The sequence below is a fragment of the Homo sapiens genome, chromosome 2, assembly GCF_000001405.40.
Source record: "Homo sapiens chromosome 2, GRCh38.p14 Primary Assembly".
NCBI lineage: Eukaryota > Metazoa > Chordata > Mammalia > Primates > Hominidae > Homo > Homo sapiens.
The window spans coordinates 98403056-98975475 of NC_000002.12; the positions used below are offsets into that span (position 1 = coordinate 98403056).

Sequence of the window (572420 nt, forward strand, 5' to 3'; positions counted from 1 at the left end):
TACAAGAGGAGAACCTCAGAAGACCAGAAAGACCGGGAAAATATTGACATAAGGCCAAGTACTCTGCTCACTGAAAAAGCTCAGAACAATAACTCAGCAGCAATGAGTGCCCATAGCACCCAGGTTGTAGTCTCTAAATACAATTTTACATTTAAAGGAACCAAGATGAACCCAAAACATTTTGTTTTGCCAGAAAGCAAGGGAATTATCAAAGACACTGAGATTATGTCAGTAGAAAATAGAATCCAATTTGAATGCACTTCCACTGGCCAAAGATGGGAGAATTTGAGCACCACAAAGAAAAATAACTGCAATTGCATGTACTAAGTCAAATATATTTTTAATGTTCATCATTACAGCTTATTCCAAAAATTGTCAAAGGGAAAGAATCAAGCAGTTATGCTGACTTTCATATACAAAAACTAGATTTCAGAGTAACCTAAACAATTGAGGAAGGAAAGTTATTTTTCTTTCCTTCTGTGGAGTCAGGATCTCACTATGTTGCCCAGGCTGGTCTTGAACTTCTGGGATCAAGCAATACTCCCACCTCTGCCTCCCAAAGTGCTGAGATTATAGGCATGAGGCACCATTCCCAGCTGGAAACTTCTGTCTTTATAGAATAATTCCAACTAAAAAATATCTCATAGAATATTGGATCTAGGCAATCATATAAAATGGATGTCAAAACAACTAGTTGCAAAGTTGATGAGGAGGGGGCAGAGCTAGATAGCCAAATAGAAGCCTCCAGTGATTGTTGCCCCACCACACACACACACAAGAATGCAAAATTGAACAACTACCCACACACAAAATCACCTTCATAAGAACCAAAAATCAAGTAAGCAATCACAGTACTGGTTTTAACATCATATTAAGGAAAGAGACACTGAAGAGGGTAGGAAAGACAGTCTTGAGTTGCCCACACCACTCCTCCCCTATCCCTCAGCAGCAGCTGCATGGCAAGAAGAGAGAATCTGTGTGCTTGTGGTGGGGAGAGTGCAGTGATTGTGGGACTTTGCATTGGAGCTCAGTGCTGCCCTGTCATAGCAGAAAGCAACTCAGGGCAGAACCCAGCTGACACCCATGAAGGGGTTTAGACCAGCCCCAGCCAGGCAAATTGTCCATCCCAGCAGTCAGAACTTGAGTTCCAGCAAGCCCTGCCACTGTGGGCTAAAGTGCTCTGGGGTGCTAAGTAAACTTGGAAGGCAGTCTAGGCTGCATGGACTGCAATTCCTGGGCAAGTCCTGGTGCTGTGCTGGACTCGGAGCCAGTGGACTTGGAGTGCATGCAACCTAGTAAGGTATCAGCGGAGGCAGCCAAGAGAGTGCTCACATCATTCCTCCTGTAACCCCATGCAGTGCAGCTTGCAGCTCCAGGAGAGACCCTCTCTCTCTTCTTGAGGAGAGGAGACATGAGAGTAAAGAGGATTTTGTCTTGCAATGTGAATACCAGCTCAGCCATAGTAGAATAGGGCACTAGGCAGAGTCATGAGGCCCCCATTCCAAGCCCTAGTTCCCAGATGACATTCTAAATAACCCCTGGGCCAAAAGGGAACCTGCTGTCTTGAAGAGAAAGATTCAGTCCTGGCAGAATTAATCACCTGCTGACTAAGAGCCCCTGGGCCCTGAATAATAAGTAGTGGTAGCCTGGCAGTGCTCACCAAGGGCCTTGGGCAAGACTCAGAGCTGTGCTGGCTTCAAGTGTGACCCAGCACATTCCCAGCTATGATGGCTATGGAGAGAGACTCCTTCTGTTTGAGGAAAGGAGAGGGAAGAGTAAAGGGGACTTTGTCTTGCCCCTTGGGCACTAGCTCGGCCACAGGTGGGTGGAGCACCAAGTGAGCTCCTGAGTACCCAGTCGTAGCCCTTGGCTCCTGGACAGTATTTCTGGACCTCCCCTGGGCCAGAGGGAAGCCTACTGCCCTGAAGGGAGAGACTCAGGACAGACAGCATTCCCCACAGGCTGACTGAAGAGCCCTTGGGCCTTGAGTGAACATCATAGGCAGTAGGCAGGCAGTAATTGCCATGGGCCTAAGGCAGTGGTGGCCATGAGGACAGACTCCTCTACTTGAGGAAATGGGAGGGAAGAGAGGGAGGGAAGAAGGGGAAGGACTTTATCTTGTGGCTTGAGTGCCAGTTCAGCCACAGTAGAATAAAGCATCAGGTAGACTCCTAAGGTTTCTGACTCCAGGCCCTGGCTATCAGATGGCATCTCGGACCCACCTGGGGCTAGGAAGAACTCATAGCCTTGAAGGGAAAGACACAAACCTGCCTGTATTTGTCATCTGCTGATTGTATAGCCCTTGGGCCTTGAGTGAATATAGGTGGTAGCCGGGCAGTGGTCACTGGAGGCCTTGGGCATGACCAAGTACTGTGCTGGCTTCAGGTCTAACCCAGCACAGTCTCAGTGATGGTGGCCACAGGGGTGCTTGTGTCACCTTTTCCCCAGCCCCAGGCAGCTCAGCACAGAGACAAAAAGAGAAAGAGAGAGACTCTGTTTGTTTAAAGGAAAGTAAGCAAAGAGAACAAGTCTCTGCCTGGGAATCCAGGGAATTCTCCCAGATCTTACCTGAGACCACCAAGGTGATACATCTAAGAGTCTGCAAGAACCACAGCATTCCCGGGATTGGGGTGCCCCCTAAAGCAGATATGGCTGCAGTGACCAGAAAAACACTTAGATCACAACACCCACGTTCCTTCAAATACCTGCAAAGCTTTCCCAGGAAGGACAGTTACAAACAAGCCCAGACTATGAAGACTACAATAAATACCTAACTTTTCAATACCCAGACATCAGCGAACATCCACAAGCATCCAGCCCATCCAGGAAAACATGACCTCACCAAACAAACTACATAAGGCACGAGTGACCAACTCCAGAGACACAGAAATATGTGAACTTTCAGACAGAGGATTCAAAATGGCTGTTTTGAGGCAGCTCAACAAAATTAAAGGCAACACAGAGAAGGAATTCCAAATCCTATCAGATACATTTAGCAGAGAATGAAATAATTTAAAAGAATCAAGCAGAAATACTGGAGATGAAAAATGCAAATGGCATACTGAAGAATGCTTCAGAGTCTCTTAGCAGAAAAAAGAATTAGTGAGCTTGAAGATAGGCTACTTGAAAATACACAGAAGAGACAAAAGAAAAAAGAATAAAAAACAATGGAGGATACCAACAAGATCTAGAAAGTAGCTTCAAAAGGGCAAATCTAAGAGTTACTGGTTTTAAGGAAGAGGTAGAGAGATCAGGGTAGAAAGTTTATTCAAAGGGATAATAACAGAGAACTTACAAAACTTAAAGAAAGAGACAATATTCAAGTACAAGAAGGTTATAGAACATGAAGCAGATTTAACCCAAATAACATTTCAAGACATTTAATATCAAACTCCCAAAGGTCAAGAATAAAGTAAGGATCCTAAAATCAGCAAGAGAAAAGAAACAAATAGCATACAGTGGAGCTCTAATACATCTGGCAGCAGACTTCTCAGCAGAAACATTATAGGCCAGGAGAAAATGGCCTGACATATTTGAAGTGCTAAAGGAAGAAAAAAAACAACTTTTATTCTAGGATAGTATATCCAGCAAAAATATCCTTCAAACATGAAGGAGAAATAAAGACTTTCCCAGACAAACAAAAGTGGAGGGATTTCATCAACCCCATATCTGTTCTACAAGAAAGGCTAAAGGGAGTTCTTCAGCCAGCCACGGTGGCTCACACCTGTAATCGCAGCACTTTGGGAGGCCAAGGTGGATGGATCACCTAAGGTCAGGAGTTCAAGACCAGCCTAGCCAACATGGTGAAGCCCTATCTCTACTAAAAATACAAAAAATTAGCCGGGCATGGTGACACATGCCTGTAATCCCTGCACTTTGCGAGGCCGAGGTGGGTGGATCACCTGAGGTCAGGAGTTTGAGACCAGCCTGGCCAACATAGTGAAACCCCATCTCTACTAAAGATACAAAAAATAAGTTGGGTGTGGTGGTGCACACCTTTAATACCAGCTACTCAGGAGGCTGAGGCAGGAGAATACCTTGAACCCAGGAGGCAGAGGTTGCAGTGAGCCAAGATCGTGCCACCACTCTCCAGCCTGGGTGACAGAGCGAGACCCTGCCTTAAAAAAAAAAAAAAAAAAGGGTTGGTGGGGAGTTCTTCAATCTGAAAGAAAAGGACATTAATGAGCAAGAAGAAGGACCGTGAAGGTCCAAAACTCACTGGTAACAGTAAGTATACAGAAAAACACAGAATATTGTAACACTGTAATTTTAATGTGTAAACTACCCATATCTTGAATAGAAAGATTAAAAGATGAACCTATCAAAAATAATAACTACAACAACTTTTCAAGACATAGCATAAAAAGATGTAAATAAAAACAACAAAGAGTTTAAAAGCGAGAGGATGAAGTTAAAGTGCAGACTTTTCATTCGTTTTCCCTTTGCTCATTTGTTTGTTTATGCGATCGGTGTTAAGTTGTCACCAGTTTCAAATAATGGATTATATATATAATGCAAGCCTCATGGTAACCTCAAGTCAAAAAACATACAACAAATGCACACAAAATTAAAGGCAAGAAATTAAAACATGCCATCAGAGAAAATTACCTTCACTAAAAGGAAAACAGGAAGGGAGAAATGAAGAGAAGACCACAAAAACAACCAGTAAAACAAGTAACAAAATGGCAAGAGTAAGTCTTACTTATCAATAATAACATTGAATGTGAATGAACTAAACTCTCCAATAAAAAGACATAGAGTGAGTCAGGTGCTGTGGCTCACGCCTGTAATCCCAGCACATTGGGAGGCCGAGGTGGGCAGATCACCTAAGGTCAGAAGTTCGAGACCAGCCTGCCCAACATGGTGAAACCCTGTCTCTACTAAAAATTCAAAAATTAGCCAGGTGTGGTGGCGGGTGCCTGTAGTCCCAGCTACTCGGGAGGCTGAGGCAGGAGAATCACTCGAACCTGGGAGGTGGAGGTTGCAGTGAGCCAAGATTGCACCACTGCACTCCAGCCTGGCTGACAGAGCAACATTCCCTCTCAAAAAAAAAAAAAAAGGAGAAATGGTTACAAATTAAGACTTGAGTAAAAACAAACAAACATAACAGAAACCCACACTGTTTAACTCAAGTCACAGGAACAGCCACGATTGTTTGTTGGATTGTTTTAAGGAGAAAAGCAGATCAAAGCTAAAGTTGGTTTGAATCTGGAACAAATGGATGACTCCAGAGAAGTAAGTTCCCTCTTGTAGCTTATCCTGATAATGGCCACAGGGTGTCAACTGCAGAGTGAAGGTGGGAGGGGATCAGGGTGTTTTCAGATACTGTTTTCTCTCCCACCTTGGCAGTCACGGCTGCTTATGTTGAGGGGCGGGAGGATGCCACTTGCTATTTATTCTTGTTCTTTATCCGAAAGCTGAACTTTTCTCTGCGATAGTGTAACTCTTCACCTTAAATGACTAAAGCCAGTCTTGTGAAAAACAGACAGCATTAGTCAGCTGGCTGAATTTTATAAAAAATAAACTTCAAGCTTACGTATTGTGAAGAAGCATTTTGATCCATAGAGTTTCTAAAGTAATTTTAAGAAAATCCCCAAAACCAACAAGGTCACTACTCAGAGTGAGGTCGCTTTACTAGCAGCATCAAGTTCACCTGGGATCTTGTTAGAAAAATGCAGAATCTTGGGCCCACCCTAGACTTACTGAGTCAGAATGTGCATTTTGACAAGACCCCAGGGGATTCGTGTTGTCCATTAGCATTTGAGAAGCACTGGTATGAAGTACTTGAAACTATCTGCAAGTATGTTATCTGAATCTTTCCAACTTACACCTAACTCAATTGCTTGCTGAATTAAATATGTATATTTATATATATCAAATACATATATATATTTGAATAGTTAAAATACAACAGGATAGCAATGTTATTGTGAGCCACCACAGTGTAGAGATGGCATCTGAGGATGTTCCTAGCAGTTATTGTGCTGGCTCACCCAACACTGTGGCTCAAACGTGGAGGCTCAGTGCTTGTACCATGACATGAACTTGACCTAACATGCCTGTGTGTGTGTGGGTACGTGGAGGATGATTGCACTAACATTACCTTACTCTGTAGCTTTAAGTATAACTTCTTTTTTTTAGACGGAGTTTCGCTCTTGTTGCCCAGGCTGGAGTGCAATAGCGCGATCTCGGCTCACGGCAACCTCCGTCTCCCAGGTTCAAGCGACTCTCCTGCCTCAGCCTCCTGAGTAGCTGGGATTACAGACATGCGCCACCACACCCAGCTAATTTTGTATTTTTAATAGAGATTGGGTTTTTCCATGTTGGTCAGGCTGGTCTCGAACTCCCAACCTCAGGTGATCCACCCACCTCGGCCTCCCAAAGTGCTGGGATTAGTCGTGAGCCACTGCGCCCAGCCTGAGCACAACTTCTTATCTGCAACACACAGTCAGAAGTTACTCTGTAAAAAATTTTTCCAGCCATTAGACATGTAAAATTGTAAGCAGTTATCATCAACACCTAGTCAGATGGAATGCATGTCAGAAATCAGAAATATGCTTGATAATGCAACAAGTACAGTTTTAAGTACATCATAATATTTTCCTTTTTTGATGAGAATCACATGAAATTAGTCAGAATTCCAGTGTTTTGAAGTTCACAAATGTGCGGTGGGGCTACAAATAGTGACTACAGCTAGGCTAGTTCATAGAGGGAAAAAAATTGATAGACGGGTCTCCAAATTTAACAGCAATTCTGAAAATGTATTTAATACATACATTTACCAATGATGAGTTGTGGAGCCAAAATAAACCTTTCTGAAGCAGCAGTAATTAAAACAACACAATTTCGGATGAACAATTCTACAGGAAAGACACAATTTCTTCTATATTCTCTTTATCAAAAATTATATGGATTGTTGCTATATGAAGAAGCGATCAGAGTTGACAGCCAAAAAATGTAGCAAACATTGTATTAACCACTTGACTAATAAAATAGTAATAAAATACTAATAAAGTATTGTTCTGGATTTTGGGATGTTAGTGGCATTTTAAATTTATAATACAGTGTGATTTTTCTTGGTCTAAATAAATGCTTTTGTTTATGGTTTTGAATTTGTAATTCAGTATTCTTTTTTGAAATACTCTTCCCCTAGTGTGTAAAATTTATGCTCCCCAAATTCTGGGTCCTGCTATAATCAGTAGTGTGTTCTTTCATGGTTTCTAGCAGTGAGTTTGTTGTAATAAAATTAGAAGATGAGCTTTCGTTGGTGCATTTAAATACTTAAGCTACATGTCTAGAAATTAAAACTAAGTGATAGGTAGGCATCTATATTAAGATCGCCACTTTGATGTGGTGGTTTCAAATGCTAGTGCTGTAGAGTCAAAGGCTATATTAATGTTACTATTCAATGAGTCTATTAATCTTGAATTTAGTGGCGAGAGACTGAATCAATTAATAAACAGTAAAACCCTGCCCTGGTTCACTAACAATAATGCTAAATCAGAACAAAGAAGCTGGAGAATTTCCTTAATCAGCGATAGACAAGGAGAACCTTACAAGATTGGTCCTGAGCTCCAGAGAAGCCAAATATCTGGGTGGGATGTAAATACTTGGGCTTATTAATGAGGTTATTCTGATCTAGGATTTTTTTTTAAATTTCTATTTAGATTCCAGCATACTGTGGCACTTCTTTCTCATAACCTCATCTCCTGAAATATGGTTTTTTTTTTTGTTTGTTTGTTTGTTTGTTTTCTGAGACAAGGTCTCGCTCTGTCACCCAGGCTGGAGAGTGGAGAGCAGTGGCATGATCATGGCTCACTGCGGCCTCGACCTCCTGGACTCAAAGGATCCTCTCACCCCCACCTCAGTCTCCCAAATAGCTAGGACCACAGGCACATGCCACCATGCCCCACTATTTTTTTTTTTATTTTTTGTAGAGACGGGGTTTCACCATGTTGCCCAGGCTAGTCTCGAACTCCTGGGCTCAAGCGATCTGCCTGCTGCAGCCTCTCAAAATGCTGGGATTACAGGCGTGAACCACTGCTCCCAGCCAAATATGTTCATCTTTATAGAAAAGTAGGCTTTGGGCTGGCACAGTGGCTCATACCTGTAATCCCAGCACTTCGCGAGGCCAAGATCACCAGAGGTTGGGACTTTGAGACCAGCCTGACCAACATGGAGAAAACCCGTCTCTACTAAAAATACAAAATTAGCAGGGTGTGGTGGCGCACACCTGTAATCCCAGCTACTCGGGAAGCTGAGGCAGGAGAATCGCTTGAACCTGGGAGGCGGATGTTGCAGTGAGCCGAGATAGTGCCATTGCACTCCAGCCTGGGCAACAAGAGCAAAACTCTGTCTCAAAAAAAAAAAAAAAAAAAAAAAAAAGGAAAGAAGACTTTGGAGAGGTCCCAGGCCCTCACATTCTATCCTTGGATCATGTGAGGGTGAACACCTGCAATAATAAGGGTATTCAGAGAGAGGCCTGGCAAAGGTGGAGTTTGCCACAACCTGTACCCACCACCTTAGATGCTGTTCTTCTGAAAGAGTGAGCAGAAAGGAGCCTTCCAAAAAGCCTGTTCAGGGGTTCTCAAAGCCATGTTCCATGGAATACGTGTGTGAGTCACACAAGTACTTTGCTTTGGAATTTAGGAAGAGCAGTCTTTTGCCAATTTTCAGAAAAAAGTAATGGCTTCAATTTTTTTCATTTTTCTTCCATAAAAGTTTCTGTAACTTTTGCTCCATGGTATTACTAGTCATTTACTGGCCAACAAAATGCGTTAAATGCATTAATAGCAAATCATATTAATTAAGATAATGCTAGCCACTGTGATGAATAACCTCCCAGCATTTGGTGGCTTGATGCAATGCAAGGTTCTCACTCAGCAACAGTGCAGTATGAGTGCTCCCAGATGGCAGGGCTCCAGGCACTATTTTTCAGCTTTGCCCTTCCCTCAGAGTGCAGAGCTCTGCAGGCAGCCTGCAGGCAGGGCAGGGGAGACGGAAAAGGTACATCTGCTTCATATTCACCTTGTAGAAGAGACACGTGTCACTTCTATTGGTGAAAGCTTGTCACATCTAGAAGCAAGTGGGGGTGAGTGGAGAAGAGGGAGGGGAAATTGTGATCCTTGACTAGGTGGCCACTTCCCAGTGACAACTCTGCTCTCTGGAAAGGGAACAGTCACAACATAGATATCTAGTTGTCCATGCAAACTAAAATCAGCTAAGAAAACCCTCAGAATTCACATAATTCCACAGCTTCCTTTCATGTGTTCATATTTGCTCTCAAATTTGATGCTATTTCATATACACATAATAGAGTCAGTCATATTTTCTGCCAGCTAAATATGCCAGGAAAACTGAGTCACCCCTTATATAAGTGCTGGGTAAGGAGGTGATCAAAAGTTGTCAAAACTGGGCCAGGCACAGTGGTTCACACCTATAATCCCAGCACTTTGGGAGGCTGAGGCGGGTGGATCACCTGAGGTCAGGAGTTCAAGACCAGCCTGGACAACATGGTGAAACCCCATCTCTACTAAAAACACAAAATTAGCCGAGTGTGTTGGCCGGTGCCTGTAATCCCAGTTACTCAGAAGGCTGAGGCAGGAGAATTGCTGGAACCAGAGGGGTAGATGTTGCTGAAATCACACCACTGCACTCCAGCCAGGGCGACAGAGTGAGACTCTGTCTCAAAAAAAAAAAAAAAAAAAGGAGTCAAATTACCATAGGAAATCTCTTGAATTGCCCTCTGCATACAGTCTGGTTAGGTCCTCCATAACCAGTATTCCCTTCAGTGGAGCAGATTGATCACTCTTTGGCTGGGACCCAGAGGAAGGAGTCAGCTTGTTTTTAATGACCATATTCAGGAATGCCACATATGGTTGCTCTAGTTGTGCACTGCCCAAAAGGGACCTTCTTAAGAGGTGTCCCGCAGTCTCGCCATCATGGATTTTTTTGATATTTACTATGGCAGATTTCCAGCAGATGGCAGTAGAGGGTCTATGCTAATGCGCCGTATACTATGACAATTCTTGAGGGCAGAAGGTCAAATTCTTATCTAGACAGGGCTGCTTTGCATTAATCCTTTTCCCATAACAACAGAGACATGGGTTCTTAATCAGAACTAATGTTTTGACTCCCACCAGACTTGCAGCATACTGGCAGCAATATTTATTGAATTCATTTCTGAGTTCTTTAGCATATATTTAACTTAGCCAGTAACAGTTGCCAGTGGAGAACATAGCTTCTCAAAATTAAAGTTACTTTAAAACTTCTTAAGATTTACAATGTTGCAGGAAAAACTGGCAAGTGCAATGATCATTTCTATTAAAAAAAAAGAGAGAGAGATCACGGAACACATATGCATTAAAACTGTTGAAGAATTTCATTTCCACAAAAGCAAAATGTGCATCTATTTCATGACAGATTAATAAATCTTAGTGATTTTGAGTCACTGTTACCAAGAACTTGAAACTTCTATTTTATGTTGGATGTTTTACATAATTTTAAACAATGGCTTTATGTTTGTTATCACTGTTCATATTGAAAAATTAATACTATATCAACTTAAATAATACTGTGTGCCTGGGTCCTGGGGTGGTGGCTGTCAGTGTGGTGAGCTGCTCACTATCTGAGATGCTCTCAGGATCCCCGCTCATTTCAGCAGCAGAACACCAGGCAGAATCTTCACAACTGTTCAGATTATTTCTCCCCTCCCATGCAGTCCCAGACTCAGAGAGTTGGATTTGGAGGATTTAAACAAGCAAGTGGTACTGTTGCGGGAAGTCAGGGACCCTGAACGGAGGGACCTGCTGAAGCCGTGACAGAAGAATATAAATTGTGAAGATTTCATGGACATTTGTTAGTTCTCCAAATTAATACTTTTATAATTTCCTATGCCTGTCTTTACTTTAATCTCTTAATCCCGTTGTCTTCATAAGCTGAGGATGTATGTCACCTCAGGACCCTGTGATGATTGCATTAACTGCACAAATTGTTTGTAAAGCATGTGTGTTTGAACAATATGAAATCTGGGCACCTTGAAAAAAGAACAGGATAACAGCAATGTTCAGGGAACAAGGGCGATAAACATTAGGTCTGACTGCCTGGGAGCCAGGTAGGACAGAGCCATATTTCTCTTATTACTGCAAACGGGTAAGAGAAATATCGTTGAATTCTTTCCCCAGTAAGGAATATTAATAATTAACAGCCCTGGGAAAAGAATGCATTCCCGGGGGGGGCCTCTAAAATGGCCGCTCTGGAGGGTGTCTGCCTTATGCAGTTGCAGATAAGGGATGAAACACACCCTGGCCTCCTGCAGCACCCCCAGGCTTGCTAGGATTAGGAAATTCCAGCCTGGCGAATTCCAGTCAGACCGGTTCTCTGCTCTTGAACCTGTTAAGATGTTTATCAACGACAATGCGTGCACAGCAGGACATGGAACTTCATTAGTAATTCTAGTTTCACCGTGACCTTGTGATCTCACCCTGACCTTCTGCCTTGTGATCTTTTGTTGCCCTTGAAGCATATGATCTCTGTGACCCACACTCTATTTGTACACTCCCTCCCCTTTGAAAATTGCTAATAAAAACTTGCTGGTTTTACGGCTCAGGGGGCATCATGGGACCTGCTAACATGTGACGTCTCCCCCGGACACCCAGTTTAACATTTGTCTCTTTTGTACTCTTTCCCTTTATTTCTCAGACTGACTGACAGGGAAAATAGAAAAGAACCTACATTGAAATATCGGGGGCTGGTTCCCCTGATATGGTACCATGTTTCCAGACGTTTTGTCAGCCAAAGGCACTGCGTTCAAGGCTCTAGAGGGGGGTTAACGTTGCTGCCAACAGGCTGCCTTCAGGGCTATTGCATCTCCCTGTGCCTGGAGAAATTTGTTGCTCACAGCTCTGGAGGCTGGGAGGTCCAAGATCAAGGTGCCAGCAGATTCGGTGTCTGGTGAGGGCCTCTTCCTGGTTCAGAGATGGCATCTTCTCTTTGTGTCCTCACATGGTAGAAGCAGTGAATGAACTCTCTAGGCCTTCTTCTACAAGAATATGAATCCCATTCATGGGGACTTTACCCTTCTGACTTAATCACCTTCCAAAGGACCCGCTTCCTAGTATCATCACCTTAGGGGTTAGGATTTCAACATACAAATTTGGGGGGAACATCCATGTTCAGTTCATTGACACAGGCATTTCATGATGAATGGATTTCACAAGACTACAACAAAGCAAGACTTTTAAGAAAAAATCCATGCCCATGGCATGGGTCTTTAAAAGTTGCCTGTCCCTAAGACAAGGCAGTTACACCAGAAACCAGGCTTTGTGTCTAGTAACTGCTACACAGTGGCAGCTGTAGTTGACAAGAATCTGATGACAGCATCCTTAAATGTGTGGCAACCCTGAAGCTCACTGGCTCCCAGACAATGATGGCTTTAGATTCTGAGGATGAGCTCTTTTTAAAAAGGAAGCATGGGCTGAACATGGTGGCTTATGCCTGTAATCCCAGAACTTTGGGAGGCCAAGGTGGGGGATCACCCGAGGTCAGGAGTTCGAAACCAGCCTGGCCAACATGGTGAAACCCCGTCTCTACTAAAAATACAAAAATTAGCCAGGCATGGTGGTGTGTGCCTGTAATCCCAGCTACTTGGGAGGCTGAGGCAGGAGAGTCGCTTGAACTCAGGAGGCAGAAGTTGTGGTGAGCCAAGATTGTGCCACTGCACTCCAGCCTGGGCAACGAAAGTGAGACTCCATCTCAAAATAAAAAAAAAAAAATAGCATGTATTTCAGGCCGGACATGGTGACTCACACCTGTAACCCCAGCACTTTGGGAGGCTGAGGCAGGCAGATCACTTGAGGTCAGGAGTTCAAAACCAGCCTGGCCAACATGGTGAAACCCCATCGCTACTAAAAGTACAAAAATTAGCTGGGTGTAGTGTCACACACCTGTAACCCCAGCTACTCAGGAAGCTGAGGTACGAGAATTGCTTGAACTGGGGAGGCGGAGGTTGCAGTGGGTGGATATCGCACCACTGCACTCCAGCCTGGTTAAGAGAATGAGACCCTGTCTTCAAAAAATAATAATAGTAATAATAAGCCGGGTACAGTAGCATGTGCCTGTTGTCCCAGCTATTCAGGAGGCTGGGGCAAGAGAATCGCTTGAGCCCAGGAGGTAGAGGTTGCAGTGAGCCCAGATCACCCATTTTACTCTAGCCTGGGGGATAAAAGTGAAACCCTGTCTCAAAAAAAAAAAAAAAATTCAAAGCTCTTTTGACAGTTCCTTTGAAATAATCCTAGTTCTGTTTCACCAAGGCAATGACTGTAAGATGAGAATTTCAAGATTTTCTTAAATGTTGGAAATTTTTTTAACTTCAGATATACTTTCAAGTGTTAAAATGAAATTTTAATTCATATGTTAACAGAAATCTTATACTCCCAGTAAAATTGCCTAAGACTAGACAGTTATGAATGACACATTACAAGTCATTTGGATGGTATTTTGCCATGGGTTCTGGTATAGCCACTGAGCCATGTGGACCAGCTCTTCATGGTTGATGGCAGCAGTTGTAAATCTTAGACCCAGACAACAAAGTTTGCTTTGACAGAATGATTTAATTTTTCCATCCATTTTGGGTGGTTATGCAAATTTTTATTCATACATTTGATTTGCCAATGTTGGATTTAAGCACAGTCCATATCTTTCCTAACTGAATCAGAGGAGAGAAATCTTGTGCGTGTGACTGTTGTATACAAAGACAGGCTAATAATCAGGGAAGAGAATTCCAAGAACATTTTTGCCAGTGCCTGGAGTGGTTTTCCAGCATAAGGGAAGGGTTGGGCTGAGCTGTGCACATCTTCCCACCCATTATCTCCCCCTGGGTAGGGGAACATGAGTCAAAGACAGATATAACTAGTTAGAGTGGGATGCAACAGCTCTTCTCCATGCAAACCTCAGCTTTCAGGGGGCTGTCAGTGAGGCATGGTTTGGTCTTTTTAGCACATTATTTTCAGTAATAAGTCAAAATGCCAAAGCAAGAATGCCACTGACATCATTTGTAGGATTTAAGATCCAATGGCTAATAATAAAGGAACTTCGGTGTGTTTTTCCTTCTTGGTGAGTGGGCTGGCTTTTGGTGATAGGGTAATGGTTACATCACCTTCTCTTCTTCCTCACCTCTAGGTGAGGCAGTGAGGGACTCACCCTCCTCTCACCACACCATGGCCTCCTTACCTACCAGCCACCGTTGAAGTTAGGCTGATGAGGTGAGCAGAAGTGGTGTCGGTGTCTGAGTGTGACTGTCCCATGATTTTCTCCTCATTTGCAGTGGCTGTGCAAGCCTTGAATTAAAGAACCTGGATCAGAAGGAGAGGGGTGCATGATGAGAAATTAGTTAATGGGTACTATGCACATTATTCAGGTGATAGATAACCTAAAAGCCCTGACCTGACCACCATGCAATCTATGCATGTAACAAAACTGCACATGTGCCCCATAAATTTGTACAAAAACAAAAAACAAGAGCCTGGATCTCTGAGCCATTACTGCCACCCACGAGACTGTGATATAATTAAGAAATAAACCTTCACTGTGTAAAGCCAATGACATTTGATATTTGCTGGTAACTTTTTATAATATTTGCCTGTGTTAGTCTGTTTTCACACTGCTGATAAAGATATACCCGAGACTGCACAATTTACAAAAGAAAGAGGTTTATTGGACTTACAGTTCCACATGGCTGGGGAGGCCTCACAATCACAGTGGCAGGTGAAAGGCACGTCTCATATGGCAGCAGACAAAAGAAGAGAGCTTGTGCTGGAAAACTCCCATTTTTAAAACCATCAGATCTCGTGAGGCTCATTCACTATCATGAGAACAGCGCAGGAAAGAACTGCCCTCATAATTCAATCACCTCCCACTGGGTTCCTCCCACAACGTGTGGGAATTATGGGAGTTACAATTCAAGATGACATTTGGGTGGGGACACAGCCAAACCATTTTACTGTCCTTGCTTTTTTCTCTCTGCAGATATCCTAAAACTTTTTTTCTAAGCCAAGGAGCACTAGAAAGCTTTTGGAGGTGATGAATATGTTTATTACCTTGATTGTGGTGATGGTATCACAGGTGCATGCATATGTCCAAATTCATCAAATTGTGCACATTAAATATTTGCAGTTTTTTATATATCAATTTCACCTTAATAAAGTTGTAAAAAAGATCTGAATATGGAAGGAAACATTTTCCTTCCTGTGCCAGTGAGTAGGGGTTATATTTTTATATATTGTCATTTCCAAATCTGCCTCCTGAGCTGCAATGCTCCTGAGGGTGCTGTCCTCATCCTCAGGCTCTGATGGTGTACTCTGCCCATCACCACACATAACACCTTGGGTCCAGAGACCTAGCAGTTATTACTACCTGTGGGATGGCCAGGGATGTCCTCGGGTAGGGGAGAGATGTGGGGAGGATGAATGGGGGGGGATAAAATTATACCCACATTCAGATGGGGAATTGAGGCTTAGCAAGACGAAGTCATGTATGTGTCCAGAGCATACAGCTTTGAAGCCAGGTAAGGATTCCATGCTAAATTATGCTAAAAGGAGTAGGGTCAGCTTGACAAGTTCAAGCTGAATGTGTCCAACTGCTTTCCTTGCAAATTTACTGTGATTCTGTAGAAAACATTGTTTTTTCAAATTATGGGCTGCAATTCATTACTGAGTGATTAAATCAATCCAATGATAAGTTTTAGGAGAATACAATAGAAAACAACAGATCGCATTGGCACCATTCTTTAAAGTATTGCCCCTGAAAGTTGTTTGTTATTCACATACACACGTGTTTGATTGAGGTGTGCACCACATCTCTGGCGACAGATAGCAGTCAACAGAGTCTGAAATCACTGTGAGGAGAATTAGGCTTTAAATATTTGTGAAGTTAAGAGAATTTTTAAAATGTTACCTTTGTGGGTAACTTGTGATGTCCAATGAGCCAGCCCTTAAAAATTTCCCTCTGTTCCTTTGTCCTAAGAGCATGAGGTGAAAGAGGCTGCTTTATTTACTCTATCTTGGAAGGCATTAATGCCAGCCTGCTCTGGCAACCAGATCTGCTCCAGCCCTCCAACACACAGGCCTGAGGATTCCTCTAGTATACCTGAATCTTTCCTAAGGAATTGGCAATATTAGAAACAGGAGTCATCCTTACCAAACATCCCATCCCAAAGACCTCCCATATCCTGATCCTCAATGTACCAAGAAATGCTTCCATCTTTCCAACGGCCAACCACACCTTCCCTCTTCCCTCCACACCCAAGGAATCCTGTATCCACTATCTCATTTCATCCCTCCCTAATCTCAGCCTGCTTCACACGGGACAGTCCATTTTAGCTGGAGAAGAGAATATAATATGACGCCTTTTTAAGGGTAGTAAGTAAAGCAGAGTGATTGAGAAAGAAAAGAAAATTCACAGTGTGCAAGGAACTGGACATTTGCATGATATCTACAGCACTGTTTCTTAGACCTTAATGTGCATGCAGATCATTTGGGGATCATGTTAAATGCAGATTCTGACTCAGTAGGCCTGGGCCTGACATTCCATATTTCTAGGTTCCCTGGTGATGCTGATGCTGCTGGTTCACAGAGCACACTTTAAGTAGCAAGCGTCTGTTTGCACAGGGGCTGGCACAGAGTGGGCACTCAAACATATTTACTTAATTGAATTAAATTGTAGAGGAATTTGGGCTTTATGCCAGGACTCATCAGCAAGAAGAAGTGTGCTAAGGTAAAGCAATCAGCTAAACCACCAGCTCATAATCCCAGAATCACAAAAATTCACCCAGGGAGTCATTTAAAAATTCCAGTGCTTAGGACCCCGTCTTCAGAGATGCTGATTTAATTAGCCTGGGGTGAAGACTGGACAACCAACATGTTAAAAATATTTCTAAGTGATCCCAATATGCAGCCAGGTTAGGGAAACACTGAATTCAGTGAAACTGTGTCGTTGCCTTCTATGTGTCAGGCATCGAACTCTGAGCAAGGCACTGAAAGTACAGAGCTGACTGAGACCAGGTTTCTGCCCTCAGCAAACTAATAGGGGAAATAGGTCCACACGTGACTCCAAAGCAAAAAAGCGCTACAGTATACTTATGAAAACTGTTTTGGGAATACAGATGAGGAAGGAACTGATTCAGCCTGAAGGAAGTGGGAGGAAAAAAGGCCAGTGACCAAGAGTGAAGACATTTGGATTTTAAAGGATGGCTGGGGGTTGCCAGGCAGATATGTTCTGTTCTTCCAAATCTCTGTTCTTCCCCATTATTGGCCAGGTAAATAATGCTTGACCAGGACTCAGGCTCCCAAATTCTGTACTAGCTGCCTCCTGCTGCCACAGGTTTATGACAAAGATCTGTCCACAGGGAATAAGGTCAATCCAATGAATATCCTTTTTTACCAGCTGGGGATATTTGTAAGGCCATGTACACGCTGTTAGTGTGCTGTCTGAGTCAGAGTGCAGTCAGGAAAACAGCCCACATCAGATATTCGATACAGTGAAATTAATGGGGAACTAATTATTTGATAGAGTTGCTGAAAATCCAAACAAAGAATCATAAAGCAACACAGATATTAGCAAATGCAGCATGCCCAAAAGCTCAAGGGATGCAAGGAGGTGATGGGATTAATAAAACCCAGGGGTCAGAGATGTCTGACAGGAGCTGGAATCACAACAGAGACTGCAGAGAGGGAGCTGGACTGACCAAGGAGATGGAGCCATTTCCAATAACACGAGAATGACACCCAAGGGGGAGGCCAGAGGGAGACAGCTGCCTTTCCCTTCCTTCTGCTCCACAGTCTCCCATTAATGCATCCCATTGGCTAAATCCAGCCAGAAGACAGTTGACAAAGAAGCCTAGGTGATATAGTTTTCAGGAGTTGGCCTCTGAAGGGTAGGGAGTGAATCTGGGTGTTTGTAAGCTTAACTCATGTATTCTAGATATCTGGCTGAAGGCTTACACCAAAAGTGGACTGAGTAATTTCCTTGTCCCTCTCCCCTACACCTAAAACTTTATCTTGGCCCAGAGTAGAACTTATCATCTGGTGTACTGGAGACACTTGGGTCAGAATCCCCAAGCAGGGCACCTCAAGCTACAAGTGGATTTTTTCATTTACCCTAGGATGCTAGACAAATATATATGATCTGTGTGCCACGGAGTAAACACATTTCAGAAGCAATACTATAAGAACAGGCAAAGAAAGAGGGATTAGAGGAAACTCACATCTAGGAAGCTTCTCCTTGAGCAGAGTGAGCGTCAACCGCCCAAAGTGAGGAGTTCCAAGATGAGGCAGTTCCAGACTCAACCAATAGTACTAGCAAAAAGAAAAGCAATCAAAGAAGACAGCCACTATCGAAGGAGAGAAATGTGATTAAAATCCATTTTCTTCACATAATCCTGATGAAGGATGACTTAAAATAAAACCAAAAGTTTCCAAGCATCAGGTTTTGATATAAATAACAGGGCTCTGTAGAATGTTCTGTATCATAAACAATTGTTTCTTTCAGTTCCTATTGTCAGGCCTCTGAGCCCAAGCTAAGCCATTATATCCCCTGTGACCTGCACGTACACATCCAGATCTCCGGTTCCTGCCTTAACTGATGACATTCCACCACAAAAGAAGTGAAAATGGCCTGTTCCTGCCTTACCTGATGACATTGTCTTGTGAAATTCCTTCTCCTGGCTCATCCTGGCTCAAAAGCTCCCCCACTGAGTACCTTGTGACCCCCACTCTGCCTGCCAGAGAACAACCCCCCTTTGACTGTAATTTTCCTTTACCTACCCAAATCCTATAAAACGGCCCCACCCCTATCTCCCTTCGCTGTCTCTCTTTTGGGACTCAGCCCGCCTGCACCCAGGTGAAATAAACAGCCATGTTGCTCACACAAAGCCTGTATGGTGGTCTCTTCACACGGACGCGCATGAAACCTATACCCACAGAAACAAAGTGTGACACACACATGGGGAAAAAAACAGGCAATGGAAACTGCCTAGGAGAGGGCCCAGATTGAATTGAACAGACAAAGACTTTAAGTCTATCATTACAAATGTGTTCAAAGAACTAAAGCAAACCAGGCTTAAAGAAGTAAAAAAAGGATTATGACAATGTTTCATCAAGCGGACAATATCAATAAAGAGACTTTATTTTAAAAAAATTAAAATTCTGGCATTAAAAAGTACAGTAATTGACATGAAAAAAATCACTAAAAGGGCTCAACTATAGATGTGAATTGGCAGAAGAAAAGAACAGCATAATTGAAGATAGGTCAATAGAGAGTATGAAATCCAAAACAGAGAATAAAGAATGAAGAAAAAGAAACACAATCTTTAAGAAATGTGGAACACCATTAAACATATCAACATACACTTAATTGGAGTAACAGAAGGAGAGGAGAGAAAGGAGCAGAAAAATTCTACCCATCCAAGATCAACCAACTCTAAGTAGAATAAATGCAAAGAGATCCCCATGTACAAATGCATCACAGTAAAAATGCTGAAAATGAAAGACAAAAGGAAAATTTTGAAAGTGGCAAGAGAAAATGACTTGTCACATACAAAGAAACCCTAATAAGAATGACATCTGATTTCTTATAATAAATTATGGAGGACAGGAGGCTATGGGATAGCATATTCAAAGTGCCCCCCCACCAAACAGCCAAGACTCATATCCAGAAAAACTATCTTTCAAAAATAAAGGTGAAATAGCCAGATGCAGTGGCTCACATCTGTAATCCCAGCACTTTGGGAGGCTGAGGTAGGTGGATCATCTGAGGTCAGGAGTTCTAGACCAGCCTGGCCAACACAGTGAAACCCCATCTCTACAAAAAATACAAAAAATTAGCCGGACATGGTGGTGCATGTCTATAATCTCAGCTACTCAGGAAGCTGAGGCAGGAGAATCGCTTGGGCCCAGGAGACAGAGATTGCAGTGAGCCAAGATTGCACCACTGCATTCCAGCCTGGGTGACAGAGTGAGACTCCATCTCAAAAAAAAAAATTAAAAATTAAAAACAAAGGTGAAATAAAAACATTCCCAGATAAATAAAAAGTCAGATAATTCATTGCTGGCAGAACTTTTTCCTACAAGAAATACTAAAGCAGTTTTTTCATGCTAGAAGCATAAAAACACCAGACAGCATTTAATAATAGAAATAAATTGGAAAATTCACCAATACATAAAAATTTAAAAACATGCTCTGAAAAAACCAATATGTCACTGAAAAAAACCACAAAGGAAATTATTAATAGAAAATATTACACATGAATAAAAATGAATACACACCATAGAAAAACATGAGACTCAGTTAATGCAGCAGTTAGAGAGAAACTTATATATGCCTACTTTAAGAGAAGAAAATAAATATTTCAAATCAACAACCTAACACTCCACCTTAAGACAGTGAAAAAAAAGAGCAAAAACCCAAAACAAGCAGAAGGAAGGAAATAAGGACTATAGCAGAAATTAATGAAATACATAATAGAAAGATAATAACAATTATCAATGAAACAAAAAGTTGCTTCTTTGAAATGATCAATAAAATTGACAAATGTTTGGCTAGACTGATTAAGAAAAGAGGACTAAGACTCATATTACTAAAATCAGGAATAAAATAGGGTATATTACTACCCACCTTAGAGAAATAAAAAGGAATATAAGGAAATACTATGAATAGATGTATACCAACAAATTAGATGACCTAAATGAAATGGACATGTTTCTAGAATGATACCGGCTACCAAAACTGACTCAAGAATAAGCAGAAAACCTGAATACATCTATAATAAGTAAAAACATTGAAACAGTAATTTAAACACTATCTACAAAGAAAAACCCAGGCATAGATGACTTTACTGGTGAATTATACCAACATTTAAAGATGAATTAATACCATTTCCCAACAAATTCTTCCAAAAATGGAAGAGGAGGGAACACATCTCAATACATTCTATGAGGCTTGTGTTATCCTAATACTGAAACTGAACAAGTACGTACAAGAAAATAAATCTGCATACTAATATCTCTTGTGCATATAAATGTAAAATTCTTCAACATAATACTAGCAAATTAAATCTAGCAATATATATGTTTTGGGTTTTCTGGAATTTTGGGGTTTGTTTTTTCAGACATGGTCTCACTCTGTTGTGCAGGCTGGGGTGCAGTGGCACAATCATAGCTCACTGTAGCTTCAAACTCTTGGGTCCAATTGATGCTTCCATCTCAGCCTCCTGAGTAGCTGGGGCTACAGGTGTGTGCCACCACACTCAGCTAATTTTTTTTGTAAAAATTTGTGTAGAGACGGAGGTCTTGCTTTGTTGCCCAGGCTGATCTCACACTCCTGGCCTTAAGTGATCCTCCTACCACAGCCTCCTAAAGTGCTGGGATTGCAGGCATTAGTCACTATGCCCAGCCCACATCCAGTAATATATAGAAAGGATTATAACCATAACCAAGTGGGATTTATCCTAAGAACATAATGTTGATTTTATATCAGAAAATAAATTAATATGATACATCTTATCAATAGAATTAAGGAAATAAACCGCATTATTATCTCAAAATAATTTTACAAAATTAAACTCTTGATGATAAAAACACTCAAAAACTAGGAATAGAAGGGAACTTCCTTAACCTCATAAAAGGCATCTATGAAAAACCTACAGCTAACATTACACTTAATGGTGAAAAGTTGAAGGCTTTTGTGCTAAGATTGGACATAAGAAAAGGATGACCACTCCCACCACTTTATTCAACATTGTATTGGAGGTTCTAGCAAGCACAATTAGGAAAAACTAAATAAATAAAAGGTATCTAGATTTCAAAGAAAGAAAGAAGTCTCTAGCTGCAGATGCCATGATCTCATATACAGACAACTCTAAATATCCAGTAAAAAGCTTTGAGAACTACCAAATGGGTTTAGCAATGTTGTAGGATACAAGACCAATATACAAAAATCTACTGTGTGTTCATACAGTAGGAATGAACAAACAAAAAAGAAAATTAAGAAAACAGTTTTGGCCCAGTGCAGTGGCTTGTACCTGTAATCCCAGCACTTTAGGAGGCTGAGGCAAGTGGATCACCTGAGGTCAGGAGTTTGAGATTAGCCTGGCCAACATGATGAAACCCCATCTCTACTAAAAATACAAAAATTAGCTAGGCATGGCGGTGCACACCTGTAATCACAGCTACTTGGGAGGCTTAGGCAGGAGAATTGCTTGAACTTGGGAGGCAGAGGTTGCAATGAGCGGAGATGTGCCACTGCACTCTAGCCTGGGTGATGGAGTGAGACTCTGTCTCAGAAAAAAACAAAAACAAAAACAAATACAAAAACAAAAAACAAAGAAAACAATTTCATTTGCAATGCCTCAAAATGAGTAAAATGGGGCAGGACGCAGTGGCTCATGCCTATAACCCCAACACTTTGGGAGGCCAAGGCTGGCAGATCACTAGAGGTCATGAGTTCAAGACCAGCCTGGCCAACATCGTGAAACCTCATCTCTACTGAAAAAAACAAAAACAAAAACAAAACAAAAATTAGCCGGGTGTGGTGGTGGGTGCCTGCAATCCCAGCTACTCAGGAGGCTGATGCAGGAGAATTGCTTGAACCCGGGAGGCAGAGGTTGCAGTGAACAGAGATCACACCACTGCACCCCAGCCTGAGCAACAGAGGGAGACTCCGTTTCAAAAAATAATAATAATGATACAATGGGAATAAAGTTAACAAAAAAATGCAAAAGCTATACTCTGAAAATTATAAAACATTGTTGAAAGAAATTTTAAAAGACATAAGTAAATGGAAAGACATCTATGTTTATGGATTAGAAGACCTAGTATTTTTAAGATGACAATATTCCCTGGACTTATTTAGACTCAACACATTTCCTAACAAAATTCTACCTGGCTTCTTTGCAGAAATTATTAAGCTGATGCTAAATTTCATTTGGAAATTCTAGGGACCCAGAAGAACCAAAGCAATCTTGAAAAATAACAAAGTGAGAGGATTCACACTTCCTGATTTCAAATTTTACTACAAAGCTAGTAATCAAGATAGTGTGATACTAGAATAAGAAAAAATGTACAGATCATTGGAATACAATTGGGAATTTAGAAATAAGTCCTCATATTTACAGTCAGTTGATTTTTGGCAAGAGTGTCACTGGAATTCAATGGAAGAAAGAATAGTCTGTTAAACAAACAATGCTGGAACAGCTGGCTATCTAGAAGACAAGTATGAAGTTGTACTCTTACCTCACACCATATTCAAAAATTAGCTCAAAATAGATCATATATCTCATGTAACTATAAAATTCTTAGAAGAAAACATTGGCATATATCTTTTTGACCTTCGAATAGGCAGTGGCTTTTTAGATATGACACAAAAAGCACAACCAACAAAATAAAAAATAGACAATTTAGACACTATTAAATTAAAAACTTTTGTTTTTCAAAAGATGCATCAAAAAATTACAAAGCACCCCAGAGAATGGGAGAAAAATTTGTAAATCATATATCTGAGAAGGGATTTGTATCCAGAATATCTAAAGAACACATAACTCAATAATACAAATAATACAATTTAAAAACAGGCAAAAAATCTGAATAGCTATTTCTCAAAAAAAGAGATATACAAATACCCCAAATTCATATAAGATGCTCAATTATTATTTTCTGCGTTGAATTGTCTTGGCATCCCCATCAAAAATCAACTGACTATAAAAGTGAGGGCTTATTTCCGGACCCTCAATTCTATTCCACTGATCGTCATTTCTATTCTTACATCAGTGACATACTGTCTTGACTACTGTAGATTTGAAACTGGGAAGCGTAAGTCCTCTAACTTTATTCTTTTTCAAGATTGTTTTGGTTATTCTGGGTCTCTTGCATTTCCATATAAATTTTAGATCAGCTTGCCAATTTCTACAAAGAAACCAGCTGGGATTTTAATACGGATTGCTTTGAATTTTAGATCAAGTTGGGGGAAATATTGCCATCTTAAAATATATAGTCTTCTGGCTGGGCACAGTGGCTCACACCTGTAATCGAGCACTTTGGGAGGTTGAGGTGGGCAGATCACTTGAGGTCAGGAGTTTGAGGTCAGCCTGGCCAACATGGTGAAACCCTGTCTGTACCAAAAATACAAAAATTAAGTGTGGTGGTGCATGCCTGTAGTTCCAGCTACTCGGGAGGCTGAAGCAGGAGAATTGCTTGAACCTGGAAAGTGGAGGTTGCAGTGAGCCAGGATCATGCTGCTGCATTCCAGCCTGGGCGACAGAGCAAGAGACCATCTCAAATAAATAAACAAAATAAAATAAAATAAAATATATAGTCTTCCGATTCTTTGACACAAATGTGTTTCTATTCACTTGGGTTTTCTTTAATTTCTTTCAACAGTGTACAAGTTTTTGGATTTTCAGTGTACAAATTTTGGATTTATTTCTTTTCTTAATATATTCCTAAGTATTTTATTGTTTTTGATGCTATTCTAAACGGAGTTTTCTTAATTTCATGTTCAGATTGTTGCCTGCTAATTTATAGAAATATTTCTATAAACTAGAAATGACGATCTTGAATCCTGCATCCTTACTGAACTGGTTTGTTAGTTCCAGTGTTTTCTTTTTGGTGAATTCCTTAAGATTTTCTATATACAAGATTATGGATATAGAAATGCACCTGTGTACAAGTAGCTTGTATACATGAATCTATACACAAGATTGTGTCATCTATTAATAAATATATTTTAATATCTTCCTTTTAAGTTTAGATGCCTGTATTTTATTTTCTTTGCCTACTTGCCCTAGCTAGAACTGCCAGCACAATGCTGCATGGAGTGGCAAAAGTAGGTATCCTTATGTTGTTACTGGTCTTAGTGGTAAAACAATCAGACTTTCTTCAGTTAAGTATAATATTAGCTGTAGGATTTGTCAGTGTTTTTTTGTAAAATATTCTTTGTTAGTTTCTTAGTCTGTTCTTGGTTTCTTGAATATTGGATGTTGAATTTTGTCAAATGATTTTTCGGCATCTAGTGATATAATTGTTTTTATCTTTTATTTTATTAATAAGGCATATTACATTAATTGATTGTCATTAATTGATTAATTTTCCAATGTTAAACTAACCTGTATTCCAGGGATAGTTCCACTTGGTCATGGTGTATAATCATTTTCATGTGTTACTAGATTCAATTTGCTAGTAGTTTTGGAGGATTTTCAGGTCTACATTAATAAGAAATGTTACTCTGTGGTTTTCTTTTTATTGTGATATCTATCGTTTTGGTATCGGGCTTATACAGGCCTCATAAGTAAGTTTGGAAATGTTCTCTCCTCTTTTAATTTCTGTAAGAGTTTGTAAGGATTCTTATATATTTGTTAAAATTCACTAGTGAAGATGTCTGTAGCTGAGTTTTTGTTTATGGGACGTTCTGAAGCTACTAATTCAATTATTTTTGTCTTGTTATAAGTCTACTCATATTTTCTGTTTCTTCATGAGCTGGTTTTGTTAATTTATTTTTGTTTCCAGGAATTTCTCCATTTCCTCCAAGTTATGTAGTTTGTTGGCATACAGTTATTTAGAGTTTTCTTTATAACCGTTGTTATTCTATGTAAGGTCAGTAGTGAAGTCTCCTCTCTCAGTCCTAATTTTAGTAATTTGAATCTTCTCTCTCCTTTTTTGTTGGTCAGACTAGCTAAAGATTCATCAAAATTGTTGATATTTTCAAAGAATCAACAACTGCTTTTGTTGATTTTCTCTATTTTTCTATTCTGTATTTCATTCATTTCCATTCAAATGTTTATTATATCATTCTTATATTTGCTTTGGATTTAATTTGTTTTGTTTTGTCTTCCTTCCTTCCTTCCTTTTTTCCCTTCCTTCCTTCTTTCCTTCCTCCCTCCCTCCTTCCCTCTCTCTTTCTTTCTTTCTTTTTTTTTTTTTTGTCAGAGTCTTGCTCTGTTGCCCAGGCCTGAGTGCAGTGGTGCAATCACAGCTCACTGCAGCCTCGACCTCCCAGGCTCAAGCAATTCTCCCACCTCAGCCTAACTAGAAGCTGGGACTACAGGGTTGCACTACTACACCCAGCTAACTTTTCTGTATTGTTCTGTGGAGAAGGGGTTTCACCATGCTGCCCAAGCTGGTCTGGAACTCCTGGGCTTCAGCGATCCAACCACCTCTGCCTCCCAAAGTGCTGGGATTATACCATGTTTGGCCTATTTTCCTATTTCTTAGGGGGTACAGTTAGGTTATTGATTTTAGATCTTTGTTTATTTATTTATTTTTAAAGGTAGGGTCTTGCTTTGTCACCCGGGCTGGAGTGCAGTGGCACCATCATAGCTTACTGCAGCCTGAAACTCCTAGGCTCAAGCCATACTTCCGCCTCAGCCTGTGGAGTATCTGGTATTACAGGCAGGAGGCACCACATCCGGCTTTTCCTTTTTTATTATAATACAGTTTTTCCCAACTATAAATTGTTCTCTAAACACTGCTTTATCTGCTTCCAGAGGTTTTGCTATTGATAGATGCAGGGGGAGGATAAGAGGGAGGGTCCCCAGAGAACTTCCCGCTGGCCTGTGCACTGGGAGAACCGGGTGGAGCCGGGGGAATTTTGGGCCGTTTGCAGCCAGGAGAAGCCTGGACTCTTCAGTTTCTGTGTGGTGGCCTGGGATTCAATCTGTGAGGTGGTGGGCCTGTTAGCAGGACTCCATCTCACTTTGCTGAGTTTTTTTTTTTTTTCTTTTTTTCCCCTTTTTGCCCAATAAAATCCTGCTCTACTCACCCTTCCATGTGTCCGCGTGCCTAAATTTTTCTGGTCGTGTGACAAGAATCCAGTTTTAGTTGAACTAAGGAGCAAAGTTCTGCAACATTTTGGCGCCCAGACGTGGGGCTTGAGGAGGGGTAAGATGTGAACCAAAAATTCTTTTTCCCTTTCACTTCTAAGCCTTTTTGTCCTCAGACTTCTTCTGAGGTAGAGGAAGCTGTGCAGGAGCCCACCCCAATGGCTGCAGGCTCGAGGGATGAATGGGCAAACGGGGACTCCCCTGCCTTGCTCCCGGCCAGGGCTAGGAACCCGTTTGTATAAGAATAAGAGGTTCTTCCCCCAGGCATCTTTCCAACTCTGCACTTTAAACTTTTTTTTTCCTTTTCTCTACACTGTCAGCAGTACACTTTTAAGTGAGAGGGGTTTTTTTTTTGTTTTTTTCTTCCTTTTCGAAGATGTTTTACTAGGCCAGGAATGAGAAGGATCACTGTTTATAGTCTCTGCAAAGTTTTGATTATGAAAAAGGATTTGTGAGGTTGGTCTTAAGGTGTAGCCAATCTGGTGTGCTTTGCACGCCTATGTGAATTGTCTGTAGCAAACTTTGCTGAAGGCTTCCATCTTGCTTTATGCCCTTGGAAGCTGGCCTGTAACCACGTGGCAATGCTTTGTTTAGCCTCTGCCATTTTACAGTGTAGCCGGGGTTCAATCCTGGCTTAGAGACTCAGTACTTTAAGGTTGATACCTGTGTGACTTTTGCCATTTGCTGACTCTCTTCTTCTCCATGAACAACGTCTAGGCTTTTTCTTAAATCTTCCTTTCTCTGGGTCATCTTTAAAGGTTCTAAATTTTGTGAGAACTGCTTACCCCGTTTGAAAATACCTCATATACTCACGGTTAAATCATAGTCTTAATTGAGGCTTGTTGGTTTCACCTGCAAGGTTACTTTCAGTAAGATTTGAAAGCCAGAAATATTGGCCACTTGGCAGGGCTAAAGTCAGGTAATAAGGGAGTTAAAGGGATTTTCTTAAAGAGTGCTCAGCTTAATTAAAAGTGGATATCCTAGTTATAGGTATATTTAAAAGGCCTTTATGTTTTTCTTTTCTTGGATCTTGTTTTGCTGGAAACGGGTTTTTTCTCAGTTGACTAAATTCTTTTTCTCCATTTTCTCTTGCTACTCTCATTATATATGCATCGTGTGTGTAATGTCTATAAAAAGACCTCTAATTAATTGGCCTAAAGGAAGATCAGTGCTTTGCCGAGACCAGCTCGGTCGGGGAGACCCTAACCCAGCAGCGCTAGAAGAATTAAAGACACACACAAAGAAATATAGAGGTGTGAAGTGGGAAATCAGGGGTCTCACAGCCTTCAGAGCTGAGAGCCCCGAACAAAGATTTACCCACATATTTATTAACAGCAAACCAGTCATTAGCATTGTTTCTATAGATATTAAATTAACTAAAAGTATCCCTTATGGGAAACGAAGGGATGGGCCAAATTAAAGGAATAGGTTGGGCTAGCTAACTGCAGCAGGAGCATGTCCTTAAGGCACAGATCACTCGTGCTATTGTTTGTCACTTAAGAATGCCTTTAAGCTGTTTTCCACCCTGGGCGGGCCAGGTGTTCCTTGCACTCATTCCCATAAACTCACGATCTTCCAGCATGGGCTTTATGGCCATCATGAACATGTCACAGTGCTGCAGAGATTTTGTTTATGGACAGTTTTGGGGCCAGTTTATGGCCAGATTTTGGGGGGCTTGTTCCCAACAGTGCTTGGATCAAATATTTTTTAAAGGGAAAATAAAAGCTGTGGTACCTTTTAGTTCACATGACTTTAATCTTTGAGAAATAAAAACAGCCTTAAAAATTATTGGTGAAATGCAGATGTCCTCAAAATGTAAATAGGTGAACTAAATTATGCAGGTCAGATACTAAGTTTGCTAAATGTTTTAAGGTTATAAACTGCCTTTTTGGTTTTTGAGAACTGTTTGACTTGCCTGCTTCACAATTGGTAAGGCCTGGGAACATATGGAATTAACCATGCCCTTAATTATGCTGGAAGCAGTCAAACCTTGGCTGCACCCAGCACATAATTAAATTACTAGGTTTTGCATTAAAGTTAAAAATCGCTAAGAATGACCATTATAACATGAAATTGAAAGTACTGGAAATAGATTTACATGTGAGGTGCATAAGAACAGTAAGATGTGTTTTTAGTAAAAGATTGTACAAAAGCATGGAAATGTAAATCCTTGCCTAGGGTTAAAGGATGATTTTTGAATTAGATAAGATAAAGCTGAAGGTTTAAACAAATAATGGAAGGATTGTAAAAATTAATCTTGCAAAAATTCCATGTGTGAATATATTGACTAAATTCAAAAGGGTATTATATGATTTTTCTGTAAATTGAGCATTGAAATAAAAGCACAGCAAGGTACTCTTAAGGCACTAATATTCTCTTTAGCAAAATTTGTTAGGGTTATAAAAGGTTTTTGTTTTTTAAACTTCTGAGTCATCATTTTGGCAAAATAAGTAACATGGTAATCTGGAATTCTATTTCATAACATCAAGTGTTTTAAACTTCTAACATATTTTAACAGACTTCCTAAAATCAAACTTCAGTTTCAAAATTGTCTTTCCTGATGCCTGACATTTGGATGCTACAGAGGGCCCCTGGAGTATCCAAAAGAGAGGTAAACAGGATTATTTGACATATTTAGTTACATGGGATTGCCAAAATGGTGTTCAATCTTCTTTAGGTTATATTTTGGTGAATAATACTAATATATATTCCAAAGTTGTATGGGATTTCTAAAATTCTAATATCTAAAGTATATGCTAAATCATAATTAAGGTGGTTATGTTATTTTAAACCACAGACATTACCAAACATTTTTGCCAATTGTGTTTCTGACTGTAACTACCCTGGACATTTTGTTATTCACAATTGTTGTCTTGTTTTGATCCTTTTCAAAGTATGGACTATATTAAGCTATAGGACTCTGACAGGTGCTTTCAAATACAGGTTTCTCATAACCTTGGAGACTGTGACATTGGAATAAAGGAAAAACATATAGGATTCATTTAGAGCTGAAATGTTCACCAATATCAAGCAAAGCAAGAGCTACTGGATGGACTGAACTAATAGAAAATTGAAGAAATCTTTTTGACTGTGCTTGGAACATGCTAATCCTTATTTTGTTTTTCAGAGCCAAGGAAGCTTATTTTGAGCTATTTATGGTCTTTAATAATTGAGAAAGCTATACTCCTGTGAACAAAATTTGGAGCATGTTTGTTTCTCTCTGCCTGGTTCCTCTAGAATTTGGAAACTATCTGTGAGTATTCTTGGCTTATGGCAATATAGTTGTTTGCATGAGTGCAGTAAGAATCCATTTTCTTTTGCAACAGGTTGCAATTGAAGAAACTGGTTGTTTTACCAAGGCTTAGACTAGAAAGGTATGCTTCCCTTTAAGGAGTTGTATTAGTCTGTTTTAATGCTGCTGATAAGGACATACCTGAGACTAGGCAATTTACAAAAGAAAGAGATTTAATTGGACTTAACAGTTCCATATGGCTGGGGAAGCCTCAAAATCACAGTGGAAGGCAAGGAGGAGCAAGTCCTTTCTTACATGGATGGCAGCAGTCAAAGAGAGAATGAGGAAGATGTAAAAGTGGAAACCCCTGATAAAACCATCAAATCTCGTGAGACTCATTCATTACCACAGAATAGTATGGGGGAACCACCCCCATGATTCAGTGATCTCCCAGCAAGTCCCTCCCACAACACATGGGAATTATGGGAGTACAATTCAAGATGAGAATTGGGGGACACAGAGCCAAATCATATCAGAAGTCAAGCTTGACTTGCAGAGCCAATAAAAGCCCCTTGGGAAAACTGGCCTCGTACTTTTGTCTACACAGTCCCCCTAGAGGGTTCCTAACCTGTGATGAGTAAAAAATGTCACTCTCCAACAGGCTCAGGAACCACATGCTCTTGGGACCTCAAGAGAAGAGGAGTTTACCCAACTCACAAGTATTTGAGGATACAAACCCATGGCTGGGCTCAGCTTTAAAAGGTCTTATCTGAGATTTCTTGTGGAACAGAGTTCCATCAAAGCCAATCTAAAAGGCCTATGTATAAATAATCATTTTTGTTGCACTTTATGCAAATAATCAGGCAAAGTATAAGACTAAATTCTATTGTGCAAACAACACAGTCTTATCATGATTTGTTTTTAATAGAAATGATGACTAGGGAGAGAGAAATTATAATTTATTTCAAAACTTATCATCATTAGATTCTAGACTTGTTAGTTGGTTTTAAGTTTTTGTCTACATTTTAGACTAACCCTGCTTGTTCCTGTGAACCAACCAGCAATCTCTGGCTGCAGCTCAGAAAGAACAATAGGGATGTTATATAAAAATCTGGATCAATATTCTAGTTCTGAGCAATTATCCTGCAAATCCTGCCAGGTGATGGCAATAAATAGGATGCCCATCACCTGGAGGTTTCCTTTTTGGGAAAGTAAGACCAAGGGAGCTAACCAAAGCCAAGTCCCATGCACTCAAATCTTAGCAAGCATAACTATAGCCACCAGTTATCTGGGTGTGTCACAAGACATCCTTTTCTTTCCCTTGTTGGAGGAGGACTCAATTCCACAGCTTAACCTTAGCATTGAGCTTATGATAAGGAGTCCATACAATCGCCCCAAGACACATTTTTGTCCCAAACTCACTTCCAAGCTTCGGGTCAAAGCCGTAGGAAAGAAAACAGGATCCCAGGATTCCAGAGGCAGTTCATAATGGAAGTTAAAAGGCACAGTGCAGGTGAGCATGACTAATTCCTGCCCATTAAGCCAAGCTTCTTGTTTCATGGATAAAGGTCATGCTAGAATCCATGGCATAAATGAAGTCTAGGGAATTCAAGGGCTACTGACAGCAGGGGAGATAGGGATATTCCCACCCCCAACCCCCAACTCCCACTAACATGGATGAAAGCCATTTTGACACCCATGCATGGCACTCTGTGGCAGTTGCTGGGACTCAGGGATACAAGGATGGAGGAAAGAAAAAGGAACACCTAACTTTTCCTCCCTCACATACACAAGGGATTTGCTAGGAAGAGAAAGGAACCAGGGTCACCTGCTACCCTCTTTCTGGATGAGTAGCCATTCCTCTGCAGTGCTTCCTGAACCCCTGAGACTTCTCTGAAAAAATGCCTCCTTTTTCCTCCTTTGTCCTGTTCACTGATAGTTAATTGTATCTCTGTACTATGGGACGCTCCCTTCAGATGCATCCTCCAAACTGGGAAGAGTTAATTTCCCAAACCTTAGACTGGTTGGCTTAGGATTGGGCTCAGGGGAAGGGAACCCAGAAGTCTAATATGGGGCAAAAGAGTATAAGTTTTTTTAGCAGTCAGACTTTTGGTGTCTCCTCCCTGCGCAAACTGGTAAAAGGCCTCAGGATTTTTGAGCTGCCCTTACCCCCGCTGTTGCAGGAAGTCAAGGACCCCGAATGGAGGGACCGGCTGAAGCCATGGCAGAAGAACATAAATTGTGAAGATTTCATGGACATTTATCACTTTCCCAATCAATACTCTTGTGATTTCCTATGCCTGTCTTTACTTTAATCTCTGAATCCCGTCATCTTCATAAGCTGATGATGAATGTCGCCTCAAGACCCTGTGATGATTGCGTTAACTGCACAAATTATTTGTAGAGCATGTGTGTTTAAAAAATATGAAATCTGGGCACCTTGAAAAAAGAACAGGATAACAGTGATGTTCAGGGAACAAGGGAGATAATCTTAAAGTCTGGCTGCCTGTGGGCTGGGCAGGACAGAGCCATATTTCTCTTATTACTGAAAATGGGTAAGAGAAATATCGCTGAATTCTTTCCCCAGTAAGGAATATTAATAATTAACAGCCCTGGGAAAAGAATGCATTCCCAGGGCGGGGCCTCTACAATGGCTGCCCTAGGAGTGTCTGCCTTATGCAGATGCAGATAGGGATGAAACACACCCTAGTCTCCTGCAGCATGCCCAGGCTTGCTAGGATTAGGAAATTCCAGCCTGGCAAATTCCAGTCAGACCGGTTTTCTGCTCTTGAACCCTGAAAATGCATGCACAGTGGGACATGGAAGTTCATTAGTGATTCTAGTTTCACCCTGACCTTCTGCCTTGTGATCTTTTGTCACCCTTGAAGCATGTGATCTCTGTGACCCACACCCTATTCGTACACACCCTCCCTTTTGAAAATTGCTAATAAAAACTTGCTGGTTTTACGGCTCAGGGGGCATCACGGAACCTGCCAACATGTGATGTCTCCCCCGGACACCCAGCTTTAAAATTTCTCTCTTTTGTACTCTTTCCCTTTATTTCTCAGACCGGCCGACACTTATGGAAAATAGAAAAGGACCCTCGTTGAATTATCGGAGGCAGATTCCCCCAATACCCACCCTTATTTCATTTTGATACACATTTTCTTTCTTTTCTTCTTCTTTTTAATTTTTTTTCTGAGACAGAAGCTTGTTCTGTTGCCCAGGCTGGAGTGCAGCGGTGTGATCTCGGCTCACTGCAACCTCTGCCTCCTGGGTTCAAGAGATTCTCCTGCCTCAGCCTCCTGAGTAGCTGGGATTATAAGCACCCACCACCATACCTGGCTAATTTTTGTATTTTTAGTAGAGACAGGGTTTCACCATGTTGGCCAGGCTGGTCTTGAACTCCTGGCCTCAAGTGATCCGCCCACTTTGGCCTCCCAAAGTGCTGAGATTACAGGCATGAGCCACCGCACCTGGCTGATATATGTTTTCTAATAACCCAGTTTGTCTTTTCTTGCCTTCAGGCCGTGAAACTCCAAACGGTCATGCAACTGGAGCCTTGGACCACAGCCCCTTCTGCCAGGGACCCTTAGATAGGCCTCTGAGGGAGCTCTGACTGCCGTTTTCCTCAAACAGTGCCTCCTGTCAGCATGAAGCAGTTAAGATCGGCCTTTGTCCTGATCCTTATTCTTATTCTAACAGCAGTTAGATGTACTTCTTTAGAGGGGGAAATGATAGATGCAGGAGGCAGATAAGGGGGAAGGTCCCCAGAGAACCTCCCATGGGCCTGCACACTGGGAGAACAGGGTGGAGCCAGGGAAAGTTTGTGCCGTTTGCAGTGGGGAGGAGCCTGGCCTCTCCTTTCCTGTGTAGTGGCCTGGGATTCAATCTGTGAGTCCTGTTAGCAGGACTGCGTCTTGCTTTGCTGAGTTTTTTTTTTTTTTCCTTTTTTGCCCAATAATATCCTGCTCTACTCACCCTTCAGTGTGTCGTCTGTGTGCCTAAATTTTCCTGGTCTTGTGACAAGAACCAGAGTTTAGGGGAACTAAGGAGCAATGCTCTGCAACAGTATGTTGAGTTTTCACATTAATTTTTCTCAAAATATTTTCTAATTTCCCTTCTGAGTTCTTCTTTGACCCTTTGGTTACCGAGAACTGTGTTGTTTAATTTCCATTTACTTGTAAATTTCCCAAATTTCCTTCTGTTGTTGATTTCTGTTTTAATTCCATTGTGCTCAGAGAACATAATTTGTATGACTTCAATTCTTTTTTATTTATTTAGGCTTTTAAAAGTCCTACCATATAATCTATCCTAGAGGATATTTCATGTACAGTTGAACATGAGGTATGTTCTGTTATTGTTGGGTGGAATATTCTACAACTTTGTTAAATCTAGTTGGCTTATGGTATTGTTAATGTTTTATATATCCTTTTAGATTTACTTCATTATTTTATCCATTACTTAAAGTGGAGTACTGCAATAATCAATTACTACTATTACAATGTTCACTTCTCACTTCAATTCTGTTTTTGCTACATGTATTCTCGGGTTCTATTGTGGATGTATATATGTCTATAATTACTATCTCTTCCTCATAGTTTAAACTTGTTACAATTATAAAATGTCTCTGTTTGTCAGTAGTATTTTTGTTTTGTTTTAAGTTTGTTTTGTATTATATTAGTATAACTTCTTCAGTATTCTGTTGGTTATTGTTTCTGTGGTATACCTTTGTTCATCATTTTACCTTAAACCTATTTATACCTTAAAATTTACATTCATCTCTGTACACAATGTGCAGTTGGATCATATTTTTTAAAAGTCCATTCAGACAATCTCTGCTTTTTGATTGGAGTATTTAATACATTTTTACTGATCCATTGATTGATTGAGACAGAGTCTTGCTCTGTCACTCAGGCTGGAGTACTGTGGTGCAATGATAGTTCACTGTAGCCTAAAATTCCTGGGCTCAAGTGATCCTCCCATCTCAGCCTCCTAAATAGTTGAAACTACAAGTGTGAGCCACCGTGCCTGGCTAATATTTTAAAAAATTTTTCTAGAAATGGGGTCTCACTATGTTGCTTAGGCTGGACTTGAATGCATGACCTCAAACAGTTCTCCCACCTCAGCCTCCCAAAGTGCTGGGATTGCAGGCATGAACCACACACTCAGCCACATTTACATTTAATATAACTTGAGATAAAGTAGTACTGATGTCTGTCATTTGCTGTGTATTTTCTATATATCTTATATCCTGTGTGTTCCTCTATTACTCATTACTGTCTTCTTTTGTGGTAAATAGGCATTTTCTAGTATGCTATTTTAATTTCCTGGTTTTATTTAAATATGTATACATAAAGTCATTTTCTTAGTATTTGTTCTGGAGGTTACAGTTAGCTTCTCAATTTAAAACAATTGAGTTTTTAGAACTTAATTTCAATGACATACACAAACTGTGCTCCAGTTAAGCTCTCTTTACTCCCCCACTTCTTTGTGCTATTATTGTCATACAAATTCTATCTTTTTACATTATGAGCCCATCAACACAGACTTATGCTTACTTTTTATGCAGTTGTCTTTTAAATCAGTGAGAAGAAAGGCATTACACACTGACTTTAAATTTGCCTTAGTTGTTTTTCTTTGTATGAATTTGAGTTACTCTCTAATGACATTTTATTTCAGCCTAAAGGACTCCTTTAGTGCTTCTTAGTGGGTGGATCTGCTAGTAATGAATTCACTCAGTTTCTGTTTGTCTGAGGTAGTCTTAATTTCTCTTTCATTTTCAAGGACAGTTTTGCTGAATATAGAATTCTAGGTCTGCTCTTCCTTCCGTTCCTTTTATTACTTTGAATGTGTCATCTTACTGCCTTCTGGTCTCTATGGTTTCTGGTGAGAAAACAGTTGTTAATTTTATTGAGGATTCTTTGTACATGAGGAGTTGCTTGTTTCTTGCTGCTTTCAAGAGTCTCTCCATCTTTGGTTTTAGATAGTTTGATTATGATGTATCTCAGTATGCTTCTCTTTGAGTTCATTTTAGTTGACAGTTTGATTATGATGTATCTCAGTATGCTTCTCTTTGAGTTCATTTTAGTTGGAGTTTGTTGAAATTTTTGGATTATAGATTAATTTTTAAATCAAATTTGGAAAGGTTTTAGTGAATATTTTTTTCTGCACTTTTATCTCCCTCCTCTCCTTCTGGTACTCCCAATTGGTACTAGATATATCTTAGCATACTTGATGGCGTCTACTGATCTCTTAGGCTCTGTTCATCTTTCTTCATTGATTTTTCCTATATGTTCCTCAGACTAGGCAGTATCCATGGACTTATCCTCAATTTTGCTAATTCTTCTGCCACTCAATCCTGCTATTGTCCCCCTATAATGGATTTTTCATTTCAGTTATTATACCTTTCAATTACAGAGTTTCTTTATATATAGTTATATAATTCCTATATCTTTAACTACACTCTCTTTTTGGTGAGATATTGTTCTCATACTTTCCTTTAATTTTTGACACATGGTTTCCATCAGTTCTTTGAACACATTTATAATAGCTAATTTTAGGTCTTCGTCTAGTAAGTCTACAATTTATGCATTTTTAATGACAGTCTGTTGACTGCCTTCCAGCCTGTGTCCTTTTCTGCCTGTTTATGTGTCTTACAACTTTTTGCTAAAATATAGACACTAAAAATAATGTAATGTGGCAACTCTGAAAACCATGTTTCCCTTTCCCCCAGGGTTTGCTGTTGTTACTGTTTTTATTTCTTTGATGCCTTTCTTGGACTAATTTTGTAAAGTCTGTATTCTTTGTCATCTGTAGTCACTGATACGTCACTGTAGCCATTTGTAGTCCTTACTCAGTTAGCTTAATTGTTCACTAATGATGAGAGAAATGCTCTATCATTCCTCAAATGCTAGAATCAAAGATTTTTTTTTCCTTTGTTTATGGTGGGACTATGTGTGCATATTAATGCATGCCTTCAATTTTCAGGCAGACAATTCACAGCTTTGCCTCAGCCTTCACATCCTGCTTGCTCAAAGCCTCACAGTTAGCCAGAAGTAAAACCTGGGCATTCTCAGATTTCCAGAAATATGTTAATCTTTTTTTTTTTTCTGTTAGATGAGATCTTGCTATGTTGCCCATAGCATAGTTGAGATCTTGCTATGTTGTCCAGTGGCTATTCACAGGTGCAATCATAACACACTACAGCCTCAAACTCCTGGGCTCGAGTGATCCTTCCACCTCAGCCTCCTGAGTAGCTGGGACCATAGGCATGTGCCACCAGGCAGCTTATGTTAAATCTTTTTAATGCCCCCTCCCCATGGACATCTCATTCTTCATTTTTCTTTTTCAAGTTTTTCAGTCAGCCTATTGTTAGCTGTAACTGGTGTCACTACCTGAGGCTGCTGTAATATTAAACAATTGTTACTGATTGTTTTCAACAATGCCCTGTGGAGAGGACCATTTGCACAGGGCAAGCTCTGAGTTATGCCAATTAAAGACAAACCCTGGGAATGTAGCTTTTCCAGGAAGCTGCCAGACAAGTAAATAGTGCCAAGACTCTGGGGATGGGGCTCTTTCAGGTGCTCCACATCCTTTTTGTCCCTCCAGTGGCTGCTAGACTGCTCTTATGGTTGCAGGGCTGTTGGTTTTCAAGGTTACACATACTCTTTCTTCTTCTTCTTCTTTTTTTTTTTTTTTGAGACAGGGTCTCACTTTGTTGCCCAGGCTCACTGCAACCCCTGCCTCCTGGGTTCAAGTGATTCTTGTGCCTTAACCTCCTGAGTAGCTGGGATTACAAGCATGCACCACTATGCCAGGCTAATTTTTATATTTCAAGTAGAGACAGGGTTTCATCATGTTGGCCAGGCTGGTCTCAAACTCCTGACCTCAAGTGATCCTCCCGCCTCAGCCTCCCCAAATGCTGAGATTACAGGTGGAGCCACCGTGCTCAGCCTCAAGGTTACACATATTCTATGTAGTCGTCCCTCAGTATCCATGGGAGATTGGTTCCAGGACCTCTGGTGGATATGAAAATCCATGGATGCTCATGTCCCTTATATAAAATGGGGTAGTTTTTTTCATATAACCTATGCACATCCTCCTGTATACTTTCAATCATCTCTAGATTACTTATAATACTTAATACAATGTAAATGTTATGTAAATCATTGTTATACTCTATTGTTTAAGGAATAATGACAAGAAAAAAAAGTCCATACAAGTTCAGTACAGATGCGATTTTTTTTTCCAGACATTTTTGATCTGTGATTTGGTTGAATCCATGGATGTGGAAACCATAGATTTGGATAGCTGACTGTATCCCTACAAAAATATCCTGTTAAATGGCCTGAAGATAAATTCTCATGTAGGATGGTTCTAGTCCTAAAGATAACACTGTTCACCTCTTAATTATTGTATGTAGATAATCTGAATCAGCTTGCAGCAGGTCGAGCCACAGACAAAACTCCTTGACACTGAGTTAAAGAAGGAAGGGGTTTATTCAGTCGGCAGCACCGGCAAGACTCCTGTCTCAAGAGCCAAGCTCCCTGAGTGAGCAATTCCTGTCCCTTTTAAGGGCTCACAACTCTAAGGGGGTCCGTGTGAGAGGGTCATGATCAATCGAGCAAGTAGGGGTACATGACTGGGGGCTGCATGCACGGGTAATCAGAATGGAACAGGACAGGACAGGGATTTTTACAATGCTTTTCCATACAATATCTGGAATCTATAGATAACATAACTGGTTAGGTCAGGGGTCAATCTTTAACTAGCAGGCCTAGGGCGCGGCGCTGGGCTGTCTGCCTGTGGATTTCATTTCTGCCTTTCAGTTTTTACTTCTTCTTTCTTTGGAGGCAGAAATTGGGCATAAGACAATATGAGGGGTGGTCCCCTCCCTTAAGCTTACTTATTGTATATAGATCATTTAAGTCAGTATGTTCATCAGAATCCCTTGGAGGGCTTGTTAAAATACAGGTCACTTGGCCCCACTTCTAGAGTTTCTGATTCAGCAGATCTGGGATGGGGTCTGGGAATTTGCATTTCTAGCAAGTTCTGGGAGGATGTTGATGTGACTGGTTAGGGACCCCATGTTGAGAACTTCTGAAGGACTGAGATACTTTACCACCAGCATACTTAGCTATCACATCGTGATGCTTAGGGAAGATATAGCATGATATTGTAAACCAAAAGGTGTCTGAGACAGATCTGTCAATTTAGAGGTTTATTTTGCCAAGGTTGAGGATGCAACTGGGAAAATGAGGCACAAACTACAGTAGGATCAGTAGGATCTGTGGCCTATGCTTTTTCCCAAGAGGGTTTTGGGGACTTCAATACTTAAAGAGGAAAAAGTGGGCAGGAGGGGAAAGAAGAACAGTGAATTATGCATTTTTACATAAGGTAAGTAAACAGAGAGTAGAGGAAGAGGTCAAATATGCATTTGTCTTGGGGTGGGTGGAAGGATGATTCCTCCGCTTGTCTTTGTCCCATTCCTGTGACGATAAGCTGTTAATTTACATTGTCAGGGTGAGGGAGGCCACCTGGGGAGATATGTGGCCTTCTATCTTGCAGCTATCTCTTTAGGAACAAAAGGAAGGCAGTTTTTTTTGCATGATTCAGTTCCCAAGCTTAGCTTTTCCCTTTGGAGTAGTGAGTTTGGGGGTCCCGAGATTTTATTTTCCTTTTACAGTATTAACTAACACATGGCTCCCTTTTCTCTTGATAATTTTCATTCTACGGTGGAATTAGGGCCTCATTCTTTGCCACACTGAAAATGTGATTGATCTTTGAAGATTATCCAGAATTACATAACAGTCAAGTGACAGATGTTATTGGAAGCTGATCCTCATTCAGTGTTACTGTACTAAATGAATGAATACTGAAATTAGACTGATATCTATTTTTAAATCTTTATAAATTTAATTTTTTTTTCTTTTTTAAAAGTTAGTGTTTAACAACTTTCTTAGCTTGATTATGACTGCCAGGCGTGGTGGCTCACGCCTGTAATTCCAGCACCTTGGGAGGCCGAGGCGGGTGGATCACCTGAGGTCAGGAGTTCAAGACCAGCCTGACCAACATGGAGAAACCCTGTCTCTACTAAAAATACAAATTTAGCCAGGGTGGTGGCACATGCCTGTAATCCCAGCTACTTGGGAGGCTGAGGCAGGAGAATTGCTTGAACCTGGGAGGCAGAGGTTGCGGTGAGCCGAGATCGCGCCATTGCATTCCAGCCTAGGCAAAAAGAGCGAAACTCCATCCCAAAAATAAATAAATAAACAGCATGGCCATAAAATTTATTGTTTGAACAGGAATACATTTGAGAGTGAAAGAGGGCCCTATTAATAATTTTGCTGCAAAAAGATGTAAACTGGGGCTGTTCCAAGCAAACTAATTGGTCACAGTAATTAAAAAAAATGCAAAAATATTTTTGCATTTCTACAAATTTGATTTTCTTGGCTTTAACTTTGTACTGTGGAGTCAAGGTTCTGTCAATATTTCTTTCCATTTAGCTGGAGAAATAATAAGAGGGAACTGTTTTATTACTAAGTTACTTTTCAGAAGAGAAATAAAATAAAAAGTAAAGAAATAAAAATTTAAAACTAGGACATTTTCTTTTTCTTTTTTCTTTTCTTTTCTTTTCTTTTTTTTTTTTTTTTTTTTAGAGATACAGGGTGTTGCTCTGTCTCCCAGGCTGACACTGCAGCCTCAAATTCCTCTGCTCAATCGATGCTCCTGCCTCAGGCTCCCCAAAAAACTCGTTTTATATTTGTTTATTTTTATTCCAGACTATTGTCTGTATTTTGGTGACATGAGGAGGATCAGACATAATTCTAAATGAGTTCAGAGAATTCTTAATTTCCATTCCTAACTGGTTAATCTCTTTTGTTTTTGAAGCAAATTATATGTTTAAATGCTCTGCCTGAGAAGTATTCTGGTTTATTGAATTAAAATCATTTTAAGAATTTTTTTTTCGGATAAAATGTGAAGACTCAAAGATAAGGATACATTCAGTCCAGTATTTGCCCTTGCTCAAGGAGAAATGCTGTTTTAAAGTCAAAGTGAAAATTTTCTTCCAAAACTTCTGATTATTGTTTTTGTCTATGGAAAAATAGAAACTTGGGGCAAAGTGTAAGGACTGATGCTGTTGCAAGTCTGTTAGTGCACACTTATGCACACAGGCCAGAACAGGTCCGGAAGGACATACACTTAGAGGTTAGCAATTTTCTTTTTTTTGCAAGTCTGTATTTTCAAAGAATTAAGATTTTAATTTTTTGCTTGTCTGGTTGGAATGTTCAGTTTCCTAAACATCTCCTGGGGAGTGAGTACGTCTGCACTTCAGGAAGTGCTCTTGTCCGGAGGGCAAAAGGTTGGGGGCGCATCCCCGGGTCGCGGCTCCTCCAGGAAACTTTCCCTTGGGGATCCGTCAGGGCCTCAGATGCCTCAGTGGATGACAGGGTGAAGATGCCATCGCTCAGTCAAGTCCAGAAGTTCAAGAACTCCTTGCAGGTGAAGCAGTCACAGGATAGGGTGGGATCTTGTGGGAACCTAGCAGTAGGAATTGGCGCGAGCAGCTCGGTCACCGGCCCTACTGTCTCAGAGGGCGGACCCAGCTCGGGCTGGTAGTGGGGCGGGGGTCGCAGGGCGCGGGCCGGGCCCTCAGCGCGCATGCGCGACAAGGGGGCGGGGCCAGGGCGGGGCTGCGCCCGGCGTCTAGAGCGGCGGCGGCTGGCTAGGGCTGCGGCGCGCGTGGAGGGTTCGCTGCTGGTTTGCCGCCGGGTCGGGCTCCGTGGGCCGGGGCAGGAGGACCAGCACCTGAGGCCGGGCCCGCAGCCCGCGACTTCACAGCCAGGCGGCGGCGCTGCTGCTGCTGCGGGGCTCTGGCGCGCAGCCCGGCGGGACAGCGGGGCGGCTGGCGCCGGGGGCCGGGGAGCGCCAGGTAGGTGGGCCGGGCCGGGCAGGAGGCGACGCGGCCGCCGCGGGGGCCGGGGCCGGGGACGGACAGCGGGCGCGGGGGCGCGTCCAGGTCCCCGCTGGGGCGGATGTGGACGGCGCCCGCGGTTTTCATGGAAATTGCACTGCCTAACGGTGCCAGTGGTCCACCTGCGGTGGCGTCTTTTGAGAACAATCCGAGCCCGGCCGACCCCCAGCCCCGTGAAGACGCGGCCGCCCCAGCAGGGAGCCGGGTGCCGAGCGGGCGCGTGGCCGCGGGACGCAGACGCGGTGCCTGCCCGATGCGGCTCCAGGGCTGGGTCTACGGGCTCCTGAAGCTGGAGGCCTTGCCGTGTTTGGGGTGGAAACATAACCGGGTGAAAGTAAACATGCATCTCCGTGTGGGAAATCTGGTCTCCATCCTCGAAACTCTTCCATTTTCTGCCTGCCTTTAGACCCCGACAACATTTCTAGCATCTTTGCTTTCTATATTTTATTTCTCTCTGGCTTTGCTAGTCAATTAATTGAGGCCTGAGAAATGTGCAGGGATCTGTGGCTGTCTCTTGAAAAGCCAGCCAGGAATGGGTAGGCCCCAGAAGACAGACGTTCAAAATGTCAGAGGTAAATTTGTGTCTTTGTGGGCGAAGGAAGGGAATGTTGATGGTCTCGCTTCCCTTCCCCTGTCGCCTGCCCTCTGACATTACATAATGATGGGTTCTTCCTGCCCCGAGTTCATCCGTAATGACAGACCATGAAAATGTTCCTCTGGGTAAGAAAGACCTATATGTGGTAGAGCCCATCTTCTCTTTTGCTTTGCCACTGAATGTGTCTTGTGTTGGGAACCTGCCTAAGAGTGGAATTTGATTTGTCGCCTGCCCCTCAGGGCATTTAAACCAAGGGAATGGGGGTGGGGTGGCGATTTGGGTGTTGCAGAGAAATTCTGACTGGTCCATCTGTTCACAGTGGGTTGTGTGGACCATGGGGAAGCCAGTGGGGTTGAGGACAGAGTGGGTTGACTTCGGTGTGAATCATGGTTCTGCCGCTTGCTGACTCTGGTTCTTATCTCTAAAAGGTGAGAGCAGAGCCTTTTTTGCTGAGTTTGTTTTGGAATCTAGCTGCTGTTGGCGTTGGCCAGTGCACGTAGAATTGCTTGCTATAGGTTGTCCTAGAATTGAGCCTAATTTTTCTTTGGTTGAAAAACACACTTTCTTTAACGGAAATTTTGTTTTTGGATCTAGGCTAGGGCATTTGTTTTGGGGGTTCTTTGCTGAAGTGTCGACTGCTAATGTACTGTTTTCTTTGAAGAAAGATGAATGATGGGGCCCATGTAAGAAGGGCAGTGTGGTTGGTCTGTTGCAGGAGTGGTGCCAGGAGGCCGTGATGCTGTCTGTCCCAGGGGTGGCGTTGCATGTGAACGGGCCTCTCGGTGCCTCATTCCCTGTGATGTCTAGTAAACACGCCTGTGAAGCCAGAGCTGCTTGGTAGAGTTTGGCTTGAAGAAAAGGCTTAAAGAAATGGATGTGGACAAATTCAAAGAGAAAGAAACATTGTGTTTCTACTGAGCTCCTTATAGAATTAGTCTGCTTACCTGGCCACCTTACTCATCATGTAGCTACTTTTTTCATTTAGATTATTCTGTCTCAGGGTGTTTAATCTGCTTGGGTAAGTCTTGTTTCCCAACTAGATTCAGAACCAAGGGCAGATATTATAGTGCCTCCCTGTTTTCAAAACTGGATATTTTGTAGTATTGCTGTTAAACTGAATATTAGCGTTTTTTAAAAAAAAATCACTTTAAGGAAGGATGAAATAAAATAATACACGAGAGCTATTTGTAAACTGTAGAGCACTAGAAAAATGGGATGTGTATGACAGAGAACTATCAGCCCTGCAAGTCCCTTTAACCAGCTGCCTGCCTAAGAGGGAGCGTTCTCAGCCAACATCTCTTCAAATGCACACGGGAATGGACCTGAAGGCGGTGTGGGACCGACTGCCCCACTGATCCCCAGCCCAGGGCTTAACATCTCAAGAGTTCAGTGAGGCAGAGTGGAGGGGGAGGCTTTCCACCAAGACTGTTTCATCCTGTTTTCGTTTTTAAATGAAAAGCTCCTTTTCAGTTTAGTATTCCAGAAAAGTTGCCACAACATCATCAACTACTCATGGTGTCAGGAGGCTTTGACTTTCACTGAGAAAAAAATAGCACAAATCTGCAGCGAAAAAGGCTTGATTATGTTGGTGCTTCTGTAGAACTTGATTAATGAGCTGGTCTTGAGAGAGCCTTCGAAACGGCTTTTTTTTTCAGTGTCCTAAAACAGAAGTTCTGTGAGGAAAACATATTTTGAGGAGACCAATATTAACGCCCATGCAGGCTTGCTTCATTTTGTCTCTGTGTTTTTAAGGAAAATACCATCATGAAGCTAATCCCAGGGAATTTACCTATATTTCTATTCATATGCACATGTTATTCTCTAATTTTTTTTTTTTAGTATTTTGATATAGTTTCAGACTTACAGAAAAGTTGCAAGAATAAGCCAAAGGTTTCTCAGATTCTCCAAATGTGGACATTCTGTTACACTGCTTTATCATTCTCTTGTATTCCTGTGTGTTACTACTTTTTCCTGAACTGCTTAATAGTAAGTTGCAGGCTTGAGGCCCTTTTACCTCTAAATACTTCACTGTGTATTTCCCAAAAAACAAGGATATTCATAACAGCAGTAATCCCCGCACTTTGGGAGGCCGAGGCGGGCGGATCACAAGATCAGGAGATCGAGACCATCCTGGCTAACACGGTGAAACCCTATCTCTACTAAAAATACAAAAAATTAGCCGGGCTTAGTGGTGGGCGCCTGTAGTCCCAGCTGCTTGGGAGGCTGAGGCAGGAGAATGGCGTGAACCTGGGAGGCGGATCTTGCAGTGAGCAGAGATCGCACCACTGCACTCCAGCCTGGAGGACAGAGTGAGACTCTGTCTCAAAAAAAAAAAAAAAAAAAAAAATCATGGCCGGGCGCAGTGGCTCATGCCTATAATCCCAGCAATTTGGGAGGCTGAGGTGGGAGGATCACTTGAGTCCAGGAGTTTGAGACCAGCCTGGCCAACATGATGAAATACTGTCTCTACTAAAAATACAAAAATTAGCTGGGTATAGTGGCGTGTGCTCGTAGTCCGAGCTACTTGGGAGGCTAAGGCATGAGAATCTCTTGAACTCAGGAGGTGGAGGTTGCAGTGAGCCGAGATCACACCACTGCACTCTAGCCTAGGCAGCAGAGTGAGACTGTCTCAAAAAAAAAAAAAAAAAAAAATCATGAAATTAATGTTGATATAACACTATTTAGTGTACAGGTCGTATTTAGATTTTGTCAATTGCTTCGATAATGTCCTTTATAGCAAAAGAAAATCCTAGATCATCTGTTTTGCATTAAGTTTTTCTGTCTCTGTAGTGTCCTTTAATCTGAAAGTTACCACGTCTTTCTTTTGTATTTCACGACATAGACATATTTGAAGACTACTGACTTTTTAAGATAATGCCCTCAATTGGGTTTCCTGTGGTTTCATGATTAGATTCAGGTTATGCACTTCTGGCGGGAGTAGCACAAGGTTGAAGCAGTTGTAGTCTTCTTTTCTCTCTCTCTCTCTCTTTTTTTTTTTTTTTTTTTAAAGAGACAAGGTCTCCCTTCGTTGGAGTGCAGTGGTGCCATGGCAGCTCACTACAGCTTGGACCTACTCCACTCAGTGATCCTTCTGCTTTAGCCTCCTGAGTAGCTGGACTATAGGTGTGTGCCATTGCACCTGGCCAATTTTTAAATATTTTATAGGGGCTGGATCTCACACTGTGTTGCCCAGGCTGGTCTCAGACTCCTACTCTCGCCATCCTCCTGCGTTGGCCGACCACAGTGCTGAGTTTACAGGCGTGAGCCACTGTGCCCGAATAATGCTGCAGCCTTCTTAATGTATCCCATCAGGAGGCATATGCTGTGATTATCCCATTCTCTGGCCCTGCTAACTTTGATCACTTGAATTAAGGTGGTGTCTATCTCATGGAAAAGTTACCATTTTTCCCTTTGTAGTTAATCTGTGTCTTAAAGGAAGAGAATTTGAGACTATGTAAATATAGTTACTGCTCATACAATTAACTGACTAGTTTCAGAATTCATTGATGTTTCTTACCTGAGTCAATTATTATGATAGTAGGCAGATGATGATTTTCATGGTTCCTTCTATATTTATTAGTTGGAACTGTACTGAAAGGAAGAAACCTTCCTTTCTCTATTATTTACTTTTTGATTTACATCACTGGACTCATGAATTCTTGCTTTATTCAATAGATTATAGTCCATTACTCCCATTATGCATTTTGTTGCTCAAATTATCCTAGATTTGGCCAGTGGGAGTCCCTTCAGTCTGGCTTTTGTGTCCTTTTGACAAGTGCTCATCATTCTTTGAGGACTTTTCTTCCAGGCACAAAATCTTCAAGGACTCAGCTTATACTTTCCTTGTCCCAGCCCTGGAATCAGCCATTTCTCCAAAGAGTCCTGGTTTCCTTTAGTGGAGAGTGGTATAAAAACCGAGATGTAGGCACTATGTATTCTCGTTGCTACTGAGGTGTCACCCATTCTAGACCTTCTCAGGGGATAGATGCTCTCATTGTAAACATAAATGTAGTCACATTACACAAAATTTTCTGTGGCTTGCTTTTTAAATTTGTACTCCTTCCATTAGGCTTTGAAACTGTCTGTTTCCCTTTAACTTGGCCAACATTTAAGAGAATAAATCTTGTTAATTTTGCCAATCTAATGGGCAAGGAAGACATTATTGTTTTAATTGCATTTCCCAAATTACCAAAAATATTGGATACCTTTTCTTGTTAATGTATATTTTAACTTCTAATGAATTACCTGTTTATATCCTTTGTTCATTTTTTCTTGTTGGGCTGTTTTTCCTTATCTTACTAGATTGTGGAAGTTACGGTAACTTTGAATTTTATTCTTGGCAGCTTTAGAATGTTTTTTTAAGTGTGATGCTTTTTTAATTTTTTTTTAAAGTCCTAAATGACAAGGAACCCAAGCTTTTCTGAGTACCCCCTGCATGCCAGGCCTCCCTGGACATCCTGTGGGAGGTTCTGTCCAAAGGTGAGCTGTGGTGTTGAGGAGTGGTTAGAGCATCCCCCGAGGGTAGTTAAAAGAGGCTCAACTGGGACTAAAACCCAGTTATATCACCTAACTTCCTTCACAGGATTGAAAAATGAAAGCTTTTCAATGAGGGATAAAAATTGATTACCTGGATTTGCCAGTATCAACAATTTCTGTTTTCAGTATTTTGGTTTATAAATCAGGAATTTCTTTTACACAGTCCTTTTTGCTGAGCATACACATCTTTCGAAACCATTTATTTTATCCCTAGAACTATTGTGGACTCTGGTGCTGCACTTTCTGTGAGCATCCAGCTAGCTGTGTGACTTTGGGCAAGTGGCTTAATCTTTCTGTGCCTCAGTTATTTCATCCACAAAACTGGGCTGCTGGTAGTAGCAGCCCCAGAGGCTTGTTGGGGGATTAAATGAATTAACATTTAATCCTGGTGCCTAGTAAGTGTGCAGAACGGAAGCATTACAATGGATTCGTATACAGAGTGTGGGTGGTTGGCAGAGCTTGGAATTAGATCAGCCTTTCCTCTGTGGATTTAATCTCTTAGTTGTCTCTTTCTGTTTTTTTTGAGATGGAGTCTCACTCTGTCGCCTAGGCTAGAGTGCAGTGGCTCTAGCCTGCAACCTCGGCTCACTGCAACCTCCGCCCCCTGGGTTCAAGCAGTACTCCTGCCTCACCCTCCCTAGTAGCTGAGATTACAGGCATATACCACCATGCCTGGCTAATTTTGTATTTTTAGTAGAGACGGGGTTTCACCATGTTGGCCAGGCTGTTCTTGAACTCCTCACCTCAGGTGATCCACCCACCTCTGCCCCCCAAAGTGCTGGGATTACAGGCATGAGCCACTGCACCCGGCCTTAGCTGTCCCTTTCACCATAGCCTGTCTGGGATTGGAAAGCCAGGGTCCTGGGTGCAGTGTGCATGTCTCTTTCTGGTCTTTGCACATACCTTTGTCATGCCCTATCAGGCTGTCAGGCCCAGGCCTGCCAGCCAGCCAGCCCAGCTGGCCTCTGGTGTTTGCCCACAGCCCTAACCTGGAGCATGGGTGAGACTGCTGGCCTTTTAATATGAAACTTGTTCAGTGAGGCTCACCTGGCGAGGGACTTAGGCACAGTAAGCAGATGTATATGGTGGGGGCAGTGGGGGGATCATGCTCTGGTGAGGTCTATTTTCTGGAATAGGGTCAGGAAGACAGGGATGTCCTCTGATGTCCAGGAAGAAGGGTGGGGACCTCTGAAAGAGGAAAGTGTTTACCCGCTGCCAGCTCCGGTCCTGGGATCCTCCTAGAGCGCTTTCCCTGAGACACCTGGTAGTTTTCCTGACCTCCGGTTGCTGCAGCGCCCCTCTTTTTGCACCTCACTAGGTGGTATTCTGATGTCTCCTGAAAACCCCCTGCCCCTTTCCTGCCCCTCCCATAGCCCTCACGCAGGTGGTGTCAGCTGCTGTTATGGAAGCTGTCTATTATTAATTCACCCTAGCATATTGAACGCCCTTCTTTCCCTCTCTCATGTTGCTTGCATCTCTAAAGGGTGTATTCTCAAACCAATTAATTTGAATTTTCAAGAAGGATGACCTAAGTGTATAAACTCTGGAAATGTGAAGGAAGTATTTAGGCAGATGGTTGTTTCTGGGAAACAGGGCTCTACTAGGAAACAAGGATGCCCAGTTCAAGCTTCTCCCTGGATTATGGGGTGTGTCAGTTGGGATGCTTTTGGTTGCCAACAGTGACATTTATTATCTCAGAGAACTGGAGTCTCCATCAGCATGTCAGCAGTTTCATCAAGGACCTCGATTCTGCTCCTCTGTCCAGCCATCACTGCCGGTTTCATCCTAGGGGGTTAGTCTCCTCATGATTCTGAGATGGTCGTTGGGGGCAGTGGGACTGCGTGCTTCCTTGTTCCTGTCCAGCAGGAGCAGGGAAGGAGACAAAGCAGCTGATTCCCCAGCCACAGTGTCTACCAGTCCTTCCCTCTGGCCTGTGGAGCAAAGGGTCACGTGGCCTTCCCTGGACCAGCAACATGAGGCTGTGAGAGTGCTGTGTGCTGGTTGGCTTAGGCTGGTGGTCCTCCAGGTGTGGTCCTCAGACCAGTAGCATCAGCATTACCTGAGAACTTGTTAGAACTGGAGATTAGTGGATCCTACCCCACCCACTGAATCAGAAACTCTGGGATGGGGCCCAGAAAGCTGTGCTTTAAGAAGACTTCCAGGTGATTCTGATGCAAGGTCACATTGGAGAACAGCTCTTTTAGTTTAATCAAGACTCCCCTACTCCCCAGCTGGAGACAGGGCTGACTTTTCCTGAGGACCGGGGAGGAGGTTAGGTCCTAGAATAGCAAGAAGGAAGAGAGGATGGTGGGTGGCCAGCCCACAGTGTGAACTAGCCAGTGTTTACGGCCCTGGGGGCCGCTTTGCTCTCCGGAGTCCTTCCCCTGCCCCCCATTCGCCAGCTTGTCCACCCATATAAGTTTCTCAGCCCCCTTGCCTCAAGCTTCTCCAGCTCCTCCAAGCATGGCCTGTACTCTCCCTGTACAGCTCGGTGCTAAAGGAAGCAACCTCAGTAACACTCCAGCTCCAGGTCCCTCTCTGGCCTAGCAGGGATGGAGTCTACCTGGCTGGTGCTGAAGAGTCCCAAAGAGCTGTTATGACTCACCTTCTGAAGCCATTCCTGAAGTGTGTTCATTTGTGTAGGGGTTGCCTACGCTGCTACTCCTTGCTCAGCTAGGAAAAAAGAGCAGTGCAGTTAGTAGGTGCTTGAGAAATATTTAGGGAATTGGCCTGGAGACAGCCCAAGTGACTACTTTCAGTGGTGATTTTTACCTGTGTTATGTCCCCTTTTTTGCAAGTACAACTCCAACTTGATGTTTGGGTGAAATAAATAGCCACCTCCACGGTGTAATTTGTGAGATCACAATGACCCACTTTTCCGAATTTTTCCTGAAACTAAAGAGTTGAGATATTTCTGGGTTTTCAGCTTTAAAGATTCATCTTAATACATAAAAATAACGTTTAGGAGTAGTCTTGCACTGAGCTCTAACCACATTAGCACTAATTATTGCGGAAGGAAGGGCACCTGAGGAGGAAACATGCTAGAGAAGGGTCCACACAGCATGTTTCAAAATGCAGTGGTTCATGAAATCAATTTGAGGTTGTAACTGGCATTAAAAAGCTTTTTGAAATAGCAAATATCCAAGTACGTTTCCTATGGGAAGGATAAGCATTTTTTGGTAAAACATCTAGTTATTCACATGTAGTGTATTTGGGGTGTTGTTATGGTGTGACTGTTTCTTAGAGTGGATTTTGGTAAAGATGTGTCAAACCCTAGGGCTGAGTGCAGGGGGTCCTAACCTGTAGGAAGGTGGGGCCTACGCTGGATGTGTATACACTTGGGGTCTTTTCCTGGGCGTGCGACCTGTGACTTTTGTCAGAACCTGGTGGTCTGTGACTCGCCATAGATCAAGAACCAATGACCTAAAACCAGAGGAGACTTTCAGTGGTGAGGGCCAGTGGGAGTGGAGCTGGGGGCGTGAGGAGCAGGCACAAAGTCCTGAGCCTGGTCCTGCTCTGGCGTATTGTTCGTGGTAGTAAGCCATCTGAGCCAAATCCTCCTGATGAGGAGTCCTCTGCACAGCCACACTGACAGACAGGAGAGACAGTGGCAGGCAGTGTGTTGATCACCTGAGGTCGGGGGTTCAAGACCATCCTGGCCAACGTAGTGAAAACCCGTCTCTACTAAAAATACAAAAATTAGCTGGGTGTGGTGGTGCACACCTGTAATCCCAGCTACTTGGGAGGCTGAGGCAGGAGAATCGCTTGAACCCAGGAGGTGGAGGTTGCAGTGAGCCGAGATCACATCACTGCACTCCAGCCTGGGTGACAGGGCAAAACTCCCTCTCAAAAAAAAATTTAACTCTGGATGCCAGATGGGTCCTTTACCTAACAGGTGGATCAGCATATTTCTACATAAGAGAGAGAGAGAGAGTCTCCTTGTTTGGGGCTGGCCCCAGTGAAAGCATTGCTGCTTTTGACTCCCCGCTGGAATCCTCTGTGCCTTAACACTGTCAGGACAGTTCCCAAGGCTGGCTTAGAGTCAGCTATGATCCCCATTATTTAATGCAGGCGCTAGTCTGGTTTGTATCACAAAGCTTATGTAGTAGTGGCTTTGGCATGTCTGTGTTTGTTTTTTGGGGGTAGGGGCAAGTTGGATTGTAGTGCTGGATGTGAACCCAAGTCAGCTTTCTCATCTGTAAAATGGGGAAGGTGCTAGGCTCACAGGAGGGTGGTGGGGATTGATAATATACATAGGAGAGGGCTGTGAACTGCAGTGCACTGGACCGGTGCAAACATGAATGTTTCGACCCCTGCTCCACTTGACAGTCTTGGTAACTGTTTTCCCCACAGTACTCTTATTTTTCACATGTGCTCAAAGGGCTGGAGTACACCCTATTGTTGACTCCTGCTCAGGGTACCTTCCAGGGGAAATATCACAGAAGAGGGAGGTGCTGAGAGGCAGGGACATCCAGCGAAGTTGAGAGGAGAAGGATGTGGGCGGGGGGTGGGAGGAGGAAGTGGAGGGCTTGCACTCTGTAAACTCTTAGTCAGCTGGTCACTGACCCAACTGAGCCTTTTACTGACACTGTTTTTTTAAAGAATGGAAGGACTAAGGATTGTATGAGCTGAAATGTTGAGTATTTTCACATTTCTTATTCATTCTTCGTGCTCTGTGTATACAAATGTTAAATGATCACATTACATAATTGGGTGATACTCAAATGGCAATACAGTGGTATGTTTGACAGAACCCAATGTTTTAAAATAGGGCTAGGTGCCAAGAAATGTCAGGATAGGCTGAGTAAGGTGACTCAGGCCAGTGATCCCAGCACTTTGGGAGGCCAAGGCAGGAGGATCTCTTGAGCCCAGGAGTTCAGACCGGCCTGAGCAACAAAGCAAGACCTTGTCTCTACTAAAAATTAAAAAATTAGCCAGGTATAGTAGTGCACACCTATATTCCCAGCTTCTTGGGAGGCTGAGGCGGGAGGATCACTTGAATCCAGGAGGTCGAGGCTGCAGTGAGCTATGATCGCACCAGTGCACTCCAACCTGGGTGACAGAGTGAGACCCTGTCTCTACAAAAAAAGAAAAAAAAAAGATACCCCAGAATCTTCCAAATATTGTCATTCCTATGGTTTGGAAGAGGGGAGTGAGTAAATGGATTGGCCTTAGGGACGACACCTTGCTGGTAGACTGTGCCCACCTCAGGTAGAAGGGAAGCGCTAGCAGTCTCATTTGTGGTTTGTCCCCAACTTGCCAGTGACTTGGTGAAGTCATGCCTGAATCTCACCCTCCTCCTTTCTTGTTCATCTAGTGAAGGTGATTTCCTTTGTTCCTCCCCCGTCGAATCCTCCCTGACAGTGGAATGGAGTGGTGATAGTGCCCAGGGGCTACATGGGTGAAGTGTGGTATGTTCTTGATTTAGTTGGCATTGGACTAAGACACACACACACATACAAGTGTCTATTTAGGGAAGTTGTTCTTTGGTCTGTTGCCTTGGAAATACTGCCTTTTTATTCTTTCACTTTCTCTCCCCTCTGCAGTGATTCAGCAGTAGCTTTCTAGAGAAGAAGAAACATAGTGTCAGAGACCCTGGAGTACCAAGGATATGTCAGTGGAGAGGGAAGCTGCCTGTGTGTCACACAGACCACATTCTTCCTGGTCCAGCTAGAGCGTCCCGTGCCTTTCCTTGGCTTTTCCAGCCTCTCTCCATCACTCCTTCTGAGGCCCTTTGCAGACAGTCCCCCAGTACAACTACAGCATTTTTGTAAGTCCAGCCCTTGTCATTTTCCCATTGACTGATGGAGACCACTTGACTCCAGCATACTTTATGCACACTTATCTTCTGGTTCAGGTCTGGACTGTCTTTCTCTTTCTGGCAGCTTTCTTTCCTGTTAGCCATTCCTGACTTGTTTCAAAAAGGATACATGGACTTGAAATTACCAGTTAAAGCAGAAAATGATTAAAAAGAAAAAAAGGGCTTCAAATGTCAAATGGATACAACTATATAAGTTGTAGAAGGTGCTCTGAACACGTTACAGGGAGGTTGCCATTGCTAAAAGCTTTTACATTTTTTATTTATTTATTTTTAGAGACAGAGTCTTGCTGTGTTGCCCAGGCTGGAGTGCAGTGGTGTGATCATAGCTCACTGTAGCCTTGACCTCCTGGGCTCAAGCATCCTCCTGCCTCAGCCTCCCAAGTAGCAATGACTGCATGCGTGTGCCACCACACTTGGCTAATTTTTAATTTTAATTTTTTCTAGAGACTGGGTCTTGTTGTGTTGCTCAGGCTGGTCTTGAACTCCGGGCATCAAGCAATCCTCCTGCCTCAGCCTCCCAAATTGCTGGGATTACAGGGCATGAGCCACTGTACCCAGCTACTTTTACGTTTTTCATTCTCACCCCTTTCTTCTGGAAACACTGCAGAGACCATGAGAACAGGAGCTTGTCTTACTTGATAGTGCAAACAGTCTTACAAATAGTGTTCAACCATCGATTGCCCAAAACACGTGTTTTGTGACTATTATTGTAGGTGCCTTTGAACTGTATGGTGTGTTAAATAACTCCATTGGAGGGAGGAAGATCTTTGTGTTTTGAGTTGATTATTTAATTATTCTTTAATTAGTCTAATGTCTTTACCAAGCTAGATATTAATATCTTTTGTCAAAGAGAGAAGAAAGCCAGTGGATGGGTTGTGAAGTGGTGAGGGGCCACTTCACAAATGGTGAGTGGGTGGGTTTTTATTTCCAGCAGTGTCACTGGAAACAACTTTGTACCAACTTGCATGGTAAGGAGCATTCAGGTTTTAAAGTTAATCTCATTCAGTTTCTCCTGTGGGACAACATTGGCCTTTCTCATTGGGGATTTGACTGTTGGGCCTTGTCCCTGGGTATGTCCCAGCCCAGACACTCAGGGCACTGGCCACCCTGCCTCAGCCCCTCTGGAGCAAAGAGAGTTTTAAGCAGTAGTGGATGTAACTCATTTAAAATAGGATTAGATCTAGCTGGGTTAGCTTAGTGGCATGCACCTGGTGAGGCTGTATTCTCTAGCTACTTGGGAGACCGAGGCAGGAGGATTGCATGAGCCCAGGAGTTTGATACCAGCCTGGTCGGTATAGTGAGACCAGCCTGTCTCAAACAAACAAACAAAAACAGGATTACATGAGCTATGACTAAATTCCAGGGCAGTAACTGCTGTGTCATTCTTTGGGAACTGGTCATCCCAGGATTTGATCAGTGTTTCATATCATAGGTTGGCTGTTTTGTAAACTATTAGGATTGTACCAGTGTTTGTCATGGGAACTAGCAGCCTGTGACGTAGACTGTGAACCTAACTTAATTGACTACTGTAATGAATACAAACAGTTGCTATTTTTACCTCAGAACGTAGATTTGTCTGCAAATTAAACATTTGAGACAATAAACAGGAGTTTGGTTTATTAAAGCTGTTTGAGCTTGCTACTTAGGCAGGCCTAGAAATAGGATTGGCTAGCTTTTTCTGATTATGTAGATGTTGACTATATTAGGGAGAAACTCTTATTTTTGTTTTATTTTATTTTAGAGACGGGGTCTCGCTCTGTTGCCCAGGCTATAGTGTAGTAGACAGCCATAGCTCGCTGCAGCCTCAAACTCTAGGGCTCAAGCAGTTCTCCCACCTCAGCCTCCCAATTAGCAAGGACTACAGGCATATGCCACTGTGCCCAGCTAATTAAACAAAAATTTTTTTTTTTTTTTTTTTTTGTTTAAATGAGGTCTTGTTATGTTGCCCAGGCTGGTCTGGAACTCCTGGCCTCAAATGATCCTCCTGCCTTAACCTCCGAAAGTGCTTGGATTGCAAGCATGAGCCATCACACCCTGCCTAACTTAACGTTTAAACAAGGCTTGAGCCTGGGCAAAATAGTGAAACTTCATCTTTACTAAAAATTAAAAAATTAGCTGGGCATGGTGGTGCACACACATCTGTAGTCCCAGCTGCTCAGGAGGCTGAGGCAGGAGGATAGCTTCAGCCCAGGAGTTCAAAGTTGCAGTGAGCTATGATTGTACCGCTGCACTCCAGTCTTGGTGACAGGGGCTTGCCTCTGCCTCAGAAAAAAAAAATCATCAAATAGCCCTTTCTCACCTTCTCTACCCTGGGAGTGGCTACGGATAGGCAGCAACTGAACACAACACGTTTCCTGGTACCCAAGATGAATCATTGCTGCCTGTGATGCCTGAGCCTAGTGATTATCTTCCAGATTGTTTTGCTAGCCAGTTCTTTCTCCATAAAAACATTCAGATTTTTTTTCCTCTTTGAGAGTGGAGTATTTTACTTGAGGGAGCTGACCACCGAACTTCATAGAAATGCCTTCCTGCCCCTTCATGGCTGTGCTGTTCTGTGTGTTTTTTGGGGCTTGCTTTCCCATTCTGCTGGTATCCTGGGTGAGACTCTGGCCCAATGAATGGGATGCTGCACATTTTTTTTCCAGGAGAAACAAAAGGTGTTGGGACCCCTAAGTATGCAGCATGTATGCAGAGAGTGAGGCATGGCCAGGGGGGATGTGGCTCTGATTTCCACATTGCATCTCCAGACCTTAAGCGGGTAGGCAGCATCGGCGGATCATGGCAGGGAGAGAAGTACAGCGGAGGCGAAGTTCTCAAAGCATGGCTGACTGTGGAAGGTGGCTCTCAGCACACTCTTTGTGGCCCGCTAACACCCGTCAGGATGGTAGCCACCACACGCCCAAAGGCACCCGAAGTGCTTGATTTTGACTGACTTTTACCACATTTGCCACCAGTGTGATTGGAGCATTCATGGAGCACAGAATATGACACCAAGTCAGGATTGCATAGTGCTCAGGCAGAGCTTTGTCCTTCGGAAATGCCGCTCACTCATGAGACAAGATGGATAGTTCAGGTCTGGACTGGCCCAGGAGTGGGAGTGACACTGAGTAGACCTCGGCCAGGGGCTTGCCCCTAAACCAGTGGTCCCTGCACCTGGGAAAATCAGCACTCTGATTGCCTCACCTGGTTTCCCGCCCACTCCTCCCTACCCTGGTTGAGTGGCCTAAGGGAGGGTAGAGTTCAGGGAGCTATTAGGAGGAAGGGGGTCGCTGCTGAGTAGCCAAAAGGAAAAACAACATGAAAGTAAGAAAGTCTACCAGGACACCCTGGAGGGCTGGCGTGCAGAGTGCTGAGGGGGACACCTGTGTCCGTGTTTGGGAGGCCCTCTTACCCTCTCCTCCTTGGTGTGCAACTGGTTAATAGTAATTCCTTGAGGGTCTGGAGAAGTTGCTCAAGTGTTAGATTCTACTTTACTGCATGCTACAGGGGCATTGTGTCCCACAATGGCATTCACAGTGTGAAGATTGCCAGAGTTCTCTATGGACACACCCTGCGAACATCATGGATCTGGGCTGTCATAAGACTTAAGCATCCTTCAGGGCAGGGACAATAGCTTGGTTTTCTTTGTAGGTCCAGAGTGCCCCACTGTGCCTGGCACAAAATAGGCATATAATCAATGTTTGTTGAGTGAACGAATGAATAAAGCTAGTCTGTCCTTGTCAAAGTAGCAAGAAAAGCCTCAGCCTCTCTTGGGAAGACAGCCTGCTTCCCTGAGGTCAAGTTGAGGTTCAGTCTAACTGAGGAGAAGGAGGGGAGACCAGAATCCACTGCACAGCTGCTGCCCCAGTAAGTTCTCAGGGAGAAACCAGAACTGTCAGTTTGCTGAGTCAAAGGCAGAAGCCTGTTCTCAGCAGTGACCTTTTTTATCCTTGGCACACAAGCCCTTTTGTCCAGGTGGCTGGAACCTAGGTCTGCTTCCACTTCTGGGTGAGAAGGTGCCACACCTTTGGGTTTGGTCATCGTGTGTGTGTGTGTGTGTGTGTGTGTGTGTGTATGTTTAAAATTAAAAGTAAAAATTTTCCCCATATACATGTACACATATATGCAAGTGTGGTATTATAGGTGCAAGGGTGCAGAGAAGCCTAGTAGGGTAGGGGCACCCAGGAAAGGTGGCCTCTTCCTCTTGTGGGTTTTGGGGAGCATCACAGGGCCTCAGGGAAGGGTGAGTTATGTGTCATGGAAGGGCAGTGGCTCAACCTGGGGGTCTTCAGAGATAAATGAGGAGGGACTGGGGCAATGCATCAGGAAGGAGGCTCAGGAGAGGCAGGGCCAGATCACCCGGGGGGCTCGAGCCCCTTCAGGCCTTTTGTAAAGTTTGGGAATTCATTCATCCCACACTGGAGGGTGTCAGACTTTTTTAAGACTCTTTCATTCTTTTTGTTTGTGTCATTACTTTAAGTGACAGAAGCAGTTCCATAGTCATTTTCATGGTTTGGGGAGACCCTTTCTTGGATCATAGTAATTCTTACAATAATGCCTGTGCTCTAACCACCAGTTTTAGGGGATTGTGGGCCGCGACTTGGCCTCCTTGTCTCCGCTCTGTGTTGGCTTTACAGTTGTGGATGCTGCGGCTCACCCAGCGCTGTGTGGCAGTGGGTCCTGCTGCAGGATGTCCACAATGCAGACCACAGGGCAGGGTGTCCCTGGCACCCATGGGGTCAGGGGTGAAGCTGTTATCTGTGAAATGACAGAAATGAAACCCAGCATTGGAGAAGAATCGTCTGCGCCCCCTCTAATCCACCTGTGAAACACTGTGCTGAAACACCATGAGGAAGAGGAAGCATTGGGGTGTAAAGAAACCCAGAAATGCTGGTTTCTAGAAATGGTATTAATTGTCTCAGGGGCTCTCCCTACAGTGTGAAATAGCTGGCTGGGCAGCTGCAGCCGGTTCCATCTTCTCCATAGCCACGCCCTTCCCGTGACCTCATGGGGTATCTGCACAGTGGGTGCAGTGCAAAAAGACACAGTCAAGCCTGTGAGCCAGTAGCTGGCGAGGGGGTGGTTTGGTAGTGAGAGATGATTACAGGGACGGGGGTTGGCTCATGGTTCTGCCACACCACCCTCCATCTCTAACTGGGACTCTGACTTGGAATATAGACTTCACTATGCCACATGATGTAGTGACATGGCAGAGGAGGCAAACAGAGTGGAAGGAGACAAGTCAGAGAAGAAGGAAGTGAAGGGCGGAGAGCAAGGGATGCTCATTGCCAAGGCCGTGGCAGTCACTGCCAGCAACAGGTGTGGGCCTAGCTTTGATTCTGTCACCTGCAGGGGTGCCTGCCCCAGAGCAGGGCTCCTTGAAATCTTCCATCCCCTTATTGGCTGTGCACTAATGTCTCTTGGAGAGACTTCTCAAAAACCTCCCTGTACTTAACTTGGTTTGACAAATTTGATAACATTTTATGTTTTAATAGGCAAACATTTTCATGGCTTAAAAATTGTAAAATATAGCAGGATATGTGGTAAAGCCTGTTTCCTACCCTATCCTCTAGCCATCCATGTCCCCTCCCTTAAGACACCAATGCCATGTGCTTGTTGGGTTTTTTTCTGAAGTTATGCTGTGTATATGCCAGCAGGCCTGCATGTGCAGACATGAGACAGTTTTCCACATCCCTGGTGCCATGCTGCGTGCTCGCTGTGTGCCTCTTCTGACGGTTTCACTGGCCCACAAGGAGTTTTGTGTTCCATTGTCCAGCTGCATGCTGGCCTGCTGCCAGGCTGTGCTGCAGATTCTTCAACCAGTGCTCTCTGGATGCCTGTTAGCTTCTTTCCAGCCTGTGCTTCACACTAATACGTTAGTTTTGTGAAGGAAGCTGCACCCCCCTTGCTCTGAGGTCTGGGCCTAGGCTCTGGCTGGATTGAGCATCATTCTAGCTGGAAAAAGAGGGTGGGGTTAGACGACGTGTTTAAGCTTCTGCCCGTTTATTTCAATTATGACCTGGCCTGTAGGGTTTTCTTTGGGAAATGGGCAGTTAATGGTTAGATACTATTTGTAAGGCACATGTCTCTAAAATATTACCTTCTAGTGGCCAGGCGTGGTGGCTCACGCCTATGATCCCAGCACTTTGGAAGGCCAAGGTGGGCGGATCATGAGGTCAGGACATCGAGACCATCCTGGCTAACACAGTGAAACCCCATCTCTACTAAAAATACAAAAAATTAGCTGGGCGTGGTGGCAGGCGCCTGTAGTCCTAGCTACTCAGGAGTCTGAGATAGGAGAATCGCTTGAACCCGGGAGGCAGAGGTTGCAGTGAGCCGAGATCGTGCCACTGCACTTTAGCCTGGGCAACAGATGGAGACTCTGTCTCAAAAATAAATAAATAAATAGATAAAAATAAAATAAAATATTACCTTCTAGTTACACACAGACCTTTTATTTTTTTAATTATTATTGTTTTTTTTTTGAGACAGGGTGTCACTCTGTCAACCAGACTGGAGTGTAGTGGCAGGATCATGGCTCACTGCAGCCTCTGCCTTCCAGGCTCAAGTGATCTTCCCACTTTAGCCTCCTGAGTAGCTGGGACTACAGGTGTATGCCACCATGCCTGGCTAATTTTTAATTTTTTTTTGTGGGTTTGGCTATGTTGCCTAGGCTGGTATTGAACTCCTGGGCTCAAGCAATCCACCTGCCTCAGCTTTTCAAAGTGCTGGGATTACTGGTGTGATCCACCATGTCCAGCCAACACACAGACATTTTATTTTTTATTTATTTTTAATTTTTAATTTTTTAAAATTTTTATTCAAGACAGAATCGTGCTCTGTTGCAATCTTGGCTCACTGCAACCTCCACCTCCCGGGTTCAAGCCATTCTCCTGCCTCAGCCTCCCAAGTGGCTGGGATTACAGGTGTGTGCCATCACATCCGGCTAATTTTTGTATTTTTAGTAGAAACGGGGTTTCACCATGTCGGCCAGGCTGGTCTTGAACTCCTGACCTCAGATGATCTGCCCGCCTCGGCCTCCGAAAGTGCTGGGATTACAGACGTGAGCCACCGCGCCCAGCCCACAGACATTTTAAACTAACCTGTAGCATCCTGAGTGAGGCTTGTCAAAGCTGCTTTTGACCCCAGTTTCAGGTACATTGGCTCTGTTGGGCTTTCCTCTGCCTGGCCTATCAAGCGGCCAACTCAAGCTGCAGGTGCAAGGGCAGATGGTTCTGCAGGGACCTTAATGACAGCCAGGCCCAGGAACACACAGTGCTTGTGTGGAAGTCTACATTTCAGCTGTGATGGTGTCTCGCTGAGGCTGGTTCTGGCCATGCCCTCCCAGCATTTCAGCTGTTCCAACCAAGGTGCTCTACATCTCAGAGGGAAGGCAACGGCCTGGGCAGCACGTTGCACGTACATTTTGGAGTCATGTTGGTTGGTGGTCTTCAGTTTCTGAATCTGTGATATGGCATGGTCATTCATCACAGGCGAGGTGATGCAAAGTTACCAACTGGGAGCACACCTGCCCCTTCTCATTCACTCACGCAGCAGGTAGTTTTCAGGCACAAAGGAATTGACTTGTGGAGCTGGCCCTGGGGTCTGTCTGTAGGAGAGCAGGAAGTAGTAGCCACCTGCGGAGGGCTCACAGGCATGTGCCTGCGAGACTGCTTACAAGCCCCTGTGCGGGATTTAGGGCAGACCAGAGCCATGAGCGTCCATGGTCAAGTGAAGGTCTGGTAGGTGTGAGCTGTTAGCCCTAGGGTCTGCTGCATGCGGTGCCAGGGGCTGAGGAATGCTGAGGCAGCTTTTCCTCCAGTCTCTGCTCGCTCCGTGCACAGCCCTTGTCTCCTGCCTGATAGTGGTCAGTAGTCAGTTGGCTTAGGGTACACGGTCTCCACCCAGTGAACCTGGCGCTGGCAGAAGCTTGTAGAAGAATGGGTGCAAAAAAGATATCTCAGAGGGCCTGCAGATGGCTGTTTTTAGGAAGTGAATAGGCTTCTTCTTTTTCTTCATTTTTTCTTTAAGATACTCTTGAGGTTTTGAGGCTCCACCCTGAGCTCTTTGTGGCTGAGGGCTGCTGTGGCTTGATGAAGGGGACAGTCTTCAAATCTTGCACAGGCTGGGGAAGGTTGGGACAGCACAGCCCTGAGTCTCGAACAAAATGGGGCAGAGGGGAGGGCAGGAGAGCCGTCAGATTCATGGGGCCACATCCTCGCAGCAACCCAGGGGAAGCTGAGGCCCCAGGGTCTGCATGATGGAGGCCGAGCACGACGGAGGAAGTGGAATTATTGCACATGGTGGGTTTCGACACTTGGGACTCGCTCCTCAAAGAGGAAAATCGAGAGTGGGGGTGCACAGAGCAAGGGCTGAAGAAACAAAAAGCAGGGGGTTTAGGGGAGAGATAAACCTCTTTGCATGAGTCAAGCTGAAAAGCAGTTTGGAAGGTCAAGTGCTAGCCAGTGTCTTTTTTTGCCTGCCCAGCCTCTTCTTCTGCCATGTCTGCCCTGACAGGGGCAGAGTTCTCAGTTCCCATGTCAGAACTCGGCACCAGCTTCTCTGTTGACAGTTGCAAGGCCTGTGGCTGAGAGAAGTACTTGTGCTGTGTTTCTGCAAGGTAAGATGGCCCTGATCACAGCTCATGATGCCTGAGATCAGGAGGGTCTGCTCCATGAGATATCAGCAGAGGCCATCCTGTGAAATATTTTAACTAATTGAACTGAATGTTGAAGACAAGGCCTGTGGCAGTGTTGTATTTATATGTGACAAGCCGAGAGTCCTTGGACAACCTTGGAAACTCCTTTTTAGGACAGAATCAACTGAGACGATACACACGAAGGAGCTTTTGTGAGCAGAGTACAGAGCTCGTTATTGCAGTACAAGGTTGTAGGTTTTCACACAGCTTTTGAGGATGGGTTGGTGGCCCAGGGAGGATGTCAGGAACTGTCCTTCACTAATGGGGATTCTCGAGTTCCTACCACGTGCCAGATAGCGTGCTGATTGCTTTGTATCCACTTCCCTTTTAATCCCTTGTATTAGCTTCCTGTGGTTGCTGTAACAAACTCGGTGGCTTAAAGCGAAAGGAACTTATTCTCTCACTGTTCTGGCCTCCAGAATCACTGGGCTGAATCAAGCTGTGGGCAAGGCCATGTTCCCTCCAGTAGCTTAGGGCGGAATCCATTCTGTGGCTGCTGGCTTGCCTCGGCTGCCGGCCCCTTCCTCATCTTCACACCAGCAGGGTAACATCTTCTCTCCGTGACTCCGCTTCTCTCTGCTTCTGTCACACGGCCCTCTCTTCTCTCCGAAATCTCCTGCCTTCATATAAGGACATTTGTGATGGCATTTGGGGCCTACCAGTGTAATCTAGGATAATCTCATCTCAAGATTCGAAACTTAATTGAGTCTGCAAATCCTTTGCTGTATAAGGTAACATTAATAGGTTCCAAGGATTTGAACGTGAACCTCTTTTGCAGGGGGCATTATTTGACCTGCCATACCTCACAGCAGCCTGATGAGGACCATACTGTCCCACATACAGTGGGCTTAATGAGGAAGCTGAGGCTTGGGGAGGCCTAGGGGTGGCCATGGTCCTTTCCTCTCCCAGACTCTGGGGTAGCTGACTCTGGGGTCATTTTGTCATGTTGCTGGGCACTCACTTGGTGAACAGATAATCCCCTGTCATTTTACTATGTTGTTACATGGGTTTGAAAAAAGAGTTTTTCAACTCTCTGGCTGAGCCCCTGTTCCTGTGAGGGCCTGTGGTTTTTCCTCCCGGCTCCACCCTGGTTTCGGCGCAGTACTTGAGCAGACGGTGGCTTGGGTCTCACTCTAGCGCCCTCCCCCTTCCTCTCTGGCTGTGTGCCCAGGCTGGCCCTGCCCACCTTGCTCAGTCTCTGCTCCATCTGCCACAAGTCTCACTCCAGCCCTCCCCCCAGTAGCTTAGGAAGGGACCTTCTTGTTACGTTTTTTGTTTTGTTTTGTTTTTTGTTTTTTTGTTTTTTTGAGATGGAGTCTCACTCTGTTGCCCAGGCTGGAATGCAGTGGCGTGATCTCTGCTCACTGCAACCTCTGTCTCCTGGATTCAAGCGATTCTCCTGCCTCAGCCTCTTGAGTAGCTGGGACTACAGGCGTACGCCACCATGCACAGCTAATTTTTGTATTTTTAATAGAGATGGGGTTTCACCATGTTGGCCAGGTTGGTCTTGAACTCTTGACCTCAAGCAATCTGCCCGCCTTGGCCTTCCAAAGTGCTGGGATTACAGGCGTGAGCCACCGTGCCCGGCCTTGTTATGTTTTTTAAGCTAACCCTGTAGAGCACTCACTGTGCACCAGCACCTGTTGGCTCAAGGGGGTGACAGACATTCCCTATCACAGATTACAATGAGTCACCGGCATTTTTGGAATTTCACTAAGCGTCGTTGCTGTGCTGTGCCTCAGCATGCAGCACTTCATTTAATCCTCTGGACACCTTGAATGATAAGTGTCTGTCATCCCATTTTACCCGTGAGAGAATTGCGGCTCAGAGAAGTTGTCACCCAGCTGGTTGGTGGCAGAGGTTTCAGAGGTCTTTCTGTGCATAAAACCCTCACTTATGGTTATGCCAGGTAGGCCTTGGAGGGGATAGACCCATCGCCAAACTCACAGGAGAGAGAGGAGGGCACTCACAGGTGATGATGTCTATCTGTCTTCTTTCTGGTGGGGACCCAGAGTTTTATTTCCATCTCGTTTTCTTTATGAATGCTTGTCTCACACTTATGTATTTTTTGGGCAGTCCCTGAATAACTACACCAGGCTTCTGAATGCCGAGTTTCTTAGAGTAGCCGGGAAAGGGCCTTTTTCTTTTCCTCTTGGATGTTCTCTTAGTCTGTTTTGTGCTGCTATAAAAGAATACCTGAGGCTGGGTAGTTTTTAAAGAAAAGAGGTTTACTTGGCTCACAATTCTGATGGCTGGAAGGTTCAAGACTGGACATCTGCATCTGGTGAGGCCTCAGGCTGCTTCTACTCGTGGTGGAAGGTGAAGGGGAGCTGTCGTGTGCTGAGCTCACATGGCGAGAGAGGAAGGAAGGGAGCGGGTGGTGGTGGTGGTGTCCCAGGCTCTTTTCACAGCCAGCTCTTGTGGGAACCAACGGAGTGAGAACTCACGCACCCTCAAAGCGGGGGGTGGTTGGGGGAGGGCATTAATGTATACATGAGGGATCTGCCCCCATGACCCAAATACTTCCCATTAGGCCCCACTTCTGACATTCGGGATTAAATTTCAGTGTGGAGTTTGGAGGGGACAAACATTGTCCTCTTGTGCCTGTGCCACACTTGCCCCTCCGTCCCCCTCATCTGCTGATGATTCATCACACTGTTAACTTGGTCTCTACATCTGTTTAAACGCTTTCTCCTTTCCCCTATTATGTTGCTGTTAAGACTGTGAAGCTGTCAGCAATGTTAGCGACACCGTCCACATGTGGGGACAACAGGTCCAGTGAACCTAGCATCATCAGTGTCCTTTGCCCTTGGAACTGAGTGGAAATTATCTTCTCAGCCTCCATGGATTTAACTTCTGTGTTCTTGATGTGAAGCTTCTTTTCCTTAAGTTAGAGTTTTTGCATATACATCCCACACATACACTTGCATTTGATTTTCTTGTCTGTATATGCACACACAACACACACTTGATTTTCTTGCACCATAATAACGTTTTTCTGATTTTAAATTAGAAAAGGACAAATGAGTTGAATAGTTATCTATTAGTTATAGATAATTATCTATTATCTAATTATTATCTAGTTCTCTATTTAATAGTTATCTATTAGTTATTAACTGTCTAATAGTTATTTATTTCTTGGGAACTTAAGTACCAACTTAGTGGTAATTTTACATGAAATGAAATGTTCTCTGGGTTCCAGATAACTTATAAATGGGCTTTTAGAGTACAGCCTGTTGGTTGAACAGGCCGTAAGTTCAGCCTCATCTTTGTCGAGTTCCACAACTAAGTTTTACAATTATTTATGAATGATAGTGCTTAGCATACTTTCCAACTCAGTGAGACCATGAACTAATTGAATTTGTAATAACCCTGAGTAAATCTTAGTGGACTAATAGTAAAACTTTGAGGTTTTACAGTAAGAAAGTGAGATCCTTAGATATACCAATTTTAATGTCTCAGTAAAGAAAACAATTTTATTGATTGATTGATTGATTGAGACAGGGTCTTGCTCTGTTGTCTAGTCTGGAGTACAGCCATGTAATCATAGCTCATTGCAGCCTTGAACTCCTGGACTTAAGTGATCCTCCCACCTCAGGGTTCTGAGTAGTTGGGAGTACAGAAATGCCTTACCATGCCTAAATTTTATTTTTTATTTTTTTGTAGGGATGGGGGTCTTGCTTTGTTACCCAGGGTGGTCTTGAACCCCTGGCCTCAAATGATCCTCTCACCTTGACCTCCCAAAGCGCTAGGATTTCAGGTATGAGCCACCATGTATGGCTGAAAACAGAAAATTTATAAGGTGCCACTAGGGGAGGGTAATAAAGGAAGGAAGGGGAATGAAATCCAAACCAAAATAAATGCTGTTTAGTGTGTGGCTGGTGGGTCGCATTTCTCATTCTAAGAACTGTGGCATTTCTTTTTGATGGTTCTGTTGATCCTGAAACCAGTGAGACTGCAGTTTGTGAAGGATGATGATAGAAGTCGATAACTCCTCATGGTTCATTGCTGGACCATGAGTTTAGCTGTAACTAGATGCAAAGCTCATGGCTGAGATTGAGAGCCAGAGAGACCCAAAGTCTCTACATCACGCCCACACTGGTACTTCCAGCCTAGGAGGCGTGGTGAATGCCTCCCACAGTGGTTGCTGAGATGGCTTTGAGCAGAGCAGAGATGAGTCAACCATGGCAGGATAAAGTGAACAGCTGGGAAAAGGGGTTTTGGGGGCTGGGGGTAAGGGGAACTGGAATAGTGTTGCAATTTTCCCCATCCTGGCTGTACCTTACCATCACCTAGGGGCTTTTGAAAAACATGGCAGCCTGCCCTCCACCCATGCTGTGCTAATTAGTGTAATCCTGGGTGGGGCCAGCATGACATTTGCCACCTTTCCCATGAGGTGATTTGGAGGTACAGCTGGGGTGGAGAGCAGTGGGCCTTAGAGGTTTAGAACCCAGCCTCCTGGCTGGGCACGGTGGCTCACGCCTGTAATCCCGGCACTTTGGGAGGCCGAGGTGGGTAGATCACGAGGTCAGGAGTTCAAGACCAGCCTGGCCAAGATGGTGAAACCCCATCTCTACTAAAAATACAAAAATTAGTCGGGTGTGGTGGCTGGCATGCGCCTGTAATCCCAGCTTCTCGGGAGGCTGAGGCAAGGAATGGCTTGAACCTGGGAGGCGGAGGTTGCAGTGAGCCGAGATCGCGCCATTGCACTCCAGCCTGGGCAACAGAGCAAGACTCCGTCTCAAAAAAAAAAAAAAGAACTTGGGCCGGGTGCGGTGGCTCATGCCTGTAATGTCAGCACTTTGAGAGGCCAAGGCAGGCAGATCACCTGAGGTCAGGAGTTCGAGGCTAGCCTGACCAACATGGAGAAACCCTGTCTCTACTAAAAATACAAAAAATTAGCCGGGCGTTGGGGCGCATCCCTGTAATCCCAGCTACTTGGGAGGCTGAGGCAGGAGAATCCCTTGAACCTGGGAGGTGGAGGTTGTGGTGAGCTGAGATCACGCCATTGCACTCCAGCCTGGGCAGCAAGAAAGAAATTCCGTCTCAAACAACAACAACAACAACAAAAAGAACTTGGCCTCCTGATGAAATAGGCCCACCTGTTTCAAATCCCCACATATTGGTGTTGAGCCAGTCTCTTAGATGCCGAGCCTCAGTCCCCTCCTTCTCTCAGGCTGTGAAGGTGAACTGTGATGTGCAGAGCTGCAGCATGTTCTGCTGTGCACCAAGGAGGGTTCCACAGTCATAGAGGCATAGTCATGACTGATGTGAAAGGGCCAACGCACGTGACCTCCTGCCCCTGTCCGTCCACATCTCACTTGGTAAAACCACAGCCCTGGTTCTGGCCACTTCTCAGCACAGTGGCCTGTGGCTGGAGAAGAACACATGACATGTTGATGAGTCTGTAAATTCATGACCACAGAGCTCCAGTGAGCCATTGGGAGTGCTTGGCACTCAGAGTGTTTCCCTGTGGTCCTAGACTGGGGAGCGGCCCCTGGATTTTAAAGAGCTCTGGACCCAGTGGTGCAGGTGGGGAGACCTGGCCCCTGGAGGCTGACCCAGTGCACGTGCAGCCCCACCTGGGGTTCCCCTGATTGGACTCCTGCCTCAGGAGGGGCATGAGACTCACTTGGCGCTGCTTCTGAGCTCTAAGTCCTTGCTCCTTAGTGGTCTGTCCCTTCCCTCCGCAGGGAGGCATGGCCCGCTGGGCTTCGGCCCCTGCAAGGAGGCCTGGTGGGGCCTTTCGCCTTCTCAGCCAGGCACTGAAGGAGCAGGAAGGGGAAGCATGATACCAGGACCACAGGAAGAAGTGGTGCTGAGTTGGGTGGTCACTTCCTTGGTGTGACCTCTGGTTAGACGTGGTTCAGGGCCATGTTGCAGGAGGAGCTGGAAGACATTTCTTTTTTTCTTTTTTTTTTTGTTTTTTGAGACGGAGTCTTGCTCTGTTGCCCAGGCTGGAGTGCAGTGGCGCGACCTCGGCTCACTGCAAGCTCCGCCTCCCGGGTTTAAGCTGTTCTCCTGCCTCAGCCTCCCGAGCAGCTGGGACTACAGGCACGCACCACCACGCCCGGCTAATTTTTGTATTTTTAGTAGAGACGGGGTTTCACCATGTTAGCCAGGCTGATCTCGAACTCCTGACCTGGTGATCCACCCACCTTGGCCTCCCAAAGTACTGGGATTACATGCGTGAGCCACCGCACCCAGCCACTGGAAGACATTTCTAAAGAAACCATCACCATCCTTCTCTGAATAGGTTTCAGTGTGGTTTTATGTTTGTTGCAACCTTGTTGACCTGTAGTTTCAGAAACCAGAATGGTTTGGCCCAAGCTTTTGATTTGAGATCACACTAAAATAGTTTTAGCTGAGGGTGTTGGAGGTGCCTCCTGTGTATATGAGTGTGCGTGTATGTGGTGTGCCTGTGCGTGCATGCATGTGTGTGTCTGTGGCTTCACTGTAGATGGCCGTTGTGAATGATGTCCTGACCTGAGTCCTGTGAGAAACACTGTTGAGTTACTTCACAGTCATTCCACACAGGAGAAAAGGATGAATGACCCTGTTGGGTTAAAAAATTGAGCTTTGAAAAGCTTTTTTCCCTTTGTACTTGGCAATCTCGCAAAGCTATCAGGAGAGAATGTGGAATTAAAATATATAGCAGGTGGGAGTATGGTTTTTTAACTTACACTTAAGGTTTCTGTGGTATCTCATCATATGTGGAATATTTCTGTTAGACCATCTGAGAATTTTAAGCTCTGGTGGATGGAAGTAAGGTTGCTTTTGAACAGAAGTCTGCCATGCTGCTGCTTCTCACAGGCTGCAGCCTCAGGTTGAGCGCTCAGGAACCAAGGTCAACGCTCAGTGTGTGTTTGCCAAGTAGACTGTGTAGATTTGAAGTGCTTAGACTGGCTGTCTGTAAGCTTTTAAAATTCTTCATTTAATAATCTATAAATGTCGAAGCCTCCCAAGACGTTGCTGGCCCTGTTAGTAAGTTTGCCGCAGCCCCCTAGCCGCCAGGAGTGCCCGAGAACCCCTGTTGGGGCTGAAGTCACAGACAGCACCGTGGAGTTCGGGACTGTAGCTCTGAAATTCTGCCACAGGCCAAGCAAACTGCCAGGGGTGTGTGGTCTGGGGTGAGGACTGATTGAAGAAGTAACAATCTTGGATGACTTTGAAAAGCTCTGGGAGTTGCCATTGACTGTGATGTTGATGCTGGGAGTGTGCTGGAGGGCCACCTGTCCTTGTCCCTCTTTTTGTGCCCCACAAGGAGGGTGTAGGAATCAAGAGTTTCAGCTGGGCATTGGTCTGCTCCAACAAGGCCTCTTTTTGATCTCCCATGTGACTCCATTTTCTCGTTCTCTCCTGTGGCTGGGCCTGTTTCTGCCTGCCGTGGAGCAGAAGTATGGTCCACATGGGTGGAGACCTACAGGGGCCAAGGAGGGCTGGGCCTTGAAAGTGATGAGCTTGAGTCCCTGTTGGGGTCCGGGGTTGGGGGAAGGGCACAAGGTACACAGCTGGGCTTGACCCAGCCCTGCTCCTGGGAGTTCCCTCAGAGAGTGCCCAGAGCAGAAGAGTCTGTGCTGTGAGCACACCCACGGCAGCGTGCACAGACTCGAGTCCCCCAGCAGATTCTCTTGGCTGCCCTGGATGGAGATAGGGTGAAACTCTGCTGGGGAGAGCACAGTCCAGTGGAGAAGCCAATCTGATGTGGACAGATGAGCTCTGTGGCAAGTGTCCAAGGAACCAGGCTGGTGGTGCAGATGTCTGTCCCCTTCTGCTGAAGTGCTCTCTCTGTCATGCAGCTGTTCTTCATGTGTCCTCTGTCCTCTGGAAGATGACTTCCTGAGGGAGAGGCCACAGCACATATGTCTGTGTCCCCTCCCCTAGCCCCAGCCCAGGGCTCACTGAGGGTCTGTGGTGGGTCTTCAAATCTGTGCATCCTCAGTAGGAAGCATCTGCAGAAAGGAGGAGTGAGGTTTGAGAACCTGATATTCTCCTCTTACAGAAGAGGGCATTGGGGCCCAGAAAGGGCAGTGACTTGCCCAGAGTCTTGCAGCTTAGCTGGGGCATGGCTGGCTGTGGAGTCCAGCCTCCAGGCCTCCCTCTCCATGAGGTGCTCTTTCCTGCTGCCCTGAGCTGCACTTCTGCTTGCCACAGTGTGGGAGTGCCCTAGGCAGGAGAAAGGAGTGTATTGTAGGTGCAGTGTAGAGTGAGGAGGGCAGTGCGGGTGCAGTGTAGAGTGAGGAGGGCAGTGTGGGTGCAGTGAAGAGTGTGGAGGGCAGTGTGGGTGCAGTGAAGAGTGAGGAGGGCAGTGTGGGTGCAGTGGAGAGTGAGGAGGGCAGTGCGGGTGCAGTGTAGAGTGAGGAGGGCAGTGTGGGTGCAGTGAAGAGTGTGGAGGGCAGTGTGGGTGCAGTGGAGAGTGAGGAGGGCAGTGTGGGTGGAGTGGAGAGAGTGGAGGGTAGTGTGGGTGCAGTGGAGAGTGTGGAGGGCAGTGTGGGTGCAGTGTAGAGTGTGGCGGGTAGTGTGGGTGGAGTGGAGAGTGTGGCGGGTAGTGCGGGTGGAGTGGAGAGTGAGGAGGGCAGTGTGGGTGGAGTGGAGAGTGAGGAGGGCAGTGTGAGGACAGTGGAGAGTGAGAAGGGCAGTGTGAGGACAGTGGAGAGTGTTGAGGGCAGTGTGAGGACAGTGGAGAGTGAGGAGGACAGTGTGGGGACAGTGGAGAGTGTTGAGGGCAGTGTGGGTGCAGTTGAGAGTGTGGAGGGCAGTGTAGGTGCAGTGTAGAGGGGCTGACACCGTGTGGTGGGCCACCTGCTTCCCCTCCTTACTCTGGGCACTGGCCATGATGGGTTACAATGTGGTCAGGGCCTCTCAGGAGGTGCCACTCAGTGAGTGACCTCACCCGGGCCAGATGGTGACCATAAGCCGGTTGCTACCTCTGGAGTCTTGGTGGGTGGGCGGATGGCACCCAGGGTCACACAGCATTAAAAAGTGGATCCAGGCCTTTAGTATCTTGATTTTCCACTTCACCAGGTGATTGCATGAAAACATGTTGGAAAGGTAATACATGTGATTGGGGAAGATAAGTTTATTTACTGTGGGACATTTTCATAACTTCTGTTTGAGGGCATTACATATCTCACATAATTACATGCTATGAAGGTATTACCTTTGGTCTCATTCAAAAATTACAAAGTGATATATCGAGAAGAATCACCTCTCCCACTTTGCCTTCCAGTTCCTCTCCCCAGAGGCAAGCAGTTTGCCCAGCATTTTTGTGAGCCCTTCGGGGGCAGTCTGCCATATACAGACATGGACGTTTTCATACCCTCTTTCTTCTGGAGTGTGCATTCGTTTGAGCAGCTTGTTTGGAAAGCTGTATATGCAGGTTGTGAAGTCACTTTTGGTTTTGATTTCAGCCTCCCATTCTTTCCCTTTCTGCATTTGTGGTATCTAATATCACTTTGACAGCCTCAAGAGCGGCCTGTGTGTGTGGGTTTTGGTGTCCATGGTGCAGTGGGCGAGGGCCACCCGCAGCCTTCCCAGTGCTTGGTGAGGCCCAAGAGTGGATTTTGTTTTTTGAAGCAGGATTCTTACACAAAAGGACATCTCTGAAGTAGTTGGGGTTGGGAGCTTGCTTTTTGCTCTATTGTGTTGTCTTCTCTATAATGTGGAATATCTTAAAGATCCAGTTCCACCTGTGCTACGAAGAGCCCTGGGTGGGATGAGCCCACGCTGGCACCACATGGCCGCTCACCCCACAGGCATTATGGGGAGAGCCAGAGCAGGTGAATGGCCTGCCCGGGCCCTCCTGCTTGGTGAGTGACAGACAAGACCCAAACCAGGCTTCTGGCCCTAGCCCTGGGCCTTTGTTGTACCTTGATGCCCTGGGAGGCAGCAGACCCATCTCACCTGGGTGCCATCACCCTGACATTTGGCAGCCTCTCTTTGCAGATTGCCATCAGCATCAGCCTAAGTGAGGTGCAGGAATTTCATAGTTACAGGTTGGTGTTTTTTAAAAAAATTCTATTTCATGGATAAAAACATCTTCAAATAAGTTTTCTTATGCACCAAACCCATCTGGGGCCCTGGGGGATACAAAAGTTATTTTTAATTAATCACTTAATAAAAGCTTATTTGGGGCTCCTGCAGTGGCTCAGCTTTGTTAAAGATGAAGAGTTAAAGATGACTTAGGCCCTTCTCCTAAGGAGCTACAGGAGACAAGGGTGTACACTGTATCAGAAGTTTTTTTTCTTTGTGGCAACAGAAAGGGCCATGTCACAATAAGCAGAGGGTATTTATTTCTGTCTGGAAGTGGGTGAAACTTTACAGGGAAATTGCTGTTTAAATTGGTCATGTAGCATGAGTACAAATTGTCAAGCAGACAAGAACAGGAGGGGCACTCTTAAGTGGAGCGGACAGCTGAGCAAAGGCATAGAGAGGGCACTTGTGAGATGCTGTCGGGAGCAGCTTGTGAGTGTGGTACTTAGGAAGCTTGGGAGACAGAGGAGGGCCAGGAGATCCATCCTGGGTGCAACTTCATGCTGCATTCTGTGTGTGCCGAGAGCCACAGAGGGGATTTAAGCCAGGGAGTTATTAGCCCATTAGATTTACAAATTAAGAGAGACCTCTAAAACCCCATGGGCGGTGTTTCAAGTTCTGAGGTCATCTTTCTTTCTCAGCTATTTAAATTTGTCTCTTGACCAACCAGGATGACAGATGAGGTAGGAGAGGGAGCATAAGCCTTGGAGGAAAGCAAAACTATGGGTAACACAGAAGTAGTCAGAATATAGTGCAAAATACATTTAATCTGGCTGAAATTACTTGTAAAATTTAGCAGGACATTGAACATTTACAGATACTTTGTTTTTTTGCTTTAGGCGTCAGTATTACATTGCATGACCAACAATGGTTGTAGTCTCCTGCTGTTTGCTGGGGCATGCTGGGCTGTGTGGGCAGGGCTGGGGTTCAGCCACCCTCTCCCTTCTACCTGCTTTTCTCACCTGGGGTGGGGGCTTTGGGAGGAGGGGAGCAGTACTACCCATAGTGGGCAGGGATGGGCCTCTGGGGCGGGGGGAGCCTGTGTGTCCACCTTGCCTGCCACTAATTTTAAATAACAGTGTGGAATGCTGTTATAATGGTTTTTATTTTAAATTTTTTTCCACAAATGCACTATCTTCTCATTTTTTTATCAAGGCTAATCTACAAATGTTTAATCCACCCACAGGTAATCCAGATTTGATGCAGAATTTTACTGAAATCAACTCCAAATAGCTTTGTGGTAACAAGTCTTTGCAATGTGATTTTGCCTATGTTTTTCTCCTTAATGAGTCAGACTTGCCACATGAAATTTTTACCATCCCAAAACTTTTTGAAGAATTTAATTAGAATGGGTACATAGGATAATGAAGATTCACATTGTAGAAACTTTTAAAATTTGAGTTTCGATTGTTCCTGGAATTTTAATTTCTCTTATTTGGTGCTAGGTGATTCCCAGTTTTAGGGCCAGGTGTTGCCAGGACACACAAGCCAGTGATAGTTTGACTAAGCTTTAGGGTTGTATATTAAAGTAATGCCTGGCTGGATGCCCAGTCAAACTAAGACATGCTAAGCTCCACATTTGAGCAGTAATGGCCCTGTTTGCTGTCCCTCGGGAGGGTTCACACCCAGGAGCTCAGAGCAGGGACTTTCTCCTCCAGGGTGGGCCCCTCGCTCTGGGGAAGAGCTCTCCTTCACCAAGCCCCCTTTAGGTATCTGGTCTCCAGCCACAGTCAGGGAGGCTCTCAGCTGGGGTGCTGGGACCCAGCCCTGGGGTGTGTGTGGGGAGGAGCCCTGCTTGGGGGAGGGGTGGCGCTCCTGGAGACCTCTCCTGGCTCAGAGGGGAGTGATGGGCATTCTGAAGCGTGTCCAGCAGGGCCCACCTCCCTCTGCGCTCATGGTTTCCACAGTGGTTTGCCTCATTCACCATCACCTGAGAATGGCCAAGATAGCCTTGCCTCCCTTCCTGTCTTCCAGAAATTCTCATGGGGCCCTCCAGCCCGTTCTCTTCCTGGCCTGTGACGATAGCGGGTTAAGTTTGTACTTTTAACAGTAATTAACCTTCTTCAAGGCCTTGTTTGCCGTTATAAGTGTTCCCTGTTCTCTGGGTACTCACAGCCCCTTCCTTGCTGTCCTTGATCCAGCGGCATGGCCTGAGTGCCTCCATCCCCCTGTTTCTGGATGGCTAGAAGAGCCTCTGGGGTATCTGATTGTCAGATGGGCTTAGCAGGAGTGGTAGTAGTAATAGTGGCAAATACTTAAGTAGCATTTTTGTGCACTGGGCACATTTAGAGGGATTAAGTCATCTGATTCTTGCAGTAACCCCATGAAGTAGATGATTCTGTAACACCCATTTCAGGAGCAGGAGACTGAGGAGCAGAAGGTGAAATGAGTTCTCCCTGGGGACGTGTAGCGTGGCGGGTGAGCGGCAGTTGGGGTTGGAGCCCGGATGGTCTGGCTCTGGGGCCATGCACAGCATGCTGTGTGCAGCTCCCCCGCCGTCCCGTCTCCCTGAGCTGCCTGCTTCAGGCACGCTTCTTGGCTCTTTGTCCTGAATGGTGTGGTGGTACAGCTTGGTCTTCCTGCCTGGTAGGGAAACCATAGCCATGGGAGTCCTAGTACTGAGCAAGTGACTGTTCCTGACCCGTTTCCAGATTCTAGGGGCAGCTTTACAGCCTTTCTCTGAGATACTTGGACACCATGTTACCAGACCACAGCCTAACAACAGAGGATGAACCAGAGCCTCAATGTCGGCGAGTCTTGGGCCATTTTGGCTGTTGATTGCCTCTCTCCTGCCCTGTATCTCCAGGAACTGTCAACGTTGGTCTTGTAGAAACTGCTCTCTCTTTGTGAGTGAACAAGACCATGGCTGTCTCAGTCCCTCCGTTAGTGACTATCCTTGTTCAACCCAGAGTCCAGGAGTCTGATGAACAGAGGCTTTCTCCCTCTACCTCACCCTGCCTTTTACCTCTCCCTGCCCTGTGTGGGTCTTGCCCAGGAGACAGCGGTTGGATGAGGGAGGAGAGGCTAAGGGCCCCTCTAATGTGGACAGCCTGGGCCCTGCTGTGGGAAGAGAGCCACATGGCATGGATTGGAAATGGAGAGGGCAGAATTTGAGTCAGGAGGACCACCAGCAGCCGTGCTAGCTCTTGAGGCCTAGGTCTTCTGGCCTTTAAAATGGGACTGGAGTGGGAGGTGGATTCAGTGCGAGTGCAGTCCCTGCGGCCTACAACCTACTGTTATTGTGCGGTGCTGGTCTCCAAACTCCAGGTCTATTTTGTAGCCTATTGAGGAACTGCCTCTGATCTCCCTAAAATAGGATGTGCTATTTTGGACACTGCCGTAGGTGGGAGGGATGTGTGTTTAAAGCTAAAATAGAGCGCACTTTAATTTGCGGGTGTTTCCTTTTTCTTTCTCAGCCACACTGTGTTTAAGTCACAGTGTCCTCCCTCCCACCCAGGAGCACAGCCTCAGGCAGGCCCTGCTCTTGGTGGAGGCCTCGTCATGACTGATGAGGGAGGTGGCCACCAGAGAGGAGGATTCCTGTCGCTTGGGACCAGGACTGCTCCAAGTCCAGGGAGCTTTTACAAGGCTCTGTTCCTGGATGGCTTCTCTGCCGATCTGAGGTCCAGGGTGTGAGAAGCTGAGCCAGCCTTGCAGTCCAGCTGAGTGCCTCTCCACCAGACCTGCGCTGCTGTTAGAGTCAAGGCGAGGCAGGGCTGTGGGGGTAGGGGTGGCAGAGCACACCCCTGATCCCTAGTTAGTGGAGTTAACTCTGGGCACTCCCTCCCCCGACTTTCTTTGCAACAAATCATGGTGATCTCTTTTGACCTTTTTGATGGTTACCAATGTGGCTGTGAAGAGGGTCCCTGCCCCAGCTGGGGAGAATAGGGTGAATGGGAGTAGGAAGGTTGAGGGGGTGAGGGTAGAAGGGTGTGATGGATTTCCGAGAAGGTTGCAGGTATGTGTCTGTCCTATTCTGTCCTGACTTACTCTGCATTCAGTTCTAGCTGAGCATGAATGCAGCCCGCACCCATGACTTTCTGTGGTGGTGCTATTTTTCTGTTTTTTGAAAAGAAAGAGGTCCGGTTTTTTTGTAGATTGTTAGGACTTAACTGGAAATAATTGTGTAAGTCTTCAGGCATCTTTCGAAGATGGCAGGCTAGAGATAGCTACTCCAACTTGAATGCCTAGCAGTCACCTAGAAGACTTGTTCAATGCAGATACTGGGCCCTACCCACAGGGAGTCAGCCTTCATAGGTCGGGCACTTCCTCCCGGCTCCTGGGTGGTACTGCTACTGCCAGTTCACAGACCACACTTCCAGTTGCCCTAGAGTGCTTGTTCCTGTTCCACTCCCCACTCAAGATATTATTCGCTGATTTTTATCACCTTCCCCAAACTAGGCTACTTATTTTGGTGCTAATTGGTGGCACTTCTAATTTTAGAAGTGTGGGGAGGTGCTCCTGTCCCCATTTGGCTGCAGTGGTGCTGATGGGGGGTATCTGCTGTGCCTTGGGTGGGAACTTCTCCTGTGTGTGCTTCGTGAGATATCCCGAGGCTACCCTACTTTGATGAGTTGAGCAAGGTGTCTTAGAAGCCAGGCGCTGACTGCTCTATCATAATTAGAAGACAGTTAGCAATAAATACATAGTCAGTGGCATCTCTGCATGGGGATGGCTGGTTTGAAGCAGCTTGCTCCAGCCATGGGAAACAGAGTTTTGACCCTACTATTTATGAACTGACAGTGTGGGCTGCATCAGGATCTTTCCAGGTATGCCAGGAGGCACAGAACCCACGTATAACCTGCAGCCCACAGTTTCTGTGACACAGAAAGTGTGGTCAGGTGCTGGGAAATCATTGTCTCATAGATAAAACATCTGACACGCACCAGCTTTTCTGAAACAACTAATGGTTGCAAATGGAATTCGGGGTACACAGGATAGCAACAGATTTCTTCCTGTCCTTGAAGAAAACTGTCTCCTTTGTCCCTGTTTGACCAACTTCGATTGAGCTGGAGCCCTTTGTGCCTGGCCCTGGGCTGTCCCTTCTGTCAGGGTCTCTGTCTGGTACAGGGGTCAGCTCTCCCTTGGGCTGTGCACTTACCTAAAACTGCCTCCCAGACACCTAGTTTGTGACTTCCTAGAAAGCCTGAGACAGGAAGCTATTTTCTTAAGGCTTTAGAAACTGCCCCCAAACAGCACAGAATGGCAGGGTCCTGCCCCCAGGGAGTGCTGCTTGAGGTCTGTTTCCTGCAGTCAGGGCTTCCAGCCAGCTTGCTGTCCTTGCCAGCACCTCCTCTGCTGCCCGCTAGACACGGAGCCTCTGGCTGACACCCTCCCTGCCAGCCCCAGAGGCCTGCCTTCTCAGCCTCTGCTGAAACTAAAGCTTTTTTTCTGTTTCTGTAGGGCATTGGGTGGAGCCTTGCCAGGGGCTCCTGGTTCTGACTGTCTTGGGTGGGTGGGGAACTCAGCCCTGAGAGGTTGGCTCACTGAGCATTTACCATATGCTGGGCATTGGGCCAGATGTCTGTCTAGGATCAGTTTATTAATCCCCAGCTACCTGATGAGGTAATTATTATTCATTTCCATTTTGCAGAGGAGGGAAGGGATGCTCAGAGAGAGGTGGAGTGACTTACCAGATTTTTATCTGGTGCCCTATCATATGCTCTTACGACACAGAGCAGCTTTTTGCTGTAGAAAGGACTGTCGTCATTTTACCTGTGTTAGGAACATCATCACTGACTGTGGTTCCCCTGCACTGACATTCTGGGCATTAAGGGCTGAGTCTGGGCTCTTTCTCCTATGGGTGTCTGTCCTCTCACTTGGCCCCAGGCCTTGGTGACCCTCTGTGCACTGAAGGAGTAAATGACTGAGGTGGCCAGCTAGCTCCCGTGCATTTGCACACATGGTCCCTCACTCCTGGCCCCCATCCCTTGCCAGGCAGAATGTGCCCGTCTCCAGTCCCTTGCATTGCTGGCAGCCTCAGACCGGAGAGCACTGAATCTTCCACTAGCCTGTCTTCTTGCCAGCTGCAGCCCCAGGGCGCGTGTGTCCGTCTCCGCAGCCAAACTCCCCCTGTGCTGGCCTGTGGAGGGTGAGTGGGGGGCAGGGTGCCGCACACTCTGGACCCTTCCAGCCCCAGGAAGGAGTTGTGGTGCTGCACGTGCTCCATTCTCACATGCTTCTCAGGCTGCAGGCTGTGCATTACCAGTGTGCAGTTTAGGAAACTGAGGCCCAAAGAGAGCAAAGCAGCACCTGGGGACTGACCTTGAGTTACACAGGTGTGCTTCAAGTTCTTCTGCTAGTTACCTTTCAATGCCAACACTGGGGAGGGGGTGTCCTAACAAAACATAATTTAATCAGAGCACTGTGAACTTTTCCTGCATCTGACACGTCCCTCTCAAGGTGGAGGGTGTCACCACCTGCTGCCCATTGTAATCCCTCACCCCACAGAGAGGCCAGGAAGTGAACAGGAGACTTGGAGGAATGTGGACCTGGTGTGATCCTGTGTGGAGCAAGGATGTCTTCCTCTGAAAATTCCCTGGGGGGAAAGAAATGGCATACATTTCCTATACCAGTGGGGGCTTGGTCCCTTGGCACGCATAAATCGACCACTCTTGGCAGCCAGAACCCTCGCTCCTCCAGTTTTATTCTGGTTGCCTGTGGCTCTTGGATAATCCTGTGGTCTCTTTGGGGTGCTGGTTTCTTTAGGGAGCTGCATTTGGCTTAAGGCTGGCATATGTTTTAGCTATCTGAAGTGGTTTTAGATATAAAGATTCAGTGACAGAATTCTCTATATAAAATGATTATATCACATTGAGCCTCAGTAACAGATTAATGGGGAAGGAAGGATTTATTATGTTTCCAAGTGATCCAATGTGAGCAAGCAGGCTTTGTACCAGGGGAGAATTCTAAGTGCTTGTCCTCCCTGTGGAATTGTGTTTTGCAGAATCCCAGGAAGACAGGGAGGCTGTGACAGCCTGTAAATGTGATGCTCAGCTGGCCTTGAGTGTCAGCTAGCTTGCTGGTCTTCAGGGTGCTCCCTGTCCACGCACCACCTCTGGCTGGGCTTTCCGTTCTCTAGTGAAAGGTTTTCTCAGCAGCACCTTTGCCTCTCCTTCTCCCTTCATTACGAGTTTGCCATGTTGGAGTTGGATTGTTTGATGTCTTGTCCTGGCTTAACAACTCAACACTGTGTACTTTAAAAGCTCCAAGTTTAGGCTCACACCTGTAATCCCAGTTTTTTGGGAAGCTGCAGTGGGAGGATCACTTGAGGCAAGGAGTTTGAGACCAGTTTAGTTGACAGAGTAAGATCCTGTCTTTAAAATAAATATAATTTTTTAAACTTGAAATTTAAGCAGAAGCCACGTTAAAGTGGCACAGCAGGTGATGTGAGGGACCCTGTTGGGCCACCTTGCTGTAAAATGTTTTCTGTATCCTGCTTTTTTCCTCTTTGCCTTTACACCTGTGGTTCCCACATTATTGGGCTGAGACTCTGGAGATCTGGGTAAAATCCCATCCTAGAGGGACAGCAGGTTAAATCACTTTTCCTATCTTGGCCAGCTGTGGTTTAGCTTATTGGCACCAGTCAGAGCAGGGCCTCAAGGGATGTTAGGATTGGTTGCACCTGGTTCAGAATATGGGGCCCTGCAAGGAGGGCAGTCTGAAGAAGAGTGGGATTAAAAACGAAAGCAGCCAACAGAAAGGTGGGCACCTAGAGGCAGGTGCAACTGGCTGTCCTGGAAAGCAGAGAGGGGCAGCTGTGGGCCTCTGTGCAATGGCCCCTCCACTTGTCACACCTGCCAGAATGGAGGTGTCTCCCCAGTGGGCCTGTCACAGGGAGGCCAGCGACCAGCCAGTCAGTGCTGACAGTAGGCAAGTGTGGTTGACATCCAGGGATGAGCCTCTGAGCAACCCTGGGATGTGATGCAAAAAGATATATGTGTCCTCTTGCATTTAAGAGAAATGCAAAGCTTTTGATCTAAGCTTACACTTGAAAAAATTATACTTACATTGCTTTTTTGAAAATAAGTGAAAGCATAATAGAGGTTGAACATCCCTGATCTGAAAATCCAAAATTTGAAGTACTTCCAAACCTGACACTTTTTTAGCACTGACATGACCTTCAGAGGAAATGCTTATTGGAGCATTTTGGATTTCAGATTTTTGGATTAGGTGTGCTGAATCTGTACGTATATAATGCAAATATTTCAAAATCTTAAAAAAATTCCAAACCCTAACCACTTCTGGTGTCAAGTATTTCAGATAAGGGATACTCAACCTGTGCTAATAATGATTTTGGCATGTACTCTATAATAATAAAATGTTTATTAGGCAGTCCTTTATGTGAAAAATGATAGGAATAACAATACAGTGAATCGCAACTCAGCTTTAGACATTTTCATGACCAATACACTTGAAACTACATATGCCTTCCCACCTTCTCTCTAGGTTACCATTACCCCAAATTTGCTTTTCATTTTTTCCATTCATCGAATTCTTTGTGTTTTGTGACCCAGTCAGTCCTACTAGTTTTCGTGCTAGGAGACAGGAAGCAAGCATTGCTTAGTTTCACTCTTGTGATGCTTGTGGTCAGAAACAGGTATTTCTTGAAACTGGGCTTGTGGCTGCAGGGCTGCCCCAGGCGGGGCAGAGATGGTCAAGTGCAAGGTGGGGCTGCTGTGGGGCCAAGTCCTGATGGATCATGTTCCCCCCCGGTCTTGTCTTTCTAATGTCTTGCTGCATGTGGGATCTGTCGCCACTGCCAGTGGGAAGGGCAGGCTAGTCTGTGTCCATCTTTGTTGCAGAGTTGGCTTCCTTCAGGCAGGTTCATCCTACACTGAATGTCCCTGTGGTCCATGCCTCAAAACACCTCATCATTAGTATTACTTCTGAGCCCTGCCTAAACATAGCAGCGTGGACCAGCTCTCAGTCCTTTCTCTTCCTGTCCCTACCCCACCTTCCTGTTGGCTACTCTGCTCCCATGGATGGTTGAGAGGGAGACCCTCTTCTGTGTGGCTAGCCAAGGTTGCACATTGGCTGCACCCAACAGATGGACTGCATCTGTAGTCAGTCTAGTGAAGTCCGGTCTTCCTCTCCACCCTCTTGCCTGAGCCTCCACCTTTGCATAAAGAAGCTCCTGCACCCCCATCCCTCCTTGCAGATGCCCCTGCCCACACCCCATCTCTTCACATAACTGAAAGATGGCTGGTTCTCCCAGAAGAGCCAGAGGCCTCTAAATGGAGTGAGGTCCTTTCTCTGCATGTCCTGTCTCTCTCCAGAGGTGGGCTTGGAATCTCTTTCGCTTTGACCGGTGACTACCATCCCCTCCACTCCTGTCCCTCCCCTGCATCACTCCATGTTACCCCTGGCCCCAGAGGTCTCTGAGGTCCCATCACCTTCTGATGACTCTGTCTGCAGGGATGAGTCTGTTGTTACTGAGCCGCTAGCCTTCAGCTTCCTCTCCCATGGTCATTCCCGAGGCTGCCCACTCCCCCTAGTTGCCCACAAGCCTTATGAACTCCCATCTCCGTTCCTCCTGTGTGGCCTGTTCTGGTTCCCTCTCCTCCCTGTCAGGCTCACTGTATCTTTGTTTCCCATGATCCTGCAGTCAGGGAAGACCAAGCCCCAGTTACTTTCCTGATGAGCTCAAAGTCCAGAATGCAGTCACGTGACTGGGGTGGGAAGCCATGCACAGGGCCCTGAGAGGGTGTGAGGGATTCGAGGCAGCCTGTGGAAGGAGAGCCCTTCCAGCTGAGATGAATTCAGCCCCAGAGAGGCACTAAACAACCTAAGGATGGTACAGTTCCCCAGTTATTAAAATTTTGCATACTTACTATAAAGGGTTTAGTAAAACATAGTCTAGAGGAAGAAAACCAGAAAAGCATGATGTGTCCATCTCCCAGTGCTTAACATTTTTATACGTGTTCTTTTCCTCTCTCCCACTCCGCGTGAGTGCTTCTATGTCTTTATATTGGTAGATCTTACTTAGAATCTGACTTTTTCGCTTGTCAAGTTGTCATAAAACTGATTTCCATTTCAAATGTCTATATGGTATTCACATATGACGGAGCCATTATTTACCATTTCCCTGACAGGCTTGTAGGCTGCTATTTAATCTTTCAATTTATGGTATAAAATCCTTTATAGTACAGGTAATGCTGCAGTGAGCATCCTTGTCTGAGATCCCACCGAGAGTAGTGGCTTCAGTCTTCCAATCAGTGGCTTTTCTCTCACTTGGCTGGCCTCTTGAAGCGAACAGAGTGTGTGTGTGTCCTGGTAGCTGAGTAAACTCCAGCTCCGCACATCTGCTTGGCGGGGCGGTTGGGATCTAAATGAGTGTGACCTCAGCTTTTGTGGTAGTGGAGACCATCCTGATCATGCAGGGTCCTTGCTGCTTGCAGGCCCGTGGCTGCTGAAGAGCTGAAGAAATGTTACTTCTTTGTAAGAAACATTTTAGACTGAAATAAAAACCTGTTATAATCATGCGGTCTGGTTGCAGCGTGAAATATGTTCACAGTCTAAGATTCAGGTGAAAAGGCAGGATGCCAAATCTTGTGTACTTGCTGATCTTATCTGTGTAGAATATCCAAGTCAGAACTGATTTTAGTTAAGGTATCTGTGGGGGGTGGGGTTTCCCTCTCTATATTTTCCAAGCCTGCAGTAAGAGAACTATGGCAATCATCTTTCTTTTTAACATATCCAGCTTACTGCCCTAGGTTGGCCACAGTCAGATTTCTTGAAAGCCCCTAGGGCTGGGCGCAGGTGTCTGGTTGTCCCTCCGAGACTCAGGGCTCACTCTCGCTTCGGGAACACTAATGCAACTCTTCTGGTGGTGAGAACCCAGCTGAGAGTTCCTTTATTTTGTTGATTTCAGGGTGTAGGTATTTAAATATTTGAAAGTATTTTGATTTTTAAATGAGATGTGTGGGAACTTTTTTGATTCATCACCCTTGGAATGGTTACAGAGTTTTGTTTTTATAATACAAAACTTTCTTGAGGTGAATCTGTGACTGAGAAAATAGACATCTATTTGAAATATCGTGTCTAAAGTACTAAAATATTGCTGGTTGCTAACCACTTAAATTGAGTATTTTTCTTCATAAACATTAAGTTTTATTGAAAGAGTTGCTGTGATTTCCAGACACTCTTCTTTACTGCTTGTTCAAATAAGGGGAGGGGGCCTCCAGATGAAAAGGTTAAACTAGAGTCAGGCCTGCTTGAAAGTTTTGAGTCAGGACCTTCAGTGGGAGATTTGCCAGAGTCCCACACAGTAGGGCACAGGCTACTGCTTCCTTGGGTCTCTGGGAGGAGGTTTCTCCTCTCTATAATGGAAAGTTGGATTTCTAGCTTTTTTTCTGGATACTTCATGGGGTACTGTAATTGTGTTGACTAATTGATGCTCTTTCCTGGAGTCTCACTCATTAATTGGGCCCATTTCTATGGAAGGCACAAATATTGTAATGTAAGAATCAGATATATGCTGGTGATGCTGTGTGAAGCAGCAGAGCTGCTGTGAACTCTCTGGGGTCCCAAAAGTCTAGGAAGTTTGGAAAATCCTCTTCCTTGTCTAGGCCTGTGCTTCCCTGTCCTCTCTGTTTGCTTTGCTTCCTCTGTCTTTCTCCTTTCCTTGCTCTTGGTTATCTTCTGAAAGATGAGGCTTCACTTTTCCACACCTTCCTGACCCTCCCTGTCCCCAAAGCAGCGATGCATCTGAAATGGCCTAAAAAGGCGTGGAAACCCAGGGGTTCCTGTTCTGGCAGAAGTTCCTCAGTTGCCCACAGGGCCTGAGGTCTGGGGTGAGGAACACCTGGTCCAGATCAAAGAGCTTTTAGGGTGTGGGGCTGGATTTTTGCATACAGGTTACATCAGGAGTCCAGGAGTAAAATTAATTCTTAGAAGGCCAGATTACATAAAAGGCAAGGCAGAGAGGGTTCTGCAAACACTAACCGCCTCTTGGGTGTCTGATGGTACTCCTCTCATGGCCTCAGCCTGGAGGGAGCTGATGTGGGAGGAATCTGTGGGCCCTGACCTGGAATGCTGCACAGTGGCCTCTGCCAGTGACAGGGGCGGGCAAGGCTGAGTCTAGAAGCAAATGCCAGCCCACAAATGTGCAGTGATTGGCGCCTACAGAGGCCAGGGATAGCTAAGTACTGTGGAGATATAAAATGTGGCTTACCATCCTTGCTCTTAAAAGAAAAAAGGGGAAAAAAAGCAAAGACTAGTTGATTCAGAGCTAAGGTTGCTTGTTAAATAAACTTTTAAATTTTAGAATAGTTTTAGATATACAGAAAAGTTGCAAAGAGTGCCTGAAGTTCTCCCATATGATACCTCCTGCCAGGCTGTTGTTAACATGTTAATCACCATGGTACATTGTAGTGTGTTAATTGTAACCAAAATTGATACATTATTCACCAAATTCCATGTTTTATTCACATTTCCCTAGTTTTTAACCTAATTGTCTTTTTCTGTTCTGGGATTCTATCCAGGATACCATGTTATGTGTATTTGTCATATCTCCCTAGGCTCCTTGTGGTTGTGAGTTTCTCAGAATTTCCTTGTTTTTGATGACCTTGACAGTGTTTAGAGACAGAATCAATTTTTATTTTATCTTATTTATTTATTTTTTTTGAGACAAGGTCTTGCTATGTTGCCTACACTGGTCTCAAACTCTTGGACTCAAGCAATTAGCCTGCCTCAGCCTCCCAAAGTGCTGGGATTTCAGGCGTGAGCCACCATGCCTGGCCTGTCTTATTTATTTAGTCATTTATATCAATATGGACTCAATGGTTTTTTTGTTGTTGTTGTTATTTGGGTTATAATTGTCAAAGTTGAGTCAAATATAGAGACAATTCTCTGTTTTATTTGGGAAGCAAGAATTGCAGTTCTGGGCATATACACAGACTGGATGGTCTTCCATATGTCTGAAGAACAAAGAAGGTTGGAGGTTTTATAAAAAGCAGAAATGTTACCCATTGTTTTGAGAGACAGTTCATTGGTACTAGTAATGTTTCGAGGAGCTGGCAAGCTCTGATTGGTGAGTGTAAAACTATTCTTAGACTCACAGCAGCTTGTTTCAGTAGCTATTAGATAAAACTGGTTTCAGGTCACAATAGGCAGTTTCAGCAGCTGGACTTGCGGAGAATTACCTTCCTGTGGCAGTGTTACGTGCCCAGGGTGCTCTGTCCCTGCTTGGCTTCTTGATTCTGTTTTAGTTGGATATGACAGGAATAACCCAATCCATATGATCAACTTTTATGTAATCCAGTACTAGGGTATTCATTGTGTTGCTCAGATTGTTCCAGCTTTGGCCACTGGGGGCTCTTTCAGTTAGCTCGTGTTCCTCTGACATACCTCCATTATTGTGGGTTGTTTGATTTTTGAGTACTTCCTTATTGGCACTGCAAGATACTCCAGGCTCATCTTGTGTATCTCCTATCCCAGCCCTAGAATCACCCATTTCTCCACAGAACCCTCATCCCTTTTATTGGAGTGTAGTCTTAGAAATCAAGATATGGGTGCCAAGTGGCTAAAGTTATTGTAATCTCAATTTATGTGTACTCAGCTGAGCAAAAGCAAAGCATCCAAATGGCAGCGGCAGCAAGAACTACCTGAGGATTTCTCTCCATTTGCCAGTTCTGTGTTTCCTTCTTGGGCTTTACCCACACAGTTTTCTAGTTGCAGACCTGTTGTGCACCTCATTCGGAGTTCTGTACCCGAAATTGTCTCTGTCACGGTGATGTCTTTATGCACAGGCACTCACTCTGAAGTCACTCACCCTCTCACCAGCTCATGGTGGAGATGCAGTAAAAAGATCTTGAATAAATGAGTTCTGCTAGTTCCTCTCTGAGTCCTGTAGTGGCTCTAGGTCAAAAGCAGTAAAACCTAACCAGAGGAAAAAACCAGAGGGGAAAATATTTTGGACACACGAGAAGCTATGTAGACAGGAAGCAAGTGGGAGCTCCTTGGAGAGGGGAGTTGCTTGAGACTGAAGTTCAGGGAAAGGACCAGGAGACTGGGTTGGTACTGGTTCCTGCGGGCTGGAGGGGGTGGAGTAGGGAGTGTTGTGAAAGTTTCAAGCACAGAGGACTGAATGGAAGCCTCACAATGCAACCTAAGGACTTTGGATTCTTGCTTTTGAGTACATGCACTGTGTGTGTGTGTGTGTGTGTGTGTGTGTGTGTGTGTGTGTGTGTGTGTAAATGGTGTAGTTTGTTGGCTGTCAGCCTTACTAGGAGGCTGGTTTGGAGCCTGTTGCCTTAGCTCTGTGGGGTGATGATGGGAATAGTGAAAAAGAGGGTGACAAAAGCAGAGAGTCTCAAAGAGGGGACAGAACTCAGTGACTGACCAGTTTGGTTGATGGTTGGAAAGAGGTGTCAGATACATCTGAGCTCCCAAGAATGGTGGTACCTGGAAGGGAGAGAAATCAGGAGGAGCCAGTTCTGAAGGGAATGTGGTCTCGGGTCTCAGTGGATACCAGGAGTTCAGGGGCGGGTGACTGGGTAACTTGGAAATACAGGACTGGGCCTTAGGAGTGTCATTAGGGCCAGGCCAAGAGGGGTTTTGGCATCATCTCCTGGATGGCCTTAGTGGATAAAACTGACAAGGCTGCAGAGTGGAGGGATATGCCAACACCCAGCCCTGGCTTGAACCTGTCCCTGTCCCTTGATGTTGGGAAGCAGAGATTCCCTGTCATGTCAGATGACTCAGAGGGGCCCTAGGATGCTGAGGCACCAAGTGAGGGCTGTCATTTACACACCGTCTGTCGATAACATTGGTACCAAGCAGTATAGGGTCTTTTATCCTGGAGATTCTGAACCTCTGTGATGGACCCCTGAGGTCCCCTCTACTATGACAGTCCCATTCTGAGGGGAATTTGGCCTTAATGCTTCCTCTTTGGCATAGCAAACTCTGCTTCCTCTTCTTCTGGAGAGGGTGCACAGAAATGTTTTCTCTAGTCTGTAACTATGGAGAGGTAATTTGTTTCTGGGAGGGAGACGAAGTAGGGCACCTTTAACTATTTGATCTGAGTTTTTGTCCTTGAATCATGTGGAATTACACATAGGGTTTATATACCCCCCCACCCCCCACCCCATGCAGCTGCAAGATTCTATCTGCCTTTTCTTCTCCTTCCATATGGGATTGACATCCCTGTAGGATCCAAGTGCTTGTGGAGTGAGGAGGACACTTTAGAAGGGCCTAGGGTGATGGAGCTAATGCAGAACTCCTTGTAACCTCTTAAGGTGTAGTGGCTGGCACTGAGGTTGGGGCTGTGACCATGGTGAGAGGTGCTCCGGGTCTGGGTGTGCCTCTCAGTCTTGTAGATGGCTTGGGCATGAGGGAGGGAGGGACTGACAGGAAGCAGGAAGACTCCATGTGTTTGGCATGGCCGCTTACTTGGAGAATGGCAGTGCCATTGCTGAGATGGAGAAGACCGGGGGCAGAGCAGGCTGGACACAGCAACAGCGAGCATCCCAGAAAATTGGGCATCACTTGAAGGGCTGGGTGTCTCATCCGGTTTCCTTTTTCTGAGCATGCTGCATATCACATGGGAATCTCTACAAGCAGAGGAGGAGAAGGTGGTTTCAGAAACAGCCCTTGGCCCTGGAGAAAGGCATCTTGTGTGAAGACGAAGGTGCCCTGTGGGAGGAGCTGTGTCCATCCCTCAGCGGTCTCCTCCATTGGGCCTCACAGAGGTACCTCAAGTCCCTGCACCTGTGGTATCATGGTTATATATGGAGATGGAACCCGGGGTTTCAGGTGAGGGAGTTTGACACTTCACTGGTTCATATGTGACATACTCCAGAGGTATTTGCGACCTGGTTTAGTCCTGACCCCTTTATTGTTCTCGTGGAGATACTTTCCTTCCTCTCTTCTTCTGTTTGAAACTAGGACTCCACATCTTGCCCTAGAATTGCCACCCACCTGTGTGACGCCTGGGCCTCCGAGTAGATGAGGCCAGAATCTCCAACAGTCACCTGCAGCTGGTGGGGATGGAGATCCTCTGCCTGCCTCCGGCCAAACAACAGCTTGAGTTTAATCAGTCCTTTGGCTGTCATAACAAGTCATGAGGGGCTTTTGTTTGTTTTCCAAAATTATTATTTTACAACATCTGGACTCTTTCTGCTTTGAAAACAAAACGAAAACCCTTTCCAAAGAAAATAAACATTTTAATGATAGCATTTTAATTTAAAAAATTACAGTAGAAAAAAATAAAATGAGGTTACTTTTTTAAATGTTGACAGAGAAAAAAATTCAAAACCCAAACTGGGTCAGACAGACAATAGTAGGAACAACAAGTTCTGCCTATGTCGGCTTGCAGCAGAGACCCAGTTAATCAAAAACAAATTGTATTTCCAAAAAGGGGGCGGAGGAGGAGCTTTGTGCACTTCCTTAGGATTTTCACATCGTGGGTAGTAACATAGTCAGATGGCAGATTTTTCTGTTTGGATTAAAGTTTCTATTTTCAGCAACCACTTCCCTGAAAGCATGCTGCTCCCTGACCCGAGGGTCTCATGAGCAGCCATCCTGGACGCAGCGCCACGTAGGGCCTGGGGAGCAGAAAGTCAGCTGAGTGCCCTGAGTCCCCATTTACACCCCCAGGCCCTCACCATTGGCTCTTCTTTTTAAAGCATTTACTCATGCTCTCGTCTGGATGATGTGGTTTCCAGGCCTCCAACCAGGAAGAAGCCGCACGTTTCCCTTGACAGGAAAATTGAAAGCTGATTACCTGGTGGCAAGTGAGGAAGGTGAGCCCATCACAGTGAATAGTTTGAAAACTGAAAAGGTGCAGCAAGCCAGGTGCGTTTAATAAGATCTGCAGTCCTGTGCATCCCAAGAGAAGGCACTTTGTACACAGTCACCTACCTGAGTCATGTTCATTTTCGTCCCCATATCAGAGATGAGCAGACAATGGAGCGCAGGGAAATGACCCTTAGGGGCACACAGTCATGGGCAGGGTTGGATCTGTACAGCATTTTAACTGTGTTGTGATTCTCTAGTTCAGAATTGTCTTTAAAATCAGGGAAGAATATACAGATGCTCCTCGACTTAACGATGGGGCTGCATCCCCACAAACTCATAAGTTCAAAATATCATATGTCACAAGTGCATTTTTTTTTTTGAGACAGAATCTTGCTCTGTCACCTGGGCTAGAGTACAGTGGCGCGATCTCAGCTCACTGCAGCCTCTGCCCCCTGGGCTCAAGTGATTCTCATGCCTCAGCCTCTTGAATAGCTGGGATTATAGGCATGAACCACCATGCCCAGCTAATTTTTGTATTTTCAGTAGTGATGGGGTTTCACCATATTGGCCAGGCTGATCTCGAACACTGACCTCACATGATCCGCGCGCCTCAGCCTCCCAAACTGCTGGGATTACCGGTGTGAGCCACCGACAACTGCATTTTTTACTTCTGATGTTTTGGTCTTATGATAGGTTTTTTGGGATGTAACACCATTGTAAGTTGAGAAGCATACTGAGTGAATTTCACACCATCCTAAAGTCGAAAAATCATTGAACTCTTGTAAGTTGGGGACTGTCTGTAGTACATGATAGAAAAATTTTCTCCTAGCATGGTTTGCTTTTTATGAAGTTTCTACCCAAGTTGTATCTCACTGGCCAGGAGCTGCTGCTAGAGATTTTCCTACTATAACATCTCTCTTGTCTGAAGGGGTTGGCTCTATTGATGTGCTACCCCTGGGAGGGCCAATGCATTAGGCCTTTACTCATTCCTGTCTTACTCATAGAATCGATCCTGCTTTCAGCTGGCTAGGAGGAGATCTCAAAGGGGTGAGAGAGCGGGGCTCTAGAGACCTGGGAGCCCTTTAGGGATGACTGGATTGGTGTGATCATGAAGGCAAGCACACTCAGGTCCCAGGGGGAGGTGAAAGCAGGAGCTGGCTCTAGAAAGGGTGCCCATGGGGCCTGTACAGGAAGCATAACTCTTGGACTGTCTTGTATCAGTTCGATATCTGAGGGACTCACTGGGAAAACAGAGCCTAGCCAGGACTCCTGTCCAGAGTGATAGCAGCTATGGTTTGCCAAGTACTGACTTTGGATCTTGCAGGCTATTGAGAATTCCCATTTAATAGATAAGGAGCCTGGGGCTGGAGGGGTCCTGGAGTCCAGTTCAGTTCTGCAGCACCTCCTACATGACAGAGCCAGCATTGGAGCCAGTGTCTCTGTTTTCTCCCCTGATATTATGGGCAATGGTTTTATCCTGGAGCTTCAGCCTGAAAGACCCTCCACCAGCTGCCCATCAGGTGGACGTGGTTGGCTGGTGGCGTCACATTTCCTCCTTAATTTGGATTCTGAGAACAGTCTTCTGTCCTTGAAGATTGGACAACACTTGGGGACTTCCAAGAACATGTTGGTGACTCCCTTTGCCCCTATGCTGGGTTCCCTGAGCCCTGTGTTTTTTGGAAAGGGTGAGCCCTTTTTTTGGATGTTGGTTGTGAGTGGGAACTGAGCCCCCTACGTGTCCAGGGAGCTACTTCGAGGGAGATGTGGCTTGTCTGCCTACCCCGACTTCCTGGTGACTGATGATCACACACCTCTCATGATACTAAGTTTTCCTCTTATTTTCAGCTTATTTACTAATCAGGATATATGTCTGGGTGACTGTTATTTTTCTATTTCTATTTTTTTTTTTTTTTTTTGAGACAGGGTTTCCCTCTGTCATCCATGCTGCAGCCTCAACCTCCCAGGCTCGAGATCCACTCACTTCAGCCTCCCAAGTAGCTGGGACTACAGGTGTGCACCTCCACGCCTGGCTAATTTTTGTATTTTTTTGTAGAGACAGGGTTTCGCTATGTTGCCCAGGCTGGTCTTAAACTTATGAGCTCAAGCAGTCTGCCTGCCTTGGCTTCCCAAAGTGCTGGGATTACAGCCTCAGCCCCAAAATAATGTCTTTTTAAAAGCACGGTTTAATTCTATCTGGGGAGGCAGAACTCTACATGGAGTGTAGAGTTCATATTCACCAGGTTAATGCCAGCTTCCCTAACATGGGATATTAAGCAGGAAGGAACTTTGAGTATAACATTTTGTTGATTAAGAATAAAGAAATTAAGATTAAATTTTATTGGGATTCACTTCTGGAATGGTGGTGTTAGGGGCTGTGTGGACTTGTTGCTCAGTGAAACAATAACTGATAAAAATTATTTTAAGAAAACAACCAAACTTGGAAATTTGCCGTATATCCTAAGGGCATACAGCACATGAAGAAACATTTATTCAAGAAAATCTGCTAGATCTCAGTAAGAATAGCAGATGTCTGTGGCACTTGAGCCAGAACCTGCTCCTTCCTTCTCTTTTCCCATCCGCTGCCCAGCTCAGCATGAGAGAAGCTATGAAGAGTGACCAAGAAGACTGGGTTCCCTTTCCCCTAAGTTCCCATCAAGGGCTATGGTATCTCCCCAGGAGGGCAGGCTGTCAGCATCCCCCTACCTCCAGCAAGGCTGCATGTTGCAGAGGCTAAATTCCAGGAGAATGTGGCTAGCCCCTACTCATAGGGCAGAGGTTCTACCTGAGGCTGAGAATAATGGGTCCCCAGTTGCCCTTTGTCAGTCCAGCTAGTTTGTAGGGCAGAGGTTCCATCCTTGGAGAATCAAGCCAAGAAGAGCAAAGGCTACTGCTCCCATCCAGCACCCTGTTCATAAAGTGGAAGTGTCACTCCGAGAGAAGTGGGACACAGTCTGTGCGCCCAGCTCTAGAACAGTGACTCCAACATTTTCCCAAGTAGGAGAGGTAGGCTATAATAACAGAAAGCTCTGAAGCTCTCTGAAAGATACTGACTTTGTTTATAAAAGTGTAGGGAAAGTTCAAGCCTAAGGGTGTTCTAAAAAAAAAAAAATGGAGAGTTTGGTGGTAATTAATAAGAGGCCGATAAGCAATAGGCAAAAGCTTGGGCCAGAGACCAGGAAAGAGACAGTAAAGAGTGTCTGGGATCAGAACAAACCTCAAACTCTGACATCAAAAACTATCCCTGTGAAAGGTCTCCATTTAATTAGATAAAATGTAGAACAATGTATGCCCTAGGCAGTTGTCAAAAACAATAGAGCAATCAGGCAGCAATTAGTGGGGTCTAACAGCTGGGTATGAAAACACCAGAGGCAGACAGCTTAACAAAGAGATTAGGGAAGATACAGACAGCCCTGATAAAATGATTGTCATCCCAGAGAGAATGTGTGTTCACTCAAGGCTGTGCCCCCATGAGGAGCAAAATCAGAGGTTGGGTGGGGAGGGGAATATACTTCACCACAGGAGTCCAGCCAAGTCATTGAAAAAATAAGCAAACAAAAACAAGCCCTGGGATAGAGGGGCTTGTAGTATCCAGAGTTGCTACAGTGTCTTAGCTAAGATGTCATTTTCAACACAAAATTATAAGATATGCAAAGAAATAATGACAGAAAAATGGGTATGACAGAAAAAAAGCAGGCAACAGAATCTTCCTGGGAGAGGACACAGATGTTGGGCTTAACAAAGACTTTAAAACTGCTATTATATTTGTTCCACTGGTCTACGTGTCTATTTTTATACCAGTACCTTACTGGTGCCCAGAAATAAATTTATACATTTGTAGCCAACTTATTTTTGACAAAGGTGCCAAGAACAGGCAATGGGGAAAGGACAGTGTTGTCAGTGAAGAGTCAAACTCTGTAAAATATTTGAAGAGATTTATTCTGAGCCAAATATGAGTGACCAGCCCCAGGAGATCCTGAGAACATGTGCCCAAGGTGGTCAGGCTACAACTTAGTTTTATATGTTTTAAGGAGACATAAGATATCAATCAGTACATGTAAGATGTATATTAGTTTGGTCCGGGACAACTTGAAATGATGGGACTTCAGCTTATAGGTGGATTCAGAGATTTTCTGATTGACGGTTGAAAGTGTTAAGTTATTACCTGAAGACCTGGAATCATAGAAGGGATTGTTTGGGTTAAGATAAGGGGTTGTGGAGACCAGGGTTTTATCATGCAGATGCAGCTTCCAGGTAGTAGGCTTTAGAGCTCTTATACGACCTAAAATCGTGCCAGACTCTTAGTTAATTCTCTCCCGGGTCAGGAAAAAGACCTGGAAAGGGAAGGGGATTCTCTACAGAATGTAGATTTTTCCCCACAAGAGACAGCTTTGCAGGGCTACTTCATAGTATGTCAAATAAATATATTTTGGAGTAAAATATTTTGATTTCTTTCAGGGCCTGCTATCTGTCATGTGATGCTATACTGGAGTCAGGCTGGAATCTGGTGTCTTATTACTGCAGAGAGTCAGTTTTAAGATCTCTGTTTTATCAGTCTTAAGGCCTCTGTTTTAATGTTAATGCTGGTCAATTGTGCCTAAATTTCAAAGGGAGGAGGGTATAAATGAGACATGTCCAACCTCCTCTTCCCATCATAGCCTTAACTAGATATTCGGGTTTACTTTGAAATGCTCCTCTCCAAGAGGAGGGGTCCAGTTCAGTTGCTTGAGGGGCTTAGAATTACATTTTTGGCTTATAGTCTCCAATAAATGCTGTTGAGAAAATGGGATATCCACGTACAGAAGAATGAAATTAGACCCTTATTTCTTACCATATACAAAAATTAACTCAAAATCAATTAAATACTTAAATATGAGAACTGACACTATGAAACTGCTGAAGAAAACATAGGTGAGGCGCTTCAGGACATTGGTACGGGCAAGGCTTTTTGAATAAGATCTCAAAAGCACAGGCAACAAAAGCAAAAATAGAAAAATGGCATTACATTAAGCTAAAAAGCTTCTGCACAGCAAAGGAAACAACAAAGTGAAAAGACAAACTGCAGGATTGAAGAAAATATTTGCAAACTATACATTAGACAAGGGGTTAACATCAGAAACATACAAGGAACTCAAACAACTCAATTGCAGGAAACAATCCAATTTAAAAATGGGCAAAAGACCTGAATAGACATTTCCCAAAAGAAGACATGCAAATGGCCAACAGGTATAGGAAGAAATGCTCAACATCACTAATCATCAGGGAAATGCAAATTAAGGAAACAGCTGTAAAGTGAGGAAGAAGCTTGGGGCCTGGAGTTTATAATCTGGGGTTGGAGTGTCCTGGTTCTACTGCTATCTGCTTTATGACCTTGAGCTGGTTGCTTTTCCCTCTCTGACACTGGGTTTCACATGTGGCTCTGAGCACTCAGTGAAATTATCACTGGGAAGTGCTTGATGGAAGCTCTTTTCCACCCTACTCTTAGCAGGTCAGATATGGGGAGGAAAGAGAGGGAGTTAGGTTTCTCTGCTTCACTGTTGATATGGACTTGGTGCCCTGTGTCCCAGCCGCTCTAGCCGTGGCTGAAAGGGGCCAAGGTAGAGCTCAGGCTGTGGCTTCAGAGGGTGCAAGCCTCAACCTTGGCAGCTTCCACATGGTTTTGAGCCTGCCAGTGTACAGAAGTCAAGAATTGGGGTTTGGGAACCACTGCCTAGATTTCAGAGGCTGTATGGAAACTCCTGGGTGTCCAGGTAGAAGTTTGCTGCACAGGTGGGGCCCTCATGAAGAATTTCTGCTAGGGCAGTGCAGAAGGGAAATGTGGGGTGGGAGCCCCCACACAGAGTTCCTATGGGGCACCGCCTAGTGGAGCTGTGAGAAGAGGACCACTGTCCTCCAGAGCCCAGAATAGTAGCTCTACTGATGGCTTTCACTGTACACACCTGGAAAAGCCACAGACACTCAACGCTAGCCCATGAAAGGAGCCAGGAGGGGGACTATACCCTGCTGGCCATTTGCACATCTTCTTTTGGGAAATGTCTATTCAGATCTTTTGCCCATTTTTAAATTGGATTATTTGTTTTCTGCAGTTGAGTTGTTTGAGTTCCTTGTATGTTTCTGACGTTAACCCCTTGTCTAATATGTAGTTTGCAAATATTTTCTTCTGATTTTGTCTTTTCACTCTGTTGATTGTCTGCTTTGCTGTGCAGAAGCTTGGGCGCAACTGCCCAAGGCTGTGGAAGCCCACCTCTTGCATCAGCATGACCTGGATATGAGACATGGAGTCAAAGGAGATCATTTTGGAGCCTTAAGGTTTGACTGCCCTGTTGGATTTCAGACTTGCCTGGGACCGGTAGCCCCTTTATTTTGGCCAATTTCTCCCATTTGGAATGGCTGTGTTTACCCAATACCTGCACCCCCATTGTATCTAGAAAGTAACTAACTTGCTTTTGATTTTACAGGCTCATAGGCAGAAGGGACGTGCCTTGTCTCAGATAAGACTTTGGACTGTGGACTTTTGAGTTAATGCTGAAATGAGTTAAGACTTTGGGGGACTGTTGGGAAGGCATGATTGGTTTTGAAAATGTGAGGACATGAGATTTGATAGGGGCCAGGGGTGGAATGATATGGTTTGGCTCTGTGTTCCTACCCAGATCTCATGTTGAATTGTACTCCCATAATTCCCATGTGTTGTTGGGGGGACCCTGTGGGAGATAACTGAATCATGGGGGGTGGATTCTCCCATACTGTTCTCATGATAGTAAGTCTCATGAGATCTGATGGTTTGATGAAGGGAAACTCATTTCACTTGGCTCTCATTCTCTCTTGCTTTCTGCGATGTAAGATGTGCCTTTTGCCTTCTGCTATGATTGTGAGGCCTCCCCAACCACATGGAACTGAGTCCATTAAATCTCTTTTTGATTGTAAATTACCCAGTCCTGGGTATGTCTTTATCAGCAGCATGAAAACGAACTATTACAACTGTGCATCCTCTGCAAGCAGAAGCAGGCTCTTCTGGCTCTTGGCCTCTCACTGGCAACACTCACCAATTCAGGTGCTGGATTTGGGTGGTGATAAGATGGAAGATGCAGATACAATCCATAAAGCACTGTGTTAAGGACTGAATTGTGTCTCTCCTTCAGATTCATATGTTGAAGTACTAACCCCCAATGTGACCGTATTTGGAGATGGCGTCTGTAAAGAGATAATTAAGGTTAAATTAGGACATAAAAGTAGAACCCTAATCTCATAGAACTGGTGTCCTTATAAGAAGAGACCTCATGAAAGAGATGACAGAGAAAAGGCCATGTGAGGACACAGCTAGAAGGTGACTGTAAGCCAAAGAGAGTGGCCTCACCAGGAACTGAATCAGCTGGCATCTTGACCTTGGACTTCCCAGCCTCCAGGACTGTAAGAAAATAAATATCTATTGTTTAAGCCCCCTAGTCTGTGGGATTTTGTTATGGCAACCTGAGCAGACTAATCCACATGTCTAATGTGGAATCTCAATGCTCTTTTTGCCAATTCTGCCCCACTGAGGAACTAGGAAAGCAGTCCCACTCAAAATTATAAAAGCACAAGCATGAATGATGATTACAAATAAAAAAGACTGTTTTGGAGATTGTCTTCTTTCTACCCTTCTTCATATATGTTTGCTGACCAGCCTGGTGACAGAAGCCATCTGTCAGCCTGCTGTGGAGTCGGGTTGTGAGCACGGTGATACAGGGGAACAGAATCGCATGTCAGCAGTTATCCCAGAAATGCCAGGTTTGCTTCAGATTTTGATTTCCTCCCTGTTTCCTCCCCTCAAACAGTGGTGGTGGATCATCAAACAGTATTTTTAGAACTGCTTTGCAGCTTCCCTGTAGAAACCTTTCCTCACTACATGGTTTAATCCTCTCATCTAGCCTTGTTTAAGATCTGCAGAATGCTATATTTGTTTAACTTTATTTGAGATTTCAAGGCTTTTCTGAATGTTGCTCCAAGTAATCTGATGAATGCAGAACTCCAAAATTTATGCCTTAAAAGGCTTAACTACTGATATGTTTGGAGGCTTACTTATTTTCTCCCTTTATTCTAAACCACACAGGGCAGGGCAGCTAAAAAATCCCCTTGGAATTAGTGTCAGAAAGTCCCTTTTTAAAAATTAATAAACTTAAATTTTTTTAGAGCAGTTTTAGTTCACAGACAAATTGAGTGGAAAGTACAGAGAGTTCCTATATGTCTCTTATCTTCACACATAAAGTCTTTTAATTGGGCTATCGTAACTTTCAAGGACAAAAGGACAGTATTCTCCTTTATGGAGAAGTAGTAAGTTTCTTGGCTAGATTGACGGCCTTCAGTGATGGTAGGGGAGGGTGCAAGTGTCAGGCTAACTGACCAGCCTGCAGCTGGAGTGAACCTGAGCCCAGGGTCCAGCAGGGTGTACTTGTGTCCGTGGGTCTGGCGGAGCCATATAAGATGTCAGTGGCAGACTCATATCTAATTCCGGGGGAAACCTTCCCAGTGGTCACAACCTCAGGCCGTGTCATTCTCCAGAGAGAATGTGTCATTTAATCCTAACTCCTACCTTTTTAAGGTAGTTTTGCCCGTGTATCTCATTTGACCCTTAGTAAGGCCTAGTGTCATTTAACTTAGTAACTTGTGGTATACAGAGTCCTCACGCATGCTTTCTTACTTGAGATTGCAGCGAACTTCTAAGGTGGGAATATTATCCCCACTTTATGACATGGGGTGTGAGCTGAGAGCCAGAGGTTCCAACAGCCAGCAGCTGGTTGGTGTCTGTTTGATGATCCGCCACCACTGTTTGAGGGGGGAAAATAGGGAGGAAATCAAAATCCAGCTGTGGATGGAGATGGCGTGCTGTCCTCCATGCATCCTGCTCCAGGTCCATTGTCTCCCAAAGGGCATGTCTGCTGTTCCAGAGAAAAGTCATTCAGTGATACTTGTGAAAACATATGAATAAAGGAAGACTTTATCCAGGACCATCACAATAGGTATGGGGACCACAGCAACGGGCTTGCAGTGGTGGGGGGAGATTGGGCTCAACTCCCAATACAGCACGGGCAAGTGGGAATTTGTAGTCTAGGAACAGGGTAGGGGGTCAGTGGATGGGAACTTACTAAGAGGAAACATTGAGAGTAAAGTGGATTCTGGCTAAACCCACCTAACAGGATTCTTGCTAAACTGGCCAGGACAATCAGACATCACCTAGGGAATGGTGGTAGAGGAACCTAATCAGATATTGAGGAGGGGAGGTTTTTGCTAAACTGGCTCAGCAGGGTTCTTTGCTAAAACTGGATTTTACAAAGAAGTGCACAGATGGGCCTAGAAGGTTCAGGAACCTGACTCTAGTTTGGCCAAGCAGAAAATCTTTGTTACTGCCACTGGTGGAATGGCTGCAAGCCTTATATTTGAAGAGTTAAATTTGTTTTATATATACTTAAATACTTAGCTAGTTTAAAATATTCCATATAGTAAATTTAAGTTAAAAAATGTGTTTAGGCCAGGTGCGGTGGGTCAGGCCTATAATCCCAGCACTGGGATATTTTTGGGAGGCCGGGGCAGGCGGATCACTTGAGGTCAGGAGTTTGAGACCAGCCTGGCCAACATGGTGAAACCTTGTCTCTACTAAAAATACAAAAATTAGCTGGGTGTGGTGGCATGTGCCTGTAGTCCCAGCTGCTCGGGAGGCTGAGGCAGGAGAATCGCTGAGGCAGGAGAATTGCTTGAACCCGGGAGGTGGAGGTTGCAGTGAGTCGGGATTGTGCCACTGCACTCCAGCCTGGGCAACAGAACAAGACTTTGTCTCAAAAAAAAAATGTATTTAAAGAAAAACCTGTGGACCACAGTACAAGGTCATGGTAGAAGCAATGATTTCCTGAGTGTCAGTAGTTCAGGAAATACTGTAGTAGTATCCATGCTAGCTTCGGGAGGTGACAGTGGAAGTCAAAGTCCTGCCCCTTTCCAGCCTTGCTGGTTGTACACAGAATGTTGAGGTCAAGAACCCCCCCAGCCCCCCATTCTCTGAACCTTGATGCCCTCACTGAGGCAGGGAGTAATGATTTCCCTATGGTGGGGCAGGCCTTGTTTTTAGGAGCAAATGACAAAACAGAATAAACACCATTGTTACCATTTGGGGCACTCCACCAGCACAGAATCATAGACTGGGGGAGGGAGGTGAGGGCTGGGGAAAGGGACCACATCTGGCAGGGGGCACTGAAGTGCCTAGTTTGTGATTTCCCTGGAATTTGATAAATTAAAACCTGGACCAGGTCAAGAGCCCAGGGGCTCCAACTCTACATCAGTTGCGTTTCCATCACATTTATCTGCGTCTCACTAGTGGTTGAAGAACATGTCTGGCCCCTGCACTGCTGAGCTGAGCAGTGCTGTGAAGCGTTCAGCAGCATTAGTGTTAGTCTTGGCCTGTGCAGGTTTCTCTGACTGATCCTGTGGGTATCTATGACCTCAGTTATCTTCGTACATCAGTGCCCACCTGCTCCCAGGTACACTGTTCTGGAATGATGTGAATTTGTTCACACCTTCCTAGTGGGTGTGCATCTGGCCATCCAAGAGTCTGGTCCTCACGGAACCCTGGTTATGGGGCCAGATGATAGTCCTGAGGGCATTAGGTGATACCTGTGTTCTCCTGGGCTGGCTGAGTTCTCCAGATGAGAGAGAGCATTCCTTCTGCCAGAGGCCTGCCCACAGTGGCTCCACTGTCAGTGTCCTGGTTTGCATGTACAGAGGCAGGGCTTGAAGTTGGGTGGTAAGTGGGGGCTTGAGGTGGCTACATGTTGGTTTACAGTTTTTAGTTTTTCTATAGGTTTCTTCCAGTGGGAGATGGGAATACTTCTAAAAAATGAATTCCAAAGTCACATTTTCCCTGATCTCTTTATTTCCCAGCTACCAAGAGTGTTTTAAAAAATGTAAAAGCACACATAGAGATTTTAATTAGCTTTCACTGTCACTGCTCTTGGTGGTGGTAATTTTACATATGATATGTGACAGGGAGACACTTTGTGAGGGCCTTTGTTCTCAATGTATTCTCTCCCTCTCATAACTCAGATGTAAAATTTGGAGAAAGAGATAATGGTGAAAGTACCTCAACATTGTCTTATTTTCACATTGATATTCCTACTCGTTAGCATTTTCCATGGAAACAGCACCACAACCAGATTAGGAATCTTTCTGGAACAAAGGGAAAATAGTTCTTGTGACTTTTGTGAGCAGTCTCACTACTGCATTGTTTATGGGTGAGGTCACCAAGGAGACCTAGCTCAAAGGCAAAAGATGGCCCTGCTCTAAGGGTTTTATTAATAGACCTGAAATTGCTTGCCCTCTTGAATTACCCAAGTGGTTTTAGTTTCTTTTGTTGTTTTTGAGTTATTGGATTTTATTTTATATTTGCAGAATCAGTGCTTCCTTCAGAGATAGGGAGTTTGGACGGACTAGGTTTAGTTGTGCTGATGACAAATGGACCTTTAGAACCCCTGGAGACCTCCTGGGACAAACGAGTTGCCCTTTATGTGTTGGTCGTGAATGTTGCCTGTTCATGTGGTGGTGGGTGCCATCTTGACCCAGCTTTGCCAGGTCTGAGCAGGGGTCTGTCTTTGCTGGTGAGAAGGGATGCTCATTGCAATTCTTGTGGGCAGGTTCCTCCCTGGTTTGCCCCAAGTGAGAAAGAGATTTGTCTTCAAAAGCCCAGTAGGAGAGTCCAAGAGAGTACCAGGACTTTTGAGATTGGTTTGAACAATTGAGATCCTAGGGAGTTCTTCACTGCCTGCAAGCTAAAACCCAGCTCTGTGGTCTGGTGTTAAAGGATCTCCAGAATTGACCTCGTCCTGGCTCTCCAGCCCCATTCTCTGTCCTTGATACACAAGACTTTCCTGTTTCCTGAGTGAGTGCTTGTTGCTGGATGCACCTGTGCCTGTTCCTTTTGAAGTCAGATCAACTCGCACCTCATCTGGATCATCTTTTGCCAGATTTCAAGCTTCTTCCTTGCCTCTGTAGCAGCATGGGGCATGCATCTCATTTTGTCTTGGAGTTGTGTTATCTGAATGTTTTACTCCATCATTAAACTGTTGGATTCTTGCAGGCAGAGATCACTTCTGATTCACTTGTGTGTTCACTGTAAGTGCCTAGCTCAGTACTTGTTGAACAGATGAATGGACAGTTCCAGATTACAGACTCCTTTGGACACTCTCATCAGAAGGCATTTCAGGTCATCAAACCAGGCTTGCGTGACAGGATGACAGAGACTCCTTCTCCTGCAGGCAGGGCTCCTGTCTTCTGCCCTGGTCCCTTCCCTATTAGCCTGATCTTTGCTGCTGGTTGAGAAGAGGTGCCACATGAGAAGAAGGCAGATGTTGCTGTTGAGCATGAAGGTGCTGCGTGTCAGTTGGCACTTGTCCCTACATGGTTGAACTTACTCAACCACAGCTCTGGTGGGTAGCTACAGAGCACTGCCCAAGGAAGGGCATGGGCCTCAGAGGCACAGCTTATTGCACTCTTTTAAAAACTGCATTTCTTTTTGAGGTTTCATTATTCCAGCCACTGTCAGCTTTGCAATAAAGAGCTGTGGTCAGTTCACTGTGGAAGAGGCCCATGGAGGACTGCCAGTGGGGGTCCTCCCTCACCAAACACGGAACGCTGAACAACCAGCAACACAGCCGAGTAGCTGAAGCCATAGAACCCTCTCTCCAGGAAGGTCCTATATAAACATCAGGACTGCTTGCTGCCCTTTTGATTTGTTTTAATGAGAATAGGGAAGACTGAAGTCCTTTTGTGTCTCTGCTAAGTGTTCACCCCAACACTGAATGTTTCAAACAGGATTCCATTTTCACAGCTAAAATAAACAGGTTATACACCACTTTGCCAGAGATCTACATGTAGTAAAGTTGCTGAATGTGTGACCACTTTGTGTTTCCATGGGACCTAGAGGACCAAGATGTCTCTCCCTGATTTCAGTTTGTTGTTGAGGAAGCTAGAAACAGCATTGTAACGTTGGTGCTGCCACTTGGAGGCCTTGGGCAGGTCATCCCCAGTCTCCTGGCTTACTGCCTGGTTTCTAAAATAGCATTGTCTTCCCGGCATTTCATTGATCTGTGATGGTTGCTTCACATTTATAGCCCTTTATGGAATTTTGTTGCTACTCAGAAAATTTTTTATTTTCTCGTGAAGCCAATTTTGACACTTGCGAATTAGAAGGCAGGCTTTCCTAGTGCTTAGAAAAATAAACAGAGCCTGCCTGACTCCACTTGTCTGAAGCACGTTATTATTAACTTTCAACTTATTATCAGTTCTGCTCTTAACGTGGCGCTGTAGAAGGAAATGATGTGTGTGGTGTTAATCTTCAGTGCCTCTTCAGGCCCACGTGCCATCCTGCTGAAGGTGCAGGACTGGCAATGGCAAGGGGGATCTACAGCTTTGGCTGGCCTTGACATTCTGCATCATGTGATTGAGCAAGCCTGAGACCATCTTACCAGATTCACTCTAGGCTCTCTGTCTTTTCTTTGTTTTCCCAAAGCTCTGTTAGCATGGACTTTTGAAAGTTGCCTGAATATTAAAGTACTATACTAATAACTTGCTTTCTAGTAAACAAAACCAAAAGTTGGCTTAATGGTTGCTCACTGACCTGGCATAAACTAGAACACAAAGCTTCCCATTTAGAAAAGGTTCAGGCAGCCTCCTGCTGGGATCTGCCCAACCCCTCTAGGAGGTGGCATGGATGCCCACCTCTTCTTCCAAGGGTGCACTTTGCCTTTAGGTTTGGGGAAAAGTACTGGGCGAGCCTTTGGGACTGTTGTGTCTCATGAGTGGGCTGACCTTGGTGGAGGCTTGCGTTTCCCATGTGGGGCCTGACTTTTTATGTGTCCAGCCAGAGTGATGAGCTCGTTCACTTTCCCTGCAGTGCTTCCTTGTTGAACCTGAAAGAGAGGACGTGGGAGCTTTTGTAGGAGAGAGAGGACACATGCTTTATTCTTGAACTGTGAGGTGTATGTCACCAGAGAGAATTGGAGACAGCGGTGACTGTTTCTCAAAACAGCTTGCACACTCTTCCCTTACCAAATTAGGATTGAGTAAAACCTGTTGGTAATAGTAAATAGAAGGAAGTTACAAATAAAACACAGTAGTCATAAAAGCAGAGCAGAGGAGCCCTGCTCACAGAGCCAGCCGTCACCACAGACGCCTGGGCTTGAGTTGTGTCTTGCTGATTCAGCAGGAGGGTGCATTTCCCCTTCCACTTTCCTGTTGAAATATATTATTTCTGTACAATATTTATAGAATCCCTGTCTCCACCATTAGAAATACAGAATATTCTTGCTTTTTCACTTTGCTATTAGTTGATATTGTTGGCTAGGTTTTGTCTGTTTATCCTGTTCACAAATTTTTGTTTTTTAAACTTTATTTTTTAACTATTTTTGACAGAAACAATAACAATATTTCTTCGAGGGGTTTAATTTCAGCTTAATTTAAGAAAAGAAAATCAAACATGAATGATACAAAAAAGAATCTGCTCTCATCCTAAAGTTCTGCCTTTTGCTTCTCTAGGAAGCCCTGTTTCCTGACTAGAATTTAGTGTTGCTTGATGGGAAAAGCTGGAGATGGAGTCAGAGACTGAGTAACCACAGGAGATGCTTATGAAGACATGGGTGGGGACAGGGCGGGACATAATGAGGAACTCTACAACTGAAAAAGATGATGCCTTTTATTAGCATTTGGTAGTAGTCGAATTAATGTGCTCTGCACTCTCTTCTGCATATCGGAAAGAGCACTGGACTAGTAAGGCCTGCCTTTAGGTCCTACTTCTGCTGCTGCTGCTGACCTTGAGGGAGCCCCTCTACCATTGTGAGCCTGGCTCCCAGGCATCAAACTAGAATAGCTGTCTCTCCCAGCCCAGCGGTGTGGTGTGAGGACCAGGCGAGTCAAAACATGTGGGCAGCATTTGCAAGCTGTGTTGTTGTTGCTCACACTTATATTTCTTCCCCCTTGAGATTTTTTACCTACAGAGACCTCTAGACAAGGTGTTTCCTCCCATGGAGACCAGATGAGGCAGGTGAGCGGGCAGAAGGCACCTTGGCCTGAGAAGTTCTTGGTCTCCTCCTCTCTTGACCCTCTTCTGTGGATTGGAAACATTGTGAGAAACTACGTCCCTTGCTTGCATTGGCAGCAGACACTGTTGAAGTCCTGGGAGAACACGATGCTGTGAACAGACCGAGGGGAGGAATGGTGGCTGCTCCTCACAAGAGGAAGGGGTCCTGGGCACATTTGGACTTTGCCTCCTGGAGTGGCCCACAATGCGGGCACTCCCCTGTGGCAGGGAGGGGGAGTCAAGGAAAGGAACTCAGCATTTTCAGGGCTGCATTTTCACACAGCAAGCCCTAAAGCTGCGTTTGTTTCCTGAAACAATCTTGATTTCATTCAGAGGAGGAAAACGACATTTTGGAGAGTCTGCGGTCTGGGGTGCTTTGATCCTCGTTCACAGTCCAGGGAGGTGTAGCCACATCCCCCTCCTCTGCCCTGCTTGGCAACTCACTTTTTTGTGGAATGGTGGCCGCTGGCCACTGCTGTTTTGACCAAATAGCTGGGTGGACCCTGAAGGGGCCATTCTGGCCATTTCTGGCCTCAGGCTGGGTGACGGTAGAGGATGTAGTGTCAAGGTTATGCGTGACTGATCCTTTCTGTAAAACAGCCCATCCCATCCCTCACATTAAAGGAATATAAACCCGAGTTCATTTGTGTTGGGGTTTGCTTGTGTTAATTTATAGATCACTTTTTTTCTAATTGTTTAAATGTTCTAAACAAAAGAGTTTATGACTAATTATGTGTTTATGTTGTGTGTCTGATACAATGTAAAGCCATCTAGTTAACATGAGAGTTATTTGACCATTCTGTTTAAAGTTTAAGAAACACGTGCTGTAGGGAAATCTCCATTTGGTTACTGAAAGTTGTGATGGATTGAAGGGGTGGTGGTGCTCCACTGCTTTGTGGGAGCTTTCTCCCACCCAAGCTCATGGGTAGTGTTGAAGCCCCCATGCTACAACGTGACCCCCACCCCCAGCCTGGGGGGCCTGGCTCAAGCTGGAGAGAACTGGGAGAGCACCCATGCAGGCGGCCTCTGGTGGCTGGAGCTGGAGAGTTTCAAGTTGGGGGCTGTCTCAGCTCCCACCATGTGGACTGGCTCATTTGCAGAGTGGGAGGATGATGGACATGGGTAAGCAGAGGGGAAGGGCCACATTTGCTGCCAGCCTTGGAGTCAATGGGCCAGCTCAGCCATGTTCCTGCTGAGGTGTTTAGCTCAGCCCAGACTCCTGAGACAAATACGCCTTTCTGCCTAAGCTCACCCCCCTGCACAGCGTCCTGGCTGCTCTATATAGTGTCTTAGCCAGGCTAGCAGGAGTTCCCATGACTGTCCTTACCATGATGGCATCGTCACTGCATCCCCTGGGTTGAGGGGGTGGGTGGTGAGGGCATGGGGTGAATGCAAAACACTGTACGGCAAGGCAAAGGACATTGCTGTGGCTGGGATGTGGGCCGCCCACTTTGCATTCTGTCCTGAGAAGCCATGAGCAGCTGCAGCCACACCTCTCCTGAAAGGGAAGAAGGAGAGAAGCAGAGCTCGGGTTAGAGGCTGTTCTAGTGGCTGGGGCAAGTCAGGGTCCAGCTTCCAGGTGGCCAGCTCTGGGCAAGGGAAGCAGGAGCAGGCACCAGGCCAGGCCTGACAGCTTTGTGTTTGGGTGGAAGAAGAAAAGGGAAGAGAAATCACCATCTTTGGCAATGAATAAGGCACACCCAGCCTGCTTTGGGGTTTAGAGCCTCCTGCACTCCCGCCTCCACCATAGAGGAGCCAGACTGGGTTCATGCTCCACAGTCTTCCAGCTGCGTCTCCTGGAATGAACCTTTGAGTAACAACTCTGAGTGAGTGATGATACCCCCCTTATTGTGGACCCACACTCAGAGATAAGCCCAACTCACAGGTCACGGGGAAGCCCGTGTCCTTATCTCTTCAGTTCCCGGCCCTCTTGGAGCAGCATGTCTCCTTTGATGAGGGGGTTGAAATACTGGATGCTTTCCTCGGTCCTTTCATACACTTATTCAGAAATTTATGTGACACGCTGGAAGGACTTCCTGGACAACAGACGGGCAAACTTTCAGTTAATTGTGTGAGGGCTTCAAGTGGTTTCAAGTGACAATGGAGTAAGAAATGAGACTTGTCAAAGTCCTTGCCTGTTGTAGGAGAGAGAACCGCGCTGCTCCTGGTGCACGCTGACTGCAGTCCTAACCACGCAGCTCTGACAGCAGACCGCCATGTACAGTGTTCCTGTTGTCTTTGTCTGTGGTATTGTGAAATTGATGTGGTAATCAAATGACGAATGAGGCCTGGTGCGCGGGAGTGAGAGGGGTCATGTATGGGAACACTGGGTTGATTCACCTCAAGAAAAAGCCCCAGAATCCCTGGCTGCAGAACCCAGGGGTGCCGCTGCCTGGAAAGGACAGAGTAGCAAGCCAGCCCCTCACCCAAGGGAAGGCTTCAGAAGAGGCTTGGCCCCCACCATTGTGGGCCTCAGGTTGTCTACCATTCATCTTTGTTACACTTTGTGATGTAGCTCTGGACCAAGCCTCTTATCATCTTTGTATCCCTAAGGCCTGCTCCATAATAGACCCTCAACTGTTTGTTAAAGCAGGAGTCCACAGTCCCCGGGCTGCAGACCAGTACTGGCCTGTGGCCTGTTAGGAACTGGGCTGCACAGCAGGAGGCGAGTGGCAGGCATTACTGCCTGAGCTCCACTTCTTGTCAATCAGCGGTGGCATTAGATTCTCGTAGGAGCACAAACCCTGTTGTGAACTGCGTATGTGAGGGATCTGGGTTGCGTGCTCCTTATGAGAATCTAACTAATGCCTGATGATCTGAGGTGGAACAGTTTCGTCGCGAAACCACTCCCCTTGACCAGCCCCCCAAAATTGTCTTCCACAAAACCAGTCCCTGGTGTCAATAAGGTTGGGGACTGCTGTGTTAAAGAGATTGCCAGTTTACAGAGAAGAAACAGCATGAGGTGCAGAAGCAAGAAATTGGAGGTGCTGAAGAAAGAGTGGCTGAAGTGTGTGGTGTGGAAGGCAGTCGGCAGATCCCCGCCCACCCCAGGCTGCTCCTGGCACCTCCCAGACATTGCGCTTGTGATTATTGACACATCTCACTCATCTCCCAGATTGTGAGCACCTGTTTTGCTCAGCACAAACATTTTAAAGCACTTTTTTCAGGGCAACTTATTTTCAAACTGCTTCTTACAGAAAATCCCCTGAACGTTCATGGTATATGGGTGAACCACAAGGAGCTGAGCTGCAGTTGTAAACTGGGCTGTCCCAAAGAACTCCAGGAGAAGCTGGGAACCAAGAAGGACATAAAAGAAGTGAGGGAATTGCCTGCCTTGTTATCTGAGGAAGGGCAGTCCCAGAGAGGGTGGCTGATGCAAAGGCCACACCAGATAAAAGTCTAAACAGCAAAGAGGCCAGGGCAGGAGCAGGATGAAGACACTGCTAGGAGGTTCACAGGCCCCGTCATTGCAGTTGGACACAGACTGTGAGGACTGTGGGAGGGACGCTGGTCAAATTCCCAGGGTATGGGAGTTGGGGTACTAAGGGAGTTGAAGTCGTACTTGTGGGGAAGATAGAGCTAATAGAGTTGTCAATGGATTGGATGTGGGATGTGAGAGGAGGAGGAGGCCAGGATGTTATTTCTTGCCTGGAGCAAGTGGAAGGACAGAACTCCATCTACTGAGATGGGAAACCTTGAGGGGCTGGTGAGGTGAAAGAGGAAGGCTGGAACGGTCTGGGCTTGTTCTGCTCCTGGAGCATCCTCCTCTGCCCTCTTGTTTACAGGGATATCCATGTCCCTATCCAAGGTATCTCAGTCAGTTCAGGCTGCTATAACAAAATAACTGAGACTGGTAAACAGCAGAAATGTACTTCTTAGACCTGTGGATGTTGGGAAGGCGCTGGCATTTAGGGTCTGCTGAGGGCCTTCTTGCCATGTCCTCACATGACAAAAGGTGAAGGGCAAAAAGGGCCTACCTAGTTCCCTCCAGCCCTTTCATACAGCACTAATCCCACCTATGAGGCCAGAGCCCTCAGGGTCTAATCACCTCCCAAAGGCCCCGCTTCTTAATACTATCACATTGATGGCTACATTTCAACATAAGGAATTCTGGGGGACACATTCAGACTGTAGCACAGTGACTGACTCCCTCCATTGGAGTCTGGGATGTGCATTTGTATTCTGGTTCAGGCCCTGTATTATAGTAGTAAGCATATTTATTAAACTAATGAGGCATGTCAGTTAAGTAAATGAAGTTAACTCATTGCCATTGCTGCCTGTCCATCATCACTGGCAGACAGTAGGGCTTGGGAAATGGAAAGCCAGAGATAAATGAACATCTCCCAGTGAGCACAAGCTCGGGGGCCCTAAGTCAGGTCATTTGTGTCTGCAGGTGAGAAGGGATACGCATTGCCAGCATGTTACTTCTCTTCCTGTGCTTGATTCAATTTTTTTTTTTTTGAGATGGAGTCTCGCTTTGTTGCCCAGGCTGGAGTGCAGTAGTGCGATCTGGGCTCACTGCAACCTCCACCTCCCGGGTTAAAGCGATTCTTCTGCCTCAGCCTCCCAAGTAGCTGGGACTACAGGCACGTGCCACCACGCCCAGCTAATTTTTTGTATTTTTAGTAGAAAGGGGTTTCACCACGTTGGCCAAGATGGTCTCGATCTCCTGACCTTGTGATCTGCCTGCCTTGGCCTCCCAAAGTGCTGGGATTACTGGGCCCCTGTGCTTGATTTTTCTAAAGCACATTACTTTCCTGTATTTAAGCCCTAGCAGCGTTGGATGGATGTTTTGCAGCATGCTTGGGTGTTAAGTGTCCTTTGAGTCAGAGCTTTACTCACAGTGACCCTCTCCTGCCCTGTGCAGGTATAGAGAGCTGGGAGGTGGGAGGTGGGAGAGGGCTGGGCCCCAGCTCTGAGGGGAGGAGGAAGCAGACCTCTTCAGTACAAGAGGACCATGATGCTGCCCCCTCAGAACATGGATGTCTATCCTGGAGGGACAGAGCACCCACCTCACTTCCCTGGGAGTCCAGGGTCCACTCACACTCCTCTGATTGGGAGACTCTGAATTCCTTCCAACAGTAGTCGTAACTTCATTTGACAGGCGAGGAAACTGATGCACAGAGATGGGACCCTGTGGAAGGTCACATGCTTCACAGCGGTTCACCAGGTCTGATGCCATTGCCTGGGCTCCCCTCCCCCATGCCACCAAGCCATATTGCTTCAAGGAACAGGCCTGTGCTCTCATGTTCCTTTTCAATAGCAACCTTTGGGCCTAATTTTTGGTGATTATAAACTGTAGCGCAAGCAAAGTACCGTGGACCTTGGTGAAAAGTTCCGGTTGGAGGAACTGGAGAAGGTAGGAAAGTTGGGTAAAACTCACATAGACTTAGCTGTAGAGAAAGGGCTTCCAGGCTCACAGATGGCTCCAGTACAAGCGCTGTGGGGGCCAGCCTCAGGGGAGGTTAGGAAAAGCCAAGGTGAGAACCTCACATGCCAAGGTGACAACCTCACAGGGCTGACAGCCCATGTACTGAGCTCTATGCGGATGTTTTCTGTGTTTCTTCACATATGTGCTTGCTCCTCAGTGTGTCCTGGTGAGACCAGTGTTATTTCCGTTATACAGAAACTGAGGCTGAGAGAAGCTCAGCAGCTCTTTCACCTATGGGGGAGGAGGGATCTGAAGTGGGATTAGCTGAGCAAGTGGGTGGATTCCTGAGGCCCCACTCTGGGCCTCACAGGTTGATCCAAGGGTTTAGTCTGCGGAAGGGCAGGTGTTGACACCTGTCTTAATCCATTTTCTGCTACTCCAACAACATACCACAGCCTGGGTAGTTTGTAAAGAAAAGCAACTTATTTCTTACAGTCTGGAGGCTGGGAAGTCCTGGAGCATGGTGCCCGCATCTGGTGAGGGTCTTCCCATGGTGGAAGAGTGGAAGGTGGAAGCCAGCATGAGAGACAGAGAGGAAATCGGGCTAAACTCCCGATTTATCGGGAATCCACTCCCCTCACTCCTACAGAAACAGCATTAATCCATTCATGAGGACAGAGTCCTCGTGTCCTAATCACCTCTTAAGTGCCCCGCCTCCCACTACTGTTAGAATGACAATTAAGTTTTCAACACAGGAACTTTGGAGAACACGTTCAAACTGTATCAAGAGCCTTTTGTGGACCAGGGTGCTGGGGGCCTGGTGGGCTTGGAGCCAGAGCCCCGAGAGGCATGAGGAAGGCCTTCCTGAGACCCCTCCCAGGTCCCCTCCACCTTGTCCGTGTTCCTGCAGCATGTGGCCTTTCCATCCTAGTTAATACCTGGGCCTTTGAGGCAGCATTTTTTGTTTTTGTATTTTATGCTAGAGAAGCATATTTGACTTTGTTTAAAAGGTTAAGATCTTTCCTAAGCAGATGGCTTTTGTTTGAAAGAAAAAAAAATGGAAGGCCTGCTTGCTTCCACTATTCCCTTGCACCGTAGGATGGGGAAGGACACCCAGGGTTGGAGTAGTCTCCAAAGTGGGCAAATTAGAATCAAGGACCCCAACTGCTGTATCGTAGGCCCAACTCCTCCTGCATCGCCTCCCAGAATCAGTCCTTCTGCTTTTATGACCCATGCCAACCCCACAACCCCTTCCCACTTGACATCAGATGGCAGTTTTCTCCAGTGTTCAACATCCTCTTCTTCCTGGGCGGCCCCCTCAAGTTGGCCATATTTAAGGAAGAATGAGTTTTGGTGTGTTCTCATCTCATGGTCACACGCTCTTCTTCTCATACCTGTTTTATCATTTGCTTTGCATTAAAAGTTGATTCATAGCACTTAACTTTCTCATTGGTTATGTAGAGACATTCATTCACTCACTCACTCACTCACTCACTTACTCACTCATTCCAAATATAAACCAGAGGAAGTTTCTGCTGCCATTGGCTATTGCTCTGGAATACTTGGAAGCAGGCCTTCCTGGTCTTTGCTGTATGCAGCACGTACCTTGGCTGGTGACAGACCTGAGCGGATGCTTGGGAGCAGAATGTGAGCTGTTGTGGCAAGCCTGCACACAGGCCAGTGCTGCCTTGTCTTTGGAGTGGAGCCTCCAGTTTGCTGGTCACCTTGGGCTTGGCCATTCTGGAGTTACTGCTCCTGTTCTCTCTGTTGGCCTTGCCTTGTCCCTGCTGCCCCTCCCTGTCACCGCAGCCATTCTGGCTCTGGCCCATTCAGTTTATGGCATCAGTGGCTGCATTTTACTTACCCTGTGCCCATCCCCATGTTTGTGCCATGTCATAGAAAGTCCTCCTAGGTGCCCGTTGTTCTCTTATTTGCTGGGCTTCAAGAATTGGTGGCCCTGAAGCCCCCAAGGGTCCCAGGACCCCTGTTAGGTGTAGACAAGGTCTGAGTAGATCCCTGGGTAGATTCAGTTTCCATCTGGCCCTAGGGGACCCATGGAAACGGAGGCTGGTCTGGAACACTGTGGTAGAGAGTGGGTCACATTTTCTTTCTAGGTTGGATTAACAGCTCTAGTAGAGCCACTTCAGTGAACCCGTCGTCTTTACGTTAAAGTCATCTCACACCATGGAGTCTCCAGAGTGGTGAGGTCCAAGCCTAGCCTAGGGAATATTGGGAGTAGGGGAGGCTCAGGGGATGTGTTCAGGGTGTTCTGAGCCCCACCTGGAGTTAGAGAGGGGGTGTGGTATTGTGAAATATATACTTGGTCTACCTCCCTCTTTTCCTGAGGTATTCTTAGAATCTCTGGAGCGGTAAGAGTATCTTTGTATGCTAATGAGAGAATCTCTGGAGCGGTAAGAGTATATCTTTGTATGCTAATGAGATGACTGGTGGCTGGGGGCTCTTAAATTTAGGATTTGGCTGGTTGCCAGGGTAACCAATCCCATGATTAGAGGGCTGGAATTTACAGTCTTCCACCCTCCCACCTCTGGGGAGGGGAGAGAGGCTGAAGGTTGAGCTGGTAAATCAATGGCCAGTGATTTAGTTAATTATGTCTATAATGAAGCTTTCATTAAAGACCCAAAAGGAGGCCAGGTGTTATGGCTCACACCTGTAATCCCACCACTTTGGGAGGTCAAGGTGGGAGGATTGCTTGAAGTCAGGAGTTTGAGACCAGCCTGGGCAACATAGTGAGACCTCATCTCTAATTTTAAAAAATTAGTAATTATCCAGATGTGGTGGCACACACGTGTGGTCCCAGCTACTCAGGAGGCTGAGATGGGTGGATGGCTTGAGCCCAGGAGTTTGAGGCTACAATAAGCCTGATGTCATTGCACTCCAGCCTAGGAGACAGAACAAGACCCTGTCTCTAAAAGCTGGAAAAAAAAAAAAGTACAAAACCCCAAAACTCCAAAGGACTGAGTTCTGGGAGCTTTTGGATAGCTGAGCATGCAGAGGTTCCCGGAGAGTGGCACATAGGGCGGGCAGGGCAGCTCCACGCCCTTCCCACATGCCTTGCTCTGTGCACCTCTTCCAGCTGGAGGTTCATCCGCATCCTTTGCAGTATCCTTCCTGTCTGTCTGCAGGAAGGTGATATTTGTCTTTCTGAGGTTATTATTAATAGTAACTTTCAGTGCCAGTGAATGGTGTGACACCTCACTGATCTATGATTTTAGCTGTCTTGGATTTGGGGTTTCTGAGAGTAAGTCCTTTCCTCTTTCTGCCCCTCTAAAGTAGCCTCTTTCTTAGAGGCTGCTGACTCATGCTCAGCTTCATGCCAGCCTTTCATTTTACTTTCTCTCTTGTGCTGCCTGTGTTTGGAGAGCAGAGGCACAGTGAAGCTTCTCAGCCCATTTGCTGCCACAGTGACAGCAATAGGCTGTGGTGGGGTAGGACGGGGGTGGGGTAGGACGGGATCCGGTGGGTGGGGCAGGGAGAGGGGCCCCCATTGCACTTGGGCTTTTTCTTTGGGTTGATAACGATAGTTCATATTTCATCTCCATGTGACCTTGAAAAAAATCACTCTGAGCATCCGTGACCTCATCCGTGCAACTCCTTTTAAAAATTATTCTTAGAAGAACCCCAGTGAATAAGCAAAAGTGGAGCTCTGATGTGTTAATCCTCACCCCTCAACTCCAGCTCCGGGGAGCCTGAGAGGTTCCTGAGGTGGAGGGACCTGCAGTACTCCCGCTAGGCCTCTGGCAAACGTTTCCCAGGACTGCTGCTGAAGGCCTTGCCACCTCACTAGTCCTGTGTGAATCCTAACACCCCTCCCGTCCTGCCAGTGCCCTCTCCACCACCCCTTTCCCTGCCCCCCATGGCTGGAAGGGACATCATGGGAAGTGGGATAGAACCTCAGGGTTTACTGTCCACTTGATGGCCTGCCGCCTCTTGTCGGAGGGGTCACATGAGTGCGCAGAGTGAGGAATGGGAGCTGCTCACTTCATGGGTTATTGCTTCTTTTTTCTTGACCCCAAGAAAAAATTCCAGCCCCCTAGACAGCTCCCACACATTCTGTCTCCTCTTCTGCTTAAGTGCAGTTTTTCCTCCTAATGAACTCTGGTCTTCAAATGGAGCTGGGAGGAAAAACAAGGACCTTGGGAATATACGAATCCTTGGTGAATTACCTTATATTAATGAGACCAAGAAGAGAAATCGAGTTCAGCTGTGCAAATTAGCTTTGCGTTCTGGGCCTTGATGACTTAAATTGCAGATTCTAATTAAATGTCCCCAAATAACTATGAAGTGCTTCTAAGGTCTTTTTGACCTAAAAGTTTCCGTGACCTGTGAACTCTCTCAAGTGTAAAATTAGTCTGTAGATGTACCCCTTTAAGCATTTCTATCTCCAGAAACCTCATGATGCCTAGGATATAAACCACCCTCCTAAGGGCAGAGCAGGCTGGTGGAGTGGGCAGGGACCCTGCAGGGAGAGGTGGAAAGGGGTAGGCATGGGTGAGTTTCGGAGCTTCCCCAGGGCTGGCAGGATGTTGGGGTACAGATGTGTCCCTCTGTTAGGTGGCCTGTCTCCACTGTCATAAGTGAAGGGGGTGACCGACACCTTCACTAACAGGCTGAGCAGGGCAGCAAGGCAGGCAATGGAATGCTTTAGACACACTGGGAAAAGGTTCAAAAGGGAAGAGCCTCTTCTTCAAGCTGAAGTCATGCCTGGGGTGCTGCCCTGCCTCTGGCCAGCATGGGGTGCAAATCTTCAGTGACACAAGAGTATGGCTGTTAGAGAAGGAGGAAGACAGTTCCCCATGATCACACCCCCAGCATGGCTGTCATCTTGATGCAGCCGCCTGCTGGCTGTCCCCTCTGTACAGTACCTCTTTAAATGGCTGCAAACAGAGCAAAGGTGGGCTATTTCTTTAAAAACACATGATGCAGAACTCACGTAAGTTTTTTTTTTAATGCTATGTTGTCTTGTATACACTTTGTATTGGGGTATAAAAATCACCTGTGTACAGCTCAGTGAATTTCACACAGTAAAGTCTGTGTGTAACCCGCACCCAGATCATTTCCAGAGCCCCGGAAGCCCTCTCACCCTCCCCAGTCAGTACCCACCCCTTCAGGATACCACTCTCCATACTCTGGATGCCACAGATTCGTTTGGCCTGTGCTTGAACTTCGTATGAATGGATTTGCCTAGAATGGTCTTAACTTTTCCCCTTGACGTTGTTTCTGAGACTCATCCCATTGTTTCATCTGTTCTACTGTTGACGAACATTTAGGTTGTCTCAGGTATCTTGCTACTGTGAATGTTGCTGTTCTAAACCTTCTCTACAGGCTTTTGGTGAGCATAAGTGTGCGTTTCTGTTAGCAGCTCCCCCTCTGAGTTGTATGCCAGGTCACAGGGTAGGTGCATGTTCAACTTAAGTAGAGACGGCCAGTTTTCCAGCGCGGGTGACTATTTACGCTCTACCAGTAGTATCACTTCCAGTTACTCCACGTCCTCATCAACACTTGGTACTGTTGGTCTTTTGTCATTTTTGCTATTCCAGTGCTTGTGCAGAGGTATCTCATGGGTTCAGTTTGCATTTCCCTGATGACTAATGGGGTTGAAGAACTTCTCCTGTGTCTGTTGGCTTTATTATGATCATTTTGATAGCCAGATAATAGTGTGTCTTATGGATGTTCCAGAACATTCTTTTCTTACCTATAGCTGGGCATTTGGATTGCTTTATTATTATAAGTAATGCTGCAATAAGCATTTTTACCCAGTAGTCTTTTCCATGTTCTATACTATTGGCAAGAGTTTTGTTATCATTTACAAATTTTGATAATTAATGCCAGATGGCTTTCTGAATGTTTGAACTACTCTAAGATGGAGTAACAATATAGGAGAGTCCTAGACAGCTTCCCCCAGGTCCTCCAGCAATGTGTATTCTCATTGAAGAACAAACAAAACTCTTTTGGAGGACGAATTTAGGTGAAGGAAAGCATATTTAGCATTGCGTTACTTAATGAGTTTGGTCACTTTTTCAAAATGTTTACCATGTGTGTTCCTCATTTATAAATTCCTACCTTTTGCCACTTGCATTTTGGTGAGTTTTTTGTTAATGTGTACAACCATTACTGTAAAAAGCAGATATTAGTACTGTAAGCACTTTCCTGTTTTACCAGTCACATTGCACATTGCTTCACTTGTGTGCCTTTTGACGTTAACCAGCAAATCTTCCCCTTGGTGATTTTTATTGTGGCTCCCCCACCAGGCCACTGCCGTGTCTGCAGAGATGCCCAGACTGAAGGTCCCTGGGCACCCCTAGTGGGAGGGATAGGAGCATAGCCTGTGAGAGAAACTGAGTCAGCCCTGGGCTAAGCACTCTGCTCTTGCGGTCATCTGATTCCCCGACCCTGGTGCTTTGAGAGGGATGGCTCATGAGCTGAGCCCTGCCCTGTGGCCTGCCAAACAGCCCCTGTGGTGCTGGGACTGAGTGGGGCCTGGGGGCCCAGCAGCAGCAGCATTGTGGGAACTCAGTGGAGTTTGCAGAGCCCTCTCCTGTTCACGCACATTTGGTTTTCATTGCAGCCCCATGAGATGGGTGCAGCCCATCCATCCTGAAGGGCAGGGCCTTAAGAGGGCCCTGCAGCTTCTCCCAGGGCCTACAGTTTGTGAGTGGGGAAACTGGTCTCACATTCTCATCCCCCTAAACCACACCCAGCTGCTCACCTGGCTCTTTAGGACAGGCCCAGACTCCCCCAGCAGATCAGCCCTGCAGGGGAGAGGAATATGTGCTTTCTCTTTCTCATTTATTTTGGGTTTGAGCAAAACTTGTATTTTTGAGCCAGAAGGTTGGATTGGGGTGTGGAGCTCAAACAAACATGGAGTAGCTCTTGGCCTCCACGTTTCTAGGCATTGCAGTCTCTCAGAAACTTCATGTTTGACCAGCTTGTTAAGTTTTCGCTTTCTTATTTTTAGATGATGGATTTGGACATGCTTCTATGAAGAAATGCCACATGGTCCGAGAGCAAACATGTCCAGTAAGTTGTTTGGTGAATTAACCCAAGGACAGGAGCCCAGGTCCTTCAGGCACAGGGTGTGGACACCCTTTGAGAAGATCAGGGCTGTCTCTGGAAATATGAAGACCTCTGAGAGAGTGTTTTAAACTAGGCTTATTGCTCAGTCTAATTATCTTAACTTGTAAAGGTTGGTTCTTTCTAGAGACAGCAGGAGTTGTAGCATATAGGGTTGGAAAAACCTGAAACACCTTCTCGCTGCTTAATCTAGTTCTGAGAGCAGAGTGTGAGCTCTGGAGCTCTGAGCCATGTGAAGCGTGTGACTCAGCCTGTGGCAGTGTTTTACCCAGAGCCCTCCCTTTCCATAGCACAGCACCCTCCACTTCGCTTAGGCCCAGATTACATGCTTTGCGGGAAGGAAAGCCTGAGACCCAGACACACGTGAAGTTTATGCAGCTCTGGGAAGAAAGCCAGCAGGTTAGAGTTGTGAGCTTTGTCTCACTAGTGTTTTGCCACCTGTATGTAGCCCGTGGACAGCAGACTCTTCTGCAGCTCTTACCCTTCTCACAGAGGTTGTGGTGAATTGATTTAAATATTTAAAGGTTCTAAGAGACTTGCCAACAGAAGAGCATAATAAAGAGAACAAGAAAATCTCGAAAGCCATATTTTATAATTATATGAAAACCATCATTCACTGTGGCATATCTCTGCTGAAGAGGACAGGACATCCTCAAGGGATCCCATGGACACCCTGTGTTGGGGAGTGGGGAGGAAGAAGTGACCAGAAGGGGCAGGGAGCAGTGGACAGTCCACCCCGGTTCCTCACATGCTGGGGAACCCTGTCACTGTACCTCGCCCCCGGTAGGTCACGTTCTTTCTAAATGAGAGCATGATTTCTCTCCATCACCGTCCCCATGGTTTCTTACAAGTGCTCCTTTTCTCAGGGCTACTGCCACTTTAGTGGACTAGGGCTCGGTGCCAGCACTTCCCGGGTAATCAGGCGTGGTCTGACCGAGGATCAAGAAGCACATCATCACCAATGACATCATGACAGCAAGAGAGCACAGCCCTCGCCATGGTGCCAGGGCCCGTGCAATGCAGCGGGCTTCCACCATCGACGTGGCGGCCGACATGCTGGGCCTCTCTCTGGCAGGTGAGCCTCACAGGGCCTGCACCGGGCTCCAGGTATGAGCTCACAGCACCTGGGCTCCACACTGCAGCAGTGCTGGCAGGTACCCAATGATTCCCCATGACTACCCTAGACTACAGGGTACCCTGGTTTGGCATCCTTCTGGTTGAACCAGGAAATAGGGAAGGGGGATGTCAGCCCTCTTCCTGTGAACCGCTTCTGCTGGAGCCTGACTACATTAGTTTTCCAGTTTGGTGGCAGGGGCACCACCAGGGTAGTGTGGGAATGTCCAAGTGTTTTGCTGGCCCATGCCCAGGCCATGGTAAAAGCCCTCCCTGTTGTGGATGTGTAGATCTGAGGAGGAGCAGGGGTTTGGTTGTGGGGTCAGGGACTTCTTAGCAATCTCAAAAACAAAATATTTTTAAAATAAAGAAATTGTCTTGCATGGCAGTTTTTGTTGTTGTTGGGGGGAAGTAGAGGGTCATTTGTGCATTTAATCTGAAAACAGAGAAAAGTTTATTAAGGATGATTTTTCTGTCATTTCTTTTCTATTCAGGAAATATACAAGACCCAGATGAGCCCATTTTAGAATTTAGCTTAGGTAGGTATCTTTCATTATTTTTTTGTTTTAAAAAATATTTTACTTAAAAATGAAAACAAAAACACTACCACCAGTGCATGGGCTTGTCTCAGAGAGCTTGCTGCTGCTGCCACCACTGCTGCAGCGTTTCTGAGAAGACGGAGCCCTCACAGTTGTGAACTTCTGTGGATGGGAAGGCACCTTGGAGCCTCCGTGCCCACAGGCTCCTGTCTCCTCAGCATGGGGCCCGCCCCCTTGGGGGTATGCTCTCCACAGGTGGCTGGGGACAGGGAGGTGAGCCCACCTAGAGCTGCCAACAGAGACCCTCCCCACCCCCACCCCAATGGGGGAAAGGGAAGGAGGGGTTGGGGAAACCGGGCATAGAGTTCAGCTTTGTTGCCCCTGGCTGCAAGGCCTTGTGTTGGCTGAGTTTCGCTCTCTAGCCCTCAGTTCCCTATTGTATAAAAGGCAACATTGGCACCTGCATGCTCTCTTTCTCAGGATCAGATAAGAATATACTAAAAAGTGGATCAGAATGTGCTGAGTCTGGGGTCAGCGATACGTGGCATCACTGTGCTTACCCAGGAGGCCTGAGACGCCTCTCCATCAGAGCCCAATGCTACCCAGCGCTCCTCTCCCCTTTTCCCATTCCTTGGTCAACATTAGTTGGTGGCCTGGCACCAATGTCCAAGAGGTGGTGTGACATAAAAGAGGCACCTCCTGGGGAGTCAGATGACCTGGATTCCAGCCCTGACCATGCCAGGCTAACCACATGGCCTTGAGCCTGCCACTCGACCTTGCTGGAACAGTTTCCTCCTGTGCTACGTGAGGATGCTACTGCTTGTTTGAGAGACAAAGAAGATCAAGGTGGTTAAGCACCCCCCAGCCCCAAAAGACTTGGACAAATTGCAAAACCCATAAAAGTGTAAGTACACTACTGGCCGGGTACAGTAGCTCACACCTGTAATCCTAGCACTTTGAGAGGCTAAGCCAGGAGGATTGCTTGAGGCCAGGAGTTTGAGATCAGCCTGGGCAACATAGCAAGACCCTGTTTCTAAAAAAGAAAAAAAAAAAACTTACCTGGCTGTAGTGGCACACGCATGTATTGCCAGCTACTAAGGAGGCTGAGGTGGAAGGAGCCCTTGAGCCTAGGAGTTTGAGACTGCAGTGAGTTATGATTGGGCCACAGAGGGATACCCTGTCTCTAAAAAATAATAATAAAAAAGAAACAAAAAATAGAATTTGGAAGAAACAGAGACATTGCAGAAAGTTTTAAAGAAATAATAATTTATATTGGCCAGGCATGGTGGCTCAATCCTGTAATCCCAGCAGTTTGGGAGGCCAAGGTGGGCGGATCACATGAGGTCAGGAGTTCAAGACCAGCCTGGCCAACATGGTGAAACCCTGTGTCTACAAAAATACAAAAATTAGCCAGGCATGATGGTGCGTGCCTGTAATCCCAGCTACTCGGGAGGCTGAAGCAGGGGAATCGCTTGAAGCCAGGAGGCGGAGGTTGCAGTGAGCCGAGATTGCACCATTACACTCTAGCCTGGGCAACAGAGCGAGACTCTGTCTCAAAAAAAAAAAAAAAAAGAAAGAAAGAAATTATAATTTGTATACTCAAGAAAAGATAGTATATCTATAAAACAAAACCAGGACACTATAAAGATAAAAAGAACAATTGAAGAACAAGAACAATCTTAGAAGTTTAAAATATGATAGACAAAATTTAAAAAATTCTATGAAGTTTGGAAGTTAGTCAAGGAATTCTTCCAGAAAGTAAGATTTTAAAAACAAAGTAGAAAGTGGGTAAGAAATAGAAATGGAAATTTTGAGAGTAAATCCAGAAGGTCCGATATTTAGAAGAAAAAACAGAAGAGAATGTTAAGGGAGGAAATGCAAAGAAAGAGGAAATCTCCGAGAACTGAAGAATGTGTCTGTAGGTTAAAAATGTCTACCAAGGCCCAGCACAATGCTGAAAGAGACCCATAACAAGGTGTATTGTGGTGAAATTTCGGATCACAGGGAATAAAATGAAGATCCTGAAAACTTCCAGAAAGAAAAAAAAAAACAGGTCATACCCAAGGATCAGGAATAAAACTGGCATGGAATGTCTCAGTGACATTGGAAACTTGAAGACAGTGAGACAACACCTTTAATTATATTTTCAACCCAGAATTCTCTGCCCAACCAGACTATCAGTCAAATGTGAGTGTAGGAAGAAACTTGTTTCAGCTGCACAGAGTTGTACAGCAAAAATTTACTTCCCCTGCATTCTTTCTCCGGAAGCTAGTGGAGGATGTGTTCTCATCCTAAAGAGGGACCACACTGAGCAGAGAAGTCATGGGATCCAGGAAACAGGGTCATCACAAGAGAGAAGTGGAAGGAATCCCACATGGTTCTTAATGAGTAATATGTGCTTAACTTTCATCATGACAATGTGGATTTAACACAAATTGAGCTAAAATGATTGCATATGGAGAGAGAATGACAGTTGGTATAATTGAGTTAAAAATCCTCATCCGCCTATAAATCAGGACATTTCTGAATCTGGTGAACGAAAAACAGTAATATAGTCATGTTAATTGGGCACATGGAGGAAGAAACTGCTTTAAAAAGTAAGGATTAATTTTATATAAAGTGAATTTTACCCCAGTTTTTTTTGTTTTGTTTTTGTTTTTGTTTTTTTGTTTTTTTTTTTTGAGACGGAGTCTCTCTCTGTCTCCCGGGGTGGAGTGCAGTGGCACAATCTCGGCTCACTGCAAGCTCCGCCTCCTGGGTTCATGTCATTCTCCTGCCTCAGCCTCCCGAGTAGTTGGGACTACAGGCACCCACCACCACACCCAGCTAATTTTTTGTATTTTTAGTAGAGACGGGGTTTCACTGTGTTAGCCAGGATGGTCTCGATCTCCTGACCTCGTGATCTGCCCGCCTCGGCCTCCCAAAGTGCTGGGATTACAGGCGTGAGCCACCGCGCCTGGCCACCCCAGTTTTTTAAAAAGCGAGGAGTGGGAGCTGGATTATTGAATGGACAAATGTGTTGACTTTTAAAATAAAACTTTAAATTTTTAAAAAAGTATGTTCATTGTAAAACCTTCAATACAGAAAATGTTGCAGAGAGGTAGTCAGTTATCACTTTGGTATATATCCTTCCAAATATATATGTTTGACCCTCACAGAGTACTATATGGAGATTTTGAATGATTTTTGGTTGTGGAAGTATGGAATTATTTCCAAACATGTCATCCTAGTGCTCTTGACATTCTTTTTTCATGTGGCAAAATACCTTTTTTAATATATATGGGATCTGCTTGATCATTTTAAATGCCTTCATAGAGTCTCTAATAGAGCTGTGCCATACTTATTTTAGCCAGCCTCCTACTGCTGGACATTCAGGTTCTTCCCAATCTGCCATTATAAACACTATCACAGTGAACGTATTCATACATAGATCTTTCATACATGTTGCTGATTATTTCCTTAGGATACACTCTTGAATATAGCATTGTTGAATCAAATATATGCAGTTTACCTCAACAGCATTTATTTAGTGTTTATTCAGCTGGGATTACAGACGATCAGGTTGGAGAGACAAGGCTTATATATCAGAGGTGTGTGGTTTCTATGGAAATATGCCAAATGAATGACGTAAGTGAGCCTGCAGGCTGCTCAGAGAAAACTTAATGGAAGCTATGGAACTTGAGCCAGGAATCAAACCCTGGTTGAAATTTAGATAGGCTGGGTTGGGGGAGGAGGCCAGGAGAGATTGTCCCTTGTACGAAGGCATGTTCTGAAGGTGGCCATGGGACCATCAACCCTTAAAGTAATCTCAGTCTTCCCAGCCTTTGGCCACCTGCTGTACCTTACGTCTGTCTGCCATCATTACTGCCTGAAAGACCTGAATATTCCTACCTTGCATAGGTGTCAAGAAAACTCACACCTGATAAAAGGGCAGGTAGAGAGAGGCCACAGGTCATTTTAGGGTACTTTGTAACTTAAAGAAGAGACAAGTAGATCAATCAAATTAGGGAATTCCTGTCCAGGCAGACATAATAGAAGAAACAAAAGAGAACTTAAAATAGTAATAAAACCTTGAAGCCTCTAGAAGAAAAATAGGAGAACTTTCAAACTCAGGGTAGGCAAAGATTTGGACAGAGCACAAAAAGCACTGTTTGTTTTAGTTTGCTACTGCTGCCATAACAAATTACCAGAAATTTAGCATGTTAAAGCAATATAAATGTATTATCTTACAGTTCCCTTAGATTAGAAATCCAGTGTGCTCACTGGGTCTTTGCTTAGAGTCTCACAACACCAAAATCAGTGTTAGCAGGGCTGGATTTATTTAGAAGGCCTCTGGGGCCTATTTCCTATCTATTTCCTTGCTCATTCGCGTTGTTGGCAGAATTCAGTTGCTAGTGGTTTTAAATTTTAGGACTCCATTTTTTTGCTAGCTATCAGTTAAGGCCTGTTCCCAGCTCATAGAGGCCACTCACATTCCTCTTGTGGACTTACAGTCCTCTTCCTCCATCTTCAAAGCTGGCAGTGGCAGGTCTAGTGCCTTCCATGCTTGGAATCTCTCCTGCCTCTTCTTCCATTGTTATATCTTTATGATTCACCCTAAGGCCTTCCTCTTCTATTTTTAAGGGCTCCTGTGATAGATTGAGCCCATCTGCATAATCCATCTGAAGATCACTTAATCACATCTGTAAAGTCCCTTTTGCCATGTAATGTAATCTATTCATAGTTTCTGAGGATTAGGACATAGGTACTTTTTGTCAGAGAGGGGCTTCTCTGCCTACCACTTCCTAAAATTTAAAAAAGATACATTGAATTTCATCAAAATAAGAAATTGCTGTCCATAAGAGACATCACTGAGAAAATGAATAGATGAACCACAAACTGGAAAAAAATATTCACAACACGTATACTTCACAAAGGACAAATAAATAGTAAACAACCAAATTTTTAAAATGAGCAAAAGACTTGAGCAGACACTAGACAAAATAAGTTATACAAATGAACAATAAGCACATGTTAAAATGATGCTTAACAGCATAAGTCATCATGTAACCGCAAATTAAAACACATCTATTAGAATGGGTAAAATTAACAACAACAACAACAACAAAACAAAACACTCTACCCAACTGGAACTTTTGTATATTGCTGGTGGGAGTGGAAAATGATACAAACACATTGGAAAACTGTTGGCTTCTCATAAAGTTAAATATATTTTAGTTGTATGTAATTATGCAGAAGAAATGAAAAAGTGTTCACAAAAAGACATGAACAACAACATTTATGTCACCTTTATTTAATAGTTCAAAACGGAAAACAACCCAAATGTCTATTAACAGTAGAATAAATAAATTGTACAATGGAATATGACTCATTTTTTAAAAAAGAATGAATTATCAATACATGTAACAACACAGATGAGTCTCGAAAACATTCCATTTGTATGAAATTCAAGAACAGACAAAAGAATAGTGATGGAAATCAGAAAATGCTTGCAAAACTAGGAGATTTGTACAAGAGGGAACTTTCTAGTCTGATGAAAAAGTTGTGCTATCTTGTTTTGATGGTGCTTACATGGGTGTTTATGATTGTTAAAGCTCATTGAACAGAAAAACCTAAGCTTTTTGTATTTTATTGTATCCAATAAATAATGAAGGTTCATGAAGATACATGAGAAGATATTACAGAGAACCAAAATTAATTTTTGGAAATAAAAATCAGTTTATTAATTTTAAACCACTAGTTGTCATTTAAAAATAAGAATGATGAGGGCATATATGGCAGAGTGAAGACTTCCAAAAATCTTCTTTTCTATAAAGGCAATGAGTATACTGGCAAAAATGGTCAAAATCAATTGGTTCAGAACTCTGAAAATTAACAGAGGCTTACAGCACTCTGGGTAGCATTTATTTAAGAAAAATGGTGTATTAGTCTGTTCTTGCAGTTCTATAAAGAAATACCTGAGGCTGAGTAATTTATAAAGAAAAGAAGTTTAATTGGCTCATGGTTCTGCAGGCTATACAAGCATGGCACCAGCATCTTCTCAGCTTCTGGTGAGCCCTCAGGGAGGTTTTATTTATGGCAGAAGGAAAAGCGGGAGCGAGCATCTTACATGATGAGAGAAGGATTAAACGAGAGAGGGAGGAGGTGCCACACACTTAAACAAACAGGTCTTGCGTAAACTCAGAGCTAGAACTCACTCATCACCAAGGGGATGGCACTAAGTCATTCATGAGGGATTTGTCCCCCATTATCCAAATACCTTCCACCAGGCCCTACCTCCAATACTGGGGATTACCTTTCAGCATGAGATTTGGAGGGGACAAAACATCCAAATCATATCAAATGGGTTCTTAGAGAGCTTTATGATGTTTTAACTTGCCCTGTTGCTATCGTCCTCTCTCTAGCTCCAAGTAGACTTTAAAGGCAACATCTTTGATGTTATAGTGAAAATCAATAGCCTAAAAGTCCCTGAAGGGGACAGAATGGGGTTGGAGATCCTACAAAAAAGCCCCTTTCTTAGAGAGTTATCATTATTTGGCCTGTCTGGCAGTTCCCTGGAAAACCCTACATCCTGTACCTGCCTTTATTTGGCTTAACTCAGAATCAGTGACAACAGCTTTTTCCCTGAGAATGTTTGTCAAAAACAATCACTGTCCATTTTTTAACATTGCAGCTGCCAGAGGTAGTAGTAACAGTTGGAGCAAACAAAAAGCTAACCAAAAAAACCTTAAAAGGGAAAGCTGGGGAATGAGATATTCACAGGGAGATTTGAAAAGCTCTTTCATATTCCTGGGAACTTCAAAGGCCAGTGAAGGGCTGTGCACATGTCCAGAGCTGTGTGCATACTCAGGAGACGTGAAAAGGCCCTAAACAATTACCTGAGATTGACCCTGAGGTTCTATGCAAGTGGCAAATGAAGGCTAAGACAGAGTTATAAACTGCCTTCCTGAACATTGAAAATGCACCCCAGTATACACACAGGGACTCTTAGCTACAGCAAAGGTCTGTGATTCTGGTATTTAAGGAAATATCTGTCCAACCATTATCTGACTACTAACCTAATGAAGCAGTCACTTCAGTGGCCACACATGACAAAGAGTATTACTTTACAGAATTAGATCAGAAAAGGCACTGAAGAAACAGCCACACAAAAGAGCAGCAACAACAAAGCTTGGGGAAGGGAGAGAATCTAATTCCAGAGATCTCACATTATATTATTTAAAATGTGTAGTTTTCAACAAGAAGTTATGAGATGTTGCAAAAAAGAAAGTATGGCTCATACACAGATGGAAAAAACCCATACAGTCAGTAGAAACCATCCCTAGGAGGCACAAATGTTTAACTTAGTAGACAAAGATTTTTAAATCAGCTATTTTAAGTATGTTCAAATAACTGAAGGAGAGTATGTCTAAAGAACTGAGGAAAGTATGAGAACAGTGTCTCACCAAATAGAGACTTGAAGAGATAGAAACTATAAAGATATCTAAATACAAATTCTGGAGTTCAAAATTATAATAACTGAAATGAAAAATTCATTAAGAGAGGCTCAACTGTAGGTTTGAGAAGGCAGAAGAAAGAATCAGCAAACTTGAAGACAGGTCAATTGAGATTATCCAGTCTGAGGAACAGAAAGGAAAAAAGAATGAAGAAAAATGAACAGAGCCTCAGAGACCTGTGGGACACAATCAAGTGCACCAATATACATATAATAGGAGTTCCAGAAGAAGAGTAAATTGAGAAGGGGGGAGATAAAAATGTTTGAATAAATCATGACCAAAAACATCCCATGTTTGATGGAAAACATGAATCTACATATCCAGGAAGCCCAATGAACTCCACATAGGATAAACTCAAAGAGATCCACACTTGATACATCATACTCAAATCATTGAAAGCCAAAGACAGAATCTTTAAAATAGCAAGAAAGGAGTGACTTATCATGTATAAGGGATCATCAATAAGAGTAACAGCTAATTTCTCATCAGAAACCATGGAGGTCAGGAAGGTGGTAGGGTGATGTATTCAAACTGCTGAAAGAAAAAGACAACCAAGAATTTTCTATTCGGCCAGGCGCAGTGGCTCACGCTTGTAATCCCAGCACTTTGGGAGGCCGAGGCAGGCAGATCACAAGGTCAGGAGATCGAGACCATCCTGGCTAACACAGTGAAACCCATCTCTACTAAAAATACAAAAAAAATTAGCTGGGCGTGGTGGCAGGCGCCTGTAGTCCCAGCTACTCGGGAGGCTGAGGCAGGAGAATTGGCGTGAACCCGGGAGGCGGAGCTTGCTGTGAGCCGAGATCGCACCACTGCACTCCAGCCTGGGCAACAGAGCGAGACTGTCTCAAAAAAAAAAAAAAAAAAATTTCTATTCATCAAAAATATCTTTCAAAAATGAATAAGCAGTATGTGGTGTGTTTATACAATTGAATGTTATCAATAAAAAGGAACGAAGTACAGATATTTGCTAGAGTATGGATAAACCTTTATAATGTGCTAATTGAAGAAGCCAGATACAAAAAGCCACCTATTGTATGATTCCACTTATATGAAATATATGGACTAGACAAATCTATATAGATAGAAAGTAGATCAGTGGTTTCTTGGGGGACCAGTGAATGGGGGTAATGGGTTTGGTTTGTTGTTTTTGGATTGATGAGAATGTTCAGGAATTTGTGGTGATGGTTGCACAACTCTGAATGTCTTTAAAAAACCACAGAATTGGGCTGGGCGCAATAGCTCATGCCTGTAATCCCAGCACTTTGGAGGCCGAGGCAGGTGGATCACGAGGTCAGGAGATCCAGACCATCCTGGCTAAACGGTGAAACCCCGTCTCTACTAAAAAAATACAAAAAATTAGCTGGGCGTGGTGGTGGGCGCCTGTAGTCCCAGCTACTCGGGAGGCTGAGGCAGGAGAATGGCGTGAACCCGGGAGGCAGAGCTTGCAGTGAGCTGAGATCGCGCCACTGCACTCCAGCCTGGGCAACAGAGTGAGACTCCATCTCAAAATAAAAAACAAAAAAAGACAAAAAATACAGAATTGTGTACTTTAAGAGGGTGAACTTTATGATATGTGAATCATATCTTAAAAGAAACGTAGTAAAAATTAAAGCAATGCTGCTGAAAACTCTTATTAAATCTGTGAAGGTAAATGAAGGAACCATCTCACAGTTCAAGTACAAAATAACAAGAAAGAGAGATTGTTAATGAAGAGATATGACAGATTTGGTAGTTCTAGTATTTGATTGATAGGAGACCTAGAAGCAGAGAGAGAGCTGGAAAGAGGAGTAGCAGCAAGCCAGAAGCAACAGAAGAATTCTTTCCAGAGGGAAGAATGGACTTAAGACTCAAGAATATTCCAGCTGCCAGGCATCTCCTTATGAGACTAACAAATTCTAAGGAGAAAGAAAATCTTTTTCTAGATAAATAACAAACATCAAATCTACCATAAGGACAACTAGAAAAAGTGAAAAAAAAAAAAAAATCTGAACTACCTGGTCCATGCTACCAGAGAACTGATAGGACAATAAAGAATCTGAGAGCAGAGGCTCACTTATTCCCTTGAGGGCTTACAGTGGTTCCCAAGAGAAAGGCCAAGAGAAAGGATTAGATGGATTAGACACTAAGTGTCTAAAGACACTTAGTGCTTTAGACAGTGTCTCAGTGAGAAGTGGCAGGGATTGCTTTCTAGGGTCCGTTAGGGGAAGGATACTTGTTGAAACCCCTCTCACTTTGATCTAGAATCCAAAAGGCTAAATCTAAACCTCTAGAGTAAAGGAACCAGAAGCAGGTGTTCATAGGGACTACAGGTTCATTAAGTTTCTGAAAGTAAATGAAAATATTTTAGAGTGCTAGTGCTCCTTGGAACCTTGCAGAAGTAGTTACAAATCTTGTCTGGAGAAAGCACCATCCTAGACCTCAAATAATTTCTACAAGCAATTCTTAAAATATAGTGTTCAGCATAAAATCATGAATTCTCAGAAACATGAGGAGATAAGAAATATGAACAGAAACAATAAACATAGAAATAGATCCAAAGGGGCTGTATATATTAGAGTTAAGAGACAGACACTAAAATAACTGTTATTGACTATATGTCTTAGTTAATAGGGGCTGCTATAGCAGAATATTGTAGACTGGGTGACTTAAAAAATAGAAATTTATTGCTCACAGTTCTGGAACCTGAGAAGTGCAAGATAAAGATGCTAGGATATCTGTTGTCTGATGGGGGCCAGCTTCCTGGTTTGCAGATGGACGTCGTCTTGTTGTGTTCTCACATGGCAGAGAGCAGAGCAGAGGAAGCAAGCTCTTGTGTCTCTTCTTTTAAAGGCACTAATCCCATTCATGAAGACTCTACCCTCATGACTTAATCACCTCTGAAAGGCCCCACCCCTAATACCATCACATTGGGATATAAGATTTCAACACATAAATTTTGGGGTTTGTGTCAGAGGACAGACCTACTTAAAGAAACTTTAGGGGGACACAAACATTCAGTCATAACACTAGGTAAAGAAGAATAAGGACATTATTGAACATTTTCAGAGAACTAGAAACCATGAAAAGAACCAAATAGATATTCTAGAATTAAAAGAAAAATTTCAAGAAGCAAATTTACAAAATGAAGCCAGAGCAATAAAAATAATGGAAAAAAAAATCAGAGGAGAGTAAAAACAGCATAGTGAGAGGTCTAATGTTACATTTATTTTGTATCTTTAAGAAGGAACACAGAAAAGGGTCAGAAGCAATATTTATAGTTGAGCATTTCTCCCAAAGTAATACAACAATTCGCAGAACAAATAAAAACAAATGTACCTAGGCACATCATAATAAAACTACTGAAAGCCATACTCAGTGGGAAAATTATAAAAGCTACCAGAAAACACAACACTTAAAGTAGCAACAACTAGACCGACCGCTGACTTCATAACAGAAAAAACAGAGGCCTAGGCACAATATATTTAAAGGGCTTAGAGAAAATGACTACTTAGAGAACATTTCCTTCAAGAAGTAAGGTGGAATAAAGACATTTTCAAACCTTAAAAGCTGAAAGAATGTCAGCACCACACTTACAGTATAAACAGTGCTAAGAGATGTTCCTAAGTAGAAGGCTGATGATTCCAGATGGACGTTCACCAATAGAGAAAGCATTGAAAATTCAAAGACATAAGATTTGGGGTAAACATCTGGGTTATAGCTGCATGAATAGCAACTATAGAAAAACACACACACAAATGTGTATGCTAACAAAGGAGAGACCTGATATGGCAATCTTAATGTCAGAAAAAGTGTAATTAGAACCCAAAAGAGCAGATCGAGCTGTGAACAGTGGTTAGTTAGATCACCACAGGTCCTTTCAAAGGATGGAGATAGCCAGTAACTTACTCTGAATGAACATGACAAAGATATCTTCCCAGGTAAACTCTCCTCAAAACATGCCAAGGTATTGCTCTCCCCCACCCTTCCAAATTCATATCTCCTCCTTCCCTCTTTGTATTTTTCAGTCTTTTAATCTCTCCTTTTTTCTCCCTGTTCTTTCTTTCATTTTTGTTAGTGTCTTCCTTCATCCCATCACTCCTCCTCTCTCTGAATTTCCTGTGCATTTGTCTCACCTGTTGTGGACACAATAACATATTTTTAAATTGGAGTTAATACTTTTTTCTATTTTATTTTAAAATTGCGATAAAATGTACATAAAATTTATTATTTTAACCATTTTTAAGTATACAGTTTGGTGGCATTAAGTATAGTCGTGTGTCATTTAATGGTGGGGCTACGTTCTGTCAAATGTGTCATTAGGTGATTTCATCCTTGTGTGAACATGATAGAGTGTACTAACAGGATCCCAGATGGCACAGCTTCCTAGGCACCTAGGCTACATGTATAGCCTGTTATTCCTAGGCTACCAACCTGGACAGCTACTGTACTAAATATTATAGGCAATTGTAACACAATGGTAAGTATTTGTGTGTCTAAACATAGAAAAGGTAATGTGTTTGTTCTGGGACGTTAGGATGGCTATGACATCCCTAGGCAATAGGAATTTTTCAGCTCCATTATAATCTGTGAGACCATTGTCATATATGTGGTTTATCATTGACTGTAAATGAACAATGGCTCACTTAAGAAAAAAAAAAGAGCTTTGTTTACTTTGCCATAGAATTCTAATTTTCTTCCAGCATCCATCCATCCACCTGCCAAGACACGTGGAGCACCATATGCTCAGAGTCAGCCACAGCAGTCACAGGATGCAAGCATGGGTAGCTCTGTCTTAGATTTCGTAGACTCTGTGGCTCCTTCACTCAATTGGTTAGAGTTGGAATAGTTACCGAGGTCGGACTTGAAGGGTTGGACCTATATGAGATTTCTGGCTTTGTGTTCCACTCCATGGACATGGGAAGCCCCCGTCAGCGCAGCCTTTCACTGAAGTTATGACATTGCTGTCTTGGAGGGTGGCGGGGAGGGGGCGTGAAAAGAGATTGTTTCAAATTTAAAAAATCACTTCCCTGTGACAACTGACGATGTGATCGTCTCATCTCTTTGAATGTCATTTACTCTTTGTGCTTTCTTTGAATGTGTTTGGAACAGAAAACTAATCAGAGTCTGGTTTTAAAGGATTCATTTCTTTCCCGTGTTGATTCTGTAGCTTGCAGTGAGCTGCATACTCCATCGCTAGATCGAAAGCCAAATAGTTTTGTTGCGGTGAGTGTCACCACCCCTCCTCAGGCATTCTGGACGAAGCATGCACAGACGGAGATCATTGAGGTGGGTGCTGGTGGTCTCTCTCTGAGGGGCTGTGGGACATGCTCTAGTGGTGTCTCTTGTCCTGATGTTCAGTTACTTGTGCATCTGTAGCTGAAGCTGTATTTACGTGAGTTGTTGCTATTTTCCCATGGGTTTTCAGTACATTGATATTTTTCATCACATTTACTCATCTGGGTGGCATTTATATTGCCATATCCTTTACAGTTATTGATTAACTGTTGGCAGCTTGTTTTTGAACAATGATCCTGTAAGCTTCATTGCCTTGTAAGAGGTAAGACCTAATTCCTTCTTGTCACCTCCAATTGGCTGCTACTTTGCAAGAGTGGTGCTCATTAATCAAAGCTTAGAAGAGTATTAACTATTTACCACCCTCTTGTCCAGACATACCCCTATTTTTGTTGGTTTTTGTTTTTACAGCCTTTTGAGTTTTGTGTCACATGTTAACTTTTCCCACTAAGTTACATGATAAACATTTGTGGATAAACATTTATGGATGATCCTTTTAGATCATCAAGCACATTACATAACACTAAGTGTAGGAGTTGGTGGCATGAGATTCTGCAGAGTTTTATTTGTAAAGTGAAGAATTATCAAACTTAAACTGCATTTCTTCTTCTTCACCAGTTGTGCATTTTGGAAGCTAGCCCACCCTTTCAGTCTCTTAGAAACTTATTTCCAAGTTCACGTCAACAATTCTGCTTTCTAAGCAGTTGTCGAGTGCTACCTACACATCTAGCATAGTGCCAGGCACTGTGGATGATACAGAGCCCACCAGGGCACAGTCCCTGCCCTGAGGAATTGACCAGCTGGTGGGTGGGGAGGCAGAAATGAATATGGCTACCCGTGTGCACAGCAGAGTATGGGAAGTATTGGAGTAGGAAGGTAAGGAGAGCACCAGGAGGCTGGGATCCTATCTGGCTGTGAGAGTCAGAGCAGGCTTCCTAGGGTGGGGCTTCATGAAATTCTACTTCAGTATGTCTGGGGTAGGGCCCAAGACTGCATTTCTTACAAGCTCCCAAGTGATGCCCAGGTAGCCAGTCGGGGGACTCCACATGAAGAGCACGCCAAAGTTCTGTTGTGGCTATGCAAATGTGTGACCACAGGGAAGGATCATGCAGGTTTGGGGTCTAACTGTATCCTGGTCAGTGTGTGAAAGGCACAAGTAGGAGAGCAAGGAAAGAAAGCCTTGAAGGCCGTGGAGTTTATCAGCAGATGGTAGTGAGCCAGTGTAGGCTTCTGTGCAGGGGAGTCACCTGACCAGATGTCCTAACTTGTATAGGACAGGCATTTGGGGGAGTGAGAGTTGGAGGGAGTGGAAAGAAAGGAGCGTATGACAGAGACTTTGAAGGTGGACCTTGCAAGGGGAGTTCATGATCACTGGATGGTTGAGAACAACAGAGAAGAAGGCACCAAAGTGAATGCCCGGGCTTTTAGCCTGCTTGGAAAGGGAGTCAGAGGTGGCCTTAGCCAAGGGCAGGTGGAGGGAGAGATGAGTTGGTTGAGGCCCCAGCAGCCCACCCAGGTGGAGCTGTCCAGTCAGCTTGACCACCTGGATCTGGATCTCCAGAGAGAAAAAGGAGCCAGAGGCCCAGGGAATGGTGGCTGTGATAATTACCTGGTGCCTGAGAGAGTATGGTATTACGGGGCTTTGGAGGACATGGCCAGGCTGCCAGGAAATAGTCACCTATGATCAAAAAACTAGTAGCTGATCCTAAAAAAAGGATAGCTTTTGAAAAGTCAGGCTTTAATTATTCCAAACACAGGCTTCTAGAAATACATAATAAACCACTTAAGCCATTCATTTTCTCTCTTTCATCTGCTTATTTGTACCTCTTAAAGGAATAACTCAAAGTAGTAGGTTTACATACACATTACACTTTAAGTTATAAAACTAAGAATGCATGTGGACATCCAACTTGTTTCAGTTTTTAAAAATTCCTCCTGTTGAGTGTGAAACCCATGAAATGAGTCCTCAGGCACAGCTTGTGTAATGGGCTGATTTATTGTATGTGGATCTGTAATGGTCTATGTCAGACTTCTTTTTTCTCTTTTAAAAAGCAGAGTTTTTTTGTTTGTTTGTTTTATGTATTTATTTAAGCCGCCTTTAGCATTTGTGTTGATTCAAGGCAGTGAGAATGTTAGTTTCTCATTCTGAAAATGTTGGTGTATTTCAAAAGCAATTACATTTTAAAAATCCAACCCTGTGTTCTGATTATTTCCTTTTCTGTTCTAGGGAACCAACAATCCTATATTTCTAAGCAGTATTGCCTTCTTTCAAGACTCTCTTATCAATCAGATGACACAAGTCAAACTCTCCGTGTATGATGTCAAAGATAGATCTCAGGGAACAGTTAAGTAATGTGTTGTAGTTCGTGGGATTTTCTTCCCTTTGAAAAAATTATATAATCGTTTGAATGAGAGATGAACACAGATTGACTTCACTACTGGCTCACAAGTTAACTCATGTCTAAATGCATTTGTCTTTGCGAATTGTTAAGCTTTCCCATTGGGCTTCTGACATAAGGGTAAGAGGTGTTGTGGGAAGCAGTCAGCTGGACTCTCTGGGGCCATGGTAATTGCATCAGAAGCAAAGCAAGCGCACCAATGCTGCCTCTCTTCCTTCTCTTCCTCAGATGTATTTACTGGGCTCTGGAACGTTCATTGTCAAAGATCTGCTCCAGGACAGGCATCATAGGTTGCATTTAACACTAAGGTTGGTATTCAGTTTTATTCCCTTGAAAGGATCTGGAATCATGAGGTCCAGGGACAGATGGGGAAAGGACCCACTTCTTATACTGAGAGAGCACCCTTCCCTTCCCAGAAGCCAGTCAGCGTGGGGACACTGTGTTGTCTATTGAGGCGAAACAAATTACTTAGCCTATCAGAGAATGGAAACTTTTAGCATCCATAGGAGATATGAGCACAGCTGTACCAAGCCCTAAAGGAAGGCCTAGATACATATCTAGTAATACTAAGTGTGTTTCTCCATTATTTAGCCCCTCCCCAGTGGAATATAATCTCCCATAGAGCAGGGAGTTTTGTCTGCTTTGCTTCACTGCTATTTCCCAGACACCTAGAATGTGTCTGGTGCTCAATAAATATTTATGGAAGGAATGAGTGAATGAAAGGGAAACGCCCACTGTCTCCCAGGATGGAAAGATGAAAGACATCAGGATGTCAGTCCTTCCAAATCATTTTAGGGGCACTTCCCACCAAAACCCTGACATGGTGGTCTTTTTTCAGAAAAAGGTAAAAATTGGAGAACTGTGATCTGGGAAAGTAATCTAGAGTAGCAAGGAAAATTTGACAAACAATTAAGTCCCTGCAGTATTGAGACATTCTGAAGCTACTATAAGTAAAGACAGTATTGCAGGCATTGGCTGTCTAATCAGTGGACAGGATCAGAGCCCTGCAGCAGCCCTTAGTTTGTTTAGAGAACTTGATTCAGGAAAAAGGAACCATCTTTGGTAAAATGAGAGGGATCATGTAAGGGAAAGGGCTTTGAGAAAAATATTTAGTTACGTCATGTGTCAGAGTTAACTCTAGTTGGGTTAGAGTTAAATGTACAAAATAGACATCATTCTTTTTAAAGGAGCTAAAGGCGGCTGATGATTGAACAGATAGAGCAGGAAAGGACTTCACAGGCACGAGGACAGGGCAAGGAAATCACAAAGGAAATGGTCAGTAGATGGGACCAGACAAAAATTTAGAACCTGATTAAGTGAGACCTTGTAAATAGAAAGCCTGAAGTTCCAGGGTGTCCCCAGGTTCCCTGGATGAATCAGATGAGCCCAGGCCACCATCAGCCACCCTTCGGGATGTCAGGGTAAAGCTGACTGAGGCTGGGGTAGCATCAGCTGTGTCATATCAGGATTCAAGGGCTTCAGGAAGCCCTGGCTGGATTCCATTACTTGGAGTCCAGGCTTAGGCCTTGGGCTAATATAAGCCTCAAGGTGGGGTGGGAAGGAACAGAAAAGGGCCCAGGGCCAGAACAAGGTGTTCTGTAGTCCTCACTCTGACACGTGTCCCCCTCACCCTCTGGGCAGGGGTGAGCACAGGCACTGGCAGCAGCTCAGGAACAGCATTGGCTCCTCCTCAGGGAGGCCCCCTCTGACTTCACCAGCACGTCCACACTTCCCTGTGGTGCGTGTCCGTTCAGACACAGCCCTCCACTGTGCCCCATGGTTTCCTTGTCTGTCTCGCCTGAGAGGAGCCCTGTGTGCACAGTGAATGCTGACTGACTGGTCAGTCAGCTCGGCCCTGCTGCCCCCAGGACCCTGATGACCCAGTACGGCTAGGGCTTTGTATTTCAGCAGAAAAGAAGCACAGTTGCAGCACCACTCATTAAAGCATGTTGTGCATCACAGGTCTGCAGAGAGTGACCGTGTAGGTAACATCACCGTGATTGGCTGGCAGATGGAGGAGAAGTCAGACCAACGGCCCCCTGTGACCCGGTCTGTGGACACTGTCAATGGGAGGGTGAGTTACACCACTTTCCTCCTCTCCCTTAGAAAGAGCAAGGGAATTAATCAGTAAAAATGCAGCCCTCGTGGACTTAGCCTCTGTGCTCAGCAAAGGGCAGGGCCTGCTGCTTGATGCTGCTCCCCACGGACACTCCGGTCCTCCTTAGGCACACCTTGAAGCAGGAAAAAGGGCTCCTGCCTGTAAAGCCCTGCTGCCCTGGAGCCGGCTTCTGTTCTGGGTGCCACACTGGCCAATTCTAGAGGGCAGGAGTGAGTGGGAAAGAGCCCTACTGGAAGAACTGCAGTCAGGGGGCAACTTGGGTGTGGAGGGTGAGCAAAGAGGCATTTAGGACCCAGGTCATCTGTCCTGTTTTAATACCTTCCTCTCCCAGACACATGCATGCCCTGCAGTCTCCTGGTGCACACCTTCACCTTTTCACATCCTCCCCTCTTCCCTGGTCCTCCTCCCCCTCTCTAGCTACACCCTCCTGCACCCACTGTCATGCATAGTCTCTCACACAGACACTCAAAGAAAAATTCTAATTTCAGAGCCCTAGCGCTGGTAAGTAGTCATTGTTGTACAATACAGAGATGTCTCATTTCACCCAAAATAAGCCCAGAATGTTAGTTCTGGAAATATCCCTTGGCATCATCTATTCTCTTCCTTTTCGTTTTTACATCAGAACACTGACACACAAGGTGAAGTGACTGAGAAACCATGCATGCCTAGAGAATTGTGTGCGCATGAAGTGATTCAACACACTGGGAGGTGAATGACTTTGTGGCTTGGGCAGCATATTTATTGTAGAGTTCATGGTGGATATTCATCTTAAGACTTCTGTTATGATGTATTTAGGCCACTGTTTCTGCTGAATGTTCTGGAGTCATCTGAATCTCACAGTTTTCTTGTGCATTTCCTTATACATTATCAGATGGTTCTTCCTGTCGATGAGAGCTTGACGGAGGCGTTAGGAATCCGATCCAAATACGCTTCATTGCGAAAGGACACTTTGCTGAAATCGGGTAAACAGCTTCCTCCTTTGGTATTCTTGCCTCTCTAGTGAGTATCCACTTGGGCCCGCAGTCCCCTTTGCTCCCCACCTGCTGCGATTGTCCCAGCCATGCACCCTAATTGTCACCTCTCTGCTGCTTATCATTGTGTTCTTTTTGCAGCATATAAAGAGTTATCACAAAAAACAATTATAATTTTCCTTGAAAGAGGATTAAAAAATAAAAAAGAATTAGTAATACTCCAAGGAAGTAATACTTCATCTCACTCTTTTCTGTTTCACATTGGGGTTGGTGACTGACGACAGCCTCCCTGCCCCCAGCTGCTTGCACTTTAGAGTTAGTTACATGTTCTGGGACAGGAAGATTGCATGTTGCTGGGAAGAAATGTTCAGACCTAGCCACTTGGTGGGTTTTCGGTGTAAGCGTTTTAATTCCCATGAGATGAACAGTGAGAGGACTTGAGGTGTCACCATCCCTGAGGGCCGGGGGAGGAGAACCCATGAGGCAGGTCTGCAGCCAGTTCATTTGCAGCCTGTCTCCCTTGTCATCCCACCTCAGTGTTCGGTGGTGCCATCTGCCGCATGTACCGGTTTCCAACCACTGATGGTAACCATTTGCGGATCCTGGAGCAGATGGCAGAGAGCGTGCTCTCCCTGCACGTGCCCCGGCAGTTCGTGAAGCTCCTACTAGAGGAAGATGCAGCCAGGTGAGGCCACATGGAAGGACTGACTGTCCATCATACCCATGTCATGTGCCCCTTCCTTTCTGAGATATAGCGGGCAGAGCACTGGCATCAGATAGACTGGACTGCAAACACAGCCTCTCCCCCTGCAGCTCTGTGGCCTTGGCTTGCCTAAGCCTCAGTTTGCTCATTGGGATCATGGATTCCTGTGCAAGGATTTCATAAGACAGTGTATTTGAACCCAGATGTGTGCCCCACACTCAGAACCTCCTCTTTTCTCTTCTTTACTCTTTTTTTTTGAGACAGAGTCTTGCTCTGTCGCTCAGGCTGGAGTGCAGTGGTGCGATCTCAGCTCAATGCAGCCTCTTCTCCCAGGTTCAAGTAATTCTCCTGCCTCAGCCTCTGAAGTAGCTGAGATTACAGGTGTGCGCCACCAGGCCTGGCTAATTTTTGTATTTTTAGTAGATATGGTGTTTCACCATGTTGGTCAGGCTGGTCTCGAACTACTGACCTCAGATGATCCACCCACCTCGGCCTCCCAAAGTGCTGGGATTACAGGTGTGAGCCACCATGCCCGGCCTTCCTTCTCTTCTTTTCTTTCCCCTCTCACTGGTCCTTCAGAAAGTTAGAAATAACTGGTAATTGTTTGATCCTAGCTGCCCAGCAGTAGTTTTCTAGGTTAGGGTCATAGATAAGGGCTCCAGAAGACTGAGTATAACCTGTCAGCTCACTGTGGTCCCATAAGGGTCTTAACCCTTCTGCATCTCTCAACCCAGGGCATATTTTGTCAGTTCTAAGGTGAGGAGAAGCCCAACAGGTGGCCCAGGCCGTGCATATTATGTCCCCTGTCTCTCTCTGTTTTAATTTTGTGCTGCTGTAACAGAATGCCAGAGAATGAGTAACTTCTAATGATCAGAAAAGTATTTGACTCAAGGTTCTGGAAACTGGGAAGTCCAAAAGCATGGTACTGGCATCTGGGGAGGGCCTTCATGCTGCACCATCCTGTGGTGGAAGGCGTCACACAGCAAGAGCGCTCTTGAGAGAAGGCCAAACTTGCTTTTATAACAAACCCACTGTTGTAATAACCAACCCATTCCCATGATAATGACATCAATCCATTCATGAGGGCAGAGCCCTCATGACCTCGTCATCTCTTAAAGGTCCCACTTCTCAAAACTGTGGCATTCAGGATGAAGTTTCTAACATATGAACTTTGGGGGATAGTCTCAGATTGTTATTTCTCCTCCTTGTCCTCAAATGGTGTTAATTATAAACACAATATAACAGAAGCGTGAAAGAAAGCAAGGCAGCCAGAATCCTGCTGTTTTCAAAGAGCTATTTTGTTTAATTTTTTTACTTGGAAAAAACATCAAACTTAAAAATAAAGGGCAAGAGGCCAGGCGCAGTGGCTCACGCCTGTAATCCCAGCACTTTGGGAGGCTGAGGCAGGTGGATCACGAGGTCAGGAGATTGAGACCATCCTGACTAACACGGTGAAACCTCGTTTCTACTAAAAATACAAAAAATTAGCCGGGCGCGGTGGTGGGCGCCTGTAGTCCCAGCTACTCGGGAGGCAGAGGCAGGAGAATGGCGTGAACCCAGGAGGCGGAGCTTGCAGTGAGCCGAGATCACGCCACTGCACTCCAGCCTTGGTGACAGAGCGAGACTCCGTCTCAAAAAAAAAAAAAAAATGCAAGAAGAATGCAATGAGCACCTAGATATCTTTCACCTAAAATCACCAATTGTTAATATTTTGCCAATTGCTTTCTCTATATATGCACATATTTTAATATTTTAATTATAAAAATTTTCATTCAGCTTTGCCCATATTTGTGTATATTTACACAGTGGCAATCTACTTTTCCATGTATCTTCAGTTTTTATGTTTTAATTTCCCATTACATGGTGTATTATAACTTTAAAGAGTTTATTCATTTTTTGTTAGCTTGAGACAGGGTATTGCTCTGTCACCCAGGCTGGAGTGCAGTGGCACCATCATAGCTCACTACAGCCTGAAACTCCTGGGCTCAAGCCATCATCCTCTTACCTCAGCTTCCTGAACAGATAGAACTACAAGCACACACCACTATGCCCAGCTAATTTTTTCATTTGTTGTAGAGACAGGGTCTTGCTGTGTTGCCTAGGCTGGTCCCTAGCTCCTGGCCTCAAGTGATCCTCCCACCTTGGCCTCTCAAAAAGCTGGGATTCCAGGCATGACCCACCATTCCTGGCCAAGAGTTCATTCATTTAACAAGTGCTTTAGTTCAAGGGTTTTGTTGTTGTTTTTAGCAACAACCACATGTCAGGCACTGTTCTCAGTGTGGGAGGCTTCTTGGTGAGCTCAACGTGGATGTTGGTTGGAAACAGAACTGGGAACCTCACGCAGGAACTCCAGATGTTTCAGCGTGTGCTGGAAATGAAAAGGGAACTGTGAGAAGAAAGAGGGTGATCGGGGCAGGCCTCTGTGAGATGATGACATTAAACTAACACCTGAAGCATAGGAAGCCACCACATGAACACGGGCAGACACATTCCAGAGAAACTAGCAGCGGCCTGGCAGACAGCTGCTGTGCTCAGAGCGGCCTGAGGCCATGGGGCCGGCTGGCCACGTAGCCCTACCTGCTCTGGGTGTCCTTTTATATTAATTTTGCTATTTTAATAATAATAAAATGGCACAGCTTTTAAAAACAATTTAGACAAGTCAGATTTCCTAAGAACTTATGTAAAATTTAGCTTTTTTTCTTTCTCAAAGGAAAACATGAGTGCAGTATAAAAAAAAAATTGCAGAAAGGTTTTTAACTAAAAACAACTCGGGGCTCTACTTTCTGATCTACTTCCCGGAAGCAACCAATTTTTGAGAGTTTTAGTGTTTACTGATGTATTTCCACATATATGTGTAAAGTGTTCTCTTCATTAATCAATTTCAGGGATTAGCTACCGATTTTCTATGCTGAGGGTTTGGCCTTTTATACCTTCCCAGTCCCCATTTTCCTAATTTGGTTATGCTTTTTGTTTTTAAATCCATCTTGTGATTTTGCTGTTATGATTGTGTAGCTGTTCTTCATTGCTGAGCTAAGGAATTTATATTTCAGTTCTTATACAGGTTTTTTTTTTTGGAGATAACAATTCCTCTTTTTCTTCTCTTCTCTTCCTCCTCTTCCCCCTTCCCCCTTCTGTTACCCTGTGCCTCTGTCAAGCACACACATAAAGACAAGGTCAGGCCTGATTTCATCCACAGTGACACAGCGGGCCACTTTTAGGTTCAGACAGCTCCTCTCTTTTTTTTTTTTGAGATGGAGTCTCTATTGCCTAGGCTGGAGTGCAGTGGTGCGATCCTGGCTCACTGCAAGCCCCGCCTCCCAGGTTCACGCCATTCTCCTGCCTCAGCCTTCCAAGTAGCTGGGACTACAGGCGCCCACCACCACGCCCGGCTAATTTTTTGTATTTTTTAGTAGAGACGGGGTTTCACCATGTTAGCCAGGATGGTCTCAATCTAGCTCCTCTCTTACATAGACACGGAAGGAAGAAGAATCAGAGGTGCCAGCTCCCATGGTCTTTGTCCCGTACCCAAAAAGGATGGCAATGAGACAGAAGGGCTTGTGACTGCAGCAGGATCTGTGGTATTCCGCTGCTGAGGAGCCAACTCTAGGCTGCAGCTGAGCGGTTTTAGATTCTGCGGCTCCCCTATCCGGGAGGGCAGAAGGCCCATACCTCAGGAGAACCTGGGAGGCAATGAGAAGCGCTGTCCTGATAGCCTCCTAGGGGAGATGACGAGGCAAGCAGGAGGTGGCTCATTGCGATTACTCACAGCCTGCAGTCCTCTCTGTTCCGGGAGGATCACACGTTGTTTTGCCCAGACTCAGGTGGGCTGTGGTTTGAGCCTGTGCTTGAGGGCACCTGCAGGTCGTCAGGGTAAAGCTTCTCCCTAGCAGCCTGTCTTCTTCTCCCCACCTCCACTTAGTTTCCCTTGAACATTAGACTAAATTCCCGTGAAAAGCTACTCTGGACACACTGCCACGTGGTCAGTGGTCTGCTTTTCATGTAGCTGTCTGTCCTCTCCTCCAACCCAGTTGCCCTTTAGACAGGCAGTGTAACCATTGTCCTGGCCTGCCCTGGGCATCCATGATACTTCCCCTGCAAATGCTGTTGTCCTGGGTAGACCTCCTGGGCCTCTCTGGGGAAACCAGTTAGCCCACAGCCTGATGCATCTGTGTCTTGCTTTCAGAGTGTGTGAGCTGGAGGAGCTGGGAGAGCTGTCCCCTTGCTGGGAGAGCCTCCGGCGCCAAATTGTCACCCAGTACCAGACCATCATCCTCACATACCAGGAGAACCTGACCGACCTCCATCAGTACAGAGGTGGGTGCACCCCCATGCTGTCACCACACACGCGTGCGCACACACACACACACACACTCTCACTCTCACTCAGTCACTCCCTCTGCTTTCCCAGCCAGGGATCTGGAACACAGGGTCACTTACACATTCCCACTGACAGACACTTTAATGGATTTTTAAAAATAACTTCTTATGTAGGTGTGAATTCTTTCAAATATGGGTTTTTCTGATCTTAATTAAAAAGACAAATCTGTGAATTGCAGTGAAGAGTCCTCCTATGGTGTCATCTACCAAAACAGCCACTGTGGAATGAAATTTAGGGGAGGCGAAATCCCGGGCTATTACTGCTTCATGTTGTTTCTTCATCTTGGACTAATGTCAGTATAGGATGTACTAACAGAAAGGATGTAGGCCACTCGCCTTGAAACAAAGCAGTTTTTCTTGATTTCCCAGTTTAAAGAGTCAGTGGTAACTTCTATTAAACATATGAATTGTTAAGGGGTAACTCTGTATTTTAAGGCTCAGAAAACAAAATGGAGTGTGAATGAACACCTCACTGTTTCTCCTTGAAAGATGCCATTTGATTTTCAAAACACTCTCAGGGCAGATTTGGAAATCTGTTCTTGTTCCTTTTTTATTCCAAGTGGAATGAATTTTTTGGTTTTTCATTACTCTATATATTGCTTTAGCATTTTGAATTATTCTCTATTTTTGGATTCTTCCCTTTGATTCTTTTACATAATGGAATTTCAGGGTTTAAGGAAAACCATAAGCCCTTGATGTGGTTTTGACACAGAACATGTGAACCCATCCATAAACTTGAATGAGAAGAAGCCAAATGCAGGACTAACAAGGAGGTGTTGCTTAGGCTTGATGTGAGTCTGAAGAGAGGGTCTGAGTATGTCACTAGGAGAAACGGCAACATTTGCCCAGGAAGGAACCAAGGGACTCACCCATGCCTGATGCCTCTTACCTGGGAAAGTGTGGAACCCACACAACCTTGAGTTTTCTAGAGCAGAGCTTCTCAAATGTCACTGTGCACCCGGATCCCTTGAGAATTGTGTTGAAGTGGCAGTCTGGGATTGTGCCTTTCTCACAGGCTCTCGGATGCTCATGGTGCGGTCTGTGGACTGCACCCTACGTATCAGGCCATAGAGAGCAGTCTCCTATGGCAAATTGGAGAACACAGTAGCTGGTCTGTGATTCATATGCTGGCAGTATCAGTGATATTTTTCACTAGATGAAACGTTTATTTCTTCTACTCTCTGGTTGTCAGTTTAATTTGTAATCCCTTTATTTTGTAGGCATGTGATTCTCCATTTAATTAGTTATGGATTCTGATTATAGAAACAAGATTGTGCATATTTGTTATAAAATAGCGTCCAGGCTCCTTAACCAACCAGGCGTAAACAGGGAAACATTGTATTTTGTGTGTCAGAAGGCCGGAATCAATGCTATATTGCATTTGTTATCTTGATGGGCCTGCAGGGATGAGAAGGCCTCTTCATCACTTTCGAGAGTTGAGATGTATTGCTCTAGCCAAACCAGATTCTTAGCTCTTTGATGATGGCGGTCTCTGGAGTCAGAACAGGCAGTCTCTGGCGTGGACCCCTTTGCTTATTATAGTAGTGCTGACATTGTGCTGCACAGAATCACATTTTTTGTATCAGATCTCTCAGTAGAGAGCTGAGTCACGGAAGGCGCAGCATCGTTACCATAGCTTTTTGAAGCCGGTTCTCCCTGGCACCATTCACCACCTGAGCACCCAGAACCAGCTCTCCTGACCAGCAGGCTGCCCTTGGCATCTCACCCACCTGCCACCTGGAAATGAAATGTGCTCATGGCAACTCAGAATCTTCTAGGCCACTGCCGACATACCTGCTTATATGCCACAGCATCCTCTGAATTCCATTTTCTACTTGCAACTCGTGAATGCAGCATGTATGCTGATGGCCTTTATCTTCTCCTATTCCATTTCTTAGGGCCCTCGTTTAAAGCAAGCAGTTTGAAAGCAGATAAAAAGTTAGAATTTGTTCCCACAAACTTGCACATACAAAGGATGAGAGTTCAAGACGATGGAGGATCAGGTACCTATTTTTCTGCTCCCTCTTGTTGAATCACATTTCGCTGCTTTTCTCTGTGGGTACTTGGTCCCTGAGTACCCCACATCTGCCCATTTCCCTGTGTGCTCTGGGCGGCTCGGAGGAGAGATTTGTCACAAGGACCTTCAAAAGGTTTCTGATAACAGCCCACACCCCTTCCTTTTGTCTCTCCTCACTCTAGCTTCCCTTTGTATTTCTGCAGTAGAAAGTTGCCTGTCGGCCCTTCTTCCCAAGGAGGGATGCAAACGGGAGTTACAGGGTGGCTTCCTGCAGCCCTTGTGGCTCCACTTGAAATGTTTTAAACCCCTTGTTGCTGAGGTGATGGCACTGGGCTCCAGCAGACCCTTGGGCAGCCAGGGCTGTGGGATCAGGGGAACCAAAGGCTGTACAGCAGTGGGCTGGAGGGTCAGGACCCCAGACTTGTGTGCATATCCCTATAGCTGGCTTGTCCACAGGCCTGAGCCCAGAGTAATGGAGGAGAGCTTTCTGTCATTCAGATCAGAACTACGACATCGTCACCATTGGGGCGCCAGCAGCACACTGCCAAGGTTTTAAGTCAGGAGGTCTCCGCAAAAAGCTGCACAAATTTGAAGAGACCAAGAAACAGTAAGTAGCCAGAGAGGGTTTGTGGTCCTTGTACAGCTTTCTGATGCTTCTTTTCTCAGTTTAAAATAAAATCAAAATATGACCGCAAAAACACCCAGCCATCTGATCTGCTTTTGCGTGGCAGGAGGATCTGCCTTATGGAGCCTGTGCTGCTCTGTTTATGTGTGACTGAGCTGGGTGGGTGATGAGGGCACTGGATCAATGGTCCTGTCCTGCAAAATGAGGAGCAGATTGTGATCCACCTCAGAAGTGGTGCTCCAGGCAACCGCCCTATGTAGACTCTGCTGGCTTGGCATCCTTTAGAGTCCCTGGCCAGTCAGTTGAGCACCATAGGCATCGAGCCTGGAGCATGTTGTTTCCTAGAGGACAGCAGTGGTAAACATTCCCAGTTTTTGAAACATTCAGGGGGCTGTACAGAGCTACTGTCCTGAGCAGGAAATTTCCAGGTAGGGAGGGTGGTGAAGGGCATTTCAGACAAAGACATGGCAGAAGCATTGCACATGGTGAAATGTGGCCAGGTGCACAGTGCTGGGGGCGGAGAGCTAAGAGGACTGGCCTTGCTGCCAGCCTGCTCTGTGACCAGAGTTACAGCCCCCAGCAGATCTAGGCCTGGTTCCAGGAGCTCAGGGCCTTGCCTGGGAGTAGACAAGTCAGCAAGCACCATTTGGCATGAACAGGGCCTGAAACAAGCATGCTGAGGATGCTGGGGTGCATGGAGCAGGGCATCCACCCAGCCCCCAGGGGTGGGAGGGAGAGAGCCAGAAATAAACCCAAGCTGTTGTGTTAGATGTGCAGGAGGCATTGATGATCTTCCAGAACATCACCTGTGAAGATTTCAGTGGCTCAGGAAGTGGGGGTGATGAGTGTAGATGACCAGTAAGATCCTTGGACTGTGACCACAAAGTAGAGGAAGTAGCATGAGGTGTTTGGTTTAGGGAGAATAATTATGACTTAGCATGTGTTTGGGCTGATAGGAAAGACAGAAGTGGATGAGGTAAGGTGAATGAGAGGAAAACAGTGTTAGAGCCGGGTTCTCACAGGATGGAAAGAGGCAAGAGCAGGTGTTCATCAGAAGGGCCAGGAGAAGAGGTGGGGCTGCAGAGAGATGTTTGAGGTGGGAAGGAACAAGCAGAAGCATCCGTCGACAGCCTCTGCAGCATGTGGGCTGGGGAGGGTCAGACTCAGCAAGCAAGCATGGAACAGCGTGAGGGAAGGTGAGCAAAGGCCCAGGGAGCGTCACAAGAATCCCATGGATGGTCAGGTGAAGAGCTCTGGCATGTGCCATGGAGCTGGTGGTTGGCACCTGACTGTGCTGCCATGGCTGGGAGTCAGGACGTGATCTGAGAAAACTGAAAGAGGTGAAAGGTCAGATCAGTGGCTGAGGGGGTCAGGGAGGCAGCTAGGGGCGTCACTGATCATGGGCAAGGCTGAGCAGGGAACGGAAGAGCGTACCCTGTGAGAAGTCACCATTCAGATACGTGCACAGGCTGCCTGGGTGGGCCCAGAGCCCGGTGAGTCCCGGAGGGAGGAGAAACAGGGAAGGGGAATTCAGGCCCCCAGACAACCTACTTGACTTTGATTCATTCCCAGGGGTGCTTCCCTAAGACAAACCAGGTAACCAGACCTGTCTTAGGATTTGCTGACTCCAGGTCCCTTTGGGAAATAGGAAGAAGACGCAGCTTCCTGTGCCACCGCAGCTCTGCACAGCCAGCCAGAAAGCGTGTCTGTCGCTCCATTGCATGTTGCCCTGTGGAGAGTGTGAGCGTGCAGCTTGAGATGGGGTGGGGCCCTGAAGGAGAACCCATAGTAACTCTGGCCAGTCAAGAAGGGGGCCTTCTGGGGGTCTTTGTCCCAGGAGGCTTGGGGTGTTGATTCCTGATAACTCTGCATGTTAACTTTAGAATTTATTTCTCAAAATACCTCTTAGTATTTTTCAAATATATAAGTTTCTATTTAATTTCTCACTAATGCCATCAAGCCACTTATAGATATGGTATTCATGATTTGAACTTTCCTTTAAATGCGGAGGTAACTTGGCCTGAGGTGGGATGTCTCCCTGGGGCTTGAGCACAGGGAGTGACGCTGCTCTAAGGAATAAGCACATTGGGCTCATGATTGTAGTCATCCCTGTAGTTGGGACCTCAACAAATAATTTTAAGTATTTTGACAAAAAATAAGTTGGCTTTTTAATTTTTTGTTTTTGCATTTGGTATTTGCTAACAAACTGCTAATATTTCATTTTGGTTCTTTTCTTTAGCAGTTTTGAGGAGTGTTGGTGAGTTTTCTGTCTGTGGAGAGAGTGTCTGTTTGGGTCTCGTCCTCATGCAGAGAAAGCTTGTGCCATCCCCACACCTCCTCCTGTGGGCTTCCCCTGCGGTGCTGCCATGGTTCCTAGTTATACACCTCATAAACAGTCCTCCCTTCCAACTGCAATGTTCTTTAATAATGAATAGCCAATCTTCAGTCTGCTGTTTTACCTTTAAAACCTGGCAGCTGGGTGTTGTCGTACTCACTCTGAGAAAGGACCTAGTTCTGTTTCTCCCAGGAAGAGGAAGGGCCCGACCCAGGAAGCCCCTGGGTGCTGGGTTCTCATGTCAGCCCCTGGGTGCAGCTGGGAACTCCTGTCTTCTTATACAGGAGTCTTGTGGCTTTTCAGTTTTCACTTCACTATTACCTCTTATACAAATGAAGCCAGCCTACATCTTCATGATGCTTATTAATTTATGCTGATTTTAATAACACTGTTACCAAGGTCAGTTTTACCCCTGGGGGTGGGTACAAACCAAGATTTAATACAACTGAGTGACTTTTTCCACCAGATAATTAGATGACAGTTAGAAACCACGGTGTCTGCTGCCTGGGCTTCTCTACTGCTTCCCCAGGCTCATAACAGAGGCTCTGCAGTGGTGCTTCATTCAGAGGCACCTGCAGCCCCTCAAGAAATGCTGCTGCCTCAGAGCCTGTGACCCATGGGGCTCAGGGGCTATGGCTGGGCCCTGCTGGAGGTGTCAGGCTCTGCTGGTGGCATCTGACAGGAGGAAGCACTGAGGACATTCCCCGATGTCCAGGCTGAGGCCTCTCAACTTCCCCCTGGGGGTCCTTTTCCCTGGGGGTACTTTAGGTACAAGGGAGGGAGGAGGGCATCTAGGGACGGTTGCTGCTGCTCCTGCCTCCTTAATGGAGCAGACCCATGCTACTTCTGTGGAAGTGGCCTCTCAGCCTCCCCTCCCTGCCTTTTCTCTACTGGGGACTCTTTCAAGGCCTGATCTTTCCCATAACGGGACAAGTAAAGTACTTAGGGGTTGAGTCTAGCGGGGCAGAGGAAGAGGAATGGGAGGGGAGAGGCCTTTGGCTTTACCAAGGAGCTGCCCCCAAGGCCTGCTCCTTGGTAAATCCCAACCCAGGTGTTTTGGGTTGAACCTTGTTCCTGGGGAACTTTCTGCGTTCCTGGGTTCCCTCTGAGGACCCTCCATAGCCCAATCTGGGCCTGGTCACCCCTTGCCGTCTCCCCCCTGCTCCCCATATACAAGACTGTCCCTGAAGCAGGGAGGGGATGGAGCGGGGAGGGTTACAGGCAGAAGGAGTGTCCCTGCCTGGAGACTGTGAGGGGCTAAATCCCAGGCAGAGAGGACCCAGCCTCCCAATCCTCCTACCCTTGCAGAACCCAGCTCCATGGGGGCTCAGCCTCTGCAGAGGTGATCCTGCTCTTCTAATGTCCAGAGTGACTGTTGCTCAGCAGTTACCAGCAGTTCCTGGCCAGGGCCACAAGACTCCACCCTTACGCTCTCATGGCATCTTCAGTTTAGCCCATGACCCCAGCTCTGGGTAGGTCCGGGTCTGGGGTGGGGGCCTAATGCAAAGTCCAAGGGCTATACCTAGGATACTGCCTCCTGGGGCTGCCCCTAGGCTTCATGTCTACACCTCCATCCTGCCGCCCTCATGTGGCTGCCTGGTTTTTAAAACTAGGTAGTTGAGCACACATGCTTGTATTTTCCTCATCATCCTAAACAGCACCTCTTTGAAATTTGCCTTTTCTTGCCCCTGCCATGTATATCCCATGCATAAGTCCCAGGTATCATCATTAAAACATGACTTGTGAGAATACAGGGCAAGTATAGGGTAGTGCTTTTCTCTTGGCCTGGGCAGAGGGTATGTATTTGTTGAAGGGTACACAGCCACCTCCTTACACAGAAGTAGATCTACATACAGCACATTTTATATATGTACTCTAAATATTGGGGGCCTGGGAAGAATCCTTTTTTTTTTTCCACTGTTTTTGGAGTCAGGGTCTTGCTCTGTCACCCAGGCTGGAGTGCACTGGCACCGTCATAACTCACTACAGCCTCAAACTCCTGGGCTCAGTTGACCCTCCTGCCTCAGCCTCCTAAGTAGCCAGAACCACAAGCACAAGCCACCATGCCTAGCTAATTTTTAAATTTTTTTAAAAGGTGGGGTCTCACGATGTTGCCCAGGCTGATCTTGAACTCCCAGGCTCAAGCAATCCACCCACCTTGGCCTACCAAAGTGCTAGGATTATAGGCCACCATGCTTGGCTGAATTGATTTTTTAAAATCCTATTTTGAGATTGTCTTTTTAAGATGAAATGGTCTTAGAAGGCAGCTATTCATTTGGAAGAGTGATTGCAGATTGGAAAGTAGTGTGCACATCATGCTGTGGAATGACTCCTGTTGTGCCCCACGAGCTTGAGTGCGGTCTGCTGCATGGGCTTCTGGCACATCCATTGTTTTTTACTGTGGCGTGTGGGCTTGTGGTGGTGGTGTTTCTTTCCGGGGTGCTTTGGTTTTCGGTTTTTGCATGTTTGCCACATAATCCAGCAAGGGAAGGGGTAGTGGTGGTTTCTTGATGAACCACTTTGGGACTTCCCTGGGAAGGGGCCAATGGGGAAGATTCTCAGCCCTGACCAAGGTGACTGTCATCTCCAGGGGAAGTGATGGAGGATGTGGTGAGAGGTGCCCTCGCTCCTCCTCTCTCTCTCTTCCCCAGAATTCAAAGGGTAGCCCTTTAGGGACCAGTCAGGACCCCTCATCCCATGAGCGAAGGGACACCCATTCTACCCAGAGCTCACAATTTCAAATTTTAGGAGGAGACCTCTGCATTGGTGGCTTGTACTTCTTCCTGCTTTCTTCAGCTTCCTCAGATGGTCTGAAAAATAAATTTATAATATTGGATTGATTGGGATCAGGCTAAGAGACATGCAATTTATCATCACCGTTTAGTTGGACCCAACACACTGGCCAGGCCCCCACAGCGGGAGGATGTGAAGTTGGTCTTTCAGAGCCTCCTGATTGTGCTGGGAGGGGCTGGGCTGTAGGCTTGGCATCAGATCCCTAGACACACACGCTGCTTGGTGGCGAAGAGGTGGGAAGGAGGGAGAGCCAGGGTTACAAAGCCACTGAGGAGTCCGGCTTTGCCTGTGGCTTGGCATGTTCTCCACTTTTTCTTCATTTGATGAAACGTTATTTTTCAAAGTAGGGAAGTCCTGGAGCGAAGGAAAGGGAAAGGAAACCCCATTTTCTAGGGACTTGCTGGGGTCAGACATGAGAGGAAGGACGACTGTGGGTATGTTCACAGGGAGCTTGAATGCCTGATTGGCCAAAAGAAAAAATAGGTTTTGGTTGTTTGGGGACAAAGTCTAACACCCACTGCAGTCTCTGCTACACTGTGATAACCTGACCCCTTCTTCTGTAAATGGCCTCTATGTCTCCACTTAAGTACTGCTTATAAGTTAATAGATGAGGTTGTGAGGTGGAAGATTACGATCATTTGGGTGATTATGGGATATGATTGTTCAATACCTGTTCATACATTTACATACACAAGTAAAAATACAGATACATGCAAATACAGATAAAAGACTGAGTCATAGTTTAATATTTCAAGCTCCTGCCATATAGACAGGAAGAATCTCCTAAGATATACTTTGCTCATCAACAACTAGAGTAGCTTGAGAGAACATCCCTGAGTCACAGAACACTTCATCTTAGGGTCAATTGTGGCTGGGGTTGGAATGATGCTGTCATCCTTTTCAGATTCTGGAGAATCCCTTAGAATCCATTCTTATCCTTTCCAGTACATCATCTGGCTGCCAGTCCATAATCTACATACCCCAGGATGTTGTCAGAGCCAAGGAGATCATCGCCCAGATCAACACCCTGAAAACCCAAGTGAGTTACTACGCAGAGCGGCTGTCAAGGGCAGCCAAGGACAGGTCTGCCACTGGCCTTGAGAGGACACTCGCCATCTTGGCAGACAAGGTAGGAGGGGTGCCCTGCTACATATGGGCTGGGGAGTTTCCTTGGGTTTCTGGAAGCCACCAGGCAGCCCAGGTGTACCTAAGATGGTCCACAAAGAGCGTGACATTGGGATGACTTTGAAGGTCTACCTTAGGTCCATTTCGCACAAAGGCCCAGGGAGGTTTTGTGATTTGTCCGCAGAGCTGGACAGACCAAGGGCAGAGCCCAGGGCTCATGACTCTTAGGTGCAGCTTCAGGCACATGTGCCCTTCAGCAAGTCCATGGGGCTCATTTTGTTGAGGGTGATACAGTTCCACTTCTTTCTCAGTAACAGCCTAACTAGCACTTTTTTTTTTTGGCCACATTTCTATTTTAGTTGAATTTGAAAACAGAAACTGAGCTATTATACAGACATAAGAAGAATATAATTTTATTGGCTTACATATAGTCAGTAAACCAGCTTCTACTTAGCCATAACTTGATCCTGGTTTTAAAATATGTAAGTATTAATCCCTACTGAGGAAGTGGCTATTATCAGACCCTTTTGATGGATGATACTTTTCCCCATTACTTGGTCTCTCTCTCAGCGCACACAAACACGCTCTCATACACACACACACGCTCTCATACACACACACACACCCCAGATTCTGACTATACCTCCACACTCACACTCACTGTGCTGTTGAGCTGCTGTTCCTGATCAGAATGTGTTATATCCTTCACAGGTGTTCACACAGCATAGAGTGTGAGGTGGGGATTAGATCCCCTGGAAAAGAAAGATGTAGTTGTCAGCAGTAACATTATGAACCACAGAACCCGTGTTGCATGCAGAATTCTCCAAAACCAGACATGTTGTGCCAGGAGGCCAGCTACCCAGAACCCAGAACTTGAGGTATTAGATGCTGAGGAACAAAAGATAAGACTTACACAATTGAACCAAAGTAAGGCCTGACCCCTGGACACTTGTTCCCTGGAAGGTGGAAGTCTGTCAAGGCTGGGGCAGTGGGCTCTCTCTGCAGGCCCCTCCCCTAGCAATCACAGGTCAGAGGTAGGCAGGGATCAGAGAATGTCAGAGATTTCTCAACCTCTTCTCTTCCTTGGTGGGAAATTCTTGTTAAGATTCAGCCCAAGTGGGCCACATGGCAGTCTTTGTACTCAGACATCTTGAGGGATGTAGCCCTTCAGTTGCTTTGCACTGTGGAGAAAGGCAGAGGGGTGCAGTGCTGGGCTTTAAGCCCATTCTCCATTTCTGAGATAAGGCAGGGGCCTCCCCAGCCCCTGGCCTGGGCTCAGCAGCCTTGGTTTGTGTGCACCTGCAGACACGGCAGCTGGTCACGGTCTGCGACTGCAAGCTCCTGGCCAACTCCATCCATGGGCTGAACGCTGCACGGCCTGACTACATTGCCTCCAAGGCCTCTCCCACTTCGACTGAGGAGGAGCAGGTGATGCTTAGAAATGACCAGGACACCCTCATGGCCCGGTGGACAGGGAGAAACAGCCGATCTTCCCTGCAGGTGGACTGGCACGAGGAGGAGTGGGTGAGTCTGCTGCTGTGGCTGTCATCCCACTGCTGAACTTGGGCTGAAAACCACAAAACCTGTTGCCAGTCTCTGCCCCTCTGAAGTGCCTCAAGGTTCAACTGCTGTGAACAAGCTCCAGGTTTCCTTCCTGGATGGCTCCTTGGCTCCTGATGCAGGGAGGGAGGAGACTGTTTTCAAACCCTTGTGTCCAGATAGGGGTAGGGCTGTGCTGGGGGCTGGGCCAGCCTCAGACCTGGATGAAGAGGAAGACAAGTGGGTTTTCCTCCCGTGTTGGAGGTCTCTCCTTCCCCTGCCTCCTGTGCCTTCTATGGCCTTGGGATGCTTGAGACCAGTCAGTGCTCTGTTTGCTGTTAGATTTTCCAGGGCTATGTGTATTTGGGGACGTGGGAGCTCTGGTGCTGGGGCAAGTAGATATGGATTTTGGAGCTGCCGCCCTGACATTACATCACATTATTGTTCCTCAGAGAATTGGCCCTGGGAGCAGGATCTGTGTTTCTTGAGGGAGTGACACATTGTACAACTTGTTTTTACCATTTATTGAGACTACTGCTTAGAGGCATTGTTCTACAAGCACTGAACTATTAATCAGCAGCAAAGTCCCATCCTATACACTGTGCGTGTTTCTGCAAATCACTCCCAGACCTTCCTCTCCTCCTCCCCACCTCCCCTATCGAAATTTCTGTTCCCTTCTATCAAAAGGAGGCCTCCATTTTGTCTGTGTGTGATGATTGTAGGAAGTCTGCAGTGGCAAGAGGAGGAGATGAGACAGTGCCCTGTGGCCTTTCAGGCAGCACTGGAGGGCCACCTGGCCTCCAGAAGAGTTACTAGCAAACATCTCCCAAACTCTAAAAACAATGGCCGCAGGACATCGATTCATCGTTGAAAAGCAAATGCAACTTTAGTGGGGAATTAGGAATCATCTTTATATTTCTAAACTTTGAGGTATTTTAACAAGTGTGGAAGCCTAGGGCAGGGGATCAGTGGAGGGCGATTTGGTTTGTGTTATGTTTGTGTTTCTGTTCGGGAGAGCTGACCCACATGGGCCCCTTTGATTTGGAAGGAGAAAGTGTGGCTGAACGTGGACAAGAGCCTAGAGTGCATCATTCAGCGTGTGGACAAGCTGCTGCAGAAGGAGCGGCTGCATGGCGAGGGCTGTGAGGATGTCTTCCCCTGTGCAGGCAGCTGCACCAGCAAGAAAGGTAACCCGGACAGCCACGCCTACTGGATCAGACCAGAAGACCCCTTCTGTGATGTCCCCTCCTCACCATGCCCCTCCACCATGCCCTCCACTGCATGCCATCCTCATCTGACCACACGTGCGTATGCATCCATGCTTCCCATATGCTGCCTCCATTTCACCTTGTGCTGCTTCCATTTGTCTGTGTCTCTGACTCCATGCCCTCCTCCCCCATGCAGACTGCAGGGAGGGCTGCCAGGTGGAGCGGGGGCGTCCCAGTGCATGGAGCAGCAGGCAGTGAGAGCGGAGTCTCCGGTTGCCTTTCCATGTAACTGGAGCCCATGTGTGATTCTGCATCTCTGCCAGTCAGAATCTCAGGGTCCTCTTGAGATACACCACCATGGCTATAAGGGTTGGGCTCCTGGGCTTTTCAGGTTTGTAAAGCAATCTGAGAACCTGAAGGAGGCCAGGATGCAGATGCCTTTCTGATGTGATTGTCTATGGCATTAGGAATTGGTAGAATGAAAGGGGAAAGGGGAATTGTTCAGGGACACAGCTGGATGAGAGATATTGGCAGGTCCAGTGGACATGTCTAAAAGCTGGTTGGCATTGGCTGGGCACTCTCTTATGCAGCAGAGGCATGTTGCCTTGGGACTTGGTAACACAGAGAATGGGACCCTGTTCCTGGGCTTCTGGTGGTCTGAGTCAGGTGGTTTGGCAGGACCCTTCAGGGTAGGACACTGGCATGAAGCAGCATGCTTCAGAACAGTCTCCTGTCTGCAGAGACACAGCATACCAGGACACTGTCCTGCAGATGGCCTTAAAGCTGGGAAACAGTCCCTGCAACTGAGATGTCTCCGCCTTTTCCTGTAAGAGCCATAGAGTTACAAGCTAGGCAGCTGAGACTTGCCCACAGACCTAGCTTCTGCCTCCTTTTTGTTCTCCTGTGGGAGTTTTAAGTCATAGTAGGTAAGGCCCAGATGTGCTGGGATTAAGCTTCATGTGATGAGGGCTTTTAAATTCTGAATTGGAGAACTTCCATTCAAGGTATAAGCGTGCCTCTTGGTCAGAGCCTCTTGGCAAATCCCCCTTCAGGTTGTAAGATGCCCTTTGCCTCTTTACTCTGCCTGCAGTCTGTTTCCAGGGCACTGTCTCACTTGAGCCTCTGTCTCGACAGTTATCACGTCACCCATCTCTCCATCTATGGGGGATTATGGTTTCACTTCCCCACACCTGTGATTGGCTCATGGAACTATTTTGTCTCTATTCATGTTCTCTTTTTTATGTGAATCGTGTTCCTTTTTAAAATTTTCTGAAAATTCATTGTTTATTTCTTTTTACTTTATTATCTTGTTTGTGATTTTAAATTTTTCTACAGATAATGAAAAGGGTAATTTATTGGCTGTTTTAAATGTGGGAGCTAGTTTATTTCATCAGATGGGATTATATCCCTAACTTAAGTGTCATTTTTTTTCTAGGCACATCCTGTATTGTTTAAATATAGATACATTTTTATTCAGTTTTAAAGTTAGTTAAGTGAGCATTTATATATGCTATTTAGGGTTTGACTTGCGTGTGCCATAAAAATCAGCTGTTGTAATAATGGGAATGTGAAGCTTACATTTGAGAGAGTCTAACTCTGCTGATCAGTACTCAAATGTATGAAACCATATGCCACCAAATTATCTGTGGATGGTCCTTAATTTAAACATCTTTAGCACAGCCAGGAAGCTGTTCAGTCCTCAGTGTAAGTAGGAGGATCAGAAAGAACCAGTCTGTGAGCTATTTATTTTGGTGAGTCTTGTCCACAGTGCCACAGCATGGCTCTGTCATGACTTTTTATACCATTCCAAGTTACTGGAGCCATTGTTTTGGCTTAATGAGCAGGTATGTTCACACCAACATATTTATTATGTGAGAATAACTCTGTACTGCTCTGAAAGGCATCATCACTTTTCATTCCAGTTCTCTACCCTGTCCTAGGTCCTTGGTTTTTATTTTTCACCAGGGAGCTGCCCTGCCTCAGAGCTGCCCTGCCCTGATCAGAGAGCACTGTCTGGCAGGTGAGGGTCACCCAGGGCCAAGGCCTTGTGGGGGACCCACTGACAAGTCCCTGCCAGCCAAAACCACAGAGGCTCCTCAAACTTCCCTTCTTCTCATCTCTCCAAAAGTCTCCCATCCCCCTCCACCCCCGCCTGCCAAGGTGCACCACTATCGCCCCACCAGGATTTGGTGGCTTCCACCGCCTTCCTCCTGTACACTCTGTTGCTCTCCTCATACCCAAAGAGATGGTTAGACCAAGTTTTTCTTAGTCTGGGGTCTATGGGTACACCCAGGTTCTTGTACCCCTGAGATTATGTGCTGGAATTTGCATGTGTGTACAGAGGAAGTCCAGAGTGGTCACCTATTCTCAACTCCATGACCTAAGACAAGTTACAAGCCATTATTCCAGGAGTACCAGAGAAGACCCCCTTTTTCTCCCCTTTGATTGAAAGATGAATTTAGCAAATTGGGTTTAATCCCTGATGCCTTCACAGGAATGGTCCCAACCTAGCTGTTTGGGATCACCACAGAAGCTCATAAAACAGGCTCCTAGACCTTCCTCCTCATTCATAAGCTCAGAATCCTAGAAGAGGGGTTATGGGGAGGCAAAAATCTGTATTTTTTCAAGGCCTCACATAACCTGATTAGCAGATCAATATGTAAGAGCCACAGTTCTATATCACTGTGGGTTTCTATCTTTGTTAGCAACATGGTCTCAGGGCATCTGGGTTAACGAAGAGGTCGAACTCTTGAACTTGCAGATGCCTTTGTATTCTCTTTCCCCTTTGCCAGTTTGAAAAGTCACTTCCAAAGACGATTAGAGAGGAAGGATCCTTTGCCCCTTCTTTACAACCTAGGTTGTAAAATCCCCATAAAGCTGGTTCTGGCTGTTCTTGGGGATCCGAGACCACCTCATTTCCACATCCTGAAGACATTGTTTGAACTGAAAAGCTCAGACATAAATTAACATAAATGTTTTCTTCCATGATTCCTTTTCAAACTTGTTTTCTCTTAGATGGTGCACCCAGTTAATGAGAAATTTTGGTTTTTAAGGGAAATACGAAATTGAAGTAAGTACATCCCAGTGTGACTTAGTATAGGTGAAATGGAATCAAAAGTGGTATTCTTTGAGGACCTGAAGGGACATTCTAATTGGAGACTACCCCTAAATCACAAAACTTAACATTTGTTTTAAATTTGGGAGATTGGCATAGAGTTTTTTTTGGTATACTGGTTTCATTCCTGGATCTTAACACTTTGGATCTCAGCAGTCGATCCTGAGCCCAGGCTTCCCCGGTGAATCAGAGCAGTGGGACTGACCGTGGAACACGCCGTGTACTGGTCAGTCTCTCTCCTTACAAGTTTGCTTCCAGATGCCGCAAGCCAACGCGGGGCTCTGCCACTACAATGTGATTTATGTGGGTGCTTTTTTCTGTGGCATTTATCACATTGTAATAAGCTAGATCGCACATCCCGAAGAGCATTTTATGTTGAACTATTGGCAACATGAATGTTTAAGCTGGGGAATCTGTCATTGTTTACCACTGAGAGGGCTTGGCTGCCTTGGAGCAGCCAGAGTACTTTCGTGAGCCTTCTTGGGGAAGAGGCAGCCAGGCACCCAGACCTCTTTTCTGTTTGTTAGCCGCCTTACTGCAAGCTGCTGACGCAGCTGCTGCTCTGAGATTGAGTTGCTTGGTTTGAACTGTGTGCTGCTCCTTAATCATCCATGTCGCCCTCCATTTCTGTGCAGATTGCAGTCCCCCTCCTGAAGAGTCCAGCCCAGGTACGTGGTTTCCGTTCAAGGCTCCTGCTGATGCCCTTTTAATTGATACTCAGGTAGTGTTTTGTAGCTAAATTACAAAAGATTGCCTTATGATCCCAGAGTTGGGAAAGTATTCCAGGACCTCCTTCGTTGTGAGGCATAAAACACTTTTCGCAGGTTTGATGAGGGACCAGTTGGGCTGAGGAAATTGTGGCCTGAGGCAGACTACCACATGTATTTGTTTTACTCTTACATTCTAAAGTCTTTACAGATGAGCGTGTTGGGCTTCCTGAAGTGGTTGACCTGAGGTAGGGAGGTACACATCTGGACTTCCTGGGTGCAGTTTTAGAATTCTTACCAGACATTGCTATGGGCCTCAGTTGCAGTTAGTACCAGAAATGTAATCTCTTTGCTTCCTTTGCATGTAGAAACCAATGTTTATGGTTCTAGTTCAGGGGTTGGCAAGCTACAGCTCTGAGCTAAATCTTGTCCACAGTCTGCTCTTATAAATAATGTTTTGTTAGAAACCAACCTTGCCCACTTGTTCATGTATTGTCTGCAGCTGCTTTTGTGCAGCAGTGCCAGAGTTCGTTGCAGCAGAGAACCCGTGGCCTTCAAAGCCTAAAATATTTACTGTCTAGCTCTTTACAGAAAATGTGTGCTGACCCCTGATCTAGTTCATATTGAGTTTCCTGGGTATGGCTTGTGGTTTTGAGCATGAGTCCCCCAAATAATATGATTTGATGTTCTTTTTCTTACATTCCAAAAATCAGCTGCATGGTCAGTCTATTGCTTGCATATTTCTGACTGGTTATAAATGTAAGACAGCAGGATACTTTGTTGATGTCTAGAATGTAGCGAGTCCATGACTGTGGGATTTACCAGGCTAACAAGCTATTCCTGTGCATTGCTAGTGAAGCCTGTCCACCCATACAGCCCCATGAGTCAGCATAGTGTGGCAGCTCCTGGCAGCAACCCCAGGACGCTCTTAGAAGTTAGCTCATTGGCGGGCTAATCTGATTGGACACCTCATACTCTCCCAGTTTGCTTTCAGCCCCTTCACAGTTTCTCTTTCCCCAAAAGTCAGTGTCGCTTTGAGCAGGCTTTGGGCCCCACCCCCTTGGACCCTCAAGGTTACTGAGGCCTTGGTAGATGTACAAACAGTTGATCTTGGTCTCCTCCTCCGTTGCCTCCCCGGGCCCATGCCTCAGCTGACCTCCACGGCAGGCCAGTGCCTTCGGACTGAGCTGGCTGTCGCCTGAGCCTCAGTGGTGCCCAAGCCTGGGGCCATACCCAGCAGTTAGGGCCAAGAGAGGGCTGGTGGCATGTGCATCTGCCCCCACAGAAGCTCAGGGGGTCTTCTCAGTTCTGGGCTCCTGAGGGTTGCAGAACTAATGGGAAGTCTCATGGGTCCCCGGGCAGCACACAGACAATGCCTGGCCTGTAGAGCCCTCCTTGTTGTGTGTCAGCTGGGACATTTCCAGAAGCACTGATGGCTTTTTCACAGTTGATGCTGATGGACTAAAATGGTCCTTGCAAGGAGTTCTTTTGGCTTTTCCTGGAGAACTGCATTTAATCTGGGCTAAAATATACACACTTACAAAGGCACACACACTCTCCCTTTCTCCCTCCCCTACTGATGAGGGGAAAATGCAGAAGCAAAGTACGGATTTGAAAGTGCTCTTCAAAGTTATCTAAATTAGTATGGCCCATGAATTCACTACCGGTCTGCGAACATTACGGGTTAGGAACTAGATAAGGAGTTTTCTACAAAAACGTGGGTCAGCGACGTCACTCAGGACATTGTTTCACTGAGCTGATTTTTTCTCATAACAAGGCTTTGTCAGTGAAGGAGGCAGAGTATAAACCCTTCACCGATTCCAGTGACCCAGGTGCCTTTACTTCACTAGATCCTGCGTGGAAATCATGTTACTGCCCAAGAAACTCACTTTGGTTGAACTTTTAAAAAATTGTTCCAGGCATGTCTGAGTCCTTCTCTGGGCAGATAACGACACTCACCTTCTACCAAGTTCCATATCTCCTCTTTTCCAGGACAAACATCTTAGTGCTTTTTAGCCATTCTTCCTATACTACAATTTTTTTTCATTTTTTTCCTAATGTAGCGAAGCAATCGTTCTCATAGGAATTTAGTTTAAAGAGATATAGGCAAAGTGAAAAAGTTGTATGGAGAGAGCTTGTTTAGTCAAGTAAGACCAGTTGTATATTTTGATCATTTTCAGATTAAAATAATCATGATTTTCATGATATGCATGACAGCTAGAAGAGCAAAGTAAAATTGGCAACATTTGCTTTAAGAGCATGTACTTCTTAGAGAAGGATAGTCTTAAAGACTGCCTGCCTTTCCCCAAACCGTTTGGCGAGAAAAACTTGTTTGCCTTTGGCATTTTTAATAGGCACTTCATATAATTGGCATACATTCAACAGAATTCTTCAAAGAAACAAAAACATGGTCTCTGAGAACTTTAGTGGAGGAAAGAGACTCGGACATTATCTAGTGCCTCTCTCTCATTTTATAAAAAAGGACCCACATGGCTGAGGGGTCGAGGGCCTTGCCTGTGGTCACCTCTGCTCAGCAGTGGCCGGGGCCGGGCCTCCACATTTTCCACCTCTCAGTTCAGTGTCCTTCGTCACCATGATTCATTTGCTAAGACCTGTCTGCTGTGGACTTGCTAAATTTAAGCCTGCTTTTTCCATTACAGATACAAATCCTGTCCACAAACAGTTAGCGTGCCTGCATGTACAATTAGGCCACCTCCAACTTTTGAGCTGCTACATATACTTAAACATTTGCATTAACCAAACACTGAGTGTAGGGAATTCTTTTATATGTTTCAGTATTTCTTTAGGTTGGTTTCTCAGTGAAGTGCTAACCATCCAGCTTGAGAGAACAGGGCCAAGCCGCCCTTCTCTCGGTCTCTGAGATTCTGTTTATCTAAGACAGAGTTTATCCTCTGGCAGCCGCACAGCTCCCACAGCCCATGGCCTTCCCTGAGTGCCGTGCCGGGACATGGCCTGGCGCATTCTGTGGCTCGAACCCTCACCCTAAGGGGCATGTACTGCCTGGGCTTCACTCCATGACTTCTCACCATGTTTGGTGTGGTGGATTCACCAAGTGGTGATGGTCACATGCCTATTTCTGGTCTTAATCACCTGTTACAAATATAACCTTAATGAGAGCCTGTCTTCTCTTTTAAATGTCTTCTAAATAGGAAGGAAAAAAAGAGTCAAAACCCAAAATATCTTTCACCCTGTTTTTCTCCCTTGAGGTTCTATTTTTAAAAAGTTGTTTTGGTATAGGGTCAAAGTTTCCCTATATTCCTAAAAGAAAACTAAGCTAGAAATAGTACTGGGGAAGGAAGGTGGGGGTGGGGAAGGAAGTGAGTGCAAGGTGGGGCCGTTCTGAGGGCTGAAAACTTGGGAGCTGTGGGGAATAGTCCTCCTCCAGGTGTGCAGGGGTAAGAATTGAACACAGTTGCACACAAGGCTTGGCAAGGGCAGAGGAGTCTCTGACTTGACTTTATACCCAGGTCAAGAGAAGGGAGATCACAGAGAACCTTTCTGGGTGTCCTTCCTCTCCGGGTGGAGGTGCTACAGGGCTGTGGAAGGAGATGGGCCTCTGGGGACAGAGCATTTTCTGGCCTCGTCATGACTTGCAGAAGCTTCTTTGTTGTTTTCCTCCGAAGGCATTGTCTTGAGTATTTCTGTTTAGGGTCCCCAACAGGTTCAGGAGACCAGGCATGTCTTGGAGGTACCGGAGTAGAACTGGTGTTTGAGGTTGCTGGAAAGAGCTGGGGCTAGAGGGCTAGAGGGCTAGAGACTGGGTTGGTTCCAGACAGAGCTGGAAGATGAGGTGGAGATGGGGGAGTGGGAGGACTGCAGTGGTTAGGGGCCAGGTGACTTGTTAAATTGCCAGAACCTAATTCTTAAAATCTCTCTCTCATTGTGATGACCCCTTCGCTTGTGCCCCAGGTGAATGGAGTGAGGCCCTTTACCCGCTGCTGACCACTCTCACCGACTGCGTGGCCATGATGAGTGACAAGGCCAAGAAGGCCATGGTATTCCTGCTCATGCAGGACAGCGCGCCCACCATAGCCACCTACCTGAGCCTGCAGTACCGCCGTGACGTGGTCTTCTGCCAGACGGTAGGCCCCGGGAGCACCCCGAGGGAGACCACGGGCACCTCTCAGCTCAGAAAAGACAGGCTTAGGAAGCCCTTCCCTCTCACTTCACTTGTAAAAGACCCCAGATGGCCATATTTCCTCCTGGTGGTGCTTTAAAGGTTATTTAATAGAGAGGTCTACATTTCAACACAGTCAGGAGAACTACCTTGGCAGCCCATGCTTGCTTCTCCCAAGGAACTGGCACCTGCAGAGTCTGCCGATTCTGCACCCAGGAGATAGTGAGGGCATGCATGGGTGGCACAGGCTTCTTTGCTGCGTTTTTTTTTTTTTTTTTTTTTACTGCACAGAGGTTGAGTGAGGGCAACACAGGTATTTGCTGTCAGTGCAAACATTGCTCGTATAACAGTAGGTGCCTTAGCTCTGCAGCTTGTTGCAGGACTCTCTTATTGTTGAGAGAAGTGAAGCCTTGAAATGAATGTAACAAGTTTAATAGTTGCCAGTAATCAAATTAGTAAAGTGAACAGTGATTTGGGGTTGGGCTGGTTCTCTACAGGTTCCCTCACCCATCCTGGAGAGTCCTGTTTCATCCCATAGAAAATCTCCCACTGGGGAAACTTTGAGTGACCATGTTGTCTCTCACTTCTGTTTTTTGCTGGGGCTAACTCAGTTTCCAGCCAGGGGTGGCATGGCTCTATGAGTAGATAGACCCTTTCACTGTGAGTAATTAATAATGGGCTTCCAGAAGTTCCAGCCTAGGAATAAAGCCAGGTATAGGTCAGGTCAGAAGCTGGGCCAAAAACCAAACCCACTTGGTGAGCGACAGGAATAGCAAGCCCACTGTTGGGCGTCTTCCCATGGCCAGGGCATGCCCCACCTGGGCTTCTCAAGGGATGGGAGGTGCCACTGAAGCCCCTTTGAGCAGTGGCAGCAGAGGAAGGGGGCGGTGGGGGGCTGGGCATGATCTGACTGCCATTTGGTGAGCAGGCACCTGACCCTGAACCTCTTCACCCCACGCTCCCACAGCTGACCGCCCTCATCTGCGGCTTCATCATTAAGCTGAGGAACTGCCTGCATGACGACGGCTTCCTGCGCCAGCTCTACACCATCGGGCTGCTGGCCCAGTTCGAGAGCCTGCTGAGCACCTACGGTGAGGCGCCCGGGCCAGGATCGGGAGCCCCACTTGCGTGTGTGGTTTCCATCCTTTCTTGCTAGGCACTTTTCTCACTATACCAGTAATGCGTGCTTATTGAAATAAATCCAAAATATATAACAGCAGACCAGATGGCAGACCTGGCAGTTACACACGCACACGCCTTGGTTTGTTGTTGTTGCTGGTTGAGGATGGATGCTAATTACTTAACCAGTAACTTCCTGTTGGACTTTGGGTTGTTCCTGAAACACCAGTGCAGCAGTGACATCTGTGCATGAGGCACTTGTGGGCCTGTTTCTGCAGCTACTGAATGACTGGAAGGAGAGTTGCTGGGTCAGAGGGTAGGAATATTTTTAAATTTAATAGATATTTCCAAATTGCCCTCTAAAAAGGCTCTCTTCTTCCTACCCTTGTTTATTATTTATTTATTCTGAGAAGGTGATAGAAAGCATTTGTTAATCATTGGAAATTGAGGACATCGAATAGATATCAAGCCCTGTGTAATGGGAGGGTCTGGCCACAGCAAAGCTGCTTTAGCATCTCTCATTTCGTGTTTCAAGAGCTGGCTTTGCTTTCTGAGTTTATGTATTTGTTTCCCTCCCTACTATCTGGTGCTTGCCCAAGAAATAGTGGGAAGGGATGGCGCGTGTTTCCACCAGATGCATGTTTTGATGTGGCTGTGGGATTTCAGAGGCATTGTTGACTCACAGAGGAGTGAGTTGCAGGGGAAGAGGCTCAGAGACTCCCCCTCCACCAGAGCCACACCTGCACCCCTCCTGTCACAGCCAGGCCTGGGCTTGGCTGCCTTCTGCTGAGACTGGGGAGAGTAGCAGGGCCCTCTGCCTGACAGCCCTGCCCCTCTCTCATGTCCAGGGGAGGAGCTGGCAATGCTGGAGGACATGAGCCTTGGGATCATGGACTTGAGGAACGTGACCTTCAAAGTCACTCAGGCCACTTCCAGCGCCTCCGCAGACATGCTGCCCGTCATCACAGGAAATCGGTAGAGTGTTGGTTTAAAATTCTCTGAGCCAGAGAGCGGTTTTCATTTTTGTTTATCTCAGGGAAGGTACTCTTCTGAATTTTTTATCCTATTTCATTTTGTTAAATGCTCTGATTACAGCCCCCTAGGTTAGTGCCACTCCCTTAAAGGTCTGTGGTTGGCAGTTTGGCCATCACTAAGCCAGAGGGCCAGCCTGGGCACTGCAGCCTGCTCGGTGGCCCTCTGGCCTCACACTGCTCTCCCTCTCTCCACCTTTCTCCAGCGACGGGTTTAACGTGCGGGTCCCTCTGCCGGGCCCGCTGTTTGACGCCTTGCCCCGGGAGATCCAGAGTGGCATGCTGCTGCGAGTGCAGCCCGTCCTCTTCAACGTGGGCATCAATGAGCAGCAGACACTGGCCGAGAGGTGCGTGCCGGCTCCTCGGGGCTGCGGGGGTGTGGTGGCCCTGGAGATGATGCAGAAAACGTACTTACCCCTCTTCAGGCTCTAAGTGCTGGACAGACTTTGTCATCCTTCCTTCCTTTGGCCAACATTTTCATCATGGCCGTGCACCTCACTGTCTTTGGTGCTAGGGACACAGAGTGACCCAGAGGTGGTCTCTGTCCTCAGGGACTCAGCTGGTGGGAGAGAGAGAGACATGGATGCAATGATGAAGACAGATACAGGGCATTGTGGGATCCGGAGTAGGGCACCCAGCAAGGTCTAGGGGGTCTGTAAAGGCTTCTTGGAGTTGCAGGGGATGGGGCTTTGAATTGTGAATAGGAGTTGGATGATGAGGTGGAGGGGAGACATGTCAGATTAAGAAGACTGAAGAAAGGCCTGGCGAGGAGAAACAGCATGGAGTTCAGGGGCACCAGGTTCCAGGCAGGGATTGGCAGGTAAGGGTAGACAGGCTCTGTGTGCCAGGCTGAGACTCATGCCTGAACCTAAAGGCAACTGCCCTCCAGGGTCACTTGCCACACTGCAGAGGGGAGTTGTGTGTGCCTGTGTGTGCACGTGTGCCTGTGTGCGCACATGTGTGTGAGGAGATAGGGTAGATTGGGTATATGTACCCTTTACTGGCCTTCCACTAGTACATGAGAATGATTCCTGTGTTGTCATTTATCTTCATGTGATATGTGTAGAATAGTCTAAACAGAGATCTTCAAGTACTTGCTGTGAAGGAAATTTGGTTTCCAGAACAATATGCCGTGTTCCTGCTGGGCCTTCTGATGTCCAACCCCAGTGGTTGATGTCCATTGACGCCTAGGTGTAGGGTCACACCAACTTAGGAAATATGGTATCATTGCTGGGAGACACTGAAGAACTCTCAGTGGGGCAGGACACAATCAGATTTACATTTAAAGTAGGTCGTTTCGCTGGCACGTGCCGGGAGGAGATGAAGGGGACAAGTGTGAGGAGGAGGCTGCTGGGAGGAGTCCAGGCCAGAGGTGGGAACCTGGATCAGGGCCAGGGGAGTGTTGGTGTTCTGCAGAGGGGTAGGCTGGGGAACTGTTAAAGTGGTCAGTGGAAGGGTTTGGTCTTCAGTGGGGTTGGGGCTGGGGCTGAGTGGGAGGAGAGTACACCAGACAGACCCACCCACTGAGCTCATAAACTGGCAGGAGAGTCGTGTCCAGAGGCAGGTGGTGAGCTGGGTTTGGACTGAGGGCACCAGCCCAGGAAGCAAAGCCCCAAAGGTGTGAGCAGAGCTGGAGGCGCCTATGTCAGGGAGAGGCGCAGCCTCACTGGAGCCCCAGCAGGGAGGTGGCCCAGGGGAGGGAAAATGATGGTGCCTGCATCCAGTAGCTGCGGATCCCACAGACTTGCAGGAGCAGTTTCTAGAGAGGGCTGAGCCAGAGCCAGGTGCATTGAATAGAGGGGAGGGTGGAGGATGCAACACTGAGGACAGAGAGGACTTGCAAAGGGCAGGTTCTTGACTTTGTTTCTTTATTGGCCCTGAGGTCACTGGTGAGCTGGGCTTGTTTATAAGCTGAGGGAAGAGCCCTCAGAGGGGAGGCCACAGGCCCAGAGTCAGGGATGGCCCCCAAGGGAGCAGGCGTCTAGAGAAAAGGCCATTGTGGACACCAGGGGTGGATGGGCTGGGACCCGTAGGAGGGAATCCTGCCCTCTGAGGGATGCTCTCGGGCCACAGAGAAGCTGATGCTCGGAAGGCCCCTCAGCAGGGATGTGTGAGACTGCACTGGGGCCCAGGACCTGGACTTCAGAGCCTGCATTTCCTAATGATCACCTTGTGCCTTCCTTGCAGGTGGCATTTTATGGCTTTGTTTCTTAGGCATTTGGCACATGCTCCTTGTAGCACACTGAGTGTGATCAGGGTGAACCTGCACGATGACGAAAGGGCAAGGGCTTCATGTCAGTCCCGGAGGGGCTGGCAGTCAGGTGTGTTCATTCTGCACACAGAGAGTGACTTCAGATTGGAGTACAGGGCTGCATCCTCACCTCTCAGCCATACCTCACTGCCGTCCCCCCTCCTAAGTGCCTCAGATGGGAGGAGACCAGGGACTCTGAGCCAAATGGCTGTGAGGGGGGATCCTGTGCTGCACAGGATCTGTACCACATCATGTTCTGGTCATCTCTCAGGCACGCCTGTAACAGTGATACATGATTCCTGCCAATGGAATGCATTTAAACTGATCAGCAACACTGTAGAAATGCCTTTATGCTCGGAAGAGGGAGAGTGGCTTAGAATTTAGATATGCATAGTAAATGTTTGAGAGAATCAGCATAGTTAGCTTCCATGCAGTTGTGTTCATGTTAGAAGAAAGTGACATTAGCCAACTAATGGCATCCCCTATAACCTCCCAAGGTTTGGCGATACGTCTTTACAAGAAGTCATCAACGTGGAGAGTTTGGTGCGGTTAAATTCCTACTTTGAGCAGTTTAAGGAAGTTTTGCCTGAGGATTGTAAGTATTTCTTCAGTCATGGTAGGTTTCACTTACTCGTCTTTTTATCAGTTTAGATGTCTGAGCTCTGGCTTGCCCTGCCTCTGTGAGTGCATGCCTGTGCATGTGTGTGCACTGTTCCCTTTCTCCCTAAACACACACACGCAGAGAGAGAGAGAGAAGCTTCCCTTGGCTGTGGCCCTCATTCATCTCTTTGCTGTCGATTCTCTACTAGCCTATGTGACATGGCTCCTTCCCATGCTGTCGTAGTCACTGACACAAGATGTGTTTGGTGGCATGCATTGTGCACCTCCTGGTAGGACTTGGGGGAATCACAGAGGCAGGACCCACCCTCGGCCAGGTGAGCGGCCCACTCACTTCCCTTTGTGGTGCTTAGAGAGGAAGATGCGGGGCCAACATTGCTGGGTGTTTGGGAGCAAGGTGGCCCCATCTCGGCATCTCCTGGAGGCAGTGGAGATGGTGACAGTAATCTCTCTGCGTGTCCTGCAGTGAAGATGCTGCAGCTAGGGCTCTGCAGCCACAGAACTAAGGGAGGAACCGAGAGCTGCACAGCACTGTCTACGAGAATTCCCTCTTGAGTTCAACCCAGTGAATATTCCCTGAGGACCTGCTGTGTGTAAAGTGCTAGAGGATCCGATGGCGAATGAGGGGTGGACCCTACCTTGGAGGGAAAGCTGGTCCCAGAGTGCCGGCCTCTCTGTGCAGGCGCTGCCACAGCCACTAGGGGGCGCCACGCGTCAGAAGGTATCATCCCCTCTGTGTTACACTAGTGTCCTCTGATGGGGGTTTCCAAAGAGGGAACCCACATCGGCTGGGCTTTGCATTGGGCAGGCTTCATCTGCATCCTGTTGGACGGTACGGTAGACCTTAGAGTTTAGAGATAGTCAAACAGTACTGCTGGTGAACCTTCACAGGTCACGGATGTGCCAGACACTGGGCTGGGCTCTACATACGTTTCCACGCTGAATCCACAACAGCCCTATGGGTCGGTGATAGGATCCATGTCCAGATGAAGAAAGGGGTGCCTGGCTCTGAAGCCCATGTGCTTGGATTGTGGCTGAAGCCGTCCTGCTAGGAGAGAGTGATGCAGAACACTCCGGGGCTGGGCCAAGAAGTCGTGGCTTCAGCAGGGAAGCAGTGGGAAAAAAGACGCCTCTTCACAGGTTCATCTAGCAAGAGTGTGCGGTTGGATTGGAAGAGGGGAGGCAAGCCGCTGATGGCCAGAGTGAGGCTGTGACACTTCAGATGAGATGTTGTTTCACTCTGACTCCAGCCTGGTAGTGACAGTGAGCGTGGAGAGAGGGATGAGGCGTTAGGGGGGTTTGGGCTGAGGATGCACTCCTCAGCGGCCACGTGCAGCTGGCGCTGGGGAGGTGAGGGCTGTGTCTGCTGGGAGAGCTGACAGACCTGGCTCTGGGCAAGGACGCTGGAGTTGCCGGCAACAGCTGGGGCCGTCCCGCTGATGAGAGAGGCGCAGGGCTACAGGGGACCGACAGCGAGTGCAGCACTGGCCCCAGCTGAGCTGATGACATGGGCAAATGACTTGTGGGGAGTGCAGATGTGGAGCCACAGAGCAGAGCCCTTTGGTGGTTGAGGCCACTGAGTGACAAGACGAGAAGGGGCTGGAACAGCATCTGGAGGGGCCCCTGCTCTGGGGGACAGCGAGGAAGAAGGGACTCAACAGAAGGCGAGAGAGAGCATCACAGGCTAGCAGGAAGAAGGCAGGAGCCAGGAGGGTGTGGGGCGCTGCCGGACACTGGATGTGTGGACAAGGAGCTGCTGGTGATCTCTCCCATACAGTCTCACTGTGGTGAGGGCTGGGCCAGGGATCAAGGGGTGATGAAATGGTGCTGCCCTGGAATGGACCACTTTGTCCCAAAGACTGTCAGCAACTTGAGGGATGGGGCTGTGGGCAGGTGGGACACACCCTGGAGCTGCAGGGGCCATGGGAGTGCTCAAAGGTCCGAGGGAAGGAGAACACACAGGGCTGGAAGATGCAAGAGGACACCAGAGTCACAGACCAGGCCCTGGAGTGGGCAGGCGGAGGGTGCCCTTGCAGGGAGGGAAGGAGGGAGGAGAGAAGGTAGGGACATGAATGGAGGAAATATGCTCAGGTTGGGCAGCCTCAGTCTCCCCAGTAAAACAGGTGTTCTTGTCCTGCTCAACATGAGAGAGGTGAGCACAGAACCGGGGCCTTGAGGGGAGTGGAGGTGACTGGCAGAGATGCAGTTGGAGCCAGAGAGCCTGGAAAAATACAGATGCCTGGGCCCCACCCCAGAGTGTGGTGGGCAGGACCTGGGCATTAGGGTTTCAGAAACTCCCCAGGTGGTCCCTGTGTGCCACAGCCAGGGTGGTAAACATAGCATGAAGTCAAGGTCCTGCGAGGACTTGGCAGCTGAAGGCCATCAGTGCCATGGACGTCAGAACTGTTAAGAAGGTGTCCTCATGCTCTTTAGCAGGGACCGGAGTTCAAACAGCAGATTTGTCACATGCTCGCCACAAGCTGGGCCCCCTACTATCCACTTTATGTGGATTCTCTAATCTGATCCCCACAGCAGCCCTGGGAAATGGGCACCGGTTTCACACCCACTTGGCAGGTGAGGAAACTGAGGCATGGAGGGCAAGTCTCCCCAGGAGCTGGGCCAAGCCCAGGCAGCATCTTCTGACTGCTGTAGGGGAGAGGATGGGCCCACCGGCAGGGCCAGCCAAGGAGCCACGAAGGTGAGCAGGGAGGGAGTAGGGGGCGCGTGCTGAGGCCTGGAGGAGTGGGAGTGGTGAGCGGCTGCAGTAAGTAGGAAGGGGGAATTTGTGCCTAGCACCTTAGAGGGCAGGCAGTCTCCAGGGCTCGGGGAGCTGTTACAATGGGCAGTGAAGGCCCAGGATGGGCGAGGCCTCCGGAAGCAGAGCAGCCAGGCTGGACCACGCAGGCAGGAACTAGTCGACTGGACCATGACCCAGGAAGCTGGGGCAGATGTGAGCCAGGTACCCCTCCCCTCAGCAGGATGGCTGGTCTCTGAGGCTGAGGAGATGGAGCCCACCAGCTGAATACCCCCAAACTTTGTGTGGTTCCTCAGTGGACAGGTATTCATTAAAGCAGGGGCTGCAGGGGCAACCAGCGAGAAGCCAAAGTGCATCTTGGGAGGTGAGATGGTGCTGTCTATGCCAGAGGGCAAATATCCTGACCTGGCTAAGCTCCCCTCCTCTGGGCTCCCACAGCTTCCGTCTCAGCTGATGCCACCTTTCCATCTTTCTGTCTCTGCCCTGTCCCCTGACCGGCGTGGTGTGGAGCACTCAGCAGCAACGTGAAGTAATTAGCACAGGACCTGTGTACGCCAGGGCGAGGCTGTGTGGTGGAAACCAGGTGTGCAGTTAGATCCCAAGTGCTGCCATGTACTTGGTTTGGCTTCGGGGATTCCGGCGCTGTGGCTGTTTTCCTTAGCCATGACCTTGAGGCTCTTCTCTTTGTCTCTGATAATCCCAGTGTTTGAAAATCCCAGAGTACCTTTCCAGGAGTGGTTGATTTTTCCTCAGTTTTGTCTGGGGTTTCTTGGTAAGGTGACCTGATGGATCTTCAGGCCCAAGGGGTCCTGGAAGGGCCTAGAGACTGCCAGAGTGGAGGAGGAGCTGTTAGGATGTGGGAGCAGGGGCTTCTCTGGGTCCCGCAGAGATGTGTTCTCCTGGCATGGGCCAAGGGCCCCCTGGAGGAGGCTGCACTTTCCTGATCCCTCCCAAGGTTTCCAGGCCTGCTCAATGGCTCAGACCCACTGCCCCAGTTTCTTCTACCCTCGGGAAGTTTTGACGACCAGCTGGATCCCTCTCACTCCCTCCTAACTCCCTCATCTGGGAGGGGTGCGGGAGGCATGGGTATTTACAAGGAGTCCTGTAGGTGATTCGGTGGCCATTCCCAGCCCCTCAGAAGAACTGAAGGGAGATGAAGGAAATGTCCTTTGAAGGTGGCAGTAAAAGAAATTAAGTGCTCACCACACCAGCAGCCATGTCCTATCCCCAAACACCTCCATCCCTTCTTCAACCGGGAACTCATTGTTTTACCACTGTGTGCCCCAGCAGCTCACTTGGGTGGGCTCCCTCTGCCGGGGGAGTTCCTGGGTGCGTCACCCACTCCCACGAACTCCTTTTCTCTTCCAGGCCTGCCTCGGTCTCGCAGTCAGACGTGCCTGCCAGAGCTGCTGCGGTTTCTGGGTCAGAACGTGCATGCCCGGAAGAATAAGAACGTCGACATTCTCTGGCAAGCTGCTGAGGTACTGGTTACAGAGAGGAAAAGGAGGCTATTGCGGTGCCCACAGCTGAACGTCATGACAGAAACATTACAAAGTAGAATCTCAGCAGGAGAGCAGAGCTCTCCATACTGGGAGAGGAGGGAGTCACTGAGTACGTTCTGAAGCTCTGAAAGAGACTGAACAGTTCACAGAGTCCATTCCTTTGGGGCTGCCTGAATTCTGATAAGCTTAACACAGTCCATCTCTTGGGGCATTTACTAGCCAGGCTGATGACAGTTGTCACCCTCAGAAGCCTGGCGATCGATACCAGCTGAAAACCACTGTCTACTGCATCATTTAATAGGGTCAGAAGGAGGCCATGTGACCTTTCAGGTCTCTTTAAACCATCTTTATCGTCCATTGTGCCTCTGATCTCCTCATTTTCCCAAGCACTTACCCTGCTCATATTTTCTCCAAAGTTTACTTGTGGAATTCCAAGCCACTGCTCTGAGCCTGGGTAACAGACCAATTTCATAGCTGGTCATTCATTCACCCTTGATGAGGGGCGAGGTTAATTCTTCTCCACAGCAGCATAACCTGCCCAGCGCTGGGACTCGGGCACACATGGCCCCAGTGGCATTCCCGCTCCCTGCCTGGGCCTGAGGAGAGGGATGGTGAGCCCAGGAGGGAGGTGGCACTGCACTGCCCACCACACCTCAGCCACCACGCCTCGTCACAGAGCTCGAGCAGCAGAGGGTCCAGCCCTCCACAGCTTCCCTGAGCAGCTCACTCTGAAGTGTGCCTCTCCGTCTTGTCAGGAAGGTGCTTCTCTCAGCCCCGAGTCTCTTCTACAGCAGCAGACCGTCTCAGCTGCTCATGGTGCATGGCCGCCACTTCGGGTTGGTTATTAGTCCTGTGTTCAAGCCGGGCTTCATGAAGCCGCACTTTTTGAATGTGCTCCACTTCTGGGTTTGTTAACAGTTGTGGCTGCTGATACCATTTTGTTGAATTCAGCTTTAAAGAGTGAACATTCCCCTCCATCTTTTGAGTTCCTCAGCTGGTCAGACTTTATCTTTGTGGGAAGCGTGGGGTGGATCAATCTGCAGGTCTCCCCTCTCTGGGCCTGGCTGCCCTCTAAATCTTTTCATTATAACAGAACACATTTTGAAGCACAAAGTGACAGGAAGTTCGGCAGGTTTCTCAGGCCTCATTTTTGAGGTATCCTCTTGGTTTTGGGGCCTCATCTGGCATTGCTTGCTCAGGCCAGGCCCAGCAAGCGGGGTGTAGGGCAGGGCACACACTGGCTACGGGGGTCTCTGCAGCAGGACAGAGGGGGCTCCCTACTTTTATTTTTCCTGGGGGGTTGCTAAACCCCCCTGGCCAGGCTGTGACAGCCTCTTACCTAAGTACCTTAAGAGATTTTGTGTGAAAAGCAAGCCTTTCCCACAGGACACGAAGAATACAGAGGGTGGCCGGGCTCGGTGGCTCACGCCTGTAATCCCAGCACTTTGGGAGGCCGAGGTAGGTGAGTCAGCTGAGGTCAGGAGTTCGAGACCAGCCTGGCCAACATGGTGAAACCCCATCTCTACTAAAAATACAAAAATTAGCCAGGCGTGGTGACGCATGCCTGTAATCCCAGCTACTCGGGCGGCTGAGGTAGGAGAATTGCTTGAACCTGGGAGGCGGAGGTTGCAGTAAGCCGAAATCACACTACTGCACTCCAGCCTGGGTGATAGAGTGAGACTCCATCTCAAAAAAAAAAAAAAAAGAATGCAGAGGGTGACACAGCTAGGTGTCTGAACAGTGGTGGGGGATGTGCGTTCACTGATGCGTTCTCCTTGGAATACACACACAGGCAGTTTACAGACGAGTAGTGCAGAGACCTTGTGCATATCTTGTTTGGGAACTGTGGTTCTACCTGTCTATTGCCATATAATAGAAAAATCATTAAGTATAGGGACAACTGACCATCCCCTGTCACCAGAACAGAAAAGCAGTCCATCAAGTCCTGTATTTCTTGTTCCCAGTAGAGATCTCAGGGTAACAAGCATGAGTGTAGAGGTGCAAGGCTCTCAGAGACCCTTGGCTGCATGGGTTCTCACGTTGTCCACCGAATCCCAGGCATCCCCTGGGGATAAGGGGTTGTGGGGCAGCAGTGCCAGCCACTCAGGTACTGAGTCCTTCCATCCCCAGTTTGAGCAGAGCTGCTCTCCTTTTCAGGCTCTTATTTCTTTTTGTTTGTGTGTATGAATAAAGGGTCCCTGGCTGAATAGCTGGAATATCTTTAGTCAGGTCTAAGCCTATATCTCATGGATGGGGAGACCCAGCAGTGCACCACAAGTGGCTGGTGTCCCTCTGGGATGGAAGCCTGGCACTGCAGTGCCCTCTTGGGCAAGGATGCATCACTGGCCATCCCTGCCTGCCTTCCAGAACCTCACGTTAGCTCTGGATGCAGCATCTATGAATTTAAAGCTTTTTGAAACCTATAGTTCCAGCTTCCGTCATGTGTTTGGGTCATGAACTCTACAGCCCACAGAATTTAGTGCACATACCAAGTTCACTCTTGCTTTGTCAGTTACAACTTTACAAATTTGATTAATTTACTCTCCATTAGCTTAGGGTCTGCTTATCTGCTTAGGGCCTGTTATTTTTTTTTCTTTCTTTTTGTTGGTCTGTTCTCAGAAGAAGCCTATTCTCCTTCTGATTGTCTTGCCTGAACATTGGGTCTTTTGTTTTGCCTTTCCCTAGACGAGGTTCTTAGCACTGTACCATGTTCGTGTCTAGTGATGATCCTGGTAGTGACTGGCATGCTCTTTGGCTTTGCTGGCCTGACAAGCAGGTGTTGTGCCATCTTCAGGAGTTGATGAGACACTGATATTTTTCTGGCATACAACAGATACCCGGAGCCCACCATCATATCACTTGGATGATGTTTCATTAAATACCAGCCTTGGTGTCATAGTGCAGTATCTGATACGGTGCATAGTCCTTTATCTGAAGCCCCTGTGGCCAGATGCTTTGGAATGCACAGGTTTTCAGATTTTAGAAAGTACTGTGGTACACAGTTGGTGTTTACTTATGTAAGTAATATGGTGCCCATCGCATATGTGTACCATGGTATACATACAGGATTTAACATCCCCGGGGGAGCCTGAGACAGCACTCTGCAACCAAGCTCATATTATTGCCACACTGAAAAGTATGAATATTTACATAAAATGGGATAAGTAAAGATTGCAAGTAGTCTTATATCAGCTCAGGTCTGGTTGTGCTGCCAAATGAGATTGCCACAGATTTACATGAAAAAATTACCTTGTTTCAGAGCTTGATGGATTTGGTGACTGTGTGCCTAGGATTGTATCTAGAGGTGCAGGGAAAATGCCCTGAAATCTCCCCATGGGGAGAGGAGGTGCACTCAGGTGGCCTTTTCCCAGTCCAGAGGCTGCCCTGCCCCCTACTCTGTGAGCCATTCAGTTGTGAGGAGGGAAGTGTGCTGGCAGTAACTCTGCTACCGGGAAAGTATGGCGGGAGGAGGCCTGTGGGGCTGGTGGTCAGGAGGTGGCCAAAGGGCAGTGCAACTTCTGAGCTGCTCCCGTCTGTTCAGGTGAAAGAGGAGAGTAGAGATAGTAGGTCTGTTCCCTACCTTCCAGGGAGACCTAGAGACCTGGCCCAGGACTGTGGGCATCCTGAGAGTGGCTCTGGCTTCCCCAGTGGGTCATATTTGCCGCCCTCTTTCCCTGAGGGATCAGCAGTGAAGGGCTGAACGTGATAAGAGGGCCCAGGCATGGCTTGGAAGGGGACAGCGGACTGCAAAAGAGTGTCCTGTGGGAGAAGGCAGGCCACACAGGGGATGGCAGGGATGATGGCAGGCCTACAGGCGGCAGGCCCCCAAAAGGGCTGGTGTCTGTAAGTGACTTGGTTTCTATTGCCAGCTCTGGCAGGGCATGGAGTTGGGGAACAAAATTGGAGCGTCTGGCCAGGCCTGGGTGTTGAGTTTCTGTTCCTGCCCTTGCTGGGCTGGTTGGGAGCCTTTCCTGTGTGTGAAGGGTGCTGCCTTTCTGTGGAGCCTCGCCTCTAAGCACGGCCCATGTTTCTGTTGGCAGATCTGCCGCCGCCTTAATGGGGTCCGGTTCACCAGCTGCAAGAGCGCTAAGGACCGTACAGCCATGTCGGTGACACTGGAGCAGTGCCTGATCCTGCAACACGAGCATGGCATGGCCCCGCAGGTCTTCACCCAGGCCCTGGAGTGCATGCGCAGGTGAGTGCCGCAGCCAGGCCGCGCGCCCCGCCTGCCCCGGCCCGTGTAAACTGCAGATGAGCTGGTACCCTGCTCCTGCCTGCAGGGCCTACCCTGCATGAGCCCCTTGACTCCAGCCTTCACACTTGAGTTTGACAAACCCGTCAAACTATTGGCACTATCAAATTCAGACAGGGTTCTCTTGTAAGGTAAGGTGGGGGGTAACAGCTAGCAGGACTTTCTGAGCAGGACTGCCCAGAAAACTGGTAGACTGGTGGGCAAGCCACGGGTCAGGCAGCTAAACGGGAAGCTGGGAAGCAGCCATGACATGCAGTGCCCTGTTGGCCACCTGCTGGCCGTGGGTGTGACTTAGGGCCAGTGCTTTCTCAGCAGGCATCTGCTGTTGTCGTCGTGTATATATTGATATCTGTACATTTCCAAACTTGAGTGAAGCAACGCGTCTGCAGGTTGCATCGGTCTGCTCTGCTGCTTCTCTAGCAGTCGACACCATTTGCTCTTATGAGCAAAGTGTCAAATGAGTGTTTTATCATGAGAGCTGTCAGTGTGCTCTGGCGACCTCACCCTAATGATGTTCTGATTCTGAGGCAGCAGGCGTGTTTGCAGAATGAAACCCGGAACTAAAAGTGTCTACTGTTGATCGATGCCTTGTTTCAAGCACTGCTGGGCAGCCCCCTACCTCACATACCAAAAGAAAGGATAAGAAACCTGGTTTCCCGTCTCCTTCGATGTAGTCACCAATGCTGTTAAAGTCTCGTTTCCAACAGTCACTTCTACTAAATGTTCTGTATCATTTGTCCTCTCACCAAATTATTTAAAGTGTTCAATTCTCTTATCCTTTCTGTATGTTTCTGCCGTTTGACCTTCTCACAATACTGCACAAAAGCGACGCGTGAGCTCCTGCCTCTTGATAAGTGCATTTTGTAAAAATGGAATCGTTTTGTCCCGTTTTGTCTTTCCAAGTTCATCTCAACCTCTCTGTTAAAGCTCGCCATCCCTCTGCCCAGGCTCAGGGAAGCAATGGAGACTCAAAGACCGGTGCTCTGGGGCGCCTTTTTAAAATTTTAATTCCCTGGTCTGCTCCCCAGGAGCCTTGGTGCCATTCAGGCCTGATGTCCAGTGTGACCCTGGTGCTGAGGGACGGCAGCCACGCCTGTGCCCATTAGCTGCACGGTGGTGGGAGGGGACATTCTGGTGAGCTGCAGACCTCAGCCAGTGAAGAAAGGAGAACAAAGTGGACAGGGATCCCTGTGGTAGTGGCAGCAAGGAGCAGGATCAGGGCCAGTCAGGAGCTGGCACCCCAAGTTAGGCACACAGTCCATGCGGAAACCTCTACTCAGTTCTCGGGCTCTCGAACAAGTTCAACGGAAACAATTCATTCTGACCACCTCTGAACACAAAGACCTCAGGAGACCAGTGACAAAGTGGCCCCCTGGAGAGCCACAGTGCGATGGCAGGCCTGTCACTGAGCCCAGACCCGCAAGGGCCCCATCCGCCTGCCCCTAGCACACTTGGGTTGTGTGCTCAGGACAGCCGTTACAGTTACAGCTGTTAGGATGTATAGTGCACAAAGCACTTTTTATAACTTTTACTCACATAAGGAATTGAAAATCCTTGTAGGAAAATTAGGAAATACAGATAAGCCCCTACACTAGTTCCTCAGAACCCTCCCACAAAGAATCCCCCAGTTTCCTAATGTGAACAGGTAGCGCTGCGGACATTTGGATACATACTGTCTAGATAAGAGACATGCGTACATGCCTATGGGCGTGAGTATGTACACATGGGCCAACCAGTCCCTGAATTACACAGAACAAAAACACCCACATGCACAAACAAGTGTAATTATATTTGCAAATAACAGTCTTGTGAGCATTTTTTAGGTTAATAAATGTAGACCTTATCACTTTTTTTTTCTTTTTTTTTTTTTGAGATGGAATCTTGCTCTGTCACCCAGGCTGGAGTGCAATGGTGCAGTCTTGGCTCACTGCATCCTCCACCTCCAGAGTTTAAGCAATTCTGCCCTTGCCTCCTGAGTAGCTGGGATTACAGATGCCCACCACCACACCTGGCTAATTTTTTGTATTTTTAGTAGAAACGGGGTTTGGCCATGTTGGCCGGGATGTTCTCAAACTCCTGACCTCAGGTGATCCGCCCACCTTGGCCTCCCATAGTGCTGGGATTACAGACGTGAGCCACCATGCCCAGCCGCATTTTACACACTATAATTTATCCAATTTGCTGTCATTGAATATTTAAGCTGTATATGGTTTTCCAGCATTTTAATCAAAGGTGCAGTGAATATCCTTATACATTCCCCTAGCCACATTGCCTTAGGTTAAAAAGTATACACCTTTGTAAGGCTTTTGAATAATTTTAGTACAGATCACCAAATGGTCCCCACAGTAGCCACTCTCCTGCCCAGTGTCCCAGAGTGCACGAGGCACTGCCCATGCCGGGCGCTGTCTTTCCTGTCACTCTTGTGAGGCTTCTGAAGCTGTAAGGGCTGTTGTTTCTCTGCATTAGCAGTAAGGGCCCTGGGGCCTGGCAAAGGGAAGGCCCTTCCTCCTGTGGGAACAGGCAGCATTCCCTCCACCCTGCCCTCTTCCTTTCTAAACCCCACCCCTGCCTCCAATCATGGATGCCTTTTTTACTTGCTTATTTCTTTGTTTTCTGAAATCTCTACAGTGAACATGTATCACTTTAATAGTTTTTAAAGAAGTTATAAAAACAAAACAAAGCTCAATCCTACTTTACCTGTGCCTGCCCCAGAATTCTCGCACCAGCTCTGGGGACATGGCTCACTGCCACCTTGAGCCAACCCTTGCAGGTCTGAGGCTCTTGTCACAGGCATTTGTTTTAAGGTGACTTCTGTTTTCGATACGATCCCATGAGGGGAAGACATGTACCTGTTCAGGCGGCTGCAAGCCGAGGTGGCTGGGTCACAAGCTAGCAGCTCTGGCTGCTGGGGTGCCGAGTACCTGCAGTTTAGCTGAGGGCCCCAGAAGGCAGCATAAACTTCCACCCTGCCCGTGGGTGCAGGAGGACATTTTGGTTCCTGGCTTTCTGGCTTGCATCTTATCAGACGGAAGAGTAGAGCATGCAGGTGGGGGTGGAGGGGGTGGGGGCCAAGCTGGCACCCAGGCTTTTCTCCTGGAGGCCCAGGGTGAACCATGGCCAGTGCTGTGCTGTAAATGTTCAGCCACCAGCTCTCTCCCCAAAAGCCCTGATCTGTAATGTTTGCCATTTCTGTGGCATAAACGCTTCTACCAGGGCCCATTTCAAGCTCCCATGTGGCACCATTGAACATGGAGTTGGGAAGAGATTCACACATTTGGCCACTGGGGTGTTCCTGTCCCCAGTCCTGGGGCTGAACCCCTCGAAGTAGGCCTTCCTGAGTAGCCACAGGGCCCTGCCAGCCTCTCCTGGCAGGGAATGTGGCAGTGGGTCGGTGCTCCGCAGCTTGGGAATTGTGCCCTCTCAGAATGGCACATTCCAGCAGGGCCATGGGGGCTTCGGGGCTCCTCTGGGAGAGCTGGGGAGGGCTCTGTGTGAAGAGGAACCCTGGGCCTCCTGCCTCCCCATCTCCAAGTGGAGCCTTCACAGGCTGCCTGCTGTGTCCTCAGGCCTCTGATTCTGTGTCACTGCTGCCACTTGGCAGACATAAATGTGCTTCCAGAGTCATGTGGTTCTAGGTACCATCTCACCTCAGTGCAGTTCTTCTGTAGCACCAAAAGGGGGAAGAAGCCCCAAATTTCTAGTGTGGTATTGTTTGGATTCCACCCTTGGGGATGCTTTCAGAACCCTAACTTGCAAAGATGGAAACAGCAGTCGCTCATGCCTGCCACTGCTGAGCCTGGAACCCGAGGCGGGGCTGGTGGGGGCTCTGCGCTTGGTTGGTTGGTACCTGAGGTAAATGGTTTTTGTTTGCGTGGTTGATCAAGAGGCAGCTTTGGCCAAATCCTTTGTACCACCCCCTGCTCAGGCATCTGTGAGAAGGTCAAATCCCCAATGGTTCTTCATGTTCCGCTTGCTTCTCAGAAATCCCTGTCTGTGCAGCATGTGGGGGCATGGCCGGGCAGCATGGAGTTGTGCTTGGCCAGCCGAGAGAGTGAACATGGAAAACCATTCGTTCAACCTACATGTGTTTATTTTCAGTAGATTGCAGTATTTTTTCTTATTTTCACTTCTCTTTCTCTCCTTTTTTCCTGTAACTGTGCTGGTTTTGTTTTGGTCTTCCTCTCATACCCGTTTCTGCATTTCATCTTTTCTTTCTATTGTGACTTCATTTCATTTTTTTTTAACCTTATCTTTTGTTTCTCTTGTTTATCCCATCCTTTTTGATAAAATCCATCGCATGTGTCTTCTTTTTTTCTTTATTTTCTTTCCTTTCCTTTTTCCTTTTTCTTTCTCCCAAACTTTTTCCTTTTCACAGCATTGGAACACGGGAGGTAGTCACCCAGAAGAACTTGAGCGGCCTGGTGCCCATCCGAGACTTAAGGCTAGACCCCAGCCTCCTCTGTTCCATCCCTTTATTAGCTCTGAGCCCCAATTTACTGATTGTGTGGCTCTTTCTGAGCATAGCATACCTGGTGACCAAATTGCGTTGCAAATGAATATCATTATGAAAAATTAATAAGTCACAAGAAAAACAAAAGTGCCAGAACATGTCCAGCCACCGTGTACCTAACTGGACAGAAGGAATGTGTCAAACCGTGGTCTGCCAAGAAATATTTCATGCCTTACATTTTGACGTTTTGTTCTTCTGAACTGTAAATATCTGCCAAATTATTTCACCAAGAAGACTTGTTTGTTTAGCTCCTGTAGCATCTTCAGTGCTTGTAACATGTTCTTACGGTGCCCTGTCACTGCATCGTTTAGCTGGCCTGGAATTCCTTGTACCACGTCTCTACCTTCTGATGTACAACTATTTATCACCTGTACCTCTCATGTGCCCTGTTTCCAAGAGAAACGAGTTCTGTTTAAAGAGAATTTGTATATTTGATACTATTCTTTAAGTGTACTGCTAACCCTTCCTTTCCTTTTGATGACAAACGAAAAGAAAAAAACATGCTTTATAACTGGCTTATCTAGAAAAACCTATCTAATAGGACATGTACTTTCTGCTTTCATTTCAAAGCGTAGTCCCTGAATTACAGTAGCAAACAGTTTGCAGAATCCTACCATTTCCTTGCTTATGTTTATTATTTCCAATTAAGGATGACACAAAGCTGTGAATACAGTAGTACACTGTAGCAAGAGCCAGACACAGTCAGACACAGAAAGATCACCTACTGCATACGCCAGACACAGAAAGATCACCTACTGCATACGCCAGACACAGAAAGATCACCTACTGCATATGCCAGCCACAGAAAGATCACCTACTGCATACGCCAGACACAGAAAGATCACCTACTCCATACGCCAGACACAGAAAGATCACCTACTGCATACGCCAAAGAAAGATCACCTACTGCATACGCCAGACACAGAAAGATCACCTGCTGCATACGCCAGACACAGAAAGATCACCTGCTGCATACGCCAGACACAGAAAGATCACCTACTGCATACACCAGACAGAAAGATAACCTACTGCATACGCCAGACACAGATCATCTACTGCATACACCAGACAGAAAGATAACCTACCGCATAAGTCAGACAGAAAGATCACCTAGTGCATAAGTCAGACACAGAAAGATCACCTACTGCATAAGTCAAACAGAAAGATCGCCTACTGCATACACCAGACACAGAAAGATCACCTACTGCATAAGTCAAACAGAAAGATAACCTCCTGCATACGCCAGACACAGAAAGATCACCTGCTGCACACACCAGACACAGATCACCTACTGCATACGCCAGACACAGAAAGATCACCTACTGCATATGCCAGACACAGAAAGATCACCTACTGCATACGCCAGACACAGAAAGATCACCTACTGCATGTGACTTTAGATTTACTCTTCACTATGTAAGGATCATTCAGCTGGTTCAAGGAATTAATGCATATAGTCACCAAAGGCTGTTAAAGTTATATACTTTTATTTATTTTAAAACAGTATTTTTCATTTAAAAAATGGTATCTTTAATTGCAGATTAAAGTTCCAACATCTTTTCTCTCTTACTAATCAAATATGATTGATAATGAAAAAAAATCAAAGAAAAAATGCCAAAAAAAAAAGTGATCCCTGACTTGTGGGCAGTTGCGGTGGATGGAGCTGAGAGAGCAGCAGGGCGCTCTGGTTTCTGCTGGTGCCCCCTCAGTCCTCACGTGGCATTCCCTGCAGCGCGATGAAGTGTAACCTTAACACCCATGTAGGGCAGAGGGTAATTGTCCACCTGTAAAAGTAACCAAATAGATCAGGAAAAACTCCCCACACCCTGTGCAGGACGGTCAGCAGCTTCTCTGTTTTCCAGTTCATATTATGTTGTGCCTCCACTTTCTATCTCCAGCTGGTTCCCCATACACTGTAGTTTATGAAGACGATTTTTTTTAACCAGGCCAGAAAAATGGGAATGAATTTAGAGAAGCTTGCTTTTCCAGAAACTTGACACCCATGCATGCCCAGAAACCCAGTCGACCACAAAAGGCAGCGAGCGACCTCTCTTCATTATCTCTCCAGGACTCCCAGACCTTACCCCGGGCTTTTTCTCATTCAGTATCAGCTCAGAGTCTGGGTCCTAGGAATCACAGAAGCAGTTAGCAATGAATGGCAAATGCTAGACTCAACACTTTACATCCTAAAATGTAAGACCATCATGAGCACTGCAGGCTCCCTGGGGCAGGCATCACCTGTGTGTCACCCCTGTAAGTGAATCCACGCTTCTCCAAGTGCAGTGTGTTCACTTGTCTCTTCTAAAATAAATGAGGTGGCTGTTGTGGCATAGCTCCTGGTGGCCTTCAGTAGGGAGTCTGAAGTCACCAAACGCCAGCTCATGGGTGGTGTAAGCTGTGGCAGCATGACAATAGTCCCTGGGCAGTGTCCTGTCCAGCCTGTGATTATTTGAAAGGCATGTTTGCCATGTTTGCCACTTTCCCTCTTTCACATTGAGGCGTGCACTTCAACTAAGACCATCTTGTTTGCTTTATTTGAAAGCAAGAGAGCAGAGTCCACAGCCTCATTCAGTTCCCATTACACAGCTTCCTGGTCCTGCTCCTGGTAACGTGGTTCCAATGCCTGTAGTGGTGACTTACGTGCACTCCCACTTCCACAGCAGGGCTAGTGGCTAGGCAGAGCCCATGCACAGAGGAAGGCCCTCTGACTGCAGACAGCACCCCTCCCTCTCCCAGGGCTCAAGGATGCTTCTGTGGCACCCTCCAGGGACGCCTCCCAGGACCCTGCCCCATAGCACAGAGAAGCTGCGGCCAGGCCGAGGAGCCCCTCCCAGGGGGCCTCAAGGACACCACGGCCTGATCCTTGATTGTCACCACACCTTTCTGCCCATGTGGGCTTGGCCCGTGGGCTGAGAGAAATGAGACCAAAGGGAGCGAGATAAGGTTCTTTGTTTCTCTCCTCCAGGGTCTGGGTGAAAATCAGTATGCCGCCTGTGCACTTGGAGAGCTAGCAAAAGGACACCATGAGATTAGCCTAGGTGGTGGGTTGGTTTTGGCTTTTTAAACTTAAAGTATTTGAGAAAAGAAACTCAGTTGCTCTCCCTTTATGCTGAATTTTAATGTCACTAAGGCCTTTTACTCATGAAATCAGGCCAAATACGTATGCAAAATCTTACTTGCTTTAGTGAGAAATAGGCAGGATGAAACAAAGATGGGAGATGATTCAAGAAAGGGGTCATTGACATTTAGTGATGGTTTTTAGTTGCTTATACTGTAGTAGTGCTGAGGCATTGTTGATGTCAGCCAGCTCTAGGTGTTCAGATTAAATCAGCTTTCTGAAGTTAGGGAAACCACAATCAGGAGTGGTTCTCTTTGGATGGTCTTATAAAATTGTTGTATAAGTTTTTTCAACTAGTGTGACAGTCACTATTTACGCCTATGGCTTGATTCCAGCAGAGATTTTAACACAATGACCTGTTTTCCCTCCACAAAGTGACAGGAGTAGCAGCCACCCCATGCTCAGCCATAGAATCACTAAGATACTGATGCCTGCAGATGAGTTCTCAAGTGGAAGACCCCACTGGAACCGGAAAACTAGAGGATTCCCTAAAATTATCTGTCACTTGGGGTTTCCATTTTAATTTTCATTTCAAAAATGGATGCCCTTGAAAAGAAATAATTTATTGATATAATAAAAGTAATCATGGAGCTTTGAAATAATTAAGTCCCTCTTGCTAAAATCTAAGACCACCTCAACATGTACCATTGGTTCCTAAAAAGTATGCAGCCGACGTGATCAGTGGAGGTGTCCTGCCTTAGGGCAGCAGCTTGGCCTCTGCAGCAGGAAACCCCAGTTAGCACAGGCTGTCCTCGCCACCTCTGCATGCCTCGCCCCGGGCCCTCTTGCCAGCTCGTCCGCACAGGCAGGTGGTGGGATAACAGTGTCGGCATGTGGATCAGCCACATCAGCCGGATATTGCAAATTCAAACATCTGGGGGAAAGTAAATACAATTTGATTTGAAAACTACGTTGAAATGAAAGTATAATCTTTATTAGAATTTCACATCTGATGTGTTCAGCCAGCTAAACTAGGCATTAACTCCTTTAACATGTAAATAAAAGATAATGTCAAAGTTCACAAATTATTCTGCCTCGCTCCTCACGGCAGTTTAGCATTTATTAGTGACAGGTGGTTTTTAAGCAGTTTGTACATTTCTATATAAATGGAGAAGCCATATCTGAAGTAGTTCATTAATGTAAGAGTTTCCAAAGATTAAAGGAGATTAACTGTGTATAGGAACCTATAGCTTCTGCTTTAAGTGGAAGTACGTTTTTGATTACTGAATGAATGTTAGGCAAACACGATTGTTACTTACTCCAGGGGGCCTCCTGTGGCCTAGGTGTTCAGCTCAGATGACACACATCTAGCTGAGGCCTTGAGGCTCCGTGACAAGAAAGCATATCCAAGTTACCAAATTAGTTACAACAACCAGGTGGATACTTTTCTAAACTATCGGAGCTTAGCTTTTGAATAAAAAATACTGTCTTACCAAAAGTATTTTACATGTTCTTGATAATGAGACTGTCATTTTCACTTTAAAAGGCTTGAGCAATTGCCACTGATGTTTTTTTTTTTTAAATGCGTGACATAATGGTCTTCATACAATTTGAATTTTTTAAAAAATCACTGTTTCTTGGTAACTGCAAATTTTACATCTCATAAGGGGAATTTTGTACTAAATTTGATAACTAGTTGATTTCACTGCTAGTCTTAGAACAGCATAAAACCATCAAGTTATACTGTGCTGTGGGAAGTCATTTATGTTTAAAATCACTTTTGCTGGTTAGTTTTATGTCTACACCTGAACATTTCCCAGAGAACTCCCCGGACGCGCTCACTGAGTAGGTGAGGCCCCCTGGCTGCTCATCCTCCCATGCAGTGTTTGCTTTTGCCCCCTGGATTGCCATGGCAACCCTCCATCAGATGCAGCTGAGGATGACGCTGGTAGTGAGTTCTCTAGGGAAGGGCACCTGTGGGCTCTCACTGGCTCAGTGGCACCTGTGCAAGAGGGAACACATGGGGGCAGCCCACCTGTGGAAGGGTGGCTGGCTGCTACCAGAACTTGGTGAGATCCCTCCCTCATAACATTCCAGCCCTGATTGCCAGGCTGCTCTGCAGACAGTGCATGAACCCATTGGATTACCTGGCACCCAGAACAACTGTCCTCCAGGAGACAGCAGACCAGAACGCCTTCCTAGCCAGCTGGCTTTGCTACATGTTGAATTCTGCAAGGAAAGTCAGCATTTTGAATTTGATGTGATTACAGCTCTTGCTAATACAGAAAAGTCCGGCTCTTTAAAGCTCTGAAGTGCAACTTTAGTAAGAGTAGTAATATTTCTTTTTCCACTTCATTTGCTATGTGAGGGAATCTTTGAACCACAAGTTATGATAGAACCCCAAAAGACATGAGCTACATGAAACCATTCACTTGGAAAAAGTTTGCTTCCACTTAGATACAGTGCTGCTTTTAGGAACGCACAACTCACAGCCCCACGCAGCATGTGTCCATCTCTGTGCTTCTTAATTGCCTTGTTCAGAAACCTGCCATCTTACATATGTATTTGTTGTAAATGAGTCCGGCACCCATTTAAATTAATCTTTTTTTTAATGTTATGAAAATGATCAGTTCATTTCATCTTAGTTTAAGTCTTTTCTTTTTTCCTTTTTTACTGCCGTCATTTCTTGTGCTTGTTTTTTCCCCAGTGAGGGTTGTCGAAGAGAAAATACAATGAAGAATGTTGGAAGTCGCAAATATGCATTTAATTCCCTGCAGCTGAAGGCTTTCCCCAAGCATTACAGGCCTCCCGAAGGGACTTACGGAAAAGTTGAAACGTGAACACACGGTTTCCTCTAATTAGCTGTTACATAATAAATGTGGGTACCCTCTAGTGTCATATATGAATTCTTCAAGAAGACCTGAAGGATTGGTTTTTATTTTTTGTGGTTTTTTTAAAAAAAACATTTCACTAAAGAGTCTCTGGAGCATGTTTTTTGTTTTTTGGGTTTTTTTCCCCATTGGAATCAATAGGAGGTAATGTTTGGCTCAATAGTGTGGATAGTAACAACTGCCTATTTAAATTAAATAGCCTTTGGCTGTAACTACACAGATCTCATCAATAGTTACCTACATGAATCAAGCTAGGTTTGTCTGAAATGCTAGAAGACTTTTTCAAATGCCTGCTTGCTCACTTACTTTTCTACAGAGTAACTCAAAAGTAACCATTGAATTACAATCCACTTTGTAAAAATCTGAATGTAAAACAGTAAATAATAAATTAAATAATTGGATCCTAGGCATACCAATAAATGTTATTTGGGGAAAGAAGCTAGCACTATCTCATGCAGTGAGAATAACGGGTTCTAGTGAATTATCCTATCTACACTACCACCTGAAGAAGTTGAAAGAAAGATTGATAAATCAACGGGAGATAAGACTTTATTAGAAGGTAACACCTGCAAGGTACCCCACATAGTTGGGGCCACTCTTTTTTCTGTCCCTTATGAGTTACAGAACAGGGAGTCTGCTGGAGACACAAAGCCAGCAGTAAGGTCCCTTTAGCCTGTCTCCTGTTCTCTGAAGCTCCCTGCCGAGGCTCCCTCACGCCCAGAGGACACATCTCCCCTTCTTCTCTAGATGTTAATGTAGGGCCTCAGATGTGGCATGTCAACACTCCCATGGGGAATTTATGACCATAGAGATAGTAGAAACCTAAATATTTTCAGAAAAAAAATTTTTTTTGCAGGATTTCCAATTTATCTTTGAAAAGACAGTACAATCATGTTTGAATGTCTGATGAAAGTGTCTTATTTTTAGGTTTGCAATAATTGTTACTTTCTTATTCTCATTCTTATGTAAGATGACTATTGAGAAACAGTTGAAATTTATTCTCCTCAAATGAGATTTTGAAAGGGATTTATGGGCCATAAAACTTAGGAATTTCATAGAAAATTTTGTCTGGTCATCTTTTATAAGATGATGATGAGTCTTATCTGCACATAGCAGAGTTTGTTTCTTAGGAGTTTATATGTTTTATTGATTCTGTTTACGATGTTTACATGTTCTTGAAAAGGTTGTAAAAGAAATACATATGGCACATATTAATGATGCTGATCCTAATGATTTGTGAACCTCTTAGAAATTCTTTTGTCTAAAAGCCTAGAGATTCTTCTGGTTCCTTTAGAAACATGTAACAAACTTGGGCCAGGGGTGCTGAGGCATGGGGAGGACTGCTTATTGGCAGGAACACAGAGGGGGTGGGCATCAGGTAGGGTGGAACTGGATGACCTTCCAGACCCCCTCCTACTCAGAAGTCAGCATGCAAGCAGCGCCTGCTGTCTCCCGATGCCTGCAGGGAGGAAAATGTCTGTGAAGGACACTTTAATGAAGGACGAAGCTCTCTGCTGCTCCCTCAAAGCTGAGTTCACTGTGGCAGGCAGGAAGCAGAGAAGCTCCTGCCCGCCAAACCCACTGCACAGGTGGCTGCTGCTGGTATCAGATTCTCCTTTTTAAGTGTCAATTTCTGTTCACAGACAGTTTGTTTTCAATATGGCTGATTTACCCTTTCACCTCTCCACCATCTCATTTAATTTGTAAATTTTTAGTTCTGTCTTTTCTCATTTTAACTTTTAAAAAATCTCCTTGCTTTTTAAAAATAAATATTACCCACATAGTTTTCAGATCTTTTTTGTCTGGAGAGCATTAAATATCTGCACTCATCAAAGGGAATATAGCAAATGTTGATCATCTGTCAGCAGTTTTGCATGTGACACCTTTATATGAATTATTTTCCCAATTTTTGCTCTATGTAATGGGTCACCATAAAACTGTAAGACTTGGCAAATGCTATAGAAAAGGTTCAGGTTTCAGTATTCTCTCTGAAGGCATCATTCCTGGGCTTCCGGCAGCATCACACGCTTCCAGTGCCTGCAGGGTGAGGGTGTGTGGCACAGAGGCAAGCAGCTCCTCTCTTCTGTAGGAGCTTTGGGTTTTCAGAGGTGCAGGGAAGGCAGTTTTACAGGTTACCGTAAAACAGAGGTTCCGTCCAGTGTTCCTTATGATGCCTCCCCATTTAAAAAGAAAAGAGATCTATGGAAAACTGGGAATGTAATGTGGATTCTGTCAGAGCTCCTACAGAGCACAGTTGCCTTTAGTTTCCTTTAAAGATGTAAAAATATTGTATAATACAGTTTTGTCCCTACACAATTGTATTTGCCAAGCTTAGTGCATTATGATACCTTTATTTATTTGTTTTGGGCAGTATTACTATATATATATAAACATACAGTTACTGTTTTATATATTCTTAGGTCATTCAAAGCCATGTATGCTGTAAATGTGCTAGTCTTTAGAATGACACATAATAAATAACTGACAAGATATTAAATGTGGTCTTGCCTGATTCATCCTATTAGGAGGACTAGTTCTATGTGACCAGCCTGTGACTGGACCATTGTTCTTGGGCATTGCATTGAGTGCTCGGGTGCTGAATACATGTTTGTAAACATGGGACCATGGGAGACTTCCATTTTATAAGCTTGTTTCTGCCTAATTTGAAGCAGAGGGGCAACAGCGTTGAGGTTAAGAGCACGGACTTTGGGAGCACACAGACCAGGTCCCAATCCTGGTTCTGCCCCTGACTGGCTGGTGACTCTGAGCAAGTTGCTTGACCTCTCCAAGCCTCCGTTTCCTCATGTGCAAAGTGTGGACAACAACAGTACCTTCCTCATAAGGAACGTGCGACGCGCCTCAGAAGTACGTGTTCATAAATGGTAGCCATTGTTGTTACCTTCCCGTCTGTGAACATGGATCACATCATCTCTGTGGGTAACCCAGTCCTCGTTGTATGACTTGTCAAAATGCAGTTCCACTTGTATTAATATTGACCCTGTTCATCGTCACCAGGACTGCATCTTGCACCACTGTGCCGTCTTCTAGGCACACACGACCCGTTATCTCCCTTGGAAAAATTCCTCTCACTGGAAATGTACAATTAAAGGATGATTGAAATGTTTAACTCTTGGAGTTTTTAGTATTACCAAACTCCTAGAAATTTAAGCTACCACCAAAAATAACATGTGCCTTTTCCCTTTATTCTCATTGATGGTAGCAGTGCACCTCGTTTCAGTGTCCTGATTCCTTGATTACTGTGAACACTGAACATCTTTTATACCTTTATGATATTTCTATGTTTGTGACTTCATTGGAATGTTGATCTATTTCATATAGATTGTTTTTAATATACAATGTATTAGCCCCTGTCATATGTTGCACACTTTTTAACCTATTTGTCAGCTGTCTTTTGGTCTGTGGTAGGAGTTATACAGTATTTTAAATGGTTTATGTAGTCACATATACCTGTCTTTCATTTTGATGCTTGTTCTGAAATGGAGTCCTGGCTTCACCATGGAAGGTGGGACATATGGGACAGCCATGTCCTTGTGGGCATGGTGGTGTGGCTGCGTGCCCACGACGAGGGGCTGGACTAAAGTGCTCACTGGCACCTTGCTTGGTGCATGGGCCATGCTCAGTTTAATATTATTAACAGTTTCTACCTTCACTCTCATGTCTCAGGATTATTTTTTCAGCATTTACCTGTTCTTATTTCTAGGATGTTTATGGTTTCAGTCCTACATTTAGATCAATCCATCTGGAATCATCTTGGTGTAAGTCCTGTGTTGTGCTTACAGTATGTAAAGTCAGAGGGAATCCCTCAAGGTCAGGCCTAATTTTGCTTCTCTTTAAAGTTAAGCCAAGAAGAAGACATGTCAGGACGCCCAGACATCAGCTACCGTGAGCTTCTTCCTGCCCTCCCTCCGCATGCCATTCTGGTGCTGCGCTTCAGTTTCCTGTTGAGTCTCTGCTTAGTAGATGACTTGGCACAATCTGGCTGCCCAGATCTAGGGGAGTTGTCCCAGGGAGGCTTTGCGCTGGAGGAAGGTAAGAGGAGCTGGAGGTTGGAGCTTCCCGATTTGTGATTTTTCCAAGAACAGAAATGATTAGCCATGTGGGGAGGTTACTTCATTGTACATTGTTCTACTGCATAACCTCCCTCTATTCTTTACCAGCATCACACAGCAGGTTGGCACCATTTTTGAATAGAGGTTTCTCACAGTATCCTCAGCAGCATTGAGTGTTCCTAATGTTGTAGTAATGAGCAGTAGATGTCTCTCAGTGGGCAGTGTGACCTCTTTGGTCACTCTAAAGGGCTGCCAGCATTTCTCTTAAGCTGGGGGGAGAAGAGCTGTTCTGTGTATAGGGGTATTGGGAACACATGGACAGAAGGAACTGGCCTCACATGCCATCGTGTTCCTGGGATGGCTCTTCCAAGACCAGCAGTTCCTCCTGGCAGGCAGGCCCTCACAGAACTCTGCATTTGGAGATGGACAAACTCTCTTCTTCTTATCACTTTCTCCCCAAAATGTCCTCTTCTACCAGCCCCTCTTAAGAGCCGATTTTCTGTAAGTTATAGTGAGGGCACTGCTCTGCTGTGCACAGAAGGAACCCCAGCCCAGAAGCACACGCTCCCTGTGGAACCTGCAGGGGTGGCAGTGATGACAGAACCAAGGGGGTCAAGGAAGATTGGAGAGGAGTGGGCAGCAGGAAACAGCTCAGGCTGCCTGACCTGGCCCCCGGCTGCCCATGAGGGCCTCCAGAGAGGGGCAGAGCTGGCTTATCGGGATCCATGATGGTTTTTACACTTTTAAAAGTGCCCTCTTCTCAGAGACCCTGGTTATTTCCAAAAGTAGGAAGTAATCAAATTTACAGTGGATAAAATCCAGTATTTGAAATCAGGAAGACAGAAAAAAAAGCAAAATAGCATCCTTTTCTGAGAGGTATATGCTGACCAAAAAGATCTTTCATTCCTGTGAACACCAAGCAGCGCGGCCTCTGGCAGAGAGAGCGCTGGGTTGTACAGATGGAAACTTGTGTTTAGCAGGCTGTCTGCTCCCAATAGTGGCCCTGGCTGCAACTGACCTCCTGATGCCCTGCTGACGCTAACTGTGGGTACCAACCAGCACCGTGGACATCGGCCCCAGGATCAGTCTACGATTTGTCTGGTGGCCAAATGATGACTTTTGAGTGGGAAAAGCTGGTGGGGGCTACACCGTGCTCTGCAGTGTAGTGGGATCCTGTGAGCTGGCCTGCACAGGCACTCCCTCCCCTGCCAGGGGCCCCAGGGAGGCTTCTCCAGCCTGAGGCTGCACCCTCCATACGATTCCACCCCCCATCCTGTGCCAACAGTAGGCAAACGGAGAGTAGCTTGGTCTTGTTTTTATTAGCTGTTGCCCTCCAGGCTACGACAGGGTTCCCAGGGTGTAGCCTGAAAACACCCATACTCTAGATTCCCTCCACTGGAACCCTGTCTTTGCCATGATTTCTTCCTGCATCAGGCCCCTGTGGGCCTTGCAGGCCAGTCCAGGCAGGTCTTTCACACTGTTGTCCCACATAACAGAAAAAGCTGAGCAGACAGGGTAGGAAACACACTTGCATCTCCATGGCTCCAAAGAGGATGCCTGTGTTAGATGGATGTAGACAGACACAGCACTTCACTGCTTCCTCCTCCTCGCCACCCAGCCCTCCCTCGGTGTCTGTGGCCTGACTCTCTCCTGGTGGTCCTACGTCTCTGACCATCCCTCCTCACTCTCAAATTTTATGTTGCCCACCACCTGCCACTAATGGCGTGGTGTTCTCCTGGGTTCCCTTTCTCACTTAAGATGATCTTCCTGAAAAATCTTACACATTCCTGTTGAACAAATGGTCACTTATATGGTAGTGACTCCTAAATTTCTAGGTCCATCCCAGACTCTCCCCCAAGGTCCAGATTACCTATACATCTAAGCACCATGCCTGTCTTGCAGGCATCTCAAATACAGCATGCTCATGCCTCTCCTCCTCCAAGCTGGCTGAGTCTCCCTCTAATAGACGACCTTGGGATCATTTTCTCCTCCACATCCCATCAATCAGCCACTGAACCTGTATCTCTTGAGAACCATCCCATAATTTCCATCCATGCACCCCAAGGCCTGGTCTGTATCAGTCCCCTCGGATCTGGACCTCTCCTGAGCATCCTCACCCCTCCTGCAAGGCTAGTCTCAGGTCTGCCTTCCTCTATGGTGATTTCTCCCCACAAATGAAGTTGGCCCTTTCAAAAAAACTTCCTCTCCTTCATTGTTGACTATGAAGATTCTTTCATGCATGTCCTGTCCACTGTCAGTCCCCTCTGTATTCACAAGAGCAAGTGTAATGCCCGCTGTGAAGGAGCTAAAGTTTGTTGAATAAACACATGAACAAATGGTGGTTTTGTGGTGTTCAACTGAAATATTTCCTATTTCAGCACTGGACCACGCTGTTTTTCTCACTACATAATCGGTTACGCTAAATGCATCACGAGCCAAATTCAAAAGGTCAAAGGAGAAGGCAAATGGCAGAGTGTGGTAAAGGGGCGAGTGAGAGGGTCTCTGAAAAAAGTCAGGCTAAAATTACAGGGGGTTCAGGCAATGTTATCTTGATCTGGATGGCCAGTTACATGACAGATTACTTTGTTCTTAACATACGAACATCCTATTCACTTTTTGGTATACTGGTTGTTTAACAGTAAAAATTAAATGTTTAAAACCCACCATTACTGAGAATGATGATTTCCAATTTCATCCATGTCCCTACAAAGGACATGAACTCATCATTTTTTATGGCTGCATAGTATTCCATGGTGTATATGCACCACATTTTCTTAATCCAGTCTATCATTGTTGGACATTTGGGTTGGTTCCAAGTCTTTGCTATTGTGAATAATGCCACAATAAACATACATGTGCATGTGTCTTTATAGCAGCATGATTTATAGTCCTTTGGGTATATACCCAGTAATGGGATGGCTGGGTCAAATGGTATTTCCAGTTCTAGATCCCTGAGGAATCGCCACACTGACTTCCACAATGGTTGAACTAGTTTACAGTCCCACCAACAGTGTAAAAGTGTTCCTATTTCTCCACATCCTCTCCACACCTGTTGTTTCCTGACTTTTTAATGATTGCCGTTCTAACTAACTGGTGTGAGATGGTATCTCATCGTGGTTTTGATTTGCATTCCTCTGATGGCCAGTGATGATGAGCATTTTTTCATGTGTTTTTTGGCTGCATAAATGTCTTCTTTTGAGAAGTGTCTGTTCATGTCCTTCGCCCACTTTTTGATGGGGTTGTTTTTTTCTTGTAAATTTGTTTGAGTTCATTGTAGATTCTGGATATTAGCCCTTTGTCAGATGAGTAGGTTGTGAAAATTTTCTCCCATTTTGTAGGTTGCCTGTTCACTCTGATGGTAGTTTCTTTTGCTGTGCAGAAGCTCTTTAGTTTAATTAGATCCCATTTGTCAATTTTGTCTTTTGTTGCCATTGCTTTTGGTGTTTTAGACATGAAGTCCTTGCCCATGCCTGTGTCCTGAATGGTAATGCCTAGGTTTTCTTCTAGGGTTTTTATGGTTTTAGGTCTAATGTTTAAGTCTTTAATCCATCTTGAATTGATTTTTGTGTAAGGTGTAAGGAAGGGATCCAGTTTCAGCTTTCTACATATGGCTAGCCAGTTTTCCCAGCACCATTTATTAAATAGGGAATCCTTTCCCCATTGCTTGTTTTTCTCAGGTTCATTCTCAGTAAACTATCGCAAGAACAAAAAACCAAACACCGCATATTCTCACTCATAGGTGGGAATTGAACAATGAGATCACATGGACACAGGAAGGGGAATATCACACTCTGGGGACTGTTGTGGGGTGGGGGGAGGGGGGAGGGATAGCATCGGGAGATATACCTAATGCTAGATGACGAGTTAGTGGGTGCAGCGCACCAGCATGGCACATGTATACACATGTAACTAACCTGCACAATGTGCACATGTACCCTAAAACTTAAAGTATAAAAAAAAAATAGTCACCAACTACATTCAAACCATGAGAGGGTAGCTGCAGATTTAAATTCTCTGAAGTAAAGTTGAATCATTATCTCTGTATTAAATAGGTTGACTTCTGAGTGATGAACCTTACTTCTTCCAAGGAGCTTTCCCACGTCCCTGCTACTACATAACAAGGTTTATTTAATATGTCTTTTCTTAATTTTCCCATAGCACATTTTAATATTTTTATCAGGGATATGTAATAATACCATTCCATAATTAAAATAGAATATGAGACATAAAAGGTAAAACAATAATGATGGTGTAAGTATTATAGAAAACATAATACATGTACTATCTTTGAAAAATTTTAGAGCTGTAGTTTGCACGATAGAAAATATATATCAACATTTCATCACATCAGAAATATATGCAATGTTAGATCTATTACATTGTGACATTTTAGGAAAAAAAGAACTGGGATTTTACTTTTGTATTCCTAAGATTGTGGCCAGATTTTGAATGACTAATATTTATAGAATTGAATTAAATGTATTTCTAAAAGTTTAAAAAAAAAACAACCCACCATTGTTGAACAATCTCCAAAGGAAATTAAGGAAACAGTTCTATGTACAGTAGCATCATAAAGAAAATACTCAGGAATAAACAACCAAAGAGGCAAAAGTCTTGTATATTGAAAACTACAAAATTTTGCTGCAAAGAAATTAAGAATGCCAAAAAATGGAAAGACATCTTGCGCACATGGATTGAAAGACCTAATATTGTTAAGATGACAGTACTATCAAAAGTGAGCTACAGATTCAATGTACCCCCCCCCCATCAAATTCCCAACTGATTTTTTTGTGTGTGGAAATAGAAAAATCCATCCTAAGATTTACATCGAATCTCAAGGAACCCCAGGTAGCCAAAACAATCTTGAAAAAGAACAAAGCTGGAGGTCGCATACTTCCTGATTTCAAAGCTTATTATTACAGAGCTACAGTAATCAAAATAATGTGGCACTGGCATAAATATGTACAGACAGAAGTGCAGAATAGAATAGCATGCCCAGAAATAAACCCTGGCATATATGGTCAAATGATTTTCCACAGGATGCCAAGACCATTCAATGGGGAAAGAACATCTTTTCAACAAATGGTGTTGGGAAAACCAGCTATCCTTAGGCAAAAAAGCTGGACACTCACACCATATACAAAAGTTAACTCAAAATAGATCAAAGACATAATTTAAAAGCTAAAACTCTAACTCCTAGAAGAAAACACAGGAGAAACTTCATTGGAGTCAGCGGTGACTTGGGTATGACACCAAAAGCACAGGCAACAAAAGTAAAAACAAACTAGACTACACCAAAATGCAAAACCCCTGTGCATTTAAAAAAAAAAAAAAAGGCAGCCTACAGAATGGGAGAAAATATTTGCAAATCATGCATCTGATAAGAGGTTAACATCTAGAATATACAAGGAACTTCAACAATAAAAGAGCAAACAACCTATTTTTTTAATACCCATCTACCACCTTAACCATTTTAAGGGATTTAACCCATTTGAATGATTTAACTCATTCAAAATGACTTGAGACATCTCTCCAAAGAGATATACAAATGGCCAACAAGTACATGAAATTATGTTCACCACTAATCATTAGGAAGATGCAAATTAAAACCACACTGAGATACTTCACACCTATTAGGATGGCCACTATTTAAAAAAAAATAAAAAATAACAAGTATAGGCAAGAATGTGGAAAAGTTGAAATCCTTGTGTGCTGTTACTGTAGACTAGTATGGCTGCTGTGGAAAACAGTACGGCTGATCCTGAAAAAATTAGAATAACTGTGTGCTCCAGCAATTCCACTTATGGGTATATACCCACAAGAACTGAAAGCAGGGTCACAGAGGTATCTGTATACCCATATTCACAGCAGCATTATTCACAGTTACCCAAAGGCACAAGCAACCCAAGTGTCCACTGACAGATAGGTAAACAAAATGTGCTATATACATACAACTGAATATTATTTGGCCTTAAAAAAGGAAGGAAATTTTGATACATACTACAACATGGATGAACCTTGAGAACATATGCTAAGTGAAATATGCCAGTCAAAGACAAATGTGGTATGATTCCACACGAGGCACTTACTGTAGACATAAAGTAGAATGGTGACTGTCAAGGTGGAGAGTTGGAGGGGTGGTGGGGGTGAAGGGGAGTTCTGGAGATTGGTTGCATAATTGTGAGTGCACTCAACACTGTTGAACTGTACACTTAAAAATGGTTAAGATAGTAAATTTTATATGTATCTTACATTTAAAATTTTAAAAATATATTGCAAATAAAAGCCTGAAAAATTATTTTTAAAATGAATCAGACTCACATGTAAGAGGTAAAAATGTAAAACTCTTAAATGAAGATAAAACAATAAATTTCCATTAAGCTTAGATTAGGCAATGGTTTCTTAGATACACCAAAAGAAAAAAATAAATTGTAATTCACCAAAATTAGAAATTATACTTCAAAGGATACCATCAAGAAAGTGAAGAGACAAACCACAAATTGGGAGAATCTGTGAATCACTTATCTTTAGGTGACTTGTATCTACAACATACAAAAAACTGTTACAACAATAAAAAGAACCGAACTGAAAACTGGACTAAGGACTTGAATAGACATTTCTCTAAAGACATACAAATGGCCAATAAGCACATGAAAACATGCTCAGACATCATTAGTCGTTAGAGAAATGAAAGTCAAAATCTCAAGTAGATACCACTTCATACCCAGTAGAATGGCTGTAATCAAACATGAATTATAACTGCTGGTGATGTGGAGAAACTGGAACCCTCAAAGATTGTTGGTGGAAATGTAAAATGGTACAGCTACTGTGGAAAATTTTGGCAGTTCATCAAAATGTTAAAGTTGGGCCAGGAACAGTGGCCCACGCCTGTAATCCCAGCACTTTGGGAGGCCGAGGTGGGAGGATCACCTGAGCCCAAGAGTTTGAGGCCAGCCTGGGCAACATGGGGAGACCCTGTCTCCACAAAAATACAAAAAAAATTAGCTGGGCATGGTGTCACGTGACTGTGGTCCCAGCTACTCAGGAGGCTGAGTTAGGAGGAGCCTGGGTGAGGCTGCAGTGAGCTGTAATCATGCCACTGCACTCTGGGCAACAGCAGAGACCCTGTCTCAAAAAAAAAAAAAAAAAAAAAAGGTTGGAATTATATGACCCTGTAATTCCACTCTTACAGAAGCATATGTCCATGCAAAATTTGTTCACTATTGTTCATAGCATTAGTCATAATAGCCCAAATGTGTAAACAAACCAGTCTGCCAACTGATGAATGGATAAAAAAATGTGGTGCATCTATACTATGGAATATTATTCACAAAAGGTAATGAAGTACAGATAGATTCTACATGTGGATGAGCCTTGAAAACATTATGGTAAAAGTGAAAGAAGCCAGTCACAAAAGGCTACATGTTATATAAAAAGTGTCTTAGTGGTTTTTAGAGGCTGAGGGAGAAGGGAAGTGACTGCTAATGGGTACAGGTTGCTCTTTGTAGTGATGCAAATGTTCTGGAATTAGTGGTGATGGTTGCACAACTCTGTAGATATAATAAAAAACACTGAATTGGTAAGTTTCAGTGTGAATTTTACGGTATGTGTATTTCTCCAAATAAAGCTCAATAAAGCTATTACTCAACAAAGATGACAGGGCTTTATAATATACATTTTAGAGTTGTTTACTTTTATTAATAAAAAGTTAGATCACTTATATATATATACATTGAAAAAAACTATTATTGTCCCTTTCCTGGTGAAAAGGAGTATACACAACAGACCTTTGTGATATTCTGCAACAATGACCCATATTGCTGTGGAATTCTCACTTTTTAGTAGAACCTTTAAAAACTCAAGTGAGCTGTACAACGCCCCGATTGCTTTAACTCCAGTGAACCACGGAGGTATAAAGACGCTAGAGTTCTTTGTAATTCTTCAGTGCCAAAAATAATAAAGTTGGAAACTTGGATTCCTGTTTGACTCTACTGTATTAAGTGATCAGAATAAAATTACTGTAAGGCTAATCTTCAACCACTTCATGGTTTTCATTCTTGCTTTCTATAGTGAACATCTGTTGTTTCCACTTGCTCTAAACCCCTTTCCTTTTGGGATTCAGCCCACTACTCATCCATGTGATTCTGACAGGAGTTAGCAATGACAGTGCAGATAGATAGCCCAGGCCTGGCCAAGATCACAGGCCCCCATCCCCTCTTCCACAGGGACTGGTCCAATGCAAGGGCAGGTGATCCTGGGAAGACCAGAGTCCTTTTATAGATTTGATTTGTGGACCCTGAAAAAGGAAGTTCTCTCTCTCCCTTTTGAATCATGGATAATAAGGATGTGGACTTGGAGCTGACACTGGCCCATTATGTAGAGCGGGCCAGACTGAAAATGTAACCAGGAAACAAAAACAGTCCGAAGATGATGGTAAAGAGCCTGGGCAACACAATCTGGGGCCTAGCATCAGCTATGCCTGTGGACGCTATTAAAGTGCTGAGGTTATTACTTCAGTGAATCAGAGCACAAATGAAGTATTTCTTCTCTAAGGAATCAAACACAATTCATTTTAGAACTAGACAGGAAAAGACTGAACTAAAGAAAAAGTTTTATCCTAAACTTTCCCAACAGACACCTTCTGGATAGGCTGCATGTTATCGACTGTGTCAGTCAAATCAGTGGCCTGTACTAATTGGGTAATTCAATTGAAGAGTCAAGTTTGCAAATAACAGTCTTTCCATTTTCTGTGCTTTAGAACAATTCTCAAAACACATTTATTATGCTCCCAACCCATACCTGTTCAATTAGGTTTTTCTTCTAAAAATAACTTGGATCAAGAGAATCATTTACTTTATACATATTCGAAAACAACTCATCCACTTTCTTCAGTGTTCCACGGAGGGGAAATCTGGTCCAACCAAACAGATGTAGTAAAAAGTATGTTTCCTGTTTTGGCTTCTTTGTGTTAATGACCAGGGAAAATATTTGTTGTTTTCCATGTTGGCTTCAACATAATGCATCAATATCCTTTTCTTCCTCTGAATCTTGCCCTGTTATCCAACTGAAAATAAATATACAATTAAATCAAATTTGGTACAATGTAATTAATTAAACACCCCTTACTTTGGTAAGGGTATCACCGCATGAGAGAAATAAACCAGTTATTAGCAAAATCAAAAAGGTGATGACATCAGAACTACCAAGAAAAACCACAGTAACAAAGATGGCATTGGCAGGGCACAGTGGCTCATGCCTGTAATCCCAGCACTTTGGGATGATGAGGTGGGCGGATCACAAGGTCAAGAGTTTGAGAGCAGCCTGGCCAACGTGGTGAAACCCCATCTCTACTAAAAAACACAAAAATTAGCTGGGTGTGGTGGCATGCATCTGTAATCCCAGCTACTCAGGAGGCTGAGGCGGGAGAATTGCTCGAACCTGGGAGGTGGAGGTTGCAGTGAGCCAAGATCGCACCACTGCACTCCAGCCTGGGCAATAAATAAATAAATAAATAAATAAATAAATAAGAAAGATGGCATTAAAAATAGAAGTTCCGCTTAAGGGCAATCAAGAATCCAAATTACATTTAACTGTTTATTTGGACTATACTCAATATACATTCTTCTTCTAAAAAACTTAACTTTCTAGGTTTAGGTTAATATTCAAATATATTTGAAATCTTTAAATTGCAACTGATGAGCCCTGAAAAATGTTAAGTAACACATTACTTTGGGATTAAAAATCCTTCAGGTGAATTACCACCTCACAAACTGGCAGCACGTTCTTTGACTGAAGCCTCACAGTGCAGTCATTTCTTAAGGGTAGTAGGTAGAGCAGAGGGTTCTCAAGTCAGTTTGTAAGGCAAACTTGCATAGTCAATGTCACTCCCCAAAAATTCTATATTGGGGGTCCCTAACCTCCAGGCCATAGACCTGTACCAGTCCATGGCCTGGCAGGAAGCAGGCCACACAGGTGGTCAGCAGCAGGAGAGGGAGTGTTAGGGCCTGAGCTCCACCTCCTGTCAGATCAGGGGCATTACATTCAGATCAGCAGCATTAGAGTCTCAGGAGCATGAACCCTACTGTGAACTGCACATTCAAGGGATCTAGGTGGTACGTTCCTTATGAGAATCTAATGCCTGATGACCTGAAGTGGAACAGTTTCATCCCAAAACCATCCCCTGCCCCCTTCCCCGTCCGTGGAAAGATTGTCTTCTTCCATGGAATTGGTCCCTGGTGCCAAAAATGTTGCAGACCACTATTCTATAGGAAGGAATTATTTTAGAGACAGACCCTGCCAGTTAGTCCAACAAAGTGTGGACAGACAGCCATTTATTCACTGAGCACTAGGTAAAGTAGCTAAAGCCATACTTTTAAAAAAAAATTTTAAAACACAGGAATCAGGATGGTGAACTGCTCATACTATGAGAGAACAGCAGATTCAAACTTCCCATCTCACCTTCAATAAGATGCACACTCACTTTAATAGCATACAAAATTACCCACACAATTTAAATGTTTATATTTCTGGGTTTTTTGCCAAGCATGTATAACAAGTTGCATTAACAGCGATATGACTCTACTCATTTTGGAGGACTAACAGTAAAACATGGTCTTGGAGAAAGATTATAAAAAGGTCCCTAAGCTGGTCGGGTGTTAATGGCTCATGCCTGTAATCCCAGCACTCTGGGAGGGAGAGGTGGGTGGATCAGGAGTTTGAGACCAGCCTGGCCAACATGGCGAAACCCCATCTCTACTAAAAATATAAAACTTAGCTGGGCATGGTGGCAGCTGCCTGTAGTCCCAGCTACTCGGGAGGCTGAAGCACGAGAATCACTTGAACCCAGGACGCAGAGGTTGCAGCGAGCCAAGATCACACTACTGCACTCCAGCCCGGGCAACAGAGCGAGACTCCATCTCAAAAAAAAAAAAAAAAAGGGTCCCTAAGGTGCTCTTCTCAGTGTCAAAGTATATGTGAAACTCTGCCTTGTACTGATATTTAGAAATGGTAAGATCATTTTACTTTTTATGTAAGATTGTTAAAAATTTCTGCTGAAAGTAGATAAATTGTAAAAATAAAAAAAAATCTGACTTCGTTCTTTGGAGATCGAAGACTGAGCTTTAGGTAGAGAATTTCAGAGGGTTTACTGCACACGCTTTGAAATTCTTGACAAAGTTAAAGGTTTGCATTTTACATGGGTAACAAATCTATGTGAGAGAAGGCAAGAAAATCCTCCTCTATTCACACTGAATGACAGGAAAAGATGTCACTTAAGAAAGTAAACAGAGCAGGGCCAAATTTAATCTAACTTTACACCCTCCCTGGATCTGATTAGCTGGCAAACATGCTCCAAGTTCTTTGTTTACAACCACTTGCAGGTCGTAAGTATCAGTACCCTCCATTTCTTTTGTTAACAAAAAGGAAGGGATTTGCAGTGTAGTTCCTAAGCAAACAAAAGCATGCTCAAGGCCAGGTGTGGTGGCTCACTCCTGTAATCCCAGCACTTTGGGAAGCCGAGGCAGGCAGATCACCTGAGGTCAGGAGTTCAAGACCAGCCTGGCCAACATGGTGAAATCCCATCTCTACTAAAAAAATACAAAAATTAGCTGGGCACAGTGGCAGGCGCCTGTAATCCCAGCTACTCAGGAGGCTGAGGCAGGAGAATCTCTTGAACCCAGGAGGCAGAGGTTGCAGTGATCTGAGATTGCGCCACTGCACTCCAGCCTGGTGACAAAGTGAGACTCCGTCTCAAACAAAAAACAAAAAACAAAAAAAAAACATCCTCAAGTCCAAGTGCTTTCTTCCTTTAATGGGATGCTCATATTTTTGGTTTTATACATTTCTCCAAGAAAAGGGTCTCAGTTTCCATTCCAAAGATCTCCATACATCTTCCAAATCAAAGAATGTTAGAATGAACCCCAGAGATTTGTAATCTCTTTTTAGGCCCTATTTCTACAATCCATCCCTCCAAAATTCAAACACAGATACTGACATTTTCTCTTAGTCACATAAGGCACAAATGTATACACCTTGGAGCTCCACATTATATGTTTGTATACAATTGCCAACTGATCTGAACTCGAGTGGCCAACATCAACTTTTACCCGTATATACCTGCCGAGACTTCATTCTCACACTTTCAGAAATGCATGAAGTTCAGCAGCTGTAGTTAGCACGGTGACAGAAGAACATAACAATGAGCTGTGGGTTTTTATGAACGCTACCTAACGTTAACTCACTGGAGGAAGAAATATTATCTATGTAATTTTTTCCAAACCATATCACTGCAACTTACCTATAACTATTAAGTCATTCATATATTTAACCTCCCTATAGCTAATTTTTAGCATAGGCTTTTAAAAATCTTTAACCACTTACCACTGATCTTTTACACTCAAAAAATGCGTACTTCAAAGAGTTGCAGTATCCTTCCTTCAAACACTGCCGAGGTGATTTTCCTTCCTATGACAGACACATAAAACAATATAAACACCTTGGAAATTTTCTCACAAAGTACAAAATAATTGTCCTTCTGAAAATAGTCCTTTTTAAAAGTGTTAAAGGAGGAAAATAGAAAGTTATGTAGGAAATAGTTCTTAATTCATTTGGGCTATTGGTGCCTAAAGAATGAAAAAAAAATTGTAAAGTAACTTGGGAACTTTAAGGACACTGTTGAATTCTTGAAAACACTGGTTTCTATTGGATACTTTTCCTTAAACTGTTTATATAAAAATCTAGAAAGGGTTATCTTCATTTCCTTATGGGTGAAATGTGTGAACTGGGTACCCTAAAATCAGAATATTTTTAGTGTTGGCACGAAACACTTCACAAAGATATTAACAAGGCAGGCTGGAATACTACTTAAATAGAAACATGTGGCCCATTCATGCACCAGAAAAAATATAACCCAAAGCTCATCTGCTCTGCATAATCAGGGATTTTCCCTCAAGCAGATTTTGACTCTACAGCCGCATCACTGCAGCCACTCCCCAGAACCTTTATGTTGCAAGTGCCAGGCACGCTCTGCCAGTTTTTCCTATGAAAAGCTACAGGGTACTATGTCTGTGGTATTCCTGTTCCCCAGGAGTCTTGGCCACCTTCCAGTCTGTATGTCTGCCTGGGTCCTAGATATCAAATGTCATCTACCTCAGTGACTCTCAAAAGTGGATAAGAGTAGCAGGTTTCCTTCCTCTCCAAACTCTGCAATTCTGCTGGTGGGATGTGTTGCCCACATGAACGACGTGGAGGCAGACAAAAGAAGACTAACCATATAAAAGGTTATAACTATAGTTTATAAGCTGATGCCTCTTCAAACTGTATCTAAGATGCTACCTTTTTCAAAAGCTTTCAACCTATATTGTCAACTGCCTGGGGTAAAGATCCATCTAGATACACTAAAGCTAAGAGACAGTCATTCGTTATCCACTCCACCCCAAATAACAGACTGCTAGCTGTCTGCTCTTCCTTTTTATCCAGCATATGGCTGGGTGAGATCTCCTAGACGCCCTTGCATCTAGCTGTGGTCCTGTGACTAAGTTCTAGCCACTGGAATGTGTGGGAAACAGGTGTAGAACTTCTGGGTTGGTCCTTAAAGAGGCTTGCCCCTTTCCTCACTTCACTCCATAAGGTTGCCGGGCCTGATGATGTGGAAGCAAACCAGTCTTGGACCATGAATATGAGAGTAACACCCTACTTGCTATATTTTCCTATTTTCACAGCACAGAGTCACAAGATCAACAGTGTCTGCGTTCATGGAAGACTGAGGGAAATGACTAGGCCCTGATTATAGGCACAAGGACAAAAGAGAAAGTTCTCTATCTCGTTTAAGCCACTATTATTCTGGGTCTCTGTAACATGCACTTGAATCTATATTCTAACTAATACACTCCCAAGCTTTTTTGCCTTCTGAGGTCAAGATCAGTCAGTGCTCTCAAACATGGCTGTGCCCAAAACCAACCTAGGAAAGAAACTTTTAACTTATTGGGGGTAGGGTGAGGGCAGCAGTGGAATCTGTACTTTTAAAAAGCCACACCACTTCTAGGTGATTCTGATGAAGAGTCAGTGGATCTGGAAGCTGTTAGTGGAGACGAAGATACCCTATGATGAGTGAAGTTCCTCTGGCAGAGTTTCATTGTCCTGATCATCCAGGAGTCATTAAATCCTAAGAAGTCTCTTCAAGAGATGCCTTTTGAATCTGCTTTTTCCCTGCTTTCCTCCAGCCCCACTGGAATTTACATCCTTACCATTACCCTGAGTTTCTCTGAGGCCCTCTAACTCCTTGACAGTCTCCCAAAGCAGCACCTAGAACTAAATACATGTTTATGTTGAATTCCTCCCTAGAGCGAGGTGCTGCAGGTTTCAGGTGGGTTAAAGACTGGCAAGAAGAGACTACAGCACCAACCTGCCATAGGATCAGATTAACCTTTTTATTCAAGAACTTAAGAAATCAAAAATTTCCATCATAATTAAGGTTGCCACACAGAGCAAGCACAGACCTCAGCAGAGCTTTCCTTGGTCTTTCAGAGTCCCCAGTGAGGAGCAGTGGGCAGTAGCTGCCAACAGATTGTAGGAGATTGTTCTGGACCTGCAAACCTCCTCACTATTGCCCTTTTACAATCCAGCTGAAGTCAGCATTCAGAATGAATTTAACACAAACTGTATACGAACTTCCATCTAAAGAACTGCTTATAAGCATCACGTTTTCTGGCTGACCAAACTGAGCACTGGTAAGGCCACATATTCAATGGCGGGAAAAGCAAAGTCTGTACCAGCTGTCCCAACCATAATCTCTGCCTACAGCATTCTAGCCAAACAGCTCCGCTTTCTATACTGGAGAGACCATGTTCCATTCATCAGTATTTGTTCCCTGAACTGGAGCCTGGCGCTCCGTACATGTTTGCTGTATCAACCGCTGCAGAAAGCCAGCTTGGAATTCTCTGTGCTGCTGCTATTGTCCTCCACTTGGAGTTTCTTTCCTCAGTCCTACTCAGTGTACTTTCTTCCCTTGACTACTCATCAACATGGCCTTCCGATGCTGAACGTCTGGATAAAATCCAGTCTCCTCACTCTGACACACATACAGGCCTTCACACCTGGCTGCAACCTTCCCCTCAGGCCTTCTGTCGCATTCCCCTATGGCAGGACACTAGCTCCTCTGCGCCCTCCCACATCTCCCTGCCTCTGCACTTGCTGTTCTTTCAGATTTTCCCCACAACCACAACAGTTCCCACTCCTTTACTTGATAAACTACTACTCAACTTTTAAGACTCAGCTCAAATGTCATCTCAGAAGATTCCAAATTCTGAAGCAAAATCAGACGCTCTCCCTTGGGCTAACGCATTTTTCTCCTCAAGATCTAGTCATTAAACACATGTTTAATAAATGCTTACAGTCTTATGGCAGGAATTTAGACCCTTAGATGTCTATTTCTCCCATGACACCAAGCTTACATGGGTAGTGACTGTTACTGATTCATCTTCGTTATCACCAGTGTCAGGTACCATGCCTGCCACTTAAGAGGCATTTACCAGGAGCTGGCTGAACGGCAGCACCAGTGAGTAAGGGGCAGAAGGGACACAGCCCTGGACAGGGGAGCCTGAAAACAACGGTACTTCAGTTTCCTCATTTATATAAGGAAGTTGGGCGAGATAATCTCTTAAATTTATAATAACTCAAGTTTTACTAGACATTGGGAGGCGAGAATGGCTGACTGCTAAAATCAGTGAACCAAACAAATTGTGACTCGGTAGAAACACTGGTACAGTCTTACAGTGGATGTCCATTTGGGGGTAATCTTTTCTCTGAAATAACAGCAACTTTCTGAAACTACATCCCCCAATGCAAAGACAATTGCACACAATTGAATGCCCTCTCGTCGGGCCTCTGCAATTGGAAAAGGCACTTGTGCTTTACTTGAGCTCTAATCCAGAACTCAGGTCCACTGTGAACCTCACTACATGTTTCAGTGCATTCCAAGAGGGTGCTGAGGAGACCTGTGTCTGTAGCCGGGGAGTGAAGGAAGAGTGTAGGGGAAGCAAGATACGAAATCGTGAAAATATGGAGTTGCCTTATTTTTACAACTTAACATCCAAGAATGCAGAGAACTGTAACTCAGAAACAAATTCACATCAACACAAGTCAAACTGAGCACACATTGTCACAACTGAACAGGCAGGAGACACTACTGGCCAGGGCAGTGTACCAGGTTTACGCAACTCTCTGGAATCATTAATTCTACAGATTATCATTTCTAGGCAGGCAAGAAACCTGGCTTATTCTCCTTTATGTCTCCAAAGCCTAGTAGAGTGCTAGCATTCAATAAAGGCTTCGTGAACTGAAATGGGTTAACCTTTACAAAAACCCGACAGGGTGCGTTTATCGTTATCTCCGATTTAACCCCACAGGGAACTGGGGCTCCGACAGCTCAGTGGATCTGCGCACGTTCAGTGAGCCCGAGCTGTGACCTACGCCCGGGATGGTTAACTCCAACCGCCGCCGCGGGCGACCCGCTGCCCTCCGCCGAGCCAGGCCTGCCTGGGACAGGGGTCGTCACCACCGGGAGCGCCCGGCCGCGCTACCTGGACCACACAGTCCGACTGCAGCAGACACGCGCCCAGGTCCTCCTTCAGGCCCGCGCACGCGCCGCCCTGCGGCTTGTCCTCATAATACTTAGGCATGACGGCGCTTCCCCTCCGATGCGGACGCGACTTTCTCCCACCGCAACACTTGCAACCGGGTCGGGAGCGAGCGAGGCCCCAGTCTCAGGGGACCGGAAGCCAGCGGCAACAACTTCCGGCGGGCCGCGGCGGTAGGGCCGAGGACTACGGGGGCCGAGAGGTGGCGCGTCCGCGGCGGAAGTCGGTTCCCGTGACGCGGCGCGCCCCAAGGGCCGGCTCCGTTGAGGGAAGGGAAGCCCGCCCGGTGGCGGCTGGGGTCGGCTGCTGGGAGGAGGTGGTGGGCTGGTTCGGACGTGGGTCGAGGCTGTAGCAGGACTCCAGGTGAGGCCTGAGGACCACTCTGCCCTCCCGCGGCCCGGGCTCGCGCCGGGGGCCATTTAATCCCGACAGCTTGCGGCCTGACGTCGCTGCGGCCTGGCAGTGACCATGTCGGCGTCCGGCCCCTCGGCCGGCGATAGAGTTGCGGCTAAAATGAAAGGACGCCCAGTTACATTTGCATCGTAGATAAAGAAAGAGCATTTAGTATAAGCATGTCCGAAATGTTGCGTGGGATGTAGGCATACTAAAACCTTATTCGTGGCCTGTCTGAAATCCAAATGGAGCTGGGTATTCTGTGTTTTTATTTGCTAAATCTGGCAGCCGTACCCGCGGCCCCGGGCAGGGAGGGAGCAGCTGGGCTCGGCCAGACCCTGCCGGCGTCTGGGGGGCCTGCGAAGTGGAGGGGAGACGGGCAGCCGGGCAGTGGCCGGCGTTCCCCGGAGCTCGGACCGGTTGGATTGGACTCCGACGCTACCGCTCCCTCTGCTGAACTATTCCGGATGTAAAACACTAGGGATCGGAGTTTTTCTTGGTTTTTTAATCTCATTCTAGTGACCGAGAAGCTTGCTGGCAGTGCGCTGATGGATCTGTGTGAATAGGCCATTTATTTGACCTCTTCAGTAACACTGTTCTAACCGGCTGAAACTGCTTTCTTAGGCATTTTCTTAAAAGCTTGGTGGTTAAGAGCACGGAATTTCGAGTCAGATTTCCAATCTTGGCTCTATCACTATCCTCGGAGTCATGGGGCAGTCACATCATCCCTGTCTCTGTAATGGTAGCTGCCCCTGGATAAGTGTTATTAGGTGATTCAGAAGGGTGGGCTGTTGCCCTTGCCTGAGGTTGCAGTCTGCGGTTCCCAAGCCCCAAGACCCGCCTCAGAACTAACTGCATTTGCTTTTGACTCCTGGCCTTTCTCTAGGGTTGGGAAGAACATGGAAAGTGACCTCCCTGCCAAATAACTCAGAAGAGGAGTGTCGGTAGCCAAATGTTTCTTCAGAATACGTGTAAAAGAAATGTTTTTCTTCCATCTAGGAAGATGTTACCGAGTACTTCAGTGAATTCCTTAGTGCAGGGGAACGGAGTCTTGAATTCCAGGGATGCGGCAAGACACACAGCCGGAGCGAAACGCTACAAATATCTGAGAAGGCTTTTCCGCTTTCGGCAAATGGACTTTGAATTTGCTGCCTGGCAGATGCTCTACCTGTTCACATCCCCACAGAGAGTTTACAGAAATTTTCATTATCGAAAACAGACGAAGGACCAGTGGGCCAGAGATGACCCTGCTTTCTTGGTCCTGTTAAGTATCTGGCTCTGTGGTAAGTGTGTTTATCTGAGATAGAATTGAACGCTGAGTGTTTCTGATTAGATTTTTTGTTATAAATGTGTTGTGGGTCAGAATCTGGAAATATTGGAAACTATTTCTCCTTTTTACTGAAGCCTCAAAAAATCTCACAGGAAAGAAAGTTGTAGTCTTGGTTCTACAGGTCCCAAGCAGATGCCAGAGTAAACTGTTACCCTAGGACATTGAAAAGCAGGGGACAAGATTCACTCCATATCTTTTTAAGTACTTGAATCGGTACCCAAATGTCAGCTGACTGTGAATAGGAATATGAAACTGGAAATTGCATTTCACAGGCAAATCCACAGTGAGAATTGTAAAGGTATTGATGGGAACCTGAGAAACTGAAGTTCTCCAATTCCATAATGCAAGGGTCTCATTTACCTGTAGGGTGTTGAAGTGGGTAAGATATTGAAGTTTATAGGGTGTTTTGCACCTTAACTGGACTTAAACTATGTTAGTGCCTTCTCTACACTGGCGTTCTAAATACTGAGGCCACCGTGGTGAATCAGCCTGGCAAGGGCCCACCTCAGGAAACTTCAACTCTCTCAGTGGCCACGCTGTGTCCCAAGGTAGTGTTCACACATCTTGGGAGTTTTGTTTAAAGACCTGTCTCTCCCACTAGCCTGGGCATCTGGAGGGCAAGGGATGTGTCCTGTATTTCCAGAACCTAGCAGAGTCCCTAAATGAATCTTGTGAATCTTTCTTTCAGTGTCCACTATAGGATTTGGCTTTGTGCTGGACATGGGATTCTTTGAGACAATAAAGCTTCTCCTTTGGGTTGTACTCATAGATTGTGTAGGCGTTGGTCTTCTGATAGCAACTTTAATGTGGTAAGTACCATAACTTTGGTTTTTCAGATACTGCTGTAGCATCTCCATTTGTTTGCTTCAGAGGTACAATAGCAGCAGATGGAAATTGAAACCCAGGTAGAGTTACTAAATGATCAATTTTGACTGCCAAGATTATTACAATTTTCCCTCCTGTGTTGCCACCTATATCAGAAAATACTATAAAGGCTGGTTTATAATATTGTCAAATGTAGCAAATAATTGAAATAATTATGTTTTGAACCCAAAATATCTGAGATCGGTCTCAATTTAGAAAGTTTAGTTTGCCAAAGTTAAGGACATGCCTGTGACACAGCCTTAGGAGGTCCTGATGACATGTGCCCAAGGTGGTCGGGGCACAGCTTGCTCTTATACATTTTAGGGAGACTTGAGACATCAGTCAATATGTGTAAAATGTACATTGTTTTAATCCAGAAAGTGGGGAAAGGCAGGTTACAGTTAGATAAGAGACAAATGGTTGCATTCTTTTGAGTCTTTGATCTGCCTTTCACTGAATACACAATTTACTTGTGAGAGGCAGGTACAGGAATAGTCATTTATGCCTTAATCTGGCTCAGTGAGTCTGCATTTTTACATAAACAATGGGGCAGAGGAAGCAATCAGATAAACACTTGTCTCAGGTGAGTAGAAGGAGGACTTTCTGTCCCACACCTGTAAAGATAAGCTATCTTAGGAATAAAATAGGAGGCAAGTTTGCCTGACACAGTTACCAGCTTGACTTTTCCCTTTGGCTTAGTGATTTTGGGGTCCCGAGATTTATTTTCTGCATACTAACAAAATGCCTGGTTTTGCAAAAATATTACAGATTTAGCCAGTTCTGCTTAAGTTGTCTGGATGATAGCATGGTTTTCTGCATTTGTCAATAGAGACCACTTCTTGATATTCATTGTGTTTAAATCCATTTAGATCTAAAGGGTTATTTTGTGGAGTCTTACTTTGAATCTTTGCATTAAATGAAGTATACTTGAAAAAGAAGGATTTTTTTTTTAAACTTCTCATGCCTTCCTACTGAGAATAAAATTCTCTCTCTTTCTCTCATACACACACACCCTCCGCCCCCCCCGCCCCCCCACCGCCACACACACACACGGGCTTTATCAGAAGGGTTCTCAGTCTGACTTTGGTTGATTTAGCAACAGCAGTGTACTGAGGATAAATCTGGTGTTTGGTAAAGTCCTCCTGTGTGGTTGGCATGCTGGATGAAGGGCAGGGGATGTGGCTAGCGATCTCAGTAGAGGACCAGTGGTTGGGTAGACATGGTGGTCATTGTGGAGAACATTTTAGTTGCAGAGAGACCTGGGTTCAAATGCCAACTTAGTTATCTGTGAAACTCTTAGTCCCAGTCTCTTCTTTTACAAAATCTAGTTAATTACCTATTCTGTCCAATTTTTGAGATAATTATGTTATGAAAATTACCTGACACAGTTAAGTGTTCAATATTTGGTAGTTACTAATATTTTAAGCAAAACTCTGCAACTATAACTTCTGATACCAGCCTTTTTTTTTTTTTCTTTGAGACGAAGTCCCACTCTGTCACCCAGGCTGGAGTGCAATGGTGTGATCTCAGCTCACTGCAACCTCCGCCTCCCGGGTTCAAGCGAATCTCCTGCCTCAGCCTTCTGAGTAGCTGGGATTACAGGCACACACCACCACACTTGGCTAATTTTCATACTTTTAGTAGAGACAGGGTTTTGCCATTTGGCCAGGCTGGTCTCAAACTCCTGACCTCAGGTGATCCTCCCGCCTCAGCCTCCCAAAGTGCTGGGATTACAGGCGTGAGCCACCGCGCCCAGCCAATACCACCCTTTTACAGGCATAGTTCAGATATGCTAGTTCCATTCCAGATACTGCAGTAAAGCAAATATCACAATAAACTGAGTCACACAGATGTGTTGGTTCCCAGTGCATATTAAAATCATATTTACACTGTACTGTAGTCTTTTAAGTGTACAATAGCACTATGGCTCTAAAAAACAATGTACAGACTAATTTAAAATGCTTTATTGCTTAAAAATGCTGACACAGAGACATGAAGTGGGCATATGCTGCTGGAAAAATGGCACAGGCAGACTTGCTGGACACAGTTGCCACAAACCTTCAATACGTAAAAATTTAAAAACTACAGTTTCTGTGAAGCGCAGTACAGTGCAGTGTGGTAAAATGACATATGCCTGTATTTTCCTTTGTAACTTCTGACTAGTACAGCAGAGCTTTTGTATGTGCTAGTTAGCCAATAAATGCTGTCCACTGTTAATATAAAATTCTAAAATCTGGCCTAGAATTAATACTAATGTAAGTCACGTATTCATTACCAAGAAATTCATGAAAAACAAATGGTGTGTTTTAAAATTTCAATAAATAAGACTTTCAAAGGAATAGTTTCATTCATAACAAGCATTCTGCCCTGAATGCAGTAATTCTGGAGGCCACTGTCTTAGTCTGTTCTCAATGCTGCTATAAAGAAATATCTGAGACTGGGTAATTTATAAAGGAAAAAGGTTTAATTGACTCACAGTTCTGCATTGCTAGGTAGGCCTCAGGAAACTTATAATCATGGCAGAAGGCAAAGGAGAAGCAGGCACCTTCCTCACAGGGTGGCGGGATGGAGTGAGTACAAGTGGGGGAAATGCCAAATGCTTATAAAACCATCAGATCTTGTGAGACTCACTGACTATCACGAGAACAGCATGGGGGAAATTACGTCCATCTGGCCCCACCCTTGACACGTGGGGATTCTGGGGATTGCTGTTCAAGATGAGATTTTGGGGACACAGCCAAACAATATCAGGCACAGAAGGGGACCAAATCAGCCTGGAGTTTAGCACATTTCATGTGAGTCTGTATCATAGTTTGAATTAAATAGAAAGGGATTCAGTGTATTTTTGAGAACCTATGTTGTGTGAGGAACTAGAAAGAGAAATGACTACATGTAATGATGACCATCACAGAGGAGCTACAGAAGCCAGCATAAGGTGGTGGTTTGTGGAGATGGGGAATAGTTGACTCCTGGTGCTGGGAATTGCAAGTGCAATGGCATAGAGGTGTGAACAGCACACTAGGTCTGGGAGCATAGGGTGACACCGAGTCACTGGGGAAGAGATGTGACTAGAGAAATTGGCCTTCATGCCATTCAGGAAAAAAATTGGACTTTATCTCATAGACTGCATGTGTGGGTTGGGGGCAAAAGGAGGTGGGGAGCTTTGAGGCTTTAAAGTAAGGAAATAATGTCAAACTCACACTATCTTTTCCATGGCAGTGGAGGAGGCAAAAGTTGGAGTAGTGAGTGGGCAAGGCTGGATACACTTGCAGAGGTCTGCGTAGGAGTAGAGGAGGCCCAGATAGTATGGTGGTGATAGGAATAGAGAGGAGAGATGGATTCGAGAGCTTCCTGAGATAACAAGGTATGAGGGGGGATCAGGAAGAGGGAGTGGGTGGGAGGCTCCTTTGGGATGACCTGTAAGATTTTGGCTTAGATGACTGAGGAAGCAGCAGATGCAGATGAAGCAGCCCTTGCTGGCCTGTTGAGTTCAGGGAGCTTCCTGAAGAGTGAAAAGAAGGTCAGTAGACACTGAGGTTGATGACTCTAGACCTAGAGGCAAGAGTCTGGGCCATGATGAGCCTCTGACTGGCGTTAATATGGAGCTGGGAGGTGAAAACCACAGTGCCTTGGAGTGCTCTCGGAAGGCACATCTGTCTTTCAGAGGAAAGACTCTCACTGAGGCCAGAAGCTTGAAAAGCGCCCATTTGGGATAAGCGGGAGAATAGGGGCAGCAGAGAACGTCTACAGAAAGGGCGCTCTTGGGGAGCGAGCTACATACTGATTCCATAAAATTTGAATGGCACACATTCTTGGCTAAAAAGGAAACTGTCTTGGTAAGCTCTAGTTTGTTCAGTATTGTTTTGGCATTTTCAGATAACGAAATGCAGGGACTGTTAACATTAGTATTGTACCTCTGTTTATTTTCCATTTTTATCCCCAGTGACGGAATAGCGTATTCTTAATTGTACCCTTGAGATGAAATGAAATAATACATTAAAAAATACATTGAATTTCCAATATATGTTTATAATACAAGTTTTGTTCTTTGAAGATCTTACTTTTCTGTTACTTGGATATTTTACTTTTTATTCATCATTGAACTGAAAAACTAGTAGGCCATGTTGTAGAACAGTGACATACACTTGAATAATTGTTCTTATGGCTGGATGCGTCACTCTTCCTAACTGCTTCTTACTATTTCATCCTCCTTTTAATAGGGGGTTGACCCAGGTCTTGGGCCTTGGGCCTGTTCATTATCCACATTCATTTTTTTGGTGACATCATTCAGGCCCGTGGCTTTAAATATTAATATCATCTACACACTGATGAGTTTATATTTCCAGTTTGGACTTGTCTTCTAAACTCTAGACATTGTATACAACTTCTTACTCCATACTAGTTGGCATCTTCAACATAACAGGTCCAAATTCAAACTTCCGCACACTCCTTCCCACCTCAAAACCACTCTTCCCACAGCCAGCCCCACCTCAATTAAAGGCAGCTCCATCTTCCATTTGTTCAAGGCAGAAATCTCTCAGTCATCCTTGAGTATTTTTTTCTCATACTCCAATCCAATAATGTCAGGAGCTCTACCTTCAGAGTATCGTGTGTGCCACATCTTAGCACCTCCACTGCCACCAGCCCCTCTGCTCATCTCTTCCTTGCAGTAGCCTTCTAACTGGTCTCTGCTGCCAGTCTTGTCTCTGGAGTCTGTTCTCAGATCCGCCACCAGGGAGGCTCTGTCAAGGCATTTAAGTCAAATACTTTTCTCAGAACTCCACAGTGGCTTCTCACGTCACCAGGAATAAAAGCCAAAGATTGTAAAACGGCCACAGGCTTCGTAAGACATGGAGCCTGTGTGACTTGATGTTGGGCCCAACCCTGTTTCTTTTCTGGCTTCATTTCTTGCTCCTTTTCTTTCAGACACTGGTCTTTTCACCATTCCTCAGGCCTGCCAGGCACCATCACTATCCTTGGGTCTTTACCCAAATGTTACTTTATGACCCTCATATGTACAATTGCATCTCAAGTTTGTATTCTCCACATTTCTCTGCTGCTTTCTCTCTTTCCATAATACCATCTGACATAGGTGTATCATTGTCAGCCTTCCTTCCTAGATGGAAGGCAGGGATTTTTGTCTGTTTTGTTTACTGGTATATCTCCAGAATTTAGAATGTCTGCCGCATAGAAAGTCGTCAGTAAACATTTACAGAATTCATTTTATTATGAAAGAAATTTTAATTTTGCTCTTAGGTTCATCTCTAACAAGTATTTAGTGAAACGACAGAGCAGAGACTATGATGTGGAATGGGGCTATGCTTTTGATGTGCATCTCAATGCTTTTTATCCACTCCTGGTCATTTTGCATTTTATCCAGCTTTTTTTCATCAACCGTAAGTAGCAGTTAATTAGAGTATTATCCAAGTCTTCATTGCATGCATTGGTAAAGGGACTCATGGTCTGCGTCTCTTCTGGCAGATGTTATCCTGACAGACACATTTATTGGATATTTAGTTGGAAATACCTTATGGTTGGTTGCAGTTGGCTATTATATCTATGTAACTTTCCTGGGATACAGTGGTAAGTAATTTTTTTAAATGTTTTTGGTTGAGAACATAGCAAGAGGGGGAAAGTTGTAACAGTAGTACAAACAGCTGCTTTTATGGAACACTTACAGGCACTATCCTAAGTATTTTATGTGCATTATCTCATTTAATCTTCATGACAATTACACAGGTTTGTTTCTGTTTTCAAATGAGGAAACTGAGGCAGAGAGATTAAGCAACTTACCCATGGTCATGCAGCTAGAAAATGGCCTAGCTGGTATATAACAGATTTTATACTTTCAAGGAAACATGTTAAACCATACTGGTTATCTCCAGATGACTTGCAGGAATCCAAGACCATTCACTCCTCTTCTCCCATGCTTTCAGGTTGTGGGTTACCAGCAGGAGGGTAGAGCGAAGAAAGGTGGGGCCCAGCATCTTGTTACATAGGTCTATGAACTGAAGTTCTCTAAAGCCTTTTGAATCATAACTTTTTGCCCCATTCTTAGTTTTCATGATTACCGTATGGTTCTGTAGACAATCACAGAAGATCGGGCCCAACATTTATTGTCCTCAGGACATGTTTGCAGATTTACTGTTAAATCCTGTTGTCAGTTCATTTTTCTTAATATGAATGAGGAACATATATTATTTTTCATTTATGTTAAGAAATGATCCCATTAAATAAAGCCAAATAAAATCTAGAGACTGCGCTGTACGTTTCTTACCCCTTCCTTTCCTGTTACTGTAGATGATTAGGGCCTAACTGTAAATACAGATGGCTCTGACTATGCCTGGCTCCGGAGTTATTCCCACCCCGGTTCTCTCCCCCCTTGGCTGGTTTGTCAGGGAACACTTAACCCCTTCATTGTAATGCCTTGTTTGGGGAGTGCTTTCTCTAGTCCAGGGGAGATGTTTGTGTCATTTCTAATGAATTTTGAAAGTGTTTTGTGATGAGAACACTGCAGCACTGTGGTTTCTCTAAGTGGTTATTTGAACACTCCTGGTAACGACCTATACCACTTAGAATAGTTGGAGTACAGCTCAGTTTGTTTAAGAACTTCCTATATGAGAAATACTTAGGTCGGGATGCATGGGGTAGGGTCCCGCTAACTAAGCAGTGAGCAAGAAACATCAATATTTGGAGCCAGACTTTTATATTTAAGAGTTTCAGTTCTTTTCTGAAGCCTGGGCTACTAGTTGAGCTCACACCCTCTTAAAGTGGGGGTATAATGCTTTACACTGGAAAATCTCAAATAGCTAAAAGATGTTTTCCTATAACGCCATCCATCTCTGTACTTTAAGTTGGACTCCTAGAGGTTTCTGAGGCAGTCACAAGTTTAAATTCACCACTGTTTTCATGAATATTTGTGACATTTCTCCCTCATTGTTAACCTCTCTTGGTCCAGTGTATGATGTCCCACTCAGCCTCTGTGCTGAAATAATTCCTCTCCTAGGTTTCTTCCCAGCCCTAGACAAGGAGGAAACAGCACAGAGGGGTTGGGAAGAGTAGTCTAGTTCTGGGCATAAATAGCATCATCTTACTGATTCAAAATATGCATTCCCTTCCACCCCACATGTTGAAGTAAGCTGTCTTTCAAAATGTTCATTTATTAGTCATTTATTTTTTTTTTTTTTTAAATCAGTTTGGATTCCTTTCTTTTCCAGCATTGCCATTTTTGAAAAATACAGTAATTCTTCTGTATCCATTTGCACCTCTGATTCTGCTCTACGGGCTTTCCCTGGCACTGGGATGGAACTTCACCCATACTCTCTGTTCTTTCTATAAGTACAGAGTGAAATAAAAAGTGAGAAGAAGATTCAATCGTAACTGTGTCAACAGTATTGTGAAGTGATCATTTCTTGTAAAACTTGTAAATAAACTATCATCTTTGTAGATATCTTAAAGGTGTAAAGTTTGCAAATTTGAAGAAATATATATTAACACTGTGGTCAGGTACATTCCTTAAAACTAATTAAATGTACATTTCTATAATAAATATTTTTTAAACTAAAGCATGTGTGTTCACTCTAATATTTGCAAATGTAAGAGCTACATGTAAAATGCTAATGGCATGGGGAAAACATAAACATAAAACAATATGAATTATTTTTGAAAGAGTATCATCTAGTTGGAGAACAAGGGAATAATCATACAGCCCCATCGCTCTCCTATTGACAAAGATGCATAATCTCCATTTCTAATTAGCTGTATTTTAAATACTTACTTACATAAGCCACAAGATCCCTTCTAACCTTCGGAATCCTCTATAAACCTGTAGTGTCAGTCAAACGGGAGTCACTGTACTTCAGGCCCTAAGCATCATTAGCAGCATTTTCTACATTAAAAACTTACTTATAGCCCCTAAATATTTTAGATCAAAGAGGCCCAGGTAGCTACTCTTATTTTAGGAACTGTATAGTACATATAATAAAGTGAACATCAGCATAATATTGGTCATCACTGTCTTAACAGTAGGGCTTTTTTTTCCCCTTTCTTTAGAGACTTTACAAAACCCAATAGAGGATCCACTCCTTTTTCTAACTGAAAATGGATAACTAGTATTGTCTCAGTGTTAACAAAGTTAATAATAAAATACTACTCATTAAGTTTCACCTATTTTTATTAGAAGGAATCTTGAATTCAACATGGCTTTTTAAACTTCTTTATTTCAAATACACATGAACGGTCGTGGCACAGAGAAACAGTGATGAAGGCACAATCAACAGGACCAGTTACTAGGTTTTCAATTATAGCAGCAAATCTGAAAATAAATAATCTTCCTTTAAAAATCCAACAAGTACCTAAAATATTACTACGGATAGGAATCATTCAGCCAATGAAGACATTTTAAGGAAAATATATACAATACATTTAAGAAAAAAAAAAATCTGGTACAACCTGGCAAGGAGATTCCTCAGGCAGCTTCTCTAAGGGATGCTTCCAGAAACATCCCCTAATGCAGACAACCTTTCCAAAGTGTTCTGAATGGGACACTTCAGTTTTTCCATTCCATAAATGAAACACAATTGTTACACTTTGCTGATTTCTAAATCTTTCTTAGAAAACATTACTGCCTACACTGAAATGAAAAGTATCAAATCTACTGGCAGTGCATCTTACAGTACTGTCGATAGCAGCCATTTTTAAGGCTCAGAGAATATGTCTTCAAAAGATATTTTCACCAAATTTGAGCAAACACTGAGCATTTCAAATAAATAATGGAATGCTAATCAGGCAAAAGTACCAAACCCTTGGTTCCAGGACAGTTTGCTAATTACTAATACAATGAAACAACTAGGAGCAAGTGACACATAAAATAGCCTCCCTAAAGTCCAAGAGTATTAAAATATTCCCCACAACAAACAATCTTCATTTCAGAACAATTTTAGCACCACTTTTTTTTTTCCACAATTTTGACTGCAACATTAACAGTGGGAATGTTACTTCGCGCAAAGTGCTTTCCCATCAATGCTCAGTTTACTTTCTTGAATGAGGTCTTCTAAATTCTCAGCTCAGATGCACCCTGGAGTGCCAGCTTGCTCCTTCCTGTTTGTTCCTTTGAAAATGATCTAGTTAGTGCCCAAACCGGGTGAAGGAGTGTTTCAGGTAAGAAGAAGAGTTTATATATAGGTGTTGATACAGATATGTATAACAAAATCCTCAGTTTGGTTGGGTCTTTAAAAAATACCTTTTTAGCATTGTATGATCACATGCATTAAAGAAAGTAAGCATACTAGTTATCGTAGCATATAAGATTCATAATTTAAAATGCACAACTACCAAAGTCAAACAAAATTTTACACACTATAAATACTGCAACATAACTTGGAAAAGTTCCTTTTCTATAAAGGGATTGGACTGGATAAAGTTCCCTTAAAACACTAAGGTATGGTTATGACTCACATTTCTCATCTTCTGACAGTCTTAACCTCTCATTTTCTCTCTTTTAGTTCTACTTGTCTCGTATCAAGGACATGGCAATACAGTAAAAATAAGCAGAAAAATTAATGGACAAACCAAAATAAAACTTCATTAGCTATTAATGGCTTGGAAGCAGAGAGGTATTTGCAAAACATTCTCAAACTACAAACATTTGGCTGGCCCATACAGGATTTGATCTGTGCTAGATGATAAAAAGAGAAACTAAGTTTTGGTTAAAAAAAATTAAATCCCTCGATACACAGATTATCTGATCTCTACAAGGCAAAGGTTATTTTTGCTCTTAATGTATCTAAAATACCACTGTTAATCATTCTTGAATTTACTTCTGACAGGCTCAGAGCAGTCTAAATCAGTATAAAGTAACACCTCTTCTAGAAATAAAAAAGATCCCTTACACACTGTTTCAGTCCTATTCCTATAGTCTCATTCTAGCAGTTCCTTTACCAAACGCTACTCAGTAAGATGCTGCAACTTTGCCAACAAACGTCCAATGAAGACTAATTGAGATCTCTGGCGAGAACATCCCCAACAAGGTCCAGGTACATGACTTGCTACTAAAGACTTTATTCATGCATTTACCAAGAAATATCCAGCATACTACAGGGAATCAAGTATGAAGATTTCCTCTTTACCTCTTTTAAAATACTGTATTCATTTCCTATTCCTACATAACAAATTGCCACAAATTTAGCAGCTTAAAACACCACTGATTTATTATCTCATAGTTCTGTAGGTCAGAAGTCCAAGCAGGCTTAAGTGAGTTCTCGGCTTAGGGTCTCACAAGGCTGGATTCAAAGTGTTGGCCAGGCTGGGTCTTATCTGGAGACTGGAGATGAATGCCTTTCCAAGCCTATGAATGAGCTTATGGGCTGAATTCAGTTCCCGTGGCTGTAGGACTGCAGTTCCCAGCTCCTTTGCTGTTAGCCAAGGCCTCTCTCAGCTCCTCAAAGCCATGTGCATTCCTTCTCATGCAGCCCCCTCTACCTTAAAACAGCAATGGTGCCTGAGGTCCTTCTGCTTTGTCTCTTGACTTCTGCCACCAGCCCGAGAAAACTCTCTGCTTTTAAAGGAGTCACAAGATTTGATTAGCCACCCCCAGACAGTCTTCCTTTTGCTACATAACATGATATAATCATGGATCAAACAGGTTCCACCCATGCTCAAAGTGGGAGGATATTATACAAGGTCATTGGTGGGGGTGTCAGTAGGGGTCATTCTTAGAAATTTGCCTACCACAAATATACACTGTTATTCACTAGAATAATCTCTCCAAACGTGCTGTTTCCACATAACCAGTCTTTTCTTTGAGGGACAGCACTGTTGGGAGACAACCTCTTTTTCATTATTATGATAGATTTTTTAAAGGCCTTCATAATTTTGCTTATAGTTTTAAAAATAACAACACCTTCTAATTATTGACTAGTGCAACCACTGATTTGAGAAGATACACACTTTGTTCAAGGGTATTCAACCATCTCCAATTGTTGAACAAATACACACATACGTATCTACAGCCTATGTGCTAAATAATCCTTTGTGTTAACTTTTTCCAAAGCTTTTCAATCACACTGTCTGTTCTGACTACACAGTATGGTACAGCGCGTGATGTGGAGAATGCATGAGACTAAGATAAAGAACTTAAGAAATCTTACATCTTAGAATCCTAGAAATGGGTCCTCAGCTTTCTCTTCTCACCCAAAATATTCATCATCATTTGCATTATGTTCTATTCCCATGTCTGCTTTTAACCTCATGAGAATGTATTAATTGTGGTTTCTAAGCTGTTCATAATTAGCACTCTGGACACAGTACTGTTCAACAGAGCTTTCTGCAGTGATGGAAAAGTTCTGCATCCGTGGTGTCAAGTGTGGTGGCCACTAGCTCCACATGGCCACTGAGTACTTGGAATGTCACTAGTGTGTGTGATGGCAGAACCGGGTAAAAAAATGTTTTTATTTAAACAGCCCCCATGTGTCTACTGGCTATATGTGTTTTTAAAACTAGTCCCAACCTTTGACACTTTTTCCATTTACTATTTTGGTAAAATGATTCGGCGCCCTCTCAAGGCAAAGTATTTACCTTCTTCCAGTTCCAGGGACTCTTCCCCTCCCTTAATCTTCTGCCCTCACACTGCTCTTAAGGGCGACCACTACAATTTCCTGCTTGGGGAAAGGATGGCTGCTTCTACTAGTTGAGTGCAGAACTGGGCAGAAAGGAGGGAGTAACTAACAGTGAGAGGCCCTGAGCACCCACCATAGGAGAGGACAGATGAGCAGTATGAGCTGCAGGCTCGCCTCAGGAACCTGAAATCTGGTCAGAGAGACAGCACACACCATACACACAAACAATCAAAAACTAGACAACCGATTGTGTATGCAAGAGTATGGCAACGACAGCAGGGAGAGGGAGTTAAGAGAGAGAAAGGGGGCTGGACATGGTGGCACACACCTATAATCCCAGCACTTTGGGAGGCTGAGGCAGGAGGATTGCTTGAGGCCAGAGATCGAGGCTGCAGTGAGCTATGAGAGCACCACTGCACTCCAGCCTGGGCAACAAAGCGAGACCCTGTCTCAAAAATAATACAAAATGATAAAAAGAGAAAGAGGAGGGCAGGCTGGAATAATTGGTCTCACATCCAGATGCTGACTGGCCACCTGCCACGTGCCTGGCACACACCCTAGGCACGGGTAGATTCATGGGGAGAGAAGCACAAAAAAGTCCTGGAATGATAGGAAAGATTTGGCTAAAAGGAGTCTTGGGAACAAGAATGAGTTTCTTGGGAACAACAGGTGGACCAATGCTGGGAGGGCAAACTGCATGAAAACAGGAAAAAGCTAGCCAGGCAGGCTGTCTTTAAAGAAGTTGTAACAAATCACACCAGGTGCTGCAATAACTTTCTCCTCCCTAGATTTTCAGAGCATGGTCTTTCTTCATGAAACCAGAGTTGGCAACTGAGGAACCAGGGACCCAAGAGTACTCCTAAGCCCACCTGCAGAGATTTTTACTTCTGGTACTCAGTTATCTTTGCAGTAATTTAGTATACCAAGCTGGTGCCAAAATTTTATGACAAAAGGTTATTCCTGTTTTTGAATGAAATTTGCTCATGGGCACTGGGCCAAGGAAATTTGAGAAGAAAAAAATTCAAGAAAGTGAAAAGTAAATTTAAAACATCCTAATAAAAAAATTTCAACTGGCCTTTAACTGACATAAAAATCATTTTTGGCAATGTGATTGACTTTTCAATCAAGAAAAGTAACTAAAAATTATAACAACATGGAGTGATGGAAATAATTGTACTGTATCAGTGTTTCCAAACGTTTGCACTTTGTAACACAGCACAGGAAATGATGCTATTTCATGCTGTTGGTTCAGCACATTGGGTAACTAGATGAAGCTCCTCCAGGCTAGAGGCAGCCAGCTGGAACCTTGCCCCAGCGCTAGGCCCCAGCCAGTGGTCACTCTGAAAGCTCAGCAGAATCCATCTCTGCCCGTCTGCAACCAACCTGCAACCCACTTGTGGCACCCCAGTGTGTCCAAGCAGACTGGCTGGGAACTGATGTTGATACTTCATCTTTTTTTTTTTTTGAGACGGAGTCTAGCTGTGTCGCCCAGGCTGGAGTGCAGTGGTGCGATCTCAGCTCACTGCCAGCTCTGCCTCCTGGGTTCACGCCATTCTCCTGCCTCAGCCTCCCAAGTAGCTGGGATTACAGGCACCTGCCACCACGCCTGGCTAATTTTTTGTATTTTTAGTAGAGACAGGGTTTCACCGTGTTAGCCAGGATGGTCTTGATCTCCTGACCTCGTGATCCGCCCGCCTCGGCCTCCCAAAGTGCTGGGATTACAGGCGTGAGCCACAGCGCCTGGTGATAATTCATCATTTTTTAAAAGTACTTTTATAAAGATCACTGATTGCTGAGACCGGTAATATTCTTTGTTTATAGTAGTAATATCATTTGGAATAGCGTGTTTAAGAGTAATAAATACAGTCTCTTGGACACGGGACTCACTTATCAGTTCATACTACAATAAAATCATTTTGGAAAATATACTACTAATAATATATTTCACCAAAAAACAATATTACAATTTTCTTTAAAATTATACCAATTATGACTCATACAATAGCAACACCTAGAAAACATTTTGTCTGACGTCATAAAATGAGTGCAGATATAAAAGAATCAACAGCAGATAATGCACCTAATTCATGGATTAAAGACAAAGATTAAAAAGGAAAGAAGAGTTTGTCATTTTACATATCAGAGGAAATATAATAAGTTAAGTCTACAATAATCTGGGTTGAATGCATCACACTTACACATTGAAAATTTATCAGACTGACTTTCTGTGGCTATACACCATACACAGTATAGTAAAGTAACCCTCAGGAAGGACATTAGTCTTTAAAATCTTGGCTTTAAGGAATGACAAATGTCTTTGAAAATATTTTGTTCAGTCACTGTGATTATAAAAGTACTTCAATTAAGAAATCCATCTATAATCAATCTTAAATGGCAGTGCATTTGAAAAATGGCATTGGTTTGTAATGTTTGCATTTCCAAAGAAAAATATAGAAAGAACTTAAAAAAGCAAGGAAACTGGTTTTCAAAAAAAGTATCGATTCAAAAATCTACTGCACAAAAATATGTACTTCTTAAGTGTTTCTAATAAATTAATTCCATAACATTTTTATGTATATTTATATATTTATATATATAATCCCTGATAATCTATAAAAGAGGGTCTATAATAGTAAAATAAGTGAACCTCAAAAGTACCCCCTTCATAAAATGTATGTAACATTAGTTTTTCTCAAATTTAAAGAATGTAACAATATGTACAACTCTTATGTATTAGTATAATACCAAAATAGTACAAGTCATATTAACAGGCTGTCATAATTGAAAAATGTTTGAGTCAAGTTAAAATCTGAGGACAGCTTAGTTTCAAACAAATACAATTATTATGGGAGATTCACTTTCCAAGTGGAAATGACAATCGTCTTATCTACAGTAGACTTCACAAGAGGTAGTGTTCAAGTAGAAATAAAAAAAAGATACATGCTTAACTATCTTTAATTAACAAATTCACAGGAAAAAATGTGTTGGTTTCTCAGATGATCAGTTGGTGGCTTTTTTAATATGAATCTGAAATACAAAATCATAAAAGGTATGATAAAGCTGTTAATTCTCAATTCCAAAAAGGCCTTAAATACAAAATAAAAACATAATAAAAATGTAGTTTCTAAGTTGTTTCACTGATTTGATATATGCTTACCTCATTAAGAATGGCCCAAACAGCAGAATTCTGAATAACTGAAAGTCGAAAGGCTGAAATGGGATTGAGACTTGGATCCACCATTCCTTCTGCAACACCATTCTCAAATTTTCCTTCAAAATAAAAATCAATACTTGTTGGATACACCGAGATAAGCAAACATAAAATATCACTGAGTTAAGGCAGGAAAGGAATACACCAAAATATTTCTAGTAGATGTCTTTTGACAGGGCACAGGTAATTTCTTTCCCCCTTCTTTCTACTTTCATTCAGCTTTTATATTTTTCATGAAGAAGTGCATATTTAAAAACTTCACAATTTACTTAATTAGGCAGAGCTATAATTTTTCTCACTACAAATTAAAAAACAAAAATATATTTGTTCTTATATCAACCATGTTTTAAACTATAGGTTTTTTGTAAATTGTGATTTACCTAAATCTTACCAAAATATAATCTGTACCATCACGCAGTCTGATTGCTTTGAATGTTAAGTCAATAACAAATTTTGATTTGTTAATTAAATACGCACACAGTTGTTCACCTTGAGCAGGGACTCAATACAAGTGTATTCTTTCCAAAGGCACATTTAGAAGGAATTAAGAAATAATGCCTCCTCTACACAGTTCAATATAAAACTCCACTATAATGACAAGCTAAAACAGGCTCTCCTATAAAAATAAGGACCAAGAACCATAAAAGGTAACATGCTGTGTACCACTTTTCTTGCTATCAGGAATAACATCCATCTTAAAACCAAAAAATGTCGTCAGAAAAGTGACAAGAAAATGGTTCATTGTGGGCCAAATTTCTTTAAGCCAAGGTTGGTAAACTTTTTCTATAAAGGACAGTCCTTGTGGGCCAAGAGGAAATTTGAGATTACTATGTAGGGTAATATATACAGGAAGAGAGAAAACAAATTTTTACAAATCTGAGGTGGAAATTCAATATATAATGATAACTGAATACAATATATATTTTTTGGTAATATAGGTATACCAAGGAGAAGAACATAATTCCTTTCGGGAGTATAACATTTCACTTAACTGGGGTTCAAAGTTAGTGTTCCCTATAATCAAAACTGACTGCAAATGTTCCCTTGTTATTGTTGATTGATAATGATATTTTATATACATCTTTGAAACGTTCTTTCACACAGCCTAGGTGCTGCCTAATACTGATATCAATCCACAAACACACGATTTTAATGGGGCACATGCATCCCTTGGGAGGCACTTATGGAATTCTATTTGATTTTCCTTTTGGTATATTATTAGCCTTCCGGTATATTATTACACTGCAGATGAATCATTTCCAATTGAGATTTAGGTGAAGTTCCTCAATTAAATGGATTTTGAGATATGGAAATTTCTCTTTCATTTGTATTGAGGTCCAAAACCACTGCTGGGACTATAGTTTGAGCTTGGAAAGTGCATCTGCCGTAAACTTGTGTGGGATGGAGATCTTGCTTCCTGTTTTAACTTTTGAAAGCATGAGAAATGTATAAAGAGCTTGATGGTGCTTCAAGTTCAATGTTAACTGTCATTAAAATGATTTGACTGCAATGTTAGTTTTGCATATAAGCACCATTTTGTCTTGTAATTTTAGGTTGAATTCATTAAGAAACAATATTAAGTCTGCAGCAAAAACTAGTTTTCTTTTTTTTTTCTTTGAGATAGAGTCTCACTCTGTCACCCAAGCTGGAGTGCGATGGCACGATCTCGGCTCACTGCAACCTCTGCTTCCCAGGTTCAAATGATCCTCCCACCTCAGCCTCCCGAGCAGCTGGGATTACAGGCATGTGCCACCACACCTGGCTAATTTTTGTATCTTTATTAGAGACGGGGTTTCACCATGCTGGCCAGGCTGGTCTTGGACCTCTGACCTCAAGTGATCCACCTGCCTCGGCCTCCCAAAGTGCTGGGCTCACAAGCGTGAGCCACCATGCCCAGTTTAGCAAAAACGAATTTTCAAAGTGATAATAGCTGTTGAGGGAAGTTCTCATTTGGGAAAATTTCAATCTTGGTCCTGAACTCAAAAAAACTGCAGTAAATCTCTACCACTGCTAAGCCACTGAACTGCTGTGTGGCAGGGCAAGTCAGGATATTCAGTTCCTATTTCTGACAAAAATTCACAGCATTTGTGATGGCTAAGTCCATGAGAGTGAATAAGGTTCACTGTTGACACTTTTGTTCAATGACATATGACACATTCAAATCTTTTCTGCAAAGTACCTGGCTGATGAATAATAAAATAAATAACCATAGGCTTTAAATACCTTACATTTTTTTCAAGCTTTATAAATTAATGCAACTAAGCCATCTTCTCCACAAGTATTTTTTTTTAGCACCATTTGTTTAAGCACATCTTAGCAGATTCTACTTCAGGTTGTACTGAATTTGTGTTTTCTCAGCCTGTGTGAAAATACTCTTCTCTGTAGTTGTTCTAAACAGACTATTTACAGGGGCCAACCCTCAGTGTCTTCAACCATGGCACTGATTCCAAGTAATAACTGAGCAGTACCAGTGACAACTCCGTCAATTCCTCAGGAGCCAAGAAAAACACTCAAAATAATCTGCTTTGTTTTTTGAATACTGATATTGCTCCCAATGTCCTTAAGTCTTCAAACAATTGTTATTGCTGAAAGCCTCCTATCCTTAAATAAGTTTACTTTCTCTGCACACATTACTTTGGCTGCTGCTATTAACCATGATTTAATTAACTCGTGATTGGTAAGTGGTTTTTCTTGCTTAGCTAAAAAATAAGCCACTTGAAATACCACTTTGGGAACAGCCTCATTTTTATTTTTAGTGAAGAAATTCTGCTGTGATGAGATATTCCATTCTAAAGTTTCTAACTTTTCTGACCACTGCTTTCCTGTGAGTTGGGAGTATCATTGTATTTAGCCTAATAACGTACAGCTCTCACATAACTGCACAATAACTACAATGACTTGCCAACAATTTTGTAACATAACCCACATTCTACAGTGTTAAAAGCCACAATGCTCAAAATCTACTTTTCTTGTTTTGATGATGGATAAGTACTTGTAATTTTTTTTTAAGTCAGAGTGCCATGATATGTGTGGCTCTCAAAATACTGTCCAATTATAAATGCATCATTGTGATCTGCAGTACTCTAAGCAGCAGTGCAAAGCCGGGAGAGCATGACCTCGATCTCTCCTGCACCTACTCACTCATCTTTGCTGTTGGAGAGAAGCACACACGCACACACTACATTAGAAAATGAGCATGGCTGTCTTCCAAAAAAACTTTATTTATGGACACAGAAATCTGAATTTTATATAATTTTCACATAGCACAATGTATTCTTTTTACTTTTTTAGCCATTTAAAAACAAAAAAAGAAAAAGATGACTTTTTAAAAAATGTTCTTAGATCACAGACTATTCAAAAACAGGTGGAGGGCCAGATGTGCCCCATGGACCGTAGTTTGCTGACCACATGCTGTTACATTATGCAATCCATTGTCCAGTCTCACAGCATAGTTAATAGATTAATAATAAAATAAGGTACATTCAGATTGAAAACCACAGCAGAGCAGGCTTGTACTAATTTATATTGTAAATGTTGAACCTATGAGCCTCCAAAGTAATGCTTTTATTCAAAAATTATTAATAAACTTATTTCATAGAAGTTTGTCCATACTTGGTGCTGGACTTGGGTAGCAGGTAGGTGCTACCAAAAATTATTATTGAATATTGAATTAGGCATGGGATTCAGATCTTAAAAATATTGCAAAACTTGGAACATTTTAACCAATGTGACATTGAATACTGTCACCTGATGAGCTCATTTCATTAGAAAAATAATTACCAAATGATAAGTAGTTCATCAAAACACTCTTGCCCAGCAATTTATCCTCTCCCATGTATAAGAACAGTACATACACTACCGCAAAAGATTGCAAACAACCTAAGTATCCATCACTAGGAGCCTGGCCAAATAAATTACAATATGCTGATACAAGGGAATTTTAGGCAGCCAATTTCTTCAGTCGAAGAAAAAATAAAAAAGAATAAGCCAGCCACAGTCGCTCACACCTGTAATTCTGGCACTTTGGGAGGCTGAGGCAGGCAGATCACCTGAGGTCAGGAGTTCGAGACCAGCCTAGCCAACATGGTGAAACCCCGTCTCTACTAAAAATACAAAAATTAAGCCAGGCATGGTGGCCTGCGCCTGTAATCCCAGCTAATTGGGAGGCTGAGGCAGAGAGAAATGCTTGAACCCAGGAGGCGGAGGATGCAGTGAGTCAAGATTGTGCCACTGCACTCTACCCTGGGCGACAGAGCAAGACTCCATCTATAAATAAATAAATCAATCAAATAATGAAGAAAAAGTTGAAGATAATGCAGTTGAAGATTTGCTTCTCTTCCTAAGTCTATATTGTAGAGAAACTCTCATACATGTGCACAAGTGTTCAAAGCAGCCATGTTTATTACAGCAAAAACATGTACACAAACTTTATGACCAGAGAACAGATCGTGCTGTCCACAGAATCCATCCATAGAGGAGTGAAAAAGAATGAGTCGTAAACACACACACTCACGTGGATGAATCTCACAATTGTGAGGGGGAAGAAACCAAACTGTAGACCACAGAAAGATATTTATATCAAACGTGAAAACAGGCAAAATCCCACTGTGCATTGCTTAGGAATATATTCCATACATAGTAAAAATGGAAATGGTAACCATAAAATTCAGGTGTTGAAGGAGAAGAGAAGCTATTAGGGTATAGCTTTGGGGAGAAGGGGAAGAGAAGAGAAGCTATTAGGGACGGACAGCTGAATTGGCACATCTTAAGCTGGAGGGTGGATACAGGTACTCAGCATATTATTATTATTAAAATATTTTTAAATGTTCATGTTCCATACGTACATAGGCATTTTGTTCCATGAAAAAAAGAGATGTAAAACTGGATTATAGGGCGTATCATTTGTGTGTGACGATGTGTTGTTCTTAGAGAACATACCCAGATATTGTTATTTATGCATACAATACTCCCGAAGGGACACAAATCATTACGGGAACTGCCTCTCAGAAGCAGTGGGTAGGAGAAGAAAAGGGAAGAAGACTTAAGACTACCCTTTTAAATTTGTATTTGGTACTGTGTGTGTGTAATGACTTTTCAAACTACAAACTTAACCTTTGTCCTTAACCCAATGGTCTGGAAGGTAAGTATTAAGACAGGAAAGAAGAGAAAAAGTGAAGGAAATTACCAGAGTGACTGGAACCCCACACTCCTGGCATTGACAGGGACGGCCAAGGGCTACAGCCGTGGCTCCCCTCCGCCCGCCATGCCTGACCAGTGGCCCTTTCCTTCTCCCACTGGGTCTCTGCAGAAGGTTCTTCTGCCGTCTCGCAGCTTTAACCCACTGAAATAGAACTAGTATTTCTTCCACAAGACCATTCTTAGCTATCACGCTCTACTCTTCTAACCCCCACGCCATCAACCCTCGGGTCTCCACTGATGGCCAGCTGATGGTCTACTGTTCTTGCCAATGCCTTCACGCGTAAGTTGCTACCCAGTCTGATCCCATTTAAATTCAGGCCCCTCTCCAGGGCCAGTCTTGGCGACATGCAAGGGGAGCAGGGAAGTGCTGGGTAGAGAAGGTCATGAGCCCTGGCTAGAGCTCCAACCTCGGGCCTGTGCCCACCGACCTAGGTGAGGACAGGCATTTCCGTCTTCCCACCCAAATGTTGCATTTCCCAAGACCACCCTGGCCTGCCACGTCCCCATACTGTGCCTATAAAAGCCCTGAGACCCTAGCAGGCAGGCACACAAGTGGCTGGACGTGGAGGGGAAGGAAGCACACGGGCGGGCGGAAGAGCACACCCGCGGATGCTGGCAGGCCATCGATGGGCGGAATGACGCAGAATTTGGCCAGGGCAGTCGGAGGAGAGCCTAGGCAGCCCGACTCCAGGGGAAAACCATCTCCCTTCTGGCTCCCCCATGTGCTGAGAGCTACTTCCACTCAATAAAACCTGGCACTCATTCTCCAAGCCCACGTGTGATCCAATTCATCCGGTACACCAAGGCAAGAGACCCCGGGATACAGAAAGCTTCTGTCCTTGTGATAAGGCAGGGGGTCTAATGGCTGGTGCGGTGGGTCACGCCTGTAATCCCAGCACTTTGGGAGGCCGAGGCCAGTGGATCACGAGGTCAACACCAGCCTGGCCAACATGGCGAAACCCCGCCTCTACCAAAAATAGAAAAATGAGCCAGGCCTGGTGGTGGGCGCCTGTAATCCCAGGTACTCGGGAGGCTGAGGCAGGAGAATCACTTGAACCCGGGAGGCGGCGCTTGCAGTGAGCCGGGATTGCACTACTGCACTTCAGCCTGGGCGGCAAAGCGAGACTCTGTCTCCAATAAATAAATAAATAAATAAATAAATAAAAAGGCAGGGGGTCTAATTGAGCTAACAAACACAAGCCACCTATGGACAGCTAAACTAAAAGAGCACCCTGTAACACGCGCCCACTGGGACCTCAGGAGCTGTAAACATTCACCCCTAGACACTGCCATGGGGTCAGAGCCCCACAGCCTGCCCTTCTGCATGCTCCCCTAGGGGTTTGAGCAGTAGGGCACCAAAGAAGCAAGCCACACCCCCATCACACGCCCTGAAAGGTGGGTAAGGGAACTTTTCCCGTCTCAACAGCAGCTTGTTTGCACGCCAAGAGGGCTCTTACTAGCATCTCTTTCCCTAGTTCTCCCTGTTAAACTTTCCACTGGGATCCAAATTTGCTTGTCTGTAGCTAACATCTCTAATTGCTTAACACTAAAATTTCCATTGTATTCCACAGCACCCTTAGGCTGAACTTCCCCACATTCTGGTTCAAGTAAGTCATCTCCTCTTTAGGGAGAACTACAGAGCTCTCTGTTCTTCTGGCCTGCCTCTCCATTGGGCACAATCTCTGCACCACTGCTCTGGGTCCTTGGCAAGGACAGCAGCCCCTTCTCTTGGAGTGACACCTTGCTTTAGGATCAGAGCACTGGTCATGGCAGTAGCCCTTGGTTTTTGTCTTGTTTTGTTTTGTTTGAGACAGAGTGGCCCAGGCTGGAATGCAATGGTGCAATCTTGGCTCACTGCAACCTCCACCTCCTGCGTTGGGTTCAAGCAATTCTCCAGCCTCAGCCTACTAAGTAGCTGGAACTACAGGCATGCACCACCACACCTGGCTAATTTTTGTATTTTTACTAGAGATAGGGTTTCACCATGTTGGCCAGGCTAGTCTTGAACTCTTGAGCTGGTGATCTGCCTACCTTGGCCTCCCAAAGTGCTGAGATTACAGGCATGAGCCACTGCGCCCAGCCAAGCCTTGGTTTTCTTGGCTGGCTTCTGCTACTGACTGGACTGGGGCAGTGAGCTAGGACATCGGTGATCAGGGCCAAGTATTCTCACCCTGCTGTGCCTAGGGCAGAGTTCTGCCCAGATTCATCAGCTGCTCTTGTCTGGAACAGAGCTTCTGCAACAGAGTTGGGGGTAAGGACAGATGCTGGCAGCCTGACCCTCCTGGGCAGATGCCACAGCCCTAGACTAGAAGCTGGCAGGAGAGTCCAGTGTTCCTGGCTGTACCTGCACAGGGCAGAGCTTCTGTCTCCCCGAGCTGGGGGTACTGTGAGTGATAAGGCTGGTCCTGGCTCCCTCCCCGAGATCTGGGAGATTCTCATGAATAAATGTTGCTCCATTTGCTGCTAGCCCTTAGGACAATCTTCACAGATTTAAAATAGTTTTTTAAAAATAATTTTCACCAGTTATAATTGTTTTGCTAACGAGAGGGTCAAGGAAGCTCCTCATACACAATTCCATTAAAGAAGACTTCTTAAGGAAGCAGAATGTTCTACATTCAGTTGAAAAAAGATCAGTTGCTCTTTAGTTCTGTTCTGTTTGATTACACAAGGTCCTAGGCTGATGATGCAGAAGTTCACTTCTCATTCTAAGAACATATGAGTTGATATTTTAGATGGTCATTTTCTTCAATTACTATAGAGATATTTAATATAGATGTCTCTATTTCCTATGCTACTTTCATAATCTAGAACATACCATTTTCAGAAATTTAATAAGTGACAGGTAATGGGGTAATAAATGTCTCAGATACTCAGCTGATTTTGTGTATATTTCTAGAGATGGGCTAAGATACAGCCCAAATATAAAAATCATTCATCCACCAAAACTATAAAGAAAGTAGCCAGGGTTATTGTGCAAGCCTCTTAGCAATGGCTGAATGATACTTACCAAAGGTAAAACTGTTCTAGAAAGGGCTTAAAAATGTATTTATCCTATAGACCTACAATATCAATTTACCAATATTTGCTCTTGTCTAATACTAAGAGAAGCATTCATTTGTTTTAAACAAAAGAAAATGTACAGTTAGTTATTGAGTCAGTGTCTACCAAGTGACAGGCCCTGTGTTAACTACAGGACATACAGGAGAGACACGGCCCCTCCCTCTCCAGGGGAGCACACAGAACGGAGCTATGGAACAACACAACCACACAGCAAAGGCACATACGGGGGGATCTGAAGAGCAGGGAAGCGAGGCCATTAAATGGGCAGATTAAGGGTGCAAAAGCATTTATTAGAAGGAAAAATAATTGACCAATCATTTCAGGCAGAGAAAATGGCTAGAGATGTGGCTGCCCGGAGAGTGTGGGGCCTTCATCAGAGGAACAACAGTCTCAGGGCTGGAGAGAAAGAATGAGAGAAAGTCACAGATGTGAAGGTGGGTGGGAGCTAAGGGATCAGATAACAAAAAGGCCTCAGGGTTCTAGTTACATTTCAGAAAAGTAACTGCAGTGGCTCTAGAAAGCCACAGGAAAGCCACAGCGAGATGCAGTCCCTCCCCTGGCTCTGAATTGGAGGCACAGAGCAGCCTGCCCCTCACAGACAGGGTGACTCAAGACTTTCAGATGAAAAACCGACAGATTTGTGCTAATGGACAGCAAGAAGAGGGCAGTCTTCAGGGTGCCTCCCAGGTTAGGCTTAGGCAACTAGATGGATAGGGACAGCAAAAACTGGCGATCAATAAAGAAATGTGTGTGTTACAGACGCTTGTGGTAGACGGCTATGTGGCTGCCAGGTATAAGGCTATGTCAGTGGACATCTCAACACAGATGTGACGCTGGGGAGGAGGGAAGGGGCCCGAAGCACAGATTCTGGCCTGTCAATGTGAGCTGAGGCTGGAGAGGAGCTAAACCCATCCAGTAGGAGGCAGTGCAGGCAGACTCTCTATCAGGGAGCATCAACAAGAGCATGACACACAGCACGGAAGGAGCGAGAAAGACAGCCCAATCTGTGATATGAAATCCTACTTGGGTCAAATAATAAAAGCAAGTACTACAACACAGCACACATAAAACCTGGAGGACACTGGTAATTGTAATCCTCAAGTTGCTTAACATCTGAAAAGAACTGAAAAGTACTTTAGGAGTAAGTCCAGAAAAATAAAGGCCATTTTACTAAAGTAGATATTACCTATTCTGAAATAGCCATCTTCTAATCGTTTGTCTTTGGTTTCTTTGCTTATTTCCAAACCTTCACTCTAAAATAAAACAAAAGCATTAATTTCAAAAATAATTCTTTCTATTTAACCTAAGTTATTAATATATCTTAATATAGATGAAGTGGCATTTGTAACACAGCTATCCCTAAAAAGAGAAATATCATCTCAGTCTTGAACTTTAAAAAACTTATTAGATTAATAATAAAAGATGTTTTCTTAAGCCATCGTTTGAATCTGTATATAATATATTGGTGGTTGGAAATGAAACATTAAATCAATTAAACAGAACAGTATTTTCTATTAAAACTATAGAAGAACTGTGTAGTTAACTTGAAAGAAATCTAAGGATTCCTTAGAGACCAATAAATTAAATTGTGTATTAATTAACAGGCATTAAAAACACATAGAATTTGGACTCAAAATACAAACAGCAAGTAAACACTAAAGAAAACAATGATTCAGGCCAGGCACAGTGGCTCATGCCTGTAATCTCAGCACTTTGGGAGGCCGAGGCGGGTGGATCACGAGGTCAGGAGATCAAGACCATCCTGGCCAGTGCTGAAACCCAGTCTCTACTAAAATACAAAAATTAGCTGGGCATAGTGCCACGCACCTATACTCCCAGCTACTCGGGAGGCTGAGGCAGGAGAATCACTTGAACCTGGGAGGCAGAGGTTGCAGTGAGCCAAGATCGCACCACTGCACTCCAGCCAGTGACAGAGCGAGACTCTGTCTCAAAAAAATAAAATAAAATAAAATAAAATAAAATAAAATAAAATACGATTCATTTCTTTTTCTAGTAGAAACGTTCATATTATTTGCAACCTCCACCTCCCAGGTTCAAGTGATTCTCGTGCCTCAGCCTCCCGAGTAGCTGGGATTACAGGCGCATGCCACGATTCCTGGCTAATTTTTGTATTTTTAGTAGAGATGGGGTTTTGTCATGTTGGCCAGACTGGTTTTGAACTCCTGACCTCAAATGATCCACCCATCTCAGCCTCCCAAAGTGCTGGGATTACAGACGTGAGCCACCGGGTGTGGCCTGTTACTTTCCAAGATAAAACAAAATGAAGGCTCTTTCTATGAATGGGTCAAATGCACTCGTCAAATATAAAAGTGCTTCATATTTCAAAAAAAATTAATATTATTCACCATTGAGTCCTGCAAATCATGAGAATTTTCTTTCCCCTTAAAAACAAGAAAAGCTTCAAGCTAAGTCTACTAGTATTAGTTGTTAGGGAAAGGTAAGAGGAAATAGCAGTCATACCTTAAAAGGCAAAACTTCCACAGTTGTGTTTAGCAGAATATCTCCAGGATGTTCTTGGTTGCCGCTATGGAACAAATAACTGAAAATACAAACATCAAAATAAAAACACAAGTCGGGCTAGATTTTACAAAGATTCAAGAAAATGACCTTACCTCAGAGTCAGCTTTTCTACACAAGACTCTAAGCAAGCAAAGTTGACAACGCTAGAGCTTCTAATAACTGCACAGTATGTGTTCTGAATGGTTGTAGGGAACTTAGAAACTTAAGAGCATGACTCCTAGGTGATAAGTTCATTCCTTCTGTCAGAAACAATTATGTTTGCTGCTTAACATAATAATGTACCTAGATATTTTCAAAAAGGATGAGTTTTATGTCACTGTCTATAATGCTTTAAATATTTAACCCTCTTCCCAGAAAATTATAACACCTATATAATACTGCTGTATCTTATATCAGAAAAAAACTTCACTAGGACAACCAGTAGTCATGGCATGTCCAAAGACCAGTTCTAGGCTGGGCGTGGTGGCTCACACCTGTACTCCCAGCACTTTGGGAGGCCGAGGTAGGAGGATCACTTGAGGTCAGGGGTTCAAGACCAGCCTGGGCAACACAGTGAGACCTCGTCGCTACAAAAAAATTAAAAAATTAGCCAGGCATGGTGGTATGTACCTGTAGTCCCAGCTACTCAGGAAGCTAAGGTGAGAGGATTGCTTGAGTTTAGCCTGGAAGGTCTCATCTACAGTGAGCCGTGACTGTGCCACTGCACTCCAGCCTGGGTAACACAGCAAGAACTCATCTCTAAATAATAATAATAATAATAGTAATAAATAATAATAATAAAAGAAACAAAGACTAGTTCTATCCAATACAAATAACTTTAATATTAGTAGACTAAAAGTAAATTAACCTCTTAAAATATCTGAATATCAATATTAAAAAAGCATTTGAAGAATGACTAATTATCGATATATGGTGACAGATCTAAAATACTTTCTGGGTGTGAGTATAATACTCTGTTTTTGATACTCTGAAAACAAACTAGTAAGTATGCGTATGCGTTCTCAGGGTGTGGGGAAGGGAGGAAACTAGGTCAGACATGCAAAGTATGTCTGAATCTAAACCTAACTCTAGTTCAGTTGCATGGTTAAAAGTTTAGGCTTAGGAGTCAGAAAGACCTGGGTCCAAATCCTGGGTCTCTCAGTTACTAGAATTGTCACCTTTCACGAGTTTCCTCAGCTTTCTGAGCCTGAGTTTCTTCTATAATGCAGACAGTCCCATCTACCTCAGAGGACTGCTCCAATCAGTTCAGGAGAACTGACAAAAAGTCCCCCGCACATTCAAAATGCTCAGCCAGTCACAGTATGGTTACGATACAGTTACAGCGGTGGGCCAGTAGATATGGCTGTAAAAGGTTACGTGGGAATTCTTGGGGTGATAGAAACGGTCCTTATCTTGATATACTGTGTCAAAACCACAGTCTGCAAGATGCTCCCCTTGGGCAAGTGGGGTGATGGGTACACAGGATGTCTCAGTTTTACTTCCTACAGCTGCGTGTGAATCTATACTTTCTCAAAAGTCAAAGACTAAGAAAAAGAAATTGATTGTTGAGGGAAAAAGCACACAAAATAAATGTATCAAGTCAAGTGAAACTGTCCCTGTTATCTCACCTCTATTAACAGTTTAATAGATTTTTTGCAGATTTGTTCTATGTACATAATATATGTAAAACATTGTTTTTATTTTTCAAAAAATCCTTCTATAATCTATAATTCTATACTCTCTATATAGAATGCTATATATTCTAGAATCCTATACACATATAATGCCATAATCTATAAAATGATCTATAAGGATATTCTATAAAGTTATAAAATTTGCTTTTCACCCCACTTAGTATATATCTAAGAAAGTTTTCATGTCAATACATACTAATCTACGTCAATATTTTTGATGACTGCTTACAGCATTCCACTGCGTGGCAATATCATTTTATTTAACCAAACACATACTAATGGACATCTATGCTGTTTCTAATTCTATGCTGGCTCTCTGAGTGGTAAACAATATCTCAAAGTGCAGAGTATTACTAATAGTATAAAAATGAACTTTAACAGCAAAACAAATAAATGCTCATGCAAGTGCAAAATATTATTCAAAACTATTTCTGTATGTTCTTCCAGTGGTATTCCCAATGCTTAAAACACTTTTAAAACTTGAATTCCTCTTTGGAATCAGTTTAGAGTAACAAAAGAAAATTAGTAACATTGTATCACAGCTCTAAATTGTTTCTGACCACCTCAAATAGAATTACTGAAAATGATTTCTGGTGGATTCTAAAAATCAAATTGGCCCTCCCATTGGGACACATAAAAGGAAACACCACAGAGTGGGGAACTATGTTCCTTTAAGTATGCCACTGCCAATCTGGGGAACACACCCAAACCTGAAGAAGGACTGAAGGAATCACGACTATTAAATTAAAAACAGGCCAGGCACAATGGCTCACGCCTATAATCCCAGTACTTTGGGAGGCAGACATGGGTGGATCACCTGAGGTCAGGAGTTTGAGACCAGCCTGGCCAACATGGTGAAACCCTGTCTCTACTAAAAATACAAAAAAATTAGCCAGGTGTGGTGTCAGGTACCTGTAATCCCAGCTACTTCGGAGGCTGAGGCAGGAGAATCTTTTGAACCAAGGAGGTGGAGGTTGCAATGAGCTACATTGCACCATTGCACTCCAGTCTGGGCGACAGAGCGAGACTGTCTCAAAAAAAAAAAAGGAAGAAAGTCCTAAATTTTGTAAAATGAACATAAATGCTCAAAAACATAAAATGGCTGTAAATTTCTCCCTGGTGTACCGAAAATAACCTAGCATTTGTAAAACTATTGACTAAGAATAGTCATACTCTGTCAAATTTATCATTTCAACCAAATTGCTGGGCTAATCAACTAGCTCCAGATCAATTTTCAAGGGACATACCAGGATAAAGACATAAACACTAATTTGAGATTTTCGAGAGTTCCGCAAAAAAGTATTAAAAAATTATACTAGATATACTAAGTCCAGAAATACCAATGAAGTTCACCAAACGTGTTAAATGTTGACATTACATCTGAAAACAACATACTCGTTTTATTATGGAGTTGTTTTACATGTAATTTAAAGCCCAACATTTTGGGCCCCACTGTGTCCCCACATCTGTCAGGCACACACACAAAAATCTATTATAAATCACATTACGAATAAGAGATCCAAATTGTAAGATCACATACATTTCAATAATCACCAACCTTTCTACATTGACTGGTTTATCAAATTTAAACAAGATGTAGTCTCCAGCTATCGGTGTGATAGCCCAGAAGAAATCCTCTCCCATGTAAGTTTTCTCCAGCGTATGCCCTTGGTAGACCTTCAAGGAAGTAGATACCTCCGCAGGTGGGTTTACATGGATTTTAAGAAGTAATGGTTTCATATAATCTTTATCCTGGGAGCAAAGACATATATGCTATTAAATAATACACAGCTTATTTAAGAAGAAAAACAATAATTATAACTTAAATAACAAGTTGTATGTTCATGAGAAAATAAAATTAAGTCACCAACCGTGAGTTTTTGGATTTTTCCTGATAGTGATGAGTGCAGACCAACATGTTGGAAAAGGGAAGGTCTGAAGCGAATTCGCAGATTTGCTTTCTGTCTATCACAATGTTTCTAAATATTAAAAAAAATCACGTTAGTGTTGCATCATAAAGTGAAATCTTGCCCTCACCTGGAAAATGAGAAGTCCTTTATTAAAATATTGAAAAGAAGGGCTGGGCGCGGTGGGTCATGCCTATAATCCCAGCATGTTGAAAGGCCAAGGCAGGTGGATCACCTGAGGTCAGGAGTTTGAGACCAGTCTGGCCAACATGGTGAAACCCCATCTCTACTAAAAACACAAAAATCAGCCAGGTGTGCAAGCCTATAATCCCAGCTACTCGGAAGGCTGAAGCAGGAGAATCGCTTGAACCCAGGAGGCAGAGGTTGCAGTGAGCCGAGATCGCACCACTGCACTCCAGCCTGGGTGACAGAGTAAAACTCTGTCACAAAAACAAACAAACAAACAAAACAACAACAACAAAATTGAAAAGAAAACAACTTCAAGTCATAATTACAAATCATATTTTTTTCTAGTCTTTGAGGCACTAATAGATTTGCTACTTCCTTGATAAATAGTCATGATCCAGAAATTTAAAATAAGCATAGTTAAGGGAAGAGTGAAGGATTTAATTTCAACCATCCTTCAACACATGTCAACAAAGATTTGACTTTTAATATTAAAATGAATAAACTATAGACTAGGGGGTTAGTTCAAATATACAAAATATTTTTTATTTAATAATATAATGAATTTGCAAATTATAAATGGCGCATTTTGTTGCATGAAAGCAACTTGAAAATGTGAGGCAATCATTTGCCTAGAAGCAAGTAAATGATATTAAAAATTCCACAGACAATCTCTGTCAACACAGGAAGGGACACCTATGTTTCAACTCGTAGTGCCCCACGGTCCAGACGTTCCATCTCAACCTGTCCTCATGCATGGGCCTGGCGTGTGAAGGCTGTGCAACACCGAGGGCCACCTTGACAAATATTTATTTAGACTTTTCATTTTCAATAACTTACAAAAGTTTGGGGCCAAAAAAAATCAAAAAACACATCTTTGTAAGAAATTTACACTTGACTGGGCACGGTGGCTCACGCCTGCAATACCAGCACTTTGGGAGGCCAAGGTAGATGGATCACCTGAGGTCAGGAGTTTCAGACCAGCCTGGCCAACGTGGTGAAACCCTGTCTCTACTAAAAATACAAAAATTGGCCAGGCGCAGTGGCTCACGCCTGTAATCCCAGCACTTTGGGAGGCCGAGGTGGGCGGATCACGAGGTCAGGAAATCGAGACCATCCTGGCTAACACGGTGAAACCCCATCTCTACTAAAAATACAAAAAAAAAAAAAAAAAAAAAAATTAGCCGGGCGTGGTGGCGGGCGCCTGCCTGTAGTCCCAGCTATGCAGGAGGCTGAGGCAGGAGAATGGCGTGAACACGGGAGGCGGAGCTTGCAGTGAGCCGAGATCGCGCCACTGCACTCCAGCCTAGGCCACGGAGCGAGACTCCGTCTCACAAAAGAAAAAAAAGAAAAAAAAATACAAAAATTAGCAGCCGGCTTGGTGGCTCACGTCTGTAATCCTAGCACTTTGGGAGGCTGAGGTTGGGGGATCATGAGGTCACGAGATTGAGACCATTCTGGCCAACACGGTGAAACCTGGTCTCTACTAAAAATATAAAAATTTGCCAGGCGTGGTGGCCCGTGCCTGTAGTCCCAGCTACTCAGGAGGCTGAGAGGCAGGAGAATCGCTTGAACCTGGGGGGCAGAGGCTACAGTGGGCTGAGACTGCGCCATTGCACTCCAGTCTGGGTGACAAGAGCAAAACTCTGTCTCAAAAAAAAAAAAAAAAGAAATTTACACTGTAGAAGACTTCTAATAATATACTGGGTGCTAAAATGCCTACTTCTCAAGAGGTTTCACTTCACTGGCATTATTACTGACACTACAATAAAGGTGAAATAGTGTATTTTCTTTGCACAAATACTCAAGTGGAAGGAGAAAGAAAGGGAGGAAGAGTCAAAGGGAAGGGCAAAGGGCAAGAGAGAGAGAAGACTGGGGAGCGCAAGGTTGAGGAGAGAGCAAAACCACCGAGGCAGTGTCTGGAACTCAGCCTGTCACTCCAGTGGCAATGGAAGGACTCTGGCCGAAGGGCCCAAGCACGCTGATAACCCTTTGGGACAATGTATAAATGATTCGAAGGGTTTCCCAGGCCACTGTCAAGGATGTGGCGACAGCACCCTCGAGATTCTAGGGGAAGCAACTGAAGAATTAGAGGCCACACAAAAACATGGACTACAGAAGAGTGAAGGAATGGATGAAATCGTCCAAAAGTTCATGTACCCAAATTTATGGAGGATTTAGAGGGTTTTTGTGGTTTTAATTTCTACTATAGATGTTTTCACCTCACAGGCTCATTTTAGAACCTAACCACATATTAAATAAAATTGCACAGGACGAATGGAATGCAAGTGTATTGTAGGAGGTTAAAGATGACGTTAACTTTTTCTGTGTCCTACAATAAAAATTTCTATAAGTCACAGTGAAAATGTGCATAAGGACTGAGATCTCTAAAAAATGATTTGTTTAAAACAATTTATATGTTCAACTAATTGTCGGAAAACAGATACTCTGCCATTGCTAGATTCCATGATTTCCTCTAACTAAGAATGTGTTGGGGTTTTTTAAAATTTTTGTGGTTTTTTTTAAACAGAATGCAATGATAGCCTACAGACACCAGAAGGTAGTATCCTAAAACCTAGCAGGTATGAGGATCCAACTATTCTAGGGAGTAGAAGGTCATGAAGTCAAACTAATGCTTATTTGTTACAATGAATGGTAAGTCAACTCTATAATGACATGTTCTTACAGTAATACTTATCATTACACATCAAAATGGACATTTTAAAGAATTTGTACTTTTACATATTGTTTATGCTTACATCAAATAAATTAAAAGCTATAGTTTTTTTTCAGAGACACAATTCAAATTGGACAAGGAAAACATACCTAATTACTCTTTTTAAAAAAAAATCATTGTTTTTTTGTAGAGATGGGTCTTGATATGTTGCCCAGGCTTGTCCTGAACTTCTGGGCTCAAGTGATCCTCCAGTCTTGGGCTCCCAAGGTGCTGGGATTACAGGCGTGAACCACTGTACCTGGCCTAATTACTCTTAACAATAAGATCTCTATGGTAATAACATGCTATCTGAATGATCAAAGCAAAAATTATTATTCACTTACTTGACTGCAACTATTATCCCAAAGGTAATCATATTATTATGAACACTGGCTTTTTGTAACACGCTGAAAGGTACTTTAACGTCTCATTGTTTTGGTATAAAATATTACTTCTATTTTATTCCTCATTTACAGATGTGTTAGGGTCTAATATCGTCCCCAGTATACAAGGAAAAAGAGAGTGAACAGGAAATATGAAGAAAACAAACTGAAATGGTATCCCATGCCAAGAACAGATATGACCAACATCTACATCCAATGTTAGTAAACCACCAGGGCTTACAAACACTAGAAACATTTATCAGCAATTTAAAGAATGTACGTCATCTTGTAACAGCTTCCTGCTTTACAGGATCTTCCACTGCTATCTAAAAGTTCTTCTAATATAGAAACTTTTTATCAGCTCAGGAAAGAAGTTTTATATCACCTACCTATTTAACTATTTATTTGCAAAATCTCTAAAAGTCACTTTCACGAAATACAGAAGTGAAACTCCCTCCACTCTGGTGAGGAATTAACTTACTGCATCTTTTTCAGGGTTGCAGACTTTCACCCAGAGAATATGGTCCAGGAGCCAATCAATGGGTTTCTCCTTGTAAAACATGAATATGAATTCTACAATCAGAGTAAGATCCGGCGCTTGAAACATTTTACCTGAAAAGATATTCCCAGTCAATAGCTGCAATGAAGAAACCAAGCACCAAAATGGCTTACATTCATGAAATCTTGCCCACGACATACACTGAGGCTTGCGCTTTCAACTATAAATCATCATAAACAATTTCCCCACTTGTATTATCAAAATTAAACAAAGTTGCTTCGGCTAAACTTTCTCTTGAGCTGTCACCTGGGTGTAAACAGATATAGTAAATTCCCGATGTTACTATAATAATCTATCGTATACCTACTGGCCCAAAGCATTCAAAAAGCAAGTCAGAGATTTTCCCTTCGTGTCTTACTAAGATTCTTCCCATTTAACATTGAGAGGTTTAGGTAAAAAATTTTATCTGAATCAATAAATGCAAAAAATAAGGACTCCTAATTTTGTTTTCACTAAAGCATTTGCAAGTAAAGATGGTTTTTGACTTTTAAGTTTTGAGTTAAATGATCAAGATTGTCAAAGGTCCAGCCTCTAAATGCTTAAAGTGTTAAAAAGTACCATAGGAGATGAAATGTTAACCTCTCAATATTATTTGAACCCTGTAAATTTCCTTCAATTCTTCAACTTTAAACATACTCTTTTTTTTTTTTTAGATTGAGTCTCACTCTCGTCCCCAAGGCTGGAATGCAGGGGCGCGATCTCAGCTCACTACAACCTCCACCTCCCCCGTTCAAGCAATTATCTTGCCTCAGCCTCCCGGGGAGCTAGGATTACAGGCGTCTGCCACCATGCCAGGCTAATTTTTGTATTTTTAGTAGAGACAGGGTTTCACCATGTTGGCCAGACTGGTCTTGAACTTCTGAGCTCAGGTGATCCACCCGCCTCGGCCTCCCAAAGTGCTGGGATTACAGGCGTGAGCCACTGCGCCTGGCTAACTTTAAACATATTCTTAAGCTGGCTAATTTTGAAACATCAGCCAAAAACCATTTAGAAATGAGTGCCCCAACTAGTTAAGAGAAAAACGAATAAAAATTAATCACTGAATTAGGACTTCATGCATTGCATGAAAATACTAGGAATTTATATGAGAAAACTCTTTGTGGTATTGTTTTTAAAAGAACTGCAATCTTATGTTAACAAAGGAGCTGGAAATGCCAGAGAAGAAAAAATCAAACATGCTCACCAGCACCACGGTTGGCATTGTGAAGAACGCTACAGTAAATACAATAATCTTAGAAGTCTCCAAATTCTATTCTGGGTTGACTTTCATCATGTCATACAAAGAGGTTTACCTAACTTAAGTTTTCTCTAAAACAACCCATTTCCATAGGAAAAAAAGACATCTTTAGGACAAGTAGCTACTTGGTTTTAGATTCTGAGAGTCACAGTTATTTATGAAAAGTAGGTAAGTGTGACACTTTTCTTACCAATGAAGCCCAGCTGGGAAAACTCTAGAATCATCCATTCCTCAGAAGAAAGTTGAAGTGCAAAATTTTTTATGGTATTAAAATAATTTTGTTTGACAATAATATCATCTTCAAGCTAGAGAAAATTGAACAATCATATTAATACATCAAAAAAAGAAAGGTATTGAGAGAAGGATATTATTATGGAAAAATACAAGCATACCTTTATCATGAAAATGAAGAAGACAATGGTAAAAACAATAAAAATATAAAGCTAGATATTATTAAAAGAAAGTGAAGAAAACAAAATGGAAGAAATACATCGTAAGTCAACTAAGCCACTCCTTTCTATGGGAAATAACAATGAGGAAAATGAGGACATCCTTTCCAAGTAAGACAGCTGGAATGATGCTGACATGTGAGTGGATGGGGCAGAGAGAGCACAAGATAAAGGTCTTATCACAGCAGAAGTTATGGGGAGGGAGGGGGAAAAAGAGAAGGAGGATATCAGGATACATTCTATGGGGTAGAAAGCACAAAGAAAGTTTAAACTGAATTTAGTAGTCTTACTGTTAGTAGTGATAATGGTATTGATATTGTGAAGCTATTTTACGTATATTACAGAATAAAAAATTATATTATTAGGATATTATTGAAAACCAAGGCTTTCAATATAAAAGAAAATAAATACACGTAAAAATTTGAAAAGCTAAGTAAAAGTCCTATAATTTTATTATAACCCTAAAATCTTACATCTTAATCCAGTTTGAATTGGAACTATCAATACAAACGTGTGATTTTTTTTTCCTCTGTAAAATAAAATACACTTTTTCTTGCTGAAAGTCCTAGAAGCAAAAACAAGACAATAGCAATGAGCACCTTTAAGCGCCCAGATTGTGCTTCTATATACCACACACCCTGAAGAGGAATAGCACTCCTCAATGATCGATTCCAGATCTGGGATAGGAAATGCGCAAGATGTGCCAATCATCAAAGAAACAATCACAATTACTGAGGCCAGGCACAGTGGCTCACGCCTGTAATCCCAGCACTTCGGGGGGCCCAAGCAGGTAGATGGCTTGAGTTGCCCAGGAGTTCAAGATGAGCCTAGGCAACAGAGCAAGACCTCATCTCTACAAAAAATTAAAAAATTAGCCAGGCATGGGGGTGGGTACCTGTAATACTAGCTACTTGGAAGGCTAAGGCAGGAGGATCACTTGAGCCCCCAAAAAGATTGCTGGACTTATATAGAAAGGATACAAAAGCCAATTTGAAGGGGTTCCCACTGGATTATGATGTACCAATGAAAGCATCAATAAGAATAATGATTGCAATGGACTGTGGCAAATCAAATGTATTTTAAATATCCATCACTTCATAACGATACATTGTTTTTAAGGGGATGCATGTGCAGGTCTGTTACATGGATAGATTGCATAATGCTGGGGTTTGGGCTTCTATTGAGCCCACCATCCAAATGGTGAACATAGTACCCAATAGGTAACATAATGATACTTTAAAAACAGCCACAACTGTAGATTGCTAAGGCACCAACTTTAAAAATTAGTAAGAGCATGAAATCAAGCATTTACTCCAGCCTTTCTTTAAGAACTGTTTTTCAAGGTAATCTAATAAAGGAAGAAAAATTCTTTATAGAAGAACTCAACATAGCATTTAGAACTAAGCTAAGAGCATTAGCAATTACAGAATTAGGAAAGCACCACTTGGAAACCGCTAATGAAATAAGTGATCTAGGGAAAAATAATCAATGGATGCTGAAACCTTAAGTGGAACAGCTGCTGGAGAGCTAAATTTATAATGCAGCAATGAGGCAGGCATATGGAACCCACTGATTACTCTCAGCCTCGCTGGAGGTGGGACTGCCTGATGTAATGTGCTCTTTTTTTATTTTTATTTTTTATTTTTGAGATGGAGTTTCCCTCTGTCGCCCACACTGGAGTGCAGTGGTACAATCTCGGCTCACTGTAACCTCTGCCTCTTGGGTTCAAGTGATTCTCCTGCCTCAGCCTCCCCAAGTAGCTGAGACTACAGGCACACGCCACCACGCCTAGCTAATTTTTTTTGTATTTTTAGTAGAGATGAGGTTTCACCATGTTGGCCAGGCTGGTCTCGAACCCTTGACCTCAGGTGATCCACCCGCCTCGGCCTCTCAAAGTGTTGGGATTACAGGCGTGAGCCACTGCGCCCGGCCCATAACGCGCTTTCTTATGCGCTACCGTAAGACTTACTCAAGCACCACCTGTGAAGTGCCTGCATCATCTATCAGTTTTCCAGAAGGCACCGTGTTCAACTCAGAGTTTTTTGCAATAAAGCACTTTATGAAACCGTATGATGCTGTCAGTGGAAACTCCATTCCAAGCCACAGCATCTCCCTTTCCCCTGAGGGGTATGTCTATGACAATCACAAAGTAACCCCTGACTCTACTGCCTTTTGGAAAGCATTCTTTAAGAGTCATGGATGTGATACATTCCCAAACCATGCAAACCTGGAGTCATATCCCAAGGGGATAATTATGACGTCTGGAATAAATTCCTTTGCCACATCACCTCTCATCTTAGTCTTCAACAAAATGTCACAGGTAAAATCTAACCTGTATGAACATTTAAAACTACCATTAACTGAGAACTTTTTAGGCTAATATGTTTTTCCCACTAATACTCTGTAGATGACAATGAACTCACTGAGAGAATTCCACATAATAAGCGTATGTGAAGACTTGAATATAAAGCAACTCCCTCTTTCCTGAGGCATAATTTTTGGGCAAATGTGATTATTTTAAGAATGTTCAGGCTGGGTGTGGTGGCTCACACCTGTAATCCCAGCACTTTGTGAGGCTGAGACAGGTGGATCACTTGAGGTCAGGAGTTTGAAACCAGCCTGGCCAACATGGTGAAACCCTGTCTCCACTAAAAATACAAAAAATTAGCCAGGCCTGGTGCCAAGTGCCTGTAATCCCACCTACTTGGGAGGCTGAGGCAGGAGAATCACTTGAACCCGGGAGGCAGAGGGTGCAGTGAGCTGAGATCACACCATTGCAGTCCAGCCTGGGCTAGAGGGAGACTATGTCTCGAACAAACAAACAAAAACAGCCTGGGCAACAAAGTGAGACCCTGTTTTTACAAAAAGTAAAAAAAAAAAAAATTAGCCAGGCATGGTGGTGCATGTCTGTGGCCCCAGCCGCACAGGAGGCTGAGGTGGGAGGATCATATGACCCAGGTCAAGGATGCAGCGAGCTGTGAACTGTGTTTGCACCACTGCACTCCAGCCTTGGCAAGAGAGGAAGACCCTGTCTCCAAAAAAAAAAAAAAAGCTCACTGACACCAGTGGACCAGTGGCTCAAACCTGTAACACCTGCTCTTTGAAAGGCAGAGGCAGCAGGATCATTTGAGGCCGGGAGTTCAAGACCAGCCTGGGCAACTTAGCAATACTCCCATCTCTACCAAAAAGAAATACAAAAATTAACCCAGTATGGTGGTGCATGCCTTAGTCCCAGCTTCCTGGGAGGCTAAAACAGGAGGATCACTTGAGCCCAGGTGTTTGAGGCTGCCATGAGCTATGACTGTGCCACTGCGCTCCAGCCTGTGTGACAGTCAGACTCTGTCTCTGAAAAACAAAAGAATGTTCATTGAATTTGACTTCGAAAGAACTGAACAATTAGAAACAATCTAAATGACCAACAAGAAGGTTGATTATGATATCTGAATAACAGGACTTCAAGAAGGGATTAAAAATCACACCAATCTGTATTTACTGGCATAGCAAGGTACCTATCAACAGTATGTTAAGTGACAGCAAAAAAGGTTATCAGACAGTACATACAGCATGATCCTCTACTGTAAAAGAGGGCTGTGTGAGAGTGACATCAGCGAGACAGAAACAGGAAACCCAGACACACAAGACACATTCCCCACACGAGACACAGATTTAAAATCTGAGCATTCCACAGCCAGAGGCCCTCTCTTGGGCACAGACCACAGTGAGGAAACACTCAATTCCCGACTTCTCCCTAAGGAGAGAAAGAAGTTGGTGTATACCCAGTGTTTTTGACTTTTTCGAGTGCAGCCAGAGGGAATGATTTCTGTCTCATCTAAATCATAGTGTCAGGAACAGGGCACCAGGTTGGGAGCTAAGAACAAAGGCCATCAGTTGGCACCAGAGGCTGCAGTACCAGAGACAGAAACTAGGTGGAGCTCCAGTACTGCAGCTTACTACAATACCAACAAGGCCACAGTGCTGCAGAGCTCCTGACTAGAAACCAGTCAACTTCAATTAGGAGATTACACCCACAAGCAGAGAGGACATGGCCCCAGAAAAGGCTCAAAGGGCTCCAGAGTCTTTAACTAGGCTGACTGAAGAAAATCCTTCCACTACAAAACCAAACTGCAAAGACTGGGAGAGGTGGCTGATTTTTCAAATGCCAAGATCCCAACAACAAAAAACAAGATATACAAATAAACAAAAATATGGTATATCCAAAGGAACAAGTTAAAACTCCAGAAACCAACCCCAAAGAAATGAAGACATATGAACTGCCCAGTAATTCAAAATAACTGTCATAAGATTGCTCAGTAAATTAAAAGAGAGCAGAGACAGACAACTAAATGAAATTTGGAATATGATGCATGAACAAAATGAGAATATCAATAGAGATAGAAACTATAAAGAGCCAAACAGAAATTCTAAAACTGAAGAATACAAAACCTGAATTGAAAATTTCACTAGAAGGACTAAACAGCAGACCTGAGCAGGCAGAAGAATCAGTGAACTTAAAGATAGGACTTTTGAAATTACTGAGGCACAGGAGCAAAAAGAAAAAAGAATAACAGAAAAATAGCGATACCCTAAGGGACCTATGGACAGCACAAAGTGAAACAACATACACATTATGAGAGTTCTACAAGGAGAAGAGAGCCTATTTGAACTTCCCAAATATGAGGATAGAAATGGACATACAAATTCAAAAAGTTCAAAGAACCCCAACTACAATAAATTGATCTACACCAAGAAGAATCATAATGAAGTTGTCAAAAGTCACAAAGAATCCTGAAAGCCATAAGAGGAAAGTGACCCAACAAATACAAGATAACGTCTATTAGATTATCAGCAGATTTCCCAGAAGAAACTTTATTATAGGCTAGAAGAGGGTGGAATGATATGTTCAAAGTGCTAAAACATACTAAACAAAAACTGGCCAGCCAAGAATATTATATCTGACAAAATTGTAATTCAAAAGTAAAGAAGGCCAGGCGCGGTGGCTCACACCTGTAATCCCAGCACTTTGGGAGACCGAGGCAGGTGGATCACCTGAGGTCAGGAGTTCGCGACCAGCCTGAACAACGCGGTGAAACCCCATCTCTACTAAAAATACAAAAATTAGCTGGGTGTGGTGGTGGGCACCTGTAACCCTAGCTACTCGGGAAGCTGAGGCAGAATGGCGTGAACCCGGAAGGTGGAGCTTACAGTGAGCCGAGATCGCGCCACTGCACTTCAGCCTGGGCGACAGAGCAAGACTCCATCTCAAAAAAAAGGAAAAGAAAAAAAGAATGTTCAGGCTGGGCGCAGCAAGGTGGAGGTTGCAGTGAGCTGGGATTGTGCCACTGCACTCCAGCCTGGGGAACAGAGCAAGACTCCATCTCAAAAAAAAAAGAAAGAAAGAAAGAAAGAAATTAAGACTTTCCCAGATAAACAAAAGCTGAGTGAGTTCATCACCACTAGACCTGCCCTACTGCTGAAGGAACATTTTCAAGTTGAAGTGAAAGGTCAATAAGCAGTAATAAAGCACCATATAAAAATATAAAACTCCCTGGTAAAGGTAAATATACAGATAAATATAGACGTAGTAAGGTAATGCAGGTGCATGAATCACTTTAAAATCTGGTACCCCTTTCAAATCTTTTGATCACATTAAAATCACTTCTTAAAGACTAAAAGCACAAACAATAATTATAAATCTGAGTTAATGTATATGCAATATAAAAAGCGGTCACTGGTGTCATTGGTAAAATAGAGTGCAGGGGAGACAGAGATGTAAAAGAGTAGAGATTTTATTTGTCATTGAAGTAATAAATAGACTGTTATAACTTTAAGATATGTAATTGCAATGGTAACTACAAAATGAGTATCTATTGAATATACACAAAAGGAAATAGAAAGGGAATCAAAATACGTCACTATTTTAAAAAATCAACGAAACACAAAAGAAAGCAGCAAGAGAGGAAAAGATAGACAAAAAGTTCCAAGACATACAAAAAAATAAAGTAAATGGCAATAGTAAGTCTTTCTGTATTAGTAATCACTAAAAATGTAAATGGGTCAAACATCCCAATTAAAAGACACAGTTAGGCCAAATGGAAATTTTTAATGAGATCTATTAATATACTATCTACAAGAAACTTACTTTACATCAAAAGACACACATAGGTTAAAAGTGAAAGAATGAAAAAAGATAATTCATGAAATCCAGAACTGAAAGAAAACAAGGATGGCCATACTTAGACAAAATAAGACTTTAAGACAAAAACTGTCACAAGAGACAAAGAAGGACATTGTACAATAATAAAAGGGTCAGTCAAATCTCTGAAAAGACATAACAATTCTAAATAAAGATGCACCTAATAATAGAGGTCTCAGATATATGAAGTCAACACTGACAGAATTGAAAGAAGAAACAAACACCACCACAATAATACTAGGGGGTTTCAATATTCTACTTCAGTTATGGATAGATCAGACAGAAGATCAATAAGGAAACATCGGACTTAAACAACACTATAATCAAACGGACCCGACAGACATAAAGAACACTGATCCCAACAACAGCAGAATACACATTCTTCTCAAGAGCATATGGAACATTCTCCAAGACAGACCACATGTTAGGCCCCATAATATCTCAACAATTTTTTTTTTTTTTTTTTTTTGAGACAGAGTCTCACTGTGTCGCCCAGGCTGGAGTGCAGTGGCGCTATCTCGGCTCACTGCAAGCTCCACCTCCCGGGTTCACGCCATTCTCCTGCCTCAGCCTCCCTAGTAGCTGGGACTACTAGGCGCCCGCCACCACGCCCGGCTAATTTTTTGTATTTTTAGTAGAGACGGAGTTTCACCGTGTTAGCCAGGATGGTCTCGATCTCCTGACCTTGTGATCTGCCCACCTCAGCCTCCCAAAGTGCTGGGATTACAGGCGTGGGCCACCGTGCCCAGCCAACAATTTTTTTTAAGACAGGTTTTCACTCTGTCACCCAGGCTGGAGAGCACAAGGCTCACTGTAGCCTCAATCTCCTGGGCTCAACTGATACTCCCACCTCAGACTCCCGAGTAGGTGGGACTACTGGTATGCACCACCATGCCCAGTGAATTTTTTGTATTTTTATTAGAGACAGGATTTCGTCATGTTGCCCAGACTGGTCTTGAACTCTTGAACTCCTGAACTCAAGTGACCTGCCCACCTCAGCCTCCCAAAGTGTTGGGATTACAGGTGTGAGCCAGTGCCGCCCACCAACAAATTTAAGAAGACTAAAACTATGCAATGTATCTTCTCTGACTACAACAAAATGAAACTAGAAGTCAATAGCAGAAAAGTAAACCCAGAAAATACACAAATGTGTGGAAATTAAACAACTCGCCCCTAAACAACCAATGGGTCAAAGAAGAAATCACAAGGGATTTAGAAAAAAATCCAGAAACAAACGAAAACAAAAAAAAAAATATACCAAAATGTATGATATATAGCAAAAGCCATACAAAGAGGGAAGTTTATACCAGTAAACATTTACATTAAAAAAAAGAAGAAAGATCTCAAAATCAGCAACCTAACTTCAACCTCAAGGAAATTGAAAAAAAGAAACAAACTAAACCCAAAATTAGCAGAAGGGAGAAAAAAAAATAAAGATTAGATCAGATAAATAAATAGAAAAAAATAAATAAATAGAAAAAAAAAAGCAGAAAAAAACCCAAAGAAACCTAGAGTTGGTTTTTGAAAAGATCAATAAAATTAATAAACCCTTAGCTAGATTAGCTAAGAAAAAAAGAAGATTCAAATAACTAAAAGTAGAAATGAAAGAGGGAACATAACAACTGATATCACAGAAATAGAAGAATTACAAGAGACTACTAGGAACAATTATGTGCCAACAAATTGGATAATCTACAAGAAATGGATAAACCTCTAAAAACAATTTTCCATGGGTGAATCATGGAGAAATAAAAACTTTGAACACACTTATAATAACTAAGGGGATTAAAGCAGTAATCAAAAACCTCTCAGCAAAGAAAAACCCAGGACCAGAGAACTTCACTGGAAAATTCTGCTGAACACTTAAAGAATTAACATCAATCTTCCTCAAACAGCTATCTTCCAAAGAACTGAAACAGAGGGAACACTTTTCAAACACATTCTAGGAGGCCTGCATTTCTCTGACACCAAAGCCAGACAAAGACACAAGAAAACTACAGACCAATATCCCTGATGCAAAAATCCTCAACAGAACACTAGCAAATGGAATTAAAATGCACATTAAAAGAATTATATACACCATAACCAAGTGGGATTTATACCTGCAATACAGGGATCGTTCAACACACAAAAATCAATCAGTGTAACATATACTACATTAACAAAATGGAGGAAAAAAACACATGATCATCTCAATTGGTATGGAAAAGCATTTGACAACATTCAAGACACTTTCTTGATTAAAAAAAATGTGACGAACTAGAAATAGAAAAAAACTTATTCAACAAAATAAAGGTAATATATGAAAAGCCCATCGGTAATATCACACTTGGCAGCAAACAAATGAAAGCTTTCCCTCTAAGATTAGAAGCAGGGCAAGGAGTCCCACTTTCACCACTACTAGTCAACATAGTGCTGGAAATCCTAACTAGAGCAATTAAACAAGTAAAAAAAGTAAAAGGTACCCAAACCGGAAAAGAAGAAGTAAAATTATCATTATTTGCAGATGAAATAATCTTATATGTAGAAAAACCTAAAGAATCCACCAAAAACTACAAGCAATAAATGATTTCAGCAAAGTTTCAGGATACAAAATCAACACACAAAAATAGTTGTATTTTTGTATACTAACAATGACCAATCCAAAAAAAAAATCAAGAAAACAATGCCATTTACTGTAGTATCAAAAAAGATAAAATACTTAGGAATAAACCTAACTGGGGAGGTGGAAAATTTTTCTACAAAACATTTCTAAAAGAAATCAAAGAAGATACAAATAAATGGAAAGACATCTTGTGCTCATGTATTGGAAGACTTAATAATATTAAAATGTCCACACTACCTAAAGCGATCTACAGATTCAATACAATCCCTACCAAAATTCCCAAGGCATTTTTTACAGAAATAGAAAAAAATCCTCCTCAAATTTACATGGAGTCTGAAGTGACCCTAAACAGCCAAAATAGTCTTAAAAAAAAGGGAACACAGTTGGAGGCCTCATACTTCCTAATTTTAAAACATGCTACATGTCAGGTGCAGCAGCTCGTGTCTGTAATCCCATGACATATTGTGTTCTTGGTAAAAATTGGACTGTTGTGCTGCTAAAAATAATTGGACTGTTAGAATTAAATGTCAATTTTATTATCTTCAAAATAGTGGTAACAGTATTGTGGCCTACAAAAAAAAATTAGTTCATTGTAAGACCACTAAAGAAAAATTGTAAGAAAATTCCTCTTTAAAATCTGCCAAATAATGACATCTTAGTTCTTCTTGACAGTGGAGAGAGGGAAGAGGGAAGAGAAGATGGGGGAATGGGAGAAAAAGAGGAAAAAGATAAGTGAGTTGCAGGTCCCCCGCTAAGTGGAGGGCTGGCTTCCCTACTCAGTGGAGAAACATCAGAGCCCACATGCTCAGTTACCATGGAGACCCCTCTGCTCTGAGATAGTTATGATTTGTCAGATCTCAGAGGGTTTGCACTTTCAAAACTTCCTGTTTTAATGAAAACATACCCTTGATAACACTTTTTCTTTACAAGCATGAAAAACAAAGGAAAAACTACACTTACCTGAATGTAATATATGCCCTTTTCTTGAGCATACATCATTAGAAAACAGTAATCTAGGTTTTGCTTTGTTCTCCATCTGAAATAAACATTTTCAAAAAGTAAGTTAGGAATCAGACTCAAATTTAGTAAAATAAGATTAAATGTATAAATGTCAAATGTCTACATAACATGTCATCTATGTATATGTGTACACACACACACATACACACACACTCACTTAGGACGAAGAGTCAAAGAAAATTCACTTTCCTCTAATGAAGACTTTATCAAAATGTATTCCCAAGAACACTAATTCTCAAGCTGTCCTGAGGAAAAAAATGAGTCTAATATCAAGTAAGTATGTATACATGTTCCCCTTCTAGAAACATATTAATTCATAAGAGGCACAAAAATATCCAACGGTAAAGACATTTATTGGGAAAAAAATTCTTAATACATATTTTTCCAAACTTCCTTGACCACAGACCCTTTTTTCAGTAATATCTTAATGTTTCATCAAATGAGTGCTTCAAAAATTACAATTTTAGGGTCCCTATTCTGGTGCCTAGGACTGTTTGCACGCAGATCAAAGTTCACAAATAGGTACTGAATGCTTTAAAAAATTCATATTTAAATTTACAGTATTAAACCCTGTCAGTGAATTCCTGGTAGCCTACAGAAACACATAAGAGAAGTGGATCTAAAAGCTAGTTTAAGAAAACACAGTAAAATAAAAGCTAATATTAAGTTTTTACATATTCTAAGAAAACTCTACATTATTTCCAAGCGGTCCTGGACTTAATGAGACTTACCTAGAATATTTTACCAAATTCAACTCTAAAATGTTTTCAGCTTCGATAAATAAAAACTACATGTATTAAATATTTACACTCACAAGTGTGGAGGATTTTAAACGGCACATGCTCACCTTACTCTTTCTTTGGAGTCTCCAAATGTCTCCTTTAGGTTTGTCAAGTCAGGATAATAGCTTTCAGGGGGTGATATGACTTCCACCAAGCCAGAACTGATTTCTTTAGAAAATCTATTATGAGAAAGTTAGCTGAGTTACTTAAGTTCTGTGGGATTTTATTTATCTTAAAGCTCAATACACTGTGTTTAACATAAAACACATCAGTAATCATTTGTAGCAACGTATAATGTTATGGCCGCAAGGTGTTAAAAGGAGCAGCTCATCACTGATTTCATTTACAGAAAATACAGTTTTTTCCAATAGCAAAAGTTTTTTTTTAAAGTAATGCTTTAAAAACTATAAAATACTGCTCTTATTAAAGTAGCATAGAAATCCTAAGCCAACTGCAGGCATTAACGTTCCTAAAATGTATCTGAATTAAAAAAAAAAAATCAAGGTCTCACAGAAAATAGAAAATTGAAGAAAAACAAATAAGTATGTATGTGTCTTTAAATACGTATATTTTGCAAAAACCAAAGCTCTTACATCTTCAAGAAGCTTTGCTTGTGGGTTATAGACCACATGTCATTCTCAACCAGTGTTTCTCAACTGGGGGTGATTCTGTCCCTCTGGAAGACATTTAGCAATGTCTGAAGACGTTCTGGTTGCCACAACTGTGATCAGTACTACTGACGCCTAGTGGGTAGACATTAGGGATCCTGCCCCACATTCTACAATGCATACGGCAGCCCCCACAACAAAAAATTATCTGGCCCAAAATGTCCATTGGGCTGAGGTTAAGAACCCTTTCTAAAGTTTTTAATTAGTCTGTACTGACTGAATTGCAATTTCTTTTGCATTTGCATTCTCCCTTGATTCATTTTTGCAAATCTCCACAAAATGCTAGTGCAACTGCCTGCCTTTGCACAAATGTTCTTAATGTTTAACTGTACTTTTTGTCTGAGCTTGGTTTTCTACACACTAAGGAAGATGTAAATCACCAGAATCCTTGCATAAGCCCACAGACTTGCCCCTGAGGTCAGTGGGAAAGGGGACCAATCATTACTGCCCTGTTCCTTAAGAAGTCTATGCCAAATTTTGTTTCTATAAGGACTTCCAAGAAACTCAGCACTTCAGGAAAACCAAACAAATAACAATTTAATCCTGAACTATAATGTTTTTAAATATTCAATTTTAACATTTTGATAGACAAGGAGCCACATTATTTTAAATGTAGGGTTAGCAAATAATTGTTGCTTCTTTTTTGTCTTTTCTTTTTAAGTAGAAGGTATATCTTTTAGGGACAAAAAACAGATACAATTTAATGAAGAAATTCATAGCAAGACTAATTTTATTACGCTATTGAAACTATTAAGGCAATATTATAAAAAATAATATCTGAAACTTACTAAGCTTTCCCTCTGTTACCTACCATGTGCCTCGCTCATAGTAAACTGCTACTCAATCTTTGCAGAATACAACAGATTAAGACATAGCTTAAAATTGAGGTCTGAAATTACTACGTTAAATATCTACCCTGAGAGCAGGAAGATTTTGCCTGGTAAATACAGTGTGAAAGATTTAATCTCATATGACTCTCTCTGTATTCACTGTCTTCAAGATTAAAGACTGTTATTTAATAGTGTTACATACATAGGACATTCAAGTCTTTTCTATAATGAAATAAACCAATTTATCCCATCACATAACTAGATATATATGCACCTACTTTGGGACAATATCAAATACCAATCAGAGGTGATCTAATAAACAATGAACTCCACAGAGAAATGAACTATCAAGGAAGGCATTTTCTTTTAGCAAGAAACCCAAGAGATAATAGTAACCAAAATATTTGTATGTTTATAATTAAGAAGAACTTACTCTTTCTCCAGGTTGGCTACAACACCATGTACATAATCAATATCTGTCTGGGAAAGAAAAAAAATGTATCTATATTCAAGTTTTTATATTTTTATTTAACTGTTAATACTGAACTCGAAATTAAATGAATGATAAAAACATTCATTAAAACCATACATTAAATTTTTAGACAATTTATTAAATTTGCATTTCTGTATTGTTCTATTGTACTACTGAATGTCACTGAGCACTTGCTAATAAGCAGATATTGAAGTTTTTATTATTTTAATTGTCTGTGTTGCATTCACTAGGAAAACTGAACACAAAAACTACTTCTATCAAAACATCCAAACTATTGTGAATAGCATTAGTGACAGATGCTGCACGATATGAAGAAAGATTTTTCTACTTGGAATCATAAAACCTAGGTTCAAGGTTTGCCTCTGTAGCTACTGAACTGCATACTCTAAAGTCATTTCTCTGAGTTTCAACCTATTCTATGAAAAAAAGGAAATACCTTACAGATTATGAGATTAAATGATAAAACTATGTAATAAAAAACTGCTATTATTACACCATATTAATATTACACTGACACTGAGAACTGAATCAAGAGCACTTCAATCAGTTAGAAATAAACATTTATCAGATCTGCATATTTTTAAATTATGAACAAGTCAAAATTCTAATACTTCTTATTAATTTTTCTTTATTTTCTTTATTGATTTAATGAATCACATATTCACATTTCACAAACATTTACTGAATGCCTACTCTAGGCCAGGCTGCACTGCAGTGAACAAGTCTAAGCATGGCAGGCATGTTTTAAACAGACATTTTCAACCAAGTTCAGATCTAACCCAGCATGGAGGGTAGAAGCATCAGAAGAGGATGCCTGGAAGAGGTGACGTTCAACAGTAAGAATTGGCTTGTTCCAGGGCTCTGGCTCCCAGGGGTCTAACAGAGATAAACATCATTAGCTTTTCTCCTCTAAGAGGTAAACGGAGTCTGTCTCTGATGCTATGTCAAAGACCGTGAAATTGGGTCAAAGTGAAACCACTTTCTAGGCTAGCTGTAAGGACTGACAAACAGGGTGGAGCACAGGTGATGGGCAAATGTAAATAATTATGAGCATTATTTCTCCGGTGTGTGTGTCCAGACATCATCCTCCTCCTAACTCCAGATCCTTGCCCCTTCAAGGACCCCAGGAAGCCCAAGGGACAACCAGGCCAGGGACATGGCAGGCTGGGTTACAGGGCCATAGCCACATTTTTGAGCCAGCCAGAGCCCTATTGATATGGTTTGGCGTGTCCCCACCCAAGTCTCATCTCGAATTGTAGCTCCCATAATTCCCATGTGTTCTGGGAGGGACCCTGTGGAGATAACTGAATCATGGGGGCAGTTTCCCCCATACTGTTCTTGTGATAGTGAATAAGGCTTATAAGATCTCATGGTTTTATAAGGGGTTTCCCCCTTTCACTTGATTCTCATTTTCTCTCTTGTCTGTTGCCATGTAAGACATGCCTTTCGCCTTCTGCCATGATTGTGAGGCCTTTCCAGCCATGTGGAACTGTGAGTCCATTTTTCTTTATAAATTACCCAGTCTTGGGTATGTCTTTATCAGCAGCATAAAAATGGACTAATACACCTACCTATCAATTTTAAATACAGCGATAACTTATAAAAATGCTCAATTGTTAAAAGACTCAATGATATATAAAATATAATCTATGTTATAAAGACTGTCAAAGCACTTAATACTTGAGAAAAACAAACAAAAAAGGTATAGCTTAATCCTGGAAATTGCAAAACCATCAAATTATAAAAAGTTTTTATAACAGGCTTTCTGGAAAACAATATACAAACATCGGTAGCATTTCTACATACTAACAATGAACTATCTGAAAAAGAAATCAAGAGAACAATCCCATTTAAAATAGCTACCAAAAAAATACTTAGGAAAAAATTTAACCAAGGAAGTGAAAGAACTAGACACCAAAAATTATAAAATGTTGATGAAATAATTTGAAGAACACACAAATAAATAGATATCTTTGCTCATGGATTGGAAGAATTAATATCATTTAAATGTCCATATTACCCAAAGTGATCTACAGATTCAATGTAATCCCTATCAAAAAATTTAATGACATTTTTCTCAGAAATGGGAAAAAAATCCTAAAATTCATATATAACCACACACACACACACACACGCACGCGCACACACACACACACACACACACACACACACACACACACAACAAATAGCCAAGGTAATCATGAGGAAAAACAATAAAGCTGGAGGCAACACACTTTATTATTTCAAACTATACTATGAAGCTATAATAATGTAAACAGTATGGTATTGATTTTTAAAAAACAGACACACTGGCCAATGGAACAGAATATAGAGCCTAGAAATGAACTCATGTATGTATGGTCAATTGATTTTCAGCAAAGGTGCCAAGAACACTCAATGAAAAAAGTTTCTTTAGTAAATGGTGCTGAGAAAACTGGATATCCACATACAGATGAATGAAAGTGGAACTTCAACTCACGTGAAATATACAAATAAACTCAAAATGGATTGAAAACAAAAGAAGACTCTAAAACTACCAGAAGAAAACATAAGGGAAAAACTACACGACATTGGCCTGGGCAATGGTTTTTTGGATATGACCCCAAAAGCTCAGGCAACAAGAACAAAAATAGACAAATAGGATCACATCTAACTAAAACTCTTCTACATGGCAAAGGAAATAATTAACAGCATGCCTGACAACCTATGGGTTAGGAGAAAATATCTGCATGCTGCACATCTGATAAACAGTTAATATCCAAAATATATAAGGAACTCAAACAGCTCAAGAGTAAGAAAAAACACTGAAAAAATAGGCAAAGGACCTGAACAGACATTTCCCAAAAGATGACATACAAATGGCCAACAGATATACGAAAAATCCTCAACACTGCTAATCATTAGGGAAATGCAAATTAAAACCACAATCAGATATCATCACATCTGTCAGGATGGCTAACTGTCAAAAAGACAAAAGATAACAAGTATTAGGAAGAATGTGGAGAAAAGAAACGGATGGATATATACACTGTATCCATACTGGATACATACATGGATCCACTGTATCCATATTATCAAGCTCTGAGTATAGGTTGGTAAATAAAGAAGATCTCTGTTTGTAGAACTTAAAACTGGTGAGAGAAGCAGTTCATAAGCAAACAAACAAAAATATGTACACATATGTATGTGTATATATAACTGAATATTGTGTTATAAAAATAGAATGCAATAATAGAGGAAAAACAGAGATGGCCTACTTAAACATTACATTCAGAGAAAATCTCTCTGAAGACTTGACATTTAAGCCTAAATTTGATACATATTTCTATTCAAATGTACAAAACTAAACAGAAAACATTAAAAGGGCTATTTTAAGTTCATTAATTGGAGCTTTGTCCTTAATAGCATGTTGATGCTATAGCAATGGTTCTCATTTTTTATTAGAACCCATTTAGTTAAAAACATGTTCATAATTTACCCATCTCTGATCACCTCCATGAACAGTCTCCCAGTCCAAGCCTCACCTCGATTATGGCAACAGCTTTCTAAGTAGTCTCCTTTCTTTTGCCCTTACCAAAGCAGACAGCAGGATCCTTTTTAAAAAGGCAAGTCATATTATTCTTGCCAAAAATGCATAGTCAAAATATAATCATGAGAAAATATCAGATAAATCCAAACTGAGACATTTTACAAAATAACTGACCAGTGCCCATCAAAAATGTCCAAGTTCATGAAAGACACAAACATGGACAGGAGGAAGCTAAGGCATGAGAACCGCTAACTGCAATGTGGTGTTCCATAGTGCATGCTGGAACAGAAAGGCGAACCCAGGCGGAAAAACAGGAAACTCAAATAAAGTCTGTAGTTTGGTTGAGTATTATATCAGTGTTAATTTCCTGGTTTTGATAACTATAATATGGCTACATATGTTGTTAACATCAGAGCAAGCTGAGTGAAGGAGATACCCTCTATAATTTCTGCAACTTTCTGTAAATCTAAAATTATTTCAGAACAAAAAGTCTTAACATATAATTTGAAATAGTTATATTTATGTAGAGGAGTAACAGGTAATTTTTCATTATATATTTATGTAATTGTTTTGAACAGTATGCATTTGTTTACTTCTCTAATAAGGAAATCATCAAGACCATTTTCATTTAAAAAGACATGGGGAACTCTAAAAAGTTAGGAATTAGTGGGCCAGAACTAGACCATGTCCTAAATCCTTTCCCATTCTGAAATTCTATACAATAATTAAGAAAATATTTACTCTAGGGTCTTATTCCTCATGATTTAAAAAGAACTTGCTCAAGATTTATTCTTTCTCTAAATCTTTTGAGGAGACTAAAATACAAGAAGTGTGGTATTTCTCATTCACATGATTTCTTAGGAGTACAGAGAAGGGATGGAGAGAATAAAAGAATGATAAAACCCCAGCTGAGCCTAAACCTTTTTCAGGTTTCAGGACTCCCAAAGATCATCAGTGCAAATCTCCAAATTTAAGTCTTAGAGCTAGAAATAGGCACACGTTCTTAAAGATCTACGGGTGTAACATCCTATTGACAACAAATATTACTATTCCTGGTTTGTAATTGCAGGACAGAAGTGAGTTCAATTTACATTAAACTACCAGATAGAATATATTACCTAAGCTTTACTCATCACATTTTTTAAAAAGCGTTTTTAAAAGCATATTCAAATATTCAATTAGAGTTTCAACTCTTATAGGCTATATTTGGTAAAAACATAACAACAATTAAATAATTACCTCTCCTATGAAGACTACTATAACACAGTCCAACTTCTCTTCAGGATACAGGTTATCAATAAGGGAATGAAGAGTTTCTATGAGGTAAGATTTAACTTCTCTCTTCACTGTGGGAATGCCCATGACTATTGAAACTGGAAAAAAAAATAGTAATTATATTAAAAAACTGTACAAGGACAATACAGAAAAACACTTCTATTTCAAAAGTATTATACCCTCTCAAATTGATAGGAATAACTGATGGATCAAAATATATTAAGTTTCAGGAAGAAAAATAAAGAATACAAGGGCATACCTGTAATACTGTAATTCATTTTCACATGGCTTAACCATAAGAAAAAAAGAACTGATAAAAATGAAAGACATTAAACTTCACACTAAAAAATGAATGGCTGCGAAGTATAAACAGCAAACTGTATTTTACAACTAAAACTTAAAAACACTAAACATATCTTAAAAACTAATGTCTTATCTCTCGACTTCAAGCATGTGACATGCCGAGAAGAGCACAACATCAGTTCTGTGGTTGTTCTTGCCAACAATGCATAACCTCAACTTAACCGTAAAGAAACATCAGAAAAATCCAAACTGGGGCAATGCTCCACAAAATAACAGTACTCTTTAAAGTGTCAAGGTCATGAAAGACAGAGTAATGAATGGTCCCCGATTGGAAAAGACTAAGGAACCACGACAATTAAGTGAAATATGGGATCTTGATTTGGATCCTGAAAGAGAAAAACAGCAACAATGAAACACATGACAAAATCGGAGTAAGAGCTAAGGTTAGTGAACAGTGTAGCATCAACGTTAACTTCCTGGTTTTTGATCGCTATACTATGGTCATGTAGGGACACTGGGTAAGGGCATATGAAAACTTTGTGACCAGGCACAGTGGTTCACGCCTGTAATCCCAGCACTTTGGGAGGTACAGGTGGTACACTGCTTGAGCTCAGGAGTTTCAGACCAGCCTGGCCAACATGGCGAAACCCGGTCTCTACTAAAAATACAAAAATTATCTGGGCATGGTGGCGCACACCTATAATCCCAGCTACTTGGGAGGTGGAGGCACAAGAATCGCCTGGGAGGCAGAGGTTGCAGTGAGCTGAGATTGTGCCCCTGCACTCCAGCCTGGGTGACAAAGCAAGATTCCATCTCAAAAAAAAAAAAAAAAAAAAAAAAAAAAAAAGAGAAAACTTTGTGTACTATTTGTGCAACATTTTTAAAGACTAAAATTACAGTCAATGTTCCTATAATGCTTGTTTTCAATGCAAATTTGTTTCTACATGATTAACATATTAGGGAAAAACTGGGGCATAACACATGAATTTCACATTAGCTTACGTGCAATTTGTCCTCTGAGACAAACACCAGGTGAACAACAGAAAATTGTACCCAGCTGAATTGAGTTCAGAAAATTAAACCGAACCATGTAGAAATACTGCATACAAAATGCACGCACCTCAAAATACCTACCAGCTGTCTCAGTTCACCACAACTATCAACCACACCCATCCACACTGGGTGTTGCAACCTTCCATCAGATTGCAAATAACCTACCTCACAGCCCTTCACAATAACTTACAAGCTGCAATCCTTCAGCAACCCACTTCAACAAGCAAATCTCAGGGCTTTTTCAAGATGGAATGCCACATTTATGTGTTTCTTAATCATTTAACTTGCGAAAAACTGTGCCACTATTATAATTAGGTTCTTATCCTTTTTTATAGTGTAACTGACAAAGTGTTTGAGTGTTGTGATCCTAACCCCCTTGCTCTCATTTTTTTGCACCATTTTCATACCACAGTGATTTTTAGGAACACTTATACTGCATTATAGAGGTATTTCAAAGTAAATTTTTAAAAATTATGCCTTAAAGTCTTAGTACGCTATGTATCAATACAGAAGTATTTTAAATATGGTAAAAACAACTTAGTCTTAATCATGCAACAATTTTTTGGAGATACTAAAAAATACTTATAATTCACAGAATTCTAATGCCAGGGGCTGGGTGTGGTGGCTCATGCCTGTAATCCCAGCACTTTGGGAGGCCGAGGCGGGTGGATCACGAGGTCAGGAGATCGAGACCATCCTGGCTAACACGGTGAAACCCTGTCTCTACTAAAAATACAAAAAATTAGCTGGGTGTGGTAGCGGGCGCCTGTAGTCCCAGCTACTCAGGAGGCTGAGGCAGGAGAATTGCTTAAATCCAGGAGGCGGAGGTTGCAGTGAGTCAAGATCGCGCCACTGCACACCAGCCTGGGCAACACAGCAAGACTCCATCTCATCTCAAAAAAAAAAAAAAAAAGAATTCTAATGCCAGAAGGGAGCGTAAAGACCATGGATCTACCACCATGATTCTTGAGGTAAGAATACTAAGATGCGAAAGGTTTAAGGGACTGCCCCAAGGTCTCGTGACACAACCCTCTCTTCCATTTTAGGCAAGAAGAGTTCTCAAGCACTCAAAAAGATATTTGCTCTATGAGACTCCGTCCCCCCAAAAAAAGATATTTGCTCTATTTGTTTTGCACATATTTACTGCAAGGCACTATTCTAGGTGTTAAGCATACAATGGTAAATAACATAGGTAAGGTCCCTGCCCTCATGGAACGCACATTCTAGAAAGGGGAAAAAGATTTAAAATATATGTATCTTACAGGCTGCTATGTATAGGTTGGTACTGTCAGAGTGATGAATGGGGAGGGGGTACCCCTGTAAGTCGTGTGGTCACGGAAGGCCTCTCTGATATCAGCTGAGCTGGTAACCATGAGAAAGAGCTGATGAAGAATACTGCAGAAGAGGAAGCAACAAGGCCCTGAAGCCAGAATGATTTTGACATAGTCAAGAAATACCAAGAGCAGGTTGGATCGAAAGCAGAATAAGCCCAGATTGAGAAAATCAGTCAGGGGTCACATTGCATATAACAAAGTTTGTTTTAATGCTGAGTGCAAGAGAAAGCCATTGTAAGGTTGTAAGCAGGGGAATGACATTATCCAATTTGTAATTTTAAGAGATTACCAAATTTCACAAAAAGTAAAAGCACTTTGGAAGAGTGGTTAGGAAGTTAATGTACTAACTGAAGGAAAAGATGGTGGTTTGAATGAGGCTGTAGGGTGTTTGAAGAGGTGGAGATGAGTGGATGATGGAGACCCTTGCAAATAGGGCTTCAGCTGGCAGACAAGAGAAGGGGAGGAATCAAGGGTGACTTGAGTAACTGGACGGGGGCAACTTTCACTCAGAACAACACACTTGAGGAGAGGGCCTCCAATCCAGATTTCTCTTCTGACCATGTTACTCTGAGATCCCAAAAGACAGGATGAGTTACAATGGAAGCAAAATTCCATAGAATAATCTACCTCAGAATTTAAGGCCGGGTGTGGTGGCTGATGCCTTTAATCCCAGCACTTCAGGAGGCTGAGGCGGAAGGATCGCTTGAGCCCAGGAGTTCGAGACCAGCCTGAGCAACTTGGCAAGACCTGGTATCTACAAAAAATAAAACACTTAGCTGGGCATGGTGGCGCATGCCTGTAGTCCTAGCTACTTGGGAGGCTGGGGTGGGAGGATCACTTGAGCCTGGGAGGTAGAGGCTGCAGTGAGCTGTGATCACACCACTGTACTCCAGCCTGGGCGACAGAGCAAGACCCTGTCTCAAAAAAAAAAAAAATTACCAGCGTAACAACTAGGATGAGGAGCATTCCTAGAAAATGCTAACTCATGGAGTACAAAGACTTCACTATGATGAAAGCAAAGCCCATGGTGATCCACAGTGTGCAAACAAGAATGGCATAAAGTCACAATGCAAATTCTCTATCCCTACCATACTCTCGAGGGTTTTTGGTTTCCGTTTTGCTTTGCTAAAGTTTAGATGGCACGTGATATGGTTTGGCTGTGTCCCCACCCAAATCTCATCTTGAATTCCTACGTGTGGTGGGAGGGACCCAGTGGGAGGTAATTGAATCATGGGGGCAAATCTTTCCTGTGCTGTTCTCGTGATAGTGAATAAGTCTTACAAGATCTGATGGTTTTAAAAAGAGGAGTTCCCCTGCACAAGCTTGCTCTCTGCCTGCTGCCATCCACATAAGATGTGACTTGCTCCTCCTTGCCTTCTGCCATGATTGTGAGGCCTCCCTAGCCACATGGAACTGTAAGTCCAATTAAACCTCTTTCTTTTGTAAATTGCCCAGTCTCAGGTATGTCTTTATCAGCAGCATGAAAATAGACTAATACAGTAAATTGGTACCAGGAGAGTGGGGCACTGCCGAAAAGATACCTGAAAACGTGGAAGTGAATTTGGAACTGGGTTAACAGGCAGAGGCTGGAACAGTTTGGAGGGCTCAGAAGGCAGGAAAATATAGGAAACTTTGGAGTTCCCTAGAGACTTGTTGAATGGCTTTGACCAAAATGCTGATAATGATATGGACAATGAAATCTAGGCTAAGGTGGTCTCAGATGGAGATGAGGAACTTGTTAGGCACTGGAGTAAAGGTGATTCTTGTTGTGTTTTAGCAAAGAGACTGGCAGCATTTTGCCCCTGCCCTAGAGATTTGTGGAACTTTGAACTTGAGAGAGATGATTTATGGTATCTGGCAGAAGAAATTTCTAAGCAGCAAAGCATTCAAGAGGTGACTTGGGTGCTGTTAAAGGCATTCAGTTTTTGTTGTTGTTGTTGTTGTTGTTGTTGTTGTTGTTGTTTTGAGACAGAGTTTCGATCTTGTGGCCCAGGCTGGAGTGCAATGGCATGATTTCGGCTCACTGGAACCTCCACCTCCCAGGTTCAAATGATTCTCCTGCCTCAGCCTCCCGAGTAGCTGGGATTACAGGTGCCCACCACCATGGCCAGATAAGTTTTGTATTTTTAGTAGAGACAGGGTTTCACCATGTTGGTCAGGCTGGTCTCGAACTCCTGACCTTGTGATCCACCCGCCTCGGCCTCCCAAAGTGCTGGGATCACAGGCGTGAGCCACAGCGCCCGGCCAGCATTCAGTTTTAAGACGGAAAGAGCATGAAAGTTTGGAAAATTTGCAGCCTGACAATGTGATAAAAAAGAAAATCCCATTTTCTGAGGTGAAATTCAAGCCAGCTGCAGAAATTTGCATAAGTAATGAGGAACTGAATGGTTAAGCTCAATGGGGAAAATGTCTCCAGGGCATGTCAGAGACCTTTGTGGCAACCCCTCCCATCACAGGCCCAGAGATTTAGGAGGGAAAAATGGTTTCCTGGGCTGGGCCCAGGGTCCCTCTGCTGTGTGCAGTCTAGGGACTTGGTGACCTGTGTCCCAGCCACTCCAGCCTTGACTAAAAGGAGCCAAGGTACAGCTCAGGCCATGGCTTCAGAGGGTGCAAGCCCCAAGCCTTGGCAGCTTCCATGTGGTGTTGAGCCTGCAGGTGCACAGAAGTCAATAATGGGGAACCTCCACCTAGATTTCAGAGGATGAATGGATATGCCTGGATGCTCAGTTAGAAGTTTGCTGCAGGGGCGGTGCTCTTATGGAGAACCTCTGCTAGCGCAGTGCGGAAGGGACATGTGGGGTCAGAGCCCCCCCAGCAGAGTCCCTATTGGGGCACCACCTAGTGGAGCTGCGAGAAGAGGACCACCGTCCTCCAGACCCCAGAATGATAGATCCACTCATGGCTTTTACCACATGCCTGGAAAAGCCGCAGACACTCAACACCAGCCCATGAAAGCAGCTGGGAGGGAGGCTGTACCCCGCAGAGCCACAGGGGCAGAGCTGCCCAAGACCATGGGAACCCACCTCTTGCATCAGTGTGACCTGGACGTGAGACATGGAGTCAAAAGAAATCATTTTGGAACTTTGAGATTTCACTGCCCTGCTGGATTCTGGACTTGCATGGGGCCTGTAGCCCCTTTGTTTTGGCCAATTTCTTCCATTTGGAATGGCTGTATTTACCCAATGCCCGTACCCCCATTGTACCTAGGAAGTAACCAGCTTGCTTTTGATTTTACAGGCTCATAGGTGGAAGGGACTTGCCTCATCTCAGATGAGACGTTGGACTGTGGACTTTTGAGTTAATGCTGAAAAGAGTTAAGACTTCAGGGGACTGTTGGGAAGGTATGATTGGTTTTGAAATGTGAGGACATGAGATTTGGGAGGGGCCAGGGGCGGAATGATATGGTTTGGCTGTGTCCCCACCCACATCTCATCTTGAATTCCTACATGTTGTGGGAGGGACCCGGTGGGAGGTAATTGAATCATGGGGGCAAGTCTTTGCTGTGCTGTTCTCCTGACAGTGAATAAGCCTCACGAGATCTGATGGTTTTAAAAGGAGGAGTTCCCTTGCACAAGCTTGCTCTCTCTTTGCCTGCTGCCATCCACGTAAGATGTGACTTGCTCCTCCTTGCCTTCCGCCATGATTGTGAGGCCGCCCCAGCCACGTGGAACTGTTAAGTCCAATTAAATCTCTTTCTTTTGTAAATTGCCCAGTCTCAGTATGTCTTTATTAGCAGCATGAAAATGGACTAATACAGCATGTTTAGAGAATAAACCATTTTATCCCTAATTATACTATTTTAGAGTTAAAATTTAAATTATTTAGCTTAAACCAGGGTATTCAAAGACTTCAAAAGCACTAAACATGAAACTTGTAATTTCAGCCAAACCTACAAAATTAAGAGTGACCATGCTTATGGTAATTTGCAAAATTACCACCAAAAAAGGGTAGTTTCCTTGGCCTTCTGAGCCCATGGTGGGGGCTGCCCTTCTTAGTCCCCTTATGGTTGGGGACTGTGGGGCAAAGGGGATATAATTATTAATAGCCCATGAGTCATCAGCATGTGTAATCTGTGGGCTGAGCACTGATAACTACAGTGTGAAATCCTTGAGATTGTTCTCTTTGGCAGAGCAGCCAGAAACATTCAAGATGGCAACTGCTCTGTCAGCCTGGATCCCTGCATGACTGGTCAACCTTGGTGGACACGTACTATGAGCAAAAAAATAAATAAACATTTGTTATCTCAATCACTGAGACTCTGGAGTTGTTAGTTACCACAACATAACCCAGCCTGTCCTATCTGATACAATGTTCTTCTACCATTTACAATCCAGAAAATGTAAGTATTCTACTGAGTTAGAGTTAAGAAGAAATATGTCAGCAAAGTGAAGAATATGGTCATATCATCCTTTTAGGCAGGAGTAAGATGGACCAAGGAAACCAAACAGAAACAGAGCCAACGGGTTGGGCTAGGTACTGGGATCACTAATTTTGTTTTAATTCTGAGTGCAAGAGTTCCACTGATTAGCCACCTTGTATTTCCAATTCAAGCAGTAATTGTGCATATGTAGTACCTCTATTATGTACTAGACAGTCTGAAATACAGTCATGAGATAGGTAAGGCCCCTACCTCATGGTATTTATAATTTGACAGAGCTATCAATTGTGATTATTTCATTTTCTTCCACTTTCCCGGGAAGTTTTCAAATTCTAGTTCGTATTTCCTTTAAAGTAAAAAAAGAATTAGGAAAAATCTTGGCATTCTCAATCTTCAGTAACTCAATCTACCTTTAGTTATAACTAAATTATGTCCCTTTAAAAATGTTCATTGCTAGCCAAATATTTTTAGCCTATCATGTTTCCTTATGGTTTCACTTTAGTCATTTATTCCTCATTGCTTTCCTTATATCTCATGACAGTTTTTTTTCTTCCACTGCCTAGTTGCCCTTTCTCTGTCTCTGTCTTCCTTGTGTTCATCTTCCTCTTTCCCTGGAAATTAACTGCTGGAAAACCTTCAAGTCTCAGTCCTAGGCCCTAGGAGATCTCATCCATTTCTGCGTCTTCAACCACTTATTCTCAAACAATGACTCATAAAATTAAATCTAACTCAGATCTCTCCTTTGAGTCCCAGATCTAAATATCCAACTGCCTACTCCAACATCTCCACTGTGATATCTCAAAATCACCTCCAAATTATCATATTCAAATTTAATCTATAAACCTCTCTTGCAAACCAATGATGCAAAACAGTGTCTATTGTCCCCTATCTCACTGAATGGCCCACCATGCATCCAGTCACTCAATCCAGAAACCCTGGGTTCATTCCTGACCACTCCTCTACCTCAGTCCACAAATCCAGAACATGACTATGTCCTCCCTGATACATTCTCATATGTTCCAAACAACTCTAGGTCCATCTTCTTCTTCCCATCTCTACAACTACCACTGCTACCTCGTCCAAGTTCCAAGTTGACCCTCTCTCCAGTGGATCACTGAAACGGCCTATCTGGTTTTTCATTATCTATTCCTCTTCCCACATCCTCAACCATTCTTCCCATTGCAGCAAATGTGATCTCTGTAAAATTTAAATCTTATCAAGTCATTCTTAATAAGTCCTGTTGAAAACCCTTCAATGGCTTCCTACCGCTCTTAGGATAGAAACCAAAATCCCATAAATGGTCTAGGAGGCCCTACATGGTCTGGCCTCAACTTACATCTCTAGCCTCATCTTGTTCCACACACTTCCTCACTCTACACGTAAACTACAGTGACCTTCTTTCATTTTCTAGAACATTCCACACTCCCTTCCACCACAGGACTTTTGTGGTGCTCTTTCCGTCTTCTGGAATATTCTTTTTTTCCCCATTGTGATGGAGAGAATAATAGTCGCCCAAAGATGTCCATGCCGTAATTCCTGGAGCCTCTGAATATGTTACCTTACATGGCAAAAGGGACTTTGCAGATGTGATTAAAGTTCTTGAGATGGGGTGATTATTCTGGATTAGCTAGTGGGCCCAATATAATCACAAGCGTCTTTATGAAAGGAAGGAGGGAGGGTCAGAGTGAAAGAAAGAGATGGAACAACAGAATCAAGAGGGTCATGGTCAGAGAGATTTGAAGATACTGTACTTTGACGATGAAGGAAGAGGCCACAAAGTAATGTGGAAAAGGCAAAAAAAAAAAAAAAAAAAAAAAAAAAGGATCCTCCCCTAGAGATTCCAGAAGGAACACACCCCTCTTGACAACCTGGTGTTAGGACTTCTGCCTTCCCAAACTGTAAGATGAGAAATCTGTGTTGTGGTTTAAACACAGTGAGTTTGTGGCAATTTGTTACAACAGCAATAGAACACCAACACACCCATCTTCACCAGTAAATGATAGATTCTACCAGCCTCAGGCCAAACGTAATTTCTCAGAGTTCCTTAAACTCCCTAATTAGGCCAAAAGTCCCTCTTACACATTCTCAAAGCATCCTTTACATCGGTAATTAAAGTTATAATTATACAGTTGTTTGTATAATTGACTATGTGACTAATACGTGTTTTCTTTACTGGGCTGAAGCTCCACAAGACTCGGAACCACATCTAATTTTGTGTACCAAAGTATCTGGCAAGGTGCCTGGCCCATAGCAATTGCTCATGGACTTTCATTGCAGCAAATACTTCAAGAATTATCTGTTATCCTCTACGAAGCAGTTGTGCCGTTTTGGTAGATAACCCAATGAGAGTCTTTGCTCAGCCCTCTTGCTCTACCCTGAATGGGCCCTTTAACCTGAAAACCTGAAGGTTTCTTCAACTCAAAGAAATTTACTTCTATAAGCTGGTAATTCCCTCTTTTCACTCTCTTTGTTCACTCCTTCTGAAATGACTACCAGATGAACATTAAAACTTTTGTCTACTTCCATTCTTTATGCGTTTATGCTGCATTCTGGAAGAAATACACAGCTCGGTCTTTCTGATCACTAATTTGATCTTTAGCTATGTCTAGCTAAAATTCCATATCAGTCCCTCGATGTAGGATTTTTAAATATAATCATTGAAATCATAAGCACAAAAATTTCTAACGGATCCTTTGATAATGGTCAGTTATTGTGTTATGGGCAAGTTCTCCTCCCTCATTTCTAAAAATATGTTGATGCTTTATTTTTAAATCATATTCAGTTTGTTCTGCAAACTCAATTTTCTTTAGTATTAAGTCATTCGTGGTACTAATTTTCCTAAATTATTCAGCAACCCCTTGTTGCTGAAGTCGCCCTTGCACCTGCTTGTAGTCGCTGGGTTTGTTTGCCGCAGCCTGCCTTGGAGAATGTGGTGGAAGGATACAGATGTGGTGCTGGGTGGTGCGCCGACAGTTTTCTGTTCTGGGCATTGAGAATCCCAGCCGCTCCCCTGGGGTCAGCAGCCACCGGCAGCACTGTCCTTCCTCTTCAGCCTTACAATGGCTTAGCTATTCTAAGTGCTGTTCCCTAATTAATCAGCCTGACCACTGGAAAACAGAATTTTTAGCAAGAAGCTGTTTTTCTTTATCTAAGAAACAGAAGTTCTGAATATGAAGCCCTAGATAAGTTCTGGGGTTCCATAAAACCCCAGAAATTACAAATAAAATTATATTTTCTATGGGCATTTTCCAAAGTAGAGATTGACAGCTTTCCTAGAATATCCAAAAGGTCCTGTAACTAAAAATATTAAGAGCTTTTCCTAATGATTTAGGGAGGAAAATGTTTAACGTAAATATGGGTTATTTTTTCTACCAAGCTGTTTTTTCTACCTTTCAAAAATAGTAGCAGCTTTATAAGAATGTTAACTATTGGAAAGCTGGTTGACCAAGATTTTATTATATTTATAATGGATAAAGTCATGTAAACAAATGGGATGGAATACATAGCTTCAAAAGAAAGAGAATGTCACATTTACAAAATAAAAACCTATTAGAGACCTTGGACATTTTAAATGACTTTAAAAACACTTCTAATTTCTTTTCATTTGATACTCTTATGAATGAAGAAATAGTGTAAACAAACAAACCCACAACTACTTAAGACATCTTACCCAAAAAGTGACTATTAAAGGGAGAGATGATATCAGCTTCAAAAATAATTAACAATCAACATTCTAAAAAAAACAAAAAACAAAGTACCACACACACCTTGTTAGTCTCTGTATACCTGGCACCTGCAGAATGCCTGGCTTCAATAAATATTTTTTGAATCATTAGAGAAAGGAAAGATGGAGTTTGTCTCAACATGCTATTTTAAGAGTTTCCACCTCCTTAAGAAGGAAGGTAGTATATTATTTCAACTGATTAATGAAATAGAAAGACAGCAGAACTAAGACAAGATGAATGTAAAAGCTTACATTTATAGATCAATGAGAAGATGTGATCCCCCAAATAAGACAGCAAAATACTTAAGAATCCCATTGAATCAAAAGTAGACCCAGCTTTTCAAAAACACTAACCCAAAAATGAATCTTGATATCTATGAAGTTATCATTTCATCACTTGTTAAAAACTTACAGAAGAACAAAATAATATTCTGCCCTCTGCATTTTAAAATCTACAAAGAAAAGATTAACAAAGTCAAAACAGCGGAATCAAATGTATGAGTGGTAAACGGCTCTTGGGCTGCTTGCTCAAGCCCACTTCCACTCTGTGGAGTGTACTTTGGTTTCAATAAATCTGTCCTTACGTTGCTTCAAACAAACAAACAAAAAGAGTGGTAAATAGTTTCTATAAGGAAAACTGAAGAAGTTCTGTTGCCTCTGACAAGAAGAGAAAAATAAGCTATATATTATCTTTTGAATAAATTAGGAAAAAAGAAGCAAATCAAAGTATTTCTACTACTCCATAAAAAGTTACATAAAAGTTACTATCTACTTACACCTCTGTAGGAAAAGTGGGGCAGACATAAGAAAAACCTTTATGACATGACCAAAAGAGCTGTTAATTTTGAAATAAGATACAAGGCAAGTCATCTCTGTACTTCCCAAGTTTCTTAAACAGAAAAATGACAAAGGTGTCAACATTTGTCTGCCTGGGATGGGGCCTGAACTAGATTTCACATGATCCCTTTCAGCTGTATTACTTTGGTCTATGAAGGAAAATGTCCAATTCCTTTCAACATGGAGTTTAGAATGATCTGATGTGCACAGATAAAGAAAGAACTTTCATTTTTTGACCTCCCAGACTTCTGATGGTCAACATAATAGTCCAAAACACATTTAACAGCAGTAGTACAACTGCAGTAAGAAACAAAATAAACATACCTCCTGTTCTTCCGTTGCCAATCTGTACAGCAGGTTGAAGACTTCCTTCATTTTTCAATAAATGAGGCAAATGATAATAAATACTTGGCACTTGAAGAGATTTTTTGCTTGTTAACTCCTTTAACAGCTTTAGGGTATTATCTGAAACACAGAAGTATAATTAATATACAAGAATTACCTTACAGAAGTTGCTGATTTTATAAAACCAGCAGTAAAAATTAATAAGAACTAGAACTAAAGAATTTTCTTTCCTAGTTTCACACTCTGGTGAATGAGATCTCCATTTAAGATGAAAAGGACACTTTCAAAGCCAAAGTCTCACAGGTCATGATGTTGATAAAACTGGCTGAAGGAAACCAAAATGGCCAGCTAGAGGACCGTAAGAAGGTGGGATGCTAAGGGCTCACCTCTATAATGTATTAGAACTCAAGTTTGCCAAACAGACTCTAAATATACTGTTGGCTTATGAAAATGTAATAAATAATAAGTACATTAACCATCAATCACTTCCATTTTCTTTTTTTTTTTTTGTGACAGGGTCTTGCTCTGTAGCCCAGGCTGGTGTCCACTGGCACAATCACGGTTCACTGTCGCCTTGACCTCCCAGGCTCAAGAGATCCTCCCCACCTCAGCCTCCTGAGTACCTGGGACTGCAGGCACATGCTACCACATCAGCTAATTTAAAAAAAAAATTTTTTTTGTACAGACGGGAGTCTCACTATGTTGCCCAGGCTGGTCTCAAACTCCTGGCTCAAGCAATCCTCCTGTCTTGGCCTTCCAAAGTGCTGGGATTACAGGCATGAGCTATCATGCTCAACCATTCACTTTCTTTATGCATTACATGTTATCAAAATTTCACATGGAAGGAATTTTTTTTCTGAAAACTTCAAGTAAAATAATATAAACAGCACAAGTTGAGAATATCCAGTACAGATCACAACTTTCAAATAGTTTCATTTTTTTTCTCACTCCATTTTATACATAGGATGTTTCTGTTTTTATTAGAGGAACCAATGAATCATTTAATGATATGAAATAAAAACTTGGTAGTAGAAATAATATTGTTTTAAAATTTCATTAAATTTGAATTTAACCTTAGAAAAAAGCAAGCTAGCAGTAGGAATTTGTTACCTCAACTTCATTAAAAATATGAGAAGAACCAAAAATTCACGAAAGAAATGCAAATGACTGTCATATGTAAAATTAAAGTTTAATCTCATGCGTAAAGAAACAATTACAAATTATATCAATTTCTACCTATGAAATTAGCAGATTAAATATATTAAATATTGGTGATAACAAGATAAATGTTCCAACTATTCAAAACAGCAGCAAAAACCTTAAAACATTTCTGTCCTATTACTCAGTAATTTCCCTTTTAAGAATTTAGCTTCTATGCATTCAACAAATATTTAGTGATTATCTATTTTATTCCAGCAAATGTATCATTTGTTCAAAAATGAAGTCATCAAAACACAGATCCTATTTCTAAGAAGATCATAATCTAATGAAAATAACTTAAAGGTTACCAGAAATATGATTGCTTTATATACAAATATGTTCATCAGAGTTATAAACTAGGGGGGAAAAACAACCCAGAAAAACCCATTTGAATAACTGTAGAAAAAAATGTTTAATATATTGTGGTATATATAGCTGGCACATTCACAGCCACTAAAAATAATATTTTGAAGATTAATGACAAAGTTTTAAAATGCTCATAGTATAATTTCAAGAGTGAAAATCAGGCCATCATACACAATAACAATTTTGAAGAAAAACATTCACGGAAAAAATACTAGAAGGAAACAAAAAATGTTAGTAGAAATCACTTGGCATCAGGTTTATCGGTGATTTATTTTTTATCTACACTAGTCCATGAGTTTCAACATCAGGGTGACATAATGCAAAGTTTATCAGCAGGAGGAGAAGGAGCACGCAACTTTATAAATAAGGTGAGGCAGTGGATCTGGAGATGAGAGGAATTCATGTGTTTTTAAAACAGGTGAAGCTAAATGAAAAAGTATGCTAATCTAGAAAAATTATGCAAATTTAGAGGCAATCAATTAGATACATATGTCAATTTAATTATCAGATAAAGAAGAGCACAGAAAGAGAGATCACTTGCCCTCATCTTACTCTGACCAGGATTTCTCAGAGAAGAAACAGGCCAGATACTCCTAAAGTATCCACTAGGAAACTATGTATGTTCTGTATTATAAATAAGGTTTAAGAGCACGAATTGCTTCAAATAGCTCAAAGATTTCTCCAGAGTCCATCTGAAGTCCACACATAAGTCATCACAGAAACACATATACACGAAAAATTAAATTTTAATCTCATTTTGAATAATTTAATCTCATTTTCAAAAGATGCACATTCTTCACCAGTGCCAATGAAATTTATTCCACTGCAATTTAACTTTTTTTGTTTTTGAGATGGAGTCTCTCTCTGGAGTGCAGAACTGGAATGCAGTGGCAGGATCACAGCTCACTACAACCTCCGCCTCAAGAGTTCAAGCGATTCTCCTGCTTCAGCCTCCTAAGTAGCTGGCACTACAGGCGCACACCAACATGCCCGGCTAATTTTTGTATTTTTAGTAGGGATGAGGTTTCACCATGTTGGCCAGCCTGGTCTTGAACTCCTGACCACAAATGATCTGCCCGTCTCGGCCTCCCAAAGTGCTGGGATTATAGGTGTGAGCCAACACACCCAGCCAATTTAACTTAATATGACTCTCTTAAAATCAGATTTAGCAGGTAATAAATTTTTTTTTTTTTTTTTTTTTTGTAATTTACTAGAAAAGAAAGTTTTGTGTGGTGGTTTTTCTCTCTGAAAGGGCTGGCTTATAAACTATTCTACATGACTTTCAAAAAAAAATTCCACATGCCCCTTTGCAAATCTAATCTTTTTCAGCCGGGTGCAGTGGCTCACGCCTGTAATCTCAGCACTTTGGGAGGCTGAGGGGGTGGATCACGAGGTCAGGAGATCAAGACCATCCTGGCTAACATCGTGAAACCCCGTCTCTACTAATAATACAAAAAAATTAGCCAGGTGTGGTGGCGGGCGCCTGTAGTCCCAGCTATTCAGGAGGCTGAGGCAGAAGAATGGTGTGAACCCTGGAGGTGGAGCTGGCAGTGAGCCAAGATTGCGCCACTGCATTCCAGCCTGGGCTACAGAGTGAGACTCTGTCTCAAAGAAAAAAAAAAAAAAAAATATATATATATATATATAAAATCTTTTTATAATATAAAAAATACTGTTTGTACCTGAAAACTTATTCAACGCATCCTTACTTCCATTTGTTTCTGCTCCTACACGCTTGAACTGTTGCACAATCGTATTTAATTCAGAAGAGCGCTGTGAGATTCTGTGTTCAGCTATTCGAAGACGTTCTTTCAAAGCAAGGAATTCTCGTTGATAAGCAATCAGTTTTTCTAGAAGCAAAACCAAAACAGTTATAGTATATGTCTTAAAACAAATAAACAATATAATCTCAATGGAACTGTAAAATTACAAAGTTTAAAGTTGAGTTTTTCAGAAGAAAATATTCATTGATACAGAACTGAAAAAAAAAGGGTTCTGACTTGTTATATAACAAAGTTTATATGCTCTTATTATTTGTAAGAATGCTGTTAATGCCTATTATTATTATGCTCTTATTATTGGTAAAAATGTGAGCAGTCTCCAGCACTTCATATAATTAAAGATGGATAAAATGATAAAAGGTTTTAGAATAAACACTTTAAAGCATCATACTAAACAGCATCTGTCAAAGGGTACAAACAACTATAAAGACCATATTCACATCAACCAGATAGAGAGATGAGGCAAAAACTGATGGTAATTTATATAATAATATAATGAATATAACATATTTTATAGCATAATCATTAATTTCCATAGACCAAACTTTTCCTCTGAACTTCCTAGTCCTCAAAGATTTCCCTAGGCTAGACTTTGGTCAAAGCCCTGATCCCTAAAAACCCAGTGAGTGGCCAGGCGTGGTGGCTCACACGTGTAATCCCAGCACTCTAGGAGGCCAAGGTGGAGGATGGCTTGAGCCCAGGAGTTCAAGACCAGCCTAGATGGCCGGGTGCGGTGGCTCACGCCTGTAATCCCAGCACTTTGGGAGGCCGAGGTGGGCGGATCACGAGGTCAGGAGATCGAGACCATCCTGGCTAACACGGTGAAACCCTGTCTCTACTAAAAATACAAAAAATTAGCCAGGAGCGGTGGTGGGCGCCTGTAGTCCCAGCTACTCGGGAGGCTGAGGCAGGAGAATGGCATGAACCCAGGAGGCGGAGCTTGCAGTGAGCTGAGATCGCGCCACTGCACTCCAGCCTGGGCGACAGAGCAAGACTCCGTCTCAAAAAAAAAAAAAAAAAAAAAAAAGAGACCAGCCTAGGCAACACAGTAAGACCCCATCTCTATAAAACAATAAAAAATTAGCTAGGCATGGTGGTGTATGCCTGTAGTCTCAGCTACTCAAGAGGCTGAGGTAGGAGGATTGCTAGAGCCCAAGTATTGGAGGCTACAGTGAGCTATGATCACACAACTGCACCCCAGCCTGGGCGACAGAGTGAAACCTTGTCTCAAAAAACAGTAGAATAAAAATCCACTGAGCTAGATGTACAATGACCCTTGTTAAAAGTCATTCATTTGAATAATTTGAGAGAATCACGCGTCAAAAAAACCTGGTCTAGGAAATAAAAGTGGGCTTTGATGAGGATAAACGTAGGCATTGAAACAATGAGTAGAAATGAATCAGCACAAAGTGTACAGTAGAAGAGGCTCAAGCACAGAACTGGACAGCAACACCTGAGAGATGGTGGAAGAAGCCATTCATTTACTTGCCTGGAGGTACTGAATAGTAGTGGAGGCTGCGGGAATGTTATGCACAATGTCCACAACCTCATTAAATTAAGATAAACCGCAAGCGTGCTTCCAACTTCTATAGCAAGCTAAAGCTACTATTTTGACACCTAAACAAACCTTAGAAAGGCTTTTTTTTTTTTTTTTCTGAGACAGAGTCTCACTCTGTCGCCCAGGCTTGAGTACAGTGGCGCGATCTCGGCTCACTGCTGCAACCTCCGCCCCCTGGATTCAGACAATTCTCCCACCTCAGCCTCCCAAGTAGCTGGGATTACAGGCGCGCGCCACCACACCCAGATACTTTTCGTATTTTCAGTAGAGATGGGGTTTCACCATGTTGGTCAGGCTGGTCTCGAACTCCTGACCTCAGGTGATCCACCTGCCTCAGCATCTGAAAGTACTGGAATTACAGGCATGAGCCACTGCGCCCAGCCAGAAAGTCTGTTTTTAATTTAACATTATAATTTCTGTTTTAATCATGGATAGAAGCAGTAAAAACAGACTTATGAAAAATGAATCTGCAGTCTTAATAACACTCAATTATTCTGTTCCTTGTCCCTTACATAAAGATCCTTACAGTAAACACCTCTTAAGATTCCATAGCAGAAAAAAATATCTCTCTGTCTTAACTGCCATGCTTCACTACATGGAATAACAAAAGCATGTATGTCACCGTATTTGCGTTAATTTGCTCAGAAGGAAAGGAGAAGAGGTAGGACAGAGAAGGCTGTGATAGGGAAAGGGCATACCGGCAGCTCCAGGGTGCCGGCTAGGTTCTATTTCTCGATCTGGGTGTCACTCATGGTTTAAGCATTTTCTGCATGTGTAAATTCACAATATAAGAAATGTGAAAGAGATACTATTCCTAAACACAAAACTATAAACAATTCTATTAAACAATTATAAGAAGAGACACATAAGTTTTATGTGAAGAAAAGTACAAGCTTTTTACTGAAGTCTATAATAGAATCAATAAAATTATCTCTTATTCCTAAATAAGAAGACTCAGTCTTACAAAAAGATTAATTCTACCCTAAGCAAAAGAAATTCAATTCAGTATCCTTTTTTGTTGTTGTTGTTGTTCTTTTTTTGAGACGGAGTCTCGCTCTGTCACCCAGGCTGGAGTGCAGTGGCGCGATCTCAGCTCACTGCAAGCTCCGCCTCCCGGGTTCACACCATTCTCCTGCCTCAGCCTCCCGAGTAGCTGGGACTACAGGCGCCCGCCACCATGCCCGGCTAATTTTTCTATTTTTAGTAGAGATGGTGTTTCACCGTGTTAGCCAGGATGGTCTCTATCTCCTGACCTTGTGATCCGCCCGCCTCAGCCTCCCAAAGTGCTGGGATTACAGACGTGAGCCACCGCACCTGGCCCAATTCAGTATCTTTCAAAGTAACAAATTTTTTGAACTTGATGTATAATTCTAATATTTATCTAGAAGAATTAATGTTTTTAAAGGGCCAAGAAAAATCTAGAAGATAATATGGGGGAACTTGCTCTGAGATCAGAATACGTTATATGGTTTCAGAACCATATATGTTATATATATGAAACCATGTGTTATATGGTTTCAGTCCAGAGAGTGTGGACAAGGGCAGATCAGCATAAACACAGTGTCCAAACACAGCATGTGTCCAAAACAGATCTTTTGAGTTCTTCCCTCTTTATGTGAACAACATTAGAATCCTACCCTTCAGACTTAAGCAGTGCCTAGATACTGGTTTCTCAACACCATTTGCCACTAAAATAAAATAGAACTCTTTGGAGGCCGGGCGTGATAGCTCACCCTTATAATCCCAGCACTTTGGGAAGCCATGGCGAGAGGATCACTGGAGCCGAGTTTGAGACCACCCTGGGCAACATGGCGAGACCCCAACTCTAGTAAAAAAAGAGTTTTTTTAAGAACTCTTTAGAGAAATAACTTTAAGATAAACCTAGAATATTCTTCTGCCAGCAAGAAAGTATTACCAAAAGAAAAAAATGACAGGACTTCTCCAAAGGGCACAGAAAGGCAGTGGAGAGGCCCCCACTAGCCAAATGGGGAACAATTTAAGAACCAAAATAAATATCGATGGTAATGGATTATAACCCATTGAATAAAATACAAATCCATGAGTCCGTATCAACAATAAATAAATAAAAAATGAACAAATGAGGGGAAAGTGTTTCTTACAGAAGAAGGCCAATTACTAAATGTAGAAGAAATAATGAACATTAGAAAAACTGCCATTTGGGCCAGGTGCGGTGGCTCACGCCTGTAATCCCAGCACTTTGGGAGGCCGAGGTGGGCAGATCACCTGAGGTCGGGAATTCAAGACCAGCCTGACCAACAAGGAGAAATCCCGTCTCTACTAAAAATACAAAATTAGCTGGACATAGTGGCGCATGCCTGTAATCCCAGCAACTTGGGAGGCTGAGGCAGGAGAATCGCTTGAACCCGGGAGGCAGAGGCTGCAGTGAGCCAAGATGGCGCCATTGCACTCCAGCCTGGGCAACAAGAGTGGAATTCCATCTCAAAAAAAAAAAAAAAAAAAAAAAAACCACCACTTTGCAACCATCATAGCAATAACTGACTCAGGCAAGCATCAAAAATGCATGCTAAAACTAACAGGTGAAAGTCTAATAAGAAACAGGTATTTATATCATCTCAAAATACCTCCCCACAAAGTACTCGTTACTTTACAAAGAGGGAAACGATAAAACCTAGCTGACACCACCTTCATCAAGTGATCAAAGTTAAAGTTGGCAATAATGGGACAGAGATCACGTGCCTCGTGAAGTGAACCCCAGAGGACACCCCTCATGTGGGATTCCTGCCCAAAATGCATAACCTGATTCTAATCTCAAGGAAACATCGGACACATCCAAATTGGGGGATTATGTATAAAACAAATGGCGGCCGGGCGTGATGGCTCACGCCTGTAATCCCAGCAGTTTGGGAGCTGAGGCGGGTGGATCACAAGGTCAGGAGATCGAGACCATCCTGGCTAACACGGTGAAACCCCCGTCTCTACTAAAAAAATACAAAAATTTAGCCGGGCGTGGTGGCGGGCGCCTGTAGTCCCAGCTATGCGGGAAGCTGAGGCAGGAGAATGGCGTGAACCCAGGAGGCGGAGGTTGCAGTGAGCCGAGATCGCGCCACTGCACTCCAGCCTAGGAGCCAGAGCGAGACTCCGTCTAAAAAAAAAAACAAAAAAAATAAAAAAAATAAATGGCTTCCACTTTAAGACGTGTCAAGGTCATCAAAGACAAAGGCTGAGGAAACGACCAGGAGTAAGAGAAACTAAATGCAAAGCGCTGTCCTGGACTGGATCCTGGACCAGAAGAAATAAATGCTGTCAAGAACATTACTGGAAAAATAACAGAACACAGACTACAGAATGGGTATGATTGTGCCAATGTTAAATTTCCTGAATTTGACACTCGAACTGTGGTAATGTAAGAGAATGTCCTGGTTCTTAGGAAATAAACATAAAATTATTTAGGGGTAAAGAGGCACGATTTCTGCAATTTACTCTGAAATGGTTCTGAAAAGAAACAAATATCTGTAGAAAGGAAGATGATAGAGGCAAAATGTTCACAATAGGTGAAATGTGTAGAGAACTTATTTGTACTATCCTTGCAACTCTTCATTTCATCATTTTTTTTTTTAATACAATGATGCTTTAAAGTAAGCAGGAGATTGAATGGCAGATATAGGCTCAGTCTTTCATCAGCTCCTGAGTGGTAGAAAGGGATAGGAGTCTGAGGGCAGTCTCCATCTCCACATGCATTTTCTTGTTATGTTTTCAAATCACCCTCCCAGAGGCCAGCTTCAGCAAGTAGGAAGAATAAGCAGTCCCAGTAGAGAAATGCCGCACCCCTAATTCTAAAATGCTTCCCTGCTTTGAGGGGAACTGTCCATGCTTTTGGAAAGTTAGCTTAGAAAAAGTCCCTGGGGGCCCATGGACTATTGGATAATGTCACAGGTATTTAGTTTCTAGCCCGGATGCTATTGCTGTTCTTAGTCCAAGACCCACAGCTATGAAAAGGCTCCAGAGGGGCCATTTTCGATCTCTCTCACATCCGTCCTTTGTTTCTAACTCCATTCTGCCACATTAAAAGAGTTCTCCACAACAACAGGGCAACTTCATATTCCATCTGGAAAGCCAACTCAGCTTTCTAGAACTTTCTAGAATTTTCCCTAGACTTTTCTCCATTTATATTTCCCGTAATACTATACAGCTTTCTTAAGGAAGAGAATTGTTTATCTGCTTCCAGCATTCAGTTCACTTTAACATAACAGATGAAAAAATTCCTCCAAATTAATATGTTTGATAATTCCCTATTGTCAACATTAGTAGAAAAATTCTTATTTTTGCTTTTCTTAGAATCATTTCAATCGGTTTGTATGAGGGGTCATGGTGGGAAACTGAAGGAACTTTCATACTACCATCTTACTGGGAAGTGCCCAGTTTTGTTTATTGTTTTGTTTTTACTGTAGACAAAATCTAACTTTTTTAATTGTAGAAAATTATATGTTCAGCCTAGACAATGAAAGTACAAATTATGTTTTGTACAAATTGTGTTTTGTGAACCTAAGATTCTAAAACAAAATTTCCAGAGAAACCACTTTGATTCTTCAACTCAAATATTTAGGTCAGTTTCCAGTGAAAAGGGTAACTCTGGGCTTTCAAAGACTTACAAGGCTAAACCGTATAAAATTGCTGATATTTGATCCTTTTTGGCAAAAATGGTAATTTCATATGAAATTGTTCAACAGTATAAATGAATGATTAACACAAACAAAAAGCACCAATAAGTCACATCTAATGTGTGGTGAATAAAAACAGACCAGAGAACTTTATTTTTTAAACAATAGTAACTTCTTATCAGCAAGATGTACAAGATACTACTAAATTCAGAGCTAGTGTTAAAAACTGGCTTTTTGTATTGAAACAAAAACTACCAAAAGTTAAACCCACTCTTTATTTCTTAATTTAAAACATTTTAATATTTATTAGATAATAAAATTCTGGCACTGAAAAAAATGTTGATAAGTCCTCTGGGCCGGGCATGGTGGCTCACACCTGAAATCCCAGTGCTCTGGGAGGCCAGGGCAGGAGGATTGCTTGAACCTAATAGTTTGAGACCAGCCTGGGCAAAATAGGGAGACCTTGTCTCTACAACAAATTTTCAAAAATTAGCCAGTGTGGTACTGCATGCCTGTAGCCCCAGCTACTCAGGAGGCTGAAGTGGGAGGATCCCTTGAGCCCAGGGTTTGAGGCTGCAGTGAGTGGCAAATGTGCCACTGAACTGCAGCCTGGGTGATAGAGCAAGACCCTGTCTCTTAAAAAAAAAAAAAAAAAAAGTAGTCATCTGGTTCAACCTCAGTACCACATTGAACGGATACAATTCTTTCCACAGATAAATTTTTTTTAAATATGAATGAGGAAGGTTTTTAGTAAGATTCCAAAATTTAATAAGCTTTACTTCTCAGGAAGCCACTGCCTTTGAAAAATGTTTTATTTCACTTTTTAAAGATTTCACATGCATCACTCTTACACAACCATTTTAAATTAGAAAGAAGATGGCCTAGATGAAATTGCAGAAAATTTCCCACTTATAAACCTCTTAAGCATAAAGAAAAAAAAATAAAAGAACTGGATTCAGAGGGTGGTTTAGGAGAACTAATGCCATAAAAAGCCAAAAGACACAGTGAACAGCAGTCCAAATGAAACAGGCTGAAAGAACAGAACTTGAACAGACAATTCTAATTAGAATGGATAGCTAAAACTTACAAACGAGACCAAGTATCTCATTGTTTCCTGAATTTATCATGCATAAGAACCACCTAAAAGGGCTCATTAAAACACAGAATTCTGGACTTCACTTCCAGGGATCCTGATTCCATGGTCTGAGGTGGGGCCCAAGAATTTCTAACAAGCTCCCAGGTGATGCTGATGTGCCAGTCCCAGGTCCATGAGCGGAGAAGCCCAGAGGTAGCCAGCATTGTCCTCGGGGTAGTTCTAGACTCGAGCAACCTAGAAGTTTATGTAGTTCTAGTCTACCAGTTCCTTCTCCTCTCCCTTCCTCTGGCCCACAGGTTAAGGGTTCCAGGGACAGGGGGCGCTCATTAAAATGTTTAGGGCCGTAATCCTGAAGATTAACTTGGGACAGAGAGGGTTTTCCAAGTATCCAGTGAACACCAGTTTCAAAGGTCTCTTACATGGCATTATCAAGATTATTCTGGTTTTGGAGTACTCCAGTCAGGATCCAACACATACGCATGGATTCTGAAAATAGCTGCACCCTTCTAAATTCAAAAGGGAAAATGGGGCTCATAGATATACAGGATCATACACTTTATTTAAATTAAAATAATGAAAATAATTCATTTACTCCCTTATGTTTTCAGTATACTTACAAAACAGTGACTAGTGAATACCAAATCGGCTATGGTTGAAATATTTTCTGGAACGCAACCACTATTTCTCTAAGCTGTCGGCTAATATAATCATTAACAGTGTCATTCAAAACAAACTTCCAGGTAGAGGTTTAATAAGTTAAAATCTATCCCCTGACCTAATAAACATAACACCTTAAGACAAACAAACGATGCTGCATGTACCTATAACACAGGTTTTTTTTTGGTTTTTTGGTGTTTTTTTTTTTCTGGAGACAGAGTCTCGCTCTGCCACCCAGGCTGGAGTGCAGTGGCATGATCTCAGCCCACTGCAATCTCCGCCTCCTGGGTTTAAGCAATTCTCCTGCCTCAGCCTCCCAAAGAGCTGGGATTACAGGTGCACACTGCCACACTCGGCCAAGTTTTTGTATTTCAGTAGAGATGGGATTTCACCATGTTGCCCAGGCTGGTCCTGAACTCCTGACCTCAAGTGATCTGCCCGCCTCGGCCTCCCAAATCTAAATAGACGTAATAATTTTCCTTGACTTCCCTTGGGAAAGGGCAATCTCTTTTCAGTAAGTTCATCGTGAAGTCCCAAATTCCCTTATAATAATAAAATGAGGAACTATAAAAATTCATAACTCATGATAACATTCATTAGAGTACACTTAGCTATATGTTTATAACAGCTCTTCACTTCTAAAAATATTAACAATGATTGTATTCAACCTGACTTTTTAAAATTCAACAACCACAAGGAGCTTGGAGTAAAAATTATCAGGTGGTTATAAACTATTTTCCTTAAGTACTTTAAAGTTACTGGGAGACACTTCTTCATAAAGGTGTATTTCATTCTAAAAGGAAAATTAAGAACATTTTGTATTCTGAAAGCTATAATGCGCTGTATTTTCCTATGAAGAATCCTCAAGACACAGCATTAGAATTCTAATGTAGTTCTACATTAGAACTACAAAGATAACTACATAGTTATCTAATGTAGAACTATGTAGATAGTTGTAACTGTTACAAACATATAGCTAAGTGTACTATGTAGATAGTTCTTCATTAGAACTATCTTTAACTAAAAAGCAGGGTACTGATAATTAACCAGTCACACACTATGGAGTAGCTCTACTAACAAGCGTGTCCTCTTACTGCATGTCCCTAGCTAGATCTGGATATTCCTTGTATGACCTATTTCATGCTTTCTCCTTCTTCCCTCTTCTCACTTTCCTTTTGCTCATTCATTTCCACCTTCCCCCTCCTAATATTCTTCTGCAAAGTCCTTTTCAAATTCTTCTGTGTTTCTTTTCTGGACTTATTTTCAATCAAACTACTGCTCTCACCTCTTTCTTTTCATGTTATTCATGCTCCCCCCACCCACCCCACAATAGCCCTGTCTCCTTTTTCTTTGTTTCAAATTACTGAGGACTTTATTTCTCCATGTGAATGGTTTAAACAGTCCACTCACTTGCCCTGCAGGCCCAGACCAAAATCACAGCTGACACCATTTCCAACACCGGCTAGTGCTTCCAGGCTGCGGCACTCCCACTTTAACTGTGGGAACTTGACAGACTCACCCTGTGGTCTTATGAAAGGGGCCTAGTGAACCAGAAGATGCCTCAGACTGAAAAAGGAAAAAAACAAATGAACCTGCCTCACTACAGGTGAGGCAGCAGTGAGAATGTGAGCTACAGCCTCCTCCACCCTTGTCTGACTCTTCCAATAGTCCACTGATGATGAGACAGGTGAGGATATAGGTTATCAAGATTTTATCTTCCCATCCCATCTGACTCCTCCTTAACCCTCAGTATGTCACCAAGGTCCGCCGCACCCAAATTTAGCTATCGTTTCTTTTTTGAAATCTTCTATTTTTAAGGACTGATACTTCATGGCTTTTAGTCTTTCTTAGAAACCTCCCAAAGGATAAAGGGAACATCTGGGCTTTTTTTAAAACAAAAAAAAAGAATATAACTCATTCTGTCTAGCAATTACCATATGAGTCCCTCAGACTGTTTTATAAATCTAAGACACTGTCACAAGCGGACTCTGCAGTGACCCCAGTGACCCTCGTCCTTCTGGTATTCACAGACTTCCACAACCTCTGCCCCTTGAGTGCAGGCAGACACAATGACTTGCTTCTAATGAACAGAATATGGCAAAGGTGATAGGCGTCATTTCCAGGATTATGTTATATTACACAGGACTCCATCTCATATAACATCTATAGTGTATAGTATAATATATGGTGTCTATAGACTTCCTAGCTGACTTTGAAGAAGTAAACAACTAAACCGAAAAGCCCATGTGACAAAGAGCTTAGAGCTGCATCCCAGAAAACAGCCAACAACAAGCCTGGGCTCTCAGTCCTACAGCCACAAGGAAATGACTTCCGCCAACAGTCTGGATAAGCTTGGGAGTGTATTCTTTACGAGTCAGGTCTCAAGATGATAGTGTAGTCCAGCTGACACCTCAGTGTATCCTTTTGAGAGCCCAGGTAGAGGGCTCAGTTAAGCCATGCCCAGTTTCCTAGCCCACAGAAAATAAGAGATAATAAATGTATCATTTTAAACCACTAAACTTGTGGTAATTTATTATGCATAAATAGATAAATAATACAGATATAGGATCTCAGTGAGCCTATTTTTTCTATATCTTAAAACTTTTTGCTATTTTATTGTCCTAAGAATTACTTTACAATTTTATAATTATTCATCAATCATTCCTAATCATGCTAAAAAAAACTAAATAAAATGGAAGAATGATAGAACCACCTGGAGGATGGTACATAGTGACATAAATCACCACTATTATATCATCTTTTAGTTTTCTTATTGTGTTTCTAAGACTACTGGCATCATCTTTCAGGATAGCATAAAAGAAGTTCAAAAACACTACTTTGTAGTCTTCTGTAACCTTTGCTGAAAACAACTGGGAATTCAGGATTTTTCCTTTTTGTACCCAAAATGGCAAAAAGAAGAAAAGTTACAGCAAAGACATCTGACAACTGTAGGACAAATCAGAAAATGAATGTAGAAAGCAGGTAGTATCACTATAGACTCTAATAATGGTGGTGAAATTGATCATAAAAGCAAAATCTCAGACTATGAGTCTTCAGATGACAATATCCTTGAAGAACTTTCTCTAATTCAGATGAGACTTCCAGTTCCAGACCAAGATGGAATAGACACACTTCTCTCTATGCATCCTGCTAAACACAATTATAAACCCAGATATTATAAATAAGAAGGCTGGGCACCATGGCTCACATCCATAATCCCAACACTTTGGAGGCTGAAGCGGGTGGATCACTTGAGCTCAGAAGTTCAAGACTAGCCTCGGCACCATGGGGAAACCCTGTCTCTACAAAAAATACAAAAATTAGCCAGGCGTGGTGGCAGACGCCTGTAGTCCCAGCTACTCGGGAGGCTGAGGTGGGAGGATGGCTTGAGCATAGGAGGCAGAGGTTGCAGTGAACTGAGTTTGTGCCAGTGCACTCCAGCCTGGGCAACACAGTGAGACCCTGTCTCAACAACCACCACAAAAAATAAAAAATAAGAAGACTTTGAAAGGTGGAAAGCAGAAGGCAGAAAGGGTAGAGTCACTGGGACCCAAGAAACAACACAGTAGTGAGTTCTCTGAATTTTCTTTCTGCCTCATATATCCTAGAATGGGAACTAGAAAAGTCGGCAACCTGAAAATACCAACAGGAGCACAAAAAAAAAAGGACCAAGAAAAGCCTGCTAACCCTATGCAAAGGACTCAGTAAAGGGCAACCCAGCAGGACAGAAAACGTCAGACAATCACCACTCTACTCCAGCCATATACCATGAAAACACATGGTCCCATCCCCACTCTATCAGCAATGGCCAGGCAGGGAGCCTAGACTTCCACCCTTGCCCAACTGTTACTAGGCCCCCTGACACCCATAATATGTGGATGGGGTCAGGAAAGACTGAGTGAGGGAGCTGGGACTTTCACCACCCTCCACCAGTAATGAGCCTCCTGGTGAGGTGTGAGTGGAGGCCACAGGAGAAGCAGTAGCAGGGTCCCTTCTCCCCTCTTAGCAAGTGTGGCATCAGCACAGGACTTACGGGAAACTGACCTCCCAACCCTGCACAGCTGGAAGGAGGAATCCCTCCCTGCTGGGTACTGATGGATGCTTTGGACTTTCATCCCATTCCCACCAGCATAATGAGGTGGCACAGCCCGTACCCTCCCAAAATGATGTCAGAAAAGGCCAGCTATGACAGACAATGTAAATAAAAGCCAGAGTCTTATAATAAACACCCAAAATGCCTTGGACACAACTGAAAATCACTCATAATATTGAGAACCAGGAAAATCTCAACATCAGTGAGAACAAACTATGAACAGATGCCAACACCAAGATGACGCAGATGTTGAAATTACCTTGTAAGGATTTTAAAGCAGCCATCATAAAAATGCTTCAATGGGTACATTAAACAAATTTTTAAAACTGAAACCCTAAGCAAAGAAATAGAAAATATAAATAAACAAATGGAAGTTTCAGAATATGAAATATAATAATTGAAACAAAAAAAACTTAATGGGTGAGCTCAAGAGCAGATGGAGAGAATCAGTGATCCTCAAGAAAGACAACAGCAATTGCCCAATCTAGTCAAAAGAGAGAATATAGACTAAGGAAAAAATTAACAGAGCCTCAGGGACGTTTGGAACTGTAACAAAAGATCTGAGATCTAACACTGCTATCATCAGCAACACAGAACATACAGAAAGAGGGCTATCATCAGCAACACAGAAGAACATAGAGAAGCAACATAGAGAAAGAGGGTGGGGTGGGAAAAGTACAGTCCTGCCCCATATATGTCCAGGGGTCTTGTAAGATTATAATGGAGGCTGGGCGCAGTGGCTCACACCTGTAATCCCAGCACTTTGGAAGGTTGAGGCAAGAGGATCGCTTGAGGCCAGAAGTTCAAGACCAGCCTGAGCAAATCAGTGAAACCCCATCTCTACAAAAAATACAAAAATTAGCTGGGTAACGTAGTCCCAGCTACTAGGGAGCTGAGGCGGGAGGATCACTGGAGCCTAGGAGGCTGATGGTAAAGTGAGCCATGCTCACACCACTGCACTCCAGCCTGGGCATCAGAGCAAGCTCTGTCTCAAAAAAAAAAAAGATTATAATAGAGCTGAAAAATTCCTATCGCCTAGTGACACTGTAGCCATTGTAACAGCATAACACAATGCATGACTCACATGGATGTGGTGATGTTGGTGTAAATAAACCTACTGCACTGCCAGTCATGTAACAGTCTAGCACATACAATTATGTACAGTACACACTTGATAATGACAATCAACTGTTACTGGTTTATGTATTTACTATACTATGCTTTTTATTGTTCTTTTAGAGTATACTCCTTCTGCTCATAGGAAAAAAAGTTACCTGGAAAACAGCCTCAGGTCCTTCAGAAGGTATCCTAGAAGGAGGCACTGTTCTCATGGGAGATGACAGCTTCATGTGTGTTACCGCCCCTGAAGGCCTTCCAGTGGGACAAGATGCGGAGGTGGAAGACTAGGAAACTGATGATCCTGACCCTCTGCAGGCCTAGGCTAATGTGTATGTCTCTTCCTTTTTAACAACAATGTTTAAAAAGTAAAAAAATAATAAATTTTAAATAGAAAAAGCTTATAGAATATGAATATAAAAAACAAAATATTTTATGTGGTTATACAATGTGTTTGTGTTTTAAACTTAGTGTTATTACAAAGGAGTCAGTTGAAATTTTTTTAAGTTAAAAAGTTACAATAAGCTAAGATTAATTATTAACATTTTTTGAGACAGGGTCTCGTTTTGTCACCCAGGCTAGAGTGCAGTGGCCTGATCAAGGCTCACCACAGCCTCAACCTTCTTGGCTCAAGTGATCATCTCACCTCAGCCTCCAGAGTAGCTGAAGTACAGGTACATGCCACTACACTCAGCTAATTTTTGTGGTTTTTTTCTTTTTTTGTAGAGACAGGGTCTCACTATATTGCCCAGGCTGGTCTTGAACTCCTGGGCTCAAGTGATCCTCCCGCCTCAGCCTCCCAAAGTGCTAGGATTCCATATGTGAGCCACTACCCCTAGCCAGGTTAATTTATTTTTGAAGAAAGAATAATATTTTTATAAACTGAGTATATCCTTAGTTCAGTATTTGTGAAGGCTATGGCAGTCTACAGTGGTGTACAGTAATGTCTTAGACCTTCACATTCACTCCCCACTCACTCACTGACTCATCCAGAGCAACTTCTACTCCTGCAAGCTCCATTCATGGTAAGTGCTCTCTACAGGTATACTGTTTCGCCTTTTATACGGTATTTTTACTTTATCTTTTCTATGTTTAAATATATTTAGATACACAAATACTTACCATTGTGTTATAATTGCCTATGGAATTCAGTACAGTAACATGCTATATAGGTTTGTAGCCTAGGAGCAGTACGTAGGTGTGTAGTGGGCTGTACCATCTAGGTTTGTGTAAGTATACCCTATGATGTTCACACAACAAAACCACCTAACGATGCATTTCTCAGAACACATCCCCATCATTTAGTGACACATGACTGTACTTGGAGAAATAATAGCTAGAATTTCCCAAATTTGGTAAAACACATAAACCTACATAAAGATTCAAGAAGCTGAGCAAAACCCAAACAGGATAAACCTGAAGAAACCCATGAAAAGAAACACCACAATTGAACGTTAGAAAACTAGAGACAAAGAAGAAATCTTGAAATCAACCAGAGGGAAAACACACATGACCTACTGGGGAAAAGATTTTGAATTACAGCAAATTTCTCATCAGAAACCATGGAGATCAGAAGGAAATGGCACATTTTTTAAGCACTAAAAGAAAAGAAAAAGAACTGTCAATCTCAAATACCATCTCTGGCAAAACTATCTGTAAGGAATAAAGGGAAAATCAAGATATTCTTATAAAAAAGAAAACTGATGGAATTTGCCATCAGCAAACCTATCTGAAAAGAATGGCTAAAGGAAGTTCTTAAAAAAGAAAGGAAATGATAAAGGAAGGAATCTTGCAACATCAAAAGGGAAAAACTGAAAAAGAGAAAAAAATGCAAGGAGACATTCCTTTTCTCGAGTTTTCTAAATTATGTTTGATGGTTGAGGCAAAAAGGTAACATTGTCTGATGTGGTTCTCAATGTAAAAGAAATATTTAAAACAATTATAAACAGGCTAGGCAACAAAGCGAGACCCCATTTCTATAGACAAATTAAAGAATTAGCTGGGTGTGGTTGCACGCATCTGTGGTCCCACATACTTGCGGGGGCTCAGGTGGGAAAATTGCTTGAGCCTTAGAGGTTAAGGCTGTAGTGAGCTGTGACAGAGTGAGAGCTTCTCTCAAAAAAAAAAAAAAAAAGATCAACTGGGGAGGGCAAAGGACTTTAAAGGAAATAGTTTCATACTTCACTCAAACTGATAAAACGTCAACCCCTGTAGACCACGGTAAGTTATATATGTACACTGAAATACCTAGAGCAACCACTCAAATATCTATACAAAGGAATACACTCAAAAACACTACAGATGCATCAAAATGGAATTTTGAAAACTGTTTCAGGAACACACAAGAAGTCAGGAAAAAAAATTAAAACACTGAAGGAACAAACTACAAAGAAAAATAAAATGGTAGACTTGATTAAGCCTAACGTAACAATAATCACATTAAATGTAAATGGTCTAGAGCTCTTGTTCTCTCGATTCATCCTCCACCCTAGCCCCAGCTCCAGCCTGGCCCCAGCCCCAGCCCCAGCCACCCACCCACCATGGTGAAGGCAGAGCTGGCCCAGCAGGCTAAGCACTGTGACAACATGGCCACCTACACGAAGGCCATGACCAAGTGGGGCACCCAGCTGTCCAGCAAGGAGCGCAATCTGCTCTCAGTGGCCTACAAGTATGGGGTCAGGGACTACAGGTCCACCTGGAAGGACATTTTGGGCACTGAGCAGGAAACTGACACCTCCGACATGAAGCTGCTACTGATTAAGTACCATAGGGAGAAAGTGGAGTCTGAGCTGAGATCCACCTGTCCCATGGTCTTGGAATTTTTGGATACACCATGGTCTTGGAATTTTGGGATAAGTATTATATTCAATAGCCAATGCAACTAATCCAGAGAGAACCGTCTTCTATCTGAAAGTAAAGGGGGATTACTTCCAGTATCTTGCTGAAGTTGCATGTGGTAATGATCAAAAACAGAAGGTAGGTCAGGTACAGTGGCTCATGCCTATAATCCTAGCACTTTGGGAGGCCGAGGTGGGTGAATCACCTGAGGTCAGGAGTTCGAGGCCAGCCTGGCCAACATGGCAAAACCCCACATCTACCAAAAATACAAAAATTAGCTGGGTGTGGTGGTGCATACCTGTAATCCCAGCTACTCAGGAGGCTAAGGTAGGAGAATCACTTGAACCCAGAAGGCGGAGGTTGAGTGAGCTGAGATAGCACCACTGTACTCCAGCCTGGGTGACAGAGCGAGACTCCATCTCAAAATAAAAACAAAACAAAACAAACAAACAAAAAACACAGATGGTAGATAATTCCCAGGAGCTTACCAAGACACATTTGACAATTTGATAAGCAAGAGAGAGATGCAACCCCCCCCTTCCGATCTGCCTGGGGCTGGCTCTTAACTTTTCTATATTTTACTGTGAGATCCTTAACAACCCTGAGCTCACCTGCCCACTGGCTAAAATGGCTTTTTTTTTTTTTTTTTTTTTTGAGACAGAGTCTTGCTCTGTCTCCTAGGCTGGAGTGCTGTAGTGCAATCTCAGCTCACTGCAACCTCCGCCTCCTGGGTTCAAGTGATTCTTGTGCCTCAGCCTCCCGCGTAGCTGGACTACATGTGCTCACCATCATGCCAGGCTAATTTTTTGTATTTTTAGTAGAGACGAGGTTTCACCATGCTGGCCTGCCTGGTCTCTAAATCCTGGCCTCAAGTGATCCACCCGCCTTTGCCTCCCAAAGTGCTGGGATTACAGGCCTGAGCCACCGCACCCAGCCCTAAAACAGCCTTTGATGAAGCCACTGCAGAACCTGATACACTGAAGACTCAGACAGCCCCCTCATCATGCAGTTGCTGAGAGACAACCTAATAACACTGTGGACATCACACAGTGCAGGAAAAGAACGCAATGCAGCAGAAGGGGCTGAACACTAAATGCATGCAGGGTGTTATCCTTCTTCCCTTCAAGAAACCTTTTTACCATGTCCATTCCTTATTCCACTTGGATTTCCTGTAGCAAAGAAACCTATTTATGTGTATGGAACCAACTGTTTATAGTATTTCCACACTGCAGCTTTGAGAAAACCTGATTCCCTGATTTGTGTTTGTCTTGGCCTTCCTGGTGTGCAGTTACTGCTGTAGAAAAGTATTAACAGTTTCATTCCATATAAACAAAAGTAACTTGAAAAAACTTATGTAGAGGACATATTTGTATCTGGTATTTAATCTTAACCAGGTCTGCAAGTGACTGTGTTTTGTATTACTGTAAATATATGAAAATGTAGTTAATTACAATTTAAAGAGTGTTCCACAGAACTTCTTTTTTTTTTTTTTTTTTGAGACAGGATCTGGCTCTGTTGCCCAGGCTGGAGTCCAGTGGCACAATCTCAGCTCACTGCAACCTCCGCCTCCCAGGCTCAAGAGATTCTCCTCCCACCTCAGCCTCCCAAGTAGCTGGGATTACAGGCATGCACCACCATGCCTGCCTAATTTTTCTATTTTTTGTAGAGATGGGGGTCTCACTTTGTTGCCCAAGCTGGTCTCGAACTCCTGACCTCAGGTGATCTGCACAACTCAGCCTACCAAAGTGCTGGAATTACAGACAGGAGCCACCACACCCAGCCAACTTCCTAATTTCTACATTCCCTCCCTTGCTCTTTGAGATTTCCTTTCAGTAAGGAACTTTTCTATGCTCTTAATATATTCCTTTTTAGTAGGAACGCAGAAGTATTAGACTGAATGGAAAAGCACTTGCCATCTCTGGGCTGGAGGCCATAAATTTGAAATGCCTCTTATATCACATATTGTAGAGGTCATGTACGTCTGTGGCAACAGGCAGTTTTCCTATTCACTCTTCATTTGCTGCTGTCTAAGTTGACGTCTCTTCCCAATACAAATTCACTTACACCTCCTGCCTTTGCAGTTCTGGTATTCACTTTACTATGTAATAGAAGTAGCATGTTGCTGCCAGAATACAAGCATTGCTTTTGGCAAATTAAAGCGCATGTCATCTCTTAATACACTAGAAAGGGGAAATAAGTACCCAAGTCCAAGTCTAAAAGTTTAGTCCTTTTCCATGCAGATTTGTGCACATGTGACAGAGGGTATCCAGCCTGTCTAGTGATTGTTCTTTAGGGGTGGACCACTGTTATGTGCTGCTAATCACTGGCTGTAGTCCCAAAAGAGCCTTGTAAAAATGCTATCCCCTATGAAACAGCAGAGGAACACAAAATAAAATCTCATTTTATAAACCATTTACTATGGCTTTGTAACAACTGCATACCCATACATTAAGAAACGGGTGAATTTATTACTTTCTAAGGTTTATTGATATCTCCCTTTTATCTTATGTAAATTGTAGTAACAATGCCTATATTTCTGCATTGTGATCCACTTTTTTAGGGGTGCCTGGAAATGTACAGAATTGGACTGCATTTCTTAGAGTATTTTACTATAGATCAATTTCATGGGCCATCTCTTCCTCAGATGTAAATGATCTCTGGTGAAGTGTTACATGGAATAAAGTGGACATTTTAAAACTAAAAGTAATATAAATAGTCTAAATACACCAATTAAAAGAGAGACTAGATTTTAGAAGATGATCCCATTAAATGCCATATAAAAGGTTGGCACCCATGCCATGGAATCCTCCTCAGCAAGGTAACAAAGCAAACTACTCAAACACCCAGCAACTTGGATAGGCCTCATGGGCGTCACGCAGAATAAAAAATTCCAATCTCTCACACACTGTATGACTCCATTTATAATAACATTTCCAAAATGACAAAGTTATAGTGAAGGATAATAGACTAGGTTCCCAGGGGTTAGGGATGATGGGGGATGCAGGGGTTGGTGTGACTATCGACACCACAGGGGAGATCTTTGTGGTGATAGAATTGTTCTATAGTGGTGGTTACAAGAATCTAGACATGATAAAAGGACACAGAACTATCCACACTCATAATACCAATGTCAATTTCCTGATTTTGATATTGTACATTATATACACATAAGTTATCCCAAGAAGTAACTGTCAGGGAAAGATGGGTGAAGTTTGCACTGTATCTCTCTGTCTTTGCAGCTTCCTTTAGTTCTACAATTATTTTTAAATAGGTTTTTGAAAAAGCAAAGCAGAAAAGAACCAACGAACAAATAATTATTATTAAGGGCAAAAAGAAAATAGGGCATGTTCATCCAGTGGGTCATTCAACTGAAAGGACTTCACCACAACGTTTGTCAGAGGAGCCCAGAACACTGCCTTACTAAGAGGATGTGTAACAGTACTCTTTTGTCTACTGTGTATTCATACAACAAGATTAACTGGATGGGTTCATAAGAAGACAAATGCTAAAGGTTGATGTACACACAAAAGTGATTAGAAAGAGAGCGAATGTTAAAAAATTTTTCATTGACTTGATCATTCTAATTGCTGTTTATAAACCTAATAAAATGTTTTACAACTGAAAAGATGGCCATTCTCTTTTCAAAATTGTTAGCTGTCAGTTTTCAAAAACTGATATTTGCATTTGATGATTCAAGTGCAGAAGAACCAGAAGTAGTGATAAGCTGGCTGGGTGTGGTGGCTCATGCCTATAAAAAAATTCCAGCACTTTGGGAGGCTAAGAGAGGCAGATCATTTGAGGCCAAGAGTTTCAAGACCAGCCTGGCCAACACGGTGAAAACCCGTCTCTACTAAAAATACAGAAATTAGCCAGGTGTGGTGATGTGCACCTGTAATCCCAGCTACTTGGGAGGCTGAGGCAGAAAAAAATCACTTGAACCCAGGTGGCAGAGGTTGCAGTGAGCTGAGATTGCATCACTGCACTGCAGCCTGGGCAACAGAGCAAGACTCCGTCTCAAAAAATAAAATTAATTAAAAATAAATAAATATGCTCTGAAATCTCCTCACATTTGCTTACATTAATGCTCATTAATCCTCTCTTCTTTACACAGATCCCAGTATCAACGCTCCTTTTATTCATCTCCTGACCAGGAACACGAAACTGTTACCCATGCCTTTTCATTTTCCCCTTCATTATCCTCTGTACCTTACATTTCTAAATGGAAACCCTTCAATGACTACCTACTTAACTCTCCAACATGATCTCCTCACGTTGCCCAGGATCTTTCTTGCTTCAGTATTACCAAGCTGCTTGGAGTGCTCCAAGCCCACTTACTATGAGTTTCATTGCTCTACGTTCATGCTGTCTGCCTACCAGATCCACCTTCTCTTTCTTTACTGGAAAAAATTCCATGCATCCTTCAAAATACTCTTTCATTGTCTTCCTGTGAAGTTTTCTCTGACCTCTATCCTCTCTTTAGCTCCTTTTTATCTTGTTAACTACACTATTTTATATCAACACAAACTGTACTATAATTACATACTTATCTCTTTTTCCCTCCTCAGCTATGAGTTCCTTAACAGCAGGTTTGTCAGGAGTTCCTAAGACTATCCCCAGGTTCAGTGATTCACTTGAAGGACTCACAGGACTCACCATTGAGTTGCAGCACAGGGAAAAGACACACGGAGAGAAGTTTGGAAGAAACCAGGTATGCAGTGACTCAGGACACACTTCCTTCCCACAGTAGCGAGTGCTGACAACACGTGCAATGTGTTGTGTTGTCTACCACGAAAGCTCATTGGAGACTCAATGTCAAAGGCTATTACTGCGGGCTGGTCACATAGGCACCCGCTGCCTAGTACATACCAAAATTTCAGACTCCAATAAGGAAACCAGGTGTTCAGCATAACCACACAACTTGTACAAATAGTTTAGGCACACTGAGCCACTCTTCTCATATAGGGAAAGGTTATTATCAGGGTTTATCAGCCAAGTTCCCAGAGGCCAGCCGAGGACCAGCCTTTCAAGCCAGGCTTTCTGATAATTAGCAGTCTCAGATTTGCCATGTTAACTCTTTTCTGCACAGCAGGAATCATATTTTAGTCTTTTTTTTTTCCCCCTAAATGCCATTGCCTTACAGAATGCCAAGCAATAAGTAACAAGAGGCAAATCCTCTTAAACTAAAAAAATGTATTTAAAAATTGATCAATAATATGCATAAAATTTGTTATACCATTACTTATAAGATTAAGCTAATTATGGTAATTGTAAAATGGAATATTATGGACCCACTACAATTCATGGTATGGGAAACATTTGTGATATTAAGCAAAAAATGTACATTATACAATATGCACAGTATGAGGCCAATCCCATTTTTTGAGGGAGACACATATGTAGTACTGTGAGACAAATTAGCAAACATAGGAAGCCATGTTTGCCATTTCCGCTTGAACCCCGAGTATGTGACAAAATGCTCCCTGGAAGAATGTTTTGAAGACAAAATAGGGTAGAGCACATGGCCCACCACATCTCTTGCCTGAGTCACGATGTTTCTTATAGGATACGTGACCCGTCCTTGCCTTTTTCTGCACGTGAGATAACATCTGACGGGGTTAGTGAGTATGCTTCTGCAAGCTATAACCAGATATCCTCTCATACCCAAACCTCATGATTCCGCTTTTATGGAACTTTCTGAGCAAGTGCGATATGATTTTACCTGGAATGGTCCTGCACTACCTGCATATAAGCAGTGGCTGGAACACTGTGCAGGGGCCATCTCACAAGACCTCTCCAAAGGACCACTCCCAGGCTGCCAGCCTCGGGCTATAGTCCTTAGCAAGACTTCTGAGTAAAATTAACTTTAATTCTTTAAAAGCTTGATTTTTTCCTTTAGTTGACTATATATATAATATATACTATATATAATATATTCATATATACTATAAATACCATATGAGTATTTACTATATATGATATCATATTAGTATATACTCTATATTATATTAGTATATATTGCATTATCTGTCTATCTATCTATCTATAAGGTAGGTCTCAGAACCCCTTTACACTGTCTTCAAAATTAGACAACCCCAAAGACCTTTTGTTTATGTGAATTATATCAATCAACATTTACCATATTGCAAATCAAAACCAATTAACTTTTTAAAGATGTATTTAAAATTCATTTAAAAGTCTATTACATGTTGGCTGGGCGCGGTGGCTCATGCGTGTAATCCCAGCACTTTGGAAGGCCAAGGGAGGTGGATTACCTGAGGTCAGCAGTTTGAGACCAGCCTGGCTAACATGGCAAAACCCCATCTCTACTAAAAGTACAAAAATTAGCCAGCCGTGGTGGCGGGCACCTGTAATCCCAGCTACTCAGGAGGCTGAGGCAGGAGAATCGCTTGAACCCGGGAGGCGGAGGTTGCAGTGAGCCGAGATCGCGCCACTACACTCCAGTCTGGGGAACAAGAGTAAGACTCTGTCTCAAAAAAAAAAAAAAAACAATCTATTACATGTTAGCATAAATAATGCATTTTATTAAAAATAATTGTTTTCTTAAAAAAATTAGTGAAAAGAGTGACATTTGCTCACATCTCTTTAATTCAGCTGAATAGAATACAGCTGAGTTCTCATCTGCTTCTGCTATTTCTTATGAGAGTGGAAAAGGCTATTATAAAAATGGTCTTCACTTCATGAACCTCCTGAAAGGGTCTAGAGATCCCCACAGGTCCTTGGATCACATGCTCAGAACCACTAATCCAGAAAAAATGAAAGAAAATATACCAAAAATGTTTAACACTGCTCTAAAGATTTAGTTCATTGGTATTTTATTTAAGATTTCATCCTATTAGGTAAGGCTGATCTATTAGTCTCTTTTTTATGCTATTCTTGTCCACTACTGGTTTCAGAGTCCAGTGCAACTTTATCCACTGTATCCATTGCACAATGGGTCTAGAACTGGACAATTACTCACATCCCCAAAACCTGATTAGTAATGTTTCTGAAGCAGCACAAAAAAATCAGTTAATGTTCTGTAATAACCCAATGTTCTCAGTGTAGTCCCCTCTCATATGTCGGCCATGAATAATATCCTTTCAGAGTTAAGAATACCTCAAACAGATTCCAGACAACCTCTGAGCACAGCACATGTACTGCTTAAGAAGCTTTCCAACCTGGAAAAATTAGATTAGGAGTCTGTTTCAGGAAATGGATGCTAGCCAACTAAGCTGAACATAAAATAAAATAATACCATGCCAAGTGCAAGGTCTAAATCGGCAAACTTTAACATATCAGCAAGAAAGGCTGCTGACCAATTTGGCAGAGGCTAGGTCTACATTCTAGACCCTAGTTAGGTCCTGTTTTAAAATTAGGTCCTTATTTATAACACCTGAAACATTCAAGACTCTTCTTTTTAGAAAGTCAATATGGCAAAAACTTTCTTATGCCCTGATGTTGTATGTGTATATTTACAGCTCAAAGAGTCCCAGGTGTGCTGGTGCCTAACCCTGGCTGCCAATCAGAATTACCTAGGGGCACGTTCGAGAACTTCCCAGGGGATGTCTAACTTCTAGCATAACAGAGTGAGAAGGCTCACAAATCCTCTTCCCACAAAGCAACTATAAAGCTGGTCAAGAGTCAAAAACAACCTAGTTGGTGCTCTGGAAAGCAAGCAAGACATTCAACAAACTGAGAAGTGTTTATTCATGAAACCCACTGGACTCCAGGTGAGAACAGCACAAGTCTGTGACTTTTCCTGCCAAGAGCTGCCCTCATCTGCCCTGCCCTCAGCTCTGTCAATTCAGAAGTTTAACAGGCGTGGGGCAGGCCTTGAAAACTAGCAAACTCACTGCCACTGCTGGCAGGGACTCATTGGATTTGCAGTGTTGTCAGTGAGAGCAGCAAGCCCAGAGGCAGGCAAGCAGCACGGAGGGCCAGAGGCCTGCTGCCATGAGGCTGCTGTTCTATCTGGGACAAGCAATGGACTGGCACACCAGCTGGAGACTTAATAGGGAGGCCTTGAAAATGAGATGGCTGTAGGGGGCTTATAAAGCTCTTCACACATCCCAGGTGGACTGGAGGCTCTGAGCATGCACAGCAGACAGCAGTGCAGGCCCACACCACCCATGCACACCTGGTCATTAGAGCCCATGCATGCACACACACAGAGGAGCTGTAAAAGGAGACCAGGGCAAAGTACAGCTGGGGCGCACTCGCAAACAGCTTGCAGTACCGTGTGCTCCACAGTCCAACAGGTCCTGAGCAGAGAAGGGAGCCCTACCGGCTCGAGGTGTTTGACTACAAGCACTGACCAATCTTTACTGAACACTATGCTATGCAGACACAGGGGCAACCTCTCTAGGAAACCAGGCTTAAAAATAAGAACTAATCAAAACGGAAGTACAGAGACATCCAGAGTCAGATACAGCCGGAGAGACAGACTTGAGATTTAGTCCAGTCCAGTTACTTAAACAAATAGCAAATAAAACAATCACCATCCACTTGAGTTAAAATGTAAAGAATCCAGAACTGCATCAATATATTACCTAAAATATATGGTGGTCAACAAAAATTCACAAGACAGCAAAGGAAAAAGAAACCAGGACTCATACTCGGGGGAAAAATAAAATTCTGGCAGTCAGTGGAAGTGGTCTCTGAGTATTCCCAGATGCTGGGTTTAGCAGATGAAGACTTCGAAACAGTTACTATAAATAAGTTAAAAGAACTAATGAAGCCAAGTTTAAAGAACTAAAGGACCATGTGAGGAAACTGACTCAATGAATAGAGAAAACGAAGAGACAGGAAATATAAAACAAAATGGAATTTAGTTGTTAGAGCAACTAAAATTAAAATTCACTAGAGAGGCTCAGCAGCAGATTTCAGATGGCAGAAGAACAGAAGAATCAGTGAACTTGATGTTAGATTAATAGAAATTATCGAGTCTGAAGAACAGAGAGAAAAAAGATTGAGGAAAACTGAACAAACTGAACAGACTGAACAGAGAGGCCCCAGAGTATAGGATACCCCCAAGCGTTCACAGAAGGAAATAGAGAAAAAGTAGTAGAAAAAAATATATGAAAAAGTAATGACTTTCTACAAACTAGGAACAGAGGGGAACTTCCTCAACTGGATAAAGAACACCTCCTTAAAGGCAGAGGAATCTCTGAAAAATGTCAATCAGACTGTGGTACACCCTCGGCATAAAGCTTCCCACTGAGGAATAAAATCCAAAGATGTCCCTGTGGCCTCCATATCCAGTGTGACCTGGCCCCTGCTTGCTTTTCCAACTTTATCTCCCACCACACCCCCAACACTCCCTACCCCTAACAGTGCTTTAGCCACACTAGCTTCCTTTTACACTCTCCTAATGTGCCACACTCATCTGGCCTCAGGACTTTTGTACTTGCTGTGATACTGCCAGGACCCCTCTTCACTCCAACTCTCTGGCTTCTTATTATTTAGGTCTCAGTTCAACTGTCACCTCCTCAGAGAGGCATTCTGTGACCACTCGCATCTAAACAGCCGTCATTCCCACCTCAGTCACTTGTCATCGCCTTAGCTTGTTTGGTTGTCAGTATTCATCCCTCTCTGAAATAACTCAGTCTGCCTAGTTGCTCAACTACGACTGTGTAACATCCTCCAACTTAACATCTCTGTAAGTAGGGTCTGTATGGCAAGGACATTACCTATCTTGTTTACCATGAAATCGCCAGTGCCTAGTGGATCACCACCTAGTACACGCTCAATAAACACTAGGTGAATGAATAAATAACTGAGCTGAAGAGAGAAAAAGCAGCAATACGAAGAAAGCTACTTCAGATCAAAAGCACTATGCCGGCCTATGTAAAAAGTGTAAAAGCTCTATGTAAGCAGTCGCTTACATCTGTAATCCCAGCACTTTGGGAGGCCAAGGCAGGTGGATTGCTTGAACTCAGGAGTTTGAGACCAGTCTGAGCAACATGGCAAAACCCTATATCTACAAACACTACAAAAATTAGCCATTTAGCCTGGGCAACATAGCATGGCCCCATCTCTACCCTCCAAAAAATACAAAACTTAGCAGGGTGCGGTGGCATGCTCTGTGGTCCCAGCTACTTGGGAAGCTGAAGTGGGAGGACTGCTTGAGCTCAGGAGCCCGAGGCTGCAGTGAGCAGTGATCATACCACGGTCCTCCAGCTTGGGACAGAGTGAGACCCCGTCTTAAAAAAGAAAAAATTAGCCAGGCATGGTGGCACATACCTGTATAGTCCCAGCTACTTGGGAGGCTAAGGTGGGAGGATGGCTTGAGCCCAGGAGGCAGAGGTTGCAGTGAACCATGATCACACCACTGCACTATAGCCTGGGCAACAGAGCCAGATCCTGCCTCAATTAAAAAAAAAAAAGTACTATGCCAATAAACCACTAATATCCTGTAACTAGGATTAGCAAATTTCCCTCAAGATCAAATTTGTTATTGCAGTAGTTTATGTGCTGAGACCAATAAGGTCAATGTTCAATTACTCCTCCACAGCTGAGCAAACATGCTTCTGGAGAGTACACCAGAGGCGCAACTGACATTGGGAACAAACATCCCTTAAGGCAGGTGACAGGAGGACATCTGGAGTGCTGCATTTCTACCTTATCATTAACCCTAGCTTTCCGATAAGGAAACCCAAGTTACTTACCTTGATTCCAAGAAGCTCCCCTGAGAAGAGGGTTTATTGAGCTTCTAGATCTTAATCAGCACACTGAAAGATTACCTTTCATTACTGCCCCAGCAAATGCCTGCCACCACCTCCGGAAATGCTTGCCCTCTCCCCATTTTAAGCACGGATTGCAATGCTGTGCAGGTTTCACAGGTGTGATTAATTCATTGGATCGTGGACTCTGTCAGGTACAGAGGTCATAATGATCTTAAATGATGGTTCTAGATCGCAGGGAGCTTCATTCACCAGCATGCCTAAACGAGTTCAGCAGCAGCATTCAGGTTCCTTGTTCCACCTGATCATGGCCAGTCATTCTCTACCACCGCCTCTCACTTCATGAACAGGGTGACTGCATGCTATCTTTGCCTAGGACGGTTCCAATTTACAACTGTTACCCCAGCATGACTGTCAACAGTACTCCCTTTACTCTCAAGTGCCCTGCTCTGGACAGTAAATCATATGATCACCCTAGCTACAGAGGAAATTAATATTGTCCATTTTAAAAGTATCTATAGTGGAACAATTGATTAGGTGATTGTGGAGTAGTCCGAACTTAATGAAAATCAACTAACAGGCCGGGCGCGGTGGCTCACGCCTGTAATCCCAGCACTTTGGGAGGCCGAGGCAGGTGGATCATGAGGTCAGGAGATCGAGACCATCCTGGCTAACAAGGTGAAACCCCGTCTCTACTAAAAATACAAAAAATTAGCCGGGCGCGGTGGCGGGCGCCTGTAGTCCCAGCTACTCGGGGGCTGAGGCAGGAGAATGGCGTGAACCCGGGAAGCGGAGCTTGCAGTGAGCCGAGATTGCGCCACTGCAGTCCGCAGTCCGACCTGGGCGACAGAGCGAGACTCCGTCTCAAAAAAAAAAAAAAAAAAAAAAAGAAAATCAACTAACAATAAAATTCCCATTATTGAACACAGCTCAGTGTGCCCAAACACTGAAAATGAGAAAACCAATGCAGACGCTGAACCGATTGATAAAAATAGTAACACAGAGGTTTTGATATTGTGCCCTAAATGCTATCCACCATGTATGTAGGGACAAAAAAGCTATTTCTACTCTTTTATGTCATGACCTAAACCCTAAAAGTTAAGCTTTTGAGTGAAGAAGAATGAAAATTCTAGACAATAGCCAGTTTGGATGAATTTGGACCAGAATCTTGCTAGGAACTAGAGAACGGAATGGTGTAAAAAGTGGCTTCAGAGTGACATCAGCAAAAATGGTAGAGGAGGGGCCACCGAGGTGTGTCCCTCCGCAGAAGTATCAAAATGATGTGAGTTTTATTTTTATTTTTATTTTTATGATCTCAGCTCACTGCAACCTCCGCCTCCAGATTCAAGTGATTCTGCTACCTCAGCATCCCAAGTAGCAGGGACTATAGGCGCCCACCACCATGCCCAGCTAATTTTTGTATTTTTAGTAGAGACGGGGTTTCACCATGTTGGCCAGGATGGTCTCGATCTCCTGACCTCATGATCCACCCGCGTCGGCCTCCCAAAGTGCTGGGATTATAGGCATTGAGCCACTGTGCCCGGCCTGATGTGAATTTAAAAAAAAAAAAAAGCTGTAGAATATACATGGCATACTGCTATCTGTGTAAATTTTTTAGATACATAAAATTATATATGTACATATATACATACATAAAAAGTGAATATTCACATCCATAAATCAACATATAAAAATGCATTACAGGAGTACACAACATGATGTGGTCTGCCTCAGTCTAGGCAGGGCAGCAGAGATGGAAACTGGCTGGGAGACTTTAGGGAGATCTGCCATGCTTTCTTCATTAAAAATGAAAAAAAAAAAAAAAGACTAGAAGTAAATATGAAAAATCTGGGCTGGGCACGGTGGCTTATGCCTGTTATCCCAGCACTTTGGGAGGCCAAGGCAGGCAGAACACTTGAGCTCAGAAGTTTGAGACCATCCTGGCCAACATGGTAAAACTCCATCTCTACTAAAAATACAAAATTAGCTGGGTGTGGTGGCGGGTGCCTGTAGTCCCAGCTGCTTGGAAGGCTGAGGCACGTGAATCACTTGAACCTGGGAGGCAGAGGTACAGTGAGCTGAGATCACGTCATTGCACTCCAGCCTGGGTGACAGAGAGAGACCCTGTCTCCATTTTTTTAAAAAATGAAAAATCTGAGTAATAGGAATATAGGTGTTTCTGTATCATTTAGTATACTTTTCTGTATAATTTTTTAAAATTTAAATGGGGTAGGGTGGCATGCAGGCATGGCCTCTGCCTCCTTAAGAAGCTCATTGTTTAAACTCTAGCCTAGTTTATTTTTGCTGGCTGCTAGCAATCACTGCTTCTTTTTATAAGTGCTCATGCTCACAAAACACCCAATGAATATCTGTCCCCAAATGTCAAGCTCTGCCATCTGCAATAGCCACTTTCTCGTCCTTTAATAACAATCATAATGGTATCTGCCTTTATTTTACCTCCTAGCACTTCTCCCGATGTTACAGCTCCTCTACAATCAACAGCGGAATGAGAGGGGAGAAAAAAATCATACCAGTCTCATGAGAGCTAAAATGACCCTCCCAAGATGAAAGAGCAAGCTACAAGAGAACCAAGGTCTCCAGACTCTAGCGTCTCCCCAGTGATAGCACAGCCATTATTCCTCAGGAAAAGAAAACCATGAACAGCATCTGGAGAGGTCAATCACTTCCACAACCACCCTGCCTGTCCCTTCTGAGAAGGGACCAAATCCTACCATTCCAGAGCAAGGCTGCTCATGTGTAATCTCCGGAGTCCTTTCTGGATCTTCTCTATGACTTAATCCAAACAGTGAGACATCTGTTTGAATTCCACCATTCCACAACATACCTAACCCTCAACAGGACTCGCTTTTAGAAAATGGTTTCAAAGTAACTTAAGTTCCACACTGTGAATCTACATTTTCTGGCTATTTATAAATTTGTTGCCAGTTGCCTCAAGTTTACTTTAATCAACTGTAATAGACCAAAATATATAAGTTAAGCCTACGACATCCTCCCCTATGATGCAGTCAATGTTAGGGGTATTTTAGTGAGCTCAGTTTTTTTTTTTTAAGAGATGGGTCTCACTATGTTGCCCAGGCTGGTCTCGAACTCCTGGTCTTATGGGATCCTCCCACCTTGGCCTCCCAAAGTGCTGGGATTACAGGCGTGAGCCACCGCACCCCGCCAGTGAGCACAGCTGACAACAAGCTGCTTTTCAGGTCCGTGATAAAAGGAAAATATTATAAGATTAATGAGATTTACTAATTAGATATACTCGCTGATAATGTGTTTTATTTTAATGAAAAGCCATGAGATTTATAAGTACCCTCCTCTGCATCAAAACAATAAACCTGAAATCCTAAAGTCTAACATTATGTGTAATTATTTCTAGAAAAAAAAAGTTATACCTGCCGTAAACTTTGGCATATATTTTGCTAGGAAGACACTTCAGCAGTTACACTTAGTAACAAAACAAAGATCCACTGCCTCACTCCAGTTAACACGTGCCTCTTCCAGAAATACCAGCAACCAGTAATGTAGATGCTTCCATTTAAAGGGAACGTTGCTGGAGTAAACAACAGATTTTTGCATGATTCAAGTATCCTTTAACTAATGGCAGCATGAACTGATTTTTCAACCTAAAAACAACAGTTAAACTGGTTGTTTAACCATCAGGTTAAACTAGTTTTTTGCCAGCTTTCTTAAATTGAAACTGTGCACTTAAAAAGAAATGCAACATAAACAATAGGGTGAGAATATAATTAAATACTAGCTAAGAAGATACAGTTTTGTAAAAAGTATACAAAGAAATCACATTGGGTGACAGACAACGTGAGCATCCCAGAAGCTCATCTGTGGAGGACTCATCCAGAGAACACGGCTCTACTGCCCTGGAGGCAGTGGGCATTCCCTGAGAGCCGATTCAGGCTGTACACCCCATGGAGTCAGACACACCTAGGTTCAGACCTTCTTTCTGAATTCACTTTCTAGTCATCTCATATAGCTGGATTAAGTACTTTGCTAATTGCCTGAGTGTCTTCATGTCAAACAGGGATATTAATACTCACTTCCTTCCCTAGAGCTGTAGTGTGGACTAAATGAGACCACGGAGAAAAAGGCGGTCTACAAAGGGTACTCTTCACTGCTCCCAAACACCAACTCTAAGCTTGTTTTCAGTCTATAAGCTACAGGCTTATTTCCCCTGAAATGACAGCACCATACAGCAATAATGGAGGTCCAATCGGTTCTATTATTTCTCTGCACAACTGTCTACAAACAAATGGGACTTTATTACTGATTTAAAAAGGGGAAAACAGGAATGGACAAAGGATAGATTTTGTCTATTTTAGGGAGAATGTTGCAGAATTACAAAAGAGGCAACAAGATAAATGCATATTATGAGGCGCAACAAAAATAAGACATTTTACAAGTCTTGAAGTTCAAGTTTTTAAGTTTAACTTACACCAACTTAATGAAAGAACAACCCAGTAGAAGGGAAAAACCTAACATGGTAGCCAACCACTGGACATCCAGTTCAGGAGTATGAGATTTCCTGGAACATTTACCTCCTTTTTCCACAACTCACACACAGGATTTGTGAAGAATGTTTTTCAAAATTTTTGGTACTTTGAAACAGCAACCAAGCTGCCAACAGAAGCCTCTCTACACACAAGCTTGCCAGGACAAACAAAGGGGTAAATTCAAGCCATGACTGGCCATCTGCCACAGCATAAAGCAAGAGATAAACTAGTTGGCAAACTCTTTCCCTAGCCCACAACACTTTTCACATTCTCCTTTAAGTAAGAAATTCAGGCTACCCAGTTTCCCTATAAAACTCCAGTCCTATTAGAACTTCACTTTAGTGAGCTGGAGTTCACCAACACAGAGCAAAGTCTTAGCCATCAATGAAATCTCACTGAAAAGGAGAGTAGAGCAACATGACTGGTTAAATTGGAAAAAAAAACAATCAATGACCATTTCCCAAAAACAACAGGAACACTTTTGTCCATCACTAACCCTCATAGACACCCAAATTTTGAAGTCTCTAAAACAACTCCTCGTGAAAGGAACTAGGATCTTAAGACATAGCTAATTCCACATCATCAGACAGGAAAATAAAAACCAGGATGGGTCTGCAAGCATGGAAACAGGGTAAGAATGCAAGAGTGCTTTCAAGGATGTCAGGGGAGAATGCAGAAGAGGCAAAGAAAACAGCCTAACATGGTATCCGGTAGCCAGGTTGTGACAATGTAGATATTAAAAGAAAACAAATTATATTTAGTGGATATACATTTGAAAACAAAAAAAGTTATTCCAAAAAAGTTGAAATGCAAAAATTTAAAGACAAGGAATATGATTAATTTTGTGTCAGTTTGGGTTGTTGTTGTTTTTTGTTTTGAGACAGTCTCACTCCATCACCTAGGCTGGAGTGCAGTGGCCCGAACTCGGCTCACTGCAAACTTCACCTCCCCAGTTCAAGTGATTCTCCTGCCTCAGCCTCCTGAGTAGGTGGAACTACAGGCACGCACCACCATGCCTGGCTAATTTTTGTATTTTTAGTACAGATGGGGGGCGGGGAGGCGGACAGTTCACCATGTTGCCCAGGCTAGTCTTGACCTCCGGAACTCAAGTGATCTACCAAAGTGCTGGGATTACAGGCGTGAGCTACTGTGCCCAGTAATTTTTTTCTGAATTTGAATAAGTAGAAGACAGTCAATACATTTGTTATTTCCTTCCTCTAATAAGTATGTCTGCTTATATAGAAAATTTTGTCTATCTGTGTGTACAATAATGAAGGAAGGAAAAAGGAAGTTCTGTGCAAACCCACAGTTTTGGAGCAAAATAAGAAGTATAAGAAGAACGGCGGGTGGGGAGGAAGATAAGCACAGTGGTCACATAAAGAAGTTGGGTTAAAAAAAAATCAGTGATCTGTCGTAAAATAACCAAGATGCTAGACTAGACCTCTTGTCTGAGAAGAAGAAAAAAACTCTAAGTGGCCTTCTAATCAGAAGATCCCAACAAGAAATGCTTAAGTTTGCAATCTCTCTACTAAGTCGATATAATGACAAGTGGTCGGTAAGGAATGCTATTCCATAGGGGAAACACCAGCCTGGGCAAAACTAAAATCTATATGATAAATTTGAGCTCAAAAGGCCTCATTAAACTAACAAGTTAATTTGGAAAAAAAAAAAAAAAAAAGGACCCAGACAACAAGTAACCTAGATTTAAATTACATCGGGGGAAGCAACCAGGTTCCTGGCCCCTACTCAATGCTCAGTCAATAATCCTGATCACATTTGACACGAATGGTCCCAGAAGACACTCACTTTTTTATTTTCCAGCTTGATGAGATTTCTAAAATCCCAGAAAGGTATAAAAATGAGAATTACTATTAACTTTAGGAAGGTTTAGAGATGAAGAAATTAATGAAAAAGCCCATAGTATTGCTAATTAATAATAAGTTTAAATATAAATATGGTAGTTTTACAATATTTGTGCTTGTTTTTATATTGATTGAGGTGTTTGAAGTTCAAAAAAAAAATCAGCTAACCACTTAAGTAACTTACAAGAGAAAAAAAGACATGTGTTCACACGTGCATAAGTACCACGTTAGCCTCAATCATGGCTCACTGCAGCCTCAACCTCCCAGTCCTCAAGCAATCCTCCTGCCTCAGCTTCCTCAGTAGCTGGGACCACAGACAAAAGCCATCACACTCGGCTAATTTTTACATTTTTTGTAGAGATGGAGTCTTACTTTGTTGCCCAGGCTCATTTCAAGGGATCCTCCTGCCTCAACTTCCCAAAGTGTTGGGATTATGGGCATGAGTCACCACACACAGCAGGATATTTTATAGCAAGTAAAATTTAGGATAAAGTAGTAACATAATGACACTCTTCACCAGAAATTCCTGCCGAGCCCTTCAGATCTCTCGTCACCTTTACTGCTACCATCCCTGCTCCCAGCTCTAACAGTCCCTGTCCCCTCCTCATTCCCTCAGTCTCCTCCACTCTTCTCCATCCTTCGTGCATCTGGACCTGTATTCATCAGACCAAACACTACACGTGCCCACTCCTTGGTTCAATCCAACATCCACCTTCCCTATTAACACAGCGAATACCTTTCTCCCCCATTAAATTCCTATCTTCTTTTCAGACCAACTCCAACACCGCTTCTTGTGAGAATCCTTTCCAGAATCCCTCATCTGAATGTGCTGTTTTTACCCCAGTGCTATCATAGCACTGTGTTCACACCTCCATGAATGCATGAGTAACACTACTGATTCTCATCACTTGTCTGGGTCCTTCAGAGATGCACCATGAGAAAGACTCCTTTTTAAAAAGCTGCTGACCCGACAACTGAAATAGTTGTGTACCAATATGTGCACCAAAATACAGGAAAGACAGGTAAATGCTGAAATGTTGTACTTCTGGAGTTTGTTACACAGGTGTGCCCCTTTGTGACAACTCATAGAGCTGTACACTTATGATTTGTGCACTTTTTACATCTTTCTTATACTTAAAACATTACTTAAGAGAAACTGCTCTGAATGCAATAAATATCTAAACCTGCTGAACTGAAGACGGATTCACACGCCAACCCCTCATCTTGGTTAGAAAATCATATTATCTCATCTCAACTGTGGAGGGAAGACAAAACCCTGACATGTGAACATTTACTATTATTTAAGCTGGAAACAAACTTTACCAAATGAATACTGACTATAATTTGCTTTAAGTTACTTTCTAGCTTCCTAGTGGAAATACACAGAACAGAGCTTCTTAAAAAATGCCCTTTTGGGCCAGGCACAGTGGCTCATGCCTGTAATCCCAGCACTTTAGCAAGCTGAGGTGGGAGGATTGCTTGAGCTCAGGAGTTTGAGAGCAGCCTTGGCAACACTGTGAGACCTCACCTCTACTAAAAATACATTTTTAAAAAATTAGCCTGGTGTGATGGCACACACCTGTAGTCCCAGCTAGTCAAGAGGTTAAGGTGGGAGGATTGCTTGAGCCCAGAGGCTGCAGTGAGCCTGGAGATGGAGGATGCAGTGGGCCGAGATCACACCACAGCACTCCAGCCTGGGCAACAGGGCAAGATCATGTCTCAAAAAAAAAAAAAAAAAAAAAAAAGCCGTTTATCTTTAGGTTTTGAAAAGTAAATATTAATAGACATGCAAAATATACTTCAGCAAAAAAAGATACAGAATCTACTTTTCCCAAATAAGTTATTTAAATCTAAATGTTAATCAAATCAACTCTATCCCCAGACTTTCATGTTTACAACATAATTGGCAACTAGAGTTTTCTCCCAAAAACTAAATTCTTGCTTTACCGTGGTTTGAATAAAAAAATTAAGGCTAAATCTAATCTTAAAAAAAAAAAAAAACAAACAAACCCGTAGGCCAGGCACAGTGGCTCACATCTGTAATCCCAGCACTCTGAGAGGCTGAGACAGGTGGATCACTTGAGGTCAGGAGTTCCAGACCAGCCTGGCCAACATGGCGAAACCCTGTCTACACTAAAAATACAAAAGAAATCCAGGAAGCATAAATCAGAAAATAGTGAGACTGAACACCTACAAGGGATGGATGGGTAGAAACAAGGAAGGAATAGAAATGGGACAGGAGGAATGAGAAGAGACACATCTCTCAGCATACCTTTTTTACTGTTCTGACTCAGAACCAACATGTTTCACATATCCAAAATGTAAATAATTGCAATTAGCATGACATGGGAGAAACCCAAAACAGAATACAAACAGTAATATATTGACCTAACAGATTATAAATAAATAACATAACCACACGGAAGAGGAAGTGACTAAAATGTAACCTAAGTAACTTTAGAAAATAGCATCTGTATATTACAAGACTAAATACAAAAAGAACTGTGCACAAATATTGAACCCTAGTAAATTTACTTTTCATTTGTGTATGGGTTAGAATTCTGAAACTACTGTACATATATACTGGGATTGAGCATAAGCAACTATATTGGGATAGTAAGAGCCATATTTTTTTTTCTTTGAGACGGAGTCTCGCTCTGTCACCCAGGCTGGAGTGCAGTGGCGCGATCTCACCTCACTGCCACCTTCGCCTCCCGGGTTCAAGCTATTCCTGTGTCTCAGACTCCCAAACAGCTGGACTACAGGCACATCCACCATGCCCGGCTAATTTTTTGTATTTTTAGTAGAGATGGGGTTTCACCATGTTGGCCAGGCTGGTCTCGAACTCCTGACTTCAAGTGATCCACCTGCCTCAGCCTCCCAAAGTGCTGGGATTATAGGCATGAGCCACCGCATCCTGCCAGAGCCATATTTTTTACTGTCGGAGGCAGGACTTACAAATGAGGAAAAGAGGAGACTAGCATGGACACCACAGTATTCAATTAAAATCCAAGGGATCACTAGGAATTCAAGAAACGCAGGTGGACGTGGAAATAGCTGAGGATGCTATGCACGCACACATGTATCCCCTTGCTCTGTGCACTGAGAGGGACTGGAAAGATGATGCCACGGTAGGAATGAGCACAGCAAGACTCTATTCTCCAAAGGAACTACAGGCTCCTTGGAAAAATGATTGCTTCCAGGACAGGGGTAGAGAAAATACAGGACAAGCCTGGAGCATGCTATGGCACCAGAAAGGAAAAAATGGCTCTAAAAATGATGGAGACTAGATAGAGGTGGTAGTTGCACAACATTGTGAATGTACTAAATTGTTTATTTTAAAAGGGTTAATTTCGTTATGTTAATTTCACCTCAATAAATTTGAAAAAAATGATAGGGGCACAACAAAAGGCTCAGAAGCCAACTTGAGGAAGCTCCTAATGGCCACCTCTGAGACAATTTAAACAACAAAATAAGTTACTGTAATAAAGGACCATAACCCCAGAATTAAATAAATATCCATGAGTTCATACTTATGTAAAGAAATAAGAAAGAAATACATGAAGGAGGGCTGGGCGTGGTGACTCAAGCCTGTGATCCCAGCACTTTGGGAGGCTGAGGCAGGTGGATCACCTGAGGTCAAGAGTTCAAGACCAGGCTGGCCAACACGGTGAAACCCATCTCTACTAAAAATACAAAAAAAAGTAGCAGGGCATGGTGGCGCATGCCTGTAATCCCAGCTACTCAGGTGGTGGAGGCACGAGAATCATTTGAATCCGAGAGGCAGAGGGTGCAGTGAGCCAAGATTGTGCCACTGCGTTCCAGCCTGGGTGACAGAGCTAGACTTCATCTCAAAAAAAAAAAAAAAAAAAAAAGAAATGAGGGAGAAGAGACATCTCTTCCTTACAGTGGAATTCCAATTAACTAATAAGTACAGAATGAATGATGGAAACAGAAAGTTACATTTGGAAAACACCACAGTAAGAATTGCTGCAGGTAGTCATAAAAAAAGAACGAGATCATGTCCTCTGCAGGGACACAGATGGAGCTGGAGGCCATTATCCTTAGCAAACTAATGCAGGAACAGAAAACCAAATACCCCATGTCCTCATAAGTGGCAGCTAAATGAGAACACATGGACACACAGAGGGAAACAACACACACTGGGGCCTTTTGGAGGGTGGAGGGTGTGAGGAGGGAGAGGATCAGAAAAAATAATTAATGGGTATAATACCTGGGTGATGAAATAATCTTTACAACAAACCCCGTAACACAAGTTTACCTATGCAACAGATCTGCACTTGTACCTTTGAACTTAAAATAAAAGTTTAAAAAAATTGCTGCAGGCAAAAATCATCAAAGGATGTTAACGTTTGTAGGTAAAAGTATGATAAGAAACAGGATATTGGCTTCCACAAAATGCTTATTAATTACAATGGCAAAAATAGTAACTTTACAATGGAAAAGCCTGTCAGACACCACTTCAACCAAGTGATCGAAGCAAACATCACCAGTAACAAGACACATCAACATCACACACCTCCTGATATAATGTGCTAACTGAAGAATACAGCCAGGGTGCGGTGGCTCATGCCTGTAATTCTAGCAGTTTGGGAGGCTGAGGCAGGAGGATCACTTGAGCCCAGGAGTTCGAGACCAGCCTGGACAACACAGTGAGACCCTGTCTCTACAAAAAATTTTTGCAATTAGCCGGGCATGGTAGTGCATGCCTGTGGGCCTTCCCTCAACTTCAGAAGCTGAGGTGAGGGTGACTGATTGGGCCCAGGAAGTCAAGGCTGCAGTGAACCATGATCACACTACTTCGCTCCAGCCTGTGTGACAGAGTGAGACCCAGTTTCAAAAAACAAGGTAGCTGGGCGTGGTGGCTCACGCCTGTAATCCTAACACTTTGGGAGGCCAAGGCGGGTAGATCACCTGAGGTCAGGAGTTTGAGACCAGCCTGGACAACATAGAGAAACTCTGTCTCTACTAAAAATACAAAACTTAGCTGGGTGTGGTGGGGTGCACCTGTAATCCCAGCTTCTCAGGAGGCTGAGGCAGGAGAATTGCTTGAACCCAGTGGGCAGAGGTTGCGGTGAGCCAAGATTGTCGATTGCACCACTGCACTCCAGCCTGGGCTACAGAGCGAAACTCCATCTCAGAAAAGAAAGGACATAACATCAACATCATTTCTGTGGTATTCTTGCCAAAAATGCATTAGAGTTGTCCCTTGCTATCCATGGGGGATAGGTTCCAGTATCTTTGAGGATACCAAAATCTGCAGATGCTCAAGTCTCTGATATATGACACAGTATTTACATATGACCTACACACAGCCTCTTGTATACTTTAAATCATCTCTAGATTACTTAAAATATCTAATACAATGTAAATGCTAGATAAATAGTTGTTATACTGTGTTTTTTAGGGAATAATGACCAAAAAAAACCAGTTTGTATATGTTCAGTACAGACACAAACACTGTGGACCTAACCACATTTTCCATCTGTGGTTGGCTGAATCTGTGTATACAGAGGGCCGACGGTGCCTCAATCTAACCAGATAAATCATCAGGCAAATTCAAATTAAGGGGCATTCCACAAAAATGTCGAGGACATAAAAGACAAAGAAAGGGCCAGGCATGGTGGCTCACACCTGTAATCCCAGCACTTTGGGAAGCCGAGGCGGGCAGATCACCTGAGGTCAGGAGTTTGAGAACAGCCTGGCCAACATGGTGAAACCCCATCTCTACTAAAAATACAAAATTAGCCAGGCATAGTAGAGGGCACCTGTAATCTCAGCTACCAGGGAGGCCGAGATAGGAGAATCGCTTGAACGTGGGAGGTGGAGGTTACAGTGAACCGAGATCGTGCCACTGCACTGCAGCCTGGGCAACATAGCGAGACTCCATCTCAAAAAAAAAAAAAAAGATGGAGGAAATTTTGCATACTGGAAGAAAGTAGGAGGACATGACAACTAAACGCACCATGGGATCCTAGATTGGACTCTGGCACAGAAGGACATTAGTGGGAACTCTGGTGAAATTCAAATAAGGTTTGTAGATTAGTTAATAATTTTAAATCAAAATTAATCTTTTGGTTTCGAAAATTATACTACTCTGATTATATATAAGTTGTTAATATTGGGGGAGGATAGGTATAAGGGAAATCTGTGTACTATTTTTGTACATTTATTGTAACTCTAAAAGTATTTCATAATAAAGTTTTTAAAAACATTTACTGCTGTTCAACTTACTGTTTAATTTACTGTTTTACTGTTCTGCAGCTCTCTCCTCCCTCCTCTCCTACACTACGGCAAGGATATTCCTCTAACATGTTCTAATGCTAATGCATCCCAGACCACAAACAGTGCCTGGCATGCCGAAGGCACTCAAAAAACACAGGTCGACAATTTTGGTAAGCCAGAATGATGACGGCGTATTCCAAGTCCTAGACTTAGTATTAATTTTCCTTATATCGTATTTGAAAGCAGCTTTGCTTATTCTGTAAAGAAAAACAAATCTAAAAACTTTTATTCACTGTTTATTTACAAATAAGAATCATAGTTTCCAATAAAATGCTTCGTCTGGTGTTTCTGTTATAGCTAACAGGATATGAATCTGATCTTTTCTTGCAGTAAGTGTTTTCTCAGAATATACTGTAGTCTACTGATTCAAAGGTACACATTTTCTCCCATATTTCAACATCTGAAATCAAGGTGACTCTTACACGTGATGGCATGTCAGTTTAATCAGCAGCTGCTTTTCCTGCTTAGCAGTACTTTACAATCATGGTGCATCTAATGGTGTATTAAATTTGATGAAATCTGGTAATGAATAAAGCATTTTCAAAATATTTTTGGAGCTCCACTTCCAACGCAACAGCATAAGCTCTGCTGATCCCCTGTGAAGTGAAACTAGTGAAAATTATTGTTTTAAAAACCTCTTAACAGGACCTGAAAACTGTCTCAAGGACAAATAGCACATGAATAAATGCCTATATGAGAAAATCTATAAAAATTCAGTGAGAAAGCTGAGAGCACAGTATTTGAACCAAGATCATTCCCCCCTCTTTTCTCCCCAACCAGTGAGGTAGAGACCTCACTCCAGACTACAGCAGCCAAGAACACAGGGCTCCCTTTGCTCTCCAGCTCCAAGCTGCAGGATTTCATCCTGGGAGAAGCAGGACTTCAACTTTTCTCCTGCTGCCCCCAAATGCCTGTAGCTAAGGTTAAGTCCCAGGCAAGTGCAATTGAGATGTGGGGGCTCTCTTACTCTACCCAACCCCTGCTGATGGAATGCAGGCTCTACATTGGGTGCATGCAGTGTGCTGAGAATATTAGGGCCCTGACAGCCCTTCCTGGGCTTGTAAGGCAGTGGTTCCACCCCTGGAATAGCACAGCCACAAGAACCTCAACCTCTTGGCCCCTCCACTTAGTGCTCAGCCCCTAGAGTGGGGCTGCCACTCAGAGAAAAACCTGTCATTATCCTCAGTCCCACCTCAAGACTCAGAAATCCTGCCTGGTACCATAAAACAGTTCCTGATCTCTTCCCAAAGAAGGGGCTTCATTTGCAACAGCGCCTGGAGAATTTTGGGCTTGTGGTGAGAGAATGGGGAGAATTGTGGATCTAGTGAAGATACGGCCTAGAGTGTGGGAGCTAGCTTGCAGGAGAGAACCTGCAAAAGAGGTGGAAAGGAGTCCTCCTGGGGTCAGAAAAATATCGGACACTGACCTTAGAAACTATTTCTTCAAAGGAATCACAATTTTATCATAGAATACATTATAGGTGGAAAAGAAAAAAAAGGAACCACCATTTAGTTTGTAGCAGAATTTATGCCCCAGGGCATTGGTGTAAACAATAAAACAATCAGCTGGTAATTAGTGTAGGAGTCTTAGAAAGAGTAAAGGGGTATCCCAGGGTGAGTGTGGGCAAACCAAGAGCTGAAGCTGCGGCCAGCCACTAAACAAATAAACCAGCAAATAACAACAGGTGAAGGGGACCTTAGTACCCCAGGTTGCTAAAATACATTTCTCTAAAATGTCCAGTTTCCAATAAAAAAATTATGAGATGTGCAAAGAAACAGAAAAATACAACCAATACACCAAACGGGGAAAAAAAACCAAGCAGGTAACAGAAACTGCCTGTGAGTACAACTAGATGAACTAGATGTTGGATTTATTTATTTATTTTTATTTTTTAAGATGGAGTCTAGCTCTGTCACCCAGACTGGAGTACAGTGGGGGCGATCTCGGCTCACTGCAACCTCCGCCTCCTGGGTTCAAGCAATTCTCCTTGCCTCAGCCTCCCCAGTAGCTGGGATTACAGGTGCCCACCACCACGCCCAGCTAATTTTTTATTTTTAGTAGAGATGGGATTTTGCCATATTGGCTAGGCTGGTCTCGAACTCCTGACCTCAGGCGATCCACCTGCCTCAGCCTCCCAAAGTGCTGGGATTACAGGCATGAGCCACCATGCCCAGCCAGGATTTATTTTTAAAAGGATTTCAAATCAGCCATTATAAATAAACTCACAGAACTAAAAGAAAATTTAATTGAAGAAGTAAAAGAAGGTATGACAAAGTGGCATCAAATATAAACTATTAATAAGAAGAGAGAAATTTTAAGAAAGAACGAAATGGAAATTCTGGAGTTGAAAAGTACAATAGAAGTAAAAATTCACTAGAGGACCTTGTGATGGTTAATTTTATGTGTCAATCTCACGGGGCTAAGGAATGCCCAGACAGCTGATAAAACATTATTTCTGGATATGTCTGTGAAGGTATTTCTAGATGAGATTAGTATTTGAATCTGTAGACTGAGGAAAGAACATGACCCTCACCAATGTGGGTGGGTATCGTCCAATCTACTAAGAGCCTGAGTAGATCAAAAAGGTGGAGGAAGGGCAACTTTGTTTCTGGTCTGAGCTAGGATATCCCACCCTCAGACATCAGCCCAGCTGGTCCTCGGGCCTTTGAACTTGAACTGGGACTTTCACCATTGGCTCCCTTATCCTCAGGCCTTTGGACTGAGACTGAATTACACCACCAGCTTTCCTGGTTCTCCAGCTTGCAGGCGGCAGATTCTAGGACCTCTCAGCCTCCATAATCACATGTGCCAGTTCCTATAATAAATCTTGTGTGTGCGTGCACATGTGTTTGAGTGTGTGTGTGTGTGTGTGTGTGTTCTGTTTCTCTGATGAACCCTAACTAATACATGCCTCAAGAATAGATTTGTACACAATGGAGAAAGAATTAGCAAACTTGAAGGCAGGTCGGTAGAGATTATATAAGCTCAAGAGGGAGAAAAAAATGAAAAATGAACACAGCCTCAGAGAAAGGTGGAACACCAATAAGCACACCACCACATGTGTAATGGGAATACCAGAAGGAAAGGAGAGAGAAAGGAGAAGAAAATAATTCAAAGAAATAATGACTTAATACTTCCCAAATTTACTGAAGAACAATAAGCTATTCATCCAGGAAGCTCAACAGACTCCAAACAGGGTCAATAAAAGAGACCCACAAACACATGGTGGAAATGAAAAAAGTCAAACACAAGAAAATCTTGAAAGCTGCAAGAGAAAAATGACATTACTTACAAGGGAACTTCCATAAGATTAATAGCTGACTTCTCAGCAGAAATAATAGAGGACAAAGGCAATGCAATCACACAGTGTTCAAAACCAACAAAAGTCCTTGTTAACCAAGAATCCTATGTCCAGAAAAGCTATCTTTCAAAAATAAAGGTGAAATAAAGACATACCTAAATAAACAAAAACTGAGGGAATTCATTGTTAGCAGACATGCCTTATAAGAAACACTAAGGGAAATTCTTCAGGCTGAAAGGAAGTTACCCCAGATGGTGGTTCAAATCCACACAAAAAGCAGCAATAATTATGAAATTAGAATATACACTATTAATGTATTTTTTTCTTCTTTCTGTTAACGATTTAAAAAGTCAATGGTATAAAATATTTATGTAATTCATTGCTGGGTCTATAACGTGTGGAAATATATCAGTAATATAATTGCCAGTAATAGCACAGAGGAGGTAGGTGGAAATAAAACTGTAATGGGCTAAGGAAATAATAACACATAAAAATAATAATTATAACAATATATTGTTTGGTTTGCAACATTAACAGATGTAATAAGTACAACAATACCCCCCAAAAGGGTAAAAAGGAACAGACCTACATAGGAGCAACACTCCTATATATTACTAAAATTAAGCTAGTATAAATCTAAAGCTGATTCTGTTGAGAGACTACTAAAAATACTCAAAAGTAGTGAAAAAGTCATTAATGAAATTAAAATGCTATATTAGAATTCAATTAATGCAAAAAAAAAGCAATAAGGGAGGAACACAGGAACAAAAAAGACATAAGGCACAGGAAAAACAAAAAATCAGATGACAGAAATGAATCCAGTTATATTAGTAATAGCATTAAGTATGTATGCATATGCAACCCAATCAAAACGCAGAGGGTGTCAGACTGGATTTTAAAAAGCATGATCCAATTATATGTTGTTTACAGGAGACACACAGTAAATTCAAAGATAAACAGATTGAAGTAAAAGTATAAGAATGTGTACAGGTCTCATCACTTTGAAAAAGTCTGGTAATTCCTCAAATGATTAAACATAATAGAGTTATGATAGGACCCAGCAATTCCACTCCTTGGTAAATACCCAAGAAAAATAAAAACACATGTCCACACAGAAACATGTACCTGAATGTTTATAGCAGCATTATTCATAATAGCCAAAACGTAGAAACAACCCAAAGTTCACCAGCGGATGGATGGATAAACAGTGTGGTACATCCATACAAGGGACTATTATTCAGCTGTAAGAAGGGAGGAAGCACACATCCTTTCTGTGTACGTGAAGCAACCCCACTGTGAAGTGATCTGCCACAACACGGGTGAACATTGCATAGATTACACTAAGTGAAAAAAGCCAGTCACAAAAGACCACATACTGTATGATTACATTTATCTGAAAATCCAGAATAGGGAAATCTATAGAGACAGAAAAATTAGTGGTTGCCTAACCCCTAGGAGGGGAGGGGAGGGAGGTAGGGATTAGGACAGTAATAGCTAAAGGGTATAGGATTTCTTTTTGAGGTGATAAAAATGCTCTAAAATTGACTGTGGTGATGGATACATATCTGTGAATATACCAAAAACCGACTGATTGTACACTTTAAATGGATGAATTGTATAGTATGTAAATTATATCTCAAGCTGTTTAAAACTGTTTAAATACATTTTTGCTGAAGGAATCAATCATGTATCTAACAAATGTTTACTACATGTTTACTAAGCATCACTGGATCAGGCACTGCAAAAATAATACCAGTCTCTGTCCCCATGGACAGGGACCCGTGACTGCTTCATCAATCTCACCCAGGGTCTAGATTGCGCCTGACCACAGCAGGAGGTCCATCAGGAGCCATGCTCCTCCTGGCAAGACAGACACGTAACTACTCCTGCCCCACTCTCACAACACCCACCTACAACTGTCCCAATTTGTCCATTCCACATAATTGGAAATCTGCCTCATTTTTATGTGGGAATCCAGTATACCCCGCTGAAACTGTTACTCTGTCTTGCACCACAGCTTCCCTGGCAGGATTCCTGAGATACTCCCCAACTTATGCCAATCCCATGGACCAGCTCATGTATTCTTTCAAGTGGTGAATGAGGACTATGTCAAAGCAGTACTTCTAGGAACTGTACTTGTAAGATTCTCCCCAGGGCCTGAAAGCTTAAGGAGATGAATAACTCCTCCCTTCTCAGGCCCAGTCCCAAGGTGCAACTTGCGCCAGCAGCATGCGCCAGCAAGATAGCAGAAGCAGGAGGAGAGCCGGCCGGAAGACACGTACCCCTGAAGATTGAGAGAGGGGTCACCTGGGTACAACGTAGCAGTTACGTCAGACTAGGACACTTCTTATTTACAGGAGACTATAAAACCTTTGCCCCATCCTTGCTTGGGGCTGACACCATTTTAGGCCTCAGCCTGCCTGCTCATTAAAACAGCATGTTGCTCCACACCTCCTCGTGTTGTCTGTTGGTGCGCTGTTGGGGTTTGAATCCATACAAGAACCTTGCAGTACTGTGATTACCAGCTAAACACTGAGAGGGCCTGAGTCCTATGTGCTGGTATTAACGAGCATCTCACAATTCCAAAGGATGAATACTCTACTCCCCTTCAGAACTTGTAGCTGCACACGCAGGTCCCTGGACCTGATATGCCCAGTGTTCCCCACTCTGCCTGGCTTGGCCTTCACATTCATCCTTCATATTCTACCTCCTGTGTAAAGCACCTGAAGAATTAGTAGCCTCTGCTTCTGCTTTTCTGAGCAACAGACCAATAGCTAGGAGCATAAGCTCTTGAATGAGGCTGCCTGAATTCAAACTTTAACTCCACTACTTAACATATGACCTTGGTAAGTTTCTCAGTCACTCTGCCTTGGTTTCTCCATTTACAGAAAGGGGATAATATCTCCAATTGTTGTTATGAGGATTAAAATACATATAATACACTTACAGGCAAGCACTGTTATTGTTTCTATCTAACTCTATCTGATGGTAAATTTGTTTACATGCATCTTTCCCTGACCAGTCCCTGAGCTGCTCAAAGGCATAAAATTACTTATTGCTTTTCTTATTAATAGCATATAATATAGGGCTAGGTGCAAGATAGGTACATGTAAGGGACCCATGAATGAATGAAAAAACAACAAAAAAAAACCATTAGTTTAGCAACATCAAAGCTTATAGAAACCACACTTTCAAAATAAAAATCAGAGCACGTGGTTTATGGGTATATTAGAATTGAGTCTCTCAAATCAGGACTTCTCTGGAAAACCCAGGCTGTCTGACTGCCAGAACTATCTAGAAAGAATCCAAATGCCCAACAGTTTGAGTGGCTACAGAAACGATAACATTTAACACAGAAGATTTTATGTAACCATAACCAGAAACCTGTGTTGATACCTGGAAGAGTCTGGAAAAAACACCAAGTAGAAAATCAGAGCAGAAGTTTGCAAAGAAGAATTATGGAGCTATTCAGAGAATGATGATCAAAGTTAACAGACTGTATGTGTGCATCTAACACTGCGTGGAGAAAGAATCTTTATTTTTTTAATTAATTTTCATTCTAAAGACAGCTTAATAATTATGCTTATTATAAGGCCTTTACATAAGAAACAAGGAAAATTAAATGGAGATTCCAAGACTTGCCATCTTTCAAATAAGGCACAGTGAGAAGGGTCAAGTTTCTCCACTACTATAATTCTCTGAATAGGTAAGTTTCCTACAAAAAAAAAAAACCCATATACTTTTCTGCTCATCAACCCTCTTATTTCATAAACAGACTTTTAATAGCCAGTCATTTGTTTTGTTCATGTCAGGGACAATCAATAGTTTGATTAACTATTCAAACTACTTCTTGATTGGCCGGGCATGATGGCCTGCGCCTGTAGTCCCAGCTACTCCTGTGGCTGAGGCACAAGAATTGCCTGAATCCAGGAGGCAGAGGTTGCAGTGAGCCGAGGTCTTGCCACTGCACTCTAGCCTAGGCAACAGAGTGAAACTCTGTCTCAAAAACAAACAAAAACAAAGCACCTCCTGATTAAGCCTTCTCATTTAGTACAATAAAAACATGAATTCTAAAATGTACATATTTGTATATAAAGCAAAAAGGACCTTAGCAAGTTTTTCATTCATTTTCCCCCAAGAGTTCCCCCAAAATTAGAGCCCAACTCAGAGAAAGACAAAGAAGGGGAAAAGACTCTACTTGCTCAAAGCACAGAGCATGTTTTCACTTATATCAGATTTTTAACATATACATGCACATACAGATATATACATATGCAATATGTATATATAGACATGGATGTAAACACACATCAGAAAAAAATAAGGTTACAAAGCAATCTTTTCAGTTGTCTTCATGAGTCAATAAAACAACATCAGCAACAGCAGCTTCAAATAGCCCAGGTGATGACAGATATTCTAACAAACCAAATATGCAACCACCTCAACATTTCCATCTTTCTTCTCATCATCAACATTCCTTAGATTAATCAAAGGAAAGGAGACAAGTAAGAAGTATGGGTAGGAATTTACTTCAAGTAGTTTCTCTTAAAAAAAAAAAAAAGCAAATAAATCCATTATCCTAAAATTATATAAACACGGTTCAACAGTCTAAACATAATTAATTTTTAAAAAATGTTTTAATATTCCAATCAGAATTTCTACTTATCCCTTCTTAAATACTTTTGCCTAAGGAGTAATCTGTCAATGCATGCAGTTTAAATCATTAACTACATAGCACCCAATCATTAGCATAATTAGCATGTAAATCTCACGAAGGCACTAATTGTGTCCTTTTAAGTGTTTTATGCAACACTCGGTACAAGGAAGCTTATTAAACACTTAATTATGTTTAGTAAAAAGAACAAAATGCCAAAACGAAAGTCTTTATTATTCAACTTGGCTGTCTTTTAGAATATAAAACACTGATCAGTATCTGTTTCTCCAAGTACAATTATAAGAAACTGAAAACAAAACAAGCCCCACTGGAATTAGAAATTCTGTGTCCTCTGTCCAAGAATACTGTTTCATTTTTATATCAGAAAGAAACTGCCAGCAGATAGCATGTAACATGCAGATTGCCAGGGTATTTGACCTAAGCATTTAGGCACCTTAACCAAGCAAAAACCCTAGTACATTTCATGCACATTTTCCGAGTCATTTTCCTTACCTTTCCCATTTTGCCATGTAGTATACCAAGACAAAGTAAGGAAGGAAGTGATAAATGCTAAAGCAGTGGCTACAGTTCCATTGCGGAGCCTCATCTCATTTCACCATCACACTGGTCCATATGTTTATGATGACAACAACCAGGACTGTTTTCTTTTTACCCTGAAAGTCAACTGAATGCAGTACTCCTGGCTCTAGGCCAATAAAAATCAATAAGAGAGGTTCATTTCAGATGATCTGCAGGAGGAGCCTAGCAGCAATGCTGTTCACAACTGTACTCGGGATCGTCTTTGCGGTCTTCACACGCTGATGCCTCGGCCTTTTCCCTTCCTATTCAGGGGAAAAGAGAAAGTCAAGCTCATTCGGTAATGCAAAATGTAAGTTTCTTCATTTACTATTCATCATTATAAACAGACTTTTGGCAGGGCTAAATTGCATCTATAAAGATTATCCCTACATCGAAACTACTCATTTAACATACTGGAATTATATGGTCCTTCTCCTCCTGGAAAAAAATACAAAACAGCTTCAAACTATATTCCCTCCTCATTGGTTTTGTTTTGTCTGTAAAAAGAAAGTTATGGTGACTGATTTTAAAGGGAAAAGTGGAGCTCACAGATTCCAAGATGAGAACTCTAATGATCACACAATGGTTCCTGAGTAACATAATCTTCACTCTCTCCAGTTTTCCTATTGCACAATAATAGGAAATTTTTTTAATAAGAAAATTGACAGAATACAATATATAAGGGTCAAAAGACCTGGACCCTTGACCCAGCTCTGTCATTACTTACATGATTTGGGGCATGCCACTTATCTAGGTCTCAAGGTTTCATTCACAAAATGAGGTAACAATCTGTCCTGTGTCCTCTTTCACATATTGTCATAAATTATTAAAAGGTTACAGTTATAACTGCTGTTTATCACTGTCATAAAATAAATGTCGTTTTTCCAGTGACTAACCCACTCCCAGGGTGTAAACTGGAACTATTTAAGCATTTAGAAAATGCAGCAATCCAGCCAGGATACTGTACACCTTAGGCTCTATCACTCTGCATTGCTTTAAATCAAGAAATCTGGGAAATCACCACTGATCGAACAAAGCTGTTGGGAAAAGGGAAAGAAATGAAGTCTTAGAAGTACTTAAGCACAGCATTCAGCATATAATAGGTTCTCAAAAAATGTCAACTGTACTAAAAACCAAACTTTTTTGGTTAATTGAACAACAACAAAACCAGCCAGCTACTGGTTCCAGTCCACTCTATGCATGGTCAGTCTCAATCCCTGGAGGCACGCCAGGCCCTCCAAGATGTGAACAGATTCCTGGTAGCCTCAGGAGGTGCCACAGGATGCACCTGGTAATATACTGACACTGTAGTGGGGGAGTTAATATACCTCGAAAAATGGCCAGCAGTTCCAAGGGAAAATTCTCTCTGGGGAAGAGCACAACCGATTCAAGCAGCCATTTGCAGGCAATTCAGAAATTGCCACCACCACTGCTTCTTAACACTGAACACTACTAGAAATTCCCCCTAGTAAAGAAAGATCACAGGGGCATAGTACTAATAATGACAGCCACTACAACTTATGAAATGTTTCCTATGTGCCTGATCCACCACATGGTTTAAATCTTCACAAAATCGTTCCTATGAGGCAGGCATTATTAACCCTGTTCTACACACAAGGAAATGAATCCAGAGAAAGAACTCGAATTTGTTTGTCTCCAAAGTCCAAGCTCTTAGCTGCTACACTTTCCCTCTCAAATGAGGCCTCCTGCACCTGGCAATATGAAGAGAAGTTCCAGGGATACTCCAAGTATCAGGTAAAACTGCAGAATTATACCCAACTGTAAGTGTAAATTAAAAAAATAAATTATATAACACACACTGATCTACTAAGGAGTAAGTTGCAAAATTCATGGAAATTTTCAAAGTGTATGTTTATACAACTTTAAACAAATCTCCACTTCCTGTAGCTTTTGGCTAATACCTCACCACAACCCTCCACCAAACTATGCCTGTTAACCCTCAGACAGCAGCTCTACCTTCCACATAATATTCTAGAAGCACCTAACCTCTTTTACTACCTGAACACAAAGAGATCTAAAAATATTCTCATGCAGAAGTTATCATTGTTCTCTAAGATTGAACTTATTCACCTTCTACAGTTAAGACAAGTTAACATCAAACATGCCCACGTCTACAGTTTAGAATTAAAATCTTCACAGTGGCCAGGTGTGGTGGCTCATGCCTGTAATCCTAGCACTTTGGGAGGCTGAGGCAGGCAGATTACCCGAGGTCAGGAGTTCAAGGCCAGCCTGGCCAACATGACGAAACCCTGTCTCTATTAAAAATACAAAAATTAGCCAGGAGTGGTGGCAGGTGCCTGTAATCCCAGCTTACTCGGGAGGCTGAGGCAGGAGAATTACTTGAACCTGGGAGGCAGAGGTTGCAGTGAGCCGAGATCACACCACTGCACTCCAGCCTGGGTGACAGAGACTCAGTTTGAAAAAAAAAAAAAACTTCATAGCAAGACTGCTCTAATTGTCTTAAATCAATAAGCACCCAATAATGAATTCTGATTATAAAAACACGGGTGATAATTCTATGAATTATATAACTTGGAACATTAATCCCGGTGTGGCATTATATTAAAATACTTATAACTTTCAGCTGCTATCTACTTAGCCCTATTTTACTTGAGAAAGAATTTTGTTCTAGTAAAAGATCTAAAAAGCATACAGGTTATTAGAGTAAGCACTCAATTCATAATAACGGGGAGGTAGAGCGCACATCATATAGTTAAGGATATTTTAAAAGTTTTACTAAATACAAATAAAGCTTGTAAAAACATTCCGTAGAAATGCATAGAGACAAGTAAATGAACTCTAAAACCAAAGTAAACTATTGATATACTACCCCTAATATATGAAAAAAAAAAAATACTGGATCCAGTAAGTTATGAAACTCTGAAGATACTTACAATAAATTCTACTAGCAAATAAGCCCTGAAATTTTGCAAGAAAAATATGCGTGTTTTACTCAGTAAGAATGTAGTCATACATTTTTAATTAGGGTTTCCCAGCTAATAAGTTTAACTGCACGGCACAAGTGAAGAAACTCTTCGGACAAGAGTAAAACCAAGGATCTACTCACTCTTCAATTATGAGACATAATTCACAGGCTGGCTTGTAAGACACAGGTGACCCACATTTTTATTAGTGTCCACATTTGCAAAAATTTTAATCTAGCCCCTTAATATTCTCGGAGACTATAATCTAACACGTTTGAATCTTTAACAACAACAAAAAAAGGTAGTGGCTAAAATTGCTAGTCATTTCTCCACCCTCCCAAAGGTGAATGGAACTTTCAACTCTAGACATCAGACTGTTTTGTTAGCAATCCTTTAAGGGCTTCAGTCTTCATTTTATTATTGGATACAAAACCTTTACTTATTTTAAAGTGTTCTCTGAAATACTCAATATAGTCCACGGCTGAGAACACTTTGCCGAACGTTTGGCATCTTCCTTAATCAGCATCCCACAGACAGGGTAGAGGTGACTTAAGAATGAAAGGCACAATAATCCCTGATATCTGGAATCAATAAAATCCATGACGTAAGCCTATATAACTTTACACACCACAATTGTGGCAAAATTCATTTATTTGCCATTTATAAACGGGTCAGTAGTTTTCTTTAATACAGCTTACGTAATGTCATCGCCCAGTGCGTTTTCGGGTTTACACGTGTGGGTTAAAGAAATCTATGTCAAGATAACCTGTTCATCAAACTGTTTTTTAAACATTCAGAAAAAGAAACATAAACCACAAAACGCATATTTTTATTCTAAATTTACAGTCTACGTTCCAACGAACGACTGTCATTATCTTTTATCAAATAATCTGTCCAACAGCAAAAGCACAACAGCAAAATACGTGGAAAGCATTCAAAGCATACATTGTGCCTGCTTCTATTTTCCAATGCGGAATGTAGGCAATGAAACCGCTCCAGAGAAACACACTGTTGCGAGGAATAAAGGCGGGTGTGCAAGTGGCTCGACTGCCAGCTCAGAAAAGCTCGCCTCCGAGATGTCACCTGGCACACTTGGTGGAGTCACCGAGACCCAGCCTCAGGGTCCTACTGCAGCTTCCTCATTACGGAGAGAGCTGAGGCCTGGGGAAACGGGGGCTGCTCTTTCACGCGGGCCCCGCAGCCCTTCACTTTGTGTGAAAATTCCCTGCGAAGGCTGCACGGCCGGTCCCCTCGGGAGCAGCCCCTGCCCCTGCGCCTCGGACCGTCCGGCCCCGCCCACCTGCCCCGCGGCCCCCGCGAAAGCGCCGACTCCCGCGCAGCCCCCGGGTCCCACAGGCAGCTGTCCCTCCCCCTCCGCACCCCCCGGATCAGCACTTTGCTCCACTTTCCCCCAAAGTCGCCGAGCCCCGCCACGCCGGGGAGCGCCAGGAACGCACCAGGCGCCGAGCCGGCCGCAGAGAGGGCGCGCGACCCCGAGGGGTGCGCGGTGCGGGGCAGGGACGCTGGGAGGACGGCCCGGCCCGCGCCCCGCCGCCCGCCCCCGAGGCCCAGCCGCTCCCGGAGCCGGCCCCGCGCCCAGAGGCGCCAACAGCTCCCCCGCACAGAGCTCCGGCCGGGCCGCGGCGCAGTAGGCTCCTTTACCAGCAGGTGGATCTCCCGCAGCCCGGGGCCGCCAGCCCGGCCGCCGGCGCCGCCCCCAACTCCCGCGCCCTCCGCGCAGCCGCCCCGCGCCCCCTCCCGCCCCCGCGCGCCGCCGCTGCCGCCGCGAGCCCCTCACCCGCCGCTGGCGTCGCCGTGCTCCCGCGGCTGCCGGCGGAGCTGCTGTAGCCGCCGCCGCCGCTGCCGCCGCCGCTGCGGGCCGCCCCGCCCGCCCCGCCGGCTCCGCCCCCGCCGCTGGAGCGCCCGCCCCGCCCCGCCCCGCCGGGCCGCCCCGACCCCGCCAGCCATTGGCCGGCCCCGCGGGCCCCGCGCCCCGCGCCCCGCGCCCCACCAGTGGCCCGCGCGACTGTCACTTAGGGGCGCCGCCACGCAGCCTGCGGAGCGTTCGGGAGGCTGGCCCGGCTCATCGGTGTCACGGCGAGGTCCGGAGCGGAGCCGCGGTCTCGGGTCCCAGCTCTGGGCGCCGGCCTGCTCCCCGCCGCCCCGCTGCCACATCTGGCTGAGATCCTCCCGGCGCGTGCAGGGACCGCTCCGGCGGCCAACAAAGGCCCGGGCGAGCCCTCGGCCTGCGCCTCGGCGCGCGACCCGACCACCCGGGGCTGCCCCAGCTCCCAGGCGCCTGCCTGCCTCGACCCGGCCCCTTCCCAGCGGCGCGCCCCGCTCCGGGCCGCCCAAACTGGGCGGCCTCCCCGGGGACAGGTCCCGGGCCCAGCCCCACAGGAGCTCCCGAGGCCCCGCGGACGGTCGCGACAGCCCCAACTTCCCGGTGAGAACCCCGCGAATCGGCCAGAAGGGCTGATTTCAGCAACTGGGAAGGAGAAAAACAACTAGGGTTTCAACGCACATCGTTGGGTGCTAATGCCCCTGATTTTCCACTATGCCCCGTTTTCTTGAACCCCATGTCCTTATCTGTCGCCGTTTCACAAGGTTAGAGGTTAACTTCAAAGGCAAAAAACTGACTCGTTTGTAGAAAGCCTGGGTGGTCTGTCCCTGTTTTTCATAGTATCCATAGGACTTGTGCTAACAGTAACTACCCCTGGGTACGTCCTCTTTTGAATACTTAACTGTATAGCAGGCAACCGTATAGCAGGCATGGGTGTTAGATCGTTTATTGCATATCTCATGTTTTAAATTTATTCCCCATTTTTCATAAGAGGAAACTAGCTGAGAGGTGAAAGGGCTTGCCCAAGGTCACACAGCTGGTAATGGTTCAAAAACAAGGGATGTGTTAACTTTATTGCCGCAATAATCCTTACAGCAATCCTACCGAGTAACCTGTAAGGGAATTGAGGGGCCAAAGATCAAGGAGGCAGCCTTGTTCCTGCCAAACTCCCAAAGTAATAAGTAGATTCTTTTCAGAAAACAGTAATTTCAATAATCGAAAACTCTTAAGAGGCATCAATCAGAACAGGGTCCCCTCCCCACCTCCGATAAATTCCATTATTTTTATCTCAAGATAAGAATAATTAATAATCAGCTAGAACATGCATGGAGTTATCAGCCTTCCCATGTTGAGGTTTCTCCATGACGGCTAATTTAAAACTTCAGGAAGAGACACGTAACATCCCTGCTCCCATAGTCTCTTACTAGTTTAGGGGAACCATACCAAAAGATCTGTCCACTGCCCAGCACTGTGGACACAACTTGGGGGATCACAGCCATGATATCCAATGACAGCTCTTCCCTCTACTTTGAGTGTGTTTTCTCTCTACTTCCGGTTTGGCTGTGTCCCCACCCAAATATCATCTTGAATTGTAAATCCCACAATTCCTGTGTGGTGGGAGGAACCTGGTGGGAGGTAATTGAATCATGGGGGAGGGTCTTTCCCATGCTGTTCTCGTGATAGTGAATAAGTCTCACGAAATCTGATGGTTTTAAAAAAGGGAGTTTTGCTGCACAAACTCTCTTTGCCTGCCACCATCCATGTAAGAAGTGACTTGCTCCTCCTTGCCTTCCACCATGATTGTGAGGCCTCCCCTGCCATGTGGAACTGTAACTCCATTGAACCTCTTTTGTCCGTTGCCCAGTCTTGGGTATGTCTTTATCAGCAGCATGAAAACGGACGAATACATTGGGGACCTGAAAGCCAGGTTTCCTGTATTCTATGACAAAGCCATTGCCAAGTAGCAAGCTGGCAATTTGATTCATGACCAGATGTAAACAGAGGTAAAGACTGAGACCATTCCAAGGTAAAGCTTTTAATACATTGTTGGATATATCCTGCCTAAAATATCTCCTAGGAATAGATGATTCTAGGCTTTGCTATTACAGTGCTCTTAATGACAGACAAGCAAACTACTTCTTGCAGAGGAAGAAAGTCCTGCCATTTGATAACATCATGGAGAATGCCCCCAAGCCATTTTCATGAATTACCCAAAAGACCAAATGGAACAGGAGCTATTATCCCTATTTTATTCACGAAGAAACTGAGGCCCTGAGAAATTAAGACATTTGACAGATACAAACAGTAATTTAGGCAATTAGTAAATGTTTGAATCAGAGTTCAAATCCAGGTCTGTTTGATTCCAGAGCCCCTACATCACCCCTCCAGACTATCTCTCTGCTCACATCTTCAGCAAGTTACAAAATTTTGTTGAGTGGATGAATATTTTTACATATATTTCCCAGCTGGGCACAGTGGCTCATGCCCATAATCCCAGCACTTTGGGAGGCAGAGGTAGGAGGATTGCTTGAGCCCAGGAGTTCGAGACCGGCCGGGGAAACAGAGAGAGACCCATGTCTTTAAAAAAATAAAAATTAAAAATTAGCCTGGTGTGCATGCATCAGTAGTCCCAGCTACTGGGAAGGCTGAGGCATGAGGATCATTTGAGCCCAGGAGTTCCAGGCTGCAATGAAATATGATCATGCCACTGCACTACAGCCTGGGTGACAGAGTGAGACCCTGTCTCTCTCTCTCTCTCTCTCTCTCTCTCTCTCTCTCTCTCTCTCTCAAAAGAAAGAAAAAAAAAAGCCAGGTGTGGTGGCTCACTCCTGTAATCCCAGCACTTTGGGAGGCTGAGGCGGGCAGATCACCTGAGGTTCAGGAGTTCAAGACCAGTCTGACCAACAGTGTGAAACCCTGTCTCTATTAAAAATACAAAAATTAGCTGGGCATGGTTGTGCGTGCCTATAATCCCAGCTACTTGGGAGGCTGAGGCAGGAGAATCGCTTGAACTCAGGAGGCAGAGGTCACAGTGAGCCAAGATCGCGCCATTGCACTCCAGCCTGGGCAACAAGAGTGAAACTCCATCAAAAAAAAAAAAAAGATGTTTCTCTTCACCTTCTCCAGTTTTTTCTCTTAGTGAAGGAAGGAAATGAAAGCATTTACAGACATTCTATAAGCAGAGGCATATGTCAGAGGAGAAAGGAATAGGGGGAAGGACAAACTTCAGTTATAGACTCCACCGGCTTATTCAGATAAAAAGCGGAATTTCCCCTGCACTCTGGGTAGTGGAGGAAGCACAGCAGAAGACAAAAAGTGTACAGGAAAAACACAACTGCTTTCACTTGGAGGCTTTTTTGATACTTCGTTGCTGCTTCAACTGGCAGCAGAAGGGCAGGTTTTGGAAAATAGGGTTACACTTATCTCAAACCATATACATTGTAGCTCAGGAAAGTCTGGATTTCAGTGAGTTGTCCCAAGAAACTGGAATGCCATAGAATATATTATTCCAAGGTATAGGGTATAATTGGTTGATGATTCATGTTAACTTAGCAGAGTTTATGATCCTGGATTTTCCAACTAAGTCCATAGTATCTGTTAATAATCAAAGACAATCCATCCAAACCCCACTGAATCCCATTCCATATCTTTTTCTCTTTTTAATATTGTTGATGATGATTCTCCTCCTCTATCACTTCCTTTTTATTTATTCTCTACTTCTACAGTTTCTGTTTCTGCCTTTATTTCTCAGTGGAATTGTACCCAAGAGGTTCTGCCAGAACTTTACCATTTATTTTGTAGTCTGTCCCCAACAAAGCTTCTATGTTGAGGCTGTTTTCCTTTCCACACACATTTTTGCTGTTCCACAAACTTTTTCTGAGTGCCTATGATTACAGAGGCAGCTGTTATCTAACCACAAAGTGCTCACAGTAGAAGAAATGGGTAAGTAATTAAACCATAGTACAATGCTACAAACGCACAGTTCTGGGACAGCCGATAGGATTAAGCCATCTGGGGGCAAGGAAGCCTTCCTGGAAGTGATATCTGAGCTAAAAGCAGAGTACACACAGGGAGTGAATCTTTTCCTTTTATCTCTTTGATGGTAAATGGCTGTTGGTGGGGCCATGCCTATAGCAGTCAGCTTCTAAGAATTCAAGCACATAATCTCTAGTTTTCTTTTCTACCCCAGCCCCCTCCATGCATTAACAATCAAGCTTGCATTATTTATGAATATTTATAAAGATTGTGTTTTCTGGCTTCTTGGCTACTAGCTCTAGTGAGATTCTTTCCCCGACCCAGTGTAAAGCCTGCTAGAGGAATCACATCAGGAGGTTCTCCCTGGCTTTTTATTTTATTTTTATTTTATTTTATTTTATTTTATTTTATTTTATTTTATTTTATCTTATTTTATTTTATTTTGAGATGGAGTTTTGCTCCTGTTGCCCAGGCTGGAGTGCAATGGCGCAGTCTTGGCTCACCGCAACCTCTGCCTCCCGGGTTCAAGTGATTCTCCTGCCTCAGCCTCCCAAATAGTTGGGATTGCAGGCATGTGCCACCATGTCCAGCTAATTTTGTATTTTTAGTAGAGATGGGGTTTCTCCATGTTGGTCAGGCTGGTTTCAAACTCCCGACCTCAGGTGATCTGCCCACCTCGGCCTCCCAAAGTGCTGGGATTATGGGTGTGAGCCACCGCGCTCGGACCTCCCTGGCTTTTTTAAATGTATATGCACAAACGGTAGGAGACCTCTCCATTGTAATTGATCAACAGTGCACTCAATCACTTTCATCCAGAAACTAGATAAACTGGGACCAAGGTGAACAGTGTAGAGTCTATTAACTCTTTGTTAGATGCAGAGTGTTTCAGACACAGCATACAAACTATTTCTGTTGTATAATCAGACAGGGCACGGGAGGCCCAAGAAATTAAGGAGAGAAAATTCAAACAGAACCAACCACTGTGTATATTCAACTCTAGGTGGATGTTAAGTTTCATCCAGATGAAAGACCTTAGATTTCTAACAGAACTGAATTATTATTTTTTTATTTTTATTTTTTGAGACAGGGTTTCACACCCATCACCCAGGCTGGAGTGCAGTGGTGTGATTTCAGCTCACTGCAAGCTCCATGTCCCAGGCTCAGTGATTCTCTTGCCTCAGCCTCCCAAGTAGCTGGGACTACAGGCACACACCACCATGCTTGGCTAACTTTTGTATTTTTTGTAAAGACAGGGTTTTGTCATGTTGCCCAGGCTGGTCTTGAACTCCTGAGTTCAGGTGATATGCCCACCTTGGCCTCCCAAAGTGCTGAGATTACAGGTGTGAGCCACTGTGCCCAGCAAAATTATTCTTATTTTTAAATTTTTATTCTTCCCCCCACACCTTTGCCCAAAGAGAGAACCCTTGAAAGATGCCTTTTCTATTTCACTTTCATACCACTGGGGAAGATGTTATCTATCAAGTGACTCATACAAATGTCAGGTTGTGTGGCTACACAATTATGAAATTGTAAGTGTTTACCATGCTTAAGTGTTGTGGCTGTTGGTATTTACATAATGTACACAAGGCATTCCTAAAATTTTTACAGAAAACTCTAGAGAATCCAACCTGTCTTAGTGGGGGACAGGCTACCCTGCATGCATTGTTAGAACAAACAACAATGCTGAGTGGCAGCAAAAGTCTCTGTCAAGATGGTTTAGAAAGCTTGAAGGGATCACCCCTCCCTTGTAAGGGATGTAGCCGCATCGTTCAAGCTGACTCACTTATTTTCATTATATTCAATGTATACTCAGAAGACACAGTGGAAGAGAATTGTGTGCCAGACAATTACAGAGCTTTGGAGATTTTTTTCTTTTCTTTTTCTTCTTTTATAAATTTGGTACTTGTAAAAGTTACTGGATGAACAGCCCTGTATCTGAAATCTGCCCATGCATAAAACCAATTCAAGCAATTCAACTGTGCTACTCTATCAGTACCTTTCAAAGAGAATAAAAATCTTTGTTCACATCAAACATCCAGTACCCTGACTGCCAATTGTTGGAGTTATGGGTATCTGGAAAACAGAGTCTATGCTACCTTGTCATGGCCTCGGATGTTTCTTTATCCTCTTTTAGGGCAACTGACCATATCCCTACAAGTAGGTGTTTGTGAAAGCCAGAGTCCAGTCAAGAAAAAAAGGTGGAGGGGGCCAGGCATGGTGGCCCATGCGTGTAATCCCAGCACTTTGGGAGACCAAGGCAGGCAGGTCAGTTGAGGTCAGGAGTTCAAGAACAGCCTGGCCAACATGGTGAAACCCCACCTCTACTAAAAGTACATAATTAACTGGGCATGGTGGCACGCGCGTGTAATCCCAGCTACTCAGGAGGCTGAGTCAAGAGAATCGTTTGAACCCAGGAGGCGGAGGTTGCAGTGAGCCAAGATTGCACCATTGCACCCCAGCCTGGCAACAAGAGCGAAACTCCATCTCAAAAAAACAAAAAGCATATTAGGCATCATTTCAAGCCAAACCAGAAGCTGGTCCTGGAAACATGAGGGAATGGAGAACTATAAGCCTCTCAGATCTTTCAGGTCAAGTGGGATTTATACGGATTCTAGAAAACACCTCTCTTATTTACATTGTTCTTAAAAGAGACCATTCACGTGTCTCATGGCAGCCATCAGGACAGTATCACTGGTAAAGAGAGACTACTCTATCAGTGCCTCTGTGTTGAGCTCTCATCACGTGATCAGCTGTCTGAAAGACAGAAGTGTAAAATGTGGTCTTGGCCTTCAAGGAGTTTACAGTCTGGTTGGAGGAAAACCCAAGACCCGCCTCTTCTCATGCCTGCTCGCCTCTAACCTCTGGCCCTCAAGCTGAGCCATTCCCCCTTCTATGCTGTGACACACACAGCTGCCTCTGGCAGACTCACTCCCATGTCCATCCCACTGCCTCCTTGGCTAACTAGCATCCTTCAAGACTCAGCTGGAAGCCACCTGCCTAGGAAGCCTCCCCTTACCCACATGCCTGGGAAAGACACCGGCTGCAATCTGTCCCTACTCCTATCAGAGCATGTAGCCTCACTCTGAGTTTCCAAGCTGGTTTGCCACACGTAGGTTAGAGGAAGGCAAGCCTGAGAGTTTCTCAGCCTTTGGAGTGTCTGGGTGCTGGGTGGGACCTGGAGCCAGCTACAAGCAGCCCAAGGTGCCATGATAAATATTTTCATTTTCTCTGTGTTTTATTAAGTGAAAAAGGCTTGGCAGCACCACTATCATCTGCTAATGTATTTGCCTCATTCACCCAGCTCTTGAGGGCAGAGACTGTCTTAGTCATCAATATGTCCCAGGCACCTGTTCATTGACAGAATGGAGGAGGACTTTGTGGGAGAGAACAGACTTGATCTGAACCTTGAAGAACAGATGTCGGATTTGGACCTGTGCAGAGAAAAAGGAAATACACATGATAAGAGAAGGAGCACACCTGCAAGGTCACAAAGAGGGTGGTACACACTCAGTGTTCCTGGCACCTGGGCAGGATAGGCTGGCCAAGATGGACGGTGTGAACAGAGGCATCATGGGAAATGTGTCATGCCATGGAAGCTGTGCAGGAGGGTTCGCACCTCAGGCTTGGGTAAGAAGAAAGCACTGAAAATTTCCGAAGAGAGAAGCAACATTATAACAAAAATATTTCAAGATGAGTCTGAAAAAAGGACAAATTGAGCAGAGGAAGTCTGATGTCACTGACACCAACTAGGGAGTTGCTGTGTAATATTTTCACCTGAGTGAAAAAAAAATGGATCTTGTGATCATCAAAAAAAATACTTATTGATGGGCCAGGCATGGTGGCTTACACCTGTAATCCCAGCAGTTTGGGAGGCCGAGGCAGGTGAATCACCTGAGGTCAGGAGTTCAAGACCAACCTGGCCAACATGGTGAAACCCTGTCTCTACAAAAATATAAAAATTAGCTGGGCATGATGGCAGGTGCCTGTAATCCCAGCTGCTCAGGAGGCTTAGGCAGGAGAATCACTTGAACCCAAGAGGCAGAGGTTGCAGTGAGCTAAGATTGTGCCCTTTTACTCCAACCTGGGTGACAGAGAGAGACTCCACCTCAAAAAAAAAATTACTGAGCTGCAACAATATGTCCAGTCTACATACCTCTACTACAGACCCTTAGTAAATATTTGCTCATTGCCTTGGTTTTGCTTCCTATCTGAAACTGTACATTGGTATAGGATTAAATTCACAAGGCTTAAGACAGGATAAAGGAGAGCAGGGAAAGAGAGCTGTCTTCAGTACATGACCAAATGTACTAATATTAGTGTCTCAGAGGCAATTGAAAATGCCATATTGCTTCAGAAATGAACTGTAGTAAAAACTAAGGTGTCTCTTTACAGAAAAGAATCTTCTGGAATTCTGAAGCCTCCATTCAATAGACTTGTTCAAGTCGGCATCTACATAAGGGAAGCATCTGTCTGGGAAGAGAGAGACAGCATAAGAAATCAACAATGCCTTCCAAAAATAAAATATTCATTCATGGAAGCATCAATAACATATTCCAAGATAATTTCCGCAAAGTGCACTGTAACACTGTAAACATAATTTTAACAAATTCTTTTTCTTTTTCTTTTTCTTTTTTTGAGACAGGGTCTTGCTCAGTCACCCAGGCTGGAGTGTAGTGGCACAATCGGGGCTCAGTGCAACCTCAACTTCTCGGGCTCAAGCGATCTTCCTGCCCCGCCAAGGAGCTGAGACTACAGATGTTTGCCACCATACCTGGCTAATTTTTATTTTACATTTTAGTAGTGACAAGGTTTCACCATGTTGCCCAAGCTGGTCTCAAATTCCTGAGTGCAAGCAACCCATCCGCCTCAGCCTCCCAAAGTGCTGAAATTGCAGGCATGAGCTACTGTGCCCGGCCTAAAAAATTCCTTAAAAACTTTTTGCCAGCAATTTGTTTTGTGTACTTAACAAATGCTTATTCAAGGTACATGTTATGAAAATGAGTTGCCTCTGGTTCTGTATGGAATGGGTTGGAAGAGCAACATTCGTATCTTATCCTGGAGATGAGGGGGATGTCAGCAGGTCCTTCCCAGGTGAGGGAGCAAGAGAACAAGGTTAAGAGAGGTGCAGGAAACCTGAACACACAGTTGAGTTACGACCGAGAGCCCTCACTCTAGAGGAACTCAAGTCTTGAGCCAGTAGCACTCCCATTCCTTCTCCTCTGGGCCCCTAGGATGGCTCATAGCCTTGGGCCATCTTCCAGCCAGCCCGTAGGCTTTCCTCAGCGTTGACTTCCTCCACCAGTTGAACAGTTGCTGTATCACTGAGAACCTTTGTCCTGTTGGTTTTCTTCATGACTCCATATTAGCTGAAGCTTTTGCACACAAGACAAGCACATTTATTGAGCATCATTTTCCTAATATTAACTGAATTATGCACAAACAGGCAATCAGAAGTTTGATTCACACAAATGTGATGCTAGCACAAAGAGGGCTAGCTGGAACACAGGGCCCTAGCACTTGGGCCCTGCCCCACAGGGATGATTTCAGGGACTGAGACCAAAAGAACTGTTCAAATGTCTTCTTGGAAGGCCTTTTACACAGAGGCATGCAGTCTCATTCAGTGCCAAGGTAGAAACAGAAACGCAGAGGATGGAGCAGGCAGAAGCTGAGAGTAAACCAAGAGGAAGCCAAAAGGCAGAGAGGAAAGTAGAGGGAGAATGCGTGAGTCAGTGAAAGAGCAGAAGTGGCAGAGACGGAGAAGCCAACTGAGGGGCTGAGGCACCAGGGAGGCAGTTTCTGTGGGACAGTGGGAGAGTCCATTACTGGTGGGAAGGACGGATGGACTGGAATTCAGCCATGAGGCTGCAGGACCTTCCTGCTTGGATTCCTGCTCGTCTGGACTTACCATCATAAAACACTGTGGATAGGACAGAGCAGAGGGGCCAGGGAGTTGAGGAGGAGTGTCAAGTCCTCAAAACAGGACTCAATTTTTGTGAAGGACTGTGAGGACTTAACAATATCACATATGTGAATTCAAATGCAAACAATCAAACATTCTGGAATAAAAGACATACACATGCTTTTCAGATTATCCATGGTTTATGTTATGGGCTCCTTTATTCCTTCTCCTGTCACTCTGAGTTGAAGAAAGTAGTAGGTAATTATACTTGTTTTCATTTAAGAGAACTGGGCATGGATGGAAGGTGCAGAAGAAACAAATTTCCAGATCTCATTAAGGCAGCCACAGATCCAGTAAGGATAAATGTGTGACTGACTTTTCCATACAGATTCTAAAACCATCATGTAGAGGACAAAAGTGATTTGCTTCTAATAATCACGATTCTAATTTTTCTGTTCCATTTATTTTACCAAAAGCCAAAATACTACCAAATGACCAAAATCACACAGATAAATCCTCTTTAATTTCAGTATTCGCTGGTACCACCTGTGTGATACTATTTTTTAATCATTTTTCTAATTTTCTAACCTGAATCCTATCTCACTAGCCACATTTATGTTGCCATTCAGCAATAACAGAGAAGGTGATATTCAGAAGTATTAAAGAGTTGGACTCTGAAGCTTCCAGCAAGATGTGAATTTGCCATCATGGGCTTGTAATGAAAAAATATATAAAAGCTGCCCCCCAGCTAATGGGAAAATAAATTGGAATTGTATTGGGAAAGTACCCAAAAGAACTGTCCTTAAATGAGAATTGGGTTTTTATTAGAAAAATCTGATAACAGTAAAAAAACAACATTAGCTCCCCCCATCATCTAGTGGTCTTCATGTGTTACTGTTTCATCGCCCTCGTATAAAAGGACATTCCACTCGAGTATCTCTCAAATGTTTTCATAATTATGAAAGTATCTTCTGTCCAGCAACCTGAAATAATTTCTCATTTCAAATGAAAGCTTCAATCTTGCAATGAAAGTACATATGCCAATTTCTTCATCTTCCAAGCACTAAAGGAAAAGCCATCACCTTGGCCTCTGCAGAGAAGAACAAATATTTGGGGAGCTTTTTCCTCATAGATTTTAGTACTTGCCACAGTCACTATTTGATTATACATCATATTCCTTTCCTGTTAAATATTTTCTGAGTGCTTTCCTTGTGCTGGGCACCAGGCACTGTGTGGTGTCCACAGCTGAACACGGCTCTTCATTGTGTCTGGGGTGAACGGTAAGGGCAGGTAGATACGCAAGAAATGAAGTTTATATGCAGATTTTTCTAATAAAAACAGAAAGGCAGCCGGGCACGGTGGCTCACGCCTGTAATCCCAGCACTTTGGGAGGCCAAGGCGGGCGGATCACGAGGACAGGAGATCAAGACCATCCTGGCTAACACGGTGAAACCCCGTCTCTACTAAAAATACAAAAAAATTAGCCGGGCGTGGTCAGGTGCCTGTAGTCCCAGCTACTCGGGAGGCTGAGGCAGGAGAATGGCGTGAACCCGGGAGGCGGAGCTTGCAGTGAGCCGAGATCGCGCCACTGCACTCCAGCCTGGGCGACAGAGTGAGACTCCGTCTCAAAAAAAAAAAAAAAAAAAGAAAAGAAAAGAAAAGAAAAGAAATGGCAGAAAGGCTGGGATTGGTCTCAGTTTGTCTTGTTTTTTTTGATGGAGGAGGTGGGAAGCACAAGCGCAAGCATAGAAAGTGTGGACTGCCTTTAATGGATGCAGTGCTGCCAGAGGGCATTTGTGAGCGTGACTTGGTCAGAGCTGGGTCAGGAGATCTTCCTGGTGACAGCACGAACAGTGGGCAGGGGAGGAAGGGTGGGTCCTCCAAGCAAGAGCGAATCAGCCCTGACTTGGGGCTGCTGAGAGGATGGTGAGAGGAGGAGGGCACCGGAGGCACTGAGGTTGGGAGCACAGGTGGGGCTGATGGTAGATTCCAAGGCAAAGCAGGGACTGAGGCGAAGGTGCTTGGGAGGAAGGCTGCTTCAGTGCTGGCTCTGCCGAATCTGTGTTGGTGGGAGACATGTGGATGCTGCCCTTTGGCAGGAGTGGGCAATGAGCACCAGAACTTGAGAGAATCAGAGGACACCAGCAAGATGGAGAGAGAGGATGGCTGAGTAGAAGCCATGGAGTTTACCAACTCGGCCACTGGTCACTTTCCTGAGAGTCATTTCAGTGGAACAGTATTGGCTGAAGGCCACATGGCCATTTGTGAAGGTTGAATGTGTGGGGATGGGCTTGGGCTATGCATTTGCAGGGAGGACTAAGGCTTTCTGGTTTTGTTTTTAAGAAACATGGGGGCTGGGCACAGTGGCTCGTGCCTGTAAGCCCAGCACTTTGGGAACCTGAGGCAGGAGGATCACTTGAGCCCAGGAGTTCCAGACCAGTTTGGGCCATATAGGGAGACCCCCAACTTTATAAATATATATATATATATTAGCTGGACATGGTGGCACATGCCTGTGGTTCCAGCTACTTGGGAGGCTGAGGTGGAGGATTGCGTGAGCCCACGAGGTAGAGGCTGCAGTGAGCTGTGATTGTGCCACTGCATTCCAACTCCAGCCTGGATGACAGAGCAAGACTTTGCCTAAAAAAAAAAAAAAAAAGAAAAGAAAAGAAAAGAAAAAGGGGTCTGATGGATAAATCAAAAATCATGGTCTTTCCCATAACTGGCTGCATCCCACTGAGCATCCCTTTGTCTTGGCCAGCTTAGTATTCCTAACTACTCTCGACACCTCTGCTATTTTTCTATAATTATAGATAAGACTGAAATAATAGTAAAAGCAGCTAGTATTCCCAAAGCATGTATACTCTACCAGGCATCACACTAAGAATATTAATACATATTAATTAATTTAATCTTCCCTACAGCCCTGAGAAGTTGGGACTCTCATTTTGCCTGTTTTACAGGTGAGGAAAATGAGGCAAGAGAAATTAAATAACTTACCTAAGTTCACACAACTAGGAAGTAGCTGAGCTGGGAGTCAGCCCAGGAAATGTGCTGAAGTCTGTGCTCTTAATTAAGATCTTGGCCACCCTCCAACCACTGCAAAGGTAGAAAGGAAGGCAGGGCATGGTGGCTGACATCTGTAATCCCAGCCCTTTGGGAGGCCTAGGGAGGCAGATTGCTTGAGCCCAGGGGTTCAAGATCAGCCTGGGCAACATAGTGAGACCCCGCCCCTCCAAAAAAATTAAAAAATTAGCCAGGCATGGTGGCATGAGCCTGTGGTCTCAGCTACTTGGGAGATTGAGGTGGGAGGATTGCTTGAGCCTAGGAGGTCGAAGCTGCAATAAGCCATGATCATGCCACGGCACTCCATCCTGGGCAACAGAGCAAGACCCTGTCTCAAAAAAAGTATAAAAGGAGTTCTAGGAGTTTTACAGAAACTAAACAAAATTGTAGAAAGCTTTCGATATTAATTTTTTAATATGCCAGCTCCTTTTGGAGAGTGCCATGGACTAAATTCAACATCAGAGCTGAAAAATCTACCAGCACCATAAGCCTACGATTGAGGACTCAGACACAGGAAGGACCTTAAAGCATCTACAGTTAAGTGCCTTCTTTCACATAAAAAGAAACCACCATCCAGGCCAGCAGAGTGGCCTGGTCAAGGTTACGTCATGGCTGAGAGCCAGCAGAGACTGGAACTCAGTGTCCCAAGTTTTTCCACTGCACCCAAAGGGGCTGGAGGTAGAGGAGACAGGAAGAAGGGTGCGGTGAGGGAGGAAGGAAGCAGCTGAGGTGAGGCTGTGCCTAGAGCCCAGTACAGGGTGCAGGCTGCGTGGCACGGGCCTGCCCACAGGCTGCAGCCCATCTCAGGCCTCTTCTGAGAGGTGGCTCGGAATTTGCATGTTACCTTTCAGCCATTTCACATGACTCATTTCCTTTTTCTCTCCTCCTGTGTCTTACACTACCTATGCCCAGGACAAAGTGTTGATGAGGCCTGACCCATTAGTGCTTAATTAATGTTTTAAAATTAACTAATGTATCTGTACATGAGCTAATGATCAAAGGAGAAATGGAGAGGAAAAATAATTCCCCAGATCTTGCCTAGATCTGCCAGGGAAGCGGGAAAATAGCTTCAGTAGAATCTTCTTGAATCTTGCAAAAGAAAAAGACACTGTCTGTAGCAGTAACTTGAACTGTGCAATGTTCGTACTGATCTTTTTAAGATTTGTCCACTTCAACATTGAAGCTCCCAGCATATAAGTTGCAGTTGGTAACTTTCACCTTTTAATGGCATTTCATCTTGTTGTCAACAGGGACGCAGTAATGTGAAAACACTGAACGTGTGTCTCTTGCAAAAACAACTTTCCATACACACAAAAACTTACTGTGCAAACATGGCTTCTCCCTAAATGGCCCTACACATAGGCCAAGAAACAAAAAGCACATTTTGCAAAATAACCACCTCTCCCAAAACTGTTACCGCTTTTTGGGTGGTGCTAAAACTTGTAAGCAGGAGAAGGAGAAGTTTTTACTATCCAAGGATCATCTTTTGCATTTGCCTTAAGTTAAATGACTTAAAGAGAATACAAACACATTTACTTTCAAAAATATACCTAGTTTTTGGCTTGAATTTTAGAGTATGCTGAATAGGCAGTTATTTACATGGATTTGATTAGGAACACTAGGGCAACCCCAGAAAAAAAGTTAGTTTTCTTGGGGATTCACTGATGTCTGAACCTTAGCATTTCGTTAGTGGCTTTGTTACTTCAGTGGAAGGATTTTCCATTTGTTCAAGAGTGAAGGCTCCTGGAAAGGAAGTTGCATTTCACCAGGGTTGATAAAGGCCTGTGGGTGCAGACAGGTCATCAAGACAAGTGAGGAGAGCCAGGGTAAGGACATTGCCAGCTTGAGCACAATGGCAAATGACAACTGAGTTTAGCCCCCAGGTCCGGCAGGCAGTAGGGAGTTGTGGAGGTGGGTCACGGATGAGCAGCTGCCACACAGCTCCGGCCAATTTCTCACCTCCTGGGATGGAAGCCCAGAGTAGTCGCATCTGCTTCTTTCAGAAGCAATTGAAGTTCTGAGCCTAATGTTGATTTTCCCAGTTTTAAAGTAGCTGGGGGACTATACAGAACATATTTTCTGGCCATATCTAGCGTGTGGGCCTCAGCTTCCAGTCTCTGTGAAACCCTCTCAGTTATTGTTGTCTTTAATGTAACCAATGGGTAGGATCATTTTTCCCCCTTGGCACAGGGTCTTTCTCCATCACCCAAGCTGGGGTGCAGTGGCAAAATCATGGCTCACTGCAGCCTTGACCTCCTGGGCTCAAGTGAGCCTCCCATCTCAGCCTCCCAAGTAGCTGGGACCACAGGCAACCAGGCCCAGCTAATTTTTTATTATGTTTTATAGAGTCGGGGTCTCGCTGTGTTGCCCAGGCTGGTCTCAAACTCCTGGGCTCAAGTGATCTGCCCACCTCAGCCTTCCAAAGTGCTGGGATTACAGGCATGAGCCACTGCACCTGTCCAGGTAGGATCTTTAGATCTAGTCTGAATCCTAGACTTTCCATTCAATATCTGTGTTACATATAAATGAATATATGGTATATACAGTTATGTGTCATTTAATGACAGGGACACATTCTGAGAAATGCATCATTAGGTGATTTCATCATTGTGTGAACATCATAGAGTGTGCTTACACAAACCTAGATGGTAGAGCCTACTATACACCCAGGCTCTATGGTATGGCCCATTGCTCCTGGGCTACAAACCTGGATGGCAAGTTACTATACTGAATACTGTAAGCAGTTGTAGCATAATGTTAAGTATTTGTGTATCTAAACATATCTAAATGTAGAAAAAGTACAGGAAAATTACAGTATAAAGGATATAAAATGGTATATCTGTATAGGGCACTTAACAAAAATGTACGCTTGTATAGGGAAGGCCTGGAAGCTGCTCTGGGTGAGTCAGTGAGTGAGTGGTGAGTGAATGTGAAGGCCTAGGACATTATTGTACACTACTATAGACTTTAAAAACACTATACACTGGCCGGGCATGGTGGCTCACGCCTGTAATCCCAGCACTTTGGGAGGCTAAGGCAGGAGGAATACCTGAGGTCAGGAGTCCGAGACTAGCCTCGGCAACATGGTGAAACCCCGTATCTACCAAAAATACAAAAAATTAGCTCAGCATGGTGGCACATGCCTGTAGTTCCAGCTACTCAGGAGGCTGAGGCAGGAGAATCTCTTGAGCCTGGAAGAAGGAGGTTGCAGTGAGCCGAGATTGTGCCACTGCACTCCAGCCTGGGCAACAGAGCGAGACTCCATCTCAAAAACAACAACAACAACAAAAAAAAACTATACACTTAGGTTACACCAAATTTATAAAAACAAAACATAATTGCTCTATGACATTATGATGGTTATGATGTCATTAGGCAATAGGAATTTTTCAGTTCCATTATAATCTTTTGGGACCACCATTGTATATGTGGTCCATCCTTGGCTGAAATGTCATTGTGAGGTACACGACTGTACTTTATGAATATATGTGTTGCATATTAATATGTTATACATTATATGCTGTATCCATCAGCTATTCATATTATGGAATTGTAGAAGCCCAGTTTTGCATCTGTAAGATATTTTTATTTCATTTTATGTTTTTGTTTATCCCAACCACAAACTGAATGCATCTGTAAAATAAATATGACCTCAGCCACCTTGCAGAGCTATTGTGTTTGTGAAACGAATTCTTTTCCATTTGGATTGAATGCTCTAGGGGAGCTTCCTGAAACCTGGGTCCCTTTAGTTTTGATATTTCATGAAAAAGCTTGTTTTTAAAGCCAGAGTAAGGCAGATGGGAATGGGATTGGGAATTGATGAACATGGAGAAATTTTGGAGCAGCTACAGAAGGGAATGCTGGAGATTGGGCCTGTTTCCTTATCTTCAGCTCTTGTCTCTGGTTTTCATGACTGCGCTTTTGTGCATCTTGATGTAACGCCCCTCCTTTCCAGAAGTATTCACTCTTTAAGATGGAACAGATGATGAATGGGAAACAGTGCTGGTGGCAGGGAGGGGCCAGGGCAGGAAGTGGCCCTGGTCAGCTCGGGTAGGTGGCACCCCCCAATGTGCTTTGCAGCCTCGGGCGAGTGCAGTTGTCCTGCCTCCTGTGGTGTCTGCCTTAGCCCAGACCTGTTCAGACTCCGTAGAGATCGCATCATGCTCGGTTTAACAAAAGCAGTTTGCAATGTGTAAAACACAATTATAACTTTGTAAAAAGAAAAATAGATGTCTGTAGGAATGAAAAACCTTCTGTGTGGAGTACCCCAAAACGTGGGTGGGAGGGAGCACAGTTTTTCCCAGAACGTATGAGCTCCCCAGGCTGATGTTCTTCTCAGTTTGGATTTCCCACCCCACTCAGCAGCCTTGAGCTCTGCTGGGTCCCTTGTGAAATCCTTTATGCTCGTGCTATGCTATGCTAAGCCAGCCGGTTTTTGGTATTTTAGAAGGAGACAGGAGAAATGAGACTTTGCTGGGCTGTGCCCCACCTAGTTTTGTTTTTTGTTGTTGAGTTTTGTTTTTCGTCTGTCAACCAGGATGGAGTGCAGTGGTGCCGTCACAGCTCACTGCAGCCTCAAACTCCTGGGCTCAAGCCATCCTCCTGCCTCAGATCTCGGGAAGGTGGGACTACAGGCAGGCACCACCACACTTGGCTAATTGTTTTTTATTTTTTGTAGAGATGGGGGGGTGGGTCTCCCTATGTTGCTCATGCTGGTCTCAAACTCCTGGGCTCAAGCAATCCTCCCACCTCAGCCTCCCAAAGCACTGAGATTACAGATGTGAGCCACCCGCCCACTCCTGGTTTTGAGGCTGCTGCCTCTTCCTTGTTTCCTCGGCAATCTATGCCTCCCTCTGGCCCTGCCATGTAGATGGAGCTGGAGGTCAGGTCCTAAGCCCGAGGCCCCTGTGCCCTCTTTCTCCATGAGTGTACTCATGCTGTCTACCCTGGCATGCCTCCACTCCCACCCCTGCCCTCATGCTACCATCCCGAATCACCGTCGCTTGCTGCAACTTTATTTGATTGTCCCACACTGTTGAGTGTGTAACATAGAACTAGCCCAGAGTGGGCTGTCTCTCAGTAAAAGAGAAGTGTCTTTCCCTTTTGAAACCAAACTCATCATCTTTCTCCAAAATACATCTTCTCCCCCCAACTTCCCCATTCCTTGTACAGCATCCTTTTGCTCACACATGACTGTGGCTCAAATCTCAGACTCAGCCTTTGCTCCCTGCCTCTCTCTCCCCCTACCCCTGTGCACTTCTGACTCAGCTGCCAACTCCCATCTGGCTGCCTGTTGTCAGCAGCCTTGAGTACATGCATCTTGTCTCATTTCTCCTGTCTCCTCATTAGCACTAAGCCTCATGACCTCAGCTGTCTGGTAAGTGTTGTGGAAGCCCTTGCAATCTAGCTTAGACATAAAAAGGGAGTACATCTGGGCACCGTGAGGGACAGAAACCAGGAACTGGAACCAAAAACCGGAGACTTTATTGGAGGGAAGGATTGGGAGGTGGGAGAAGGGGGGACACTTGATCTTCTGTAAAGGAAGAGTCCCAAACCCCTCAGCCTGGCACTCAAAGCCTGCCCTGGCCGTGTGGTTTCCTACCTTACCAACAGCACCTCTTGAACGTTTCTCCTCAAAAACACCATGAACATTCATGCTTCTTTTTCCTCATATCATTCAAAAAATATGATTTTAAATTATAAGGGGCCTTATGAAATAAAAATGTCTAAGAAAAGAAATATATCTCATTAAGATGAAGGCCTCATTTTCAGTAAGATGTAAGTAAAATAAAACTTACATCCTGACTTTTTAGAAAATGCTCTGTTATGTAACCTATAACTAGGTGGTATGGCATAGAAGTTTCTTCCACTATATATTGATGGAGTTTCAAAGATATGAAGGTGCTGTGGTCTGGATGTACCACCAAATTCTGGTGTTGAAATCCTAACCCTCAAAGAGGTGGGGCCTTTGGGAGGTGATTAGATCATGAGGGTGGATCCCTTAACTCTTCCATTATATGAGGACAAACCAAAAAACTGAACCAAGTCTGAACTAGGAAGCTGGCCCTCACCAAGCACCGCACCTGCCAGCACCTTGGACTTCCCAGCCTCCAGAACGGTGAGAAATAAACGTTGGTTATAAGCCATCCAGTCTTTGGTATTTTACTATAGCAGTTTTGGCATTTCCATTATGGCAGTCTTTGGTATTGATACAGAAGGACTGGGCTCCCGACTAAACCCCACCCTTGAGCCTGGAACTGTGGCCCTAAGTGAAAACAGCTGACCCTGTTTTTCCACCCAAATGACGCCTTTTTGGCCTTCCATGCCCCATCCTGTGCCCATAAAAAGACTTCAGCTGGCAGAGCAACACAAGCGGCTGAGTGCTCGGGATACAAGCTGCTAAGCATCAGGGATTCAAGTGATTTAATGGCAAGCAGAGAAGCAACTGAGCATCAGAGACTATGGAAAGATATGGCTAACTTCAGCCGGTGCAGCTTTGGAGAGGGGTCTGGCTGGAAACAGCCAGGCTTCAGGGAAACATCACCTTCTTTGGGCACCATCCTCTTTCCAACTCCCTATCCCGCTGAGAGCCACTTCCATTGCCCAATAAAATCCTCCACATACACTGCCTTTCAAGCCATTTGTGAGACCTGATTCTTCCTGGATGCCGGACAAGAACCTGGGTGCAGAGAGGGCAAGGGCTGCCATCCTCCACTGAGCTGGTTGGCACTTGGCTGTCCCAGGATGGCAGAGCTCAAAGAGCATTGGTTGGACACCGATGCAGGGCCTGCACAGAGCCTGCTCCCACCAGAGAGGAGTGATTGGCCAGTTCCAGCGTTGGTTCACTCTGGGGCCCGCACCTGCTCACTCGCATGCTCCCTCTTGCACGGGGATTGAGCACGGGGAGGCTGAGTAAATGAGCCACACCCCTATTGCAAGTCCTGAGATGGGGGTCAAGGGAATTATCCCATCTCAGCAGTTTATTATAGCCATCTTTGGTATTTTATTATAGTCGAGTGGATTAACAGAGAAAGGAGCTCTCCAATGGGTATCTGTTGTTTTTTGTTTAATAAGCATTTTAGTGGCAGAAATAGATAGTTGTGTTGGGGCTCAGAAATCAACATCCCCAAAGATGGTGTTTTGACCTGTTAAACTGGGATCTCTCTGACTCCCCCACCCCCACTGTCTCTCCCATGGAATCTGGAGTTCCTTTATCCACCTAAGACCCAAACCCACCAAGGAGAAGAATTATTCTTGTTCCCTCCCTGTTGTCATTGTTTATTGCAGGAAAGAAGACCAAGATGTAAGCACACCTGAGCAGATCCTTTTCCAAGTATCCTGATGTCTCCAAGGGCTGTTCAGATTCCAAAGAGAACTATCTACAAGTTAATCTCTGTTACTGGAGTCATTCATTCTCCGTAGTAATCTGCTCCACAGAATTCCTCTTCTCTTCCCTCCCATAACCTGTTTTACCAGGATCCAAGCCTCCATTCTTTCTGTAACCTCATTGGGAAGTTGGTTCTTCATTTGGAAGGCTCCCATGTGTACATGTTAAATAAATATCTATGCCTTTTCTTCTGTTAATCAGTCTGCTTCAGTCAGTGATTTTTAGTGAAACTTTAGGGGGCCAAGGGCCTTGGTCCTCATATTTGCTTGTCCAATATCAATTCTTCACTCTTCTTTACTAATAGAATCCTGATTTGGGTGGGGGCAGGGGGGCACGACAATGTACCCAACTAAATAAATACCTTTCCCAGTCTCTCTTGAAGATATGGGTGAAAATATGATAAAGTTCCTGTCATTGATAGTTAAGCAGAAGTTGTGAGGTGAGGCTTTTATCTTGGCCCTTCCTCCTTCCTGTTGTGTGGACAATGGACCTGATGTCTGGGGCTTTGGCAGTGATTTTATGACTATGAGGACAAAGACCTCACCCTCCAGGGACAGTGGAGTTGAGAACCAGGAGGAGCCTGGGTTGCCAATGCTTTGAGAAGCTGCCACATCAGCCCTGAACTGCCTAACTCCAGATTTCTTGTTATGTAAAGTCCCTAATCAGTGGTTCCCAGTTTTCTCACCAGAGAAGCTCTAAAAATTATTGCTGCCTGGATCTCACCTCAAAAGGTTCTTATGTAATTGATATGGGGTGTGGCCTAGACATTTGGTTTTTAATATCTTCCAGATGATTCTAGTATAAGTCCCTTTCGGCTAAGAACGGTTTGGCACCATGGGGTGTTAGCTGCTATGTTCTTTGTATTAATCTGCCTTGTCCTCTTCACTGCATGAATCAATTTCTTGGTTGCCGTCTCTGTTTCACTGTCATTTTCAGGAGACTTCATTTAACTGGTCCTAGGGATTTTAAGTTACGCTTCCCCCGTGTGCCTCCTGATTTCCATCCAGTTACTTGTGAAACATTGGGGAAAAAAAGCACTGAAGGTTCTGTCTCTAAACTTGCTGATTGAGATTTGGTATTTAACCAAATCTAGCTTAAGCTAAGCGCAATAAGATTAGATAGATGTGATTGTGTTTTGTTGCTGCTATGCCCACTAGGTATGATTGAGAAGCACTAGGATGGAAATCAGGGGACTTTTCTCCTTGCTGTTTTGTTTCATTGTGCACACTAAACAAACAAACACTTATTTCCTCTCTTGGATTCGGGCAAACTGTCTTTTCCTGTCTAATCCACGTGCCACTATTGCCCAGAACCTGTGTGCTCTGGTCATTCCCATCTTTATTAGTCTGTTCTCATATTGCCAATAAAGACATACCCAAGACTGGGTAATTTATAAAGGGAAGAGATTTAATTGACTCACGTTCCACATGGCTGAGGAGGTATCACAATCATGGCAGAAGACGAAGGAAGAGCAAAGTCACGTCTTACATGGCTGCAGACAAAGAGAGTGTGTGCAGGGGAACTCCTTTTTATAAAACCATCAGATCTCATGAGACTTACTCACTATCACAAGAACAGCATAGGAAAGACCCACTCCATGATTCAGTTACCTCCACCAGGTCCCTCCCATGACATGTGGGAATTATGGGAGCTATAATTCAAGATGAGATTTGGGTGGGGACACAGCCAAACTATATCACCATCTACATCCTCTGCATTTCCTTTGCCTTATTTGACATTTCTTTTGTTGGAGTCCATGTTGTGTATTATCTAAGATTCATGGCTCATCTCATTTTATTGTTCAGATAGTCTGAATAAGAGAATCCAATTTTTGGCAAAGATCCCCTCATTAATGTAGCTGGCCTTGAAAACTTATTTTATCCTTTTTAGTGAATGTGGCCAGTGACAATATAATCTCACAAGTTTTGCAATATCACCTGCCTCCTTCATGGGAATCATGGCGTCAATCCCAAAAGACTCACCAGCAAGATGTATTCTTGAACATTGGGACCAGTTTAAACTAAATGGCCTTAAGAAGAGAAAACTGGTCTTTCTGTGTAATATGTTTGGCCTTGGTATTATTTAGAAAAACAAGAGAAATGGCCTCCTACTGGAACTGTGGCCTTTAATACTATACTTCAGCTCAATTTGTTTTGTAAGCAGGAAGGAAAATGGGATGAAATACCATATGTTCAAGTGTTTTACTGCTCAGTCAGAATAAAACCCTGCAGCAGACATGTGCATGTTTGATGGGAGAAAAGGAAGAAAAAGAACCAGACATACTAGGTGATCCCTTGGTACAGCCCCCACAGTTCAGTGGACATTTTTGGGTGGAGCAGAACCTCCTTCTGTCAGCTCTGAAGGTTCAGATGTGTCAGCCCTTTCTCCCTGTAGTCCACCTGAAAGTTCTATTGAGAACCCTTCATCCACTCCTCCTTACCTGTCTAGTCCCACTCTATACTCACCACTCCCTGAGGAACTTAGCCCTGAAAGTACTACTTAGAGTGGAGCCTCTTATCAACCTCCAAAGGGAAATCTTTGGCCATTTACACAGGTTGCAAATGGGGAAGAAGTCACTGCAAGAATACATGTTCCCTTTTCTATGTCTGATTTGGCTCTATGTGAAGAGAAGTTTGGTCATTTCTTTAAAGATCCAGGAAAATTCATAGATGAGTTTGAGAAATTAACTCCTACCCATAGTTTAACATTGCAGGATCTGCATGTTTTGTTTTCTCTGTGCTGTACAGTGGAAGAGAAACAACACATTTTGGGGACAACTAGGACCCATACAGATGAGGTATTGGCTCATAACCCTAACCATAATATGTATTAGGTAGGAGGTGTAACAGTTCCAGATCAAGATCCAGAATAGAACAATCAAAGGGGCAGTGAGGACTTGGAGAGGAGAGATTATATAGTCACTTGTTTGTTGGAAGGGATGAAGAAATTTGTGAAAAAGCCTGTTAACTATTGAAGAGGTTAAAGAAATTTCTCAGGGTAAAGATGAGAATCCAGCTTTGTTTCAAGGGCATTTATTTGAGGCGATTAGGAAATATACTAACACTGATCCTGCCTCAAGGGAAGGACAGACCATTTTGGGAGTACATTTCATAATCCAGTCTACCCATGATATCTGTAGAAAACTACAAAAATCAACTCTGGGTCCCCAGACTCCTATGGAACAACTTTTGGATGTGGCATTTTTAGTTTTTAATAACAGGGAAAAACAGAGGAAACAGAAAGAACAAGAAGCACCTCCCGCAAGGTGCAGCTCTTCACTGCAGCCTTAAACTCTCCTCCCACATGGGGTTGCCCTCCTGACTCTTGGTCTGAACAAGGAAAGCAGAAAGATGAAAAGCCCAAAGCTGGGTATCCGCATCTCCGTGCCTTGGACATAAATCGGTGTACACACTATAAGAAAACTGGCCATTGGAAGGGGGACTGCCCAGCGCTCCAAAGGGGGCCATCAGCACCCAAATTAATGATGGCCGAAATAGCCAGGCAAGCCCAAGAGTGACGGGGCCTGGGACCTTCTGCCACAACTCCCATTGGACAACTAGCCATATCTCCGAAGGAGCCCTGGGTAACCCTCGACGTGGCAGGTAAGACTGTTAACTTGCTTTTGGACATGGGGGCTGCTTGCTCTGTTTTGACCCATTATAATGGGATTCTGTCACCCCAAAACTGTATGGTCACGGGGATAGATGGACAAGCCCATAAATGCCATTTTACCTATCCCTTAACAACTTTGGTTTTCTCACATGCCTTTCTTATCATACCTGAATGCTTCACCCCCTTGTTGGGAAGGGATTGTTAACTGAATTGCAAACAGTGGTATCTTTTGGAAATCAAAAGACAGACTAGGGGTTGTTCCTTCTCCTTTCCTTTGTTAAGGGAGGAGAGTCAAAGGGGCTTACCTACTTTACCTGTTGAAGTAACCTCCCAAGTAAATCCTATAGTATGGGTCACTAAAGTTACAGGCAAAATGCTAAACCTTCCCCCAGTTTGCATCCAACTTAAGCCTGGTGTCCCACACCCATGGAAGAGACAATACCCCTTAAAGCCAGAGACATAAAGAGGGATCCAACCACTAATTGCTAAGTTTTTGCAGTTTGGGTTGTTAAGGCCCTGTGAATCTCCTTGTCATACACCAATCTTGCCAGTTAAAAAGCCAAATGGAGACTACAGATTTGTTCAAGATCTTTGAGCTGTCAATGAGACTATCATTCCTATACATACTACAGTGCCCAATCCCTACACGCTGTTAGCCCAGGGACCTTTTTTTTTGCATTCCAGTACACCCTGATTCACAATTCATCTTTACTTTTGAAAAGACTGATACTGATAGCCATTTAGTTTCTTAATTAACTTGGACAGTTCTTCCCCAGGGGTCTAGGGACAACCCTAATCTGTTTAAAAATGCACTACCTAGAGAATTTAAAATGGTACAATTAAGTAAAAACACTATTACCCAATAGGTGAGTGACTTGTTGGTTACTAGCTCAACTAAAAGAAACTTGGACAAAAATACCATTCAGTTACTAAACTTTCTGGGAACTAGTAAGTACAGGGTCTCACCACACAAAGCCCAGATTTCAACTCAAGAGATTAAATACTCAGAATAAGTTCCAACCCCTGACAATAACACCAGAATGAAGGGAAACTATCTTGGACATTCCAAAACCCCAAACTAGAAAACACCTGTGGACTTTCCTAGGGATGGCAGGATTCTGCTCTTTATGGGTAGTTGGATTTGGGCATATAGGCAAGCCTTTTGATGAGACTCTGAAAGGAGCAGATGTAGGTCCTTTTGAATGGGATAGTAATTGTGAACAGGTTTTTAAAACTCTCAAGGAGAAATTGGGATCAACCCCAGCCCTAGGGATCCCTAATTTTGATAAGCCGCTTTTCCTTTATATGACTGAAAAACAAAGCACTGCCCTAGGTGTCTTTGTCCAGAAATTGGGAGCTATTCCCTGACCAGTGACATATTTTTCTAAACGACTAGACCATGTCACTTCAAGATGGCCTGGATACCTCAGGGCAGTTGCAGCAACTGCCTTAGTAGATGAAACAATAAACTGGCTTTAAGACAACATCTGGAGGTTTTAACCCCACACCAAGTACAAGGAGTCCTAGAAACTAAAAGACACCAGTGGATGACAGGGGGACTCATTAAAATATCAGGCTTTATTGCTAGACACTCCTGATGTAACTCTTAAAGTATGGCATACTTTAAATCTAGCTACTCACTTGCCTGAACCTACAGGCACCCTAGATCATTCTCGTATACAAGTTATGGAGCAAATTTACTCCATGGAAAATCTCGGCTCACTGCAACCTCTGCCTCTCAGGTTCAAGCAAGTCTCCTGCTTCAGCCTCCCGAGTAGCTGGGATTACAGGCATGTGCCACCATGCCCAGCTAATTTTGTATTTTTAATAGAGACTGGGTTTCACCATGTTGGTTAGGCTGGTCTTGAACTCCTGACCTCAGGTGATCCACCCACCTCGGCCTCCCAAAATGCTGGGATTACAGGTGCGAGCCACCACACCCGGCCCATCACATTCTTTAAAAAAGCAGAGAAATGAGTGACACATTCTTGAAAACTTTCCATTACGAATGGATGAAACCTAAGATTAGTTATTTAAGGTTTCTCAGATGGGAAACCTAGCTTCCTAGGGTGGCTTATTCTTGGAGACTCCAGACAGTGAATGTTTTACTAGGCTGTGTGTTCACTCCATTTGTTATTTTCTTAATTTGTTCATTTTTAAAGGCAAGTGATGCTATCAAACTTCATTCTATATGTCTATACTACTGATTTCTGTTGACTTACCCCTCACTTCCCCCTATCTTCAATGGCTAGTTACTGTTTTAACCCCATACTGGGTTGTCTCTTTTATTCATTTACTCTTGCACCCTCCTCTATCATCACTGATGAAAATTTAAGCTATATTGGCCCAAGATCAGCCTTTGAAAACATTCTTTGTGTGTTCTCTCATGCCAACATCAGGACCGTATTTTTCTGGTTGTTGAGTGATTTATGTGAGATGAGTTTAAACCTCTTGCTGAAGTTAAGATGTATCATGTAAATGACAACCTTTGATTTATCAAACTTAGTAATTAAAGTTTCCTAATGCAACAGGATGTGCTCTTCCCATAGCCATACTGAAGAGTACTTCATGTTTATTCTTTGGAAGGGTTAAGCAGTGAGACAGCCACGGGTGCTCGGATCAGACATTTTCGTTTGTGAGGGTTGGAGAATGATTTTCTCCTGTTTCTTATCATTAGCTACCTTGCGAACTCTCCTAAAGCTACTGAAATAATGGCAATGGTTTAGACGCCCTGCATCTCCAGGGCTTGTGGTTTGTGCACATCTCTCGTCTAAATAAATATAAATATTTTCTCTGTTTCTATTTTATCTTCCCCAAATTCCTGGTTCTGGTGTTGCAACTTCATAAAACCCAGAGCCCACATGGCAGTACCAGCTGCTAGCCCAGGTCAAACTTGGGGAGGGCAGCTGCTTTCCAGGTGCACCCTGTGTGATCCTGACTTCCTCCTGACAGTGCCAGGAACGCCCGTGAACTGCTTTCGTGGTTGCATGTGAAAACTTTTGCATTTCTAGAAATCTCTTCTCCAGCAGGCTGGGCTATTGGCTGCTGTGGGATTGCTAGCTGGTCTAGACCCAGCCCCTCCTTCAGGCTTTTCCCACCCGCTGCTCCTCTCCTGGCCTTGGGCCTCATGCCCGAGTCTCCAGCCGCCACCTTGCTGTTGCTTTACTGTTTCTCCGTGATGCTGTTTCTAGCTAGTTATAATTGGCAGGCAACCAGAAGCCTCATCTGCCAAGGGCGGAAGTCATGTCTGGAACAGGTTTCCCTCTTAAGACTGTGGGCTAACCCAGCATCTTGCCACTTTGTGTGGGACTTCCTCATTCTTAGTACATAACTGTGTTTGACCCTCAGGGATGACTAGTGTTTCCTGGCCTCGGTACAGTTGACTTCTCCAGAAACTATCTGGCTCACTCTCAATTTCCTGGAGCCGTATATCCTAATTACAAAAATGGGAAAATCATACCTAGAGTCCCATAGAAAGAGAAATAGAACCCCCATATGTGCCTACAATTCATCCATTCTCAATTCATTATTTTAAAAATGTAGCTGATGGTTTGGTTCTGAGACCAGACGGTACAAAAATTACCATTCACTCATAGTAGGGCCATCAACTACCATAATCTTTTGGAAAAGTAATTTAGCAATATAAGTCAGGACCACTTAAAAAACCCTTAGAGTTGCTCATTCCACTCTTAGGAACTTATCCTAAAGACGTCAACAGATGTGGACCAAAATTTGTGTGCAAGAATATTATGTAGAATTTCTGTATTGAGAAAATTTGGAGACAGCCTAGCTGTCCAAAAATAGGACTAAATAAAACATGGTACAGCAATATAGTGAAATATTATTATATAACCATTAAGTTATGTTCTTCAACAGTATTTTTAAAATAAGGAAAATTCCAACGTTTTTGAGGAGTCTTTTTAAAAACGAGAGTACAGACCAGGCACAGTGGTACACACTTACAATCCCAGCACTCTGGGAGGCCAAGGCAAGTGGATCACTTGAGGCCAGGAGCTGGAGACCAGCCTGGGCAACACAGTGAGACCCTGTCTCTACAAAAAATACAAAAAATTAACCAGGTGTGTTGGTGCACACCTGTGGTCCCAGCTACTTGGGAGGCTGAGGTGGGAGGATTGCTTGAGCCCAGGAGTTTGAGGCTGTAGTGAGCTGTGATGCCACCACTGCACTCCAGCCTGGGTGACAGAGTGAGATCCTGTCTCAAAATAAAATAGAATGTAAAAAGAGCACATGCATGAAAAGTGGAACACAACACTTTAGGTAATAATATTATCCCAATCACATAGGTGTGCTTAGTGCAAACAAAAACATTCATAGTATTTATCTCTGGTGGTAGAATTACTGGCGATTTAAAAAAAAATACATTTTTTTCTGAATATTCCAAGTGTTCTACAATGAATGTGTTACTTTCCTAATCAGAAAAACAACTGTTATTTGTTAAAAGAAATTAGACCACAAAAAAAGCAAAAACACAAAGGCCTTGCCTATTTTTTTTCCCCCTGTTTTACCACATCCTTTCTCACTGATGTAGAAAAAAAAGGAACTAATATTTATGGTGCCAAGAATGTAAATCCGTCCTGTAACTTGGAAGGTACATGTGTATCTTTCCCATTTTAAAGGTAATAAAGTCACCAAAGAAAAGGGTGGCAAAAATAAAATGTGAATGCAGGCCCATTGGCCCCAAAGGCATCTTCTTCTCACGTCTACACTGTCCCACTCGTGATAGTTTTAAGTTGCATGTTATTCTGTACCTGGCCTTTTTAATTTTATCAAAATAAACTTCCCTTTGGTAACAAAGATATTCTACTTTCTGTAAAATTTTCATTCCAGCTAACTTTTGTTAGCTAAGATTTTGTCTAAGGAGTACCAATGCTTTGAATAATCATACTAAAAATATAGCCTAATTGGTCTGAATGAAATTGAACAACTGCAATTGTTCAAACAAGCTGGATGCAGCATTTTTGCACGTGCCTAGTCATTTTGCTACAGTAGTCATTGCAAACGAGTGCCTGAGACACAAATCTCAGAGAAGTCATGGTTTTGAGGGATCAACTTGGAGAAGCTGCCATCTCCTCCGTCCCTCTGAGAACATCCTCCTAGCTGGTGGCATTAGCATTCTGCCTGCCCAGGTGAAGGCCTGGCAGGTTGTAGGAAGCCTCCCGTGGGAGCTGACCAGACCCTGAATACCCCTTCTGCATCACCCCAAATTGAATATGGTTATGCAAACAGCCTTTAACAATCCTTGTCATCTGGATCTGAGATACAACTTTAATGATTTCACATATGTCATCTTGCCACTTGCCTGCACCCATAGATCCCCTGCTGTTGTGTGACAGTGACCACTGTGCCGTGCTTGTCTGTTACCCTATGACCGAGGAGGAACTGAGAAGACATATCATTCCTCAACATTATGATAAGGAAATGGGGACCAGAGGAGTTAAGCAATTTGCCCAAGGCCATGCAGCTTGAAGTGCATGTGTCAGAGCTGCTGCCTGTTTTTGTGTTTTGTTTTGTTTTTTTTTATTGTTGTCTGTTTTTTTTTTGAGACAGAGTTTCCCTCTTGTCTCCCAGGCTGGAGTGCAATGGTGCAACCTCGGCTCACTGCAACTCTGCCTCCTGAGGTTCAAGCAGTTCTCCTGCCTCAGCCTCCCGAGTAGCTGGGATTACAGGCGCCTGCCACCACTCCTGGCTAATATTTGTATTTTTAACAGGGACAGGATTTCACCCTGTTGGGCAGGGTGGTCTCGAACTCTTGACCTCATATGATCTGCCCGCCTCGGCCTCCCAAAGTGCTGGGATTACAGGCATGAGCCACCACGCCTGGCGGCTTTTGAGCACTTACATTGTGGCTGTCTGAAATGAGATGTGTTCTAAGAGTGAATTATGCCCTGGACTTCCAAGACGTGTTTTGAAAAAATATGCATAATATCTCATCAGTAATTTTTATATCAATGGCATATTTAAATGTTCATTTTGGATATACTGAGTTAAATAAAATATACCATTAAATTTAATTTCAGTCTCTTTTTTATTTTTCTCTTTTTTAATGTGGTTACTAGGAAATCTTAAATTACAAATGTGGCTTGCATTGAATTTCTGTTAGCAGCAATGTCTGAGAACTGTTTTTCTCATCTGTTAAATGATGTTAACAATGAGAACACCCATAAAGTTCCCAAGACAGTAAGTGTCCTATACATGTTTATGTTCTTCCCCCATCACTTTTTCTCAGCAGAACACTCAAGCCTCCTGACTTTCATTTCATGATCCAGATACATTCAAAACCATTGTTCCATTTCCATCCAGATTTCTCCTGAGTAAGGGCTTTTTTTTTTCAGTCATGTGTCACTTGAAATCTTATGATTACAGTTTGTAAATAGCAAGTCAGAAGTTGGAAACTCAGCCAAGATTCTGAAACTGCCTTGCCTAAAGCAGAGGCATCAGAGAATGCACCTATTCATAAACCCGTCCCAGGCGCTTGTGAAAAGATACACTGACATTTAGGCAGGAAATGCACACAAGGTAATTCATTCCTATTGAAGCTCACTGAGCATCAATCTGGTTGCGATATGAATTATTCATGTCCCCCCCCACCCCGCCGCCGCTGCCACGCCAGCCTCATGTTCAAGGCTGATGTCAGTGCAGGACCCATAGCTCCTCTCTCTAGGCCCTTTCCCGGGCAGCTGTGCACAGATCAACACCCCGTCCTAGAGCCAGCTCTCATTCTCTCTGTGGTGAGGGCTCACCTACACGGACCCAGAGGCTGCGATCGACACCTGATGGGCCACTACAATTCAATTTTCTTGTCCATCTGCTAGAAGACAGATGAATTCATCCAACAGCCAGCCCAGGACTCCAGAGGAAACAACTTGAGATAATTTATGAATTGATTTATGCCACTTCTCTTTCCACAAAGAATGTATGGTGGCTGCATAATATGCCTTTTGTTGAACTTACCAAATCGTTCTCTCATTTCATGTTGTGGACGTCCTAGTAGGGAGTGATAAATGCATATGCTATAAGGCCCAAACAGTTATGCTGATGGGGAGCAAGGAGCAAGCGACAGGGAGTGGTGGAGACTGTGTCCAACGGAAGAGCACCTGACCCACCTGCAGGGGCAGCCGCTGCCCATCCAAGCTGGTCGTTGCCTGTGATGATGCTCTTGGTGTTGCAAATCCTCTGATTTGTTACAAAAGGTCAGATTCCCAGATTTTAATTTGGAGATCTCCTAATTTTTGAAGTGTGGGGCTGAATAAACCTGCCTATTGGTCCAATTCAGCCAGCCAGTTGATAGTCCCTGATCTTGTTTGTTTGCTTGTATAAATGGCAGGCTTTCATGCCAAGGATTCTAACTTCATGTTCTTTTTTATTCCCTCTACCCTTCATCCCTCCTTCCACAGTACATAGCATTTATACCAATTATGATTTTCAGAATTAGACACCAATTTACCATCCTCATAGTTGCTCCGGATGCATCTTTTTTGTTATTTCCTTTTGTGTCCTCCTCCTTTTTTCTCGAAGTTCTCCAGACTCTGAGAGAGGAGGGGAAGCGAGAACAGGAGTCGATAATGGCCCTTTTCCAGCCACACACCCTCATCTGTAAGAAAATGTGGCTGAGTCTCCCTCTCCACGCTTTATCTTCTGTGTTGCCGAAGCATTGCCAGAATGTCAGGGCTCAGGAGAAAAGAGGGGAAGGATGCCAGATGAGGGTCTGGAAGGTCTCTCCTTTGTTGTAAGGCAGCAGTGGAGCAGTTAAAGGCATGAGGGACCTGCCTCCATACATCCTCTGCCAGGCGTGACTGAACTCCCACCCGCCTCCCCATGTGCCTCCCAACGGTGGGACACTTTCTTTTCTGGGGCTTGCCACTGCCTCCTAATGATCTCCCCCATTCAACTAGATACTTTGTCTTTGATGACAAGCCCTGGGGTCCCAAAGAAACCTGGGCTATATGCACAAGTAACCAGAATCCGCGAGTCAAATTCAGTTTCAGTAATTGGCTATTTGAGTCTAAGGGGTAGTTTGTTTAGTTCTTTGTTTTTTCTTTTTCGTTTCCTATAGTATTGATAAAGACACAGATTAGGCCAGGTGTGGCAACTCACACCAGTAATCCCAGGGCTTTGGGAGGCTGAGGCAGGAGGATCGCTTGAGCCCCAGAGTTTGAGGTCAGCCTGGGCAACTAACAAGAGACCCAGCTCTACAAAAACTTTAAAAATTAGCCAGGTGGTGTGGTGAGTACATATGGCCCCAGCCACATGAGAGGCTGAGGCCAGAGGATCATCTGAGGCCAGAAGTTCAAGGCTGCAGTGAGCCCGGATGGCACCACTGCACTCCAACCTGGGCAGCAGAGTGAGACGCTAGTCTCAAAAAAAAAAAAAAAAAAAAAAAAAGATGCAAATTGACCTATGTGACAGGAAGCAGGTCCAGACGACTGTTTTTCAATTGACAAATAGAAATTATATATATTTATGATGTACTACGTGTTTTATATATGTTTACATTGTGAAATGACTAAATCACACTAATTAACATATGCAATCTACTCTCAGCACATTTCAAGCATACAATACATTGTTATTAACTATAGACACCGTGCTGTATAATAGACCTCTTGAACTTCTGCCTAACTGAAAATTGGTATTCTCTGGCCATTAAAGGCATTCCCCATCACCTCTGCCCTGACTCCCTGTTAACCACCATTCCACTTTGCTGTTATGAGTTTGAGGTTTTTAGGTTTCTCTTATGAATGAAATAATGTGGTATTTCCCTTTCTGTGCCTAGCTTATTTCACTTAGCAAAATGTCCACAGCTTCATCCACGTTGTTGTAAATAACAGGATTCCCTTGTTTTCTAAGGCTGAATAGCATTTCATTGCATTTATATACCACATTTTAAAAATCCATTTATCCATTGATACACACATAGGTTGATTTTATATCTTGGCTATTGTGCATAATGCTGCAGTGAACATGTAAGTGCAGATAACTCTTTGCCATGCTGATTTCTTTTCAGAAATCAATCAAAAAGAAAATTTTGAAACAGGATCTTATTCTGTTATCCAGGCTGGAGTGCGGTGGCATGCTTAGGGCTCACTGCAGCCTCGACCTCCCAAGTTCAGGCAATCCTCCTGCCTCAGCCTTCTGAGTAGCTGAGACCACAGGTGTGCACCACCAAACTCAGCTAATTTTTAAATTGTTAGTAGAAATGAGGTCTCCCTATGTTGCTCACCATGTTGGTCAGGCTGGTCTCAAATTCTTGACCTCAGGTGATCCACCTGCCTGAGCAACATAGGGAGACCCCTGGACTTGAACCCCTGAACTCAAATGATCCTCCTACCTCAGTTTCCCAAAGTGCTAGGATGACAGGTCTGAGCCAGCACCCCCAATCGATATACTGATTTCATTTCCTTTGGATGTGTATGGTAGTTCAATTTTTAATTTTTTGAGGAAGCTCCATACTGTTTTCCATGATAGTTATACTAATTTCCATTCCTACCAACTGTGTAGCAATGTCCCTTCTCTCCACATTTCCTTATTGGTGCTCAGAAGTCAAAATTTGAGGAACTACAGTATTAGTATAAAAAATGTTAAAGCACTTTTATGGGAATTGAAAGAAGACAGCTGCAATTTCAGGAAACTGATTAAGAAACACTTGGTCATGCAACATTTGCTCCACATTTTCAAGAATGTGTTAATCAGTTCTCCGCTTTTTAAAGAATGTGATGGGCCAGGTGTGGTGGCTCATGCCTGTAATCCCAGCAGTTCGGGAGGCCGAGGCAGGTGGATCACCTGAGGTCAAGAATTTGAGACCGGCCTGACCAACATGGTGAAACCTGGTCTCTACCAAAAATACAAAATTAGCCGGGCATGGTGGCGCATGCCTATAATCCCAGCTACTCGGGAGGCTGAGGCAGGAGACTTGCTTGAGTCTGGGAAGCGGAGGTTGCAGTGAGCCAAGATTGCGCCACTGCACTCCAGCCTGGGCAACAACAGCAAAACTCCATCTCAAAAAAAAAAAATGGGATGGGATGGGTGCAGTGGCTCATGCCTGTAATTCCAAAACTTTGAGAGGCCAAGGCAGGCAGATCCCTTGAGCTCAGGAGGTTGAGACCAGCCTGGGCAACATGGTGAAACTCTGTCTCTACAAAAAATACAAAAATTAGCCAGGCAAGATGGTACACACCTGTGGTCCCAGCTACTTGGGGGGCTGAAGCAGGAGGATTGCTTGAGCCCAGGGGGTTGAGGCTGCAGTGAGCCAAGTTGGCACCACTATACTATAGTCTGCATATCAAAGTGAAATCCTGTCTCAAAAAAAAAAAGAATGTGACAAATATAATGTAGCCTTTTATTGATGACTCGGGTCAATTACTTATGATCGGAAATTCTATTTCAGCCTGTAATCCCAGCACTTTGGGAGGCCAAAGCAGGCGGATCACTTGAGGTCAGGAATTCGAGACCAGCCCTGCCAACATGGTGAAACCCCGTCACCACTAAGAATACAAAAATTAGCTGGGCATGGTGGTGCACGCCTGTAATCCCAGCCACTCAAGAGACCGAGGCAGGAGAATCGCTTGAATGCGGGAGGTCGAGCCTGCAGTGAGCCAAGATTGCACCACTGCACTCCAGCCTGGGTGACAGAGTGAAGCACCATCTCAAAAAAAAAAAAAAAAAAATTGTATTTCAATTCAATAAGAATTTACTGAGCCTCTCTACTTTGTGCCAAGCACTACACATTGACCTTTAACCATTTTTAAATTTACTTTAAAACTAGGCCTTGAAAACATTGTGCTAAGTGAAAGACATCAGTCCCAAAGGACCATACATTTGTATCATTCCATTTATATGAAATGTCCAGAATAGGCAAGTCTGCAAAGACAGAAAGTAGATTAGTGGCTGCCTGGGGCTGGGGGTACTGGGGCACAGTGGCTAGTGTGGGGTAATGATGGTGTTCTAATGACATCTGGGGCAATGATAATGCACTGCTGATTGTAGTGGTGGATACACAACCATGAATATATTAAAAAACGACTCCGTGGTACACTGTAAATGGGTGAATCGTACGGTGTGTGAAATACATCACAATAAAGCCCGTTTTTAAACAAAGTTGTTGGCAATGTTCGGAAAACAGAAAGAGACAGCACCTGAACAAGGATGAGGAAGGGAGGACAGTGGGTGGGCCTGGCTCAAAATGATGATCAGTCCCTCTTTGTCTCCATAGGATCCTTTGCCCCTCCTGGACTAGCTTGGGACACTCTGCTACTCCACCGTCTGCTCTCCTTCCTGTCCCCATGCCTGCCTGTGACAGCTTCTATGGTATCAGCTGCTCCCCATCAGCTCTGGTTCTGGAAACCACAGAGGTTCAAGGCTGGGCTTGGGAGTCGGAAATCCCCTGGTTTTATGACAGGGGTGTGACCTGCACCAGCAATGTGACCTTGGACAAGTTTCTTCAACCTTTTTTTTTTTTTTTTGGAGACGAAGTTTTGCTCTTGTTGCCCAGGCTGAAGTGCAATGGTGCAACCTTGGCTCACTGCAACCTCCGCCTCCCAGGTTCAAGCAATTCTCCCGCCTCAGCCTCCCGAGTAGCTGGGATTACAGGCTCCCAGCACCACGCATGGCTAATTTTTTTGTATTTTTAGTAGAGACGGGGTTTCACCGTGTTGGCCAGGCTGGTCTCGAATTCCTGACCTCAGGTGATCCACTCACCTCGGCCTCCCAAAGTGTTGGAGTTTTTTTTAACCTTTTTACGCTCAACTTTTCTCATCTATAAAACAGGGATGATGATATCTACCTCATGGTGTTATGGTGAGGATTAAAGGAGATAAAGCTCAGAACGTGTCTGACTCATAGTAAGTGATCAAAAGGACTTTGTATCTGGGAAGGGGAAATCAGCAGGCTGTCAGAGAAAGTTTCACTACAGATAAAGCTGGAATCCTCAGAGCATGACCCTGGAGGTAGTTATTCTGGTTACTCAACTCGGTTAGATGTTGAGGATGTTGGTATCAATGAATGTTCCTGCCAGATGAGATGTTAACTGAATCACCAGTGTTCCTTAAAATAGTAGAAGGGGCAGGCTGGGCGCGATAGTTTATGCCTATAATCCCAGCACTTTGGGAGGCTGAGGCAGGTGGATCACAAAGTCAGGAGCTTGAGACCAGCCTGGCCAACATGGTGAAACCTCGTCTCTACCAAAAATACAAAAATTAGCCAGATGTGGTGGCTGGCGCCTGTAATCCCAGCTACTCAGGAGGCTGAGGTAGGAGAATTGCTTGCACCCGGGAGGTGGAGGTTGCAGTGAGCTGAGATCAAGCCACTGCACTCCAGCCTGGGCGGCAGAGCAAGACTCTGTCTCGGGAAAAAAAATGGTAGAAGCAGGAAAGGAACAAACACTTGCACCTATATGCCATGTGCTTGTCATTCAGCGTCTCGTTTAATCCCCAAAGTAACAATATGCCATAGGTAGGTATTGGTAGCTCTATGCTACAGATGGGAAGCCAAGGCCCACACAGCTAATCATGACGATAATGCCATTAAACACTCCTACATCGTGCTACAGTCGTGTACTCACTCATTTAATCCTCAGCAAACCCTATGTGGGAGTTGCCATTATTATCCCACTTTGCATATGAGGAAACTGAGGCACAGGAGGAATAAGTAACTCGCTGAGGTCACACATATTAAGTCGCAGATCTGAGACACAAACAGAAACAAATCTGACCCCAGAGCCCGTGTCCCCCCCATGGCTATGCTGTCCATGAACACAGCAGAGCATCCTTGTGGTGGCCACATCTAACCGTAAGAGGTGCTGTAAACAGGGCAGTCCGTGAGATGCTGTACACATTAAAAGGAGGGCAGGCTCTGGCTTCAGTCAGGCAGCTAGCTCTTTTGGGGTGACTTGAAGGGCACTAAGCCAGCTTCGCTGGGCTCTTCTAAACCTTCCTATCTGAGAATACATGCTCAGAATACCATTTTTTAGCTTAAGGCTGTTTGCAGTTTGGGGTTTATTAAAATGTCCCTTAGCTGGGCACAGTGGCTCACACCTGTAATCCCAGAACTTTGGGAGGCCAAGGTAGGAAGATCACCTGAGGTCGGGAGTTTGAGACCAGCCTGGCCAACATGGTGAAACCCCGTCTCTACTAAAAAATACAAAAATTAACAGGGTGTGGTGGCGGGCCCCTGTAATCTCAGCTACTCGGGAGGCAGAGGCAGGAGAATTACTTAAAGCCAGGAGGCAGAGGTTGCAGTGAGCTGAGATTGCACCACTGCACTCCAGCCTGGGTGACAGAGGGAGACTCTGTCACAAAACAAAACACAAATAAAATGTCTCTTAACAGCTGTTAGTCACTGCAAGGATGTGGGTGGCTGAATTTCCAATCTTACCCTGGCTTTTTTTCCCCCTCACACAGTTTTGGTAGCAGAGAAGAGAGGAAGATCTTGAAGGTCCTGATGAGGCCAGGTGAATTCTAAGAACCTTGGGCCTCATCTCCCTCCCACTCTGCCCTCACAAGGCTGGCTCAGTCTTGATAGCTGATGTGTAGAGTGTGTGGGAGAAGGTCGGGCTGGGACTCACTCTGGTCAGATCCATCTGTCTTCTCATCTCCAAGGCTGCTGTGATGGGAACAGCAGGAATCTCTTCGCCGCTGTGTCTACCCCAGTGTGGTTATTCAATGTTGGTGGCCTCTAAATGCTAGAAAAAGGACATTTTCTTCCTTGCAGACATCCTGGGATAAAGGAAGACAGTGGTTCCTAAGGGCATCAGACACGGTGGGAGGGAAGGGTGCAGATGGCATGTTAGTTTGTGTTGGCTGCCAAAGCAAATACCACAGACCACATGACTTAAAACAGAAATTTATTTTCTCACAGTTCTGGAGGCTGGAAGTCCGAGTTCAAAGAGTCAGCAGGACTGGTTTCCTCTGAGGCCTCTCGCCCTGGCCTGTAGCTGCTATCCTCTCCCTGCATCTCCACGTGGTCATCCCTCTGTGTGTGTCTGTGTCCAAATTTTTTTCCTATAAGGAGAGCAGTCATATTGAAGTAAGGACCAGTCCATTTTAATTTAGTCACCTTTAAAGGCCCTATTTCCAAATGCAGTCACATTGTGGATGTCTGGAGGTTAGGGTTTCAACATTTGAATCTTGGAGGGACAGAATTCAGCCCGTAACAGATGGTGAGGGGGACAAGCTCCTTCTGCCACTTGCAGAGAATATCAAGATCACATGCACCTGCCAGAAATTCCCCGGGAGAAGGGTTCATCCTTCCACCCCGGAGGATTTCCAGGCCCCGGGTGCCCTGCAGGGCAGAGGCACAGCCGTGGGCTCACTGCTGGCCACTCCAAGATGCCTGGGTGCCTGGGCCAGGTTCAGGTTTATTTGAACAGGAGACCCGGAAGGGAGCAGAGGCTCTTTCTCTGCTCTGCAGTTATGAAACATACTTAGGGGAAAATCAAACTCCATGCTAATTTAATAGTTATTAATAATTGATAACACCCATTCCTCGAGGATTGTTTGCACAGTGCTTGGAGGCCTGAGAATTGGTGATAATGAAATTTTAGCATAAGATAAAATTGGGTTAAGGGTTTTTCTGCCTCTGTTTAAAATGTTCCTGTATAAAATATTCATTTTAGGTTATAAACTAATAAACAAATATGTCCCCCATATGCTCCCATGTGTGAAAATCTAACGTGATAATGAAAGTAAAAATAGTAATAAACAAATGATAGGAAAATGATCATTTGCTACACAATGAATAAATTATTAGAGTAATAGATTAACATGAAGAACAGGTACAGGGTGGGAAGGGGAAGGGCTTGGCATCTACGGCCCGCTCTGTGGTTTGTGTGGACATGTGACTCGGTGCCAGCAGCTCTTTCCTTTGTCCTTCCAGCAGGTGTTATTAAGCAGGGATGACTTGACAGTTGCCGGGCTGGTCTCACCAGAACCAGGCAGATGCGCTTCGCCCGCGTTCCTGACTCCCCCTCCTTCCCGTCTCTTCTCTTTTCAAATGACGCCATTTATGCAAGAGGGGGCAAAAGGTGAAATGCAAACCCTTTGAGTTAGCCCTGATAAAATCTCCTCATTTCAAATCCTGCTGGCAAAGCCGCCTGCAGCCTCCCTCCGCGCCCCTCTGGTCGCTTGTTCTTCTACCCAATCCCTAGGGATCATGCCCATCAGGGTTCATCCTAGAGCTCCTGCTCTTCTCTACAGCACATTCTCATAGCCTTGGAAAATGCCTCTACTGACAACTCCCAACTTATATTCCACGCCAAGACCTTCCTCGGAGCCCCAGCCTCACACATGCCCACGCCCCTGCCCCCCGCCCCCCCCCCCCACCCCCGCCCCGAGGTCTTCTTGACATCTCTGCTTGGTGACGTGCAGGCTTCTCAATCTCCCTGCTCCTCCCTCCGCCTCAGTAAATGCTGGCCCAGGCTGCTCGCTTGCTCAAGACACAACCCCAAGAGGCGTCCTTGATGCTTCCTTTTCCCTCACTCCCCATATCCAACCCATCCATGAGTTCTTTCGGTTCCACCTTAAAAATACCCCTAGGGGCCGGGCGCGGTGGCTCACGCCTGTCATCCCAGCACTCTGGGAGGCCGAGGTGGGCGGATCATGAGGTCAGGAGATCGAGACCATCCTGGCTAACACGGTGAAACCCCATCTCTACCAAACACACACACACACACACACACACACACACACACACACACACACACGAAATTAGCCGGGCGTGGTGGTGGGCGCCTGTAGTCCCAGCTACTCAGGAGGCTGAGGCAGGAGAATGATGTGAACCTGGGAGGCGGAGCTTGCAGTGAGCCAGGATCGCGCCACCGCACTCCAGCCTGGGTGACAGAGCAAGACTCCGTCTCAAAAAAAAAAAAAAAAAAATACCCCTGGGGTCTGCCCACTTCCGTCCATCTTCCCGGTCATCACATGGGTCCTGTCACTGTCACCTCTGGCTGAGATTTGTGCAGTAGCCTCCCAGTGGATCTCCCACTGTCACTTTGCCTGCCCAACCAGCAGATAGAGTGATTTAGAAAGAATAAGTAGATCATGTAACGCCACTCCCAACCCCAGTCTGCACAAAGCTTTTCAGTGAGTTCCTGTCGCACTTAGAATAACACCCACGCTTCTTACTGCACAGAGACCCCGACTGAGCCGCCCCACCTGTCTGTGCAGCCCTGTCTTGACCTGTTCTTCCCTCTCCTATGACATTTCTGGCTGGATTGATCTCTAACGATCCCCTAGGACTTTATTTAATACTCTAAGTGAGATCTGGATCAGGCACCTCAGCATTACCTGGAGCTTGTTAGAAATCTCAAGCCCTCTCCAGACCTACTGAATCAGGAATCAGGATTTCAGCAAGATCCCTGGGTGATTCAAATGCAAATTAAGGCTTGAGAAGCTCTGCTGCAGCTCAGAGCACAGCAGGCCCTTTCCACCCCAGGGCCTTTGCACATGCTCCTCTTTCCCCGGTTCCTCATACAGCTTGCTCCTAGGATACCTCTGGAAATGGATGTGATGAACCATGGCTGCTTCTGGGGAGAGAAACAGGGAAGCTGGCATTGGGGATGGGAGGGAGAATTACCTTTTATTGTGTACTCTCATTCATCTTCAAACAAACAAGCCATTTTAACAGCTGTTTTTCAGCCTTCAGTTCTATTTACAGCCACTATGAAAAGTAACCTCCCTTCCTTCCTTGGTGTCACAGTGTCCTTTGTTTCCTCCATGGTGTTCATCGTAATTTGGTGATCGTGATGTTTCTTCGCTGATGTCTCACTTCTGCCATCAGCATGCAGGAAGTGAAGATGTTGTCTTGTTCACCCCCCTGCATCCACCAGCTTTAGATCCATGCTGCACACAGGAAGCTCTGAAATGCTGACAAAATGAGCTTCTCTGAAATCTTACATTCAGATGCTCCTCCCTGCCCCTTCCGTCCCTCCATGCAGTGCACCTACTAATTTGCTCCCACGACTCCTGTTTCATACCCGCGAGGGGCTCGTGTCCTGATGGCTCTGCTCTTATCTTCCAGCCTCCTTGGTTTGCATCTGTTCTGTGCTGCTTTCTTCTCTGGCTTCCACACACAGAGCAGTTGGCCTCACCTCAGTGTAACTGAGAGAAATGAAAGTCATCAGAGGCAACGCGCTCACTTCCCTGCCACAAAGCCCGCAAACCTGTCCACGTTTGCTGCTGTCTTTTTCTCCCTTCCATTTGCTAACGTGCCACTGCTCTCTTACTGAAAGTGCTCTGATCTCACTCCTCCAGTGGTGCTGGTAAACGTTTCACAACTGACTCTCTGGGAATAAAAAGGTCTGATTTGAGGAATTTGCTGGTTTCTGTGGTGTAAATACTCCCATCACAGCCAATTTCAAGCCACCAGTGAGATAACACGACACGCAGAGTTGGAAGAGATGCATAGACGTGAGTAATCACTCACATATAGCATTCTCACCACAGGGACACAATGGATGGACATTATCTCAGGGGAATAGCTATTGGTAGAAGGTAACAAACTAGGAAGAGATGAGTTTTCAGTATTTATTGCTTTGTCTCTATGTAACCTATTTAACTGTAAGTTTTCATCATTTAATTTTTAACACTGGCTGTGTTTGGCGCCTGGCTCAGAAAATTCCTGCAGATTTCACAGTCGGCTCTCCCGCCTGTGGTCGTGCCTTGCAGCCACTTTTCCACCCCTACACATTTCTCAATCACCACAGTCTGGCTTCCGCCCCACATGCCGAGGAACCTCTCCCACCTCCTTGTTGCTGACTTCCCTCTTACCTTCCTGGATCCCCAGGGGTACGGGACTCTGGGACAACCTACTCCTCCAGCTTCCACAGCCCTGCAGAGCCCGGCTTCTGCCTCTCCTCTGTCCATATGCTCCTGCTCTCTGTCCTTCCTCAATTCCTCTCCTTGATCCATCCCTTAGGGTTTCTGGCCTCAGCCCTGCCTCCCTTTGAGCTCTCTCTTGGCAACTTCAGCCGTCTCCCCGCCCAATGAACCTCTTCTCTCTGTGGGTGACACTCCATTCTCTATCCCCAGTCCCCTCCCAGGCTTTGGCCCACAGCAGGCCCTCACGGTGCATCATGACTTCAGTGAACACATGAAGGAACGGGTTGCTGAAACTATCCCTTGTCCCCTTCTCACTGGCCCCCAGTCCATCCTCCACATTTATCCAAAACCCATCTTTCTCAAATGCAAGTCTTAAGCACCACTTTTGAGCCTCTGGGAGACTGCTGCAGTGGCTCAGGGAGGCTGGGCTGGGGCCAGGCTGGGGCCAGGCTGGTGAGAGCAGAGGTGCACAGACCTGGATACATTTGTGGTGGCTTGTGGAGCGGAACCCACAGACAAGGGCACGCACCGAATGTGGAGGGTGTGTGGTGATTCCCAGGTGCCTGGCACAGGCATCCAGGCGGAGACAAAGCATTCACTGACACAGGGACTTTGAATCATTTCTGTTCTAACTTCTGACACCAAGTGTGTGGGTTTTTACCTCACACTAACCAGTTCTCCAGCTCTCCCGACACCAACTGGTTGTCCTACGATTCAATTCAGTTTTGACACCATCCATCAGCCTCAGGTCCTACAGGTTAAGAGCTCTGTCCTGCAAGGCTGCCCCCACTTCAGAGGCCAGTTGCAAGGCCTAGGCCTCCCAGACGTCTGACCAATGGACTACAAACTGGTGGTTCCCACAAACTGCTCCTCAGGTTTAGAACAGCTCACAGAACTCAGGAAAACATTTTACTTACACATACTGGTTTATGATTAGGATGTAACTCAGGGGCAGCAGAGAAGGACTGCCCTGGGCAAGGCATCGGGGTGACTGTTGCGGAGTGTCCAGGCTCTCTCTGGATGCGCCACCATCCCAGCACCTCCCTGTGCTCACCAGCCCGGAAGCTCTCCAGCCCTGTCCCTGAAGAGTTTTGTGGAGGTCACATCCCTTAGGCATGGTAGATTAAAACACTGGGCATTGGTATGTACCTCAACCTCCAGTCCTTCTCATCTCCTTGGAAGGGAGACGGGGGAGCTGAAAGTGCTAACCCTGTAGTCACGAGGTTGGTTCCTGTGGCAACCACTCCCACCTGAGGCTCTCTAGGAGCTCACTATAAACTCAGGTATGGTTAGAAGGGGCTCATCTTGAATAACAAAAGACATTCCTCTCACCCTCATCTCTTAGGAAATCCCAAGGCTTTTAGAGTTCTCGTGCCAGAACCAGGGTGGAGAATCAAATGTATCTCTTATGACAATGACACAGGGACTGTCATAGGAAGAGCAGATTTGTGTGCAGGGGAGGTGTCTAGATGTACAGGTGCCTACTGGACTTCCAGAGACCAGGGGAGGCACATGGCGTTCAGAACAGAGGTCTGGGAGGAAATAAAGGTGGGAGTTGTTAGCATACAGATGATAGCAATGTCACATAGATGAAAACAAAAATTTTCAGCAAGTTTTCATGGATTTTAGAATAAATTCTAAATGCCTAAGCATGGTCTCCAACAATGCCCCCGCCCCTCAGCTTGCCCTTGCTCTTGGTTTGGGTCTCAGCGCCGGCTCCCCTCCTCCACCCTCCCTTGCCCCTCCCCTTCATCCACTTCCTGCAAGATGGTGGATGCCATACCTGCCTTGGGTGGTTCGGGCTTCAATACTGAAATACCATAGACTGTGTGGCCTATAAACAACATGCTTATTTTTCACACTTCTGGAGGTCTGGAAGTTCATGATTAAGGGGCAGATTTAGTGTCTGGTGAGGGCCCAATTTCTGGTTCATAGATGGTGACTTCTGTCTGTGTCCTCCCATGGTGGAAGGGGCGAGGGGGCTCCCTGGGGCCTCTTCTTGTAGGAACCTATCCCATTCATCAGGGCCCCACCCTCATGACCTAACCAGCTCTCAAACGCCCCACCTCCTAACACCAGCACACGGGTGTTAGGCTTCAACATAGGAATTTGGGGGGACATCAACATCCAGACCTCAGCAGGGCTTCTCCTGCTTACTCCAGCAGATCCTCTGGCGGTGGTGACCGCCATGTGCCCTGCATGGAAGGGCCGTTCTGTCTCTGCCCCAGGACTTGCCCAACTCCTCTGCCCAGTGAGCTGACAGCCCACTGGGGGCAGAGACATCCTTGTCACTAGCCCCGTGTTTCCTCAGTGCTTACCCAGTGCCTGGCTCATGGTGGATGTTCAGTGAGCATGTGTCAGAAGAAGACATTATGCTGTGAGCTCTCTGAAGCTTGTGAGCTGGCCCCAGGGAATGCAAGTCCAACTGTCTTTGGTGTTGGAGGTAACTGAACACCAAGTCCTGGCCAGTCTCTCCCGGATGCTGTGCACTGTGTTCTCAGGGAGGCAGGAGGACTCGCAGCGGATGCCAGGGACACGTGCCCATTTCTTCCTCCCACGTCAGCCTCCCCTTTTCCGGCCACATTTCAAACAAGTCTCAAAAGCCTGACCATGCCATGTAGCTTTTCCAAACTCACCTTGAGTAAACACACAGCTGCTGCCTCTCACCCACTGAGCTCAAATCTATCATCATTTTTGTATTGTGCACTCATGTATGGTTTGGCTGCATGCAACAAGGTGCCGATCTGCCTCTTCATGGAAGCATCGAGGGTCTTGGACCGTGAACTGCTGTGGTGAGACGACGAGAAGGGGACATTGGGATTTAGCAGTTGGCACAAGGCCTCCTGGAGCAATTCCAGGACCCCTCTGGGGAGTTACAATGGTGGTGACAGGGAAGATTTACCATCTGGGACTGTGCTAGGTGCCAAGCGAAGCAGAGCTTGTCAGGTTCCTGGAACCGAGTATTAACGATTCCAATCAAGCAGGAAATGTCTGTGCCTGTTCTTTGCTAAGCTGGATTCCTCGCTCACTAGGCATCAAGGTGCCTGCGGAGTACGCTAGGCATGAGAAAGGTCTCGGGAGGCCGAGAGTGCCTGGCCTGCCCTCTGGCCCCACCCCAGGTCACGCTTGGGGTCCCTGTAGGCTGCTCACTGGTAATGGAGGAAGCCTTCATGGACTTGGGTCCCATCAGGCTGGCTCTCGGAGAAGCCCTGCAGAACTGTGGTTTGGTTTTAATGAGGGGAGAAGATTCCAAAAGTTTATCATGAAAAGCCCCATGACCACCTGTGTTTTAGAGACTTTGATGACTTCAGAGGCCTTGAAATACAATCCCAGAGAAAAACAGTCAGCTTTGGACATGTGTGTTTGTGTGTGCGTGCATGTGTGTGTGTTTTGGTGGGGGATTCCTAATTCTCACCCCCTAGCCTTCCTCCTGAGCTGGAAGCCAGCCTTGAACAGGCAAGGGTGGGTTCTTAACTTCCTCAGAGCTGGCTGAGAACCACAGAGGCAATTCCAAGTCAGATTAAACCCAGAGCCTTGTTCCAGCTTCTGTGTTTAAAGGGAAAGTCATTGTATATTCCTCCTGGATGCCCTCCTGCCCCCAGAGTCTCACTCCTGTGTCTGAACAGTGGGTGACTTCTCTCAGTGAGCATAGTTTTTGTTGATCATGATTTGCCAATCTGTTTCTGAAGTGGGGGGAAATTATAGCTGGTAAATTCTCAGTCTGGACAACACACAATGTCACTTTGCAATAAAATGTGTGAGGACAGATAAGATAGTTATTGTCCTTGCAACATTAGAGATCACCATTAGGTGGTATATTAGTCTAGATTCTCAGAGAAACAGAACCAGTAGCATATAGATATACAATTATGTACTGTATAACAATGTTTTGGTGAATGACAGGCCACATATGCAACAGTATTTTTATTGTGCCTTTTCTCTCTCTTTTTTTTTTTTTTTTGAGATGGAGTCTCTCTCTCTGTTCCCCAGGCTGGAGTGCAGTGGGGTGATCTCGGCTCACTGCAACCTCTGCCTCCTGGCTCCTGGGTTCAAGCGATTCTTTTGCCTCAGCCTCCTGAGTATCTGGGACTACAGGAGTGCACCACCACATCCAGCTAATTTTTGTATTTTTAGAAAAGATGAGGTTTCCTGATTTTGGCCAGGCTGGTCTCAAACTCCCAACCTCAAGTGCTGGGATTACAGGCATGAGCCACTGCGCCCAGCCTTACTGTGCCTTTTCTATGTTTAGATACACAAATACTTACCATTGTGTTACATTGCCTAGAGTGTTCAGTACAGTATCGTGCTGTATAGGTTTGTAGCCCAGGAGCAACAGGCTACACCACAAAGCCTATAGGCTTGTTTAAGTGCGTTCTATGATGTCCACACAATGACTTAATTGCCTAACAATGCGTGTTTCAGAATGTATCCTCATTGTTAAACAATGCATGACTGCATATGAAGAGATTTATTATACGGTATTGGTTCACGTGAGTATGGAGGCTGAGAAGTCCCACAATCTGCTGTCTGCAAGCTGGAGACTCAGGAAAGCTGGTGGTTAATTCAGAGGCCTAAGAGTTGGAGGGTCAATGGTGTAGATTGAGTCTGAAGGCCTGAAAAGCAGGAGCACTGGGGGAAGATGGCAAGCATCAGACAGAGAGATGGCAAATCCTCCTTCCTGCTCCATTTTTATTCTGTTTGGGTCTTCAATAGATTGGGCAATGCCTACCTGTATTGCTGATGGCAATCTGCTTTACTGAGCCCACTAATCCAAATGATAATCTCTTCCAGAAACACCCACACAGACAAATACAGAAATAATGTTTAACCAGCTATCTGGGCAACCAGTGACCTAGTCAAGTTGAAACATAAAATTAACTACCACAAGTGTCATGGTAGCTTTTTTCCCTCTAAGTAGCTAAAATAAAGGTTAGACAATGCCCATTGTACCCTATTACAGAATGAAGGAATGAAGCCTACACTCTTTGGCATTCTGAAAACAGAGTTGCCAGCCAGGTGTGTCCCTGCATCAGCACTGGGAGCTGTTTTTCATTCCCCAGGTCCAACCCTGTCATAAAAGCGCAAGCTGAGCAATTAACAATTTGCAGATGATATTTAAGCAGTGCCTCAGAGGGAAAAGAAAAAAACAACATGCCCTTTCTTTTCTGTTTTTAGTAACATTCTTGGTAACATATTTATGCATTTTGTACAGAGGACATAAGTAAATATTGTGGAAAAACACATTTTATACCTTCCAAGGCCTTAATAATCATGGCAGTTATCAAAGGCCCAAGAAGGCCTCAGCACTAAATCACGTGGCTTCAGAAATGCATGAATAAATCTGTAGTCAAGCCTTTGCAGAGGAAATGTGAACTACAAATCAACTGGCCTCAGACAATTCATTTATTTAATTTGTCCTTTGGATTTACAAAGAGATCCAATTAATTTAGAGATGCTTCCATTGGCACTTGCTGCTCTGGAGGGCCCCTCGCTGAGAATATTGAGTTCCTGGAACCAATGACTCACATCGTTTATTTCTGTGCATTGTGCTCAGCCCCTGGAACCCAGCTTTCCCAATTTTAGAAGGTCAAGGGATTAACCTGTTCAGCATTTTATTTATGTATTTACTTATTTGAGTCTCACTTTGTTGCCCAGGCTGGAGTACGGTGGTGTGATCTTGGCTCACTGCAACCTCCACCTACAGGTTTCAAGTGATTCTCCTGCCTCAGCCTCCCAAGGAGCTGGGAGTTACAGGCGTCCACCACCACGCCCAGATAATTTTTGCATTTTTAATGGAAACAGCAGTTCACCACGTTGGGCAGGTTGGTCTCAAACTCCTGGCCTCAAGTGATCCGCCCGCCTCATCCTCCCAGAGTGCTGGGATTACAGATGTGAGCCACCACATCAGGTCCTTTCAGCATTTTAAAGGGAACTCATTACCTAAATTGAGATGCTAAAAGGACTTTGCCCCAAGGGAGAACTCTTCAAGCTGACAGCCTGGCTTGGAAAACACCCACTGGATCACCAAATACTGACTGAGGCTTAAAGAGAGTTCTAAGAGCCTTTGTTGGGAACACCAAGCCCAGGACCACTCAAGCCAGTGTGTGTTTGGGCTCAGAACTCTCTGGAATGATTCACCTCACTCTCAGTGCAGCTGAGGTTGTTGACGTCACTCTTAGCTTCCCAGGCTGTTAAAATATCAATCATACCAATACACAGGGAGAAAGGAGAAAACAGTTCAGCCTAATGGATTAATGACGTTCTTTTGAATACCTCCTAGAATATGAAGAACTGAAGCTTTCCTCAAGATAACCTTTAGGAAAACTAACAGCTTCAAAGAGAAGAACCAAGATAAGCAACCCAAGGTTGGTTCCCAGGGAAAGGAGAGACGATTCAAGATGTGGACGTCTCAGAGCGCCATGTCAGCACATTGCTTCCAAGAAACAACAGTAGGTTGACCCAGTAAAGGTGCAGAGAACAAGAGTTCTTGAAGATTATTGGTTAGACTGAAAATTGAAACGTGACATGATTTTGAGTATTTACTGGAGTATAAGAAAAAAGAACCCATGTGACTTTGATGCTTGGAACTGATTTAGTACCAGTGAATTATATTTATTTCTCCAATCACACTACTTAGTTCTGCAATGACTAATATTTATATAATTAAAATAATGTAAATATTGTTTCTTCGGTTGCAATTTTTAGAATCAACTTCTGGCAGAGCACCAAAGACCTAATTAATTTACAAAACAGAATGCAAACATTATAATATGGGTGCTGTGAAAGTAACAGTAGCATTAATAGCAGTCGGGCAAAGATGGGGAGAAGGGTAGGGTGAGGAAGGAATAGCAAGATCCTCATGTTGCCCAGGGGAGGCTCAAGAGGAACGGTCTCCTGTTAATGGAAAAAGAAACAGCAAAGTTATAAAGGGAAACAAACCAATGGGAAAAACTATTAATATATGTTGATGAAAGACAAGTCTTAGAGGGTTGCGGAGGAAAGAGTGTAAGAAAACAGCCTGTTGCAAGGCAAGAGTAATGCCACCTGAAGTGAAATCACCATCAGGATCGATGTTTGACTCCTGAATACCAAGGTGTTCCTGCAGTCAGGCCAAGAAACAATTCCTGTAGCATAGATAACCCCTTATAAAGATGCTTATCTAACTTTCCCAGTGGTCACACACTTTGTGGGAGGGTCTGAGACGTGACCAACTGTACATGTTTTACCAAAAGCAGCTTGCTATATAAAGACTACTTTCTGGAGGGCAAGTATAGGAATCAACCGTCTCTTGGCCACCAGAGATATTGCTTCTGTTTGTTAGTTCCTATTAAATGTTTCTTTCTTTCTTAGCTAGATGCGGTGACTCATGCCTGTAATCCCAGCACTATGGGAGGGTGAGGCAGGCGAGTGTCACCTGAGGTCAGGAGTTCAAGACCAGTCTGGCCAACATGGTGAAACCTCATCTCTACTAAAAATACAAAAATTAGTCAGGCGTGGTGATGCACTCCTGTAATCCCAGCTACTTGGGAGGCTGAGGCAGGAGAATCACTTGATCCCAGGAGGCGGAGGCTGTAGTGAGGTGAAATCATGCCACTGCACTCCAGCCTGGGCAACAGAGTGACTTTTTTTTTTTTTTTTTTTGAGTTAGGGTATGACTCTGTTGTTCAGGCTGGAGTGCAATGGCATGATCATGGCTCACTGCAACCTCCGCCTTCCAGGCTCAAGTGATCCACATCAGTCTCCCAAGTAGCTGGGACTACAGGCATGCACCACCATGCCCAGCTAATTTTTGTATTTTTGGTGGAGATAGAGTCTCATTATGTTGCCTAGGCTGGTCTCAAACTCCTGGGCTCAAGGGATCTATCTGCCTCAGTCCCCCCAAAGTGCTGGAATTACAGGCATGAGCCACCATGCCCAGCCTAAATGTTTCTTTCTGAGAAACTGGATTTGTTAGTCTCTTTCTTTTACCTCTCAGCTCCTTTGGCCTCTGGGGGTGGGTTTACCTGCTTATCACAGAAAAAAGAGGTAATGTAAGACAGGAAATTTTATTTTTTAAAAAAAGTGTTTTAATTTTTAGTTTTTTTATTTTTTGTGATGGAGTCTTGCTCTGTTGCCTAGGCTGGAGTATTGTGGCATAATCTTGGCTCACTGCAACCCCCACCTCCCAGGTTCAAGCAATTCTCCTGCCTCAGCCTCCCAAGTCTCTGGGAATTACAGGCACCTGCCACCATGCCCAGCTAATTTTTGTATTTTTATTGGAGATGGAGTTTCACCACGTTGGCCAGGCTGATCTCAAACTCCTGACCTCAAGTGATCTACCCGCCTTGGGCTCCCAAAGTGCTGGGAGGAAATTTTCTCATGTTTCATGGTTGGGTGAGGGAGTCTCAATAGATTAATATATCAATAAATAGAGTTATAAGCCTATATTACATAGAATTATGTGTGCATCCACCCAAAGAATGCAAAAAATAGTTAAATGTGGTTATCCTGGAGAGCAGGACTCCTTCATGGAGAGCAAGACTTTGCTCATTTAATATTATTCTATAGCTCAGGAATCAGTTAACTATGGCCCACAGGCTGGCTGCCTCTTTTGTAAATAAAGTTTTATTGGGACACAGTCACACTCATTTGTATAAATATGTGGATGTATGAGTGTATGGATGACTTTGTGTTGATAATGGGAGAGTTGAGTAGTTGTGACAGAGAGCACATAGCCTAAAATATTTGTCATTTGGCTTTTTAAGAAAAAATTTGCTGACCTCTGCTATAGACTATGATTAAAAAAAAAACCCATATGTATGCTTTATCCTGATTTTAAAAAATTAAAGTGGGGGGAAAGTCTAAGCTGCCCATTTTTCAAAGTCTATTTCCAAACCACTGTAGACTTGAACTGTAGGTTATAAAACCTCCACATAACTTCTTTTCATTCCTAAATTGTCTCTAGTCACATGCATTTGATCCTGGAACTGGAATATTCACCATATTGTTCTATTTAATATTTCCAGCTCTCAATAACAACAACAAAAATGTGGCATACAAAAAACCATGAAAAGCACACTCTGAAGAGATGAAGCAAACATTGGGACCAGACTCACATATGATACAGATGTTGGAGCTATCAGACATTAATTATGATTAATATGTTAAAGGATCTAAAGGAAAAGGTAGACAGCATGCAAGACCAGATAGGTAATTTCAGCAGAGAAATGGAAACCATTATAAAGAATCAAATGGAAATAAATACTAGAAACAAAACACAGTAATGGAGATGAGATGCGCTTTTGATGGGCCCATCAGTATAATTTGTAGAGCTGGGTAGAGAATAAGTAAACTTAAAGATATTACCCAAAATAAAATGCAAAGAGGAAAAAAGCAAAAAAAATCTCAAGACAGTACAGATAATCCAAGAACTGTAGGACAATATCAGAAATATCAGACAGTCTAACATAAGCATAATTAGAATTCCAGAAGAAGAAGAAAGATAAAATTAGGCAGAAAACGTATCTGAGAAAAATAATGGCTGAGAACTTTTAAAAATTAGTGACAGAGCTTTATGCAGTGGCAGTATCATAGCCAATGAGGTTTATCTGAGGTGTGATTATTGCTAATTGAAAACTTTTCCCAATACTCCACCATGATGACTTGAAATATAGTCAGCATTGGCAATTTTTGACAGTCTGTACAGACACTGAATTTTATAGTTAAAAAGAAGAAAAAACTTAGAGACACAGAATCAAAGACCTAAGAATACCAGAGCACACCAGCAGGATAAATACCAAAAACAAAGAAACAAACATACCTACACATATCATATGTAAACTGCTGTAAATCAAAGACAAAGAGAAACTCTTGAAGGTGATCAGAGAAAATAAACATGCTATCTATTGAGGAACAAGGATAAGAATTACAACAGACTTCTGTCAGAAACCATGCAAGCCAGAACACAATGGATTAACATCTTTAAAGTACTAAATGAAAAAAAAAAAAAAGGCTGGCAATCCAAAATTCTATACCTACTTAGAATATCCTTAAAAAGATATGAGAAGTAAAAACCTTCTCAGGCAGACAGAGACTGAGGAAATTCATTGCCAGTAAACCTACTCTACCATAAATACTAAAGGTAGATCTTTAGGCCGGGTGCGGTGGCTCACGCCTGTAATCCCAGCACTTTGGGAGGCCAAGATGGGCAGATCACAACGTCAGGAGATCAAGACCTTCCTGGCCAACATGGTGAAACCCTGTCTCTACTAAAAATACAAAAAAAAAAAAAAAAAAAATTAGCTGGGCATGGTGGCGGGTGCCTGTAGTCCCAGCTACTTGGGAGGCTGAGGCAGGAGAATGGTGTGAACCCAGGAGGTGGAGCTTGCAGTGAGCAGAGATCGCATCACTGCACTCCAGCCTGGGTGACAGAGCGAGACTCTGTCTCAAAAAAATAAATAAATAAATAAAAAATAAAGGTAGATCTTTAGGGAGAAGGAATATGATAAAGGTCAAAAAAGCACCAAAATAAAATAAATAAAAGCAAAGTAAAACATTTTTTCTTTATTTATATTTCCTCTAAAAGATAACTGTTAAAAGCAAACATGGTAACAATAGAATATGTGTTTATAACATATGGAAAAGTGAAATGTATGGCAAACAAGGCACAAGAAATGGGAAGGAAGAATTGGAAATATATTTTTATAAAATGCTTACAATAACGGTGGAATTGCATAACGTTATTTGAAGGCATACTCAGATTATTTTAAAATGTATATTTTAAATGCTAGAGCAACCACTAAAACTGTTTTTAAAGTATAAATGAGATAAAATTGAGTCATAGAAATACTTTAATAGAGGGGATATTCAATATTGATATATTAATAGAAGAGACAAAATTGAATCATAAAAAATACTTCCAGTTTGGGCAACATAGGAAGACTCTACCTATGAAAAAAAAAATTAGCCAGCCATGATGGCACAAGCCTGTAGTTTGGGAGACTGAGGTGGGGGGATTGCTTGAGCCTAGGAGGTCGAGGCTGCAGTGAGCTGTGATTGAGCTACTGCACTCCAGATTGAATGGCAGAGTGAGACGCTCTCAAAATAAAATAAAATAATAGAAAAATAAACACAGAGAAGGTTGTAAAAGAGAAAAAAATGCAAACAACAAATAGAAAACAGCTAGTAACGTGGTAAATTTAAATCTGACCATATCAATAACCATTTAAAATATGAATGGTCTAAACATGCCAATTAAAAGACTATGACTGAATAAAAAAGCGTGCCTCAAGTTTATGCTGTCTACAATAAACCCACTTTAAAGATAAGACATACATACATTAAAAGTAAATGGATGGAGGCCAGGCATGGTGGCTTATGCTTGTAATCCCAGCACTTTGGGATGCCAAGGCAGGCAGATCACTTGAGGCCAGGAGTTTGAGACCAGCCTGGCCAACATGGCAAAATCTCATCTTTACAATTAAAAATGAAAAAAAAAAAAAAGGAAATGGTTGGAGAAATGTACACTATGCAAACACCAGCCAAAAGAAAGCTGGAGTAGCTGTATTAATTTTAAAGTAAACTTAAAACACGGAAGATAATCAGGAATAGAGGCATTATATAGTAATAAAGGGGTCAATTATCCAAGAAGACCTAACAGTTCTCTACGTGTTTGCACCTAACCACAGAGGCTTCAAAATCCCCAAGAAAAAAACTAATAGATTTGAAAGGAGAAATAGAGAAATCCACAATTACAGTTTGAGAGTTCAACACTCCTCTTTCAGTAAATGATGGAATAAGTAGGCAAAAAATCAGTAAGGATATAAATGACCCAAACAACACGATCAACCAATTTGGTCTAATTAACATTTATAGGACTTTTTACCCAACAACAGCATTTCTCAATTGTACATGGAACATTAATTAGCCAAGAATATTTGCCATATTTTGGGCTACAAAATGCCCATGTAAAGGCAATATTCCATATAACAGGTAGTTGTGGTCTGATATGTAGCTGAGAAGAGCAGGTTTGGATTGTTTCAAACAAAGTTCCTCTTTTCTTTTGCCTGTCTCCTTCTTTCCATCTCTGCTGCCCTTCTACTCCCACTAAGAAACCCTGCATGGAAACATTCATGTAACTGATTACCTTCTTTATTAATCCATTCCATAGACATTAGCTAGACACCTGCTGTGTACCAGGTGCACCACCATGCTGACGACTGACTGGGTGTAAAGTAAAAGACGGCATTGCCAGGGCTGGTGAGTGCCTCACAAATGAAGACTGCAGCCTTCTCCAGACTGAATCAAAGCAATGTACTGAGAAGGAGGGAGGGGCACAGAGACTGAAGGTATTGGAAACTAGGGAGAGCAAATAGAACTAAAAATGGAAGGTGATTCTTTTTCTTTCTTTCTTTCTTTTTTGTTTTTGGAGACAGTCTCGCCCTGTCACCCAGGCCGGAGTACAGTGGCGCGATCTCAGCTTACTGCAATCTCTACTTCCTAGGTTCAAGCGATTCTCACGCCTCAGCCTCTGGAGTAGCTGGGATTATAGGCACGCACCACCATGCTGGCTAATTTTTGTATTTTTGGTAGAGATGAGGTTTCACCATGTTGGCCAGGCTGGACTGGAACTCCTGACCTCGTGATCCACCTGCCTCAGCCTCCCAAAGTGCTGGGATTACAGGCATGAGCCACCACACCCAGACTCTTTTTCTTAATAAAAAGCTGTCTGCCACAAGTATCAAAAATAAGCTGGCCTTATTTGTGGCTGACCACAAAGGCTCAGAGTTGGTAGGGCCCAAGAGGTCACCTCTCCTAGCCTAGACCCAGAGAGGCAACTGCAATCCCAAATGTAGACCACACTAGACTTGTAGGTTAATCAGGACTGCCATAACACAGTATCCCAGACTGGGCAGCTTAAACAAGAGAAATTTTTTTTCATAATTCTAGAGACTGAAAGTCAAAAATTAAGGTGTCAGCAGGGTTCATTTTTTCTGAGGCCTTTCCTTGGCTTGTAGACGGCCACCTCTGTCTTCATATGGTCTTCCTTCAGCGTGTGTCTGTGTCTTAATCTCCTTTTCTTCTTGGTACACCAGTCATACTGAATTAGGGCGCACACTAGTGACTTCATTTTACTTTGATTACCTCTTTAAAGACCCTGTCTCCAAACACAGCCAATTATGAGGCATTAGGTTTAAGACTTCCACATATGAATTTTGAGGGACCCAATTTAGCCTATAGTGTAGCTCTGAAGCCCAGCCTCCCATGGGAAGAGATCATAGAGAGAAGAGAGCTCTGAAACCCTGCTATGGCCAGTGCAGAGGTATCCACTGGATGCACGGAACTCTTGCCTGTAAGGGTGGCAGCTGCTGGGACCCAGGTCCCCTGTAGTCACATTCAGGGTCCCCATTGATCCAAGACATACCTGTCTCTAGCCAGTGCCAGGAAGGCTGGCTCTGATCTTGGCCACTGTGAGTTTAGTGCCCAGCCCTATATCCTTTGTAAACTCCTCATTTCAGCACCACTGGTGGACAGTGCTCTGACAGGACAGGGCAATTTGAGGCAGAGGCTCTGGTGGGCTGCCCTACACCCAGCATTATGGCGGGCGTCCAACCACTGCCTCCTGCTCTGCCTCAGGGGAGCCTGGGCAGCCCGCACTGGCGGAAGCACCTGATCCTTACAGATGAGATGGTAAGTGGGACGGCAGGGGTAAGTGGTGATGGAAACAATCCCTCTGCCCCCTCCTTGGGAGAGATGGAGAATCTAAATATAAAGGCTTCTGCTCCTGAAAGATTGAGTTGAAAGATAATGCAATTTTGCATTATCGTAAGTTTGATGGCAGAATTCTTCTTCCCATGGGAAATCTTTCAGGAGCAACTCGTTCTTACTGGATAGTGAGCTCAATACTGAATTTCAGTTTTTCTGCAAGTGGAATAGCAGCTGTCAAACTGGGCGTTTGGCAGGGAGGGCCACTCAGGCTATAAGGTCTGCAGGTCTGGAGGCCTCTGGCCTGCCTGCACACTTTCAGGGTGCTCTCTGGAGAGGCCGGACTCCTGGGGCACACCCTAACCACCAGCCCAGCCGCCGCTGTTTCTAGTCACCTTCTGGACATCACACACACCTCTCTTTTCTTTCCATGAGAATAAGGATAATTTCCCAACAGAGAAGGCAGGAAGGAAGCTAGACAATGCATAGAAAGCAAATGTCACCCAACACGCATGTGTTCAGCCTGCATTATTTCTGCTATTTGATCCAAAAACACCTATTCACTACAGATTATTTCCATCGATCAAGGGATAAATATTTCCCTCCACACAGGAGTTCAACAGAACCAACTGAAGGGCTCAGGGGTGGGGCTGGGGAAACAGATGTGTACGGGGCCCAGAAGGACCGTCTTCTGACTGGCTGGTTCTGCATGGCTGCCTTCTGGTAATAAAAAGCTGTCAAAGCATTCTGGACAATGACATTCTACATAAAAGCCTACTTGGAGGACTTTCTGAATGATTACTTCTTGGTAATAAATAGTAAGAAGAGCACTATATAAAATGCCCCTGCCTCAGATAGTACCTGTTGTAGTTCAAGATGCAGAGTGGCTCCAGGCTGGGGAGGCCGCTTAGTTCAGACTTCCTCTGAGGGTGAGGATCCGTATAGCATCCTGGAGGGGTGAGGTCCTCTGGCAGCCTGCCCCCTCAGGTGCCAGAGAGCTCACTCCTGACCAGACATCCTGTCCTGCACTGAACGGCTCTCACAGTTAAAACATGTCTTTCTTTGTCCTCTCAAACATTCATTTATGGTCCTGGTTTCTTCCCTGTGGCATTATACAGAATGAGTCCCTTTTCTCTTCCTCTTTCCTTCCAACAGATGCTGTCGGAACCTCTCCTCCCTCCCCTGGGTCTCTCTGAGCTAAGCCTCTCGCTTCTGTGAAGTCTCACCCACAGGAGACTTTCTCGCCTGCCATCCTGGTTGTCCTCACATGAACCTTCTCTAGAAGTTAAGGATTTGTATTGGGGGTGGGGGTGGTGCATATCACTTCCGCCTACATTCCAGGAGCCAGGACTTGATTACAGGCCTAGGCAGTTGTGTGTGTTGGGTGGGAGGGGGCTGAGGCTGGCGATGCGGTTCCCAACTGGGCATTTGCTTCCAGAACAACTCCATACCATGCGAGGGGACCACAGGTGTTTGAGGTATGCCTCCAGCTATCTCTGCTGCACAGCCTGAGACAGCCTGCTGTTCGGGAGGTGTTAAATAACATTTTCTCATACTGTGCTTACGCTTATATTCTTAACCCCAGCTAAAATGTTAACTTTAAAACAACTAAGGAGTTTTCACTTCAAGATCCAGAAAAATAATATGAAAAACCTGTTGCTGTGTAACAAATTATCCCCAATCGTGCTGACTTAATAATACATGCAGTTTCAGTGGGTCAAGGTTTGGGAGCAGCCCCGCAGGGCAGTCTGATCTGAGGTTTCTCGTGAGGCTGCTGTCAGTGTGTCAGCTGGGTTGCAGGCCTCTGAAGGCTTGACAGGGGCTGGCAGGGCCCATTCCAAGGCAGTTCATCCACTTGGCTGGTGGGAGGCCTCAGCCACCAGCACCAGCTTGCTGGCCATCGAGCCGTGTGGGCATCTCCACAGGCTGCCTGAGTGTCCTTGAGATACAGGGACTGACTTCCTTCGGAGTGAATGGTCCAAGAACATGCAAGGCAAATGCAGCTGTGCCTTTCATGGCCTGGCTTCAGACAGCACATATCTTCCCATCTGCTAACTGTTCTGCAGTTAGAAGTGAGCACTCTGTCTGTCCCACACTCAAGGGAAGGGGAATTAGGCTCCACACGTTGAAGAGAGGACTGCCACAGCATTTGTGGACATACTTTGAAATGCCTAAAATATTTCGATTTCAAACCTCCTCTATAGAAATATTTTCCTGTCTTTTCCCCCAGAATCTAATATAATAATTGCTGTCTTTGAATTTTTTTCTTCCCCAGTTTTCCATTTAACAGTGATGCAAATCTAGTGCCCACCTCACTGGCTGCATTTTTCTTAAAATGTCAGGGGTACCTCTATTTGCTCCCTGTTTTTTCTTCTTCTCAATGACTCTCTGCCTATGAAATAGACGAGCACCCCCTCTGAAGTGTGCACAAAGAAGCCTGGGTTCTCCTCAGGTGGGCAGCCTCACCTGAGTCCGAAATCGTGATGGTCTCAGGGACAGGCTTATCCAAACCTGGATGGAGTATGGAGGAGGACTCTCTTCAGGGCCGTTTGCATTGTCAGTCTTATAAGATGGATTTTTTTTTTGAGAAGCGTGGCAACTCAGGATGGATGGAATCACAAGAACCACAGATCCTGTTGCTGGTGGTTTTAAGCACTCATCAAAGCATAGCCTTGAATGAGGTGGAGAACATTTTACTCATCACATTCTCCTCAGTGGGATGACTCCATTTGTTCTGAAGACATTCTCTGTTAAGCTGCTTGGAGTCGTGTATGAGGGAGAGCCCAAGGCAGGCCTGATGTGCCTAAGACAAACAAGGGAAATTTGTCCTGCTAGGCAGGTGGAGCTGTGGGACTAGGAAGCTAGGGAGGGCCATGTCCCTCAGGATGCATCCCCTCCTTGTGACCCTAGTCCCAATTATTTAATGGGTTTGACCAAGACACAGAATGCAGATATGTATGGAGTTCTTCTGCAGACTGCTGAAGGGGCCAAGTTCTGGGGAAAGAGAGCAAAACTTCCAAGAATGCACAAGTTCCAAGTACAAAGGAGACAGTAGAAACAGAAGACCCAGGAACCAGGGGGAAAGCTTTGGATTTCTCAAGCATAGAATCTGTTGGCAGCCAAGTTGATTTTACCTTGCTCTTCAGGGGAAAGGAGACTCCTGGGGTATCAATCATATATATGGGCTGTCAGAGCGCTGTACACCCAAATAACGTCACACACCCTTCTCCCTGAATACCAAAGCTCTGCACTAACACTCAAGCCACGGTAAGGAAAATGGGCCAGTGTCCACATTTAGCCAGGGCAAGCACATGACCATGTCATCGTTACAGTGGCTCCCCCTTATCAGCTGGATCAAAACGTGGGGCTCCTATTTCCAGGAACAACAAAAGCAGCCTGCAGGTGTGGGTGCTTCATCCTTGTCTGAATCTCTGGACGGCGAGGTGTGCTTCAGAAAGACCTGCTTCAGCAATTTTCCCTTCCCTCCTACAAGTCTATTCCTATCCATACGTAAACCTCCTCTTGTATCAAATGAATAGGAAAACTTTCTCTTGCCCCCAGCTACTGCCATTTCTTCTGCTCCTATTCATGTATGAGTAAAATTTCATGGAAGTTGGTTATAGCTGATGTAGCTACAGGCTGGCCAGCTTTGACCTAATCTACCTGTGCCTCCACCCCCACTTTTCCACAGAGAGGGCCCTTGTCAAGCCACCTATGGCTTTTGTGTTCCCAAGCCAATGGCTGCTCTTGTTCTCATCTGGTTGGATCTCTCAGCAGATCGCACTCTCAGCAGATCCCACTCTCAGCAGCAGATCCCACTCTCAGCAGATGCCACTCTCAGCAGATGCCACTCTCAGCCAATCCCACTCTCAGCAGGTCCCACTCTCAGCAGGTCCCACTCACAGCGGGTCCCACTCTCAGCAGATCCCACTCTCAGTGGGTCCCAATCTCAGCGGATCCCACTCTCAGCGGACCCCACTCAGCGGATCCCACTCTCAGCAGGTCCCTCTTGACACAGCTGATTCTTCCCTCTTCTTTCCAACACTTTTTCTTGCCTCGCTCTTGCTGTCCCTCTTCCTTCACAGACCCTTTTGACAACTCTAGATCCCTAGTACAGGAGTGTCCTAGGATCAATCCTCCCACCCTGTTCTCCTTTGTCTAGACCCCTGAATTCCCATTCTATCCAAATGCTGATTACCTACAATTGTATAACTTGATATTTCCACTTAGATGTCTAATGGGAATCTCAGATTTAAGATGTCCAAACTCAACTCCTTTCTGTGAATCTCACCCTCCACGCCCATTTCTGTGTTACCACGACTCACCTAGAAGCTCCAACCAAAAATCTAGGTGTCGTCTCTACCTCCATCCTTTCCTTCTCATACCAAACATACCAAACCCACCTGCATGTTGGATTTGATGCTAACTCTACTTTATTATTTTTGAGATGGAGTCTCATTCTGTTGCCCAGGCTGGAGTGCAGCGGTGTGATCTTAGCTCACTGCAACCTCTGCCTCCCAGGTTCAAATGATTCTCTTGCCTCAGCCTTCCTAGTAGCTGGGATTAGAGGCATGCACCATCACACCTGGCTAATTTTTTTTTTTTTTTTTGTATTTTTAGTAGAGGCAGGGTTTTACCATGTTGACCAGGCTGGTCTGGAACTCCTGACCTCAGGTGATCCACCTGCCGCAGCCTCCCAAAGTGCTGGGATTACAGGCATGAGCCACCGCACCCGGCCTGACGCTACCTTTAAATTGTGGTTTGAATCCATCTACTTCTCTCCACCTCTAGCATTACCTTAGACTAGGCTACCATGATCATTTTTATAATTAGATCACTTCCAGCAAACCTTTCACTAATCACCCAATCTCACGTAGTCCTTCCACCATGATCAAGACCTTCTGTTTTAGACTCGTCATTGAACTTATTACTATTTTTACTTGGGGTTTTTTGGTATGTTTTATATTTATTTATTGTCCCCCTCCCCATACCCAAATAAGACAGGTGTGGCACAAGGTTAGCCTGTTACTTGTTTGTTCATCAGCTGTCCCTAGGCCCTCATAGGATGCAGGCACTAAAGCGTCACCTGAATGAGGTGAAGGAATGAATGAAAATACCACATAGTTGAGGCAGGTGCTCACGATTAAAAATTATAAATGCCTCCCCCTCCCTTTTTCCAGTTTGTCTAAGGAATTAAAGGATGAGGTGTCCCTAGGACATAGGAACCCCCAAAGTCACATTCAGTGCTCTCATGTCTGGGTTGTCTTGGAGACCACAGATTCACCACTGCACCAGTGCTTTTTATTAAAAAAATTTTTTTTTTTTCTGAGATGGAGTGCCACTCTGTTGCCCAGGCTGGAGTGCAGTGGTGTGATCTCGACTCACTGCAACCTCTGCCTCCCGAGTTCAAGCAATTCTCCTGCTTCAGCCTCCTGAGTAGCTGGGATTACAGGCACCTGCCACCATACCCAGCTAATTTTTTTGTATTTTTAGTAGAGATGGGGTTTCACCATGTTGGCCAGGCTGGTCTTGAACTCCTATCCTCAAGTGATTCGCTGCACCAATGCTTTTTAAAAATGGGGATGTTGGCTGGGTGGAGTGGCTCATGCCTGTAATCCCACACTCTGGGAGGCTGAGGCAGGAGGATCGCTTGAGCCCAGGAGTTCAAGACTAGCCTAGGCGACATAGTGAGACCCCATCTCTACAAAAAAAAAAGATTAGCCAGGTGTGGTGCACATCTGTTGTCTCAGCTACTTGGAAGGCTGAGGTGGGAGGACTGCTTGAGCTCAGGAGCTCAAGGCTGCAGTGAGCTGAGATTGCTCCACTGCACTCCAGCCTGGGGGCAGAGCGAGACCCTGTCAATAAAATAAATAAAATATAAAAATAAGGATGTTACTCGAAGGTAGTGTTTAAAAGCATGGGCCTTGGAGTCACTTTCCAGGTGCATACCTGCTGTGGGATCTTAACCTCAATGTGCCTCAGTTTCCTCACCTGCAAAGTGGACATAAAGTACTTACCCTCAAAGGACTGTGCAGAGGATTCTAAATTACATATGAAATATAGAGCAGTGGCTGGCTCAGTAATTGCTCCCCCGTCTTTCTTCTTAGGAAAACCAGGGCTGGTAATTCCTTGCAGGCTTTTACCATCTCTGCTGCCACTCTGGACTTCCGACATCCCCAAATTTCGGCCAACGTCTCAGCTGGTTACGACAGAAGGGTCACCACCTCCATGCTGAAAGTGGCAACTGCAGGGCCACACCCTAGTGAATTCTCCCAGTGTCCTAAAAATGGCACCCTTCTAACTCACCAGGCGTCAGAGAGAATTAAACCAAGTCCTCAAATACACAGAGAATATCAGCATCTGCTTGAACAAAACCAAACCAAATACTTTTGATCTTGCAGTGAAATCTGCTGTCTCAAAATGGTTCATCTGATCATCTGCTAGGGAGAAATGGGGGTTTGAGGGTAGTAATAGCCAACACAATTTTTGCCAGTTAAAACAGTTCACAGACGCCTCGGCTTTGGAAGCAAGGCTAGATGGACGGAGCTCTTGTGTTACAGCATATTCACCATGGAATTCGGTATTGACGTTCTCTAAGAGAATGCAATTAGTAAATCAACTCGGTTGGGAAAAAAACTGACCCAGGACTTTCTCAATAAAGGTAGGCTCAATCAATCTGTGTAGTACTAACAGCTAGAAAAACAATATTCATGAAGATGGAAAATACAATAAAAGTAGCAAGGCCCTAGGGTATATAAAATCAAATTATAGTATATCATGAAGTTGTAGTGATTCTGATGGCTAAATGCCCCCAGCTACATGTACTCCCATGGAGATTACCTTGCTCGAAGGAACAAATTGGAACTATTTTAAACAGTAAAGAGGCATTATGTAACCAAGACAATTCCGAGATTTCAAATATGTTTTCCTTCTGCCTGGTTTTTCCACATTCCACATTCATGGGTCATACTGGCTGATGCACTGGTAACCCAGCTTTCAACAGAAATATGCAGGTTCGATTGATTAGATGCTAAAGAATGATAACTTCTAAGGAAATTTTATATATTTAGTATGTCGTACTAAATAGATGAAAAGAGTTAAAACCCTACATTACCGTCTGTCTTCCAAAATTCTCACTGGGGAAAAAAAAAACCTCAAAAACTCAAACTCCACAATTAACCCAATTCAGAATTTTAAATGAGGCATGTATGAAGCAAAACCCTATTCATTGCATTTAACTCAGTGCTGGAGGATGTTCTCTAAATCTGAGTAGAAATAACATTTACACTTAGAACAGAGGCATGTTTGAAACCTTTTATTAAACAGGCAATGCATTGTGCAGTGGTTAAAGACACAGATGCCTAGTGGAAAAGTTTAAAAATTATTTTTGGAAACAGTCTATGAATTGATGAACCCTGCCGTGTTCCTTCATCTCCTTCTCAGAGTGGCTGTCTTTAGGAAAACAGATTGTTTTATAGCTGCTCTTGGAAACGGCATCCCTGTTTTGCCATGAATGTCATGCCTCGTAGTAAACATGAAAGAAGACAGGATCCACAGGCAAGAGAGCGACCAGAGACATGGGCTGATCTCAGCTGGAAGCACAGATGTCCCTTCTCCTAGAAGGGCTTCTCTTCTGGCCTTTGCTGGGTGTCCTATTTATGTGTCCAATTTCATTTCTATTTTCTTCCTTGTCTGAGGCTTCTTTATCAAGGGAATTCGAAAAGACACATTCGTACCTTTGGGCACAGGAACTGGTTCCTGGACTTTTTCAATGTTGTTCTTGTTTCTGGGCCCTCTGGCCCAGGAGTATGGCTGTGTGTTTATCCTCTTTGTTTTGCCTGGTTCCTTCCTCTTCCCCAAGTTCGTCATAACTTGATGATAAAATCAATCTTTAAGTTTCACAGTTTGTTTGCCACAATACACTGGCAGTTTTTAACTAAGTGGCTTGTCAGGGTAGTGGACATGCTTTATCAGCACACTGCCCACCTATTTTATAATCTGGGGCATGTCACTCCAAGCTTGAGATTTCTTTCTGGCAAGTTCCATCCAGGATGGCTGATCTGTACTGGCATAACTGGCTCTCTTCAGCTGATGCAGTTCCTTCTCCATCATCACTGCAGACTGAGCTGCTTGGAAGGGAGACAAAACCAACAGAAACATGAGCAGTGACTTCGAATTTTCCCTTAAGCCTCTTGTGTTTCTCGAACTAGACATCGAGGTCTTAACTGTGTTCTCGAACATAAAATTCAATAATATGTCAACATGTAAGGAAGATTTGGGCCTAGAATATGTCATTTATGTGATAAAAAGACTTATGAGCAAGCTCAAACAATTCTGGCAATGCAATGAGGTGAGAGAGACTTTGGAAATAAAATGGCAGGAGCTCTACAGATGGGCTGCAGCAATGTCCCTCACTTAAAACTACTGAACTGAACTGTGCACTTAAAAATGGCTAAGATGGTAAATTCTGTTATGTGCCCTTACCATAATTAAAAATATATATATATATATATATATATATATATATATATATTTTTTTTTTTTTTTGAGACAGAAGTCTCACTGTGTTGCCCAGGCTGGAGTGCAGTGGTACAATCTCAGCTCCCTGCAATCTCTGCCTCCCGGGTTCAAGCGATTCTCCTGCCTCAGCCTCCCAAATAGCTGGGATTACAGACATGCGCCACCATGCCTGTCGAATTTTTGTATTTTTAGTAGAGACGGGGTTTTGCCATGTTGGCCAGGCTGGTCTCGAACTCCTGACCTCAGGTGATCTGCCCGACTCGGCCTCCCAAAGTGCTGGGATTACAAGCGTAAGCCATGGCGTCCGGCCTAAAAATTTTTAAATACTGATACATGCAACAACAAAGGCATATCTTGAAGATGCTATGCTCAGTGAAAGACGCCAGATATAAAAGGGTACATACGTTAGGATTCTATTCATTAGAAATGTCCCAAAAAGGCAAATCTATAGAGACAGAGTAGATTAGTGGTTGCCTAGAGCTAGGAGTGGGAGTGGGAAGTGACTGTAAATGGGCATGAGGTTTCTCTTTAGTGTGAGGGAAATATTGTAAAATTAGATTTTCATCACAGTTGTGCAACTCTGTAAATACATACATGCTCACTGTCAATATACAGTTGTCCCCTGGTGTATGCAGGGAGCTGGTTCTAGGACCTCTCCCACCTGCATATACCAAAATCTATGAATACTCAAGTACTGCAGTCAGCCCGTGGAACCCGCACATAAAAAAAGACGGCCCTCTGTTTTCTCAGATTTCACATCCTGAGGATAGGATACAGGTAATTTTCCATCTGGGTTTGGTTGGAAAAAAGTCAGCATTTAAGTAGACCTGTGCAGTTCAAACCCGTGTTGTTCAAGGGTCAACCTTATACTTAATGAACTGTACACTAAAATGGATGAGTTTTATGACACGTAAATTGTATCTCCGTAAGAGCTGTGTAGAAAACTCAATGTTGCAAGTAATTTGCAAAAACCAAACCAAACCAAAACTCAAACTGCAGGAACGACCCAGGAAAATGATTTCAAAGTATGTGGTAATGTTTGCAGATTTCATACCCAAGTTCTGATGGGACAATGAGATTCCTCTTTGCAGCCCCTCCTTGAAGTTGAGCTTTGCCCCCTGCTTCCGGTCCACAGCGGGCTTCACAGGGGTTATCAGGAAAGACTTGCTGCGAACAAAGTCAGCTTGCTTCACAGGCTCCTGTTGGGACATAAGACACATGCTGCCAAGTTAACAATGATTCAGACAGGGGCAAACACATCCAAAGTGAAGGAGCTGCAAAGCTGCTCATCCAAGATGCCTGCACTGCTGGCACTTTCTCGGGAGGGCGCCCTGGTGTCAGCTCACTAACACCGAGTGGTCAGATGCTGGCGCTGGGACCAGTATGCGGCCTTATCCTGGCACACACGTGCATCATGGCTTCCTTCCTGTCCCCACACCTGGCCTCAGTGCCAGATGGCAGGGATTCCATTTGAAAGTCAAGATTTGTTTAGAAATCATTTTGTGATTTTTATGACAGTTGGAATAGTTATAGATGTCCCAAACTGGTTACTATTTGTTTTCTAAATTCCCCACGCCTACATGAGGGTCTTCAAGTCTGGTATAATTGAGGTTCTGGTTAAAACGAGGGGAAGCAGGTCCTAATGCAGGCTCAGGCTCTCTTCCCCACATGGCTGAAACACACAGATTCATCACGGTGCTATTGGGGGATACAAAAATTGCGAGTCTCGGCCTGATTCTAGGCATAGTTGTTTGGGTTGGTGAAAGCTGCCTTCAATTCAGAGTACAAAATGGAACCACAAGTTCCAGCCCCGCAGCCCCAGGTGAGGAATGAGGAGCTCCAGCATGTGGCCGGTGGAGCAGCAAAGAGCAGGGCTCGCTCCTCACAGCATGATAAGCTGGGATGGAGCTGTCGACATCATTGCTGTGTGTCTAACTCGAAGTTATTTTAACCTCCTCCCATTTTTCTAGATGCTGAGCTGCTGCGTTGCCAAGGAGGCAGGGAGTAGAGAGCTGTCTGCACTGCCTAAGTGATTCACATGCTTCTCTGCATCCCCAACAGCTCAGCATATGCAAAGGCAGGCAGAATGCTCCACCATGGAGGTTATGATTTGGCAAGTCATTTATTTTGCTTCATTGGCTCTCGACCACACATCCACAACCATCACAGGTGACGGTCCCTGTGACGCCCATGCAGCACATGTGGTCCTTACAGGGTCCTCGCCCCAGTCCCAGCTGGCTGCTCCCTCCTGCACCCACAGAACAGAAGTATTTGCTCTAAGCACCTGGCCTCTCTCGGGCACCTTGGCTTGCTTTCCTGGTTCAGACTTCAGGGTCCGTGCCCCAGGCTTGTCTTCCTGGTTGGGTGGCTGGTCCAAGGTCCCCCTCCGCTTCTGCCGAGTGACGGTGATCCAGGGTGGCGCAGGCTGCCCATCAGCTCCAGGCCCTGTTGCTGCAGGCGGCAGACTCTTTTCTGTTGGGTAAAGGCACAAGATTATAGAAACAGTCCTATTCCCTCTTCGGTTGCACCCTTTGTGTCTCCTGCACAGAGAACACTACTGCTTTGGTTCAGGGTTGCAGGGTGTCTGGGAGAGGATTACTTTCTTTAGGGGCTTTGTTTTCTTATTAAAGATGCATCAGAGAGATTATGCTCCTCTAGTCTGAGCCCCACAAAATTAAATGCAACTGCTTCTATAGGGTCGGTGTGTACTTTAAAGCCAACTTCCTCCTAGGAATCCTTTCTGGAAGGAGATAAAAATAAGTACACAAATAGATAAAATTTCTTTAATATAATCCTGTCATTTTGGACCAGTATGTACTGGTCCAAATGCTGATTCCTGCTCAAATGCTGTAGACACACTATTAATCTCTTGTCTTCTAAAAACTGTGAGCATAACCTTCCCTTTCTGGAGACAGTGACACCAAAAACTGGTCACAGTTGCTTTCCTTAATGTTCTAGAGAGAAAAGAAATAGTGCCTTTGAAACCATATAGAGTTGGCCGGGTGCGGTGGCGCATGCCTGTAATCCCAACTCTCTGGAAGGCCAAGAGGGGGTGGATCACCTGAGGTCAGGAGTTCGAGACCAACTTGGTCAACATGGCAAAACCCCGTCTCTACTAAAAATACAAAAATTAGCTGGGCATGGTGGCACATGCCTGTAGTCCCACCTACTTGGGAGACTGTGGCAGGACAATCGCTTGAACTTGGGAGGTGGAGGTTGCAGTGAGCTGAGATCACGCCATTGCACTCCAGCCTGGACAAGAGTGACACTCTGGAGGCTGAGGCAGGAGAATGGCGTGAACCCGGGAGGCGGAGCTTGCAGTGAGCCGAGATCGCGCCACTGCACTCCAGCCTGGGCGACAGAGCGAGACTCCGTCTCAAAAAAAAAAAAAAAAAAAAAAAAAAAAAAAGAGTGACACTCTGTCTCAAAAAAAAGACACCATATGTTTTGTGGAATCTCCTTCCATATTTACTGTGCTTGTCTTTGGGTGGTGAAATTGTGGGTCATTCCCCTCCTCTTACATTTCAGCTCTTCTGTATTTTCATATTTTCTACGATAAGAATTTATTACCTTCATCAATAGAAAAAAGAAATCTGTGGATTAAATAAGTGGCTTTTCTTTTCTTTTCTTTTCTTTTTTTTTTTGAGACAGGGTCTCACTCTGACACCCAGGCTGAAGTACAGTGGTGCGATCAAGGCTCACTGCACCCTCCGCCTACCAGGCTCAAGTGATCCTCCCACCTTGGCCTCCTGAGCAGCTGGGATTACAGTCATGCACCATCACGCCCAGTGAATTTTTTGTAGAGATGGGGTCTTGCCATGTTGCCCAGGCTGGTCTCGAACTCCTGAGCTCAAACAATCTGCCTGCCTCAGCTTCCCAAAGTGCTGCAATTACAGGCGTGAGCCACCTCCCCTGGCCAATAAGTGGCTTCTTACAGGTACATCAAAAGCATAGAACCCAAGGTTCCCCATGAGCCTGCTTCTGGATGTTTGCCTGCCACGGGATAAAACAAAGGCTGAAACTGATCTCCAACCACCTGGCACCTCTCCTCAGTTCCCTTCTACACAGTGTGCTTGAGTCAGCCGGGTGACAACAGCACTGTTTCACAGCAACACATGCAGATGTCCAGGAGGAGTGAATGTCATTGTTCTCTGTGGCCTGATGTCTTCCACCCCTTGCTCTGGTGTGCAGAGGATATTACTCACTTTGCCTTTGTTTCTGCTTCCAGTTCAGGCTGGAATTCTTTTCCCTTAGTGCCCTGGTCAACAAGGAGGTACAAGCGGGGTGGCCACTGCTTTGCAAGCTACAGTCTCTTGCTGGTGGTGAGAAGAGCCTTCAGCCTCACACAGCCAGGACCTCCCCTGGCCCTGGCAGCCAGGGACGGCTCTCACTCCTTTTTCTGGCTGCTCCCTGGGGCCTCCACCTGACTGGCCCCCTGGGAATCCTGCTGCACCTCTTGGACTCATCCTACCCCTTTCCTGACTCTTCAGTCTCTCCCACTGACATCTTCCCTGCAGCTTAGCAGAATGCTTGGGTCTTCCATAGCTTGAAAGAAGTCTCCCCGGAGCCTCATTGTCCCTTGAAGGTCCAGTTCTCCCTCCTCCTCTACCCTTAGCTCAAATGGCCTCTGCCTATGTCTCGTCAGCCACTTGCTGAACCAGCCACGAGTTGACACCACTCCTTCCATCCTCCCAACCACCCAACCCCAAATCCCAAGGTCAAGCCTGGTCCTCAACCTGCTTCACCCCTGCAGCTCTGACGTGGCTGCACATCCTCTCTGGGGGAGCCTGTCCTCCTGGGGCATCCCTCCAGCCTCTGAGGCCCTTCTCCAGGTCCTTGTCTGACTTTTGTTCCTAACCTGGAACTCCTGCTTGCTCCTGACCCTCAGCCGTCATCGCTTCCTCCCAGCATTCTCTCTTCTACTCCTGATCCAACAGGCAGAATTGCTGAAATTACTAATACTTCTTAGTGTACACTCCAGCCCTACTTTCTATTCCTAGCCAGAGCCCAGCATTTCTATTCTCCTGTTTCACCTTGTTTGCTATGAGCAAGGACGACCTTATATTTGAGGTGGGAAAATAAACAACAAATTGTTCCTTCAAAAAGCTCAAAGTCTAGTTGGGGAGACGAGACACAAACAAGTAACTGTGGTAGAAACTGGAAAATGCTAAAATTTACAAAGGGCTATGCGGACACAGGGGCTAACACTGGTGAGTGGGAGTAGGGGTGCCTTCTGGGTTGGGATCTGGAGAACAATCTTCCAGGCTGGGGTTGGGGGCAGGTGGAGGAGTTGTGTAAACCGGCCCCAAGGAAGGGTCTTTTCTGTCTTTTTTCTTTTTCTGTCCATAATGGGGACACTGTGGGGGTTTTAAACCATGGGCTCACTCTGAAGGTTGTGTGGAGAATCAGTCTGACTGTAGAGGGACGAGAGGCTGGGAAGCTAGGAGGGAGGCTGTGGCCACAGCTCAAGAGAGGTGACAAGGGCTTGGATATCTTGTTCTAGAATCCTCCCCGCTGGTTCACCAGGGTCCCTAGACACTACCTCCTCCATGAAGTCTGTTCTGGTCAGTCTCTCTCCTAAGTCCTCTGTAACCTCTCGAGACACTTGCCTCACTATGTTTGGTACTAGACATGTTTGCTAGCTGACCATCTACCCAACTGAAGTATGCCTTTGGTCATAAGCATTTCTTATCTACCGAACAAACACACACCACAGACTATGTACCAGATACACTTCTAAATGCTGAGCTTGGCAAGAGGTAAATTTTCCTTTCCTTACATCAGGAGCATGCTGGCAGAATTCCATCCCAAACACAGAAGGGTCACCTGCTGCTGCCTGTCTGTGGGGTAGGAATGTTTCCAGCTGTACTGTGTGTGTGTTTTAAGCGTGTGTCTGTGTTCACATGCAGACCCACGGGAGTGGGTGGGTGCCCTGGCTGGGCCAGGCCATGCTGCTGTGGGATAAGGTAACCTGCAATAGCAGCATCGCCAAGCACTGGGCCAGCTTATGACCACACCACCATTTCTCTCCTTTTTGGTTCCTGCCTCTTTCCCTGCAACTGCTGGTCTTTCCTTTTATTCTGTATTCTCTTCTTTCTCACCTTTTTCCTTGTCAGGAATGCAAGAGGGCCCTTGTAATCTCTAGGCCCTGTTACAGGGACTGTCCAGGGCCACCCTCATTGGCAGAGGAGTGCAGGAATGGCAAATGGGGGTCTAGACACCAGGAAAAAGAGAGAGAACCCACTCCAGCTCCATAATGTAGTTCACAGATGCCTGAGATTCCACCTGGAGCCTCTCAGCAGATAAGCTGAGAAAGGGGTGATGGGCTGAGCATCACCTTCCACAGTGCTGAGCCTCAAAGAAGCTGTGCCTTTGTCCCCAGTGAGCACAGGCAGAGCAGCTGTGTGATGAGCCACTCTGCTCTGTGGCAGGGGCCTAGGAGGCCTCTCTGAACTGTATGCTTGTAGCAGGTGTAGACACTTGCTAGTGTGGTGTGAAGATTCCATGACATAATCCACGACCTATGCCTCCCAGTGTGGTTGTGAAGTGAAATATCCACTGTCTATATCTCTCAGTGTGGTTTTGAAGATAAGTGAAATATCCACTGTCCCTCTTGGTGTGATTGTGAAGATTGGGTGAAATATCCACTGTCTATACCTCTCAGCGTGGTTGGTGAAGATCAGGTGAAATATCCACTGTCTACACTTCCCAGCGTGGTTGTGAAGATTCTGTGAGAGAATCCAGGGAAAGCCCTTAGTGGTGTTAGTTGCTGCCACAATTGCTGCTGTTGTTATGTGCTTGTTGCTAGTGTTGTTATTGTTCCTGCTGGAGGAGGGGTGGAGAATTTTGGTCAAACCTTACCCTGGAGCTTGATGGAGACCAGAGAGCCATTCTGCCATGACAACGAGCCCTCGTGGCTGTTGTGATAAGAAAACCACAGCAAGCAATGGGTTGCACCCCAGCCTCTTGCAGGGTCAGGCAGCCAGGCTGACTCTTGGCTCCCTGAGAACATCGTCCACGGGTTCCAGCAGACCATCTCAATGCTGTGTGTGCCAGTCTGCCTGCAAGCCCTGTAAGGGCAGGCGCCTCATCCTGGTCACGTCTGCCACAGTGTGTGAGAGCCAGCGGGTCTGATCGGGGCTGCCCTGCTGGCGCTGCATCATGGAGGAGCCTGGCCCAAGCCACACCAGTGTGCACCGCAGTCCCGCTATCCACGGCGGCGCTCTCTCCTCCATGCACACGCTGTGTGTTACAGCGAGCCTGGCCATCCCGGATGCAGGACACACTGCCCGAGATGAGAGCCGTTTTCATCTGCATTCCCAGGAATCACTCTTAAAATACCTCCACACAGAACTCTCCTGTAGGAGAGGATGACAAAGTTTTCAGACCCACATTTGGCATTATTACTGAGCTATTTGTATTCGGGAAGATCTAAAATGAACCCTTTCAAAAATCCTCAATGTTAAACCATTTCTAGAGGTGTTCAACTACGCCTACGTGGGACAGATTCGTCTCATCACTTCATTTTGACTTTCTGATAGGTGATGGTTAGTTCTTTTAGTGCCTATTAAAATTCAGCCTTAAGGTATTGTTTTTTTCTTTCAGAAGGACTTCTGCTATGACGAGTTGAGGGGCCCAGGGTGGGACCCCAATGGTGGGCCACACCCCGTATGACACTAGGGATGCAGCTGTTAAGTCTGGAAGCTGAGGGCTGTCAAGCACAGTCTCCTGAGAGGCAACGAGTTGTCGTACAATGTAAATTCCCAGGTTGCTTGCCTTTTGGCTGAGGATATAAAGCACAGGCTCTGCCTTAAGGTAAGGCAACAAGATTTCCAGGCCTCTGAAAAATTTGGTACATGGTGTCCTTTCTGAAGTAGCAACTTTTTCAGCCTCCTGAGTAGCTGGAATTATGGGTGTGAGCCACATGCCTGGCTTTTTTTTTTTTTTTTTTTGAGATGGAGTCTCGCTCTGTTGCCCAGGCTGGAGTGCAGTGGCGCAATCTAGGCTCACTGCAAGCTCCGCCTCCTGGGTTCAAGGGATTCCCTTGCCTCAGCCTCCCGAGTAGCTGGGACTACAGGCATGCACCACCACGCTCAGCTAATTTTTTGTATTTTTTAGTAGAGACGGGGTTTCACCATGTTAGCCAGGATGGTCTCGATCTCTTGACCTCGTGATCCACCCGCCTCAGCCTCCCAAAGTGCTGGGATTACAGGCATGAGCCACTGTGCCCGGCCATGACTAGCTAATTTTTTTCTAAATTAATTTTTGTAGAGATGGGGTCTCGCTATGTCACCCAGGCTGGTCTCCAATGATCTTCTCACCTCTGCCTCCCAAAGTGCTGGGATTATGGGTGGGAGCCACTGCACCCGGCCTGATGCAGCAATTTTTAAGAAACTTTTTCTTTTCATAACATTTCTTTCTTGTTCATAGAAGTACACAAGCATATTGTACAGATTTAGAAAGTAGATAAAAGTATAAAGGAGAAAAAAGCTTCCCATAAATCAACAACCCAAGGGAGCTGTGTGAACACTTCATACTTTGGCATATGCTACTTCCAATTTTCTCCATTATGCTGTCATCCTAAAAATGCACATCAACAGCTCATTCCCAGGTCTTCACAACATTCTCTGTGGAAAAGAGGCCTGAGTTTGCTAAGACTTCGGATCTAAAGTGGATCCATCATCGCCATTTCTCACAGCCAGCTGTGCTAGAACAGTCACTGTGCCTCGTTGCTTCAACAAATAGAACAGCGGTCCTCTGCTCTGCCTGCCATCCAGGTCCACTGCCACAGCCCTGGTTGACCTGGTGGAAATGGGACCTGTCTACAGACACTAAGAGGACTTCTGGGGCAGAGGTGGGCCCCAGGCCCTGGGGACACATGGGGCCACACCACTGCGGCAGGGTTTGTCAGGCTTCCTAGATAAACAGCTTGAGGGGTTTTGCTTTTTAAAAGCCATTTATTGATCTGTTGTCAGTCTTGACTCACAGGCTGCTCCTGATCAATACATGCTGGCAACGTCTACAGTCGCTCGTCATCAGATCTGTCCCAGAGCCAGGCTGTGTGATCTCACTGTGGAACTCAGGGTGGTAATGCTCAACCAAGTCTTCTTCTCAAAACCATGCTGAGCATTTTGAGACTGAGCAAGAGCTTTTCAGGGCAGGCCCCCACTGCTAATGACAGGAGACGGTGCTGTGTCCCAGTTCCACCTTAAATTAAGCTTACCGCCATTCCTTCCTCTCCTCATTCAACAAATAGAGTCAATCATCGCTGTGAGCTGACTCCATATTTGAGAATTCGCCTACTCGCTAAAATACATTTGTAATCCCAAAATCAATATGCATGGTGTTGGCATGGTCATTTGCAAACACGTGCAGGGCAGCAAAACATTTGAGTTTCCCAATGTGCAAGTTCCCAGCTGAGGTCAAGCAGTGATGCGCCGCCTTATTGTTTTAGCTCTTACACCGTATACAGTATCTTTTTTGTAGTCTACTCAGTGCCACATTTTGGGGCACTAGGTTTTCTTGGTGATTCTGCTGGTTAGGCTGCCAAGTGGAGTGCTGATGTGCTGTCTAATGTTCCTAAGCCCAAGGAGGCTGTGATGTGCCCGATGGAGATAATGTGTGTTTCAGATAAGCTTCATTCAGGCCTGAGTTACAGTGCCGTTGGCTGTGTGTTCGGTGTCAATGCGTCAACAATATATACTAAATAAAGCATCTTTAAACAGAATTACACCTAAAACAAGGTTATGTGTTGATCTATTGATGCTGTGGCAGGAGACACACAGGAAGCTAACCTTGCATTTCCTCCAGGAGCAGTGGCTCAGTACTTGCTAAGTTAGCTTGCAGTGACTTCTCAGAGCATAACTTCCTTAGACAATGAGAACGGACTGGACCTGGTGGGTGCCCACTAGGTGCCAGGCCCTGGGGAAGGTGCTGAGTCTAGACAGGAATGATTTTTTTGAATCTTTCTCTCCAGTGCATGGAGACAGGCTCTCCTGCAAAAGCCATCAGGACCAGAGGATCTTCTGACAGCCACCATGGTCCACAATCAGGAATGAGTTCCAGAGCCTGCTGAAAGGGGACACGGCAGGGCCTCTGGGGTGCTGGTCTCATTCTGTTTCTTGGTCTGGTGTATTCAGTCTGGAAATGCACTGAGCTACACACATAGGATCTGTGCATTTCTCTGTATGCATATTATTCTTCAATTAGAAGTAAAAGCACACAAATAACAAAACCCCCCCTAAGACAGGAGTCACTAGGTGCTTGAGAGTGACCAGGAAGAAGAGCCTAGCTCCCTGTGCACATAGAGAAATGAGGCAAGTTTGCACCCAGAGCTGTTTCCACACTGCAATTAAGCAAGGTGCCCCGGATGCCCTCACCAGCAGACCCTTTCCACCGCTTCACTACCCCACAGCTTCAAGTGCACCCTCCGTAGGGCCTCACCCCCTTTGCCTTTTCTAACCACTGCCTCCCCTCATCCACACAATCTCCCTCCTCCTCCACCCTCCAGAGCCTCCCCTCCTCTTGCTCCACTTCCTCTCCTAAGTGGAATTGCACAACTCAGCGAGTGCAGAGGATCTGACTCCACACAGACTCACTTTGCAGCCTAGGGGCAAACAGAAGGACACTGTTTCTGGAAGCTTCTTTCCCAGCCACCAGCATGGGGCTGCCAGGGCCAAACTGCCCTCATCCCTTACCTGACTCCCAGGTCAGGAGGCACTGCCAAGGGCTCCTCAGCCGGCTCTCCTGCTTTCCCAGGCCAGGCTTTCTGTGGTTTGAATTTCCCAACTGATGCTCAGAAACCCGCCTCCCGCTGGGCCACATATCTCTTTTCACACAAGCTTCAACTCCACATGGCAGAAAGACAAAAGCCACTGCTGCTTTAACAGCCCTGGTAGCACGCTTCTATCATTAAAAGGCGAGGGAGTGAGGGCCCAGAGGGGCCGTCTTCCCCGGTGAAAAGGCTGAGGGAGACAGAGAGTCTCCCAGTGGCAGCATTTATTTACGAGGGCCTCATATGGTAGTATATCCATCATGGGGTGGGGTGAGTGTCAGTCCTTGTCCCAGGGCAGGAGTTTGCTCAGGTCCCCATAGTAGAAACTGATGTGAGTTTTTCCCAAATGGGGCCCTGGGGTCTGCTTTGGTTGTTGTCAGGGCCCCAACTATACCTGCTTTGGGGATCTATTGCTCACAGGTAACATCTGTGAGAAGGCATTCATAAAGAAAAAACAATCGTTGAGTCACATCTGTGTTTGGGTGTGTGGAGTGAGGCCAGGAATCTGGCCAGCCATGTGTATTGGGGGCACCCCAAGGGGCAGATGCCTTACCAGGCTCTTTTCCTGACTTCTGGGACAGCTGCCCAGCACTTGGCATGTCAAGGTTGGCAGACATCCCAGGGTGGCCTGGTCCAACCTCCACATCTCATAGTGGAGATCCCGGGGAGCCAGGGCCGGGCTCAACGGCACAGAGTTGTCAGTGGAGGAGCTGGACTGAAAGCACACTTGCTAAACTGCCGCTGCCTGTGCAATTAAAGCTAGCCTCTCGGCAGGAGGCAATGACCACTCTACCTCCACAGAGACAGCTGGTCTCCGCTCCCAACCAGCTGATATAACTGTGACCTCACAAGGATATGGGGAGGGAAAGGCACTGTTATTTAAAAATAACTTTGAGCTAGAGCACGATTGAGAAAAAGGTGAAAAATTATTCTACTTACACTTTGAAATGTACACAAACACCTCACCTTAGATTCCTTGTCTCCCCATCTCAGATCTCCAGGAACTGCTGGAATTCTACAAGAACTGTCTAGGGTGGCCAACAGAAGAGTAAGTAATCCATTCCAGGGGCAGCTATTGTCCTTGGAGCTCAGATTTCCCTTTCTCTATTACATCTGGGCCCTCCTTCACTCAGCACTAGTCAGGTAGGGAAGTTTCTCCCGACCAAAGAAATGTTCACAGCTAAGGTTTATTCCATCTTTGTCTTCAGAGCAGTATCATATTCATAATGACCCTCACAGCCCTCCTTGCAACGTAAGGATATTTTCAATCCCCATTTTGGATATGGGACCACAGAGTCTTATGGAACAAAGTGACTTGTCCAGGGTCCTTGGCCAATATGTAACAAAGCTGGGATTTGAACACAGACCTCTTGATCTCTAATTTTCATTCACTACATCACATACCATCTCTTACTAAGAGGTATGACCTCATGACTGTCCTATAAAACCACTTCCTCCCCATTTTAACTTATTCATTGAGTGGCAAACAACAGTTACTCAGCCTTGGCACTGCTGACATTTTGGGCTGGATAGGTCTTTGTTGTGGGGAGCTGTCCTGTGCACTGTAGGATGCTCAGCGTCTCTACCTGCTAGATGCTGGTATACCTCCCTTCCCCACCCTACCACAGCGGTGTCAATCAAATATGTCTCCAGGCACTGCCAATGTCTGCTGGGGCCCATGCCTGCCCCAGCTGAGAACTGCAGTGCAGCATGACACTGTGGAGCGTGGGCTGCAGTGAGTCTATGTGGCCTCCACCTCTCCTCCACAGTTTACTAGCTACATGCCTTTGTGCAAGTTCTTTAACCTAAGTTTCTTTTCTTATTTACTAAATAGAATTGTTGTTGAAAATTAACGCATAAAGCATTTAACGTTAATACTTGGCACTTAGTAAGTGCTCACTATATGTTAGCTATTGTTGTTATTATTTACCCATTTACTGAGAGGGTAAATCTGCTGCAGACCCTGACTTCAAGAAGCTGATAGAGGGGGGCAGGCATACAGGCAGAAAGGTGAAGTATTATGGTGCCTTGACACCCAAGCCATTTTTGGGAAGAGCACAACCCTTACAGAGTCTCAGCAAGATGCTATTTGCTAGTGACAGCCCTGAAACAGTGCTGCCCAGTAAAACTTTGTATAATGATGGAAATGCCCTCTGTGCTGTCAACCAGTCATACGTGGCTCCTGAGCTCTTGAAATGTGGCTGCTGTGACTGAGGAACTGCATTTTAATTTCGCTTACATTTACATTTAAACAGCCACGTGCAGCTACTGGCTCTGTGTTAGAGAGCGCAGACCTGGAGCCTCACCACTCCAAGTGTCGTCCACGGACCAGCACTGCTGCCATTATTCCAGACGTACTGGGTGGGAAGCATCACCTTAAGCAGATTCATAAGCACTCCTAAGTTTGAGAAGCGCCGCTGTCCTAGAGCCCAGTATCTCAACATTGGCCACACATTAGAACCACCTGGGCAGCCTTTAACACTCTCACAGTCTGGGATTCATCCTGGGCAGGTCCACCAAATCTGTGGGGGTGGACTCCCAGGTGACCGCAAGTTGCAGCCAGCTTTGCCAACCACTGATCTTGATGCTGCTCTGAGCTTCTGCCCAAAGAAACCCTGAAGAGAGAGCTCACAGTATGTTGTCCCCTTTCTGGGGACAACAGTGCCCAGCTGACCAGATGACCCAGTTCTTGAGAACTGGGCTGACATCTGCCCCCTGCCCCCAGGCTCTGGTAGATGCTTCTTTTAACCAGCCAGTGCCCCTGGTCCCCAGGACATCTACCCCCAGGGCTGCCCATGCTATGGGTCCACACTGTTGCCACCTCAGACCTCACCTCCTGCCATACCCTTGGCCCTGCTCAGAGGGGCCTGGGACACTTCCTACTTGTCATAAAGATACTGTCTTCTCTTCTTCAAACCTATTTCTCTCCTGAGCCCTGGGGTGAGTGCACAGAGGGTCTCAGCGCCCCCCACATAAGGTTAATGGCTGCCGTGGAGAAAGTACTGAAGCCAGCCCTCTGAAATGGCACCAGTGCAGCTGCAGGGGATGGGCGGCACTGCTTATCTGCTCCTGGGAGGTGGGCTGCACCTGTGCAGGAACCAGAGCACTGCACCTGCAGGTTCTAGAGACATAAAAGCACTGCCCGATCCTGGTCTCCCATGGTCCCCCATCCCAGGTAGAAACTGTAAGACTTCCAGCACCTTCTCAGTCCTTCTCAGGTCCCAGCAGTCACCATGGTCACTTTTGTTATAATCAGTTTTAATTCAGTAATTAAAATGTGTAGCCTCTGGGCGAAGTGAGGCTATGACTCCTGAATGCAGGGTGTCTGAGTTGGGGCGGAGACTCCTTTCCCGAGGGCTGAGAGCTGGGGAAGAAGGAGAGTAGGGAGATCAGCAGGACTCTTTGGAGCCTTACAAGGTTTTGTCCTGCCTGGGCCTGGCAGACACTTGAAACTGACACTGGGGGATTCCCAGCCACCACTGGGACTCTGGTTGTGACCGCTTCTCATTGTCCCCTTGTCCTCTTGGCTGGCTCCCCATGTGGGGCTCTGGGAGCACAAGTGGGTCATGTGGTGGTCCTGTCTGCCCCATGCCCACAGGTGGTCTGAGTCCAGCAGCAGTCCTTCATGTCTCCCAACTGCAGGGCACATCTGTTCAGCTTCTAAGAAGTCCCATGGAAGCCACCCTTGCAGACTCTGCATGAGGGAAGTTTCCTCTGCGCTGGTGGCTCACAGGACTGCAGTGTGCTCTCCACAGAAAGTGTTTTGCAAATCCGCTTTATTCCTCCCCACCGTCCGTATATTCTGAGGGTGGGGGTGGTGAGTGGTTGTTGACTCCACAGATCCTGCAAACATGCTCTCTGGTATCTTACATCTCTGCATTGGTGCCTTAACCAAAACTGGGACAAGGAGAATCCCATTCTCATACAGCATTCTGTGCAGCTGAGATGAGAATATTTTAGTACATGTTTAGGAAAGTATGACTGTACTCTATGAAACTGTATCACATTTTGCAGTTAAAATGTCTTTGCTGCCCTATTTGCTGTTATTACAAATAACCTCATTATATAAAGGAGGAAATTAAGACTCAGAGTTTACAAGACTCAACTTGCTCAGAATCCCACAGCCCCTAAGAGGTGCTCCTCAGAGTAAACCCCACAGATCCACACTCTTCAGTCTTACCACCCAGCCCCTGCCTTGCTCCCTCCCTCATCCCAGCACCTGGTCATGCAGACACAGCCTGGTCCAAGGATCACCCACTGCAGGCTAGGAACCCCAGGGCATGGGTATGGGTGCTCAACAGAGGAAGAAAAACCCTGGAAGTTCTCAAGGGCTCAGGATCTAGTTCAGGGGTCGAGTGAAGTACGCTCAATATGGGCAGGGGTGTGTACAGAGTGCCAGGGAGCTGGTATCAGGGGCGGGGCTGCAGGAGATGTTGGAGGGAGTGAAATGGCAGACAAACTTAGAGAGGCAGAAATGTTTGTTTTGGCCAGAATCTAAAAAGCCTTAAATGCCTTCTCTAGGAGTCTGAATTTTATTCTAAATATAATGGGAAGGCAATGCGAATTTTTAAAGAGGAAAGCTCCATGGTTCCACCCACGACCTGGGAAGAAAGGGTAAGAAGAGAGTTGGAGGGAGGAGGTACTGTAGGTGTCAGGTTAAAGATGAGGCTGGCATGGGGACGTGGGAGGATAAAGACGCTGCACATTAGGATGACCAGAACTTGCTGACCAAGGTGAACATCACAACTGGCATTTTTCATCCATCAGACTGGAGGAAAAAAAACACTGACGACACTTAGTGTTGATGAGGGGGTGGAGAAATAGTCTCTATTCTGCTGGAAGAAGTGTAAACCAGCACAACCTTTATGGAGGGTAATTTAAAGTTGTCTATTAAAAGTGCACATGATCTGAGAACCTGAAAATCCACTTTTAGGAATCTATCATAGAGAAACAACCGTGTAAATACATAGGGATTAAAATGGACAAGAATGATTACTGCAGCACTGTCAGCAAGAGGGAGAAAAGCTCAAACAAGCGGAATGCCCCTCAGGAGGGGAACAGTTAAATAAAACACAGAACACATACAGTGTAACCCTTAAAAAGAAAGACGCGAGGCAGTTCACTCTGATATAAAAAAAAAAAAAAGATGCCCATGCTTTACTGTGGAGTGAAAGTGCAAGCCAAGATGTACAGCATTTTTGTGATTAAAATAAAAGGATCCACGTGCCTAGATATGCATGCCCATCTTGTTGTGGTTATGACTGCAGTGTTCAAGGGAAACACGATGAATCTGGTGGTGCGGTTCCCCCTGGGGAGTGGGATTAAAGAGGTTCAGAAAGGGGTGGGCAGGAGGCCACTATCCCTTTTTTTTTGTATTTGAAAATTATTCTGGCCGGGCATGGTGGCTCATGCCTGCAATCCCAGCACTTTGGGAGGCTGAGGTGGGCGGATCACGAGGTCAGGAGATAGAGACCATCCTGGCCAACATGGTGAAACCCTGTCTCTCCTAAAAATACAAAAAAATTAGCTAGGCATGGTGGTGTGCCTGTAGTCCCAGCTACTCGGGAGGCTGAGGCAGGAGAATTGCTTGAATCTGGGAGGCGGAGGCTGCAGCGAGCCAAGATCATGCCACTGCACTCCAGCACTCCAGCCTGGTGACAGAGCGAGACTCTGTCTCAAAAAAAAAAAAAAAAAAAAAAAGAAAATTATTCTTACATTTATAGATAGTAAAATTCACCCTTTGGTTGTACAGTTCTGAATTTTAACACGTTTAGCTTCTTATAACAACCGTCACAAACAGGATACAGAATATCAACACCCTGAAGAATTCCTTCTTCCTTCCCCTATGTAACCAGACTCTCCTCCTACTCCCAACCCCTGGCAACTACTGATCTATTTGTTCTCTGTCCATATATTTTTGCCTCTTCCAAATGTCATAGAAATGGAATAATTCAGTTTGCAATTTTGAAAGACTGGCTTTATTCACTGAGCATGCACAATTAAGGTTACTGTGTATATTGAGGGTCCATTCCTTTTGATGGCTAAGTAGTTTTTAATCATATGGATGTACCACAGTTTGTTTCCCATTCACCAGCTGAGTTACATGTGGGTTGTTTCCAGTTTTGGGTGATTATGTCATTTGTATTTTTACTTTTGAGACAGTGTTGCTCTGTCACCCAGGCTGGAGTTGCAGTGGCACAATCTCTGCTCACTGCAACCTCCACCTCCTGGGTTCAAGCGATTCTCCTGCCTCAGCCTCCCAAGTTGCTGGGACTACAGGTGTGCACCACCGCACTCAGTTAATTTTTTATTTTTAGTATACATGGGGTTTCACCATGTTGGCCATGCTGGTCTTGAACTCCTGGACTCAAGTGATCCACCCACCTTGGCCTCCCAAAGTGCTGGGATTACAGGCGTGAGCCACCGCACCTGGCTGGTTTTTGGTGATTTTGAATAATGCTGTTGTAGACATGAACGTATGACTTTTGTGGGAATGTACATTTCCATTTATCTAGGATAAATACCTAAAGTGGAATTGCTGGGTCATAAGCATATTTTTAATTTTATAAGAAATTGCCAAACTGTTTTCCAAAGTGACTGTGCCATTTGCATTCCCATTGGCCATAGAGATAATACTCTAATGAGAATTGCATTTTCTCCACATCCTCACAAGCACAATGGTATTATTAATATTTTTTGTTTTGGTCATTTTAATAGTTACGTAATGGTATCTCATTATGGTTTTGTGTTTCCCTAATGGCTAATGATGGTAAGCATATTTTCAGGTGCTTATTTGCCATCTGTACACTTTCTCTGGTGAAATGTCTGTTCATGTCTTTTGCCCGTTTTCTAATTGGTTTGCTGTTTTTTTGTTTTTTTTTTTACTATTGACTTTAAAGAATACTTTATATATTCTAAATACTGGTCCTTTATAGGATATGTAGTTTGCCTATCTTTTCTTGCAGTTTGTAGTTTGTCTTTTCAGGCTCTTAAATAGGTCTTTTGCAAAGCAAAAGGTATTAATTTTAATAATGTCCAATTCATCAAATTTTCCACTTTGGATGCTTTGATGACAAGTCTAAGATGTCTTTGCCTAGCCCTATATCCCAAATATTTTCTCATATTTTTTTCTAAAAGTTTTATAGTTTTCATTTTACATTTAAGTCCATGACCCCTTTTGAGTTAATTTTGTATATGATGTAAGACTTAGGTCAAGGTTCATACTTTTGCCTATGAATATTCCTATGCTTCAGGACCATTTGGTTGTGATGTACAATTTGATAATATTTTGTTAAGAATTTTGCATCTAGGGCAGGCACAGTGGCTCATGCCTGTAATCCCAGCACTTTGGGAGGCTGAGGCAGGTGGATCACCTGAGGTCAGGAGTTTGAGACCAGCTTGACCAACATGGTGAAACCCTGTCTTCACTAAAAATACAAAAAATTGGTCAGGTGTGGTGGTGGGTGCCTGTAATCCTAGCTACTTGGGAGGCTGAGGCAGGAGAATTGCTTGAACCTGGCAGATGGAGGTTGCAGTGAGCCAAGATTGAGCCATTGCACTCCAGCTTGGGCAACAAGAGCAAGACTCTGTCTTAAAAAAAAATTTTGCATCTAAATTCAGAGATACTATAGTATACTAAATTGTACATCACAACCAAATGGTCCTGAAGCATAGGAACATTCATAGGCAAAAGTATGAACCTTGACCTAAGTCTCACATCATATACAAAATGAACTCAAAAGGTGTCATGGACTTAAATGTAAAATGAAAACTATAAAAATTTTAGAAAAAAATATGAGAAAATATAGTATCTCTGAATTTAGTATAGTATACAGAGAGTCTATAGTTTTCTGTATTGTCTTTAATTCCAGTATTACAATCATGCTGGCCTCATAAAACGGGTTGGGAAGTGTTTCCCCTTAGTTTTGCTGAGATTTTGTATAATTGGTGTTATTTCTTCTTTAAATGCTTGGTAGAAATCACCAGTCAAACCACGTGAAAATGGAGTTTTCTGGAAGGTTTTTACCTACAGATTTGATCACTTTAACAGATACAGGACCATTCATGCTATTTTTTAAGTTTGATAGTTTGTGTCTTTCAAGGAATTGGCCCTTTTCTTCTCATTTGTCAAATTTATGTGCGTAGAATTGTTCATAGTATTCCCTTATTATCATTTTAATGCCTATGGAGTCAGTAGTGGCACTCCATAATGTTTGTAATTTGTGTCTTTTTTCCCCTCAGTTTTTAAATCAACTTTATTGGCTATTTTGAAGAACCATCTTTTGGTTTCATCAATTTTTTTTCTATTATTTTTATATTTTCATTTATGTTTGCTCTTATGTTTATTATTTCTTTCCTTCTTGCTTTGAGTTTAGTTTGCTTTTCTTTTTCTAGTTCCTTAAAGTGGAAGCTTAAATTACTGCTTTGAAACATTTTTTCTTTCTAATATAATTTAATGTTGAGTTTCCCTAAGTACCAGTTTATCTGCATTCCACAAATTTTGATATGTTGTATTTTCATTTTAATCCAGTGTTCTAATTTCCCTTGAGACATCCTCTTTGATCCATGGATTATATAGTGGTGTAGTGTTTAATTTCAAATATTTGATGATCTTTTTCATATTTCTTTCCAGATATTTTTCAGATGTTATCAAACTCTTATTTAATTCATTAAGGGCAGAGAACAAGCTTTGAATAATTTCAATTCTTTCGAATTTAATAAGGGCTGTTTAGTGACCTAGAATATGGTCTATCTTCATGAATGTCCCATGTGCACTTGAAAAGAACATGTATTCTGCTGTGGCTGGTGGGCTGTTCTATAAATATCAATTAGGTCAAGTTGGTTGATGATGATGTTCAACCAACTTGACCTAATTGAAATATCCTTTCTGATTTTCTACCTGCTACTTTTCTTGACTACTGACAGAGGAGTGCTAAAGTCTCTACATCTTACTATGGATTTATTTATTTTTCCTTTCAGTACTACCAAGTTTTTGCTTCATGTATTTTGAAGCTCTGTTGTTAGGGACACACACATTTAGTACTCTTATGCATTCTTGATTCACCAATATTACTGAAATTATCATTATATAATGTTCCATTTTATCACTAATAATTGTCCTTTTTCTGAAGTCTTCTTTGTGTTATATGAATATATAGCCACTCCAGCTTTTCCAACTCTAAAATTTCTATCTTTATAGCTTCTATTTTTTTTTTACAGAGAATTTCTATCTTTCCATTAATTCCAAGAGTACTCATTTTTACTTCTTAGAATGTGGCATAATAGTTGCTTTAAAGTCTTTGTCTAATAATTCTAACATTTGAATCCTCTCAGGGTTGGCATTTGTTGATTGCCTTTTTCCTCGAGAATTTTTTAGGCTTTCCTGGTTCTTTGTATGTTGGATAATTTTGGTTCATATCCTACAGATTTTGAATATTATGCTGAGACTTGGTCCTTCTAAAATTCTCAAAAGGTTTTGCTGTGCTCATTCTAGTCAGTTTTATGCATGTGCAGCTCAGGGATGAGCCCAGAACTTCATACACACATTTAAAGGATATCTAACTCAGATGTCTCCTTTCTGTAATCTCCACTCCTCAAGGTTCTACGGCTAGAAAGCCAAGGTTTAGCCTCTCTGCACTGTAGCACCTTCTTGTGACTGGGACCACCTCAGGACAGAGTGGCAAGGGAAAGGAGCCTGCAGGACCCCCAACCACCATACCTGTTGCTGCTGTCTGTGCTAATACGGGGGTATAGCTTCATTTTTGGGTTTCTCTGGGGGTAATGTCTAAAGAGTCAAAAGAGCTCTGACCCATAGGAGCTGCTGTGGGGAGAGGCAGGTACTCACTTGGAGTGCTCTAGGCTGGTGCATACTTGGAGCAGGGCTGGAAGGGCTAAAGGACCGTTGCCCTGCAGAGGGTACTGCTACCATCTTCAGCAGGGGTGAGGGGTTGGCCACTTCACTGATGACCAAAGATTAGGACTGAAAGAATCAAGAGTTGTGCCTCACAAGGGACATTACTGCCACTGCCACCAGGGCAAGTAGTTTCAGCTTGTTGTTGGCATTTGCCTGGCATAGGGATGAGAGAATAGAAAGAACTCCATCCTGCAGGGATGCTGCCGCCAAGAGGGATTTGCTGCTTAGTTGCTGGTGTTCACTTGGAGTAGGGCCAAGGCTGTCCAACAAGCTCTGTCCCATAGGGGCTGGTGGTGGGGGGGTGCAGTAGGATCTGGGCTAGGAAAGTCCCAGGAGCTCTGGCCTGCAGGGGTTGTTGATACCACCAGTGGCAGAGCGCAGAGGTGTTACTTCACTGCTCACACTTGCTATGGAGTCAACACTCAGGTCCTGATCTATCTCCTCAGGCTACCAGCTCCTCCTCTTACCTACCTTTCAGAGTCCCCTGATACTCACTTTATGCATTCAGTTTAGGGTTTTATGACGTATCAGTGGGAGAGATGGGGTGGTGTTTATTCCATCTTGGTCAGAACAGCAAGTCCCTTTTTATGTCACTTTTAAAGTGGTAGGATTACGAGGTGATTTTACTATCATTTTTAGGCCACTCAGGATTGTTCATATAAAGATATCTGTAATAATGCTGAGGTTTCTGGCTTGAGTATCTGGGTAGATGGAGTACTGAGAAGGAAAGAGAACTGTGCTGGAGGTGGCATTGACAAATGGAATTATGAATGCTGAAGTGTCAAGTCAGGGCTGCTCATCAGATGGGTAGGTGGCTGATTGCTGTGGCCCAAGAAGTCAAGGGAAGCAAGAACTCCAGGAAACAGGTGGGAATCTGTGATGTGTCTTGCACGAGGGGAAATGAGGAGAGGTCGCTTTGTACTGGGTGACATGCAAGGTTAAGACACACATGGTTGAGGAGCAGAGGAAAGAGGCAGGGAAACAGAGGTTACAGTGTTGATGACACTTGCTCAGAAGGGACTGTGAAGGGAAGGGCAAGACAAAAAGAAATGCCAATGTGAGCAAAGTTGGTTTTCTTTAAGAATTCAAGACATATGTGGGTATATACCCAAAATAACTGAAATCGGAATCTCAGAGATATTAACACCCCCTGTTCACTGAGGCACTATTCACAACAGCCAAGATGCGGAAACAGCCTAAATGTGTTTGGACAAACAAATGGATAAAGCAAATGCAGTGTATACCTACAGTGGAATATTATTCAGCCTTAAAAAGGAAGGGAATTCTGTACTTGCAGCAACATGAATGAACCTTGAGGACATTATGCTAAGTGAAATCAGCTAGTCACAGAAGGACAAGTATTACATGATCACATTTCTATGTGAAATCTAAAATAGTCAAATTCATACAATTGAAGAGCGGAAAGGTGGTCATGAGGAGCTGGGCGGGGGAGAGGGAAATTGGGGGCTATTCATCAATGTTTATAAAGTTTCAGTTATGTTAAGAAGAGTACGTTCTAGAGATCTGCTCTATAACACTGTACCTATAGACAACAATACTGCATTGTACATTTTAAAATTTAAGAGGGTCAATCTCATGTTATGTGTTCATATCACAATAAAATGAAATTTTAAAAATTCAAGAGACAGGAATATATTTTTAGCATGATGCCAATAAAACCCCCCACAGCTTGTATTCTAACCCAAATGAATTTGAATATATCTGAACTGTGTCATTAAAAAAGGACGACAGTCTCTTTCAGTTCATTTCCTTCAGAAAATGGCTGTGACATACAAAGACAAGGTGGCCAGAAAATGGCTGTCTACACTCCTCCAGCATCCAGCTACCACCTGCCTTCTCTGTGCAATAAACTCTGAGGGTCAGTCCCCTGTGCTCTTCCCATCTTTTGGGGCCAAGAAAGAGCTTGCATGGCAGGAGGACATTAAATATTTGTTGAAAAAAAGAATGCATGAATGAGTGAGTACTGGAGTCTAGAAACAGAGGGTCAGAGACTGGAGTGTGTTACTCTGTCACCAACCCTGTCTGGAGGAATCAAGCTCAGATTAGCCAATGCTGGTTATCAAATGAGGTCCCCAGGTGAGAAGGGTGGTTTCTTGCACTACCTTCCAAAACACCAACATGTGACCATGACTTTGTAAAAAAAATAAATCTCATACCCAGAAACAAGACAGACTAGAAGGAGAGCTGACCTAGGAGTGATTTTTTTTTCTACATACTTTCTGTGTTTTGCAATTTTTCCACACAATATTCTCTAACTCCTTTGTTCTCATTCTAATCCTGCGTGCAGAAGCTGCTTTATGACCTGTAATTTAGACTCTGGGATGGATTGAACCAACAGGAGGATGCATAATGTTCTGCACAAATGAACAAGGCTGATAACCCTGGGCCATTTACTTCCTACGACAGATCAGCAAATTATGAACCAGGCTTATAAACAGGGCTCCTCTGCCTCGAGGAGCACAGACACATACTAAGCTTGCAGTAACCACTCCAGCACAGCCCCTGTGAGGCTCAGCCCCTTTGGCAACCCAGGCTCCTGTTTATTACAACCAACCACCATTGCATCCTTTCCTACTCCTTCTGCTGAAGCGTCCCTCCATTCCTTCAAAGAAGGAAAACAAGGTGTGGAAGAGAGGAGGAGGAATAAACCAGGTGCTGGGGACAAAGCAGTTTGAGTGCCCAAAGCCGAGTCATCTGGAACACTTCAATCATCCAACTTTACTGTACATGCCCTGGAGGGAGGACGGGGGAGGTGGCAGACTATCTGGGAGCTCTGGGCAAGGTATTTGCCACCACAACAGCAAATATTAGGTCTTTCTGGAAACAGAGTGATATTGTTATTAAAACTTTCATTATCTGTATGTTTTATGTGAACTGAATTGCTTCTAGCTAATGTAATTTGGGAGCAATGAGAATGATAATAGTAGAAGTGATAATAATCAATGAAAGCACAAACAGATTTGGCATCTAGGGAAAGTGTGGGGGCAGCTTCACTGCTGGGGTCTGACAGCGCAGACCCTGAGATTCTGCTCTGGTCAGCATGAGATAGCCCCTCAAGGTCCAGGTAGGATCAGGCAGCAGGCCCAGCCTGTCCTGGTACCTGTCCTTCCAATACCACTGCCCCTGCCCCCAGAGTTGCTTCCCTATAGAATGTGGGTAATTCCTTCCCTCTCTCTGTGTTAAAATGAATATCATTAACCATACCCATAAAGTAACCTAGATTCTTCTTTCGTTTTGAAATTCATCTAACTCTGACATTTCTATGGCTTTAGTGAATGTGATTAAACTTAGATGGATGAGACAATTCTCTTCTACTATATAAGCAAAGCTGTTAATAAAAAAAATACTCTATTACATTTTATAAATCAAAGAAAAATACACAAAGTATTTACAGATTATCCCAGGCATTTTATAGTGAAGAAAGCCTGGCTTAGGTTGAGAAACTTACATATAAATAATGGGCAAAGCATTGCCCTCTGAAGCTTCTTTTTCAGATCTGACTACGAGCTTGATATTCTGTTTTTAAGTTCCATTCATTTAGCAAGCTCTTGAGAGACATTTTCAATTCTAGGCCATGAAGGTCAGGGTTTCATGTGCACAGAGAGCAACTCCTTCCTCCCTTGCTACTTCAATGGCTTTTTGAATCACTCTACAATAGCTTCAATAACCTCAATGGAAATCTGCAGAGTGGATCGTCAGTGATGGTTTGAACTTCCTCCAGATTCCGCACTGATTATCCTACTGCAGTGGCAGCAGCAACACAAAATCACGGCTGTGCCAAGGGGCCTTCAGATTGGGAAGGCCACATGTGTGGGCTCTTTGGAACTGTGAATCCTTGTGTGTCACGTTAGGAATTTAAAGCACTGTAAAAGAGCCAGAAAAGATTAGACTATTTTGGAACTGTTTTCACATTGTTTTGTATGAGCTAATTTTCTTCCTATGTATGCATCTTCCTCTTAGGGTGCAGGATTCCCTAAGAAAGCTACTGGGTTCTATTTCCTCTCTGTCCCACAATACACTGCTTGAGTAGCCTGAAACATTCTTTTTTTTTTTTTTTTTTTTTTGAGATGGAGTCTCGCTCTGTCACCCAGGCTGGAGTGCAGTGGCGTGATCTCGGCTCACTGCAACCTCCGCCTCCTGGGTTCAAGCGATTCTCCTGGCTCAGCCTCCTGAGTAGCTGGGATTAGAGGTGCGCGCCACCATGCCTGGCTAATTTTTGTATTTTTAGTAGAGATGGGGTTTCACCACGTTGGCCAGGCTGGTCTTGAACTCCTGACCTTGTGATCCGCCTGCCTCGGCGTCCCAAAGTGCTGGGATTACAAGTGTGAGCCACCACGCCGGGCCAAAACATTTTTAAAAAACAAAATTTGTCATGGAAAACTTCTCCCTAGGGCCCCCATCACATGCACACACAACTTATTTGTGTAGTTTCATTTTCTGGTTCACAGATTTCCATTAATTTAAAAAACCAGCAGGTCAGGCATGGTGGCTCATGTCTGTAATCCCAGCACTTTGGGAGGCTGAGGCGGGCAGATCACTTGAGGTCAGGAGCTCGAGACCAGCCTGGCCAACATGGTGAAACCTCGTCTCTACCAAAAATATAAAAAAATTAGCCGGGTGTAGTATCGTGTGTGCCTGTAATCCCAGCTACTTGGGAGGCTGAGGCAGGAGAATCACTTGAACCCGGCAGGTGGAGGTTGCAGTGAGCCAAGATCGTACCACTGCATTCCAGCCTGGGCAACAGAGTGAGACGGAGTCTCAAAAACAAACAACAACAAAAACAACAAAAAACCCAGCAATGAAAGATTCTTTAGCTCTGCTGCAAATACACATTTTCAACAGATTTCTCATTTCATCTGAAACACTATAAGAAGTGACAAATGTCAAAGACAGAGAAAGGTCATCTACTTTGTCTCTGCTCATTTCAAAAGACAGCTGCTTTCAAATATTCTTACGTTCTGCCTCAATGTTAACCCAATCTCCCTTTCAGGACAGCAAGTAAATGCTGACCCTCTTGAGAGACTTACGTTTTATACAGACTTGTGATTCCAATATATGGAATACTTTCCATGTTGCAGCTGAGCCACGTGAACCTGATTATGAAGCAGGAGGAAATTCTTTCTTGGAGGAAAAGGTCAGAAGGACCCTAATAGAGGAGTATGTTTCATTTATAGCCAAGAAATAGCTTAGGCCCTGAAAGAACCTGCATCAAAATGAGTACACATGTCCTGGGATTTGGACTTTGCTGAGTTTCTTAGGTCAAAAGTGGGAGAAGAATTTGAGGGATTCGCTGAGAGTCCTATCAAAATCAGTTTTTACGTTTCTCTTTATCTCATGTTTACACACTGACTTCTCTGTACTTATGCAAAATCCTGGTATTTATTTTCCCTTTTCTACTCTTTATTCCTTATTTTATCTCTCTCTTTTTAAAACAGACAGGGTCTCACTCTGTCACCCAGGCTGGAGTGCATGGCACCATCATAGTTCACTGCAGCCTTGAACTCCTGGGCTCAAGCAATCCTATTTCAGCCTCGCAAGTAGCTGGGACTACAGGCCCTCATTACCACGCCTGGCCAGTTTTAAAATTGTTTGTAGAACGACGTCTCACTATGTTGCCCAGGTTGGTGTTGAACTCCTGGGCTTATCAGCAGGCCTTGGCCTCCCAAAGTGCTGGGATTACAGGCATGAGCTACCGAGGTCGGCCTATTCCTTACTCTAGATTAGGGGTGTCCAATCTTTTGGCTTCCCTGGGCCACACTGGAAGAATTGCCTTGGGCCACACATAAAATACACTAAACTAAGGACAGCTGATGAGCTTAAAAAAAAATTCGCAAAAAGTCTCAATGTTTTAAGAAAGTTTACGAATTCATGTTGGGCCACATTCAAAGCCGCCCCGGGCCCAGGCCGCGAGTTGGACAAGCTTGCTCTAGATCAGACATGATGTTAGTGGGAATTCTGACTCCTTCCAATTCCCCTGCAACAAAGTTTGTACCAGGAGCATTTGGCGAGTGTCCAGCAAGATGTGCCCGTGGATGTGGATCTCCCCAGGCCCTGCCCTTCCCGCACCCTCGGCGGGCTCTTACCAGCTCCCCTGCGCAGCGGCCTTTTCTCCGCCGTCCTGGGCTCCTTCCTGGGTTCCCGCTCTCCCGGGCCGGCGTCGGGGGGCGCGGGCTGGTGCGGGAGCGTGAAGCTCTGCAGAAGCGGCTTCCGGGGCAGGGGCGGCTTGGAGCTGAGCGGCTCGGGGGGCCGGGCCTTCCCCTTTCCTTGGTCGCTGGGGGCCCTGGTGCCTCGAAGGGCGGGGGCCGTCCCGAGGGGACACTTCTCCTCCTTCGGGAGCACGGTCAGCGACCTTTCTAACCGGACCTCGGCACTGTACCTCTTCACACCCTTCACCTCCTGAGAGGCGCCATCCCTGTATTTGAGCGAGAGGGAGGTGGACCGGAGCTTGACGGGGAAGGGGTTTCTGTCCTCACTCGGGGCCGGCTCCTGGGCGGCTGGGCAGGGCTCTCTCGTGCCGGGCGCGGCGGCCGCCTCCTGAGGGCTCTTGCGCGGCCCGGCCGGGCTGGCCGCCCTGTCCCCCGAGTCCTGAGGGCCGCGCTCCGCCAGCTTCCGAGGGCCAGGTTTCGCGTGCTGGGGCTCGGGGAGACCCTGGAGGTCGTCAAGAGCCGCCTCGCTCCTCCAGACCGGGCCGCTCCTCGCGAGGGGCAGGCGGCCGCTGGCCCGTTCCAGCGGGCGGGAGACGCCCGGACGAGGCCGCGCTCGGCACGAGGACACCGAGAACTTCTTCGCGCCTCGCAGCTCGGCACCGCCCCTCTCCGCCTTCCGCTCTGGCGCCGCCCTCTCGGCGCCCGCCGGTGGCGCCTCGGCTCGCTCGGCCTTGGGGCGCTCCGGGGCGGCGGCCTCTGCGTCGAGGGAACCGGGGCCGGGCTCCACCGGGGGAGACTCCGCAGCGGCAAGCGGCGGGGACGCGGCGGGGCCCTCGCTGGCGGCCGCGGGCCGGTGTTTCAGGCAGCTCTTGGGCGCCGGCGGGCTCGGGGCGGGCGCCGTGGAGGGCTCGGTCCCAATTCTCTCGGGCTCGGTCCCCGCTCCTCTCTCGGGCTCCGTCTCCGCTTCTCTCTCGGGCTCAGGCGCCGGCCCTGGGGGCCCCTTCTCCTCATCCGGGAGCACGGGCGGCGTCGGCTCCGCTTCCTTCGGGACACTGCGTTCTGGCCCGTCGCGAGCAGAGGGCGCCTCTGAGGTGGCGGCGGGGTCAGTCTCGGGGGGAGTCGTGTCCCCCTCAGGGATGGCGGTGGGAAACGGGCTCGCGACGTCTTCGGGAGCACAGACCACCTCCTCCGCCTTGTCCGTGGCCGGGGCACACGGGCCTGCGGGGGGCGCCTCCCCATCCTGCTTTCCGCCGTCGGGACCGGGATTCGGGGGGCCCTCCGGCGGGGACGGGGGCTCCACGCGGAGAGTGGGGGCCGACTCGGGCTCGGCGAGCTCCGGGGTGGCCGGGCGGCTTGAGGGGTCCTCCCCGGGGACGCCCCCCTCCTCCACGCTGGCCGTGAGCGCGGAGGAGTGCTGCAGGCGGGCGCGTCTGGCACGGGCCCCTCCGGGTGGCGGCAAGGGCGCCGGTGGCCCAGGCTCAGGGCCTCTGTCTGGCGCCACGTCCTGCTGCCCAGAGCTGGGGCGCTCTTCTGGGCTGACTTCCAAAAGTGGCTTCTCCTCGTTTTCCTCCTCCTCTGGGGTGCACGTCAGGTCGCTCAGGGATTCAGACTGAGCGCGCTGAGAGAAATAAAGATAAAAAGCATCGTCGCTATAGCCAATTCCAGGAAGCCTGTCACCTCCCCACTTTTTTCAAGGCTTATAATGGTTTAGTGATAGCAGCACTATAAAGCTGGCACTTAAGTAGGCATGTACCCACGGGTGTCTTTTCTCAGTCTGTATCCTACTGGTCTACTTGGGCTCACAAGTTTATCAGGACAATGGCAGATATGCCTCCAAAGTAAATGTCTACAGCTCCTCTGGCAGAGCCTCAAAACCAGTGGACTAGAGTAACGCCAAGGGAAGGCGACCAACAGCAGCCAGTGTCTGCTATGCTCTGTGCTCCCACACTTGTTATTTCATTTAATCTTCCATTCATCCCAGTGAGGAAGGGATGATGAGTCCCTTTTTGCACTTGAGAGCCAGGAACTCAGAGAGGCCAATACCTTGTTCAAGCCTGGGCAAGCAGGTGGCCGAGCTGAACAGCTGGGACTCTATGGCTCTGTGTTCCTCCCAGCCAGTCTCCCATGTCAACACTTCAGGAATGTACCCTCATAGTAAAGCCAGACTGGTTTTCCTAAAAGATGGCTCATATCATGCCAATAGCTAACCATGGCTTATAGGATAAAACCAAAATTTTCAGCTAAATTTAAAGTCCTAGATTCTCTGGTCTTAAGCCGTTTCTTCCACTCCCTACTCAGGTCAAACCAAGCCCTCAACACTGTGCCAGACACTTGGTCTGAGTGACTGTCACCTCCCCACTCTCCCCCACCCCCCTGCCCCCAACCTCCAAGATACTCTACCAGGGCCCCCAAGGACTATTTCAAACTCTCCCACTCTATGCAGTTTAAGATTCCCCCCTTCTCTGGCCTCCTGAAGCCCTACTGGCTTGGCAAACATACAGTGCCTTGTGATAGTCTTCTTCTGAAAGACCTCTAGAATTCAGATTCCAGTCCAACTTCCTCCTATTGTCACAAAGTCAGTTCCTGCTCTCTCGGGAAGGAAAGGAGCTCCAGGTAACCAAGAATCATTCAAAAGTAACATGTGGAAATGACGAAAAGGTTGATGGTGTAGAGACTGATCTTTTAGAAAGTTTGTGATATTAGACACCAAGAGTCACCCAGGCTATTGCTCTCTCCTTCCCCTTTTCTAAAGCAGGAACTGTGACAGGGTATGTTTGCAATAGGTTTTTCTTCTTGCTGTTTGTTATTATTTTAACATTTTTCATGGCATCTGCTTGCTAATAGAATATAGGATGCCTGGGATGTTTGTGACAATACCTAAGCAAACTCTTGCCAAAATGCACAATCCTATTCTTTTGGATTTAAAAAGAGGAAGAGGCACAAAGAAAGCTACAGAAGAACTTTCAAAAGCTGCAGGTTCTTTACTTTGCCATGTTGATGGCCTTCTGCTACTACAGGAAACTGCTGATGTTGAAACCTCTTTAGGATGGAGGTCACCTTTTAAAACTATCAGTCACAGAGCCCACACAAGGCAGCAGAGGGGGCAGCATGGCTGTTCTTTCCCATCCTGGGAGCATTTAGGGAGCATCTGAAAGCACCTTGATCCCTGAGAGGGGCCAGGCCACAAGGAAGGTCCTTATGGTTGGGAAGAGGGACCTCATGACCAACGGGCAAAGGGTGCTATGGACACTGAAGGACAGAGGCCCCCGGCATCATAGGTTCCACAACAGTGGATGGAGGAAAATATGGACACCTCTGAGAACTTCAGATATCCATGCCCGCTCCTTACCAAGCAGGGAAGGGGAAAAGAGGGAAAGACCATGGATGTGACAGAGTTGAAATCAAGGAAAGGCTGTTTACCTGTTTGCCCAGGCTGGCTACATCAGGTTTTCTGTTATTCTACAAAGTGGGATTCAAGAACTAAGTCAAGTTCAAATGTAAAGAAAGAAGGATATAAGCCCTGCCCAGATGGGAGCAAGAAGGGAGGCTGTGTTTCCACCTGGAATAGACACCACGCTTCGCTCTGTCACCAAGTCCTGGCCAGGTTGTGGCTGGCTATAAACGCCCTGGCCAGAGCCAAAGACATCCCCGTGGGATTCATAAATCACAGACTTGAGGGCCAGAAGGGAGCAGGCCCTGGCCCTGTAGTCTCATTCAGCACGAGTACAGGCAGGTCTTGAGTGACCGGACCTTGTCACACTGACACAGCACACAGCCTTTAACTGTGCATGCACTGGACACACACACCTAGGCACAAGTATCCTGGTTCCTAGCTGGCACATCAGCCTGAAGGTAACTCACCTTTGCTTCTTCCTCCAGCATTAGTCCCCTCAAAAGTCTACTCTGCTGGCATGAGTTTAAAGAACACCTTCCATATGCCCAAAGGAAAACTCACTCTCTTCAGGGAGTTGCTGAACTCCTGAGTGGCCCTAGCCCAACTGTCTCCAGCTGAGGCACCCAGCTTGCCCTGGGTACTTCACCAACACACCACAATCATGTCATGAGGGAAGGACAGAGGACATTAGCCTGTGAGCATCTCTTTATCAGCACTGTCATTCTCTGTGGCCAGGCTGGTCCCCACTCCAGGGGGGACGCGTTACAGTGCCCGTCAGGTAGGGGAGAGGGAACAACCCTATGTGAACCTCGAACCTGCCAGTAAATGAAGCCAAAGTATTCCATGAGCCAGTTTCTCAGCTTCTAGGACTAGGAGGTAACGACACCCTGAGGCAGCACACCCAAAGAGGGGTCTGTCTTTCCGAGGCATGCTCCCCATGCTACTGAGTAGGCCCTCATCCAAGACAGTTGTCCACGCTAGTGTTTCAGCTTCTTTCATTCACTCATTTGTTAATTCACTCATTTGTTTGTTCAGTGGTTCATCCATTCAACAACTCTGTGACTAGAAATGTTCTAAGGGCTGAAAATGCAGCCAGGACAGGGTCTCAAAGAAGACTGGCAATAAGAGCACATCCATTTACAAAGGTCACTTTGGCATGTGGCGAGTGTTCTGAAGGAAGTGAACGGGCAGGGTGAGTTTTTCTGGGGGACTCTCAGGCCCCAAGGCTGGGACACAGCAGCACCAAGGCCTGAGGCTAGAGGCAGCTCTTGAGCTCAAGAGGCAGAAAGGTGGCCAGAACGCTGAGTGAGAAAGAAGGTAAGAAGCCTGGGGGGTAGGCAGGACCTGATGTGCCAGGCCTGGAGCGTGGACTTTCCTCTGAGTGCAGGGGGAAGGCAACCAGTATTCAGTAGTGAGTGTGTGAGGAATGACGGACAGACGGATGGATGAATGAATGGAGCATTTCTGCAAGGGAGAGACAGATCTGGTTTATGTTTAAAAAGATGAGCAACTTCAGCTCCTGCAGCATGGCTCCATCAACTGTGGGGTGCTCAGAGGGGGCATGAGACCCTGTGTGGGGGAGTGAGGCAGGTTGGGGGGGGGCATAGGGGGGTGCCAAGCCTGCCTGGCCTGCCTCTGTGTGGAGAAGGAAACCCAATTACCGATGAGAGCCGCCTCATCTTACTCGACCGCTGGTTGCGGGGCTTGACCTGGAGCTTGTGCTTAGCTGCAGAGTTGTCCAGGCAGGAGGAGGATTCTGCAGGATAACTGAAGTCAGCCACTGGTGCCAGGCTGTTGTCTGAGATCCGGGCAGAGACGGTGCTGTCGCTCACGTGGTCTGGAGACACGACAGAGACCTTCGTGGGACAAGGAACAAACACACGGAGCATGAACTTCACCGTGTGAAATAAGGACGACCAACGCAACAATGCTCTTTTCTGCCCAGGCTGTCTTCCCACACTGTCTCTGGCTTTACGTGTGTGGAAATACTTTCTTTTTTTTTCCCCCAAGATGGAGTCTTGTTCTGTCACCAAGGCTGGAGTGCAGTGGCGTGATCTCTGCTCACTGCAACCTCTGCCACCTGAGTTCAATCATTCTCCTGCCAAGTAGCTGGTATTACAGGCACCTGCCACCACACCCAGCTAATTTTTGTATTTTTAGTAGAGACAGGGTTTCACCATGTTGGCCAGGCTGGTCTTAAACTCCTGACCTTGTGATCCGCCCGCCTTGGCCTCCCAAAGTGCTGGGATTACAGGTGTGAGCCACCGCACCCGGCCAATACTTTCAATTTGATTCTCAACAAGGAGGGGTCTAGGATCCTTCTGGAGAAAGGTAAATGGCTGGGAGTTTAAAGTGTGGGGCCAGCTCCTGGAAACCAGCTACTCTTTCCCAAGACCATGCAGAGAACCTGTGTCTCAGGCTCCCCTGTCACCCTCCCATGGTGGCTGGCACAGGCACTTCAGACAAGAGCTTTCTCTCTCAAAACACACCAGCCTGATTTGTCCAAGGGCACAGTCACCTGGTCCTGTCTCTGGAAGCTGAGGGGAAGGTTCAGAGGTGTGACTTTAGAGGCTGGGGCGCAGGAAGTGCAAAGCCCACTGCCCAGTATTCCATCACTGGAGCCCTGTTGGTTCAACCTAGAAGGTCTCTGTGTGCTCATGTATCCTTTTGAAGAAATCTGGCTGGACATTGCCATCTGTTAAGTTACAGGTATTTTACTCATTTATACTTCAGCACGGAAGAACTGATAGCAAATGGCAAACATGTCACCTGGGACAAAGGGATGCTGGCAGTCATGTGAAAGAATGAAGGCAATACCCGCAGATCCCTGCCCCCGAACTTGGCCAGCTCCACCACTGAGTGAGGTCGAAGTGGGCTCCCCTGCAGACACAAGTTGGGATGAAACTCGGAGCGCCTGTGAGCACATGCAGCCCAGATGAGGGGCGAGGTGCACAGGGAGACTCTAGGAGGTGACAGGCTTTTCGTATAACTCTGTGATCTTCAAGCAAGCCTTCTATTCGAGCACGGTGTGCAATATTAGTGTCAAGTTTCCATTTAACTTAAGAATAGAGTTTTATTCACACAACAATTCAGTAAGCCCTCATGAAAACAGTGAATGAGGCAATGAGACAACACACCAGTGCCGTCCCCAGTGGCGAACTCCTAGGGTCATGGGCACATCCGCTGTTTCTTTTCTAATAACCCTGGGACCCCCACACAGAGCAGGTGCCCAGCAGCCTTTGCTAACCCGGACAGGGAACCATAAGGATGATCGTACTGGTGAGATGGGCTTCGATACGGGAGGAACAACCTCTTCTTGTTCATGTGAAGGTCTCTCCTATTTTCCAATAAAAGTGTAAGTTTATCTGTGTAAACAAGGAGGAGATAATTACTAAAATGGGGGAAAGGGGGCTAAAAGTGGACATAATCTATTTGAATTCTCTTTTAGCTACTCAGGTACTTACGGGAATAAAGCAATAAAAATTATGTTAAAAATAAGCCGCAAGTCTCCTGGCAACAAGTACATCTGTGCCTGTGGCTTTGGCTCTCACTGTGGTCACTGACAACTCAGGAAGTCACCTTAGATTGGGAAATCGATACCTTTCCCAGAGAGTCTTCCTTAAAGGTCACAAACAGGATGTGTACATTTAAAAATAAGCATACAGAATCTGTAATATTTACCCTTGTCTAGAGGAACAATGTATAAACATTTGGTTAAAAAGAAAATCTCACTGCCTAGGACTCATGAGAATAGACAAGATCAGCTGCTTTGCAAGTGCAGTAAGAATGATCACGGTGCCTGTGACAATAATACCCCTGACCACTCCTCTTTATAGAATAAAGCCCAATACCCTGAAGGCTCTGAAGGATGCACAGCAGGACCTCCTCCCTGTGGGCCGCCCTGCGTCTGTCCTGCTTGGGCAGATGTCTTGGGCTCAGGCCCACTGTGGCCCCTGGTTAGGGGACCTTGGCATGGAGCTTAACTTCCCTGACCTGTGCCCCAGGTACAAGCTCTCCCTAACTAGGGAACTCAACTCCTCTGGCCTCAGAACTCTCACTTCTGTTTCCACTGTTGCTCTGAGAGATCTTGGGGTCCAGAAAGACCCTCATCTTCATGACCAAGGAGAATTGTGTCTGTTGTTGATCAGTGATGTAACTACGTGAGGTGGTTTGGGGCCCATGGGGAGGAGGTGAGGGCTGGGAAGCTGGCTTCATGGGAGGGCTGGCAGCATCCAGAACATTCAGCTCTGCATGGCTTGCTTCCAGTCACCCAATTTTTCCTAAAATCTGTGATTCTGGATGATTCTGAAAGCAGAGGATTTAAAAGTCTAGCATGTGTCTCTCTGTTGCAGGGAAGGCAGCTCAAAGGACCCAAAGGAAACAGCTGGGGTCAGAAGCTTTTCATGGGCGGCCCTGAGTGACAGGTGCTTTAGGATGTGTGTCCTCAAAAAGAGGGGCTCAGCCGCTGAGGAGTGGGCTGGGGGCAGTGCATGCAGGAAGGACCACTGGACAGGAAGCAGGGGGGCCTGGCTGTTCGAGGGGTGAAAAGAAGCCGCTGGTCCTGCTGGGAAGGAGAGGTGCTGATCTACCCAATCTCATCTCATCCCCCCAAAACCCTCTGAGCCAAAACCCTCTCAGGACACAGATTCTAAGAGGTGATAAGCCTGCCTGAGGCCTCCCTCCGGAGCTGTGGGGCATGTATTTGTTCATTTGCCACCAGATCTGTGTTCCCTCCCCATCTTCCCTTCCCGCATCACCAAGGAGCAAAATGACTCATTGGCCTTGCCAGTTTATCACACTCTACCTGGCATGTCCTGCTTCATAGCAGGACAACTAGAATATGACCAGTTAGACATCATTTTATCTTAAAAACCACCAGGTAAACTTTCATCAGTTGTTATCACACTTGGTGATAAAATTTGAAAAATTATTCCATATATTTCCTGAAAAACTTATTCTATCAGGAAATGTCACCTTGGTTATAACATCAAATACTTGGTACTAAAGACTCTTTTTTCCACAATAATCTTAAAGTTTTCTGTCTATGTGGGCCTGTGTGTAAGCCTGTGGGTCAGTGTAAGGTATAAACAGTCTGCAGCCCATACTTTTGGGGCTTAAGGCACTATTACATCAAATACCACATATTCTACAAGCCCATTTTAAAGGGTGTGTTGTTTTTCCCTCTTAATCAACCAATTATGCATAAAAACTTTCAGGCCTCAAAATGCAATCATTGTGTCTTCAAAACGATGAAGACACTAAAGATTACCTTTCTGTTTTTAAGTCTTAAAAGCCCAAATTTTGGTTTCCTATGAAGCTGGTAGATTGTCCATATTACCCAATAATTGATAAAATCTCAGAACTTTTTTTTTTTAAATAAAGGACCAACCACAGGAGGTGGTTGTGCTGTGAGAGATAAAGTCAGGCTGGCCCAGCCGAGCCAGCTGTGGAATTTGTGCCTCATAGTGTCACATGGGTTTGGAGATAGGCTTGCTCTTCAATGGATGGGTTAGAAACTACCTCTCCTCTTACTGCCCGTCCTGGCTAAAGGCAGAGAACTGGGATGCTGTGAGAGTCAGAGACCTGTGGGATGGGAGGAGGGGGAGTCCATCTATGATGAGGAAAGAGGCAGCTCATGACAGACCTCTTCCTACTGCATAGCTCAGAAATACACTAAGTCACATCTGCTCCTGAGAGGGGGACGCTGAAACTGCACACAGGAGTATTTGGAGGTGTTAAAAGGGGTACAGGGTTGGCTCGGTGAAGTCTATGAAATAGGCCACCCCATCCTCCTCATCCTTTCTCCCTTCTGCTCGAGGCTGGAGAGCAGGCCTGGGTAGCCCACTGTCCTCAGACCCTGCTCCTGGAATGAGCAGGGACAGCTTCGCCCCAGAGCAGAATTCTGGAGAGAATAATTCTCTAGCCGGCTTCATGTCAGTCCCCACCCCACACACTCAGCCACACCACAGTCCTTTTGCCTTTTTCATCAGTGACGTTCGGGGAACTCACAACTACACACAAAAATTTGGTGTGGCAGGGTGTATAGGTGTCCACACTGAAGTGGCTTCTGAACACAATTCAGAGAAGCACAGAATCTGCAAGGCAGTGAGTCGCAACGAAGCTCCCCCTTCACTGTGAATGGCCCCTCGAGCAGGCCAGAGGTGACAGGGGAAGGTGTGTGGCTATAAAAAATAAACTCTGGCCTTTATTTGTTTTTCAAATGTCAGCATAACAGATAACTCCAACTCTATCCATCCTCCACAGTCAGGCTTGTCTACATGGGAAGGATGACCACCTATTTTTAACATTTATGTGCAAGTACAGTGTATGGGCATTAAGTGTTCTTACCACAATAACATAAAGAATTTAAAATGTGGCAGCATCGCGAGCTATGTTGTTTATGCACGAGAAAGAGCTCGTGCTCTTTTCCGAGTTCCTCGGGGCCCCCCTCTTGGATTCTAATGGAGAAGGTGGTGTTTGGGACTGGTTCCTCCACCCTGCTGAGGTCATCAGTTCCTCTCTTGCTTGTCAACCTTTCCCTGCTGCCCTGTTTGCCAGCAATACAGCACATTACTACCCCTAGGCCAACACCACCTCAAGGTCACAAACTCAGGCACCGGAGACCATCAGAGCCTCAACTATCACATGCTCACTACTTCCCCCTCCCACCGGCCAAATGTCATGGCAACGGAAAACAGATACAACGTGTTTCCCTACTTCTAATGGGGTTCTGGGTCTGGTCATCTGCTCAGACAGGAAAGTCAAGGGACAGGGTTGATTCTGGGTTGATTCTATCAACCTATCACCCTCATTAAAAAAAGTCACCAAAACCACGTCTCCTAACCAGACCTGAATTTCTACTCAAAGAATGAAAATAAACACAGCTCAAGGGCTGATTGTAGGCTCCAGTGACCCAGTTGGCCACACCATGCACAGCCTGGAGATCTTAGGGGCACACACAGGGGATCTCAGAGCTCCAGCACCCTCCAGGGCAGGTGTGGATGAAGACATGCAGTGGTACAGGCCGCACTTGCCTTTATGGTGGTACCAGGACCCACGTCGTGCAGCAGAGACATCTCTGGGGGGCTCCTGGGCAGCCCGTCGTCCTCAGAGCTCATGCCGGCATCCTCTCCCCGCTTGGCAGGAAGCCCCCCTGGAGGAGGTGGTGGCCCCATTTTCACATTACACTGTATTTTTAACTAGATTGGAATAAAGAACATGTGCTCTTATTTTCATCAATGATATTTATCAACAAATCCTCCTGCTCTAATTCATTCATGCTGGAAATGCCTTCAGTATCTTGGTGTGGTGCAGAGAACTGAACTGAACGTGCATCTGCCACCAGCTCTTCCACTGCCATCTCTTCTTTGTTCATCTAAGAATGAGTCGAGATCCCACTGCAGCTCATTTGGTGTGTCCTGGGGGAGCTGTCATGTACATGTGATTCTACTTTACAGCATATCAAATAAACCAAGCAGAAATCATTTAAAAACTTCTTGATGGATATTTGACTTGCACACCAGGCGACATGACCAAGGAAACATTTACCTGCAGAGCTTTAATCCGATCACACACATTTTCTTGGGAAAACACCCGCACAGGCCGAGTAGCGTCCTGTCCGGACTCAGGAATGAAAATACTGTCGTGAGAAAGGGCCCGGCTGCCCAGCGTGCCCCTCGACTCCCTAGGATAAAAGAGCCACTGTGAGACTCTGCCCACCTCCATCTTACTGACCCCTGGGGGGCTCAGAATGAGAAAGAGGGATGTGAGTGAACAGAACATCAAACAACACTCCCTCTGCTGCATTTACATTTCAGTGGTCCCTGACTTCAGTTCATCCACACGCTGTCAAATGCCAGTCAACTATTTGGAGCATTGCAGAGATAGGAATTTTCCTAGGAGATCTAAAGGTTGTGTGAATTATTTTTGTATTAATGAAAAAACCAAGGTTTGATAAGGTGTGAGGTGCAAGACAGCAAGCCTGCAGAGGGGAGGGGCTGGCACGGCCAGCTTCTGAGGAGGCCTGTCCCGGCTGCCCCAGGGAGGGTGAGGTCACGCCTTGTGGGCAAACATGCAGGCCCTCCGTGGGCTGAAGGCTGTGTGTGCAGCAGGCTGAGGGCCTGCTTGATGAACGCATCCTCACACACACCTCACACAGACCAAGACATACATCCGTGGGTGGTTTGAAATGAGAACTGCAAATCTGCAAAGCCATGGCCTCTTTTTATGACCTGGCACCATCTGTGTGACCAAAACCTCTGTGCCTGCCTAGATCCTGGAGCAGAGATGGTGGCCTTCTGTCATCGCCATCCCAGTCCTTTCCTCAGCTCTGAACTCAAGAATCTGATCTGGGACTGAACCCCCAGGACATTCACAAAATGTCCTAAAAGGATGTGGGAATTAGCTGTCAAGTTTTCCTAGCAGCACTGGCTGCCTGAACAATAGGTGGAAGGAGATGACTGAGATCTGATGATGAAGGAAGGAAAGCCTGCCTCTGCACACACTGGACATCTTGTGTGCACCACCCCACCCACTTCCCTCCTGCCACTCCCCTACCCTGGGCATCCTGTCCACTGTGGGGCATTAAGGACTCTGAGGTGTGGCCCTGTCCAACTGTAGATCAAACTGTGTTGGCTAATAATGCTTCCTTCTAATTAAACTCTCACGCCTGCAACAGTAAGCTTGCAAGTGGGAACCCATGGCTCCCAGGATGTGTGTGTCCTCACATGCCAGGGAGGGAACTACGCCAACTGAAGGAATCAGGACCTCCCTGCCAAGGGCAGCTCTTAACCCAAAGGTCACACACACACTTGGATATCCCTCCCCCAGTGGACAGCCCATGGCCCACACTCTCTGGGAACCACAACCACCACCCAAGCACCTCCGCTTTGGATGTAATGAGGAGTGGAGGCAGCATAAAGAGGCCTCTGCAAAAACACAAAATGGCACATGTGCAAGGCCATTCACTACAGCAATATTCAAAAGAGTGAAAGATGGGAAACACCTAGTGCCCCTCAGTAGGCATCTAACTGAATCAACCATGAATGTCATACAATGGAGGACTCCACAGCTGGTCTGATGGGCAGGAAGGTCTCTACACGCTGCATGCAGGCATCACCAGATACTACTAAGTGCAATAAATAACAACCACTGCAGAACAATGTTCACAGCATGTCAGCACTGCATGGGAAAGGGGGGCCTGGATATTATCTGAACATGTGTGTGTGTTTCTTATATTTTAAAAAAATGAAAATAGAAGAATAAATAACAAATAAATAAAAGTGGTTTTCTTTGGGGGAAAGAAATAACTAGATGAGGAGACATAGTGCAAAGATACCTACATTGACAACTTTGTCTTTGAAACTATGCAAACGTTTTATATAATTAAAAGATGAAACCAAACAAAAAGAGAAATAAAACAATCTCTAAAACTAGAAAACAAACACAAACAAATAAATCTAATTTTATATCAGATTGTTGGCATGACCACACAGAGAATATAATAATTTCAAGTGACTTTGACTCCACATCCAAGATAGAATACATTCTAGGAACAACAACAAGAAAACCAAAGATATCAAATTGCACTCACTAATCTTATTAGTAGTAATAATAATTAAAAAACCAAAAATATGAAATTGCACTCTGTAGTTTTATTAGCAATAACACTGATTATAAGACAGTGTGCAGAAAAGTATTTATAATATTTTTAACTTCCATATAGGGAAGGGATAAGGAAATTATTATAAATATATGATAGGTTAAAGAAAATAAGTCATTTTGTTAATATCATAAGGAGCCCTGGTTTCAAGTGTAAGAGAAAAGAGAATACAAAGAATTAAAGAAGTAAAAATGTTGTTTTATTAAACTTGAATTGGAAATATCAGCAAATTAATGGTTAATTTTTCTCTTGAAAAATAAACCATTTCCTAGCTATATCCACTGGAAAGGTTTAGAATCAGTGACAGCCAATTAGTAATCATCGCCCCTGGCAGCTGGACTGAGGTCTTTAAAAGCCATTTCACACCACAAGGAGGGAGCCAGGGTCCTGTCAAGAAAGTGCTGATTCCAGGTCAGGGGAAGAAAATATACCAAATAAACCTGAGATTTCTCATTGGACAAGAAAGTAAGGAAGCCATCAAAGATGAATGGGGTCATGTCAAAAGACGGAGCGAATTTCAAGTGACTCTCAACAGCCTAAGATGGAACAACTTGAGCATTAAAATGAATAAAGACTGTCATGGATTAAAGCAAATCAAATATATAAAAAGTAATGCATTCCCAATGATATTTGGAAAAAAAAAGAAAAAAACAAAACCCACTGGCCACTGTCAGGAGTTGCTAGGGGGCCACGTCATTACTCTGAGGGTGGATCAATAAAAGGAGAGCCAAGCATGATCCTGACTTTACAAATTGTATTTCGGAGCAACCAAGCAATTGATGAAGGAAAGTTCTTCATCAAAGAATTTCAGTTAGCAAGTGTACAGTGAATGATAGAATTAGAAAAACCACCACTTTGTGACAAAATAACAGATCATCACCAGGTGTTAAAACTGTCAGGTGAAGGTTGGTGGAGGGACGACAGTGACACACCCTGAACCCACTGCTCAGAAAGCAGGTGACTCATCATGGGATGTGACAACAACCAGCACCTGCTTGAACCTGACAGAATCTGGATCCATCGAATGATGTACCGGGAATTGGGAGAATATAGGAAAGAGTTGAGTCACACCAAGAGAAAGCAAAGCCAGAATATGGGACATTCTGCAGGACACATGGCCCTGCTCTTCCTTCAGATCAATGACGTGAAACAAAGGGAGAGGGCAAAAGGAAATCGTTATAGATTAACAGACTTAAGAAGCACAACCGCACAGACACAGACACGATAAATGGGCGTCACTTTATTCAACCCACAGGGTCCCATGTGGTTTGCTCGCACTAATGTGCCTTAGTAAATGGAGCTGTTTTCCCCACAGTGATGGATGAGAAGTTGCCGCAGACTCTCCCACAGGCCAAGCAGTACTTGCCTCTTCCTCTGTGCTGCTCTCTAAAAATGTCATTTGCACTTCCCAGGCCTCATCATGCTCCATTCCCAATCTTCCTTGCCTAGCATCAAAACCAGCAAACTGTTACCAGTCACTGAGGGCCAGCTCCCTGCAAGGTGCTGGGAATATCAAGATAAAAAGCACACCGTCTCCACTTTCCATGGGCTCCTGTGACAGGGAGGACATCAGCAAGCGGACAGGACAATTCATCCCAGCTTGCCCCTCTGGCTGGGCTCCTGTCTGTGGTTGGAGGGGCCACTCCCAGGCCTGTCTCTCCAACACCAGAACTGTGTGCTCCAGTCAAGAGACAGGGGTGGATGGGGGTGGGTGTTAGAGTTTCCCTGGGGCTTGCAAAGTGATGACATTGAATAATTAGTAATATTATCGCGATAACATCTCGTTCCCCAAGAGTTCAGAGAACCGCCTAAAAAAAATGCATGCACGCCGGGCGCCGTGGATCACGCCTGTAATCCCAGCACTTTGGGAGGCCGAGGCGGGCGGATCGCGAGGTCAGGAAATCGAGACCATCCTGGCTAACACGGTGAAATCCCGTCTCTGCTGAAAATACAAAAAAAATTTAGCCAGGCGTGGTGGCGGGTGCCTGTAGTCCCAGCTACTCGGGAGGCTGAGGCAGGAGGATGGCGTGAACCCGGGAGGCGCAGCTTGCAGTGAGCCAAGATCGCGCCACCGCACTCCAGCCTGGGCGACAGAGCGAGACTCCGTCTCAAAAAAAAAAAAAAAATGCATGCACAGTATATCCCTTCCACACTTCACATGGTGCAATGTGAGTCTATTACATTCCCTGCTAGCACCAAAAACAATCAAAACCTAAATCAAACCCAAAACTGAAAAAAAAAAAAAAAAAAGGTTCCAATCTTTCCTTTCCAGTCATCTGGTGCCACCAAGTGGCCAGCAAAATTTCTACTCCTTTAAAAAACAGGCAAGGAGGCTGGGGAGGGGCGAGAGCAAGAGAGGGGACAGGACACCACTATTGGGATGCTCAAGCCTGGGACCCATCTCAGCGTGGTCTGTACCCCAAACCTGAGGGATATTATGTTCTCTGAAGAGTTCTATCCTTAAAGGGCCAGCGTTGTCTTAAAAAAAAAAAGGTAAAAGCTAGCATAGCAACAAATCTGTTTCGTTTCCTCTTAGTCACAGGAATAACTGCTAGAATAACTGCAGCATATGTACTGTAACTATATTTTAATGAAACACAAGTTACAAAAATAAGGATTTCTTTACTAGACCTCCCCAGTTTTTTGTGCTTATTGGGTCTGTTCTTTATGATATTTTTGGATGATTTTTTTTCTAAGATAGCAAGGAGCGCCCCCTCCCCACCCCCATCAAGTGAAAATATTCTGATTAGATTACTTAACGTTCAACTTTAGAGAAATGCATTTTTCTAATATAGCATCTAGGTCCTCAAAAGAGTTTTAAGTCAAGTTAAACCAGGGCCCCTATCCTGATCCTGTCACTTTCAGCTGTAGGATGTTGGGCAAGTTCTAAATTTTATCTAGGGCTTATTTTGTCCGTTTATAAAATGGCATATAGTACCTCCTCTCCCACAGTTATTGTGGACTTAAACACACACAGCATTCTCCATCCCTAGGTTTGAAAAGACAGAAAACACAACTTCTATGGAAGAACCTCTAATGGAATTACCCAGGAGGAAAGGGGGCTCAGAAATCCAGCAAGTTACCAGGATAATGAAATCATGTATTTAGGTGCTCCTGGCCCGAGGGATGTAAAATGCAACTTACTCCAGCTCATCCTCGGAGTCGTAGCCCACTGGCCCGGATTCGATGGCAATGACCTCATTCCTCGTCTGACTTTGTTTCCAGGTGCTACTTCCTGTGGACGACGGCGATTCTTTTCTCTTCTTCTTCCCAAAAAACTTCTTAAAAGTTTTGAATTTAGATTTTTTCTTTCCTATACAGATTAGAGAAAAAAATAATAAATAAGACTGTTACAGTGTGTGTTTATGTGCATGTATGCAACAGGCACGTAAAAGAGAGAAAGCAAGATTTCCATCCATGCATCAGTTATCTGCTTCTGAAAAGTCCTTTTACTTCGCAAAAGTACATGGTATACCAGTTTTGCATACCTGAAAACACATCTTGTTTCTTTTTATTTAGGATATTTAAATAAAAGACACAAGAACACTTTGGAAGATGATCACAGAATCAAAATTAGCAACTTTCCTCTCATGTATAATCAAGTTTTGATTTCTAAAATATATTTGAGGCTGCAGTGAGCTATGATTGCACCGCTACACTCCAGCCTTAGTGACAGAGCAAGACCCTCTCTCAAAAAAAATAAAATAAAATAAAAATTATGAATTGCTTTGTCTAGTGTGAATACAGCATCAAGGACAATCAGAGGAGGCCCAACCTCATGGGCAAGAAGGTGGGTCTGTGGGGCACCAACTGCATGATGAGCTAATGACTTTTGGTGAGAAAAACAATGAGACTGGTCATCCCTGCAGGGGAGGGGTGTGGCCAGGCTGAGCCCAACTCTGCCATGCTTCCTGGATTATTAGAATTCACCACACTTTTCAACATTTTGTGATTGCTCCTCTGGTGACAGCTTCATTCTCTCCCATGAATTCTATCATACCCAGGTTTCCATGATTTCACATTAGTTGCTCAGCAAAGTTCATTCCTTTCCCGGAATAGTTACAGAACTGACAGTGGAGGGATGCAGCATCGTAGACTACCAGGATGCTGTCTAATACATCCTGAAAATTTGCACAATTTATTACTTTTTATAATAATTTAATAAACTGAATTCCTTAAAAAACCCAGGATCTTTCTGTTGTGTTTATATTATTGCCTCCTTGGGAAGCTTACATGGTCTTACTCTCATGGGGAGAATTACTTAGGATTACTTTAGTAGGAGTTCCTACATCATTACAGGTAGAACAAATCCCTCTCCAAGGATAAGTCAGTTCTACAGCACCTTCTAGTTTTCTCACCTTCTAGTGTGGAAGTGTTCTCAACTTTATAATCGTAAAAAATGTTTATGTTGTTAGTAGATGGTTCTCAATGAGCATTTATGATTTTGAAAGATTCTTAAGAGTTTTCTGCATTTGGTCAGGACACCCTGTGGCTTTTGCCTAGTCAACAAATTGGTATGCATCCTCGAAGGCCTGAATAGATACACAGCCTCAATATCATGACCATCAAAAATGCTGCTTACAGCATTAATGGTCTCCTCAAGTGTAACTGGCAGAGCTCAAGCATAACTGCTGTACACCTTTGTTCCACTGGCAGGGCTTAGCCATCCATTTGTTCAAACTATATTTCTTCTCCTACTAGGCTTTGTAATTCGATTTCTTTAATGGTGACAGGACTAGTCCATTTTTCTACTTCCTGAATCTGTTTTTTTAAGTAACATTTTTCTGAAAATGTATTTTTTCCAAATTTTCAAATGTATTGGCAAAAAATTATTAATAATATCTTTTTATCTTTCAAGCATTCACAACATCTATAGTGATTGATGCCTCTTTTCTCACCCTGATATTAATTATCATAAATGTGCCTCTTCTTTGTTCCTTGATCAATTGCACCACAGGCTTATCAATTTTAATTGCCTTAAAAAAGTTTTGCTTTGTTAATTCTTTCAGTTGAATGTTTATTTCATATTGTATTAATTTCTGTTCTTATCTTTATTCTTTCCTTCCTACTTTCTGCAGGTTTACTTTGCTATTTTCTTAAACTTCTTGAGATAAACATTTGGTTTATTACTTTTTAGACTTTCCTGTTTTTATAATATAATATTTAAGGCAATGCATTTCCCTCTAAGTCTGTTTTAGCTGCATCTACGTGTTTTAAAATGCAGTATTTTCATTATTGTTTGGTCAAAAATATTTTCTAACTTCTATTATGATACCTTCTTAGACTTACGGGTTATTTAGGAAAGTACGTCTTCTTCATTTCCAAGCAGTTGAGGATTTTCTATCTGTTATTGATTTCTAGCTTAATTGCACTGTGGTCCAATAACATACTCTGAATGATTTGAACCCATTCAAATCTGTTGATACTTGCTTTATGGCTTACCATATGAACAATTTTTAAAAATGTTCCTGGTGTGCTTGAAAATAATGCATTTTCTTCAGTGTTCTACATATGTCAATTAGAACAAAATCTTTTTTTTAAATTGTGTTGTCCAAGTATTTTATATCTTTACCGATTTTTAAAGCGTTTGTTTTATCAATTACTGAGAGAGATGTGTTAAAAATAACCCCACTCTGCTTATAGATTTTCTTATTTATCTTTAGTTGTCAATTTCCACTTTACAACTTTATTTGTTGGGGAGGTTGCTTTCCTGCAAAAACCGGAAAGCCTTCTAGACAAATTCTAAAAGAGCTGTAATACAACTTTCTATAATATGTTAATGCATAGAAATGTAAAATTATTATCTTGCTGGGGAAATGAACATTTTGTGAAATGGCCCTTTTTATGTTTAGTTATGTTTTTTGCCTTACATTTCATTTTGACTGCTATTAGTACAGGTCGATCAGACCAAATCTGAAAATCTGAAATGCTGCAAAATCTGAAACTTTTTGAGCTCCCACCTGATGCTTAAAGGAAATGCTCACTGGAGCATTTCAGACTTTGGATTTTCAAATTTGAGACCCTCAACTGGTAAGCATAATGCAAGTATTCCAAAATCTGAAAAAATCTGAAATCTGAAACACTCCTGATCCCAGCATTTTGGATAAGGGATACTCAATCTGTGTAGCTACACCATCTTCCCTTTACCCAGTGTTCACAAAGTATAGGCTTCTGTATCCTATTACTATCCTTACTTTTCTGAACCTTTATAGTTAAGATTCATATATTTAGAGTTTTGGTATCTAATCTAATAATCTTTAACTCTTAACTGGAACAATTAATGTAATTAATTAATTTAACTAGTCCACTCACACTCACTGTAATTACTGATATATTAATAAAAACAAGTCTATCATCTTATGTGTTTTTTAATTGATCTTTAAAAAAAATTCCATTTATTCCATTGCTAGTTTATAACCCTTACCTTTTGCTTCCTCTTTCAGTGGTTATACTACACATTTGATTACAGGTCAATACAAGGACCTTCGAATACTTTAATTCCATTTTTATGCACTATTGTTTTAATTCTGATTGTTAAAAAAAACCTCGAAGTTATTTCATGTTCACACAGGTGTATCCACTTGCTTATTGTTTTCTTTGCTCTTCATTCCTTCTCATATTCCAGATTGTCCACTAGGAAGATCTTCCTTTGGCCTGAGGGTGCATTTGTGTAGAATCTGTTTTACTGGGGGCTTACTGGGGCCAACCCAGTTTTTGTTTGTCCGAAAATGCTTTCATTTCTCCATCACTCCTGAAATACATTTTTTCCTAGGTATAACGTTCTATTAAGTTGGTGCAAAAGTAATTGCAGCTCTTGCCATGACATTTAATGGCAAAAACAGCAATTACTTTTGTACCAGCGTAATAGTTTGGCAGTTACTTTTCCTAAGGATATTTAGGCTATTATTTCCCTGTTTTGTGGCTTCTATTGTGTTGAGAAGTTAGGCATAAGTTACTTTTTTGCTCCTGTCCAGGTAATCTGTCTCTTTTTCTCAGACTCATTTTAAGATTTTTCATCCTCTTTGGTTTTCTGCAGTTTTACCTCATATGGATTTTCTTTGATTTATCCTTCTTGGGATTCATTGGGTTTCTTAAACCTGTGGGTTGGGTCATCTTTTTGATAAAATCCAGAAAATTCTCAGCCCTTCTCTCCTCCCGAGACTGTGCTCAAATGGGTATTACACCCTTTCACTTACTCTCTATGCCCCTTGTTCCCTTTCCTTTATTTTCCATCTTTTTACCATTCTATGGTACATTTTGCATAATTTCCTGTGATCTATCTTGAGCTGATGTAATCTGTTGTTATAACCACGCATTTTAATAATTACATTTATTTTACATAAATTTAATTTAAAATAAAATTTTAATAATTACATTTATTTTAAATGAACTTATTTAAAATAAAATTTTAATTATTACATTTATTTCTAAAAATTCCTTTGTTTTTCAAATCCGCTATACCTTGTAAAAAAAACTTATTTTTTAAATTACACACGGTAAAATTCATTCTTTTTGGTGTACATAGAGTTGTATAATTATCACCACAATCAAGATACAGGACTGTCCTCATGCTGCCCTTTTGTAGTCCAACATTCCCCGCTACCTTTAACCCCTGGCAACCACTTATAACTTCTCTGTTCCTATAATTTTGCCTTTTCTAGAATGTCATGTAGATTAAGTCACACAGTATGTCCCCTTTTCATTCCAGCTTCTTTCACTCAGCACAATGCATTAGAGGCTCACTCATGTTATACCAGATCAATAGCCTATTCCTTTTTATTGCTGAGTAGAACTCCATTGTGTGGATATACCAGTTTGTTGAACCATTTCAACCTGCTGAAAGACATCTGGGTTCTTTTCAGTTTTTAGCAATTATAAATAAGTTGCTATAGTTTGTGTGTGTGTGTGTGTGTGTGTGTGTGTGTGTGTGTAAACATAAGTTTTCACTGCCCAGTAAATACCTAGGAGTTGGATTGCTGAGTCATAGGCTAAGTGTATGTTTAACTTCACAAGGAGCTGCCAAAATGTTTTTCCAAAGTGGCTGTGCCATTTTGCATTCCTCCCTTCAATGCATCCTTATCAGCTCCTGTTGTTATGGTGGTTTTCTCCAGACGTTTAATACGTGTGTCCTGGTATCTCATTGCAGTTTTACTCTGCATTACCTAATGATTATAGATATTGAGCATTTCTTCATATGCTTCTTTGCCATTTTGTACATCTTCTTAGGTAAAGCATGATTTAAAATTTGCTCCCCATTTTGTAACTGAGTTATTTGTTTTCTTATTTTTGAATTTTGAGAGTTCTAAATATATGCTGGATGTAAGTCCTATATCAAGTGTGATTTATAAATATTTTCTTCTAGTCTGTGACTTGTCTTTTCATTTTCTTAAAAGTGTCTTTCACAGACCATATTTTAAAGTTTTGATGAAGTCCAATTTATACATTTTTTCCTTTTATGGATTCAGGTATTATATCTAAGAACCCTTGCCTAATCCTTGGTCATAACTATCTTCTGCTATGCTTTCTTTTAAAGGCGTTAGAGTTTTACATTTAGGTTTATGACACATTTTGAGTTAATTTTTGTATAATCTGTGAGGTATATTTGCATATGAATGTCCAATTGTTACAGCACCATTTGTTGGAATATTATCTTTTATCCAATGAATTGATTTTGCAATTTTGTCAAAATTAATTAACCATATTTGTATGGGTCTGTTTTTGAACTCTACTCCCTTCTGTCTCTGTGTATCTATCCTTTTGCCAATACCATACTGTCTTGATTACTGCAGCTTTATAGTAAGTCTTAAAAACAGGTAGTATGAAGCTTTCAACTTTATGTTTTTTCAAAATTGTTTTACCTATTCTAGTTCTTTGCTTCTTCACATACATTTTCAAGTCAGCTTGCCAATATCTGCAAAAAGTTTTGCTGGGATTTTGATTGCTTCATCTTTACCCCTCCTCCTCCCTGTTTCTGATGGGTTATTTCAAAAAAAATCATCCCAGGCACTATTATTATTTCACCTCTATGGACTTGGCTTTTTCCTAAATGAAAAAAATCTCTGACTCCTCATGGAAATCAAATTAAATTATTACTTGTCAGTATTCTTGCTACAGAATATTGAGCTAACTGTATGTCTGTCTTCCATAACTGACTTTTAAAGAGTGCACTGCAATCTCGGTATATTTGTGTAACAGTTCTAAGTGCTTTTTTGTATATGTTGTATAAACATGTCATCTATAAATAGAGATAGTTTTATTTCTTTCTTCCACCTCTCTGCCTTTTATTCCTTTCTCTGGCTTTATTGCACTGGCTGGGTGCTATGCCACTTTTCCCTGGATGTTTTAAAACTTTTTTATTATCTTCAAACATAGTATGCATAGTTGTTTTATAGGATGTATTTGGTAATTCTGATATTGATGCCTTCATGTGTCTGTTTCTCTTGTCTGCCTTCATGTGTGCATGGTGTTCTCCTTGTGTGCATATCTGTGGCCATAGTTCCCCTTTTCATAAGGACACCCATCATATTGGAGTAGGAGCCCACCCTATTCCAATATGATCTCATCTTAACAAATATGAGCCCACACTACTCCAATATGATCTCATCTTAACAAATTACATCTGCAATAACCCAGTCTTCAAGTAAAGCCACATTTGGAGATACTGGAGACTTCGACATATGGATTTGGTGGGAGCACCATTCAACATACAGCATGTTGGTTCTCATTCATAGTATCCTGTTGCCTTAGATGCCTGGTTATTACTGACTATATGCTTGTCATGATACTGAAAATATATTTTCTGTGATAATTTGAAGTCTAAATAGAAGGCACCTTCCTTTAGTGAATGTTATTTGCTTCTGAAAAGTACCTGGGTTTGCATCCAGTCTAGAAGCAATATTAATCAAGTTCAAGGGTTGAGGTTCTCTGAATTACCCAAATGATGCAAACTCAAGCTACAAATCTACAAAAGGGTTGGTTTACCCCTAGTTCACACCTACTCAGATTTGGTAGCTCCTTGGCTCCCCTTTATTGTAGAGAGTGTCTTCTATTAGACAGCCTACATTATACAGGCCTTGTCGTTTGATATTTGACCCTTGCTCTCACCTTCCACCCCATGAAGACATGAAAATTTCCAAGACTGGTAAATGATCTAAGGGCAAAGTGGCTTTTATACTCTGTTGTCTCTCCAGGTTGCCATTTTCCTTTTCTTTTCTTTCTTCTTCTTCTTTTTTTTTTTTTTGGAGGCAGGGTCTTGCTTGTTGCCCAGGCTGGAGTGCAGTGGCATAATCATGGCCCACTGTAGCATTAACCTCCTAGGCTCACACAATCCTCCCACCTCTGCCTCCCAAGTAGATGGGACTACAGGTGTGTGCCACCATGTCCAGCCAATTTTTAAATTTTTTTGTAGAGACAGAGTCTCACTATGCCCAAGCTGGTCTTGAACTCCTGGGCTCAAGCAATCCTCCCACCTCGGCCTCTCAGAGTGCTGGGATTACAGGTGGAAGCCGCTGTGCCTGGCCCATTTTCCTTTCAATTCTGGCCTTATTATTTCTTACTTTGAAAAATATTTTAAAGAATATTCTTATCTAGAATTTTAAATTTTAAGTGGAAGAGGGTTGGTCTGAATAACTTAAGATCACTATTTGAAAAAAAGAAAACTTAGTCCCTTTTCTTCAGTAACCTCTGTATGTATTCAGAACTAGCACTTATTGAGGTCATTTCAGGCTGATGAAATATTTATTCAAACATTTATTGTTTACAATAAGTAATAATTCAGTGTCCCATAATATGAGAAAATGTGAAACTCAATTTTTTTTCAGGGCTCATCTAAAAACCCTCACCTTATATTTGGATTTATTTGGTATCCATTGAAATGTGACAGAGGAAAAATGGTTCTAATATGAAATAATAAGAAAAAATCTATCTTTAATATCTGAAATGGAGTATTTGCTGAAATTAGTATCTGAAGCTAGTGGCTAGCAGCTAGGATTTAATATTATTGGGAGCTGTTTCTCCTGAACTATATCAAAGAAAATCACTACTGGCATTTTCAGTGTAAATAAGAGAGAGATGGAGGCCTTGGTCACCAAAATAAAGGGAGTATATGAATGGCAAATCTAGAGAAAAGGTACATTGTGGGGAGATTAATTTTTTAATGTCAATTTTACAACTCTATCAGGACATAAATAGCAATATTTGGATAACAGTAAACCAATGACATAATTGGAGAACTCTTAGAAAGTCTTATGAGATGGTGATTCATGGGCCTAGAACTCAGCTCAGCAGACAACATACTAAAGATCTCCTTCAGAACAAAAGTCATGAAGGAGAGGGATCAAAGGCTCTCTCCTGATGTAATTATTTTTTTACAGATGATCAGGCTATCAGGTACTTTGCTCAGCTTCCTACTGATGCCTTTGGATATTCTTAGATGGTGAATGAATCCATTTAGTACCTCTTCCTTTGCATTCAAGTCAGCCAAACATGGGGACATGCTTACCTCCAGAAAGGAGGAAAATGAGCTGAAAGGTCCCCGTGCTTGACACAGAAGCAGAGGAAATCTGCCCCGAGCAGCCTTAAATAATGTGCATGTGCCCCCAGTCACAGCGTGAAGGGCCTGGGGGTATCTGAGCACACTGGGAACTAAATCCCCACTTTTCATACAGAAAGCCCCAAAGGCCTGCCTCTGTCAGTCCCTCTCCCTGCCCCACAACAAAGCAAGTGCCCTCCCCAGAGCAGGGGAAGCAGGGCCTTACCTGTGCTGTCCTCCCCAAGGCCTTCTGCAGCCTCCCGAAGCTTAATGTCCATCACCCTTGTGGAAATCATGTCAAGCTCGCTGAAATTATATGGAAATTCACGTTAAAGAAACATGGTTAGCAGAAGTTACCAATGAGTGAAATGGTGTTCGTGACTGCATTTGCCATGATCTGGCCTGCACACACCCCAGCAAAGACAGTCCAGGGCAGAGTGCAGCACAGTACAGGCCAAAACCATATCCACAGCCACAAGATCAGTAACCGCATAAGCGTTTAATCACTGACTGGGGCAATTTAATGGAAAACAGATCACTGAAACAAATGCTTCACTAATTTACACACTGCAGATTAGGTTTCTTTCAAAAAAGCTTTTCTCAAATTATAAGAAATGATTTTTTTCTCTTGTTTACTACAGGAAGTTTGGAAAATAGAATGAAAATCACCCATAATCCAACCAACCAAGGATAACCACAGTTAATGTTTTCATTTCCTTCCAATAATTTTTTACGCAAATATTTTATCCACATGCACACATATCATATTAGGAAGCTTGACTTCCTGATTTTCTTACTTACACCACATCATTAAAATTATTCACGTGTTATTTTAATGGCTACCTAATATTTTGATATACTACTGTACCATTATTTATTTACATTGAAATTCTTTTTTGAATGCAATGAAAAATGTCAAACAGATACAAAAATATGAACAACATATAATGAACTCAAGGTATGGCTAATCTTGCTTCATCTTTACCCCCACACCCCATCCCACTCCTATGAGGTGATTTCTAAGCAAATCATCCCAGACATGATGATCATTTAATCCATATAAATTCAGCTGCTTCCTGAATAAAAAAATCCCTCACTCTTCATGGAAACCAAATGCATGATCACAGGTCAATATTCCTGCTACAGAATACTGAGCTAGTGGTGTCCATGCCTTCCATAACTGACTGTTACAGTATGCTCTACCTCCATATACTATCACACCATTTATTTAGAAAGCTATTTCTTACTGTTAGGTATGACGAATCCTCACACTTAAAAAGGGGGGCTTGAATATTTAACCAATTCACGTTTACCACTTGTACACAGCACAGAATGGGAAATGATGGGAGAAATGCAAAGAAAACACAAACAGAGAAAAGGATTTGCGGGTGTGTGCCCGAGTTGGCTCTAATATTTCGATTTCTTCTAATGTTCATCCTCCCTACCAGCCAATCCCTCAAAAGCTGAACAAAGTTTCACCAGCTCCAGCTCTCAATGTTCATACAATTTGGCTTCAAAAAAATGTCCGGTCTTGTGTCGGCTCTGCCAAAAACTCTTGGAACCTCACCAGATTTGACTCATGATCATGCTATCATTATCTATAAAATGAGGGTTGGACAGAAACAGTATTTTTCAAATCCTTTACCACTGTTTTAGGCTTCAAAGGACATCCTTGCTTTCATCATCTGTGTTCACATTCAAAGCAACAGACAATGCTATCAAACAGCAGAATGATAGTAGTTCTAGGCTGATGGCCCAACCCAAAGGCCCAGGTGTTCCAAAGGTCACCCCCTCAATCCCCCCTGCAATATGTTAGTCAGTCAGCAACCCCCTCATCCCCAAGAGTCCTTTAGAGGTGGTAGCTGCCGGGGATTCAATGGAAGAGGCAATGGAGAAGGAAAACATACGGTGTAAGGGGAAGAGTGAAGATGGTGAGGGTGGCCTAGGAGTCACCATCTGTTCCCCTCAGTGCCATCTCCTGAGGCTGCCACTGAGCTCTAGCTCAGTGCAAGAGTTTTCCATTGCCTGAATTTGGAGTTAACCATGGCAACTGCAAATTACTTATCAAGCATGCAGCTATCACCTGAATTATCTCATTTAATCCCCAAGAACTTTTAATATTCCCATTTTGGAGATGAGAACATTTTTAGCTCACTGCATCCTCAACCTCCTGGGCTCAAGAGATCCTCCCACCTCAGCCCCCCCACAAATAGCTGGGAACACAGGCCCACGCCACCACACTTGGCTAATTTTTTGTATTTTTTGTAGAAACGGGGTTTCGCCATGTTGGCCAGGCTGGTCTTGAACTCTTGAGCTCAAGCAATCTGCTTGCCTTGGCCTCCCAAAGTGCTTGGGATTACAGGTGTAAGCCACTGCACCCAGCAGAGAACATTTCTGATATTAAGCGGTTTATTAACTTGCCTAAGGTAGCAGAGCAGATATGGCGTCTACACTCACACTGACTGCATACCCAGCATGGGCAGGTGCTTCTGAGGCACTGGGATACAGTGACAGATGAGACCCACGTGGTTCCCACCTCTTGCAGGTGCTGACCCAGTGAAGGGCAGAGCCCTGAGCTGTCCCCAGTGGGGCTCAAGAGAAGCTGGAGAATCCAAAGGACAGGATCTCCCACTGAAATGGCTCTGCCTGCCAAGAAGCCTTACCCAGGGTCAGGCCAGAACTCAGAGGCTGGAGGAGCCCCGAGAGATCATGCACTGGGTCTGATGGGGTTTCTTCGTCTGGGGAAAGGAACCGGAGGCCACTGTGATGTGTCAGCTAACTGGGAAAGGATTAACACTCTGGAGAAACCATGATGTTACGCAACACATCAAGGTCATGTGGACACCTTGCAAATGAAAAGTGTCCTTGTTGGGAAGAACAAGGTGAGTGCCAGAGGTGTGTGTGAGAATGTGTATGAGCCCTGTGGGTGGGTGTGCAGAGGGGCACCCCCTCCTGCCAAGCCCGGATCAGTCCAGAGGCTCAGGCTTGCTTCTCCCTGGGTTGAAGGACATGGTTGTGAGAAAGCTGCACGGGGCAGAGGGTTCAGATGCAGATGTAGGCGGAGGGCCGGGGAGGGGGGAGCATGGGAGGGGATGCAGACTCACCTGTGTAGGTCCTTCCACCCTACTCTCAGCCAGAAGATGCAGACAGCACCCCCAGACCACCAAGACCACCAAGACCACCAGTGGACTCACACAAGGAGGCAAAGGTTGCCCACCGACAAAGGGACAACAAATGGATCTCATGTCACATGGAAGGTTTCAGAACCTACTCATGTTTTATGTCCCAAGCATCTTCATACAGATAAGAGCATAACATGGGGTGGAGGAAGGTGGCAAAAACTTGAATGTTAGGCAGTCCCGGGGTGGCATCTTCACCCTACCACCTACCAGTGCCAGGCCTCAGTATCCTCATAGGCAAAAGGAGGATAATAATACTATAATCAAATGAAACCAGGACATGGCATGCAGCAAGCACAAGCTGAGCCCTGCTGTCGGTTTCTGCAGCCCACTCCTCACCACCACGTGATACTGTTTATGGACAAAGGCTCCCAGAGCACACATGCCCGGCATGCCCTGGCAGCAGGTAAGCGCCAGTCTTCCAAGCAAATGGCTCACTTCAAAGTCACCATTGTCAGTCACAGGACAAACACCTGGCTTTCCAGCTGACCCCTGTGCTTCCTGATCCCCACCGCCCAATGGGCTCAAACCACTGCCAGGTAAGTGATGAAAACACGTTCAGGGTCACAGAGGAATGTCTGTCCGGAGTCCGCAGGCTGCAAAGGTGGAGAACTGTTTCCTTCATGTGGACATTCCAGGTGGAAACACCCCACAGCTGTGACAATGGAACATCATCTCTGTTGGGCCAAGTAACTCGCCTTTCTGAATATGCGTTCCCCAAGCCGCAGTAAAGTTCAAGGAAACGCCAGATGTAAAACCGTAATTAGAAAGGCAATGTGGCAAATACCCAATACCTCCCAGACCTCCTTTTGCTCCTCACACGAAGACAGTGCTTCTCACTGGAGCTCCAAGGTCAAGTCAGGCCACCTCAGTGTCCCCTCAACCAGCATCTGCCTTCCACCCTTCCACTCCTGGAGTTCTGAGAGCTCCAAGTCCAAGTTAAAGAAAACTTACTCTTTAAGCTAAATCTGGACCGCCAGGGCCTCTTCAGGGCTTCTAATGAACTTACCAGAGGGCTGAGCCTCCAGGCCCTGCTGCGGGGCACAGCACTTTGTCAGTGTGTATCTGGGCACCCACAGAATCCAAGGGAGTCCTGCATCTAAAAAGACCCCTTAATGTGGGGGCCGCCCCACTCCCTCTCCCTCCACCCTAACTGACCACAGCCTCCTTCCCAGCTTATAGCAGAGTTCTATCATTAGTCTCAGCTTCTATAGAAATATTTCTACAAAAGTTAATCCACATAAAGAATGAGAACAGATTTTAATATGGCATTTTAAAGGTTTCAATCCATTATATTTACCTACACAATGCAAAGAAAAATATCTGTACCCTGACTCCATACATCTGAGCACATAATTATGTATGAAAGCTTTAGTGTTCACCCTACAGATTCCCTAATCCCACACCACTCTCCAGGCTGTTTGGACCCCTGTGGATTCTTTCTTAGCTCCCGGTACCGTTCTTTCACATTGCTCACCAAGGTTGTCATCAATAACTTGTTTGGGAGGTGTCTGCTGAACATCCCTTCCTCCCAAGGCTGTGGGTTTTGAGGGGTGAGTGCTATGCCTATTATATTCACTGCTCTTTTACCAGTACCCAGGACAGTGCCCGACCAGAGAACTGAACAGATCACACCAAACAAGAGAACTGACAAACTAGAGGGGCTTCTGGGTATTAGAATCCTTTCAGATCTTTGAATATCAATTCATTTAACCTCAGAGAGCTGTAGAGAGACCCAGAAAGAGTGACTCTTGGTTCACCTTTCCCTTATCAGTTTGAAGAGGTGATTTAATCTACCTGAGGTCAGCGTTAGGGAAGACAGGGAAAACACCCACCTTTATTCAATCTTTACACCTCCCTTTCCAACAGTGCTTTCCCTCACTTTCTTCCCATAGCAGGGTTCTGCCATCTACCCTGCATCACCTTCTCCAGGGTCTCTGTACCCACCAACTTTCAGGTCAGTATCAGCAGTGATGCCCTCTCAGAGCTAAGTATTTTAAATAGAAAACTCCAATGAAAGAAAATAAGTGCCAACATAGATTCTAAACTCCAGAAAAATATCCTTCAAATTTAAAGGTAGGTTAGACTTCCAAGTGGTAGAGTAGCCTACACCACAGTAAAACTTTCCACTGATGATAAGTATAAACTGTGGAGAAAAGATGAAAAACAATCATTTGAAGGCAGTTATGAGCAATTGAAAGCAGAAATTAAAGTGGAATCAACTCTTCTTTTCTTTTTTATTATTTTTTAGTTTTTTATTTTTGGAATCAACACTTAAAAAAAGGGAATTGCAGTAGGAGTGATTTATGTGTGTAGGGCTTTTGACCTGGAAAAGCTCTCAGGTATGTGTGTTGTGGAGTGGCTGGAGCTCAAATACAAAGCCATAATCTTATGGGCTTGATGAATCCAAGAATGGAATTTAGGGCTGCCAGAGCAGATGGAAACTGAGGGAGAATATCTTAGGAAGGAAAAAACTTCAGAGAGAGGAGCACCAAAATCCACATGTAAACCCTATCCTAATTCTTGGCTCCCCTCCCCTGAATTCTGCACATACTGGGGAGACTCCAAGGAACCAGGCAGAAGATAACAGCTGGGAGGCTGAGGGAAATGAACTAAGATTTTTCTACTGCTCACTGCAGGAGAGACAGAGTTCACAGGTAACAAACAGCCTGCTAGAACAAAATCAATAATCTTCGGGACAGCATAGGTTCCAGAGTTCCTATGAAATATCATTTACAATGTCTACCATATAATCAAAATTTACAAAACATGCAAAGAAATAGGAAAATATGACCCATAGTCATGAGAAAAAAAACACCTAAGAAAGAATAATCCTGAGTGACCAAAATGCTTAAATAGCCAACAAAGACTTTAAAGAAGCTACTTAAAACAAAAATGTAGCCATAATATATAAAAAGATAAAGAATTTCAAATTAGAAACATACAATATAAAGAAGAAACACATGGAAATCATCAAGATGAAAACTGTAATTTCTAAAATAAAATATTTATTAAATGGGCTTAACAGCAGATTGAAGACATCAAAAGAAAGGATCAATCAAATTGAAGAGAGATCAATAGAAATGATCCAATCTGAAGAACAGAGAGAAAAAGACTGGGAAAAAAGTGAATCTGAACACAGCCTCAGTGACCAGTGGTGCAGTATTGATTGGTCTAACATATATTTAATTGAGTCCCAGAAACAGGGAGTGGGGGGAGTGTGAAGAAGCAGGAGAGAGAAAGAGGGAAAAGGAGAGAGAAGAAGGAAGGAGAGGGAAGGGGTGGGTGCGGGAGAGAGAGAGAGAGAGGGAGGAGAGGGGAGGGGAGGGGAGGGGAAGGGAAGGGAAAGGGAAGGGAAGGGGAAAGGGAAGGGGGGGCATTAAAAATATTTGGAGAACTTACGAATAAACATTTCTCCAAAATGGTGGAAAAGATAATGTTACAGATCTAAGAATCTTAGCAAACTCCAAGAAAACCACAACAAGGCACATCATAGACCTCACAGAAGTGTGGAACACAGCATAGTGTACTAAAACCAAAGATGAAGAGGAAATCTTGACAACAGCCAGAGAAAAATGACACATCATAAACAGGCAAACAACAATATAAATGACCAACAATGGATAAGAAAAGCCAACAGAATAGTCTCTTTAAAGTGCTGATAGAAAACAAAGAACAACCCAATATTCTATATCCAGAAAAATTATCCTTCAATAATGAAGGCAAAATATAGACATTTTTAGATAAGTGAAAAGTACTTTCACTTATCTAAAAAGTGATATGTACTACACTTTTCTAAAAAGTGATATGTACTGCAGATATGTACTACAGGAAATGCAAAACAAAAGTTTTTTAGGATGAAAGAAAATTATACCAGATTGAAATTGAAAGCTATAGAAAGAATGAAGCATAATGAATGTGGTAAATATGTGGGTAAATATTAAAAAGTACGTGTTTTTCTTTTCTAAATTTATTTAAATGCATATAACAACTAAAAAAACTATTATGAATTTACAATGTATGTAGATGTAATATGTGACTATAACATAAAGGTAGGAGTTGTATGTATGACTAGACTATCACAAGGTTCTGGCATTTTACGTGAAGTGGTACAAGACTAACTCTAAACAGACAGTCACAATTTCAGAATTAATACTGTGATCCCTAGAGAAAACACTAAAAAATTTAATGCAAAGAAGTTTAGCTAAAACGCTAAAATAAAATTTATAATGGAACACCCAAAAATTCAATTAACCCCAAAAAAGGCAGAACAGAGGAACAAAACAAATAGGAAGAACAGAGGAACAAAAACAAAACCAAGCTGGCGCAGTGGCTCACACCTGTAATACCAGCACTTTGGGAGGCCGAGGTGGGTGGATCACGAGGTCAGGAGTTCGAGACCAGTCTGGCCAACATGGTGAAACCTCATCTCTACTAAAAATACAAAAATTAGCTGGGCGTGGTAGTGGGCACCTGTAGTCCCAGTATTCGGGAGGCTGAGGCGGGAGAAGTGCGTGAACCCGGGAGGCAGAAGTTGCAGTGAGCCAAGATCATGCCATTGCACTCCAGCCTGGTGAGAGAGTGAGACTCTGTCTCAAAAAAAAAAAAAAAAAAAAAGAAAGAAAAGAAAACCAGATGGGATACATTAAAAAGTTGAAAAATGATAAATATTAAATAAAAAATATATAAAGCTTCTAAAAAATCATCAGAACCTATCTACTTGACCTTGAGATAAGCAAAGATGTCTTACAGATGCCTAAAAAAACCATAAAAGAAAAAATTTATAGTTTGCACTTCATCAAAATGAAATACTTCTGCTCATCAAAAGACAATGTTAGAAAAATGAATAGGTAAGTGACTGGTAGAGAGAAAATATTCGTAAAAAATATCTTACAAAAATAAAACCACTTGTATCTAGCATGTATAAAGAATCCCTAGAACCCAATAAATGAAATGCAAACAATCCCCTGCCTTAAACTTGGGCAAATGATTTGAAATATATGCAAATAGCCAATAATGAAACGTCACATGAAAAAGAATATAATTAAGGAAACATCAGACAAACCCAAATGAGAGACATTCTGTAAAATAACTCTCTAGTACTATTAAAAACATGTCAAGGACAGGAGGAAGGCCAAGAAACCATTTCAGAATAGAAGCAATATATGATCCAGGACTGGAGAATGAGGAAGTGCTATAAAAGCCATTACTGGGACAAATGACAAAAGTTACATATGGACTGTGGATTACATAATAACATCACATCAACTTAAAGTTTGCTGATTTTGATCATTGTAACTATGATTATTAAAAAGAATGTTCTTGGCTGGGTGCGGCGGCTCACGCCTGTAATCCCAACACTTTGGGAGCCCAAGGCAGGTGGATCACGAGTTCAAGACCAGCCTGGCCAACATGGTGAAACCCCATCTCTACTAAAAATACAAAAATTAGCTGGGCATGGTGGCGCATTCCTGTAATCCCAGCTACTTGGGAGGCTGAGGCAAGAGAATTGCTTGAACTGGGACTTGGGAGGCAGAAGTTAGGGTGAGCCAAGATCACACCACTGCACTCCAGCCTGGGCTACAGAGCAAGACTCCATCTCAAAAAAAAAAAAAAAAGTTCTTGTTCTTTGGAAGTACATATGTGATTTTCTGAGCTCACTAATAGTCCAAAAAATGTTACAAACATATAGATATATATGTTCTTTATATAAACATACAAAGAAATAAGGATATATCACGAGGCAAAATGTGAAAAATTGGTAAATCTGACTAAAAATTATATGATAAATTCCTTCACTATGTAACTTTTCTGTAAATTTGGTATTATATCAAATAAAAAGTTATACAAAAGTTATCCAAAAAAAAGGGAAGCAGTAATTTCAGAATGGTAGTGTGAAGAATTTGGTGAAAAGTCTGACTCATACACAGGGAAAAAAGCAGGCAATAGAAACTGCCTTTAAGAGGGCACAGGTGTTGAACTCCTCAGACAAAACCTTCAAAGCAGCTATTATAGATATGCTCAAAGAAATAAAGGAAGACATGCTTAAAGAGTTAAAAGAAGGGATGATTACAGCTTATCAAATTGAGATTATTAAAAGAGGTAGAAACTATAAAAATAAACAAACTGAAAATTCTTGAGTTGAAAAGTACAATAAGTGAAATGAGAAAATTCACTGAAGAGGCTCAACAGGAGATTCGAGTTGGCACAATAAAAAAATCAGCAAATTAAAAAATAGATCAATAGAGATTATGCAATTTGAAGGAAAAAAATGAACAGAGACTCAGAAAAATTCAAAACATCATTAACTATACAAATATTCAGAATGGGAGTCCCAAAGGAGAGGACAGAGAAAAATGTAGAAAAATGATTCTCTGAAATAATAGCCAAAAACTTTCTAAATTTGAGGAAAAACAGTAATCTACATATCCAAGTAGCTCAAAAATCTTCAAGTAAGATAAACACAGAGAACTGCTCACAGACACAGAGTGAAAATGTGAAAGCTAAAGATAAGGAGAAAAACTTGAAAGCAGCAAGAGAAAAGAGTTATATAGTTGAAAATCATCATAAAATTTACAGCTAATTTCTTATCAGAAACATTGGAGACCAGAAAGCAGTAGGGTGACATATTCAAAGTACCAAAAGAAAAAAATTTCAACCAAGAATTCTGTATCCAACAAAGCTATATTTCAAAAATGAAGATGAACTAGAGATATTCAAGAAAAACAAAAACTGAGATGATTTCTTGCTAGCAGACCTGTCTTACAATAAATATTAAAGGAAGTTCTTCTGGCCAAAAGCAACACCAAGCAGTAACTTGAATCTACACAAAAAATCAGAGGCATCAATAAAGGTAATTTTGTAGGGAATTATAAAAGACAGTGTAATTGAATATTTCTTCTCATTTTTTTTATAGCTGATTCAAAAAGCAATGGCATAAAATGGTATTAAAATTGCATTGTTGGGACTATAATGTATAGCAATGTAGTATATTTGACAATAACAACAAAAAGGAGGAGGGTAGAAATGAAATTTTGTAAATTTTTAAAACTTCATATTTTCCTGATGCCTCAACGTCCTCACAAACAGGCTGTGAACATCATGCCCAGGCAACCAGGTGTACCAGTGTGAGAAGGATGGTCCCTGCAACAAGTTCCCCTTCTTGTCCCCTGACTATGACCTAGTGACATTCAACATGCAAATGAACCAGTAAGATCTTCTCATGATTCTTTTATTAGGAGTCATGATACCCTGACCCCTAATAAAAGCACTTGCCCAGGGATCCACACTGTTACTTATCTCTCCACCTGCTCTGTTGAGTCTGCTCCCTAGGAGCTCCTCCAATATGATCCCATGCATGGTGTGGCATGCCATGCCTCCTTCTCTAGGACCTGCAAGTATAATAAATCCTTTAATGGCATCTGTCTCTCCAGGTGCAATTTGCATAGTCATGTTGGAATGATCCTTAAACACCCTAAAAGGGGAACTTATTACCCCGTTTACAACACAGCTACATTGGAGTAAGAAAATGACATCAGATGGTAACATGATCCACAGGAAAAAGAAAGAAAAACAAAAATGGTAAGAGGTTGATATATTTTGTACAGACTCTATGAATATATTTTTGTTCTCTCTTCTATTAGTTTCTTTAAAAGACAGAAAATGATATAAAAATATAATTATTGGGCCTATGACAAACATAGATGTAATATGTACAACAATAATAGTACAACAAATAGAGCAGGGAATAAAACTACTAAGGAGTAATGTTTTTATATCTTACTGGAACTAAATTAGTATAAATCTTAAATTGATTCTGATATATTAAGATGTATATTATAAGGCCTAGATCAGCTACTAAAAAATAACAGAAGAAAATAGAATTAAAAATCAATAAGAAATTAAAAGGTATGACTGACAATATACACTTAAAGGGAAGTAGTAAAGAAGTCACAGAAGAACAAAGTACTCTGATATAAATAGAAAACAAAAAGCAAAATGGAATTTGTAGATTTAACCATACCAACGACATTAAATGCAAATGGTTTAAATAATCAATACCAGATAGAACAAATAAGCAGAAAATCAACAGTGATATAAGAGACTTGAACAACCCTATAGAACAACTAGACCAAAGATGTGTGTATGTATGTATGTGTATGTGTATGTGTGTATATATATGCATATCTATCTTATCTCCCTATGGAACATTAACAATGATACCATATGCTCAGCCATAAAACAAAACAAAATATATTTAAAGGAATTTAGTTCATGCAAAATATATTCTCTAACCACAACAGAATCAAATTAGAAATCAAAAACAGAAAGAATTTTGGGAAGTTCATAAATAAGTGGAAATTATGCGATGAACTCCTAAATAACAAATGAGTCAAAGAATAAATTACATGAAAAATTATAAAGTCCTTTGAGATGAATAAAAACAAAACCACAACATACCAAAACATATGTGATGCAGATAAAACACTGCTTGGAGAAAAGCTGTGCTTATAAACACCTACGTAAAAAAGAAGAAAAGGCTGGGTGCAGTGGTGCCTGCCTATAATCCCAACACTGTCTGTAATCCCAACACTGCTGAGGCAGGCGGATCACATGAGGCCAGGAGTTCCAGACCAGTCTGGCCAACATGGTGAAACCCCATCTCCACCAAAAATACAAAAATTAGCTGGGTGTGGTGGCCCATTCCTGTAATCCCAGCTACTTGGGAGGCTGAGGCATGATAATCTCTTGAACCTGGGAGGTGGAAGTTGCAGTAAGCCCAGATCGCACCACTGCACTCCAGCCTGGGTGACAGAGTGAGACTCTGTCAAAAAAAAAAAAAAAAAAAAGAAGAAGAAAAATCTCAAATCGCTATCATAACTTTCCACTATATAAAACTAGAAAAAGAAGGGCAATCTAAACTGAAAACAAACAGAAGAAAGGACAAAATAAATATTGAGCAAAAGGTAATAAAATAGAAAATAGAAAAACATTTTAAATAATCAATGCAACAAAAAGTTGGTTCTTTGAGAAAATCAATAAAATGAACAGACCTATCGCTCTACTAACCAAGAGTAAAAGAGAGAAGATTCAAATTGCTAAAACCAATAATAAGAAGGCATCACTACCAACCTTACAGAAATAAAAAGCATGTATTTTAAGGGAATATTATGTATTACTGTATGCCAAAAAATTAGACAACCTAGATGAAATAGACAAATTCCTAGAAAGACACAAACTACTGAATCTAAGCCAATAATAAAAAGAAAGTTTGAATAGACTTATAATAAGAAAAGAGATTAGTAATTGTAAAACTTTCCACAAAGAAGAATCCAGCTCCAAATGTCTTCATTGGTAAATCCTATCAAACACTTAAAGAATTAACAGAAACCTTTCCCTTCACAAACGCCTCTCAAAAATATAAGAACAGGTGACACTTTCCAGCTCATTGTGAAGCCAGTATTACCCTAATACCAAACCCAAAGACATCACAATAAAAGAAAATTATAGACCAATATCTCTTATGCATATAAACACAAAAATTCTCAACACAATACTAGCAAGCTAAATCCAGTAAGATATAAAAGTGAGTTTTACCTCAGGAATACAGGTTGGTTTAACACATGAAAACTAATTAATGCAAAAGCCATATTAATAAAATAAAGGACAAAAATCACATGATCACTTTAATGGAGGTATAAAAAATAAAGATGCAAAACTCCTCAACAGAATACTGGCAAAAACAACCCAGCAACATATTAAAGAGATTACACAGCATGACCAAGTAGGATTTGTTGAAGAATGCAAGGTTGGTTCAACATACATATGAAAAATCAATGCAATAAACCATATTAATGGAAAACTGACAACTATTACATTATTATCTCAGTAGATACAGAAAAAGCACTTGACAAAATCCAACATCGCTTCATGATACAAACACTCAAACAAACTAGGAATTGACAAACGCTTCCTCAGCATGACAAAGGGCATCTATGAAAAACCTACAGCTTACATCATACTCAGTGGTGAAAGACAGAATGCTTTTCCCCGGAGATAAGAAAAAAGACAAGGACATCTACTGTCACACTGATAATCAACTTTGTACTGGAGATTCTTGACAGGGCAAGCACTTAAGAGAAAGAATAAAAAGCACTGAGATTGAAAGGGAAAAAATTAAATTATTTCTATTTGTAGATGACATGATCATGCACATAGATAATGTTGAGGGATCCATTAAAACACTATTATAACTAAAGTTTGCAAGGTTTCAGGATTTAAGACCAATACAAAAATAAAACCAATTGTATTTCTACATACTAGCAATGAACAATCCACAGACAAAATTAAGAAAACAAACAACTGCATTTAAAATACTATCCAAAAGAACAAAATAGGAGTAAGTTTAACCAAGGAGGTAGAACACTTGTACACTGAAAATAACAACGTTGAAAAAAAATTAAAGAAGACATAAATAGATGGAAAGATATCCTGTGTTCATAAATCAGAAGACAATATTATTAAATGGCAGTATTCCCCAAACTGATTTACAGAATCAATGCAACCTTTATCAAAATCTCAGCTGGATTTTGGGCAGAAAGTAACAAGCTGATCTGAAAATTTATGTGGAAATGCAAGGGACCTTGCAAAGTCAAAATAATCTTGAAAAATAACAAAGATGGAGCATTCACACTTTCCATTTTCAAAACTTACTACAAAGCTACAGTAATCAGGACTGTACTGTACTGGCATATTGGTAGACATATAGTTCAACAGAAATAAACACATACTCTTATGGCCAATTGATTTTCAATGAGGGTGTCAAGACAACTCAATGGAGGGATATCATCTTTTCAACAAACCGGGCTGGAACAAGTAGACATCGACATGCAAAAAATAATGTGTACTCTTACCTCACACTGGTTACATAAAAATTACCCCAAAATGGCTCATAGATCTAAATTGTAAGTGCTAAAACTATAAAGCTCTTAGAGGAAAACAGGAGTAAGCCTGTCATTTTAGGTTAGGCAATAATTACTCAGATGTGACATCAAATGCATCAAAAGAGAAGATAGGTAAGTTTGACTTCAACATTATAAGATTTTAATTCAAAGGACTCTCAAGAAACTGTAAAGACAACAGACTAGGGAAAATACTTGTATATCATCTATCTGATACAGGATTGGTATGCAGAACATGGAAAGAATTCTTATAACTCAATAATAAAAAGATATCCCATTTAAAAACAGACAAAGGATTTGAACATAACTTGCACAAAGAAGGCAAACTTACACAAAGAAGGCATAAAGTAGGCAAATGAATGGCTAATAAGTGCATGAAAAGATGCTCAACCCTCTTAGTCACTAGAAAATTGTAAATAAAAACCATAGTGATGGCTCATGCCTGTAATCCCAGCACTTTGGGAGGCCAAGGCGGGTGGATCACTTGAGGTCAGGAGTAGGAGACCAGTCTGGCCAACATGGTGAAACCCCATCTCTACTAAAAATACAAAAATTAGCTGGGCGTGGTGGTGCATACTTGTAATCCCAGCTACTTGGGAGGCTGAGGAAGGAGAATCGCTTGAACCTGGGAGGTGGAGGTTGCAGTGAGCTGAGATCATGCCACTGCACTCCAGCGTGGGTGACAGAGCAGGTCTCAAAAACAACAACAACAACAACAACAAAACCACAGTGAGTTACTACTTCATACTCACTAGAATGACTATAATAAAAGAGATAGATAATAACAAGCGTTGCAAGGATGTGAGGAAACTGGAGCCTTCATTCATTGCTGGTGGAAATGTAAAATGTAGCAGGTACTTTGGAAAAGCTTGGCAGTGCCTCAAAATGTGAAACGTAAAATTACCATTCAGCCCAGCAATTACATTCCTAGATATCTACCTCAGGGAAATAAAAACATATGTCCATGAAAGATTCTGAGAAAACGTTAGTATAGAAAGCACCAGGAATCTGTTTCCCCACTGTTTCTGCTAGTGCAATTGCACTAGCAGAATCTGTCTGATGTAATTATTTTGAAACTCTGGAGTCAACTGAAGGCTTGCAACTTCCAAGGGAAGGACTGGGGGGTACATTGTGGTTAATTTCTGCCCATTTCTGCTCTTAGCACAGTAGCATCCACCCATCCCCCCACTTCTCCATGCATGTGTTCCAGGAGCAGCTTGTATGCAGCTTGCAGAAGCCAGTGTAAGCAAAAGGGACCCTGTCCTCCAAACACTAGGGATCTGTCCTCTGGCTGTTGCTTCTGATAACAGAGGTGCAGACAAAGAGGTGGCAGCCATTGTTGTTGCACCTCTCCCCATTGTTACAAGACTCCCTCCAGCCCCAGGTGACTCCCTGCAGATTTAATGGGCTGGTACCCTTTTTCTTCCTTCACTTTTCTTGTTTCTCATTCTCGGAGCCAGATATCAAAGACTAGGTCACTCAAAAGCAACTACATAAGGGGAGATTAGAAAGTCACCATGCATGCCTGCAAAAAGGCTCAGTCTCAGGAAAGATCTGGGAAGGCCTTAAGTTTATACTTCAGGCTGATCATCAGCACTAAGACTGCCTGCAACAATTAAAACAAACAAACAAAACCCAAAAATCCAAACCAGCAAACCCTGGGAAAAGGACAGAAGCTAATTTCCAGAGTTACCATACTATTAGACTCAAATATCCAGTTTTCCACAACAAAAAATCACAAGGCATACAAAGGAACAGGAAAGTATGGACCATCAAAGGAAAAAAACCAACAGAAATGATCTCCGAAAGACACCTGATGATGGATCTACTAGACAAAGACTTTAAAACAGCTATCTTAAAAATGTTCACCAAACTAAAGGGAGATGTGGAGAAAATCAAGAAAATGATGTCCAAACAAAATTGAAATATCACTGAAGAGATTTTAAAATCTTGAAACCAAAAAGAAATCTGGGAGGTGAAAAGAACAATAACTGAAATGAAAAATTCACTAGAGGAATTCAAAGGCAGATATGAGCAGGCAGAAGAAGAATCTGCAAACTTGAAGATATAACAATGGAAATTATCAAGTCTAAGGAACAGAAAAAAAGATTTGAAGAAAAGTGAACAGAAAATAGGGGATCTGTGAGACACCATGAAGTGGACCAACATACACATTGTAAGAGTTCCAGAAAGAGAAGAGAGAGAGAAATGGGAGGAAGAATATTTGAGAAAATAATGGCTGCAAACTTTCCAAATTTGATGAAATATACATTATATATTTCTACATTTATATGTTTATACATACATATATCTATATATACATTTTACATTTATACATTTATTCATTTATGTGTTTATACATACACACACATATGTTTATGTGTGTGTATGTATAAAACATCCATTTAGCTCAATGAAATCCAAGTAGGATGAACTTAAGCCCACAACAAGACACATTATAATCAAACTGTTGAAAGCCAAAGACAGAAAATCTTGAAAGCAGCAAGAGAGATGTGACTTGTGACATACAACAGATCTGCAATAAGATTATCAGTAGATTTTTCATCAGAAACTTTGGAAGCCAGAAGGTAGTAGGCTGATATGTTCAAAGTGTGAAAAGAAAAAAATGTCAAGCATGAGTCCTATAACTGGCAAAAGTATCCTTGAAAAGTGAGGGAGAAATTAAGACATTCCCAAATAAATAAAAGCTGAGGGAGTCTGTTACTACTAGAGCTGTTCTGCAAGAAATGCTAAAAAGAGTCCTGCAGGTTGAAATGAAAGGACACTAGATATTAACTTGAAGGCATATAAAGAAATAAAGATCTCAATAAAAGTAAATACACGGGAATTATTAAAGCTACTCTTATTGTAAAAATGGTTTGTAACTCCATTGTTTTGTATTTTACGTGATTTAAGAGACTAGCACTTTTTTAAAAAAAGAGGTACAGGCTTTTAAAACCAACTTATGATGGTTCAATTTATGATTTTTGACTTTACAATGGTGCAAAAGTAATACCCAGTCAATAGAAACCATCCGTCTCTTGCAATGCTGGGCAGTGGCACCAAGTCTCCAGTCAGCTGTGCATTTTCAACTTAATGACATTTTCAATTTATGATGGGTATATCAGGACATAACCCCATCGTAAGTCAAGAAGCACCTGGAATTATTAGTCTCAAAACTAGATTCCACCTATATGAGGTACTCAGAGTAGTCAAAATCGTAGCATCAGAAAGTAAAATGGTGACTGCCAGGGGCTGAGGGAGAAGGGATTAGGAAGTTACTTTTTAATGCGTAGTGTTTCCATTTTGCAAGACCCCAAAAAGAGTTCTGGGGGTGGACAGTGATGATGACTGCACAACAATCTGAACGCACTTAATACCACTTAAAATGATTAAGATGGTAAGTTTTATGTTATGTGCATTTTACCACAACTAAAACGTGCACAAAAAAACCTGTACACCAATGTTCATAGCAGCATTATTTATATAATAATCAAAAAGTAGAAATAACCCAAATATCCATCTCTGGATAGATAGAATAAAAAACATGTTACATATATGTAATGAAATATTATCCATCAAGAAAAAGGAATAAAGTAATGATATATGCTACAATCTGGATGAATCTTGAACACATTAACCTAAGTGAAAGAAGGCAGCTACAAAAGGCCACATACTGCATGATTCCACTTACACGAAATGTCCAGACTAGGCAAATCCACAGAGACACAGAGTAGATTAGTGGTTGCAAAGAGGTGGGGAGAGGGATGCTGGGGAAACACAGGTAGAATGGGAGTGACTGCTAATGGGCACAAGGTTTCTTTCTGGGGAAATGGAAATGTTCTAAAATTAGATTGTGTTCCTTGGTGCACAACTCTTTAACAAAAACCCATTGATTGTACCCTTTTTTTTTTTTTTTTGAGACGGAGTCTCGTTCCATCACCCAGGTTTGAGTGCAGCGGCACGATCTCGGCTCACTGCAACCTCCGCCTCCTAGGTTCAAGCAATTCTCCTGCCCTAGCCTCTGGAGTAGCTGGGACTACAGGCAGCCACCACCATGCCTGGCTAATTTTTGCATTTTTAGTAGAGACGGGGTTTCACCATGCTGGCCAAGCTGGTTTTGAACTCCTGACCTCAGGTGATCCACAGGCCTTGGCCTCCCAAAGTGCTGGGATTACAGGCATGAACCACTGCGCCTGGCCTGATTATACATTTTAAACAGGTGAACTTTATGATATGTAACTAATATGTCATCAAAGCTGCGGAAAAAGGATGAAATAAAGACATTTTCAGAAAAGAAAAGTTGATACAATTTGTTTCCAGCAAACTCACACTGAAACAACTGTTACAGGAAGAGGGATGCAATCTCATGGAGAAGACTGGAGGTGCAGGCAGGAATAGGGGAAAACACAAACGTGGACAGACACAAACGTCAACAAGAGGAGGTGGTGGGCTGGACTCCAACCCAAGCCCTGTGCACACCAGCAGAATGCGTGCCTCAGCCCTGCTCTCCCTCCACCAATAGCACTCCGTTTCCTTCCAGCTTGGAGCCTTTGCAGATGTTGTTCCTTCTGCTTGAACTTGATGTTCCCTGCACATTCCACTTTGGTCTTACTCCTACTCATCCTTCAGATTTCAGCTTTCATTCCACTTCCGCAGGAAGACCAATCTGTCCCTTCAGGATGTGTCAAGACCTCCCGCGACATACTATGGGAGACCCTGTGCCTTTTGTTCACAAAACTTACCCATTTTACATGTATACATGTTTGTGTGATTCTTTGATCCATTTCCCCTTTACAGATTCACGCCTGGTTACATTCCCCATACTTTTAATCAATTTTTCCCTTTCCTGGGGAAAAAGATGAAAATAAATTATGACTTAACTATTGTTCTCTAGTGAGTCATGCCAAGATCTGCCTGTACCTTTTTTTAGAAAAATAAGTTTCACATTACTGAAGCAAATGGAATGTGAAATGCTTGCAGAGTTCCTGTGAGAAATCTCTGTTCAAAAATTGTGCCAGCTTGCTGCTTAATGATATTATTATCCTCAAAAGCAGAGGGACTTGACAGCTGTACCCACACCAAAGAGGCGTCAAGACCGGACCTCACTGCAGCCAACCCTTTCTCCCTGAAGGTGTCAAGAGGACTTTCTGCTTTTTTTTTTTTTTTTTTTGAGACGGAGTTTCGCTCTTGTTGCCCAGCCTAGAGTGCAGTGGCGCAACCTCAGCTCACTACAACCTCTGTCTCCTGGGTTCAAGTGATTCTCCTGCCTCAGCCTCCTGGGCAGCTGGGATTACAGGTGCCCACCACCGACCTCAGGTGATCCACTCACCTCTGCCTCCCACCTCCTGCTCTCTGAAGCTGTCATCCACTTGTGTGCAAAACCTTCTCTGTCCTCTTGTCAGAAAGGATAGCGAGGACAGAGAGACAGATCTGCTCTGACATATAAGAGAAAAGAAAGCAAAGAAATCTCATAATCAAAGGGCTGAAACTAGAGAATATTCAGATGCTAAATGACAGAGCTCTAAGTAAAGCAAGAAGGGCGAGTAAAGGAACTTGGCTGGTCAGATTTGAAGTATCTTATTGCCCTGTAGTTACTGTTTGTCTGATGTTTAAAAACTAAAGTAAGGCGTGGCCTAGAGAAAGCCCCTTTCTTGCTAAGTAGGTAAAACTGGAAGACTAACTCCATGAGGAGAGATAACATGTCACCAGCATAGAACAGCTGCATGGTAGTGCTCAATAAATATTGTTAAATGAATGAATGAATGAATGAGCAAATGATCCAGAGGCACTTAGCAGTAACACCTGATAGATGAAACAATCACTTCTTCTTTTTTTTTTTTTTTTTTTTTTTTTTTTTGAGACAGAGTTTCACTCTTGATGCCCAGGCTGGAGTACAATGGCATGATCTTGGCTCACTGCAACCTCCTCCTCCTGGGTTCAAGTGATTCTCCTGCCTCAGCCTCCTGAGTAGCCGGGATTACAGGCACGCACCACCACGCAGGCTAATTTTTTGTATTTTTTTTTTAATTAGAGACAGGGTTTCACCATGTTGGCCAGGCTGGTCTCGAACTCCTGACCTCAGGTGATCCCCCGCCTCAGCCTCCCAAAGTGCTGGGATTACAGGTGTGAGCCACCGTGACCAGCAGAATCACTTCTTAATGATCACCCAACACATTAATGCCTCAAGGACAGACTTCTTTCAAAATCTATGACTCAGCTAGACAATGTCACATTTCTTTAGCCTGAGTTCTTCTTGCCTAGTGTCTTCCTATAAACATCATCTACCCTATAGCCACACAGAGCTGAAGTCTGCTGGGCTTTGCAGACCCCTCGGTTTGGGAGTAAAGGAATATAGAAGCAGAGGAGGCCCCTGCTTAGAGGCCTGGTTTACTTCCCCAGGCTTCCCCTCAGCCGTGGGCAGGGCAGGGACAGTGAGGGCATCTAGAGAGAATGGCAGGCCACAACTTGCTGGGCTGCTTCTTTGCAAGAAAATACCATAGCTTCATTCCAACACTCAGTCAGCCATGAGATAAACAGCATAGTTTATAAGCATATAAATAGTATCTTATATAAACTACACTATTTTTTAGAAACTACCTACATAACAGTTGATTTAGTGGTATTCAGAGTCCCTATAAATGGACAAATTAACTAACTTAGCTAGGCATGCATACAGCTATCCAACACAGTGTATACTCTATATATGCACACATGAGCCTATGTTCACATGGGCCACCTAAGCCTGCACGAACACCCCTGAATACAATTCATGTCTTAGACTGCAAAGCATGACAGCTTTCATAACAGCGACCTGTTTACACATTCATTGAGGTGAATGTTTTCATATGAGATTTGAAAAACATTAGTTTAGACATTTTCAGGTCATTAGACTAAAAAAAAAACTATCAGAGACTTTTACAAAACCATTATTTCAAAAAGAGCTAAGCATCAGACTTCATAGCCTTATTTTAGAAATTCTATTTGCATAATTCTTGGGAAGATACAATATAAATTCACTCTAACGCTGAGGAGTGTCTTGCAAAGAGGCCATCTAACTTGGCAACGTTCAGTCTCTGAGTGAGAGCTATGACTCGTGCTGACTGCTGCACACATATGTGACGAACAGGACACCGAAGCCCTGGGCACAGTTTTGCAAGGGCTGGCTTATTTTTAACTTCATGAGTTTATTGAGGTAATATACTCCATTTTTCTATGCATATATCCCCAAAATACTGCTTCATTTATCTAGAACCCTACATTTATGACTGACATTTCTGCAGCACAGCAGATGTGGAGCTGAATTTGTTTTTGTTTTTGTTTTGTTTTTTCAGTAGGAAATAATGCTCCGAAGCCTATTACCAAGACATAACATCACCACTCTATCCTGGCCCATATAAAATGGGCAGAATCAGGCACTGAGGTTTCATTCTTAGTAAAAAGAGTTTTATGAAACAGTAACAATGATGATGACTTATATGCACAGGGTTTTACCCAGTACAAGGCCCTGTCTTCACAAGGAATCCTTGAGTTGTTGGGTTACTACTCCTTTGTAACAAACGAAAGTGAGGCTTTGAGGATGGACTGTCTGCCCCAACTCCCAGAGCACCCTCCAAGCCCTGCTGCCAGGCAGTGGGTGGGTCTTTCCAAAGAAGCAACAACAATTTCCCAAGACCGTTCGCCCAGCTCAAGTGATGTGCGGATATAACCATCACCTGTACTGACAGAGACTGCCCTACTGGGAATTTTCCATGTGGGGTATGAGAAACACAAATCTGTTTATTTATGCTAAGCAAATGAATTTTAATCAAGCCATAGCTCTATTTCCCTCTGCACCACGGTGCACAGAGTCAAAATGCACTGAGAGCCAAACACCTTCCAGGGATAAGGTCACCTACAGCAGGACAAGATGTCTCTGTGTAGGGCCCCTGGCTTTGGCTGTGCAGGAGCTCAGGCAGAGCGTCTCCCAAGGCTGTGGCTATCAGTTGAACACAAGTCCTTTGGTGCTGAGCTTTAGGTAGTGGCATAATTACAACATCCTTAAACTTTGACCTCTGCTGCCTTCCCTTCACTCAAAGCATATCAACTATGCCATGGAGATCCCAAGTGTAAACACGGTATGGTAAGAATGGCACACTCTGCTCACCCAGCCCTCCTCCCCTTTCCCTCTCCCTTTCTCTTTATGAATATGCGTGTGTGTCATAAAGGAAACAAAGAAAATCCTTATTTTGCTCCAGAATTTACACAACTCAAGGAGATAAAAAGTCTGTTAAGTAAGGAGGTCACAAACATTCTAGAACATAAGGTAACAGACGCTGCAGATTTATCCATAGGCCTCAGGGGATGGTGGCCACCCACGCCCCGGGAGTCACGGCCTGGCCTCCCCTCCCTCGCGACTCTCCCCCACCACCTCTTTGCTCTCAGAGGGCCCACCTGGGGTCAGGCCTGATGCACTGGTAAAAGGCAGCCATCCTCCTGAGTGTGCTGTGAGCCTCCAGCTCTCTCATCCTCCTGGAAGCTAGCAGCAGGGAGAAGAGTGGGCCTCCCTTTCCTCTGAGTGGCCTAGGGCCCACGGGTCACCACTGGTTGCTGATCAAGAGCCCTTGTCCCCATCTCTCACAGAAGTACCCGTGCGCCAGGAGGAAGTGGGGCTTCTGCCAAGCCCAGCCCTCCTGTGCCCCGTGAGCTCCTTGGGCGGGTGCACAGGCACACAGCAGAAAAGGCCGTCTAAGAAACGCAATGCACTTCCGCCTTCCACTCCAAGCCCTGAAGGCCGGGATGGGGGTGGCCTGGCTCTGTAGGGAGTTGGACTCGCCTCCCTGTGATTGGCATCCCCACTGAGTTGCTTGGGCTTTGTTGACTGTGCTCACCATGGAAGCAGGCAAAGGGCAATGGCAGGTGAGGCTGCATTCCCCATCTGAGGAAGGGCAGGGCCCAGGAAGAAAGAGGAATGCTGAGAAAATCGGAAACAGCTTCTGAGCCAGACACACCCAGGCCCAGGGCTCTCCTCTCTCATTCCAGCACCAAAACCACCCGGCCCCTCCTGCCTCGCCTTGATGTCCACTTGCTATCTCAGTGCGAGGGACCCTGTGGGAGGCACGCTCGTCTCTGCGCTGCACACTTGCTCCCCAGTTTCAGTTTTCTTTTTACTTTTCCTTAAAGGCCCATCGTGTTACCTCAGGTCCTTGATATGCTTTGTTAACTGCTTTCCTGGGGCCTTCCCAATGCTCCTTTACCAGGGACCTGCTTGCCCCACTCATTGTTGCACTGATGGGATTTCCAGCCCTCCCCCTGGAGCCCAAACCTGACAGGTGCAGGGGCCACACCCTCCCAAAAATCACCCACTGAGCCTGCCCAGCCGGCTCCCCAGCCACCCCACGTGACACAGCCACTTGCCCTGGTGGCTCCTATCTGATTACCTGCAGCTGCCACTTCAAAATAATAGACTCCTGCAACTGGCATCACAATGCCACCTGACTCAAGTTCCTCCCAAGTCTGATGGCTTGCCAACTGCAACCGGTACAGTCAGCAGTTTCCAGGCAATATCTGGAGTGTTGACAGAGGGCTCTGGGTGGCAGGTGCGATTCTATGTTAGTAAAACTCAGGAACAGGCAGCAGCAAGGGCAACTTCTGAAGATGGTTCTGAAAAAGCCCTAGTTTGCTTTTCTGTTTTCCAAATGGCAACTGTATATAGAATTCTACTCAAATGGCCTACAATTTAATTTTAAAGCACAACGAATACATTTGATGATGACAGAAGAAAGCAGTGAGTTCAGAGGAGAGCTCAGATGATAATCACGCAGTGCGCTGAAGGTAGTTTATATACATTTGCCCTTTGTGCAGCCCACTGTGCTCCTGCCAACGACTTGGCCTTCTCCCAGGGAGAGGGCCAATTAGCTGGTGGAGAGTCCCCTGTATCCTGGGAGGTGGTGCAGGGGCCCCTGCAGCAGAATGGATTATTGAAGGGACAGGGACTGGGCCCCAGGGCTGAGGTCTCTAAGGACTGTCCCAGCCAGCAGCACTCTGCCCAGCAACACGAGCTGGCCAAATCCCACAAGGCCCACAGTGGCAATTCCACCCCATTCGGTGGGCCGGGTTGAGCATGCAGCTTGCCTCTGCTGCTTGCTTTCGCCTGCTCTGGGCATGTGACCTGCCCTCTGTCAGTAGTAGGGCCCCCTCAGGAGCCTCTTCAGCACTCTGTCCCCGTGGAAGCCCAGCATACAGGTCATGCCCAGCACAGAGTGGCCCAATGCCCGAACAAGACATCACTCCACACTGAGACAAAGTCCCCGAAGGGAGGCGCTGTCACATCGTGTGAATGCCCAGGGACCGCGAGATTCGCGAAGAGCAGGGGTAGCAAGACACCTGCAGGCCTTGACACCTCTCACTGCCCCTCCACCGCCTCCCAGCATGCTCTCCACAGCACGGTGCACACATGTTACCTCTCTGCTCAAATTTCAGGAGCAGAAAATTTCAGTTTTCTTTCTTTGCCCTTCTTTGCTGTGCCCAAGCCATACGTTCCCTGAGACATCAGAGAACCAAACGAAAAGGTCAGTGACACCCATGTGCATCTATTAGAATAGAATTTATAAACTGCAACAGAAAATATCTTATGCAAGGACATCTAAGGACTTTGTGATAGGACCTCCTTAGGCCCTGGGCTCATTTTCATTCAGAGGGAAGGAAATGAACATTTATTAAGCACATCTCAGGCCTCATTTAAGGCTCACAACCAGCTATGAGTTAAATGGTCCATTGCTTTTTTTGCAGGTGAGGAAATAGAGGGCCTGAGCAGCTAAGCAACCAGTCCGAGATGACTGAGGCAGTCAGTGGAATGTCCGACCCTGAAATCAAGGCCTGTGCCTCCGCAAGTGTGAGCTCTTCCCCATGATGGCAGCTGCCTCCCAAGAAACCCTGGCAAGGGTCTGAGTGACCAAGCAAGCTACATCCTTTCTGGGCTGGAATCTGGCAGCATGTATCAAAACCTGCTGCTCTAGTAATTTCACTTCTGGGGAATTTGTCCTAAGGAGATAACCCAGCATTCTTATAACAGTGTCCTGGAAACATCCTGAAGGCTCACCAGTAGGAGACATAGGCAGACCAGACACAGCAGCAGGACACAGTCATATGAGGGATGTTATCCAGTCACTAGAAATCATGATACAGGAAAATATTCAGTGACGTGGGACAATACCCACCATACATTGCAATGGGGGGAAAATCAGCTATGACAGACTGCTAAGAGTATGCAATAGCAAAGTCAGGGAATCAACCTGAGTGTCCATCAACAAATGACTGGATAAAGAAAATGTGGTGCATGTACACCACGGAATATTACACCGCCATAAAAAAGAATGAAATCATGTCCTTTCCAGCAACACAGATGGAGCTGGGGGCATTATCCTAAGTGAAACAACTCAGAATCAGAAAATCCAATACCAGGCTGGACGTGGTGGCTCATGCCTGTAATCCCAGCACTTTGGGAGGCCGAGGTGGGTGGATTACTTGAGATCAGGAGTTCAAGACCAGCCTGGCCAACACCGTCTCCACTAAAAATACAAAAATTAGCCGGGCGTGGTGGCACATGCCTGTAATCCCAGCTACTAGGGAGGCTGAGGCAAGAGAATTGCTTGAACCCTGGAGGAGGAGGTTGCAGTGAGCTGAGATCGCACCACTGCACTCCAGTCTGGGTGACAGAGTGAGACTCTGTCTCAAAAGAAAAGAAAAGACCACATGTTCTCACTTATAAGTGGGAGCTAAACAAGGAGTACACATGGAGATAAAGATGGAAACAATAGACAATGGGGACTTCAAAAGGGGGAGGGTGGAAAATTATTTATTGGGTACAATGTGGACTATTTGGGTGATGGGAACACTAGAAGCCCAAACCTCGCCATTATATTATAAAATATATCCATGCAAAAAACCTGCACTTGTACCCCCAGAGTAAAAAAATTAAAACTAAATAAAATAAAAGTGAGAATGTATCCCCGTCATTTGAAGAGCTTGCTCATCAGGATTTTGCTTCAGTAAGCCTGGGCTGCAGCCCGAGATGCTTGCATTTCTAACAAGCTCCCAGGTGATGCTGACGATGCTGCCCGTGGACCTTCCTTTGATGAGTATGACGTGTACAAAATGATGTATGCAGTAAGAACCCGTTTTTATTTTCGTAAAGCTCTTAGTGCACAGAATAAATAAAGGAAGGATCACAAAATGATGTGAACTGACGTTATCTGTGGGTCATGGAATGATGTTCATTTTAAACTGTCTCGTGCTTTTTCACGCTTCCTAAGTTTTCTGACTTCGCATGCATTTTGTTCATAATTAGAAGAAGCTCCAATAGTTTCTTTTAAAGACAAGGCAGTGTGATGTAAATAGACTGGGATTTGGGGCCGAGGATTTGGAGTTAAGTTACTTCCCTCTCTGAGGCTCAGTTTCCTAACTTGGAAACCTCATACCTCAGCGGTTGTGAGAATTGAAGCAGATCCTACGTGTAAGTTTCTATGCAGTGCCTAGCACACAGAAGGAACCCTCGATGTCAGGACCTACCTTCTCCACTGCTGGGAACAAGATCTCATGTCTATGAGGGGCAATTTCTGTCTTTTTCACAAAGTACTTTTGCACCGGCTCCCTTGTTTGTCTCCACATCATCTCTGTGACAGAGGCAGGAAGAGAAGCTATCGCTGTAGAACTTGAGAGCAACCAAGCTGCCCAAGGCCACAAGGCAAGTCAGCACGGGTGCCTAGAACCTCTGTCCCCAGAACACAGCTTCCCTTCTGGGCTCCACTACCTCTAATGTAGCAATGCACAACCCACACACAGGGACCACAGTGGCTGAGCTCTGACCCCAGGGTGGGAACAGATCCACTGCTGAACTGGCCTGGGACAGGGATACAGAACTGGAGTCCCTCTGGGCCTGCCAGGAAATAGGCGAGAGGATCCCCCACATGATGTGCCACTTAGCCCACCGCCCCTCTAAGAGGAACCCTCACCCACTCATGGGGATTTACAAACATTACAACGTGCTTTTCCTCACGGAATATTTTGAACATCTAGTCTGTTGAAATAACTCCACAATTGGCTGGGCGTGGTGGCTCATGCCTGGAATCCCAGCACTTTGGGAAGCCAAGGGAGGCAGATCACCTGAGGTCAGGAATTCCAGACCAGCCTGGCCAACATGGAGAAACCCCATCTCTACTAAAAATACAAAAATTAGTTGGGCGTGGTGGCACATGCCTGTAATCCCAGCTACTCAGGTGGCTGAGGTACAACAATTGCTTGAACCCAGGAGGCAGAGGTTGCAGTGAGCTGAGATTGTGCCACTGCACTCCAGCCTGGGTGACTGAGTGAGACTCTGTCTCAAAAATAAAAAAAAGAAATAATTCCGCAAGACAAGTTTGCTACTGGTAAGTTCTTTTCAGCTGCAAAGGCAGTCAACCAATTATAGCCCCAAAGCCCAATTGAGCACTTAAATTACTTAGATCTATTGTTAACAATGATCAGAAACGAGTTAGGTAACTTCAGAATCTTCCCTTTGCTGTGTGTTGTTCAGGGTGAACTTTTATAAGTGGTACCTGCCACAGATACGTTCTTTTCTCGCTTAATACCCCAAAGTGATGCTATATAGAACCCAACAGCCATCATAGATTACATTGATCCCTGATCAAAATCGAAACAGGAAACCGCAGCTGCAGCTCATGTTGCCCCCCTGATGGTTTCTCACAGTTCCTTCCAGGTGGACATGGCTCTGTGGGAACACCAGAGTGAAACCTGAGGGCTATGCCCTAGCCGGGAGTCAGGAGGCTCCGCACGGGCTGCTGGGCAGAATCATTGCACCTTGCGCCTCGTGGGGCCAGTCTCCCTCCGCATGCCTGGATGCACCCCTCCCAGTGTCCAGGAGGCAAAGAATAGTCATTGGAGAACTTGTTCTTAAAGATGGGACCTGTGTGGTGACCTCCTCCACGGCCTCCAAAAATCCACACTGTGGAACAACAAGGGACTGCAGAATCTCTGGAAGGTTTTTGGGCAAGGAATGGTGACAGAACCAGTGGTTCCTTCTGTTCTGGTCTTGGGCCAGCCCAGTATTGTCATCATCTGTCACCCCACCACCCCACCATTAGAGGTAGCCCAAGGCACAGGGGACAAATGCTGGTGTTTCTACAAAGAAAGTCCCATCCTCGTTACTGATCACTTCATGCTGTTTCCAAGGGTGTCACAAACACAGACCCTCGGCTCATGAAGGCAACCTAGGCTCACCCCGATTCTGTTCCTCTGGCCATCTCCAAGGAAAGCAAGATGTCCTCCCCAAAACAACCCCACTGTAGCAATGCCCCCGACAAGGCCTGCTACACAATTTGTTCTTCACTTCCCTCCCACCTGGAGCCCATGTACTGCGTGCAGAACAAACACAGTCTGCATAATAAGCATCTTATGAGATCAAACCACATTCGCAGGAATGCCTTGCAAACATCACCTCCCAAAGTGCCGTCACTCTGTACAACCGCCTAAGTTAAGCACCTCACTGTCAGGGGCAGGCACGGCCCCCCGCCCATGTACACCACGAGTCACAGAAGAGAGTGTGGTCGGGCCCTTCACTCAGCACATGAAGACGCAGCTCAGAGAAAGATTTGGCTGCTGGCTCAGGTTTTCACAGTCACCTAGTGGGAAAGGCACAACCAGATGCCTGGCCTCCTAACTGCCACTTCCCTGTGCTTCTTCACACAAGACAGGCCACCGCTAGTCAGCTCAGCAAATTAGCAACTCCCAGCTGTGTCATCTCAGACACTGTGCTCCTCACCGACATCTGTCACATCTGTCAGTCGCTCTGTATGGGTGTGATGAGACAGGCCACTGCAATCTCTGACAGAGGGAAGAAGGAAAGTCCCAGTTGACAGACAGCAAGAGAGAACAGAGCAAGCCTGGGACAGTGGGCTGTCACCCGACATTCTATCAGCTGGTGGTCTGGGCAGAAGAACCGCACTCAGGATCCTTGTGGCCTGACACGTAAGACATGCAGACATAAATGATTCAACACAGGGGCATCATGAATTACTGGGAAATAACCCATTACAAGAGACTAAGAAAATAGGCTTCAGCACGAAGGACAGAAATACATGTTCCATACAGAGCTAGTATCTGCATTTATTAAACAAAAATAAACATGATAGGAACCTGTCAGCTAATGAGATTACACATTTGCCCCTGGTAGGCTGGCACTTTGGAACTCTGATGACATAGAGGCCACAGATGCCAACGATTTGCCCCGGTGGGGCTGCAGAACATTGTCTGTAGGCACATCACATGGCCTGCCGGCCTGCTTGCTTTCCTCTTGGTCAGCTCTCAGGTTTTCCATCAGTCAGCCGGACCCCAGGTTAAGCCACAAGCTTGCAAACTGGTTTCTTACACTTGAGAGCAAAAGCCAGTGTGCTCCAGTGATCTCCCTGACCTGGGAGAACATTCAGGTTTAGAGTTGGAGATGTAGATATGAGGAAATTATACAATTATTGAGAACAAATAGTATGTCTGAATTTGTTTGCCTTTATTTTCTTAAATCGAGAGTAAAAATATAGGTAATATTTAGATTCCTTTACAGATCTAAAATCACCTTGAAAGTTTAGTAACTGAAAAGGTATTAATTTAGTTTTTATTTTAAGTTAAAAAGAGTTTAGACAAGCAGCATGAATGCTCTAGAGTGGGGGTCCCCAACCCCTTGGGCCGTGGACTGGTACCAGACCGTGGCCTGTTAGGAAGCAGGCCACACGGCAGGAGGTAAGTAGCGGGCGAGCAAACATTACCCTCTGAACTCCACCTCCTGTCAGGTCAGCAGCGGCATTAGATTCTCATAGGAGTGCGAGCCCTATTGTGAACTGCGCCATGTGAGGGATCTGGGTTGCACACTCCTTATGAGAATCTGGCTAATCCCTGATGGTGTGAGGTGGAACAACTTTATTCCAAAGCCATCCCCCTGCCCTTCCCTGGTCCATGGAATAATTGTCTTCCATGAAACTGATCTCTGGTGCCAAAAAGATTGGGGACTGCTGCTCTAGAGAGTTTAAATCCACTATTAAATTATTTTCACATTTTCTCATTGTGTACAAGTTGTTGAAATCTCAGGAAGTTTCCCTACTGAACAAGGCTTTTGCCCTAAGACTGTGAGCCTGTGAAGGACCAGGCTAGGTGAAATTCAGCTTTGTCTTCCCAGCACCGACAGCATGTGTTAGGCCCCAGTAAATGGTCACAGACTTAAATAAATGCATTGTAAGTCTACTGTCTAATGGGATTAGTAACCACAGCTTCCACTTTTAGAGATACATTCTTTTCATCACCACAAGGAAAGATAAAGCAAAAATGCAACACCGGCACATCCATTGCCACGCTCCCATTACCTGCCCTTGGCAGAAATCAGTAATCAATCACAGTGTCATTCTCAGGTTGCTCACAGCACAGTGTATACTCCAGGCAGCTGTTGCCAGTGGCTCAGGGCAGCACTTGGCTAGACGCTTGCTGCCTCTATTGGTAGAAATAGCAATAAGTCTGTAGAACTGGGTTCTACCCTCGACTTTACCACTAACAAGCTCCTAAGCAGCTGAGTGACTTGTGATCAGTCATTTCCCTCTCTGGGCCTCAACTGTGATCCAAGTGGTTTGGGCTCCGATATCTAACATTCTATTATGGTCATGCACCACGTAACGGTGTTTCAGTCAATGATGAAAAGCATACATGACAGTGATCCTAGAAGATTATAACGGAGCTGGGAAATTCCTATCACCTAGTGATGTTAGAGACATTGTAACATCATAGTGCAATTAGTTTTAAAAATAAATTTAGTTGGTGGCTCATGCCTGTAATCCCAGCACTTTGGGAGGCCGAGGCAGGCGGATTACCTGAGGTCAGGAGTTTGAGACCAGCCTGACCAATATGGTGAAAACCCCGTTACTACTAAAAATACAAAAAAATTAGCCGGGTATGGTGGCGGGTGCCTATAGTCCCAGCAACTCGGGAGGCTGAGACAGGAGAATTGCTTGAACCTGGGAGGAGGAGGTTGCAGTGAGCTGAGGTCGCGCCACTGCACTCCAGCCTGGGAAACACAGTGGGACTCTGTCTCAAAAATAATAAAAAAATTTAAAATAAATAAATTTAGTATATCCTCGGTTCATAGTGTTTATAAAGTCTACAGTAGTGTACAGTCATATCCTAGGCTTTCATATTCACTCACTACTCACTCACTCAGTCACCCAGAGCAACTCCTCCAGTCCTGCAAGCTCCATTCATAGTAAGGAACTATAATGTTGTACCATTTTTAATCTTTTTTTTTTTTTTTGAGATGGAGTTTCACTCTTTTGCCCAGGCTGGAGTGAAGTGGCACGATCTTGGCTCACTGCAACCTCTGCCCCCCAGGTTCAAGCGATTCTCCTGCCTCAGCCTCCGAAGTAGCTGGGAGTACAGGCGTGCGCCACCATACCCAGCTAATATTTGTATTTTTAGTAGAGATGGGGTTTCACCATGTTGGCCAGGATGGTCTCAAACTCCTGACCTTGGGTGATCCACCTGCCTTGGCCTTCCAAAGTGCTAGGATTACAGGCATGAGCCACCGCACCCGGCCCATTTTTAATCTTTTATACCATCTTTTTACTGTCCCTTTTCTATGTTTAGATATGTTCAGATACTGTCCCTTTTTACTATCCCTTTTCTATGTTTAGACATGTTCAGATACACACAAACTTACCATTGTATTACAATTGCCTACAGTGTTCAGTATAGTAACATGCTGTTCAGGTTTGTCGTCTAGAAGAAACAGGCCACATGTAGCCTCACTGCATAGTAGGCTATACCATCTAGGTTTGCGTAAGCATATTACATGATGTTCACACGATGAAATCACCTAAGGATGCATTTCTCAGAACATGTTCCTGCTATTAAGTGATCCATGACTGTATTTTACTTTTGAAAAATAAAAGTCTGTAAAATTGGCACAAACTCAGTTTTACGTGAAGATGTTTTAGTTAACCAACATATGAAACAGGTACAGGAGCTGAGACCAACAGGTACAGATGCTCCTCGACGTACTATGGGGTTATGTCCGGATAAACCCATCGTAAGCTAAAAATATTGTAGTGGCAAACGCATGGCTGACTGAGAGGCGCCCAGCATCACGAGAGAAGTACAGTTTCCATTGAATGCGTATGGCTTTCATACCATCGTGAAGTTGAAAAATCCTAAATTGAACCACTGTACGGTAGGGACCATCTGTATTGAAGATATATTTTCAAAATCTGGTTCTCAATATACAGCTTGTGTGTGATCCAGAAAAATGAATGCTATGACCACAGAAAGTCCCTCTGGCCTGGCCCAGTGCACCTCACCTCCAGCCATTACCACCACCCTGGCCCTGAGAAATCTTCCCGCTGCCCTGGCAACCTGCTCCCTTCCTCCGAGCCCCTGCCCACTCACACCTGGTTTCACACATCTCCCTCCTGGACTCTGAGCTCCCTGAGGGCAGAAACCAGTTCTTTTCATCTTGGTAGCCCTAATACATATGCACAGTGAGGCTTGATAAATGTTTTATGAATGAGTGAGCCTCACCACCTATGCTTAGAAAACCTAAGGAAAGAATGCCTCAGATACCAAACCTGCACTCGCTTTTATTAAGGTCTTTCACTGTGTTCATTTCTTCTGAATCTCTAAGAAAAACAAATGTCAAATAGTTGATTTTCTTTGAACTGTTTCATAGGATTCTCTGTGTGATGTGGATGTGGGGTTGGCCTGGTTCGACATCAATATCTTCCTAGTTTGTAATTCTGAGACATGCATTTAGAGAGTGAGGACACAGAACAATATGGAAATGCATTTGGCTCATTATATGAGACACCTAACATTCCAAATCATTCTAGCCTCTGTATTTTATTTATTATTATGTTTCTCAGAGATGGCGTCTCACTCTGTTGCCTAGGCTGGAGTGCAGTGGCGCAATCTCGGCTCACTGCAACCTTTCCCTCCTGGGTTCAAGCAATTCTCCTGCCTCAGCCTCCCGAGTAGCTGTCCCAGGTGCACACTGCCGTGCCCAGCTAATATTTTACATTTTAGTAAACACAGGGTTTCGCCGTGTTGCTCAGGCTGGTCTCGAACTCCTGAGCCCAGGCAATCCGCCCGCCCTGGCCTCCCAAAGTGCTAGGACTACAGGCGTGAGCCACTGTGCGCAGCCTCAGCCTCTGTATTTCAAAGATCTTTAAAAAAGCAGCGAAGCCTCAATTTTCTTCAATATTTCCATGGGGGTGGACACAGTATACAGGTGGCCCACACCATTTAGCACATAATGACTTCTGCGTTGCCTCATGGGTCATAACTGGCCTCCTCAGTTAGACTGTAAAGTGCGTGTGCACGGTACCAATAAACTTGATAAGTTCTGCATATCCCACAGTGCTGAGTACTTGGTAGGTGTTAAATAAATGCAGAGTTATTAATACAGTGCAACGCGTACACTGTGTAATCCTCCTATTGGTACAGGTTATGTTGGACGCAGCACTGGGCATGGTACTGTAGTCACTAAGGGAGCATTTGCCTGCGTTCCTTAGTTGACTGATGCACGGAAGAGTGACCAGAGGAGGACGGGCTGTGCTGATCAGACAAGATCCTGTGAACGAACAAGGACATTGGAGAATTCTCCAACTTTACTGTTCCAGGAAGCCAAGGCATGATGATGATGGCAGCTTACCCTGTGCTAGGCGCTGTTCTAAGTAGCTGATATATGCTTACTCCTTAAGCAGTAGCTGAATAGAATATTATGAGCACCAAGCCAGGCAACTCGGAGTTGTGACTAAAAGGTAGCATCATCAGGTGGCAGTGAGTGACATCGCTGCATCAGTATGGGCACGGCGGGCAGGTGGGCCCCCCCTTCTCTGGGCATCCTGAGTCCTACAGACGATAGGATGGAGTGTGTTTCTGAGCGGGTGTTTGCAGGGTGTCTGCCCCTGGGTTAGTAAGAGGATTTCCAGTTCTCTGGCCGCGAGGTCAGGTGGCCACAAAGCCAGGAGAGGAGCTGACAAGGTCTCCTCCCACACCTGCATCTAGTTGCTCCAAGGGCAAGGCACTGGAGCCAAACTCAACCCAGACTTGCCCCAATGGGTCCCGAGGGAAGGCAGGTGTCGGGAGAGCCCCCAGCCGGGGGGCTTTCTGGCCACTGTGACAGATGGTCATTTGGACAAGTGTGACACATCCACCTCCCCGCAAGGGGGAAGCCTTGCCTCCCCTACTCACTTGGCCCCTCGGCTGCTGTGGCTGAAGGAGAACTTGCAGAATGCCCTTTTTAATAGCTTGAGGGGCTGTGAGCTAAAACCCCCTGGAGAGGCCTCACCCCTTCCACTCTCAGGATGGCTATCAGCGCCACTGCAGGGCTCCTAGTGGCTTCAGAGCCGACACGTCAGATGGGCCGCACTCGGCACCTGCTTGAAACCAGATGGACACTTCTGTGTCTGGGGAGGCTGTGGCTTTGGTTTCTACCTGGAGGCAGCCCTGTAGGACCAAGTCTGTGATGGTGAGCATGGTCACAGGCTGATGTGCTCACCTGCCAGGGCATGTTCAGAAGCCTCACGGAGGGAACGCTGGTACCCCTGCCCCTCAAGTGCAGCCTGGGGCCCAGCGGCCTCAGCCCCACCTGGGAGCAGGTCGGAGATGCAGACACTCAGGCTCCCCGCAGACTGGGGAATCTGAATCTGCACTTCACCAAGGTCCCCAGGTGGTTCCTCTGCACATTCAAGCTTGAGAAGCACTGCCTTACAGCTCTTGTTCTCAACCCCAGCTGCACATCAGAATTGCCTGGGAGCTCTGACAAATCCTGACACTCAGGTTATGCCTCAGCCCAGCTGCTGGCAGTGGGGCAAGGGTGTGTAATTTTTGAAGCCCCACCCTGGTGATTTTGGAATGCAGGCAGAGTAGAGAACCACGGTTCTAGAGGTGTATCAACACCTTTGAGTGTGACCCTCGTGTCATCAGGGGAGCCTTCAGCTGGGGCGCCATGTATATGCAAATGGGGCTCACCCACAAGGACAAGGAGCTGCCACAAGCTTGGTTTCTGCACCATCCAGGCGATGGAAGCCACTCATGGCCAACGAGTGTTTTCCGGGTCTGTGACCTGGTGTGGAAGCTGGGCACACAGCATCATGGCGGGGAGAGGAGGGAGTCTCTGAAGTTGATCCAGTCCACTTCTGAGAGGTGCCTCTTCCAACACAGGCTTAAGGCAGCCCAGGAAGACCCAGCCTCTAATTGTTTAGGCTGCACTCAGAAGGCCTGGACAACTGGAGTTCCCTGGGAAGGGGCATGATGCTTTCTAATCCTGGGGGAGGACCTGGGAACAGTAGAGTTGATGGGACTAAAACACAACATGGTTGCTGTGTGGGGGCACCTGGTTCCACGTCCCATACGACAGTCTCCAGAACAAAAGGTTTTCCTTTGAGTCACTGAAGGCCAAATAAAGGAGAATGGAGGGACTGCAGCCTCCTAGAAATGGGAACTCAGCCGGGCGACTAAAGGCCACTTAGGCTGCATTTCACTTGAAACCAGTGGTGAGGCAGCAGCTCTACTCAGGGCACTACTGAACAGAGGGGACCACTCCTCCAGCAGGGCTAGAAATTGTGATCACCCAGGAATTCAGTTAGCCAGACTCTTAATACATAGTATGGCCCAAGACAGAAACTGCAGACATGGCCCAGGCCTAAGCCAGTCAATGTAGTTCTATCCCCTGGCAAGAGTGGCTGTTTCAGGGACAGGTATGTGACTGGTTTCAGGCCCAGGAGAGTGAAGCTCATGGATTTTCAGAATTGTTGCAAGAGAATATTTCTTTTCTGCTGGGCCTGGGAAAATGAGAGTCTATGAAGGAAGGAAGCACCGCACAATGAAGAGAGGAAAAGCAAATGCCTCTGGGGACTCTGTTGGGAGTCCTGGATCCAGCTATTCCTGAAGCTAGCTAGCTGTGATTTTCCAGATGAGCCATAAAACCTGTCTCTCTGGTTTTTTTAAAGCCAAACAAGCCTCATCTGCAACAGAAAGAGTCCCAACTCATTCCCTGAGCAAACAGGGGCTGGCTGAGTGATGTCAAACCATTTGAACCCCCCGATTCCACACGGAATGCTTTGTTTGGTTCCATTTTTAGATCTGTAGAACAAAGGGGCTTGGGATACTTTCAGGACTTTCAGTGACAGCCAGGACAGGCTGAGGCAATCTCTAAGGCAGGTATCAGTAGAAGCAGCATCTGTTTGTTGTGGATTCACAGGGTAGAGGGATGACCCCTTTGTATCAGGGTGACTTTTCAACAGCTCAGTAACCAGCAGAATAAGCAAACCTCAAGCTTTGGCCCATCCCCTGCACGTGCCCAGTGTGATCTGATGGCCACACTTCTCCTGCCAGGTGGGAAAGAACCTAGCAAAGGATGAAGCGTCTTAGAGTGAGACAGACATAGGCAGACCCAGGTAGTGGCAGCAAGGTCCTTGGATAGAAAGAGCTGCAAGTGGTGTTTGGGAAAGGAAGCCTTTGGATGTCTCATACAGTATTCTGTGCCCATTGGGAGCAGGGGCGGGGTGCCCTAGGGCAGGGCAGGTCACCAAAAACAAAAGAGACCACAAGACAGAAGGCTCCATGCCAACCCAGGGTGACTGGCACAGAGCTGGGAGGATGGAGGTCTTGTTGGCATGGAGGAACAGTGGTGTTTCTCCCATCCACATGCCTAGGCACCACAATCCACCTCCCAGAACTTGGGTGCTGGAGGCTGGAAGAAACACCAGGCTGGGTGGGATTAAGATGGCAGGCAGTCAGCCCTAGGGGCTCAAAGCATAAACAAGGCTGAAAGTTCTCAGGCGCCTGCACTGCTGGCCTGAGACCTGCACCTGGAAAGCTCAGCCTGGAGTCATGTACGTATCAGGTGCTCGGCAAGGGGCAGCAGCATATTGCTCCCACTGGTTCCCTGGCCCGTTGGGAAGAGCGTGTTTGTATAAAGCTAACACAGCCAGTGCAACGAACCAGAGATGACAAATTTCTACCATCCAGAGAATAAACCCGAGCCCGGGTAGAACAGAAGTAACTCCAAGTTCTGTCTTTACTGGAGCCCTGGTGTTGCTTAACAGCCTGGGCCTAGTAAGTTTCTCACCTATCAAAAGGGGAAAACAAGGCCTGTCATCCAGGCTGTTGTTTAGGACCGAATGAGATGATGTAATGTACAAAGGAGGGATGAAGCTAATGGCAGGGATTATTGCTCACTGTTATTTTTGGCATCTCTCAAAATGCAGCACATGGGCACCCACCCACACCACCTCCAGACAGACCTGCTCTGGCTGTCCCGTCCTAACTCACTGGGATTCAGAAATAGTGCCGCCCACAGGAGCTGATCGGTGGCTGGGAAGCGGCGTGTGTTGGGGGGATGGGGCAGGAGCGGGGCAGCAGACCCACAGGTGCCCCACCCACCTGGAGATACGGGCCAGTAGAGGGCATGAGGGGGGCGGCACGGCAGAGCCTGGTGCTAAGGAGGCCTGGAAGCACAGGCAAACACCTGCCCCTGCCTGCCACAGACCAGCAGCACTGAGTCCAAGAGGGAGCCTGGATCAGCAGCAATCTCCTACACTGGCCAAATAACTCAGGGGCCTGCACAGCTCACACAGCCAGGAGAAAGGGCTCAACACAGAAGGACAGGGAGGGCAATAGCCAGATATTGCCAAGTACCTATCACACTCTCTGCACAGGTCTTCAGAGAAGAAACATGCAGGGCTGGAAGCAGGCAAAATAGAGTAAGGTGGTGGGGCTGGACCTGAACCCCACCCTCTTCCACAGTGACAGAGCCAGGCAGCAGGACATCCCTGCCCATCACTGCCACCTGACCCAACTCCAGTGGACAGAGGATTGCATGGATGATCCTATATACACAAAATTGTTAGGTCCCCTGCCTAAAATTCACGTGTTGAAACCTAATCCCCAGTGCAATGGTATTAGGAGGTGGGACCTTTGGCAGGTGATTAGGTAATGAGGGTGGAGCCCTCACAAATGGGATCTGTGCCCTATAAAAGGGACCCCAGAGTGTTCCCTCACTCCTGCTATGTGAGAACACAGAGAGAAGACAGCTGTCCATGAACCAGGAAGGGGACTCTTGCCAGACACCAACCTGCCAACGCCTTCATCTTGAACTTTTTGGCTCCCAGAACTGTGAGAAAGGCACTGCTGTTGTTTGTGAGCCGCCCAGTTCATGGTATTCTGTTAGAGCAGCCTGACAGGACTGAGACCTATCCCCACCTGCAGGCACCTGAAAAACAGGAGGATGGACTTGGGCCTTCCAGAGAGTGCAGTCAGATCCTGTGCCTGCTTCTTCAAACCTTGGAACAAGTGACCACTGAGTCAGCTTCAGCTCAAAAGGAAGGTAGCAAGAGGGTGCAGGGCATAGAAAGGTGTAGGAGTGTGGAAGGGTGTGTATCTATGGCAATTAGGCATCTGTACCATGGGACCATCAGAAGAAGTCGAAGCTCAAATACAGGGGCTGTGGTTCATAGAGATGATCCAGTCTAGACAGTGACTGAAATCTGCTGCTGGGGCCAATTCCTCAGCAACTATGAAGGGTGTGTGAGACGTAAGGCTTGGATAATATGGGATCGGAACTCCTGACTTCATATCAGTACCCTGTACTAGGCTGATTTAAAGGTCTCTCTTTTAACTTATGCCGAGGAGCTGCTAAACCAAGGGGGAGGATGTTGGTGGGAAAAGCTACTGCATTTTTTTTCCAGTTTTGTTATGGTGGTAAAATACATAGCAACTGCATTTTTAAAGTTTCTCAGCAGAAATAAATAACAGCCAAAAGCCATAATGATGCTGTTGGATGCTAATGTTTACCATTCAGAATGAAATAACTGTCATGAAAATATGACTGACAGGGTGTGGTATGAACTTAAAAAAATAAGCTCAATAAAACTGCACAAGGGGATAATAGAAAATGCAGATGAAAATATGGCCTTCAGAGGCTCAGAATCTCAGAGGTGGTAAAAACTGGAGCTCTCACTTGGCAACCAACCAACCATTTTTCAAGCAATGGAACTGAGATTGACAGGTTCTGCAACTTGCCTCAGGACACAAAGTGAATGAGTGACAAAACTGATCTCTCTTGGTTAATCAAATATGATGATATCAAACATTCAATGTGATTCAAAACACTTTAAATAATAAAACCAAAAGCAAGTGACATCAGCAAAAATGACAGAATAAGGATCTCCAAAAACTCTCTCCCCCATGAAAATAATGAGAAAACTGGTTAAAAAAAAAAAAGGTCAGAATGAACTTTGTCAGAACTCTGGAAATTAATGCAATAATTCAGGGAACATTTATTTGAGATAAACAGCCAAATCTCGGTAAAATTAGTGAGCTCTACAGCATTTTAGCTTGCCATATTTCACTACCCTGCTCTCTAGTTCCATGGCAGCCTTGACAACCAACAGCTTCCTAATAACTGTATAAACCAGCAGCCTGGCAGCTGCTGGAAGGGGACAACTGGGTTGAAGATTCTTCAAAGCTTCATTCTCAGAGATTTGTCATTAATTGACCTGGCTGGTGGTTCCCTGAAAAACCTCACTTGCAAGAAGGAAAACCCACTATGACCTGAGTCAGAAGTCACCCAGTGTGAAAAGCCTTTTCTCTCCCACTGAGGTGCTTGCTGAAGACAATTACCGGCAAATATTTAACTTCACAGCTGCCTGAGGAAGTGAATAACAGTTGGGGCAAACAACAGATTGTCTAAAAAGCTTGCAAGGAAGCTCAGCATATCCCTGGGTATCTAGAATATCACCTGCGCATATACTCAGGGAAGGCCTGAGAAGGCCCTAACTAAGCTCTCAAGGCTGATCTTGAGATTCTGCACAAATAGGAAGAGAGGGTTTAGACAGAGTCATCAACTGCCTGGTTGAGTGTTGAAAGGAGTGTCCCAACATGCACACAGAGATTTCAGCAAATATTGGGAGGTTTACTAGTTCTAAATGTTTAAGAAAATCTCAGTCTGATCATTAGCTGATTGCTAAGCCAACTAGGCAGAGACTTCAGTGGCCACACATGACAAAAATATAAACCTTACAGAATTAGTTCAGAAAAGTCAATAAACAAAGAACAACAACAACAAACCCTAGGGAGAGAGAAAGAATCTAATATTCTAAGTTGCCACATTATATTTTTAAAATTTTCAGCAAAAAATTACAAGATATAAGAAGAAACAAGAAAATATGGTCCACATATAGGGAGCCCAGTCAGATCTGCTAGACAAAGAACTTAAATAAATTCTTTTAAATATTTTCAAAGAATCAAGAAAACATATATAAAGGAGAGTATGAGAATGATGCCTCATCAAATAGACAATACACATAAGGAAAAATTTTTAAAGAGAACCAATAGAAGGTCTGGAGTTGCAAAGTACAATTACTGAAATTTAAAAATCACTAGAGGGGCTCAATAGCATATCTAAACTAAAAGAAGAAAGATTCAGTGAACTTGAAGACAGGTCAATTGAGATTAGCCAATTTAAGGCATCGAAAAAAATAACAATGAAGAAAAATGGCTTGGCACAGTGGCTCATGCCTATAATCCCAGCAGTTTGGGAAGCTGAGGCAGGAGAATTGCTGGTCAGGAGTTCAAGACCAGCTTGGGCAACATAGCAAGGTCCTATCTCTATTTAAAAAAAAATTAAAAATTGGCCAAACATGTTGTGTGCACCTGTAGTCCCAACTACTCAGGAGGCTGAGGCAGAGGATTTGCTTGGGCCCTGGAGGTCAAGGCTGCAATGAGCCATGATCAAGCCACTGCACTCCAGCCGGGGTGACAAAGAAAAAAAGAAAAAGAAAAATGAACAGAGCCTCAAAGACCTTGGGGTAGGATACCACTGAGCATACAACGTGTACACTGAGAGCCACAGAAACGGAGGAAAGAGAAAGGTGCAGAAAGAATATTCAAAGAACTAGTAACTGAACACTTCCAAAATTTGAGGAAAACACGACCCATTCAAGAAGCTTGATGACCTTCAAGGAGGATAAACTCAAAGAGATCGACACCTAGACATATCATAATCAAACAGTCAAGCCCAAAGACAAAGAGAGAATCTGGAAAGCTGCAAGAGAGAAGTGACTTATCACATATAAGATAAAATTAGTAACTGATTTATCATGAAAAGTTATGGATGCCAGAAGGCACTGAGATGAACTATCCAGGCTGAAGGAGAAATACTGTGGACCAAGAACACTATATCCAGCAAAACTACCCTTCAAAAATAAAAGGAATGGGGAGAAATTGCTTAACGAGTATAGAGTTTTCTTTTGGGGTGAAGAAAATGTTTTGGAACTAGATACATGTGGTGGTTGTACAACACTGTAAATGCACTGTCACTAGATCATTCAGTTTAAGATGATTAATTTTATGTTACATGAATTTCACCTCAATTTTTAAAAGAAGGGAAAATTAAGACATTCCAAGATAAACAAAAACCATAGAGAAATTAGCACTAGCAAACCTGTCTTACATGAAATGAGCATTGAACAGTAATCCAAATCCAAATGAAAGAATAAAGAGTACTAGTTAAGGCAATTACATGGGTAAAAATAAAACATAGTATAAATATACTTTTGTTTGTAATTTTTTCCTTCTAATTTAAAAGACGACTGTGGAAAGTAATAGCTATAAATCTGTGTTAATGAGCATATAAAGACATAATGTGTATAACAACAGCACAGAAAAGGGAGGAGGGAATAGACATATGTAAGAGCAAAGTTTTTGTATATTATTGAAATTAAGTTGGTATTAATCCAGACTAGATTGTTATTAATTAAGATGCAATCTGAAACCCCCAGGGCAATTACTAAGAAAATAACTAAAAAAATGGTAGAAGAAATGGCAAGGGAATTAAAATGGTACACTAGAAAATATCTGTTGAACATCAAAGGAGCAATGGAGGAATAGAGACACAAAAAAGACATGAAATGTACAGAAACCAAAGGGCAAAATGGCAGATGTAAATCCCACCTTATTAAAAATTATGTTAAGTAAAAATCACTCAAATACTCCAATTAAAAGGCAGAGGTTAATAGAATAAAATTTTAAAAAGATCTACATCTATGCTGTATACAACAGACACATTTAAATTCAAAGACACAAATAGGTTGAAAGTAAAAGAATGGAAAAAAATATATACTATGAAAACAGTAACCAAGCCGGGCGCAGTGGCTCACGCCTGTAATCCCAGCACTTTGGGTGGCCAAGGCAGGTGGATCATGAGGTCAGGAGATTGAGACCATCCTGGCCAATATGGTGAAACCTCATCTCTACTAAAATACAAAAAATTAGCCAGGCATGGTGGTATGCACCTATAGTCCCAGCTACTCGGGAGGCTGAGGCAAGGGAATCGCTTGAATCTGGGAGACAGAGGTTGCAGAGAGCCGAGATCATGCCACTGCACTCTAGCCTGGCAACACAGCAAGACTCTGTCAAAAAAAAAAGGGGGGGGAAGAAAAGAAAAGAAGGAAGGAAGGAAGGGGAAGGAAAGAAGGAAGGAAGGAAGAAAAGAAGGAAGGAAGGGGAAGGAAGGAAAGAAAGAAAGAAAAAGAAAGAGAGAAAGAGAAAAAGAAAGAAAGAAACAGAAAAAGAGAGAGAAAGAAAGAAAGAAAGAAAGAAAGAAAGAAAGAAAGAAAGAAAGAAAGAAAGAAAGGAAACAGTAACCAAAACAGAGCTGGAGTGGCTATACTAATAACAGAAAAAATATTGTCTGTTTAAGATAAAAATTACTACAGACAAAGTGGGAAATTGTATAATGACAAAAGTACCAATGAATCAAGATTAAACAACCACACACATATGTGCATCTAATATCAGAGGCCAAAAATACATGAAGCAAAGCTGACAAAACTGAAGGAAGACAGCAGTAATAGTTGGAATCTTCAATACCCTACTTCAATAATTCATAGAAAAATTAAACATAAGATCAATAAGGAAATAGGAGACTTGAAAAGCATGCTACGCCAACTAGACCTAGCAGACATCTATAGAATACTCATCCAGTAATAGCAGAATTCACATTCTTCTCAAAGGCACATGGAACATTATCCAGGATAGACCATCTCTCAGGTCATAAAATAAGTCTCAACAAATTTTTGAAAATTTAAATCATGCAAGGTATGTTCTCCAACCACAACAGAATTGTTAGAAATCACTAACAAAAGAAATTTGAGAAATTCACAAATAGATTGAAATTAAACAACACACTCCTAAATAACCAATGGATCAAAGAAGAAATCATAAGAGAAGTAGAAAATACTTTGATATTAATAAAAACAAAACCACCACATACCAATATTTATGGTATGCAGTTAAAACAATGCTTGCAAGGATATTTATAGCTGTAAGTGACAATGTTAAAAAAGAAGAAAAGTCTCAAATCAATTACCTAAACTTCCACTTTGAGGAATCAGAAAAAGAGCAAGAGAAACTGAAAGCAAACAGGAGAAAAACAATAATAAAGATTAGAGAAGAAATTAATAAAATTGAGAGTAGAAAAACAAAGAAAACTAACAAAACCAAAAGTTAGTTCTTTGAAAAGACCAATGAAATCAACAAACCTTTAGTTAGACTGACCAAGAAGAAAGGAGAGAAGGCTCAAATTACGGAAATTAAGAATGAAAGAGGGGACATCACTACCAACATTACAGAAATAAAGATGATAAGAAAATAATACAAACAATGGCATGCCAACAAGCTAGATAACCTAAATGGTCAAATTTCTAGAAAGACACAAACTACCAAAACTGACTAAAGAAGGAATAAAAATTATGAATGGACCAAAACAACCGAAGAGATTGAATTAAGACTTTTAAAACTTCCCGCAAAGAAAAGCCAAGGCTCAGGTGGCTTCTACCAGATAAATTCTACTAAATGTTTAAAGAATAGTACAAATTATGTATCCCTTATCCAAAATGCTTGGGATCAGAAGTGTTTCAGAGTTAGGGGTTTTCCAGATTTTTGAATATTTTACATTATATATACCAGTTAAGCATTCCAAATCCAAAAATCCTAAATCTGAAATGCTGCAATGAGCATTTCATTTGAGCCACATGTCGATGCCCAAAGCATTTGAAACTTTGGGGGCTGGGCGTGGTGGCTCACACATGTAATCCCAGCACATTGGGAGGCCGAGGTGGGTGGACCACCTGAGGTCAGTAGTTCGAGACCAGCCTCGTCAACACGGTGAAACCCCGTCTCTACCAAAAATACAAAAACTAGCTGGGCATGGTGGTGGGCACCTGTAATCCCAGCTACTTGGGAGGCTGAGGCAAGAGAATTGCTTGAACCCAGGAGATGGAGGTTGCAGCGAGCCAAGATTGTGTCATTCCAGCCTGGGTGACAAGAGCAAGACTCCATCTCAAAAATAAATAAATAAATAAATAAATAAAAGATTCCAAACTTTGGGCTGGACGCAGTGGCTCACATCTGTAATCCCAGCACTTTGGAAGGCCAAGGTGGGCGGATCACTTGAGGTCAGTAGTTCAATACCAGCCTGGCCAACATGATGAAACCGTCTCTACTAAAAATAAAAAAATTAGCCAGGCATGGTGGTGGTCACCTGTAATTCCAGCTACTCAGGAGGCTGAGGCAGGAGAATCACTTGAATGTCGGAGGCAGAGGCTGCAGTGAGCCAAGATCACGCTACTGCACTCCAGCTTGGGTGACAGAGGGAGACTCCGTCTCAAAAAAAAAAAAAAAAAAAAAAAAAAAAATCCAAACTTTGGAGCTTTTTGGGTTTCAGAATTTTGGATTTGGGATGGTCAACCTGTAATGGGTACATGGTTTCTTTTTCGGGTAATGAAAGTGTTCTGGAATTAGATAGTATTGATGGTTCACAACCTTGTTTGGGGATATGCTAATTATATGTCAATTATTTTAAAAGTAGAGAGGAGGAAGTGAAACAATAGCAATCTAAGACAGTTATAACAATGTAAATCCTGGATATTTTTTTTCTTTCTTATTTGGTCAAGTTGAACATAATTTGGAAGGCTGTATACAAATCATAAGCCCTTTACATTTTTTGTCCTAAAAGTATGTGACTTTCTATTTTATTTATTTCAAACCTTTTCCACATTGTGAAAGCTTTCAATAAAGTTGGAAGGCATGAGTCAGACTAGGAGGAAGTATATATAACATATACAATAAAGGGTGTCTGCGTGACTGTATCCATCCTTGATTTATAAAGAGGTCCTATAAAGCAGTATGAAAAATGGTAAAAATTCAATTGAAAAGTAGGCAAAGGACATGTAAAAACAATTCACATGATAGCAAATTCAAAATGGGCAATCCTACTGAAAACTAAATGTAACAATCAGACTCCTGGAAATTTAAGAAGGTAGACACTACTCAATTGGCAGAGTATGAGAAATAGGCATGCCAACATACTGCTTGTAGGAGTAAAAAAATCATATACCTTTCTTGGACAGCCATTTGGCAATTTCTATCAAAATCTTAAAAGTACTCATCCTTTGACCAGGCAATTCCACCTCTGGGAATCTATTCTACAGAAATATTCACAGAGGCAAATGTAGATAAATGAATAAATATATTCCCAGCAGTCAGGTTTGTATTAAAAAATTATACATATCATAAATATTCCTTGGTAAGAGAATGATTAGCTACTAAAGGGTAGCTAAAAGAAATGAGGTAGATCTATTTATGGACATAGAAGTATCTATAAAATATATTGTAAATTAAAAAAAAAAGATCTGAGCAGGCCAGGCGTAGTGGCTCACACCTGTAATCCCAGCACTTTAGGAGACTGAGGTGGGCGGATCACTTGAGGTAAAGAGTTCGAGTCCAGACAGTCAACATAGTGAAACCCCATCTCTACTAAAAATACAAAAATTAGCCGGGTGTGGCGGCAGGCACCTGTAGTCCTAGCTACTCCGGAGGCTGAGGCAGGAGAATCGCTTTAACCCAGAAGGCAGAGGTTGCAGTGAGCCAAGATCACACCACTGCACTCCAGCCTGGGCGAAAGAGTGAGGCTCAGTCTCAAAAAAAAAAGAAATAAAATAAAATTTTTTTAAAAATGATCTGAGGAAAACATGCATATATACAGTATGATTTTATTTTTGGAAAAAAACCCTAAACCCTAATATGCATATTATATATATGTAAATGTAGCCAGTGATAGACCCAGCTGGACTCCTTACGGTGAAAGCAGAAACCCACTGCACCCTTCCTCACACTCTTACTAAACTCACTCTGTGGCCCTGCTCTGCCTCTCCGAGGGACCTCAGCCACAGATTTTTTTGGTTTCTCTGATACCTGGGCCTGGCCTCTCCACCGCCAGCTCACAAATCCCTGGCCGGCTCCCGTGTGGGGAGCCTATACCCTGACATCACCCCTTGCAGGAGCATCTTCGGCCCAGAAAGGCCCTTCCCAGGTGCCCTCAGCCTCCAGGCACAGCAGCAGGGAGCGGGGCACAGGGAGGGAAATGGGCTCCTTGCACCATTCTCCAAGGTAATCCTCTCCACCTGAAAGTGCACCTCTGTAGCAGGCTGGAGGTCACTAGATCCAGTCTGCCTTCACCACATCATGGGACAAGGAGCTGTCTGATGCTACCAAACTGTCCTCAGTCAAGAGAAGGAACCCTATTTTTTTTTTTAGACGAGTCTCGCTCTGTTGCCCAGGCTGGAGTGCAGTGATGCGATCTCAGTTCACTACAAGCTCCGTCTCCTGGGTTCACGCCATTCTCCTGCCTCAGCCTCCCAAGTAGCTGGGATTACAGGTGTCCATCACCACACCTGGCTAATTTTTTGTATTTTTTAGTAGAGACGGGGTTTCAACATGTTAGCCAGGATGGTCTCGATCTCCTGACCTCGTGATCTGCCCTCCTCGGCCTCCCAAAGTGCTGGAATTACAGGCATTAGCCACTGCACCCCGCCTGAAGGAGCCCTATTTTCATATCCTGCTGTGTAAACATATCAAAAAGATCTGGAAGGATACACAATGGCTTTATCTCTGGGGAAGGGATTATATCTTTTTACTTCTATTGCTTCTGTAGTGTATTTTCCCCCAATTACATCATGTAATTAAGCGATAGTTAAAAAGAAGGAAGTCTCCCACGTCTATTTCTGTCCCCCTCATTTTGAACAGGTTGTCTTTTACTGAGGAAATCCATGCCGTCAGGGGTAGCCCAGTCAGGGCATAAGAATCAGCAAATACTTATGATCGCATCCACACGAACGCCCGTGCACCACACAGTGGAGACCCTGGGTGCCACCCCCAGAGGCGCTGACTGAATTCACTGGGCATGGGCGTGGGCATCAGGCTGTGTTCAAGCTCCCCAGGAGATTCCGAGGGGCAGCCAGGGTCAAGAAGCAATGGGCTTGCTCCTCTCAACAGGGCCCAGAGCACACTCAGCTACTCCGTGCCTGCACTCACCTCCCCTACACACCACTTCCTCTTCCTCCGCCAGTGGCGCTGGCTATATAGTTCGAATCAGCAATGCTTCTGCTTAAGCTCTGATTCAAGACACTTCTTTCCAAGCGGAAAGCGATATTTTAGGTATAGGGGGAGGGAAAGCAGAGTGGGAAGAGGGTGAGAACACCCCCTCCCATCACATCTCCATAAATGATTTGGCTGCGAAGTCACCCTGAAGGAGAGAGATGGCTCAGGAGAGGCCACATGAGGAAGAGCGTCAATGTGAATTAGCACACAGAAGCAACAACACAACCACACCACATAAAAGCAGCATGAACCTGAGAGGCTGGGCAGAGTGGCCATATAAAATAGCCGGAGATGTGATTTCCCAATGTACGATGGAAAATCCCCGGAGTTACCTAAAGTCACGCACAGAGGGGTGCGGGGCGGGCCCTCCTGGCCCAGCACTGGTGAGTGGGTGGCAATCTGTGTAGTGAGAGAAGTGAGGCCAATATATTTATATATACGCAATGAGAAAACAGGCAAGAAACGGTGTGGGGAAAGAAGCTCTGAGAACCTTCTCCAACAGCCTCAACTCCTCAGCCTCTGTCCTCTCCCTGGATGGCATCTGGAGATCATGTCCCGTGGTTTAACACACTTATTTTCAAGTATGTCAACAGTTATGATCTCCCTAAGCAGAATGTAAGCAAATCCGAAGACAGTGACCTGCACCTAGATGTCACTGATTACATTCCTGTTGGTGGCTGTGCATGGTGGCTCATGTCTGTAATCTCAGCACTTTGGGAGGCAGAGGTGGGAGGATTACCTGAGCTCAGGAGTTCAGGACCAGCCTTGGCAACATAGCAAGAGCTCAACTTTACAAACACAAAAAATTAAAAATTTAGCCAGGTGTGGTGACATGCACCTGTGGTCTAGCTACTCAGGAGGCTGAGGTTGGAGGATCACTTGAGCCTGGGAGATTGAGGCTTCAGCGGTCCATGATCATACCACTACGCTCCAGCCTGGGCAACAGAGGAGACCCTGTCTTAAAAAAAAACAAAAATATTCCTGTTGGTGGCTGGCTCTGGGATCTCATAGATGCCTCTGTCCATTCATCAGAAAATTTGTCCTCAGCAGCTTCTAGCTACAAGCACCATGCTAGGTGCCTAGGATACAACAGTGACAACAGAGGGAGGGCCTTGATGGCAAAGATCTTATAGCCTAGATCTAGAATTATGACACACACAGTTGGGCAGGTGCTGGGATAGAAGGATTGGTGGTTTTGAGGGCAGGAAGGACGGACGCTCAGCTTGGAAGACAGAACTAGGCTGAAGTTGGACAGGTGAACGGAAAACATACCAGACAAATACGGTGCGTGGGAAGGAGGGAAAGAACAGGGAAGACGAGATTCCAGGTCCAGGGAATGGCAGATGTAGAGGCCCGGAGGCAGGGGGGAACATAACCTGCTCAAGGCCCTGGAAGAAATTCAGTATCACTGAAGTTTTGAGAGCTGGATTAGGGTGGGGAAGGGAACTAAGTAGAGGGGGCTAGATGATTCCAGAACATTACACCATGCTAAGGTGTTTGGATTCTATTCTAAAGGTAATTAAAGCACGGCAAGATTTTAGTCAGAGGATCTCATGATCAAATTCAACTGTGAGGAAGATCCATCCCCTTGGTTACAGGGTTGCTATGGTCTGAATGTTCATGTCCCCTCAAAATTCGTGTGTTGAAATCTTAACCCCAAGCTGATGGCTTTAGGTGGTGGAGGCTCTGAGAGGTGATTAGGTCATGGGGCTGGGGCCTTCATGAATAAGATAAAAGAGAACCCAGAGAGCTCGCTTGCCCCTTCCACCATGAGAGGACACAGCAGGAAGGTGCTACCTACGAACCAGAAAGTGGATTCTCACCAGATACTGAATCTGCTGGCGCCTTGATCTAGGACTTCCGGCCTCCAGGACTGTGAGCAAACAATCTCCAGAAGTTTGTTACACCAACTCAAATGGACTAAGACAGGGCAGAACCGGGAGTGGGGGGCTGTGGCAGGAGGGCTGGCTGGTGGCATGGGACAGGAGGAGTAGGCCAATTTGAGGACAGAACACACAGGACACGGTGCCTGAAGCAAGGCCAGGAAGTGAGGAGAAGACACGGCAAGCATGCACCCAGGTTTCACATGCGGGCATGAGAGTGGATGGTGGAGTCCCTCGCTGAGACAAGACACAGCTGTGCTGGGGAGAGTTTTGGACACATGCATGACTTCAGACAAGAAAATATTTCAGAGGAATAAATCAAGAGCTGAACAGGAATAACTCTTCTAAATTCATCAATTTCATATAAACAAACATATTCATATAAATAGTCTCAAAAGGAAATAAATCCTGAGAGTGGCCCAAAAAAAATCCACCCAAACCTGTGCCCTACATTCACCTTAAGGGGCAAGTCTGGGGCAGAGCTGCAAACTCCACAATCTTTTATGCAGCAGAGGAAACCAGACTGTGACCTTCAGGGAGTCCTGACAGCTGCTGTCGGCAGAATGATTGACACTCACAACATGGAAGTGAGCCCTAGGCTGGGGATGTGTTTAAACCTCAGCACAGAACCAACACCCTGCGTCTGGAGGGAGGGCTGGGGTCTGAGCCTGTTGTCAGTGACTACCAAGCTTGTCCAACCTATCTTACTTTGTTGTTGTTGTTCTGTTTTGTTTTCTTTTAGGCTTTTAGCAGCCTGAAGCCATGGTTTTTAGTTTCTGTCTCTAGCGATAAGTGGAAAAGAGGGATGAGGAAGGGGCTTTACTAGACCAGCCAGAAATAGAAACTAAGAACCCATGACTGTACTCTCTCTCCCTTGGACACCCCTGGCAGGCATTGCTCACCCTTCTGGAAATATTTTGCGTTATTTCTAAAGGATAGCACCATAAATCGGCCTTGGGTTTGACATACAAGCCCATGGGTTTTGACACACATGTAGAGTCATGTAGCCACCAGCACAGTCAGGATGCAGAATTGTCCCATCACCACCCCACCCCTAAAATCCTCCCCCATGCTGCTCCTTTATAGCCACACACTCTTCCCCCTGGCAACCACTGATTTGTTCTCCGTCACGATCGTTCTGTCTCTTTGAGAATGTCACAAAAATGGAATCGTACAGTATGTAACATTTTGAGACTGGCTTCTTTCACAAAGTGTGATGCTTTTGAGCTTCATCCAAGCTGTTGCATGTACCGGTGGTTTGTTCCTTTTACCCTTCTGGTATTAAACGTGAAGGCACTGACAGCATCGCTAAATATATATTTGCCTTGCTCCTCTTAGCACCTACCTTTTATCTTGCACGGACGCCAAAGAAATCATCTCAGTCACAGGTGTCCTTATCTCAGCATACCAGATTCATTACATGGAGTATGCAGAAAATCAGTGACTTCTGCTGAAACAGATGAGCAAAACACCAAAACCTTGAAGGTTTCATAACTTTTTCTGGTCACTTTAGATTCCTAAAGTAGGGAGGTTCCATGTAATCCAATGAAAGGAGAAAAATTAACCTTTATTTTCATTATTTACAAACCTAACTTGGGAGATATAGTTAAGACTCAAGTTATAGTTTTTCCTTACCATTCCCACAAAAATAAGAGGGGACTAGAGGTGCATATAATCATGGGTTCAGCTGTTCACAGACTTTTGAGCTAGAAGGCAACTCTGGATAATATCCTTGTTTGACAATGTACCCAGCAAACATTTACTGGATGCCTGCCTGTGCACAGCACAGTACTAAAAACAGAGACAGGGGGTGCAGCTCCTGCCCTCCAGGCGGACAGTCCCAGGAGATCCCAGTTGCGGAGCCCACTGTGAGGTTCAGCGGCTGGCTTATTACTGCCCTCTCTGCACCTTGCTTAGGTTCCATTAAAATCCTGATGCTCCCCAAGCTTTCGCCACCAGTGGGTGGGTCAAGGAGCCTCAATGCAGCTGGGGAAGCTGCTAAGGGATTTACAGGTTGTCACATATAATCCAAAATGGTGAATTCATAATAAAGAATCAAGAGTTAGTTATATTAGGCTCTAGCAACTCTAAAGGTCAAGATACAAAGATGATGAAATCCGCTGAAGGAAAATCCTCTGTTGGTCCCTTGACTGGAATGTGAATGTGAGGCTTAACTCTCAGACAGTATTTCACACATAAAAGAGAAAAAACAGCAATGATCAATACTCAAGTGAAGAGCCATGGGCAAGCCAGCTTGGTATGCAATGTGGGGGCCTCAGAGAGGTCACCTCGCTAAGAGCGTGGGGAGAGAAGACATGCCCACAGTAAAAGCATCAAAGCATGGTGTCATGTGACAAGTGACAAATGTGAGGCCTAGAAGAGAAATGTCGCAGAAGTTCAAAAAACGGAGGGCCAGGGTGACCAGCCAGCTCTTCGCATCACAGTCAGGTAGGGCACACCTCCAGTCACATTACCTGGTCACAGTGAGCATGCTCGGGGCCAGGGCACATGCACCAGAGTCAGATGGGCTTGCGGGAGCTGAGTCTGACCTCCTTGGCCTGCCCTCGTCTGCCCAGACCCACAGCATCTGCCTGTGGCTCCCACATTGTCTAGAGCTCAGCAGGGCCCACGATGCCCTGAGCGTCTTTCTGACAACATGGAGAAAAACTGAGCCGTTGTGCGGATGAGGAAGGGAGGCCACGTGTCCCATCCCTATGTGCCTCAAGGATGAGTGCAACAGAGCCGCCGCCGCTGTGTTTAAGCAGCATAAAGGCTGACCTGTTCTCATGCCTAGAATAGCAAGAGCCTATTTCAAAGAAGATAATATTTTTTTTCTTAAATAGAAGATGAATGCACTTATTTCTGCCAGAAGGTAATCGTCTCCCAAAAGGGGGAAGACAGGCTGAAATCCAGACAGGGGTCACAATTCACAGCCTCTTTTTGTTGTAACTGAAAAATCCCCAGTGATAGTTCATGGCTACCAGGCCTCCCTAAAGTCAAGACGCCAGCAACACACCCTCTGCTTTGTCAAACCAAACAGGGACCTGAATATAAACAAGCTGACATGTCTGGGATGTGCCCCTCCCACCCCACCAAGGCAGGGTGGTGGCAGGAACATGAAATTCACCTGCCACCATGCAAACCAGACCATTCCCCAGACTCCAGTGAAGCAATTCCCTGCAGCCACTCCTCTGCCAGCCTGCGGGCCGCTGGGCCACACAAAGGGGTGACACAAGAGCTCTTAACCTCAGACGTTAAGCCTTTTAAAAATGTACAAGTATGTAATAAGCACCCAAGTGACAAAGATACACAAGAGTCCTCATAGGACCTTGTAGTCAGAGGGAGAGCAGACATAGACAGTTGAAGGAGTCTCCACCAGAAAGAGAAGAATGTTCTTACGGCAGTGCAGGAGCAGGTGCCAAGTGGACAGCCCAGACGCTGTGATCCCATGTGTGTGGAACACCTGGGACTGCAGTTGAGCCTGAAGGACAGTGAGGGAATGGCCAGGGGTGGCCCCACAGGCAAGGGGAGTGCCCTAGCAGGGGGCACTGGTGGCAAAGAGCAAGATGTGCTCAGCAGTCAGAGGGGCCCAGTGAGACTGGAGTGAAAAAAAAAGGCATCTATGGAGGAAATGAGAGAAAAGGGCTGAAAGGCCAGGGTGGCCTGATGCTGGAGGCCCGAGGCTGGCGCTGTTAAGAAGTATGTCTGAGAAGTCTTAGCTCAGTGGGGAAGCAGGTGGACAGAGGCTCAGCAGGAGGGGAGGCAGGGAATGGAGGCTCAGTGGGAGGGGAGGCAGATGGACAGAGGCTCAGCAGGAGGGGAGGCAGGGAATGGAGGCTCAGTGGGAGGGGAGGCAGATGGACAGAGGCTCAGCAGGAGGGGAGGCAGATGGACAGAGGCTCAGTAGGAGGGGAGGCAGATGGACAGAGGCTCAGTAGGAGGGGACACAGATGGACAGAGGCTCAGCAGGAGGGGAGGCAGGAGGACAGAGGCTCAGCAGGAGGGGAGGCAGATGGACAGAGGCTCAGTAGGAGGGGAGGCAGATGGACAGAGGCTCAGCAGGAGGGGAGGCAGATGGACAGAGGCTCAGCAGGAGGGGAGGCAGGGGGACAGAGGCTCAGTGGGAAGGGGAGGCAGATGGACAGAGGCTCAGTAGGAGGGGAGGCAGGGGGACAGAGGCTCAGTGGGAGGGGAGGCAGGGGACAGAGGCTCAGTAGGAGGGAAGGCAGGGGACAGAGGCTCAGTGGGAGGGGAGGTAGGGGACAGAGGCTCAGTAGGAGGGGAGGCAGGGGGACAAAGGCTCAGTAGGAGGGGAGGCAGAGGATGGAGGCTCAGTGGGAGGGGAGGCAGGGGGATGGAGGCTCAGTGGGAGGGGAGGCAGGAGGATGGAGGCTCAGTGGGAGGAGTGCCCTGGTACCCCTGTGGCAGAGGCAGGCCACAAAACCCACCCAGCAACCACACCTCCAATACCCTCCTCCTCTGGCTTTTCAAAGGAGTCTGGGGGACTAGGTGAGAAAAAGAACAGGGGTGGGAGTAGGGCCTGTCCCCTCTGTGTGCACACGTTTGTGCATGTGTGTGGGCGTGTGCATGCGTGCGTGCAGGTGTGTGTGCATGCGTGTGTGTGGAGGGTGGCGGTGCTGTTTAGTAAAGTACTGTTTGTCAGCTCCTTGGTCCCAAGAGATGGAGAAAGGCAGGCCTCTCAAGAACACTCAGCACCCTCCTTCCATCCTGACTTGGCACCCTGAAAATGACGCAAGGGCCCAAGCCCAGCCAGGGAGAAATCTGGCCACTCCACTCCACAGCCTCGTTGGGCAGAGCAGATCAGTCACAGGAAACAGAGACTCCAGTGTGGCTGCGGGAGGGTGCCTCACCAGTGAAGGAGAAGGTCACCCGGCTCCACCTTCTATAATGGTGCCAGGAGGCAGGTGAAGGAAGTCAAGCTCCAGAGGAAGGAGCGCTGAGCCCTTCCCCTCACTTAGGACAGAAAGCGATTCTGCAAGCAATGGGGTTGGCGCACAGGGTCAAGCATGTAAAAGCACGTGGCTCTGCCAGCCCTGAGTTTTTCCCTTGGCTCCACTACTTAGAGTACCGTGACCTTGGACAGGTTCTGCAACCCCTCTCATCTGTGAAATGGGCTCATCCCTCTTTGCAGGGTTGTTGAGAGTTAAATGCCGATGTGTTGGCACAGAGCCTGGCCATAGAAAGGGCTCAATAAATGGTGACCATTTTGACCATGATGGGCCACTGAGCCTCTGCCACAGTGGGAAAGTTGCCAGCATGACACAATAGGACCTCTGGTTTTAGTTCCCACCAAGATCTGCCCAACACAGTGCTTGGGAGAACCCTGATCTTCTATATACAGATCACAGGGCATGGCACAAACCTCAGTCCCAGGGCTCCCCCCATCCAGAGCTCAGAGCCCTGAAGGGCAGAGCAGATGACCTGGGTGGCCAGCCCACGTGGCCTGAGGCCCTAACCAACAAGCAAACTGGGGGCCGCAGGTGGACAGCACAGCCCACAGGGCACCTTATCCTGGATGTGTGACGGGATCTCACACAAAAATCACATCAGACCACAGGGCCTGCAGTTCTCCAGAAATCCTATGTCTTCTCAAAGTCCTGAATCACAAAAGAGACAGTCTAGAGTCTCCAATTTATACTCTGGGATAGGGCCTCTTTGTTAGAGTCTGGAATCTGGGGTCAGAATGAGCAAAATTGAGTGAACCCCCCTGGGTGTGCATCAAGCGACCTGATGCCAGTGAGTATTAACAACAAGTGACCTGGTGCTGGTGAGTATTAACAACAGCTTGCTGGGAACACACTGCGCCCAGCTGGCTGCACATCAGGATCAAACACAGCCCCTCCCCAAGAACTCGCGAGCCGGGCGAAGCAGTAAGACAGGAACACAAGAGAAGCTGCGAACAAAGGTGGGCGCAATGAAGTCTGGACACCAACCGAGAAAGCGGGACGTCATAGATGGAAGAGCCCCCCATGCCAGGACAGTCAGAAAAGGCCATTCTCCACTGTAAAAAGTTCCAAAGGTCTACAAAGGGAACAACCAGGGCTAGTGACTCTGACACTGACCGATCCTAAACTGTGACTTGGAAACAGCTCGCAAATGAGATTTATAGGTCAGGGCAGCCCATACGGCACAAGGGAAGAATGTCATCAATGAAAGGAGGCAGCACAGGTGTAGTCATGGACACAAGTGGGCTCGCCTCTCTCAGTGCTGCCAGCCCTGTGCTGAAGGGGTCTCCGGCAGCCTTCACCCCTGCTCTGCCTGCAGGGCCCCGAGTCAGGCCTCCGGAGAAGGCCCGTGATGACCCTGCCTCTCAGCCAGGAAACATAATCCTTCTGCTGAGACGGGATCAAGACCTTTCCCTTGAGGACTCCAGCCACGCCAGCAAATGATCTGATCAATATGAAGTGGGCTCCCCGAGTGTGTGGGGCGCCTGAGTGTGGGGGTGTCAGGGGCTCCTGAGCAGTGGGCACAGGCGTTCTGGTCTTCGGAGTAGATGTATCCCCTCTCCCAATTCATAAACCAGGCTTCTGGCTTCAAAGTAGTATAAAATGAGCGTAGGTGGGGATCGCTGGCTACTGCCGGGGCCTGACCATCCCTGGAGCTGGAGGGAAGGGTCTGTAGGACAGAGGGCCCTGTGCTAGCTAGGCCTCTCATCACCGGGCAAACTCTCAGAACTTGCCACGGCCCAGCCTCCCTGGCCTCTGGGACCCGGAGTCACCCCCGATCTCAGTATTCCAGGCTCAAGTCACCTCTTCATCCAGAAGACATCCTGGCCCACAGGTCTTCTCTCCCAAGGTAGGCAAAGAAGCCCCAGAAAACATGCCCCCACATTTACTACCTCTACTTAGGAAAACGAACCGACTGTCCTAGAGCCTACGACCAGCTTTTACCACTCCCTCCAGGAAGCTTCGCATCCTGAGATGAAAACACCCTTCCCCTTGGGGTGCACCCCCAGGGCCGCGCTAGCACACTCTCCCAACTGCACAGCAGCAGGCGGGGGACCCTCATCCCTATGACCCGAGTGCTCCTGCCCATTTGCTGTGGGGATGGGATCAGCCTCTGCTCCTTAGGAGACCTAACCTCAATGATGCAGAAGCCTGCGGAGAGCTCACTTCTCCGAGCCCCGGGGCTTCACATGAACTGGCAGATTCAGCACCTTGATCAAAACAGCCTGAAGCCACAAGGAGCTCCCTTTGGGCCTCAGCTTCCCTCACTGCTGCATAGACTCACGGCAAGGCTCACACCGAGTGCGTTCACTGCTCCATCCCTGGGGGCGCATGGACCATGATCGGGGGGCTGAGGGACCCGCTGTCTTCAATTTGCCAAAAGCCCACCTTCAAGACACATCGCTTGTAAAAATTCCCTGATTTCAAACCCATTTTGTTTCACCCCATGCCTAAAAATCTCACTAAGAAAAAAATAAAGGAGTCCTCTAACTGTTTCTCAGTGAGGCATAAGAGCGGACATCGTCTTCACCTCACTCCGTTAAATAATTCCACCTTGCGGAAGAAACCACTTCTCAGTGGGCATGCGGAGGAGACAGATGATTTAAACTACTGCAAACACTTAAATCAAGGAATAATTCTTTTTCCTAATGTGCCAATATACCAATGATGAAACCATTTGCATCTGATTAACCTCAAACTCTGAAAATGCACTAGATATTCTCACAAGCTTCCCCCTCTAATTGCTTTTGAAGTTAGTCTCAGTAGTCATTTTTAAGTCAGATACATCACTAAATTATGAAGAAAAAGATATTCTTTCCAGGATCATCCTTCAACATGCACACGCGTCCACGTGCATACACATGAGTGTGGTCCTGTGATTAAGAAATGCTGCTGCATTCAGAAGTCCTGCTCTCCCGGCCCTCAGCCTGGGTGACGCTCCTTTGTCTGATCTCTGGCATGTCCCCTAGCTGCTCGGTGCCCAGAAAGACATCTGCAAAACAGAGGGACACAGCCTCATGTAAGAGAGCCCTGAGCCACTTTCATCCCAGGTGTCATCGATACTTGGAGTTCCCGTCAGCCTCAAATGCTGTGAGGACAGGGTAAAATGATCCCTAGAGAGTTATACAAACAGAAGGAACACTGAGTGGTCAGACACTGAACACAAAACAGTGTGATCGAGGGGCCCACTTTCCACGCACCCTCCACTGAGCTATTGCAATCCCTTTCCTTACTTAGGTACACCCTCATTGTCCTTTCCTCAGGAACAGATCTCCAGGAAGCTCCCCACTGCAGTTACTACAGCATCACAGTTGCCATGTGACTCTCTGTCCCAGCCACACACCCCATCATTCATTCAGCACAGGAAGTCTCTCCATGGGAGCCCTCCAGCAGGGAACCGGCCTTGCCGTTTGAAGACCTGGATCCTTGTCCCTGATGAGCCACCACATATGGGAATGGCCTTGGGAAACCCACGTGATTGTTCTCAGCCTGCTTCTTCATCTGAGCAGATGAAGACGTCATTTTTTCTTATCCAGTTTGAGGATCCAATTAGATACTGCATATGAATGCCCAGCCTTCCAGGTGACAATGGACCCATGAGTGTTTATTGATTCAATTTTCATTCAAGAAGAACAAAGCCACCTTTAATTTATTTCGTTTCATTCAAGAAGAACAAAACCATGTGGGCCCCCTCACTGCTCAATTTGTTTTATTGTGTCTCTATGTTTATGAAGAATATTGGTTTGTAATTTCTTTTCCTTTTTAAAACAATCATGGTTATACCTGCTGATATAGTTTGGATATTTTGTCCCCTACCCAATCTCATGTTGAAATGCGACCCCCAATGTTGGAGATGGGGCCTGGTGGGAAGCACTCCGGTCGCGGGGGCGGATCCCTCCTGAATGCTTTGGTGTCTTCCCCATTGTAATGAGTTCATCCTAGATCTGGCTGTTTAAGAGAGGCTGGGCCCGGCCGGGCGCGGTGGCTCAAGCCTGTAATCCCAGCACTTTGGGAGGCTGAGGCGGGTGGATCACGAGGTCAGGAGATCGAGACCATCCTGGCTAACACAGTGAAACCCCGTCTCTACTAAAAATACAAAAATTTAGCCGGGCATAGTGGCGGGTGCCTGTAGTCCCAGCTACTCGGGAGGCTGAGGCAGGAGAATGGCGTGAACCCGGGAGGCGGAGCTTGCAGTGAGCCGAGATTGCACCACTGCACTCCAGCCTGGGTGACAGAGCCAGACTCTGTCTCAAAAAAAAAAAAAAAAAGAGAGGCTGGGCCCTCATCTCCCTCTCTCTTGCTGCCTCTCTTGCCATGCGACATGCTGACTCCCTCTGCCTTCCACCATGCTTGGAAGCTTCCTGAGGCCCTCACCAGAAGCAGATGCCAGCACCACATTCCCTGTAGTCTGCAGAACCATGAGTCAAATAAACCTCTTTGCTTTATAAATTACTAAGTCTCAGATATTCTTTTATAACAACTTTTTAAAACTCTTTGCTTTTTAAGTTACCCAGTCTCAGGTATTCTTTTATAACAACACAAATGGACTAACACACTGACCTCAAACTTATTTGGGAAGCGTTACTCCCTCCTGTGTAAAAGATTTAGTCTAAGACTGGTGTTACCTCATTTTTTTTTTTTTTTTTTTGAGACAGAGTCTCGTTCTGTCACCCAGGCTAGAGTGCAGTGGCACGATCTCTGCTCCATCTCCTGGATTCAAGTGATCCTCCTGCCTCATCCTCCCGAGTAGCTGGGATAACAGGCACATGCCACCATGCCTAGCTAATTTTTGTATTTTAGTAGAGACAGGGTTTCGCCATGTTGGCCAGGCTGGTCTCGAACTCCTGACCTCAGGTCATCTTCCCACTTCGGCCAACCAAAGTGCTGGGATTACAGGCGTGAGTCACCATGCCCGGCCTAGGTGTGATTTTTTTTTTAAGTTTACCCTGCTAGGGGTTCCCTGAAATTCTAGAATCTGTAGGCTGATATTTTTTCATCAAATTTGGAGAAATTTCCTCAAATATTTTTTGGCCCCAATCTCCCTCTCATCTCCTAAATTCCAATTGCACGTGTTGGGCTATTTGATATTATCTCTCATATGTCACTAAGGCTCTGCTAATTTCTTTTCAGTGTTTCGTCACTCTGTGACTCAGTTTGAATGGTTTTTATTGATTTGTCTTCAAGCTCACTGACATTTTCTTCTGCCAGTGTCCAAACTGCTCTTAGATCCATCCAGTGAATTCTTTTTATTTTTTCTTTTCCTTTTTTTTTTTTTTTTGTTTGAGACAGAGTTTCGCTCTGTCATCAGGCTGGAGTGCAGTGGCGCAATCTTGGCTCACTGCAACCTCCACCTCCCCGATTCAAGCAATTCTCCTGCCTCAGCCTCCTGAGTAGCTGGGACTACAGGCGCATGCCACTACGCCAGGCTAATTTTTGTATTTTTAGTACAGACGGGGTTTTGCCATGTTGATCAGGCTGGTCTCAAACTCCTGACCTCAGGTGATCCGCCTGCCTCGGCCTCCCAAAGTGCTGGGATTACAGGCGTGAGCCATTGCACCTGGCCATCCAACCAGTGAATTCCTCATTTGAGATAATATATATTCTAGCTTGGGAATTACCATTTGGTTGTTTCTTAAATTGCCACTTCTCTGCTGAAATTCCTATTTGTGCACTCACTATGTTTGTATGGGTTGGTATTTATCGACCTTTTCTCTTTGTTATTAGTCTCATTGTCCTGCCTGTCTAGTGATTTTTTTAATTGTATGCTGGATATTGCAGATAATAATTTGTTTGAAGAGTGCTGAGTTTTATTCTGGCAGAGAGTTAGTTGACTGGCATAGCATCTGGATCCTAACAAGGCTTGTTTTTAGGTTTTGTTATGGAGAGTTTAGCGTGGTCTTGGGGCTAGAGCAGTCTTATTCCTAATGTATGACGTTTCTGTGATCTCAGATTCAATGTTCAAGGTGCTCAGTAAGGTCTCCTCACTCTAGCAGATTGGAACTGTAAGTCTTGGCCAGGTGCAGTGGCTCACAACTGTAATCCCAGCACTTTAGGAGGCCGAGGTGGGTTGATCACCTGAGGTCAGGAGTTCAAGACCAGCCTGGCCAACATGGTGAAACCCTTTCCCTACTAAAAATACAAAAATTAGCTGGGCATGGTGGTGGGCACCTATAATCCCAGCTACTCAGGAGGCTGAGGCAGGAGAATCGCTTGAACCCAGGAGGCGGAGGTTGCGGTGAGCCAAGATCGCGCCATTGCACTGCAGCCTAGGCGACAACAGTGAAACTCCATCTCAGGAAACAAAACAAAACAAAACAAAACAAAAACTCTTAGTCTCCCAGCACAATGTGACTGTGTGACTTCCAGGTTGTGCTTAGCTCACCATCCTCCCCACAATGTCCTGGCCAGTAGTTGTTCTCTGCCGAGCCTCAAAGAGTTGTTCCCTGTGCAAATGCAGCTTAGCATTTGGCCAAGACTCAAGATCACTTTGAAGACTTCTGAAGTCCCTTCTCTGCTCAGAACCCTCCTCTCCACTACCATCCCCGCAAGTTCCAGCTGCCTGCACTCTGATCTCGGTTTCTTGTGCTCAGCTCTCTGGTGGCCTCTGCTTCCCTTGTACCTTGGTTTTGAAGGCACTCCCAGACAGAAAGCCAGAGTGAATGTGGGGCTTGACTCACATGCTTCCAGTTGGACCAAAGACCTGCACTGAGTGTTGTTCCATTCTCGAAAACAGTTCCTTCATGCATTCTGTCCAATATCACAATTGCTTGGGAAAGAAGAGTAAGTCTGATATTCATTATGCCATCATGTCTGGGATTGGAAGTCTGATTACATTTTAAAAGGTGACTCTGGTTGCTGCATAGAAGAAACTGCCAGGTGAACTACATACACTAAGACCAGATGAAAAAGGGTGATGAGGGAGTATTTCTTGAAGCAGAAAACCTAATGTTTCTGCACGTGTTAAACATCTCTGCAAATTTTGCAAGGCATCAGGAGTAAAACGTGTACCTTCAATAAACCCATGGGAATAGAAGGCCAGTTTTCATCTCCGACGTCAGGTAGAACATGCAGTTTTGAAGCTGGAATGGGAGGATCTCACCTCATGGTTTTTCTGGCCCAGCCCAGCCACTCCGTAGCAGGAGCTGCCAGTACCCTGGAGCTCCTTTCATGTTCAAAGCTGTAACCAGTAGACGGACTGGCTGTCTCAACTGGGAGGCAAGCCACAAGAACAGAAGAGCCTAAATGTGTGGCCTAGAGAGAGCTCCGAGGTCACCCTCAGGTAGGGCATCTCTTCCAGACAATTCCAAAATCTCAGCTGTGGGACAGGAATGGGTCCCACACCGCCTCTCTTGCACATGCCATTCCATGTCAACCCTCCAGCAAAAGTTATTTACCTGGCAAATGCCTGCCCTGTCCCTGCAGTGAGTAGTCTGGCAGGGGAGAGGCTAGCCATCCTTCCTGGCCACACAGCTGGATGGCTCCACAGTTTCTCCCATCCCACAGCCTGTGGATAGCCTGTCGACCCAACAGCTTGGAAGTGAACAGAAAGATTTTATCAGCCCAAACAAAAACCCAAAGCCAAACTCACTCTATTGCTGCAAATGCCTATCAGGCAGATAAACTCCATTAAGGTCTGTCCCCTCCCTTCCCTGGTACAAGCTGCCACTTGCCCTGGACAACAGACCAAGGCTCGGGTTTCCAAGGTGGCTTACAGTCCAATGACCTTCCCCTCTCTGGTGTTGCCTCCATCAGTGGTGCAACGACATTCAGAGTCTACCGAAGGCTGGGACCTACACTTGGGAAGTGGAGTGAGCCTCACAATTTCCACTAAAAGTCCATCTGTACAGAAATAAATTTCATTCATACCTCATCTGTTTTCTCTCAGCCTAGCCAGAGTCCCTATATTTATTTGTATCAGTAAATTTGCACAGCCAGAATAATCCTAAAGGTTCAGAGGTCTACACACGGAAAAAGCCCACTGCCCCAAACTTGTCTTGCCCAGCCCCGTGTTTAAAAGCTTCATGCAAACACTGAGAGTACAGGATGTATAAATGCGTCCTGAGTTTAAGCCTCACACAGTGAATCAGCATCTCAGCAGCTCTGCTTCCTCTGAGACTCTGGGGAGGTTTCTTCAGTGAAAATTCAGAAGAGATTGGCAGAAAGCTGTCAAGCGATTGCTATGTATGGTTTCTCTGCACATCAGGAGATTCATGAGCCCTAGATAGCAACAGCAGATTCTTAACTGTCCCTTATGATATTTGCATTTGATTCCCAGTGCTTCTCAAGGGGAACTTATTTGTTCACAAAATTGCTTTCTTTATTTTGGTTCAACTTGCTTCTGGTTTACACATAAAAACTGCGATGTCACTGCTGTAACTTATAAGAAGGGGTGAGCAGGTTCAGGAAAACCCTTATTACAAATCTGAGAAAGCAGTTATGATTACGAGATAAGGATGCAATCCCAGGGGAGGTTCTAAATGTTTCCATGTAATCTGGACCCAAGCAACCGTCGTCAAACCACTGTTCATGAAATCTGTGGGTGCAAACAAATTGAGCTGTCAGGCTGCAGGACGCGAGCAAACACTGGCCAGGCAAATGGCATTTCCTCCCTCCAGCACATTTCTGCTGCTGACCCGCCTGCTCTAAGGCCCACTGAAACCTGACACCCAGACCAGCTGGCCTCTCCAGGGAACGGGCCTGGCACCAAACGCTCCATCTGTTAGCACACCTCAAGCCACCTGGCCACTTTGCTCTTTTTCCCTGGTTCCCTTACAGGCAGGAGAATCTTGTTCCTCTGCCACCTGTAAACTCACAGAGCCTGTCTCGAGGTACAAAGCCCATAAGTGAGAGTGGCAGAGGGCCAGCAGAGTAGCTACGGAAGCCAACAACAAAAGGAATGGGTAGCGGGGCTTGGGCCGCTTTCAAAAAGGGGAAACTTAATTCTGAAGCAGGAAATGGCTGCATTTTGCCCCGATTCCCACCCCTCCGGATTAGTACATCATGAGTAGTCAGTAACGCCATCTCTCCCACATCGCACTTTCCCTATAACTTGGCACCACTTCCCACCTCGGAAGGATGGCTCTGTCTCCTCCTCCAGCTGCTCCTACCTGCAGGAAGCCGATTTCAGAGACCTCTTACCAAGGGGGCTGTGAGCTGGGATGCACCCTCAGGCAGGACCTCCCACTTCCCCATTGAGAAGAGGAGACTGTCTCACCTCTGAAAACTAAGAAGCTCCTTGAGGCCAGGTGTGGTGGCTCACACCTGTAATCCCAGCACTTTGGGAGGCCAAGGCGGGTGAATCACCTGAGGCCAGGAGTTCGAGACCAGCCTGACCAACGTGGTGAAACCCCGTCTCTACTAAAAATACAAAAAATTAGCTGGGCATGGTGGTGCATGCCTGTAATCCCAGCTACTTGGGAGGCTGAAGCAGGAGAATCACTTGAACCTGGGAGGTGGAGGTTGCAGTGAGCCAAGATCACGTCACTACACTCCAGCCTGGGCAACACAGCAAGACTCTGTCTCAAAATAAATAAATAAATAAATAAATAAATAAATAAATAAATAAATAATGCTCCTTGTTTCCCAGCCACTGTTTTGAGGATCCCCCAAAACCAGAGTCTGCTCTGCTCACAATGACAACCGTTTCTACAAAAGAAGGAGGAGCCTCAAAGCCGAGAGAGTGGGAGTTGGAGTGTTCCCTCCCTCCACACCCACCTGCCATCAGAGCTCAGGGTTGCAGTTCACCAGGCCTAGCTCCATTCACCTGCTGGTGGCCTCGGCCAGGGTTTGCCCTGACAGGGCCCATTTCCTTTTCTGCAAAGTGGAGCCAATAATGTGGTGCCTCCTCTTACGGGTGACAGGAGGATTAAATGAGGCGATGTAAATAAGGTGTTGAGCTCAAGGTTGCAGGGAATTACCACTCAGTAAAAGAGGGGCTGTTCTGGGCTTAGCTTCCAGTGAGTTTGCTGGGCACAGAGAATCAGAAAGATCTAAGACACCTTTATTTTTAAAGGGAGGCTGAGAAGTTGTCAGCAGCACATCCTGGTAGGACAGTGCCAAGCATCGGGGGAGCAGCAGGCACCTGGGTGAGGTGCCGAACTGAGAGGTGAGAGACCCCCACGCCCGTGCTCCTGCTCTCGTCACAGGCACACCCCTCTTCTGCTTTCTGGGCCTCAAGTATCTCGTCCTTAAAAGGGGCATATGAATTCTGGCCCTGCCTCCCTCATAGTGGACGGGGGCTCAAGCGAGACTGCTGGGTGCACACTGGGCCTTGCAAAGAACAGAGGCTACATCAGTGGGAGGGTTTCTCCAGATGTGTGAGACCCTTTGCACAATGCCTCCGGGGCTGGTACCGGCAGAGGGATGTGGACAGGGTCGGAGTCCACAGCACTTAGCAAGGGGCCTCCACATGCCACGGATTACATCAGGCTCCGCAGGGACAAGGCTGAGGGCAGCAAGGTCCCCGCTCTCAGACTCTCACAGTTGAGAATTTCCCACTTCGTGTGCCAGGCCCAGTTGTCATCCAACACGCGTTGTCCAAAGATCAAAGAGAAGGACCAGATCCCAGTCAGGGGTGCCAGTGCCAGGAAGGGAGGCGCCTGAAGGACAGTGTGCTCCCAAGCCCACCTGAAGGAGCTGGTGGGTGGCCCCTTATCAATGCTCTGCAGCCAGCCCACCCTGATTTTGTGAACCCGAATGCTGGTGACCAAGGACAGGTCAGGGCAGAAACCATCTGGCTTAGCCTCCAAGCTGGGCCACCCCGAGAACCTGAGGGTGTTTTGTTTTCCTCCCAGTCTGCGGTGCTCACAAAATTAAACCCACGGAAACCCCAAACGTACCAATCTCTGCTCCGTGTGTGTTTCGCATATGGCTACGGGAAACCCACAAAGGTAACATGATGTGCCCATACCACATACCACAGCCTCTAGAGATGTGTTTTTCTAGAACAATGCTGACACGCTTGTGATTAAATATTTTACTGTTCCATCTAGCTGACTCATTTGGTGGTGACACAAGTGCCTGACCCCTCCACACCCCTGGGAGGCACAAAACCCACCCTGCATTTTGCCCTAATGAGCAGAGAGTGACAAGTGCTGCTCCCCTGTTTTCTGGTGTGACAACCACTGGCGTCCTGGGCAGCATACCTGTGCCAGAGTTTAGAATGAGCAGGAAAGGCGCAAGGGCAAATAAAACATTTTGCAATATATTAAAGTACCTGTGCTAACAATTCTCTGCCTTTTAACAAAAAGGCAGTTCGCAAAGAGTGAAAGAACACCAGTCAGGAGGCGATGCATTGTCTGGTACTGGCTCTGCCTGCCTGGGTGTGCTGGGGGTAGGTGAAGGCACTGAGCCAGCCGTCTCTGCTAGACTGTGAGCAGTGAGCTCGGTGATGCTCACACCTGTCTGCCACTCGATCCCCAGGCATGACCTGGCCACACCCATGCAGGGTCCATGTTTGTCTCCGGCAGGCGGGGGTCACACCAGCTGCGGCTTTGCAAGGCCTGGTCCTTTGACCCTCTGCTCATCTATGATCGGGCTTGTGCTCAGCTCACAGCAGGCTTTCCCTGAATGCCCTGAGGTCTATGACAGCTCCTGAGAGCCGACCCCCACTGTGGTTGAGGGTGCTGACTCTCAGCCCCCGCCTGGCACAGCCTCCCCCTCCCCATTGCAGCCTTGCTGAAACGCAGCTGAGCTAATTCTGGGCTCCCTGCCACCCGCACAAGCCCACGCTGCACATGCTCTGACTCACGGCTGAGGCGTCCAGAAGCAGGGATGGGAAGGAAGGCTGCTGCCAGGCACCCACTTGGCATCAGTCAATGGCCAGGGGTCCGTCCTTGGGCCTGACGGTGGAATCCGGGGGTGGATCTGAGACCTCTATCCGCTTTCATCAAATCATACTGGCAGTAGCTAAGCCCACATTTTAAAGCCAGTGAATTTCTTGAGACATGCAGCCATATACTCATAGCACACAATCATGGAGTTAAAACCTGGAATTAAAAATTAAACCTGTTACTCTTTATCACTGAGACCTATTTCAGCATGTGGCAAATTCTTACACTACCGCCACATTTCCCAAACATAAAAACCATTTGATCAGAAAAGAAGGGAGATAATTTGCCTCCAGAAGTTCAATGCAATCTTATTTGAAAACCTTTTCCTGAAGACCTACTATGTGCTCTCCCTCTGAGTATGCCAGAACCTAAGGTGCCATCCCCACCCTTGAGAATCCTCAGTCTGTGCAGGAGGCAGACAGGCATGTCTGTAACCCACTTGTAAAGGAAGTGTGTGGAGTGCTGTCTAGAGGGAAGCCACATGAGAACGGTCACCTCTGTCGGGGGGTGGGAAGGGAAGAGAGCTGGCAAAGCTACTCAGGGTGGTCCGTGGGCAGTCAGCCAGCGGGGCAGGTCCCTGGGCAGAGAGGACACAGGTGTGAGGCCTGTGGTAGGGGAGTGCTTGGGGAACAGGGAGTACAAGACTGGAGCCTGTGGGGAGTGTGGGGAAGGGCTCAGACACAAGAAGCACTGTGGTCAGACTGGGAAGGACCCACGGGGCTGGCTGGGAGGAGATAGATTGGAGGGTGCAGGCAGAGGGCCAAGCCGATGGACTCACCCAGGAGTCCCTTAGTCACTCAGGACCACACCTCCCACCCAAAGGCAAGTCTGGGCATCTGAGGAGTCACGGAAAGCATGGTCTTCGGGAGCAGAAAGCCCTAGCAAATGTACATGGCTGTGCAAGTGACCTACACGCTCTGAGCCTCCCCAGTCGTTAGAATGAAGATTCAGGCAATCCTTTTCTTGCAGGGTTGTTTACAGGATGCAATCAGCTAAGCTATGTGAGAGCCCTGGCAAGGCACCTGGCCTGGGGCAGGTGATCCTGCAGCAACCCAGTAGGATGAGATGGGGAGAATATAAAGCCAGCTTCAGACCCAACTCCATGGTTTACGCTTTATGCGCAGCCCTAGGACCTGGGGAGGTCCTGAATGCATGGAAGCCTCGGCTGCCTCCCTCCCAGAATGGGCATTGTATGTGCCCTGTTGAAAGGCTAAGCAATCACCTCTGCAATGCAGGCTTTCAGCATCATCTGGCCAGTAAGAGGCTGGCTGCCTGCCCATGCCCCTCTCATGACTAGGAGCCAGGAAGCCGAGGCAGGAGCCAGGTAGGGGGAGGAGGCAGGAGCCCCAAGGACCCAGGTGACTGTGTTGGTGAAGCTCTTCACTTCAGAGGTAATTGTAATTGCAGACATGGGAAGGGGCCCTTGAGCAACTCGCAGGGTCCTGCTGGCCCAGCTCCCAGCCCCCCACAGCAAGGAGCACCACCTCCTCACAGGCCTGTTTCCTGGGCTGGACCCTACCCCCTCACTCCCTCCACCCTCCCCTCAAGGTTGGGGCCCAAGCCTGAGCCCACAGCATGAGGAGGAGCCCTGCAGTAGCTTCCAGCAGAGCCTGCAGCCCTCACCCAGACATCAGGTTACGGAAGTTGAGTCCTGTCCCCGCTGAGGTGGGGGGCTCTAAGATTACATGGCTGGATATGGGCCAGGACAGCTTACTGTTAGTTTCCATCCTCTTCAAGGGAGACTTTTTTAAAGACAGGAGCTTGCGCAGGGCACAGAGGAGCTCTGTCCCCTGCCCCCCACCAGCCTTCGCCTGCTTCTGGGGAGCCGGCTGGCGACCTCATGGAGCTTCACGCTGGCCCCACAACTGGGGCTCTCCTGCCAACAGACCCCTCCATCAGTGTCTCTGCTGAACGTGGGGACATGGACTGAGGCCTGAGGCTGGGCGGCTCCGGGCACAGGTCCACTAGCACTCCTCCAGAGGGAGTCCCTGGGCAGCCAGCCTCTCTTCCTCCTGTGCCCGGTTAGACAGCACCATCCCAGGACTCCAGGCCCCTGAGAGAGAAGAAGGGGAAGGCTGCTCCCAGAGCAGGGCCCAGCCCCAGGAGATGCTGTTTGCAGTTGGAGGGTGTCCAGTGGGCAAAGAGGTGCTGTCCAGAGTCCCCGGGTCTAGAAGACCCAGGGTCTTGGCACCAGCCTCTGTTCACAGTCACAGGTCCCTGCCAGTATGAGTGGTTTTGAGGGGGTTGGCAAAGGCTGCTCAAAGTAGAGAAATAATGAGGGGAGGAAGGTCGACCAGGACAGGACTGGGTCCAACTCATGCTTGGAGTGATAAGAGAAGGCAGAAAAGGACATCACGTGCCAGACCTGAGGAGACTCAGGCTCAGAGACAAGGGGGCACAGAGTGCTGGAGAGGTGCTGGCCACCTGCCCCTTTCTACACGGAACAGCACAGGCTAAGTCCTCCCTTTCAGCCCTGGAGGCAGTGCCAGGAGCTGACCGGAGCAGGTATCATAGCAGTTTCTTTTCTGAGTGTGTGGGAGGCACCTCCTGGAACCCTCAGAGATGAGTGGGGCAAGGCACAGGGCAGGGAGCAGGCCATGGGACCATAGGGACCAGGGATGCCCGGGGACTGGTGGAACATGACTTGCTGTGGAGCCCTGGAGGAGCTGCCTGGGTCTGTGCTAATCCAAGAGACAGGGAGACCTCATGAAAGTCACCTAGATCACAGAGGGACAGCCATCAGCTCTGCCAGGTGAAGGACGAGAGCCACAGAGTGATGGTAGGGGCTGCACTGGGCAGGCAAAGAGGGGACTGCTCTTCAGAGAGGGTGGGCTGCCTGCTGGGGGTGGGGGAAATAGCTGTGAGCCACACATAGGTGTAGGCAAGGGCATGAGTGACACGTGGAAGTTAGGCAACACCAACTTCGGACAAGACATCAAGCTTTCTCCAACTCTCCCACCGAGGCAAGGCACAAAGGCAATTACTAAGCACATCCGCTGACCACCACTAAACCTCCTGGCACCCAAATCAAAGCTCTGACCATGAGGACATGCTTTCTAGGCAGCTTGAGTGTTTCAAGGCATGGCCAAGCCTTGTGTTTGACGAATGACAGCCCAGGTGCCCACTGGGCTGGCCGGGCCATTGCCCTCAGGGTCACTGGGCCAGGCCTGAGGAACTGTCCCAAACTTACAGAGACAGACGGATGGCACAGATCCAAACTCCCAGGACCCTAGCCAATCTCTGGGCATGCTTACAAAAAGGGGAGACTTTCCTAATTATCAAGTGATTCATTGGATTAGAAAAACTGTACTATGCCCACACAATGTAATACTTCGTAGCAACAGAAAGGAAGAAACCACTGACACACACAACTACATGGATGAATCACAAAATAATCATGGGCTGGAAGAAGCCAAAAAGCGCACGATTCCATTTAAGCCAAATCCTAGGAAACAGTGTGAACTGAGTAATAGGGATAGAGAGTGGACCAGGGGTTGCCCTACAGGGGATCTGGGGAGGGATTATGGACGTGCATGAGGAATTTTGGGGAAGATGGGTACGTGCACTATCTTGATCATGGTGTTGGTTTCACAGGTATATACATATATCAAGATGTATGAAACTGTGCACTTTAAATGTGTGCAGATTATATGTCAATGATACCTCAATAAAGCTGTTTTTTTTAAAAAATGCTGATTATAAAAATATAGAAAGATATGAAATCTCCCATAATTCTATCACAGCTAACCAGAAATCTCATTTTTATATGTTTCCTTCCAGTCTTTTCCCTACTCCCACACATAAATATCATTTTTTTTAATGTAGGATACAACCTCTCTTTTTAAAAAGTTTTATTATCCTGAATTTTTTTTCTTCTTTTTAATTTTAAAAGTTCTATGCACCCTGGGAAGAGGAGGTGAAGACAGCAGCTCCCCAGAGAAGGGGTGAGAGGCCAGGAGAGGAGCGAGTCCCTGAGTGGGGGCATGGACACAGGGCAGAGCAGCTGCCTGTTGCCCTGAGCAAGAGCCTACCCGGGGTCAGCACCTGTCCTTCGGTATACTTCACCCAAACCATCTCCTTTGCTAAACTGAGCCTAAATGACAGTACTTTGCACCCAGTATCTGCTCAATCAGAATTTACTAAAGGGAATCTGAATGAAATGAAGCTGAGCCTGCCCTCCAACACATCCTGCACCTTCTGTCTCCTATCTTGGCACTGGCCCCTGCCTCTTCCCCATGGGCCTTCTTCTCCCTCCGGCTCGGCCCACTATCCTTCCTGCCTTCTTCATTTAGCCTTAGATCATGAAGTTCCCTCATTCCCTTGTGACTAAGCATCCTTTAGAAATGTTCCTAAGGGCCTCACTGCACTCCGGCAGACGAATGACTCATTCCCCATCATTGGATGTTCAAATTCCTTCCAAATCTGCACCTTTATATGTAACATTGTGATGAACATCCTTGCATAGGAATTTTGGACTGCAGATTTAATTGTTTCCTTGGGATAAATTCCTAGAAATGGAATCCCCAGGATAAAGGGAGGAATTCTTTTAAAGGGTTTGAGACATCCTGCCAAACTGCTTGGCAGAAAGCTTGCAGCTTCCTCTCCCAAGGCATATGAGAGTCCTTGCCAAACACTTTCACATGCATTGAGTACCATCGTTCACAAAAACAAACAAACAAAAGCAAAGCACACCACAAATTTGTCAATTTAATAGCAAAAAATAGTATCTTACTTTAATAGGCACCTACTTGATTAATGTAAGATTGACTTTCTCACACTTACTGACATTTATTTCTCCTTTTACGAGCAAATTCCTTTTTAAAAATGTGTATACATTTAAAGGGTACAAGCACAATTTTGTTACATGGATATATTGTGTAGTGAAGTCTGGGCTTTTAGTGTAACCATCACCCAAACATTGTACCCAGTAGGTAGTTGCTCATCTCTCACCCATTAATCCTTCCCAGTTGTCAATGTCTATCATTCCACGCTCTATGTCCATGTATACGCATTATTTCGCTCTCATTTATAAGTGAGAACATGGGGTATTTTGTCTTTCTAAGTTATTTCACTTAAGATAATGGCCTCCAGTTCCATTCATGTTGCTGGAAAAGATATGCTTTCATCCTTTTTATGGCTGAATAGTATTCCACTGTGTATATATATCACATTTTCTTTGTCCAATCATCCATTAATGGACACTTAGGTTGATTCCATATCTTTGCTATTGTGAACTGTGCTGTGATGAACATAAAAGTGCAGGTATCTTTTTAAAATAATGATTCCTTTTCCTTAGGGTAGATACCCAGCAGTAGGATTACTGAATTGGATGGTAGTTCTATTTTCAGTTCTTTGAGAAATCTCCACACTGTTTTCCATACAGCTTGTACTAATTTACTTTCCCACCAACAGTGTAGAAGTGGCTGGGTGCAGTGGCTCAGACCTGTAATCCTAGCACTTTGGGAGGCCAATGCGGGTGGATCGCTTGAGTTCAGGAGTTCGAGACCAGCCTGGCCAACATGACAAAACCCTGACTCTACTAAAAATACAAAAATTAGCCAGACATGGTGGTACATGTCTGTAATCCCGGCTTCTTGGGAGGCTGAGGCCCAGGCTGAGAATTGTTTGAACCTGGGAGGTGGATGTTGCAGTGAGACGAGATCACGCCATTGCACTCCAGCCTGGGCGACAGAGCAAGATGTTGTCTACCAAAAAAAAAAAAAAAAAAAAAAAAAAAGAGTTCCCTTTTCTCCTCATCCATGCCAACTGTTATTTTTTTGTCTTTTTATAATAGCCATCCTTTCTGCTATAAGATGATATCTCATTGTGCTTTTAATTTGCATTTCTCTAATGATTAGTGATGTTGAGCATTTTTTCATATGCTTGTTGATCATTCGTGTGTCTTCTTTTGAAAAAATGTCTATTCATGTCCTTTGCCCATGTTTTAATGGGATTTTGTGTGGGTTTGTTGAGTTGTTAAGTTCCTGGTAAATTCTGGATATTAGTCCCCTATTGGATACATAGTTTGTAAATATTTTCTTCCATTCTGCAGGTTGTCTGTTCTCTCTGTTGATTGCTTCTTTTGCTGTGCAGAAGCTTTTTCATTTAAGTCTCATTTGTCTATTTTTGTTTTTGTTGGATGTACTTTTGAGGTCTTAGACATGAATTCTTTGCCTAGATCAATGATCAGAAGAGTTTCCCCTAGGTTTTCTTCTAGTGTTTTTACAGTTTCAGGTCTTACATTTGAGTCTTTAATCCATTTTGAGTTGATTTTGTATATGGTGATAGATAGGGGTTCCAGTTTCATTCTTCTCCATATGGCAATCCAATTTTCTCAGCACCATTTATTGAAAGGGGTGTCCATTTTTATACCAGTGCCATGCTGTTTTGGTTACTTTAGCCTTTTAGTATAGTTTGAACTCAGGTAATGTGATGTCTCTGGCTTTGTTCTTTTTGCTTAAGACTGCCTTGGCTCTTCGGATTCTTTTTAGGTTCCTTATTAATTTCAGGACAATTTTTTCCTTTTGCAAACTAATTCATATCTCTCACCCACTATCTCATTAAGAAGTTCATTCACAATGAGTTGTTCATATTCATTATTAAAGTTGTTTATATAATACATTAGTCATTTATGTTGCAGACTTTTTTTCTGTCTCTGGTATCATGTGTAGAAAGATGTTTTTCATCCCTTAACTACTTACTTACCTAAATTATTTTTAGCACTTCAATGATTTCATTTTTATATTTAAATTTTAATCCACATGGAATATATTTGGGGGTTTGATATGAGCAAGGGGCTTGATGGTTTCCCAAGTGGTTAAATAGTAACCAGATATATTAACTTTTATATTCCAGTCTTTCTAGTCTGTTCCATGGGCATGTTGTCTATTTCCATCACAATACCAAACTGTTTAAATTATTATGAATTTACAAATTTTTCTGAAACAGGGTCTCACTCTGTTGCCCAGGCTGGAGTGCAGTGGTGTGATCACAGCTCACTGCAGCCTTGAAGTCCTGGCCTTAAGCAATCTTCCCACATCAGCCTTCTGAGTAGTTGGGACTGCAGGTATGCACCACCACATCTGGCTAATTTTTAAAAGGTTTTGTAGAGATGGGGTCTCTCTCTGTTGCTCAGGTTCGTCTTGAACTCCTGGCCTCAAGCGATCCTCCTGCCTCAGCCTCCCAAATTGTTGGGACTACAGGTGTGAGCCACTGTGCCTGGCCTACAATACGTTTTTTAATATGTTTTAATATCTGGTAAGTTATCCACCCAGATTCTGGCTAGGGGTTGCATTAAATCCATAAGTTAATTTGGAAACAACCGAAATATGTAAGATATTGATCCCCCACTGCTGGAACACGCTGAACATCTCTACCTGTACAATGGCTCTTTTGTGTCCCTGGTACAATTTCATTATCCGGATTGTACACACTTCCCATGAGTATGGTTCCTGGGTATTCCATCTTTGATTCTATCATGAGTAGAACTGCCCACCTGTCACATCTACTGACCTTCTTGCAGGCAGAGGACTACACTGTGCATACTTCGCATGTGTAGGCACTGTCTCTGCAGCTTTCACAAATGGGGCACAGCTGGTTCCAAAGCCTTCACTGAGCGGTCATCCCACAGGCACCCAGGGCTGTCACCACCAAGGGGTGCCAGCACTTTCCTGCGGGACACAGGACCTCCCCAGTCTGGCTGCAGCTTACTTTGAAACTCCTCTGTCCCCTCCAGCCCTCCAGCACCCGTCCAGTCCCATCAGACACAGCACACTTATGCACACCGGACCCCTCTCCCAGCTGGAAAAGCCTCCCCATACTTCCCTGCCTGTGGAAACGGGTCTCACTCCTCTAGATCCACTCCAACGCTACCTCCCCAACCCAAATTCATGAATCCCCACTGGAAGTCCATCTTGCACAGTAGCACTTATTTTAATCTACTTTGTGATAAGAATCACCCACGTGTCTGTGTCCCCTGTCAAGTGTGAAAGCACACCCCACCATAAGTCATCCTGCCTCATATCCAGTGCTGTGCCCACAGCTGCAGCAAATGCGTGTTGACAAACTGGATCAAAGAAACCTCAGGAGTGGAGAACCTGTTCCTCCCTGCTCACTCCCTGAGCCAAAAAGAAGTACTCCAGGAAGACATGAGGCTGAGGACAAAGAAGCATTTATGCTTCTGCAGAGTGGATGAGGGTGCATGCCAGCCCTGCTCAGCCTGCACTCCCAGAACCTTCTCAACAAGGTCCCAGAACCTTTCCAACAAGAGAGGAGCCGATCCTCTCTCCCTTGGGAAGGTGGGAGCCCCGTCTTGGAAATCAAGTCTGCCTGACTATGGCCCAGACGTGCTCAGGCAAAGGCTAAGTTCTCAGCCCCAGTCACAGAGCAGATTCACCTGCAAAGCTTGTTAAGCCCCAGAAGGTCCCACCCAGCCCTCCTGAGTCAGTCTGGCAGGGCGCGGCAGGGCAGCCACAAGTGGTGCCGATACTGGGCCAATCTGCGTCCCAGGTGAGCGCACCTCCATCTCCCTGGCCTTCCTTGAATAATACAATGCAGACAGGCAAAGGAGGAAACCAACACTGGGCAGTGCCCAGAGGCAGGCCTTGGGCTCGGAAGGCTCTTGACATGTATTATGGTGTTCCCTCAGTGAACGTGGGTGAATTCTTGCCCCCATTTACAGATAAAGATACACAGTCAAAAATGTAAGTCTCATCCCCGAGTGACCAGGCTGGGCCTAGGACCAACCCCACTCCCCTACATTTGAGAAATCCATCCTTTCCTAGCTTAGCTAAAACTCCAAAGTTCCTGAAATTCCCACATATCCATCTCTTGGTAATCCCTAAGGCTGAGGCCCCTGAGCACTTGATCCTGAGACGTGCTCAGAAGCCAGGGCTGCTTGACTCACAGAACAGCCTCTGTCTGAGGTGGGGTCTCTCTGTGCTCCTGCAGCTCCTCCTGCACCCGTGCACAGCTACGCCAAGCCACCGGCCAGCCCCTCCTGTAAGGAGTCATTCCTGCCTCTGTGACTCTGCCCCAGGTCATGGAGACCCTGAGTCCCACTCCCACCCAGGGCAACATTATTACTTTCTCGGACCCCATGCACACTCACCCTCCTATGCCCCTTGCTCCACTTAAAAAAACAATTACAAAAGCATATTTTCCGATTGTGTCAGTACAAAGGTGAATATATTAATAGTATATATTAAAACATTTTATTTGACCTAAAGTTCGTGTTTTTCTTCTTTTTTGATTTCTTTCTTTTCTTTTCTTTTTGAAGAAGGCATCACAGCTCAGTGTTTATCTTCCAACTAAAGAAATTAAAATAGCCGGGCACGGTGGCTCACGCCTGTGATCCCAGCACTTTGGGAGGCTGAGGCAGGTGGATCATGAGGTCAAGAGTTCGAGACCAGCCTGACCAACATGGTGAAGCCCCGTCTCTACTAAAATACAAAATACACCCATGCACCGGGCATGGTGGTGCACGCCTGTAGTCCCAGCTACTCAGGAGGCTGAGGCAGGGGAATCGCTTGAACCCAGGAGGCAGAGGTTGCAGTGATCCGAGATCCCGCTACTGCACCCCAACCTGGCAACAGAGCAAGACTCCGTCTCAAAAAAAAAAAAAAAAAGAAAAAGAAAAAAGAAAGAAAAGAAATTAAAACACTTTCACAAGCCTCTCAAACTACAATGGGCTCTTGGCACTGTGCCCCCTGTGCCCAGTGGGCCAGCTGGCCTGGACCTGCCATGAGCAGCGCAGGATGCCCAGAATACTCCCCAGGGAAGACCAGCTCAAGCACAAGCTGCCTATGATGCCATGCAGCTCCAATTAGCTTGACACCTAGCTCTCCCTCACAGGGGAGCCTAGGCCAAGGTCCCCTGCAAAACAGGGCCACGGAGGGAAGGACATGCCTGCAAGGGTCCGAGAGCTTCTTGTGAGGGGCCAGGGAGGATAGAGGGGCCTGGGATGTCTCATGATCCCTGAGCAGACAAAACAACTTGTATATTTCTAATGCTGAAAGCTCTACCAGGCTAGCCGATGCTTAGGGTTACTTTTAATGCCTGGAAGCTAAAAAGAAATGAAATATAGAATTCAATAAAACTGAGCAGCAATTCACTAAGAGAGTTTAGTTATCTGAGCCTACTACATCTTTTAAATTTATAGGCCAGGAGCGGTGGCTTATGCCTGTAATCCTAGCACTTTGGGAGGCCGAGGTGGGCAGATTGCCTGAGCTCAGCAGTTCGAGACCAGCCTGGGCAACACAGTGAAATCTCGTCTCTACTAAAATACAAAAAAATTAGCCAGGTGTGGCAGTGTGCGCCTGTAGTCCCAGCTACTTGGGAGGCTGAGGCAGGAGAATCACTTGAACCCAGGAGGCGAAAGTTGCAGTGAGCCGAGATCATGACACTGCACTCCAGCCTGGGTGACAGAGTGAGACACTGTCTCAAAAAAAAAAAAAAAAGAAAAAGAAAATTGTGATCATGTTTGGTTACCTCTTTTAGGCTATATTCTGCTAATTCATATTATTTTTAAAAATTCATGGGGAAAATGGTACTTTGTCTTGTAGCTGGAGTGAAAGCCTCATCAATTGCAGAAGCGCTGTGGTCCCAGGACACCCCCTAATGGAACCTACTCAAATTGCAAGCAAAGTACCCAGGAAGAAAAAGCAAATTGCAAAAGGAGAGCCTGTCATACCCACTTCTTTGAGAGGCTACAAATATTAATTATCCAAACACAGATCCTTATTTCTTTATATGTGAATCCCTGATGTACATGCACTATCTAGAAATGAAATCAATACTAGGTCACATATGTATACAGGCCATTATTTCTCAATATGTGTCAGATGTTGAGGTGATTAATAAAATATGACACCTAGACAAGTCTCAAAATTCACAGTGTCTGTCTTTTTGCTGATATGCATTTTTCCTACTGATGAATTGTGAAAACATAGTTACTGTCATATGAAAGGTTTCTCAAATTGTTCAATATTGCAAAGGGAACTTCATACTCAGAAAAACTGGGAACTCTGGCTTTAGGGCAGAATTTCCAGCCTTTACAAAAGCAAACACCATGGCAGGCCATCCTGGATATTGATCCTTGGAGGGAATTTGATGGGAATTCCACTTTAGTTGACAGTGAAGAGCTTAAGCCACAAGTTTGTACAAAAGACCATGTGTCCATCAGAAGAGCAAAGAACTGTTGTAGTATTAACATGCTATTACAACAGAAGTGTTTATTTAGGAATTGGGGAGAAACAAGAACAGATGATGTTTGGGAAGTCTCTGCTCCTTCAGTTAATTATGCTGGCACATGGCAAGCAGTTCACTCAGGTTCACCCCAGGAGCCAGAAGACTCAGATGCAGCCACTCTGGTACCACGTGACCACTGACCAAGTGCAAGTCAGGATCCTCCTGGCAGACCCTGGGCTGGAGCTGCCAGCTCGGGATCCCAGCCCACCCTGTCAGGGGCTTCAGCGACCACCTCCCTCTCTGCCCCACCTTGGTCTCCTGGGCTGGGGACAAGCAAGCCACTTTCACCTCCCTGAACTTCAGTTTCTTCACCTCAAAACAAAGATAATCATTTCTGCTTTTAATTAGTGGGGTAATACATGAGGCTATAATATATCCCTTAAGTACCTAACAGTGCATGGAATACAGCTCATGCTCAGCCAAACTCAGAGACATTCCCATCTCCCTCTGCTCAGCTTTTATTCTCACAGACAGGAGCCAGTTGACCTTTACTCCTTCAGAAGGTGAAGAAGGACTTAACAGCCAGGGCTAATTATGTGCTCACGCTGGGCCCAGCAAGGTATGCCCCACAAAACATGCCTCCCCTAAGGGGCCCCCCCAGGGCATGGCACCCCCAGGCATGGCCCACCTCCTTCCTCCTACTCCTCCACCTCCCATGACCTAGGGGCCCTGTCCAGCACCTCCACCCAGCAGGTCTTATTCCATTTTAACCAGGAATACCTTAGCCCCCCAAAAAGGGGGTGCTGAATGAGGTCTCATTATAATAAAAATGTTGTTTCCAACTTTCTTGGACATCAGTTACAACATATCTGCCATTTCCACACAAATGCTTGCCTTTCCTTCTCCCTACAGCCCTAGGAGGCAGGTGCCACAACCTCGCAGAGTGCAGAGGAGGAAGGTCACCCCAAGGCTGCACCTGAGGCCACCTAAATAGCACGGGGCCCCACCAGGGTGCGGTCCAGGACGACCCAGCTCTCAGCCTGTCCCTTTCCTTCCCCTTCTCTCCTGTGGAAGCTGCTGCCAGTAGGGGCTGGGGAGAGGCAAGAGGGAAGGAGGAGGGAAGGAAGGGGCTCTTGGCTGGACTCCAGCCAGGGTCCAGTCCTAGGTGGGACTTCAAGGAGGAGGAAGGAGCTGACCAGGGAATGAAGGGCCCCTCCCTTGCCTAGGCTCAGCCCCAGGCCCTGTGCACACTTGGGGGGAGGAACTTGCCCAAGAGTGTTCACCTGCATTAAGTGAAACCCTGGGTGGGTTACCAGGACACTTCCTGACACTGTTTCCAAGTTCTCGGCTTGAGACAGGTTAAAAACAAGGTGACAAGGAAAGGACCCTGGGTTCAAATCCCTGCATAACTTGTCTGTGCCTCAGTTTGCTCTTCTGTAAAGTGGGGATAAAAACAGTGAGAGGTGAAGCAATCATGGCAGCCCCTGTGTGTCAGCTGAATAGCCACAACAGTACTGAAACCGACAACCACACAGCACGCACAGGCAGAGGGGCAAAGGCATCAGGGTTCACCCAGAGGAACAAACGCTGCATACACGGGGAGTGCGCCTCGTGAGGGAAGCGGGATAAAGGTGGGCTCACAGCTCTCACTCACCAGCTATGCAATCCTGCCAAAGTGACTTCACTTTGCTAAGCCTGGGTCTTCTTACTTATAAAATACACAGGGTGACTACAAGGATTAAATAAGATGAAAAAGGTGAAGTTACCCAAAAGGTGGGGAGCAATGCTCGACAGGTGGAATACAGCATCAAATCTCTGAGCTGGAATGGACTTCTCTTCTAAACACACACATGCGCGCGCACACACATGCATACACACACACACACTTTATTAATTATTTTAAATCACAATATGGGGTGGGCAGGAGGGAGAGGTTATGCATTAGGCAGCCTGGATTATCCAGTATTTATATGCTACAAAAAATAACTGTATTTTTTTACAATTTTTAAGATCTCATTTTATATGATTAGAAGAATTGAAAGAAAAACCGCTGTAGCTGGTAAAATAATTATTACAATTTACTTCATAATGCACAATCAACACTTACCCCTCAAAATTGAAGAAAACCAGCTGTTACATATAAATCATATCCTATTTTTAATTCACAAAGGGAAGGTGCCATAGAAACCTAAGGTGACTCATTTGGTACATGTGAAATCAGTATGATTTTCTCTTTTTAAAGAAAATATGGGTTCCCCAGACAGGCCTAATTCCTGGATGGGCTAGAAGCATAAGCCACTGTACCCTCCCAGGATTAGAATGGGGAAGGCTGTCCACTCCACCTCAACTGAGAGGGGGCTGGGCGCCTTCTTTCTATCCCCTCCCACCATCCTCTTGGGAGCTTGCAGGGTGGGGAGCATCAGGCCATTTTGAACAGTCCATCTCTGAAGGGGTGACATTTACTGCTGGCTCCCAAGAGCGTGCACCATGAAGCAAGCAGCTGCCCCCATGGTCTCCAACCCTCACAGGCCCACAGCTGCACTTGGGGTTGCTAAAGACAATGTGTCTCCTGGAACCCTTCCTCAGCAATGTTCTCGCTGAACACCGAAAATACAATGATCCACTCAGAGGGGCAGCTTGGAACTCTACAGACACCTGAATTCACAGTAAGTATGCACAAAGGCCTGTTTGAAGAGGCAAAGAGAAATGTTGTTCATAAACCGAATGCGAATCAATTATGACTCATGAAAAAACATTGGCTATTAACTTAGCAGTGGGTTAATTCCTGCCTCCTTCCCACGCCTGCAGCGAAGGGTTGCTCGGTATTGACTCAACACGGCCAGGAAAGGGGCAGAGAGAGCGAAGATTCTCCAATGTCCAGATAGACTCACCAGACAGCCCCTCGCAACCCACCCACCCTCTCAGCTAGGGCGGGTCTCCAGGGATTCGTTTCTAAGTACTTGGCTTGTATGCAAGGTAAATCTGCAGGAACTATTTGTGTGTGGCTTCCCCTCATTTCTCCACCTGCTCTGAAAGTCAGGCTGGGAAGTGTCCAATCTGACTTCCAGGAGACAGCAGGGAGGGAGGCTTCAGGGCTCACGTCAAGAGGCCCCACTATGGACGTATCTGGTTTCCCCTGTGGACGGAGGTGGAGGTCACAGAGCTTCCTCCACGGCTCCACTAATGCAGAGCAGCAGGTGGGACCCTCCCTGGTGCGGGTGGACGGTGGGAGGTGTGTGGCCTGGAGCCACCAATGACTCCCTGGCCACGCTGGAGGCAGCAGTTACCGGCGGGCCAGCTCTGCAGCGTCACTCTGCGGTGGTTCCTGAGCATGCGGCCAAGGCCCAAGCTTGCAACAATTCTGTGGGTCCTGAATTCCCTGCACTAAATCCTCTTCTGCCTCAGCGAATGAGAGTGAATTCTGAGTAACACAGATGCTGCCAACCAAGATTCAGGAAATCTTGGTAAAGACTCATCTCTTGGGGAAAAAAAAAAAAAAAACTTGGTGTGAAAAAATTATTTCAGGCAGGACATATCAAAGAAGGAGTCTGGTATATACACAGGAAATCTACTTAGGAGACGGTACGCAAAGGCACTGATCAGACAAAAGCGCAAAAAATACAAAAACTCATGATGCACAAAACATCACAATTTTAAATGACAAATGGACAAGGATGTCTATTGTCATGTTAACTAACTGGCAAATGGTTGAAAATCACTTAATTAAACATCCATCCCAGAGAAGGCTCGTGGACTGGAACCTATCCCTACAATGGAATTTCTTGCAGCCCTGAAAATGGATGCAAACGAAGAATATCTAATAATCTAGTAGTGTGGAAAAGAGGCTCAACTTGTACCATTCATTTTGAAAAGGTAGCTCATGGCCAGGTGCAGTGGCTCATGCCTGTAATCCCAGCACTTTGAGAGGCTGAGGCAGGTGGATCACTTGAGGTCAGGAGTTCAAGACCAGCCTGGCCAACACGGTGAAACCCTGTCTCTGCTAAAAATACCAAAAAAAATTAGCCAGTCATGGTGGTGCGTGCCTGTAATCCCAGCTACTCGAGAGGCTGACACAGAAGAATCTCTTGAACCCAGGAGGTGGAGGTTGCAGTGATCAGAAATGGCGCCACTGCATTCCAGCCTGGGAGACAAAGCAAGACTCTCAAAAAAATAAATAAATAAATAAAAATAAAAAAAAATAAGACAGCTCACAAAACAATACAGACATTACCTCTTTGGGGTAAATATGTATGTTAGCGCATATACGTATGTATGTATAGTCAGTATAGCACAGACAGAAGTTCGGAAGGCTCTGCCCCAAATGTTGTAAGAGATCCGCTCCTGTTCCGCCCCCAGGCTTGATGGTACAGACAGTTACTGCAGCACCCAGCCTCAAGCCACGTAACACTGTGGCCAAAGAGCAGCCTGACTGAGGTGAGGGAAATCTCTAGTCTGTTCAGAGCCCCAGACAGCTGACCAGACTTCTTCGTGCTAATTGCTGGGCCCTCCCTGCTGGCTGGCCTGGCCATGTCTGGTCTATAGGGCTTCCTCCCCTACCGAGGGTCCAGCTACTCGAGAGGCTGACGCAGGCCCACAAAATTCATTCAGTCATTTCTGTTCTAGAATGTGGTACCAGAGAAGCCCCTCGCACCAGCACACCTCAACTCAAAGACCTGTTTTGGCTCACAAAGGCTGTGAAGAAAACAAGATAACACTGGCCAAGCCTCACAAAGCAAGTGACTCAAACCTTCAAAATGCTTGTATTTGTCTATAAAAATGCCATTTTCAACCAGAGAGCATACTGGAAGCACTAACACATGATAATTTCAGAATGTGATTTCCAATGGAGCTTGTAGCTGACACCCAGCAACCATCCAAAACTACATGGAATTCGGTTCCCGTAGAAATGATCACAGCTCAGAGACCGAATCACCCAGCCCCATGGAGAGGTGTGGCCATTTGACTCAGACCTTCAAGGGAGTGGGTCTGACCCCTGAAAACACCCCATTTCTTCTCCCTCCTCACCTCCACTGGCCAAGCTAGTGCTGCAGATTCAAAGTCACAAATCTTCCATGCAGAAAAGATCCACAAAAAAGTTCTTAATACCCCTCCTTAGGGAACAAAGGTCAATAATTAAGGTATTAAAGCAAGATCATAGAAACTCCGGAGCCAGGAGGGAGGTGTTAAACCCAGGTTAGAAAGCAGGCAAAGAGTGGAGATGGGGCTTCAGAGTGCTTGCGGTATTTCCCATGCCGCCTGCACAGAAGGGAGAGAACCCGAGAGCCACGGTCTGGGCCGATGCCCTTGGACCTGGTGTGGCCCCTGTGCCCACCGCACCTACTCCCTTACCTGTCTGGTGCAGACCTTGTGTGTAGTCGCAGAGTTGTAATCAGACCAAGAGCCCAGAGAGCAGCCCAGTATGCCTCAGACTCCAAGCAGCATCTACAGTGGGACGGGGGAGCCGCCTCTCTGGTCATGTCTCTGTCCTGAGGAGCCAGGGGAAGAAACCATCCCTGAGCACACAGTTCAGTGTCTGTGGACCTGAAGTGAGTGTAAGCAAAGCTTCGCGAACCTCTACAGACCCACACCTGGTCCCAGAATGCCCCAGGCACGGCAGGCTCCCCCATCTGGATGGGATGATGGCTTCACAAAACTATGCCCAATCTCAAAACCCATTCTCAGGGACGAGTTTAGTGTCTTCAATAAGGGGCATTTGTCAAATTGTTTGGGAACATTCAATTTTGAAGAAAAAAACAACAAACGCAATGGGTGAATCTCATAGGATATGTCAAGTAGAGATAAATAGGAAGTAGAGCAGGTGTATATCAAACAGAGGAGGAGATACGAGCTCTAAGACACCTAGTATTCATGAAGCACCACATGGACCCAAGGCAGCTGGGCAGCAAAGACTCACGATACATTCGACATGGAAAAGGTGCTCGATACCACGATACATTTGTATGCACGGGACCAGTTACCCAGAGGAACCTGATATTCCCTCAAAATTCGCTTCCCCACTGGTGACCCAATGCTGGTCCTCTGAATCCAAGGCTGTTCAACACACTCACTAGTGAGCCCAGACGTGGCAGGGCAGAACCATCCCTGTGTCTCTCCAACACGACGGGGCGTATGTCTTGGCCCAGGGCACCTCCCATCCGTGGCCCCCATGCAAGTGCTTCAAGTCAGGTCCTTCTCCTCACACATTAGTGGGGAAGGCGGATGCTGCAGAGCAAGACAGGACACACGGATGCTTTCCAGCTACCACATCTCCGTCCCCACCCTCTGTACCGTGTCCCCTACCCCATCCCCATCCCCACCCTCTGTACCGTGTCCCCTACCCCATCCCCGTCCCCACCCTCTGTACCGTGTCCCCTACCCCATCCCCGTCCCCACCCTCTGTACCGTGTCCCCTACCCCATCCCCGTCCCCACCCTCTGTACCGTGTCCCCTACCCCATCCCCGTCCCCACCCTCTGTCCTGTGTCCCCTACTCCATCCCCATCCCCACCCTCTGTCCTGTGTCCCCTACTGCATCTCTGACCCCACCCTATCCTACCTATATCACCTACCCCATCTCTGTCCCACCCCTGTCCTGTGTCACCTACCCCTCTTCCGTCCCCTCGCTTCTCCCTGTGTGTTCTAAATTGCGTCAAGGTTGTTCCCCACATGACAGCTTCCACCAGCAGCTGTGCTCAGGAGCACTGTGTATGGCAGTTATGCTCATTTTCCTTAAATGCCATCAGATCTCAGTTATGGAAGGACCCTTTATTGCTTTAGGGAACATTATTAGTAGGGGTCCTAACTGGTAGTTATAACAAATGCCCTTTAACCGTCTTACAAGAAAGACAATAAGAGAGTAATACCTATAAATAATTTATGGAGCATTTTCTATGTTTGTCATACAGCACCTCATGTAATGCTCATGTATGTGTGTGTGTGTGTGTGTGTGTCTACCACCCCCCCACCCCATCTAAGGGGTGACTGAGGTTGCAGGACTTCTAAGTGGCACAGCAGAAACCAGAGCCTGGGCTGGGCATGGTGGCTTACGCCTGTAATCCCAGCACTTCGGGAGGCCATGGTGGGTGGATCACTTGAGGTCAGGAGATCGAGACCAGCCTGGCTAACATGGAGAAACCTCGTCTCTACTAAAAATACAAAAATTTGCCAGGTGTGGTGACAGGCACCTGTAATCCCAGCTACTCAGGAGGCTGAGGCAAGAGAATCCCTTGAACCCAGGAGGCAGAGGTTGCAGTGAGCAGAGATCGCGCCACTGCACTCCAGCCTGGGCGACAGAGCAAGACTCCATCTCAAAAAAAAAAAAAAAAAAAAAGACACTAGAGCCTGACTCCCCTGACCTTGACTGGACCAACTGCTTTAAAAAGAAGGCAACCTCTCTGACATTTTCTCCTCCCACATATGGGGCAGTGTTTCCGAGAGTAGTTTCTTGGAAACTGCACACCCCGCAGCTAATGGTTCTGGTGCTTCCCACAGACATGAGAATTTGAGGGCAGAAACCATGGAGAGACTGGTGTATGGACCTCAGAGGTTAAGGCAAATATTTCTGGAAGTTCTTCAGCTACACACAGTTAAAAACCAGCCCCACACACCACAGCCAGGAGAAGGCCTGAGCAAATAAATACCTTTCCATCTGCACTTTTCAAAACGAACTTCCATAATTTCCTTTCACAGATACCCAGATCATAAGAAAAATGTCTGAGAATCCTTCCTACCAGCAGTCTCCTCCAGAATGGTATCTGAGCCTGTGAAAAGCTGGTGGCTGACGCTGCTCAGGAGGTGCCCTGTTACATCACATGCCTGTCTTATCATTTCCCATCATTTCACTGCTAAATTCACTGGGCACCGACAGAAACAGCATCTCTAGTTCATTATCCACTTGGCTCAGGATTATGGGTTAGACCCCCTTAAAAGCAATACAAATATCTTCAAGGTAATTTGTCAAAATCATAAATGTGTCTTAAGGACTCTTAATCTGACCTAAAGTTTTGAAGTTATTTTCCAGACACAGAGATCTAGAAAGAGCATTATTTGATGAGAATTCTCCTGATTTCCGTTCAGTTTGGGGAAAACAGAAGGATTTTGAACGCTGGCTGTCTGTGTTGTCCTACCCACAGGTGACACCAGCAGTACCGGTGTTTGCAGGTATCTAGACAACAGAAGAGATCGGCGGGACACCAGCCAGCATCAAGCCACAGGTGGGCCTGTGAACACCAGGCCGGGCCGGCCTGTCTCCCTTTCAAAGGCAGTTCTCTTGCATCTCACATCCATGTGGCCAAGTTGTTACTTTAAGTTCCACCTCCTCCAAGAAGCTTCCCCTGATTACCTCCCCTTCCAAATCCAGTGTGAACTGAGTGTGAACTAAATCCAGGGCTCAGGCTTGCAGGTACAGGCTTGACAAGGGCTCATCTTATTCACCAGAAGCAGCAATTATGACTCGGACCTTTCCGGCTTGTAGTGAGTGCCAAGCACACAGGGGGTTGCTCTGATGATGAGGCAGCAACAGCATAAATAGGAACGGTGGTTTGGAAGACGCCCATCCCCATGACAGTGGGCCGGGCTGTGTACGCAGAAAGCCATTCAATCCCCGCAACGCCGCTGCCAGCTACTCCTTCCTTGCCTTCTCCCAGCCCTGACTGAAGTCTCCAGCAGCCCCGACGGCTCTCCCAGTCTTTTTCAGGTAATAAAAAGGCCTAGCACACTTTACCCAAGACAGTGGTGAATACAGAGATATTTTAAACTTCCTTTTATGTATCAAGGGCAAAGCCTGGAAGCTGGAGCCTAGAGCTCTCCCCAAAGCCATGATGTGCAGAGGACAGAAGACAGAACCTAAGAAACAGCCCTGCCCCACAGGTAGAAAAATGCCTTCTGGGTCTGGGACATGAACCCAGGCACTGAGCACCTACCGCTGTGCACCCCACCTGGAGGAGCAGGGGTGGGGCTGAGGGGGCGTTCTTGTCCTGCTTCCTGTGGGAACTCAGGGAAGGCCGAGCTCAGAACAGTAGAAATGGAGGCCTAGTACGGTTCCGCACAACCTGGGCGGGCTCCCAGGTGCCCAATAGGGGCCCAGAAGAGACCTCAGAGCATGGGGACCTCTGGGCCAATGGAAGAGCCAGGTCCCCGCTGTGGCTCACCCTGGGGACACCAGCTGGACAATGATGGAAATGTGAGCCGGAGGCTCCATGTGGAGGGGAAAGGGACTCACTGGGGCACCGCAAGAGGACCAGATGACCAGTCAGGGCCACTCCCCTCAAGCTCTGATGGGACTACAACCCTCTCCTGGTGCCCAGGGGTGACTTGTAGCGAAAAGGGGTCCCCGAGGAGTAACGTGGAAAGACTGAGAGACTGACTCCCACCAGGGACGAAGCTACCTTTAAGCTAAATAGTGACTGAAATAATACCATTGAATTAGGCTCTAGAAAAACAGAACCATGCACTGGGAACTGAGTATATGAAAAAGGGAACCAAGGGACTTCACTAGGGACAGCAAAATCAAGCTCACTTACACAAAATTTTGCACCTTTCCACAATAAACCCTGGGCAGGTTTCCACCCAGAGAGTCCACCTGCAACACAAGCAGTATTTATGTGCACAACAAGCAACTGCATGACAAGGCACGGAGCCAGCCTGCAGGGGAAGAGCCAGTGACTGCAAGGTAGCTAAGTCAAATCCAGGCCCACCAGGACATCACAGAAAACCCACCCTCCTGGAGGCCTGGTACCTTCACATCTATTCTCTCATTTAACCAAGAGCATCCCTGAGGGCTGGCCAGCTGAGTCCATTTCAGCTGCTATAACAAAATACCATAAACCGGGCAGCTCATAGACAACAGACATTTATTCCTTGCAGTTCCAGAGGCTGGAAGTCCAAGATCAAGGCACTGGCAGGTTGGGTGTCTGGTGGGGGCCCATTCCTCATAGAAGGCGCCTCCTCACAGTGTCCTCACATGGTGGAAGGGACGAGCGAGCTCCTTGCGCTTCTTTTATAAGGGCACCAAGCCCATTCATGACCTATCACTTCCCAAAGGCCTCATCTCTTAATACCATCACCTTGAGGATTAGGAATCCACATATGAATTTTTGGGGGGACACAAACATTCAAACCATAGCACTATCACTGCTCTCATTTCCCTGAATGGTGCACTGAGATTGGTCAAGATTCATCCTTTTTTTTTTTTTTTTTTTTTGAGACTGAGCCTCACTCTGCTGCCCAGGCTGGAGTGCAGTGGTGCCATCTCAGCTCACTGCAACCTCTACGTCCCTGGTTCAAGCAATTCCCCTGCCTCGGCCTCCCGAGTAGCTGGATTACAGGCGCCACACCTGGCTATTTTTGTTTTGTATTTTTAGTAGAGTCAGGGCTTCACCACGTTGGCCAGACTGGTCACGAACTCCTGACCTCAGGCAATCCACCTGCCTCGGCCTCCCAAAGTGCTGGGATTACAAGTGTGAGCCATCGCGCCCAGCCAAGATTCATCTTAACTAGCCTAAGAGGGCCAAGCAGAGCAGTGATCTCAGCAGGACAGCCACCCGTTAGTGAGCCCCACATGACGCATCCTATGCAGCAGCTGAGCTGCGCAGCATCCATGGATGGTACACTTTATTTTATAAGTGAGGAAACAGATGCTTAGAGAGTAAGAACTTGACTCGTGGAGGAGGTCCAGAATCAGACTCAGGCAAGCCAGGTACTCACTACAGGCACAAAATTTAAGGGGGTACCAAAAATGCAGTCAGATAAATGCCTTATTACAATATTTTAAAACATCAAAACAAATACAAAAATCCCTAATGTACAAAATCTCACATTTTTAAATAAAGACAGGATCAGTGTTCCTGATTTTTCCTGTTGCCTCAGACTCCAAGATGGCACAGCATAGGGGCAGAGCCCAGAAACCAGCCCAGCTCAACCTTCTCCACCAGCTCCACACGACACTGTCTCTAGATATCTTTCTCCTCACAATTTTATAACCTCAATAGGTTCTTAGGATGACCACAGTGCTCCATCATTCCAGGTGTGCGCCCGTGGGACCGAGCTCCAGGGAAAATACCAGGGGTCTACACAGATTCTAGTCTATGGTATATGCAAATGAAGGAAGCCTGCAGGCTCCAATAACCTAGTAGGATACCTTAAGACCAGTTTGGGAAGGTGTGAGCTGGCTCTAAAAGGGTAACACAGCTGCCTGTCTTCCACTTGGATTTCCTGGCTCAAAACTGTCAACAGGACCTGATGCCTGCAGGCGGTTTGCACCTACACGGAGTCAAATTCACACAGCCGCACTGCTTCTGACTTGCATTTCAAAAGCAAGTGACTATTATGCTCTGATCACATGTGAACTTCATACCGAATCTTTGCCTATGATGAAGCTTCTGTTCAACAAATATTTGTTGATTAAAAATGTGAACACTTCTTAGATCAACTCCAGAATCCCTCCCGGGTGGCGTGTAATCAAAGCCTAAAACCTGTTAAATAAACCATCACCTAAAGCATAAGGCAGTTCGTGAATGTGTCCACTCCTTTCCCCTGCAACTGCGTGTGGAGACAGTGGGCATAAAGACCTCGTATGCTAGCAATTTCAACCGAGCAGGACCTTCTCTCCCTCCTCTTTCATTTTCCTGGCGCGTAAACTGCTGGATTTGCCTCACAGTGGAAAGTTGGGTCCAGCAAAGTGAGCAAAGGGAAACTTTGGGCACTTGCACGAGCGCGTCCGGCTCCCCCTCGGCCGCAGGAGCTGCCCAGGGCTTCGGCGGCGGGGGTGGCGCCTCTCCGGGTCCGAGGGGCCCCTGGCTTCACGGCCTCTGCCCTCGACCCCCTAGCCCCGGCCCGCCCCACCTCCGCCCGGTGCCCCCGCGCCCACCCCGCCTTCGACCCACGCCTGCCTTGGGACACGCGATTTCAAACCCCTCGAGGTACCTGGGACAGGAGCGTGGCCCGGGCTCGGCGAGACGCGCAGAGAAGGGCACCTTCCGCGGGGTGCGGCGAGCCGGGGCTGCTCCCGCCGCGGTGCGCGTCTAGCCCCAGCCCAAAGCCGGGGCGACGCAGCAGGTGGCCGCGCGGCCTCCAGACAGCCCGGGTCTGCGGCCGAAGAGCTGGACGCGGGCGCTGACACTACCCTCCCGCGGCCGGCCCGGCCCTGCGCCCGGCGCGCTCCCAGCTCCCAGCTCCCAGCTGCAGGCGCGCCGGCTTCGCTCGGCTCCGCTCGGCTCGGCGGGGGCGGACGCCGCTCAGCTCCCCTCGCCGGCCGCCGCGCGCACCTCCCCCGCGGCGCACAGCTCCCAACGCCGCCTCCGCAGCTGGCCCGGCGGAGTGGGGCCGAGACCTCGGGGCGGGGGGCGCAGGCGCCGGCCTGGGCCTTGGACGCCCCGCGGGAGGCGGGAGGGCGATCGGGGTGCGGGGAGGGCAATCGGGGTGCGGGCCCGGCTGCCCAGCGCTCCCTCCCAAGCCCGCGCCGCTCCCGACCCGCCTCGGCCTGTCCGCGCAGCGGCGCTGTCGGGGCTCCGGGAGGGCCGGGGGGCACCGGAGACCCGGAGGTGGTGGCAAGTCAGTCCGGGACTGGCCCAGGGCACCCGCGCGCGTCGGTGAGAGGGACCCGGGACTCCAGGTGACCTCCGGATCCGCCCTCTAAGTCAGTGGCCTGCGGCGGGCGTGGGCGCCGAGGGAAGGAAGTGTGCATTTGAATAAAAGTAAAAGTTTGTTATTGTTGTTGTTTTATAACCCTGTGGGTCCTGAGCGTCTCCAGGCTAATTAGGGAAGCTGCCGCCCCGTCTGGAGGTGATTCATGGGTGTGACACCGGCGAGTGTGGGAAGAAAGGCAGCTGATGCCGTCTCAGCTGCGCTCGCCTTTCTTTATTTTCTTTCTTTCTTCTTTTTTTAAAATCCTTTTTCTTGTAAAGACAGGGCTGGTCCATTTAGGGAGACCGCGCACGGAGGGAGCTGCCTTGGGTGGTCGCCCAGCGAATCTCCTCCGGAGCCCGAGCCGCGGCTTTGGTCTGCGGATGGCACAGCCCGGCGACCCCGTCCCGGCCTCTTCCCCGGCGGTGCACGCCCAGGGCCAGGCAGGCGAGAGGCGCGGGAGTCGCGTCCCAGCAGGGAGCCCAGGCTGCGACGAGTCCTCAGGGGACGCCTTCAACCCAGGCTGGAAGAGATGATACTAACGTCAGACGGGGAGTCTCGGGTGTCACCGGACGCCAGAATGAGCGGCGAGGTCCGCATTGTTTGGAGGGGATCACGCGGAATCCGCGCTACTCCGCGGGACGCTGGGTCCGACGGCTAGCGCCGCGCACACTGGAGGCCTGGAAAAGCCGAGCTGCTCGGCTGTCGGAGGCCGAGAGGGCCTGGACCCCGGAAGGAGCTCTCTCCACCTGTGGCTTTCAAGGGGCTCAAAATCCCAGATAGAAGAATCGAGCGAAACGAGGCCCAAGACAGTTTCCCATTTACTTGGGCATATCAAACGAAGTTTCCTTTTTGAATTTTTAATGTTATCCCTTGGCCACAAGCTATTCACGTAAAAGCCTCTTTTGATGGTTAAGTGCTTTAAGTTCCCTGTATAAAAAGAACAAAAATAGTGATTCAGCCTTATAACCCCCCCCCAAATTAATAACCTGCATTCACAATGAATGGGTGACTCATGACAATCAGAGACAACGAGTTTGTTGGGTGTCTGTGTGTTTGTTTTTTTCAAAATCCTCAAACTAAACTGAACAACTGCAAAAACTATACTCCCCTCTCTCCTCTCCCACCTTGAGCCTCTGCTCCTTGCTCTTCAAAATCATGTTAGTTTTTGCCGCTGTAACTACTAAATATTTATGGACTCCATAAACTGCCTTTCTACCTAAGAATTTCGTTTCCAGAATATCTTAAACCTCTGGCTTTATTTGTATTCTGTGGGTGGCTTTTGAAGTTCCTGGAGGTTTTCAGAAGACAAAAACCGAGGTTCCTGGTGATTAGTTAAGGCCGAGAACATGGTGTCAACACTCAAAATAGAAACTGGTGGGGAATTTTGTGAATAGGTTGGGAAAATGGAAAATTATCTGGAGCCTGGTAGAGCAAGCACCTTCATGCTTTAAAAATGTGGAAAGAAACTGTGCCCCTCCCCTACCCCTGGGACTTTCATCTTCCTGTGAGAGCTCTGGTTCCCAGGGCCCTGCCAAGTGGCTGGCAGTCAAGGAGGCTCTTCCCCTCCTTAATGCCTTTTGGATCAAGCCTTGAAGCCAGGTTAAGAAAAGACTAAAATGTTCAAGTAAGGATTTGTCAAAAGTGCAAAAGAAACATAGACCCCACATAGTGTTTCTTGCAGTCTGCATGGACAACCAGAAAGCCAAGAGCATGGGGTTGGTTGTTTTTTGAGGCTCCAGAAAATCTCTCAGCTACCCCTGAACACATCCCTTTCAGAGAAGGAGAACCTCATTGACAAGCCAAAAGAAAGAAGACCATGCTACTTCTAAATATATTGCACCTCACTGGGAACATGCTTTTATCAAATAACCGGGCACGGATCTAAGCCATTTACAAATAGTCACTCATTTAAATTATCCACCTGCCAGCAGACCCTCTGAGCTAAGACCTGCCATTACCCTGATTTTGCAACCGAGATGCTGCTATTATCTCCATGTGGTAGACGAGGAGACTCAGCATGAGAAGGGCAAGTACCATGCCCAAGGGCATGCAGATAGTAAGTGGCAGAGCCAGGGTTTGAACCCCTAATCTGCACTTAAGGCTGGGCAAAGCTGCCTTTCTGAAAATGATGTCTACCTCTGCAAACTGAAAATATTTTTTAGTTTAGAAAAGAAAGGAATATCAACCCTTCCCACACTAAGAGGAAGGCATCTTTTGGGATCTCAGAAAGCAAGAGTATTTACACTTTTGATATTTACACTTTAAAATATTTACATTTGCTTCTTCACTCAGTTATTCCCAACACCATCATCATCATTGCTAATCATCAGTCCTGAATCTTCACTTAGTCAAACCAGAGGCTGGTAATTAATGGGGTGAAGACGGTGAAGTCAAAGGCAGTGTGCTTTCTAACCCAGGATGGTAGCGGGGACAATTTTCAGGACAGTGTTCATCCCAGGGTTCTGCTTTTGGGTCTTCACAGACACTCAATCTGCTTGTCTTCACTTAGGTTCAGAAAATACAGGCCCCATAGGCACAGACATCCCTACCTGGGGAGAGGATTGGAGTCAAGGGCCAGCCAGGAACCAATTAGGAAGAAACAATATCTCAACAGGCCCATTGCCCAGGTGAGCCATGGTGGCAGAGGTCGAATTGAGCTGCCTCACTGCCAGAGGCCACAGGGACCCTACTCCTGAGGGGCTCTCTGCAGGCGGCTGTCCAGCAATACCCAGATCTTAGCCACCATCCCTCTGATCCTTCTCCAGCAATAGGGATTGGACCCTGTCCTTTCCCTGTTTCAAAACCCTTCCCTGGCTTCCCTGCAGTTAGGGTGAAACCCAGACTCCTTAAGAGGACCACATCTCCTGGGCTTCCTTTCAGTACCACCCTCTGCTCCCTCCACTCCAGCCACACTGGCTTTCTTCCAGTTCTGTGAACAACCCAAGCTTCTTCCTGCCCTGAGGGCTTAGCCCCAGCTGCCCCCACCCTTCACCTGGCTGACTCCCACTAATTTTTCAGGACTTAGCTTCAGTGATACTTCCTTTGGTCTTTTTTTCCTGACCTGTATTTCCCTCCTACTCCTCTTCTTTAGAGAACATATTACACTTTGGAGTGATTTATTTTTTATTCCATACTGGAGTCCCTCACCAGAGCACAACCTCCAGGAGGGCAGGGTCTGTATCTGTGTCTAGCACCTAGCACGGTGCTGGTTTACAATAGCTGCTGGATCAATATTTATTAATCAATGAACTTTCACCATGGCCTATTATGACCCTGAAACTGCTGTATCTCAAATGCATGAGACTGCACCCACTCTCTCTTCCCAATTTTTTTCCACCCTAGTCTTGATCCCGTTGTTTCCTAAACTTCTGCTCCTCCCCCATCCAAGGACCTTCTGCTCCAACTGCTCATTTCTCACTAGTCATCTCTCTCCAGCCTCCACCCTGCCTAGCCCTGGGCCTCATGGTCATCCCTTGACTGCTCTCTTACCAGCACCCCCAGTGCCCTCATCCCTTGGTCCCCCCCCACCCCCGCCAACACCTTCCTGGTTGAAACCCCAACCATACACCAGCCTCCTCTCTTCCTACACAAGCCCTTTTGTGCTGCCAAGGAAATTCACAGAACCATGCAGACCTAAACCACAAAAATACAGTCTCCACCCACACTTGGGCCTTACTACTTTGAGCCCATTAATGCCTAGTGTTCCATTATTGGAATGCTAAGCTTGTGGGAGTTATTTACATCCTACTGCTGAAGGTCATGGCCAAGGTCTGATTTTTCACATAAGAAAATTGCAACCTCCAGCATAAATGGGTTAAACATTCTCTGAAAAACAAACAGGATGGTACATAAAATAAGAAAGAAGGAAAGATCACCAATAATTCCAACCGCAGAGGCAATCACTGTTGGCATTTTATTGTTTTTCTTCCAGTTTTTCTTTTTCCAAAAAAGGGATTCAAGCTGGCCTGCAAACTCAAATGGCTTGTACATAGTTGAGATTAAGGCAAATACACAAGATTGTATCCTGTTTTTTTCAGCTACATTATACACAAGTATCTTCCCTTGTGATAATGTAGTTTTTATAAATATAAGTTTTTAATAACTAATATTTCATTATGTGATACATCATGATTTATTATTTTAAACCATTTCTGTATTGTCTTGTTTTCAACTTGGGAGTGTTCTACAAAATTCTTTAACAAGATCTGTATGCGGCAGACTCAGTGGCTCACGCCTGTAATCCCAGCACTTTGGGAGGCTGAGGCAGGCGGATCACCTGAGGTCGGGAGCTTGAGACTAGCCTGGCCAACATAGTGAAACCCCGTCTCTACTAAAAATACAAAAATTAGCCGGGCATGGTGGCACGTGCCTGTAGTCCCAGCTACTTGGGAGGCTGAGGCAGGAGAATCGCTTGAACCCAGGAGGTGGAGGTTGCAGTGAGCCAAGATCGTGCCACTGCACTCCAGCCTGGGTGGCAGAGCGAGACTCCGTATCAAAAAAAAAAAAAAAAAAAGTATCTGTATGCATAATTTGTCTGCATTTATTTTGCCTATATTTAATTTATTTCCTTAGGAGATATTCAGAGAGGAATCCCTGAGCTGATGGCTATGAATGAGCTGAAGGCTCTGAGTCTCAGCGTGGGAAGGCGTCTAAGGTTCTAAGGCCTGAAAAACGCCACATTATTTCCTTTGTTCCTGCACAGCTCACTTTGCCATTGCCCACAGCAAAAGTAGCCCTAACTGCTCTCACATACTGTGTGTTCCCGGTCTGCACCATGTTCTCCTCTGAACAGATGGTTTTGCGTTCTTCTTCGGAGAACGTTAATGATGGGTATGAACTCTCAATGCCCCATATCCACCCCCAGACCAGTAACACTGATCTTTGATCCTAGACATGAGACAGTATCTCCCTGCCGCTTAGATCTTAGGGAAGATTAGCTTGCACCCACTTCCTCCAAGAGCACCACCCACAAAGATGGATCTTTCCAATCTGCAAATATGATCATGACACCCATTGTTCATTTAGTGCCTATAATATATAAGACATAGGGCCAGGCGCAGTGTCTCATGCCTGTAATCCCAGCACTTTGGGAGGCCGAGGCAGGTGGATCACCTGAGGTCAGGAGTTCAAGACCAGCCTGGTCAACATGGTGAAACCCCGTCTCTACTAAACATACAAAAATTAGCCAAGTGTGGTGGTGGGCACCTGTAATCCCAGCTACTCACGAGGCTGAGGCAGGAGAATCACTTGCACCTGGGAGGCAGAGGTTGCAGTGAGCCGAGATAGCGCCATTGCACTCCAGCCTGGGCAATAAGAGTGAAACTTCTTCTCAAAAAAAAAAAATAATAATAAGATATTACATTATTTGCTTTCACAGATTCCCATTTGAACTTCTGTGAGGGAATTTTATGAAGGTCAGAACTTTTGTGGAATGTGCCCAAAGGTCACAGTGAGACTAAATGTCCAACTCCATACATGACTCCAAAGCTCTTGACTTCTGCGTGGCATTTCTAGGCATTTCCTGTGTTTTAGGCTTCACTGTTCCAGATTTGTCTGGGAACGGGGGTACATCATAGTCCCATTTTTCACACAAGTTTGCAAATATGGTCTGAGGATTACAGATTCTTATGCACATCATTTAGTGCTGGTGCTTTGTTCTAATTCTATGAAATTCTCTTAACATTTAGACAGGCATTGAGGGCCTGTTTGCTCTCTTTTAGTTTTCCTACTTTCTTGCCTGTCATTTATGTGTATCATCTGTCACCACAACATCCAGGTGGGTACATTTTTTGTGTACACAATCAAGCAGCAGTGTGCATTTTGTCTCTAACCAGCAATTAACTGTCTTCAGGACAATTCCAACAGCCATGAGTTTCTGCATTTATTATCACGCCTTTATTTCAGTGGTTCTGAATGTTTTCTCACAAATTGTTACAGCTTTTTTTTTTTTTTTTTTTTTTTTTTTTAAATACAGAGTCTCACTCTGTTGCCCAGGCTGGAGTGCAGTGGCATGATCTTAGCTCACTGCAACCTCCACCTCCCTGGTTCAAGCGATTCTCCTGCCTCAACCTTCTGAGTAGCTGAGATTACAGGGGTGCGCCACCACACCCAGCTAATTTTTGTATTTTTAATACAGATGGGGTTTCACCATGTTGGCCAGGCTGGTCTCAAACTCCTGACCTCAGGTGATCCACCCGCCTCGGCCTCCCAAATTGCTGGGATTACAGGCGTAAGCCACTGTGCCCGGCCCGTTACAGAATTCTTTGTAAAATAGATGGCAGACTAAAAAAACAAGTGGGGCCGGGCATGGTGGCTCATGCCTGTAATCTTGGCTCTTTGGGAGGCCAAGGTGGGCGGATCACCTGAGGTCAGGAATTCAAGAACAGCCTGGCCAACATGGCAAAACCCCATCTCTACTAAAGATACAAAAATTAGCCAGGCGTGGTGGTGCAAGCCTGTAGTCCCAGCTACTAGGGAGGCTGAGGCAGGAGAATTCCTTGAACCCAGGAGACGGAGATTGCAATGAGCCAAGATCATGCCACTGCACTCCAGCCTGGGTGACAGAGTGAGACTGTGTCTCAAAAATAAATAAATAAATAAATAAATAAATAAATCAAAATCAAGCAGATTTAGGTCAGAACAAGTTCAAGGCCTTCTATATTTTCCCTTTTGGAATGTTTCTCCTAATTTAAATACTATACATCTGATCCGGCCAGTTTACTGATCTGTAGGAAGGTATCTGAGGTTTAGTGAACATTAAATAGCTCTGGCTTAGTGTTGGCCGAGGCTGGGAGGTTATATTTCTATTAGAAATTTATCATGGCTGATAAATTTCATAAAATTGCATTGTTTTACAGTTGGGTAAATCTTGTTTGTGTGCAGGGAAGGATTGGTTTGGTTTCTGTTTTCTGAGTCTGTCTGACCTAAAGGACACACATCTTAAGTGTGTAGCTTGAACTTTTACATATGATTATTCCCCTACCACCATCATCCACATCATGATCTAGATCATTTCCAGCACCCAGGAAGCCTTCTTGTGTGCTTCTTCAATTCGTGGCAACCCCAGGTTAACCACTATTCCAACCTCTATTATCATAGACTAATTTTGCCTGTTGTTAAACCTCATAGACAGGCATAAGTAGACTGACACAGTGTGTCTTCTTTGGTATCTGACTTCTGTTATTCAATATTATGTCTGTGAGATTCAACCATGTTTTGAATTTTGGCTCATTCCTTTTTATCACTGTGTAGTATTCCCTTGTATGGATATACCAATTTACCTTGGGCACCATCTTGGGCATTTGAGTTGATTCCAGGTTTGTGCTATTATGATAAATCTGCTATGAACATTCTTAAAGATGTTTTTGGTAGGCACAAGCACTCAATTTTCCGGAATATTATCCAGGTGTGGAATTCTAAGTCAGGGCATATATATGCTTAGCTTTGGTAAGTATTGCCAAACATTTTTCTGGGGTGATTGAACTAGTTTACATTACTACCATTTATGTAGAAGTTTCATATGCTCCACATCCTTGCATATGTGATATTGTCATTCTTTTTAATTTTAGTCATTTCAGTAGGTGCTGTAGTGATGTCTTATTGTGGTTTTAATCTTCATTTCTCTGATAACTAATAAAGAGTATCTTTCCATTGGCTACTTTGATATCCTCTTTTGTGAAGTACCTATTTGTCTTTTGCTTTTTATTGGGCTATTTTTTCTTTAGATAGATAGATGATAGAGATAGATGACAGAAAGAAAGAAAGAAAGATAGATAGATAGATAGATAGATAGATAGATAGATAGATAGATAGGATTTTTTTTTTTGATGGAGTTTTGCTCTTTGCCCAGGCTGGAGTGAAGTGGCATGATCTTGGCTCACTATAACCTCCACCCCCCAGGTTCAAGTGATTCTCCTGCCTCAGCCTCCCAAATAGCTGGGATTATAGGTGCCCACACCACGCCCGGCTAATTTTTCGTATTTTTAGTAGAGACGGGGTTTCGCCATTTGGCCAGGCTGGTCTCGAACTCCTGACCTCAGGTTATCCACCCACCTCAGCTTCCCAAAGTGATAGGTGATAGGATTACAGGTGTGAGCCACCACACCCAGCCAGATAGGACCCTTTATATATTCCAGATTTCATTCCTTTATTGGAAATGTATCTATATTTGTATATATTTATGTATTTAAGTCTGTGTGTACATATGTGTGTGCATGTGTAGATACATACATACATAGAGAGAGGGAGGGAGGGACACAGAGAGAATGCGCAAATACCTTCTCCCAGTCTGTGGCCTGCCTCTCCGGCATCAGCCTCCTTTGTTCCTACACAGGCCCTTCTGTGCTGCCAAGGAAATTCACAGAGCCATGCAGACCAAAACCACAAAAATGTACAGTCTCCAGCCTCACTTGGGCCTTACAACATCTAATCATTCTCTAAAAAAACAAATGGGATAGTACATAAAATAAGGAAAAAAGGAAAGATCAATAATTCCAACCACAGAAGAATCACTATTGCCATTTTATTGTTTTTCCTTCCAGTTTTTCTTTTATAGAAAAGGCATTTGAGGTGACCTGCAAACTCAAATGTTTTCTACATAGTTGAGATTAAGACAAATACATAATTTTGTATCCTGATTTTTTCAAGCACATTGTAACACAAGTATTTTCCCATGTGATAAAGTTTTTATAAATATAAATTTTTAATAACTGGCTAATACTCCATTATGTGGGTACATCATAATTTATGTTTTATCATTTCTCTATTGCCTTCTTTTTAGTTTGAGGGTATTATACAAAATTATTTGACAAATATCTGTGTATGTAGTTTGTCTGCATTTATTTTGCCTATATTTATTTCCTTAGGAGACAGAGAGGAATTCCTGAGTAGATGCTATGAATGGGCTGAAGCATCTGACTGAGTCCCAGGTGGGAGGCTTCTAAGGCCCGAATGACACCACATTCTTTCCTGTGTCCCTGCACAGCTCACTTTGCCATTCCCCACAGCAAAACTAGCCCTAACTGCCCTCAGTCATTGTGTGTTCCTGGTCCCCACCGTGTCCTCCTCTGGATGGTTGTGATTCCTTCTACAGGAAACATTCAAGTTACCAGGTACAAGTTCACTAATAAGCTGACCTCAAAATGGGGAGAGTTTCCTGGATCATCTAAGTGGGCCCAAGGTAATCATTAGGGTGTTTCAGAGTGGAAGAGGGAGGCAGATGAGGACCAGAGAGACGATTGTGTGCAAAGGGCTCAGCTCAGCACTGCCGGCTCTGAGGGTGCAGGAGCCACAGGCCGAGGAATGCGGACAGCTTCTAAAAGCTCAACAAGGCAAGAGAATGGATTCTTCCCTTGCACCTCTAGAAGGAAAATGTGACCCTGCAGACACCTTTATTTTACCCCAGTGAGACCCCTATCAGGCTTCTGGCCTCTACAACTGTGAGGTAATTAATTTGTGTTGTCATAAGCCACTACATTTGTGGTAATTCGTTATCAAAGCAGTAAGAAACTAATGCTGAATCTATTTTCAATTTCCCTAGTTGTATTGCTGGTAACCCCATTTTCCAATTCCAACTCACTGGCACAGTCTATAGCAGAGGTGTCTAGTGGCAGACACACCTTGGCTGAAACCTGGCCAAATATAATAATATTTTAAATGGGGGTTGTCATTCACACTGTTCTAATGGGAGTTAGGCTGACTCTAAGCTAAGGCTCTTCTAGGCACCACTTTTTTTTTTTTTGACACATGCTAAACACTGACAGTCTGAGATTTTGGAGTCCTGGGCAGCCATTTAAATGCCTGTGGGCAGTGTCCATCACAATATCTTCTGGTAACTCAAAAACATTTTCAGTTTTAACTTGTTCAAATTTTAGAGGATTTATTATTAATTCTTCCCTCTTAAAAAAAAGGTGTGTCCTTTTTGCTACGCTATCTAAAAGTCATAGTTTTGTTGGTTTCTAACATTAACAATGTTACTTTCCATGAAACTGCACTTTCCTGCTTAACGCTTACTCTTTCTGACACTACTTTCTTATTCAGAGGCCCTGTCAGCTTCCTGGACTACAGGCGAATCTGAAAGATTATTTTGAAACAGTGCACATAAATGATGCTCATTTTATGTTTATATGAAATAATATTTTAAACAAGAGAAAGATGAACCTCGATTATGGTTATACATAAAAAGTCCAGACCGTTGCTTTTCTTTTGGGCAAAGAGATAAAACAAGCATGTGTCTGATTTGCGTGCTGGCCCACATAGCTCCCTTTGCAAATGTGGCTTTAAACCAGCTAATCTTTTAAAAAGTCTTTACAGACTAATTTAGAAGCAAGGAGAACAAATGTGGGAGTATAAATGTGAGGCACTGAATAAGAGTGACAGTCTCTGCCAATGAACGCACTGCTGTGTTTCTGCGTACCCAATGGCGTTCACGATTTTCACTTAGATGAAGCTACCTGGGGCTTGTTTTGCCTCCCCAGCACGATGTGCTACGTGACTGGAATTCAGATTTGGAAGGTTCGATCAGCCCTGGAGCCTACAGATCATGCTCTTCAGTTTCACTGTCTGAAGGACGAGAGAGTGACTGGCCCAAGGTTACCCACAAATGGCCAAGCTTGCCTCACGCCTGCACCCAAGAGGCAGTGTATATAGCTCCTGCCACCTCCTCTCCCAATAGTCCATCTCTGTCTGATTCTGCCGCTTCTCGAGTCTCTGCTATTTTGCTAGTTGCCAGCAAAATTTTGATAGACAATTTTATCTTCTTAGTAGAACAAATTAGCAACATTCTTATTAATTTGATAGGAAAGCAACATCCTATTTGTCTGACGCATTGTACATAAAAAAGGGAATGTAGAGCTTTTTAAATTACAAAGATGTTACAATAGGTCAATATGTGGGGAGTTCCTTAACTGTGGCTGAGTTATGAACAAAAATATGTTCAGAAGCAGTTGTTTGGTACCCAAAACACATCCTCTCGTGAAAACTGCTTCGGCAGCTCTTCCTTATCTCTGTCAGGGAAATGCTCTGACATTAAAGCGAAAGAACTAAGCGAATGTTTCTATAGCAAATGGTAACACTAAAAATAGTGTTTGGAGTGAAAGTAAGACGTGGAATAATTTCTTCACTGTTTCCATGGAAAAATAGGGAAGTGGGAATAGATGTAGCCACTGTCTGGCTGTGTCTGTGAGGCCTTAGGCAGATTGGGAGACTTGCTGAAAAGAAGTGGGATGGCATGCGCTGACATCACTTTCTAAACAACTGTTAATCGTGTTACCACCGTCTCCATTACCCCCTCCCATTCTGAATGTCTAGGACTCTGTGGTTTACTTCGTCTATGTATATATGAAAGTTTTCTTTGACTGTGTTTTTGTATCTAGTTGCCTATTGCCAGATCATTGTTAATTCTATACAAAACCATCCAGGGAGTGGTGACCCTATATGAAATTGTGATATAGGTGAGGCTTGTTTGTGGTGCACTTGGAGTTCTCTTGCAGCTCAAAGACCTATCCTGCAAATGCCTGGATCCGCCTTCTGCAGGCAAAGCCCTATTTGATTGCCCATCGCCAGACTTCTTTCAAATGTACCCATCATATAAACGTCAGCTAGTAAACCAACATGTTGGTAAACCAATTGCATAGCAGGCTTTGTTGGCCAACACATGCTCCTGCTTAATACTCATAAAAGTCCTGTGAGATAAATGCTATCTCCATTCCAAGAAACAGGAAACTCACAGGGAACTTGCCCAAAGTTTGAGTAACTAGTGAGTGGGGAAGCCAGAATTCAGAACCAACTGGGTTTGACCCCAAAGCACTTAGTATGAGGCCTCAGGCATATGCACTCAGACGTTGCCTCTCTTCCTCTCTATTGTGAAGAATTTGGAGAAATTCTGATAAATGGATTAAGATAATTTGGTGGTTCTGAACTCAAATGCTTGGTAGAAACTTAAATGTATTTTCCTTCTAGCCTATGGGGCATAACCATAAAACCAGCGAGCTGTGAGAGCTGCATACGGCGAAGCTGACTCCCATGCTTTTCTGGTATTGCCCGCAGCTTAGGGATGCCACCCTCTTGCCACCCGTGGTTTATCTCCCTTCTGTGGCCTGAGAACAGATTTAGCTAAACTAACATATTCCTGCTTCCTCATATACAAACGGGTGCTGGCTGGGAGAGGACTTGTGATTAATGTCATTGCCAGCCTTTGTGAGCCTCTGGGAAGATGGCCCTGCAGTTCTTTTAGCTAAGCCATGATGTGCAAATAGCACATCCCAGTATTCAATGCTCTGCAGACAATTAAAGTTGTGGATTTTACACAAGTGACTTTATAGCTCAGTTTTTAAAACAAGAGATTTTTAAAAGTTCATTCTGAACTTCTGACCTTGAGTACAATGATGTACGAAGAACTAGTTTTAACAACTAGAAAACTGGGGGGAAAAAATGAAACAGTTATGTTCATTTAACTGCCAGCAGCACAGGACTGTGAGCCCTGAGAGGGAAACAAATTAAGTTGAGTCCTAAGATGGCCTTGGCTTCCTGCCCGAAGGTGATTTCTGGACTGCGTGGGCAAACAGAAAGAACTCAGTGTCTGGCAGCCTCACTGAGTTAAGAAAATTGAGATCAGAATTGAGGGAGGTTGAAGAAGCTGGAATTTGCAGGGCAGAGTTCTGGAAAGGAAAAAGCCAAAGGGATAAGAACTCCAGAAGTCTAGTCTCTGCTGACAATGAGGCTGCAATGCACAGAATGAAACTCCACAAGGCCGGGCAAAGGATGAACAGGGAGCTGTAGGTTGAATAATTCCCAGTGCTAACTACAGATAGGGGTATATTCAAACATTGACTAGCTTGTGAGCCCCAAGAGGGAGTCCTTGGGGATCACACAGCTCAATTGGTGAAGACAAACCTTAGTAGTGGGATTTTCCCTATATGAATCATCCTCTAGACCTATCTGAGCAAAGTGTGAGAGCTTAAATTGTGTCTCCTCAAAACTCCTATGTTGAAGACCTAACCTCCAGTACCTCAGAATGTGCCCTAATTTGGAAGAGGGTCATTATAGATGTTATTAGTTAAGATGAGGCCATACTGTTTTGGGCGGGGCCCCTAATCCAATGAGACTGATGTCCTTATAAAAAGGGGAAATTTGGCTGGGCGCAGTGGCTCATGCCTGTAATCCTAGCACTTTGGGAGGCTGAGACGGGCAGATCATCTGAGGTCAAGAGTTAGAGACCAGCCTGGCCAATATGGTGAAACCCTGTCTCTATTAAAAATACAAAAATTAGCCGGGCGTGGCGTTGGGTGCCTGTAATCCCAGCTACTTGGGAGGCTGGGGCAGGAAAATCGCTTGAACCAGGGAGGTGGAGGTTGCAGTGAGCCGAGACCATGCCACTGCACTCCAGTCTGGGCAACAAGAGCAAACCTCTGTTTCCGAAAAAAAAAAAAAAAAAAAAAAGAGGTGTGGGGAAATTTGGACACAGACACACACAGGAACACAGGAAGAAAGCCATGTGAGCATGAAGGCAGACAGCAGGGTGATGTGTCTACAAGTCAAGAAACACCAAAGACTGCCCCGAAGCCCCCAGACGCCAAAGGACAGGCCTGGAACAGATTCTTCCTCACAGCCCTCAGAAGAAACCCGCCCTGCAATCACCTTGACCTAGGACTTCCAGCACTGTGAGAAATACATTTCTGTTGTTCAAGCCACTCAGTTTGTGGTACTTTGTTATGGGAGCCCTACCAAATTAATGTACAAAACTCAAAAGCAGGTGGCGGGGCATGGGCAGTGGGGGAATGCTGGGGACGCCACACTCTACGAGATCCTGTGTCCTTGGCCAGACCAGTTTGCACCCACATTGCCACAACCAGATTCTAAACGTCAAAAAGCTGAAGGTCCACTTGATGACTCGGTGTTCAATAGAAACTTCAGGGCCGGGCACAGTAGCTCACGCCTGTAATCCCAGCACCTTGGGAGGCCGAGACGGCTGGATCATTTGAGGTCAGGAGTTCAAGACCAGCCTACCCAACATGGTGAAACCCCGTCTCTACTAAAAATACAACAAAAATAGCCAGGCATGGTGGTGGGTGCCTGTAATCCCAACTACTCGGGAGGCTGAGGCAGGAGAATCGCTTGAACTCAGGAGTAGGAGGTTGCAGTGAGCCGAAATTGTGCCATTGTACTCCAGCATGGGTGACAAGAGTGAGACTCCGTCTCAAAAAAAAAAAAAATCAACAGAAATTTCAGGAGATCAAGTCTCTCTAGATAAGACCCCTGTGAAAGACTGGCAGAGGAGATGTTGGACTTTTTCACAGAGTTCTTTAAAGATCTTGTAGACAGACTTTACGTGTTTGGAGACATTATGTCTTCTTTGGGAGTGGTGTTATAACCAGATCTTCACCCAGTGGTTAAACTGGTGAACTGGGAACCTATAGGACTAACTGGCAGACTCCAAACAGGCAAACCAGTTGTATTTTCCATCCATTGGGCTCAAATGTTAAATTTGGACTGGAAAAATCTGGGCATTCTCAGGAGGCTGAGGCAGGAGAATGGTGTGAACCCGGGAGGCGGAGCTTGCAGTGAGCCGAAATCACGCCACTGCACTCCAGCCTGGGTGACAGAGTAAGACTCCGTCTCAAAAAAAAAAAAAAAATCTGGGCATTCTCAAACAACAGTGTATCTCCCCGTGAACTGCTGGACAGAGAGCAGTTTAAAGCATTAAAACCCAAACTAGACGTGTCATTCTTAGCCTATTCAGGAAAAGGTATTCAATGATCAGCCCATTTTTAAAGGTTTTAAAAGCTGCAAATCCAAGACTACAGTTTCATTCTGCAGTTAAATTGGTGTGTGATCTTTTTCATTCTATTTTTTGCAGACAGTTGCACTGTACGTAACAGCTGTGTCAAAAGAACTTATTCTCTCCCATCCTATCTCCAAGTTTTAATTTTTAATTAATGAGTTGTTTCTAACTTTTTGGCTAATTTCCTTCCTCACATGATCTGTCTTATCTTTTATAGTATCTAAATCTGCATACCTTAAGAGAACCTTACAAAAAAGAAAAGTAATCGGAAGGAAAAAGTCTGGGAGGTGAAATGAATTGGTTTTACCCTTCATACTCTGAAAACCTCACTGCAAAACCTTACAAGAAGAATAGCTCGCCCAGTCTTGCCATTCTTTCTCAGAATGAGGCTCATTAAAAAGAGTAGACCACTAACAACTCCATGCCCCTTGAAAGATTAAAATCACTGCCTGAGTCATTTAGTGCTGAAGTGACAAGCAGCATGAGAATTCTCAGACAGACTGTTCCTTTTGTGACTACCAAGGTATGACTTCCAGTGGGACAAGGCAGGGAAATATACCATGGTTTTCTTCCTATAATTTTTTTTTTGACTTAAGGTTGCTGCAGAAACACGGGTGGGTTTGGAGAGACAAGTATTCAAAAATCTTCCACAATTCTTCCCCAAAGAAAAGTAGGGGCAGATGCCTACTCCCATAGGGTCTCCACAGGATGAGCAGGGGAGTGTCATAAACAAAGCCAGGGAGTGGAAGGGGGCACTGCCTAAACTGGGAAGGGTGCCATAAACATCGATGGTGTTAGTATTGGTGAAAAGAATCCTGGTTCTGGACTTGATTCAGCCCTGAGGTGATTGTCTACCTGTGACAATTTTCAGAAACTTCCTTAACTTCAATTTGCCTATCAGTAAAATGAAAAGATTAACCTGTTTAGAATATATCTGATTTCAAATTCCAACATTCAGTAGTTCTGGCAGAAGATTAACAGGCTAGATTTCATTCTTTCTTGGTAGATGAGAAATTGACAATGAACAATTTTTTGAAAGTTATACATTACATATAGTGTTATTTGGCATTGCCATTGAATTTACAGCTGTATTTGTGTTAAAATAACAGCCACCTTTTACTGTGCATTTACACTGTGCCATATACAATACCAAGCATGTTATAACCATATTGTCTCATTTTACTCCTTATTCACTGGCACTGACATCTGAAGAAACAAAGCTTAACAAAGGCACCTTAAAGTATAACAGCCAGGAAGCACATTTAGGTCTTACTGGTTGCAAAGCAATGCTTTCGACCACCAGCCTCCTCCACATGACTCAGTTGTTTCTGTTTTAAATCAAAGGGGGTTCATTTTCATAATAAACTCAACTTCTGTTGATTTCTTCCTGAAATTAGATATATTACTTTTAAGTCTGTGTGAATGCACAGCACAGAGTTTCCAGCAGGTGAACAGAAGTACATACATTCTATTATAGGAAAAAATAATGGAATAATATCCATTCTATTATAGGAAATAGCAATGGAATAATATCCATAAATGGGAAAAGAATTTAAAATGTTTCTCTTTTTCAGAAATAAGATTTTTTTAAATCAAGTGGAAGGAAAAATTTTAAGTGATAGGTCAGTGCATGTGAAAAAATAAATAAAATCACATCTTCCTTCCCCCTTCCCTCCCCCGCCCTCCTTCTCCTCTTCTTTTTTTGAGAAAGGATCTCACTGTGTCACCCAGGCTGGAATGCAGTGGTGCAATCATGGCTCACTGCAGCCTCAACCGTGGTGAGTAATTGGAAATTAAAAGAAATACAAGGCATTCATACTCGAAAGGAAGAGTAAAACTATATTTTCAGACGACTTGATGCTGTAGATAGAAAATCCTAAGGAATTCTCCAAAACTATTAGAACTAATAGACAAATTCATAAGGGTTGAATGGCAAAAGATCAATACACAAAAATCAATTACATTTCCATGCACTAGCAATAAACAATCTGAAATTAAATTAAGAAAACAATTCAATTTAGAATAGCATCAAAATAATAAAATACACACAAGAGAAGTCAAATTCATAAATTTGACAATAGAAGCACAAGACTCACATACTAAAACTGCCAAACGTTGAAATAAATTAAAGAAAACCTGAGTAAATGAATAGTTATTCCATAATCATGGATAAGAAACTTAATATTGTTGGCTGGGTTCTGTGGTTCACACCTGTAATCCCAGCACTTTGGGAGGCTGAGGTGGGAGAATCAGTTGAGCCCAGGAGTTCAAGACCAGCCTGGGTAATATAGTGAGACCACATCTTTACGAGAAAATTCAAAAAGTTAGCTGAGCATGGTGGCATGTGCCTGTAGTCTCAGCTACTCAAAAGTCTAAGATGGGAGGATTGTTTGAGCCCAGGAGGTTGACGCTGCGGTGAGCCATGATTGCTCCACTGCACTCCAGCTTGGGTGACAAAGCAAGACTCCATCTATAAAAAATAAAAATAAAACTTAATGTTGTTAAGAGCATAATACATTCCAAGTTGATTTACAGATTTAATATAATGCCTATCAAAAACCCAGCTCACTTTTTTTTTGCAGCAATTCATAAGCTCTTCCTAAAATTCATAAGGAAATACAAGAAACCCAGAGTAGCCAAAACAACAATCTTGAAAAATAACAAAGATAGCGGACTTATACTTTCCAGTTCCAAAGTTATTGTAAAGCTACAGAAACCAAGACGATTTGGTACTGGTACAGGATAGACATATATATCAAGGGAACAGAATTGCTAATATGTAAATAAACCCTTACATTTATGGTTAATTAATGTTTGACAACAACGTCAAGATAATTCAATAGGGGAAGGAATAGTCTTTTCAATAAACGTTCCTGGAACAACTGGAAATCTGCATGCCAAAGAAGGAATGAGGATCCTTTCCTCACATCACACACACACACAAAATAATCTACAGTGGATTGTAGACATATATGTGAGAGATAAAACTATAAAACTCTTAGACAAAAGCATAGGAATAAATAGTTTTGACTTCGGTTAGGCATTGATTTTTTATGTTTGATGCCAAAGGTGCAAGTGATAGAAGTCAACATTTGTAAACATCATAAATTTTGTGTTTCAAAGTACACCATCAAAAAAGTTTTAAAAAACCCAAAATATTTGTAAATTTTATATTTTATAAGGAACTTGTATCCAGAATATGTAAAGAACTCTTGCAATTCTATAATAAAAAGACAACTGGGACGGGTATGGTGGCTCACGCCTGTAATCCCAGCACTTTGGGATCACGAGGTCAGGAGATCGAGACCATCCTGGCTAACATGGTGAAACCCTGTCGCCATTAAAAATACAAAAAAAATTAGCCGGGCGTGGTGGCACGCACCTGTAGTCCCAGCTGCTGGGGAGGCTGAGGCAGGAGAATTGCTTGAACCTGGGAGGCAGAGGTTGCAGTGAGCCAAGATCACGCCACTGCACTCCAGTCTGGGTGACAGAGTGAGACTCTGTCTCAAAAAAAAAAGATAAATAAAACAATAAAAAGACAACCATATTAAAAGTGGGCAAAAGAGTCCAACATGCATATCTCCAAAGACATATGAATGGCTAATAAATATGTTAAAGGATGCTCCACATCATTAGTTATTAGGAAATGCAAATCAAAGCCACTTCCCACCCACAAAAAGGGCACAATAAAATTGTCAGCAAGAATTAAGATACACAGATTTAAAGATACATATTTATAAAAGCTTTCAAAAATTGAAGTATTTAGTAACATATTTAAAAGTTTATGGAATAATACCTCTACACAGAAAACTATGAAATATTACTGAGAAAAATAAAATAAATAGAGGACTGTATGTTCAGGGACTGGAAGATTCCATATCATGGAGATGTTCATTCCCCTCAAATGGATCTGTAGATTTGATATGGTACCATAAAAATCTTAATAAGTTTCACAAGGAATTTTGCTAAGTGATTTTCAAATCATATGGAAATGCAAAAGCAAAAATGGCCAAGATACTTTTGAACAATAACATAATATGAAAAGACTTGTGCTAAAGGATATCAAGACTTTATTGTAAAGATATACTAATTAAAGCAATGAGGTATTTGTCAGACAGACAAACAGACCAATAGAATAGTATAGAATGCCCAGAAACAAACCCACACATAATTCATCCTTGATAGGACAAGATAGTAAAGCACAGCAGCAGGGTAAGAGGGTCTTTTCAATAAATGATGCTGAGTTAACTCAAAATCTATGTAGAATATTTAAAATTTCCACATCTGTCACAAACCATATATAAAAATCAATTCCAGATGAACTGTAGCTCTAAAATTCACAAGCAAAACAATAAAGTTTATAAAAGACAATATGAGATATAGTTATGACCTTAAGGTAGGGAAAGATTTCTTTTTTTCTTTTTCTTTTTTTTTTTGAGAGGGCATCTCACCCTGTCGCCCAGGCTGGAGTGCAACGGTGCGATCTCGGCTCACTGCAACCTCCGCCTCCCGGGTTCAAATGATTCTCCTGCCTCAGCCTCCTGAGTAGCTGGGATTAGAGGCGTGCGCCACCACGCCTGGCTAATTTTTGTATTTTTAGTGGAGACGGGGTTTCACCATATTGGGCAGGCTGGTCTCGAACTCCTGACCTCATGATCCATCTGCCTTGGCCTCCCAAAGTGCTAGGATTACAGAGGTGAGCCACTGCACCTGGCCAAGGTTTCTTAGAAGGACAGAAAAAATCCACATCCTTAAAGGAAATTATTAATAAATTGGACATTATTAAAATTAAAAACTTCTGTTTATTAAAAGACAACATTAAATGAGTGAAAAAGCAAGCCACAATGGAAGATTATTTGCAACACATGCTACCAACAACAAGCTTGTATCCATAATACTACCTAAAAAACTATAATTTAAGTAAAAGAGAAAACCCAGTAGAAAACTAGGTAAAAAACATGAATAGGAACTTCACAAATACATATACCGATTGGGAAATAAGCACCTAAAAAGGTGCTCAGCTCCATTAGTTATTAGTGTAATGCAAATTATAACTGAATGAGACACCATTTTACACCTACCAGCAAGGCAAAAATTAAAATGATTGACAATGCCAAGCTGGTGGAGCAACATATTGCTGGGGGGTGTGTAAATTAGTGCAATTACTTTGGAAAACAATATGGATTATCTACTAAGGGGAACATATGCATACTCTTTAATCCAGTAATTCCACTTCTACATGTTTACCCCCCAAAAATGTGTGCACATGTGCACCAAGAGACATACATATGAATGTTCATAGCAGCATCATTTGTAAGAGTCCAAACCAGGAAACAACCCAAACGTCCATTACCAGCAGAATGAATAAATTGTGTTACATTTGTACAATCGAATAATACACAACAATGAAAATGAACATACTGAAACTATAGTTACATTCATCAACATAGGTAAATCTCATAAACATCACCTGAAAAGAAGGAAAAATAGTACTCTGTGATTCCAGAGACAATCCTTGTCTCTGAACAATCCACCTTCACAAATAACTGGGGTTTGCAGAAAAGCAGAAGGATTTGATAGACGTGACGAAGGCTACAATTTTCAAATGTAGATCAGTTATAGCAATAGCCATAGTTCATGCAAGGCACAAAACTATTTTGTCAAATAGATAAAACTAAATTATAAGTCTTAGAAATCAGGACATTGGTTTTTTCGAGGAGACAGGAATAGCGATTGAGTCTGTGTACAAAGGAAACCACTGAGATTTGATTTATTCATATTTTTACTCAGGTGATGATTTTATGGGTATTTATTTATCCCACGATAACTTATTGAGCTCATAAAAATTTGTATTGTATACTTTTCTGTATGGTTATAATACTTTACAATACAAATGCATGCTATGAAGTATTGCTAAAACTTTATTATCTTATTAGATTTTTCTAATAATAAAATACAGAAAATTAGGATCAAATACTTTCCCCCTCATCCTTACAGGTGACTTTTTCTAGGCTTTCTCAATTTATTTGGCATATCTGATGTCAGATCTATAATCCTATGTGATCATGGTCACAAAGATATTATTTTTCGGAAAAAGCAAACAAGCAAAAAACTCTTCCTCCCCATTGTAGAATCCGGAGATGTCTTTGTTGTTTTACCCCAGAGAGCTCTTAAACATTATGAGCAATAGTACACAAACAGAATAGATAGCACAGAGAAGTGGCCAAAGAGACAACAGTCTGCTCTGTCTGGCTTTGATGATCTGTGAAAACTCTTCAAATAGACAACTCCTAGTCACTGTTTCTCATTAAGAATTAATATCTATAAACCTGCCATTCATTGCTATAAAAGGAGATACTATTCTATTGCTTCATGAATGAATTACCCACTTGCCCCAGTGAAGGTATTTCTTTCTTTCCTTTTTTTCTTTTTCTTTTTCTTTTTTTTTTTTTTTTTTTTTTTTGAGATGGAGTCTCACACTGTCGCCTGGGCTGGAGTGCAGTGGCGTGATCTCAGCTCACTGCAACCTCCGCCTCCCAGGTTCAAGTGATTCTCCTGCCTCAGCCTCCCGAGTAGCTGGGATTACAGGTTCCCGCCACCACACCTGGCTAATTTTTTTGTATTTTTAGTAGAGATGGGGTTTCACTATGTTGGCCCAGCTGGTCTCGAACTCCTGACCTCGTGATCTGCCTGCCTCAGCCTCCCAAAGTGCTGGGATTACAGGCATGAGCCACAGCGCCCAGCCAAAGGTATTTATTTCAAAACCTCTGAAGGCTAACCTATTGCCAGACAGGGGCTTAATGAAAACCTGAAGTCATTTATCTTTGATCCACTGGCTGAAAATCCTTGTCTCTGAACAATCCACTTTCACAAATAACTGAGGTTTGTAGAAAAGCAGAAGGATTTGATAGATGTTATGAGGGCTGCGATATTCAAATGTAGATCAGTTATAGCAATAGCCATACTTCATGCAAGGTGCAGAACTGGACAGAAAAAAATCTTTTCTTCCTGCCCTAGAGGAAGTGTGAAGTTCTGATCACAAATACATTTTAGAATTTCTAAAACACGTGAAAACTTTTTGTAACAGGCAATTGAAATTCTAGGTTTCTATGGACATATAGTATATATGTATTCTATATAAATATTTATGTGGATCTATATACACGCACAACTATTTATCTCTGTGTGTGTATATATATACACATACACATATATATGGGGATATATTTATATATACATATAAATATATGTGTGTATATATATATAAACCCAGACCTTTCAATTATCTACTGTAAAAAGTTTTCACCAGTCTATGTAATTGTTAAGGGTGTACATATATACATGTATATTTATATATACATATTACATATTATATACACATATTACATGTATATATAAATATACATCTGTGTGTGTATATATATATGTATATATAAACCCAGACCTCTCAATTACCTACTGTAAAAAGTTGTCACCAGTCTATGTAATTAAGGGTGTATATATACATGTATATTTATATATACATATTACATATTATAATACATATTACATGTATATATAAATATATGTGTGTGTGTGTGTGTGTGTGTGTGTGTGTGTGTGTATATACCCAGACCTTTCAATTACCTACTGTAAAAAGTTTTCACCAGTCTATGTAATTGTTATTAAGGGTGTTTTCAAAAAGGCACTAGATATGGCTTTCCTCCAATAGATGTAATTGATAGATTTATTAATGCTTACAAAACCCAGGATTAACTGCCTTCTTCCAAATAGAAGGCCTGAAATGGTCTAAGACACTTGTATCATCCTGGTTAACTTGACTATTGAATTTTCTGACTCTAGGCTGCTAAGGAAGTTCTTGAACTGTTTTCTGCCCATGACCATTTTCTTCAGATCTGCCTTTAACTCCCTTCTGCAGACTCACTGCCTGCTTTTGTCTGAGTAAATGCTTACATAAATCATTATATAGACTTACTAAAGTATGTTTTGTTTAGTAAGAAAGTTTTGGAAGGTAGAGAGAAGTGGACCATGTTCCAAAAATGTAAGTGTAATTGAAAAAGGAATCCCTCAGCAGCACCCAGTTTACATTGCCAATAGACAGGCATGGAGTTCACCAGCCATTTGGCAGAGAATGAGACACATGCTAAGACTGGCTGTGCGAGAGTGCAATTTCAGTGAGTTCTTAGGGTTACATAAAAGTGTCGAGGCAAACCTTTCACCCAGATGAATGTAAAAAAATTGGTTTCACACATGTTCATTCAATAAATATTTATTGAATATCTTCTATATGAAAGATATTGGCACTTGAGGATGAATTAGTGAAAAATGGTGCAACAGTCCACTGAAAGAAAAATAGGAAGATCTACATACTAAATAAAAGTAAATGTCAGTTTAAGTTTATAGTTAAATACAGATGAAAACATTTTTCTTTGATAATAAAGTCAAGAACTAGATGATCGTGAGACATGTTCCTGATTCCATGGCTCTATTTGTCTAAAGGCTGTTATCGTGAATCACAGACATGCACAGATGGAGTTAATTAGCTGCCCTTCAGCTAGGCTTACCTCCAATTGCCCAGACATTGATGGAAACATCATTAAAGAAACCGACCTTTAATTGCAATCACTGAGATTCCACAGCCTGTTAAGAAAACTGAGGAAGCAGAGGGATTTCCGTCACATCAAAGAGTCTGAAATCTTCTATTTCAGAATAGTGCAAGATGGCATCTCTGTTACATCAGTTTAAGAGACAATGCAGATGCGTTAATAATTACTATAATGTCTGTTTTATTCTCAGATAAAACTGTTTAAATTGAGCTCAACTAAGCACATATAAGTAGGTGGCAAACAGAACGTAGAGTTTTTCTTAAATCTTAAAAACATGACATCATATTTGTCTTGCCTAAGTAGATACCAGCTCCGTATTACCATACATGTAATTACTATTACTCCAAAAGTAAAATAAACATAAAATAATTCTTTGTTTCCTGAGAGACAAGAGTGGGGTACTTATATATTTTATCTTTTCTTGTTTGTTAAAACTTCATTTGGCCTTCATTTTACTAAATGTGTGGGTGTAAGATACAAAATTTCCTATAAGTACAGCAAGAACTTTAAAACATAAAGGGAAGTGGCTTTTTCCCCAACACTAGTCATAAACTCTTAGTCGACACTAAGAAAAGGAAAGGGGCTCAGAAAGCATAACAAGAGCTTGTTTCCCAACTGAAGACCTGGCCTTTCTCCTCGGGAGAGCTTCTCCCAACTCCCCTCCCTACATCAGCTGCCTCTGGAATTGCCCTTGGCCCTTGAACAACATGGGTCTGAACTGTGCAGATCCACTTATACATGGATTTTTTTTCAATAAAAGTTAACATGGACTGTGCCTGCCTTTCCTGTGACCTCTCCTACCTCTGACACCCCTGAGACAGTAAGACCAACTCCTACTCTTCCTTCTCCTCCTCAGCCTGCTCAATGTGAAGATGATGAGATAAAGATCTTTATGATGATCCACTTCTACCTAATAGTAAATATATTTTCTGTTATGATTTTCTTAGTAACATTGTCTTTTCTCTAGCTTACTTATTGTAAGAATACAGTATATGATACACACAGCATACAAAATGTGCTAATTGATTATTTATGCTCTTGGTAAGGCCTCTGGTCAACAATAATTAATAGATAAATTTGGGGTGAGTCAAAAGTTATTGAAGAGTTATCCACAGATTTTTGGCTGAGTTGGGGAGGGAGAGTGTCAGTGCCCCTAACACCTGCATTGTTCAAGGGTCAACTGTACCCTCTGCAGCTTCACTGGCCCCTTGTTTGACTCCACATGCCACACCTCTCTGACCACTTCCACTGAAAGCAATAAACATGAGCCCCTCAACCACAGACCAGCCAAGTTCATGGAACTCCTAGTGTCCATGAACTTGCATCTTTTCTTTTTGTGACCATCAAGTACATGAATTTTTGTGAGACCTAATCCTTTTTTATTTTTTAAAAAGCTTTTATTTTAGGTTCAGGAATACATGTGCAGGTTTTTTATATAGGTAAACTTGTGTCATGAGGGTTTGATGTACAGATTATTTTGACACCCAGGTACTAAGCCTATTACCCAATAGTTATTTTTTCTGGTTCTCTCCCTCCTCCCACTCTCCAGTAGGCCTCAGTGTCTGCTGTTCCCCTCTATGTGTCCATGTGTTCTCATCATTTAGCTCCCACTTATAAGTGAGAACATGCGGTATTTGGTTTTCTGTTCCTGCTTTAGTTTGCTGAGAATAATGGTCTCCAGCTCCCTCCATGTTCCTGCAAAGGACACAATGTCATTCTTTTTTATGGCTGCATAGTATTCCATGGTGTATATGTTCCAGATTTTCTTTATCCAGTCTTCCATTTATGGGCAATCAGGTTGATTCCATGTCTTTGCTATTGTGAATATAGTGCTGCAATGAACATTCGCGTGCATGTGTCTTTATGATGGAATAATTTATATTCCTTTGGGTATGTATGAGTAATAGGATGGCTAGGTTGACTGGTAGCTCTGTTTTTAGCTCTTTGAGGAATTATCGCTCTGCTTTCCACCCTGGTTGAATGAGTTTACACTCCCACCAAAAGTGTATAAGTGTTCCCTTTTCTCTGCAACCTCACCAGCAACTTTTAACTTTTTAGTAATAGCCATTCTGACTGTTGGGAGATGGCGTCTCATTGTGGTTTTGATTTGCATTTCTTTTCATATTCTTATTGGCTGCATGTATGTCTTCTTTTGAAAAGTGTTTGTTCATGTCCTTTGCCCACTTTTTAATGGGGATGGGTTTGTCTATTGCAAATTTGTTTAAGTTCCTTATGAATGCTGGATATTAGACCTTTATCAGATGCATAGTTTGCAAATACTTTTGCCCATTTTGTAGGTTGTCTGTTTACTCTGTTGATGGTTTCTTTTGGTGTGCAGAAGCTCTTTAGATCCCATTTGTCAATTTTTGCTTTTGTTGCAATTGCTTTTGCCATCTTAATCATGAAATCTTTGCCCATTCCTATGTTCAGAATGGCATTGCCTAGGTTGTCTTTCAGGGGTTTCATGGTTTTGGGTTTTACATTTAAGTCTTTAATCCATCTTGAGCTGATTTTTGCATATGGTGTAAGGAACGGGTGCAGTTTCAATTTTCTGCATATGGCTACCCAGTTATCCCAGCACCATTTATTGAATAGACAGTCCTTTCCCCATAGCTTGTTTTTGTCAGCTGTGTCAAAGATCAGATGGTTGTAGGTGTGCAGCCTTACTTCTGGGCTCTCTATTCTGTTCCATTGGTCTATGCATCTGTTTTTGAACCACTCCTATGCTGTTTTGGTTACTGTAGCCCTGTAGTATAGTTTGAAGTCTGGTAGTGTGCTATCTCCTGCTTTTTTTCATTTTGCTTAGGATTGCCTTGACTATTTGGGCCTTTTTTAAGTTCCATATAATTTTTTTTTTTTGAGACAGAGTCTTGTGCTGTTGCCCAGGCTGGAATGCAGTGGCATGATCTCAGCTCACTGCAACCTCCGCCTCCCAGGTTCAAGCAATTCTCCTGTCTCAGCCTCCCAAATAGTTGGGACTGCAGGTGCCTGCCATCACGCCTGGCTAATTTTTTTGTATTTTTAGTAGAGACGGGGTTTCACCATATTGGTCAGGCTGGTCTCAAACTCCTGACCTCAGGTGATCCACCCACCTTGGCCTCCCAAAGTGCTGGGATTACAGGTGTGAGCCACCATGCCCGGCCGGTTCCATATAAATTTAAAAATAGTTTTTCTAGTTCTGTGAACAATGTCGTTGGTAGTTTGACAGGAACAGCATTGAATCTGTAAATTGCTTTGGGCAGTATGGCAGTTTTAATGATATTGATTCTTCCTATCCATGAGCATGGAATGATTTTCAATATGTTTGTGTCTTCTCTTCTTTGAGCAGTGTTTTGTAGTTCTCATTGTAGAGACATTTCACCTCCCTGATTATTCTCCCTGTATTCCTAGGTATTTTATTCCTTTTGTAGTAACTGTGAATGGAAGTCCATTCCTGATTTGGCCTTCAGTTTGTCTCTTTTCGGTGTATAGCATTGCTAGTAATTTTTGTACATTGATTTTGTATCCTGAAACCTTGCTGAAAATTGTTTATCAGCCTAAGGAGATTTGGGGCTGTGAATATGGGGTTTTCTAGATACAGGATCATGTCATCTGCAAACAGGGATAATTTGACTTCCTCTCTTCCTATTTGGATGCCCTTTATTTCTTTTTCTTGCCTGACTGCTCTGGCCAGCACTTCTAATACTATGTTGAATAGGAGTGGTGAGAGAGGGCATCCTTGTCTTGCGCTGGTTTTCAAGGGGAATGCTTCCAGCTTTGGCCCATTCAGTATAGTATGATATTGGCTGTGGGTTTATCATAGATGGCTCTTATTATTTTCAGCTATGTTCCTTCAATACCTAGTTTGCTGAGAGTTTTTAACATGAAAGGATGTTGAATTTTATCAAAAGTCTTTTCTGCATCTATTGAGATGATAATGTGGTTTTGTCTTTAGTTCTGTTTATGTGATGAATCATGTTTATTGATTTGCATAACCAACCTTGCATCCCAGGGATAAAGTCTACTTGATTGTGGTGAATTAGCTTTTTGATATGGTGCTGGATTAAGTTTGCTAGTATTTTGTTGAGGATTTTTGCATCAATGTTCATCAAGGATATTGGCCTCTTTCATTGTTGTGTCTTTGTCAGGTTTGAGTATCAGGATGATGCTAGCCTCATAGAATGAGTTGGGGAGGAATTCCTCCTCCCCAATTTTTGGAATAGTTTCAGTAGGAATGGTACTAGCTCTTCTTTGTACATTTGGCAAATTCAGCTGTGAATCCATCTGGTCCAAGGCTTTTTTTGGTTGGTAGACTATTACTGTTTCATTTCAAAGCTCGTTATTAGTCTGTTCAGGAATTCAGTTTCTTCCTGGCTCAGTTTTGGGAGAGTGTATGTTTACAGGAATATGTCCATTTCTTCAAAATTTTCTAGTTTGTGTGCATAGAGGTGTTCATAATATTCTCTGATGGTTATTCCTATTTTTGTGGGGTCAGTGGTAATATCCCCTTTGTCATTTCTGATTGTTTATTTGGATCTTCTCTCTTTTCTTCTTTATTAATATAGTTAGTGGTCTAGCTATCTTATTAATTTTTTCAAAAAGTCAGCTCCTGGCTTCACTGTTTTGAATGGCTTTTCATGTCTTAATCTCCTTCACTTCAGCTCTGATTTTTGTTATTTCTTGCCTTCTGTTAGCTTTGGGGTTGGCTTGCTCTTGCTTCTCTAGTTCTTTTTGATATGATATTAGGTTGTTAATTTGAGATCTTTCTAACTTTTTGATGTGGGCATTTAGTGCTATAAATTTCCTTCTTAATGCTGCATAAGCTGTGTCCCAGAGATTCTGGTTTGTTGTATTTTTGTTCTCACTACTTTCAAGGAACTTCTTGATTTCTGCCTTAATTTCATTATTTACCCAAAAGTCATTCAGGAGTGGGTTAATTTCCATATAATTTTATGGTTTTGGGCAATTTTCTTAGTCTTGAATTCTATTTTTATTGTGCTGTGGTCCAGGAGAGTGGTTAGTATGATTTCTGTTCTTCTGCATTTGCTGAGGATTGGTTTATGTCCAATTGTGTGGTTGATTTTAGAGTATGTGCCATGTGCACATCAGAAGAATGTATATTCTGTTGCTTCTGGGTGGAGAGTTCTGTAGATATCTACCAGATCCATTTGGTCCAGTGTTGAGTTAGGTCCTGAATATCTTTGTTAATTTTCTGCCTTGATGATCTAGTACTGTCTATGGGGTGTTGAAGTCTCCTACTATTATTGTGTGGGAGTCTAAGTCTCTTTGAAGGTCTCTAAGAATTTGCTTTATGAATCTCAGTGCCCCTCTGTTGGGTGCATATATATTTAGGATAGTTAGGTCTTCTTGCTGAATTGAACCCTTTACCATTATGTAATGCCCTTGTCTTTTTTTTAATCTTTGTTGGTTTAAAGTCTGTTTTGTCTGAAATTAGGATTGCAACCCCTGCTTTTTTGTTTTCCATTTGTTTGGTAGCTTTTTCTCCATTCCTTTATTTTGAGCCCATGAGTGTCACTGCATGTGAGATGGGTCTCTTGAAGATAGCATACCATTGGGTCTTGCTTCTGTACCCAGCTTGCCACTCTGTGCCTTTTAATTGGGGTATTTAGCCCATTTACATTCACAGTTAGTATTGATATGTGTGTATTTGATCCAGTCATCATGTTGTTAGCTGTTCATTATGCTGACTTGTTTGTGTGATTGCTTTATAGTGTCATTGGTCTGTATACTTAAGTGTGTTTTTGTAGTGGCTGGTAACAGTCTTTCCTTTCCATATTTAGTGATTCTTTCAGGAGCTCTTGTAAGGCAGGCCTAGTGGTAACAAATTCCCTCAACATTTGCTTGTCTGAAAAGGATTTCATTTCCCCTTTGCCTATGAAGCTTAGTTTGGCTGGATATGAAATTCTTGGTTGAAATTTCTTTTCTTTAAGAATGTTGAACATAGGCCCCCAGTCGCTTCTGGCTGGTAGGGTTTCTGCTGAGAGGTCCACTGTTAGTCTGATGGGCTTCCCTTTGTAGGTGACTTGTCCTTTCTCTCTAGCTGCCTTTAACTTTTTTTTCATTTTGACCTTGGAGAATCTGAAGATTATGTGTCTTGGGGATTATCTTCTTGTGAAGTATTTTGCAGGGGTTCTCTGCATTTCCTGAATTTGAATGTTGGCCTGTCTACCTAGATTGGGGAAGTTTTCATGGATGATATCCTGAAATATGTTTTCCAAGTTGCTTCCATTTTCTCCATGTCTTTCAGAGATGCCAATCAATCATAGATTTAGTCTCTATATAATCCCATATTTCTCAGGGGTTTTGTTTGTTCCTTTTCATTCTTTTTTCTTTGTTCTTCACTGACTGTCTTATTTCAGAAAGCCAGTCTTAAAGCTCTGAGATTCTTTCCTCAGCTTGGTCTATTCTTCTGTTAATACTTGTGATTGCATTACAAAATTCTTGAGGAGTGTTTTTTAGCTCTATCAGGTCAGTTACATTCTTTTCTATATTGGCTATTTTGTCTGTCAGCTCCTGTATCATCTTATTATGATTCTTAGCTTCCTTAGATTATGTTTCAATGTTCTTCTGAATCTTGATGATCTTCATTCCTACCCATATTCTGAATTCTATGTGTCATTTCAGCCATCTTAGCTCAGTTAAGAATCCTTGCTGGAGAACTAGTGCAGTTATTTGAAGGAAAGAAGAAACTCTGGCTTTTTGAGTTATCAGAGTTCTTGAGCTGGTTCTTTCTCATCTTTGAGGGCTGACGTTCCTTCAGTCTTTGAAATTGCTGTTGTTTGGATGGGTTGTTTTTTTTTTAAATCTTATTTGATGACCTTCGGGGTTTGATCATCATATAAGGTGAGTTCAGTCTACTGGCTTTGTTATTAGAAGACTTTAGGGGACCAAGGCTTAGCTAAGGACTTCTGGACTGTGTGCTCTAACTCTGGGGGACTGGTATTAGGCCTTGGCTCTGATTTCTGGCTCCTTGAGGTTAGGAACGTGCTGTGCTGGAGAGGCAGAGGTGCTCCCAGATGGCTGGTCACAACACTACAATGGCTGGTGCCAGCCAAAGTACTTCACAGGGCAGTGGCAGCAGGATGTGCCCTCATGTGCATGTGCCAGCAGCAGTGGCAGCAGCAGCACACTGGGTGCATGCTCATCAGCTGCAGCAGGGTGCTAGTGGGTGCTGGGGTGCTGGCCTCTGTGCAGGCATTTGCAGCAGTGATAGTGCTAGTATGGCTCAGGAGGATGGGAGCCCCCGCCAGCAATTGTGTGCACATTTGCACTGATCGTGGTGTTAGCATGGGGACTGAGTGCTGGTGGGCACAGGACTATGTATGCCTTCCGTGCGTGTTCACTCTGGTGGCAGTGGCTGCTCAGAGCAGGGATCAGGTCTGCTGTTTTCTGTGCCTAGTTTTGTGCCAGCCTCCCTGGTGCAGGGCTGGGGTGCTGGTGGGCTGGGACTGGTGGATTCCATGCCCACCAACGCTTCCATAACAATGACGATGTGGTGGGGTGCACTCACACCAGCAGCAGTGGCATGGCATGGTGCACGCACACAGGTGCACTGGCAGGTAAGGGAAGGCTAGGTCCATCTGTGCACACATGCACCAGCAAAGCAATATGGTGGGTGGCTGTGTGTGAGTACCTAAAGGCAAAGGTGGCAATGGCAAGGCTGCAGGGGAGGGAGGGTACAGGCAGGTTGCCTGATCATTTTGACTCCTCATCAGCAGCCTGTTCTCACCATTATTAGATTTATCTCTTTTTTTTGTTGGTGATGATTATATGGGATATTTCTTTTTGGTATCTGACATTTTTTATTGATATATAATAATTGTACATATTTATGGGGGTACATGTGATACTTTGATACATGCACATAACGTGCAATGATCAAATTAAGGGAAATTAGTATATCCAACATGTCAAACATTTATCATTTCATGATGTTGGGAACATTCCAAATCTTCTTCTCTAGCTATTTTGAGATATACCAGAAATTATTGTTAATTATAATCACTCTGCTACGCTATTAAACACTATAACTTGTTCCTTCTATTTAATTGTGTTTTTGTACTCACTAACCAACCTCTCTTCATTCCCTCTTGCCCTGTACCATTCCCAGCCTCTGGTAACTGCCATTCTACTCTCTACTTTGATGAGATCAACTTTTTTAGTTTCTACATAAGTGAGAATATGTGATATTTGTCTTTTGGTGTCTGGCTTGTTTCACTTAACATGTCTTCTAGTTCCATCCATGCTGCTACTGCAAATGACAGAATTTCATCACTTTTTATGCCTGAATGATATTTCACTGTGTATAAGTACTGCACTTTCTTTATCCATTCATCTGCTGATGGACACTTAATGTTGATTCCATATCTTGGCTACTGTGAATAATGCTGCAATAAACAAGGGATATCTCTTCCACAGACATCTCTTCCACATAGTGATTTCTTTTCTTTTGAATATATACCCAATAGTGGGATTGCTGGATCATATGGTAGAGCTATTTTTTTTTCTTCATTTTTTTGAGGAGCCTCCATATTGTTTTCCATAGTGGCCATACTAATTTATATTCCTACTAACAGTATGTTAAAGCAAACTAAATATGGCCTGAGAAGGACTATGTACTTCTATATTTGAGTCCTTGTGGATGAACTGTAATGTAATTTAGTAGGTAGACAAGATTGAAAACCCAACTTAGGAGTATGTGCCTGTAACTTGTAGCTGAGTCCTGGCCAATCCTAGCAGCCATACTTCAACCACTCATATACTGCTCAGTGTTCAAACTGTGTTCAAATAAGACAAACACCAACTGGTAACCAATCCAGCTGTTTCTGTACTTCACTTCTAACTTCTGTACATCATGTTCCTTTTATTGTCTATAAATTTGTTCTGACCATGAGGCATCCCTGGAGTGCCTCTGAATCTGCTGTGATTCTGGGGGCTGCCTGATTTGTAAATCATTTTTTTCTTGCTCAATTAAACTCTGTTAAATTTGAAGTTTTTTATTTTTTATCAAGTGTATAAGAGTTTCCCTTTCTCCATATCCTCACCGGCATATTTTTTGTCTTTTTGATAATAGCCAGTTTAACTGAAGTGAGATGATATCTCATTGTGGTTTCAGTTTGCATTTGCCTGATGATTAGAGATGAACATTTTTCCCTATCACTGTTGGTCATTTGTAGGTCTTCTTGGTGAAGGTCTTCTTGTATTCAGATCATTTGCTCATTTTTTAATCAATTTTTTTTTGCTAATGAGTTGAGTTCCCTATATATTCTGGTTATTAATTCCTTATCAGATGAATAGTTTGCAAATATTTTCTCCCATTTTGTAGGTTGTCTCTTCACTCTGCTGATTGTTTCCTTTGCTGTGTAAAAGCTTTGTAACTTGATGTGATGCCATTTGTCTATTTGTACTTTCGCACTTTTGTGTTATATTTTATAAGACCTTTTGAAGTCTTAATAAAATATTTGCCCAGACCAATGACCTGAAGTGTTTCTCCAGTGTTTTCTCCTAGTAGTTTCCGGTCTTACATTTAAGTCTTTAATTCACTTTAATTCATTTTCGTATACAGTGAGAGACAGAGGTCTAGTTTCATTCTTCTGCATATGAATATCCAGTTTTCCCAGCACCATTTATTGAAGAGATTGTCTTTTCCCCAGTGTATGTTTTTGGTGTCTTTGTTGAAAATAAGTTGGCTGTAAATGCACAGATTTATTTCTGGGTTCTCTATTCCGTTCCATTGTTCTATGTGTCTGTTTTTATGCCAATACCATGCTGTTTTGGTTATTATAGCTTTGTAGTATATCTTGAAGTACAGTATTTTGATGCCCCCAGCTTTGTTATTTTTGCTCGGGATTGTTTTGGCTATTTGGGGTCTTTTGTGGTTCCATACTAATTTTAGAATTGCTTTTTCTAGTTCTGTGAAGAATGTCATTGGTATTTTGATAGAGGTTGCGCTGAATCTGTAGATCACTATGGGTAGCACAGACATTTTAACAATATTAATTTTTCCAATTGATGACCATGAAATATTTTTCCATTTTTTGTGTCCTCTTTAATTTCTTTCATCAGTGTTTTATAGTTTTCATTGTATAAATTTTTCACTTCTTTGGTTAAGTATATTTCTATTTTTTTTTTTTTCCCTTTACAAGCTATTATAAATGGGATTGCTTTCTTCATTTCTACTTCAGGTTATTTGCTGTTGGTGTAAAGAAATGCTACTAATTTTTGTGTGTTGATTTTGTATCCTGAAACTTTACTGAATTTATCAGATCTAACAGTTTTTTATGGAGTCTTTAGTTTTTTCTAAATATATGATCATGTCATCTGTGAACAAGGATAATGTGACTTCTTATTTTCCAATTTGGATGCCTTTATTTCTATCTCTTGCATAATTGTTCTAGCTAGAACTTCCAAAAATGTGTCAAATAAAGTGGTGAAAGTGGGCATCCTTGTGTTGTTCCAGATCTTACAGGAAAGGCTTTCAATTTCTCCCAATTCAGTATGATGTTAGCTGTGAGTTTGTCATATATGACCTCTATTGTTCTGACGTATGTACCTTCTATAGTCAGTTTGTTGCAGAATTTTTTTTATCATAAAGGGATGTTGAATTTTATCAAATGGTTTTTCAGCATCTATTGAAATGGTCATTTGTTTTTGTTCTTGATTCTGTTAATATGACGTATCATGTTTATTGATTTGTGTATTTGGAACCATCCTTGCATCCCTGGGATGAATCCCACTTGATCACAATGAATGACCTTTTTAATGTGTTGTTGAATTTGACTTGCTAGTATTTTGTTGGGGATTTTTGCATCTATGTTTATCATGGATATAAGCCTGTAGTTTTCTTTGTGTGTGTGTGTCCTTGTCTGGTTTTGATACCATAGTAATGCTGGTCTTGTAGAATGAGTTTGGAAGTATTCTCTCCTCTTCAATTTTTTGGGATATTTTGAGTAGAATTGATATTAGTTCTTTAAATGTTTTGGGGAATTCAGCAGTGAAGCTGTCAGATCCTGGGCTTTTCTTTGGTAGGATACATTTTATTACTGTTTCAGTCTTGTTACTTATTATTGGTCTGTTCTGGTTTTCTATTTCTTCATGGTTCAATCTTGGTAGGTTGTATGTGTACAGGAATTTATCTGTTTATTCTAGGCTTACCAATTTGTTGGCAGGTAATTGTTCAGAATAGTCTCTAGTGATCCTTTGTGTTATCTGTGGTATCAGTTTTAATGTCTCCTTTTTCATCTCTCATTTTATTTATTTGGGCCTTCTCTTTTTTTTTCTTAGTCTTGCTAAAGTTTTGTCAATTTTATTTTTCAAAAAATAACTTTCTTTTCATTGATCTTTTGTATTGTTTTTAGTTTTATTTCTGCTGTAGTTTTTATTATTTCTTTCCTTCTACTACTTTTGGGTTGGCTTTGTTCTTGTTTCTCTAGTTCCTTGAGGTGTATCACTAAGTTGTTTATTTGAGATCTTCCTACTTTTTTGATACAGGCATTTATTTTTATAAAATTCCCTCTTAGAGCTACTTTTGCTGTATCCCGTAGGTTTTGGTATATTGTGTTTCCGTTTTCATTTGTTTCAAGGAATTTTTAAATTTCCTTTTAATTTCTCCATTGACCCATTTGTTGTTCAGCAGTATGTTAAGATACCCGATATGATTTCAATTTTTAAAAATTTATTAAGACTTGTTTCATGACATAACATATGGTCTATCCTGGAGACTGTTTTATGTGCTGATGAGAAGAATGTGTATTCTGCAGCTGTTGAATGGAATGTTCTGTAAGCATCTGTTAGGTTCATTTGATCTATGGTGCAGTTTAATGTCTCTTCATCGATTTTTTGTTTGGATGATCTGTTCATTGTTGAAGGTGGGATGTCAAAGACCCCTTCTATTACTGTATTCCAGACAATATCTCCCTTTAGGTCTATTAATATTTGTTTTATATATTTGGGTGCTCTGGTGTTGAGTGCATATATATTTACAATTGTTATATCCTTTTTCTGTATTGACCTCTTTATCATTATACACTTGCCTTCTTTGTCTTTTCAAAACTGTTCTTGACTTAAAGTCCATTTTATGTGATATATGTATAGCTACTCCTGATCTTTTTTGGTTTCTATTTGCATGGGGTATCCTTGTTACATATTTCTGTATTGCCTATCTCTTAACCAATTATATTAGTTACTGTTTTTAATAGTTTTAAGTCCACATACTTAATATATAAATTGTTTACTTACAGTATTAGAGTATTCTGAATTTGCCTATTTTCTTTCTTTTACCAGTGAGTTTAATACCTTCAGATGTGTTCTTGTTACATGTTAGCATTCTTTTTTTCCAGATTGATTGAAGAAATCCTTTTAGCATTTCCTTTAATACAGGGCTGGTGTTGATGAATTCTCAGAAGCAGAGTCTATTGCTCCTTCATGTTTAAATGATTGCTTTGCTGAGTACAGTAATCTTGGCTAGCAGTCCTTTTTTCCTTCAGCACTTTTAATATAGCATCCCATTTTCTCCTGGCCTGCAGGGTTTCCACTGAGAAATCTGTTGAAAGCTGTATTAGGGCTCCATTAAATGTGATATGTTTCTCTTCTCTTGCTGGTTTGAGTATTATTTGTCTTTTTTTTGTGAATTTGATTATAATATGTCTTGGAGATTTCCTCTTTGGGTTGAATTTTGTTGGTGATCTCTGAGCTTCCTATACCTAAATGGTGTCATTTTTCTCCAGATTTAGGAAATTTTCAGTCTTCATTTCCTTAAATATGCTTCCTAGGCATTTTTCTCTCTCACTGCCTTCAGAAATTCCTATTAGGTGGACATTAGTTTGCTTGGTAGTGCATCATAATTCTTGTAGGCCTTGTTTACTCTTTTTTATTTTTATTTTTGCTCCTCTGATTGGGTAATAAAGCTCACTAATTCTTTCCTCTGTTTGATCAAGTCTGCTGTTGAAGCTTTCTACTGAGTTTTTCAGTTTAGTTATTGCATTCTTTATTTCTAGGATTTCTATTTGGCTTTTAAATTGTTTCCGTTTTGTTGTCAAATTTCTCATTTTGTTCCTGGATTGTTTTGCAAATTTCATTTAGTTTTCTTCTCATATTTGTTTGTGATTCCCTTAACTTCTTTAGGGGGATTATTCTGAATTCTCTGACATTTCATAGATCTTCAAATCTTCTGGGTCCATTGGTGGAGCTTTGTTGGTTTCTTTTGGTCATATTTCCCTGAGTTTTCAAAATCTTTCTGTCTTGATGCCTTCAAAATCTTTCTTGATGCCTGCACATTTGAGAAGACATCCACCTCTTCCAGCTTTTGCAGGTGTTCTTTGGTAGTGTCAGACCTTTCCTAATCAGTATCAGAACTTAAATACCAGCCTGTTGTTTCTTCATATTCTGGGGAGGACTTATAATGAGCCCCAGAACTAAAACACTGCCCTAGAACTAACCCATTGCCCTGCCATTGTTTCCTGGTCTGAGGAAGACTTACAGTGAGTGCCAGAAGTTAAACATTATCCGGGAACTATATTGCTGCCTTGCCATTGTTTCAGTCTGGGGGCAGACGTAAGTGGGCATGAGAAGTTAATCCTCACATTTTAGTTGTTTCCAGGTCAGTGAGAAACTCTACATGAGCACCTGAGCTTTCTGGAAAAATCTGGCCAGCTATTCAAGACTTCCCACAGATTGTACCCCTTGCAGCTCTATGACATCAGCCTATCTCTTCAATGTGGCATCCCTGCTGATCAAAGCACATAGTAGCTGCCAAGATCAATGCCCCAGCCACTGTAGTCAGTGCCCCACTCTGTGTTCCTAATTCACCCCAGGTGGCTCAGCCCTTCTGACACTTCCAATGGTTCCTTTGGAATGAGACCAGAATGGGTTTCCTTTGAAGATTCCCAGACTGATGGGCATAGTGAATGTTCACCTTCAATTCTCTCCTCTTATCTCAGAAACTGTGAGTCTAGGGCAATTATCTGTGAGTGGCACTGTGCCTGTTTGGGGGAGGAGGTGGCACAGTCTGAAATGACTATTTCTCTTGCTGATCATGGTTTATCTAGATTTTGTAGGCCTAGGGGGTTTCTCTACTTCTCCCCTAAGTTTTGGTGAATTCACAGTGTCATTCTTATCTTTGAATAGTTTCTAATTGTACTTATGTAAGGGTAATGATGCCAGGAATCTTCTATTCTGCCATCTTGCTACCATTAAAAAAAAACTGCAACAAACGAACAACCCCCCCCCCACACACACACTTCCATCAGTAGTTGTAGCAAAAAAAAAAAAAAAATACAATCCTTTTCTTAAAAAAGAGGAAAATCTACTTTGATGTATTCTGGGAGTTTATTAAATCCAAGTCCTAAAAAGTGGTGACTTTTAAAAACCAATTAAAAAAATAATTGGGGCAGGACTTCCAGAATGAAGTGTGAGGAGCTTGACCATTTCATGGGGGTAGGGGAGAGCAGGAAATAAGACAGCTTTTTAGGGTTCCTAGATGTTGGACTTAGAAAACAAAGACTTCAAAGCAGCTATTGAAAATATGTTCAAAGAAGTAAATGAAATCATGTTTAAAGAATTTACATAAGGTATGATGATGTCTCATAAAATAAAGAATATCAACAATATGTAGAAGTCGTATTTTTTAAAAAAGAACTAATTGAAAATTCCGGTGTTGAAAAGTACAATAACCACAATGAAAAACTGCTAGAGGGACTCAATGGTAGATTTGAGCTGGCAGAAGAAAGAATCAGCAAACATAAAGAGATCAATAGAGTATGCAATCTGAAGAGTAGGGTGAATAAAGAATGAAGAAAAGAGAGCAGAACCTGAGAGAAATGTGGGACACCATTAATCTCAAAAACATATGTGTAAGGGGACTGTCAAGAAAGGAGAGAAAGAAGAAGCAGAAAATATATCTGAAGAAATAATAGCTGAAAAGTAAAAACTTTGATGGAAAACATTAATCTATATATATCCAATAATGTCAACCAACTACAAGATAAACACAAAGAGATACATACCCAGACACAACATAGAATATTCAAGCTAAATACAAAAAGAAAAACTTGAAAGAAGCAAAAGAAAAATTACTCATTACATACTCTGATAAGATTAACAGTTGACTCCTAGGCCATTATAGGAAGCCCCAAAAGACTAATGGCTTATTTCTCATCAGAAGTAATGGAGGCCAGAAGGCAGTGAGACGAAAAATTCAAAATGCTGAAAAAAAATCCTGACAAATGAGATTCCCATATCCAGGAAAACTATCTCTCAAAAATGAAAGAGAAATAAATACATTTTAGCTACCCCAAAATGAAGAGAATTTGTTGGTGGCAAACCAGCTTTAAAAGAGCTACTATAGGACGTTCTTTACCCTGAAAAATTGTGATGCCAGACAGTAATTTAAATCCACACAGAATAACAAAGAGTTCCAGTAAAAGTAATTATGTAAGTAATTAATTACAAAAGA

At 44.1% G+C, this 572420-nt stretch overlaps 5 protein-coding genes, 3 long non-coding RNA genes and 3 pseudogenes across 68 annotated transcripts, besides 49 other annotated features; 6 read left to right on the forward strand and 5 right to left on the reverse strand.

The window, feature by feature from the left end:
- Positions 10085 to 10134: an enhancer, noted in NCBI's record as "active region_16257". NCBI's record gives its function as "activates an Ori minimal core promoter by ATAC-STARR-seq in GM12878 lymphoblastoid cells {active_cell/tissue: GM12878}" and the evidence as "EXISTENCE:reporter gene assay evidence [ECO:0000049][PMID:35858748]".
- Positions 32314 to 33513: an enhancer, noted in NCBI's record as "P300/CBP strongly-dependent group 1 enhancer chr2:99051832-99053031 (GRCh37/hg19 assembly coordinates)". NCBI's record gives its function as "activates an origin of replication core promoter dependent on BRD2, BRD4, P300/CBP, MED14 and CDK7 cofactors, with strong dependence on P300/CBP, by STARR-seq in HCT116 cells {active_cell/tissue: HCT116}" and the evidence as "EXISTENCE:reporter gene assay evidence [ECO:0000049][PMID:35650434]".
- Positions 32314 to 34043: a biological region, named in NCBI's record as "P300/CBP strongly-dependent group 1 enhancer GRCh37_chr2:99051832-99053031".
- Positions 32555 to 33299: an enhancer, noted in NCBI's record as "OCT4-NANOG-H3K27ac hESC enhancer chr2:99052073-99052817 (GRCh37/hg19 assembly coordinates)". NCBI's record gives its function as "activates a minimal SCP1, AML or CMV promoter by ChIP-STARR-seq in primed H9 embryonic stem cells {active_cell/tissue: H9 hESC(primed)}" and the evidence as "EXISTENCE:reporter gene assay evidence [ECO:0000049][PMID:30033119]".
- Positions 33300 to 34043: an enhancer, noted in NCBI's record as "NANOG-H3K27ac hESC enhancer chr2:99052818-99053561 (GRCh37/hg19 assembly coordinates)". NCBI's record gives its function as "activates a minimal SCP1, AML or CMV promoter by ChIP-STARR-seq in primed H9 embryonic stem cells {active_cell/tissue: H9 hESC(primed)}" and the evidence as "EXISTENCE:reporter gene assay evidence [ECO:0000049][PMID:30033119]".
- Positions 35706 to 35755: an enhancer, noted in NCBI's record as "active region_16258". NCBI's record gives its function as "activates an Ori minimal core promoter by ATAC-STARR-seq in GM12878 lymphoblastoid cells {active_cell/tissue: GM12878}" and the evidence as "EXISTENCE:reporter gene assay evidence [ECO:0000049][PMID:35858748]".
- On the forward strand, positions 41532 to 191337 carry INPP4A (inositol polyphosphate-4-phosphatase type I A). Of its 46 annotated transcripts, XR_922915.3 has the most exons (27): positions 41803 to 42030; positions 115909 to 115970; positions 116891 to 117099; positions 117632 to 117676; positions 130322 to 130440; positions 132674 to 132790; positions 133074 to 133153; positions 134808 to 134919; positions 135836 to 135926; positions 136473 to 136620; positions 140822 to 140952; positions 142914 to 143018; positions 143531 to 143639; positions 145897 to 145914; positions 149731 to 149914; positions 151216 to 151434; positions 152498 to 152753; positions 156408 to 156440; positions 160410 to 160582; positions 161585 to 161708; positions 162585 to 162711; positions 162974 to 163114; positions 165516 to 165613; positions 169760 to 169872; positions 173934 to 174088; positions 179305 to 179402; positions 179465 to 183211. XR_922915.3 is itself a non-coding variant. In XM_024452876.2 (26 exons), exons 3-26 carry the CDS (start codon positions 116994 to 116996, stop codon positions 178699 to 178701), a joined length of 2985 nt encoding a protein of 994 aa, XP_024308644.1. In that variant the 5' UTR covers positions 41532 to 41600; positions 115909 to 115970; positions 116891 to 116993; the 3' UTR covers positions 178702 to 178766. The 46 variants fall into 46 exon arrangements, 44 of the variants coding, with proteins under 44 accessions (XP_024308644.1, NP_001338353.1, XP_047300155.1 ...); XM_024452876.2 differs by lacking the exons at positions 41803 to 42030; positions 179305 to 179402; positions 179465 to 183211 and adding exons at positions 41532 to 41600; positions 178521 to 178766; NM_001351424.1 differs by lacking the exons at positions 41803 to 42030; positions 179305 to 179402; positions 179465 to 183211 and adding exons at positions 41532 to 41600; positions 178521 to 178766 and having other exon boundaries at positions 152498 to 152636.
- Positions 41633 to 42272: a silencer, noted in NCBI's record as "silent region_11800". NCBI's record gives its function as "represses an Ori minimal core promoter by ATAC-STARR-seq in GM12878 lymphoblastoid cells {active_cell/tissue: GM12878}" and the evidence as "EXISTENCE:reporter gene assay evidence [ECO:0000049][PMID:35858748]".
- Positions 52689 to 52738: an enhancer, noted in NCBI's record as "active region_16259". NCBI's record gives its function as "activates an Ori minimal core promoter by ATAC-STARR-seq in GM12878 lymphoblastoid cells {active_cell/tissue: GM12878}" and the evidence as "EXISTENCE:reporter gene assay evidence [ECO:0000049][PMID:35858748]".
- Positions 57666 to 57725: an enhancer, noted in NCBI's record as "active region_16260". NCBI's record gives its function as "activates an Ori minimal core promoter by ATAC-STARR-seq in GM12878 lymphoblastoid cells {active_cell/tissue: GM12878}" and the evidence as "EXISTENCE:reporter gene assay evidence [ECO:0000049][PMID:35858748]".
- Positions 60239 to 60754: an enhancer, noted in NCBI's record as "NANOG-H3K27ac-H3K4me1 hESC enhancer chr2:99079757-99080272 (GRCh37/hg19 assembly coordinates)". NCBI's record gives its function as "activates a minimal SCP1, AML or CMV promoter by ChIP-STARR-seq in primed H9 embryonic stem cells {active_cell/tissue: H9 hESC(primed)}" and the evidence as "EXISTENCE:reporter gene assay evidence [ECO:0000049][PMID:30033119]".
- Positions 60941 to 60990: an enhancer, noted in NCBI's record as "active region_16261". NCBI's record gives its function as "activates an Ori minimal core promoter by ATAC-STARR-seq in GM12878 lymphoblastoid cells {active_cell/tissue: GM12878}" and the evidence as "EXISTENCE:reporter gene assay evidence [ECO:0000049][PMID:35858748]".
- Positions 62241 to 62380: an enhancer, noted in NCBI's record as "active region_16262". NCBI's record gives its function as "activates an Ori minimal core promoter by ATAC-STARR-seq in GM12878 lymphoblastoid cells {active_cell/tissue: GM12878}" and the evidence as "EXISTENCE:reporter gene assay evidence [ECO:0000049][PMID:35858748]".
- Positions 62391 to 62700: an enhancer, noted in NCBI's record as "active region_16263". NCBI's record gives its function as "activates an Ori minimal core promoter by ATAC-STARR-seq in GM12878 lymphoblastoid cells {active_cell/tissue: GM12878}" and the evidence as "EXISTENCE:reporter gene assay evidence [ECO:0000049][PMID:35858748]".
- Positions 62799 to 63363: an enhancer, noted in NCBI's record as "H3K27ac-H3K4me1 hESC enhancer chr2:99082317-99082881 (GRCh37/hg19 assembly coordinates)". NCBI's record gives its function as "activates a minimal SCP1, AML or CMV promoter by ChIP-STARR-seq in naive H9 embryonic stem cells {active_cell/tissue: H9 hESC(naive)}" and the evidence as "EXISTENCE:reporter gene assay evidence [ECO:0000049][PMID:30033119]".
- Positions 65735 to 65864: a silencer, noted in NCBI's record as "silent region_11801". NCBI's record gives its function as "represses an Ori minimal core promoter by ATAC-STARR-seq in GM12878 lymphoblastoid cells {active_cell/tissue: GM12878}" and the evidence as "EXISTENCE:reporter gene assay evidence [ECO:0000049][PMID:35858748]".
- Positions 80174 to 80293: an enhancer, noted in NCBI's record as "active region_16264". NCBI's record gives its function as "activates an Ori minimal core promoter by ATAC-STARR-seq in GM12878 lymphoblastoid cells {active_cell/tissue: GM12878}" and the evidence as "EXISTENCE:reporter gene assay evidence [ECO:0000049][PMID:35858748]".
- Positions 84928 to 85007: an enhancer, noted in NCBI's record as "active region_16265". NCBI's record gives its function as "activates an Ori minimal core promoter by ATAC-STARR-seq in GM12878 lymphoblastoid cells {active_cell/tissue: GM12878}" and the evidence as "EXISTENCE:reporter gene assay evidence [ECO:0000049][PMID:35858748]".
- Positions 104747 to 104806: an enhancer, noted in NCBI's record as "active region_16266". NCBI's record gives its function as "activates an Ori minimal core promoter by ATAC-STARR-seq in GM12878 lymphoblastoid cells {active_cell/tissue: GM12878}" and the evidence as "EXISTENCE:reporter gene assay evidence [ECO:0000049][PMID:35858748]".
- Positions 105267 to 105326: an enhancer, noted in NCBI's record as "active region_16267". NCBI's record gives its function as "activates an Ori minimal core promoter by ATAC-STARR-seq in GM12878 lymphoblastoid cells {active_cell/tissue: GM12878}" and the evidence as "EXISTENCE:reporter gene assay evidence [ECO:0000049][PMID:35858748]".
- Positions 116568 to 117068: an enhancer, noted in NCBI's record as "H3K4me1 hESC enhancer chr2:99136086-99136586 (GRCh37/hg19 assembly coordinates)". NCBI's record gives its function as "activates a minimal SCP1, AML or CMV promoter by ChIP-STARR-seq in primed H9 embryonic stem cells {active_cell/tissue: H9 hESC(primed)}" and the evidence as "EXISTENCE:reporter gene assay evidence [ECO:0000049][PMID:30033119]".
- Positions 117069 to 117569: an enhancer, noted in NCBI's record as "H3K4me1 hESC enhancer chr2:99136587-99137087 (GRCh37/hg19 assembly coordinates)". NCBI's record gives its function as "activates a minimal SCP1, AML or CMV promoter by ChIP-STARR-seq in primed H9 embryonic stem cells {active_cell/tissue: H9 hESC(primed)}" and the evidence as "EXISTENCE:reporter gene assay evidence [ECO:0000049][PMID:30033119]".
- Positions 146020 to 146109: an enhancer, noted in NCBI's record as "active region_16268". NCBI's record gives its function as "activates an Ori minimal core promoter by ATAC-STARR-seq in GM12878 lymphoblastoid cells {active_cell/tissue: GM12878}" and the evidence as "EXISTENCE:reporter gene assay evidence [ECO:0000049][PMID:35858748]".
- Positions 151319 to 151819: an enhancer, noted in NCBI's record as "H3K4me1 hESC enhancer chr2:99170837-99171337 (GRCh37/hg19 assembly coordinates)". NCBI's record gives its function as "activates a minimal SCP1, AML or CMV promoter by ChIP-STARR-seq in naive H9 embryonic stem cells {active_cell/tissue: H9 hESC(naive)}" and the evidence as "EXISTENCE:reporter gene assay evidence [ECO:0000049][PMID:30033119]".
- Positions 157266 to 157437: a silencer, noted in NCBI's record as "fragment chr2:99176784-99176955 (GRCh37/hg19 assembly coordinates)". NCBI's record gives its function as "represses an EF-1alpha promoter that drives an FKBP-Casp9 reporter gene in an ReSE screen in HepG2 liver carcinoma cells {active_cell/tissue: HepG2}" and the evidence as "EXISTENCE:reporter gene assay evidence [ECO:0000049][PMID:32094911]".
- Positions 171193 to 171375: a silencer, noted in NCBI's record as "fragment chr2:99190711-99190893 (GRCh37/hg19 assembly coordinates)". NCBI's record gives its function as "represses an EF-1alpha promoter that drives an FKBP-Casp9 reporter gene in an ReSE screen in K562 erythroleukemia cells {active_cell/tissue: K562}" and the evidence as "EXISTENCE:reporter gene assay evidence [ECO:0000049][PMID:32094911]".
- Positions 180905 to 181406: an enhancer, noted in NCBI's record as "H3K4me1 hESC enhancer chr2:99200423-99200924 (GRCh37/hg19 assembly coordinates)". NCBI's record gives its function as "activates a minimal SCP1, AML or CMV promoter by ChIP-STARR-seq in naive H9 embryonic stem cells {active_cell/tissue: H9 hESC(naive)}" and the evidence as "EXISTENCE:reporter gene assay evidence [ECO:0000049][PMID:30033119]".
- Positions 189701 to 189854: a silencer, noted in NCBI's record as "fragment chr2:99209219-99209372 (GRCh37/hg19 assembly coordinates)". NCBI's record gives its function as "represses an EF-1alpha promoter that drives an FKBP-Casp9 reporter gene in an ReSE screen in HepG2 liver carcinoma cells {active_cell/tissue: HepG2}" and the evidence as "EXISTENCE:reporter gene assay evidence [ECO:0000049][PMID:32094911]".
- Positions 196259 to 205457, reverse strand: COA5 (cytochrome c oxidase assembly factor 5). The gene is made up of 3 exons (NM_001008215.3): positions 205252 to 205457; positions 201053 to 201136; positions 196259 to 197738 (listed from the first exon to the last, which is right to left on the reverse strand). The coding sequence occupies exons 1-3, from the start codon at positions 205348 to 205350 to the stop codon at positions 197697 to 197699; spliced, it is 225 nt and encodes a 74-aa protein (NP_001008216.1). The 5' UTR covers positions 205351 to 205457; the 3' UTR covers positions 196259 to 197696.
- Positions 198429 to 198598: an enhancer, noted in NCBI's record as "active region_16269". NCBI's record gives its function as "activates an Ori minimal core promoter by ATAC-STARR-seq in GM12878 lymphoblastoid cells {active_cell/tissue: GM12878}" and the evidence as "EXISTENCE:reporter gene assay evidence [ECO:0000049][PMID:35858748]".
- Positions 204609 to 205598: an enhancer, noted in NCBI's record as "H3K27ac hESC enhancer chr2:99224127-99225116 (GRCh37/hg19 assembly coordinates)". NCBI's record gives its function as "activates a minimal SCP1, AML or CMV promoter by ChIP-STARR-seq in primed H9 embryonic stem cells {active_cell/tissue: H9 hESC(primed)}" and the evidence as "EXISTENCE:reporter gene assay evidence [ECO:0000049][PMID:30033119]".
- UNC50 (unc-50 inner nuclear membrane RNA binding protein) lies at positions 205534 to 215460 on the forward strand. Of its 4 annotated transcripts, none has more exons than XM_006712403.4 (6): positions 205534 to 205671; positions 206588 to 206984; positions 207720 to 207840; positions 213152 to 213291; positions 213377 to 213478; positions 215091 to 215460. In XM_006712403.4, the coding sequence occupies exons 2-6, from the start codon at positions 206654 to 206656 to the stop codon at positions 215231 to 215233; spliced, it is 837 nt and encodes a 278-aa protein (XP_006712466.1). In that variant the 5' UTR covers positions 205534 to 205671; positions 206588 to 206653; the 3' UTR covers positions 215234 to 215460. The 4 variants fall into 4 exon arrangements, with proteins under 4 accessions (XP_006712466.1, NP_001317283.1, NP_001317282.1 ...); NM_001330354.2 differs by having other exon boundaries at positions 215113 to 215460; NM_001330353.2 differs by having other exon boundaries at positions 206701 to 206984.
- Positions 205662 to 205761: a silencer, noted in NCBI's record as "silent region_11802". NCBI's record gives its function as "represses an Ori minimal core promoter by ATAC-STARR-seq in GM12878 lymphoblastoid cells {active_cell/tissue: GM12878}" and the evidence as "EXISTENCE:reporter gene assay evidence [ECO:0000049][PMID:35858748]".
- A 590-nt stretch (positions 215461 to 216050) lies between the features above and the next one.
- Positions 216051 to 328077, reverse strand: MGAT4A (alpha-1,3-mannosyl-glycoprotein 4-beta-N-acetylglucosaminyltransferase A). Of its 2 annotated transcripts, NM_012214.3 has the most exons (16): positions 327993 to 328077; positions 323184 to 323512; positions 275249 to 275416; positions 271980 to 272120; positions 259991 to 260124; positions 255163 to 255209; positions 253297 to 253410; positions 252390 to 252465; positions 242373 to 242487; positions 240868 to 240998; positions 237066 to 237173; positions 236753 to 236946; positions 233462 to 233540; positions 232167 to 232233; positions 222668 to 222780; positions 216051 to 222537 (listed from the first exon to the last, which is right to left on the reverse strand). In NM_012214.3, the coding sequence occupies exons 2-16, from the start codon at positions 323275 to 323277 to the stop codon at positions 222511 to 222513; spliced, it is 1608 nt and encodes a 535-aa protein (NP_036346.1). In that variant the 5' UTR covers positions 323278 to 323512; positions 327993 to 328077; the 3' UTR covers positions 216051 to 222510. The 2 variants fall into 2 exon arrangements, with proteins under 2 accessions (NP_036346.1, NP_001153626.1); NM_001160154.2 differs by lacking the exons at positions 271980 to 272120; positions 275249 to 275416; positions 323184 to 323512; positions 327993 to 328077 and adding an exon at positions 260286 to 260418 and having other exon boundaries at positions 216051 to 218450.
- YWHAQP5 (YWHAQ pseudogene 5) lies at positions 291060 to 292438 on the forward strand (annotated as a pseudogene).
- Positions 292830 to 304762, forward strand: LOC124906050 (uncharacterized). Its single transcript, XR_007087149.1, has 3 exons — positions 292830 to 296053; positions 298824 to 299075; positions 304492 to 304762. It is a non-coding gene; the product is annotated as an uncharacterized LOC124906050 (long non-coding RNA).
- Positions 328085 to 328414: a silencer, noted in NCBI's record as "silent region_11803". NCBI's record gives its function as "represses an Ori minimal core promoter by ATAC-STARR-seq in GM12878 lymphoblastoid cells {active_cell/tissue: GM12878}" and the evidence as "EXISTENCE:reporter gene assay evidence [ECO:0000049][PMID:35858748]".
- On the forward strand, positions 328226 to 348561 carry LOC107985922 (uncharacterized). 2 transcript variants are annotated; one of them, XR_007087150.1, is made up of 2 exons: positions 328226 to 328640; positions 348265 to 348561. It is a non-coding gene; the product is annotated as an uncharacterized LOC107985922 (long non-coding RNA). The 2 variants fall into 2 exon arrangements; XR_001739605.2 differs by lacking the exon at positions 328226 to 328640 and adding an exon at positions 346305 to 347095.
- Positions 328435 to 328624: a silencer, noted in NCBI's record as "silent region_11804". NCBI's record gives its function as "represses an Ori minimal core promoter by ATAC-STARR-seq in GM12878 lymphoblastoid cells {active_cell/tissue: GM12878}" and the evidence as "EXISTENCE:reporter gene assay evidence [ECO:0000049][PMID:35858748]".
- Positions 328731 to 329025: a silencer, noted in NCBI's record as "tiled region #13812; HepG2 Repressive non-DNase unmatched - State 1:Tss". NCBI's record gives its function as "represses a minimal TATA promoter and a strong SV40 promoter by Sharpr-MPRA in HepG2 cells {active_cell/tissue: HepG2}" and the evidence as "EXISTENCE:reporter gene assay evidence [ECO:0000049][PMID:27701403]".
- Positions 344512 to 345012: an enhancer, noted in NCBI's record as "H3K4me1 hESC enhancer chr2:99364030-99364530 (GRCh37/hg19 assembly coordinates)". NCBI's record gives its function as "activates a minimal SCP1, AML or CMV promoter by ChIP-STARR-seq in naive H9 embryonic stem cells {active_cell/tissue: H9 hESC(naive)}" and the evidence as "EXISTENCE:reporter gene assay evidence [ECO:0000049][PMID:30033119]".
- Positions 345013 to 345513: an enhancer, noted in NCBI's record as "H3K4me1 hESC enhancer chr2:99364531-99365031 (GRCh37/hg19 assembly coordinates)". NCBI's record gives its function as "activates a minimal SCP1, AML or CMV promoter by ChIP-STARR-seq in naive H9 embryonic stem cells {active_cell/tissue: H9 hESC(naive)}" and the evidence as "EXISTENCE:reporter gene assay evidence [ECO:0000049][PMID:30033119]".
- A 9446-nt stretch (positions 348562 to 358007) lies between the features above and the next one.
- On the reverse strand, positions 358008 to 368843 carry LINC02611 (long intergenic non-protein coding RNA 2611). The gene is made up of 4 exons (NR_126337.1): positions 368564 to 368843; positions 365847 to 365991; positions 365556 to 365731; positions 358008 to 359523 (listed from the first exon to the last, which is right to left on the reverse strand). It is a non-coding gene; the product is annotated as a long intergenic non-protein coding RNA 2611 (long non-coding RNA).
- Positions 367184 to 367684: an enhancer, noted in NCBI's record as "H3K4me1 hESC enhancer chr2:99386702-99387202 (GRCh37/hg19 assembly coordinates)". NCBI's record gives its function as "activates a minimal SCP1, AML or CMV promoter by ChIP-STARR-seq in primed H9 embryonic stem cells {active_cell/tissue: H9 hESC(primed)}" and the evidence as "EXISTENCE:reporter gene assay evidence [ECO:0000049][PMID:30033119]".
- Positions 367685 to 368185: an enhancer, noted in NCBI's record as "H3K4me1 hESC enhancer chr2:99387203-99387703 (GRCh37/hg19 assembly coordinates)". NCBI's record gives its function as "activates a minimal SCP1, AML or CMV promoter by ChIP-STARR-seq in primed H9 embryonic stem cells {active_cell/tissue: H9 hESC(primed)}" and the evidence as "EXISTENCE:reporter gene assay evidence [ECO:0000049][PMID:30033119]".
- Positions 370322 to 370822: an enhancer, noted in NCBI's record as "H3K4me1 hESC enhancer chr2:99389840-99390340 (GRCh37/hg19 assembly coordinates)". NCBI's record gives its function as "activates a minimal SCP1, AML or CMV promoter by ChIP-STARR-seq in naive H9 embryonic stem cells {active_cell/tissue: H9 hESC(naive)}" and the evidence as "EXISTENCE:reporter gene assay evidence [ECO:0000049][PMID:30033119]".
- Positions 370823 to 371323: an enhancer, noted in NCBI's record as "H3K4me1 hESC enhancer chr2:99390341-99390841 (GRCh37/hg19 assembly coordinates)". NCBI's record gives its function as "activates a minimal SCP1, AML or CMV promoter by ChIP-STARR-seq in primed H9 embryonic stem cells {active_cell/tissue: H9 hESC(primed)}" and the evidence as "EXISTENCE:reporter gene assay evidence [ECO:0000049][PMID:30033119]".
- Positions 371629 to 372506: an enhancer, noted in NCBI's record as "H3K27ac-H3K4me1 hESC enhancer chr2:99391147-99392024 (GRCh37/hg19 assembly coordinates)". NCBI's record gives its function as "activates a minimal SCP1, AML or CMV promoter by ChIP-STARR-seq in naive H9 embryonic stem cells {active_cell/tissue: H9 hESC(naive)}" and the evidence as "EXISTENCE:reporter gene assay evidence [ECO:0000049][PMID:30033119]".
- Positions 375505 to 376069: an enhancer, noted in NCBI's record as "NANOG hESC enhancer chr2:99395023-99395587 (GRCh37/hg19 assembly coordinates)". NCBI's record gives its function as "activates a minimal SCP1, AML or CMV promoter by ChIP-STARR-seq in naive H9 embryonic stem cells {active_cell/tissue: H9 hESC(naive)}" and the evidence as "EXISTENCE:reporter gene assay evidence [ECO:0000049][PMID:30033119]".
- Positions 379355 to 379498, forward strand: RNU4-84P (RNA, U4 small nuclear 84, pseudogene; annotated as a pseudogene).
- Positions 390791 to 533170, reverse strand: CRACDL (CRACD like). 11 transcript variants are annotated; one of them, XM_011511093.2, is made up of 12 exons: positions 532883 to 533170; positions 509693 to 509930; positions 494322 to 494423; positions 443676 to 443755; positions 435064 to 435232; positions 429807 to 429942; positions 429293 to 429457; positions 423920 to 424114; positions 418802 to 420482; positions 394295 to 394482; positions 393065 to 393209; positions 390791 to 391619 (listed from the first exon to the last, which is right to left on the reverse strand). In XM_011511093.2, the coding sequence occupies exons 3-12, from the start codon at positions 494351 to 494353 to the stop codon at positions 391477 to 391479; spliced, it is 2934 nt and encodes a 977-aa protein (XP_011509395.1). In that variant the 5' UTR covers positions 494354 to 494423; positions 509693 to 509930; positions 532883 to 533170; the 3' UTR covers positions 390791 to 391476. The 11 variants fall into 11 exon arrangements, with proteins under 11 accessions (XP_011509395.1, XP_016859461.1, XP_011509396.1 ...); XM_017003972.2 differs by lacking the exon at positions 509693 to 509930 and having other exon boundaries at positions 494322 to 494426; XM_011511094.2 differs by lacking the exon at positions 494322 to 494423.
- Positions 434091 to 434385: a silencer, noted in NCBI's record as "tiled region #14605; K562 Repressive non-DNase unmatched - State 13:Ctcf". NCBI's record gives its function as "represses a minimal TATA promoter and a strong SV40 promoter by Sharpr-MPRA in K562 cells {active_cell/tissue: K562}" and the evidence as "EXISTENCE:reporter gene assay evidence [ECO:0000049][PMID:27701403]".
- On the reverse strand, positions 437625 to 437680 carry RNU7-46P (RNA, U7 small nuclear 46 pseudogene; annotated as a pseudogene).
- Positions 466455 to 467062: an enhancer, noted in NCBI's record as "H3K4me1 hESC enhancer chr2:99485973-99486580 (GRCh37/hg19 assembly coordinates)". NCBI's record gives its function as "activates a minimal SCP1, AML or CMV promoter by ChIP-STARR-seq in naive H9 embryonic stem cells {active_cell/tissue: H9 hESC(naive)}" and the evidence as "EXISTENCE:reporter gene assay evidence [ECO:0000049][PMID:30033119]".
- Positions 472307 to 472356: an enhancer, noted in NCBI's record as "active region_16270". NCBI's record gives its function as "activates an Ori minimal core promoter by ATAC-STARR-seq in GM12878 lymphoblastoid cells {active_cell/tissue: GM12878}" and the evidence as "EXISTENCE:reporter gene assay evidence [ECO:0000049][PMID:35858748]".
- Positions 472677 to 472736: an enhancer, noted in NCBI's record as "active region_16271". NCBI's record gives its function as "activates an Ori minimal core promoter by ATAC-STARR-seq in GM12878 lymphoblastoid cells {active_cell/tissue: GM12878}" and the evidence as "EXISTENCE:reporter gene assay evidence [ECO:0000049][PMID:35858748]".
- Positions 506605 to 507104: an enhancer, noted in NCBI's record as "H3K4me1 hESC enhancer chr2:99526123-99526622 (GRCh37/hg19 assembly coordinates)". NCBI's record gives its function as "activates a minimal SCP1, AML or CMV promoter by ChIP-STARR-seq in naive H9 embryonic stem cells {active_cell/tissue: H9 hESC(naive)}" and the evidence as "EXISTENCE:reporter gene assay evidence [ECO:0000049][PMID:30033119]".
- Positions 509519 to 510102: an enhancer, noted in NCBI's record as "H3K4me1 hESC enhancer chr2:99529037-99529620 (GRCh37/hg19 assembly coordinates)". NCBI's record gives its function as "activates a minimal SCP1, AML or CMV promoter by ChIP-STARR-seq in naive H9 embryonic stem cells {active_cell/tissue: H9 hESC(naive)}" and the evidence as "EXISTENCE:reporter gene assay evidence [ECO:0000049][PMID:30033119]".
- Positions 514071 to 514365: a silencer, noted in NCBI's record as "tiled region #6151; HepG2 Repressive non-DNase unmatched - State 22:ReprW". NCBI's record gives its function as "represses a minimal TATA promoter and a strong SV40 promoter by Sharpr-MPRA in HepG2 cells {active_cell/tissue: HepG2}" and the evidence as "EXISTENCE:reporter gene assay evidence [ECO:0000049][PMID:27701403]".
- Positions 532337 to 532537: a silencer, noted in NCBI's record as "peak3796 fragment used in MPRA reporter construct". NCBI's record gives its function as "represses an SCP1 promoter by STARR-seq MPRAs in K562 erythroleukemia cells {active_cell/tissue: K562}" and the evidence as "EXISTENCE:reporter gene assay evidence [ECO:0000049][PMID:32103011]".
- Positions 533171 to 572420: the final 39250 nt, after the last annotated feature.

Excerpts from the sequence above, each read along its gene's own strand:
- INPP4A (XM_024452876.2), top strand. The coding sequence starts at position 116,994 with ATGACAGCAAGAGAGCACAGCCCTCGCCATGGTGCCAGGGCCCGTGCA. Across the intron at positions 130,441-132,673 it reads CACAGACGGAGATCATTGAG|GGAACCAACAATCCTATATT; the intron begins GTGGGTGCTGGT and ends TTTCTGTTCTAG. Across the intron at positions 174,089-178,520 it reads GCCCTGGAGTGCATGCGCAG|CATTGGAACACGGGAGGTAG; the intron begins GTGAGTGCCGCA and ends TCCTTTTCACAG.
- COA5 (NM_001008215.3), bottom strand. The coding sequence starts at position 205,350 with ATGCCTAAGTATTATGAGGACAAGCCGCAGGGCGGCGCGTGCGCGGGC. Across the intron at positions 201,137-205,251 it reads AGTCGGACTGTGTGGTCCAG|GAAGGAAAATCACCTCGGCA; the intron begins GTAGCGCGGCCG and ends TGTCTGTCATAG. Across the intron at positions 197,739-201,052 it reads TTGAGTGTAAAAGATCAGTG|TTGGATAACAGGGCAAGATT; the intron begins GTAAGTGGTTAA and ends ATTTATTTTCAG.
- UNC50 (XM_006712403.4), top strand. The coding sequence starts at position 206,654 with ATGTTTCTTCAGAATACGTGTAAAAGAAATGTTTTTCTTCCATCTAGG. Across the intron at positions 206,985-207,719 it reads GTTAAGTATCTGGCTCTGTG|TGTCCACTATAGGATTTGGC; the intron begins GTAAGTGTGTTT and ends TCTTTCTTTCAG. Across the intron at positions 213,479-215,090 it reads AACTTTCCTGGGATACAGTG|TTTGGATTCCTTTCTTTTCC; the intron begins GTAAGTAATTTT and ends TTTTTAAATCAG.
- MGAT4A (NM_012214.3), bottom strand. The coding sequence starts at position 323,277 with ATGAGGCTCCGCAATGGAACTGTAGCCACTGCTTTAGCATTTATCACT. Across the intron at positions 275,417-323,183 it reads TACATGGCAAAATGGGAAAG|AAAAACTGATTGCTTATCAA; the intron begins GTAAGGAAAATG and ends TTTTGCTTCTAG. Across the intron at positions 222,781-232,166 it reads AGATGGCTATTTCAGAATAG|GAAAATTTGAGAATGGTGTT; the intron begins GTAATATCTACT and ends TTTATTTTGAAG.
- CRACDL (XM_005263923.4), bottom strand. The coding sequence starts at position 466,096 with ATGAGAGAGCTGGAGGCTCACAGCACACTCAGGAGGATGGCTGCCTTT. Across the intron at positions 429,458-429,806 it reads ATCGGATTAAAGCTCTGCAG|TTAAAAATACAGTGTAATGT; the intron begins GTAAATGTTTCC and ends ATTCCAATCTAG. Across the intron at positions 420,483-423,919 it reads AGATGAGGCGGCTCTCATCG|CGCGCTCAGTCTGAATCCCT; the intron begins GTAATTGGGTTT and ends TATTTCTCTCAG.